Raw genomic sequence first — 459,202 nt, 5'->3', positions numbered from 1 at the left:
AAGGTCTGCGTCTAAATTCTTTTTTTTTTTTTTCTTCATGTGGATGTCTAATTGTCTCAGTACCACTTGTTGAAAAGACCATCTTTGCTCCCTCGTTAAAGATCAGTTGACTATATTTGTGTGGGTCTATTTCTGGGCTCCCTGTTCTCTTCCAATGATGTATTTGTGTGTTCGTTTTGCCAAGACACCCTGTCTTGATTACTGTAGCTTTATAGTATTGTCTTGAAGTCAGGTACCATTAGTCCTCCAACATTCTTCTTCTCCTCCAATATCGTGTAGTCTATTCTGGGTCTTTTTACTCTCTGTATAACCCTTAGAATCAGTTTGTTGATATCCACAAAATGCTGGGATTTTGACTGAGCTTGCACTGAATCTATAGACCAAGGTGGGAATCCTGACAATATTATCTTTCTGTCCATTAACATGGCATATTACTTAGTTCTTTGATTTCTTTTATCAGAGTTTTGTAGTTTTCCTCATATAGCTCTTATACATATTTTTGTTAGATTTATACCTAAGTACTTCATTTTGGGGGCCGGTTAGTGTAAACAGTATTGTATTTCAAATTCCAGTTGTTCATTGCCGGTATATAAGAGAGCAATTGACTTTTGTATATTAACCTCGTATCCTGCAATTCTGCTGTATTCACTTATTTATTCCAGGAGTTTCTTTATTGAATCTTTTGGATTTTCTGCATAGATAATCATGTCCTCTGCAAATACAGTTTTATTTCTTCCATCCTAATCTGTATACCTTTCATTTCCTTTTCATATTTCATTAGCTAGGACTTAACAGTACAATGTTGAAAAGCAGTGGTGAGAGGGGACATTTTGCCTTGTTCCTGACTATAGTGGGAAAGCTTTGGGAGTTTCTCCGTAGTAAGTATGAGGATAGTTGTAGGTTTTTTTGGTGGATATTTATCACGTTGAGGAAGTTCCCCCTCATTTACTAGGTTTTTTTTTTTTTTTTTTTTTAAATCAGGAGTGTTGAATTTTGTCCTATGCTTTTTCTGCATCTATTGTTGTATGATTTTTCTTCTTCAGCCTGTTATGATGGCTTGGTTTTATTTTATTAAAAAAAAATTTTTTTTTTTTTTTTTTTTTTTTAGAGAGAAAGTATGTGTGTGAGCAGGGAAGGGGCAGAGAGAGGGAGAGAGAAACCCAAGCAGGTTCTGTGCTGACAGCAGATTTGCTGACAACAAATACTGATGTGGGATTTGATCCCATGAATGATGAAATCATGACCTGAGCTGAAATCAGGAGTCAGACCCTCAACCCACTGAGCCAGGCAGGTGACCTGTGATGGATTGATTTAAAAATGTTGAACCAGCCTTGCATCCCTAGGATAAATACTACCTGGTCATGGTCTACTACAGTTCTTTTTATACATTGTTGGATTTGACTTGCTAATATTTTGAGAACTTTTGCATTCGTGCATGATAAGCATTGTTCTGTTTTCTTAGAATATCTTTGTCTGGGAGGCACCTGGATGGCTCAGTCAGTTAAGCATCCGACTTCGGCTCAGGTCATGATCTCGCAATTTGTGGGTTTGAGCCCTGCATCGGGCTCTGTGCTGACAGCTCGGAGCCTGGAGCCTGCTCCGGATTCTGTGTCTCCCTCTCTCTCTGCCCTGCCCCACCTTGTGCTTTGTTTCTCTCTCTCTCAAAAATAAATAAACATTAAAAAATTAAAAAAAAAAAGAATATCTTTGTCTGGTTTTGGGTTTAGGGTAACTCAGGAAATGAGTTAGGAATTATTTCTTCTGTTTATACCTTCTGAGAGAGATTGTGGAGAATTGGTTTAATTTAGTTACTATAATTATAATTCCTTAAGTGTTTGGTAGAATTCACCAGTGAACCCATTCAGGTATACTGTTCTCTATTTTTTTAAATTTATTTAAAAAATTTTTTTAATGTTTAGTTTTGAGACAAAGAGAGCGCGAGTGGGGGAGGGGTCAGAGAGAGGCGGGGGATGGGTCAGACTCTGAAGCAGGCTCCAGGCTCCAAGCTGTCAGCACAGAGGCCGACACGGGGCTCAAACTCAAGAACAGTGGGATCATGACCTGAGCTGAAGTTGGTCGCTTAACTGACTGAGCTACCCAGGAGACCCTATTTTTTTAAGTTTATTTATTTATTTTGAGAGAGAAAGTGCAAGTAGGGGAGGGGCAGAGAGAGAGGGAGAGGGAGAGAATCCCAAGCAGGCTCTGCACTGCCAGCATGGAGCCTGATGCGGGGCCAAATCCATGAACTGCAAGATCATGACCTGAGCCAAAGACAGATGCTCAACCGACTGAGCCACTCAGATGTCCCAGTCCTTTCTATTTTGGAAGGTTATTCATTATTGATTCAATTTCTGTAATAAATAGAGGCCTAATTCAGATTGACTGTTTTTTCTTGCATGCATTTTGTCAGATTGTGCCTTAAAGAATTGGTCCACTTCATCCAGGTTATCAAGTTTGTTGGCACAGAGTTGTTCAGAGTATTCCTTTCTTCTTTCTTTTAATGTCGATGGGTTCAATAATGATGTCCCCTCTTCCCATTTTAATAATAATTTATGTGTTTCTTTTTTTCTTAACCTGTTTAGAGTCTTCTCAATTTTACTGATCTTTTAAGAGAACCAGCTTTGATTTCATTGGTTTTCTCCACTGATTTCCTGTTTTCAATTTCACAGATTCTAATTTTTATTTTTTTCATCTGCTTACTTATAACTGAATCCAACAATGTCTGTGTTTTGTCCTTTTTTTGTGACTTGTTTAGGATGTACTTTATATGACTTAAGAAATCCTTCCCTAAGTTGAGGTTTTAAAGGTATTCCTTACATTGTCTTCTAAAGGTTTCATAGTTTTTGTCTCCCATATTTTTTTTCATCCACTTGGAATTGATTTTTGTGCATGGTGTGAGGTATGCATCCGATTTCCATTTTCCTATGTGAATAACCAGTACTTCCAGCACCACTTATTGACTTTTTTAAACTTTTTGTATGGAAAAATCATACATGTATATATGCAAGAATAGAATAAACCCGACAATTATAATTTCATGGCCAATCTTGCTACCTTTATATCCCTATCTACTTTCCCCTACCACCAAAATTATCTTGAAGTAAATTCCAAAAATTATGTACTTTTATATATAAACATTTTTTATTCAAAAATACAAGGAATTTCAAAACATAATTGCAACACCAATATCACACTTAAAATAAGAATTCTTTAATAGCAACCCATTAAATAAATCCAGCATTACCCTGATACCCCAAAACAGACAAAGACATTTTAAGAACATAATACTGCAGACCAATATCCCTCATGAATGAAAATCTTCAATAAAACATTAGTAGATCAAGTCCAGAATTAATAAAATGATTTATACATCGTGACCAAGTGATAGTTCTCCGGGGAATGCAAGACTGGTTCAATATTAGGAAATCAATTAATAAAATCTATCATCTAAACAAACTAATAAAGAAAAGCCACATGGGGTGCCTGGGTGGTTCAGTCAGATAAGCAACTCTTGATTTCCGCTCAGGTCACGATCTCACAGTTCGTGAGTTTGAGCCCCACGTGGGACTCCACACTGATAGTGCCGAGCCTGCTTGGGATTCTCTCCCTCTCTCTCTGCCCCTCCTTGCTCACTCGCGCTCTCTCAAAATAAATAAACATTTTTTAAAAAGCCACATGATGAGGGGCACCAGGGTGGCTCAGTCGGTTGAGTGTCCGACTTCGGCTCAGGTCATGATCTCGCGGTCTGTGAGTTCGAGCCCCACGTCAGGCTCTGTGCTGACAGCTCGGAGCCTGGAGCCTGCTTCGGATTCTGTGTCTCCCTCTCTCTCTGCCCCTTCCCTGCTTGTGCTTTCTCAAAAATAAACATAAAACATAAAGAAAAAGCCACATGATGATATCAATGGATGTAGAAAAAGCATTTGATGAAATTCAACATCTGTGCTTGATAGAAAAAAATCTCCTGGATTAGGAACAGAAGGAAACTCTCCTAACATGAGACGTGGCTTCTATAAACAAAACAAAACAAAACAAAACTCCTACAGCTAATATTATACTTAATGTTAAAAGACCATGTGGTTTCCCCCTTAAGACTGGGAGAAATTAAGAATGAAAGAGGTCCACTCTTACCAATCCTATTTAACACTGTACTAGAAATCCTAGGCAGTAAAATAAAGCAAGATAAGTTAAAGGCATATCGGTTTTAAAGATATAAAACTATCTCTATTCACAGATGACATTATCTACATTGAGCCCACTCCTTCTGTCCCCAGGGCCCCAGCAATCTACAAAACAAACAAACAAACCCTCCTAGAATAAGTGAATGTAGCAAGGTAAGGGGACACAAGGCCTCTTCCTATATCCTAGCGAGGAACAATTGGAAACTGAAGTTTAAACATTTTTTTTTAATTTTTTTTTAACGTTTTATTTATTTTTTTTCAACTTTTTTTTTTTTTTTTTTTTTTTTTTATTTTTTTATTTTTGGGACAGAGAGAGACAGAGCATGAACGGGGGAGGGGCAGAGAGAGAGGGAGACACAGAATCGGAAACAGGCTCCAGGCTCCGAGCCATCAGCCCAGAGCCTGACGCGGGGCTCGAACTCACGGACCGCGAGATCGTGACCTGGCTGAAGTCGGACGCTTAACCGACTGCGCCACCCAGGCGCCCCATAAACATTTTAAATCGCTATAAGAAAGAAAGAAAAAGAAGTAGTAATTAGGTATAAATCTCACAAAATACATGCAGAGTCTCTATGCCAGAAGAACAAAAACAAAAGGGAAGGGAAGGGAAAGAAGGAAGAAAAAGAGAAAGAAAATCTGAGAAAGAAAATCTAAGGAAGAAAATTGAAACAGGTTTAAATAAATGGAGATATATTGTGCTTATGCACTAGAAGCCTCAGTATTGTTAAGGTGTCAGTTCTTCCCCAATTGATCTATATATAGGTTAAAAACAACCCAATCAAAACCCAGCAGGATTTTTTTTTTTTTTTATAGGTATAGGCAAGTTGATTCTAGAATTTATATAGAAAGGCAAAGGGACCAGAATAGCCAAAGCAATTTTAATGGGGAAAAAAGGAAAAACAAAAACTAAAACTCGAAGAATTCATACTGATTTCAAGACTGACAATAAAGCTATAGTAACCAAGGCAGCGTGGTTTTGGTGAAAGGATAGACACATAGATCAATGGAACATAGTCGTTTGAAACAAATCCTTTGAAAAAATTTTGGACTTCTTTTAGTGCCTAATATATGGTTCTCTTTTTATAAACACTCTTATGTGTTTGAAAAGAACTACTTTTAGCTTTGTATTCTACATCAAATTTCGATTAGAAGATGCACATTTTTCACGTTTAAACATTTCTGAAATCAGAATGATCTGGCTCTCAAGGGCATCTCATACTTTCACTGGCGGTGGTTTTTCTTCCTTATGGGTACTTGAGATAATAGGGTGTCTTACTATCAATGGTGGTTTATAATTGATGAAATTCAGTATATTAGGTCAAGCTTTTTAATTGTTCAAATCAATGTCTTTACTGATTGTTTTCATGTTTGGTTTTTTTTTTTTTTTTGGTATCACTTATGAGAGGGATGTTAAAAACTTACTAAGATTGTGTATTTTTCTTTCTCATTATCTTTCTACATTTTAACATCCTGATCCTGTATTAGTATGTGCCTACAAGTTCAGATGTGTTTTATCTTCCAGGTGAATTGAATCTTTTATCATTTCATAGTGACCGTCTTTGTCCCAATATTTTTTTCTTTAAAGTCTATTTTGTCCAATATAAATGTAGCTATATCAGTACTTTCCTTTGGCTAGTATTTGGTATAACTTTTTCCGTATTTTTCCTTTAAACCTTCTGTACCCTCATATTTTTATTTTTTATTTTAATTTAAAATTTTTTTATTGTTTATTTTGAGGGGGGGGGGGGGTTGTGGAGGGGCAGAAAGAGAAGGAGACAGAATCTGAAGCAGGCTCCAGGCTCTGAGCTGTGAGCACAGAGCCTGCCGTGGGACTTGAATTCATGACCCATGAGATCATGACCTGAGCTGAAGTTGGACACGTAACCAACTGAGCCATCCAGGTGCCCCTATTGTAATTCTTTTAATGTTTGTTTATTTTTGAGGGAGACTGCACGCAAGTGGGGTAAGGGCAGAGGGAGAGGAAGACACAGAATCTGAAGCAGGCTCCAGGCTCTGAGCTGTCAGCACAGCTGTTATTTTGTAAATAACATATAGCTGGATTTTGTTTTCTAATTCAACATGGAAATCTTTAGTATTTAACTAAAACACCCAGTGCATTTACATTTATCATGATTACTGATGCATAAAGATTTCTACCGTTTTACTTTGGGCAATTTGTCCTGTTTCTTTTCCCTCCTTTCCTGTTTTCTTTTGGATTGACGAGTGTTTTCCATTAAGTATAGAATTCTAGTTGTTTTTTTTTTAATGTTTATTATTTTTGAGAGAAAGCACACACAGAGAGAGGGAGACACTCTGTGATGATGGCGGACAGCCCAATGCGGGGCTTGAACCCACTAACTGTGAGATCATGACCTGAAGTTGGACAGTCAACTGAGTCACCCAGGCGTCCCTAGATGTTGTACTATTATGTACAGTGACATAGAGAAAACCAGAGGGCTCTTTTGTCATTTCCCCAAGTAGTTTGAGCTTGTGAAAGACCATGTTTCTTTTTTTTTCTTTTTTTTTTGGTATCTTCATCAAGCACAATGTTTTGTACAGTTAATTCATAAAAATTGCATTTGATTACTTATGATGGTAAAGAGTAGTGGGCAAAAAAGGAATGTGGCCTTTTTCCTTTTTGAAATTCTGTCTACATCCATTTTTGTTTAGCATTTTGTAAACTTAACCCAAGTGTTACTTGCACAGTGTTTCCTTAATTAAAAAAAATTTGGGGGCGGGGGCAAGCATTTTTTTCCCAGATGTGATATTAAATATCTGTTGCCAGTGGAAAAAAATCTTTGATGCTGCTTTCCCCCCAAAAAACAACATATTAAATTACCATAGATAAAATCCCAAGTTTTCTTTGGTGTTCTTGACCTTTCATTAGAGAATGGTACATCAGTAAGGTATCATTTATGAACTTCTAAAAGAGACACTATCTTCTAACATGTTATTTATGGATTCATGTAATAAACATAAAAACGTGAACTAGGGGCGCCTGGCTGGCTCAGTCAGTAGAATATATGACTCCTAATCTCAGGGTTGTAAGTTTGAGCCCTATGTTGGGTTTAGGGATTACTTTAAAAAATAAAATCTTTTTTTTAAATTTTACTAAAAAAAAAAAATTTTTTTTTAACATTTATTTTTGAGACAGAGAGCATGAACAGGGAGAGGGTCAGAGAGAGGGAGACACAGAATCTGAAACAGGCTCCAGGCTCTGAGCTGTCAGCACAGAGCCTGACGCGGGGCTCGAACCCATGGACCGTGAGATCATGACCTGAGCTGAAGTCGGCCGCTTAACCGACTGAGCCACCCAGGCGCCCCCAAAAATAAAATATTAAAAAATAAAAAACATGGACTCGAGGGGGGAAATTGGATTAGGCTTCAGAAAATGATCTGAAGTAAAGATAACAAAACATTAACATTTATTATCATGAATGGTAGGTGTATAAGGATTTTGTGTTAAACTTGTGTAGTTTTTAATATAGTTTTAAGTTTGTAAAACTGTGATTTTAAAATGGAGGTTGCCATCTAGTGGACATGTTTAAGTAGAACTTTAAAAATCTTTGTAAAGATACAATGGAACAAAGCTTTTTACATTTCTTCAACAACACAGGAAAGAAGGTCCATTCTGGTGGTTAAGACCACAAACTTTGGAGTTGAGCCACACCTAGGTATGAATCCTAGATTTGTTGTACAAGTAGAGACTACTGGGTTTTTTGGTAAATGAGATTAGTGCCCTTTTATTTTAAAAAATTTTTAAGTAAACTCTACACACCCAACACGAAGCTTGAACTCACAACCTTGAGATCAAGAGCTGCGTGCTCCTTCTACTGAGCCAGCCAAGCACCCCAAGACTGTTTTTTTTCTTCTTTAAAGAAAGTTTTTAATGTTTATTTTTCAGAGACAAAGAACATGAGCAGAGGAAGGGCAGAGAAGAGAGGGAGACACAGAATCTAAAGCAGTCTCCAGGCTCTGAGCTGTCAGCACAGAGTCCGACGAGGGGCTCAAACTCACAAACTGTGAGATCATACCTGAGTGAAGTTGGACACTTAACCGACTGAGCCACCCAGGAGCCCTTCTTTTTTTTAATGTTTATTTTTGAGAGAGAGAGAGAGACAGAGCGTGAGTGGGGAAGGGGCAGAGAGAGAGAGGGAGACACAGAATCTGAAGCAGCCTCCAGGCTCTGAGCTGTCAGCACAGAGCCCGATGCGGGGCTCGAACTCCTGAGCTATGAGATCATGATCTGAGCCGAAGTTGGACGCTCAAACAACTGAGCCACCCAGGTGCCCCAAGACTACTATTTTCGATTGAATGGTCAGATATTATTAGGTTTAAGTCTCAGATCCCTAATTATTAATACTCCTATAATCTTAGGCAAGTTAACAAGCTCACAGGATGACACAGATATCTACATTCCACAAGAGTTGTAACACTGCCTCATTCATCACTTTCCCTAGTAAAGCTTGACATATAAGAGGCCTTTAATATCTGAACGAATGAATGAATGAATGGCTTTACTTTAATACAGCTTCTGGGTACATTTACTAAGCTTGCTGCACTCAATAGTAGATATTAAAGAAATGGTACTACTGTGTATATTATGTATATAGGAAACTCTGAATTTGTAACAATTTAAGCTTATACATATTTACATAAGTTACCAGTTAAAAACTGTTATATATACTTATGGAAGGCAGCAAACTATATCTGTCAGTTTTCAGGAAAAGGATTCCAATGATAAAGACTTGATCTCTAACACCTCTTTGCTACAAAGAAACTTACACTGACACAAGGGGACAGAGTTATCAGAATGGGTCTTTTAAAAAAAATGTTAGGGACACCTGGGTGGCTCAGTGGATTAAGCGTTGGACTCTTGGTATTGGCTCAGGTCACAATCTCACAGTTCACAGGTCCCATCCTAGCTGACAGTGCAGAGCCTGCTTGGGATTCTCACTCTCCCTCTGCCCCTCCCCAACTTCATGTGCGGGTACTCTCTCAAATAAACTTGAAAAAAAAAAAAAAAAAGTTAAATGGCCTAGGCCTCCTCTAAATGACTATCCCTCAAGACTCTTGCCAGGGGTGCCTGGGTGGTGCAGTCGGTTGGTTAAATGACCGACTCTTGATCTTGGCTTAGGTCACGATCTCACAGTTTGTGGGTTGGAGTCTCGCTTTGGGCTGTGAGCTGGCATAGAGCTTGCTTGGGATTCCCGGTCTCCTCTGCCCCTCCCCTGCTCATGTGCATGCATGCTCACTCTCAAAATAAACAAACAATAAAAAAATTCTTGCCAAACTCTGCCTAGGATAGGCTTCTGAATTCCACAACCTTGAGGTAAGCGTTCCTTTGTTTTATAGTAAAAGCCAGCAGTAGTTATTAAAAATAAAAACCTGGGGCGCCTGGGTGGCTGTCTGTTAAGCATCCAACTTCGGCCCACGTCATGATCTCACGGTTCGTGAGTTTGAGCCCTGCATTGGGCTCTGTGCTGACAGCTTTCTCAGGGCCTGGAGCCTGCTTCGGCTTCTGTCTCTTTCTCTCTGCCCCTCCCCCATTTGCACTCTGTCTCGGGTCTCTCAAAAATAAATGTAAAAAAAAATAAAAACCAACTTTGTAGAACAAATATAATTGTAATTAGAGTTTCATATACTTTGACATTGTTTCACTATAACCTGTGACTTTTCCTTTAAATCAAGCCCTTGGTCAAATTTCACTCACTTTATATCATTTTTACAGCATCTTTTCTGGGAATTTGAACTGCCATTAAAACTATGTAGTTACAAGCCATAAACATTTATTTTTATATCACTTCTATGTCCATGTTTTTTAACTGGAGAAAAACAGATTTAAACAGTAACTTCAATGTAATAATTGCTAAATGAACAAACCAAAACACGGTTGATCCTTGACCAACACAGGTGTCAAATGCATGGGTCCACATATACATGGATTTTTTTCAGTAACAGTACTGGAAATGTATTTTCTCTTGTGATTTTAGTATTTTCTTGAGCTTTATTCTAAGAATGCAATATATGACACATGGAACATACAAAGTATATGTTGACTGTTAGTGGTGAGGCTTCTGGTCAACAGTAGGTTCGTATTAGTTCTTAGGGAATCAAAAGTTGTACATTGATTTTTGACTGCAACAGAAGTCTATGCCCCTGACCCCTGCATTGCTTAAGGGTCAACTGTACTTAAGATTTGCAAAGCTCCAACATGTGCCATTCACAGTACAGTAAAATTAAAGGGGTATCTTAATTTATATACTCAAGACTGTTGATGGGCAATAATTATTTCCATAATAAACTGATAATATATGTAAAATAGAAAACTAAGCCAATGAATTTCACTGGCCTATTGAACTTTTGGAGTGTAATTTCAGGTTTGGACTATACTCACTTTTAAAATTTCATAAGCCCCTTCTTGGATTCAAGTTAGAAAAACCTCTTGAGGGATGCCTGGGTGGCTCGATGGGTTAAGCGTTCCACTTCAGCACAGATTGTGATCTCGTCCCACGTTGGGCTCTGTGCTGACAGCTCAGGGCCTGGAGCCTGCTTCGGATTCTGGCTCCCTCTCTCTCTGCCCCTGCCCCACTTGTGCTCTGTATCTCTCTCTCTCTCTCTCTGTCAAGAATAAACATTGGGGCGCCTGGGTGGCTCAGCTGGTTAAGTACCCAACTTCAGCTCAGGTCATGATCTCGCGGTTTGTGAGTTTGAGCCCCACATCAGGTCCTGTGCTGACAGCTCAGAGCCTGGAGCCTGCTTCAGATTCTGTGTCTTTCTCTGCCCCTCCCCTGCTTGCTCTCTCTCTTGAAAATAAAAAATAAACCATTAAAAAAAAAAAATTAAAAAACCAACCTCTTGAAAGATAATCTGGTATGCATTTATGGATTCAGCAGTAGCTTGCTCATGCCTGTTACATATTGCTAGCCTAACTTGATTTAGTTGAAAGCAAGGCCCTACACCAGAAATCTGCAGGCAGTGTTAAGTTTATAAATGTTTGTGGATGTCCACCTGTTAAGGCATTAAGAGCTAAAGGATCTCTATGGCAGCCAAACATTAACAGATCTTAAAATCTTGTAAGATACCCTATATATAATGTAACCTTTTAAAATACTCCTGGTATAACACACCCCATACCTCCTCATGTTCTTCGGGCCTAATCGGCCTGAGACTCTTGGCTTCATATCAAATAATAAGTGATATAAGTAATCCTACTGGTGATCAAACTTTTTTTTTTCTTCTCATAAACTGCCAAATCAACAGAGTCTCATTTAAAAAATACTGTTAATGGAGTTTTTCATTAAGATTACACAAATTTGTCAATTGTGTTGAGATTTCCACATTACAGGTTCCTTAACCATAAACAATTGCAGAACAAAAAAGTTACCTACTTTTAGTTTATTATAATTGGTTCTGACTGAATCAAACATCTAAAGATATCCTCTCTTAAAACAGGCTGTGTAGGGGCACCCAGGTGGCTCAGTCGGTTGAGCATCTGACTCCGGCTCAGGTCAGGATCTTGCAGTTCGTGAGTTTGAGCCCCGCGTCAGGCTCGGTGCTGACAGCTCAGAGCCTGGAGCCTGTTTCAGATTCTGTGTCTCTCTGCCCTTCCCCACTCATGCTCTGTCTCTGTCTCTCAAAAATTAATAAACGTTAAAAAAAAATTTTTTTTAAAAACAAGCTGTGTAGACCAGAATTTTAAATTTATCCTCATTTTAAAACTAGACAGGTCCTGTAGTTAGTATAATTAACAGAATGGTCATCAGGAAGCTTGCTGTTCATATAACAATATATTTTACATTCAGCAAACTTAATTTTATCAAATATCCTTTAATTTCACAGACAACAATATGATACATATTGTGTAAGAAGCGCACAATAGTTCTGCAGTACAATTTCAGAGTGTATACAAACTGGAATACAGAGGTTAAACACTGGGGTACGGATGGCATTCTTGAGCTTTGGATAAACTGCATACAAAACTTGCAATTCAAATATTAGCCAATCTGGAAACTTTACTTCTCATAATATAAAAATGATACTTTTGAGATGCAAAATATTTTTTTTTTTACTAAACTATATAAACATTTAAAATAATTAAAAACTCAACTTTAGAATTTATAAAGATTAGCTATAAAAATATATCGGCAGTCACTTTTCTTAGAAATGTACCATTCGCTACATTACAAAATAGTCTCTAACATAAAATTGCCTTAATAACCATACGATTTTAGAATCTGATAAACCTTACATTAAATTGATTATAAAATCCTCTTGGAAAACTTTGGTATGTATCTTCAGAAGATTTTTAAAAAATACTCTAATATCTCAAGGGCCTGTAAACATTCCATTCTATTAAAGCACAACAGAATAGGTAATGTATATTCAACTGCATACAGAATATAGAATCAAAAAACAATTTATTATATATTTGTAGAAAATCTCCATTCCCAGAGTAACCAAAAAACAAACTATTTAAAAGTATCAAACTTTTAAACAGAAGTTCTCTTTCCATTCTGATAAAAAATGTTACAAAATCACCATACTCCATTCATGTACCTTAAATGCCTTTGAGGACAAAGCCTCAAAAACAGTTAAACCCAAGTCTCAAAAGCCTCTCAAGTCCAAGAAACAAACTTTAAAAAACCCATTTCAACGATCTGACGATAGAACAAGTATACGTAATCAGAACACATAATTTATATATTTAGTTATGTATTAGCTTTTCTATTTGTAATTTAAAATTTATTGGCAGAAATAAAACACTCACGCGCGCGCACACACACAAGTGAAAAAGGTAAATTTTAGGAAAGAGTAAGAAATGCAAACCTACAGGGTAAACTGATTTTAAAAATAATTTACCAAATTTCATCTTCTCTGGCATTTTTGGGTTATTGTCATTTAGGAAATTCAAATTGGTGTGAGAGCTCACTTCCCTCTTCTTCAGTGGGTTTCATTTTTCCAGAGCTTCCACCTGTGCTAGTGACTTCCTTGAGGTCATTTTCCACTTCATCTTCTGTCACCAGATCTCTTGCATAAGATTATCTTTGAGTTGCAAAAGCCTAAATAAAAAGCTTCATTTTTGACCTTTCAATTTATAAAACTCCACTAAAAAGAAAAGAAATCCATCTAATTTTTAGGCAAGTCTGCAAAAATATTTTCTTTCTTAATCAAACACTTTTATGAGAATAAAGATCCTTCAAAGTTTTTAACTCTTCTATTAGAGTTTTATTTTGATTTTCCAAGACTGCAACTCGATTTTCCAGGCATTTCACATATTCTTTCTTCTTTCTGCGACATTCTCGAGCAGCTTCTCTAAACATAGGCATTAAAAACCAATGTTAGAAAAAAAGTTCACATTCTTTAAATGGTAAATGCACCTCAGTAATCCTCCCTGGTCATCTCTCTACATCTCTACAGAACCAAAATACATAGATCTTAAGTGCAGAATTCAATCGGTTTTGGCAAATGCACATACCTATATAACCCCCCACACTTATCAAGACAGAGAACTTCTTTGTTGTCCCAGAAAGTTGCCTCGTGCCCATTCCTGGTCAGTGCTCTCCCCAAACAACTAATGTTCAGATTTTATCACCACAGATGAAGATTGTCCTATTCTAGAACCTCAAATAACAGAGTCATACAGTATGCGCCCTTGTGTCTGGTCTCCTTTCACTCAGTATACTTTTGAGGCTCATGGATGTTGCTTCGAGGTGGTTTGTTCCTTACTGTTGCTGAGTGTATTCCATTGTGTGACCATCACCATAGCGTATTGATCTATTCCTTGGGGCTGTTTCTCATTTTAGCTGCTATGCATGTTCTTAACACCAGGTTCTTTGTGAGCATATGTCCCAAAACCAAGGATTCAAATTTATGGGTCCTCTGGCTTTTGACACTGTTTCTTCAATTTTTATTTAAGTTTTAATTACAAACAGTGCTTGATACTCAGTTTTGTAAATGTCCTCTTAGAATATTTCTGTGAAGTCACATACATGTATCACATATGTAGAGCGGTATTATTTTGAGTATTTTTTATATTATGTACTGTAGGTATTATCTGCAACTTGCTTTTTTTACACTGTTTTATTTTAATGATGTTTCCAAGTAGGTATAGATCCTTGCCATGTACACTTTATTGTTAATTCATTTTCATCCCTAACTACTAGTGAGATTGAACATCTTTTCAAAAGCCTATTGGTCTTTTGGATCTTTTTTTTTTTTTTTTTAATTTTTTTAATGTACGTTTATTTTTGCGACAGAGACAGAACGTGAACGGGGGAGGGTCAGAGAGAGAGGGAGACACAGAATCCGAAGCAGGCTCCAGGCTCTAAGCTATCAGCACAGAGCTCGACACCGGGCTTGAACTCACGGACCGTGAGATCATGACCTGAGCCGAAGTCGGACACTTAACCAACTGAGCCACCCAGGCGCCCCGGTCTTTGGATCTCTTATGTAAACTGCCTGTTCATACCCTTTTTCCATTCATACCTTTTCCTGTTTTACGATGAGAAATTATAAAGACAACCTAAGAACTCTGTGTGCATTATACATATTAATCCTTTATCTGTTTTTATATTATTTCCTTTTTAAAAGTTTATTTATTTTGAGAGAGGAAGAGAGAGAGAGAGTGCGAGCAGGGGAGGGGCAGAGAGAGAGAGGGAGAGAGAGAACCCCAAGCAGGCTCTGAGCTGTCAGCATGGAGCCTGACACGGGGCTCAAACCCACAAACCATGAGATCATGACCTGAGCTGAGATGAAGAGTCAGATGCTTTACCAACCAAGCCACCCAAGCGCCCCTGTTTTTATATATTATTTTCTAATCTATCATTTGACTTCTCATATTTTTATATCTTATACCATAAATGCTTCTTTTTTAGTCTTTTTCTTGGCTTAGGTTAAAATTCCATGCACTATATATTTCTCTCTTAATTTTAAAGATAATTTTATTGCTTAATTTTTCACAATTAAGTCTTTAATCCATTTGGAATTACTTTCGTATGTGATATAAAATAGAGGAGTCTAATTTAATTTTCTTTCAGATGCGGTGTCAGTTAACATTTATTAAACATGCCATCTTTTAGAAGTACTGTACTTAACTAGCATAAAAAGCTATTTCTGGGCTCTATCCTGTTTGCTAATGTTATTGTCTGCTCCTGTGCTGATATCAAGTTTTGATTACAGTGGCTTTAGAGAGTATGTTTTAATGCCTAACCTCTTCCTGTTCTTGACCATTCTAGAACACTTTTTTCTTTCATGTCAACTCTCACCTTATGTTGTCCAATTCCATGGAGATCTATAGAGGTTCTAGTTTGAATCACATTAAATTTATATGTGTATTTTAGGGGCACCTGGGTGGCTCAACTGGTTAAGCATCTGACTCTTGGTTTTCGCTCAGGTCATGATCTCATGGTTTGTCAGTCTGAGCCCCACATTGGGCTCTGTGCTGACAGCGTGGAGCCTGCTTGGGATTCTCTGTCTCCCTCTCTCTCTGCCTCTCCCCTGCTCATTTTCTAGTTTTCTCTCAAAATAAATAAACAAACTTAAATGTAATCTTCTCCTATTGTGTTTACTAAGGGTTTTATGATTTTTTGCCACTAATGCGAATATTACTTCCCATTATTACTTTCAAGACGGTAATTCATAGTAGAAAAACTTAGTAAATTTCCTTATAAATCACTGTAATTAAAAAAATTTATTATGATATACTATACACACAAAAGACTGTATGTGGTGTAATGTTATGAAGCATAATAAATAAAATGAACACATGTAAACCCAACACCTGATTTAATAAGAGAACATATGATCTATACTGTTGAAGAAATTTCTGTGCTATTTCCTGATTCCATACCCCTGCCTCTTGCCTGGAAGCAATTACTAGCTTCAATCTTTTACTTATTTTCATGGTTTCAGTAATATTTATACGTCTCTAAATTGTATATAATTTAGTTTGCTTATATTCTAAAACTTATTTTAACATTTATTTTTGAGACAGAGAGAGACAGAGCATGAAAGCATGAACGGGGGAGGGTCAGAGAGAGGGAGACACAGAATCCGAAACAGGCTCCAGGCTCTGAGCTGTCAGCACAGAGCCCGACGTGGGGCTCAAACTCATGGGCTGTGAGATCATGACCTGAGCCGAAGTCGGCCGCTTAACCGACTGAGCCACCCAGGCACCCCTAAAACTTACTTTAAAATATGACACTTTATGTATTCTGTTACAACCTATTTTCACTTAACTTTATTTTCCTAATACTTATTCATGTTACAGTGATCAATCAATACACATGAACACTATCAGATTGAATAAAGACAACCAAAATTTATGTGTCCATTCTGTTACTATTTAGGTTGTTTCCTGATTTTTGTTGTTGTGAACATTTTTATGCATACTTCCTGCAAAAGTCTCAGTCACATACACAGAGTGAAACAGCTCATAGAGCATATCCAGGTCAACTGTACAAGATAAGGCCAATTAATCCAAAGTGATTATACCAACTTTCACTGCCATAGGCAGTCTCTGAGTTTCACTGTTTCAAATCCTTGCCACTTCCTGGTTAGACTTTGAACATTTTTGCCAATTGGGTGGGGATAAATGGTAACTAAATGTGTGGTATTAATTTGCATTTCTTTGATTACTGATTGATAAGGGTGAATAATCTTTCATACGATTATTAACCACTTGTGTTTTCTGAGAAATGCCTATTCATATATTTTGCCAATTTTTCTTCCATTAGGTTGTACTTAATAACTTAGAAAATATTTTTGGTTTTTTCAAACAAATCTTTTTGTTGTTGTTAGATATGTTTCAAATATCTTCTATAGGGTTGGAGCTTGTATTTTCACTCTACAGATGAACAGAAATTATTAATTTTAATGAAGATTCATTAATCTTTTGTGTTAATGTTTGTGGGAGGGGTGTGCATTGTTTTATCTTTCCCTAATCCTGAAACCATAAGATTATATATTTTCACTTAAAAGTTTCAAAATTTCATCTTTCACATTTGTGTTTTTAATCTCTCTGCAATGATTTTGTGTATGGTGTGAGGAAGAAATCCAGTATTTTTTCATTTATCAATAATTATCCTAATACCATTTATTGAAGAGTCCCTCCTTCCCCCAATAATCTGTCCTGTGTCCATGGATCAGTTTCTGAGCTATTTCATTGGTCAATTTTTTTTTTCCCTCAATGCCACTATCACATTATTTCAATTACCACAGCTTTAAATAAAACTTGATATCTCCTCACCTTATTCTTGTCTGGAATATTTTGGCTGTTCTTGGCCCTTTACTCTTCTATAAATTTTAGTATCAACTTGTCAAGTTCTTCAAACAACCTGTTTAGGTTTTGATTGGAACTGCATTGAATCTATGGATCAATTGGGGGAAAAATAGTCATCTTTATAATACTGAGTTTCCATATCTACGGACATAGTATTTATTTCTCCATTTTATTTAGATCTTCCTTAAGGTCTTTCAAAGACATTGTACAATATTTTTCATAACTGTCCTGGACATCTTTTGTTGTTAGATTTCTTGTCTGATATTTTGTTGATAACATAAATGGTGTCTTTTAAATAATTATTTACCAAACCATTACTGATGTAAAGAAATATGATTTTTGAATACTGGTGTTATATTTAGCAATGTTATAAATTCATTACTTCTAATAATTTTTCTGTAAGTCTGTTTTAAAAAATAGGCAATTATATGGGGCGCCTGGGTGGCTCAGTCGGTTAAGCGGCCGACTTCGGCTCAGGTCATGATCTCGCGGTTCGTGAGTTCAAGCCCCGCGTCGGGCTCTGTGCTGACAGCTCAGAGCCTGGAGCCTGTTTCAGATTCTGTGTCTCCCTCTCTCTGACCCTCCCCTGTTCATGCTCTGTCTCTCTCTGTCTCAAAAATAAATAAACGTTAAAAAAAAATAATAAATAAATAAATAAATAAATAAATAAATAAAAAATAGGCAATTATATAAAAAATAGTAGGTAAGGATTTCCTTTCATTTAAATCCTCATAATACCCTCTGTTCTTGTTTTACTACAAAATGGTTAAAGGTTTCCAGTACAATGCTGGTTATTTTTCAAGCTTTCTAATACTTTGTACATGATTCTCCTGGATATTCTAAGCAGATGAATATATATTTGCTACGGAGAGCGATTTTATTTTTTCTTTTCCGATTTTTATCATTTTTATAGTCTCTTGATCTTTGATGATTTTCAAGGACACCCTTTTTTTTCTTTAAATCTAGTAGACCGATAACTGAAGGCTTTACAAAAGTTGTTCTGTTGTGTGCTCTGATGACTCTTGCTCCTGAAAGGTAGTGCAGTATTATCGAATATCTGTCTTTGGACTCTGAAACCTGGACCCGTGTTTTTAAATCCTACCTCTACCACTTACTAAGTAGTTTAACCTTGGGCAAAGAAATTAACCTAAGCCTCAGTTTCCTCATCTCAGAAAAACTGGAAATAATATTATATACACCTCAAACATTTTTGTGAAAATAACATAAAGGCTTGGCACATACGATGATGGAGGCCTAATTCCTTGGACAGTCTGTGATTTTTCAACTTGTATTTGTTAGAACTCAATGTATGGGAATTTGTTAAAGGCTGTGTTAAGACTGCTTTCTTCCAAAAAGTTGGGGAACTATGGACCCAGACCATTTTTAAATTTCAGCTGACTCTTGAACAACACGGGTCTGAACTGTGTGAGTCTACTTATATGCAGATTTTTTTTTAATATGGTACCATAAATGTATTTTCTCTTCCTTATGATTTTCTTAGTATTTTTTCTCTAGCTTCCTTTATTGTAAGAATACAGTATATATAACTACACATAATATAAAAAATATTTGTTAATTGGCTGTTTATGTTATCAGTAAGGATTCTAGTCAACTCAGTTTTTGGGAAGTCAAAAATTATAGACTTTCAATTGTGGGGCGGTGGGGGTCAGCACGCCAACGCCTCCATTGTTCAAGGGTCAACTTTGCTTGGGTCTTGACTTCATGAAGAATAACAATCTCTGATCCAGTTCCCCCAGGCTGCACAGACCCCAGGCTTTGCCCTAGTCCCCTTTGCATACCAAAGCTATACCAATCACAAAGATATGAATTTACAGATTATACAGGGGTTGCTTCAGTGCTTATGAACTTCATGGTCTTGTGCTTCTGATTGATTCCTAACCTCAATAGATATCTCTTACTTCCCTGGAGGCTCATCCAATCATTTAAAAGGGTGGTTTTTATATTTCATCAAGCTGTTAATAATATTACATAGCGAGGTCATATTATCAGAAAGAGAAGCCTCATTCTAGTAATTCTTAACAAATCTTTTGGGTATCCTAGGTACACAACCATATCATCAACAAAAAAACACGGTTCTTCTTTTCTAGTATTTACATAACTTACTTCAGATCCTTGTCTTACTGAATTTGTTGGAACCTCCAAGACAACGGACAATCCCTGCCATGTTACTAAGTTCATTACAATGATGCTCGCTCTTAGTTTTTAGTAAAGAAACATTTTATCTTGAAGTAATTAAATGCATCCTTCTGGTCCTTGTATGATAATTTTTACTGCTTTAGAAAATCATCCTTTTATTCTAATTTTCTAACTTACTGAGAGGAGTTAAAAACAGAATCCTGTAATTTTTTAAATATTTGTTTTATATGTGGGTATCTACCCTTTTTGATTCCTAACATAGTTTTTATTAGTGTCCTTTCTCTCTTTTTTTTCCCCTTAAACTCACTACAGAAGGGTACCCATTATATGCTTTTTCTCAAAGAACTGGTGGTTTTCATGGCTGATGTACATATAGCTAATACTACTATGTTTAAAATACATTTAAAATGAAAGTAAATGTTTCTGGAGGTTAAATCACTGATATATATTCATGGGTAAAATTCATTTTTAGCATTTCTGTGGCCATCAGTTTTTTAGGAATTCTTTCCTCTTCCCACTATCAATGGCAAGCAGCAAATTATTATTTTCATTTAACTTTTGTGAGCCCAGCAAGAACAAAATATATTGTTCGAAAAGCTCTGCTTAATAGTACTATTCAAAAGACAAAATAAAAATGAAAGACCTCTAGGTCATATATTAAATAAAGAGATTGAGCAATGGGATCCTTTGGAAATGAACTAGATACAACATAACACTCAGTAAAATAAAGCTCTCTTTTTTTAAAGTAAGCTCTATTTATGGCCAATGTGGGGCTCAAACTCACAACCCCAAGATAAAGTTGTGCTCCACCAACTGAGCTAGCCAGGCACCCCAAAACTCTCATTTTTAATTCACAACTCCAGTTAACATCTGGTTACGTTTTGAGATTTACAAAAACGTTACCCATTCTGGCAGTACAATTTTACCACCTACCTGTTTTTCATCAACCTTATTTCTCTCTTCAGTTGGGGGTCATCTGTCTTAGATGTCTGAGATGTAAGAGTCACAGGAGATGTCATCACCACAGTTTGTGGCAGCGAAGTAGCTGACGGTGTGGTACGGATCTGATATGTCTGCATATCTCCTGATGCAGCTGTGTGGTCAGAAGAGTGAGTTAATTCATAAGTGTCTTTGAAAGTACATTGGGATGTTTTCCACAGACACTTAAACATACTTACTTTGTACAACCACCTGGTTGCTGGGCACAAGTATTTGCTGTCCATCAGAGGTCTGTGCATATTGGAGAATTGTTGTCCCTTGCTGAGTACTGCCTGAATTTGTCATGGTTAATGTCTGAAGTCCCTGTACTCCATCTGTGCCTGGGCTGGCCAGTTGTAAGGCTCCATTTGGGGCAATGGCAACTTTAACCAAAGAGAGAACATAGCTATTGTAAGGCTATACAATACACTAATTGCAAAGGATTGGTGAAAAAAAACCCAGCCACTACTTATTAAAACAGGTCTGAATGCAGTTCCACTTGGTAACTGTTAACTACTTTGGGTGAACTATATGTAAAAGAAATAAAATAAATAAAATGGCATTTCTTTATAAAATTTTATAGTTCAGGTGCACTAATCTTAAATTTAGTCTCAAACTGTAGATTAGTCAAAACACATTATGGGCTCAATGGAGCACTGCATGCTAATTGCTAATGTTGTCACAGCAGTTCTGGAACGTTAGGAGAGGGTACCAATGGCTAACTTTTTTTTTTTTTTTTTAAATGTTTTATTTTATTCTTGAGGGAGAGAGACACAGTGTGAGTAGGGGAGGGGCAGAGAGAGAGGGAGACACAGAATTTGAAGCAGGCTCCTGGCTCTGAGCTGTCAGCACAGAGCTCGACGTGGGGCTTGAACCCACAAGCTGTGAGATCATGGCCTGAGCTGAAGTTGGTCGCTTTACTGACAGAGCCACCCAGGCGCCCCATCAATGGCTAACTTTTAAAGGAAAAATCAGTAGAAGGAAACATTAACACACTGTGTATTTTTATTCAAAAGAAGCATTAAAAAGATTATAAGCTTAAAAATATTTTTGAATAGATTAAATGGGCCTATGCCTATGGGAAAATTTTTAAGAGGATAAAAGGTTACATAATGAAAAAATATGTATCTTCATACTTTGTTTCTGAGCTCTGCTGTCTAGGGGTAACCACTATTAAATTGTACTAAATGTTATTTACTTAAGTGATATTTTAAAAATGTAATCTTTTCAAGTTACTTCCTAGTGAAAATCACCAATAAGGTTGTCATGAGAAAGAGGTCACATTACTATGTGCCCCACAGCATTTTTCAATGAGTTTTATATATACATATATATATATATATATATATATATATATATATATATTTTTTTTTTTTTTTTTTTTTTTTTTTTTTTTTAATGTTTGTTTATTTTGAGAGTGAGTGAGCAGGGGAGGGGCAGAGGGAGAGAGAGAGAATCCCATGCAGGCTCCACACTGTCAGCGCAGAGCAGAGCCCAATGCGGGGCTCGATCTCACAAACTGTGAGATCATGACCTGAGCCAGATGCTTAATGAACTGGGCCACCCAGGCGCCCCTCAATGAATTATACTTATGTTAATGCTTTCCTCTCAAACCTTACATGAAACACCCATAAGATATGATCAAATGGAAAGCATTTTACCATTATGCAATCCCACGTAATAAATCCCCTTCAGAATCTAATGCCTCATCTCTGTGCCCTCTTACCAGATTATAATTATGCAACTTTTCTTCTCCTTTTATACTCTGGGTACCAGGAAGCCAAAACACACTTATCTAAATGTATGTTTTAATTGAAAATATTTTTTTTCAGGAGTATATAATTATCTCTCATCCACTACCACACAACAAATATTCTACATACTTTAATTTATATGACTTTAGAAGTAATGACAGTTTAAGATTTTTTAGATGCAGAGATTTGTTTTAAACTTATATTAGCAATTGTTTTCAATCGCCTTCTCTCCAACGCACATTATATATATACATATATATAAATGTAAATATATAAGTAAAATAAAAAGTCCTATTCTCTATCCCAATTTATTCTACTGGCCACCCCACACCCTTATTCTGGGGTAACCATTTTCGATGTACATCCTCTTCCTAATCATTTCCTATGTTCATATAGACTGATACATTAACACACATCAAAATGTGTATCCATACACACATATGTATACTTTTTTTTTAATGTTTATTATTTATTTTTGAGAGAGAGACAGAGCGTGAGCACTCAGGCACCCCTAAAAAATTCTTTAAGAAAAGTAGCATATCAGCACGTTAAAAATTATGATATATTAATATGGCTTCTTATTCTAAAACAATTAAAATTAGGAATTATGAAAACTACATAGAAACTTAGGGAGATATTTCATATGTTATAATTGAAATAAGTACAATTCTTTTTTTTTTTTTTTTAATGTTTATTCTTGAGAGAGACAGAGATGGAACATGAGCAGAGGAGGGGCAGAGCGAGAGAGGGAGGCAGAATCCCAAGCAGGCTCCAGGCTTTGAGCTGTCAGCACAGAGCCCAATGTGGAGCTCAAACTCACGTACTGCAAGATCATGACCTGAGCTGAAGTCAGACGCTTATTGACTGAGCCACCCAAGCACCCCGAGAGATACATCTTTTGATGTTAAACATATGTAATAATACAGAATTGTTTTCATTTTTATAACCTATCTTCCTATTTTTAACATGTATATTTATCTGGTTGAATCTACTCTAAATCTACACTGATACGGTAGCCATTAGTCACATATGACTATTAAATTAACTGAAAGCAAGATAAGAAATTCAGTTCCTCAGTCTCACGAGCCACATTTCAAGTGCTCAACAGTCACACATGGCTTAGTGGCTACTATACTAGACAATGCAAATATAAAACATTTTCAGCAAGGAAGTTCTATTGGATCATGCTGTCTTAAACACCAGTTTGAACTGTATTTATTTTGGGGTGTCAGTTAAGTGTCCAATTTCAGGTCAGGTCATGACCTCATGGTTCGTGGGTTCAAGCCCCACATCAGGCTCTGTGCCGACAGCTTGGAGCCTGGAGCCTCAGATTCTGTGTCTCCCTCTCTTTCTGCCCCTCCCCTGCTTGTGCTCTCTCTCTCTCAAAAATAAATAAAAACATTAAAAAAATTTAAAACAAAGAAAGAAAAAGATTTTTGAAAACAGTAATGGATGTATATGGAAAGAAAAATCAGTTTTGTTTAAAATGAAAGTGAACTTCTCAACTGCCTCTGATCTTTGTTCCCAGGTCTCCTTCCTTGCAACCACTGTTCTCAGTTTCTTATGTGTCCTCATTGAGGTGTTTTTTACATATTCTTTAAATAACTTATTCACGACAAATTTCACTGAAAGCTTACTATGCGCCAGGGCCTCCAGGCCAAGAATACAGCTGTGAACAAGACAAAGTTCTTTCCCTCAGGGAACTTATCTTTGAGAACAGATCATAAATAAACTGATCTATAATTATGTATAATCTATAATTAAATATGTACTTTTTAATAATTACATATAAATGCTATGAAAAATGTAAGAAAGCTAACTAAAGAGAGCACATTTTAATAAAGAGTGGTCTCTTTGAGAAGGGACACTTGAGCAGAAGTAAGGATGTAAAAGCCATCCATATGAGACTCTGGGAGAAGAATGTGCCAGGCAGTGGGGTGACAAGCCCAAATATCCTGAGGCAGAAACAAGCTTCATGTTGGAGAAATTCCAAGAAAGTCTGTGTTGCTAGAATGCCAGCCAGTGGCAGATGAGATTGGAGTTTGGTAAGTGAGGCCAGATCTTGAATGGAACTTAGCCTTATAGGACTTATTCTAGGGGTGATGGAGAGTCACTGGAGCAAAAGTGGTGTGATCTAATGGACATTTTATTTATTTATTTTTATTTATTTAAAAAAAAAATTTTTTTTTTAACGTTTATTTATTTTCGAGACAGAGAGAGACAGAGCATGAACAGGGGAGGAGCAGAGAGAGAGGGAGACACAGAATCTGAAACAGGCTCCAGGCTCTGAGCCGTCAGCACAGAGCCCGATGCAGGGCTCGAACTCACGGACCGTAAGATCATGACCTTAGCCGAAGTCGGACGCTTAACCGACCAAGCCACCCAGGCGCCCCCTAATGGACATTTTAAGTAAACTGCTTTGGCTGCAGTATGGAAAACGAGAGCAAGAATGGAAGCAAAATGACCAAGTGGACGTGCACTGCAGTAATTCAGACAGGAGTATAAGCCAGGGTAATGGTGGTGATTGGAGGTGTGAGACATGAGGGGACGGGACACAGATTTTGTGGCAAGAGTCAATTAGACTTGAACAGGAGTTAGGAATGGAAGGAAAAATCCTCTACAAATGGACAGCACAAAGAATTCCATGGGGTGATGAAATTATATCTTGATTGTGGTGGTGAGACAACTCCATGCATCTGTCAAAACTCCAAAGTAAGCATATCACTTACAAGCTGTGTGGTAACTTCAGGGACATTATCTAACCTCTCTAAGGCTCAGTTTCCTCATAAATTGATAACTGCCTACCTCACAAAGTTGCTGTAAGGAGTAAATGAGATAATGCTGAAAAGGTATTCTGCATTATTTTGGGCTCAAAATGCTAACCTTCAACTAATTATCCTCACTACTAAAGCATGACAGTCTTTCTATACACCACTTCTTTAGCGTTTGTGTATCCATCATGGAAAAATGTATTCCTATACGTACTGTACTGTCCACTGCTAGTTTGATAGATGGGAGTTGGAACAGACATAGAAGTGACAGCAGAAACTCCAGGGTTTTCTCCGTCTCCTTTTCTGCCCCGTGTATCTTCAGAGGACAGATCTTTCAAAATTTTTCTGTGAAAAATAAAACTCAATTAATGCTGGTAATGAGGACAGCTTTATAAAAACAAACTGCCAAACCTTTTTCAATCTCAGGTTAAAAGTACAATAATCTACTAGACATTTTAACTGTTTTGTCAAGGAGCCACTCAGTTCAGCACAGACTACTGTAATGACGTACTGCAGGCGAGTTATGCTTTAAAGTTTATGGCTCCTGGAAAAGAGACAATGAACAAATACACAGGTACAAGGCCCTTACAGAGGTATGAAATGTCTCTTTCCCTACAAGAGAGATGACTCCGTTGTAAGGTATTTTATTAATTAACAAGAACAGTATTCATTTTCTAAATAGTGACCTTTATTTAAAAAGACCCAATCTGGGGCACCTGGGTGGCTCAGTTGGTTGAGTGTCCAACTCTGGCTCAGGTCATGATCTCAAGGTTCATGAATTTGAGCCCCGTGTCGGCCTTGCACTGACAGCTCAGAGCCTGGAGCTTGCTTTGGATTCTGTGTCCTATCTCTGCCCCTCACCCACTCATGCTCGCTTTCTTTCTCAAAAATAAACAAACATCGGGGCGCCTGGGTGGCTAAGTCGGTTAAGCGGCTGACTTCGGCTCAGGTCATGATCTCACCGTTCGTGAGTTCAAACCCCGCATCAGGCTCTATGCTGACAGCTCAGAGCCTGAGACCTGCTTTGGACTCTGTGTCTCCTTCTCTCTCTGCCCCTCCCCTGCTCGTACTCTCAGTCTGTCTCTCAAAAAAATGAATAAACAAACAAAAAAAAAATTAAAAATAAATAAACAAACATTAAAAATAAATAAAAAGACCAAATTTGTCTTTCCACCCTTCAACTCTATAGTGAGAAGCCCACAGTTTTAAGAAACCAATAAGAAATAAGAATACTACTATAAAAAGCACACAATACTAGTGATAAGTAAAACTGTTTATTTATGGTTTTAATATTTTTAGGTAATCTCTATGCCCAAAGTGAGGCTCGAACTCACAACGCCAAGATCAAGAGTTGCATGCTCCACCGACTGAGCCAGCCAGGCGCCTCAATAAAATTGTTTAACAGGAAGTAAATATAATCCCACAGGTATCCCTCAGACTTGGTAAAATGGGACTTATGACAGGAATATGGAGATAGAAAAAGATTCCTTTGCTGAAAAGAAAGAACTTCCAAAACACAACTGGGGGCAGAGGGACAATTAAGCATTATTTCTTTCTAGAAGAAAAATAAAAAAAGAAATCTTAAGATTTCTATGTTCATTGTAAAACAAAAAACAAAAAACAAAAAATAGTCACAAAGGGGGGAAAAAAACCTTATCATTGAAAAGGATATTTTATGTTATTTATGCCAACCTTCCAGCCTATGCAGGAATGCCCTAGCATTCTTAACAGCCTCTATTTCCGGGAATAAGTCATCTACAACTTCCAAATAGCAAACCTCAATTATTAAGCCCTTACTTATTTAGACCAAAAGCTGGTTCCACCCAGGAAAGCTAAAGAAATTTAAGCTTAACCAAAATTCTATATCCATGCCCTACTTTGTAACATTTCACAATCGCTACAGTTCTTTATTTGAGGCCAGATAACTTTAGTTCCTTCAGCTCTTCTTCTATAACACACTGAAAAATGTTTTCCACACTGAAAAAGACTGTCTCCTTACTCTGGACAATCTTCCCACCAAAAGCTAATAAATTTGTAGACTGTATCAACAGATGTTCCATATCGAGAATAAGGGAGGGGCAGTCCTATAGGACTCCATGTTAGGCATTTGGAGAATGGTCACACTGGTTCCTAAACCTGCTTGTATCAGAATTGCCTGGAGAGGTTTACTGAATCCACATTCCCATCTGATACCCCGAACAGTTGAGTGAGTAGGTCAGGACAGAGCTCCAGAATCCCTTTAACAAGATGTCTGTGTGGTCTTATGCAGCCAGCCTAGCATGAGACTGCGGAATGCTGCGCCCAGTTCTTTTTCACTTTTAAGTTATGGAACATTTGGAGTATAAAGAAAAGTACAGAAGGGGCACCTGGGTGGCTCAGTCAGTTAAGCATCCAACTTCGACTCAGGTCATGATCTCATGGCTCGTGGGTTCGAGCCCTGTGTTGGGCTCTGTGCTGACAGCTCAGAGACTGGAGCCTGCTTTGGATTCTGTCTCTCTCTCTCTGTCCTTCCCCCACTCTCTCAAAAGTAAACATTAAAAAAAATTTTTTTAAAGTACAGAAATTAAGACACCTGTGTGCCAAAGAATCAATAGATGGTAAGTAAGGTTTCCTGCTACCTTGCTGAACTCGTTACTTTATTTTAGTGGGTACTTTAAGATTTTCTGTATATGAGATCATGTCGTCTACAAATTGTTTCCTTTCCAATCTGAATGCCTTTTATTTCATTTTCTTGCCTAAATGCCTGAATACAATGTTAGGTAGAAGTCGTGAGAGCAGACATCCACAGCCTTGTTGTGTTCATGATCTTAGGGAGAGAACATTCACTCTTACATCACTAAATATGCTTAGCTATGGGCTTTTATAGATGTACTTTATTAGGCTGAAGAGCACCCCCCTCTTTATTTATTTGAGAGAGTGTATGTGCGCATGAGCAAGTGAGGGTCAGAGAGGAAAAGAGAAAATCCCAAGCAGGCTCTATGCTCAGCACGGAACCTGATGCGGGGCTCGATCCCACTAACTGTGAGATCGTGACCTGAGCTGAAATCAAGAGTCAAACACCCAGGCGCCCCTGAAAAGCTCCCTTCTATTTGTTTGATGAGCATGTTATCAAATGGACTTGTTAAATGCTTTTTCTTGTGTCCGTTGAGATGATCACACATTTTTTTGTTCTTATTCTATAAATATGATGTATTACGTTAATTGATTTTCAGATGTTATGCCAATCTTGCGTTCCTGGTATGAATCCTACTTTTTCATCATGTGTAACACCTTTTATGTGTCATTGTATTTAGTTTGCTAAAGCTCTTATTTTGCTGTGTTTATATTCATGAGGAATACTGGCTTATAGTTTTATAATCTCAATTAATGAATTGAAGCCATGTCTTCTAAATATTAATTATTGCTATCATTTGACCTACCAATTATTTGCTTTCTGGGTTTTTTTTATGCTTTTTTAAATTCATTTTTGAGAGAGAGAAAGAAGTGAGCAGGAGAGGGGAAGAGAGGGGGGAAACCAAGAATCTGAAGCACACACTGCGCTGACAGCAGACAGCCTGATGCAAGGCTCAAACTCACGAATCGTGAGATCATGACCTGAGCCACAGTCAGATGCTTAGCCAACTGAGCCATCCCAGGATCCCTGCTTTCTGTTTTTAAAAAAGTCTTCTGGGGGTGCCTGGGTGGCTCAATCGGTTAGGCGTCTGACTTCGGCTCAGGTCATGATCTCATGGTTCATGAGTTCCGAGCCCCATGTCGGGCTCTGTGCTGACAGCTCAGAGCCTGGAGCCTGCTTCGGATTCTGTGTTTCCCTTTTTCTCTGCCCCTCCCCTACTCGTGCTCTCTCTCCATCTCTCAAAAATGAATAAATGTTTAAAAAAAAAATTGTTTTAAAGTCTTCTGGGGTTGCCTTGCAGGCTCAATTGGTAGATAGAGCATGCAAAAAAATTTTTTTAAACGTTTATTTATTGAGACAGAGACAGAATGCAAGCAGGGGAGAGGCAGAGAGAAAGGGAGACACAGAATCTGAAGCAGGCTGCAGGCTCCAGGTTCTGAGCTGTCAGCACAAAGCCCGATGCGGGCTTGAATCCATGAACTGTGAGATCATGACCTGAGCTGAAGTCAGATACTTAACCAACTGAGCCACCCAGGTGCCCCAGAGCATGCAACTCTTGATCCTCAGAGTCATGAGTTCAAGCCCCATACTGGGAATAGAGCTTACTTAAAAAAAATAAATAAATAAAAAGTTTTCTGTGTTCTTTTGGATTTGAAGAGTTTTCAGAACTCCACTTTATCATATGTTTGACAAAATCTCTTCATATAATTTAGTAATTGCTCTAAGGAGTTCTAATAGACCTCATCTACTTAGAATCACTGTTTTACCATGTCAAGTGAACCTGAGAAACCTTACCTCCAGAATGAGTCTCTTTATCTCCCCCCTTATGTTATAGTTGTCTTACACATTACATCTGCATTACATCTACATACATTAAAAGCCCCATCAGACAATGCCATATTTTCTTGTCAACCAAACATATTTTAAAGAATTCAACAGGAGAATAGTTCATTATACTTGCCCAGATCTTGCTGTTGCTGTTTCTTCATTCTTAACCTTCCAGATTTCTATCTTAAGAGCTTTCTTAGCAGTTACTTTCTTTTTTTTTATTCTTGAGAGAGAGCACGAGGGAGAGCGAGCAAGCACAAGCAGGGGAGGTGCAGAGTGAGAGAGGGACACAGAATCTGAAGCAGGCTCCAGGCTCTGAGCTGTCAGCCCAGAGCCCAACGTGGGGCTCGAACTCACAAGCCGTGAGATCATGACCTGAGCCAAAGTCAGACACTTTACCAATTGAGCCACGCAGGCGCCCCTCTTAGCAATTACTTTAGAGCAGGTATGCTGTCAATGACTGCTCTTAGTTTTCCTTCATCTGAAAATATTTATTTCACCTCCCATTTCTGAGGGATATTTTCACTAGATAAAAAATTCTGGATTGACAATTCTTTTCTTTCAGCACTGTAAAATTCTGTGCTTCAGTGCAGAGCCTGCTTGGGATTCCCTCTCTCCCTCTCTCTCTGTTCTTCCCCTAATTGTGCATGCACACATGTGCTCTCTCTCTCTCTCTCAAAATAAACCAACTTAAAAAATTTTTTAAAAATGTATTTCATTTCCTTCTAGCCTCGTTTTTGATCAGAAATCTATAGTGATTTACACTGTTCCCTTTAAAGTAACGTCATTTTTCTCTGTGCACAAGATTTTTGTCTTTAGTCTTCACCAGTTTGATTATGACTTGTCTGGGGAGGGGTTTGTGTTTATCTATGGCTTAGTGTTTGCTGAGCTTTTTGAATCTGTGGGTTTCACCAAATTTGAAAACATTCCAGCTATTATTTCTTTAAATATTTTTTTCTGCAACATACTTCTTCCTCTCCTATGACTCGAATGACACAAATATTAAAACTTTTGGTATTGTCTCACAAGTCTCTGAAAATTAGTGAATTTTTCTAATCTTTAGTTCAGACTGGATAATCTCCAATGAACTATCTTTGAAGCTATCTCATCTTTATTTTCCTATTCAACCCATCCAGTGAGGTTTTATTTCTGTTACTGGATTTCTCAGCTCTAAAATTTCTATTTAGTTCTCTTTATAGCTTCTACTTTTTGCTAGGAGTTCTTATCTTTCTATTCATTTCAAGAGAATTCACACTTGTTAGGACATTTTAATAGCTCCTTTAAGTTTTTGTCCCATAACTCCAACGTCTGTGTCATCTAGGAGATGACATCTGCTGACAGTCTTCCCATGCCAAGTTAAGATTCTTCTGGGTTCTTGGTATGCCAAGTAATTTGGGACATGGGACATTTTCAGTATTATGATACCAGACTCTGGGATCTTGTTTAAATCCTATGGAGAAATTTTGATATTCTTGTTTTAGCAGGCTATCAGCCTAGTTGTGTCCAGGCCATTGATTTTGACCAGCATTCAGTGGACTGTGGTTCCAATGTCATTTCAGTTTTCAAAGCTTTTGCAGTGTTACTCAGATCTGGTCCATATGTGCACCAGGTAATTACCGTTCAGTCTGGGACTTGAGCCACTGCATGTCGTATGTGTAGTTCATTCAATTCCCTAGGTCTATATATGCTAGGGAAGCCCATTTTTATTATTTATTTGCTAAAAATTTATAAATGGGTGCTGAATTTTATCAAATACTTTTCCTGCATTTCTGAGTTGATTATATATTGTTTGTATGGATTCTCACTTATCATGGTTTATTTCCTTGTATGTTTGATGATTTTTCACTCTGAATTCATATTTGGTTGATCCTAATTTGGTATAATGCAGAAAGCTTACTTTGGGGGAAGCTTCCTTTCAGATGTTCTAGCCTCCTGCAGAAATCCCAGCTTAATACAAAACTCTCAGGTTCAGAGTCCTTTCCTGCAGTAGACCTAAAGCAATGTGTGCACTTTGGTTTTCAGGCTTGCTTCTGCTTCTCACTCTGGTTTCAGCTCATGTATTTGTATTGTTAAAAAGAAAACCACAGGCCCAAAATGGCATCACTTAGGCCAAATCCCCAACCCAGAGCTTAATACCTAATCTGTAAACCTCCTCCAGAAATGTAGTCTTTACTAGTCAGTCAGAGCTTTTCAGATCTGAAACAGCTAATGAAAAACAGAAAAATTATCTAAAACAAGACTACACAGAAGACTGATGTAATTCCTGCCACTCTCTTCTGTCCTTTGAGTACTCATCCTAGTGAGCTTCTGTCTGAACTGCCTTTCCACTCTGAAAAGACAATGACCTTTTGAAAGAAGACCACTTGGGGCTACTGGTGATCCTCTTCAGGTATCTCTCATTCCTTACTCTAAGGCTGAACCGAGGGCTGTAGTTAAAGAATTTCTTAAACTAGGGAGGACCCTCAAGAGTTTTTATAAATAGATGGATCTCCTGGGCCGAGTTGAGAGAAGGGAAATGAAAATTCATGTTGTCCCTTCCTTTCCAAATCCAAACCCAGTGGATAATGATCCTTTCTCTCCTGGAAATAACTATTTTCTTTTTGCTTCTTGTTACCTCCTAAGAACATGGCTTGGCTTTCTGCCTGCCTGGGACAGGAGGCCGTCTCTTCTTTCTTTGGCTGTGTTTGGGAGTAACTCCAGATCTTCTTCTTCTGTTTTTAAAGTAGGCTTCATGCCCAGTGAGGAGCCCAACGCAGGCCTGAATTCACAACCCTGAGATCGAGACCTGAGCTGAGATAGAGTCAGATGCTTAACCAATTGAGGCACCTAGGCACCCCACCTCTAGATATTAAGATAGTACCTTTCATTCCCTCTTTGAGGAGGCATCTTGGGTCCATAAGGTTGCCAGAAATATTTACTGTTTGTCCTGCTGAAACCTAACAAGATATTTGAAAGGACTTAATAACTCTATAATCAGAAATCTGACCAAATTGCATGCTGATATTGAGAGCCTGATAGTTTTTCTTTAAAAAAAAAAAAAAAAGATTTTTTAAATGTTTATTTTTGACAGAGCATGAGTGGGAGAGGGGCAGAGTGAGAGGGAGACACAGAATCCAAAGCAGGCTCCAGGCTCTGAGCTGTCAGCACGGAGCCCGACGCGGGGCTGTGAGGTCACGACCTGAGCCGAAGTTGGACGCTCAACTGCTCAACCGACTGAGCCACCCAGGCGCCCCGTAAACCTGATAGTTTTTCTTAAAAGCCTTCTCCCCTAAGCTAAATGTACCCAGAGAGAAAGAAAACATTCTCCTAGGGGGATGGGTGTCAGTACTTTGGTATCCTTTTGTCAACAACCCAATTCTTTGAGGAATTAAAAAGAGCTGTCCTTGTTTTAAGAATCTAGTATTTATAGGACAAGAGGTATGGTTCTAAGAACAATTCAAAGATCACCAATGTCCAAACCTCCCCTATTTATCTCAAAAGGCTTATAATTGGGGTGCCTGGGTGGCTCAGGCAGCTCTTGATTTCGGCTCCAATCATGGCCTCATGTTTCAGATCAAACCCCGCGTAGGATTCTGCACTGACAGCGCAGAGCCTGCTTGAGATTCTCTCTCAAAATAAACAAACATAAAAGAAATGTAAAATGTTCAGGGCACCTGACTGGCTCAGTCGGTAAAGCATGCAAGTTTTGATCTTGGTGTTGTGAGTTCAAGCCCTATGTGGGGTACAGAGATTACTTAAAAAAAAAAAAAGTATAAATGTTCAATGTTCTATCTGGTCTTCTCTAGGAACTCTTATCTAGTCCATTTCTTTAAAATGCAAATTTAGGGGTGCCTGAGTGGCTCAGTTGGTTGGGCGTCCAACTCTTGGTTTTGGCTCAGGTCATGATCTCATGATTTGTGGGTCTGAGCCCCTGCACTGGGCTCAGTGCTGCTGGTGCGGAGCCTGCTTGGGATTCTCTCTCTCTCAAAATAAATTTAGAAAAAAATAAAATAAAATGCAAATTCAATGGAGGTAATTTTTATCAAGGAAAAAACAAAAGGGGGGAAGGCAGTTTAGAACCTGACTTGCCAAGGGGCGCCTGGCCGGCTCAGTCGGAAGAGCATGTTATTCTTGATCTCACGGTCGTGAGTGGAGCCTCATGTGGTATAGAGGTTACTTAAAAAAATAAATAGAAACTTAAAAAAAAGAATTTGCCTTGCCAAGGTCAAATCCAAATCTGAAGTGTCTTCTCCACAAATATTCGAAAAAGCTTTAGCCATTCAAACAGATAAACTTAACTTATTCCATCTACCAAAAAACAAAAAGAAGAACCCAAACTCAGATCCAACTTTTATAACTAGTTATTTTTTGCACCCATTTCATGGTAATAATTTTAAAACCGAAGCTATAAGGTCTCTACAGTCTGTATGTTCACATGTGTCTATACAGAGGTGTTGTAGTTATTTGATATTGCTTAAATTAATTTGTAAAAGAGCTCTATTTAGTTGGTTTAAAGGCAAGCATTTGTAAGGACTGGGCATTCTGAAACTCTCAGAAAGAAACTAACAAAATTTTTTTCAAATTCATATATCTGAAAAAATATTTGACATGAAATCTAGTTTAAGATTGATGGTTTAATTAAAACAGACATGGCTTTAGAGTTATCGACATTAAATAGAAAACTTTTATTCTACATAAGTTCATGTTATCTCTTACTCTGTCAACAAAAAAATAATAGCTTAGGATAATGGCTGACTTTGTTAAATGTTGAATGAAGTATTTGTACATAATCTACACATAATTATTAGAGACAAATATATGTATGCAAGATAAAAGTTTACCAATGAACTTTTCAGTGATATTATGTCTACTTAAACCATTTTCCCCAATTTGGGGGTGGCAGAATCTAAAACCTTAGTTTTACTGAGATAGATTAAATGATTTAACTAACACTAAACTCATCAAATACCAAAATCATTTCCAAATAAGATAAAATACTGCAACATTAATAACATTTTTCACGGAGAATCTAAAAGATATTTAGATATGTTAATGCTATATTGGACAATTTTAAAGGACGTGTTTTTGGAAATTTTGATTTGCAAATTTTAAGAACGCTTTAATTTTCGGTAGAAATTAAGGTTTCTAAGGGTTAAGAAGTCTAATTGCTATATGTAATTAAAGCTAGTAAGAATAAAACATCTCCATGTGCCAGGAAAGATGTGTTAAAAAAGGGCATGAGAAATATATATATTTTTTTGTTCTAAAATGAGGATGGTTGTCTAAAGAGGAAAAACATAGGACAAATCAGAATGTAGAAAAAACTGTTGTAGTAGGTTTGTGGCAGAGGAATCTCTGAAAAGCAACTATATCATGTGTGATCCAGCTGGTTAAGATTAAAATAATTTTATTTTAAAAAATGAGTTTAAAAAATTTTTTAATGTTTTTATTTATTTGAGAGAGACAGAGACACAGAACCTGGAGCAGCCTCCAGGCTCTGAGCTGTCAGCACAGAGCCCGATGCGGGGCTCAAACTCACAGACTGAGATCATGACCTGTGCTGAAGTCGGACGCTTAACCGACTGAGCCACCCAGGCGCCCCTAAAAATGAGTTTTAAAATCAAAAGTAAGCTGGTGTAAAATTAGAATTTGTTGTTTTAATAGAGGCAAAAACCAAAGTTCTCTTGGACTTTGGTCTGATTTTGGTAATATTGTGAAAACTCCTTTAAGTTTCAGAATGATCTGTGATCCTGTTTAGGCAAGTGCCTTAGAACCTATATTTGATATTTTTGATGAATGCCCCAAAATTTAGTTCTATTTTTTTAAGGTTTTATTTTTAAGGAATCTCTATATCCAACATGGGGCTCAAAATTATGACCCTGGGATCGAGTCACATGCTCTACCTATGGAGCCAGCCACACCCAAAATTAAGTTCTAAAGTCTTTTTGATTTGGAATATCTCAAAGGATTTGTTACGCTTATTTGATATTTGACAATGCTTCCCATGTAGTTTATTACATAAGTAGTTCTAAGCCTTCTTTATATTGTATTTTTAAGACTGTGGCCATGTGAGGGTAAGTTGATTTTGCTTCTGCAAAAATGGCCCCTAAATGCCAGACTTCTGCTGTCACGATGTCCTTACAACATGGCAAAAGCCTGCTCCAAGACGGGCCTCTAGGTTTTTACTCACTTTCTGGCAAATCTCATTTTTTGGTTTTAACATTTCTTCACCCACCATGGTATAAGAGGACACCAATTATAAATAAACATTGGTGTGGAGACTTCTAGAAGATTGCAAAAAGAACTTACCATCAATGTCTAACCTGTCAAATCCATAATCCTGGAAATACTTTTTGTTCCCAGAGGCCTCAAACCTCCTCCCTCTGAACACCCGCAGCTGGACTTCATTCATTTGCCACCTCGTATGGGCTATTAATATTTTCTTGTTAGTGTATGTATGTTTTCTGGATAGACTGAAGTTTGCCAGTGTGAGGGCATTAGTATTGCAGCAGGGGAAAACAAACAAACAAAACCCTTAGAAAACGTGTTTCCCATATTTGGGCTGTACTTTCCACTGAGGCACGCACTTCACTGGGCAAATCATTCAAGCCTTGATAAAGGCCTTACAAATATCTCGGAATTATCATTGCCCCATCACCCTTAATCATCAGGCAAGGTGGAGAGAACTAATGAAGTTCTCAACATCTCTCAGCTTGCTGAATTCGGCAAGGTGTTGGCCTAAAGTGCTGCCACTGGCTCTGCTCACTATTTGCAATACATTCCATAGGAGACAGTCACAGGCAGACCACTCACTGTCTACCGGTGTACAACTTTCTGCTGATTCCTTGTTGTCTGTCTCATGCTAGTATAACCAGTTACTAGAAGTCTTTAATGTCTTATTCTAAAGCCTATCACCAACAGGTTAAAGAAGCTTTCCCAGACGGTATCAAAGGATCCTGTTGGTCACAGTCTGGAGCCTGGTGACTGGTATTTTGGAAAGGTCATAAAAAAAACCCAGAAACAAACACCCAGCTCTCAAGTCCTGTTAGAAAGTACCTTACCAAGTGCTCCTGACCACTGACACTGCTGCAAAACTAAAAGGTATTAAGCCCTGGGTAAACACCACACGGCTAAAGAAGGCTCCATCTGGTCTTGTACAGACGCTGGAGATCTCTAAATCAAATTGACAAGAGAGAGAAGTAGCTTACAACAAGGTAGACTGTTTCTATCCAAGACGATGGATCATACTTTTACTGCATTATCTGCTAGGATCCTTAGATCCTCTAGCCAAAGTGGTCCTTGATAACAGACTGTCTTGATTCATCTGTTAGCTGAGAAGGAGTTGTCTGTGCTGTGGCCAACACCACCTACTGTTGTACCAGGATTAATTAACACTTTTGAAAAGTTAAAATTACAAAAGATCACAGAACAAGACATTTGGCTTTAAAAAGTTGACTCCTTCCACGAGGTTCTTTCTTTCACTTACTTGATTTTGACTGGCTTAGGCCTTGGAGACCAAGGCTCTAGAGTGCACTTCAAATATTGAGAATTATTCTTATAGGAATCATAATAATCTGTGTGCGTTGTATTCTCTCAAAAGCTTTAAATGCATGTTCATAGCCACTAACCACCAAACAAATGATCTAAGACTGAAACACGAAGAGAATATGAACCTGAAGCTGTGACCTGTGAATATCACAGATATTAAGCACGTGTACATACACGTCTGAGATCACACAAAAGGAACAACAAAAACTGCGAGAACTTTTGAATGGTAACTGAGAGTGGCACTAATGCCTTAAAATTTGATCACATCTCTAAGCTGAACGTCTGATTAAAAGGAAGGAACTGTTAAAGAGAAAACCACAGCCCTAAATGGCATCACTTAGGTTGAGTCCCCAAACTGGGGGAGTTAGTACTTAATTGCAGTTTCAACCTTCCCCCAAAAATGTAGTCTTAACTAGTCAGAAAGTTTCAGATCAGCACCAATGAGGTAATTTGTCACATGGGCTTTCTCCATCCCACCAAAGGAAGATAAGAATCTGCAATGATAAGACCTCCTGGCACTTAGGCCTAAGGGGAAGATAACCTTGCCTGGAAAAATTCTTTTACCAATAACTTTTTTGCCCCTCCTTCTTTCCTATATACAAATCTTCCATTTTGTACAACTTCTCAGAGGGGATGGTGCCCTTTAATAGTCAATTAGACCTTCAAATTTACTCAAATTTTGTTTAACAGTATATATATGGTTTTTATGATTATTGGGGGAATATGATATTTCTATTATTTCCTATAAATGCACAATACATTAACAAGTACTTTGTCCAGGAACTTTTGTGCTGGTAGAGCCCCCTTGTTCGGAACTTAAACTTTAAAAAAAAATTTTTTTTTTTAAACATTTATTCATTTTTGAGAGAGTGCGAGTGAGGGAGGGGCAGAGAGAGAGGGAGACACAGAATCCGAAGCAGGCTCCAGGCTCTCAAGAACCGGGAGATTATGACCTGAGCAGAAGTCGGATGCTTAACTGAGCCACCCAGGCACCCTGGAAATTAAACTTTTATTTGCATTCTTTTGGTGACTGCCTCCAATAATCTAAGGTCGTCTAATCAATAACAATATAAGTAATCAATACAGGGATCTAATAAGCCATTCTTTATCTCACATATTTCTGTCTGCTATAATTCTTTGCATTTTGTTTTTAAACTACACAAATTAATCATTACTGTTCTAAAAATCAAAGGTTCTAAAAAGTAAAAAATCAATGAATGTCTTAGTTCACCATTCTTTCTTATATTCACGTTCCTTCCATTTGGACTCATTTTTCTTCTTCCTGAGGTGTAACCTTTAGTAAACTCTTAAATCAGTTTGAAATGAATTTTATTTCACCATTATTTTGGAGTGATTGTTCCATCGGGTATAAAATTCCAGAGCAATAGTTACTTTCTCTTGTTAAAGATTTTATAGTCTATTGTCTTCTAATATTACCTTCAAAAACCTATTAGCCTAATGGTCATTCTTTTCAAGGTGATTTACCTTTTTTCGTTAGAAGATTTTAAGATCTTACTGTTATCTTTGGTGTTTTCCAGTTATTTATTTAATAAGTTAATCTACAAGTTATTAATTTATTTAATAATTAATCTAGGGGCACCTGGGTGACTCACTTGGCTGAGCATCTGACTTCTGATTTCAGCTCAGGTCATGATCTCAGGTCATGATCTCACAGTCTGTGGGTTAAAGGTCTGCGTTGGGCTCTGCGCTGACAGCATGAAGCCTGCTTGGGATCCTCTCTCTGTTCTCTTCCCTGCTTAAACTCTTTCCTTTCCTTTATCCTTTCCTGTCTCCCTTTCCTCCTACCTTCTAGTTTTGTTCAACAAGTAATTATTGAGCATCTACTCTTGTATGATTCCTTTACAGTGCAAAAACTTATTTAAGAGCACAGCCCATGGGCGCCTGGGTGGCTCAGTTAGGTGTGCGACTTCAGCCCACATCATGATCTTGCGGTTTGTGAGTTCAAGCCCTGCACTGGGCTCTATGTTGACGGTGCAGAGCCTGAAGCCAGCTTCAGATTCTGTGTCTCTCTCTCTCTCTCTCTCTCTCCCCCCCTCCCCTGCTCATGCTCTCTCTCAAAAATAATAAGCATTAAAAAATTTTTAAAAACACCACAACCTAGGGGCGTCTGGGTGGCTCAGTCAGTTGAGCATCTGACTTCAGCTCAGGTCATGATCTTGGGGTTTGTGAGTTCGAGCCCCGCGTCAGGCTCTGTGCTGACAGCTCAGAGCCTGAAACCTGCTTCGGATTCTGTGTCTCCTTCTCTCTCTGCCCCTCTCCCACTTGTGCTCTGTTTCTGTCTCTCAAAAATAAATAAATGTAAAAAGAAAAATTAAAAAAAACCCAGCACAGTCTATGTATTATTATTATTTTTTTAGTTATCTCTACAGGCAACATGGGGCTTAAACTCACAACCCTAAGATCAAGAGTTGCATTTTATTTTGACTGAGCTAACTAGGTACCCCTGGCCCATGTATTATTAACTGGAATTCCAACAGGATGAGATAAATACTGTAACAAGGGTCAGTAAAAAGAATGCCACAGAAGAAAGACATAACTTGGTCTTGGGAGTTGGAATAAAGGTAATCAGAAGACTTCTAGGAGGAAATAAGGCTTAAAGTATGTGCAGGAATTATGCAGAATGCAGAAAAATGTGTTTCAGCAAAGGGACAAGATGAAGGCCCAGAGTTAGGAAGCTAAGAAAGGGAACACAAAGCAGTTCAATTCCTAAAATCTATAGTCATGTTGCTTTTAAAGTTAACTATCTAAAAGTAAATATGGAAATCTAGTACTTTGCCAGAAGGTAAGATTAAATTCCTCTTCAGCACAGCAATTTAGGCCCTTCATAGTCTGGCTCAAATCTCTCTCTCTTAACATTTCCCATCCTATACGGCCACATGCTCCCTCTTTATATAGTTTGCTTTGCACAGCACCATTCCAACTTATTGGTTATAGAACACACACAGGATCCAAAATGCCAAGTACTCACCTGTAAGATGGGCGCCGTGCTAGGATCCCGTGGGCTTTCTGTGAAGAGCCTATACTGTCTGATGAGTCCTGAGACTCCTCACTTTCTGATAAAGATGACACCTGAAAAACAGAACTGGTTTTATGGTGATAAACAATGCAGGTGGAAAACAATTTAATCTTACTTTCAGAAAATACAATCTGTCTCCTGCCAACCAAATTCATCTGTCATTAAATCTAAGGTCTAAAATAAAGGAGCAAATGAAAAAACAAAATTTATTTCAAGAGCCCAAACTAATTAAAGGAATGTACAATACAGCATGCTCAGAACAAAGAAGAAAGTCTATCCCTAAATAAAGCAATACTATTTAACTAGAGTTATAAAGGCCAGTCTCTGATTTCCACCCTATTTCTATACTGATAAAAAATTGATGCTCAGTTTTTTAAATCATTAATCTGATTTGGACTCCAGACATGCTCATTTTGAAGTGCTACTAGATATCCAACTATTATCAAATTATTAGATAATAACATTGCAGAGACTGGTAAATACACAAGCCTTTGAGTCAGGCACGAGGTCTTGGGCTAGACATATAAACTTGGGAGTCACAGCTCTCTAGGTAGTCCATAAAGCCCTAAGACTGGATGGGCTCAATACACAGAGAAGATGACCAAGAAGAAAACCCAGGAACATTCTAACATTAACAGGTTGGGAAGAAGGGGACGAACTAGCAAAAAAGACCAAGAATAAGCCACCACTGAGGCAGGAAAAATACCAGGTAAGTGACGTGTCCTAGACAGCTAGCAAAAGCAGTGTATCAAAGAGAATGATCAACTATGTTAAGTACTGCTAACAGATGAAATAAAACAAGGACTGAGAACATACCATTATGTATAGCAAGATGGAGTTCACTGGCAAGGGTAGGTATAAGCACATGCAACTTAGAAAACTGTACTAATTAGGCTTCATCTCACTTCACAAATACCTGTAAAGCACTGAGTGCACAGCATATAGCAAGGACATATTAAATGGTAACTGTTAATAATAAGTCCTCTAAAATTATGTCAACAAGATAATAACCACATGCAAGTTTTAAACTATACCAGTATCTTTTTTTTTTTTTTATGTCATTCATTTTTGAGATACAGAGACAGGGCGTGAGTGGGGGAGGGGGGGAGAGAGAGAGGGAGACACAGAATCCGAAGCAGGCTCCAGGCTCTGAGCTGTCAGCACAGAGCCCGACGCAAGGCTAGAACCTACGCACTGTGAATCATAACCTGAGCCAAAGTCGGATTAACCAACTGAACCACCCAGGTGCCCCTACAGTATAATTAATAAAACAAGTTATTTTCAATTTTTAAAATGTATTAAATTTCCCAATATTTGTCCAAAGTTGCACTATGGATAGATTTTTTACTTCATCTTTATTTTAATGTTTATTATTTACTTTTGAGAGTCAGACAGAGCCTGAGTGGGGGAGGGTTAGAGAGACAAGGAAATACTTCATCTTTATTTTAAAAAATAAAATAACCCAATCATGTTTCTAGAAAGGACCTAACAAATCAGTGCTTTACATTACTATCTCCAGAAAGCCTTCCCCTAATCAGATGTAGATCTTAAATTTCTATAAATCTGTTTTACATTCTATAATCTTCCTCAAAAACAAGTTCTGATGTACAGCTATTTACATTTTATATTAAAATCTGTATCTTTTGGCAGAAAAGAATGATCACAACCCAAAGTAATTAAGAGATATGTCCCTTCCATATTTCCTCAAGCATCATGGATTTCCATTTCTAACCTAAACCCTTAACTATTTTCACTGTCCCTAAATTTACTCCAAAGTGTCCCACTGAACTCAAGAAATAATTTCTGGAACTAAGAGTTTACTTATATAATTAAGATCAAGTATTTCTATTTAACGACTAGCAATTAAGAGTAAAAACTCACAAATCCATGCAGTTGTCACCTTTCAAATAGAAAAATCACATAAACATGCAGCTCTAGAGCTGACAGCACCACCAGATACTAAATAGTCAGGAGGAAGAAATGAGGGATGACCAGAGGCATTCGGAGACTCACAAGGGCCAGAAGATAAAATGGGGAGAAAGAGTAGAAGGAAAAAGAACCCAGGATCACCTTTTCCTTCCTGCTCCTGTCAGCTGGTAATATGAAGGTACACAGATATAAATAAGAACTTGCCTCTACTATGAGAACGCTCTTATTTGACTTCCACAAAGCATAAAGTAGGTACTTTTTTTTTTTTTTACTTTGTTGACACTAACACCATCACCCTTGCTTCAGAATTCTCTTTCTCATGAAAGATACCACTGGGACAAAAAGATTCTGTCTCTTAAAGTCCTTCATTTCCAAGCAATAAATTCCCCCCAAATTGCTTTCCTTTTTCACTGGGTAGTCCATACATGAAATTAGAAATTCACAAACTTTTCTATTTGCCTCATTTGTTCCATAGCCTAATTTCTAAGACAACTTTACTATCTTGGTTTATAATATTGTAACTATAGCAACTTCAATTGTGTCCAAAGACTTAGTGTATAAAAGTCCCTTCTCTCAACCACTAAGTCTTTGAATTTCTGTACCGTTTGCACGTGTGGTGGGTGAATTACAGAAGACTGAGCTGTCTGGATGACCCCCTGAACCTGTACTTGCTCTCCAGGAAGAGGTATAATTGTCACTGGCGCAGATCCTCTTAATGCCATCTAAGAACAAATAAAAATTCAATTAACATATTATACCTATGCATATAAGATAACTGAGTTCTTAACACTGGAAAACATAGTTCAGAGCTTATTATATTTAACCCCATCTAGTAACATTACGTATCTTCTATGGGCCAGAGACTGTACTAGGGAGTTGACGTTACAAACTATAACAAACAGAATAAGAACTGTAATAGAAGAGGAAAAGCAGAAAATACCGTTGGAGCAAAGAAAGGGTGCTACGTCATCTGGGTCTTGAAGGATAAACGATTCGCTGAAGTTGTATATGGCGGGGGGGGGGGGGGGGGGGGGGAGGGGGATTGGGAGGTATCTGGGGCAGAGAACTGATTGTGCAAAAATGTGGAGGCTGTTTAGAACATGTTATTCTGGGGCGACTGGGTGACTCCACTGGTTAAGCATCCAACTTCGGCTCAGGTCACTATCCCACGGTTTGTGAGTTCGAGCCCTGGGTCGGGCTCTGTGCTGACAGTTCAGAGCCTGGAACCTACTTCAGATTCTGTGTCTCCCTCTTTCTCTGCCCCTCGCTCCCTTGCTTGTGCTCTGTCTCTCAAAAATAAATATTAAAAAAAAAATTTAGGTGGGTGCCAGGCTGGCTCACTCAGTTAAGCATCCAACTTTGGCTCTGGGTGGCTCAGTCGGTTAAGCATCTGACTTCAGCTCAGGTCATGATCTCACAGTCCAGGAGCTCGAGCCCTGCACTGGGCTTTGTGCTGAGAGCTCAGAGCCTAGATTCTGCTTCAGATTCTGTGTCTCCCTCTCTTCTCTCTGTCCCTCCCCCGCTTGTGCTTTGTCTCTCTCTCTCTCTCTCAAAGTAATAAAGAAACATTTAAAAAAATTGTAACGTTATTCTGAAAAGATCTGGCTGAAAACCAATCCAGAGATCAAGAGTCAAAAAGTCAGAGAAATATCAACTTTGTGTGGTGTTTTTAAAGAAAAATAAAAAAAAAAGAAAAAGAAAAATCAAATATTTAAAAATAAATAATTCAATTATGAGATTATAATTTATTTCTATGGAAATCCGATGGGGTGTCATGGAAATACCACAATAAAATGCTAAGCCAAGAAAGGCCCACCCATCAACCTTCAAGGCTCAGCTCAGGTTCTCTCTCTTCCAAGAAGCTTTCTAATATTTTCAGTTAACAGTGATCTCTCACCTTCCTGTGGACTACTCTGGTCCATACTATTCATCTTAGAGTTAAATAACAAAATCCAAGGCTGCTTCTCGGGTCTTATAAATCAACTTCCTGACTGCTCCCTTCTTTTTTTGTTTGCATAAAGCCCCCAAAACAATGCCTTATTCCCTTTCATTGAAGGTTCTTTTCCCCTTCCCAAGATGGGATTAAATTCCAGCCTCATCATCCCCCAAAATGCGCAGGTCATGAAATTTTGTATATAAAATTTTATCCGGGTACTGAGAGCTGCAAACTGCCACACAAACGATTTCTATCAACCTCTCTCATCACACACTAAAAGACATAAACCAAATTCTAGAACTGCTTTTATCAGCTTACGGCCATGTCCCTAGGATGACTCCAGCCCCCTTAAAATGCCTGCCCGAGAAAGCTCAATGCTGCCAAAAAATGTACTGTTTGTTCCAGTTAAAACCTAAGGCCCCTGACCGCACTTTGCTTACAGTGTTTACTTTAGGAAACTTAGAGTTGTAAATCCTTTCTCTGATTCTTGAGATATAAATCTTCCATAACCCAGAAATGTCTCCTCTCAAGACCTGGGAGCCATCCCTTTGAAATGTAATCATCAGCAAGATTAGAGCCCTTGTCTCCCAGTCTCTGTGGGAGAGTAGGAGGGTAACTTTGATAAGCATCAATTAGCGAACACAGACGTCCTAATCACACCGACCAACCTCCCATCCTAACATCTTCGGTACTTGTCCTTCCGCACACCCTGGCATTTAAAAAGTACCTTTTGTTTCAGCAGATTTGAGCTCAATTTTTGTGGCACTCTCTCTTCTCTACTGCCTTCATCTGAATGAAGTATGTCTTGCTACCTTGAACATATGTCTGGCTCTTTCTCTTTGACAGCACCCCATTAGGGGGACACAAAAATTAAAGAGTTAAAATAGGATTCACAAATCTTAAAGAGTCCAGCTCTAGAGTTACCATTACACTCAGAGAAAATAAATGAAGGTCGTCTTACGTTTCAGATGCCAACTGAAGCCAACCATTCAACTAATGGGGAAAGCTTGTGGTGCAATTAATTTACATTTCTACAAGATAAAAGCAATCATTCATTCAGGGTTTCTGGCAATCCTTGTGATTTTTTGCAGATTGTGGGTCTGGCAGGTGGAAAAAAGGCACCAGATTTTGTTTCAGGTATTAGTAATCCCTCACCCTTGTTATCACAGTTCTAACCTCACAAAATACTCATTATTCAGCGTCCCAAAAACCAGTGTTTTCCTACTCCCACTCTCAAACTTCATAATCTAAATCCTGAGATCACTCTGAAAAGAGAAAAAGAAGGAGCTGGTCCCCTAATTTTAACATGAGGTTGAAACACAGATGGGGCGCCTGGGTGGCTCAGTCAGTAAGTGTCTGACTCCGGCTCAGGTCACGATTTTGCGGTCTGTGAGTTCAAGCCCCGCATCGGGCTCTGTGCTGACAGCTTAAAGCCTGGAGCCTGTTTCATATTCTGTCTCCCTCTCTTTGACCCTCCCCCGTTCATGCTCTGTCTCTCTCTGTCTCAAAAATAAATAAACGTTAAAGTTTTTTAACTCTGAAAGGCACACAGGCTTTAGAGACAGATAGCCTTGGGCTGATTTTCAGCTAAAGGCACTAACTCTGCAAATTACTTTACCTTTCAGGACCTTAGCTTCCTCCTTTGAAAATGGAATATTATCTTTTTCACAGTTATAATGAAGATTAAACGAGTAATAAGGTAAAAACAAAGGGTGGAGAGAAACAGTGAAGAGAAAGAGCCTACATATATTGTCTCTTATTTGGATCCTGGCTCAATAAACTGTTGCCAAATATATATGTGCAGATTGTGAGAAAGATGGCAGAGTGGAAGGATCCTGAGCTCATGTCACTCCACAGACACATGAAGATAACAGCTCCACCTGCGCAACTAACTCTGAACACGACCTAAAGACTGGCAGAATAGACCTTCCGCAGTTAAATCATAGAGAGGAGGCCACCTTGAAAAGGATTAAGAGGAGCAGAGAGGGGGTTGAGAACCAACCCCACTGGGGAGACTAATCACAAATGGGAGAGACCCCACAAGCACTGAGAAGCAAGAGGATCACACCCCAGACCAGGTACCCCATGTGCTGGGGACCACGATGGGAAGAAAAGCCTCTCTAACATCTGGCTTTGAAAACCAGTGGGGCTTAACTTTGGGAGCTTTAAAAATCAGTGTGATTTAACTTGAGGTACTTTAAAAATCTGGGCTTAACTCCAGGAGAGCTGGAGGGAGATAGGAAACTGTAAAGAGCCAGCATAATAAATAACCCTGCCTGAGACACAGCATAGAAGCAGCAGTTTGAAAAATGCCTAGGGTACACGTGAAGGAGATAGACCTACTTACTAAAGGGGCAAGGCTCTTCCAGAGATTTCTCCAAGAACAAAAGTGAAGGCGAATGACGTGAGCTGGACACTTGCAGGAACCAGTGCTAACTTTACTAGCACCATGTGCCCCACCCCTGTGTTCTCCAGCAAACAGGCCCCATCCACCCACATGCCTCAGGGGGCGTCCCTCAGAAGTAGCTCCCACCCCACCACACCTTGCAAGCAGCCCCAGCAGAGACTGATGCTACTCCAAAGTGACTCCTGTCAGGAGAGAGGGGAAGACGGCTACACATGCAAGTGTGCACGCCATTTGGGCTGCAAGCCTTTTAGCTGGCCACAGAGGGAGAAAAATCCTGCCCATCAGTGTGCCCCCAACTGCGACAGACAGATGGGAGACATCTACCCTGAATGTTGACCCACCCACCAACCAAAACCCCTCAAGTAGCTGAGCACAGAGAAAGCCCTTTGGTGGGCCCGCAGCTGTGGCAGAGACTAACTGCAGCCAGCTAGCAGGACTGCTGGCCATGCGCACCTCCTGCCTGTGGAGGCATCAGACCCCTCAACGCTGCAGGGACCAAACCCTGCCCGGTGAGCCCACAACAGGAAAGATGGGTCACTGCAACCAACTGGGTTGAAGGCAAACAGGACTCAGCCACAACAAAAGGGTGCACACAGCCCACATACATAGGAGACACCCTTGGAGCACCTGGTTCTAGAGACAAGGGAACATTTTACTACAGGGCACCACAGGATCTCTTCCACACAAGGCCACTACTTTTAAGACCAGGAGACAGAGCAGACCTCTCTAATACGTACAAATAATAAACACTGAGAGTTAGACAAATGAGGAGACAAAGGAATATGTCCCAAAGGACAAAATCAGAGCAAAAGAGCTAAAAGAAACAGGAATAAACAATATGCCTGATAAAGAATTTGAAGTAATAATCATAAAGACACTCACTGGACTTCACAAAAGAGTTATTTCATCAGAATAAAGAGAAAGGAATCCCAGCCTAACACTAAAGAAAGCCATCTAACCACAAGGGAAGAGATCAAGAGAAGAAAGTAAAAGAGAAGGACTACAAAAACAACTGGAAAACAAGTAACAAAATACCAATAAATACATACCCATCAATAATTACTTTAAATGTAAATGAACAATAATTACTTTAAATGTAAATGAAGACCCACCTGGGGCACCTGGGTGGCTCAGTGGGTTAAGTATCCGGTTAAGCATCAGACTTTGGCTCAGGTCATGATTTCACAGTTCGTAAGTTCAAGCCCCATGTTGGGCTCTGTGCTGACAGCTTGGAGCCTAGAGCCTGCTTTGGAATCTGTGTCTCCCTCTCTCTGCCCATCCCCCACTCACGCTCTCTCAAAAATAAACATTAAAAAAAATTCAAAATAGGAAGAAAAAAAAAGACCCACCTATTTGGTGCCCACAAGACACTCATTTCAGACCAAAAGACACATGTAGATGGAAAGTGAAGGGCTAGAAAAACATGTACCATGCAAAAGGAAGTGAAAAGAAAAAGGCCAGGATAGCAATACTTACATCACACAAAATAGACTTTAGAACAAAGACTGTAGCAAGAGACAAAGGACACTACATAATGATAAAGGGAAAAAAACCCAACAAGAGGATATAACAACTGTAAGTATCTATACACTCAACATAAAAGCAACTAAATACATAAAGCAATTATTAACAGACATAAAGAGAGAAAAAGGACAGTAATATAATTAGTAAGGGACTTCAACACCCCCCTTAAATCAATGGATAGATCATCCAGACAGAACAGAAAATCAACAGGGACACTGGCTTTGAATGACACTTTAGACCAGATGGACCCAACAGATATATATATACACAACATTCCATCCAAAACAAGCAGAATACACATTTTTTTTAGTGCACATGCAACATTTCCAGGACACATCACATTTTAGGACAAAATGAAACTCAATAAATTCGAGAAGACTGAAATCATATCAAGCATCTTTTCAAACACAACTGTATGAAGCTAGAAACCAATTACAAGAAAAAAATATAAAATGAACACAAATTATGTGAAAGCTAAATAACATGCTACCAAACAATTAATAGGTCGACCAAGAAATCAAAGAAGAAAAAAAAATACACAGAGACAAATGAAAATGAAAACACAACAGTCCAAATTCTCTGAGATGCAGCAAAAGTAGTTCTAAGAGGGAAGTACATAGCAAAACAGGCCTACCTCAAGAAAAACAAAAAATCTCAAATAAACAACCTAAACTTACACCAGAAAACTAGAAAAAGAACAGAGCCCAAAGCTAGAAGGAAGGAAATACAAAGATTATATCAGAAATAAATGAAATAGAGACTTGAAAAAAAAAAATAGGAAAGATCAATGAAACCAGGAACTGATTCTTTGAAAAGATAAAACAAAATTGATAAACCTTTAGCCAGATTCATCAGGAGAAAAAAATACAGGACTCAAAATCAGAGATGAAGTAAGAGAAATAATGGACACCACAGAGATTATAAGAGAATTATTAGAAGAGATTATAAGGATTATAAGAGGATGTTATGAAAATGTATGTGCCAACAAATCAACCTAGAAAGTGGATAAATTCCTAGAAACATATAATCTTCCAAAATAAAGAGTAACAAATAGAAAATTTGAACAGACTGATTACTAATGATACTGAGTCAGTAATAAAAAAACTCCCAACAAACAAAAGTCAAGGACCAACTGGCTTCACAGGTGAATTCTACCCAACATTTAAAGAGTTAACAACTATTCTCCTCAAACTATTCCAAAAAAATAGAAGAGGAAAAGAAGTTTCCAAATTCACTCTATGAGGCCAGCATTATCCTGATACCAAAACCAGACAAACTCTACAAAAAAAGAAAACTACAAGCCAATATCTCTGATGAACATAGATGCAAAAGCCCTCAACAAAACAAAATATTGGCAAACTGAATTCAACGATACATTAAAAGCAATCATTTACCAAAATCAAGCAGGATTCATTCCAGGGATGCAAGGGTGTTCATGATTTGCAAATCAATCAGCATGATATATCACATAATAAGAGAAAGGATAAAAGCCATATTATCATCTCAACAGATGCAAAGAGTATTTGACAAAATACAATAACCATTCATGCTAAAAATTCTTGACAAAGATTTAGAGAGAACATACCTCAACATAATAAAGGCCATATATGACAAACCTACAGCTAACATCATATTCAATACTGAAAAACAGAGCTTTTCCTCTAAAGACTGGGAACAAGACAAAGATGTCCACTCTCACAACTTTTATTCAATATAGTACTGGGAGTCCTACCCACAGCAATCAGACAAGAAAAATAAAAGGCATTCAAATTGATAAAGAAGAAGTAAAAACAGCACTATTTGCAGATGACATGATACTACATATAGAAAACCCTAAAGACTCCACCAAAAACTATTAGAACTGATAAAATTCAGTAAAGCTGTAGGATGGAAAATTAATATACAGAAATCTGCTGCATTTCTATACAATAATGATGAAACAGCAGAAAAAGAAAACAATTCCATTTACAATTCTATCAAAAATAATAAAATACTGGGGCACCTGGCTGGCTCAGTCAGTACAGCATGTGACACTTGATCTCAGGGTTGTGGGTGCGAGCCCCATGATGAATGGAGAGATTACTTGAAAACGAAAAATCTTTACAACAACAATGGGGCTCCTAGGGTGGCTAAGTCAGTTGAGTGTCCGACTCTTGATTTCAGCTCAGGTCATGATACCAGGGTCATGGGATCGAGCTCCACATCAGGCTCCTTGCTGAGTGTGGAGCCTGCTTGAGATTCTTTCTCTCTCTCTCTCTGCTCCTCTCCCCTACTCTCTCTCTAAAATTAAAAAACAACTCTGTACCCATTAAACAATAATTTCCTATCCCCCTCCTCCTAACTCTTTGGCAAGCCCTTGGCAACCACCATTAAAACCACCACCACCACCACCACCACCACCTAGGGATAAACTTAACCAAGGAGGTGAAAAACTTGTACTCTGAAAACTATAAAACACTGATAAAAAGAAATTGAAATGACACAAACAAATGGAAAAATATGACATGTTTATTGACTGGAAGAATATTGTTAAAATGTTCATACTACCCAAAGCAATTTATAAATTCAATGCAATCCCTATCAAAATACCCACAGCATTTTTCACAGAACTAGAATAAACAATCCTAAAATCTGTATGGAACCACAAAAGACTCCAAACACCCAAAGAGATCCTGAGAAAGAATAACAAAGCTGAAGGATCCCAGATTTCAAAATATATTACAAAGCTATTGTAATCATATATCAACAGAACAAAGAGTCCAAAAATAAACCGACACTTATATGGTCAATTAACCTACTACAAAGGAAGACTATATAACGGAGAAAAGATAGCCTCTTCAACAAATAGTGCTGAGAAAACTGTATGGCTACGTGCAACAAATTGAAACTGGACCACTTTCTTTTACCTAAACTCACAATGAATTAAGTACCTAAATGTGACCTGAAACTAACTCTAAAACTCTGGCAATAACATTGGCTTTAGCAACATTTTTCTAGATATGTCTCTGCAGGTAAGGGAAACAAAAGCAAAAATAAACTATTGGAAACATACCAAAATTAAAAACTTTTGTACAGCAAAGGAAATCATTAACACTAATTGATTAGTGGGTTGAAAAGGCAACCCACTGAAATGGAGAAGATACTTGAAAATGATACCTGATAAGGGATTAATATCCAAAATAAATAAAGAAGCTCTACAATTCAAAACCAAAACCACAAATAACCGGAGTAAAAAAAACTGCACATCTGAATAAACATTTTTTTCAAAGACATACAGGTGTCCAACAGACACATTAAAAAATTGTCAATATCACTAATAATCAGAGAAATGCAAATCAAAACCACAATGAGATATCATTTGATGCCTGTCAGATGTAGAATCAAGAAGACAAGAAATCACAAGTGCTGGTGAGGATGTGAAGAAAAACGAACGTCATGCACTGCTGGCGGGAACATAAATTGGTACAGGTACTATGGGAAACAGTATGGAAGTTCCTTAAAAAATTAAAAGTACAATACTGTATGATCCAGTAATTCCACTACTGGGTATTTACCCAAAGAAAACAAAGACACTAATTCAAAAAGATATATGTGTCTCTATGTTTTTGCAGCATTATTTACAATAGTGAAGGTATGGAAGCAACCCAAGTGTCCACAGACAGATAAAATGGAAAGAGAAGATGTGATATATACACACAATGGAATGGTACTCAGCCATAAAAAAGAATGAGACCTTGACATGTGTGACAGCATGGATGGACCCAGAGGATATTATGCTAAATGTAGTAAGTCAAACAGAAAAAGACAGAGATCGTATGATTTCACCTTTATGTAGAATAGAAAAAACAAACAGACTCTAAAATACAGAGAACTGATGGTTGCCAGAGGGGAGGTTGGAGGAGGATGGATTGAAATAGATAAAGGGGATTAAGAGGTAAAAACTTTCAGTTATAAAATAAATAAGTCAAGGGGATGTAAAGTAATCATAGGTAATATAGTCATTAATATTGTAATAACATTGTTCGGTGACAAATGGTGACTACACTTATCATGATAAGCAGTGAGTAATGTATAGTACTACTGAATCAGGAGCACTTGTGGGATCGAGCCTTGTGTCAGCCTCCTTGATGAGCATGCAGCCTGCTTGGGATTCTTGCTCTCTCTCCCTCTGCCCCTCTCCCTGGCTGGTGTACTCTTTTGTTTTCTCTAAAATAAAAATTAAAAAAAAAAAAAAAGAACTACTGAATCAATATGTTGTACATCTGAAACTAATATGACATTGTATGTTAATTTTACTTCAATTAAAAAAATATTTTTTGGAGAAAGCAAGAGAGTGCACGAATGGGTGAGAGGGGCGGGGGGGGGGGGGGGAGCAGAGAGAGAGAGAGACCAGAAAGAGAGAGAGGGGGGAGAATCCCAGATGCAGGGCTCAATCCTATGACCCTGGGATCATGACCTGAGTAGAAATCAAGAGTTGGGACACTCAACCAACTGAGCTACCTAGGCACCCTTAAATTTTTTTAAATATGTGTGTGCACATACAATAAATAACAATCAGGTAATAACAATCAGGAAAATCTTAAACACTGAATAGATATTTGGCAATATTAAGTAATAATTATTTTAGGTGTGATGATAGTATTGTGGTTTTGGTTTTTTAAAGGAGTCCTCATAATTCAGAGAAATGTATTGAACTACTGAAGGCTAAAATGATATTTAGGATCTGTTTCAATATAATCCATTTGGTTGGTGGGGTACGTAGGGGGAGGACAAGAAGCCCTGAGTTAATAAATGCTCAAAGTGGGTCATAAGAGCCATGAGAGTTCAACCTAATAATGTCTTATTCTGGGGGCACCTGGGTGGTTCAGTAGGTTAAGTCTCCGACTCAGCTCAGGTCATGATCTCATAGTTCGTGAGTTTGAGCCCCGCACTGGGCTCGCTGTTGTCAGCACAGAGCCTGTGCTGATAGCTCAGAGCCTGGAGCCTGCTTCAGACTCTGACTCCCTTTCTCTATGCCCCTCCCCTGCTTGTATTATGTCTTTTAATATACATACATACATATATACATAAATATCTTATTCTGAATATGTTTTAAATTGTCCATAGTAAGTTTTTTGAAAAGTACCCAGCACGATAGTGACCACAACAGTGGTTGGTCCTATCTAGCTGCAGAGCCCAGTGCTCTTTTACAAGACACCCTTTGCCTCCTGATGCCAAGCAAAGAGTTTATAACCTCTCACTCTATGTTCTCAGTTGGCTTCCAACATATCAAGTATATTTGTTTTGCTTTTTCATTGCAAGGAAAAAGAAGAAACAAGACTGTTTTGACATTTGAAATAATGATTTGTTAATTACTACAGCATCAACGATGGCATATCCTTAAGTCCAGGGTATCTGCTCAGTTCTTAATGGACTGGAGCCATTAATTCAAAATACAAATGAAAAATAAAATGAACCAGACAATTACATCTAAGTTTGTTATTTAATATAAAGAGAATTTAACCATAACTTTGTGGTTTTAATTTTTTTTCTGTAATTAAGTGTATGCTGTACTTGCTCCAAAATGTCACTCTTCCTAAGTCTCAGATTCAAATGATCTTTGGAAAGTTAGGATTTACACATGGTAAACAGAAGTGACTGGATAAGAATTCACATTCAACTACATGCTTTCAGAATGCCAAATCCATGTATCTCCTATACACCTACCTACTTAATAGTTTTCTTTAAAGTATCTCCTTTGTAGACTCAAATGCACTTAAAAAAAAAAAAAAACAAAAAAAAAACTTTTTTCACTATAAGTAAAAACTAGTACCATTTGCCATAACTCTATGGGAAATATAAAAATAAATATAATCAAAACAATGTTGTTACTAAATATTGCATTTTTTAATGTTTATTTTTGACAAAGAGTGCAAGCAGGGGAGGGGCAGAGAGAGGGGAACAGAGGATCTGAAGCAGGCTCTGTGCTGACAGCAAGCCCAATGTGGGGCTTGAACTCACGAACCACATGATTGTGACCTGAGCTGAAGTTGGATGTTCAACCGACTGGCTCTTGGTTTCAGCTCAGGTCACGATCTCACAGTTTATGAGCTCAAGCCCCAGGTCAGGCTCTGTGCTGAAAGCACGGAGCCTGCTTGGGATTCATTCATTCATATTCTCTCTCTCTCTCTCTCTCTCTCTCTCTCTCTCTCTCTGCCCCTCTCCTGCTTGTGCTGTCTCTGTTTCTCTCAAAATAAACTTTAAAAAAATGTATATTGTATTTTTAATTTAAAAACCACACAAAACATGGGATCCCAATAGTTCTCCAGTGAAAAAAAATAAATAAAAATAAAAAATAAAATAAAATAAAATAAAAACCACACAAAACAATTCTTAAACACCTACTAAAAAACTCATCATGGTCTACAAAGCCCTGCACAGACTGTCTCCTTCCTCCCTCTCCTGCTTCATCTTAAACATGTTCCCCTAGTTCTGCCCACAGCGGAGCCTGACATTTCCTTTTACTTCCCCTGCTCCCTCCCAAGGCCTTGGCATAGACATTCCCTCACATGCCTAGAAAGGTCTTCCCTTCATTCCTGTAAGTTAACACCTACTCATCCTTCAGATTTCAACTCCAGCATCATTTCCTTAGAAAAGCTGTCCCATTCCCCACAAGGTCAAATCCCCTATCATACAGACTCTCATATTATCCTATGTCTTTATGCATGACCTTTTGCGCTTCTCAGTGTTAGTTTTATCTGGGTGAGTTATCTGGTCCGTGTGTTGTCTCCTCCACCAGACAGCAAGTGCTCTGAAGATGAGGAACTTGCCTCTTTTTGCTCCATACTGTATTCTCAAGCTAGGGTCTTAACCCAACTGGCACATGTGATGCTAAACAAATTAAGTTTTGCAAATTAATGAAATATTTTCTGATTTTGGACACTATAACTTAGTGAAGTTATTACTATGCTTTCTTCTGGATGTATCTCTGACTTTCCTAACTCGAATTCTACATTTCCTCACTTCAGGGCATTTGACCAATATTTTTATTTCCAGCCAAGCAATGTAAGGGGTGGAACACAGGAGATGATGCTAACCTTCTGATCTTCTTCATGCCAACATGGCCAGAGAGAAATGTTTTCTGTTCTAAGTTTGAATAGGTCATTCTCATTGCTGACAATCCATCTTGTTCCATCCAATGCCCTAACTTTCAAATAAGCAATCTGGTATCTTTGAATTCAACACATTAAAACAAAAATGTGGGTGCCTGGGTGACTCAGTTAAGTGTCTGACCCTTGATTTCAGCTCAGGACATGATCTCACAATTTTTGAGTTTGAGCCCCACATCAGGTTCTGCACATGTGTTCCCCTGCTCATGTGTTCTCTCTCTCAAAATAAATAAATTAAAAAAAAAATAACATAATAAAAATGTTCATCTATGCACCACTTAAAGAGATGTGGAGTCCCACCAGTGGTGGAACGTATACTGTATTTTGAGAAACACTACACTAGAGAATAGGGGTGGGGGTGGTCAGGTAAGCAAACCCAGGCAACACTGTTTTGAATATCAGGACTAAGAGTTTAGATTAAATAGATACCAAGACCCAGTAAGTGTCACCTCTCTGCCAGGCGCTGTGCTACACCTTCAAAATAAAAAAGACAATAGACAGTCACTGCCTTCAGAGCCAATCACAAAGAAACCAATTAAAAAGTTTTAAACATACTGTTTCAGTACACATATGCCTCAACATATGGCATTTATTTGTTCTTAAAAGCCTGGCTATAAAGTAAATTTCACACCTAAAAAAAAAAAAAAGTATGAGAATGGGGTTGGGTGGAAAGATATATGTGACAAAAGTAAAAGAATAAAATCATCTAGTTTTCTGTCATCTAGGAAAAAAAATGCTAGGAAGACAGAAACAAGGAGAAAGCAGGACAAAAAGGATATACTCTTATATCCTTCTGGTTGAAGGATATAACCTAATTCTCTATGGGTCTCTTGTATTTCTGTATGTCTTCCAAGCAGAGGCAACTTTTGTTCTGGACTCTTTTCAAGGATGTTTGTATGGTGAACATCTTTGAAAGATAAGTTAGTATCTGGACAAGAGAAAGACAAATCTGGACAGATCTGTTTGCTGTCCAGAATAATAAAAGTAATGTCTCCTCTAGGGCAAAGTTTGGACAGGTGTGCTACCAGCTTTCTTTAAAAGTTTGGGGTTTCCTTTTTATTTGAGAGAGAGAGAGAGAGAGAGAGAGAGAGAGAGAGAGAGAATGAATGAATGAATGAATATATCTTAAGCAGGCTCCACACACAGCACAGAGCCCAACACAGGGCTTGATCCCAAGACCATGAGATCATGACCTGAACCGAAATCAAGAGCTGGCTGCTTAACTGACTGAGCCACCCAGGTGCTTCAAAAGTTTGGGATTTCTTAAGCCTGAAGTCTCCCCTGAGCAATGATGCAAACTCTACAGTATTCCATGCAACTTGGAGGGCAAGGGGAACTGAGCAAACATGAGACTCACGCTATTTGCTATACCACGAGTTATAAAGCCCTTTTTTCTGAACCAGAATTCTCATGTCTTCTGCCAGCATCCATGAAACTGAGGCAACCTAGCTTATCAGCTTGCACACAGTGTAAAATGTCAGACCTTTCATATTTCTTGACATTTCTCTGTCCTCTGCTTCACTTATGTTCTGAAGACTCTAGATTCTAAATCACCAGGGCAAAATTTTAGGACAAGAACAAATAAAGAGTAAACAGAATTGCTTATTCAAGGCAGAGATGAACTGACTGCTCTCAAAGGAGAAGGGGACATGAAAGGCCAGGGTTTTTTCTATGTAAAGATAGGAGACCCCCTATTAACCTGGGACTTCCAAAGGGTCACACCCTCAAGGCAAGGTAAAAGGAGGAAAGTTGCATGGATATGGGGAAGGGAAGGGCTGAAGATGTAACTAGCTCTCCAGCAGACTTATGGCCCATAATAACATTACTTAGGGGAAAAAAGAGCCTCGAGGCACCTGGATGGCTCAGCTGGTTGAGCATCTTGAATTGGACTCATGCCATGATTCCAGGGTTGTGGGATTGAGCCTCACATGCTGTGTGTGAAGACTGCTTAAGATTCTCTCTCTCCCTCTGTTCTCTCCTACTCATACACTCTCTCTCTACAAATTAAAATAAAATAAAGGGGGGAAAAAAAGAGCTTCAAATGCTAAAAATGGTTCCCCAGGTACCTGGTAACAGTAAATTCTGAGAAATTTACTCTCATCCTTGGCCACAAATAATTCTCATAAACAATTGTTTCAAGTTCAACAGATACTAAAGAATAAAAAATAACTAATCATACAAAGTAGCATGAACAAAAAGCAAAAACAAGGGAGAATAGAATCGGACCCAAGTGATTTTGGATACTGACATAATCAGGCACATCTTATAAAATAATTATGCTAACTATGTTTAAAGAAGCAGACTGTTTCAAAATAAGCTTGAAAATATCTTCAGAAAAGAGAAAGCTACAGTATATTGGAAAATGAATCAGATATACCACATTAGAGTTAAAAGGAGAATTAATGAACTGGATGACAGAAAAGAAGAAATTATATGAACTGCAACAGAGACAGATGCAAAACACATAAAAAGTTAAGAGACATGGAAGATAGAGTGAGAAGGACAAAGAGATGTTCAAAGGCATAAGGTGAAGAGATAACAGTTGAAAATGTTATATAACTAATGACAGACACCAATCCATAGATTCAAGAAGCTTAGTAACTCCCATGTGGAATAAGCAAAAAGAGTTCTATACATAAACACAGCACAGTGGAAGCTGCAGAACACCTGAAGATAAAGAGAAGACTATAAAAGCCACCAAAGGGAAAAAAAAAAAAAAAAAAAAGACAGATTATATTTAAAATAGCAATCGGGGTGCTGGGGTGGCTCAGTAAGTTAAGTGTCCGACTTTGGCTCAGGTCACGATCTTGCAGTTCTTGAGTTAGAGTCCCGTGTTGGGCTCTGTGCTGACAGCTCAGGAGCCTGGAGCCTGCTTCAGATTCTGTGTCTCCCTCTCATATGCCCTCTCTCTCTCTCTCTCTCAAAAATAAACATTAAAAAAAATTTTTTTAAGAATGATGAAATAGGTGTTTTTAACAAAGAAGTCACCACATCAGCAGACTTATATCAAAAGAAATTCTAAAGCAGTTCTCAATAAGGAATAGTTCTGACCCCTATGAACATTTGGCAACATCTGGGGACTTTTTGGGTTGTCAAAATGTGGAGTGCTACTGACATCTAGTGGGCAGAGGCTAGAAATGCTGCTAACAATCACACAATGCACAGTCCCCCACAACAAAGAACTACCCAGCCCCAAACATCTATAGTGCTGAGGTTTTCTAAAGCATATACTTAAGGTTTATTAAAAAAAAAAAAAAAAAAAAAGGAATTCTCAAATGAAATCTTAAGACATGTATGGTGGAATGAAGAGCAAAGAAAGTGGTAAGTATGTGGGAAAAAACATACTTTACATGAAATAATTATGATGTTTTATGGAATTAAAAGACAAAAAAATAAAATTAACTCCTAATAATGGTAATAAGTTAGAAAGAGGATAAATGAAAATAAATGTTCTAAAGTTACTGGATCATCTAAGAAAGAGAAAAGGTATTAACTTTAAACTTTACTAAGTAGGTGTGCTATAATTAGGATAATCACTAAAAAAATAAAATAAAAAAGTAATAAGTTTATGTGCAGTCCAAATTGATACAAGAATGAGCAAACAAAATGAGAAGAAATGATTCAAAAGACAAGAAGGGGAAGAAACAGAAACATGGAGCATGTGGATCAAAAGCATAAGGTAAGATAGGTCTAAACCTATATGTTATCAGTAATCATGTTAAATGTACATGGACCAAAAGTTCTCTGTTAAAAGTCTAGAAGACTAACACCCAAAAAACAAATAATCCAGTGAAGAAATGGGCAGAAGACATGAACAGACACTTTTCCAAAGAAGACATCCAGATGGCTAAAAGACACATGAAAGGAGGTGCAACATCACTCACCATCAGAGAAATACAAAACAAAACCACAATGAGACCACCTCACACCAGTCAGAATGGCTAAAATTAAAAACTCAGGAAACAACAGATGTTGGTAAAGATGCAGAGAAAGGAGATCCCTTTTGCACTGCTGGTGGGAATGCAAACTGGTGCTGCCACTTTGGAAAACATTATGGAGGGCCCTCAAAAAATTAAAAAAAGAACTACCCTATGACCCAGCAATTTCACTACTAGGTATTTATCCAAAGGATACAAAAATGCTGATTCGAAGGGGCACATGCACCCCAATGTTTATAACAGCGCTATCGACAATAGCAAAGTATGGAAAGAACCCAAATGTCCATCAATGGATGAATGGATAAAGAAGATGTGGTATATGTGTGTGTATACGTATATGTATATATATATACACACACACATATATATACATATACATGTATATACATATACATATACATACACACACACACACACGCACACACACTGGAGTATTACTCGGCAATCAAAAAGAATGAGATCTTGCCATCTGCAACTACATGAATGGAACTGGAGAGTATTATGCTAAGCAAAATTAGAGAAAGACAAATATCATATGACTTCATTCATATGAGGAATTTAAGATAAAAAACAAATGAACATATGAGAAGGGAAACAAAAATAATATAAAAACAGGGAGGGGGTCAAAACATAAAAGACTCTTAAATATAGAGAACAAACAGGGTTTCTGGAGGGGTTGTGGGAGGGGGGATAGTCTAAATGGGTAAAGGCATTAAGGAATCTACTTCTTAAATCATTGTTGCACCATATGCTGACTAACTTGGATGTAAATTAAACAATAAATAAATTAAAAAATAAAATTAAATAAAAATTAAAATAATATAGAAGCTGTGGTGTATATATATAATAGAATATTACCCAGCAACCAAAGAGAATGAAATCTAGCCATTTCCAACAACATGAATGGAATTAGAATGTATTATGCTAAGTAAAATAAGTCAGAGAAAGATAAATATAGGATTTCACTCATGTGGAATTTAAGAAACAAAACAGATGAACACAGAGGAAGGGAAGGAAAAATAATATAAATAGAGGGAGGCAAACCATAAGACACTCTTAAATACAGAAAACAAACTGAGGGTTGCTGGAGGGGAGGTGCATGGGGGGGATGGGCTAAACGGATGATGAGCATTAAGGAGGGCACTTATTGGGATGAGTTATACGTAAGTGATGAATCACTGGGTTTTACTCCTAAAACCAGTATTATACTGTATGTTAACTAACTTGAATTAAAAAAAAAAAAATCTAAGAGACTACAATGGCATAACTATTCAGCCATAAAAAAAGAATGCAACCTTGCCATCTGCGACAACATGGATAGGCCTTCAGGGCATTATACTAAGTAAAATTAAGTCAGAGAAAGACAAATAATCTATGATCTCAGGTATATGTGAAATCTAAAGCAAACAAACAAAAACCTGAACTCACACAGAGAACAAATTTGTAAGTGCCAGAGTTGGGGGGTGGGAGTAAGTGAAATGGTGAACGTAGTCAAAAGGTACAAACTTCCACTTATAAAATAAATAAGTCAGGGGCGCCTGGGTGGCTCAGTTGGTTAGGCAACCAACTTCGGCTCAGGTCATGATCTCACAGTTTGTGGTTGGAGCCCCGCGTTGGGCTCTGTGCTGACAGCTCAGAGCCTGGAGCCTGCTTCAGATTCTGTGTCTCCCCCTCTCTCTACCCCCTCCCCTGCTCATGCTCTGTGTCTGTCTCTCAATAATAAATAAACATTAAAAAAAATTTTTTTAATAATAAATAAATAAGTCAAAAGGATGTAATGTACAGCATAATGACTACACTAAATAATACCATTTTGCATATTTGAAAGTTGTTAAGAGCACAAATCTTAAAAGTCCTCATCACGAGAAAAAAATTGTAACTATTATGGTGATGAGTGTTAAGTAGATTTACTGTGACGATCATTTTGCTGAATCATTATGTTGTATACCTAAAACTAATATAATGTTTTATATCAATTATATCTCAAAAACAAAAAACAAAACACCAAACCAAACCCACAATGAGATACTGCTACATCTCATCCACCAGAAGGTTTCGACTTAAAGAAACAAGAAACTCATGATTCCAATTTGGGCACTTAAGTGGATCAACAGTTCTCATACACTTCTGATGGTGTTATAAACTGCCACAAGATTGTAAAACCATTGGCGACATCTTCTATAACTAAACGTTCACATGCCCTGTGATGAAGCAATTATGTGTAGCATAGACATGTACAAGAACATTCATTAAGGGGAGCCTGGCTGGCTCAGTTGGTTAAGCGTCCGACTTCAGCTCAGGTCATGATCTCGTGGTTCGTGAGTTCAAGTCCTACGTCAGGTTCTGTGTTGACAGCTCAGAGCCTGGACCCTGCTTTGGATTCTGTGTCTCCTTCTCTCTCTGTCCCTCCCCCTCTCATGCTCTGTCTCTCTTGCTCTCAAAAATAAATATACATTAAAAAAAATGTTTAAAAACATTCATGAAGCACAATTCATAATATCTAAAACTGGGGGGTGGGGAGGAGAAGGAGGGGGGAATCCAGGAGACTAGATTAAAAAAAAAAAAAATCTGGGCACCTGGGTGGCTCAATCCATTAAGCGTTTGACTTCAGCTCAGGTCATGATCTCACGTTTCGGGAGTTCAAGCCCCATATTAGGCTCTGTGCTGACAGCTCAGAGCCTGGAGCCTGCTTCAATTTCTGTGTCTCCCTCTCTCACTCTGCCCCTTCCCCACTCAAGCACTCTCTCAAAAAAAAAAAAAAAAACAACAAACCACTAAAATTTTTTTTTTTAAATCTAGCTATATACCATTAGCAAGAGATACATTTAAAATATAAAGACACAGGGGCACTTGGGTGGCTCAGTCAGTTAAGTGTACAACTTCTGCTCAGGTCATGATCTCACAGTTCACGGGTTTGAGCCCTCCATTGGGCTTGTGTGCTGATAGCTCAAAGCCTGGAGCCTGCTTTAGATTCTGTGTCTCCCTCTCTCTCTGCCCCTCCCCCCCTTGTGTGCTCACGCTCTCTCTCAAAATTAAATAAACTTAAAAAACATAAATAAAATATAAGGACAGAGAAAACTGGAAAGTGAAAGCACAGGAAAAAAAGATGCCATTCAAGAAACTACCAAATTAAAGCCAAATACTATGAAATTAGACTTTAAGATAAAAAGCATTTCTAGAAATAAAGAGACAAAGAGACAATTCTCCTGGAATATAAAATAACTGAAAAACCCACAATCATATAACAACTCCTTATAACACACAATCACAAGAAAATTGAAGGACCACTGGAAGAAATCAGTCCATAATTATATTGGAGGATTAACACATTTCTCAGTCATAGAACAAGCAGAGTGATAAAGATATAAAAGATTTAAACAATGAAATCAACAACCGTGACGTAATCTATAGACCTCTGCATCCAACAACCACAGAATACACCTTCTTTTTAAGCACACACTAAGCGTTTAAAAAAATTTACCATTGATTTTATGAGAGCAAAGTTGTATTGCAGATTAGCTCTTGGTTTATTAATTTGGGGACGAAAATCCTACACTTCTACTACTTCATGGGAAGAGACATTAAAGAATCACAAAATTGTTTCTCAAGTAAAATACCCAAAATTATGGGGCGCCTGGGTGGCTCAGTCGGTTAAATGTCAGATGTCAGCTCAGGTCATGATCTCACGGCTCGTGGGTTCAAATGCCATGTCGGGCTCTGTGCTGGCAGCTCAGAGCCTGGAGCTGCTTCGGATTCTGCCTCTGTCTCTGTCCCTCCCAAGCTCATGCTCTTTCTCTCTCTTCAAAAATAAGTAAACATTAAAAAAACTTTTTTAAATACTCAAAATTATATCATTATTTAGAAAAATGCACTAAATATGAAAAATTTGAGATCCAAACTCATTATTTTTTAATAAACTCAGAAAAGTTGGGAGTCTTACCTTAGGACAAAAACTTCCTGCTCACTGTGCCTCTGAATGGTTGCAGGTGATACAATGTCCTAAACTTCCTTCTAAAGCACACTGTCCTTAGTCCTATTACCACAAAGCCTCTTTTATCAACAGAATGCTACTGTGTGTAATCCTGTTTCCTTTGGAAAATCTCATATATAATCTCATACATAATCAAGACCTCTTGGGTTTTCAACATCCAGACATTTTCAGTAAACTCACCAACTCAATCTGAACACATTGCCGTACCGTTTTGCTACTACCACTCTTCAGTTGTAGATTAGAACACTCACCCTGTATTTGGGGGACTATTCATCTATCGTACATGAAGATGAGACCTCTTGTGTTAAATTCCTCCACATATACTGCTTAACTTAAATTATGAACCCATCTGCTCTATTAGTTCAGACATATTACTGCATGGAATTTGGGGCTGTTATCTAACATTTTTATAGGCCGACTCCAGAATATTATAACCCTACGCTGATGTATCTAAATTATCTTAAAATGTCTAATATGGGAAAAATTTTTATTACAGTATATTTACAAATTGTATCTATTATCACATCCCACTGAAGAAATTAGATATTCCTTATAAATATATTTTCTCATAGTCTCCCAAGCTAAGAATCATTCCATTCAGTAAAATAACTCATTTCATGCTGTCTACAAAACAGATGATTAGAACATCTGAGCTCTCTGTAATTCTTAATCTGCTTTCAAAATGAAAATTTTTTTTCAAGCACCTGTGGAATATTCACCAAGATACCGCATCCTAGATAATAAAAAAAACTTTAACAAATTTAGAAGAATTATAATCACTCATAGTATGTTTTCTGACCATACGGAATCAAACTAGAAATCAGTAACAGAAATAAAACAGAAACATCATTAAACACATGGAAACTAAACAACACACTCCTAACTAAGCAACTGGTCAAAGAGGAAGCCTGAAAAGAAATTTAAAATATACACAGAAGTGAATAAAATTAAAATACAACATACTACAATTGTGGGAAGCATCTACAACAAAGCCTAGAGGGAAACAGATAGTATTAAATATTTTCATTAACAAAGAAAAAAGATCTCAAATCAATAATTAAGTTCCAGGGCACCTGACTGGCTTAGTCAGAAGAATGTGAGACTCTTGATCTCACAGTCAGGAGTTCGAGCCCCATGCTGGGTATAGAGATTATTAAAAAATAACAACAAAACAAATTAAAAAAAAAAAAAAGAATGTAAGTTCCTCACTCAAGAAACTAGGAAAAAAAAAAAAAAAAAAGAAACTAGAAAAAGATAAACTCAAAGGGAGCAGAAGGAAGGGAATAATATAGGAGCAGAAATCAAATTGAAAACAGGAAAATAAAGCAAAATCAATAAAACAAAAAGCTAGTTCTTTAGGCAGAGGATGGGAAGGATAGTCAATAAAATCTATAAACCCCTGGGAAGACGGACAAAGATAAAAAAAAGAGAAACACAAATTACCAACACAAGTAAGGAAATAGGGGGACATCGTTATAGACCTGTGAAAATTAAAGGAAACCTCACTAAACTGGGGTTGGGTGGCCAAAAGGGGAGCTGTACTCACTCGATGTCAATCACAGGCTGGGACACAGGAAGATGTACACTGCATCATCTCCTACAAGAAACTATCTTTGCATCTCAGCTAATGAGAAACTATCATCACCCTGAACTCATGCTTTTCTCCAATGAACTTTCTTTCGAAACAACCCCCCTCCCAACCTCCTTCCCTCTCCTCCATGAAACAACGTTCCTCTCCTGTGTGTTTGTGGGATGTGTCTATAGTTTTGCCATAGCTTGCATGCCCCAAATTGCAATTCTCTGTTATTCCCAAATAAACCCACTTTTGCAGGTAAAATATTGATTTAATTTTTAAGGTTAATTTTTAACTTCATTTGGTGAAGAGAAGTGAAGTCAAGGGAAGACCCCTAGTATCTCTGACGTTTGTAAGCAAACAGGTGCCAGAGAGCTAATAACTGAGCTCACTACTTTCCTGCCCACTCTGGAGTTTGAAGTTTCCCCCTACATTCCAACTCTGCTCTCTACGTTTGGGCTCTCTGGGCTTTATCAAGGACCTACTTTAAGGATCTCTTTTCTGAGAATACTTGTTAGGCTTTCACAGTCTGACTCCTTTTTAGCACCAGACTGTTCCTACTGAAGTATGCTAACCCTCAGTCCCTTTCCTTTGAACTGGGCTGTTTATACTGGAATGTGCTGGCCTTTGGTCTGATTTCTTCTGGAATCAGGCTGTTCCTGATGAAAGTGTGCTGTTTAGGAATTTTTGGTTTTTGCTCTAGAAAACGAAAAAAAAAAAAAAAAAAAACCTAAAAAATGGGATCCTAGTCATCAAAATGCTTTGAGGGCATCCCTACTGGGACCCCGGCCCAATTTTATGCTTATTGTACTTAAAAAAATTTTTTTAAGTTTTATTTACTTAAGTAATCTCTACACCCAATATGGGGCTAGAACTTACATCCCTGAGATCAAGAGTTGCACACCCTTCCAGATGAGCCAGGCAGGTTCCCCTGATTTTATATTTAAATACTATAATCCTTCCTCATGTACATTTCTAGTAAACAGACCAATTTACAAGTAACTTAGAACCTCAAATGGCCATTATGGGGAACTTTCAATCTTTCCAAACTTACTTTTCTCAAATCTGAATTGAACAGCTATGGCTCTAAAATTGTGAAAACTGAGGGGCACCTCGGTGGCTCAGTGGGTTGTGTCCAACTCTTGATTTCAGCTCAGATCATGATCTTGCGGTTTCCTGAGTTGGAGTCCCGTGTCAGGCTCTGAGCTCATGCAGAGCCTGCTTGGGATTCTCCCCTCTCTCCCTTGCTCCCTGCTCCACTCATTCTCATTCATTCTCTCTCTCTCTCTCTCTCTCTCTCTCTCTCAAAATAAAATTTTGAAATGTTAATAGATAAATAAAATTGTTGAAACTGAAGGGGATGTTTTGATTTATATGTTGAAGCTTCCAAATGTTATCAGGAATCTAAAATTGCCTCTCTACAAATCAGAATTTCTAACTGAGACAAACCATTAAAGACAAAAAGGCCTCTGAGGCCTCTTTTCCCCCTCCCTTGTTTGTGCCTCAGAACTGCAGCAGCTAGAGCTCAGGCCCCACCTCCAGCACCATCCTGACCTCCTCCCCATGACCCCTACTCCTTCATGCTAATCCTTTCACCAAACTTCCTTTTCCCCTTGAATCTCCCTCCACTCCCTCTTCCTGGAAGCCTATCAGAACCTGTCCCTGTTAAAGTTATCTTTTGAGGATCCAAGTAAACCCTAAATTTCTTAGGTTCCCTAGACTAAGGCTGAATTGTGAGTCACAGTTAAAGAGATTCCTAAAGAGCCAAAGGACTACCCCTATAGTTTTGCTAAAGAATTTAACAAAGATATTCAAATTCACAGTTTCTCAGATTTATATCAATTAGTCCACATGCTTGTTGGTGAGGGCCAGGCCAAACACTGGATGAAACCAGCCTGATGGCAATATCCAGAAGGGGATTTAGAGAAAGAAACTCCTAACTTTGGCCAGACACTAGAACACATGCTAGAAGTTTCCACTGAGCAACTACAGTAGCTTTTCCTAAGCCTGCTGATTGGAACAAAATTCAGGCTTGTACATAAAAGCCTGATGAACCTATTTATCAGCATTGCAATCAACTCCAAATTGTCTTTAAATTTTTTTTTTACTTTCCTGAGGTGCCTGGGTGGCGCAGTCAGTTAAGCATCCGACTTCGGCTCAGGTTGTGATCTCGCAGTTGAATTCAAGCCCTGCATTGGGCTCTGTGCTGACAGCTCAGAGCCTGGAGTCTGCTTTGGATCCCTCTCTCTCTCTGCTCCTCCCCTGCTCATGCTCTGTCTCTCAAAAATAATAAATAAACATTAGACACATTTTTTTTGACCTTCCTTTAAATGTTGAATCTACCTAGATAGCATTTAACTATGTTTATTAATGGGCTGAGCCAGATCTTCCACGATGGGAAAATATATCCACTCCAGATTTAGTTAATTTAGCAAACCAGCTTGCTCATACCCCAGATGAGTCACCTTAAAATAAAGACTGCTAAAGTCCTCAAGTTTCAACTCTGGCAAATGAAGGACCCTAACCAAAACCCACCAGTTTCTGCTATTATTGCAAAGGGCCAGCACAATGGAAAAAAGTGTTAAGTGCTTCAGGAGCTTCAGCCCTCCAGCCAGCTTTTCCAATGCCCTAATTCCCAATGACAGAGCTCCAAGAAACTCCCGATCCTCCCACTTAATTGAGTTAGAGAAACCATTCTCCAGATTGAAGAATTCTCTCTGTCCTTACAGACATGGGAGCTATACTCTTGGTGTTCAACTCCATTGCTATAAAGCAGCTCTGTCTCAAAGTACTACAACAGTTCAAATAGTGGAGTCGCTAATGAACTTCAACAGGTTCCTGTCTTTGAACCTATTCCCTTTTGTTTAGGCCCTTTGAGAGATACCCATCTTTTTTCCTCCCTTTTTTCCTCCACCCCTATTTATCAGGCTGAGATTTCTTAAAAAATATTATGCCAAAATTTCTTTCTCCAAGAGGAGGAACATAATTTTAGAATTTGACAGCAGTAATCAAGATAGCTAACCAGGGGAATTAAATGACCCTTGACACCTTTTATTTGCTCTGTCTCTGATGGCACTATATTGAGTCTAGGGGCACTAGTCATTTGTTCCCACTGCTTTCCTTTTCGTGAGCAGAATCTTCAACTGATATTGGCAGCATCCACAGTGCACCTCCTGTAAATATTCAGATTCCTCAAAACCTCTCCCCAGAATGAATCAATACCCTATAAATAAAGACACCCTTCAAGGCATCAGGCCTGTAACAGAATACAAAGCTCAGGACATCAATACCCTCTGCACTAGTGCCTGTAATACCTCTATTTTTCCTGTGAGAAAACCCAATGGCTAAGGATAGAGGTTTGTCCAGGACCTGTGCGAAATAATCATCATCATCATCCCTTGGCGCCCTGTTGTTCCTAACTCCCATATGCTACTGACATCCATTCCCACCAAAAGTAAACTGTTCACTGTAATTGATCTAGGTGATGATTTTTTAGTATTCCAGTTGATAAGGAAGTTTGTTTTGTTTGTTTTGTTTTTTGCTTTCACTTGGGAAGAACAGGAATACACTGGGACAGCAATGCCCCCAGGGTTATAAAGACAGTCCCTTGACTTTTCACAATCCTTAAAAGCTGATTTGGATGATATGAAGCTTTCTGCAGGCTCTACTTTGTTACAACATGTAGATGATTAGCTTCTCTGCTGCTCTTCTCCAACCACTTCATAGGAGACAGCATCCACTTTTAAAACACCTGGCCATAAAGGGACATAAAGTCTCAAAAAAAAATTTTTTTTTTAAATACAGTTTGCCTAAATTCAGGTTTAGTACATAGGGCACCTGATCTTAGAACAAGAACTATATTTGGATCCAAGGAGGCTCCATGACATCCTGAACTTTCCAATACCTAAAACTACACACCAATTACAAGGTTTGCTTGGACTGCCTGGCTACTGTTGAAACTGTAATTTCAAACTTCCAAACTTCTCTTGTATGGCTCAACCTCTACATGCTTTACTAAAAAATTACAAGCCTGATGCTATTATTCAGAAAGATGAGAAGAACATAGCTTCCAAGACTTTAAAGAAAAGCCTAATAAAGCCCCCTGCCCTCAGACATCCTAATTATCAACTTTCCTTTCTCCTCTTGGCCTGAGAGAAGGAACTGTCCTTTGAGTAGTCATCCAAAAACATGGGGGCCATCATCAACCCATAGGGTATTATAACCAATAACTGGACCCTGTGGTGGAAGATGTCCTCGTTGCCTCAGAGCCAAGCCATTCCTACCACTTCCCTTTTAGTTAAAGTCACTGAAGAAATAACCCTGGGATACCCTTTAACCATCCTTGTGCCCCACAAAGTAGAGGCCCTCCTGAATTCTCTCCTCACTCTCAGCACTTCTCAGTCATCTCACCTCCTGTGACATCCTGCTGCCAATGGCTCCTCATAGAACTCTTTCTGGCTGCAATGACCTTAACCCTGCTAGTCTTCTCCCTTCCTTCCCTGAAGAAACCCCTCATGACTGCTTAACGCTGACAGATCACCTTTCGACTCCCTGTGACAATTTACAGGAAACTCCTCTAACCACTGCAGATTTTTAATGGTTTACTCATAGTTCTTATTTAAAGGGTGAAAATGGTAAATATCATGCCAGATATGCTATTGCAACTCCTTTTGAGACTCAGAGGCAGCACCTTTACCTCTGGTTACTCCATAGGCTGAATTTTACACCCTTACGCAAGGCTGTACCTTAGCCAAAGGTAAAACTGCAAACATTTATACCCATAGTCCATATGCCTTTGGGGTAGCTCATGACTTTGGAATGTTATGGATATGGTGAAGCTTCCTTACCTCCAGTGGGGATAAAACTAAAAATGGTTCCTATGTCCACAATTTACCAGATGCCATACTTTTGCCAGCTGCTCTGGCTATTATTAAGGTTCCTGGACATTCCAGACTCAACTCTCTGGGTGCCAAAGTAAACCACCTTGCTGATATTGCCATGAAAAACACTGCTCTCAAGAAAACCAAAGCCAAACTTTTGTCATAGTCCAAAGGGATGTTCTCCCAAAATATCATTTGGGAAAACTAACAAGAGATACCCAACAATTAGCCCCAGGGAAGGAAAAACAGTATTAGAAATCTAGTAATTGTTGTTTTGATAAAAAGATGCTGGTTTGGACCAAATTAACCATCTGGTCCTACCAAAAATTCTAAAATTCCTACTACTGTGCATGCATTAAACTATTGGTCTGCTGGCAAAATGTTATCATTCACAAACCAGTACTGGTGGAGAAATACTAATAAGGCTACAAAAAGTGCCTACCCTCGTCTGTCTCGCCTGTCCAAAGTCTAATTGAGAAACACTCATTCACACAAGTGGATTTCATGTAGCTTCCCTGTCTCATGGATAAATCTCATGATCCAGTTATGGTCTGCATACGTTTTAGCGGACTGAAGCTTTTCCTTGTAGACAGACCGATGCTTTTTCTGTGTCTAAAATTCTGATAGAAAAGATTATCCCTACCTGGAGACCTCTTCTCAAACTTCATAGTGATTGGGAAACCCATTTTTCCAGTCAGGTGCTTCAACAAGTCTGTGCTGTTTGGCCAGTTTTACAACACTTCCATTGTGCATACCAAGGTTAGTCAAATACATAAGTGGCGCTATTAAGACTCAAAATTTGTAGAGACTCTCCAAATACCCTGGCCAAAGGTACTGATGTTAGTCTTTCAAATTTCAGATCCGTCCTCTTTGACTCATAGATACTCACTCTGAGATAGTCACAGGATGCTGATACATTTGGCCCCCACCTCCTCTGACCCATGATTGATAAAAGGAGATATACTCCAATACTGTAAATCCTAATTGCTTCTATTAAAAATAACCATGCTCTGGTAGAGCAGTTTTTTCACCATGCACTCCTGGTGACCTTAAGCATCACACCTTGCAACCTGGAAATTTCGTCTCCTGAAAAAGACACTTCCAGAAACACTCTCAACCTTGCTAGAAATGGCCTTACCAGTTACTACTAACTACCCTTGTGCCGCCAAACTCTAAGAAACAGACTCCTGGATTCATGTGACACCTCTAAAGAAAGCACCAAACCGTGACTGGACCTGCAAGCCATCTGGTGACCTGAAAAATAAAGATTTTCCCGGAATTGAAGCAGACAACATTGGATGACGAGTCAGCTTTCCCAAGACGTCTGCACGAGGCCTGTATACCTTTTTCTCACTGTTGCTTCTTCTCTTTTGTGGAAAGACAATGAATGCCCTTGTCTGCATTTCCCAAAACCTTGTGAAGGAGGGCAACAACTTCTTTTGATTATGGCCCTTCAGAAACAGCCTCACTGTGATCCCATGACAAACTAATTTTTCACTTCTTCTAAAGAATTAGAAGATTCAGAATCCACAAAAGTCTTTCTTTCACCTGAATTATTAACTGACTCTGGATTCTTACCCAAATTCAAGGTCTCTGAGTTTGCAACCATAACAAACCGTTAACATATTTGGTTCCAAACAGTCCTTTCAAGATAACAATGCTGTTTTAAAATGGCTTTGAGGTTTTATTCATCAGCTATTGCTTCATGTTTTTACCTGCACTGTATCTTCCCAAATCCACTTGGTTAATTCTTTTAGTGTGTACATTCATAAATTTGACAACTCAGAAGAAATTATCAATTTTTTGAAAACCACAAACTACCAAAATTCAGCCATGAAAAAAACAGTCTGAATAGTCCTGTTAAAAAAAAAAGAAAGAAAGAAAATAAATTCCAGGCCCCGGTTTCACTGGAGAGTTTTATCAAACATTTCAGGAAGGAATGCCAATTTTATATAATCTCTTCCAGAAAAGAGGATGGAATTATTTCCCAACTTGTTTTATGAGGCCCAAGACATTACAAAAAAAGAAAACCACAGACCAGTATCTCATGAATTTAGATGCAAAAACCTCAACAAAGTGTTAGCAAATTGAATCTAGCAATATATAAAAAGAACATAACACCATGCTCCGGGGTGCCTGGGTGGGTCAGTCAGTTAAGAGTCTGACTTTGGCTCAGGTCATGATCAGTTCATGAATTCCAGCCCTGCATCAGGCTCTCTGCTGTCAGCACAGAGCCTGCTTCAGATACTGTCCTCTCTCTCTGCCCCTCCCCTGTTCATTCTCTCTCTCTCCTAAGTAAATAAACTACAAAAACAAAAACAAAAAACAAAGCACCATGGCCCAAGTGCTATTTACTTCAGGTATGCAAGGCTGGTTCGACATTTAAAAATCAATCAATGTAATCCACCACATCAACAGGCAAAAGGAGAAAAAAATCATGACTGCATTCCAATGGATGTAGAAAAATCTCATTTCATGAAATTTAATCTCATTTCACGGGAAAAAAAAAACTCTCAAAAACTAGGAATAGAGGTAACTTCCTCAAACTCACAAAGAGCATTTATAAAAAACCTACAGCTAATATCAGACTTGATGAAAGAATGAATGCTTTTCCTTTAACACTGGGTACAAAGAAAGGATGTCCATTCTCACTACTCTATTCAACATAGTTCTGGGAGTTCTAAATGGTGCAATAAGGCAAGAAAAAAAGAAGTAAAATGTATAATAATTGGAATAAACTGGAATAACTGGAAAAAAAAAGAAATGAAACCATCTCTATTTGCAGATGACTGTGTACATAGAGTATCACAAGGAATATTAAAAACATAACAAGAATAAAAAATCATCACTCCTAAAACTAATGTTACAAGGTATAATAAGATCAATAAACCAAAGTCAGTTGCATTTCTATATCCTAACAAGAAACAAGTAAAAATCAACACAATGTAATTTGTAATAGCTCCAATGAAAGTATGCAATATTATTTACAATTGTTCTAAAAAAAAAAAAAACCTAAACACTTAGGTATAAATCTAACAAAACATGTACAGGATCTGTACACTGAAAAAGACAAAATACTATGGAAAAAAGCAAAGGAAATTAAATAATTGGAGAGATTTACTATATTCAAGGATTGGAAGATTCAACCAGATATCAATTCTCCCCAACTGACATAGACAAGGTTATTGTAAAATTTATACAGAAAGGGAAAGGCCCTAAAACAATTTTGAAAAAGAAGAATAAAATGGAAGTAATCTTTCTTCTTGATGTTAAGGCTTTCTATACAGAGTAATCAAGACAGCATGGTACTGACAGGGGGAGAGCACATAGATCAATGGAACACAACAGAGAACCAGAAACAAATATGCCCAAATAATTTCTGACAGAGGTACAAAAGTAATGCAGTGGTGCTGCAATTGTACATCTGTAAGCAAAAGCAAAAACAACCCTCTCAAATCTACACAAAAATTAACTTAAAATGGATCATGGCTTTAAATGTAAAACATAAAACTAAAAACTTTTAGAAGAAACAAAAAATCTTTGAATTTGGGACTAGAAAGAATTCTTAGACATCAAAAGCACAAACCATAAAAGGAAAACTTAATAAAATGGACCTGGTCAAAATGTAAAACTTTTGGCTCTGTGAAAGACCCTGTTAAATGAATGAAAAAGAAAAATCATTCTTCTCTCTCCCATACCATCCAAGCTGGAAAAATCCAAATAAAACTCACCTAGGTTTCTAAGTTACCCTATAGGAGAATCTTTATTTACCAAAAAGAAAGGAGAATCTTTCTTTAACAAAGAATGTCCAAGATGTTAGATAGAGTATCTCCAAGGTAAGAAAGAATTATCAAAGGCACCGATGCACATACACACACACACATTCTTAGCTTATCCCTGGATGAACCTTGAGTTAAGTTTTCATGTCAAAAAATATGAATGGCATGGGGGCGCCTGTCTGGCTCAGTCAATAGAGCATGTGACTGACTCTTGGTCTCATGGTTGTTAAGTTCAAACCCCTCACTGCAGTGTAGACATAATTTAAAAAATTGAATTTAAAATATATACGAATGGCATGAAGATCAAGCTGTTTTAAAAAGGTATTTTGTAGCCAAGCCTATTTGTAATTTCTTCCATATCCTCATTCATCCTCATCCTCTGCCTGGAGACAACAGACTCTGGAGTTTTAGTGGATACTATGATGCAACTCACAGATCCCTTTTCATTAGTAAAAGACTTATTCCCCAGCTGCTGGAGTACAGCCGCTAGCAGACAGTGTTCAGTTGTTCGCCCTCTTAGGAACTGGCTTGGCTGATGAGTCACCTTGCCTGAGGTCACACACACCCCTTCTCAGGTCGGTCAAGATCCAATGACTGGTGCATGCTGGGATATAAAGGCCTGGCTGCTCCCTTCCCCTAATTCTGAAGAGCTATCTCAGCTTCAAAGCTCTCTAGGGGGTCAGTTGAGGCCTTCCCGGAGACTGAATCCCAGTCCCACTTCTCCTCCCGCCCAATCCTGCTTCTTTCTCTTCCTTTACTTTCCACAGGTTGTAATCCCAGGAAGACTCCCTAATAAACCTCCTACATGCTAATCTCCATCTCAGGGTCTGCTTCCCAGGAAACCCAAACTGTGACAGAAGTCAAACTGCTAGAAATGAAATCATGTCTCTAGCCTTACTAGCTGTGTAGAGGTTATAAAGGACAGTAGGTTAACATGAGGTTTAAAGATATTAAAACATGTAAAATGCTTAGAAATGCACCTGGCACACAGTGGACACTCAATAAATGTTAGCTGTCACTATCATCGTTTTCCCCATTCACACCCGGTTAAAATATACAAATTTCTCTACATTATGAGAATTACTGATATTTATGAGCTGGAAAAGACCTTAGAGATCACCAAGTCTGACACTCTTAATTTCCAGATGATGAACATCAAATCTAAATAAGTAACTTAGTGACAAAACCAGAGTTCAGACCAGGTCTTCTAAACGCTTCCATCATTCTTGTTATCAGGCAAGACTGCCTCTCAATCTACATATACTTTGTAATTAAATGAAATTCACCAATTACTAAGTCCCTCCCCTTCACTTTCCTGCCAAAATTGAACCTCAGCTCTCTTCTGAAGAACACTACCTCTCCTATAGCTCTCTCCTTCACTCATACCATAAACCTACAGATAGGGTGTGTGTTCCCTTTGCTTTTCATCAGTACTTCCAGACCACTGTCCCTTCAAAGTCCTCCCCTAAAAGCGTCCAACTTCAAGGCTCATAGCAACAGACCGTCCTTATGGCAGTCACGTCCCCTCATTTAAGATGTTAGCCTGCAGACCAACCTATTCTTTCTAATACTATTCCTGATATAATCTGTGGTATTCTCAATATGCAACATCCAGTAACCTTCCACACCCAGACCTCTTTTATTCTTCTCCAAAACCCTGTCTTCCACCCTCTTCAGCTACCTGCTCCTGTGGTCATACCCTACAAGGTTTCTAAACAGGCATTTGGGGCAGGACAATTCTTCCATGTGCAGGAATATCCTGTTCTCAAACTCAAGTATCTGTCTATCTGAGATATCACCTACTTCCAATTCATTACCTCTACTATTTGGACGCTCAACAATTCTTGGGACTCCACACGAATCTATAATCCATGAGCCTACTACTATTTTTTCCCCTGCTCTTCACCCTATAAAGTACCTACTTCCTTCCTTATACAGCTTCAATTTCATGGCCCAGCATTATAATCACTGTATCACGCACACCATCAATGCCCTTGTCTTTTCCTGCTTCATTGTAGTCCTTAACTAAATATCAACCCTGTTAACTCCCCTACTCTACACGTGTAACCTGAATGCAAACCATACCTGAACTGGACTGGAGAAAAAATACACAACTGAATTTAACAGTCTCACTTTATCTTTTTTTTTTTTTTAATTTTTTTTAACGTTTATTTATTTTTGAGACAGAGAGAGAGCATGAACGGGGGAGGGTCAGAGAGAGAGGGAGACACAGAATCTGAAACAGGCTCCAGGTTCTGAGCTGTCAGCACAGAGCCCGACGTGGGGCTCGAACCCACAAACTGTGAGATCGTGACCTGAGCTGAAGTCGGACGCTTAGCCGACTGAGCCACCCAGGCGCCCCTAACAGTCTCACTTTAAATTCATGATCAAACTTCAAGTGGACTGACGGAGTGCCTTGGCTGGTTAGGCGTCTGACTTCAGCTCAGGTCACGATCTCACAGTTTGTGGGTTCAAGCCCTTCATCAGGCTCTGTGCTGACAGCTCAGAGCCTGGAGCCTGCTTCAGATTCTGTGTCTCCCTCTCTCTCTGCCCCTCCCCTACTCGTGCTCTGTCTCTCTCTCTCTCTCTCAAAAATAAACATTAAAAAAAAAACAAACCAAAAACTTCAAGTGGACTGTTAATGATCTCCAGCAATTCTGCTACATATCCGTAGTCCATTTACATTTCTCACTGTCCCAACAGACAGACTACTTCACATGTTCTCCTTGTTTCCTATCTTCTCAAAGCATTTTATTTCACTGAAAAACAAAGAAGTTATCAAAAGAAAACTTTCAGAGTATCTCATCCCTAATCTACCCACCTACCCTATATTTTCTTTCTTTCTTACTATGAATGACGTACCTGTGCTCGTATAAAATAAATTTTTCCACCTGTAGACTAAATCTCGTTCCCTCTCCTTAAGGACTTCATCCCAAAATTGACTTCTCTTTCCTGTATCATCAAATTTTCCCCTTCTATTGCATCATTCACATCAGTATACCAACAGACTGTTGGTATTCCTCCCATCTCAAAAAGTAGTAATAAAAGCAAAGCTCCCATGACCTACAAACCTCTCCAGCAACTTTATTTCTTAGCCCTCTCTGCAACAAAACTCCTCAAAGGAGTTATCTATTCATTTTGTTGTCAATGAGTGTCCAATTCTTTTCTTCTTCTCTTTCTCCATGTTCTCTTGGATCTAATTAGATTTTTACCCCTCCCCCCCACTGAAATAGTTCTTAAGGCTGTCAATAAATTTCATGTTGCTAAATACAGTCAATTCTTACTATTTGTGGTAGTTACATTCTATAAAGTTGCATGTGCACAGAATTGGCAAATACTGAACCATTGCTCCAGAGGGAATATGGAGGTAGGTTCCTGCAAGCTCCTGGGCACCTTATTTGCATAAACTGGTCAACATATAACCAGTGTTCCTGTTTAAAGATACCTTTTTAGTATATATAATGTTAATCCATTAACACTGAACCCAAGAACAGCAAAACTACAACTCATGCTTGAACGAAACTTATTTAACACATATATTTTCTCCATAAGGTACATCACAGCCTCCTTGCACTTAGACAACACCCAGTACAACTCCGGGAGGCCATTTCAAACAGCACAATCACCAACAAAAAGCAAAACAATGCAAAAAATATGGCACTAACTAGACTACAAAAAGAACTGTTTATAGTATGAGAGCTAAAATAAGACAAAGCACTGGCGTCTTGTTCGATGTCAGCTGGAATGGTGTGCATTAAATGACTCCATTTTTTCACCACTCTGGGCATGTATACTAATGATCACAGAAGTCCTGGATTGATTCCAGGGTTACTAATAAATTTTATCAAGTAGGCAAATCTGCAAATACAGAATCCTTGAATAATGAAGACTGACTGTGTAAGGGTTGCTTTTTATTCCTTATTCGACATGCTAGCAGCATTTTACATTAGACCATCGCCTTATTCTTGATTTCCAAGATTCTAATTTCTCTTGATTTTCCTCTTAACCTCACTGACCAACCTACCCCAGTCAAATCCACTGACCTCATCTATGAGTATACAAGACCCCCAGTAATCTCATCTAGTCCCATGACTTTAATTACACTTATGTTACAAAGATATTGTCCCACAGCTCTTGGATGCTCTGGTCTGTTTTTCCCCTATTTGTTTTCAGTGTGGATAATTCCTGCTGATCTATCTTTAAGTCCACTGATTCTTTCCTTGGCTATGTTAAATCTGCTAACAAGTAGTCCTAAAATATACTTCATCTATATCAAAATTTAATTTTAGCATTTTCATTTGACCTTCATATACTTTTCATTCCTATGCTGAAATTTACCCTTATACATGTTGTCCACCTTTTCCACTAGAGCCTTTACTATGTTATTTACTGGTATTTTTTTTTTAAGTCTTTTTTTTTTTTTTTTTTTGAGAGAGCAGGTACACGTGCATGAGCGAGCCGGGGAGTGGTAGAGAGAGGGAGAGAGAGAATCCCAAGCAGCCCCGATTCAGGGCTCAATCCCATGAGCTGAGAGATCATGACCTGAGCCAAAATCAAGAGCCAGATGCTTTAACCAACTGAGCCACCCAGGCGCCCCTATTCATTGGTATTTTTAAATTCACTGTCTGACAGTTCTGGTAACTATGTCATCCTCAGTCTATTGATTTTGATTCTTGAACAGTGGATTATTTTTTCTTATTTTTTGCATGTTTCATAATTTTTGTCTGAATGATGGACATCATGTATAGAACAACACAGACTGAGGAAACAGTATAAAAATGGGTATGGCTAAGTGCACCCGGGTGGCTCTGTCGGTTAAACAACCAACTTCGGCTCAGGTTATGATCTCCCAGTTCTTGAGATGGAGCCCCACACTGGGCTCTGTGCTCTCAGTGCAGACCCTCTGTCTCCCTCTCTCTCTGCCCCCCTCCCTTGCTCACTCGCTCCCTCAAAAATAAACAAACATTTAAAAAATGGGTATGGCTCTTCTCCAACTTGTTAGTTGGGGGACTGAGGGGAAGGGTTGAGTCATCTATTCAGGGATTGGGCTGGGCTTGGGTTTTGTTGTTAGGATTACCTTAAGTGCACTATCTGCTTCCAATTCCTCTAGTGCCACCTTCTGCTTAGGGTGGGAGCTGGTTTGCCCAGAGTGTTTTCTCAATGTTCTCGCTCCACCCTCAGCTTTAGGTTTTCTCTGGGCACCTTCCCCAGAGACTCTCTCCACAGTCTTGCCCCTCCCCTGGGCAACTGCTGTTGCTTTTACTTGCTAGCAGGGAACAGGGAAGTTCTCCATTATCCTGGCTCGGTCTCAGGCAAGCCCTGTATCTCTGGGTCTGAGGGGTTGGGCTTTCTCCCAGTAGTAGGAAAACTAAAGGTCTTAAACCCAGAACAGTTTCCTCCCCTTCTCTCAAGGTTTATGGGTTTTGTTTTTTTTTTCCTTTCATTCCTCCTAGCCACAATGGAAAATGGAGTTTATCCCCTTCCCCCAGTGGCTTAAAGCTGTTTTCCACAGGGAGAAAAGGGTCCAGGCAGGCCCGTACCACCTAATGAGCCTTTCTGTGGCCTCCCTTGCTTTCCCCAATTTTTCTCAAGAGAAACCGTTGGGAGGACCTTGGAGAAACACCAACAGCTGGGGGTTATCTACCATGTATCTGCAGCTCTCAAAGATTCTATACTCTCATGCAGCCCACATTTAGGCTTTAGCAATTCATTAAAAACTTAGCTGAATTCTCCTTTCCCCTTGTATGACAGCCCTGTCTTCTTCCTGTGCTCCGTTACAGATTAGCCAGGCCTACACCCCACCTCTGATGGATCAAGAGAGATTATGACTTTGTACATTACAGCTCATTCTTATTTTAAGATGGGAGCAATACTCTTTTCAGCTTTCTGTATCCTAAGTGGAAGCCAGAAATCACTTTGTGAATTTAAATACAATCTATATACCCACAACTCCTAAATTTACATTTCTAGTCTGGACTTCTTCCCTAGACTCTGGACCATATATATCCAACTGCCTACTGGACAAATCTACACAAACTCTAAGGTAACCCCCATGATCCCCACCTCTTAGTATTCATGCCTTTGAATAATCCTTTCCCCTTGAGTGTGGGAGGGACCTGCAACTTGCTTCTAATCAACAGAATAAGGCAATGGGGTATCATTCCCGTGATTACATTACATTTTATGGCAAAGGAATGGAACATCGTTCCATTGATTATATTATATGGTATCATAAAAGACTCTGTCTTGCTAGCCGACTCATTCTCACCCTTCTGACACAGGTAAGGGAAGCAGGCTGCCATGCTGTGAACCGCATGGGGAGGGCCACCTGGCAGCAAATTGCAGATGACCTCTAAGATCTGAGCGTGGCTTCCAGCCAACAAAAAACTGAAGCTCTCAGTCCTACAGCTGCAACAAAATGAATTCTGCCAACAACCCGAGTGAACTTGGAAGTGATTCCTCTCCAGTCTAACCCACAGGTAAGAACCCAGCCCCAGCCAATACCAGAGTATGTAGCTAAGAAGTTTCTGACCTCACAGAAACTGTGAGATAATAAATGCTGTGTTCTTGTGAGCCATTAAACTTGTGGTAATTTGTTTTGCAGCACAGAAAACTAATATAGATAGTATCACCAACTTCACATGCCTAAAAGCCAAATTCCTGATTGCCAATATTACCTCCAAAAGAAAAAACATGCTCTAGTGTTGTCCATCTTAATTAAGTGGCAACTCCATTCCTCCAGTTATTCAAGCCCAAAACTACAGGGTCTATCTCAATTTCTTTTTTTTTCCTCCAAAATCCACATGTAATCCAAAAGTAAACACTGTTGGTTTCACAAGCAAATTATATCCACAATCTAACTTTATCTCACTACCACCACTGCTACCACTTTGGTTCAAGTCACTATCACCTCTCATGTGCATTATTACAACAGCCTCCTAAGCAGTTTTCCTGCTTCCACTCGACAGAGCAGCCAAAATGGTCCTACTAAAATATCAGTTAGATAACGTTTTTACTCAAAACACTCCAAAGGGTCCTCATCCTACCCAGATTAAAAGCCAAAAGACTTCCAGTGGCATACAAGGCCTACCTTATCTGACACTCCCCTTCCCACTCCAAACCTCTCTGCCTCATCTTGTGTCATTCTCCCCTCGTTCATCTGCCACCACACCAGCCTCCGTGATGTTCCTTAACCGTGCCAAGTACATATCAGTCTCAGCATTTTACAACTGTTAGTCCATGTAACTGAAGAGTTATTTCTACTACTCTTCTCTGACCACTTTATACAAAAAGGCAAGTCCGCTTGTCCCCACCAGCTCCCTATCCCTCCTACCCTGTTTTATCAGTCTCCACAATACATACTATGAACTGATATCTGTTTTATTGCCTGTCTCCTCAAAATTAGAATGTAATTTCCATAAGAGCAGAGACTTCTGTTCACTGTGATACTACTGTATTAGATACTGTTTCCTTACAATATTTAGAGTCTAATCAAGTAGTCAAGCCACAAGAATTTGAACATACAGTCACGTTATTTTTCAAAATCACTACAAAATTACTTAATCACTTGGAAATGTACTTATTCTACAACACTATAAATATGCTTCTAAGGAAACTTGAAAAACATTCACATCTCCCGAAAATAACTGAAATACACACATAAGCCAAGTGAATTTAAACATCTCTGTGGAGGGCGCTATTAACAGAAAGATAACTGAAAGACTCCATAACTGTTTTTCCAGCACCATCTGGAGTAGATATAATTATTCCACACAGATGCAGCCAAATAATATAGAAGGATACATCAAGCTGGAAGGATTAATAACCCTTTAGGGCCCTGGCTCTCAAAGGCTTTGGTCTAAAGACCCTTTAACACTCTTAAAAACTGAGGACCCCACAAAATTCTCATTTTATGGGCTTTTAATCTACTAACACTTACACTTAAATTAAAACAAGGGACACCTACAAGACTCAGTCGGTTAAGCATTCAACTCTTGATTTTGGCTCAGGTCATGATCTCACAGTTCATGAGATCGAGCCCATGTTGGGCTCCATGCTGACAGCACAGAGTCTGCTTGGGACTCTCTCTCCCCCTCTCTGTCCCTCCCTTGCTGTCTCTCGAAATAAATAAGTAAACAACAGCAAAAAAAAAAAAAAAAAAAAAAAAAATCAAAAAATTTAAAAATATTTACCAGTTTATTTTAAAATAATATAAATCTATTACACGTTAATATGTTTTCATTTCTATAACTAAACTCCACCCCCCTAAATTAGTGAGAGAATAGTATTGTTTTATATTTCTGCAAATTACCTTAATGTTTGAGTTAATAGAAAACGGCTGAACTCTCTTAGCTGCTTCTACCTTAAATATGTTGCCATATGTTGTTTTGGATGAGATACATGAACAAAGTCTGGCCTCACACATACATGTAGTTGGAAAAAGGAAGTCTGTTTTAATAGTCTTTTCAGATAATTGTGGATATTCTTCGATACCACATTAAAACTCAACAGGTTGTTTGCAATGTACACTCTGAACGTTGCACTGCATATTCTGTTAACATTAAAATCCATTAGTCTACCTTGTACTTTGACCAAATCTTATACTCATGCATGATTTTGTACACAAGTTTGCAACTAAAAAGTCTATAACTACTGGAAAACTGTCAAGCTCACAATTGTAAATACAAGTTTTCCAAAATTCTAATTTTTGCTTGAAAATCCAAATCTTATCGCTGACAACAAATAGTTGTTTCCTTGAAATGGATCAGATGCATGGATCAGACAATTTGAAATTTGTAAAATGTCAATTCTATAATATGCATGCCTATCAATTGAAGTTCTCTTACGTATACATGCCTATTTTCCAGTTAAGCAGAAATATTTTCTATCTATCCATAATAAATCTATTGAATTAAAGATGGTTTGCCTCTTAAAACTATTCATCTGTTTCAAGTTAGCTCAAAGAGCCAGTTAATTTTTCATTTTTCTCACACAGCAACAAAATCAGTCTGAAAAAAATCTAAACAATCATGCCCCATGTAAAATGAAATCTACTTCTTCAAGTTTTGAGAAGTATATACATATTAAAACAACACTAAATATACTTCACATGAAAGAAAATAAAACTGAGTGATCTTGACAGGATTTTTAAATCAAATCTACCTTCCTTCCATACATTTCAACATTTTACACTTCTTTCTGCTTGGTTCTTTTTATGAAATATTCCTAATTAGCTCAGTATTTTGGTTGGGAAAGGCCTTACCTGTTGAGCAATATGAGAAATATGAGCTCCCTGAACTGCAGAACCAGGTTGCGGTGCTGTCTCTGAAGTGTTACTCTTGTGGGAATCTTCCATAATCAACTATAAGAGGAAAAAAGTTAGTTAAAAGATGCTTCCTAACTTCATTTTCAAGAAATCCTAAGACATTTCTTTTCTAAACATGTACTTTTTCAGAGGAACAGACAAAGCTTTTCTATGCTGTGGGCTGAGCTCAATTTATCCAGACTCAATATGTTCTGACGCTCTGTTCTGTGTAGAAATCTAACTATAAGATCTCAAGAAATGGCAAATAAAAAGTGCTATAGAATATGTATAACATACTGCATAGTTGTATAAAAACTGGCAACATGGATGTCTCCATAGAAGAGAATTGGTAGCTATGGAACAGTGATAGTAAAGACTTTACCCTGCATACTTTTTCATTTTTAAAATTTTGACCCACATGAACATGTTAAAATTTAATAAATGGCACATATACATGTAAATCATTGTGACTACATTTTCAAATGTTATCCCACTCAAGAAGTATGATAGTCTTCTGGGGTGCCTGGGTGACTCAGTCAAGTGTCTGACTTCGGCTCAAGTCATGATCTCATGGTTCATGGGTTTGAGACCTGAATCAGGCTCTGTGCTGGCAGCTCAGAGCCTGGAGCCTGCTTTGGATCCTGTGTCTTCCTCTCTCTGCCTGCTCACACTCTGTCTCTCTCTCAAAAATTAAATAAACCTTTTTTAAAGTTAAAAAAAAAAAAAAAAAAAAAGAAGTATGATAGTCTTCCTATCCATGGACACAAGCATCCTTCTCCAGTCTAGGGAACAGTTTTCTCATTGCACACATACTTCTTTACAGAGAATTCACTGAGTAAAAGCTGAACTAAACAAGTAACACCATACCTAAGTAGGTTCTAAAGATCTAGATAATCGACTACAGGATATGCAGGCTTGGTAAGAACAAGAATGAATGGGTTATGAGAGATGGGATATGTCAAATGGGAAAAGAACCACTCAGAAAAAGACTGCTGGGGCGCCTGGGTGGCTCAGTTGGTTAAGCGTCCAACTCTCGGTTTCAGCTCAGGTTCAGGAGTTTGAGTGCCGCGTCCGGCCCTGTGCTGACAGTGCGGAGCCCACTTGGGATTCTCTCTCACCCTCTCTCTCTCTGCCACTTCCCCACTTGTGCTGTCTCTAAGTAAATGAAAACAAAAGTTGTAAACTTCCCCTACGTATAATTTTGTATCTTGTTCCCACTTATCACTAGTATTTTCTAGATTTTAAACTTTTTATTTAAAAAAAAAATTTTTTTTTAACGTTTATTTATTTTTGAGACAGAGAGAGACAGAGCACGAACGGGGGGAGGGTCAGAGAGAGGGAGACACAGAATCTAAAACAGGCTCCAGGCTGTGAACTGTCTGCACAGAGCCCAACACAGGGCTCGAACTCACGGACCGCGAGATCATGACCTGAGCCGAAGTCGGCCGCTTAACCAACTGAGCCACTCAGGCGCCCCTCTAGATTTTAAACTGAAACATATTTAGGGGCGCCTGGGTGGTTCAGTCAGTTGGGCACCTGACTTTGGCTCAGGTCATGATCTCACCATTCGTGGGTTCAAGCCCTGCATCGGGCTCTGTGCTGACAGCTCAGAGCCTGGAGCCTGCTTCAGATTTTGTGTCTGGCTCTCTCTCAGCCCCTCCCTTGTTTGCACTCTATGCCCCTTTCTCTAAAAAATAAAAAATATTAATAAAAATTGAAAAGAAAACTGAAACATATTAAAGGCTACACAATATTCCATCCAGTGAATAGATACGATTCATAATTTTTTACCAAACAAGACAATATTGTGATTGATATCTTTGGTACATAAAGCTTTTCCACAATTAAAATTATTTCTATAGGATACATTCCAAAAAAGAGAATTGCCTGATCAAAGAGTTTGAATATTTAAAGTTTTCTGAAGGAATTACACTCTATCAGAACCACATGAAAAAGCAGATAGGTGAAAAATAATATATTGTTTTACATTTCTTTTAATTCTCTATTAGTTGTGTGAGATATCTGTTCATATTATCTGTCCATCCATCTACCAGATTTTAGTTTTTCTTTTTAGCCTATATTTCTTAATATAAATTTCATTCTATCACGTGGATATAAATATTTTTCCAATGTGATTTAACTACGATTACCTTAAAACTTTTAATTTTGGCAAATTCATCTATTCCTTCCTGTGTTGTTTCTTCAACTGCTTTTAAGGTCACATACAGTCCCTTCTTTAGGAAGAGCATAGTGGTTTTTAATCTCCACTGATACAAGTGTATCTCCGCGGACTAAATATACAGACAGCATCAAAAATGGAATGATCTATTTTCTACATACTGCCTCTATTTTTTTAAGCATTTTATTTTTAAGTCATCTCTACACCCAACATGTGGCTCAAATTTACATCCCAAGATCAAAAGTGGTATGCTCTACTGACTGAGCCAGCCAGGCAGCCCTAAAATGCCTTTTTTAACACTCCATTTCAGAAGACGTAAGTTAGAATGCAGAAAAAAAATGTATAGTGCTAAAGCACTGAAAGAAACTATAAAAGATGTTTAAAAACCTTAAATTACTGGAAATGATACTTTTCTGTTTCACTGTGACTCACTGATTTTTCCTCCATAACAGTATCATTAAGAAACCCTCTCTCTAATGGAAACTAACACAATCAACAAAACACACATTTCCTACTAAAAACCACTACAGTCAGCAAATAAGATTTTGGACAATTATTACAACCACATTTCCTATGGAAAATAAGATAGCCTATTTTCTATAAATTTTTAAAGAGTAATCAACTAAGGGCACCTGGGTGGCTCAGTCAGTTGAGCATCCAACTCTTGGTTTTGGCTCTGGTCATGATCTCATGGTCTCCTGAGTTCAAGCCCCAGGTGGGCCGGGCACTGGCAGTGAGGAGCCTGTTTGAGATTCTCTCACCCTCACTCTCTGCCCCTCCCCCCACTCACAAGGTCTCTGTCTCTCTCAAAATAAACTTTAAAAAAAATGGGGCGCCTGGGTGGCTTGGCTCAGGTCATGATCTCACGGTTTGTGAGTTCAAGCCCCGCATCGGGCTCTCGCTGACAGCTCGGAGCCTGGAGCCTGCTTTGGATTCTGTGTCTCCCCCAATCTCTACCCCTCCCCTGCTCATGCTCTGTCTCTCTCTCTCAATAATAAATGTTAAAAAAATAAAATAAAAAAATAAAGAGGAGGGGCGCCTCGGTGGCTCAGTCGCTTGGGTGTCTGACTTCGGCTCAGGTCATGCATGATCTCACAGCTTGTGAATTCGAGCCCCGCATCGGGCTTTGCGCTGACAGCCCAGAGCCTGGAGCCTGCTTCGGATTCTGTGTCTCTCTCTGTGCTCCTCCCCCACTCATGCTCTGTCTCTCTCTCCTTCAAAAATAAACATTAAAAAAAAAACACCTTTATTTTTAATAAAAAAAATAAAGAGGAATCAACTAATCTTTTTTTTCCAAAATGAAAACAGCTTTATAGTTCCTCTCATTGTAAACAATACATACTATATATGTTTAATATTAAGAGTATAATCTTTACTCACTTTTGAACTATTATTCCTAAAATTAAGGTTAAGATTAACCATCCGTTAAAAACTGGTTCCTCAACACAGAATAAACTGTATGTGTACAAAGGCATTTTCCATGAAAGTAGCCCCCAGCAGCAGATGGACGCTTAACATTAGACAAGGGTAAGTAGGGCAGAATCACAGGGGGGCAGTGAAACACAGTTTCAAAAGTGCCATCAATGGGAATGAATTTGGGGAACTGAAAAGGCAGCAGGCTGTGATCTTGCTGATGTATAAAGAACGTAAGAGGGGCGCCTGGGTGGCTCAGTCGGTTAAGCGCCCGACTTCGGCTCAGGTCATGATCTCGCAGTTTGTGAGTTCGAGCCCGCGTCGGGCTCTGTGCTGACAGCTCGGAGCCCGGAGCCTGCTTTGGATTCCGTGTCTCCCCTTCTCTCTGGCCCTCCCACGCTCATGCTCTGTCTCTCTCTCTCAACAATAAACGTTTAAAAAAAAATGTAAGTAAAAAGCAGGGTACTTTTAAGAAAATCTGCAAAGAAAGGAATATTATGCACTAGGCACTAAACTGACAGCTTTTTAAAGTATCATTTCCTGAATGCCCTATTTGAGAGATAAGTAAATTGAGGCTCAAGGAAACTATCATTTACTATGGATGTCATGGTAAGATGTGAATACAAGACCTGAAACCATAACTATTTAATCCAAAACCCATGGAGGTTTTTTTGTTTTGTTTTTTACTCCACACTGCCCCTCTTCCTCTCACATTGTCAATCTGTCCATCTGGCAAACACCTACTCTTTTCAAGTTTCATCTCAAACATTATGTTCCCAACTGCTCCAGGTCCTTTCTTCCTACTTCACTGTGCCCTGCGGTTATTTCTAACGAGGTTACTTAACACTGGGAATTCTGTTTATTGGCATGTCTGATTCCCCCAGTCTTAAGGTGCCTAAGGACAGGGCCTGTATTCTGTGAATGCGTGCTCTACCCAGCAGAGACCCTCATGTATGCAGTAAAACAATAAACATCAACAAATACAGTTAATAATCTCATTTGATGAATGAAGAGGGTCTCAGCTTCCTCACCTATAGAGAATATTGAACTATGATAAGCTTGAGGGCAAAAAGGCTCTTGCTCGACATCTCCACAAGTGAATTCATGATCTCCCCTCAAAACTGTTCCTATTAGTCATACTGCATTTCTTTCAGATCTTCAAATGTGTCTGCCTTGCTTTCTCTCACCTTCAGACTTTCACACATGCCATTCCCTCTGCCAGAAGACACTCCTTTTCTTCTCTTCATGTGGCCTACTCCTTTGAGTTATTTATTCTTCCAAGCAAACTTTCATTACTCCCTCAGACAAGTCTAGAAGCTCTGGCTGCCTCCCCATAGAACATGTTACCCCCTCTGCTCATGGCACTTATCCCAGTACTGTAACGGCCTGTTTTCTGAACAGCACCAGAATGCAAGCTCTAGGGAGCTAAGGACCATATCCTGTCCCAACACAGCACTAATACCTTGCATATTTATTAAAGGTGAATAAATCAATGTCTTTAGTTGGGGTTTATCTAGCTATAGATGAAAATAATGGTTAAAGAAATATATTTAGGGATGCCTGGGTGGCTCAGTAGGCTAAGCATCGGACTCCTGATTTCGGCTCTGCACTGACAGCATGGAGCCAGCTTGGGATCCTCTGTCTCCCTCCCTGTCTCTGCTCCTCCCCTGCTCGCTCGCTCTCTCTCTCAAAAATGAATAAACATTAAAAAAAATACATATTCAGACAATTACTTCAACTCAGCTTTAGACTCAGGACAACTCAGACACAAGAAAACATCCTACTGTTAATTCATTATAATTAAGTAGGATGATATGTGAAGAAAAAGCATGTTTAGACGGGACTACCACCTACTGGTGACATAACAGTACTGTACAGATGTATACATCTGTATACATCACAGACCAAACAGAACCTCAAAGGATTAACTACAAATCATAGAACAAACACATTCAGCGTTAGGACAACAGTACTGATTCCAGCTGGGACACCGAGGTAACTGCACATTATAAACTCCATCGGAAAAGGAGCATTTTAATGAACCTGCTTATTTCTGCCGGTAATGAAATTCTCAAGACAAAATGCATTTTGCAACCTAAACCTAACATACAGACTCTTATCACAGCCCAGGTCAGTCTGACAAAGATGCTTGCCAAAACTATGCTGAAAAAGCCTCAGAAGGGTATTCTCAAGGAGTAGTACAGCTATCCCCCTGCTTACTGAAAATGTGTGTTCCATCACTTCACTTTTACAAAAAACCCACACTAATACCGGATTTCGCTAACCAAAAGAAATCCGAAGAAAGAGGATTTTCACTTTCAGGGAAAAAAGAAGAAAAGCGAAAACACCATTCAGTGTGTGTTTCGCAGCCTTCCCCCAGAACTACACCCAGCATCTCATGTCCGTGGCTTTGAACTCTTGTCTGTGAGCATCCAGACTTTACCTCGATTTACTTTGTTAGTAAGACGTGTCCTAAGGGAGCAGAAAAGCCTGAGAGATTCTTTTCCGGGTCTGGAACCACTGAAAAAAATTTCCGCATACATTCATGGTAATTGCTTCTTGGCTTTAGGCCACTTCTCCCTGAAGGACAGGTTTCATGAAGGAATGCTCTGATAGCTGAGGGAACCGGTACTAGCCCACTGCTCCTCAAAAGCTAACCAAATAACCATCATTTAACACGGACAATATAATTTTAGAGCAGATTACGCTGCACGCTCCACCGTGTAGCTGATGCCGGGAGATCTCATGCTTTTGTTTTTTGCGAGAAAGGAGAAAATCAAAAGGACCGTTTCCTCGCTTTGATCCTGCCTAAAGATAAAAAGAGGAGCTTCTATCACCCCACACCCTCCTTCTCGCTCATCAGCTCCACCTTTCCGCTACCGTTTCGTCCGTCTGTGTCATTACTGTACCCCACTCAACTGTAAGCTCCCCGAAGGCAAGGGCGGTTTCTGGAACCCTCCACCGCCAGCGGCTGGGCCTGGCACGCCGAGGGCGCCCGGAGCGCTCTGGGGGATCCCTGGCGGACCTAAACCGGTCCCGGGCAGCTGGGCGGAAAACGCTCGGAGGCCAAGGCCACGCTGCCCTCCGCGCCCCATTCCTAGACCTGCGACGGAGGGCGCTCGCCTAGGGCCGTAGAGGGGCCGCTTCAGACGCGAAAGCCACCCCCGGCGGGAGGTCTCCGGTTTTATTTTGGCTGAGGGGTGGGGGCCAAAGGGAGACTGACGACTGAAGGGGAAACAGCCGGGCGAGCAGGAGAACCGGAAGCGCGCTCGGCGCGGGGACAGCGGGCAGCCCCTCCCCCTTCCGCCGCGCGCCCTCCGCGCCCCTCCCCCACGGCGGCCGCCGCGCGCGACCCCCACCCGGCGCGAGACCCGACGCGGCGTCCCCTCCGACGCCTAGTCCCCGCGCCCTGCCGCTGCCCAGGGACACGGGAACGCGTCGCACTCCCGCCCCCTGCTTACCTGTGGCTGCCGCCTCGCCGCTGTCCGGGGCGGGAACTTCCACTCCCCCCTCCCAGGTGGATCCGAAATTCTCTACCCACTTCTCCACGCCCTCACGCGGCGGGGTATGTGCCTCTCCCAGGGATTAGGCGGAGCGGGGAGAATCTGTGTCACTTAACAGCCAACTGTCCTAGGCTACCGTTTCCTCGGCAGTCAGGGCCGCCACTGGCGGCATGATCTACACCAGGCCGGGGGCGGGGTAGGAGAGGGGGGCAAAACTGAGTAGTTGAGCGTGGGGGGTGAAGTTAAGGCGGTCCCTCCGCGCGGGCCGCCGTCCTACGTCACCGCGTTGCTCACGTGACGCGCCGCCATCTTGTGCCGGGTTTCTTCCGAAAACCTGGCGCACTTCCGGAAGGTGCTACTCCGGCGATAGTTGGCAAAGGTTTCCCGGAGTCGTTTTTCGCTTCAGGAAGTCTGCCTTCACTCCTCCCTCACCTCTGTTTTCGGAGACCCGCGACAGCTTGCTGGTGTCGGAAGGCCGCTCGGTACGGGGCCGCTCTCATCGATTCGAAGCGTCGTTCTGAGCTCAGCTGCTGCTTGGTCTGGGTTGGGTGATCGGGTCCCGAACGGTCGTCCTTGGCCTTGATCCACACCTCACCTGTCCGGGTCTTGTAGAGAGAAGTGACTTGACGCGTGGAGGTTTGCCCTCCTCATCTTCTCGTAGTTTACCCGGACTCTTTTTCTTTCTTTCTTTCTTTTTTAACGTCTATTTTTGAGACAGAGACAGAGCATGAACGGGGGAGGGGCAGAGAGAGGGAGACACAGAATCGGAAGCAGGCTCCAGGCTCTGAGCCATCAGCCCAGAGCCTGACGCGGGGCTCGAACTCGCGAACCGCGAGATCGTGACCTGAGCTGAAGTCGGACGCTTAATGGACTGAGCCACCCAGGCGCCCCTCCCCGGACTCTTTTTAACCCCAATTGCGTTGAGCTGCATCCTTTATCCCATTCGAAAGGATTTTCTCCAAAGACTGGTTGCACACGCACACACACGCACCCACGATGCCGGCAGGGTGTTTTGAGCGCCACTTCGCGTGGCACCTGAAACGGATTTACCACAGCTGTTAGAAGGGAGCGTTGTAAAATGTTACGCCGTCGTTTTAATGCATTACAAAAACTTAAAAATATTCTCAAATGTGTCTACCTTTCTGGAGAAGGGATTATGCATTGTTCTGATTTGTCTCTTTATCCGTTTCCTTGCAAAATACTACTTTATGGCTTTATTGTGATAACAGACAACAAATGATACATCTTTTAGTGTGTGCTTGATAAAAGTCCTGGGATGTTCTGGAGTTTTACTAGTTTGAGATCTCCACGACGTAGGAAACTGATTTAGTGGATAGAGCCCGTCCTGGTTTTGACCTTCAAGACTAGATAATGTGATTTAAAACTCGAGAGTTACTCTGCCAGACACTTCAAAGAGTTCACTAACGTTTCGCTAATGCCTTTCATTCAGCAAACATTGTTGACTACCCATTATAACTTAAAAACAGGTGTCTGCCCTTATTTTAGACTTTTGATTAGGCAAATTACCCAAATCTCTCTAAGCTTATCTTCCTGTTATCAAAATTGGGGAAAATATAATATTCAAGCCTTGTTCCAGAATTGTTCAAAGAATCAAAAGGTCATCTACCATAGAAAAGCAAAGTGTCCTGTAAAAGTAAGGAACCATGAAGAGGTTCTCAGACATCAGCCTTTCCTGATTAACAAAACCCAGCGCCCGTCATTCTTGAATCCAGAATATTAAAGTCTAGAAAGCTGGCTGTAAGTTTACTGTTCTGTGTTGGCTGTTTCTTCTTTGAACTCAGAATGCCTAACAAATGCTGATTGGCAAAAGGGGGTGGATGGACTGAAAAAATGTTACCATAAAAACAAACTTAAGTTGTACACAAACCTTCAAACTGTGCATGGATGGACTGATCCACTTCAGCTCCTCTTCCACTTGTAAAGCATCTTAAGCTTAGATACTATGTTGTGCAACGTGCCGCTCACAAGTATTTCCACCACACTTGTTTCTCATGGAAGTGCCACCTGCTGTACCTACCACTGCTCTGAACTTTGAGAAATAACTGCAGATGAAGAAAAAAAGAAGGCTTGGTTACGCCACACACGGTACTGAGTAGTAAGAATTTATAAACCAGATGGACAGGTCTTTGACTTTAGAAGTTAGGAAGTAAAGTGAAATAAAATAACCTAACACTCAAGAGCCAAAGGCAATTGTCCAAAATAAACTGGTCAGGGGCACCTGGGTGCCTTAGTCAGTTAAGCGTCCCACTTCAGCTCAGGTTCATGATCTCACAGTTTGTGAGTTCGAGCCCCACATCAGGCTCTGTGCTGACAGCTCAGAGCCTGGACCCTGCTTCACATTCTGTGTCTCCTCTCTCTGCCCGTCCCCGGCTTACACTCTGTCTCTCTCTCTCTCTCTCAAAAAGGAAAATGTTAAAATTTTTTTTGAACGTTGGGTGGCAGTTTAATTTTTTTTTTTTTTTTTTTTTTTTTTTTTTTTTTTTAGTGTTTTTATTTATTTTTGAGACAGAGATAGACAGGGCATGAGCAGGGGAGGGGCAGAGAGGGAGATACAGAATCCAAAGCAGGCTCTAGGCCCCGAGCTGTCAGCACAGAGCCTGACTCGGGGCTCAAACTCACAGACCATGAGATCGTGACCTGAGCTGAAGTCGCTCGCTCAACCGACTGAGCCACCCAGGCGTCCCATAAAATGTTAAAAATTTTTACATAAACTGGTCAAGCCAGTGGTGGCACCTCTTCGGCTCTTCTGGTGCACTGTTTTCTATTAAGAGGGAGAGACATTATATTATAAGGAGATGGGTTTAGTAATACTACCTGTCCCGTAAAGTTTTGTAGATTAAATGAGTTTAATAAATGTAAAATTAGAGCCACTCCGGGCACACAGGAAACAGTAAATAAATGTTAGATATTAATATGGAAAATGCTGCGGTGTAACTATGGAAATTTAGTTAAAAACCATTAAGGGGACACACACCTTGAGAAGCTTCATTGGTTAGCAAAAGGATGGAGCTGGAGTAGAGGACTTGAGAGCCATGAAACAGTGTTTGGAACAATCCACCTCTCAAAAGGCAGAAATTACAAAAGCTAGTAGATGTAGGCTTTATGGTCTAAGCAATAGGCTTGTTTCTGTCTTCTTTTGTGTTTTGTCCTTTTTCAATACTCAAGGCTAAACACACAGGAAAACCTAACCCCCTGCAGGGGGTTGTAGTTCCTACAACCATACTATTTCAGATAAATCAGCCCTGAAACTGTTTGCTGCTTCATGTTAACTGTGCTTGAACTGAACATCTAGAACTAGTCTATGAGCCCTGAGAGTGGTGGACAACTATCCCTCTTACTTTTTATGGAAACTTCTCACAGTCAAATCTATCTTACCAATAATGGGCACCTGACCCAAGCTGGCCATCAGAGTCTCCCCTGTGGAACTTGTCTTTGGCCAAAAATTAATCTTTCTCTAGGTAAATGGACCTAACGCTTGGGAGCTCTGTAATGAGCCTCTTCCATCTGTGAACAATGCAGAGCTAAGAGAGCGAACCAGTGGCTTTCTAGGCCCCAGTTCTAGAACTTGCCTGAGATACAGCTGCCTGCTCCAGCCCTTAGGTTCCACAAGCCATCCTTTGTCCTTGAAATGAATAGCACTTTTCTACTTAAGCTAGTTTACTCTGGTTGCTGTTCTTTCTAGAGTCCTATCTAATACACCTGGGTGCAAGAGAAAGAATTTCCTTGTGACTTCGTCCCCTTCTCTGCACCCCATCACCTTACTCCACGCTGTCATCACTTCTTGCATTATGTATTGTGATGGCCTCCTAGCTGGTGCCACTAGTAAAAGCTTATAACGGCTAAGAATTGGTTATTGTTGTGTAGTTGGATTGTATAAGCAAACTATTTACCTTCAAGATTATTACTAACCAGTTGCAGCAAGTCAGCTTGGAACTGAAGTTCAGCTTATTGGAGGAACCTTCTTTATGTCGGTCACAGCAGCCTGCGTCATGAGCCTTTGTAAGCCCCTTGGTAGTGTCACCGAGTGGTGCTATGAGTCATATCTTAACCCCCCCTCAGAAAAATGTGTTCACTTGCAAACAAATCCCTGGCCCTTCTAGGATGGAAGAAGCCTAGTGTTATCAACTCCTGAAGAAATAGTGTCCTATTATTTCAGTATTGGTTCGTGTCAATGTTTAGTTGAAGATTCAGAGACAGCAGTAGCTAAATAGGCCTTGGTAAGTGGGAGTCCATACCACTGGGCCCCAATATAGTCTCTACCTCTGCCACTGTGGCTACTCCATACATGTGCCCATTGTGCCGATTCTGACATGCTCAATGGCTGGCTGACATCAACCGGCCAGGTCACGTGTTTATTTGGACGTTCAGTGTCTTGCCCACGGTGGATGCTTTTTAGTGGGCGTTGACATGTGATGCAGAGACCTGTACCCCAGACCTTATTGTATCCAGTCTTCCAGTCTTTTTCCTTTCGAGACACTGACCAACTGGCCAGGCCATTTGCCACTGCCCATGAGTCCATTTATATTCTTACATAGTACACAGAATGGGTGATCATTTTAAAATCTGCCCATTAGATACATTTCCCTTGCAACAGAATGGCCATCACCCACCCATAGATCAAATTTGTACTCTTCCCCTAGGCTCCATTACAGCCATAGGTAGGTGCAACTGTAGTGTGAAACGTGGGTTTCTGGGGCGCCTGCTCCTGCAGATTGCTTGTGTCCTCTGATCCTGCTTAGGCTTGATGTCACGTGTGACATTTCCTTCTTATGATGGATTGGTGCTGGGCCCATCTGACTTTATGACTTGCTGTGTCTGACAGAATCCAGTCAGTGATGGACAGTTCCAGACGCGTGGTCACCTGGTGTCCCCTGGGCAAGTTTTCCGTCTCTTACCATGGCCCAGTAGCACACTCCGCTACAACTGGCGTGTTCTTGCTCCAGAGTTTCCACTGGATCTCGCCATCAACTACGTACCATTTCTTTTTCCACGACTGTCGCCTTCACCTCCATTGGTCTGCCGTATCATCAGCTCCAAAGCTATATACTTAAAGCTGTCACCTGATGTATTGTGCACAGCAGTATTACCAGGGATGGCATGCATGTCTCCACCACCTGAAGAGGCCTAGCCAGGGCCGTGTTTCCTTCTTTGAGAAAGGGCACGTAAGATCCATTCATTTGGTGCTGCTGCTGCTGCTGCTGCTGTTGTTGTTAAGTAAGCTACGCCCAACATGGGACTTGAACTCATGCCCCCGAGATCAAGAAGTGCGTGCTCTATTGACTGAGCCAGCCAGGTGCCTCAGTAATTTGTTTCTATGTCAGGAGATACGTCAGCGTGCCCCTGATTGCTAGACCTCTGACTCTTCATAGTTTAATTTCCCATCCTCGGGATCTCCTGCAGTTTACCAAGACCTTCAGTGTACTAATTACATCTTGTTCCATCATGTAACATAACCCTGGGATAAAACTATACATGTATATTCTTATCCCTTCTACATGAATGTGAACTCCTTCTGATTCCCCTTTCTAAAAACTTTTAAAACACCAAGGGGCGCCTGGATGGTTCAGTCGGTTGGGCGTCCGACTTCAACTCAGCTCATGATCTCACGGTTTGTGAGTTCGAGCCCCGAGTCGGGCTCTGTGTTGACAGCTCGGAGCCTGGAGCCTGCTTCCCATTCTGTGTCTCCCTCTCTCTCTGCCCCTCCCCTGCTCATGCTCTGTCTCTCTCTTATCTTTCAATAATGAACAAACGTTAAAAAGTTTTTTTTAACTTTTAAAACACCGAGATATAATTGCCATGTAAAATTATATTAGTTTCAGATGTACAACATCATGATTTGATATGTATGTATTGCAAAACAATCACCACAGTAAGTCACAATAGTTAGCATCCATCTTCACGCATACAATTTTTTTCCTAGTGAGGAGAATGGACTGGAATGGAAAAGGACATATTTGTCAGTCAATGGCTACGTACTGTGTACCTGAGACCGTATTAATCTGATCTAGCAAAGGTATCAGACTGGGTACAACGGCTACAGCTGAGGCTACTATTTGGTTAAGCTTGCCCTGGTAAACTGCCATCCTCCAGGAATCTGTAGAACCAGACTGGTATACACCAGACCAGGGACCATTACCTCTGAATCCTGACACACTTACAGGTGGCACTCATCTCCCCACTCCCCCCTGAGATGCAACATTAATATCGTTATTGATTTATTATTTGGCTGGGTCAGGCCCAGAGGCTTCTCCGTTTCTGGACTTATGATTCGATTCCATTGATTGATAGGTCTATCCTTTGGCCGGTACCCTAGCTTCGTAGTAGGTTTTGAGATATGGAAGTGTGAGTACTCCAACTTTGCTCTTTTTCAAAATTGTTTTGACTTTTCTGAATCCCTTGCACTTCCATATGAATTTTAGGATCAGCGTATCCCCTTCTGCAAAATAGGCATCTGGGGTTTGGATAGAGATTGTGTTGAATCTCTGGATCAATCTGCGGAGAATTGCCATCCTAACAATTTAAAAATTTCCAATCCGTGAACATGGGGATGACTTTCCCTTTTAGATCTTCTCTAGTTTCTTTCAATGATTTTGTAGTTTTCAGTATGCAAGTTGGTACTTTCATTAAGTTATGTATTTTATTCCTTTTGATGTTATGTTAAATAGAATTGATTTTAAAGTTTTTTAATTTTTTACAGTTGATTTACTTACTTTGAGAGACACAGCACGAGTGGGGGAGGGACACAGAGAGAGGGAGAGACAGAGAATCCCAAGCAGGCTCCACACTGTTAGCACAGAGCCCAACGTGGGGCTCAAACTCACTTACCGTGAGATCATGACCCAAGCCAAAATCAAGAACCCAATGTTTAACCAACTGAGCCACCTGGGCACCCCAAATAGAATTGATTTGTATTTATCTATCTATCTATTTATTTGTTTGTTTATTTATTTATTTATGGTTTATTTATTTAGTTTGAGAAAGACAGAGACAGTGCGAGCAGGGGAGGGGCAGAGAGAGGGGGAAAGATGGAGAATCCCAAGCAGGCTCCAGGCCCTGAGCTGTTAGCACAGAGTCCGACAGGGGGCTTGAACTCACAAAAACGCTAGATCATGACCTGAGACAAAACCAAGAATCCGATGCTTAACCAACTGAGCCAACTGGGTGCCCCAAATAGAATTGGTATGTATGTATGTAAAGTTTATTTAGTTTGAGAGAGGCAGAGATAGTGTGAGCAGAGGAGGGGCAGAGAGAGAGGGAGACACAGAATGTGAAGCAGGCTCCAGGCTCTGAGCCGTCAGCACAGAGCCTGATTCGGGGCTTGAACTCACAAAACTGGGAGGTCATGTCCTGGGCCAAAACCAAGATGCCAACACTTAACTGACTGAGCCCCTAGAATTGATTTTTAAATTTCTTTTTTAGAATGTTCATTACTAGTAAATGGAAATTAAATAGGTATTTTTTTTATTGATCTCGAATTCTGCAACCTTGCTGAACTCATTTTACAATTTGTACGTGTGTAGGATTTTTTAATGTACAAGTCATTTCATTTGTGACTAAAGATAGCTTTAATTCTTCCTATCCAGTCTGTATGTCCTTTTTTTTTTTTTTTTTAGTTTCTGTTTCTCTGCTAGATTCCTTATGTAGGAATTCCTTACCCATTCATTGTGTATACATTTTCCTTTTTTTTTTTTTCCTCAAGATTTTATTTTTAAGTAATCTCTACACCCAGCCTGGGGCTCAAACTTGCAACCCTGAGGTCAAGAGTTGCACGCACTACCCACTGAGCCTGCCAGGTGACCCTACGTTTCCCTTTAAGTCTCGATATATATGTAACAGCTGATTTAAGCCTTTTGACTGCTAATTGTGACACCTTTTGACTGCTGATTACGGTTGGTATCTATTGACTGATTTTCTTAAGTATAGGGCATCCTTTTCTGTTTATTCACCTTTCTAGTAGTTTTATTACTGGAATGAATTATATTGCTTTACAGAGTGATTTTTATTTCAGAAGGCAGTTAATTTAAGAGGACTTAATTTCCAATCTTTTTCCTCTGTCATGGACAACAGCCGAAATTCCTGCCTCTTTCCATTTCTAGCTGCTTTTTTGTTTTCCTCCCCCCGCACCCTCCCCCCCCACCCCCCCGCCGGAACTCTGGATTTTTCTCCATATAATTTAGTTTAGTCAGCCAAAGATTTTGACACATCTTATATGCAGATTTGAGGACTCCTACCTTCTGGGGCTCTCTCCTTTCACAGATTTCCCACCTAACTACTCTGACTTCCCTGACAACATGGAACTCTATCCTTTTACACCTTAAGCCAGTAGGCAGTGGCTATCAGTCAAGTTCCTTGGAATTATGGCAATGTCCTCAGACAGAAAAATCACAAACACACAAATGTCACCTATTGCATTTCATCTTTCAGAAGTAGTTACTCTCCCATTTCTGTCTCCTTGTGGTCATTTCCCAGTGCCACTAAATTGGAGTGGTGTATTACACAGCGACCGAAACAGATTTTATTTATAATTTTAATCTTTTCATGGGTGAGACTGATTTATTTGAAAACTGCCTTAATCTGGTTTTGGTATCAAGAGGAGTCGGGATGGCTTTTTCTATGTGAAACAGGGATTCTCTGCCTTGTGAATTTGTTAAAATTCAGATTTTCTTATTCTTGAATGAATTTTCTATAGTTTATAGAAAATTATCCATTTCTTTTTTTTTTTTTTTCCAAAAGCACTATTTTTTTTTTATTTATACAGAGTCCTAACCACTTCAGTGGCGGGGGGAGTGGGAGAGGTTCCTTTTTCAATCCAGGGGCCTGCATAATGTTGGTCTGTTGTTACCAAACACACAGGCAAGTGGCGTCCTGGATTTGGTAAACTAACTACATACAATGTTTAGTCTCTCTCTGCTAGAGCAACAAGGTGAGTATCAATCTCTGCTTCTGTAAGAATCCTGAATTTAGGATTTTCAACTGTCACCACTCCGACTTCTATTTCTGAAGGTTTGAAATCAATTGATAGAACAGTAGACAGGCGTGTAATTGTAGTTTCCGCTGTGTTCAAATGTCCAATCAAATTTCTTGTTGACTCTTTTTTCAAGGAAGCTGGTTGGTTCAGTTTGTTTAACTCCTGCTGCAGTGGCTTTAAACCCACAGTAGTAACCCGCAGGATCACACTTGTACACCTGAGGGTCTAGTTCTTCATCTATACCAATTAAAATCATACAACAACCAAGAGGCCTCATTTCAGCATTCTGTGTGTAGACCTGAGAAATAGCGGCAATTCTTCGGCACAGCGCGTCCACAGGCATCTCATAGCCATACTTGTACTTCCAATTAGCTGCCTCGTAGCGTGCCCTCTGTACCTGGGATCTGCTGTCCGCTGTCATTCCTGTCATCCCACAGCCAGGGTTTTCAGTGATCTTGAAGAAGTGAGTCGCTGTGCTAGAATCCAATAATTTGTCAGGTACTTTCTTCTGTGTGGCAATTACTGCCCAGTCTTTCCCTCTGACAGCTACTGATGTAAGGCCACCCTGGTTAATAGCCTTAAAAGCATATTCTACTTGGTAGAGCCGGCCCTCGGGTGAAAAAATGGTAATGTGGCGATCAAACCCAGCGCTGGAACCACGGGATATGTTGGCGCACCCGCCATTTCAAGCACTGTCTCTGAGCCCCCCAAAAATGAGCCATTTCATTTAAAATTCAAGTTTACGGCGAAATTATAATAATCCCTTAAGATTAAAAAAAAATACCAGAGTTGTAGTTATATTTTTTGTTTCCTACTAGTTGTGTGTGTGTGTGCGAATATTATCGACATTTTATTAGGTTAAGAAATCAAATTCTTGAACCCTATTTCCCTTGTTTTCTATTTATTAATTTGTTTTCCTCCTTATTTCCTTCCATCTTAGAGGGTCTTTTCCTTTGTTTAGTTGAATACAACTTAGTGTTTGTTTCTTAATAAATGGAGTTAATATAAATTTCCCTTAGATCTGCTTCTTAGGAATTCCCATTATTTGCAGATTCCATGTTGTGTTGTCAGCTGTGTCATACTTATTCATAGAAATGATCTCAGAAAGGAGTGTTCACCTTCATAGGTTGAGAACGGAGATTCAGAGAAGTGAATGAGGTCATTAGACCTCTATCAACTTCCTACTATCAGAATCTTGCCTTTACCCTTGTAGGGGGGTGGGAAATGCTTCCTCCCCTCAAAGGCTAATCCTTCTACCCATACTCTGAATCCCTGCCCCTCCTGCTTCCTCAATGGCCTTGCTTTGTCTTATCCCTCATTGCAGTATTTGGAACTTTTCCCTTCCTACTGACTCTTTTCCCCTGATGCAGGAATATTTTATTTCCTCCATCTTTAAAAAAAAAAATTTTTTTTTAAACATTTATTGATTTTTGAGACAGAGCATGAACGGGGGAGGGGCAGAGAGAGAGGGAGACACAGAGTCGGAAGCAGGCTCCAGGCTCTGAAACATCAGCCCAGAGCCCGACGCGGTGCTCGAACTCACGGACCACGAGATCGTGACCCAAGCTGAAGTCGGACGCTCAACCGACTGAGCCACCCAGGCGCCTCTCCTCCATCTTTTTTAAAACAGCCTCCCATGATTCCTACACACCTCTTTGAACTACTGTTCCCTCTTTCCTTCCTGTGGGCAGAAACTTCTGGGAAGAGTAGCCTTCGTTCAGTCACACTTCTCTCCTCTCCTGAACCAGTTTTCTGGCTTCCGCCCCCCATGGCGGCAAGTGAAACTGCGAAGACCAAGGTCACCGGTGACTGCTCCGTTGCCAGATAGAGCACATGCTATTCAATTCAGGTTTTACTCAGCCTCGTTGTAGCTTTTGGCACTGCTGACCACTCCCTCTTTAAAACTCTTCCCTACGACTTCTTTGCCCGTGTTCTTTCTTGGTTTTGCTACCTCTCCGGAGACTGGCTCTCCCTTCTTCCTCCGCCCGTCTTCGTAGTTGTTGTTTCCCATAGCTCCGTTACCGACCCTTTTCTCCCTCCACATGATCTTCCTTGGCAATACCATCCACTTCCCCGGCTTCAACTACCAGTTTTAAACGGATGTCTCCCAAATATCTAGTTCATGGTCACAGCTCTCCTGAGGCAGAGACCTCATGTTCAGCTGCCTTTTGGACCTCTCCGCTTGCATGTGCCACAGCACCCTCAAACGAATATGAACAAGATGGAGCACCGTCTTTTTCCCGACATCTATTCCTTCCCTTTTGTTCCCTACCTTGGTAAATGGCCCCACATCTACCTGACTCCCCAAGTCGGAAACCCAGGAGTTGTTTCGGATTCCTCCTTCCTTACCTGAAATACCCAGCAGTTGAAATCTTACCGTCTCCCAAGTTTGCATGTGTTGCCTCTTGTCTCCGTCCCATCACCGCCTTCGTTGAAGTCCTCTGGCTTGATAACCGCAGTTCCCGCAAAGGCCTCCTGACTGGTCTCCCCGCCTTGGGTCTTACCTGGCTTTCCCTACGCACATGAATCCATTTTCTACATGACCACCCACCAGCATAATTTTCTAGGTTGCAAATCTGAGCATGTCATCCCCTTGCTATCAATCCCTCACTGGCGCTCTTTAACTCCCTGGATAAAAGCCCAAAGTTCCTAGCATGATACCCAAGGCCCTTGGTGATCTAGCCTTGGATCAAGCCCCCATGGATAACGATCTGCAACTTTTCCCCCTTCAAACCCTCCATCCTAATAACGAATTGTAGCTCCCAGAGAATGCAACTCTGCCTTTCTGCTTTGTTGTCTTTATCTGGCTGTCTCATCCTTCAAAACTCAGTTCAGGGGTTACCTCCGTCAGCATGTATATTCCTCATTATTCTCCCTCATCATTGGGTTGGGTGCCTGTCCTACCTGTTCCCACGGTCCACCTCTACTCATAACCCTTACTATATTGTACCGTTTTCCTGTATCCCCTCCAAAGCAGGGACTTAATTTTCTCTAACTTCAGTTCTTATTGCAGTGCCTTCGGCCTAATGGGTAGGCATTCAATAAATGTATGTTAGGTGAAAGAATGTTCCCAGCTGCCTAAATAGCTTGGATAATCGTTCAAGGACCAGTTTTAGTGTTGGAGAACAAGCACAATTTGATGGGCTCCTATCACGTTTCTTGAAACCAAGAAATGAAGAGCAAATGACTTATTGCTTTAGTAAAGGCTGAAATCCAGCCCAATCACACATGAGGAAAAAAAAAAAATACAATTTATGATCCATAGTTTAAAACTAACCAAATGCCACATGGGTAGGAGGAAAACTCAACTTTAATTTTTCCTGAAAAAGGCTTCTTAGTTTTCAAAATGACTCTCTTTTGTTCCTTGACCTGTCTTCCAGTAACAGCAGTGATTTGCAATAACTTTGGATCTCTGTGTTCATTTTCCTTAGACCGCTCCAGCTCTCTGTAGGTTTTGCTATCTGAAGTTAAATTGAAGATGTATCAATTCCAATTTATCCATCCTCCCAATGTGTGAAGCACTAAACACAATCAGGCATCAATATTTATTAACACAAGACAAAGGAAACACATTCAATGAGTTAATAGAACACTGTCCAGCCAGATGTTAAATTTAAAAATGTATATCTAGTCTAATTTCAAATAAATAAAAAAACTTTATACATAATTACACAGTACTATAGTTTGAATTTGACACTGGTAAATACCTTGACAGAAAGTAAACAAAACATCATTTAGGACTAAAAAATTATTCTCATATCTTTACACTCTCTTCCTGTGGACAAATAACATGGCCCATCTACATATACCTAAACCGGAAATGTTATTATGAATGATAAAGAAAAGGCCTATTGTGTATCTGGAGTAGTGCAGCTTCTTGCTCCAAATACTCTTGCTTTTACATCAGAGCAGACAACGAAAACAACAACACTAAGGCATAGGTCATGTTGGAGTTTGAGGGTGAGGTGGTAACTCCTCATTGCTTTAGTCTAAAAGATTGCTGCGTATTCAAGGAAAGTAATTTATTTGGCCAAGATATTGAGCACCATGCCTGGGGCAGAGACCTTAACAAAAAACCTAAGGCCTCAGGCCCTTTGTTGATTCAACAAAAGCATTAAGCAAGCACTGCTCAGGGACTAAAGAAAGGAGAAACACTCGGATTACCAACAGACAGGCAATGGTCCCTAAACAGCCCGAGGCAGCACAACTTCAGGAGGAAAGGACTTGGTGGTTGTGGCGGTCTGGACCGGGGCCCTTTGTGAGGCAGGAAGTAAATAAAGGCTGTGGATTCACACTGATGCCCGCTGGCATGCCGGTCATTCCCAGGGTCTCACTGATACAGGAGATGACATTTGTGCAGCTCTAAGAATCCCTTGGGCTTAGGAATTTTCCTGAGGCAGCCCCTTCCTGATCTACCTCAATTACTTCTGCTGAGAGGCAGAAAGAGGTTCAAAGGCTTTAAGATGAATGGATTTCTCTTAACTGGAATGGGGCCTTGCTATTAATCTAGTTTTCTTTTTCACAGGCGTAAAAACCCAGACAGAATGTGTTCCAGAGTTTTGGCTAGGCTGTTTCTATCAATAATGGCCTTTTGGGTCTGTCCTAAGACCTTCTACCACAAAGGTTCTACTTAACGTGGAAAGAGCACAAGCATTGCGTCTTCAAGAGGGAGTTTTCTTATTCAAGTCTGTAACAGACCAGGCATTAAATCTGCAGATGACCCCCCAAACACCTCTAGCTAATGACTGGACTCTCTTCCCCTTCCAGAGGACACTTCACCACAGTTACTAATGAAGTTCCCAAAGACACAGCTCAGCTTTCTTTCTTCCACTAGCATATTCTGGCTTTGAGGGATAGGCAAAAGATCAATCGAGCAGCCACAAGGCAGAGAGCAAAAACTAGAGATAAAGCAGAGGTCTGAGGAACTACAAATCCAGATAATCAGATCCAAAGTAACTGGGAGTTGACCATACTCTGAGAGGAATGGAGTATCTTATTTGAAAGAATGAGTACAGATCACTTCGGTCCAATATCATAGCCACTGGCCGCATGTGGCTACCGAAAACTGGAAGTATGGGTAGTCCGAATTGAAACGTGCTTAATACACACTGGATTTCAAAGGCTTAATAGGAAACAAAGAAAATAAAATATCTCACTTTTCATACTGATTCCACATGGAGATTATACTATTTTTGATATACCGGGTTACAAAAATATATTAAAATCAATTTCGCTGGTTTCTTTTTTTAAAACGTGATTACTAGAACATTTAAAATGACAGATGTGGCTCCCGTTATAATTCTAGCAGACACCCACAGTTGTATAGTGACAATTTTCACAGCAACCCAAAGGATAATACTCTGCCTATTTTTCTCTTAGAACTTGTGGATTATGGAGATAGAACTCTTTAATCTTCAGAAATCCCCTGCTTTGTTTAGTGAATTACTGAAAACTACTTTAGGTGAAAATTACTTTCCAAATAAGCAAGCTGTTTCCACAAACCGAACCGTAGCTAGTCACTGGGCTTTCTTGTCCCAGCGTAAGTGCTTTTTTTTGTACATCTTAGAACCTCTTCCGTCATGTGTAAACTAATTTCATCCAAAATGTCAAAAAAGAGATCTGGAACTGGAACATGCCTTGGGGTCTGCCCTCAGTGGAGAAAGAACTGGGAGGAAAAGAGGCTTGTGTAAAAGGGAGGCAAGAAAGTGGCTTTGAGCCACGAGACTGAGGGCAGCCCCTGGGAGTGCCACCATGGTGAAGGGTCTGGGCTTTGCATTATAAACCTTATTTTCAGGGTAATTACAAGTCTTAAAAATTGTTTAAAAACATATTTAGTTTACATGATGTTACAGTGGGGTAAATAATATGTATTATTAAAATAGTCTAAATAAATATTTACACAATAGACCAGAGTGGGTCAAAGAGAACCATTCTGATTTAACAAGTTAACTCTGTTCACTTGGAGCTTCTTTTTTTTTTTTTTAAATTCTTAAAAATATTTCTGTAAGAAAAAAATAATAAAATTCAACTATATTCAAATACATGAATTATCAGACCAAAGAAAGGAAACCGAGCCAGAGGCCAAATTCAGTCCCATGCTCAGTCCACTTGGCCCGGGCACCAAAGTTATTTCAAAAGAGTTTCTTGCACACATCAGACTTCCCCTATTTCAGCGTAAGCCTAGCTATTTTGGCAACCCGAATCAGTCAGTTTTGAGATACGGAGTTATGTCGCCTTTGCGGTTTCACGTGACTGTCGATCCCAGTGCCTTCCCAGCCTGTCATTCTTGTTCCTAAAATCCCTGCCCTCATGAACTGGAAGAACAGAGGACGCTTTTCAGTTTTCAGAAAAGAGAAGCTATATGTATAAACTGTAGACGCAGTTGACAATGGGCCTGGAAAAAGAGGAAATCCTAAATTCTTACCTGTCACTCGAAATTTGAAACACAGTTTCAACACTGGGGGCCACAGTGAGTTATTGTGGTTCCTTAGCATAGGGTGGGATCTAATGAAGCTTAGCCTTTTCATTAACATTTTGATTTTTAAACTGAGATTTTTAGCTTGTAGGAACAGGTTGAGTTCTTAAAAGCTTAAGCCGATTCTGGGAATGCAAGCTTTGAAAACAAACAGAGGCAGCTTTAGTTTATAAAACACATCAGCCAACAGAGACATAGTACAATGTGCAGCAAAACCTGTGATTGATTTGCACTTTTTAGTTACCTATTCAATTACACTGCATTAAGAGAACACTGAGATGCTCTCCAAGGAGAAATGTTTCTACTTTAGTTGTTAGGACTATACAAGCCAATGTGTCAGTTTTTTAGCTGAATTGTGTGTGTCTTCTTATTTACATGTTTAAAACACTGGTCAAAATGTTTTCCTGTCAAGAATTATATATATAGAGTAACTCTCATATTCAGTGGGTTATATCTGATTTGCTTATGGGTCAGCGGAAAGTAAGCCGAGTATCCGTGTTAACAAAACCTGCAGAATGTCCAGCGACGGTAAATCAGCAGAATACAGTACAGAGCGGGGAGCTGTGGAACTCCGACTACCCCCTTCGTGTGAATTCATTGAACTCCCTTACAAAATTCTAAAACAGCATTAGATAAAAATACAAGTATTTACAACAGATGAAAAAAATGCAACATGCATGTAATTGCTTTAGTAACGTGCTGCTCACGCTATGTCAAAGCTCATGACTAATGGGCTGTTAACATTTTTTTCATTTGCTACCACACAACTGCCCTTGCCTGTGTGTCCTGTGACTGCGGAATCCCACAGGATGAGATGAAGGGTATAATGTAACCATCTCAGCTTATTTCACATCATTTGAAAGCTTGCTCCTAGTCGCCGGTCTTGGGTCCTTGTGGTTTTTCAGGACGGCCCCCTGCAAGCCCCACAAGGCGGGTTACATGTTATAAGCCACGTAGATGGGGTCTAACTGGTCAGCCAGGAAGCTGTCCCGGAGGTGCATCCTCTGCTTCTCTCCTCTGGAGTTGATGGGGATAACACCTGGGTCCACCACAACCACAACGCCAACGATGAGGTAATGCTCTTCCAGGACCACATTTGTCACTAAAGGAACCAGATCTAGGGCTTCCTGTTCAGAGCCACACAGTTCTACGACCACCACGAGCAAGTTGGTCCACGTGAACACGGCACTGAAATTCCAACGACATTCAGTTAACCTGTCAGTCCGTTTACCAGTCATCTTTTATAGTACCTGCCCAAAACCTGTCCCCATTTCCCTGAGGACTGCCTTCTCTCTTGGATCCAACCAGAAGGCTGGCAGCCATGTCTGTAATATATGGCCTTGCCCCTGTGATCACAGTAGATCAGCTGAGCCACCCACAATCTCTTGGGGGTTTGGAAATGAGATTGGAAGTTGGTCAGCTGGTCACGTGAACTGGCCACATGTGAAAGGTCTGTGGTAGCCAGGTGTCCAAAGAAGCATAGGGAACGGCTCTTCAGGGGGCAGAGAAAGAATGGAGTGGATGCCCACATGGCTCTAGAAAGTGAGAGGACAGTGATTCCTGATGGCCTTCCCTTCCTTTGTTTCTACCTTTCTTGAGACCCAGAGAGACTTTGAGGAACCTCTGAGGTAGCTAGGTATTCTTTCCATTAACTCTCTCTTTTGCTTAAGTTTTTGTCTTTTTGTTTTCTTTTTGCAGAGTTTCTGTTATTTACAACAGAAGAGTTTTGACTAAGATAATATTCTTAGGGCCAACAGGAAGGGAGTGGACCTGTCCTTATCTGAGCTTAAAGTGCCCCATACAGTGTCTCTTCCATCATGCCATAAAAGTGCCATAAGGTAGAAAGTTGCCTTACATTGAGTGGGACTACTGGGTTAGGCTTGTGATATGCAGTGTTAAATGGCTTTAAAAAACAGATTCCATCATTAAAAAAAGGTACACAGCCTTTGGTTTCATTAAAAGTCAAAGGTCTAAAATTAGAGGTTAATCATGGCACCTCACTTCTCTGTATTATTCTTATAACTCACGGGCATTGTTCAGGTCTGAGGACAGACTCTGAGCAAAGTGAATGAAAATACTGACAAAGAAACATCTAGAAAGCATGAGCAACCATGAAAAGAACTGTGGCAATTTAGCATAGGTAAAAAACAAAAAACAAAAAAACAACCAAGGAAGGACATCCTACATTAAAAATGTGGAAAAGCGCACCTGGGTGGCTCAGTCTGTTAAATGTCTGACTTTGGCTCAGGTTATGATCTCGCTGTGTGGGTTCGAGCTCCACATCGGGCTCTGTGCTGACAGCTCAGAGCTTGGAGCCTGCTTGGGATTCTGTGTCTCTCTCTCTCTCTCTCTCTCTCTCTCTCTCTCTCTCTCTCTGCCCCTCTCCTGCTCATGCTCTCATGCTCTCATGCTCTGCCTCTCTCTCTCTCAAAAATAAACACTAAGAAAAAACTAAAAAACCTGAAAAAGAAACTGTAAAGATTCTGTATTATCAAGAATCCAGAATGAAAGCCAGGTAAAAACTAAAGAGTTTTAATTTTAAGGAATTTCTAGTCAGTATGAGGCAGGATAATCCTTTATCAGGGAGAATGTGGGGGAAATTCCTACACTGAGAAGGAAGCTGGATGAAATAATAACGATGCTTTTCATGTGCTTATCATTTGACAATTTGTGAGGCACATTCTCATTTGATTTTCACCATAATTAGGAAACAGCAGAAAAAGTATTTTACATGAGAAAAGCTGCCTGGTGGGAGAGCTGGGCCTTCAAGCTGGGTCTTTTGAACTTCCAGTCATGGTTCTTTCCACCTTATCACACCCACTTTCTAAAAGCAGATGACCAGTTCGATCGCTTCCAAAGGTAAGAGTCTATCCGTAGAAAGGACTCAACCCCATGATGGTTCTATGGAGCCTGTCTCAGTGTCTCCACGGCCTCCTCTGCCACAGCAGATGGCACACCAAGACAGGAAAGAATCGGTCCATTTATTTTCTTACTCCCCTAGGAGTTCTACGTCTGTAGGTGCTATTGGGTACAAAAGGCTGACTACTTAGATCAATTTAATGGACGCTACCGCTGAGGTGGGGAACCTATTCCGTGCAGGGGAATTTACCATTCGGCAATGCTCCTGTGGATCCGGGACACTGAGGTCTCAATATCGATTGGGTGGTATCGTAATCCTCTCAGCTCCAGCGTTTCGTCCAGAGCTCCCACCACATATAATGCATCATGACGCTCTGACAGAAAGAAAAAGAGAAATTTGGTTCATCAGACATAAGGAGTACGATGCAATGGTGGAGTTCAGGGCACAAGGTCAGACGGCCTGCCGTGTCCCCTGACTCCACCGCTCACCAGCTGGGTTAACTTTGAGCAAATTACTGGAGTCTCCGGTCCTGTTTCCCCCTCTGTGAGACAGGGAGAACTCTAAATGGCTGCTGCGAGTATTAAATGAGATAGTCCATGTAAGGGAGTTCCCATGATGCCTGGCACATTATAAGTGCTAAAAAAAAATTAGCCATTATTACTATTACTGCTGCTGCTGCTGCTGCTGCTGCTACCACCACTACGTCCCAGGAATTGTGCCCAGTGCTGGGAAGCAAAGATGACAAAACACAATTCCTGCCCTGAAGACACTTATTGTCTAGTGGGGAAACAGACACACAACAAGTACTCCATTGTGATGTGGTGGGCCCGGTGCGGGCATAAGGTTTGAGGTGAGCAGAGGACACCCCCGCCAGAGCTCAGCTCGAGGCTTCCGAGAAAGAAAAGCCGAAACCAGGCTGAGCTTTTACGGATAAATAGGAATTAGCCAGTGACAGCTGGGAGAGCGGTGGGGTGGGGGGTGGAGAAGATTTGAGAGGGTGAAGAAATGAGCATGTGTTGTGATCCCCAGACATCTTCAAGGAGTCCAGGTAGAAGGAGCAGGATCACAGAATACGGAGAGACTAGTCCTGGTTATTAATAGGCTTGTAATCCAGCGGGAACTTGGAAGAAATCCTTTTTTTTTTTAAATTTTATGCACACACTGTATATACGTAAGTCTACATGGTTTATGTCTATATAGAAATTGCATTTTGAAGCAAGAGATGATTTTGCTAAGTCTACTGAATATAATATTTTCAGGAAAAGGTAACATTTCTGAAAAATTGAGCAAAACAAAGTGCTAGAAGCTGTTGGGGAGAGAAGGATGAGGAGGTCCAGCAGGGTTCCCATCATATGAGAAGAGCTCATAAAGACTTTGACTGCTCAAGGTCACAAAGCAAATGGCAGACAGAGGTAGGCTTCAAAGCCAAGGGACCTGGGGAGGGATAACTTCCTCTTCTCCACGAAACTCGGAAGAAACTGTGGTTGCTGGTCTCTATGGACCAGGCACAAGGAGCTTAGGAGAAAGGACTTGGCTCTAATTCAGGCCTGTAAAGTCCAGTGAGTTATTTGTATCAGTTCTTGAAATGCACGACACAGTTAGCGCTGGGCATTTCAACATGGCCATTAATGGCATCAGGAAGAAGAGCTGAAGGCAGGCAGCAGGGAAGCCAAGCCAATCAACTAAGGAGAGGGTAATGGGGGGCTGCCTACACCAGAGCCTTGCCAAGCAGTCTGGTATCTAACGTGAGGTGCCGAAGGGACAGAGCGCTTCAGCAAGACAGCTCCTCCACATCAGGGATCAGGCTCGATTCGTCTGCTCCCAAAATGGGATGTGGGAGTAGAAGAGCTACAAGATGAAACACCTGTCCTAGGAGCTTGTGCAGGGGTAGGATCGGCTCCATAGGGGCCGAGGGTGCACGGTCTGCCAGGGGCACTCGGTCGTCATCAGGCATATCTCCACGGCCGTCGGCCATGCTACCCCGTAGTTCAGAGATGCTGACGCGGTACCCTGGCGCCTGCATCCCAGGGACTCTTCAAATGAACATAAATTCATGTATGAGTTTAAGAATGGCAGAAGGGAATAATGAAACACACACACTCCACAACGGAAAGGCAGGCTGAGGAAGGCCAGCCGGAGACACTGGCTGAAACACAAAGCAGGCTGAAGGGCGAAGCGTTGCTGAGGAAGCTACCTCCAGTGGCCGCTGTGAGCTCGGTCCGGCGGACAAAACCAAGGTATCCTGTCCGAGCCCAGAGTGTCTGCGCAGCATCCCCAAAACTGAGGCGAGTGTTGAAATGATCGGCTTGAAGAGTCTCACTATCATAGATGGTGTAATAGCCACTGGCTGTGTGGGGACTGTTCACCCAAATCTACAACAAGAAAAAGGCATAGGTCACATTTCACCAGGAACATAGAACTGTATCAGTTCAATTCTCTTGGGACAGTTTTTTTTTTTTTTTTTTTTCAATTCTCACTTTTATGTTAACAACAATAACAACACAACAAGAAAGGCAGCTGACACTTACCAAGTGTTTCCACTGTGCTAAACAGAGAGGTAAGTACTTTATATGCCTCAGCCCCATCAATCATGACACACGTGACAGTACAGTTACATACTATTATTATTCCTATTTTACAGATGAAAAAATGAGTTAAGGAACTCGCAGAGGAGGCAGAAACTACGAGACTCCCACCCAAGCCTGTACACAGGCTGCAGCTACAGCTGCACAGGCCGTGCTCTTAACCACGATGCTACACTGCCTCCCTGGCTGGCTCATTTCTCAACCACGTTCAGAGCTGCACAAACGCAGTGGGGATCGTTTCTGCGCTTCTGAAACTCAGGTATAACACCCTCAGGAAAACACTACAGGGTATTTGAATTTACAATGTAAATATAGCAAGAGCTAAAAATGATAACACTAGTATTTCCTGAGAACCCGTTATGTGACAGGCACTGTTCCATGTGCATAACAGATCTAGGTATTCATGTATTTAACTGTCACACAATTTCATTAGGTAAGTGAGATAGGTGCAATTATTATTTATGGATGAGAGAACCGAGGGTCAGAGAGATTAAGTAGCTTGCTCAGTAGTTAGAAGCTGGTAACCGGCAAGCCCAGGCCATCTGGCTCCTGCACCTCCGACACTCCTCCCAGTAAACTACGGGATGCAACATCAGTGCCCCTCAGATATTTGAGGGAAGAAAAATTAAGTCTTTTACAAAATCTTTACAAAAAAGAGTCTTTATACTAATACAAAGATACATTTTAGAATAGAATATAAAATTTTAATGAATTTTAGGGGCACCTAGGTGGCTCAGTTGGTGAAGCATCTGACTTTGGTTTTGGCTCAGGTTATGATCTCACGGTTTGTGAGATGGAGCTCTGCACAAATAGCATGGAGTCTGCTGGGGATTCTCTCCCTCCCTCCCTCTCTCTGCCCCTCCTCCGCTCATGCTCCCTCACTCTCTCTCAAAATAAATAAACTTAAAAAAATTTCCATGAATTAAAAATATTTAGTATTTGTGGCTCCTTTCAGTTCTACTACTTAATAGGTGAGAACAGATAGGATTTGGCCATTTTCCTTTTCAGCTAAGGGAATGTCAGTGGAGAAATCTGGGAGTAGTTCTAATCCGGGTGCCTAAATCTTCTCTGCATCCTGGTCTCAACCTCCCTCTTTTTAGTCTCGAGAATTACGGAGAAAGGTGGAAACTCTTTAAAAGACGAAAATTCACAGTGGAGGAAAAGCTAAATCCACAGTTTCGCTGACTTCTCGAATATGAACCCTAAAGTCTTTACTGCCGACTTTTCAGAGTAAAGATAAAAATGACACATACCTCTCCAAGGTGAGAGTCTCCTACAGGCCCTTTGGTCTCAGGATTAACAATAACCACTTTCACTCCAGGTAAAATCTGACAATCAAAGGGAAAACACAAAGACTAAATCAAATCTAGTGATCCCTAGGAAATGCAGTCACCCCTCCACCCCTCTTCTAGTGAGGTGAGGGAGTGCACAAAGACAGGGGCTAATTGATGTGATGCTCCCTGGACTGTCCTCAGTGGAGACTAGAGATACAATAAGATTCATCCTCAAAAATAACCAGGGAACCAACCAGTCTACCTTCTCTTCAAAGGGTTGAGAAATTGAGGCCAGAACCATAAGACTAAGGATCTGTACTCATGCGACTGCTCCTTCTCATGATCTATTCTGTTCACTGGTGTGACTGCAGTAAAACCCCTTAAAGCAGAAAGGGCAGCAGGGAGGGACTGTCCACGAGGCTTGGCTCTGATCTACAGTGAAAGCCAGTTAGAGGAACTTGAAGAATAAGAGAGGACGGTGGCAGCGTAGCAGGAGAATGGATCCTGACCCTGGGATCATGAGAGACATCACATGCTTGGGATCTCCCTCAGGAGAGAAAAGGAAGAACAGGTGTTGGCTGTGAGAATGGCTCACGGCTTCTCTGGTTACCCATATTCTGTCCCTTAAACCTCCTTTTTCATCGTGGGTGTCTAGAGTATGAGGTTAGTTGAGAAGTGCTACAGTGATTATCTGGTCTCATACACCTAAGACCTCAAGGAAGGAAGAGAACAGATCGTTTGCACAGGTCTGGGCCAGGCACTGTGCAAAAGCTTCTGAGGCTCCCAACCACTAGCTGAGGCAGATGGAGATCTGACAAGATGGTAAGAAGATCAACCCAACTCCACTCCAAAGAGGTTAAATGGAAGAGAGAAACTGGAGTGAGCACCTCGTGGGCTTGATCCGCTGCTTGATAGGTTATGCAGGATTCCTTTCTTTCTTTATAATTTCCCCCTCTGCCTTTCAGAATTACTAGAAGGAATTCTGAGGCATCATCACTATGTCTTCAAAAGGGTGAGAAACTTGATAGCTTAGGCTGATGTCTGATCACCCTTAGTAAATTGTTCAGAACTGCTCCAGACTTCATGCTGTGTCCCTTCAAAATTCCTATGTTGGGTTGCATGTAATCTACCCAGATCCTCAATGTGATGGTATTAGGAGCTGCAGCCTTCCATCATGTGTGATAATACAGCAACAAGACGGCCACCTATCAACCAAAAGTCCCTCACCAGAATCTGATGGTGCCTTGATCCTGGACTTCCCAGTCCCCAGAACTGTGAGAAGTTTCTGTTATTTATATGCCACCCAGTCTATGGTATTCTGTGACAGTGGCCCACATGGACTAAGACAATAACTGTGTCCCTCCTTGAACATTTTAAAGCATCATTCTAATCTAAGAAATCTTATCCCCATAGACACTCACTCTATATATCTGTAATCTCTTCGTCATTTTGATTTCTCTCTCAATTTTAAATACATGTATGCCTTCCCTGATCTTCAACCACACCTCACTACTCCCCCCTATTTTTCTCCTCGTAACATTGACAAAAATAGAATTGCCTCTTGTTCATCTCTCCACCTTGAATATAACGAACAGTGAATTTTACTGATTTGTCAAGTAAGAATAACACGTCAGTTGGATTAAAAAAAAAAATCTGTGGACGAACACAAGGGAAGGGAAGCAAAAATAATCTAAAAACAGGGAGGGGGACAAAACATAGGAGACTCTTAAATATGGAGAACAAACAGAGGGTTGCTGGAGGGATTGTGGGGGGGGGGGATGGGCTAAATGGGTAAGGGGCATTAAGGAATCTACTCCTGAAACCATTGTTGCACTGCATGCTAACTAACTTGGATGTAAGTTAAAAAACAAAAAATCTGTGGAAATTAAGAAAGTTCGAACCTAGAATTCTTTGTATCTATGTACCCATACGAATTTCAAGTCTTAGTGGAGTTAAAATTATTGAATCATCTCCAGATTTCAATTAAGTTTTTCCCTGGGTACTAATCTATTATATAGCTTCAATGTTCTTTAAAATGAACCACTTCCCCGGGAGACCACCTTCCAGTGGTTAACAGAACAAATTACCTTTCCAGACTCTGAGAGGAGTAAACTCTGAGGGGCACCCCTTTCCACAAGACGAACCCTGTAGAAGAACAATATTTAATTTATATATATGTGTGTGTGTATATATATATATCTCTTTAAAAAAATGGCTGCCCCACGTCTACTACAGCTATATATTCTATATACTGCCCTCCTGAGACCTCTATTTTGTCTCTCCTTATGCTAGAAGTTTCTCAAACTCGGTATTAACATTTTGGGTCAGAGAATGTTCGACTATAATTTTTTATGAGGGGCTATCTATCTTGTGCATTACAGGATGGTTAGCAACATCCCAGGCCTCTACCCACTAGATGTCAGTAGCAACTCCCTTCTTGTGACAACCCAAACCATCTACATTGTCAAATGTCCTCTGGAGGGCAAAACCTCCCCAGGCTGAGGAACACTGCACTAGAGAGATGATCTACCTGTGCAGGCTAGGTCAGGGTCACGGGGACATCAGTGAACACAGCCAAAGTCAGTGGGACCTGGGAAAAATGTCCCAGAGCCCTTTAGGACTCCGTGGGATAGAGCTAAAAGCTGATGAGGAAGAAGGCTTTTATTCCCGGGGTTTGGATAAAGTGTTGTTTCAAAAACTCTACTCTGCCTCATTTATCTTGTCTGTTCCACCTTTTATTTTTAAACTCCCAGAGGAAAGAGTCTATCCATTTTGGTTCATATCAAATATTACAAAACATTTTTACACAGACAGGAACGAAGTGTTACATTTAAATATTAACGAACAGCGCAGCAACTATGATAAAACTTTCTCCTTACAAATATAAATCTTAATCAGGTATTAATAAAAACTAATTCCTTCCCTCTTCCCAACCCTCCCTGGAAGATACAAACAAAAGGAATGAAGGAAAAGTGCTGGCTTTCTTGAGGCTCAGAATTTTTTATGCCTAGAAGCTCCAATAGAGGGGCGCCTGGGTGGCTCAGTCAGTTGGGTGTCTGACTTTTGGTTTCAGCTCAGGTCATGATCTCACAGTGAGTTTGAGCCCCGCATCGGGTTCTGCGCTGACAGTGTGGAGCCCGCTTGGGATTCTCTCTCTCTCTCTCTCTCTCTCTCTCTCTCTCGCTCTCTCTCTCTCTCTCTTGCTCCCCTCCTCTCTTTCCCCCTCCCCCACTTGAGCTGTCTCTGTCTCTCTCAAAATAGATAAGTAAATGAACTTAAAAAAAAAAAGCGCTCAAATAGGGAGTGAACATAATAAATATACTGTACCTGTCATGTCTCAATGATTTCAGATCTACATATACAGTAGTTGGATCAGGCCCTGAGGTTCCCTGAAGAAAAATAAACCAATGTATTGTTGACTTAAAATTTAAATGAATTGATTTCCATATTTCACATTCTCAAATCAAGAAACAGATAATTTAGTCATTTACATGAAAAATCCAAACTCTATTTTGAAAGCTCACCCTCTCTTCAACCAGATGAGGTGGGTTTGCAGTCAGAACCTGAAAGAGGCTCATGGCCTTGTGTTTCTCTCCCTCCCTCCCCTGAGACAGTAGGCCAGGGGCCCGGTCACAAGGGCTAGAACAGCCCTGAAAGGTTAGCAGGCTGAGGAGGATCCTCATCCCTGGACTCCAGGCAGAGATGACACAGGCCAGCATCCATGGGATTCTCAAAACTAACACTGGCCCAAGTGGACAGTGACGGGGCTCCATCATGATCAGGCTACTTGAAAGTCACTTGCCTGCGGTCACAGAAGCCCTGAAAGCACCCACCCCAGTATGCCATCTTCCTTTACTCTCATTCTTGTTCATGCCTATATTTACCACATTAGCCTCCAAGCTACATAAAATCAGACTTAGTTCTTTTCTGTCATTTACCCACCAAGAGTAACAAGGCAAAGTTGCCATCTGGCTGGAGAAAAGAATACAGGTTTATTTGTGCTTCCTTTGTTTAAAAAAAAAAAAAAGGAGGAGACAGAAAAACAGAAGGTAAGATATTAATAAAACTCAAATAAGACTCAAAAATCTTCTTGATTCATCATCATGTAGCATTAAACTACTAGAGTAAACATTTATATTGGTGCTCAATTGCTGGGCATGGCTCCAAGCGTGTGCACCTAGTAACTCATTGATTCTACAGAATGATCCCCGTGAAGAACAATACTATTATCTTCATCCTACAGGTGAGCAAATGAGGCAGAGTGAAATCCAAACGATAAGCTTGCAGTCCCAGAGCAAGTAAGTGTAACTGGGCTCATGCCAGGCTGTCTGGCTTCGAAGCCTCTGCTGTGGGGCACCACACACTTCTCCTCCATTTGTTATCAAGGAAGATTTCATGAAAGTCACCTGTAAACATATCGCTACATTGACTCTTGATCCAAAAGTGGTGCTGACAGCCCGAGGGGACAGACCAATGTCTTTGAAGAGCTTGGAGAAGGACTGCTGGAGGGCAATGCGGGGCCGCTCCTCGGCCACAACCACACACGTTCGGATGCAGGAGAGGTTGATTCCTCTGGTCTGTAAGACGCCAATGGCACAGGAGCTCAAGTTAGTAGGATCAGGAAAAGAACTGAATAGGTAGGGCCATTGCTCTATCTCTTTGGTCAGGAAAACTCAAGGAACTGTGTCTTCTCACCTCAAGACACCCAGAGAAAAGACAAAACTTTTTAGAAACACCAAGGCATTCAACTAAAATCACTACCCACTGGTAAATCTGTTCATTCTCTAATTCTTTCTGCTTTTATCTAAGAATCTTAGGTTCTTCAGCAATTCATTTTTATACCTCCCCATTTCTGTGCTTTAGATGTCTATTTCAAAATGGAGAGGGGGTACTGAGAGAAAAAGAAATCTAGCACACTGGAGATCAAATCTTACCTCTCTCTCTCTTTTAATGTTTATTTTTGAGAGACAGAGTGTGAATGGGGGAGGGACAGAGAGAGAGGAGACATAGAATCCGAAGCAGGCTCCAGGCTGTCAGCATACAGCCCGATGCAGGGCTCGAACTCATGAACCATGAAATCATGACTTGAGCCGAAGTCGGATGCTTAACCGCCTGAGCCACCCAGGCGCCCCAAATCTTATCTCTTTTTTTTTTCCTTCTTAGGGTCATAATTCTTTATTAAATAAAAGTCAGTGTTTTTGAACTCTCTCCTATGCCGGTCAGATGTATCATCCCTGGATACAAACATAAACGAGCTGACCCTTATCTTTGGGGCAGTCTCCAATCTCTAATATTCTGAGGTTGCAAACTCTTTTGGAAAAAGTCCTATTGGAGGTCCCAGTTGTCTTTCACCTTTACATGAAGTCATTTTCATTCAGCTTCCCGACTCGTTTCACCTTCTTCTCCATAAAGGAAGAGTAAGATTCAACTTTGAAAGAGTGCATTACATTAGAAAAGGGAAGAAATAAACTTCCTGAGGTTTACAAAATATTGACTGGCTAGCAAAGAACAGGCAGATACGCCTGTTAACCCCTACTTAGGTATCATCATGACTGGCCCATTTCTATAAAACCTCCCTGGACTGGCTACTTGGAGTTGCTTCTTACCTTTAGCACCTCCACTTGGTTTCCAAGCCCTTTGGTGCAGAGCTCCATTACTGAATAGGAGCAGAAAGTGTCCCTTATTTTGTATTGGTTGACAGTGGAGAGCCAGAGGAAAAGGTTGTTTTCTAACTCCATAGGAGGAATTAAGATGGACTGGTGACCTGAATAGACACTGCAGTGAAAAAAGGCAGGAGCTGACATTATCAATTCATCCTAGATATCTTGATGTTTTAGAACAACATCCACTCAACAAATATTTACTGAGCAGGAAGGGCAGTGTAGGGTCATATTAGACATAAAGGTTGAAGAGTCAACCTTGTTCCTGTCCACCTCACAAGACACAATAACTAAAATAAAGCAGACTGTGGCATGGACAGTAACTGAGATGTGAAGATCATAAAACAAAGAGCAAGTCATTCAAATCAGGAAAGCTGGGGCAGGGGATGTTTCGCTGAGTAGGCATCACTTGAGCTGGGGCCTAAAGAATGAGCAAGAATCTGACAGTGGCTGGAGGAAATGGGGGTGATGGTGAGAGCATTCCAGGCAGAGGAACAGCATATGCAAAGGAAAAGAAGCATAGATGTATATGGTGTGTTTAAAGTCATCAGAAATAGCATCCTGGTATGAAATCCTATAGCACAGGATGCATGAGGGAGTGGTGAGAAGTCTGGCCAGAAGGGTTGGGGCCAAAGTGTAAAAAAGCATAATTATTGTATGAAGGAGTTGAGACTTTACCCAACAGGCAGTCGCTGCAGCTTTAAGCTGGGGCAAAATTAGCACCATGGAGAGAGACTGGAGACACAGACACTGATGACAGAAGACAGTTACAACAAGTGAGAGATGATGAGGGCTTGAATCCCGACAGTGCAACCAGGATAAAAAGAAAGCAATGACAGAGTCACATATTATATGTATAATCTACTGCCATGAATCCTCAACTTCTTAAACCTGTGCATAGATCCGAATCCCGAGGAGCCCAAGAATCCTGTATTTATAAAATACAGGAAATTGTGGTTGCTACCTCTGGAGATCTAAGTTAGTAAGTCTGGAGAAGGCCCATTAACTTTCCTTTTTAAAGACCCCTATGTGATTCTTATGTACAAACAGGTTTAAGAACAACTGAGCCACAAAGGACAGGACACTTAATTGGATGTGAGACATACAGTTGAAGACAATGCCCAAGTTCCTAGTGGGCATTATCTAGGTGCCCCTAAGGTGAATGGTCCCATCCTAACAAAGATGAGGACGCACAAGAATGCCAAGCTGCAGGTGTCTGTGAAGCATTCATGGAGATGTCCACCGGGGAGATGAAAATGCAGGGCTGAGGTACGGTTCCTTGGGAGGAGTGGGGATCTGCTATTCCATAAGACACAATCTGGCCAGGACAGGCATGCCACTTTCCAGCCACACGCTGTCATCCAATCTCATTATATTCCTTCCTGCCAAACCTAGGGGGTGCGTTCTGGCTGTCAAAGCATGACATATTTCACCCAAGTATCACCCTTCTACCTGGCTCTGCTTCTAAAATGAGGATTACAGGATGGAGCAGAGAGCAAGTAATAAGATCACTGACATACAAAAGTATGAGGCATAAAACTAACAGACAAGAAAGAAAGGGAGTATAAACAAAACTAAATGAACTTTGGAGATCCTATTTAGGTGTACACATTCTGGAAACATCAGCATTTTATTGAAACATTACCAAATTAAGGGAGCAGAAGGAAGGATGAGACGGTTATAGCCCCAAAGACATCCCCACTCAGTCCTTCTTTGCTCTTCCATTCCTACCTGCAGAGACACCAGAGTGCAAAGCCAAGTCCACAGTAAGGGTCAAGGCAGATGGCGATCTGCCGAGAAGAATACAACTCACACTGGAGCTTGACGGCTCTACAAAGAGCATTGACTGCAGAGTGGGACATCTGGAAAGTAGGGAACATGGAACAGGATGGAACTGGCATCCCACAGGCAGAAAAAATCTCTAATGACAGTTTTGAAAAATTTTAATTTCCCCCAAACCCCTCCAAATGATGTATATTTTTCATTGTTTCAAAAAGCCTATCTAAGTCTAACATATTCTTGTTCCTTAGTCAATACCGAGTTCTATGAAATACGAATCTATGGCTTCATACTGGCTTTTACTGTGACTCTTATTATCTATTAGCTTCTAGGCCAGGTTTAGAACACTTCGTAACATAAATTCCTCGGGATAACTTATTCCGGAAGAGCCAATGCTTTTATTTAAATATAGCAGGGACCTTTGATCCTCCGCCTACTGGTCTCTGGTACAACCAGTTGGCCTCCACATCTGAAGTCCCTGTGGCAGTGGTCATCTCTATTTTTGCAGCCCTGGCATTTTACCAGCATCCAGAGAGTGAGTGAGTACATATTCAGACTACTTTACCTTCACTCCTGTAAGCATGCCGGTTGTGGACACACTAAAATCAAGATATGCCAACATCTCAGGAGTGGGTGGTTTATACAGCTGAGGTAACCTTTTCCTGGGTAAGTCATCTGCAATGAAAAGAAAAAAAACTGATGTCAATCAGACCCACTGGAAAGTGAGTATCATTGCTCTTCAATTGCTCTGCTACGGACAAATACAGCTTCTGGGATCTGCTAAGGCTTTGGCTTCTCGTATTTAACTGAACAGTTCATGTATGTCACTCCTAGAGGTGGGTTGAGGTTGAGGACACCAGTAGGTAATATAAACAAGCAAATCGACATCAGGTAAATGTATTTACTAGAAGGCAAGTGAGGAGTAATGTAACACGGCGGTAGAATACACGAACCAAGAAAGCAGGTCACTGGTGTTCAAATCCCAGCTCTGCCATTTACCACCAATGTGACCTTGGAGTTATTTAACCTCTTTGTGTCTGTTTCCTTATCTCTAAAATGGGAATGACACCTACCCTCATAGCAACTGTTAGGAAATAAATTCACATAAAGTACTTCTAAAACAACTCAAAAAGCTTTAAAAGCCTTAGTTGTTAATCATGCTGTTTCCAATTTAAAGTTCATTATTTACAGATTAGTACATGCTACATTAATCACGGACTGCTTTAAAAGTTGTGGTTTTTTTCCCCAAGTTAACATGGTAGATTTTTAAGGGTAACCTAGAATTAGGGAATTATCTTCCTTTGCTCATTTATTTATATACCTCTCCCTTCCTCGCAAATTTGCTTTGTACAGCGTGTCAAAACCAAGGATGTCAAGGATGTCTCTGGCCCCAACCATACCTCTTTAATGGTTCCTGTGGCTTTCTGGATCAAGAAACAATTGACTCTGACTTTTAAATCTCTGTATCGTTGGACACCCATCTCTAGTCAAACCAAAGACTTTATCTATCACCTTCAGCCCACTTTTGTATAGGGTAAGGTCACTCATGTTCCTAAAGAAACCTTCCTGTTGTCTGTATCAGCCCACAGCTCAAGTCTTCCTAAAATGTGACTGAGTCCAATAACCATAGGAGATCTTTCTGCATCATGAACATCAGCACAGGCCATTTGTGTTATATATTGTATACAACTGTGCTTATGTCCTTAAGTAACAAATGCAAAAAACTCTAGGTCAGCACCTGGCACACAATAACCACAAATACATGCCATTCCTGCATTTAAACCCACATAATGTTCCTGAGATGGATACCATGTGGTACGTACCAAAAACAGGTAGAGAGGAGACTTCTGGGTAAGAGGCTGGGAATGGAGCCAAATAGACGGGGTTTGAGTTTTAGTTCCGCTCCTTATTTAACCTCCCTATACCTCAGTTTTCCTATCTGTAAAATAAATGAAACTCACACCTATCTAACAGGGTTGGTGTAAGGATAAAACAAGGTAATGTATGTTAGATGACTGACACATCCAGGGCTCAATAAAAAATGTTATTATGATTATGTGCAAGGTGCTTTACGTAAGTTATGTCATTTAATATCTACAACTCCATGAAGTGGTTATCACGACTCCCACTTGACAGACAGTTTTGCCCAAGTTAGTGGGGATACGCACAGAGTATCAGGATTTAAATATCGCCCACTCGACTCCAGAGCGCACTCTCCTCTTCCCTCTACCATCATTCTCCAGATATCGCCATGTCTTATCCCCACCCGCTTTTTTAGCACGAATGCCATCTAAAATTCATGCACTTCATGGTTTTTAAAGCACTTTCATGTTATGTTGCACTGGATATTCTCAACAAATATGTGAGTCAGGTAAGGGTAGGTGGCATTTTAGGAAAGGGTAATCTCAGACAAGGTTATACAGAAAATAAGTACTGAGGCTCGAACTAGAACCAGGCCTTCTGACTCCTAGTCCAATGCTGTTTTAACTGTGTCACACCTGGAAGGCAAGGATCAGATCGTCTCAAGACTTTATATGGCCTTACATGTGTACAGAGTTATATTCTGCATAAAAACCTAACCACCGTTTGAGGATGTCAAGAGTAAGAGCGAGACACTTTCTGTGTCAAGAGCTCTTAGCATATTGTGATCTGCATCTTTGAGTCTGGTTGTTGTGGCATCCAGGCCTTTGGGAATGCAAGTGAACTGGACATGAAGTTTTGCCCTGTCTTAGCAGGTGGAACGTGTTGCAACCTAAGAGTTGTGTAAACATCTTTGGCATGAGAATCTGGGAAATTTCAGGGAGTGAGTGTTCTTGCTCCTTTGACAGTTCTGAGGAAATCTCCCTTTCACCTGTGTCAATGATGGTTGGCCACGTTTTCACGTCCACAGCTGCTGCTGCCTCTCGGGACCTCAATAACCTCATTAAGGTCTGCGTGGTGAGAATGCAGGCTGCTTTGCTGACCTAGAAAACAAATGACAGAAATAAGCACCCAGGAGGCTTAGCCCCCATGTGGCACCATAGATTCTGGCTGCTGCTAAAAGCAACTCACACTGGACTAAAAAGCACACCATACTGGACAGGACAGTATTTGTTTTTCAAAGAACACACAATAGTACAATGGATGGGTGTTCCCCTTACGTTTGTCTTTCTGGAAATGTGTAACGCTGAATTGTCTCAGAAGGATGGACTTGTTCACAACAAAAGTTATTGTGTACAACAGTGATTCTCAAATATTTCATTGTTATAATCTCAGCATGGATCCAAACATCTATTGATTTCATGAAGACTATGATAAAGTAAAAATGTGTATTTTGTATGGCTCAGGGAACGAGAGGAGTCAGAGGATCATCTCTGTAGGAGTTCGTGTTTGCTGCAGTCTGGTGAATGGTGAAATTTACCCGACCTAGAACATATCCTGAATTTGAGGGACGTGGAGATGTCACAGAAACAAAGCTCTCCTTCACACCTACACACGGAAATGCAAAGCGACCAACTTCCCCCTAAACTGTCAACAGAAGGAAACTGCCCTCCCTGCTGCTCTGGCCTACTTTGCAGAATGCAAAGAGGGCATTTTGCTGAAGTGAATTTTGTAATAAAATCATCTATGGTGAACATGGCCTTTATACTGCAGGTTTCAGTTGCTGACAGAGCAGCAGTTCTTAGAGAAACAAATGTTACACAAATTAGAATTCTGTCTCTTTGCTGAAATGCAAATTGCGATATGATGCAATACAGATTTATGTTACTTCCTTCAATTCTCATAGCCTCTAGAAACTTGTCATCTCCAGGGCAAGATCTGGGTACCTTTTAATACTATACCAAGTGAATTTATAAAACTAACCAAAATAAAAATAAGCCATATAAATTTATGGCATATAAAATTACCTTGTGCAGAAAAAATGGGAACATTTTTTAAGAAGGGAGGAAAAAAAAACAAGTTTTATGGAGAATTACTAACAACAGCTTCCTCCTTAACGTTCATAACAACACAATTCTGTACCGCACCAATGATCACTTCCCACATTCTTTCACTGAAATAATGCTAGTCGTTTTGGTCAGATAAATGAAAAGGAAGGGATTTTCAGGAGACAGATTTGACTTCCCACTTAAGAACACTAGAAAATTAGCAACGATCCTTTACTGTCTCTTGATTTTATGAGATGAGGACAAGGCACAATACACTGGGTACTTACATCAACAATCATGCGGACAGTGGGCAACGTGGCAGTAAGGTTCTGAGCGTGAGGAGGCCGGACAGTCACAGGTATGCACCCCGCATACAGGCAACCATAGAACGCAGCTATTAGCTCGATGCCTGCAAGACAGAGACACTTAGCTGCCCACCATCGCTGAGAAACTAAATTTAAGGCAGATCTTCCAAAACCAGTTTATTAAATCATGTGCCAGATAGCTTCTTTGGATCATGATTTCACGTGACAACAGAAGAAATCTTTTAAATCAAGGAGGAACTGAATGTAGAGAAGGAAGCATATAAAACAATTTCAAACATACCGAGAAGCTAAGAATAATTAAGAAGAAAGGTAGTCAGAAGTAAAGAAAACTCTTGAAAGACACCTGAGGAAGATATTTTGAGGTCATTCTATTTGATATTACTTAGGAGAAGTAACTACTAAGTGAGTAGTTACTTTGAGTGAGTAGTTACAGGGAGTGCAACTCTGAGGGAGGCAAAATGTGACTCAATTTGAAGACTGAACTACCAGCACATGCAGAGTGGCCTCCTCTGGAAGTGCTCTGGTCCACCACCATGTCATTCACTGGTAGATGGAAGACAATCTCACAGGAACACCAGAGGAGGGATTCTTTCACTAGATGACCTTTTAAGAAAGCTTTGCGTCAGTGTAAATAAAATAGCAGAGTAAGAATCTCAGAACAAAATGAACTGAGGGGGACAGAAGACCAGACAAGGCCAGATGTATGAGAGGGGCAGGTGACAGAAGAAGAAAAAAAAAACAACTCAAATATTTCACCCAACGTTCTGAATATTTACACCAGACTGTTACCAAATAATTTCGAGTACCTCTCACCGTAAGAACATTATTACACTAAATTAGAGCGTGGAATATGAAAGCAGCAATAATTGAGGAATACTGAACATCAATCGGGATATGAAGAATGCAAAGTCAAGAGAGTTCACACACAATATTCAGGAACTGGGTGAAACGGTTCCATTCCTGAACACTCCTAGAAACAGAGCACCTCTTTCGAGGGCTTCCAAAAGTCAGAAAGTCTTCACTAATTCATTTGATATTTACCATAGTGCCAGGAACTAGGCTAGACAGTGGAAATACAAGAGCAAATGCAGCAGACACAGCCCAGCAGACCCACGGCACTGCACAGCTCCAGGGCGCGAGGCTTGGTTCTTATGTTGGCCTAGGTGCCTGGGACTCCCGGAGCTGGGAAGCGCACAGCCTATAGGGGCACAGACGGCGGCCCTGACTTCCTCAATTCTTCTATTTTGTAGTCTGGTAATGGACCTCGAGTCTAGTTTATCAACCCAACACCTACCTGGTGGATAGAGCAACACCACGTTGTCTCCTGCATTGAGATGCCCCTTATCACCAAGAACTGACGCAATCCTCTCTGCTCGCTTGTGAAGCTGAAGGCAACTGGCTGTGCACACTGTAGTTCCCTTTAAACAGAAGAAAGTATAAGTGGGTCAAAACTCAGGAAACAAAACGGCGACAAGCACAGCCAACTCAACATTATATCGGAAAGGCTTGTGCCTTGGTCGGTTGTCTGTAGCAAGTTATCCATACCAGTGAAAATTCCCTTGGTATTGAACGAAAGAACGTGTGGTATTTTTTCTTTTTCAATGCTTGAAGGTATTTAGGGAATATCAGCATTAACCTCATTCAAACATACGTATTTATAGTCGTTTTTTGTTTAAGCTAGCTTCAAAAATACACAGGAATTTTTTATTTAAAGGAGGAAATAAGAGTAGAGGGAAAATAAAGGAAATAAAAGCAGAATGAGGGCGGGAGTGGGGTCAGGACAGTAATTGCTGGCCACGTGGCCATGTGCATTTGTTGTGCATGACACAAATTTGGCTCTGAGTTTTCTAACAGCAAAGATGTAAACAAGACAGGAACAGTGAATCAGAGTCCACTAGCTAATAATAAAGAGGAGATCAGAAGATGGCCAACTATTCCTGATCCTGAGAATAATTCCTCCTGCAGGTCTTCATCAATCCTTAGTGTCAATTCAAGTTTCACTGAGCTGGGCTTTGGGAACCCCTTTTGTGTGTAAAATAAAACACACGGATATGAAAGTGCGTGAAATATGAATGTGTAGCTTAGTGGAAAATTACAAAGCAAGCCTCTGTGAGAACCAGAATGGCATGAAAAAGACCACTGCCAGCAGTGCAAAAGCACCCCCAGGGATCTCCTTGGTCTAGTCCTTCTTTCCTTCCATATACAACCACTACGTTTGACTTTTTCATCTTAATCACTGATTTCCTCCTCTTTATAGTGTCACTACCCATGAAGTATTTGATTTTATATAAATGTAATTGTGCTGTATATACTTTTGTGTTTTGTTTCTCTCTCAAGATTATCTTAAGAGTCATCTATGCCCTAGGGAATGGTGTAGTTCACTCATTTTTGTTGCTGCGTGGTATCCCACTGTATAAACATATAACAATTTATTCATTCATTCTGCTGCTGCTGGATAATATCATTCTCATACATGTCTCCTCAGGCATAAATATGAGTTTTGGCAGGGTGCAGACCTAGAAATGGAATTGCGGGGTCACTGGGTACGCCTATCTTCAATTTCACTACATAAAACCAAATTATTCTCTGCCTATTGTGCCAATACCACCCTATCTTAATTATTGTAACTTTATATCTCAAAAAGTCTCACAAGAAAAACAAGTTTTCCTGAGCTATTTCTTTTAAAAATAACTTTTAAATTTCAGTAATACAAGGGGTGCCTGGGTGGCTCAGTGGTTGGGCGTTCGACTTCGACTCAGGTCATGATCTCACAGCTTGTGAGTTTGAGCCTCGCGTGGGGCTCTGTGCTGACAGCTCGGAGCCTGGAGCCTGCTTTGGATTCTGTGTCTCCCTCTTTCTCTCTGCCCTTCCCTTGCTTGTGCTCTCTCTCTCTCAAAAATAAATAAACTAAAAAAAAAAAAAAACAAAAAAACTTCATTAATATAAAATAGTACATGTTCAATATAGACCATCTGGAAAATATAGACAAGTAAAATATAGGTCAGATGTAACCACTACTAACATTTTGGTGTATATTTTCCTGGCTTTTAAAAAATGAGTTAGGTATTATATGTAAATTCACATGCAACATTAACAAAAAAATTTACCATATTATACTGTCTGCCAGAAGCTATAGGGTGCATTGGTTAATTAAGGATGTGGGCTCAGAAGCCAGTTGGGTTCAAATGAAGAGCTCATTTCCTAGTCCTACCACTTACCAGCACTGTGACCTCAGGCAAGTTTATTTTATGTCTCTGGGCCTCAGTGTCCTCAACCTCAAAATGACCTATGAAATATATAGCACCCAGAACAGGGTCTTCAGTAGGTACTTGATTATTTTACTGAAGTTTTTTATAAACTATTTTTGCTACTTATACATCATGAATATTTTCTGCATAATCAAATATTCTTCTATGGCTGCAAAGTATTTCATGCCATAATTTTATATGCTATATTTTATTTAGTCAGTTGCCTATTGTTGGACATTAAGGTTTTAACACTAAAATGGATATCCCTTCGGCAAAAGTCAGGGTTAAATTCTTAAGGCCGTTTCTTACATCTTACAATATTCTTCTTTTCGGTCCATGGTACAGCAGCAAACTAAACCTTCGATAAAAACAGTTTTCTGGGCATGAGGGAACAATGTGATACGGTTATTAAGCTTTCTGACGGTTTGGGCTAATCCAAGGTAAAATATTAGAATATGCGGAATAAATGGACTAAATATATATCATTTCTCTAACCAAGAAGCAAATTTAAACTTATGCTTTCTAACAAATACCTGGGGTACAGATTTCATGGGGCTATAGCTTCAACTGTAGCCCAGCTTGGGAGTGGAGTGGGGAAGTAAGCAGGATTGACATCTTCTTACTGAAATGAGGACCCTAATGAATCCATGTGATTGGAGGGAAACCCACTTCACACAGAGGCACAGCAAGCAAATCCCAAAGTTTTCTACCAGAGAGCAATGGTTCTGACGATTTTTAATGACTTTTCATTAAGATGCACAGCATATTTCCCCTCATTAAGTCCTATCACTACATAATCTCTGTACAAACTGTATAAAATATATCAGAATCTAGGGGGGGTCTGGGCAGAAGGGGACCCTTTAGATAAGTCCCCAGGGGATTTCAATAGGCCCTCCAGTCTTCCCCCTATGGTGGCACATAATGTTATATGCCATGGTCACAGTAATTTCAGCCTCTGATTCAGCCATAAAACAAATACCAGCATCTTCCCACAGAATGCGTAACTTAAAAAATATAATATTCTGATGAACCATCTGTTATAAAGTAGGAGTTAAATGTACTTTTGAATAATTGTCAATTTGTTTTATATCTGTTAGCAATAAATCATTTAAGTATATAGTAAACATAACCTTGTTTTAGAAAATGTTTCTCTAAAGTCATTTTCTTCCTGGGGGAAGTCAAAAAATTAAGAGTCAAACTGGGTAAAAGAAGGCATGACATAATGCATCTTATATATCTGTAGATCCATGGAGCTGCATTGCTGGCCCAACTGTTCCTATTGGAACTGAATAAAGGCGACTTGACTGTAACACAAGGAGAGCCAGCATTAAATAACACTCCAGGAGGTCTCATTTCAACCTTGAAGTGATTGCACAATTTATCCTCATATGTCAAAACAAGGAGGAAGAAGTAACTCCTTCCTGAGAGTTGACAATAGAAATTTTCTGATGAAAGAGATCACGAGTGCCTAAGATCCTACCACAATTTTCATCCGATTAGATATGCAATTGAATTTTTAATACCTTGGCATTTAACAGCATGAAGAGTACATGGTCAGGGGTTGCCTGGGCTCGCCACTGTAAAATCTCGGCCAGAAATTGGTGCTGAAGTTGTAAAACAGAAACAAGAATCAGGGTCAGTAATTCTGTGAAAGTTGGATAATGCAGCTTCCATCTACCACCTGTCCTTAATCTGTTTATAAAAATCAACACATCTGAACACTTACCTTCCTCACTAAGTCATTCTCTTCAATTTGCCCAAGATCCCTTCCTGCAGCTTGTGCTATGCGTTTTCCAGCAACCAGATTCCCAACCATCACAGAAGCAGGGCCTACACCTGTAAGAAAAGGCAAAAATCAACTCTCTGGAGATGGTAATTCAAACTACATCTTCCCGAAGTATTTCCAGACTGACCCAAGCTACTTCAAATATTCACTCAACAATATAGACTGAGCATTCTTCTAGGCACTGGGAACACAGCAGCAAACAAGACAAACAGCTTGTATTCTAGTGGGGAAAGGCAACCAATAAATACATACACAGATAAATAACGTCAGGTAGTAGGAAGTGTTAGAAAAAAACAGAAGCAGAGAAGAGACTGGGATTTGCAAGGTTGGAGGGGAGCAGGTGGGCTCCTGTATCTTGGGTATAAGGGAGTTTACTCTCAGGTGACAGTTGGTTCCACTGGTTCCTACTGACAAATAATTTCATCAGCTCCAGTCACAGTATGACCGTATAAGTGGGTTCTTCAGGAATCTCAGAAGTGCTTTATTAAGAGTGAGTAATGACATCCAGATTGTGGGACATTCTGTAAGACAACTGGCCTGGATTCTTCAAAAACTATGTCTGTAAGAGACAATAAGGCTAGGAACTTCTAAGTTAAAGGGCAGCCTAATGCAATGCATGACCTTGAATGGATACTCAATTTTAAAAAATCTGCTATAATAAACAAGTGAAGAATTCTGGATACAGACTGTGTATCATTAGATGATAGCATTATATTAAGGTTAAATATCTTAATAGGATAATGGCATTGTGGTTGATTAGGAAAACTTTAGGAGAAGTTTTTTTTTTTTTCCTTTGGAGATGACATTACTGAACTTTTTAGGGGTGTAGTGTCGTGATATCTGCAATTTATTTTCAAGGAGTTCAGTAAAGCAATGTTAACAACTGGTGACACTAAGGGGGAGTATATAGGTGTTCACTGTGGTATTCTTTCAACTTGTCCATAGGTTTGACACTTCCAAATAAAAAGGCAGAACTCTCCCTCTCTTCAAGAAAAAAGTGCTAGGATGCTGTATGCCTTTTTTGATGGTCACTTGAAGACTGTATCGTATTAAAGTAGGCAGATGGCTAAAAGATAATAAAACTTATTGCCAGCTAAGTTTTGAGTAATGCTAATGCTACATATGAATTCACAGTAAATATCTTTTATTACCCAGATCTGTTGATCCTAAATGTATTGGAACAGCTGGAATAAAATCACTAAACTTATACACTTTAAATAAATATTTGGGGAAGTTTGGATAAAGGATGTTAGGGAATTTTCTGTACTGTTTGGCAATTTTAAGTGGGAAATTATTTCAAAAAGAAAAGTTAAAAATTTTTTTCAAATGAAATTTAAAAACTCAAGAAGCATAAAGTACTCCAACACTCTGCTGAACAATTTTTGTCTACAAAGTGTCTACTGCAATTTTCAGTAGAACTCCTTCCTACGAAGAAGTATAACTAGTTGCAGAAAGATCATATTGGAGATAGCCTTTTATATAGACAAGGACTCACAGTGTATCTGACTGTGTTAGCTACCCAAACCTGAAATTAGACTATAAAAGTTATAAAGGTGTGCCTTAAAAAAATTTTTTTTAATGTTTATTTATTTTTGAGAGAGAGAGAGAGAGAGAGAGAGAGCGCGCGCGTGCAAGCTGGGGAGGGGCCAAGAGGGAGACACAGAATCTGAAGCAGGCTCCAGGCTCTGAGCTGTCAGCAGAGTTGGACGTGGGGCTCAAACTCACGAACTGTAGATCATTACCTGAGCTGAAGTCAGACCTTAACCGACTGAGCCACCCAGGCACCCCAAGGTGTGCCTTTTTAAAGGTGAATTTTTCAGGGTAATTTAAAACAAAAAAATAATTCAGCAGCAATTTCTTGAGGTCCTTCTTGTGCATTTCTTAAGTCTAAGGATCACAGAGAGTGAAAAATAACCAACAGCAATAACATCTAGAAGGATAATTGCTGACACCTTGCTATACCTGTAAATATACCTTCTGATTTTTTCCACAAAATTATGTATATTTCCTGTGGCAAAGCTGTTAGTCATCGATCCCAACATCTATTCTCCTCTTCTTTCTTAGTAACAGACCCCCCCAGCTTTAAACTGGATAAGTAAATGCCTGGAATTAAGACTACATTCTTTTGTGGGAGACAAAATATATGAGGAAATAATACGTACAATTTCTAGAAAATATGTTTAAATTTTTCTTGCCTTTGTTCCCCCCACTTAGTTGGAATGCAAGAATGATGGCAGGAGGTCAGGGGGCCCAACCGGGCCCTGAGGTGATATGCTGGGATGGCTGTCGCAGACTGTTTTATTTTCTTATAATCCTTCCTTTCCTTCCTGTTGTTGCTGTGATTACATAAGAGGAGTACACCTCTCTGCTCCACTGACTCTGGACATGGTCTGACTTGTTTTGGACAATGACATGTTAGGAGACATGACACAAACAGAAGCTTTAAATATGCTTGTATGGTTTGGCTTGCCTTCTTGCTTTTGCCATCTGCCTTGAGAAAAATATGGCCCAGTAGCTACTGGGCCCATGATGAGGAGACACATGGAACAGTTCTGTTCCATCCAAACCTAATGCTTTCATCACACAGGCAGATACCATGCCTCTGGGGGCTTAGGAATAAATTTTTTATGTAGGTTTTATCATTTAATAAAGTTGATTGAAATCTGGCTAGCAAAAGCAACGTTTTAAGCACCTACTGTGCCTCTAGGTGGCAACTTTTAAACATTTACTATGACATTAAGTTTTTGTTAAAAGAATCCTATATTAAATGCTCTTTAAAATGGGATTTGACAGGGGCACCTGGGTGGCTCAGTTGGTTAAATGTCTGACTTCAGCTCAGGTCATGATTTCGTAGTTTGTGAGTTCGAGCACCAGGCTGGGCTGTGTGTTGACAGCTCAGAGCCTGGAGCCTGTTTTGGATTCTGTCTCTGTCTCTGTCTCTGTCTCTGTCTCTCTCTGCCCGTCCCCTGCTCATGCTCGGTCTTTCTCTCTCTCAAAAATAAAACACTAAACAAATTAAAAAAAAAAACCAGGATTTGACAATTAAGAGTACACTTATTGTTACAAACACTGAGTAATGTATAGAATTGATGAATCATCATATTGTACACTTCAAACTAATATAACACTGTATGTTAATTGTATTTCAATTAAAAAAAGATATTTAACACATTAAAAACTACTTAAAAAAATGGGCTTTTACTCCTATGACAAATGAACGTAGGACTTCAGTAAACCAGGATGTGAGGAGCTGTGTGTTCTATGCATCTGCCAGACGCTTGGGAAGGCAACATAGAGGCATTTCTTATACATTTCTTGAGTTACGTTCAGAAACTTATTTCCACAAGCAGAAACTGGTAAATATCCATATATACTTTAGCTCCATACCTACTGTTACTAAGATAAGGCTAGCTGATGAGCTGACAATCATATCTAGATAAACAACTGGGACATCATCTTCAGCCACCGGACGACTGAAGTAACCATCGTAGAGCAGAGTACGTTAACATTTTAATAATGGTAGAATCACGTCTAGAATAAATGTTCTAGAAAGTAAGTGGCTTACCTTGTATTTTATTATTGTACATCATGTTTACCTTTCAGCAAAAGCTGTCTTACAGAAATATGATTAATTGCCACACTTACCCTTCCCTTCCTAAACTCCCCACTACCTTCTCTCTCCCCAACACATCTGGAGCCCAACATGCTGCTGATGTACACTCTGTTTGTCTATGTGTGCATGCACGTGCAAGTGGGTGAGTGGGTGGTGGTGGTGGCAGGTTCTGTAAAGGCCAGATTTTTTGGCTCTTGATTGTTTTCAGGCATTCAGGAAACTAGGATCCTTTTATTAACTTCTCCATTAAAATAAAATAGCATTAAAACCTAATGAGTTCATGTTGGGTGAACAGATATTTCAACATGACTGACCACCAATCAATTACTCCTTCCTTTAGCCTCCTACTCAGTCCTTTAACCTCAGAAAGTAGGCAGAAAGGTGAAATGGATTATTTTCCATATGGCAATTCACACATACTTACTTGCATCTTGAATTCACAGGAATATGGCAAATGCAAAATGCATTATTTATCTTGTGCTTACAATCCACAAAATTTCAAAATGAAGTTATCTTGCTCCCTACAGGTATCATAGGCCTAAATCAGACCCCTAAAGCTTAAAAGGAATACGGGAAGACTCTAGGTAAGTGATTCCCAACAGAAAGGCAGTATAACAGTGATTCAGAGTGTGGATTTTAGAGTCACAACTGGTGTGAATCTCAGCTCTGCCATTAACTAGCTACATGTCTTTGAGCACAATTCTTAACTTTTCTGAACTTTATTTTCCACAGCTCGGGGCTAACACTTCAGGATCACGTATGTCCAATGCTTAATCTGTATTTGGCTTTTGCTGAACACTCAATAAATACTAGCTATTCTTATTATTATCAGAACTTTCTCTTATAGAACTTGTTTTATTCCAGTCCCACCAGTGGGATTTTGATCATCTTGACCCCACCCTTTATACATCCAGGGGACATGGAGGCACGCTATTAAGAATTGCTCAGAAGAGGAAGCCAGGAATAAAGTCAGAGAAGGCTATTCTGCAGGTTCTCAATCTTCCCTGCTTTTGGTCATCTAATGCTATTCTTGTGTTACTAGTCTTTGTAAAGTCCAAATCTAGAGAAAGAATCATGCTGAAAAAAGTCAGCTTCTTGAAGTTCTAATTTTAATATGATGTTTTCAAAGCTAGTATATTACCTGGTTGCTTCTGCCGGGGTTTTGGCAAATTGGTCACACATGTATGTGGGCACATGAGGATATTGCAAGGATGTAGAGATCCCTCCAAAAAGAGCTGTTTCGTCTGAGATATATGGATCCCTCCCAGTGGAGTTTTTGGCAATGTATTGGCAGGCACCAGAGCGAGACAATAAACCCCCACTTGATGAATGCTATCGATTGCCTAGAAAGATATAAAGAAAAATATTCAGTGAGATTAATTTTACTACATTTGACATCCTCCTAAAATAATCCATTATTCTACTCTAGGATTTTCCCTTTTCTATCCATTCTGGGTCTAGAATCCATTCTAGGTCTAGAATCTGCTAGATTATTAAGATCTCATACACCTGAAGTTACCTAATTCTTTCAGCAATGGCAGCGATCAACAGAAGAGGGGTAAGGTACGATCTAAATGGACAGAAGTGGATACTGATTTGTAAGCCTCAGTATGTTCTCTCTTAGATAATGTCCAACACCTAGAAATTTGTGTTGGTTATGTTATGTTATGTTATGTTATGTTATGTTATGTTATGTTATGTTATGTTATGTTATTTAAGAGTTTATTTTTAAGTACTCTCTGCACTTAACATGGGGCTTGAACTCACAACACTGAGATCAAGAGTTGCGCACTCCTCTGACTAAGCCAGCCGGGCACCCGATTTGATTCTTTTAATATACAACATAGCTCAGTTCAATAGAGGAAGAGTATTTTTTTTAAATTTTTTTTAAATGTTTTTATTTATTTTTGAGAGAGACAGAGGCAGAGTATGAGCGGGGGAGGGGGCAGAAAGGGAGGGAGACACAGAATCTGAAACAGGCTCCAGGCTCTGAGCTGTCAGCACAGAGCCCGACATGGGGCTCGAACTCACGGACTGTGAGATCATGACCTGAGCTGAAGTCGGACGCTTGCTTAACCGACTGAGCCACCCAGGCGCCCCAGAGGCAGAGTATTTTTATTATGGACATGAGAAGCACTGGAAGTGGGTCCCTGCTTAAGTGGTTCACAAAGTTACCCAGAATCCCATTTGCAAAACAATGGGGTGAGGCTACTACACACTGAACCCCAGAGGCCACTGGCCTCCTCAGTGCACTTCCGCTCCCAGCCATGCACCTGTGCCCTCGCTGAGCATCAGCTGGCTTGCTTCTACACCTTTTACGTTTGTGCTTGTTCCTGTGTTCACATAATTTAACTATTATATCAATTGATAAAACTGAGCATAAAAGGACAGAGAGAATTACTCTGGAATTGTTTTGGAAAGACTCACTGAAGGTAAGCTCCTAAAAAACTACTGTTGATAGACACAAGTTAATTCTAAAAGATTATGTATTCTAGTCCCTTTGCACATACTTGCATTCTAGTCTAACTTAAAGGAAATGAAAACAGAAACCAAAACCATACAATGTGATGTGGTTTATGGAAGAAGGTTGACTGGAATGCAAACTGGTGTATGCATATTCATGCTACTGTCTATCAAATGAAGGAGGATATGTATGTTTTGGGTTAAAATTTAATACTTGAAGAATTTCTCATTTTTATGATTCTCTGCTTCAACCACCTTTTATTTATTTATTTTTTTATTTATTTATTTTTTTTTTTTCAACGTTTTTTATTTTATTTTTGGGACAGAGAGAGACAGAGCATGAACGGGGGAAGGGCAGAGAGAGAGGGAGACACAGAATTGGAAACAGGCTCCAGGCTCCGAGCCATCAGCCCAGAGCCTGACGCGGGGCTCGAACTCACGGACCGTGAGATCGTGACCTGGCTGAAGTCGGACGGTTAACCGACTGCGCCACCCAGGCGCCCCTTCAACCACCTTTTAAAACGCACTGGGCGTGGAGCCTGCTTAAGATTCTCCCTCTCCCTCTGCCCCTCCCCCTCGCATGTGCATGCTTGTACACGCTCTTCCTCTCAAAAAAATAATAATGAAACTGACCAACTATTAATACTGGTTCCAAACATACCAGCCAAGAGAACTCTACTGTATCACTCATAAGTCTTTCTGAAAATGAGATACAGCCTCAGAAGAATGGACCAACAGTCATAAAAGACAGACAAGGCCTTTTATTAAAACAACTTAATAGGGCAAAGGAATAAACATGAATATCATATTCCTCAGATTATCCTACTAATCAACAGAGACAACTGGGAAACAGAAAGTCTGGCAGGGTTCCTATGTCTCTGGGTTCAAGAATATACAGAGAGTTAGCAAATGTTATTACATATAGCCTAGATTCCCCACTGAAAATACACCATCTGGCAAGTTATCTATTGACTACTTTCTTTAAAAGGTGCTGAGTTAAGTATTTAGTTCATATTATACATAGATCTGGAGTTAACTTCTGGGCTCTCTCATCTCCCAGAACATACGGCGTCCTTACCTTTCTTGTATAGCTCCAAATGCTCTAGGCTGAGAAGCTATGGAGACTAGGGAAATAATGCCCTTTTATTCCATGACCAAATCAGACCCTGAATGACTTTTACAAGAATTTGGATTAGTAACTTAGTATGTAATTTTGCAATAATTCCTGCATATAATTCCTATACTTGCTTTCCAGGGAAAAATAAGAAATACCTTGGGCAATTTCCTATCATAGGGAAAAAACATCTAATTCATCACAACATTCTACCATTATGCCTCACAATTTATTCTGAATGAAATAACCATTTTGTTTATTTGAAAACATGAATGATATGAAAAACACTCTCTTTGCAAGTCTGATTCTTAGCCATCTTTCAGAGATCAGCCCAACCCCACTCTTCATAGTCTTTTCTGTCCATCCTATCCTCAGTAGATTTTCTTTCTTGTCTTGTCACTACAAACAGCCTACGCTCTGCCAGCTGATAATTCAGAACCACAGACCTCGAGAATAAAAAGAAATCTTAAAAGTTATCTAGCCCTATCACTCATCTCAGGCTTGCATTATTTCTACAACATGACTACTAACTGTCAGTGAATACATCCAAACGCCCCAAGTAGACAAGTTTATAGATGTTGGGAACACTTAAAATAACATAGAATTTTCTTTGTGAAGGACAGTCCATGTTTTCTTTGGATCATACTTTTATCCAACAAATATTTGCTGGGCCTATACTATGCTGATGTGCTAGCATGACTATCAGGAGAGGAGGTTCCAGCCTTCACGGGCCTTTGACCATGGCTGATGCAGCAAACAATAACTGTGGAATGAAAGGGAATGTTACTGAAAATAGTGGGTCTCTCTAAACTCCTTATTGGAGATGACGCTTACGATTATTATTTTTGATGTTAATAATAATCACTATCGTTATTTACTGAATGCACACAGTATACTTCAAATAATGATCTCATTTAATCCTTCCCACAGCTCCGTAAGATCGTTTTAGCCCCACTTTATGGGTTGAGAAATAAACTCAGTGAGGTTAAGTAACTTGCCTAAAGGTGCATATCTGGTACGGAGAGGTGCTGTGATTCAAAGGCTGTAATTTCAAACTGAGGACTAGGCTCTTTTCATCATTCTACGCCTCCTAACCACTCTCCCCCCACCGCCCCCAACGACTAGTGACATATCCCTTACATGGAGCCCAGATCTTCTCCTTCTCCAGCTCTCTAACTCCACAGGCAAGCTCCTTCAGAGCAAGAATGACATCTTACGTTTGCTGGGATCCCTGCACACTAGGCACCAGGTTACACACACGTTGTTGACAAGTGGATTGATTTCTGTCAAAGACGTACTGCACACGTGGTCAGTTTAAACTTTCACGGGCAGTGAACACTCAGGAACAAAAAAAGTGAGAGAATTTGCTGAGGCAGGTCAATTCAATTGTTCTTGGCAACCTGAGCAGGAAAATCCTATGTCGTCCGGAGGGAGAAATGGTACCGATTATATTAGTTTGCTAATAGTACCCAGAATATCTGAGCAGTTACTGGCAAGAAGAAATACGGTGGCATGACTGGCCCAACAAAGAGGAGGCTTCATCAGTGGCTGCCAGCACCTCTGACAACAAAGCCAACCTGCTCCGACAAATAACCCCAGGCGCGCTCACCTGCAGCACACGGCTCATCCACTGGAAACTGTCTTCCTCTGAGGCGTCGGGTCTTTGTTCCGCAACCACCACGATGCGCTCATCATAAAATACAGACACAGAAAACACAGCAATTCTAAGAGAGACAGATCAAACACATCAGGACTCCCTTCACAACCAGTCCTATTTGCTTTGCTCAGTTGGAGTTACAGAGAGGAGTTGTCCCCACCACACTACCCAGAAACGAGTGGTTTCGAAAAGAAAATGCCACAGTCATCACCATCAAAATGAGGACTCAAAAAACATGTACTAGTAAGCACCACCGGCACGAACGTTGGGATGCAGTGGTAAGCAAGACAAAGTCCCTGTCTTCATGGAGCTTGCACGTCAGAGACAGAACAAATAAATATAAAAATAATGTCATGTCGTATTACACCAGGAAGAAAGGCAAGGCAGGGCGAGGGGCAGAGTGGTATGCGGGGGTATGCGGGGCGGCTGCGCTCCTGAAGGCGGGGTGGTTGGGGAGCGCCTCCCTGAGGAGCGGACACTGGAGCAGAGACCTGAGTGAAGTGAGGACGCGAGCCATGCGAAGATCTGGAGGAAGAGGTTTCCGGGCAGAAGGAACGGAAAGCGAAAAGGTTCTGAGGTAGGAACGAGCTTGGCAGGTTTGAGGAACAGCAAGAAGGCCAGTGTGCCTGGAGCAGAGTGGTAAGCAGAGAGTGGTGGGGAGAGGTCAGAGCCAGGCCAGGGCAGGCAGGGGGACCTGGCAGGCTGAGGGGAGGGGGATGTTCTGAGTGAGGTCTCCGCTCGAACGTCCCCTTACTAGCGAGGCATTCCCAGACCACCCTAGAGAAACCGGCGAGCGCACTCCCACCCCCCAGGGTGTTCTTTCTACGTGGCCCTTATCACCATCTCACATGTTCTCTCTGTCCCTGGCTTTGTAGTTACTCTCGGTTTCCTTCAATGAGAACGTGAGCTTCACAAGGGCAGAAACCTGGCCTGTTTTGTTCACTGCCACATGCCACACTCTGAGCATGCATGATAGTGGCACACGGTTGGCACCCAATAAATATCTGTTGAAAGGATGCATGAAAGAATGGGAAGTCACCGGAGAGCTGAATGTGCCAGCACGCGGGACCATCTCCCTTCCTTCCTTCCACACATATTCATTGACTACCTACCGTGTGCCAGGCGTTGTGCTGAGTGCCGGGGATATAACGGTGACCAAAGACAGAAGGTCGAGTGCCCCACGGAGTTTACATCTCAGAGGAAGCCACGTTATTATAAACACTACACGTTTTAGGAACTGGTTCTCTACTGGTTTCATTAGTTTTTCCTACTTCTTAAAAAACTAAAGGGATACCAGGAATGCTTTAAGGATACATATCCATGATTGTAAATAAACTATTGGATAGACAACAACTACTCAAGTATGTACCAAATATCTTTCCTTGTATTAATAAGCAAAGAAAAGAGGGTTTGTAGTTGACTTTATCCATGGAATTTGAAATTAGCACTTAGGTACTATGTCAATCTCTGTGTTAAAATGTAAAAATTTAGAGATGAGTTATAAGAGAAACAGTTCTCAGATGTAAAATTCCTACAAAGTAGCATCTATCTTAGATGATAGTCTGAATGGCACTACTTCTATATTGATGGAATGTAAGAAGTTCAATGTTTTAGAATTCTCCTCAGTATTCAACAAATAGTAATAATTAAAAACTGAAATACAGGATATGGTTATATCTTATTCCTCTCAATCTCAGCCAAACCCAGCCATGTTGAGATAAATATTTAAAGCCCAATTCCTGCTATGCTTAACCAAAAAAACCCCCAATCACTTACTCTACAGAATACAACTCAAATTACCCTGTAAAGATACATTTAGATTCCACTGCAAGTGCTAACATCTGAATTTTGTACTACTCACCTTCCTCTATAAACAGTCTTTATTGATTCAACAGCCAATCCAGTAGCAACAATGTCATCAGCATTATGTCTTCGACCACTAACCATCAGTAACCCATCCATTTTTCCAACCACGAACACCAAACTGCCCTGAAAGGTAATACAAATTTACCTTGATTTCCATTATTTAAATAGCAAAACAGGTATTTTACTTTCTGCTTTGAAATATAGTTCATCAAAAATATAAGAAAACAACACTGTATTTTATGGATTCTAAGAAAGTGTTTCATATCTCAGAGATCAGAGGAGAAATCTATAGCATTTTACAAAAATTACAGTATATAAGAAAAGAATTTGTTTATATTTATTCTTAGGGAGGAATTTTATAAAAAAGCAACTAGGATTGGGGCGCCTGGGTGGCTCAGTCGGTTAAGTGTCCGACTTCGGCTCAGGTCATGATCTCACAGTCCGTGAGTTTGAGCCCCGTGTCGGGTTCTGTGCTGACAGCTCAGAGCCTGGAGCCTGCTTCTCCTTCTGTGTCTCCCTCTCTCTGACCCTCCCCATTCATGCTCTGTCTCTCTCCGTCTCAAAAATAAATAAACATTAAAAAAAAAAAAAAAAAAAAAAAGCAACTAGGATTCCACACAAGCATATTTTATTTTCTCAGCCATGATTATGTCATATTAGTTCATTTGTACCTAATCATGAGATGGATGCAAAGAAAAAAATTGTTAACTTATTTAATACTGGAATTAGGAAGAGATGAAAACAGCTCAATGTGAGAACACCTGTTGGAGATTTATAAGGGTAATGCTGTTTCCATCTGGCAAGATTAGAAACAGGCTAATAAAGAAAGGTCTGAGAAACACTATAGGAGTCTCTCCAAGAAGGTAACGTAGCTGCAGGAAATGTTGCTGTCAACGCCCTAAAGACATCACTGTACAAATAATACTTCTCAAAAATTCTCCTAGACCCATTTGCAATAAATTGACTTTTCCATTCATTACACAAGTCCTAAATTTCCTGGACAATTTATACATATTCAATTATCTAGTAGTCATCTCGACGTGAATGTCACTTAGTGATTTATTGAGCGCAATGTAGTGCCATATGCTGATTGGGTTATGTAAGTAAGATAGAACTTCTAGACTCAAGAAACCACAGGCTAATCTGAGAAGACAGGAAAGAACCAGCCATTTCCAACACAGTCTGAAAAGTGCTATGGTGGACGTAAGTAAAGAGAATGAGACAGACACTGCTCTGTCCATTTCTCCATTTCTTTCACTGCAGTAGAATTTTTAGCTGGGCATGGGTGACCAAAATAAAGATTGCATTTCAGCGCCCCCTTGCAGTTAAGTGTGGCCACGGGACTAGTTCAGACCAGTTCAGATAAAAGGTGTTGCACCTGTCAGAATGGCTAACATTAACAACTCAGGCAACAACAGATGTTGGCGAGGATGTGGACAAAGAGGATGTCTTTTGCATTGTTGGTGGGAAGGCAAGCCGGTGCAGCCATTCTGGATAACAGTATGGAGGTTTCTCAAAAAATTAAAAAGAGAACTACCCTATGACCCAGCAATTGCACTACTAGGCATTTATCCAAGGGGTACAGGTGTGCTGTTTCGAAGGAACACATGCACCCCCTTGTTTATAGCAGCACTATCAACAATAGCCAAAGTATGGAAAGAGTCCAAATGTCCATCGATGGATGAGGAAATGTGGTATATATATATAATGGAGTATTACTTGGCAATCAAAAAGAATGAAATCTTGCCATTTGCAACTACGTGGATGGAACTAGAGGGTATTATGCTAAGTGAAATTAGAGAAAGACACATATCATACGACTTCACTCATATGAGGACTTTAAGATAGGACTAAAGATAGGACTAAAACAGATGAACACAAGGGAAGGGAAAGAAAAATAATATAAAAACAGGGAGGGGGACAAAACATAAGAGACTCATAAAAATGGAGAACAAACTAAGGGTTACTGGAGGGGTTGTGGGAGGGGGGATGGGCTAAATGGGTAAGGGGCACTAAGGAATCTACTCCTGAAATCATTGTTGCACTATATGCTAACTAATTTGGATGAAAAAAAAAAAGAAGAAAAAAAAAGATATGACGTGTTGCTCAGTAGCTTCAGGAAATCTTCCTTAAGAGATGGTGGGATACACTCTTTCCCCTGTCCCGTTTTCTGGAATGCAGATGGGATCCTGCAGCTCCATCTTGGACTTTAGTCGTGGAGAGGTAAGCTTTAAAAGGAGCTAGGTTTTAGAGAATTTTTTGGTGCTGACAGGATTAGTTAAGACAGTAGGTATAGACTTCTCTTTCTAGGATAGCAATCGTCTTAGTGGCATGCCCTCACCCCCCTGCCCCCATAAATGGTGGGGAAGAAGTAAAATTAGGTCTTTTCTTATGTAACTTGAGCTGGTAAGAGGAGATGAAAGAGTAGGGAGGTAAAAGAGAGGTACATGGAGACATATGGGTTTAACTATGACCACAAATGTCTGTTACTTACAAAATACAACCCAAACTTCCCACAACATCATGCAAAACCCTTCATAATCTGGCTCTCTGCCTTCTTTGTGGGCTCACAAAACTGTTAACTCTCTGAGAACAGATTTTGTATCTTAATGGTCTCCGTGAACGCAGTGCCTGTGAATACCGTTTGCTGGAAAACAAACTGTTAATATTTGAAAAATTTATTATTATACATGGTATAGTGCTGATAATTTGTATGGAAATGCTTTGCACACTATTATGATTTCCCTTTGCTATTTAAAAAATTTTTAAAAAATATTTATTTATTTTTAAGAGAGAGAGCGTGCTGGGGAGGGGCAAAGGGAGAGGGAGACAGAGGATTTGAAGTGGGCTCTGTGCTGAGAGAGGAGAGCCCAATATGGGGCTCAAGTTCGTGAACCGTGAGACCATGACCTGAGCCAAAGTCAGATGCTTAACCAAATGAGCCTCCCAGGTGTCATTCCCTTTGCTATTGAAGGTAACTTTTTTTTTTAGCGCTCTTCTAACTCAGTGAAACATACAAATCAAATCAAAGAAATGTAGCAAGACTAAATGAAAAGAATTTTTGAAAATAAAAAATATCTCAGCTTAAAGGAGTCAAGTGAATGTGGGTAATGAAAGCAATAAACATTAGGTGAGTTTATGACATTCTTACAGAAACCACTCTGTAACACTCTTTAACACTTCTGAACTAATCTGAATTTGTTCTGTTCTGTGACGAAAACCTTGTAAAGTCTAAATATCTGGATCAGATACACTAAAACAAACATGAATGCATCACTTACCGGCCCTACAAACCCCAGTAATCCTGACCGGATGAAGGGCACGTCCCCAACAGGAGAGCCTGCAGAATTGACTGGAATTACCTAAAAGACAGAAAGCAGTGAAAATCTTAGCTTTTTCTTAAAATATGTATTTGATTTTTATTTTATAAAAAAATTGTTTTGAATGTTTATTTTTTGAGAGAGAGAGAGAGAGAATGAGTGGGGGAGGGATAGAGAGAGAGAGGGAGACACAGAGTCCAAAACAGACTCCAGGCTCTGAGCTGTCAGCACAGAGCCCCACACGGGGCTGAAACCCATGATCCACGAGTCATGACCTGAGCCAAAGTTGGATGTGTAACCAAATAAGCCACCCAGGCGCCCTGTATTTAATTTTTAAAATGTCTTAGAAAAATTATAATAGTAATGTACGCTTACTGAAAAATTAAAATTATATAAATAATGACTTCAGTATCCCCACCCCTTTAAGAGAGAAACATTTACAATCTGCTGTATATCTCTCAGACTTTTTTTACACGCATGTATTAATGTAGTAAGAATTTATTTAAAAAAAAAAAAAGAATCCTATTACATATACTGTTTCACAACCTACTTTTTTCACATACTATATATTTTTCACATAACATATGTATTTGGGATATCTCTGCAAGTTGGTGACAGTTGCTCTAGCTCCCTTTGTTCAACAGTCCTGCAACATATCATAGCATGGGGGACAAGACGGAACAGCCCTTGGAGTCTGATGAAAGTTCAACTTCTGGCTCTGCCACTGACTAGTAAGTTCCTGGACTTCTCGAAGCCTCAGTGTCTTTGGCCATAAAACAGAGCTCCCAATGCCTCTCACAGGTTTAGGGTAAAGATTAAGGGAACGTAAACAGATTTGCAGGCATAAGCACAGTGTTTGGCTCAGAATCGGTACTCAGGAAACTACAAGAATTAGTACTTTTAGAATGTAAGCCGTCTTTCCGGTGAGGAAGGCCATCTAATTTTACTGTTACAAATGTGCTTTACTGAATATTGCTGTACAGATCTCTGTGTATTTGTACAAAAGGCATGAGCTCTTTGAAGTTTTTCTCACCAGCAGCTTATTTTTAAAGATACATTTTTCTTCGTTTTCTAGTCATTACTAGGTCTTCTGTCCTAGTGAAAGGTTAACCACACTGGAAAACTCTCTCAAGATTTAAATAGAAAATCCAGTAAGAAAAATACTAGAAACTTCAATTTGGAAAAAAAAAAAAAAAAAAAGCAAAAAACCAAACAAAAGCCAATTGTTTTCTCCTTTTTTGGTTAGGATTTTTATTCTACTTCCCTATCGTTAAATTTATACTGCAGATTTCAGAATCCCTTCATCACTATGGACCTGGCAGTTTGATATTAAAATCTGAGAATTTTGGCTAGGCAGTTGCTCTTATCAGAAAGGCAACGTAATAAAATACTATCGGTGTCTTCAAACACTGCTTGAGGATCTTGTTTATAGTAAGGAAAATGGAATGATGAAAAATTCAGATATTGGAAACATATGTAGTCCAAGCATTTAAAAAGAAGAAGAGTAGGGTGAGATTTTTTTTTCTTTTATGGTGACAATTAAATTAGTGAAATGTATAGACAGCGCAAGTAATTAGTCACTTGTGAGAGCAAAGTTACTGGCGGGAAACGCGTGCTTTAAGAGTTTATCAATGCCCACTCTTATCGAGGTGAGTGGATCGCAACTTCTGAAGGAAGGCCAAGAATGTAATAGTATTACTGATGATGCAAGGATGGTCACAACAGACAGACATTTAATAATTTACACCATTCTAGGCTGTGTAAACAGATGATGGACAGCCCAGGAGCTCTTCACCTTTTCCAGTTACCACACTATTCATATAGGTAATACTCTCCTGTCAGGTCTATTACAACATAATTATGTAATGGTATGTGCCAATAATGGTATGGTAGATAGATATGCCCTGCCATACTGAGACTGAGAGTCAAGTATTGAAAAAGGAAGCTCAAAGAACTGAAAATTGGCAGTTGGTCATAATATCATGGCCCATAAGATGGACTTTTCTGTTCCCTAAAAGCTACCCTGTGGCAGGTTACTCCCAATTAGGAAATACAGATAATTCCTTATGCCTGTTCTGATTTCCAGCCTCACTAGGCACACTTTCATTACTGTTAGTCTTTACACTCAGAACTGTCCGCAGGAAAACAATGTGCTGGTTTCACTAGAACATGAGTTATTTGAGGAGCTCCGTTTGTTTTCCTGAGGTACCAAGCATCTAGAATACTGCTGGGACACACAGAAGGTGCTCAGTAAACATGTGTTGAATGAAAGACTGAATAATGGGAGCAACCTGCCCCTGTGACAGGACAGTTTTTCATCAGTAAGTTGCTGTTCTGGTTGGCATCAGTCCTCATAGGCTCAGCTAACTTGAGTCTACTCTGGAGAGATGGATCTGCTGTCACTGTACTCTTAAAATTAAATTTTGGGGCTTATGAAACTCAAAGTATGGCATACTCACCAGAGTGAACTTTTATGAGGCCTTTTACTCTTCATTTATGTAACAGATAAACAGTAATTCTTGTGCACCAGGGGTGTTCTAAGCACTTTACAAACATTAACTCGTTGGGGTGCCTGGGTGGCTCAGTCGGTTAAGCATCCGACTTCAGCTCGGGTCATGATCTCGCGGTTTCCGAGTTCGAGCCCCGTGTTGGGCTCTGTGCTGACAGTTTGGAGCCTGGAGCCTGCTTCCGATTCTGTGTCTCCCCTTTCTCTGCCCCTCCCATGCTCATGCTCTGTCTCTCTCTGTGTCTCAATAATAAATGAATGTTAAAAACAAACAAACATTAACTCATTTAGTCCTCACAACAATGCTATGAGGTATGTACTATGGTTCCTCACATTTTAAATTTTTTTTTTTTTTTTTTTAGCGTTTATTTATTTTTGAGACAGAGAGAGACAAAGCATGAACGGGGGAGGGTCAGAGAGAGGGAGACACAGAATCCGAAACAGGCTCGAGGCTCTGAGCTGTCAGCACAGAGCCCGACGCGGGGCTCGAACTCACGGACCGCGAGATCATGACCTGGGCCGAAGTCGGCCGCTTAACCGACTGAGCCACCCAGGCGCCCCCCCTCACATTTTAAAGATAAGGAAATTAAGGCACAGAGAGGTTAAGCAACTCCTCCAAGGTCAGCGAGTAAGTGGCGGACTTAGGATTTGAACTGAGGCAGCCTAGCTCCGGAATACACTTTCTCAGCTGCTATATTGTACTGTTTCCCATCGGCCAGGTCATTTGACCTAGTGACACCCTGACCTCACTAGATAAGTTCCCCCCCAAATTTAATATCATGTACCTCAAATGTATTTTTTGTCACACCAGCAAGCCCAAAGTACATCATGCCTCCTGTTCTAGAGCTGACACAGATTTCTCCAATTTCATCTGTTTTGCAGAGTTGGGGAGGTCCATCGGGTCTCACAATGCACATCATTCCTAGGGTGCAGAAAATACAGTTAAGAGACAGAGATTCTGGAAAACCTTTGTAAAATAACAGCCTCATCCTTCTGAGCCCGGGAAAGTTTTGCATTGACTGAACGGAATTAAGTAAGAATGCCAAACAAGAATGTCAAAAATAGACCTGATACTACATAGGTGTATCTGAATTCCCATCTTTTAGTCCCGATGATAAACAAGTTATTTTTAAAATCCAGCAAATAAAACTATGACAGATGCAGACCACCGCTTTCCAAGACAGTAACATGTTAAAAATGACTACAGTGTCCAAAGAAACAGGTGAAATTAATTTACCCTTGGGCAAATCAAACTCAAACACTCACGGGAGCACTGGGCTCTAACTTTCTGCCGGTCCCAATGTCTTGGCAATTACGGTGAAAACCAGACAACTTTAGTGCAACTCAGTACTTAAGCTTTCCATATGAACAACTGTAATGGAATCATTCATAATGAAATCATACAAATACTGCTGGAAAGGAAGTATAATTAGAATCACTGAACTGTTAGAGAGGCTTTGAGAAGTTAAGAGACTAAGAACTAAATTTTTTATTCCTGGTTGTGGATCTCATTTTTATCAGGTTCTACTATCTCTAATGACAAATCTTTTTGAAAAACCAAATGGTGCTCCTAAGAACTCACCACCAGGCATTACGTGGCCCACATCCTGGACCGTCAGTGCTGAATTTTTATCTTCAGTATTGACCCGTATTACTCCATAGCTCAATCCATTCATTGAGAGAATAGCTCTTCCTGGCAAAGGGGCCCCTGGAACTCCAGGCCTGAAAACAAAATAAACTCGTCAAATTTGGCAAATTAAATGATATTAACGTAAAAGTATGTACATATAAAAGCAAATTTCCTCTGACCACAACACACACACAAAATCCTCATTTTCTCTGCCAAAAACATGTTAAATTAATCAAATTCACATGTATAAAGCATGGTCCACATTCATTCAGGTGGAAAAAGTAAATTTCAATCTATTATTAAGAATATATTGGCTTGTGTGTACTTTCCACACTTAAGCTGTAACCAAGGGCAGCCTATTTTGTGGGGTTTTTTTTTTAGATAATTTATATATTTTGAGAGAGAGAGAGAGAGAGAGAGAGACAGAAAAAGAGAGAGGGAAGAAGGGAGAAGCAGATAGAATGGTGGAGACAGAATCCCAAGCAGACACCATGCTGTCAGTACAGAGGCTGACGTGGGGCTTGAACTCATGAACTGTGAGATCATGATCTGAGCCGAGATCAAGAGTCACATGCTTAACTGAACTGACTGAACCACCCAGGCGCCACAAGGACAGCTTATTTCTCGTCTAAGATGCTAACTAAGGAGTCTGAAGAGCAAAACAATGCAGAAAAAGAACTCGTTCACAACTATGAGAGAAGAATTAAAGTATATTTTCAGTTTACCAGTTACCCTTATGGCAAGAGTGGGAAAAATAAATGAGATGCTTCCAACTGCTTTACAAAGTCATTTTCACTTTTAGGCTGATGAAGCAGAAAATTAGTTAGCACCTCTTGTCATCGCCCAGTAAATAGCACACATCTGATTAAAGTTGTAACATACATCAAGAACACTGACATTCTGCACAATACCTGCGGATTGCGACAGTCATGGCTTCAGCAGAAGTAGCACATGGACAGATGGCCTCAGGTTTCAGTCCATGGCTTTGGAATAGACTCAGGAAGGCATCACAGGATGACACAGACCCTAAGGAGTTGGAACAAATCAACATGAAAGCTAAAATTGTGATTTTCATTACTGTAGAAAATTGGTAAAGAGTGGAGAGCCAACACATTTGCTTTTCATGAGAACTCTCACTGTACCTCCTTAATTCCATACAGATATTTTATTGTGCCTGTGAGATGGTGGATACATTTCAAGGACAAATAAATGCTCAGTCAGCCCATAAAAGGTCACTGACACTATTTAAAGTCACAACTTGGAATAGGGCTGCTCCTACCAAACTGTGCAATCAATAGCAGAGATGTACTGCAGCCATTCTCTTCTATGCGATATTCTCAGATTTGTTTCTAAGTAAGGTCAACCCCACATCTGTGTTTATACCATTGTGACTACTGACAGAAATGCACTTACAGCAAAGAGCACAGTTGTTTTTTTTTTTTTTTTTTTTTTTTAATTTGAGAAAGGCAGAGAGAGAGAGAGAGAGAGAGGGAGGGAGAGAGAGAATGAACAGGGGAAAGGGGCGGAGGGGGAGAGAGAATCATCTTAAGCAGGCTCCATGCTCGGTGCAGAGCCTGATGCAGGGCCCAATCCCATAACCTCGGGCTCATGCCCTGAGCCGAAATTAAGAGTCAGATGCTTAACTGACTGAGCCACTCAGGCGCCCTGAGAGCACAGTTTCTAACACTTTACCTGATTCTACTGTGTGGAGGCTCAGGTGTTTGTACTTGGAGGGAAAAGCCGGTAACATGGTAAGATTTCCAAAAGCTTTCCCCAAGTCCTTTGATTTGTTCATAGGGGGAATTTATATAAAGTCCAGACACTTGGGTTACATCAAGTCAACTTCTTATCACTCCTTATAGTCACATGATAGAAAAAGGATATAAATGAGTGAGCAAGAAGGGGTATTTCTGAAAGCTTATAAAATGTGGTATGTCTGTTCAATGGAGTATTATATGGCAACGAAAAGGAATGAAGTATGAACACATGCTACATGGAGGAATCCTGAAAACATACTAAGTGAAAGAAGCCAATCACAAAAGGCCACATACAGTGTTGCATTTAGATGAAATGTCCAGGGTAGGGAAGTTTGTAGACAAAGAAAGTAGATGAACAGTTGCCTAGGGCTAGGGAACAGAGAGGGAGAAATAAGGAGTGACTACCAATGGTTATGTTTTTGTTTTGTTTTGTTTTGTCTTGTTTTGTTTTGTTTTAATGGGGGGAGGTAATGATGTTCTAAACTTAGTTCATGGTGACAGTTGTATAACTGTGCATATCCTGAAACCACTGAACAGCACACTTATTTCTTTATACATTTCTTCATTTACTAAATGTTTTTTTGACAGAGAGAGAGTGAGCAAGTGAGAGCACGAGTCGGGGAGGGGCAGAAAGACAGGGAGACAGAGGATCCCAAGCAGGCTCTGTGCTTACAGCACAGAGCCCGAATTGGGGCTGGAACTCACAAACTGTGAGATCGTGACCTGAGCTGAAGTTGGATGCTTAAAAGACCGCGCCACCCAGGAGCCTCTGAACCACACACTTTAAATGGACGAGTTTTATGGTATGTGAATTACATTTCAATACAGATGTAAAAAAATGCTTACGGAAAGGGGGAAAAACCTCAACCTACCAAAGGAAAGGCTATTCCCACACCCACACTCTAGAAATACTCACAAGGATTAGCTCCGTCAGTTACAATTAACATCCGGAGGGAACTCAAGCTGACATCTCTTTGGTCCCGATGTGCCATCATAGCCCAATGCAAGTCTCGACATTTTACTAAAGATACTTTGGCTATAAATTCAAAACGGATAAAGTTAACACACACATACATGCTAAAATTGGTGTGCATTTAATACACTATAATAAAACCATTTTTACTTATTTTAGGGATCATGATTTTCAGTTAGAGAAAATAAAAAAGGCTTCAAAGAAATTGTGCCAGGTGCTCTGAAGCAGTAGCAACTGACACGGACGCACAATTGTTTTGCTTACTGTGACCTGCAGGCAGGCCACATAGCTCGGCCAAGGAAGCTTTGAACACTGAAGCACCCAATGAATCTAATTCAGGGTTCAGATTCAAGCAAATTCATCTCGGCTCATAAGAAAGGACATCAAGTGAGATGAAACAGACAACATACCTAATTTGATAGTGATTGAACTCTAAGACCCGTCAAGCCACCAAGGCACAGAATTACGTCTCCAGAAGAGCAATTTGAAAATCCCTGAAATCTTAGTTCAAACAGTCACATAATTAAAGCTCAGATGTTGTGTGCAACTACCTTTGTGGGCATGTACTCTCTGGACCCAAGAGAGCGGGCAAGTCTTCATAACAGAGTAGGGTACACTAATTGTATGCATCTTGTTCATTACATTCTGAAAAAGCAAAGAAAGACAAAAAGTAATCAATACCCAACACATACTCAGCATTTTAAAACTGAACTATCATTAACGGTTTTAGGCACAGAAGTAACATATGCTCTTTGAAAGAAATCTGAAATATTAACTCTAAGGCTGAAGTCTTATCTGCTATCTACCCTTAAACCTGGTTCGTTCCTCTCCTCCTCAGAGATTACCGGTTATGAAACTGGCATGTATCCTCCGGGCCCTTTTGCTGTATAACTCATATATATTTGTCCCCAAAGGAAGATAAAAGTATTTTTAACATTAAAAGGCATCATATCATACATAGATTGGCAGCCTGCTTTTTTTTCACTTAAAATGTTTTAGAACTAAATCTGTGCACACAAGTATAAGAGATCTACATAATACTTCTTGAGCTGCTGCATACTATTCCACAGTATGACTATAGCACAATTTATTTAGGTATTTCTCTATCATTTATAACGTTTGCTACTACAAACAGTGTTTCTCAAGGAACATATTTATACTCACTTCCCTGCACATGTGTGCAAGTGTCTGTCTACGGTAGATACAGAAAGTAGTACTGCTGGGTCATAGGATATGTGCTTTTAAAAGTCACCAGATACTGCCAAACTGCCCTCCAACCCGCTAAGCACTTTCATCATGCACATGCTCACTACATCCCACAAAGAGCTGGCTATTACAAAGCAAGAAATCAGCGTTTCCCTGATTCTTACAGGAGGATCTGCTCAGACTTCTTAAGTGTTTGGGTAGATAAAGCTGAGTGAGCTGAGCGAGTCATGGAATTTGGTGTCTCTCCTGCCCCCCAAACCAAATATACACAGGACCCCGGTTCCCAAAGAGATCCAGCCCACAGAGTAATTAAGTCTTGGTATTTAGATTGGCCATTCTGATCATCACCTAAGTGGCCCCCCAAAATACAAGACACCACTGTAAACCTCTTTTACCTCCTTCCCCCACGTTTCTAGCTATGGTGACAAATTTTTGGATTTTCAAGGACAAAATGGTGTTAATACTAGTTCTTCTACACGTCCCCATCTTGCTCTTTGTATCACAGGTAGAAAATTCCCTCTAACCCCTCAAAAGGGTGTTTTAACCAATCAAAAGGGCTTCAGAAATGAGCTAGAAATTATGTACACTGAAGGAACAGGCTCTTACTACTTTGAAGTGTGTCCTGGGTGAAAAGGGATCCTCCTCCTCTTCCCCTAGGCTTCATTTGCTACTCTTTCTCAGATTCCTGCAATACGCAAGGAAGTTGGAAGAGACAATCTCTTGAAGGTCCTCTTCAACTTTTGGACCCTTTGTCTCTCTTCCCTCCAAATCAGCACGCTATATACGGTAGTTTTTCCCATTGAAATGTCCCCTCCTTACCTCCACCCACAAGATATCTCCATATGGCTAAATCTTGCCCATTTTTCAAAGTCCAACTCAATTGTCGCTCTTCTATAAAAATGGCCTGATGCTGGAGGTGGGAGGGACTCACCTTTCTCTAACTCCCACAGCATGTTACCTGTTCCTCTATTGTGGAAAGGAGCTGATCTACCTTGTTACTTTACTCTTTAATTGTTGCTTGGAGTCATTCAATACAGTTTGCCCAATGGAAAAGTTAAATGTCATTAAGCACAGTTACCAGGATCTAAATACATTCATGTAAATCCTTTCTTCAGAAAAGAGAAGAAGTAAATCTCAAATGTACTTTAATCATACATATATAGTCATTTGTAGAAAAGTGGTACTATAATAGTTTTGAGCCGTCATAGCAGATGTTTAAAAAATTTTTGATCCTAAGTTCTCCTACACAGTTATGTGAAGAGTATGTCCAACCACACACTGAAGAAACAACAGAATTACATTCTCCTTTAAAAAAGTTACCATCTGTATTACAAAATTCTTCTGGAAAATATTATTGATTTTTGGGGGGCTTACATTTCAAATAACCACTGGGAGATGCTCTGGTTACACAGCTTACATACCGACCTGAATTATAAGCACAATTTACACTAAAGGCCATAATTCTGAGGAGCTTACCGCAAACATGCCATGCCATAGCCCGGCATCCTTCTTAAAGTCTAAAACATTTACCACTGTCTCCCCTAAGATTGAAAAAATAGGAAAAAGGAAATCATCTTCAGTGTTAAGCAGCAGATGTGTTTCATTTGTCTCTATTAAACAACTGATTTTATACTTCTGAAGAAATCACTAAAAGCTTCTGATTACTTGAGGGTCCCCTCAAACTGGCTAGGGGACCGATCACAGGGGAACAAGGTCACAGAAGAGATAAGGAGTCTGAAACTTATTATGACATAGGCACTGTCTTCCAAGAGGTAATATTTTTTTCCTAATTATACAAGGAACACATGCTTATTTTAGAAACTCTGCATGTTTCAGAAACACATGTAAAAAATTATACTTTCTAGAGGAAGTAAAAAAAGTTGGTGTATATCTATATCTATATATTTATATAGATCTACACATACTTCTAAGCATCCTTATATCTAGACAGATATCTACCATAACAAAACGGGCATACTGCACTGTATCTAATTTGTTTCCACTTAATGATATATTGAAATAATTTCCTTAGATCTTTAATATTCAAGATCAGGAGTCTTAATGCCTCAGGGTATAACCCACTACTTGAGCATATTATAATTTAATCAATCTCCATTTTTTTGGCTTTTGATTGCTTCCATTATATATATGCATTTTACCAGACAAGAATGCTGTTCTATAATGAACATGTATAACTTGCTTCATTTTATGAAAGGAAAATAAAGTACTAAAAAATTTAATATTGCAAAGAACATTCTAAGGCAAAGAGTCACTATACTATATCAACACATCTAAACTTTCACAATACAGAATACATTTTTGTGTTTTAATCTGTGCTCTTTGGTAGCTGGATTTCTTTAACTCCAAATGTACAACTGGTGTCAGCTCTATAAACACAGGGAGATGGAGATATGTAACATTCTGCAGCTAATAAACACATGGTTTTAATTTGTTTCCTATTTCTGCACTCTAGAAATCATGCTTTACATATTTGGTTTGCCCAGCATTTTAGTTCCTTTAAATTACCGCATATTTGTGAAAAAGAAAAGCAAAAGCAAGCCAAGAATGTGTCTTAGAGCACTTCACTCTGAGTTTGGTCATTAACTGGAATCCAATCTTTGAGCACTCTGCTCACAGTCACATATATCTGAAGCTCACAATGAGGGCAGTCACAAGATGAAGTCTGACCTTCAGAATAATTGCAGGCCTGGGACAGAGCTTGGCAGTGAGACAACATCGCAAGGCGGGACACGGTAACTCCCATCACACTCCCTTCTTTGCTTGTTTTATACTAGGAAAAAAAAAAATCACAAAAAACAAAAGCATAAGAAACACAATAAAATGGGTTATTTCAAATGACAAACTAGAATTCCAAAATGAAACCCAGATAAGCCATGGTAATGGGCTACATTTAATATGTTTCATATGAATATTTAAGACTATACGGTAAGGCCCCAAACTCTAATCACGCAAAGATAGCATTGACAAGTGACAAAACTCAAGAAAGGATGTGTGAAAAATTCTTACAAGTTTAATTAGTCATCAGTGTCAAGTGGCTGTTAAAGAAGCTAAACAAACAAGTGACTTGAGCTGCATTAATGGAAGCACCGTATCAAAAACATGGCAAGCAGGGCACCGCAGAGTTATAGGTGGGTAAGGTGTGGTTCCTGTCTGTCAGAAGCTCCTAGGTTGGGAGGGGAACACCTAGAGATGGCCTACTCACTCCTATAAATCAATCAACTCTCATTTTGCTTTTTCCTCAATGTTCCATCCAAGTCGCTTTTTACCAAGATCAGCAACTTCTGATTGTTAAATCAAAAGGACACAAGACATACTTTATTTTATCCGACCTTTCTGTAACATGTAACACCTCCTTCCTTGACACTGTCTTCTTCCTTAGCTTTTGTGATATTCCTCTCTCCTATTCATAATCTCTCCATCTCTCTCCCCCTTCCATTCTTCTGCCCATCCCTTAAATGTTGGCATTTCCTGAAAGTTCTGTTCTTCTTTCTCTTTTTACTTTCTTCCATCGGGATACCACATGCGCTTGATGGCTTCCAGTTCTCAACCTCTGACCCAGCCCTCCTTCCAGACATTTAGACTCGTAGAGTCAATTGTTCTCCTTGAATGACCCATAGTCCTATAAAACCCCATGTATCCACCACTGTATTCTTCATCCCCACCCCATGCCCATGAACTCTTCTTGCTGTATTTTCTATCTTGGTAAAGGGTGCCACCATCTACCCGTTGCTCAAGTCAGAAACCTGAGAGTCTTTCTTGCCTCCTCCCTCTCTAGAGTCTGTCCCTAAATCCTGTCTCTTTTCCTTCCTTCCTTCCTATCTCTCAATTCCACCCACTCTTCTCTATCCCTATCACCATGAGCTTGGGCGTACCTGGATAACTGTAAAATGTGGACTCTCTGTTTACCTTATTAATCTAATCAAACCGGATACATCTTTAAATAACATATTTATTCTTATCAAACTCTTCTGACAACCCTTTAATAGCTCCCTATGACTCATAGCGTACTTTAAACTCACTAGCAATGTCCTGTGGGTCATAAGAGGGTCCTAAGTGAAAACTGCAAGTTAATTCAGAATAGCCAAAGTCTAGATGTGGAGGGTAGTCGTTCTATGTGAAGCCAGAGAGTTAAGCAGGGGCCACACAATGAAGCACCCTTCATTTTTTAGGACAAACTGATAAAGAAGTCTGAAAAGGAGTGGTCAGTGAGGCAGGAGAACTGAGGGAGCAGTCAGGGAAGCCAGTGAGCAGTGTTAAGGAGGATGGAGTGATGAACTATGTCCTCAATGAGACATGATGTGGACTGAGGGATGATGGCTACATTTGGTATTTTAATCGCCTGTTTACTTGTCTGTCATCTAAACATACTCCAATCTCTTCCATCTTTCAAAGCAATCCTCCTCGTCTCCAACATTAACACATCACGCCTCAAAGCTACTGCCCACTCTCTTCCCTTTTATAGCCAGTTATCACCACGGGGCTCAAGGCTGAGTGGATTTTTTTCCCTCAAACTTTTTAAATTTATTGATTGGTTTATCATTTAAAACTTAGCAAACACTTGGTAAGCACTTACTAAGATGTCTCAAGCGGGATGTGGAGTCATCAAGGGCATAGCTTTTAGAGGGAAACAAATGTGAGTATAAGTCCTAGCTCTGTCATTTTTGAGTCATGTGGCCTTCGGTTGGTTACTTGAGTTCATTTAAGTCTTAGTCTCCTTATCTCAAAAGCAGGTTTTCTTTTTTAGTTAGTTAATATACAGTGCAATATTGGTTTCAGGAGTAGAATTCAGTGATTCATCACGTACATACAACGCCCAGTGCTCATATCACAACAAGTGCTGTTTTTAATACCCATCACCCATCTAGTCCATCCCCTCCCCACCTCCTTCTGTCAACACTGTTTGTTCTCTAAGAGTCTCTTGTGGTTTGTTTCCCTCTCTTCTCTTCCCCCCTTCCCATATGTTCATCTGTTTTGTTTCTTAAATTCCACATATGCGTGAAATCATATGGTATTTGTCTTTCTCTGACTGGCTTATTTTGCTTAGCACAATACATTCTAGCTCCATCCACGTCATTGTAAATGGCAAGATTTCATTCTTTTTCATGGCTGAGTAAGGTTTATAGCAGCATTATCAACAACAGCCAAACTATGGAGAGAGCCCAAATGTTCATCAACTGATACATGGATAAAGATGTAGTGTGTGTGTATACACACACACACACACAATGGAATATTATTCCCCCATAAAGCAGGTTTAATGTCAGCCCTGACCTCACAGGGTTCGTGTGAGGGCTGACTGAGATAATGCATTGGAAGCAGCTCTTAGCCTGGTGCCTGGTATGCAGAAGGACTTAATCCCTCAAACTGAATGCTAGCAACCACTCCAGATGCTACACTGACCTTCAATACCAAACCCTCTAACCATTTGTTTTTTCTTGCTCTTTATCTTTCATCTGTTAAATTTGTTCTTTTAAAGTACAGGTATTTTCCTTCCTCGGGTCTCCATTCTTTTGCTTTCCACTCCCCTACCTCACCAAAAGCAGCAGAGAAACATCTCTGTCAGTATACATTTCTTAAACCTTTGCACATCTCTAAGTCTTGTGTAACTTTCTTATATGAGAAGGATCACTTTTTTTTTTTTTTTGCTTTCTCTTGAATGTGTATTTATGTTAAAAATAATTAGAACAGAAGGCCCACCACAAGCATTTTATAAGCCAAAAGATGGAACTCTAACAAACCAGGAGGCTTTTCTAACATTAAAGCTGCAAAAGGTTAGTTTTGACTTTTATAAGATAGCAACTGAAGCCACAGGAAGCCACAATGTATTAGTCTCAGGACTTACCTCAATGTATGCTGGTTCTGTACCGGCAGGTGAGATGTGGGGCTGCCAGTCTTTAGGTGGCTTTGAAAGGTACTTGGAATCTGTTACGACCCATTTGAGCCGGGGCCAACCTAAATCAAACCCAAAATGAAAATTGAATTGCCTAAGCCATAAGGGAAGGAGTTCACATTGAACTGGTCGTTTTAAATATCAAGAGACCAAATCAAGGTCATCTTATAATCAGTAACATACTATATTTATTAGTTTTCAGTGATAGATCACCAGACAATTATACCTTCTTTCAAAAGTACAATCGTTCCACATGCTAATTTCCGGCCTTGACATTACCTCAACAATTGGGAGGTCCATTTGGCAATGGAAGTCCACTGAGGTTAGTGGTCTATCCTCTGTCTCTACATGTAGCATTTAGCTTTAGTGAACAGAGTGGTAGCTTTTTCCAACCATCAGCATAAAGGTTAAGGGTGTGGGCTGTGGAATCAGACAGATTTGGGTTCAAATCGCTGCTCTGCCATTTATTAGCTGTGACTTTGGGCAAGTTACTTAACCTCTCTGTGTCTCAGTTTCCTCACCTGTAAAACGGGGATAATAATGGTACCTACTTCATAAGAATGTGAAAATTAAATAAGAAAATATATGTTAAGTAGTTAGCTATTATTAAATTAAGACACTGATCAAACCACTAAGCTTTAACTGTTAACTGATAATTCAAAGTATAAATATTACTAACCTTTAAACTGTACAATTTCTCCATTCTGGGTTTTTGGCAGCCCCTTTAGACAAACTTCACTGGTCAGAGCTAAGGCGATACCACAGCTTCCTAGCAAGAAGCCAATCTGCTGACCTCCGGCATCCTGTGGAGAGAAGGTAATGAGCACAACAGGGGAGTGAGCATGAGCACACCCATGCCCCAAACCTAGCACTTAGCAATGCTCTGGCACTTGTGTGATAACATTCATGGAACCCCACTGCTACCTGGCAGTTGTCAACATCCAATGACAATATGTTCTTCCAAATAATTTCTACAGTACAATGATTTCCTGAGTACAAATCAAGTATTTTATTAATCTGACATTGCTGAGGATGAATTCTACCAGTCAATGTGACCATTTTACTCAAAAGTTAGCAATGCTTCTCTTTTAAATTAATTTTAGGGGCGCCTGGGTGGCTCAGTGGGTTAAGCGTCCGACTTCAGCTCAGATCATGATCTCACAGTTCATGGGTTCGAACCCTGCGTCAGGCTCTCTGCTGACAGCTCAGAGCCTGAAGCCTGCTTCAGATTCTGTGTCTTCCTCTCTCTCTGCCCCTCCCTGGCTCGCATACTGTCTCTGTCTCTGTCTCTCTTTCTCAAAAACAAACATTAAAAAAAAATTTTTTTTTACAGTTAATTTCAGGCCAGTGAAATAGATGTGAACATGGTTAAGCTGTGTTGACCTAGCCACATCCCCAAATTCAAAAGCAAAGCAACCCAGGTCAGAATAAAATAATGTAAATGGACACCAAAGGTCTACATTTACAATGAAAGTGAATGGATGGTTATACCCAAATCCATATACTCTTTATTATTATATTTTAAAGGAGGTAATATTTAAGCCTTATGGCTGGGGTGCCTGGGTGGCTCAGTCAGTTAAGTGTCCAACTTCAGCTCAAGTCATGATCTCACAGTTCGTGAGTTCGAGCCCAGCATCAGGCTCTGTGCTGACAGTTCAGAGCCTGGAGCCTGCTTCGGATTCTGTGTCTCCCTCTCTCTCTGCCCCTCCCCTAGTTGTGTGCGCTCTCTCTCTCTCTCTCTCTCTCTCTCTCAAAAACTGAACATTAAAAAAAAAGATTTAAGACTTATGGCAAGAGCAGAGAAAACAACAAAAGATATAAAGTATTTCCATTAAAATACTTAAAAGTATCATTATGAAACCACACAAACACAGCCAACTCAATAATTTAAGAACAACCTTACGATTTCCTGACTGATCTAAAGATACTATATCCCATCAACCAAAGTTTCAGGGATGTTATCAATTTGTTTTTCATTCCTTTCAGAAAAAAAAAAAAATATATGTATTTGTAAATCCACAGTATCTACCATATTTGTCTTTATCATGATCTCTCAATAATAAACTATATGAGAAATTTAGGGTCAAACAGCTCACAGAGAAATCATTCGGTTAAACTTGAAAACTTGTTACATATGCTGCATGGGCTGATGTGACATTAAAGTAAAATCTTATCTCCCAGAGTAGTAACATGCCATCATCACTGTGTCATCCTTCAACCTAAGGAAAACCCTGGGCTGTATGATACAGTTAAAGGAAAACCCTTTATACAAAGTTCCCACCTTGTAAATGTGGATTATCTATAGTCTCTGAAGCAATAGGGGTCTTCTTTATAAACAGTAATTACTGAAAAGTCAGGTATACCCCCATGATTCTCAAGTGATATATATACTATATAAAGTCTATCTTAGTTGAAAATGTATTATTTTCATGAAACTTATAAATAATAATAATTATTTTTCTACAACTCTCATGTTTTTAGAAAGTGAAGCTGAATACTTAAGAAGGTTAGGCTGTTTCTAATGTCATGATGGAATCAATTGATCCAAGAACCCGATGCCCACCATGTCACATCAGGCTACATTCCTCTTAAATTCAGCAATGTTACCTTTCTGGTAAGAGGTACCTCTATAGGCACTGGAATCACTTCTGCCAGGAGACATCCATAAAAAGCCACCATAAACATGACTGGATCATTGTTGGGGTAAACCAGGGCTACCTAAAATGCATAATGACATTCAATAACAGGAACAAAAACAAATACCTTCAATATCATTCTCTAAGATAAACATATATATATGTATATCATGAACACAAACTATTTAATAGCCTAAAGGAAATTAAGTTATTGAGAAAGATGCACAAATCTAAAAAGATCTCTAGCATACCCAGGATTACACTAGACACATTTTAGAAACTGTAATGCAATTCATCATCATGATAAGAAAAAATTGTCACTGAATTCTACTGGTGATTGAGCAATTAACAACTCACCTTAAGTAGTAAGTTAATTACTTGTGAAACCTAAGGCAATTTACTTTAGTGCAGGACTAAATAAAATAAATGTAATGGATCTCTCTAGATAGGCCAGCATATTAGAGAATAAGCCTTACAACTCTCAGAGAACTCACAAGTGTTGACTGACTTGATTGCCACTGTAGGGCCAGCTCAAGGTTTCTTATTCTTTAATGAGTTCACTGCTCACTTAACTTTAATCCCTACTCAGTTAACTAACAACGCAAGTACTCTAGCATGAAGGCACTGGTAAGAGGTGTAAGTAACACCGGCACAAACCACTATGGATAAAAAGTTAATTCTTCTACAAAAGATAAACAGTGAAGCTTGTGTAATGCGTTCAAAATTGTGATCTCACCTGTAATGTCTGACAGGGATAACTGACCCTTCCCAATTTACTCAAGGAATGCAAAACCCCAGAAGTCATGATCATTGTGAAGCTTGTTACTTGGCTTAGATGTTCATAGATTGACATGTGAAACTTAATTGTGCCACTAGACTGCTGTTTCCCCTTCTTTAACTTTCAAATTCTCTTAACTCACTCCCAAGTTAAGTTCAATTCTCAAGTTGTTAATCCTTCCTAGAGTTCTGAAAAATACGAATTCCAGAAAAGATTTAAGACAACCCATTTCTTTCCTGTACACAAGTAGAGGACACAAAATTACCTTCCTAGGGTTCAGTGAGGACCAGGAAACCCTCATGTATCACAGTTATAAGTAGAGTCACCCTTTAGGTGTCCTCTGCCACAATGCAAAGGTATTTTTAAAAGGCTAGTTCAGGAAGTTCTGGATCATGCGTCTACTCAAAACAGCCCTGCTGTGAGTTGGTGCTTTGTTCTACAAACACCAAATAAAAAATCATGTTTGATGGTAAGAAGTAATCATATACAGGTCATTGATAGGAAAAAAATCTTCAAAAAGTAAAAATATTTTTTTGTTTAATGTCACCTCCAATTAAAGAAGAAATTAAATGATATCATTTTGTTTCTTCTTAGAATATGGGTCTCCCTCCCTTTCTACATAAAACCACAGAAAATTTTTTGAAAAACTTTATGGGGCAATTTTTAATAAAAAAAGTCAGACTAAACTTTATTGCTATTTTTGTTGTCTGATTATTGAGCTATTTATTTCCAGAAAGAGGCTCCTCTCTCTTTTATTAGCACAAGAGTTAACTGATTTAGCAGCTACAGAAAGGGACATGTGAATTTCCTTCATCTACAAATACAAAAATTATCACCTGGTATTCAGCTAACTTTGGTTGGAACCAAACCATTTTCATTTTCTAAGAATAAAAGTTATATAAACTGTGCTGTTGTACGTTAAAAATTCAGAATGTGCGTATTAGAAAACAATAAAACATCACCTCCCTAAAACCAAAAAACCAATTACCCTGTCTCCAGGTTTTAATACAGGTTCATTTTTGGTCCCCAGTTTATTAAGCAGTGTGTAGGCCAACTTTAAACTTCTGCTCCACAACTTTCCTGGAAAAAGAAAAGAATCATATAGAAAAAAACAGGCCTACCTCAGCGAGGAGGCATTCAGTTCATCAGCAGGTTTAATAAGACAATGGCCACTTCCAAATGACTCATTAGACAAGCATCACCCCCCAAGACAAAGTCCCTCCCCCACAAAAAAATGCTTTATATTCACTGGAGTTTACAAAAGCCAGCCCTGTTTCCAAACAAAAGAAAACATCACCAGATGCTCATTCTGGTTTAGATAATATTTCAAATTCTCTTGTGAAGTAATCCGAGTATCTTTAGAAGTAATGTGATGTGGGCTGATCCAACATTTATCTTTTTAATTAAAAAACATTTTTTTAACATTTATTTATTTTTGAGAGAAACACAGAGAGAGAGGGAGACACAGAATCTGAAGCAGGCTCTGAGCTGTCAGCACAGAGCCTGACATGGGGCTTGAACTCACAGACCACGAGATCATGACCTGAGCTGAAGTCACACTTAACCTACTGAGCCACACAGGCACCCTTAGGCTGGTCACATTTAAAGGAGGGCAACAATTTTCATCACAGGGATGAAAATCAGAAGACTACTTCTGTTCTGAGCTTTTTCTGAAGAATCACTTACATATGTGGTATTAGATATTTGAGGTTAACCACAAAGCAAAAGTATGACTCAAATGATTAAGCATTCCATACCAACGTATTTCAGTGAAAACAGACAAAATGGAAACTAACTAGATGAAACATGTAGATACATTCACAGATGTTAAATAAACATGTAAAGATTTGGCCAGCTAACTGCTTTAAGGTTTAATATACAGCTTCTGAAATGAGTGCTAAAAATAATTTTTGGGAGGGAAAAAAGCCTATTCTTCCTCTCTTCCTGCTCCCTCTCTCCAAACACCCTTAGAAATTCTTATCATAGATTATGTAGAAAGTGAAGGACAAGTCATGCCATTTCGAGTAGACAGGTTAGTTTTACATATAACTCATTCAGAGGGGCAGCTAAAATTTAAACTCATGTCAACCTGTCCAATTGTTTAAATAAAAACTGTTTTTCCCTAAAATTATTCTGTATGTAGGTCTATGGACAATGTGCTTCACTTCTGAAGGGAAAAAGGAGTATGTATGAATAAACTAGTACAAACTCTCAGAGCCCAGGTCGAATCCATTCTTCTTTTTTACTTTTTTCCAGGAATAGAATTTAATGATTCATCACTTACATATAACACACCCAGTGCTCATCCCAACAAGTGCCCTCCTTAATGCCCATCACCCATTTAGCCCATCCCCCACCTAATACCAGGCCAGCAACCCTCAGTCTGTATTTAAGAGTCTCTTACGGTTTGTCTCCTTTTTTTTTTTTAATCTTATTTTTGCTTCCCTTTCCCCTATGTTCATCTGTTTTGTTTCTTAAGTTCTACATGAGTGAAATCACACAATTATTTGTCTTTCTCTGACTTATTTCGCTTAGCATAATACACTCTAGTTGAATCCATTTGTTTTGTTAGTTAAAAACTGAAAAATAAAGTTATTTTAAGTGAATTCAAGTTACTTTTAAAAGTTATTAAAAAAAAATTTTGTTAATGTTTATTTATTTTTGAGAGAGACAGAGACAGAATGTGAGTGGGTTAGGGGCAGAGAGAGAGGGAGACACAGAAGGAGAAGCAGGCTCCAGGCTCTGAGCTGTCAGCACAGAGCCCAACGTGGGGCTCGAATTCACAAGCTGTGAGATCATGGCCTGAGCCGAAGTTGGACACTGAACTGACGGAGCCACCCAGGCGCCCCCCACTTTTAAAAGTTACTTAAAAAAGAAAAATAAAGGGTTCCTACGGTGGCTTAGTCAGCTAAGAGTCCAGCTTTTGTTGACTTTTGGCTCAGGTCATGATCCCAGAGTCGTGGGATCAAGCCCAAGTTGGGCTCTATGCTGATTGTGGAGCCTGCTTAAGGTTCTCTCTCTCCCTCTGCCCTTCTCCCTGACTCAACTTCTCTCTCTCTTTCTCTAAAAGAACAAACAAACAAAAAGGATGGGGCACCTGGTTGGTTCAGTCAGTTAAGCGTCCCACTCTTGATTCTGGCTCAGGTCATGATCTCGTGCTTTGTGTGTTGAGCCTGCTTGGGATTCTCTCTCTCTCTCCGTCTCTCTCTGCCCCTCCCCGGCTTATGCTTGCATGTGCTCTCTCTCCCTCCCTCTCTTAAAATAAATAAATAAATAAATAAATAAATACATACATACATACATACATACATACATAAATGAATGATGTAATTTTCAATTTTTAGACAAAACTGTCATATTTTTAACATATTTCCAGCCCAAATGTCTTTTCCAAATCGTCTTCTAATATTTAACTCAGCCGTGGATCCACAAAGCCTCTTTCTTCTTTCTGCTCTTTTAAATATTAGCTGCTTTGCAAATATCATTTAGCAAATGAAAATATTTGACAGTAGCTCTACTTAGAACTTAGGATCCTGTTAAAATAACTTACAAGATCTCTTGAAACACAATGACCAGCAACTGCTAAATATCAAGATCTATCACTACCTGTGATAATCTGAAGAACTATTAGGAGAAAAGGAAGGAGCTGCGAATCTTGCAAACTCACCATACGTAAGAGTGTAAACTGGTTTCCCCGTCACGTCCAGTGCGGTCAGACACGGGCATTTTGCTTGAGTGGTGCCCCAGCGCTGTAGGGCCGACTCGAGAGCAGGAGGCCAGTTACAGATGACTCCTAATGGCTCCCCCTTCACAGGGGTCATCTGCCGACCCTCAGGCTTGGGCTGGTTGGGGTCTGGCTGAGGTACTGTACCAAAAAACCCCAATGGGTTATAAAAATATTATCTGAAATACATACAGATACCAACTAACACAACTCAGGTCTCTAATCGCAAATATATTTCCCTTTTCTCTTCATCTTTATTTGGTTTAAACTCACTCTGAGAAAAGAAAGGACATCGTTAGAAATAGTAATCCACCAAGTGGGCCTTAATTCATCTTCCACATAATCGTGAAATCAATATTTAATATAGTTTATGTAATAAACAAATCCTGACCCTAACAAAGAAAATCACTGAACATACAGAAAAGCACAAAGCATACATTCCTTTTTAGTAATTTTGTAATTTTTACTCAACTTGTTTTAAAATCCTTACAGTTTGTGTCTCAAGTTAGAGAGCCAGGTTCCACTTCACCGGGTTACATTTAATGAAAAAGTATTAAACTGTGAGTCGGAAACCCAAATTTACATTTACGTTTTACTAGTAAAACATAATTTCCTTATCTGTAAAATGGGGATAGTAACACTTCTACCACAAGGTCAGTATTAAACTCAAACAGAAAATGAGCACAAATGACAATGTTCCATGTCTCCATGCCTTCCATATCTCATCTGGTCAATCCCTTTGCTCCTGGTATACCTGGACTCATCCTTCTCAGGATGCGGCTCAAACGGCACATTTTCTGGGAAGCCGTCCCCAGTCATTCCTTCCTTAGCTCCCACCCATGTGGTTGTCAACCCTTATTAAAGCACCAAGGGTCTTTAAGGGCTTCTTTTACTGTGTAAGTTTTTCTCTCCGAGACTGACAACTTCTTGAAGGAAGGCATGGATTTAGTCCTTTTATTGCCTACAGTACCTCATACATAATGGTACTTCTTAATCAATGTTAATTAAATTGAACTGGATTAGAGGCACCCAGGTGACTCAGTTGGTTAAGCATTCGACTTCAGCTCAAGTCTTGATCTCATGGTTCGTGAGCTTGATCCCCATTCTGGGCTCTGTACTGACAGTGTGGAGCCTGCATGGGATTCTCTCTCTGTCTCTCTGTCTCTCTCTTCCCCCTGCTCACTTGCACTCTCTCTCTCAAAAATAAATGAACTATAAATAAATAAATAAAACTGGATTGGGGGAACAAACGTGCTAGACTATTAACATGGTCATTCCACAGACTGGAGGTGAATATTTCATATTTTTTCATATGAATAAAACAAAAGTCCTCTTACTTTTTCTACAACAAATTAATATTATTTCAATAATAAAAAGCAAAAACATTCTACTTTCATAGCAGAAAAGATAACTGATACATGGAACAAAGTCAAGTATTTACTGAGTGCCAATTATATGCACAGATGTAATAAACACTGAGTGTTCACCATTCTTGGAACAAACATTTATTGTTTCTCTTAATTTTTAAAATTTTATTTATTTTTGAGAGAGAGCACACGAGCCAGGGAGGACAGACAGAAAAGAAGACACGGAATCTGAAGCAGGCTCCAGGCTCTGAACTGCCAGCACAGAACCCGATGCAGGGTTCTGCATCGGGATCTCATGAACAGTGAGATCATGACCTGAGCTGAAGTCGGACACTCAGCCAACCGAGCCACCCAGGCGCCCCTAACATTTACTGTTTCTAATCAGTGCTAGGGGCAAGCAGCAGAGTCCCTCATTAGGTATCTGAAGTGCGAGAGGGACCCTTGCACATACCCAGAGCTAAGGCGACTAAACAAGAGCAGTGCATGACAGAGACTTTATAGGGAGGGCAGAAGAAGACCACATCACCCAGGCTAGAGGATGGAGTCCTCCATGGGAGCCGAATCTTAAAGGAAGGGTAGGAATTAGCCAGGTGAGTGGGAGATGACAGAAGAGGCATAGAATGGAGAAGAACAGAATAAGCACCACGTATTAGAAGAGCAAATGAAGTATGAAATTTATTTTATAGCTCAACTTAACAACAGATTTGGGAAACTTACTGAAAATGTCTTGACTTTTTTTCTACTGACATAGAACTAATGAAATAGTTTCACTTCCCAATTTACTGCCCTAGGTAAATTATGTTTCAACTGCCCTTCTAGTTCATATATCCCCAGACTCTAAACCACCAAGATTAAGTAAAAAGATAAACACGGGTGATTCTAAATAGTTTGGTTTTATGGACAGACTGTATATATGGCAGGCATAGTCTTCCGGTCATAAGAGTGTGTACATTATGGCCATCCACCAGGCCTCAACGCAGACCCTGGCGGACACTCTTTCAGACTTCTGAAGACGTATGGATATTTTCCTTTTCCAAAGATAATCATGATTTGAATAAGCAATTGCTGTCTATTTATAATTAGTGGAAAGCTGTTAGTGCTATTCTGTCAATGAAAACTGTTCAAGTGTGATTCTTACTAAACCCTGACCTTCATTTGCCTGGTCAATACACAGTTCCAGAAATACTGAAGAGGCTATTATTGGTGTTAGCACCTTGAATGTCAGTGTATGTAGGAAGATGTCCATAGTTCAAAGAGTTTGGTGACTCCTACAGAACAGAAAGTCATCTTAACCTCATATGCCAGGTTGCTTGTTGCTTCCAGCTGAATAAAGTGGACTAAGACCAGATCTAGTCTATTAATGTGCCTAGTGTAAGCATCATTAACATGTCCAAAGTGATCGAAGCCTACCATTAGTCTCAGGATATAAAAATGAACTACAAAAGCTACCAGGCTCAGTTCTTTGGACAAAACCTATTGTCATTCAACTTCAAGAATCATCAAATGCCAGCCACCTTCATTTCATCTATGCTGCTTCTCATTTGACTCCCAATTCTTCCTATTAAATCCTAAACATCATATGATTTCAGCCATAAATATTTGTCAAATTACTAAATAAATCACTGACTACTGCCACTTCCACTTTCTGCCCTTCTCCCAAATGCTGTATTAGTGGATACATGCTTATTGGCTAAACTATTTTCAGGGGCGTGCATTTTAGTACCAGAATATTCTAGGTGCAAACAGTATGAAGGAATGGCTATATTTTCATAAATCTTTGAACTTTTCACCATCTACCACACTGTCCTGTATGAAGCAGACATGTGTGTTGGCTGGTTGATTTAACAAAAAGATTATATCAAAAAGGACCAGGTAAACATTTGAGGTCAAATTTGACATGTGTATTCTAGGATAATGCAACACGTAAATACCTAGGGAAAGAAGAGCAGAGAACTCTGAATTCTTTCACAAAAATGCTGCCTTGTTCATCCTTAAATCCTACCATACCTTAAACACCATGTAGTAATTGCTTAAGATATATCTGTTGAAGGAATGTATGTTTTTGGTATTATTACTACTACCTTCCACAATTTCTTCAGAGTCATCCACAAAAAATTCCTTTAAGGGAGGCCTTTTGGGTCGTTTGAGAGTGTTGAGAAGCTGCTGGATTTTTGTGGATACTCTGCTACTGACAGGAACACCTGTAAGGAGGGGAAAACAGTAAGTGAAAATCCACTGATTTTAGGGCTATCTCAGCTTCTCAACTCTTTATGGAATTTTTATTTCTAATGATGTTTGGCCTTTGCCCAGAGTCTTATTCTATTTCAACGGGGCCAAAGAAATACAAATATGTACACGACAAGTTTTATGGCAACACGTAACAAATACGGCACCATCATTAACACCCTGCTTCCAGATTTCATCTAGCCCTCCTTTTTTCCATACTGTTTCTTGTTCAGAGCGATCCTCTGACCATGCAGACTGTCCGAACAAGTAACAGGGCTGCCACAGTGCAGGCTGTTGAAAAGAGGGCCCTCCAGAGGACCTGTGCTGGACGGCCAGCTGCAGTGGAGTTCTGCAGCTGCTCTACCGCTCAGGTGCTGCTGTTCAGGATGTGCATTTTTCCAATTTAACTAATATTCCCTATATAGCTCCCTAAAAGAACGCCCTACCATCAGCTGTATCCATAAGGCTGGACCTGTTGGATCCTTTGTGCATGCCTTTGACTATCCCCGAAGGGGGCAGATCAATATTTGCTGGGCGCATTGAGGAAGATGATGATGAAGAAGAGGTAGTTGTAGTGACATCAGGGGGAGCAGAGAGATTCTCTGAGGGAGGAGAAAACAAAATTCAGAATTATATGACATTGGCAATAAAAACAAGAATCTTCAAATCTTTCTGTGGTTGTTTCTTAACAAGGAAAAAACTACAAAAATGGGCTATCAATTCTTGTAAAATAACCTTTGAAATCAAATTCTACTCGTAAGATATAATGAGAGAGTAAGAGTGTAAGCCAGGGCAGATCAAAATTATTTTTTCCTTTTTTCAAAATTATTATTTTCAAGAACTCGAACAGCCTTATTAAGAGCCAATCACATATCCAGTATTCCTCCAAAATGTTCTTTTCTCCACAGAAAGTCTGGTAGAAATTCAGTGTTAATAATCATAATAAAAACTGCGAGTGACTTCAAAATGAAAGCAAAGTGACTGTGGTCATAGTGCTACTGATATTCTAGCCTCGAGCATCTCTTCATGTTTATGTTGGTTTATGTTGGTTTGTCCATAATGTTTCCTCTTCCACCGGAAATGGGGAAGAGTGTCTGGGGAGTGGGTCAGATCCCTCAAGTTCCCAAATGAAGAAAACCAGATAAGGCCTACTTCCAATTTTTATAAAATAACCCACAGGAAACTGATCTACTTGACAGACAAGGTTCTTCCCTTGCTCTAAGCATGATTGTGTAATGTTCTTTTGTTCTGCTTCAGGTAGGGATTCTTAATATCAAGGAACTAAAATGACCTAAGTTGGAACAGAGCCATTCAATAGGGATGTGTTACCTAAGAAAACTTAGAAAAACATCTGGGGAAGAAAAGGAAAATTAGAGGAAGTAAAATATATGAGTTACAACAATAACAACAAGCTACTCAAAACCATAAAAAAGGCAAAAAGCGTAAGATAAACAATTTCTAAAATCAATTTGGGAGTAAGGTCTCTATGCCCCCAAAGTCTGATGTTACTAAGTTCAATTGTTGTTTTTCCCCCCCTAGTTCAATGGTTTTTAAAGTTTTATATATACTAGCACAAGTGGACTACAGCATACCTTTCTGTAGAATAATGTAGTAATAAAGCATTAAAAATATTCATCTTTATTTGACACCAGCAATTCCACTTATAGGGATATGTCTTAAGGAAATAATCAGACAAGTGCACCAAATTCTGTGTTCAAGGATGTTCATTCCAGCAGTTTTTATAATGGCCAAAAATTGGATACTTCCCAATGTCCAAACCAGGGGAATGGCTAAATAAACCAGGACATAGCCATATAACAGCATACTTTGAAACCATAAAAATAATAGTATAATTCTGTATTAATGACATAAAAGATTTACTAATTTGTGATACACTGCTAAGAAAAGCAGGTTATGAACACTATGTTTAGTACAATTTCATTTTTTAAAAAGCAAGACCCAAACCCTACATATTCATATGCAAATAAAGTCTAGGAAGATACACATTAGAGTGTTATCTGTGGGAAGTGGGTTTACAGATATATCTATATATAGATATATATAGATATATATATATATATATTTTATCTGTATCTTCAAATTTTTCTATTAGGAACATGAATTGCTTCTGTTAGAGCAAACATCCAAAAGGCAATAATGTTAGTTAGATAAAATGGTTTTTGTGAATACCTTAACAAAAAACTTTTCATAGAGTAGTGAAGCAATAGAAAAATATAAGGTCAGATGAAATCATCTAGTTAACAAAAACCTAGACAGAGTTAACTGGGTATTAGGACAGTATTTTTAATAAGTGAAGTTGCTTTCTTTTAGACAAATGTGGAAATAAAACCTGACCCGACCATGGCTCTGTTGCTTACCCTCCCGAACAGAAAAGATGGTGAGTATGCTCCTCTGTAGCTGCTTTAAGAGGTTCAGTGAATTACAGGGCAGAGCCAAGCTGCAAGACAAGCCACTGGCTGTTGGCACTTGGCTTTTTAATGTGGGCAATCATACCCTCAAGGTAGCTATGTTCTTTACTAATTTACAGGCTTGAATTGCAAATTTTCTAAATTTTTCTTTTCAGAAATCAATTACTAGATTAAAGATCTATATATGTGTATATATATATATGTGCGTGTGTGTGTGTGTGTGTGTGTCACACACACACACACACACGCACATATATATAGTGTCTATATATATATATAGTGATATAGAAAGACCACTGATATGAAAATTAAGACACCACAGACGCATGATGTTCAAATACATAACTCAGCACAGTATGTACCAACCAATTTAGCAAAAGCAGAGATCTGAGCTATATCTTTACCTGCAGATGTCACAAACCCTTAAAGCGCGCGTGCGTGCGCACACACACACACACACACACACACACAGACATAAAGCAGAGCCAAGCGAAAGCTACCCTCCATACAGGAGCACTGGTAGCAGGCAGCAGCTCACAGGGTACCAACACGGTCAGCCTGCACACTCCAGTTGTAGCAATAACACAGCAGCAAGGACCATAAATCCAGTCTTTATGCTAAAGACAAGGAGCTTCACTGATATTAGTGCAGAATTTGCTCAGGTTTCATGTTTTTCTGTTTGAGAAAACACAGGTAACAATCCTAGGAAAATCTAAGATGTTACATATTTTAACACCTTTTAATATGTGGAATATTCTCCAACAGGGATAAACCCACACTAAGACTGGTGTTATATCTTGCGGCTTGAGTATTGCTTATGGAAATAGCTATGGCTTCAGGTGGGCAATACTATGCACCAATAATGCAGATGATACCTATCACTCCAAATGTACTGCTGGTGTTTCCTTCTTTGCCCCATTAACTGTTATGTTCTTTCTAATTTTATTTCTTAGGCCACTCTGAAAAAACTAATACAAATCAGAAACTATTTCCTGGATGCTGGGAGCCAAATGGAACATGACTTGGGCTGCTCGGGTAGATCCAGCTCCTACCTATTCGGGTATTGGCAAATACATCAGCTAGAGACCCACTGGTTCCTTTGACCTCTCCATGGGACAGCGTAGAAGATGCGGATGAAGAAGTGGACGATCCCTGAATTGAACGGTTGATCCAGGACTCAGCATTCTGTAAGCTCTGTTGCAAGGCAGCAGAGAGCGCAGCTTGGCGTCTCAGAGAGCCCTCATCCTCAGAGGCCGAAGACGTGTCTGTGTGGAATTAGAAAAAAAGAAGTTCTCGATCCTGCCTAGAACAGAGACCTTTCAGTTCTTACTCATTGATCAACACATTCAATTTTGATACCAGCAAAATATTCACATTCTCAAGGCAGATTAGTGTGTAAAGGCTCTCAAGAATCTCAGAGAAAGGTCTACAGACCAAAGCCTGAAAACACAAAACAGCCTAAATCTATAGGTAATTTTAAGTTCTTAAAAAATCCCTTTTGGAACATTTAAACTTCATGCTTTTCTGTTCTGAACTGAATCAGGATCTGAATTTTTCTGGCTTATCTATTTATATTCAAGTAATACTGAAGTGCTTATATGGCTCCCTCGACCTCTTAATTAGAGAACCGTGTGATAGGCTGCTATACTGATTTTGACAAGTACTTACTAATTAGTGTCTACTCAACAGGCAATGATCCTAATAGGGTGATATAAAAATTTACTTTTGTTAATAACAGCTTCAGTGTCAAACAGTGGGCTGGGTGCTGGGGGAACTAGAGATGGAATTAGAAACAGTGCTCGGCCTGGAGGCATTCACGGTTTTAGCGGCAAGTGGTCACTCAGCACAGGTAAGCCTCCCAAACGTGACAGGGGACGGCCCCGATCTGTATTGCTTTCCTTAACTCTCCAAGAACTGTGAGAAACTTACTGATACAAATTTACTGTATTTGGCCTGGCTCTGACTTCAGGGAAATAAGGCCTAAATTAGAAAAGCATGTTGAGAAAATAAAAAAGGAAAAGTTCAACCAAATATAGGACAGCCAATGGAAGCAGAAGTCAAGAATTTATTTCAAGGCTCTCAGCTTCAGAGGCATAGAAGTTAAGGGGGCATTTGGTCTGATCTGAGACAAACCCTTCTACGTGATTTTGGAGGTTATAATTAATGGCCTATGGATTGGATATCATTTAATTTTTTAAAAAATAAAACATTCTGTGGTTAGTCCTGCTGAGCACTCTCAGGTGAAACTGTAAGTCTGCGTTCGACTTTGGTTCAATGAGCCAAAGAGATAACCAACTAACAGGGCTAGAATGCTGCTCGACAATGGAAATTTGAACCACAAAAGACTAAATTAATCTAGAAGTCAGATTCTGCATGTCCAAAGCAAGCAAGGAAGTAAGAGTTAAAATAATGACCACATTCTTGCTTCCTGCTCCGAACCATTTCCAACTTATCATCTCATATTGAAGGAAGTATGAGGCCCACGACTGATTATTTTCACAATGTACTACATAACTACAGTATGTGCTGGGAACTATGCCAGGTTCTGGGGATTCTGAGATGTATAAGTTCTTGGGAGAGAGTGCCCTCAAACGGCTTACAGTCCAGTACAGGAGACACAATCCTACAGACTATCTCACAAGACTTCAAGAGACGCTGAGAAACGGGGTAAGAAAGGGTTTCACAAGACGGGCACCAATCCCGGGGGAGGAATTCAAGTATTCCTATGTAAATGGAGCAAAGACTTTGAGGAGTAAGGGGCAAAATATGAGGCTGGAGAGGGAAACAGTGACCAGACCCCAAAGGGATAAACTGATGAGGTTCTTTAAAGGAGAAAGAGATCTAGAATACAAAAGGAGAGTGACTTAAGGAAAATACAGAGAAAGAAAAGTAACACCATCTGTAACCTTTTATTTAAGGAACGAGGTTTGCATAATTCTCAAAAAATATTCCAACATTTCAAATGTACCTTGGGAGGCAGAGATTTCTGTCTTTGTAAACATGATAAAGAAAAGATCAATGGGTGGGCGGTGTGGAACAGGTGTATCTGACCCTAAGAACAAAGTATTTTCAGGGTAATACATCTCAGGACCCTAACAAACTCCACTGGATTTGCAGGCTGTCTTTATTGCATCATTTATTTTAAACTGCATTAAGTCTAAAATCAGAATAACCCAATTTTCAAAAGATAGCAAAACCAGTATTTTCATGATTAGGTTTACGGCAAATTGGCTTCATTGTGTTTCTATACTGGATCAATTATGTCACTAGGTGCATTGTTTCAATTCAATGACCTCGTTTGGCTGCCAGTCCTCCTCCGTGTTTAGTGACTACAACTGTGGGCGGCTCAGTGTAGTGGAAAAAACATGGCTTGGTGTCTGTTTTCCATTTGAACTCTGGGGTCCACCCCTCGTAAGCTATGTGACTTGGGGAATAACATTATCCACCTGAGAAGGTTTGCTTGTTTATCCATTCGACAAATACTACTAAGCACTACACTAGTTGGTAAGAATAAAATGGTGAACAAGGAAGACATGTCCCTACTCCAATAGGACTTAGTGTCTTACAGTGCAGACACCCAAGGAAGTGAGACCTAAACCTAGGCCAGAAGGGTAAGTAGCTATCGGCTCTAAAGCGTATGGAGGTGGGGGGAGCAAAGAGCCAGGCAGAGGGAACAGCATGTGAGGAAGTGGGGAGGGCACAGAAAACAAGGCACATCCGAGGACCTGAAAGAAACGGGACTGGCTGCAGCACAGGACGCAACAGCAGTTACTTCCAATTCTGATGGAAGATGAGGCTGGACAAGTAGACAGCACTGGGCTCTTAAGGGTCTCTGTGCTAAATGCACAGGAGACCATAAAATGAGACATTGTCCAGAATACACCCCCAGCAGTGGCAGTGCATAGCAGTTGGCCAATAAATATTGGTTCCCCTTCTCTTCCTTGAATCATCCATTCTAGGTTAGCTCACAGGCACAAAACTGGCTGTGCAAAGCTTTCAGCAGATCGTGTATCTTAATGCACAAACATAAGCACTGCTCCAAGACGGTATCTTAAAAAACAAAACAAAACAAAAAAACAAGCTCCCTGAAATATTGATATGTTTATTTGGTAGCTTTTTTGGTTTGTTTTGTTAAGTAACTGTCACCCAAGAAATTGCTGTGGATTAGTAGAAATTTTGGCAAGATTAAATTAATGATAATAGAAATATTTTCTCACTGATTCTGCTCCAGTTGAACATGAACTTACAACTCTTATCCATCATAACTAAGGTCCCTTGCTTAAACTCTTGTATAAGATGAATACAATAGGTCCTCTAAAACAGAAAATAATTTTGAAAACACGCTTTGCTCTTCAGTTTTTAGTTAGTATGGTTTTAACACAGCACCATTTTACACTGATAGGCAGAAGCCTATAAAATCCATTTCTAACCAATTACAAAACATATATAACAATTAGCTTGTTGATTTTAAGGGGAGAAAGGTCCCAAATTTGCTGTCTTTGAGCACTGTAGCACTTTTTGTCATTAGCCATGTGTGGAAATGACATCCCTCTTTTTGGTAGAAAATACAGCTTTTATATCTAAAAATGTTTATTTTAAAAGTTTAAACACCTACCAATTCCACCTACTAGTGGAATAATCTATTCATTCCACTCCTACATATCTACCCAAGAGAAATGAAAGCATATATCTATACAAGGACTTGTTGGTGAATGTTCATAGCAGCTTTATTTTAATAGGAAAAAACTGGAAACTACCTAAATGTCCATCAAGAACTGAAAGGAGAAACAAAAGGTATATCTATAGGACAGAATACTACTCAGCAATAAAAAGGAATGAGCCTCTGCTATACAAAACAACATGGTTGAATCTCAAAATAATTATGTGGAGTGAAATATGACAGACCTCTTCCCTCAAAAAAAAGTACAACAAAGTATGATTCTATTTATACAAAACTGTAGAAAATCCAAACTAATGTCTAATGACAGAAAACAGATCATGGAGATGGAGAGAAGTAGGATTACAAAGGGATTATGAGGAAATTTGGGGGGGCATGATGGATACCGCTCATTTTCTTAATTGTGGTAATGGCTTCACGGTTTTGATACGAAAACTTAGCAAACTACACATTTTAAGTATGTTTATTGTATGTCAATTGTAATTTAATAAAGCTGTCAAAAGAACTCATTGAAAAAGATTCACGGGGGTGAAAATGGTGGCTTGGTGAGAGGATGGTAACATCTCAGTCAGTCTACACAATCTGAGGGGTACTGTGCAAACTGGACAAGTTCTTAGAAAGACAGTGACTGCCATCGGGCTCTGACAGCTGATACCAAAATTAGGCCCAGACATCAGCTTAGAACAGTAGCTAAGTCAAGACTCACCAAAAGAAAGATCTTATCCTAATAACTACTACAAAATATACCACATAAGCCAGGCCAAGAAATAGGAGCTTCAAAGAACAAATAAAGGAAACAACCACTAGGACGGTTAGTGCATGATATTCTAGAGATCATGGAAAGAATTTTTGTGTATTTTGGGTAAGTAGAGTGGAAAGACATCAGGCAGGAAAATATCATGTTCTCTTGCATTGTTGGGTCAGAGGAATTAAGGACTTCCAGAACCTTCAAGAAAGGCAAGTGGAGTTTATGCAGACAAGAAAAGAAAAATCTTTAGAGATCCAAGAGGAAGAAGCAACCTAGGAGTAAAAGCATATATGGAAGAGAAGATTAGAAGGTTAGTTCTGGAAGCAGGCCAATCTTGAACCAACCTTGGGCTGCAAATTCTGGGCAGCTTGATATAGCACTATACCCAACCAGGGTGTCTGATTCACCAGACAAGGGTTAGGGAGAGTTTCAGAACTATCTAAGAGATATTTTGGCATCCCACAGTAATGTGTCTGGGTGCACAGAAGCTTGGCTGGGATCAAAAATAACTATGTAAAACCTGACTGGCAGGTTCATGAGTTGCCTGACCATTAATGTCCAAACTGGAATCCCTCTGAGAGAAGGGGCACTCACTGTTAATAATTACTCTAGGGTCACTCTACCTATAAGGATCTCCAAACACTGTTTTTCTAGGTATTTTTCCATGTCTATGAAAAAACAGTTCACAAAATGAATTAATATTACAAATACTGTTGACCCTTGGGGTGCCTGAGCGGGCTCAGTTGGTTAAGCATCCAACTCTTGATTTCAGCTCAGGTTATGATCGCACTGTTGGTTGGGCTCTATGCTTACAGTATGAAGCCTGCTTGGGATTCTCTCCCTCTTACTCTCTCTGCCCCTCCCCAGCTCATACGCAAATATGGGTGCACGCACAAGCGCTCTCTCTCTCTCTCTCCTAGTAAATAAATAAAAGTTTTTTAAAAACTACCGTTGATTCTTGAACACCACAGGGGTTAGAGGTACTGGCCCCATGCATGGCTGAAAGCCCGTGTATAACTTTTGACTCCCCCCAAACTTAACTTACTGATAATCTAATATAAGCAACAAACACATATTTTGTATTTTACAAATATCTGTATTCTATTTTTTTAATGTGTATTTATTTTTGAGAGACAGAGCATGAGTGGGGGAGGGGCAAAGACAGAGGGAGACACAGAATCCAAAGCAGGATCCAGGCTCCAAGCTGTTAGCACAGAGCCAGACGCAGGGCTTGAACTCACGAGCTGTGAGATCATGACCTGAGCTGAAGTCAGATGCTTAACTGACTGGGCCACCCGGGTGCCCCTATTATATCTGTATTCTTACAATAAAGTAATCTAGAGAAAAGAAAATATTAAGAAAATCATAAAGAAGAGCAAACATATTTACAATACTACATTGTAAAAATTCCACATATAAGCAGACCCACGCAGTTCAAATTGTATTGCCCATGGGTCAACTGTGTTTAGGTAAAAAAAAGAGATTTTTAAAAACTTATTGCCTATTTGAAAAGTCCGATCAAACATGCAGCAACTGCTAGAGCTCCAGATTTACCGCAAAATATTTACTTGACGCTATGGTAGAAGGAGAGGCGATATACCAAGTGGTTTAGAGAATGGGCTTTTAAAGTCAGACTCGTCTGAATTCCGACCTTAGCTCTGCGACTGAGAGCTCTTGGGCAAATCAGTTCTTAAGGGTCTTAATTCTGCTGTTTGCTGTTGTTGTTCTTTTTCTATTCTCTCTCATGGTGAGTGTTTTCTATTTTTGGACTGTTTACTCACAAAATTCAGTGGATCTTTATCTCTGGAATCCTAAATCCCTGGGTTGACGTTGTATCCTTCCAGAAACTATTTGTGTCTCAAGGTTATCATCAGTCCAAAGACCATTTTTTTAATGTTAGTTCTTACCAGGCAGTATAGTGAAATTCAAACCTAGAACCCACTTGACCCCAAATTCTTAGGGAAGGTCCCAGCTTCTGTTATCCCAAGGCCAGGCACAACTCAAGCTTTCTTAACAACATTTTCTTTCGCTGGCATGTTAATTTTTTCTAGTTCATTTTTCTGCTGAAGCTGTAAGTCCCTCCAGGGATCTCAATTCCAACAACCAACTTATTATTATTATTATTATTATTATTTTTTTTTTTTTTTTTTTTTTTAAGTAAGCTCTAGGCCCAACGTAGGGCTCAAGCTCACAACCCCAAGATCAAGAGTCACACGCTCTACCAACTGAGCCAGCTTACATAGGTCCAAGGTTTTATCTTTTTTATCCTTATGGTAATTAGAATTTATTTAAGCCCCTTCTTTCCTGCCTCCCCGCTCCCCAGGACAGATAAAGCGAGCACCATCTCAGCATTCTGATGTTCAGTGACTGTTTTCTCTGTCTCTCTCTCTCTCCTGTATGTATTTAAAAGGAAACTGGTTCTAGTCTATCTAGAATTTCTAATGGGAAGTTTTCTTGTCTCTGTTCTAGGAGAGAATTTTCAGATTATCTAACTGACTACACAGCTAACAAAGCTTATGCAAATTATTGAGCTTCTCTAAACCTGTTTTCTCATTTGTAAAATGGGACAGAGGGCAATGGAGAAAAAAAATATGTGCTAAGCACTTAGCTCTTTAACTAGTACACAAGGCTACTCAATAAACGGTAACTATGAAATCAGTTTTACTGGCAAGCTGTAAATTTTACCATTAGCTGTTGAAATAAATTCAGTCTATCAAAGTGGGTTTTTACTGTGCTTTGGCTTAAAGAATATTGAATATTTACTGGTCTCCCAAGTAACTGCAGACCACTGCTCATAACCCACACCAATAATGAAAGTATGCTATTAACATGATCCAAGTCTATTAATTAGAGCACATTTATAGGGGTCTGATTTGCCAACTCTATTTTGCACTTCTGAATGAAATTAGAATGTTTGGGGAAAATTCCCCAAGTTGGCAATTCACATAGGTATTCTCTTTTAATTTAAATTAACTGACTAAAACATGTTTTGGGCTATAAGCTCTCAGAAGGCAACAGCTATTTAATTTGCTTGCAATAATATCCCTGCATTTCTGTAGACGACAGTGATGCCCACGAACAGACCTGGGATATTGTTATACTTTTTAAGTTGTAAATTCCTCCTTATCTGACCCTAGGAATTACTACTGCGGTCACTGCCAAGCAGGGCCCTGTGTGGGACAGGAACATAAATTCATTCTACCCAAGCCAGCTGAAATAGCTTTCTGTGCTCTGGGGTCATCATGTGGTCTATTTAGTCATCCGAGTACCCTCCGAATGAAGCACAGGGTAAGTCCACAAGGACGCAGAAAAAATTTAGAGGGGAAAACAATATATGCTGCAGTTTCGCATTTTGTTTATCGGTATGAATGAGAAACAGAATTACACAAAGAATCCCTACAAAGAAAGAGCTGAGGTAATGGCCTCATGACATTAGTAAATGATTTCAGCACATAAAGGGAACTGGATGGCAGTAATTCAAGCAGTCTAAGAGACTGAAAAGGCCACAGGCACTAAAGAACCGTAATTTGCTACCAACTCCGAGAATTTAAATTTTCCAATCCATAAGATAAAAACCAGCGTACATATCAATAAACAAATTTTAGGTTGAGTGACACTTTATTATTTCCAAATGATATGTGAACAAAAGCCAATTATTTCCCATGGCCACTATTTATACCATATTTTCCATCCTATGTAATACTATGAATAAAGCCAAGATTTATGACATATTTTACTTCTTAAATCCTTTTTATTAAATCCTTCCAAAAATAGCTCTAAAATTTCATCAGTTTAGTAATGCCAACAGTTATGTGTTGGGTGTGCCCCAAAGAGCCTCACTGGCTACTGCGCTTTCGCAGGTATCCCAGGAACTGGGTTCACACGGGACTGCACGTGCACAGTGACGGCCCTGACTGCAAACTTGCTTTGTGACGTGCATCCTGACCACTCAGACAGTGCACAAAGGGCAACGTGACTAAATTACTATAAAATCTGAGGTTAATTTTTCCCTGCAAGGTTAGTACAACTTTTCTAGAAAGAGTGCCATGGCAAGGTCATTTGTATAGCTGCCCAGAACTGATTTTTTTAAAACTGCCTATAACCAGCAATAATTAAGGTCCTCCTCTTCCTCCCCAACCCTCAGGGCAGCCTCAGCATTCTTCTAGACTTCAGTGTTTCAGGGGCTCTCAGTGCAAGATAAAGGGAGACAGTGACACAGGATTAAACTGCAGTAGGAAGAGGACACAGCCAAGGATCTAACCAGTGGTTCTCAGGAGCTTGGAGAGAATGGAATCTGAATCCCCTAACTGGGGAACAGCAAATTCCATTCCCTAAAATGAAAAGTGCTGATGGATGCCTTATGATACAGCTCTTGCACATTTCCTCACGCTAGACACAGGCGTGTGCGCAGCTGCAGAATGAGAGCATCAGGATCTAGCTCCGTGTGGGGGCCATGTGAGAAATCACTCTGTAGGGTGCTCTCAATGTTTCTTCATGATGAGAGAGAATTCCTCTTCTATATGACAACATGCACGTCCCTAGTAGTACATTAAGGTTTCTCATATGCTATTCAGAGATCCCTAGCTCTGGAGATAAACAGATAGGAGACCTTTTCGTTACTCTGATCTGATGAATAAAGGTCTTAGGAGAGAGGATTGTACCTTTATAATCATGAAATTATGAAGACACATAAGGTGATCAGGAACATTATGCCACCTCTGTAAGGCTGCAGTACAACATTAGTGTTCAGAAACAGGCCTGTAGTGAATTCCCAAGGACTATGGTCTCATTCAGTAGTGAATAGCCACGATTTTGTTGCTGGAGTTGGTAATGTCCCCTCGGGCAGTGACTTTTGTAAGGGGATAAAAAAGGTTTCCATTCCTTCCGAGCATTCTCAAGATCCTTTGCTGCACTCTCACATTTAACCCAAGGCCATGAGAGCAGACTATTTACTGTAGAGCTGTATTTCTTTATTACAGCTATGGAGAGGCCTGTTTCTAAGAAGTACGAGTCACGTGCTCCCTACCCTTTGCCATTTATTACAACTGAGCCCTCAGCCGCGCTGCGGCAGCATCTGCCCACGAGGAACTGCTCCGGGTCTGAGAGGCCCCTTTGTCTATCAGGACCCAACTGGTGCTATACTACTGTGGAAGGGAAACCAGCCAAGATTTTGAATGAATAGGCTGGAAGTACGCACCATTACAGACACAAAATGTCTTTCACTGTGAAGGTCTGCTAGAGGTATCCTGTGTTACGTTTTGAGAAACACTTGAAGCCACAGAGCTATTTCTCTCTCAAACATATTGACACCACAGATGTAAGGAAGAGAAGCACACACAGTTAATGAGCCCACAGCACACCCAAATGCTCTGAGAAGTTAGCCAAAACCTAGCAGAAAACTATTAATATGAACCCAGACCAGGGACTAGGATCAGTGGAAACAGCTCAACTTGACAGCTGTGAATCAAAGTCAATCACAATGATGTAACCTTCTCCCCAAAGATATGGTAAGTCCTCTAGACCCAAACTACAGGGAAAAATCTCCCCCCAAAGATTTCATTACTAGTAACAGGACAGGAGACACACAGACACTATATTGAGGCTCCGGGACAGATTTATTATGTTTAGTCTCAGCGGCCTACAGGGAGATCTTGTCTGGGATTTCATCTAAAAAATCTTAAGGCTTTTCGAAACTTTGGGAAAGATTCTGAATAAACAAGACAACTTAAAGTTGTTCCGGTTGCTCCTCAAATAGCAAATTATATAACTCTTCGGGTAGAGAGTCCAAGTCTGGGGAATGAGAAAGGGATGAAGACACTTAGTTCTCTCTGGTCTTGTGAACCCATTATAAAAAGTGGGTTCTTAAAAATATACAAATGTTGGGGCGCCTGGGTGGCGCAGTCGGTTAAGCGTCCGACTTCAGCCAGGTCACGATCTCGCGGTCTGTGAGTTCGAGCCCCGCGTCAGGCTCTGGGCTGATGGCTCGGAGCCTGGAGCCTGTTTCCGATTCTGTGTCTCCCTCTCTCTCTGCCCCTCCCCCGTTCATGCTCTGTCTCTCTCTGTCCCAAAAATAAATAAAAAACGTTGAAAAAAAAAAAAAATTAAAAAAAAAAAAAAAATATATACAAATGTATACAAAATATATTAACACACACACAAACACACTTATATATATTTTTTCAGATCCCTTAAACCTTTGCATGACTGCACTCACTCCGTCTTTAATGACACACAAAATTTTATCCCAAATGCACTTATTCTGTAGAGGCAAAGCATCTGATTGAGAAGTATAAATTTGTTAAAGAAATTATGACCATGGTCATATTTTAGAGGTCAACGAAAATAGCTATTAAACCACAGAAGGATTTTCTAAGACCCTAAGCTTTGGCCTGTGTTTATTTATGACTACTTGAGTTTGGGGGTTGTATTAAGGAAATGCTGAAAATTCGGAAGGAAAACTTTTTTTTTTTTTAAATAGCATTATTGTTAAGGCTTCTTTCTGTATGCATTTATAATGTGACAATCAAAACTTGTGTCTTCAATGTGTATTCTTAGACACCTTGGATGACGAGGAAAAGTGCAGGCTCCTACCTCAGAAAAGACAAAGCAGAACTTATGTCAGGAACATCACAGGAGTAACTGTCAGAGAGGAAGGTTCTGACAAACCTACCAGGAGGTGTGCAGGCATCTGCAGGAGACTGGACGAATGTGGACCGCCTTTTGGTTGGCATAGGCAAAGCCATTTTCTGTTCTTTATGCTTTGCCAGTGCGGCTTGAACTGCTTCTGTATGGATATCTGAAAGATTAAACATTTGCATTTATTAGCTCTTGGTTCTTAAAGTGATTACTTCTGTGGGCTGAACTATTACTGCCTCAACTGTTGAAAGGGATATTTAGGTGATTTTTAGTTACAATTTGTGTTGTAACAATTAAAATAAAAATGAAAAAGAAGAGACAAAAAAAGAAAGAAGTCAAAGATAATTTTACAGAGAAGGAAAATGAAGCCCAGAATGATTATGTGACTGCTTTAAGAGCAAACAAGGGGCTAGTGGAGATAGGCAGGGGTGGGGAAAGGCAAAGGGGTCTAACATGCCCCTGTGCCAGGCAGGGATCCTACCTCTGAATGGAATGAGTGCTGTGCAGGTAGCTAAAAGACACTCACTGTTCTTCAGGAAAAGAAGCTTAGGATTTGTTTAACTGCCTGAAAGTGGTTGAGACCACTCAGTTCTCTACCACAGGATCAGAAGGGCTGAATCTGATCTAGAAAAATATAAGAGCTGATGGTACTTGTTTGCCACTGTGGCCACAAGAGAATTCAGTTCTCCCCTTGAAGTCCAAGAGGAAGGAACCTTAGAGCACCGGGAGGGTCAGTCGGTCAAGTGTCCAACTTCAGCTCAGGTTATGATCTCACGGTTCATGAGTTCGAGCCCTGCACTGGGCTCTCAGCTGTTGGAGCAGATCCCAGTTTGGATCCTCTGTCTCCCTCTCTCTCTGCCCCTGCTCCGCTCACACTCTCCTCTCTCCCTCAAAAATAAATAAAGATTAAAAAAAAAAAAAGAAGTCTAATAGGGGTGTCAAAATTAACATTTCCCAACAGAACACTTGATTGTCCACTCCTGCCATAAAATGTGCTCTACATTTCTGCAAAAAAAGGATCATACTATTCATAGTCTTTGGTGTTCTCCTTTGAGATTTTTTAAAACTCTTACAAAATCCTATGAAGGTAGATAACTGAAGTAGCTTCCTAGTTCTCAAGAATTTCCTCTTCTCAGGGATGGGCCCAGTTGAGGGACAAACTATCCTAGGAGGCCTGTCTGTGCTATGTAAATGTACCTCTTATAACAGCTGGACCTATCAGATCCTTTTATGGGGGTCTGTGTGGAAGAATTCGAAGTAAGTCAAGAAAATGCAGGTTCTAGAACTGAGTCACTTTAATGATAATTCCCTAGAGAAAAGGAATGTCCTTAAACTTCAGGGTTGAAACCCTGGAAGCTGTCTCTCCTTTTCTAGGGATTTCTCAACTGTTGCTTCGCTTCTATGACCTACTCTAGCTATTTAAGGTAGCCTGAGCTGGCCTGTTTCATGCAACAACAACAACAACAAAAACCTTCACTAATATAACCAGAAACATCTTTCTGTGTAAATACAAACCTATAACATAATTTTAAAGGTTGCATAGAATTCCACTGTATGTCTGTGCCACGATTTATTTAAGCAACCTGTTTCCAAAGTTTTGCTACTATTCTTGGCAACGATTCACAGCAAAAGAATTCAGTATTTTCACCTTAGTACATACGTCTAATCCTATTTTTGTAGGATTAATTCCAATTGCTGAGGTGTATTTCCTAAGAACAAGGATTTTTTTTTTTTTTTTTTTTTTTTTTTTGAGCAGGGGGAGAAGCTAGTGCAAGCAGGGGAAGGGCAGAGGGAGAGGGAGAGAGAGAATCTCAAGTAGGCTCCACACCCAGCTCGAAGCCCAACATGGGGATCCATCTCACCACCACAAGACTGTGACCTGGGCCGAAATTAAGAATCGGACACTTAACCAACTGAGCCGAGACACCCGATGATTTTACTCTTATATAGCTATCATACAGTTACCAAAATCAATAAATTAAATACTGATACAAATTATTATGTCACCCACAACCCATATTCCAACTTAGCCTACTATTCCCCAGTAATGCACTTTATAGTTTTTCCTCCTTTGTTCCTGATCTGGGGCCTGACACAGAATCATACATTACGTTTAGTTGTCACAATTCTCTATTATCCTATAATCTGGAACATTTCTTAACCTTTGTCTCTCATTGCCTTGACATTATTGTACAGACTAATTATATTGTAGAATGTCCCTTAATTTTAGTTTGTTGATATTCCTCATAATTAGATTCAGGTTATACATTTTGGTAGGAATACCACAGAAGTAATATGTCTTCTTGAAACATGATGTCAGGAAGTGTCTGCCCTATTACTGGTGATAGTAACTGATTACTTGGTTAAGATGATGTCTACTAAAGTAATTCATTGTAAGGTTATTATTCTTCCCTTAGTGTAATTAACAAATAAATTATGGGTGAATGTTTTTCAGATGATATAAATATTACATACTTCATTGAACTTTTACCTACTGGTTTTAGCATTCATTGATGATTCTTGGCTGAATCAATTATTACCATAATGGCTACAAAACATTGATTTAATAACTCTATCATTCCTTCTGTATTTATTAGTTACTTTTTCTACTATAAGAAAAAGCATCCCTTTCTCTCCCAATGTATTTATATCAATACAGACCTATTGACTCTCATTTTATTCTATGGCTATTGTTACTACCATTACTTATTTTGATGGTCCTAATACCCCAGATTTGACCAACGAGGCCAAATCAAACTGGCTCTTACGTCCTTTTGACATATTCCCATCATTTTGAGCAGTTTTTGTTCTCTGGTATAAGATGTTCCAGGTATGTTCCCTTCTCCAGCACTAGAATTAAACATTTCTCTAAGGAACCCTGACCTCTCTTAGTGGAGAATGGTATTTAGAAACCAAGACCTTAAAAGAAGGAGTGCTCAGTGTTATTGGGGTATCAGACACTCAACCAACTAAGCTAACCCTGACCTCTCTTAGTGGAGAATGGTATTTAGAAACCAAGACCTTAAAAGAAGGAGTGCTCAGTGCTATTGGGGTATCAGACGCTCAACCAGCTAAGCCACCCAGGTGCCCCTCTTCATTTTTTTTTTAAAGCTGCATAGCACTCCATTATATAAGTTAGTTTACTCAACTATTCTAAGTGTGGGCATTTAAGTGTTTCCAATATTTTACAATTACAAACAATAATACAACAAAGGGTCTTGTGCAAGTAGACTTTTATACTGATGAGAGTATATCTTCAGGGCCAATTCCAACAAGTGAGACTCCTAAGTCAAAAAGTGAATACATTTTAAACTCTGCTGCATCTTGCCAAGTTCCTCTCCAAAGAGTTGTATCATACTGTATTACTATCAGCAATGTGCCTATGTGTCTGTTTCCTCATAGCCTCACCAGCAGAATGTATTATCTTGGTTTTTTGACTATTACCAGTTTGGTAGCTGAGAAATGGTGTCTCAGTATACTTTCAATTTGGACTTCCTTTATTTTATTATTTTTTTTTAATTTTAAGATTTACTTTATTTTTGGAGAGAGAGAGAACGTGCAAACAGGGGAGGGGGCAAAGGGAAGGGGGAGAGAGAGGGAGAGAGAGAAAGAAAGAGAGAGAATCCCAAGCAGGCTCCACACACTCAGCATGGAGCCTGATGTGGGGCTCAGTTCCATGACCCTGGGATCATGACCTGAGCTGAAATGAAGAGTTGGACGCTCAACTGGCTGAGCCACCCAAGCACCCCTGTACTTCTTTTATCATTAATGAGATTAAACATCGGATTTAAGGATCATTTAATATTTGTTGGTAAGTGAAAGTAAATATTCATGTCACTTGATCATTTTTCTACTGGGTTTCTGCATTTATTTTCCCCTAATTTTTAAGAGTTCTTCACTAGCCCTTTATCTCTGAATGTCAGAAATAGTTTCTTTCAATCTGTCATTTGTCTTTTGACACTGTGGTAGTTTATTGCCACACAGAAGGTTTTTAAAAATTTTTTATGGAATATCTCAAATCGATAACCTAATGTTATACTGAAGGAACTCAAAAAAGAACAAACTAAAACCAAAGTTAGTAAAAAGAGGAAATAACAAGGATTATAACAGAAATTAAAAAAAAATAAATTTGAAAAACAGAAAACAATCAGCAAAAATAAAAGTTGGTTTTTTGAAAAGATGAACAAAACTGACAAATCTTTAGCTAGATTAAGAAAAATACAGGGGCACCTGGGGGGCTCAGTCGGCTGGGCGTCTGACTTGGGCTCAGGTTATGATCTCCCAGTTCACAGGCTCGAGCCCCGCGTCGGGCTCTGTGCTGACAGCTCAGAGCCTGGAGCCTGCTTTGGATTCTGTGTCTCCCTCTCTCTCTGCCCTCCCCTGCTCATGCTCTCTCTCTCTCTCTCTCTCTCTCTCTCAGAAATAAAGATTTTTAAAAAATTAAAAAAGAAAAATACAGAGTAAAATAACTAAAATAAAAAATGAAAGAGGAAATATTACAACTGATACCACAGAAATAAAAAAGATTATAAGACTACCATGAGACAACTACTACACCACAAATTGGATAACCTAAAAAAATGGATAAATTCCTAGAAACATACAACCTACTAAGATTGAATCATGAAGAAAGAGAAAATCAGAACAGACAAATTACTATTAGGAAGACTGAATCAGTAATAAAAACCTCCCAACGAAGAAAAGCCCAGGTTTCACCGTAGAAATCTATAAAACATTTAAAGAACAGCAACCTTTCTCAAATTCATTCAAAGAACTAAAGAAGAAATACTTCTCATTTAAAAGAAGAAATACAAATTCATTTTTATGAGGCCAGCATTACCCTAAAACCAAAGCCAAACAAAGATACTGCAAAAAACAAGACAAAACAAAACAAATCCAAAATAAAACAAAACAACAACCCCCTAAAACTAAGCAACCCACTGAATGGGAGAAGATATTTGCAAATGATATATCCAAGAAGGGGTTAACATCCAAAATATACAAAGGACTTACACAACACCAAAAAACAAATAATTCAATTAAAAAGTGAGCAGAGAACTTGAATAGACATTTTTACAAAGAAAGCATACAAATGGCCAACAGACATAAAAAGACACGCAGCATCACTAACCACAGGGAAATGAAAATCAAAACCACTTCGAGATCTCACCTTACACCTGTCAGAATGGCTAGGATGAAAAAGACAATACCAAGTTTTGTGAGGATGTAGAGAAAAAGGAACCCTGGTACACTGTCAGTAGGAATGTAAATCGGTGTAGCCACTGTGGAAAACAAGGTAAAAAAATTAAAAATAGAAACACCAAAAAGTCCAGTAATTCCACTATTGGGTATTTACTCAAAGAAAACAAAAACACTAATTCAAAAAGACATATGCATCCTCACGCTTCCTGCAATATTGTGTGTAATAGCCAAGATATAGAAGCAGCTCAAGCATCCATCGACAGAATGGATAAAGATACGGAATATATATACAGTGGAATATTACTCGGCCATTAAAAATAATAAGACCTTGCCATTTGCGACAACATGGATGAACCTAGAGGGTATCATGCTAAGTAAAATAAGTTAGAGAAAGACAGACACCATATGATTTCACTTATGTGTGGAATCTAAAAAAAGGAACAAACAAAACTCAAAGAGACTCTTAAATGCAGTTAAGAAACTGGTGGTTGCTAGAGGTGAGGCAGGTGGGGGATGGGCAAAATAGATAAGGAGCATTAAGAGGTACAAACCTCCAATTATAAAATAAAGAAGTCACAGAGATGAAAAGTAGAGCATGGGGAAGTCAATAATATCGAAAAAATGTACAGTGATGACACATCATAATGAGCATTGAGTAATGTATAAAATTATTAAACCACTATTTTGTACATCTGAAACTAATGTAACACTGAATGATAATCACACTGAAATTTTTAAAATAAATAAAAAACTTAAATGCAGATTTTTTTAAAAGGCAGAAACAGACCCATAAACACAGAGAACAAACTGATGGTGGCAGAGGGGAGGGGAGTAGGGAGATGAGAAAAATGAGTAAAGGAAAGGAGTGCCTGGGTGGCTCAGTCAGTTAAGCATCTGGCTCTTGATTTCAGCTCAGGTCATGATCTCAGGGTTTGTAGGTTCAAGGGCTGCTCTGGGCTCTGTCAGCACAGAGCCTATTTGTGTCTCCCTCTCCCTGCCCCTCCCTCCCTCCCTCTCTCTCTCAAAATAAATAAAGTTAAAAAAATTTTTTAAAGTCGGTAAGGGGGAGTGGGAGATACAGGCTTCTAGTTATGGAATAAGTCACAAAGGTAAAAAGTACAGCACTGGGAATATAGTCAATGGTATTGTCATAGCGATGTATGGTGACAGATGACAACTGCACTTGCAGTAAGTATAGCATAATGTATAGATTTGTTCAATCACCATGCTGTACATCTGAAACTAATGTAACACTGTATGTCAACAATGTTTCAATTAAAAAAAAAGAAAAGAAAAACACCCCTACACCAATATCCCTGATGAATACAGATGCAAAAATATGGAACAAAATACTGTCAACCTGAATTCAACAGTACATGAAAAGGACTATGTACCAGGGCGCCTGGGTGGCTCAGCTGGTTAAGCGTCCAACTCTTGGGTTTGGCTCAGGTCATGTTCTCACGGTTTCATGAGTTCGAGCTGAACGCTGGGCTCTGTGCTGACAGTTTGGTGTCTGCTTGGGATTCTCTCTCTCTCTCCCTTTCTCTCTGCCCCTCCCCAACTCACGCCGTCTCTGTCTCTCTCAAAATAAATAAATAAAAACATTCATATTCATATTTATATTTAGGACTATGTACCATAACCAAGTGAGATTTATCCCTGTGTTGCAAGGATGTTCAACATATGAAAATCAACAAATGTAAGACTCTACATTAACACAATGAAGGACAAAAATTATATGACCATCATAGATGCAGAAAAAGCATTTGACAAAACTCAACACGCTTGATAAAAACACTCAACAAACTAGGAATAGAAGGACATTCTCTCAAAATAATAAAATTCATAAACGAAAAGCCCACAGCCAGCAACATAGTCAACGGCGAGAGCTGAAAGCTTTTCCTTCTAAGATCAGGAACAAGGTAAAGATGCCTGCTCTCACCACTTCTTTCAGCATAGTACTGGATGTCCTGGTCAGAGTAATTAGGCAAGAAAAAGAAATAAAAGGTATACAAAAGGAGAGGAAGAAGTAAAATTATTTATGTTTGCAGATGACATGATCTTATACATAGGAAATCCTAAAGATTTTATTCATGTACACAAACTGTTAGAACTAATTGGCGAATTCAACAACTGCAGGATAGAAAATCAGGATACAAAAACCAGTTGTGTTTCTCAACACAAACAATTAACTATCTGAGAAGGAAAGGAAGGAAATAATCTCATTTATAGTAGCATAAAAAATAATAAAAATTTTAAAATAAACACAATCAAGCAGGCAAAAAACTTGTATACCATGAAAACCGCTGAAGGAAATTAAAGAAGAAACAAATGGAAAAACATTCCATGTTCATGGACTGGAAGAGTTAATATTGTTAAAATATAAGTGATCTACAGATTTAATGCTATACCTGTAACAATCCACTGGCACTTTTGAAGAAATAGAAAATGTATACGGAATCTCAAAGAACTCAGAATAGCCAAAACAATTTTAAGAAAGAAGAATAAAGCTGGAAGCCTCATATTTCCTGATTTCAAAATATATATATTTCCTGAAAGCCAGAGTAACCAAGATAGTATAATGTTGGCATAAAGAGAGACATATAGACCAATGCAATAAAATAGCTCAGAAATTAACCCTTGTGTGTATGGTTAAATGGTCTTTGACAAGGGTGCCAAGACTGTTCAATTAGGAATGACAGTCTCTTCAACAAATGTTGCCAGGAAACTGAAATATCTGCATATAAAAGAATGAAGTTGGACATTTATCTTATACCATATACCATATAAATTAACTAAAGGGGTGCCTGGGTGGCTCAGTCGGCTGAGCGTCCGACTTCGGCTCAGGTCATGATCTCGCGGTTTGAGTTTGAGCCCCGCGTCGGGCTCTGTGCTGACAACTCAGGGCCTGGAGCCTGCTTCGGATTTTGAGTCTCCCTCTCTCTCTGCCCCTCCCCTGCTCACGCTCTGTCTCTCCCTCTCTCTCAAAAATAAATAAATGTAAAAAAAAATTAACTAAAAATAAATCAAAAACTTAAACATAAGACATGAAACTATAGAAGTCTTAGAAGAAAACATAAAAGGAAAGCTTCATAACTCTGGAACGGGTTAATCATTTCTTGGATATGACACTATAAGCACAAGCAAGAAAAGCAAAAATAGGTGGGACTCCATCAAACTAAAAAGCTTCTGCACAACAAAGGAAACAACAGAGTGAAAAGGCAACCTATGGAATGGGAGAAAATATTTGCAAACCATGTATTGGATAAGGCACTAATGTCCAGAATATTTAAAGAATACTTACAACTCAATAACAACAAGTAACCCAATTTTAAAATGGCCAAGGGACTCGAACAGACATTTCTCCAAACAAGATAAACAAATGGACAACAATCATATGAAAAGATGCTCAACATCACTAATCATCAGGGAAATGCAAGTCAAAGCCACAATGGCATATCTCTTCATACCAATCAGGATAGCCACCGAAAGGGGGCCTGGGTGGCTCAGTCAGTTAGGTGTCCGACTCTTGATTTCGGCTCAGGTCATGATCTCAAGCTCCATGTCAGGTTTTGTGCTAATAGCAAAGAGCCTGCTTGGGGTTCTCTCTCTCCCTCTCTCTCTGCCCCTTGCCTGCTCATGCTTTTTCTCTCTTTCAAAAATAAATAAATAAACTTAAAAAAAAAGGATAGTTACTGGAAAGAAAACAAATCAAAAGGGGGGGGGGAAGAAAAAGAAAGGAAAGTGTTGGTGAGGACATGGAGAAATTAGGATCCTTGCACACTGTTGGTGGGACTGTGAAATGGTGCAGCTGTTATGGAAAACAGTATGGAAGGTTTCTCAAAAAACTGAAAATAAAACTATCATATGATCTAGCAATCCCACTTCTGGGTATATATCCAAAAGAACTGAAAGCAGGGTCTCAAAGAGATATTTGCACACAAATGTTCAATGCAGCATTATGTACAACAGCCATGACATGGAAGGAACCTTAATGCCCATGAATGGATGAATGTATAAAGAAAATGTGTTAGATATATACAATGGACTATTATTCAACCTTAAAAAAGAAGGGTATCTTCTCACATGCTACAACATGGATGCATCTTGAGGACATTAGGTTAAGTGAACTAAAACAATCACAAAAAACCAAAATCTGCTTACAAGAGATACCTAAAGTACTCAAATTCTTAGATGTAGTAAGACTAGGGGGGAGAGGGAAACAGAGAGTTGTGAGTTGTCACTGTTTCAGTCATGCAAGATCAAAGAGTTCTAAAGAGCTGTTGTGTACCAATATGCATATAGTTAATATGGAAATGTACACTTAAAAATTTTGAAGGCGGGGCACCTGGGTGGCTCAGTTGGTTAAGTATCCAACTCTTGATTTTGGCTAAGGTCATGATGTCATTCATGGTTTGTGAGATGGTGCCCTGAGTCAGGCTTTGTGCTGACAGTGTGGAGCCTGCTTGGGATTCTCTCGCTCTACCTCTCCCCTGCTCACTTCCTTGTTCCTGCTCGCTCGCTCTCTCTCTCTCTCTCTCCAAATAAATAAACATTAAAAAAAATTTTTAAGAGGGTATATATATATGTGTGTTTTTTACTGCAGTAAAAACATTTTGTATGTAGTCTTTCATCACATCTGGATTTTGAGTTCCAGCTGTTTTCCCATAAGACTTTCTCTAAGCCCACGTTACTGAAAAATTCACTGGTGTTTTCTTTTAGTACTTACCTTTTTTTTTTTTTAAATCTAGATCTCTGATCCATTTGAAGTTTTTCCTGGCATATGGTATGAGATATGGATTTACTTTATATTATTCCCTGTGTCCTAGCACCATCTATTAAAAAGTACATTTCTGTCCCAATGATTTGCAACGCTATCTTTATTATACACTAAATCCCAGATGTACTTTGTTCTATTTCTATACTTGTTATTCTAAAGTTTATTTATTTTGAGAGACAGAGAGAGAGAGAGAGAGAAAGAGAAGGGGGGGGGGAGGGCGGAGACAGGATTCAAAATGGGCTCTGTGCTAACAGCAAAGAACCCAATGCAGGGCTCAAACTCACAAATCATGAGATCATGACTTGAGCCATAGTCAGACGCTTAACCTACTGAGCCACCCCAGTGCCCCTCTGCACTTGTTATCCTATTCCAATGTTATTCTATTCCAATGGTCTATCTGCCACTTTGTCTGCCATACCACACTGTTTTAATTATAGAGTCTTTAGAGTGAATGTGTTTTAATATCTAGTAGGTATAGTCACTCTTCATAGGTTTTCTTTCTCAGTGTTTTCCTACCTATTCTTACATGTTTATTTTTCCAAATGAACTTCAAAAACCTGTTTTCTGGCTCCATAAATAAATTTAATAATGTTGTTGGGACTGGATTGAATTTATAAACTAATTTAGGGAGTCCTGGCATCTTTGTGATGTTGAATTATCAAAGAACAAGGAATGCTTTTCCATTTATCATGTCTATGTTGTGTCTTTCAGAGTCTTAAAGTTTCCTTTGTAAAGGCTTTATACATTTCTTAAGTTTTTCCTAAATATGTCTTATCTTTTCTATTGCTTTTGTAAGTGAGGTTTGCTCTACTATATCTTTTAATTGGTTATTGCTTGCATATATGAAGGCTACTGATTTCTGAACTAGTTTTATATCTGGCTACCTGACTGAATTATTGTATTAGATTAATTTTGTTATTGACTTTCTTGGGTTTTCTTTTTTTTTTTTTTTAATGTTTATTTATTTTTGAGAGAGAGAGAGAGAGACAGAGCACAAGCAGGGGAGGGGCAGAGAGAGAGGGAGATGCAGAATCTGAAGCAGGCTCCAGGCTCCAAGCTGTCAGCACAGAGCCTGACATGGGGCTCAAACTCACAAACCACAAGATCATAACCTGAGCCAAAGTCGGAAGCTTAACTGACTGAGCCACCCAGACACCCCCACTCTCTTGGATTTTCTAAATAAACATCGTATCAAGTACAAATACAGTTTTACTTTTTCTTTTCTAATTCTTACACCTCTAGTTGATTTGCCTTGTCTACTCATATTAACACCTCTAGTGCATTTTAAATGTTAGCATCCTTAGAATTAAAATAAAAAAAAAAAAACTCTTGTAAATAAATTAAAAAAAAAAAGAACAGCTCAATTTTAAAAAATAAGTTGAGGCACTGGACAGGTAGGTTATAGAAGAAGAATAAAGGTCAATTAACATATTCAAAAAGGGGCGCCTGGGTAATTCAATTGGTTGAACGTCCGACTCTTCATTTCTGCTCAGATCATGATCTCAGGGTTGTAGGATGGAGCCCCATGTTGGACTCCACGCTGAGCATGAGCTTTGCTTAAGATTCTCTCTCTTTCCCTCTGTCCCTCTCTCACTCGCACACTCTCTCTAAAAAATAAAAAAGCCATATTAAAAAAATTCAATCTCATTTGTAACACTTCCATCAACAAGGTATGAGAGGGTATGAGAGTGCCCGTTTCCCTACATCTATGGACAACACTGAACTATTTTTTTCATCTTTTCCCAAGAGGTAATTGGAAAGTGTTATTTTACAGTTTTAAAGTAGCTATTCCTATTCTTGGCTTGTTTTTATGAAGTGGTTACGACATGATGCAAAAGTAGCATAGATGGGCTTTACGTATCAGGGGCAGAACAAACACTAAGTGCCCTTACCTATTTAGATAGATGGATGGATGGATGGCCAGATGGCCAGACACACCAGCAGATATGGACAGACTGAACAGACTAGCAGATATGGACAGACTAAAAGGCAGATGCTTAGACAGGTTCAATCATTAAGTAGAGAAGCACAGTTCAAAGAGGTACCTGCAAGCCATCAAGTAGTCATGCCATTTTCACCAACTTCTAAGGCAGCAACCACTTTAACATTTTTAATTATGACAGAGACAGCAACTATTAAATTCTGGAACATTAGGGTATCACATTAATTTTGGCACTATACTGTGTGCCTAGTGGAGAGGGAAAATGCAATTTTAATTTAATTTAAATTTAAATAAAATTTCACGTGCATTTCACATTCCCTTGTACAGATTACGTTTTTTTTTTTTTATTTTTTTAAATGTTTATTTATTTTTGAGACACAGACAGAGCATGAGTGGGAGAGGGGCAGAGAGAGAGGGAGACACAGAATCCAAAGCAGGCTCCAGGCTCCAAGCTGGCAGCACAGAGCCTGACGCGGGGCTCGAACTCACAAACTACGAGATCATGACCTGAGCCAAAGTCGGATGCTTAACCGACTGAGCCACCTAGGCACCCCAGACTACGTTTTCTTTAACCTGGAATATCTATATAGCAAACAGCTATTCACCCTTCAAACTGGTCCAGACTTCAACACCTCCATGAAGCCTGCCCTTAACAGTGCCAGTTCCCAGGCTCCTTCCCCTGTCATCCCCTCTTTTTTTCTGCCTCTACCTTTTATAAAGGATACCTGTGTTTAAGAAAAGATTCTTGGGTTTCTGTCTGTGCTTCTCTAGAATCTAAACTGTCTCAACTCACAGGTCTACAATAAATTCTTGATGAACTGAACTAAACTCAATTTACTTTCCTTGGCATAAGGAAGAGTATTAATATGGAAATAAAATAGTCTTGGTATACCAGTGGCAGCCCCCTTAGCAAATGCCACCATGACAGAAATCAGATATAAATTTTTTTTAATGTTTGTTTATTTCTGAGGGAGAGCAAGTGGGGGAGGGGCGGGGCAGAGAGAGAGAGAGAGAGAGAGAGAGAGAGAGAGACTGAGGATCCGAAGCGGGCTCTGTGCTGACAGCAGAGAGCCCAATGAGGGGCTCGAACTCACAGACCATGAGATCATGACCTGAGCTTAAGTCAGAAGCGTGACTGAGCCACCCAGGCGCCCCAGAGATCAGATTTAGACAGAGAAAGAAAGTTCTCTATTAGGGTAACATAGGGAGTTATTGTTGCATTTAGCTCCCATTACTAAGTCAGAAGAATCCATACTTAGAGTAAAAATCATTAAGAACAATAACTGATTTATTGCTTTAAATCATTTATCCAGGGCTATCATTTTTAAAACTATCTTTCCCAAACCCCCATTTATAAAATAATTAAGTCATGGGAATATATGTACAGCATGGTAACTGTAGCTAATACATTGTACATTTGAAAAGTTGAGAATTAAGAGAATGAATCTTAAAAGTCCTCACCACCACAACAAAAAATTCTGTATAGCTACGCATGGTGGTGGATGTTGACTAGACTCGCTGTGGTGATCATTTCACGGTATCAAATCACTGTGTTGTATACCTGACCTAATATAATACTACCTCAATAAAAGGAAAAAAACTGCTACTTTTTTGTTTAAAAATAATATGAATACATTTTACATTATATGTATTTTGCATTTTACCACAATAAAAAAACCCTTAGTATACATATTAGAAAAAATTAATATACATATTGGAAAAAGATGTAAGCACATATAATGCTGGAGTGAAATTTTTTCTGAGATCCACTGCGTCTCAAAACTAATCCCACCTCAACAGTTTGCTACCTATTCTTCCAGGTTTCTGTATCTGTGTTCTTAATATGTGTAATGTTGTTATTCATATTTCTAAAAATCAGGTCATGCATTACATACTATCTTGCATTTATTAAAAATATATTTTGTACATCTCTCCATATCTGCACAAAAAAATCTACCTCTTTTTCAAAGGATTTTAAAATCCACTTTCATAGAATTCCTTTGTGTGGACATGCTGTAACTTATTTAACCACTGTATTATTATGAACGCTATTACAACAAATGTCTGCGTATATATCTTTGTGCACACTTGTAGGTGTTTGTGTAAAATAAATTCCTAGAGGTGGAATCTCCAGGAAAAAAGGTATTGATATTCAAAGTTTTAAAGATATTGCCAAACTGTTGTGCTGTTACCTTTAAGACCACAGTACCAACTTATTAATGGCTCCGAAATAATTTTATACTGCATTTATGTTATTCTGTTTTAGTGTCCCTGAGGTTTACTTAGTTGAATCAAGATTGCCATATCTTATTGAATCTATGATGCCATCTTATATAAAACATATCCTGATTTCAGACATGTTAAAATGTGAAAAGTGTTCTTCTTGTATTAGATGAAATCATGGTTCTTAGCTGTCCCGGAAAACAAATGATTAACTGCTTATACTGAGAAAAAGCACTTCCTCAACAAGAGCAAATCAAATGCTCAGACTTATTAATTAAAAATACTACATTTCCAGGGCACCTGGGCGGCTCAGTCAGTTAAGCATTCGACTTCGGTTCAGGACAGGATCTCGCAGTTCATGAGTTCGGTCCCCACGTTGGGGTCTCTGCTGTCAGCACAGAGCCTGGAGCATGTATCCCATTCTGTGTCTCCCTCTCTCTTTGCCCCTTCCCTACTTGTGCTTTGTCTCTTCTTCCTCTCTCAAAAATAAAAAAACATTAAAAAAATTTTTTTTAAATACTACACTTCCAAAAGTATTTTGCTAAAACTAGGGAATTCTTCACAACAATCAAGCTTTACAAGGCCCATGACATTTGGATAATTAATAACTACACAGCATGTTCTTCTCTGCTGTAAGGTTTCTGTCAGCAGAACACAAAACAAATCAAACCACCCATCTATTTTCTAACATGGTAAGCCCTGGCCCATATATTGGTGTCAAAACAAGAAGTCCACAGTTACTACATTAGCAAAGCCTCTTATTGATAAGAACAGGCAACTCTTTTAACTGGATTTGACTCATTTACCACCATACAATTCATCTTGATCTTTGATAAGAAGTCACTTCCGAAGTTCAGTCCCCAGACACAGCTGACTTTGGATATCTCTGCCAGAAGCACATGTGAAAGCTGGGTATCATTTTCCAGCACTAACGTTTCAGCTGAAAAGGCGATACAAATACTCTGAAGTCCTTTTTTGTTGTTGTTTTGTTTGAGGTAGCTAATTACTCAAAAACCGAGCTTTAAAGGAGTTGTCAGAATTACTTACCATACTATCACTTTCCATCTCAGGCATCAACTGTGTATTTTCTACACTTGTGACCATAACACACGTGTAGAAATTGTATCATGCCTTGATATGCAGGAAAAAAAGGTACTAGCAAATGTATTGGAAATGTCAGAACCTCTTGACTAAGCACAAAGAATGGAATCGGATCATATCTGACTGTGAATAAATATAAGCTCTTTATACCATGTCTGCAACATGAAATACTAAGTCTACTTAGATTTGATTAACATTAGTTGAAATGTCATAGGTATTAATAAGCCTCCAGCAAATAAGAAAGGATTTTCTAGTTACACTTAATAACACCATTAAATCCTTTCGGTGTACCTCTCAGTTTACTGTGAATGCTTGTCATTTTACTAAACACACCCTCCATTCTTATGCCACTTTTGCATGTGACATGTAAACGTAACCGTTCCTAAAGATGGAGTGACAAAGAGGTGAAGTTCGACTCCCAACAATTTCTACAACTTATTTGCTCTACTTCTGCTGCTGCTGTTGATTCCTTCTTATTCATTAGAAGCCGCAATTTGCTGAGTTTTCCTTTGCAATTTAGTTAATTCCTAATGTACTGAAAAATGTGTTTTTTACCCCAAATCCATGCTTGCATGCCTCCACTTTCATGTTCCCCTCATGATAGTACTGTGGTACTCTCATATCTTTCAATATCTTCAGGGTTTTAAATGGCCTTTTCTTCCCTATTTTACCTCCTCTCTGGTCTTCTTGCTACTACCTTAAAAAAAAAGTCCCTGCGAGACAAATATCCCAAACCTTACTCTTAAACCCTCTTCAAGATCTCTGCACCAAACTAAGAAACACAGTTGGCTAACCGACATTTGGTTCACAGACTACACTTTCCCACATTTGGGGTAAATCTGAAAGAATTGGTACAAGAGAGCAAGGGGCTAGAGATCACAGTTAGGTTTTAGTTGACTGAGGTCAAAATGTTACAGTAAAGGTCACTATAGCCTTTCTCTGTATGTGATCAGCCTGGATATAGGATGTAGAGAATCATCTTTCTGGTTCCTTCCTAATTCTTTTATTATATGCTGTAAAAACAAACAAACAAGGCGGGGGAACCCCCACAAAACTCTCAGAAGTCCAGAGATGAGAGTTTAGAGGCCGAAACCCTTCTGAACTGGTCAGAACCCACTGTTGCTGAACCTGGGCCCCAGAGTCAAAAGTGCCCGGGAAATCAGGCTTGGGTCCTGGCAACAAAGAGGAGCTCCTGAGATGTTTTTCTATATCCCATTGTACCTCCCTCTAATCCACTCTTTAACGAACAACTACTTTTATTCTTTCTTTTCTCCAAAATATCTATTTAGCTCTTATGTATGTTTGGCCCGGTGCCAGGCACTGGGATACAGTAATGGTAGAACACTTGGTCTGTAGATGGAGCAAACTACTAGAACAAATACAAATGTAACCGCTCCGCTGAAACCCTCTAATGGTATTCAAGATTCCTTAAGATCTCATCCCTGGTCATCTTTCTAGCCTCATCTCCCACCTACTTCCGGGTTCTTGCATTCTACATTCCATAATGAACTCCTTTCAGGTCTACTATCTGATGCTATTTCCCTCAGTCTGTCTGCCGTGACACAGTTTAGATGTCTCACTCTCTGAGAAAGCCTCCTCTGATCGATCAAGACCAGGTTAGGTATAAGGGAAAATTCTGGGGTGGCATGTAACCTCTTTTTTTTCTTAAGAGAGAGGGAGAGAGGGTGCTCTTGAGCAGGGGAGAGGGGCAGAGGAAGGGAGAGAATTCCAAGCAGCCTCCAAGCTCAGTGAGTAGCCTAACGTGGGGCTTGATCCCACAACCCTGGGATCATGACCTGAGCTGATATCAAGAGTCGGATGCTCAACTGACTGAGCCACCCAGGGGCCCCTAACCTCTACTTTTGTTTTTTTTTTTTTTATGTAACACTTCTCATTCCTTCCTTTCAGTGTATAAAAATAGCTATCTAATAAAATCAGCTCCCAAAATGTCTGACACAGGTCGACAACCATGTCCTTTTCCTTATTTTCTCTAAATCAGTTTCTGATACACACACCCTGCTTTTTTTTTATTTCTTAATTTATTTATTTTTGAGAGAGAGCATGCATGCTCATGAGCGGGGGACAGGGGCAGAAGGAGAGAGACAGAGGATCCCAGGCAGGCTCCACACTGAAGACAATGAGGGGCTTGATCCACAACTGACCCTGGGATCATGACGTGAGCCGAAATCAAGAGTTGGACACTTAACTGACTGAGCCACCCAGGTGCCCTTCACCCTGTTTTCTAATTCAAGAAAAGGTTAAAAGGTTAGCTGGTACAGGAGTCAAAAATCTGAAGAAAGTAAAAGAACACTGCAATTAGTTTGGTGACTTAATTCCACTACTTCTTTAAAAAAATTTTTTAAGTGTCTATTTATTTTTAAGAGAGAGACAGAGCATGAGCAGGGAAAAGGCAGAGAGAGAGAGAGGGAGACACAGAATCTGAAGCAACTCCAGGCTGTGAGTGCAGAGCCCAATGTGGGGCTTGAACTCGTGAGCCGTGAATCATGACCTGAGCTGAAGTTGGATGCTGAACTAAGCCACCCAGGCACCCCAATTCTGTTATTTCTGAAGACAGTAAATGTGTTGCAGAGATTGTCTTAGCACAGTGGACAGTAGGTGGGCATGGGACGGGCTTGCCATGCCACCAGTCCTCCTGAGTGTCTATGATTTGTTTCTCTGCTCATCGGTCCTGGCCATGATATTGCAGGGGCATGTTCCCACAGCATGTTGCCTTTTCCCATCTCATGGGTCCCTTTTGGGTCAGAAGAAATAAAGTTTAAGAGTTTACTAATTTGAAATTTCATTGTAAGTTTCTGTTCCAGTTCCATTAGTAAAAAGACTGATCCATAGCTCCAGCAAACACAGAGGCCACTTCCAACAGAGTCCACTGAGCTCTCTCAGTACCATCTCATGTGACCCTAGCCCTCTACTTTCTTATTTATGTACTCATGTTGCCTTTGTACTTGTCTGGCTCCCCTTCTGACCTTGAGTGCAGAAACGTCATATTTGGGGCTGCAGCCCCAACAAATATTGAGTATCTATCACACCTGGCACATAATAGATAATGACTGATGAATGAATTAATATAGACTTGCTTGGCCCTTCAAGGGAAACAAACAAACAAACAAACATTAAAAGCTTTCAGGATACAGAGTTCATACTACAGTCACTAAAAACTATTCTGCTGGTAAATTTCAGTTCTTTCTCACCTGATCGGTATCGTTCATCCCTGGCTCCCCCAGATCGAGTTCGGTGGTACTTAGAAGGAGCAGAAGTTTGAGCTGCGGATGGAGCAGGTGTCTGGTTTCTATGTTCTTTCTGTACTGCTGACTCGGTTTCTAAAAAAGGAAATTTGGAATATGGTTATCTGATAACAATAGTAGCTAAAGTTTTCTGAGCACTTTATGGCATTCTCACAACACTCTGAGGCAGGTACTATTACCCCATTAGAGAGCTTCAATATACATACCTAAAAAGACATCCAGGCTAAAAAATATAATCTTAGAGTCATAACTGTCAACAGATGATAGGAGAGAAATAGCAAAATAGGAGAGAAAGTGAAAAGGCCACTCCAGAAGAATTTTTTTTTAATGTTTATTATTTTCTGAGAGAGAGCTTGAGCAGGGGAGGGGCAGAGAGAAAAGGAGACACAGAATCCAAAGCAGGCTCCAGGCTCTGAGATGTCAGCACAGAGCCTGATGTGGGGCTCGAACTTGTGAACAGTGAAATCATGACCTGAGCCAAAACTGGACAGTTAACTGACTGAGCCACCCATGCACCCCAAAGACTTTAAGAATTGAGGGTGTGGGGGGGATGGAGGGGTGTATATGACCCCCTAATCCTGCATAATGGTACAAAGAATAGCTTGGGGACCTTTAGCCTCTTCACTATAAGTTACTCCAAATAAACATGTTATTTAAGCAAAACTATAGTGCTTATTATGCAAACATAGCTTTTTGAGTCAACCTCTTTCAACTAGAATCACCACTGAACTTGCCCCTTTCCAGTATCTGGCCTAACCCCATTCTCTGTCCTATCAACATTCACTGTCTTATCAAGAATATGGGGAAGTGGGAAATAAACAGGTAAAATAATCAGAAGAGAAACACCCTAAGTTCAGTCCCACAAACCACGAGCTGAAACCAAGAGTTGGACGCTTAACCAACTGAGCCACCCAGGTGCACCTCATATACTGTTTTTAAGAAGGCAAGAAGAATATATCTTAGAATGCTCTCCACTAAAGTGCTTTTATGGATCTAGAAATGTTTATTTTTGATGGTTCCTGGCAGCTGAAATTTTTAATATAAAATATATTAACAGAGCAGAACCTATTTTAACACTGATATTTTGAAATATAATGTCTGGGGGCACCTGGGTGGCTCAGTCAGTTAAGCATCTGACTTAGGTCATGATCTCGTGGGGTTCATGAGTTTGAGCCCCGCGTCGGGCTCTGTGCTGACAGCTCAGAGCCTGAAGCCTGCTTCGGATTCTGTGTCTCCCTCTCTCTGCCTCACCCCTGCTTGCACTCTGTCTCTCTCTGTATCTCAAAAATGTATAAATGTTAAAAAAATTTTTTTGAAATGTAATGCCTGGGATTGTAAACTGAAGTTTTAAATCAACCTAAATTCTTTTGATAATCCATTTCACAGAAGAGCTATACTGAGTTCTTAGTATTTTCACACCTTGCTTCATCTCTTAGTATATAAAGAATCAACAAACTATAGCCCATGTCTGTTTATAAGCAGTTTTATCAGAACATAGCCATGCCCATCTGTTTACATACTGCCTTGTAGATGCTTTCACACTGTAAAGGTACACGGAGTAATTAGATAGAGACTGATGGTCCTCAAAGTGTAAAATATCTACTATCTGGCCCTTTATAGAAAAAGCTTACCAACTCCCAGTCTATAATAAAAGCTAACATTTAAAGGTTTGTTTTTGCTAGGCACTGTGCATACAGAAGTTTTCATATGTTATTTACTCCTCACAACAATCCTACAAAGTCAGCAGTAACACTTTCAACTTACAGAAAAGGAATCAGAGACATGGATTATTTTATGCAGCCACACAGAGGCAGGGAATGGCAAGAGGAAGAATTCAAACCCAGATCTGTCTAACTCCACTGGTTCTCAATCAGAAAAGATTATGGGGAAGGAAGGAAGGAAGGAAAGAAGGAAAGAAAGGGAAAGAAAAGGTTATGAAAATTCTCCCAAGACTGTTAGGAGGAAAACAATCAGAATTAATAATGTAGTTTAGGAACATCTAAATGCTTCAGGACGTATAGTCAGCAGCTAGATAATAGTTCTTTAAAAAAAAAAAAATCACTTGCCAACCATGAGAGACGCTTAAATACAGAGAACAAACTGAGGGTTGCTGGCAGGGTTTTGGGTGGGGGGATGGGTTAAATGGATGATGGGCATTAATGAGGGCACTTGTTGGATGAGCACTGGGTGTTATATGTAAGTGATGAATCACTAAATTCTACTCCTGAAGTCATTATTATACTATATGTTAACTAACTCGGATTCAAATTAAAAAAAAAAATCACTTGCTTTCACGTACATGATTCTGCAAAAAGTCCCTCCAAATTAAGTTTTCAGCCATTCATCAGAGAAATAATTTAAAACATAGTCCAATTAACTTTAAATAGAGAACAAAAAAGAGAAAAGGGCTATTCTTATTTGCATTGTCACATGATCTATAGAGAAAGGAAATCAGATTAGTACCCATGAGCTACTTTGCCTGTAAGTATGCACAGAGAAATTGGTTTGACTTATAGAGTACTAAGTTTAAAACACTAGCTTTGTATTACTTTGGGGGGTAAGGTGTCACAGTAAATATATATTTGAATTACCCATCATGGATTGTTTTTTAAATTAAATAAATAGATCTTCTAGGACTGACCAAACCACCCTGCTCTGAAACACAGGGCTTCTGAATTAGACAGCTAATGATCCAAAAGATGAAAAGAATGAGCATGGATTCTCATTTCACAAAGGATGGACCAAAGGTTTATGTATTTTTTTATCATCCTCTCCTGCTTTTACTTTGTATTTTTCAATGTAATTAATTAGGAGAAAGAAGATAAGATAGGTTAAAAATAAAAACTGTTTCAAAAAAAAATGACAGACCAGTGATAGGGGAACAAGGAGTTGATACATTTGAGGAAAAATGAAAGAGAATGAACATTTCCACTCAGGATTATCTAGGCGTTATCAGAGATCAAATCACAAGGAAATGTAACAAAAATACAGACATCTGATGAAACTGACAGTCAGATGACATTTAGCAAGCGATCTACTGAGCTGGTACAAAAAACAAAACAAGCAAAAAAAAATAAATAAAACAAAACAAAACCAAAAAACCCCACACAAAACAGGCCTCACAACACTCTATTCACCAAGCAACATTACTATGATGCTCTGCACTGTTTATCTCAGTTCTTTCAGGAATTTAGTCATCCAAGCAGACCAGGTCTTTTTTGGGTCTAAAAGCAAGACAATCATTTTGTTGTAGCTTGTCAGAAATGGAACCAGAAGGTCAATTTGCAGTTTCAGTAAATGCCTGACAAGTTTATTCAGTGAGCATTCCTCAAGTGCCCACAAAGCGCAATGCCGCAAAAACATGGATTTCTGACAGAACCTTGGCTCAAATGTGCAACATACCTGGCTTCAAGTTCAAGAGAAGTTATTAAAAAAAGAAAGAAAGAAAACAAAAAAAAACAAATAAAATGAATTCTTTTTTTTTTTTTAATTTTTTTTTAACGTTTTTTATTTATTTTTGAGACAGAGAGAGACAGAGCATGAACGGGGGAGGGGCAGAGAGAGAGGGAGACACAGAATTGGAAGCAGGCTCCAGGCTCTGAGCCATCAGCCCAGAGCCCGAAGCGGGGCTTGAACTCACAGACCGCGAGATCGTGACCTGAGCCGAAGTCGGATGCTCAACCGACTGAGCCACCCAGGCGCCCCCAAATAAAATGAATTCTTAGGAACTGAATTTCTTTAAGTATAACAGGGGAGCTTAATAATGAAACTGTAAATAGTCCTTTTTTTTTTTTTCCTTAGGTAATCTCTACATCCAATGTGGGGCTCAAACTCACCACCCTGAGATTAAGAGTAGCATGCTCTTCTGACTGAGCCAGGCAGGCACCCCTGTAGATAATCCTTTTGATTGTAAATAATCACTCTCCAATCTGTATGAATTTTATAAAGTTGTATTCCCATGTACTGGAGCTTGTTTTTTAAAATATAATATTTATAAATATATTTTACACATGCATTGAAAAAACTGGAAGCAAATACAGTAAAATGTTAACAGCAATGATCTCTAGGGGATGAGATTCTGAATGATTTATATATTTTTCTATAGGGTTCACTGGGATGCTATAATTTAGAAAACTCACCTTTTTCAGAATATAAAAATAATATATGTTCATTATAGAACATCAAGAAAATAGTTAAGTATAAAGAAGAAAATTAAAATGATATGAAATCTTCTTAATTCAAAGATCATACCCCATTGAATAGATTCTGACCAAAATAAGTTAAAATTAATATTCAGTTTTCAGCTTTTTAGATAAATTATGACTCTACCAGCAGGATTTTCCAATCTTTTAACTGGAAAATCATGTCTCCTTTCCCAAAAGTAACTGACAAGTCAATACATATTTGGGAGAGGACACTATGTCCTGGCTGGATTAAAATAATTTTGGAAGTCTATTCCCACCTTAGCTTACTTGCCAGGGCAACAATTTGTCATGGAAGGGATACAGAACAATGTACCTCAGGTCTCCTCAAAGTGAAGCGGGGGGGAGGGGGGGGGGTGTCAGGGAACATGGGAGCACAGCAGGGCATTATTTGACAACATGTCCAATGTCAGTGGGGCAGGCAAGATGCTGCTTAAAGGTGAATCATTCCCTGGCCAGGGTTTCACACTCCAACAGATCTCAGGAATTACCTGGGGCCTGAAAATAGAGATTTCTAGATTTTTAATAAGATGTGCACAGTTTCACTATCACAGTAAGAAACTAAAAGCAAAGATAGAATGCATTACATGTATCAACATAATAAGATATTACACACCACAAAAAATTAAAAATATGCTGACTGCAGACACGTGAGATAGTCTAAATGAAATCATGTTAAGTGATAAAAGAACACAAAATACTACGCCCATAATGTGATTACAAGTGTGTATGTAAAAACTACTTATGTATGCTTATAAGGATCAAATAGGACATAAAATCCCAGAAGTAGCTTGAATGAGGCACTCTGTAGTTCTTTACCATTTCATTCTTTTGTTAACAGAGTTAGGTATAAATCAAAGTAATTTAAAAAAACAGTAAATACAGATAAGTGAGGGAACAAGAGCTGTGGACCTCACAAATCAAATCTTTGTCAAAATTCCTAAATTCAAGTATGAAACATACTTGACATTCAAAGAAAAAGATTACTCTCTGATTACTACACAATGACTATCAGTTTGAGGGTTCCTGATATTTTGGTCAGTTGTACAGCATATCCACTAGGGGTCGCCATTATGTTTAAACAGCGATGATTTAGATTTAATAAGTTTCAGAAAAACCACAGATTTTAATTTCTTCTACAACACAAAGCCTTCCTTCTCAATGATCAACACATAATTTATTGTTCTTTGGCAAAGAAAGTCTTCCATGATGCCATTGTTTGAACAGAGTCACTAACAGTGATAACTTGAAAAAGAAGGCATGCAAAATTTCCATTCAGAAAGATGGAAGAAAGCCAATCTCAGCTTCTTATCTTTCAACTCTGCCTATGATTTAACAGATATTCTCACCTATAAGAGTAACATAGTAGAGCACGATGTGCTCTGAGAACCAAATAACATAATAATGCTACTTTTTAGAGTAAACAGAGCATGTTCACTCTTGGTGCTGGTATTCAGAGAAGAAATTAAATAAGTGATCACCAATTCATGTATATCTTTTACACTGTGGTATGTACTGAGAAGGAAAAAAACCTTTGGGCTTTCTAACCCCAAAGCATGGGCAATTTGGTTTGTATTACAGTTTCAGGGAAGGTCTATTAAGAGGAGACACTGATGTAGGCTTTCGGTACGCAGAGAGAAGAAAAAGACACTTTCTACAAAAGCATGGTATCTGCAGAAGTCCAGTGAGGGAGAAACACCATGACAAGAGTAAGAAAGACTGGTAGGCACAGTGAAAGAGATGGAGCAATACAAAACGAGGCTGGAAGAAAAGCTGGGTCAGGTCACTCTTTGAAGGGATTTAAACGGGAAATGATAGCGTAACAATGATAATAACGTTTCTACAGCTCTTTAAACTTTCATACCACCATCTCATTTTAGCTTCACAATAACATTATCTGATAGACACCATTAAGGAAGCAGAACACCCATCACTGATTAAATTCATTTTTCTATACTGAGAGAATGCCAATAATCACCTTGAATCACTTGGGAAATCTTCCCTTTAGAGCAAAAGTACCCTCAGCCTGCCTTACAAGGATGAGTGATAAACCTCACTGCATGGGGAAAGGGAGGAAAGAATGAGTGTTTGCATCTGGAGTCTGGAAAAGAGGTCACCTGCCTGATTCCTAGTGGTGGATTCTTGGAGAAACGTGGGTTAGGGGTTCTGGGTCTGTAAAGTGGCAGGTGTCTGAAAAGATTCTGCCCCAGAGCTTCCTGGGCCACCTGGCATGAAGAAAACGGTTGAGCACAGAGCTGAAAGAGCACAATACCAAGAGCTCTGTCCTGAGAGGTCAGCTGGGGGTTCTTGGCTGAGCTGAACAGAGACAAGCTCCTCCACCGAAGCATGCTTAGCAGTGGGTCAATATCACTGGTCACAAGGTGAGGACCAGTGTTTAAAAGAACCCCATGAGGCACTGAAAAGCAGCAGCAGACTATGTATGGGCTCTTCCCTTTGGAGGGTGGAAGCGGTCCTGACTACCTCTCCTTCTGTGCTAGCTACCTCCCGCGGGGTCCTTGAACAATTCAGAGAAGCCCCCAGACGAAGACAGTGGACTTCCTTCCGATAAGGGACGGGGGAACACATATGACTGCAATGTGTGTCCACTCCAGACTCTAATACTATCAAACCTAGCAAATGAAACAGCAGCACTGGGACTGGAATAAAAAATTCCAAGTTATTTCCATTAGGATGTGACCCTCATTCAGGAAGGAACTTTTAAATCAAAATGGCACAGGTAAGATAGATCCCACCCGTGCCCCTCCACACCCACACACACAAAGAGGCATGCTGCCTACTTAATATTTATATAGTTGGAAATGTTCTGTAGCATTCCAAAATGCCCTTCCTGATTTCAATAGGTGTTTTTTTTTTTAATTTTTTTTTTAACGTTTATTTATTTTTGAGACAGAGAGAGACAGAGCATGAACAGGGGAGGGGCAGAGAGAGAGAGAGACACAGAATCTGAAACAGGCTCCAGGCTCTGAGCGGTGTATATGAGCACAGAGCCCGACGTGGGGCTCGAACTCACGGACTGTGAGATCATGACCTGAGCCGAAGTCGGAAGCTTAACCGGCCAAGCCACCCAGGCGCCCCTCAATAGGTGGTTTTAAGTTCACGTCCTTTTGAATTTTCATAGTACGTTGTTTAGAACTCCCTTACAATGCTAATTTTACTGTATCTTTTATAAGCCTCATTTGTATACCTGTCTTATCTCTCCTACTACAGCATAAATAACTCGAGGTCACAGTCTGGTCTTAATTCATTTTGTATCTCCTGCAGTAATTGGCTCTGGGTCTCATAGTGTAGGTACCCCAAATTTTGGCTCAAATAAACAATTAAGATCTTATATGTCTCTTCAGCTCCACCAGTGATAGCGAATGGCTGGGAAAAACAGACAAAAAATGGAAAGATACCAATTTTTTTAAAGCACGTGGTTAAATGTTAATCTGAGAAGCCTGCTTATTTGTGTATCTCTAAGCTATACAAATGTTATGCAAAAAAAAAAAAAAAAGTGTCTTTCACAATTTTCATGCTTATGCAAGGTCATTAAGAAACTTAAAGAGAGAAAAATAGGGTCACAGACTATCCTCAAGAGGGGTTATCAGAGGCTTCAGAGCAACAGCACAATACCAGGTTTTCTTTGGCTTCATTTTAACTCGCTCATATACACAATCTCAAAGGCAGGGCTGAACAGAGAAGGCGATCGGTGATGCGAGCGGCGTGGAGCCGTGGGCAAACGCAGCAAGGTATACAGACAGGAGAACTGGTGAGCAAATATCCTCTAGCAAAATAAGCAGTGATCACAAAAGAAATCCAAGTTTGGGAAAAACCTCTGGGTCACGTCTTACCAGGACAAGCTAGAGAAAGTCAACACATAACCGAATTCATAAACTGATAGGTCTTATCCCCAAAAGGGCAGTAGGTGAGGGACCGGGGAAAAAATGATGTGCAAACCTAGACCAGGAGGGGACATGGAAAAGGTGAGATTCTATTCTAAAGCCAAGAGACAAACACAATTAAATGAAGTGAAAGACAGTGGGACAAATGCTAAGGATGAAGAAGGAAAACACATATACAAAGGTCGCAAACAATCTGAAATACAGGAAGACAGAATGGACTGTTTACATCAATGGCATCAAAAATAGAAGCTGTAGTGATGCCCTAAAGCAAGAAACGCGGGCCCCAAAGAAGATGCCACTACTGAGCTTCAAGGGCAATTTTAAAGAGTGGAGAGGGCAGACCCACCCGAAGGAGGGAGGCCTCCCAGTTTGAACACGTGAATCAGACTGTTTTGGAGACCGTATGATCAGCTTGCTGGTGAACACTGAAAACGAAGTAGTAAGGTCTTTGAGAGATCTTTTAGTTTGATAGAAATTACCTTTGTACAAATTTTGAATAATGCTTACATAAAAATGTTAGGATAAAGAATCCTGAGGGGCATCTGGGGTACTCAGTTGGTCGGGTGTCTGGCGTCTGACTCCTGATTTTGGCTCCGGTCATGATCCCAGGGTCATGGGACAGAGCTCCGTATCAGGCTCCGTGGAGCGTGGAGCCTGCTTAGGATTCTCTCCCTCCCTCCCTCTGCCCCCCTCCCCTGCTTGCGTACGCTCTCTCTAGAATAAAAAAAAAATAGAAATAAAAAAAGAACTCTGATTAAAGATGACAGACTGAACACTTCTATCTATCCCTACTCCTTCCCAAAACACCACCAGAACGATGATGAAGACCTGCAGCAGAACAAGATAACAGTTCAGATCCGTGCAGGAAGAGAGACAGCACCGAGAGCTGTCTCTGCAAAAGTAATAATAAAACCAATGGATAATTCTAAGAAAAAGAAAAAAAAAAAAAAAAAGAGCCCATAATCCTAGTAAAGCAAATGGCTTAGCTGTGAATATTTATGGGATGATAATAATCTGAGCACTGAATTTCCTCAGCTGCTGCTAAGGTGCTTGGTCTTCCGAGGAAGCTAAGGCCAGGCTGGGGTGAGGCCCTCACTTCATCGGGCGACTATCCACTCAGCACTCACCCGTGCCATTGCCTCCGTCTTGGACCCTGCCTGCATCTGCTTGGCCCTCATCCTACACGATGATGAGGTGACTGTCACAGAGAAGATCAATGCCTTCATTAAAAGCAGCCGGCGTAAATGCCGAACCTTTCGGGCTGGGTTTGTTTGCAAAGGCCCTGGCCAATGTCAACACGGAGAGCCTCACCTGCAACGTAGGGGCTGGTGGACCTGCACCAGCAGGAGGTCCCGCTCCCCGTACCAGCTGAGGAGTAGAAAGCGGAAGCAAAGAAAGAAGAATCAAAGGAGTCTGATGATGACATGACATCAGTTTTGGTCTTTTTGACTAAACCTCTTCTGTAACCTGTTCAGTAAAAAACTGAACTCCTTAAAAAAAAAATGTAAGCACTGAATGCCAGTTTAACAACAACAGTAATATATTACGCATACTGCTCAGAATGAGTTTGAGATGGGAGATGTGAAGGAAGGGATAAAGGGGAAAAGGGAGTGTGTGGTGTCTATGTAGTTGAGAGACTAATATGTAAGAGAGGAAGATTCTGATCTTTTATAGTAGGAAATAAATAATGCCTCAAATTGAAAAAAAAAAGTCAAGAAATAGTGATAAAAATGTTACTTAGAAACACAGAGGTAAATATCAGAAGAAAGAGTTAAACGAGTTGAAAGAATCTAGGGAAGAAGACACTGCCCATTTTTGTTGTTAGAAACCTTGTAGTCCTATTTGACTATTTAAAATAGATTCATTAATTTCATTTAAAAATAAAAATTAATTAAAGAGAAATGCCAAATCTCACATGAAAACCAAAATACTCTGCACAGTCTCCTGGAGCTGGAGCAGGTCTAAATTAAAAGATTTACTGAGGGCGGAGACAAGCTGACAGGATCATCACTCTCATCAGTACAGTAAACCATTTCTTTCATTCCTTGACAACTTTCATCTTCACAGATGTTTACTAAAAGAGATACTGGAAATTCTGAATGCCCCTTCTGTTCAGTTCCACAAACATTTCTAGAACATATACTATATGTCAGGCCCTAATACTAGAAACTGAGGACATGAAGAATAAAAGTAATAATGAAAAAAGAATTTTCCTGATTTTAAAGACTTTAAGAGTCTAGCAGGAGAGTAAGACACATGAATAAACCATAGTCAATGGGACAGAGAGAACTTTTTTTTTTTTAATTTTTTTTTTTTTCAACGTTTTTTAATTTATTTTTGGGACAGAGAGAGACAGAGCATGAACGGGGGAGGGTCAGAGAGAGAGAGGGAGACACAGAATCGGAAACAGGCTCCAGGCTCCGAGCCATCAGCCCAGAGCCTGATGCGGGGCTCAAACTCACGGACCGCGAGATTGTGACCTGGCTGAAGTCGGACGCTTAACCGACTGCGCCACCCAGGCGCCCCGAGTCAGAGAGAACTTTTTAAAAATGCAGCTCAGATAAAGGAAGTGGGAACTGTTTTTGATAGGGCTGGTCCAGGAGGCTTCTCTGTGGAAATCCTAGTTGAACAAACCGAGTAGAGGGAGGGAGTAAGCCAGGACAGGGGAGGTCCCAAGCAGACTCATCAGCCCTGTCCGATGCTGTCTCCTGGTGTCTCCATAGTACTTGGAACCCTAGATGTGCTTAGTAAATACGTGCTGTCCTAAGGTTCTGTCTCTGTATCATTAAACTCTTTTTTATGAAAGCTGGCTGAAGTATCAGTTACTTATATCCAAAGTATTTTGACTTAAAGAAGAGACCCAGGATCAGTCCAGGGAAATTGCTTCTCCCTACATAAAATCTTCCATTTTCCTACAATTCTAAGAGTGGCCAAGAGTGACTAATTTACAGAGGAGTTAGAGCACCTGTGGTTTCAAATGTCAATTCTTTGGACCATGCCAAAAGAGTTAATTTCTGGCCCTTTCTCCCTGGACATCTGCTGACTGAGGTGTGGGAGAAGCTCTATATCCAGGCCCAGTAGTTTCCATACTAAAAGATGTGCTATCTATGGGCCATTCATTGCAGAGAGGCTATGGCTCAGAATGAGTAGAGGTGAACCTGCCAAAGCTTCATTTCTCCCATGACTTTCAATGTGAGAGATTCTTGAGTCTCTGAGTACGATCTGAACCTTTATCAAGATACCTATTTTTCAGATACCATGGCTCTTCATTTATCAGATAAAAATCTGGTTTTTGTTTAACTACAGAAACCACAATCGGTTCCAATGTTGGGAGATTTAAGTAATGTGACACATCAGATTTTTGTCATATAGTGACTTTAGAACCTGACCCCTATGATACCACTGAACTATACCATGCTTATTATTAACCCATATTGTCCTTACTCAAATTTCCGCTATTTAATTTCTTTTCTTTTCTTTTTAAAACAATTATTTATTTTTGAGAGAGTGCAAGTGGGGGAGAGGCAGAGAGAGGGAGACAGAGGATTCCAAGCAGGCTCTGCACTAACAGGCTGATGGCAGCAAGCCCAATGTGGGGCTCAAACTCATGGACCGCAAGACAATGACCTGAGCTGAAGTCAGACACTCAACTGACTGAGCCACCCATGTGCCCCTCCACTATTTATTTATTTGTTTGTTTGTTTATTTATATTTTTTAACGTTTTTTAAAACATTTATTTTCGAGAGAGAGAGACAGACAGAGCATGAGCATGGGAGGGGCAGAGAGAGAGGGAGACACAGAATCCAAAGCAGGCTCCAGGCTCTGAGCTGTCAGCACAGAGCCCGACACAGGGCTTGAACTCAGACTGTGAGATCGTGATCTGAGCCGAAGTCGGACGCTCAACCAACTGAGCCACCCAGGCGGCCCCGCCCCTCCTCTATTTAATTTGTAAGTATTTTCCTCAACCTTGTGTTCTCTTGCACATTTTTCCATTCTCCTGCTATGTTGTCAAATTTTTTTAATCTTATTTCAAAGATTTATTTAACATTTGAATAAAGAATCTAAAATATACATAAATAAGGGAATCCAAGATAATTTCAACTCCAAATAAATTCCACACAGAAAATCATTCGCTAAATTTTTATATAAACAAAAGAGATTAGTGAAGAATACCACTTTTATACACTACACTCAAGTAGCTACCTTCACGATGAAGCTTCTTGCCATTAAATTAATGAGATCTCACAAGGTAACAGAAAGAGTTCAGAAGATGTTATCCTTCCAAAAGGAAGATTTAGGAAATTCTTAGAGAAAATATTAAAATAAATTTTATTTCATTTAATTCTATATGAGACATTAATATAATTTAGTAAGTTTAACACATGCATTTCAATGCTGTTAAAAGAAATCAAAGTAAAGCTTTCTGCAAAATCTACAAAGATATCTGCGGTAAATACTCCAAGGGGTAATCTCTTCTTTTGCTACAGAACCTATATGATTTAGATTATCCAGTCCTACATACAATCCCATTTTGGGACAGATATGAATAGATTCAAGATCACAGGTGGGCCAAGTGATAAGCACAAATGCAGAGAATTCCCCACTAAGAAACCCTCCCTAAAGTATGTCACTACTACTGGACGGACTGTAGGAAGAAGGAGATTAAAATGAGAGGAAGGAGTGAGATGTATGAGGAAACAGCAGGCAAAGAATAAAGTACTGTTAGCTACATAAGACAGTAACTGATAATTGAGGGGGTCTGTAAACAAGGTGGTACTAAAATATAAGATCAAGAGTAACCGTAGTTGGTAGTGAAGCATTTTTAAAGTACTTGTGTTGTCTGGGAGGAGACTTAAGATGTCTAATAACTCTAGACAGCTTAGACTGTTTAAAAAACCTTAGGATAAAAAACACTACAGGGACAATGACAGTTACTCATAATAAAAGGAACAATTCACAAAGAAGACATAGTAATTCTTACTTCATGTGTACCTAGTAACATAGCTTTTTTGTTACTTTATAAACTTATTTATATTTTAATCATTTTATTTTTTTCATCACGATGAGTGTACTGTTTAATTCCCATCCCTTATTTCCCCAATTCCTCCACCTACCTCCCCTTTGGAAACCATCAGTTTGTTCTCTATAGGTAAGAGTCTGTTTCTTGGTTTCGTGTGTCTTTTTTTCTTTGCTCATTTGTCTCTTAAATTCTACATATGAGTGAAATCATACCGTATTTGTCTTTCTCTGACTGACTTATTTCACTTAGCATTATACTCTCTAGCTCCATCCATGTTGTTGCAAATGGCAAGATTTCATTCTTTTTTATGACTGAATAATATTCCTGTGTGTGTGTGTGTGTGCGCATGCATGTGTGTATCACATTTTCTTTATCTGTACATCTACCAATGGACACTTGGACTGCTTCCATAATTTGGCTATTGTAAAAAATGCTGCTATAAACATAGGGGTGCATATATCCCTTTGAATTAGTGTTTTTGTATTTTTGGGGTAAATACCCAGAAGTGTCGTTGCTAGATCATAGGGTAGTTCTATTTTTTATTTTCCATCCTGTTTTCCACAATGGCTGCACCAATCTGCATTCCCACCAACAGTGCAAGAGGGTTCCTTTATGTCTACATCCTTGTCAACACTTGTTGTTTCCTGTGGTTTTGATTTTAGCCATTCTAATAAGTGTGAGGTGATATCTCATTGTAGTTTTGATTTGCACTTCCCTAATCATCAGTGATATTGAGCATTTTTCATGTGTCTGTTGGCCATCTGGATGTCTTCTTTGGATCGCTTCTCCGCCTTTTGGCTAAGATCAAGTGTGGATGTCTTCTTCAGAAAAATGTCTGTTCGTGTCTTCTGCCCATTTCTTTAAAAATTTTTAAAAATGTTTTATTATTTATTTTTGAGAGAGAGAGACAGAGTCTGAGTCGGGGAGGGGCAGACAGAGGGAGGGAGACATAGAATCTGAAGCAGCTCCAGGCTCTGAGCCTGATGCAGGGCTCGAACTCATGAACCGCAAGATCATGACCTGAGCCAAAGTCAGACACTTAACCAACTGGGCCACCCAGGCACCCCTCTTCTCCCCATTTTTAATTGGATTATTTGGTTTTTGGGTATTGACTTGTATCAGTTCTGTATACATTTTGAAGACTAACCCTTTATCGGATATGTCATTTTCAAGTATCTTCTCCCATTCAGTATGTTACCTTTTAGTTTTGTTGATTATTTCCTTCACCATGAAGAAACTTTTTATTTTGATGTAGTCTTAATAGTTTATTTTTGCTTTTATTTCCCTTGCTGCAGGAGACATATCTAGAAAAATGTTGCTATAGCTGACGTCAGAGAGATTACTGCCTGTGCTCTCTTCAATGATTTTTATGGTTTCAGGTCTCAAATTTAGGCCTTTAATCCATATTGAGTTTATTTTTGTATAAGCCAGTCCAATTTCATTCTTTTGCATGTTGCTGTCCAGTTTTCTCAACACCATTTGTTGAAGAGACTATCTTTTCCCATTGTATATTCAGTTCTCATTCATTGAAGATTAATTTCCCATATAATTGTGGGTTTATTTCTGTTTTTTTTGTTCTATTCCACTGATCTACATATCTATTTTTATGCCAGTACCGTACTGTTTTAATTACTACTGCTTCATAATATAACATGAAATCTGAATTGTGATACCTCCACAGTTTTTTCTTTCTCAAGATTGCTTTGGCTAGTGAAGTTTTTTATGGTTCCATACAAATTTTAGGATTGTTCGTTCTAGTTGTGTGAAAACTGCTGTTGGCATTTTTGATAGGGATTGCTTTTTAAGCCATTTAAAAAATATTTTAAAAATATTAATTCTGGGGCACCTGGGTGGCTCAGTGAGTTGAGCGTCTGACTCTTGATTTCAGCTCAGGTCCTGATCTCATGGTTTTGTGGTTTTGAGCCCTGCGCTGGGCTCTGCACTGATGGCACGGAGCCTGCTCAGGATTCCCTCTCTCCCCCTCTCTCTCTGCCCCTCCCCCACTTGAATTCTCTTTCCCTCTCTCAAAATAAAGTTAAACAAATTAAAAAATATATAAAAATAAAAAAATATATTAATTCTTCCAACCCATGAGCATGATTCCATGCTCTTTTCATTTCTTTGTGTCATCCTGAATTTATTTCCTCAGTGCTTTACAGTTTTCAGAGTACAGGTCTTTTATCTCTTTGGTTAAGTTTACTCCTAGATATTTTATTGGTTTTGGTACAATTGTAAATAGGACTGTTTTCTTAATTTCACTTTCTGTCGCTTCATTATTAGCGTATAGAAATGCAACAGATTTCTACACATTGATCTTGTATCTTGTGAGTTTACTGAACTCATGTATCAGTCCTAGTAATTTTTTGGTGGAGTCTTCAGGGTTTCTATAGAGAGTATCCTGCCATCTGTAGGTAGTGAGAGTTTTATTTCTTCCTTACCAATCTGGATTCCTTTTATTTCTTTATGTTGCCTAATTGCTGTGGCTGGGACATCCAGTAATATGTTGAATAAAAGTGGTGAGAGTGGACATCCTTGTCTTGTTCTTAGTACTGTTGCTTTAAAACATATAAAGCAAAACTTGACAGAACTACAAGGAAAATTGACAAACACACAGTCATGGTACAGATGTTTTAATATAGTTCTATTAGAAATGATAGATCAAACTGTCAGAAAGTTATTAAGAATAGAAAAGATCTGAAAAATGCAATTAATTCTTTGAATTAATGGGCTAGAACCATCCATTTAACAAATAAAACACAAATAGAAGAGTTACAGAGATTTACTAAATACTAGCCAGGTCGTAACAAATAACGAAGATTTGATTTTGTATAAGCATGTTTTCTGACCACAGTGAAATTACGAAACACTTAACTTAGGAAACAAGGCAGAAAAATCTATCGCATCCAACTCAGGAAATGCAGAAAGAGTACAAAAGAGTAAACGAAAAGTACAAGGAAGGAAATACATATGGAAGCCTAAAATAATAGACAGCTCTTTCTGCCCACGGGTTCTGTCCCCATGCTTTAATAAAACCACCTTTTAGCACCGGAAAAAAAAAAAAAAAGAGGAAGCCAAAAATAATAAACCAGAAAATAAAGACGTACTTAAAAAGTTTCAACAAAACCAAAAGCTTATTCTTTGCAAGACAAACTTTTTTTTAAATATTTTTTAACGTTTATTTATTTTTGAGAGAGAGAGAGACAGAGACAGAGCATGAACAGGAGAAGGGCAGAGAGAGAGGGAGACACAAAATCTGAAGCGGGCTCTAGGCTCTGAGCTGTCAGCACAGAGCCTGACACGGGGCTCGAACTCAAGAACTGCGAGATTGTGACCTGAGCCCAAGTCAGACGCTTAACTGACTGAGCCACCCGGGCACCCCTGGGAAGACCCGTCAAAAGAAAAAAGAGATCCAAGTAAATAATGTAAACAAACAGAGGCTTTAAAAATAGAGAGAACATTGTGGACAACTTAGTAAATTTGAAAATATAAACAAAATAGATGATTTCCTAGAAAAAAATTAAACTTGCCAAAAATGAAGAAACAGAAAACTGATAGAACTTGGTGACAGACAAGAGATGAGGAATTAAGGAGATGCTGAGGAGGATTTCTAAGTCTCTAACTTGTTGGGTTTTCAGATGTGAGTCTGATTTACTCAGAAGAAGAAAACAAGAAGAGAAGCGTAAGAGCAGGTTGGATGTCACTGTGGTTGGATTCTTGTTTTTATTTTTTGCTGTGTGTGTGTGTGTGTGTGTGTGTGTGTGTGTGTGTGTGTACACGTATGAAAGGGTTGGTTGTGGTGGTAGGGATGGTGTGTGTACGTCATCGATTTGACGAATATGTTGAAATGGAGGTTCCTTTAAGCTATATAAATGGAGACGTTAGGTATGTAGTTGGATCTATGGGTCAGAAGCTTAGGAGAGATATGAGTTTAAGATACATATTTTGGAGTTACTTGTATTTAAATGGTAATTAAAGCCACAGGTATGGCTGAAATACTCGAGGGAGACAGAGCGCTGGTTCTCAAAGTGTGGTATCTGGACCAGCAACCTCAACACCACCTAGGAATTCAACAGAAACACAAATTTGCGGGCCCCATCCTAGACTTACTGAATCAGAAACCCTGAGAGTGGGGTCCTCCAATCTGTGTATTGACAAGCCCTCCAGCGACTGTGATGCAGGCTGCAGTCTATGAGCCACTGACATCGAGTGAGACATCAAGAAGGCTTGGGCCCTTCCCTTGAAAATCCCAACATTTAACAGAGGAGGATGAGCCGTCAAGGATGACTAGGAGCACTAGCAAGAGGAGAGTAAGAAAATGAAGAGAAGTTTCAAAAGGAGTGTTTCGAGAGGTAGAGTGGTAACTTCCTCTGTGATGTCACTTAAACTAGTTCTAGCAGGGACTGGAACAGGCTGAGAACTGAAGAGTTGAGAAAATTGAGACAGTAAGTACAGACAGCTCGGAGCAGTTTGATCACAAAGGGGAAGCAGAGAGGGAGTAAATGGAAGAGGCTGACAAGGGAGGATTTTTTTTTTTTTAGCAGAACAGTAGCAAGCATGATGGACTGCTGAAGGAAGAATCTGGTTGAGAGGGAGAGAGCGAGTTTACAAGCGAGCCGGGAACTGGAGGCCATGACTAGGGCACACCAAGGGGGCGGGGCAGCAGGAGCATCTTATACTTACAGATTTTAGAACTGCTGGACAGGGTGATAATAAAAAGTAGACCAACTTTTTGTTGGCTTTACTACTGCTTTCTAAGTTTTTACAGATACTGCACATCTTATTGACCATACCAGGGGCAGCCCACTCCCACTGCCTTGTCCTTGGTGTCAGGGGATGATAATATAAGGTCTCTGAGAAAGGAAGAGGGAGGGGATCCAAGGCACAGGCGGAAGTCCTGGCCTTAGATAAGAGGAACAGATTACCTTTCTAACCAGAAGGAAGGAGGTAAACATGATGGGCACAGATGTGGCAAGTCTGAAGTCTGAGAGCAGGAAGCCGAAGGAGGTATCATCAAATGGCTTCTATTTTCCGCACGAGATCATCTGCAAGACCCTTCCTACTGTGAAACGGCTATGTTCCATTCTCTTGGCCTACCGCAATTAAATGTCTGATTCGTACTCACTGAACCACCTTCTATTTGTGATCTGGTTCCCCATGTAGGCCTACCCAAGGTGCAAGAATGTGCTGACCACACAGGCTTGAGTATGTCTCAGTGGTTTCTCATAATAAACCGATAAACTGGTTTTTGAACATAATCTGGTTTCTATGTAGCCTGACTACAGATAACAGACAGATCATAGTCCTTTTTTATATTGATCCTATTTCTTATTGACTTACCTTCTCAGGATCCGACTGCTTTTTCACAAAGTGACTAACGTAAATCTCTGTCCCTACAGGGGCATGGGCCAGATCCACATTTAAGCAGCCTCTGTCATGCCCTGCTCAGCAAAAGCTGGCTTCTCATTAGTTGTCAATGGACCCACTTCTACCTCTTCTCTCTCAATTCCTTTTGACATCTGTCTGTTCATTAAGATATTGCTGTCACCGCACTGACCTACTAGTTTTTGCAGGGGGAAATTTCCAAGAATAATACAGGAAATAAAACAAGAGTGAAATATATCGGAACATCACCATTATTCATTTTCTTGTTCTATTAATCATTCAGTACTTACAGACCATATACCCTGTGCAAGGCTTACTATTAGAACTATGGGGAATACAAAGTCCACAAGGTATTTACAACCCAGAAATAAAAGCAATTAGCTCCACAAAGAACAGGCTTGAGGAAATAGGACTTTGACTACAGGGGAGGAATTAGAAATAAAGAAAAAATTCCTCATAGTAAAAGTGATTAAAGTAGAAACAGGCTATCAAAGGAAATCCTCAAATCTGAGTAACTTGAAAAAAAATATGATGACTTAGAGACAGACAGCCTTGCCTACAGGCAAAGGTTACAGCAAGCCCTTTGGAATTAAGCACACAATGACTCAGGACTGTTTGACATAGAAAGAACCCACCAGTGTCTTTGCAGAAGGAATAAGTGAATTAATAGACAAGTTTATTAGGGTTCTTACCCCCAAATCCTCAGGTACTAATCCTTGAGTTGCCCTGCAGTATTCAATCTGTCTGTTCATCCTTCTTATCTTTGCTGCCCTTGCTCCTCTCCACCACAGTTTGTGCTCCGGCATAAATAAGATGCAGCTTTTCCATGACCTGGAATTTTCTACCATTGAATCATGTCAGCTGTACACATACACACTATCACCCAAGCTCTGTGTAAGTGATTTGATGACTTAGGTATTTTAAAAGTGCCTCGCACACAGCAGATGCTCAATTAAGATTCATTTCCTCCTTTCTTTCCTTCCGTTTTTTTTTTTTTTTTTTTTCTCTCCCCTGGTAAGGAAGGGAGGGAAAAAACAGGAACCAACAAAAGACAGATCTCCTGTAAGATAGCATTCTTTGGTGTAAAAATACTGAAGAGATTTAAACCACTTCTCATTGCCTACCTTGTGTCTGTGGGATGTAGGGAGACAGGAGTTTTGACCTTTTCTTTTCGTATCCCTTCTGTGTGATGTCCCCTAAAATAGCAAGAAACAGAAATAGGTTATGCATTATTCTTACTCTGCGGTTGTTCACTGTAAAAATAAAATTAATTACAGAGTGTTATAGAATTACCACATAGAGAGTAGGGAAAAAAAATGGATAGTTCTTTGCCAAGGATTTTGCTATGTGTGATTTCCCACAGTCTTGGAGCCGACTCCTTGTGGAAAATTGTAGGGCTTGTCTCCACACCAAGCCAGCATAGCAATATGCTGCATACCATGTCAGAGATTCCCGAGTTCCTAGGCACCCCTCGTTTCCTTGGTATTTAAGATAGACCAAAATGGAATGCTGCAAGGCTGGCAGGCAAATGATCCCTCCCAAGTTTCAGTCTGACCACATGAATGCCACTGGCATGGGAGGTACTCTATGGAACCACGCAAAATCAAGAGTCTAGTTCAGGGGAGGAGTCAAGGTTCAGACACTGGGGTGGGATCCGTGAAAAGGCCTCTCTGCATCTTAGTAGCCATGCTTGAACCAGGGCTGGAATTCTCATATCCCCTCCCCTTGATTCACTGGTTCATATTATTTATGTACATGTTATGTCCTTTTCACAAGGTTGAATTAAAAAGTATACTTGAAGCACACAAAAATTACACATGCAACAAATGCAGTAAGGATAAACTGATTAATAGAGGAAAAAATGTGTGGTTCAAGTGCCAAGAAATATGCTAGGTATTAAAGAAAGAATAGCAGATGAATGGGTAGAGAGCAGGGTTAAAAGGAACAGGAAACCAGGAGAACAAAAGTTAATCAAGGGAGAATGAGTAATTCAAAGCTGGGGGAATAAATATATGTAGTGAGGTGACACGGTAGAGCATTGTTTTCTAAAAAAGAACTTTCAGGGGCGCCTGGGTGGCTCAGTCGGTTAAGCGTCTGACTTTTGATTTTGGGTCAGGTCATGATCTCACGGTTGGTCGTGAGACCTGCTCTGGGCTCTGTGTGGAACCTGCTTGGGATTCTCTCTCTCCCTCTCCCCCACCCATGAACCTGTGCACTCTCTCTTAAAAAAAAAATAAAAAATTTTAAAAAGAATTTTTTAATTAAAAAAAAAGTTTAAAGTGAAAATTTAGCATAAAAAGTAAGTTGCACATTAACATTTACAACATTGATGGACACAGATTTGAAACCACGAGTGGTGAATGTCATTTGCCTTTCACCTCAGCACAGGACTGATGGAGTCGATGGTGGGGAGGTAGCAGGGCTCACTGAGGGGCGTAAGCAGGGGAGTGACACAGGCTACACGGTGCAGCAAGTTAGTTCACTCTTCCTGAGGAGAGTGAGATCAAGGGCAGAAGCCAGAGAGACTACCTGTTACCCTTATGCTACTACCTACAGTGATCTGGGCAAGTTAGGAGTAGCTTAAAGACAGTGGTATAAGGGATGAAAAGAAGTGAATAAATTAAGAGAGATATTAGGGAGAAAGACTGGACTGGATGGATATGGGTGAGAAGGTTTCTGGCAGATGGTAGTGCTATTCCATGACAGAGAAATACAGCAAGAAATGCAAGTTTGGCGGGCTAAAGAAAACCGGAGTTGAGCTTAGGAGAGGCCCATGAAACACACAAAAGGACATGTCCAACCAGCAACTGGATATGTGGATCTAGAACTCAGGAAAGAGGAGACAGTTTTGGAACAATCAGGATATAGCTGAAAAATAAACTATTACCATCTTTTCGGAGTAATGTGGCAATTTCTATCAAAATTTTGATTCACCACCTGCCTTTTTAGAATTTATACGATGACAATATGCACACAGGTGACAAAAATCAAGTAAGAATATTGCCTGACTCATTCTTTATAAAGAAAACACTGGAATGAATCTGGATGCTTACATCATAGACCATCTATACCAGTGGCTTTCAACTGGGAATGATTTTGTTCCCCAGGGGAGAACTGACAATGTCTAGAGATATTTTTGTCACAACCAGAGGGAAGGGATGCTACTGGCATTTAAGGGATAGAGGCCAGAGATGCTGCCAAGTGTCCTGCAACGCACAGGACAGTCCCACAATGAAGAATTAGCCAGTCCAAAATGTCAATAGTGTTAAGGATAAGAAGCCCTGGTCTACATAATACTAGGCCGGTATTCCAAATGCACTGGCACAGGAAGATATCTAAAATACAGAAAGGGTAAAAACGCAAGTTGCAGAACAGTGAGTATAATAGGATCTAATTTTGTAAAAAATAGCAATAGGTATGTTTGCATATATACAGAAAATAGTCTGGAAGGCTATACATACATTAAATAAATGTTTACCCTTTGGGGAACGGGAATATGAGGGGTTTCACTGGTTTTACATACTTTAACAAAGTTTGATTTAAAAAAAACAAGACCGAATGATCTGCATAATCTCAAAAATATTTTTTTCATTAAGAACGAATGGTTCTATAAATACGTATTTGTAAACACAATAAGATGGTCACAGTGTGTGTGTGTGTGTGTGTGTGTGTGTGTGTATACATACATATATATAACAGGGAAAAAGCAAGATAGTAAACAGTTAACACAGTATATTCAATTTTTTGAATAATGATATTTTTACACATACAAATGTATACATAAAGAAAGTCTGGAGTTTTATGCACCAAAATATTAACAGTGGTTAGCCACGGCTTGCAAAGTTATGACTGGTTTTAGCTTCTTGTCCTTTTTGCTTATCTGTATTTTCTTACTTTTCTATAATGAACATCCACTATTTCAAGAAACAATAAATATTCAAAAGTACAATCACAAATACTTATTAGACTATACAAGTTTAATCACAATGGCCCTTCATCTCTGGTCTTCTAGGGACATAAGGGAAACCCATAGTGCATTTTTTGGAAATAAAAACCAAACCTTGTCAATTAGCAAAGCGAAGGGTTTAGGTAATCCCCAACAATACACACAACTAACAGAGATGTGGGAGCCTACCAAGGAAAAAGAGGAAATCAAGTCTTTTATTGCAAAAGAAACAATGGAGCATTCTCCTGCCCCATTTCCCCCTCACAAGCTTCCCTACCTCCACTGTACATACACATCCCACTCCCTGAAGGGCACAAAGACCACTTCTGCTGGCTCAGAACACATCTGATAAAGTAAAAGGCCTTTATAAGCTTTCTTCAGGGTTTAGAGTCTCAATCATTCACTGTCAGTAACTGATTGTGGGAAGGACTGGTAGACTTGGGATCTTGGACATTCATCAACGACTAACCATCTTGAGTTTTGAAAAAAGTCAATCAATGGGAGTCTAATTCAGTCATGACAACCAGCTCCATTAGATCCAGAAATGAGCAAAGACATTAAGGAGACCCAGAAGATGAACTGCGATGAGAATGTGAGGACTGTGGTGATGAGCCTTTAAAATGCCCTCCCCCTTTTCTAGGACCACAAGAACCTGCTCAAAAGCCACCTCCTCTGTGACACCTGCTGCAACTTCTAAGTCACTTCTTCCTGGTGCCCCTTCAACTCTGCACTGATAGCACTTAGCACATCGCTGGCATTTTAATTGTTTACACATCTGTGTTCCTACTAGACTGTGCACTTGAGGGCAGGGATTGTGTCGTGTTCATCTCTGTAGCCCGCCCACAGCCTGGCACAACAGACACTTGCTGAATGAATGACTGAATGAATTAGTAAGGTGGAGGCAGTGAGAGAATAACAAATCAAAGAGACGTGTGTACTTGGGTGGAAAACTGGAAATGGGAGAAACAGCAGTCTTTACATTAGCAGGAGCTGAAAGGCCCAGGGAGAGAAATCTAGTGAACCAAGTTTTTTGAAACTTGGCAGCTAGACTTCAAAGGTGACCAGAAAAGCAGCACTCGGCCTGCCTGAAGAGAGGAATACATAAAATCACTGGGCACTAAAAAAAAAAAAAAAGTACATAAAATCACTGGGCACGAAAAACTGAAGGAACTCCACCAGATACTGATGGATCCCTTAGCCAGGGGAGGGCAAGACCTGACTGAAGGAATTCAGTTAGCACACATAACTGAGTCTGTTAGTCTACATTTCTGTCATTGCCCACCTTCAGCCTGCCATTCTCACCACCAGGAGTTAACCAGTGTTTGCTGCGCCAAAGCAACATTTTCCAAACACCCAGTTTTTGAGAATCACCTGAAGGACTTGTAAAAATACAAATTCCTGGGCGCCTCCCATGAAGATTCCGACTCACTAAGTCTCGATTAAGACACAGATACTTGCAATTCTAACCAGTGCCTTCCGATGAGTCTTTAAAAAATCAAGCAGGTCTGGAAATCACTGCACTGAAGAATCACGTCTAGAGCGTGCTGGGCGGTTCTGCTGACTTAATGTGAGGAGGGGACAGGAGAAGAGAGGAAGAATGTTGTCTTGGTGGTAACAGAACCTCAGGGGAGAGCAGGAACCTCGGGAGCTCGAAGACACTCAGTCACACCATAGGCATTCTTACTCAGGACAGATTTTCTGCCATCTGGCATATAAAACAAAAAGGAGTGCCGTAACTATACCTGTATAAAATTTGCATTAAAACGGCACAGATCTAAGTTAAACCTGTCGTTCAAGTTTTTTGAGAGCTAAACAAATAAAGAGAGGATTAGCTTTCCCTTGCCACCAGGGTAATGTTATTTCTCCACCCACATACTCACACAGAAGAGCAGCCACTCGCAGGGATTCACAGACCCCCCACCCCCCACCCCGGCAGGCGTGGAGGCACGCAGCCTGTAAGAAGATGCAGGGACCCACATGACTCAGGACTGCCCAGTTGCTCTGGCACAGTCACGGCTACGATACTGAATAGCTGACACCAGACAAATGGAAAGATACATATGTGAGGCAGAAACTAAGGGAAATACATTCCCAATTTCTCTCCTCGCCTAGCTGGGATCAACGAAAGCAGCTTGGCACAGGCAGCCCAGGAATCATCTTTAAGCAGAGTGAGGAGGGGGCTGGCAAGAGGTGTGTGAGAGCCACTAGCCACCCAAGCCTCTTGAAGGTCAGCAGTGAGAGGAGGAGGAGTCCTACAAACGGGTCAAGCCATTTGAATGTATATTTGCACCGGTGAGGTGGTTTGGTGCTATGGTTAGCACTTCAGAGTTTGTGTCAGACAGAACTACATCTGGAGCACGGCCTTACCATGTCCTGGCTTTTTGGCTCTAGATGGGTTTTACTTGCCCCTCTGATAAATCTCGGTGTCCATGTGTGTAAAATGGTTAACAGTAATCTCTGTCTTGCAGTTTTTATGGTGATTCAGACTACCTGGTATGGGGTCTGGGCTATATAACAAACTTTTACCGAAAGCCTACTGAAGCCTACTACTGGCCAGGTGGGGATCGGGGCCAGCAGCTATGTTGCAAAGAGAGAAGAGGAAGGCAAGCAACAATGCTAAGAGTCCATAATTGAGTGCTGTGGGAGAGATGCACACCAGACACAGTATGGAACCCAGAGGAAGCATCATGATCTCTGCCCGGGTAGGGAAAGGAAAGCTTTAACAGAGCAGGTGACATTCTGGGTGGGGTGTGGCCTTTCATTCTAATATCAGAAATATGACATAAACTCCTAATGATGCAGCCACCTAGTGGTTTGCCCTGCGGCTGACTGCTCTGTATGGATATGGCCCTGTTTGATGGTTCCTGCACGATTTAACCTGTCAGAGAGAAGCAGAACAATGCTCGGTAATTTTCAGAGATGACCTTGTACGCACCCTGAGCAAAACAAACACGGGGTTTGGGAACTTCTGGAGGGTCACCAAATGGTATGTATGTAGAATCTTGATGGACGGAGAGCAAGGGTTACAGTTTCAGCCATAAACTCTTTCTGCTCCAACGGAAATAAAAAGGTAGGTGCCACCACAGCCCTGCCTTAAACTCATACCGATTCAGTCAGAGGTGGCAGTGGCTTGGGGGACTTTGGGAGGTCACAAAAACTTTTTTGAGCACCGAATGGATGATATCCAGAGTGTCAAACAAAGAGGAAAAAAAGAGTATCTATGTCTTTAAGAAGTTCCGGTCTAATGGGATGCCCGGGTGGCTCAGGCAGTTGAGCCTCCGATTCTTGAGTTCGTTCACCTCAGGCCATGATCACACAGTTTGTGAGACTGAGCCCCATGTCTGGCTCTGCACTGACAGCGTGGAGCCTGCTTGGGATTCTCTCTCCCCCTCTCTTTCTGTTGCTCTCTGTCTCTCAAAAATATATGAACTTTAAAAAAAAGTTCCCAATATAAACAAATAATTACAATAAAAGTGGCAAGCGCTACGCTAAAGATCACGTAAAAGATTCTATGGGAACAGAAAAGAGTGGTGATAAGGAATAATAATAACACTCTAAGAATAAGTAAATAACAACAATACTCATCGAGGGCCTACTATGTAACAGTCTCTGTCCCGAGAGCCTCGCAACATCCCTTATAAAGTGATATTTTTATCAGTCCCATATAATAGGTGAGGTTACCGAGCCACGAAAAGTTTCAGCTACTTGTCACAGTCAGACCCAGTAGGCGCTGTAATCAGGATCTGAACCCAGGCAGTCCTGCCTCCAGGGCCCCTCCTCTTAAATACTACCCTATCATCATTTTTCAGAGAGAAGCTCCAGCTCTAGCCTCGGAAAGACTGGGAAGACTTCACAGTCTCTTAGGCTGGGTCCTGAAGGAGGACTGTCAGGACTGTTCTCAAACCCACAGCTGCGGAAGACAGCACCATACCTGGGGCAACAGAAGGACAGAAAAGCTGTGAACGCAATCTCTGAGGAACAGACATTGGCCCTACAGTGGCTCCTCCGGGCCCTGCTGCCTCGGGGGATTCCACCGTCCGGGCCTCAACAGGGACTCTTCAGATACCTGGTTGAAATGGGCTGACATTTATCTCACGGGGCATCGATTTACTTCCTTCTTAACTAAATGCCACTATATAATACAACCAGCATTCTAACTTTTCATAATATTCTGACAGCAATTCGTCTGAGTTGCCTAAAACTCCCCTTCAATAAACAGAAAAGACATCATTACTACAGAACAAGAAACAGAGGTGAAAAGGTAAATGTCTGGCTTAAAGATACAGAGCTAGGCAAGCATCTGGGTCTCTGGCCTTTTCTTATTGTTCTTTGTCCATTGTTTACTCGTAGGTGGCCCCCAAATCAGATGCAATAAAAGTATAAAACTAATCTATTGTTCATAAAATGAATAACATGAGATAAACAATTTTTCTGACTCACTCCAAAATATAGATGACTTTCCAGAAGGCATTAAAAATCCACCCCCATCCCCCATCTCCCACCCCCCAAGCAGAACCCTGCATGAATTGTGTCTTTTAATTATCTTTTAAATGAGACAGCCAACTGTGGAAACCCTGTCCAACTGCAGTTTAAAAACAATCAGCAAAAAGTCATTATACATCATTACTAAGTATTCAGCTAACAGAAAATGTGGCCTTTTTTTGTTGTTTAGGAGTAATTAGGAGGGAAAGAAATGAGAAACTAAGAAGAAAAACTTCGAGAGTCATCACCTTCTAATCTACAGCTGTAGCTAATAACCTATTCTATCCTCTACATGTAAATCTTAGGCCAGGAAGGTGGTACATATTGGCTATGGCTGGAGATGGGGACTAGGACGGGGCTATAGCCATTTATACATAAGGAATGGAAGCAGACACATAGAAAAGAGCCAGAAATATAGCTGAGAATGTGATGGAGGCAGATCTTAGCAAAATTTTAAAAGGCAGAGGGTTTGGATGCATCCAGGAGACGCTGGCTACAAGACAAAGAACAATTTTTATTAATTTTTATCATGTTCGCCTTAAAACAATTCTATTCAGTGAATTACATATACCTGTCACCCATCCTCCAAATATCCCCCTCCCTCCGCTTCCAGAGGTAATATATAAAGGCTCACAACAAATATACATTTTTTCCCCCAAAAGCACTGTTTTTATGTACACAGAGTCCTAACCACTTCAGCGGCAGGAGGAGTGGGAGAGGTTCATGGCCACACAGAACAATGGCCTCACCCCTTAAACCAGCCATGGGGTTTTTTGGCCTTTGTCTTTCCCCAGTTTTCTGGCTATATCTGAATTGAAACTGGCCAACAGGATTCTAAAGAATTAAAAACCTTGAATTATTTTTTAAAAACTCCTTGTAGTTTCTTTCTACACATATGTAGAATTAATCTTATGTTGAGAGAAGGGTGAAAGCTACAATATACCCAGTTTAGCCAGAAAGAAATCTGTTAAAATACTTCAATCTGTTGAAAGAAGATGAGAATTTTTATTTTAATCTAATTTTTTTGGAAAAAAAAAATCAGTGGTTCTAAAAGTCTTCCATTGGCAGCCTACAAAAGCTATAGTTTTATCTTCTTTTAACTCAAACTTGCTAATCTTACAAAAGATTTTCAAGGAAATTAACTTCAGGACATTCAAATTTCCATTCTCAGTAGACGTCCTCTCACCTCATTTAGGACAATAACTAGACATTTTCCATGTCAAGAACTTGAGAATAAGCCCAGATTGCTTTCTTCCAAAACGCAAATCATGGAATTGTTTTGGCTGCACAGTTCTGTTTTCTAGGTCAAATATACATGACTTCTTACAGATGGTATTTCACCTACGGCATCAAGCAAGTTCAAACAAATAAAAAGCAACAGAGTAAAGCCCTTGAAACACACTGAGAAACTGAACTCTAAGCCTGACTACATCAGCAGGCAGCTGCCTCGATTAATCCACCTAATGCAAAAGGTATGTTCATTTGTCCATTAGAAAAACTATGTCTGCAAATAAGAAATTTGCTATACAAATGCCCCGAATGTCTAAACAGAGCAGGAGGAATCCCTGAGATGGTTCGGCAGGTAGAAAAAGCGTGGGTTCTAGCATGAGGCGGGTCTGGGTTTGGACCCTGAGTCTTCCAATTTCCTGGCTCCATGACAAGTTACTGAACAAGTCGGCCTCAGTTTCATAATAGGTAAAACTGGAATAACTCCTAGCTTTAGTGCTTATGATGAGTCTTAAATGAGAATAAACGCAAAAGTCCCTGGCACATAAGCACACATTCAACTAGTTTTAGCTGACACCACTCCAGCCCTAGCCCCACCCTTAAGTCCCAACAATAGCTTTATCCTTAAAAGGGTTATCTAGAAAATTCTGGTTTAGTAGGTTCTCTTTAACAACAACAGCAGCAGCAACAACAACAACAACAGAGGAGAGAGTGAATTAAGTGTCCCTCTAAAGACACATCAGGGTACGAGATCTTTAGCAATAAGAGCCAACAAAATGAGTTACTTTGGGCTAACAGTCTAAAAGAAGGAAAGCTGACATCAAAGAGGAAGTACAAATATCTAAACCAGAAGTGAGTAGAGATTAGTTTAAACGAATATATGTAAATTTGTGTAAATAAAATAGTGCCACTGTGCACAAAACAGGATTATAAGCATCTAACTATGGGTGCTGTGATGATTTAGGGCTAAAACTGCAAATGCCTAGGAAAAAAATCCTAGAAAAAGTGAGGGGGAGTGATTTTCTTTATCATTTCTTTACCTTCCTTTTATCTTTATTTTTCCTCAGAAAAACCAGATAACTGTTTCTTTTGAGAACAGCTAGGTATATTCAGTTGCTCTACCTTACTACCTGTCTCCACCAGCATCATTTTTAAAAACGGCATAAGCAATAACATCGACACCAATCACTGAAACTGAAGTAAATAGGTCATGCGCCAAGCATTCCTTATCAATGGTATAGAAAAAAATAACACCCGCTCAAAACCTAAGTATGTCATCTTGCAAATGCAGAAATAAAGCGAAAATTTAAAAAAAAAAAGATGAAGAATTTTGTTGGTAGCCGATTCATACTGGAAACCAAAGATACACAGGGAAAAACAGAAGTACAGAACCGCTGCTGGTACGCAGATCACAAAATAAGCAGCTCGTGTGGGGTCAGCGGAAAGGGCTTTCCCAGTGAGGCAGAAAACAGATTATCTGTACGCGTTTGGCACAGATTTAGGATCTCAGATTCCAGGCGTCAGGAGATACGTTCTCTCCAAACCAGCTCTTTGGGTCCTGGGCAAGCCACTATACTTCTCCGGGCCTCGCTTTCCTCATGTGTAGGAAGGAGGATCCAGTGAGCATTAAATCTAAGGCTGCTAATGTGTGATGAATGCCACTTGCCTGGCATGTGTGGCAAGTCAAAACCGAAGAAAGATATCCAGTAGCCATATGATAGATGAGCTCCAGGATAGATATATAGATTGTCAGCATCAGCGTAGGAGGTGGTAAGTGAGGGCCTGAGTGTGAATGATATCATCAGAAGGAATGCAGTGTGAGAGGAGAAGGCAGCCAGAAAAGGAATCTGGGAGAAAACTAACATTTGAAGAATGAGCAGAGGAAAACGAGATGATACTGGGGCACAGCAGGGAGACCAGGAGGGAATGGAGAGAGAGAGGAGGGAGACGGAAAGAGAGAAGGAGAAAATAATGTACTGTCACAGATGTAAAATAAGGATAGAAAAATACCTGCTGCATTTGACGACTAGATCAACAGTGGTCCAGACAAGAACAGCTTTAACAGAACAGTAAAAGAAGGCAGAATATTGGATAGTACTGAAGAATGGATAAGAGGTGAAGTGAGAGTAATAGATTTTTTTCTTTCAGCATGTTTTGTTATAAAGTGAATGAGATATGGGGAAGTCTACAAGAGGCTACAAAGTCAAGGAGAGTGAGTCTTTGACTCGACCAACAAATACTAAGGGCTTCCTACCTACAAAGCACTACTTCAGGGGTAGGAGACAGAAGAGAACAGACATGGTCCCCAAATTTAGCCATGGTAATGAAGTTCATAGTCTCTTCGAGCACAGAGAGACATCCAAAACCAATCATATAATTAGTGACAAGTGGGATAAGGGCTACAAAGAAGTTGTCCAGGGGGGCTGAGAGACCCCCGATTAAGAGACTGTGGCAGGCACACTGCTCAATGCCACTGCAGGTTCCAATCCCGGACCCGACCTAGCCTGGGCAGCTGGGGAAGTGACATTTAAGCTGAGACCTAAAAAAACCAGTTATGTCTAAATATTTTGAAAATGAAACAGGAGCTGGGGGCAGGAGGGCTGTGGACCTGCACTGGTATGCTAAGCATATCCACCCCTCCCCCCACCACCACCACCCAGACGATGAATGGGGTGGGTCTGGGCAGGAGCACAGCTGAAAGCCAGGGCAGTGCAGCAAGTGGGGTGATACGAGGTTCTGGAGACAGCGGGAGCCCAGATCCTGCAGGGCCCTCAATACCATTCCAAGAATTTGGGATTTTACTACAAATGAGAGAGAAAGCCATCAAAGGCTTTTAAGCAGGGGAGGAAGGTGATCAAATAGAGCAAAGGAACAAGGTATCTGATAAAGACTAAAATTCCTGCAAAGATTAGAAGGAATAAGATCCAGAGCTGGGGCCTGGGTTCCCTCATGGGTTAGCTCCAGGGCTTCTGAACCTATGCTGGGAATGTGGTATGTGTCCTCCATCTGTGAGCGCTTTACGGGCGTGGAGATGTTTATCCTCAGCCCCTGGGCCAGCCAGGCAGAGCTTACAGGAGCTGGAAACCTGGGGCAGTCACCTCAAGTAGGCAAACAGACTTCTTATCCTGTTGTATTGAACAAATATCATCAGTTTCTGTGTTTGTCAAGATGTATGAAAGACTGGGGGTGCCTAGGAGGCTCAGTTGGTTAAATGTCCGACTCTTGATTTCAGCTCAGGTCATGGTCTCCTCACGGTTCGTGAGTTTGAGCCCTGCATGCGGCTCCGCACCGACAGCCCTGAGCCTGCTTGGGATTCTTTCCCTTTCTCTCTGCCCCTCCCCTGCATGCACTCTCTCTCCCTTTCTCTCTCTCTCAAATAAATAAATTTTTTAAAAAAGATGCATTAAAGACTGGAAGTATGGTCAGACTTTAGTATCTCTTCCTCTAAGAAAGGAAATAAGGGTGAATAAGTAAGTACAGCTGTTGGGGGAGTACAGGGAACAGGGCAGAAGGCAACAGGACTCTGGTCTGATAATCTATAAATTTCTTTCTGGGGAGGAACCACAGTAAAAGTTTTCATCCATTTCCCCCTCTGAATTCATTTAGTATTTATCTCATGCCAGGTACCATTCATCTAAAGCATTAACGTGAGTATTGACTCATTTAATCTTCAAAACAATCCCATGCGGCAGTATTATTAGTCCCAGTTTTGTCCCAGTTTTCAGGTAACAGAGTGAGGCACAGGCAGATTAAGTGACCTGCACGAGGACACACACTGGGAGATGTAGCTTCAAACCTGACAGTCTGGCTCCAGTGTGCAAGCTCCGAAACCACCACTGAAAGCTGCCTCTCTAAGGTACTTTGCTGAGAGGGATGGAGAGCTGGAGGAGAGTAAAGACACTGAGTTGCCACCAGACGAAAGGGAGGCAACATGCTCTGAAGCTGATACAGACTACACTCTGGGCTCTGCCAGTTAGTTGTTAGCCAGCCGTGTCTGAAAAAGCTAGTTAACCTCTCTAAGCTTCAATTACCTCAACTGTAAAACAAAGATAATGGAACCTAACTCGATGTTACAAGGATTAAAAAGATAACATAAGCAAAGTTCTTGGTTCCTGGCACAGAGTAATAAGCACTCAAGGACACCTGCTACTCTAATGGCAGAGGGAATTAATGAAAGAAATGGAGAGTGTGCCAGGCACTGCTGAGGGTCCAGGGAGACAAGAACAGAACTTCTAGCGGCACTCATTTCCAGTTTTGTGATTTTCCCTAGCGGGAAAAATTTCACTGCGGGAAGGCTGCTGCTGCTTTGAATAATTTAGAGCTGGGGTTTACTAGGAAAGGAGAATGGAAGGAAGGAAGGAAGGATGATGGGATCCAGGCTAGCAAGTATTTATTCATCAATAACCAATCAACCAGCAATAAATGCTTGGTGAATAAATGATGTGCAGTACTATCAACCTAACTTCTGTAACTTTTTAAAGCTTCTAGGGGAGGGGCGCCTGGGTGGCTCAGTCGGTTAAGCGTCCGACTTTGCTCAGGTCATGATCTCACGGTCCGTGGGTTCGAGCCCCGCGTCGGGCTCTGGGCTGACAGCTCAGAGCCTGGAGCCTGTTTCGGATTCTGTGTCTCCCTCTTTCTCTGACCCTCCCCTATTCATGCTCTCTCTCTCTCTCTCTCTGTCTCAAAAATAAATAAATGTTAAAAATTTTTTTTTTTTTTTTTTTTTTTTTTTTTTTAAATAAAAATAAATAAATAAATAAAGCTTCTAGGGGAAATACAGTCAGGATCCATCTTGGGTTGGCTGATCACATCACCCTCAGGAAGAAATGACAGGATTCCAAATGGAGAAAGCTGAAAGGAATTGGGCAAGGGAGGTCTGGAGGGTATACAAAGGTTCCCTGCCAGGCCAGTTCTCCTTTCCTGCTTCCCACACCTGCTTTTCTCTTCTCACTTTGAACCTATTAAAAACAAAACAGCAAAAAAACTATTAAAGACAAAAATCATGGAAAGGTGATAAAGAACAGAGAAGACTGAAGATCATTTTATGTTTTAGAAAAAACACTAAAAATTGAAAATTTCCTAGGCCTCATAAAGGTCCAGGGGAGGAGCAGAGACAGTCAGTGAAGGGATTATTATTGGTGTGGGGAGCAGCTCTGGGGGACCTGGTGGAAGTTGTGGAGGTGGGGGGGGGGGGGTCAGGTCTCTTGGAAGAGAGATCAAAGGGATGGATTACTAAGGGAAGAGGCAGAGGGAGGCAGAGGGAGGCAGAGGGAGAGGAAAAGCAGAAAACCATCAGACGCAGTAGTGGAGAAAAGGGAGTTCCTAAATCCAACAGGGTCCACCCTGGATCAAACACTCATAAAAGACAGCCAGATGTTGCCACCAGTTCCTCTTTTCCCAGGGCAAAATTTAAAATAACTAAGTGGTGGTCACTATTTTTAAAGATTAAACAAAAACAACCCACACCCCTCAATGCAGTCTCAGGAAAAGAATAAATGCTCAATGTTAATAATCCTCAGGAATAGAGAGGCTCCCTGAGCAAGGGTAGGAAAACAAGCAAAAAGAACAAAAATGAACTTGCAGCCACATAATATGCAAAAGAAAGCTGTCGAGGCATTTCGGTAGTCCAAGAGCTGATGTTCTTAGCAGGGGAAAAAAGTAGAGTGAAAGGATGAAATATGATGAACTGCTTAGAGATTTTTATAAATGACTTGTAATTTCATAAACACCTATCCACCAATGTTTAGGAGATGTAACTTTCGATTTGGCTGATAAAGTATGGGGTGTGTGTGTGTGTGTGTGTGTGTGTGTGTGTGTGTGTGTGTGTCTATTGTTCCCCTAGAGATATTTAAACCTCCAATATCATTACCAAAAAATCCACCTCTTTCCTGTAGTTTCACTTGAAGCAAAAAAAAAAAAAAAGAAAAAAGAAAAAAACAATAACAAATTCCTTCCTAAAATAGCAAAGACAACAATGAGAGGAATAATACTTCAGAGTTTGAACAGATATTTCCTGTACTTCACTCAATGTACGAATCACAATCAAAATTAGGAATTAAAGGGAAAAAAACACCACGACTGCCACATACCCCCAATGACAACAAAAAAACAAGTATAGCATTCTTTGGCCACACTTGCCCCTCAAACAGCAAGACACCACCTCACGTCTGAATATAGTATTACAAACGAGTAAGCCCTGAATGCTGTCAATATATCAAAGGTGAATATTAAGCAGGATAAACACTTCTCATAATGACAGTGGGGGCAGTCATAAGAAAAACCATTATTCCACAATAAGTGCTAGAAATATACTCAGACTTTTTAAACACTTTATTAAAATTTTTGCATTACAAATACTGTCATTATGAATTTGAAATAATATTTCCTTATTCCCTTTCCCATTTGAAATGAGTTTTTGTAATACGGTTTTTTCAGAATGTAATTAGGATGTTTTCACAGAACATGAAAGATGAGGAAACATCAGTATAAAAAGCCAAGTATAAAAGGAAAAAAAGCCAAGCATAAGCAATCTGTGTGCCAAGGGATTTAAGGAAAGACAAGTGCCCCCATCATCTCTTCTTTTGTCTTTCACAATAGAATTTTTAGCTGGGCAAAACAACTACTGGATAAAGACCACATTTCCCAGTCCTCTCACAGCTAGGTGTGGTCAAATAACTAAGTTCTGGCCAATGTGGTACAGACAGAAAAAATGTGTTAGAATACATCCTCCCCTTTTCTCTCTTCCTGATGGCCGAACTGGGGTTTTGGCAATCAGCCATCTCTCAGACCGTGCGCTGACAGACAAATCCAAGGATGGTGAAGGAACAAGACAGAAAGAGCCTGAAGCCCAAGACTTCATGAAACAGAGTTGCCTGCCATGCTAGTGCAGACTATTACATGCCAGAGAAGTCAATTTCTATCTTGTTTAATACCTGTTATTCGGGACCTCTGTTACATACAGTCAAACCCATAATCCAACAAATACCTAATAAATGAGCTGATTTCCACTCAGTGGCAGCAAGTAACTGCTGCTACTTGATGTCCTCACCAGAACTATAAACCAGGGTTACTAAAACTTTTAAAAGTTAACTCTTATATAGGTGAAATATACTGTCACAAACTTTTCAACGTTAATCCCCTTGATAAATCTTTTTTCACACCATCTTACATCATGAGATTTTGATCTAAGCTGAATTCTTACAAAGTAAATCTGGTTTACTTACTTGAAATCAGAACACTGCAAAACAACCCTTAAACTAATGTAAAATTATCTAAGTACATACACTAAGAGTCTTGAACTGGGTTCAGCCATACATTGTGCCAGTGTTAATTCTTCTGATATTATTTCCATGAAAGGTTTTAACACAATTAAAATGGCATTTCTGCATTGTATTGTGTTTATTTTTATTCTTGAAGTTAAAACAGCAACCACTTGATACGCTAAGAGTTCCCCATCAAAATGTTATCTAAATAAACTATCAGTTAAAAATAGAAAAAAGTCTGTGTGAACACAATTCCAATTACTAATTTGCCAATTGTTGAAGAACTACAGCCTGGAAATAAGCAAGCTGTATGAGGAATGATGCTTTTCCTCTGTTTTCAAACTAAAAGCTTGCTGTACCAGAGCTATTCCAGGAAATTCTCCAAGCTTCCACCAGAGAAACTCTGCTTTTACCGATTACCCTAAATCATGCTTTAGTGTAAGATTGTGTTTGAACAAAGACCTTCACCTCGGTCAAAAAATTTTAAAACTATTGAATATATAGCTGATAGTTGTAGAGAACAGCCTTCTTTTCAGTAGTTGAAAAGAAATGCTGTCAGGTAAAGGAAAGGAAGAAAGATAGATCATTGAGGGGCACCCTCACTGGGTAGGTCAGCAGAGCATGCGACTCTTGATCTCAGGGTTGTGAGTTCAAGCCCCACAATGGGCACAGAGTTTACTTTAAAACAAAAAACAAAAAGGAGAGATCACTGGAAAGAACTGATTTGATGAAAAGAAGTAGTGATATTATCTTTAAATTTTATTATTTTTTTACATTTAAAAATGTCTGGATCTTCTATATCTGTGTGATCCTCTAGAAGTCAGATCTAGATTCTAAGCCTGGCTCATCACTTACCAGCTTTGTCTCTTTGAACAAGTTACTTAACGTTGTGGGTCCTTGTTTTTTACATCTGTAAAATGAGGAAAGCCACACTAGCTCACAGGACTGTTAACAAGATTAAGTGAGATAATGTAAGCAAACCTCCTAGCAGAATGTTTAATCCAGAGTAGACAATAATTGTTAGTTTCCCTCTCCACCCACTCTGCTCTTACCATCAACCATCAAAGTCTCAAAATGAATTACAAATGAAAGGTTCTAGTGTGGGTTGAATACCTTTTTGCAATGCGTGATATTTATGTTGTAGACTGGCTAAACACTTCTCTGAAGAAAAACATGCATTCACACAAAAATCTGTACATGCATGTTTATAGCAGCATCATTTATAACCAAAAAATAGAAAAAAAGCCCAACGTTCATCAGCTGATGAGTGGATAAACAAAATGTGATATATCCATACAATGTTAACACTTTTAACCATAAACAGAAAGGAAGCACTGCTACCTGCTGCTATACCATGGATAAACCTTGAAAGCAATATTCGAAGTCAACAAAGCCATTCACAGAAGACCGTATTTTGCATGATTCAATTTATGTGAAATGTCCAGAAGAGGGGGAGAATGGGAAGTGACTGCTAATGGATATGGGGTTTTTTTTTTGGGGGGGGGAGGGTGATGAATATGTTCTAAAATTAGATTGTAATAATGGTGGCTGCACAACACTGTGAACTTACTAAAAAATACTGAATTGTATACTTAAATGGGTAAGGGAGCTATATCTCTTAGAGCTCAATAAAGCTCTAAAAATACCAAAACACTTAGAATATACTAATTCAAAAAGATATATGCACCCCTATGTTTACTGCAGCATTATTTACAATAGTCAAGACACGGACGCCATCTAAGTATCCACTGATAAATGAATGGATAATGAGACCTTGCCCTTTGCAACAACATAGATGCACCTAGAGGAGATTATGCTAAGTGAATTAAGTCAGGGTTACCTGGGTGGCTCAGTCGGTTAAGCATCCAGTTAAGCATGTGCCTTCGGCTCAGGTCTTGATCTCACTGTTTGTGAGTTCAATCAAGCCCAGTATTGGGTGAGCCCTGCTTCTCTCTCTCTCTCCCCCTCTCTCTGCCCCTTGCACTTGCACCCTCTCTGTGTAAAAAAAAAAAATTTAAAAATTAAAAAATAAAATGAAGTAAGAGAAGTCAGAGAATGAAGTCGGAGACAAATGCCATATGATTTAACTTATATGTGGAATCTAAAAAAACAAAACAAATGAACAAACACACAAGCAGAAACAGACCCAGGAGTATAGAGAACAAAGTGAGGTTGCCAGAGGGGAGGGAAGGATGGGCAAAATGGGTGAAAGGCCATGGGAGGTATACAGGCTTTCAGTTATCGAACAATAAGTCACAGGATGAAAGGTAGAGCATAGGAAATACAGTCAATAATATTGTATAATAATAGCATTGTATGGTGACAGACGGTAGCTATACTTGTGAACGCAGCATAACGTATAGAGCTGTCGAATCTCTATGTTGTACACCTAAAACTAATGTAACATTGCATGTCAACTACACAATTAAAAATTAAATAGGGGAGCCTGGCTGGCTCAGTTGGTGGAACATGCAACTCTGGATCTCAGGGTTGTAGGTTCAAGCCCCATGTTGGGCATAGAGATTACTTAAAAAATAAAATCTTTAACAAACAAACAAACAAAAATAAAGGCTGGATACAAACAACAACAACAACAACAACAAATTACACTGCATCTAAAATTTAATAAGCCAAATCACAGCTATTCAAAATATACTAGTCATCTGGAAAATACATTGTGGGCATGTGTATTTAAATTTCTAAGTCACGTATAGGAACTTTTAGCAGTCTGCCATGTTATTTATTTCTATTCATTACATTTCATGGATGCCTTATCTAGTTTTCATCTAAAACTGTATCAGCTTTGTATCCTACTTGGGAGAACTGAGAAGAGCCGCTCAATTTTCTACAGCTTAATTCTCTTGTGGAATGCTGATATATACTCTTTTCAAACAAAGTGAATACTTTGAGAGTGACCACACATGAGAACATAAAGCAAGTTACAAAATTTTCAAAGAACTGGTATCATACAGACCACTTCATCTGTCAACCATGTAACCAAGTTATAAATCAGTAAAAGATAACTTTTTTTAAGCCCAGCCATAAAAAATGGACTTTTGCTGTGCCATTTTGAGTTCATAGTATACTATCACTTGAAGTTATTAGCATGTAAGAAAATGGGCTGAGGTTGGATATATGTTTGCTTACTGCCAACGGATTTCCTCGTTATGTTTAATACATTTGTTTCTCAAAAAAAAATGTATATAATCAATCATATTTAGAAGCATTAGAGAATTTGCCATTTGAAGGATTCATGGAGTAAATCTATCTGTATTATAATTATTGCCTAATTCATCCGTAGCTAATTCTTTCTTTCAAAAGCTTATTCTGTATTTAGCAGAGTGTTCACTGTACTATCATTATCTAGGAGAGTACAACCCATCAGGAGCTTGCATGAGATGCAAAACAATGCACAGAAAGGAATTCGGTTCTCTGGTCAGTGCCAAGGTCAACATTTCCCCCAGTGTTCTAATTCAGCAAGCCAAGGACTGGAACCAGTCCATGGCTTTATCATCATTGGGGATTTATCCTTGAGCAGTTCCTGAGAAAAGGCCTCCACTGGGTCCTATCCCGGCAGAAAAATGGGGCCAGGCTTTAATCACCCAAGGGGACCAACTAGCTTTAAACTCTGAAATAACGCCAATTACCTTCCTCATGGTTAAAATGGCGTACCCAGTTATAACTCTTCCTTCTCCTTTCCAGGCTCAATGTCACTGACCGATGTGAGCCTTTTGAAAAAGACTCAGTTCCCAACTACTGTATTTGCTTCTTATTAGACTAGGCAGTCGTCAGACAGAGACAAAGCTACGCATCCATTTCCTGCGCTGTGATATTCTCTCTTCCCAATTCCTGCATTCTGCCTGGGCCTCTTTTCCAACCTGGACATATCGTCTGGATACTACATGCTTTGCTACTTTATAAAAAGGCATGACTTTGTCTTTTCCCCTTTATATCTGTATCATTTGTTTATTTGCTTGAAAAAAGTCATTTTAAATATTGAATTAAATACTGGATTTTAACTACATACCAATTATACTGCTGAGATATGTATGTATTAAATTATATAAACTTTGGTACTACCATACCATGTGAGTCTTCAAAGTCCTGCTCTATTCCTGCCTCTTTTCTTCCAACTCATAGATTCCTAAGAGGGGGGAAAAGCGGGAACTACCTCAGTAAATTAATATAAAAGCTTCAAGTTGGAAATATATGAACCTGCTCAAGGCTGACAAGGGGGATTTCCAGAACTCCAAGAGCTCCTCTGTGATCCAGTCCCTTGTGACTAATAACAAGAGTGAGAAAATTTTTGCTCTCTGATCTCAGGATCAGAATGTTCAATTATATAAACGAAGCCATAACTGTGGCAAACCAGGATAGGACTGAGCAGAGAACACGGTGAAGACGGTGCCTAGCATCAAAATTATATGCAAACAGATTTGTGTTCTTTACCGACTGGCACGAGACAGGGTAAGATTTAAGTGCCAGTATAAAAACAACAGGTTAAATACAGAGCAAGATGTAGTAAGAATGCACAGAAACATTAAGAAGGCCAACAAAAACAGCCTACAGAAGCAAGTGTTCATTGAACTGGCTAAGAGGTAAAAACTAAGTATATAAAATCACAGAATATTTTACATAAAAAATAAAAAAGCAAACAGCCTTTTAATGAAAAGGTTCTCTCTGATGAGCCTGCCTGACACGTTGTACTGTCCACATAACCATACATAAGCATGCACATACACATGTGTTAATCTCTCATTTAGCCAGTGTTGATGGCATGCTAGGAGTCAGGCACTGGTCTAGGCACTTGGGCAGTGCCGGGGCAGACAAAGATTCCCTCGTGGCGCTTCCATGTGAGGAAGAGACAGACAATAACCCATAAAGATAAGAGCTTAATTCATCCATAAATGACATTGAGTGTTAGTGGAAAGTGCTATGGAAAAAGGAGAGATTAGAAAAAGGAGCACAGTGGGGCGCCTGGGTGGCTCAGTCGGTGGGGCGTCCAACTTCAGCTCAGGTCATGATCTTGAGGCTTATGAGTTCGAGCCCCGTGTCAGGCTCTGTGCTGACAGCTCGGAGCCTGAAGCCTGCTTCAGATTCTGTGTCTCCCTCTCTCTGCTCCTTCCCCAGCTCACACTCTGTGTGTGTGTCTCTGTCTCTCAAAAATAAATAAACATTAAAAAAAAAAAATTTTTTTTTTAAGAGAAAGGAGTGCAGCATATACAGAGGATTCAGACAGAGGAGGCAGGCTGTAGTATGCAATAGGGCAAACAGAACTCATTTGAAAATGTGAGATCTGAGCAAAAGCTGAAAGAGTTAGCCACACAGACATCTTGGGAAGAGCTTTCCAGTAGACACCTTCCAGGAAGAGGAATCAGCTACACAAATCAATGAATTGAGAAATTTATATAAACATGTTTTCAACTTTAATACTAGAAGCAAATATCAGCCTTCTCCCAAACACTTGCTCATCTTTGGAAAATAATTGTCTGAGGCAGTTAAAGAAGATAAATAGGAGTGCCTGGATTTTATGGAAACATTTTTAAAAGCAAGCCTCCAATTTAAAATCTAATCAATTAAAATGGTTATCTGGGGGCACCTGGGTGGCTCCGCTGGTTGAGCGTCTGACTTCAGCTCAGGTCATGATCTCATGGTTCATGAGTTCGAGCCCCACGTCGGGCTCTGTGCTGACAGCTCAGAGCCTGGAGCCTGCTTCGAAATCTGTGTGTCCCCCTCTCTCTCTGCCCCTCCCCCACTCGCACTCTGTCTCTCTCAAAAATAAATAAACATAAAAAATTTTTTGTTAAAAAAAATGGTTCTCTGAACAGATAAGTGAATGTCCTCCTGAGCTACCCAACGGGGAGGGGGGTGGTGGAGTGAGCCCGTGGACAGCTAATGCTAGGCCAGGCTCCCAAGGCCCAGCCTCCCTGCTTCTCTGTCAGGCCTGCTCCATGTGGCTACCAGGGAGATATCATCATATGTTTCTTTCCCCACGCAGGAAGCACATCCAGTTTAGAACTGCTAACAGGGAGATTTGTTTTCTCTTTCGTAAAGTGTTATTTACACCCACATTTATACACACTGTAACAGTGGCTTTTCTGTGGAGAACAGCAATCAACTTATTCTGGTATTAATACTGCTAGTAATCAAAACAGTAAAGTCTAAGAAATATTTTGGCTTCATCAAATACTAGCTAGTAGAGGCCACAGGGCGGTTTTGGAAATCACTTGAAACATTGAAAGGTGTCTAAATTAACTGTCCTGGTCATATGTACAAGGTAGAGGGGTGGAAATGTATTTAATTCAAACAAATATGCTTCTGGAATTTACTTATCTCCCACCTGGAGTTGAATAAATGTCAACTACTAACCATCAAGAAAACAGCTCTTTCTGGTTCCATAAACTGACACCATCTCACAGCCATCTGAGGTGGCGTACTAATTAAAAACAAAGTTTCCCAATATTTCAATTTTTTTTTCCTGTTCAGTTGAGCTGCAGGAAATGGAAGCAGTTGAATGTGAATGTAAATACGGATGTCCTTACAGAACTGCTGTCATAAATTACACGACCAGGAAAAGAGCAAAACAATACAAAAGATCATAATCTCAAAATCTCCTACTGCCATCACAGAAAACAGGTAATTTTTATAGAAATGGTGTTGATGATAACACTTAAACTAATAAATAACAACCAGCGACTCTAATCTCCCTCGGCAAAGGCTATAATTACACCCTGTCAAGCTTTCTATGTTATGTTATATGGATACCTGGTTATATGAAGAAATAATAAAATCAGAACATCCCCTCAGGCAAAAACAATTGTGCAATGTCCAAGAGTCTAAAATGTTTGTATGTTTTGACCCAATAGGTCTTCTAGGAATCTATCCAAAAGAAAGACAAAAATTTGTCCACTCAATGCTCTTTTGATAGTGACCAACTATGGGGCGCCTGGGTGGCTCAGTCAGTTAAGCGGCCGACTTCGGCTCAGGTCATGATCTCACAGCCCGTGAGTTCCAGCCTCGCGTCGGGCTCTGTGCTGACAGCTCAGAGCCTTGAGCCTGTTTAGGATTCTGTGTCTCCCTCCCTCTGACCCTCCCCGCTCATGCTCTGTCTCTCTCTGTCTCAAAAATAAATAAACGTTAAAAAAAAAATTAAAAAAAAAAAAAAAAGATAGTGACAAACTGCGAAAAATCCAAAGTTCAACAACTGGGAACAGTTTCAAATTTATTTTGGAATATTACGTATCTAGCAAAAAAGACATTTACTAAGAATTCCTGTAGCAAAAACAAACTATCTTTGTTTAGGAAAAGATCTTTTTGAATATACAAGGTAGATGATGTAAATGATATAAAATGATCTGGTTGGTGATCTGGTTCCATTCTTAACTAGCTCTGTGACTTTAAGCAAGTCATTTCCAGCCATCTGTTAAGTGCCCTCACCTGTAAAGTAGGGATATGAATATCCAACATATCTACCTCACATATGTGAGGACCAAAGCAAAGTAATAAGTCTAAAAACCTTTTGAAAGATGTTAGTGAAGGATCATCACCATCAAAGCTGCTTTTGAAGGAATGAGTAAAAAACAAAAAGGAGGTATGGTAGTTTATATTCTTGCTAGACAAAGGAGAAAAAGAAAACAGACTGTCTTATAAAATTACCCATTTACAGATGACCAGAGAGATGCAGCAGTGGCATTCATGAAGAATCTGGAGCTGTATAAGGATACATTTTAGAGCCACGTGAGAAGCAGTTAAAAAGCCAGGTAAGGGGCGCCTGGGTGGCTCAGTCGGTTGAGCGTCCGACTTCAGCCCGGGTCATGATCTCGCGTTCCGTGAGTTCGAGCCCCGCGTCGGGCTCTGTGCTGACAGCTCGGAGCCCGGAGCCTGTTTCAGATTCTGTGTCTCCCTCTCTCTCTGACCCTCCCCTGTTCATGCTCTGTCTCTCTCTGTCTCAAAAATAAATAAACATTAAAAAAAAAAAAAAAAAAGCCAGGTAAAATAATATGTTCCAAAAGTCTCTAAGGAGGGGAGGTTGGAGGATGGATAAAGGAGGAGGGTAGTGTGTGTGAGGGACCCGAGGCAGGCCAACAAAAGGACTCCTGTTGAGATTCTCCTTAAGGGTGTAAGTCCAGGGCTAAAATTACGTAACAAAATTATGTACAAGAAGAATATGTCACGTGATGCAGGTTGGATCTACTGTTCCCAAGACACTGTCATTACCATTACCTAAATTAGGTAGATTACCCAGTTTTTATAAATTGGGATTCTTAGTTTGCCCTTACTTTAAAGAAAAAAAGAAAAAGTCCTCTGCTCATTAATGAAGAAATAGGTAGGTGTGGATGACGTGATGGTATTAAAGAAAAGAAAATAAGTCAAACTCATAATTAGAAATTCCTGAAGTTATTTCTGAATCTTACATCAGTCAGTCACAGGGCTGCTTTGGACCCAACCTGACGGAATTAAGTGTGACCACATTCTGCAAGAGTGCTCACTTCGTGCCAGTGGGATAAAGAAAACTCCAAAGGGCTGAAAACAACCAAGTCAGTAAGTAAAACCATCAAAAGAACTTTACTGTTGAGTTTGCAACCTTCTTCCTTAAATGTGAGCATTCACTTTAATACAACATATACTTTATATTCACAAAGACTGAAAAGAGAATTCTACAAGAGAAGCGGTAAAATATTATTAAAGCTCCTAATTATTAGCACAATGGACAAATTAAGAATATCACTTATATGAAACATCATAATGCTGACAAAGAATATTGAGTATAATAAGAGGCTTTTTAAACAACTGTGTTTAAATTAAAATAATTTTGGGGACACCTGAGTGGCTCAGTTGGTTAAGCATCTGACTCGATTTAGGCTCAGGTCATGATCTCAGAGTTGTGGGATCGAGCCCTGCATTGGGCTCTGCGTGGACAGCGTGGAGCCTGCTTGGGATTCTATCTCTGTCTCTCTCTCTCTCTCTCTCTCTCTCTCTCTCTCTCTCTCTCCCTCTGTTCCTTTCCTGCTTGTGCTCTCTCTCTCAAAATGAATAAATAAACTTTAAAATAATAATAATAATAATTTTTTAAGTGATTTAAGTTTTGTGGTCAAATAAATGATGGATTTCCCAATCCCAATTTGCACTATGCAGCCCTTAAAAAAATGAAGTAAATCTGTATATGCTGAAATGGAAAGTTCTCTAAGATACACTGAGTAAAAAAAGTGCAGGAGAGTTTGCAGAGTGGAGCCCCTCCTGTATAAAGAGTGTATCTCTGCATGCCTGTGCTGGCAGGATTCACAGAAGGCCAGAGAAACACTTGAGCTTGAAACCACCTATATAACAAAAAACTAATATAGATAATTTTTAAAAGGAATTAGTGGAAATTTTTACTGATCTTATATACATATCTGACTACATCTCAGATAAATATTACCTATTCTGTCATAAAAAGTAAAAATAACCAAGCTTCAAAGAAATAAAACTGAGCAAGTGATAGCTATTTTTAAAAACAGGCAAATCAGATTTAACACATACCTTTTGGTTATCGACCTCCTCAGTTACTGAATCCTCAGTCTATTTTAATTCCAACTGAAAGCTGTCTTTTTTAGGATTATCCAAACCAGGTCAACTGGTCTTGGACACATGTCAAATGGGAAGTACAGGCTGGCCTGGCACTTCCACAGTCATTAGGACTAGATGAGCAAGAAAAGCTCTAAGATTCAATAGCCCCAGACCAGCTATGCATAGTAATGACCATGCTCCAGCTATCCACATACATTGCTTTTGTTAACGTATTTTACCAGGAGGCAAAACTTTTAGACACAATCCTACTCATACAGTCAAAACTTTTATCTGTAAGACCCTCTTGTGATTTTTCACTTTTACTTATGATTATTTTATATTTCTAAAACAATTCTGTTTCTGCCACAGGCCTCTTTTAAATGCAAAGTTATATAAAGGACGGATAAATAAGATGGAATCCTTCTTATGTGAACCCAAGTCTTAAACCCATGGAGCTCTCAGGCTGGAATATTCTGTGTGAAAAGTGCTATAAAATTATTCAGTTTTACTGAACATTGTAAATACATAGAACAGGAAAGAAGCTATGTTCCAGAAGCTGAAATAGAGTTAGGAGATAACAAAGGCACAAAGAAATCCTACTCTTTGAGGGTAGAAGAGGGACAGCTAAACGTACAAGAGGAGAAGGTAGGTGCCCTTCAATATATTCCCAGGAGGCCAAGTGCCGAGACAACTCATTTAACTCATTTCTCATACATTTTTACTTTCGTGCACCTGGAGATTTTTCTTCTGTGAATAAATGACTTATAATGTCAATCAATGCGCATCCTTTTGGTTAATACATTCAACTGTCACAAGAGAAAACCATACTTGAGCAACATGGATGCAGTACCTCCTAAATGACTACATTAAGTATAATCTTTGTGTACCTAGAGCTTTCTGTTAATAAAACCTTACTGGTCTACTCTCCGGGTCTAAATATATTCACCAATACACAAAGGGACAGGAAACCTACCAGCTCTCTGCACCACTAGCTTGCTAACACACATTATCAGAGTCGACATAGTTTTGCTCTCATTACAGGCAACAGCTGCCAAAGTATTATTCCTTTTAGACCTTGAACCTGAGCTCCAGGATAATTTATATGGCCAATTTAACCTAACGGTACTATGAAAACAATGTTTTCGACATACTGTGTTATTCAGAGAAGAAAATGTCAAAGCAAACCAAGAGAATTATATTACAGCTAAAATCTAAAAGGTGGATCACAGATCCTAAGACAGGACTTTTAAGATTTGTCATTCAAGACGCACCAAGGCTAACGCGGTTAAGTTATTTTGCATTGTTAAAATAAACCAGATAATCTTACCTAAAAACCAGTCAGGGAAAATAAAAGCAGCAAAACATTTAAATTTATAGAAGACCAAGACAGACAAGCAAAACATACTTTATCATACAGCAAACTATAAATATCTTTAAATATGTTACATCTGAACTAGGCTACACTTTTAAAATACATTATTTCAATATTTTTGGTGACCTTATCCTATTTGACAGTTAATGTTGAATTCCAGATTGATAATTTGATCATTAAGCTAGTTCACACTTAGCATAAAGGGTTCTGATTAGGTATATAACTCTTAATCTATGCCACATGATGAGATAAGACATACCAAGTTCAATACCATGGGGCTCAATACCATGACCCTGGGACCATGCCCTGAGCCGAAATCAAGAGTCAGATGCTCAACTGCCTGAGCCACCCAGGCACCCCCATATTTCGTCACCTTTAAAATCACTTGATTAAATGAAGTGATTGCTAAATGTCTTATTAATTTAAAATTGTGATATTAATCCTGCCGGTTACTTTAAGATGGCTGATTTTCCTTAGCAAGTAATTGCCATAGTGTGTTATTTGCCGTTTTGAAAAGCAAAGTAGGTAAGAGAGTGCTGCTCTCTCTCGGGTGGTCAGGAACAGCCTTACTGAAGAGGTGACATTTGAGCTGAAACCGATGAGAGGAGCCAGTTTATGAGCAAGTCTAGAGAAGGTGTGTCTCAGGCATAGGAGATGATTGGCTCAAGACTCCTGAAACTTAGTGTATTTGAGCCACTGCAAGGAGTGTGAGGCGGGTGGGTCAGGAGGAGAGAGAGGGGAGATGGGTTCAGTAGATTTGCATAAACAGGCCAGATATCGCAGGCTCTTGTGAATCAGTGAGAGGATTCTTTGTGTTACTGAAATTTTAACAATTGAGTGATTTAGGATCATCAAGAAGAATTAGGGGCGCCTGCTTGGCTCAGTCAGTTAAGCATTGGACTTCCCCTCAGGTCATGATCTCACTATTCATGGGTTTGAGCCCTGCATTGGGCTGTGTGCTGACTGCTCAGAGCCTGGAGCCTGCTTCAGATTCTGTGTCTCCCTCTCTCTCTCTCTCTGCTCCTCCCCTGTTTGTGCTCTCTCTCTCAAAAAAGAAAAGAAAAGAAAGAGAAGAGAAGAGAAGAGAAGAGAAGAGAAGAGAAGAGAAGAAAAAGAATAAACATTTAAAAAAATTGTAATTAAAAAAAAAAACTTCGAAGAGGTCAAAAGGAGAAACTTAATATTACAGTGGAAATATATGCTGATTGGAGCTAATTATCTTCCAGGATCCTTAAGCTGCTTTCCCTTTTCTGTCTTCTCAGTAACATTTACAGGGTGGTTTTCTTCTCTCTTCAAAGTTGCCACTTGTGGCCCCCACTGAAGAATGATTGAGGGTTCATAGCTGTGGGCCAAGGAGTAAATCATTGTAATTGTTACAGCACCAGCTCCTGGAGGGTCATTACTATGATCATCATTTCCAGTGAAAGCATTTAAAAAAAAAAAAAAAAAAAACAGGATTTGAGACTTTATTATAAAAATATACATTGGTCAAATTTCAATGTTATAAAATTTTAGCCTTTTTATGGACCACATGGGAATCTTCTTCTACAAGTTAGGTATACCATCTTTTCAAAGAGTAGGAATTAAATAATTTGTCTCACTTCTCCATGTACTTTGAAGGCCAAGAAGCTGGGTCATAAATCTAATACCCAGTTGTTGAGACTGAAATTCTAAGTTTTTATTATATTGATTTTTTTCTTTTTGTTTATCCATCTGGTAGGGTTATTTTAATTCTTTTTCTTTGGTAGGCAACTAAATTTCAGTCTGAGCTAAACCTGAATTTGGCACTTCACCTCTAACCTTTCTCATTGTTTTCTACACTTGTTGAAATTAAAACCCATACACTAAGTAGAATTTATGTGTAGCTCTAGACTAATGTCCTGGTGTAAGACCAGAGCTGAAGTCTTCTAGAGATATAAAACATGTTGACTGTGTGTTAAACACACAGCAGCAGCTCATTAAAGATATGTCCCAACCTTACTAATGATTCCACTCATTTTGCATATGACAAAGAGCCCATTAGAGATTAATGAATCACCTAAGGCCACAAATGGAGATGATGTGTGGGCATTATCGGGAAATCAGTAGTTCTTGTTGGGAACACACCTCTTTGTTTCATTTCAGGTATGAGATGTTAGAGCCCAACCAACCCTTCTCTACTGTCTCAGTAATTTGAGCCCAGAACCAAATGTCATTCTGAATTTGACTCTGAACCATGACTTCTTTTGCTCTTTTGTCTTTGATCTGATACCCACACCTATAAGGATAGGTTTTACTTCAGGGGATTTTGTGTGAATTAGTTTTTAGGTATAATTTTTAATAGATGAGGTCTCTAGAAGAATGTGTAGGCCAAATTTAGAACTTCAGCAGAGTTTAAAAAAATTTTATGAAGTAAAATCAATATATATTAATGTGTAGCTTGGTATGTCTTATCTCATCATGTGACATAGATTAAGAGTTATATACCTAATCAATAGAACCCTTTATGCTAAGTGTGAACTAGCTTAATGATCAAATTATCAATCTGGAATTCAACATTAACTGTCAAATAGGATAAGGTCACCAAAAATATTGAAATAATGTATTTTAAAAGTGTAGCCTAGTTCAGATGTAACATATTTAAAGGTATTTATAGTTTGCTGTATGATAAAGTATGTTTTGCTTGTCTGTCTTGGTCTTCTATAAATTTAAAGGTTTTGGTGTTTTTATTTTCCCTGACGGGTTTTTAGATAAGATTATCTGGTTTATTTTAACAATGCAAAATAACCGCGTTAGCCTTGGTATGATTTTCTCTCTGTCCCCCTCTGTCGCTCTCCCCGACTTACTCTCTTCCTTAAAAACAAACAACAAAAAAAAAAAAACCAATAATAATAATAAAAGTAAAGGTGAGGAAATATAAGCTCTGAACATTAAGAGATTTTTCCCTCATGCTTTTACCTCACTAGACCCTACTGCCACTCTCCAAACTTGTAACGTTCTATAAAAACGGGCACAAAACCTGATCAGACAGTAGGGGCTATAAACATAGAACCCAGCAGCTGGGTTAAGATAGAATTAGAGTTAACATGGTCTTGTCATGGGTGCCTGTTCACCCAGTAAAGGGAAACAACCTAGGGGATAGAAAGATATGTTGTTCAGATAGCATTCCCTAAAAAAGTCCTTCTGATCGTCAGTGAAATGACTACGAAGGAAATAACTACTGTACATGCATTTAAAAAAGGTGCTGGGAAGCTCTGAATCTTGTGTAAATACAGTGCAGCAGCAGTACTAACAAAACAATCTCCACAGCTATTTCACCAATACATTACTTCAAGGCAGGTTTTCTTGGTGAGCAGTATCTGAACATTTAAGTGTAACTTTCCTCACATCTGTAGGTATTCTACAGCTACCAAAACACATCCAAGCCTATAGATTACATTTTTATAAAAGCAAACAAGGGGCACCTGGATGGCTCAGTCCCTTAAAGCATCCGACTTCAGCGCAGGGCATGATCTCTCAGTTCACGAGTTCGAGCCCCGCGTCGGGCTCTGTTCTGACAGCTCACAGCCTGAAGCTTGCTCCAGATTCTGGGTCTCCCTCTCTCTCTCTCTGCCCCTCCTCTGCTCATGCTGTCTCTCTCTCTCAAAAATAAATAAACATTTTTTTTAAAGGATTAAAAAATACCAACCCTATATAACGGCAAAAGATTTCAAGAGACAATTTTCTTTAAAATTTCTTTCCTACATAGAGTTTTCAAACACAACTAGGATAAAGTATGACGCTGCTTGTCTTTTTATTCTCTGAGGCCCCAACACAGAAATGGAGGCAGATCACCTGCATATCTGACAAGTAAATGGAAAACTGAAAAGAACCAGGAAGAGGAGATGAGAAAAGCATGGGTGACATACAATGTATAATGCAGATTTTCAGAATGAATTCTGAAAGGTTAAAATGTAAGATCTCAAAGCACAGGAGACACTAAGGGGAGGAAGAAAAAAAAACTGAAAAAATAGTGAGACAAGGACAAAAATAGTAAGACAGTCCTGGCAAATTCCTAGGCTATCACAGTCTGCTGTAAGTCATTTCTATGCATCTCTATGAATTATAATGATGATGTTAGTTTTATTTCAGACAAAATTTAACAAACTGCCTCATGAAAAATCTTCTCTCTCCACCAGACACCTCCACAGCCTCTAACAGGGCAGGTATCCAAAAGAGGGAGTGGCAGAAAAGTAACCACATTAATCAGTCATCACATAAATACTTGAATAAGGTCCAGATAGCAAGTGAAAGGCAATGTGAAGGGGGTCTAAAGGCTGGGCAGAGTCAATAACAGATATACACAGAATCCAAGAGGACAAGGGAATACTTGTATCAAATCATCACAGTTGTACACCCTAAAAAAAATAAATGAATAAGAGGACAAGGGAAAGGGTAAGAGAAGAGACAAGGGGCTCCTGACTTTGTATCGAGCTCCAATTTTATCTAGAAGCTTCATATATGCTTCCAGCTGGAGTGCAGAAAGTCATCTGCCTAAGGTGCACAGGTGTAAAAACAAAGTGGCTGCACCTGAGAGAGACACCTAAGAGCAGGCCAGTGTAAGTTTTAATTCATGTGTTCTACTTATTTTTATGTGTTTATTTATTTTTGAAGGAAGGAGAGACAGAGCGTGAGTGGGGGAAAGGCAGAGAGAGAGAGAGAGAGAGAGAGAGAATCTGAAACAGGTTTCAGGCTCTGAGCTATCAGCACAGAGTCCGACACGGGGCTTGAGCTCACAAACCACGAGATCATGACCTGAGCTGAAGTCGGTCGCTTAACCGACTGAGCCACCCAGGCACCTTTCTACTTATTTCGCCCATGGTTCAAAATTCAAAGATACAAAAAAGATGTACATACAGTGAAAATATCATTCTCCTGTTTTCCAGTCTAGTGCTTTCCTGAGAATCTGTCTAAAGACACATATACAAGCAAATCACATTTTCACGCAGGCAAATTTTGATCTAGATATTTGTAGTGACATTTTTTCCCACTAGCCTTTCTTTTAACCAAACTCACTGGTGTCATACATCACAACTTTCCTAAGAAGCTGGCTTCTTTAAGATGCTAAAAATGTCTCGAGAGAAGTGGCGAAGTAGAAGTGCTGTAATGGAATGTGAAGTCTGGGCTCCCGCCTCAGCTCTGTGCAAGTTTGGGAAAGTCCCACTACCTCTCTGACGTTCTCCCTTATCTCCATGTCCAGGCCACTGTCAGCTCCTCCCCGGACTTGCCCCAGTTCCCCTGTCTCTTCCAAGTAATGAACTCTCTTGCTTTCTCCAAGCCATTTTACTCAAGACCATAGCTGAAATAATTTTTTATTTATTTATTTTTAAAAATTTTTTTTTTTAACGTTCATTTATTTTTGAGACAGAGAGAGACAGAGCATGAACAGGGAAGGGGCAGAGAGAGAGGGAGACACAGAATCTGAAACAGGCTCCAGGTTCTGAGCGGTCAGCACAGAGCCCGACGCGGGGCTTGAACTCACGGACCACGAGATCATGACCTGAGCTGAAGTCAGGCGCTTAGCCCACTGAGCCACCCAGGCGCCCCTGAAATAATTTTTTAAATGCAAATCTTGTTTTTATGTGCATGCTCAACTCCTTTGCAATTTTTTTTTTTTTTTCCCATTTTGGTGAAACGGGGAACAGGGTACATGATCATCCACAGTGAGATCGGCAGAGCCTTGATAGAGATCACTTCCTGAGTCAGAGCTCCTCACTAAACACATGAAAAGACAGAAGCCCCCGCAGACACAAGCAAGTGGGCCACATCTAGAACGCACAGGCTCACAGAATGCCACCATTATGAGAACTTAAAGGTCATTCATTCATTTACTCATAAATGTTGACTGAAGGCTGGGCACTGTGCTGGGTGTCAGGAACTGCACTGAACAGACAGATAAGATCCCTGACCTTATAAAGCTTGTATTTCCAGATGCATTTCAGGAAAAGAAGTACATCCCCAAGGTAATTACAAAGGCACCGTTTTTGTGGGTCTAGATTATCGCAGTCAACTTCCGTTTAGTCTCTCTGTGTCTTCTCTTGGCCTCTGCCCTGTTTTCCACACACAGAGTGAGTTTTTTAAAATGTGAATCAGATTACTCCTCTACTTTGTTCAAACGTTCTCACAGTCAGAATAAAAACCAAATTCCTTATCATGGCCCATGAGGTCCCGAGATCTGGCTTTTGCTCCCTCTGCTCTTTCTCATTCACTCCACTCTGGCCTCATACCTACCGGCCAGTCTAAGGCACCCCACTCGCTCTTCCTCTGCGACTCACTTGCTGTTTCTTCTGTCTAGAACACTCTTCCCCCAAGCCTTCACAGAATTCTCTCTCACTTCATTGAAATCGCTGTTGAAATGTCTCCTCCTCTGGCCACTGTCTAGAATAGCATCCCTTACTTCAAAACCCTCTCTGCTTCTTTTATCTACACGGCAGAGATCACAGTCGGAATAGGATATATTTGCAGTCTTTCTGTTTCCCCGCTGTATGTGAGCTTCCTGAGTGTGTCTACCTTGTTCACTATCTCCCCAGTGCCTAGAACAGTGTCAGAGACAGAGTAGGCACTTACTAAATATTTGCTGGAATAAAATCAGATGATATGACAAAGAACAGACTGAGGTGGGGTTAAGTGGACACTTTGGGAAGAGTGATCAGAAAAGGGCTCTCAGAAGAGGTAACATTTAAACTATATCCTGGGGCACCTGGGTGGTTCAGTCGGTTGAGAGTCTGACTTTGGCCTGGGTCATGATCTCGCCCTTCCAGAGTTCAAGACCCACTCAAGCTCTGTGCTGACAGCTCAGAGCCTGGAGCCTGTTTCAGATTCTGTGTCTCCCTCTCTCTCTCTGCCACTACCCCAATGGTGCTCTGTCTCTCTCTCTCAAAAATAAATAAACATTAAAAAAAATTTTTTTTTAATTTAACCTGCATCCCAAAGAATAATAAAGACAAGAGCCAGTCCATGTGGAGGAACAGCAAGTGACCAGGCCCTGGGGCGTGGAAGATCCTGGTGTGAAAGGGCACAAGTGTAGCCACTGCACAATGAGGAAGAAAGAAAAGCAGTAGATAAGGCTGGAAGCAGGTGGCAGGACCTTGACTGCTATAGTAATAGAATAAAATGGGAATCAGTAATGTATTCTACACGAAATGCCATCATTTAGCACTAGGCAAGGAGTTACATGATATGGTTAAACGTTTTTAACAGAGCACTCTACCTGCTGCAAGCAGAATCGTGTATAGGAGACAAAAATGGAAACATAAAGACCAATTAGGAAACTCAAGTAGTTATCAGCTGAGAAATGATAGTGATTTAGCTGTGGAAGTGCAGACAGAGAGAAGTGAAAATATTTGAGACAGGTATTCAGGAAGAATTGATAAGCCATGCTAACAGCTGAATGGGGACAGGGAAGGATTTAAAATGATTCCCAGGGGGCGCCTGGGTGGCTCAGTCAGTTAAGCGTCTTACTCTTGATTTCGGCTCAGGTCATGATGTCACAGTTTGTGGGACTGGGCTCTGCGTCAGGCTCCACACTGTTCGGGATCCTTTTTCTCCCCCTCTCTCTGCCCCTCCCCTGCTCGTGCTCTCTCTCTCTCTCTCTCTCTCTCTCTCTCGCTCTCTCTCAAGATAAAGAAATAAACTTTAAAAAAAAAAATGATTCCCAAGATTCTGAGTTGAGCAACTGGGTGTATGTATAAGGGTCCACTTACTAAAATTAAAAAGAACTGGGGGGGGGGGGCAGAACTCTCTTGTGTGCCCATAAAGTCTGGATCATTGGTTACTGATCTCCAGGTAGAACTTAGAGGACAGCTCTGTGCTACAGATACATATTTAGGAGTCATCAGCATAAAGATGAAATTTAAAGCCATGGGAATGGGTGAAATCACCCAGGGAGGGTGTGCAAATAAAGAGAAGCAAGCCCCAAAACTGAGCTTGGAGGCATGCCAGCATCTGGAGGTCAGGCAAAGCAAGGGGAGGCAGTAAAAGAGAACAAGAAGGGCTGGTCTGTGAGACAGAATGAAAATGACGAGATTCCATCACAGAGGACCTTGGTGCTCTTAGCAAGAATGGTTTCAATGAAGTCGTGAGGAAGGGAAGCCAGAGTTGAGCGGTCTAAAAGAGTGAATGGAAGAAAAGGTAGCAGAAAGAACAGACAACCCTTGAAAAGTTCTGCTGTGAAAGGGAGAAAAAAGTGTCACTGACTATAGAGAGAAGTTGACTTCACAAGGGATGATTTTTTTTAAAGATGGAGTGCACCAGAGCACATCTGTATATGAACAGGAATGCTCCAGCAAAAAAAGAGAGCCTGAAGGAAAAAGATTTGGCGGCGGTGGGGTGTCACAGAAGTGGCATGGTCCTTGTGAAGGAGATGGGATGCTCAGCACAAAGGGACTGAAGCAGTGGCTGGGGGCCAGATGAAGTGAATATGTGCTCCACTATAACCAACGAGAGGGACATGAGAGTAGAGTAGCCCCTGCTACCCCAAAACTTACAGATGTGGTGGAGGGAAGGTGAGGGTATCCCTCTGGACAGATCTATTTTCTCAGAGAAGCATGAAACAAAGCCATCAGCTGAGAGAACAGAAGTCTGTGAGGTCTGAGGAAAAGGTACAAAACAGTCCTGAGAACGCAAATAATCAGCTGGGCTTTTTGGCAGTGATGGGCCTGTTGGAGGCTTGGGCTTATGTCTACGTGGAACTCTAGCAACACTTTCTGCACACAGTAAATATTTCCTTCCGCCAACTTTATTATGTAAATTTATATCAAGAATTAGATTTGTGGTATCATCTTTGGAAATCACTGATCTACTACAAGTAAATGTTCCTCCCTCCACACACATACACACAATAGAATAACACGGGCTCTCTACACGTTCCCAGAATTTGATTCAGTCATCTGATTATCAGCACCTTTAAAAAGAAACCAGACAACAAACCAAATAGAAAAAAAAAAAAATTATATGATCGGGGAAATGTGACCACAGACTGTATATATATTATATATTTCTGGATGACATTATAGACTGATGCCTAAGATATGCTTTACAATAAAGGGTGGCATGGAGGAGATAGTGAAAGTGAGTGAAGAGTATTATGAAATTAGTCATGTGTTGGCAATTATTGATATTGGGTGATGGGTACACAGAGATTCCTTACACTAGTCTACTTACTCTGGTATATGTTAGAAAATCTCCGTAAAAAAAGGTAAAAACAATAATAATGTAATTATGCTTTGAATATAAATATTCCACAGTTTCATAAATTTCTAGTTTGCTTCCTTAACAACTAATCAGGAAAAGAAGCTAATGAGCCTTGCAAACAAAATGTGCTTCATTTCCAAAGTTCCTACCCTTTTCGTTTGTCTTTTTTGGGGATCAAGCCGACCCCACTGTGCCATGTACCTTAGTGTATGAGGCCTGCCCAGGGCCAATGCAGCCTGAGATGAGGAGGGTAACCATGACCCGACTCGAAAACTCAGCTGCAGGCTCTCACACTAGGCTCTGCCTTGATCACTATTAAAGGTGGCATTTTAGGGGCACCCAGGTGGCTCAGTCGGTTAAGCGTCTAACTGGCTCAGGCCATGATCTCACAGCTCATGGATTCAGGTCCCGTTTCGGGCTTTGTGGTGGTAGCTCAGAGCCTGGAGCCTGCTTTGGAATCTGTGTCTCTGTCCCTCCCCTACTCACACTCTGTCTCTCTTTTTCTCAAAAATAAATAAACATTAAAAAAATTTTTTTTTACAGATGGCATTTTAGTCATAAGAAAAGAAAAAAGTAAAATAACGGTCATTGTCTTTTCTTTCCTGCCTCAACAATGTTCTAATCTCCACAGTGCACAGACTCACTGTAATAGACAACCTTATCTTCATTGATTTCCCTTTTAGCCAACCACAAGTAAAGTAAGGACTGGGTCCAGAGCAAGCTTAACAACAGGAATGGAGTGAATAGTCCTGTGCTTCTCCACTGGGCAGTCCCCACTGCTTTGGTCGGGGTTATTTATACCAGAAATAGCTTTTATGGACAATTATCATTGTAGTGAATGTGGGTAGCAAATGGAGGTTAAGGAAGAGAAATCGGCAGGTAAAGCATATTTCTTTTATTCTACTGGCATTCTCCTCCATCCCTCCCACGTCTCCTTTCACCCCACCCTCTTCTAAAACCAAACTTGTGGCAAATAAGATGAACTGGATACCATAAGGCTGGAAAGAACCAAAATCCTATTGGACACCACTGCTCTAGTTCAGCCTTGCCAATCTGAGGGTTACCTGACTGGTTTTACTGACAGAACTGGTTGCCCAGGAGGGTGTGCATTATCACTGAGAGCCACAAAGAACATTTTCTTTGCAGTGGCAGTCTTAGAAGTTTTTTAGCTTATAAATACATATCTATTTCAGTGATTCCCAAATCTGGCTAATTAGAGGAATTTCTAGAGGCCTTTCCCTAAGACTCAGCTGGGGCCCCAAAATCTGTATTTTTAAAAGTCATCAGGCAGTTTACTCACTCAGGTTTAGAAACTGATGATGCGTTATGACCTAAGGTACAAAAGTAAGTCACAGTCAAAAGAGTAATTTACCTCTAAAATCCTTAATTATTCCAAACATAATCAAAGTATTTTCTCCAAAATATAACCACAATTCTAGATCACATATAAAGTAAAACCAAACTGTTCACTCAGCAAAACACATTAATAAAGAGGTAACAAATTACAAAGCTGAATCTTTTACGACCAGTATCAACACTTTGGACTAGACACTTCTATGTTAATAGAGGCGATGCTACACATTGTAGGATGCTTCTATCATCTAAACATAAATCCTATGAAAATTTCATTGTAACAGCATAATGAGTGATTTTGTTGAAACTAAGGCAAGCCCTGATTTTTTCTCCACTAGATGCTGATCACATCCCCTCAAGTTGTGACAACCAAAAATGTCTCTAGACATGGCCAAATGTCCCATGGGGGACAAAATCACCCCAGTCCAGAACTACTGGACTAAAACTTGGTTGAAAGGAGAAGAAAGGTTCAAGTAGATTGGGGGCAAAGGTACAAAAAAGAAAACTGTCTTCAAAATGTAAAGCAATAGCAAGAGGAGCACTGTTCATAGCAATTTATTTTCGTTAAAAACAAAACTAAAGGAAATGGACTTAAATTACAAAAGGGAGCATCTAGAGTACTCAAAAGGAAAACTTCTTAACTCCTAAGGTTTATTACAGCCAGGAAACTGGAGGCCCTTTCCTGGAGATAATTAGAACGAGAAGACTATGGTATGACTCAAAAGGTGTGGGGCTAGAGTGTGTGGGTCTGAGAGACCAATGGAGGAGCCTGAGAATCTCTCCTGCCCTAGAGCCTAAAAGACTCCTTCAGAAGGAAAGCATTGACTCATAGTTAATATCTCCCTGTGGACTCAGGTCCATGTGATGTGACCAATTCCTGAATGCACACACAGCAGGTCAACAAGGCTAGCAGGTTTGTGGCCCTTCCCTGTTGCTTTTGTCCCTCAAGGCCAAGGTGAGGGAGGCTGTGAAGTGGTCTTCTCCTAGGTTCCCAAGGTCATTCCCAGCATTTGCCTAGTACCTGTCAGAGGCTGCCGGCTGGGAGTAGAGATTTGACCAGTAATGATATTCAACCCAGATTAGTGACCTACAAGGTACAGCAGAAAGAAAAGAAAAGAAAAAAAAAAGAAAAGAAAAGAAAAGAAAAGAAAAAAGAAGAGAAGAGAAGAGAAGAGAAGAGAAGAGAAGAGAAGAGAAAAGAGAAAAGAAAAGAAAAAGGAGGAGGAGGAGAAATAATAATAATTAGAGAAAGGAGAAAGAACTAAGTCGAGTAAGAAAGTACTTTACTATAAATCAGCAATTCCCCAACATGTCTATGGGTTTCTGGAGGTCCGGCAAGAACTTACGGAGGTCCACAAAGAAAAAATATTTGAATAATGATATAGGACATTATTTGCCTTTTTTATTGTGGAAAAGGCTATTTGGAATTTTACCTCTCATTCTTTATCCATAACAATGGATTTCAAACTTCACACTCTTAAATTATTTGCACTGATGGTGTAACAGCAATGTGAGTAAAACTGCTGGAACCTTAGCATAAATCAAGATAGTAGCAACCTAGGCTACGTACTCACAGTGGAAGTTATTGATTTCATTACATCTTGACGCCTAAGGCCACATCTTTTTAATATTCTGTGTTGTCTCAAGGAAAAGCACTTGCATAAATGAGTTATGAGCTGAACCGGTTGCCTTTTTATTTAACACCATTTCTATTTGAAGGAATAAATGATGGACAAACTGTAGGTATTCAGATTTGAATATCTGGCAGATATCTTCTTTAAAATGAAGGAAGTGAGCCTGTTACTGGCAGCACTGATCACAATGATAAATTTTAGTGATTTCAAGCAAAACTCAAAATTTTAGAAAACTTGACCTTGACAGCTTCTCAATACTTAGCATTTTTTCCTTATGACATTGGAGGCGATATTAACAAATATAAATTTTGGTATTTGTATACTGAAATGTGTGATAATTTAGAAGATGTACACAACTCAGTGATTCAATATTTTCCAAATGACCAATGCATGATGTTAAAAAAAAAAAATCATACATGATTTTTTTAAGAGTTCCATTCAAAGTACAAGACAGGTAGAAGGATTTTAGCATAACATTAGTATGAAATATTAATCTACATGGTTTCATATTCCATATTATAACTAACCTTTAATAAGCTACCACTTGATGGGTGCCTGGGTGGCTCAGTTGAGCATCCAACTCGTGATTTCGGCTCAGGTCATAATCTCGTGGTTCATGGGTTCGAGCACTGCATGGGGCTCCACACAGTGTGGAACCCGCCTGGGATTCTCTCTATCTCCCTCTATCACTACCCCTCCCCTGCTTGCTTATTCTCTCTCAAAAATAAATGAATAAACTTTAAAAAGTAAATAAACTACCACTTGAGTTTGGGTATAGTATCAAAGAAGAATATCCACAGTTATATAAGAAGTCTATTAAAATATTCCTGACTTTTCCAACTGAGGCCAAATTTTCTTCATGTACTTCCACAAAACAATTTATCATAATAGACTAAATGAAGAAGCAGAAATGGGAATCTAGACATTAGAGTCAAAAGAATGTAAAACAGTGCTTTTCTTCTCATTAAAATTTTTTTGTTTTGGAAAATATAATTTCTCATAAAAATATATTACTTGTGATAACATAAAATAGATGTATTATTGGGTATTTTTAAGTTTATTTATTTTGAGAGAGAGAGAGGTGGGGGGGGGGGCAGGTAGTGCACATGCCGGGGAGGGGCAGAGGAGAGAGAATCCTAAGCAGGCTTCACGCTGTCAGCACAGAGCCTGACTCGGGGCTCAAACAAACCACGAGATCATGGTTTAACTGACTGAGTCACCCAGGTGTCCCTTATTATTGATGTTTTAAATAAATTAAATATTTTAAAAATATTTGTTTCAATTCTAATATGATAATGATAGATACAATACACATAAAAGCTCTTTGAGCCTAAATAATTTAAGAGCACGAAGTTTCAAAAACATTCTTGCACATAAAGAACAAGAGGTAAAAATTTTAAGTAGTTTTTGAAGAAACTGAAGTGATATACAAATAGGAGACTGCTTCATCTTTTAAGTTATGAAAATTCAGCAACAAAAAGAACTACTGATACTCAGAACAACCAAGATGAATCTCTAGAGAATTATGCTGAATGAACGAAAAATCCAATCTTAAAAGTTTACATACTCTAATTCAACTTATATATTCTTGAAATGACAAAACTACAGAAATGTAAAATAGGTAAGTGGTTGCTGTAGGGGAGGGTGAAGCTAATCTGGGTGGAGAAGCAGGTGTGGCTATAAAAGGACAACCAGAAGAATCCTTGTGGTGATAGAAATGTTCTATATCATGTCTATCAATGTGAATATCCCAGCTGTGATATTGTATTATGGTTCTGAAATATGTTACTATTGGAAAAACTAAATAAAAGATAGCTGGGATCTTCCTGTATTCTTTCTTCATAATCACATGTGAATCTATAATAATCTCAAAAAATTTAAATTTACTATTCAAAGTTAAGAAACAGAGAAATCAATAGAATGTAGCATGATTATACCAAAAATCTAGAATATACATATATACATGTATAGACTATATACATATATATAATTTTTTTTTGGAGAGAGAGAGGGGGTGCCAGTTACAGAGGGGGCAAAAGGAGAAAGAGAGAAAGAGACTGAGAGTGAGAGAGAGAGAGAGAGAGAGAGAAAGGGGGGGAGGGAGGGAGGAAGGAAGGAAGAATCCCAAGCAGGCTCCACACTCAGAGCAGAGTCTAACAAGGGGCTCAATCCCACAATCATTAGGATCATGACCTGAGCTGAAATCAAGAGTCAGATGCTCAACCAACTGAGCCACCCAGGTGTCCCCATACCTAGAAGCTATTAATCCTGCCTACTAAAGTCAAACTGATTAATGATACCTTTAGACTACTAATATTTTTCGTATCTTAGAAATAAAAATTATTCTTCAAAGCACTCATCATAAGTATTAATTCATTACAGTTCCTACCACAGGACAGGCACTGCTGGGAAAAGAGAATATAAAATTGAATAGGACACAGAACCTTCCTGCAAGGTGTGCATAGTGGAGTACGGATGATTGAATGGCAAATGAGTTCTCAGAATGCAATCTGCAGAGGTACAAACAAGGCTGAATGGGGCATAACTGCATAGGAGACAGGTGGCCTTAATGGAAACGGTGACAACTGAGCAGAATTCTAAAGGATGAAGAGGCTGTGCCAGGCAGAAAAGAGGGGAGAAAAGGGCAAAATACAATGCAGGATTTTAAACAAGAGGGGACATGATTAGCTTTGTATAAAGAAATCTGACAACAGTACAGGAGGAAGAGACAAGTGAGCAGGCTACCAAGTTAGTCCAAGTGAAAAACAGCACAGGCAAGATTGAGGGGGACAGTGGGGATAGAGAGAAGGAAACAATTAAAAGTGATGTTTTGGAGGGAGAAATGATAGGACAGGGTTGGCCAAACTTTTTCTGTAAAGGATTAGACAGTAAATACTTAGGCTTTGCAGGTCACATAGGGGCTCTTTGATTGTTTAAAATAACTGCTTAAAAACATACGTGGCTCACAAGTCTCTGCCTGGATTTGACCCAGCAGCCACAGTTTGCTGACCCCTGACCTGAGAGATAAGCAATAAAGAGGGAGGAAGAGCTGGAGGTGACATGCAGGTTTCTAGCCTAACCTAGTGGACAGGCTGAGGTGCCGCTCACAAAAACCGTGAACACACAAAAAAGGGCAAGAGTTTCCGAGCTGCTGTTGAGAGAGCGGGTGGAAGAGATAAGTTTATTCTTAGATGAAACTGGGAAACAAAGTGTCAGATAGACTAATATGGAGTTCAGAGCAGGGTATGGAGTTAGATCTGGGCAGGAGAGAGATTTGGAAATCATCAAGATACAAAACAGTTAAAACCATGTAAGTGGCTGATGGCAAAGTGAAAAGAAAATTGTCTATAATTGTGGGAAACACTGGGGCGGCAGCAGGGGAGCGGTGAGAAAAAGGGTCTGTGAAGAAAATTAACAGAGAAAAGACAGGGAGGCAGGTGTATTTTAAAATGCTAAAGGACAACGCAAAACCAAGTTGTGGACCTTATTGCCCAGGAAAGAATGCTAAATCACAGATGTTTCAGAAAGGCATCAAGAAGTGCCTATGGACACACAATTCTCATGATTCTGGTAAACAAACATTTGCTATAATGTCCAAGAGGCCAACTGCTTTCAAGGTCTGTTTCCCAAAACAAAGGTTTACTCTCCGGCCTACTTAGGCTCCCATTTCCTACCCTAGTACCAGGAGATTCTTTGTGTAAACCACGCATGGGAGAAGGAACCAAGTGCTAGAGGGGACATTTATTCCTCACATCCGAAGTCTTCCATGAATGCAAGCCCCTCAGCTGTAACAGCTCTGGCATTTCTTTGCCACTTAGATGATTCTACCCTGGGGAGGGAAGCCATTGATCTGGCTGGTAAATCTGGGGAAAAGAAACAGTCCAGTTGTGCCCTTCTTCCTCACATCAGTAAGCCACTTGTGGGAGATGGGGTGGGTGGAGGGCTGTATACCACACATGCCTTCAATTAATCACCACTGTGACCAGGGAGTAGGACTGCCTAATTTTGGAATTCAGTTAGCAAGCCAATTTAGCTCTCATGCTAAGAAAAACACATCTCCAAAATGCCCTTCAAAGTACTTACATATAATTCATAAATATTTATCTCTGGTCACTTTAAAAATACTTGAGAAGACAAATCATTTGAATAAGTGAATTTAGTGACTTCACGCAAAATACCGCCCACACTATCATTCAGTGCACCGTGCAGTTTTTGGTCTGAAGAAGGGAAAATACACATTCTGAAGAACAAGGAAATGTAATCAAAATCAGACTAACCATTTTTAAAGACTGCCTCCCACCTGGGTCCTGTTCGTCTGAACCATGAAAATCATGGGGCTCCATTAGAAAAACAAAATTGCCCTGAAATAGTACCTCAAGTGATGAGAGCGACAATGGGTTTTTCCGCCAATCACTGTAGATGCTGTCCAGAGCTCAAGACACATCTCTACTGTTTCCAACACCTACTGTACATTAAGGAAAAGGTTACACAGATTGTGCTGTAATCACCATATGGAATGAGTCTGAGTCAACACCACACGGTAGGTAGCTGCAGAGCAGGGAAGGCCAGGAAGAAATGGACTTACAGCAAGATGGCAGGTGGACTGACTAGAGGAGAGTGTTCTACTAAATCTGTAAGTTACTTGAAAGGTATTCAATCTTACTTGTCTCTTTACACCCCGAAGCACCCCAGCACAGAGCTTTACACAGTAAACGTTCAAGCAGAATGGAACTGGGTGTTGTGGCCGATAAAGCTGGAATTCTGGCTTCTGGATAAATAGCGGTATTTGAAGATTTTTTTTTGTGAAATCTACAAATTCACAAAAAATTCTGTGAAATTTTCTGGATTATGTGCTAATAGTGAGGGTTAGATTTAGGGGGGAAGCCTAAAAAGATACTTAAATGTTTAGTTCTGTCCAAATGAAAGCAGGGAACACCCTATGTGGCTTTATTTATTAGAGTTCACATGCAGAATGGCTCATGTCTAATCAGTTTTGGGGTGCCAAGAGTGTTCTTTGTTTCAACAGCACACTCTAGCCAAGCTGCTGACACTGGGCATATTCTCAAACTCTCAACTGTCTCCTAGAGCTGCTCAGATCTGATTTAATACTATCAATGAAGAGTCACAGCACGAGAGGGACTGGATCAAGATGCTTTATGAAAAGCAGCCACTTCTATAAATGTTAATTTACAGAAGGAGGCACAAAATGTTTCCTGTTGTTTTATTTAATACTGGCAGCATGAAGGAGAAAAAGCCACCAACATTTTAAGCAAACTGATTTTACACACTTTTCAGCTTACAGAATTGATAGATTAGAGCTCTGCTTTTCACTATCTGGGAAATGGCAAAGACGGATAATGGAAAAGAGGAGATTCAGAAACAGTGTAGTGAATTGGAAGGTCCTTCAAAACAGAGCCTGTGTTTTGCTCATTTTCCTATCCATCAGAGGGTCTAGGAGTAGGGCTCTGACCACAGTGTTCAGTAAATGTTTGCCGAATCAAACTGCTGCAAAAGCATTCTCAGCACACCACCAATCCAGCTGGCCACAAATTTAGCAACCCTTAACTCTCTCCTTAGCAAATGCTTTCAGTTCTACTTAACGGCAAAAATATTCTTCTAGAAAACATATCTTAACTCCATCATATATAAATGAAGAAATATATACATATACAAATGAAGAAAAAAAACCCCAAATCTCCTTTGTGTGTTTTTTTAAAGGAGTCATATACTACTCAGCAAAGTTTGAGGTAATTATGTTCTTATTCTGGGAATATTTGTATATCAGCATGTGATGGACATCCTTGCTTTGAAGAGAAAAGGAAGATAAATAAGGATGAGAAAGTAGAATAATAGATCCAAGTTTGTGTGTGTGTGTGTGTGTGTGTGTGTGTGTGTGTGCGCGTGTGTGTGTGTTTTAAGTTTTGCTTTGCTGGTAGAGACTGGATGAAGACAAACGAGAAATATGTTGTGTTAAAAAGCAAAGGGCAACCTAAGCAAAGCAGTATAACTGGAGCTCTGTTGTAAGGGACTCAAAAGAACAAACATCTGAAACACTGTCATACAGCTGCACCCATAAATGTCTTTTCCTAAAGGACTAGTTACACTAAAGGTTAAACTGGAAAGACAGATGCATCTTTTAAATAAACTCCCAGTCCTAGATGTGTGTTAAAATCTTATTAATCATTAAAAAGCCAAGGGTCACAGAGAATTTGACTCCCATCTACCTACAGCCAAGTCATTCTTCAAGAGGCGGCCAACAATAATGCATTCTCTGTGGGGGGCTTTTCCTGGCAATCCTATCCTTTACCAACTCCTCCCCTACGTCGCCGTGGCATTTTCTTTTCATATCTCCATTATCACTTACCTTAGCAAATAATTTTAATTTCCTTTTTATTAGAAATCAGTTCCTGATTAGACGAGGAGCACTTTGTGGACAGGAACTGGGTCATAGTCATTTTGCTATCCCCGGTGTCTACTAAACAGTAAGCAGTCAGTAAAAGTTTTGTTGAGGGAATGAAGCCAAAACTTCTGAGAATATTGTTTTACAAATTTAAAACTGCTCAAGAAAGTATTTGTTTATGCATCATATATCCACACATTGTCTGCCTATATCTTTACACCTTAGAATGCCAGCAACAGCCTTGTGCACTGCCATGTCTGCACTGAGAAGGTAATTAATAATTAATTAATTAATTAATACATCTAGAACACTCTGGGTGTTCAAATATACATACATACATACATACACACAGAGAGACAGAATGAATATATACTACAGAATGTAAAGACAAATTTCCTAGATCTGTTTCCAAGATCTGAAGATGTTAAATCACATCTAAAGGAAAATTAGAGAACATTCTCATTTTCAGTCAGGACTTAGAAAATGTTGTAGAATTCATTTTCAGGAGCCATAAAGGAATCATGACAGCAAAAATCCAGTCAAACTACTGAATTTCTCACCAAGGAGTCAGATAACTTCACTCATAGAAATGAACACTTTGGGGGTCCCTGGGTGGCTCAGTGGGTTGAGCGGCTGACTTCAGCTCAGGTCACGATCTCGCGGTCCGTGAGTTCAATCCCCGCATCAGGCTCTGTGCTGACAGCTCGGAGCCTGGGGCCTGTTGCGGATTCTGTGTCTCCCTCTCTCTCTGACCCTCCCCCGTTCATGTTCTGTCTCTCTCTGTCTCAAAAATAAACGTTAAAAAAAAGAAAGAAAGAAAGAAAGAAATGAACACTTTGTACAACAAATTGCAAAAGATTTCTAAATTTAAAAACTAGCGGCAGGTATCAACAGAGAAGCTCAACTGTTACTCCTTGGATGTTAATTTTTAAACTTATTAGTTTCATAATAAATACAAAAACATGGCAAAACAAAATCTTTTAAAAGACCAGTATTTATGTGATATTTATGTAACTTTTAAAAATAATAGTTCACGTAAAGGTGGAGTATAGTTTTATAAAAGAGATGAATCTCAAGCCACTATTTGGTGAAAGATAGTAGGTACCGAGAACTCAAAAAAAAAAAAAAAAAAAAAAACGAAAGTCTGACGGTCAACAGTGAGGCTAAGCAATCTTTAATTACCATGTATAAAGGGCTTAAGAGCTTCGTTCTTCCCTTGGAAGTCTCACCTTCTACCCACTAGAAATTGGTGTGACAGAACAGCAGGCCAAGAGAAGGGGTCCAACTGTTCAGATGGTGGAATACATATGCACATTCTATTCCACCTTCAAATGTCTGGTAGGTTAATAGGATGTTACCAACCAGATAACACGGCCTTGGTTTTTAGTAACAGAATGCCATTTAACAAGTCACCATGAAACGACATTCTCCTCCAAAAGTCCAATATACACTAAAGATATACTTCTACATTATAGAGTGTGGGGAGAAGGGAATAGCCCATGATGCAGAATTTCCTCTAGGTGACATGTTTAGTAACTCTCCTTACTATCACAGTAGTTAACACACTCCTTAGATAAAACTACAATAAGGACTCAACATTTAGCAGACTCTGGGAGAGAGAAAAACACATGATCACATTCACTGAAAACCAAACTGTCTACGTCACTAGACTTTTCCCCTTGACTAATAAATAAGGGAAAATGCCTTATGAGACACTGGCAATCTTCATTTATCTATATAATTCAAGATTTATTAAAGATCCAGTGAAAGTATAATTACAGATCTAACATTCTTTTATTCCTTTTGTTAATGAAGTATGACTACTTTTAGTGAAAACACATACATTTATAGCATACCATGTCTGTTATGGGCTGAATTGTGTTCTCCCACAAAATTCACATATTGAAGCCCTAACCCCTAATACCTCACAGAATGTGCATTTGCAATACGGGGTCTTCAAAGAGGTATGTAAATGAAAATGAGGCTCTTAGGGTGGGCCCTAAGCCAATCGAACTCGTTTTCTTATTAGAAGAGAAAGTCTGGACACACAAGAGACACCAGGAATACCCCTACACAGAGGAAAGACCGTGTAAAGATGCAATGAGAAGGCACACTATGCAAGAAGCCAAGGAGAGAGACCTTAGAAGAAACCACGCTTGCTGACACTTTGACTTTGGACTTCCAGCCTCCAGAACCGTGGGAAAATAAATTTCTGTTGTTTAAGCCACCCAGGCTGTAGTATTTGTTATGGCAGCCTGGCACACTAATACACACGGTAAAAAAGATACCTTCCACGTGATCCAGAGGTGGTATGGCAAAGATGGCTAGCTGCCCCGCAGAGATGCATGTTTTCCTTCACAACTGGTGCTGGAAAGCAGGTGACAAATGCAGACTACATTTTCTGCCTCTTTCGTACCTAGATTCATTCTCACCAACTCAATACGATCACCAACTCAATACGACCACTCTGGGATGAGATTACGACAGTGGGTATGCTTGGGGTGCCTGGCTGGCTCAGCTGACTGGCTCAGTTGCTCAAGCAACTCTTGATCTCAAGGTCGGGAGTTGAAGCCCCACAATGGGTATGGAGCCTATTTAAAATAAAATGAAAATGAAATAAAGTATCTCTTAACAAAAAAATTTGGTATGCTTGTGTCATTCTTTCTCATTATGTCACCATCTCCCTTTCCCAGTTTCCTGTAGGACACCTGAAAGTCATGTATGAACAATGGAAAAGCCTTCATCATTCTGGGTCTCTGGAAGACTCCCCTGAACAGTTTCCTACATTGCCTGTCCAACAACAAGAATGTCCATTCTTGACTTTATGATACATCTGAGATTTTAGATATGCCTGTGAAAGCAGCAAGCATGATCTTATTTTAATACGGATAGTATTTCAACTTGAGATTTTACTTTCTTCAAATTTCACAACAGAGAGTTAACTGTAGATTGATTCATGTAAAACTGCCATTTTTGTAAGTCAAACATTACCAATTTCATATGATTCAACCTAATATGTTTAATCTGCAGAAAGGTGGATCAGGTACTAACTGCATCCACAGCTCCCTACTCAAAGACCCCCACAAGGTTTAACACATTCATGGATGCTAACAGCTCAGTATCTACCCAGACCAAGAGGCAATTACATGGAAAATTTCTATTGAGTACTGGCTAATTTCTCTGCTTCCACAAATCCAAGTCTTTAACTAGTTGTTCTGTTATTTGATGCTCCTCGGCACTAAAATTAACAAATTATACTCTACCAAAGATGCCAAGTTGGAATAAGCCCACTACAGCCTATGGCTCCCACTGACTACAACTAAAAGATCTGAAATAAATATAAACAGAAACTCACCTGAGGACTGTGAAAAGTAAAGAAATAGCAGACAAATAAGTGAAGGAAGTCAAAACTTGAATTATATAGTACTGGTGAGTTTCCTGCCCCCCACCCTTCTTTTTTTAACTCCTTCATAGCTCAGATTTGACCCAAGAATGGCTTGGTCCAGGTGGCCCAATCCACAAAATGTCACTGCAGATCCACACATTAAAAATATGTGGAAGCAACTTCCTGAAACTGAGAGAAACTTCCTTATTCTGCCCAGAGGACTGGAAAAAACAGTCAAAGCAAGCCAGAGTACAAAATAAGTTTCCCTTTTTTTTTTCTCTCTCCTTTTTCCTTCTCCTGGCCCTGCATGAGGTCAGGTCCAGTCACAAAATTACATATATACAGAGGCCCCTGGGAGTGTAAGAATGTGGGAGATATATCAAGCAAGAGAAAACTTGAAAGAGGATCCCAATTCTATATATGAACAGATCCAAGTTTCGGGCTAAGTCCCAAGTTTGTAAGTGTGAAACAAATCAAAGAAGGAAAGCAAAGGCTCTGAGCCTGAATTACAACACAAGGCACTGCCCAAGTCTAACTGGTACACAGGCAGAGTAGTTCCAAACAGCACAGCAAATGCAAAGAAATGAAATGACACTGGGTGGTTTTACCACCCACAGAAGGTAAAACCAAACCTCCTGAGATCTGAAACTAATCAAGTTGACTACCTGTTAAAACAAAAAAAAAAATCTCAACATTCTCAGAGGGTTTTTTTAGCAGGACCCAAAGTCTCATAATATAATATTCAATATGTCCAGGACACAATCCAAAATCACTCAACATACAAATAACCAAGAAAATATAACCAATTATTGGGAGAAAAAACAATCAATAGATACTGAAACTAAAATTAAACAGATACTCAAAGTATTAAAGAGTTGAAAGCAGTTATTATAATATGCTCCATGAAGTAAGCACTCTAGAAAGGTAGATGGTGTCCAGAGAAATAGAAACTATAAAAAAGAACCAAATAGATCATGATATTATTCTGTAGTTTGATTGTGATGGTAGTTACATGACACTACACCTGTGATAAAATTGTACAAAACCACACACACATATGCTTGCACAGGCACGCGCGTGTGTGTGCATGCACGCACACACATGTGAAAGTGTAAGTGGAACAATCTGAATAAGCTCTGTGGATTGTACCAATGTCAATTTCTTGGTATTGATAACATACTATAGTTATACAAGATTCTAACATAAGGACAAGTTGAGGGAAAAGTGCCTGGGACTTTTCTGTACATTTCTTTGTAACTTCCTGTAAGTCCATAATTATTTCAAAATATATAGTGTTTTTATTTTTTTTAAGTTCATTTATTTATTTTGAGAAAGACAAAGACAGCACAAGTGGAGAAGGGGCAGAGAGAGAGGGAGAGAAAGAATCCAAAGGGCTCAAACCCAAGAAATCATGAGATCATTATGTGAACTGAAACCAAGAGTCGGACACTTAACTGACTGAGCCACCCAGGTGCCCCTATAGTGTTTTTAAAAGAACCACATAGAAATTTTACAATAGAAAAGTAAACTATGTCAAATAAAAAGGTCACAGAATAGGCTGAATAGCAGAACTGAGACAACAGAAGAGAAATCCAGTGAAGATAAAAAACAGATCAACAGAATGATTCAATCTGAAAAAGAGGAAAAAAAAGAAAAAATTTAACAGCCTCAGAAGACCTATGAAACACTATGAAAAGGCCTAATATCCATGTCATTAAAACCACAGAAGGAGAGAAGAAAAAAACTGGATGAAGAAGAAAAAGTAGTTGAAACAATAACGGCTACAAATTCCTCAAACTTGAAAGATACAAATTTATAGATTGAAGAGAACTACAAACAGGATAAACTTAAAGAAAACCACAGCCAGACACGTTGTAATCAAAATGCTAAAAACCAAAAATTATTTTTAAAATCTCAAAAGTAGCCAGGAAAAAATGTCTTATTACACATAGGGGAACAATAGTTAAAATGAAGGCAGATTTCTCATCGGAAACTATGGAAGCCAGAAGACAATGGAACTGGATTTTGAAAGTGTTGAAAGTACTGTCAATCCAGAATTCTAAATTCACTGAAGATATTCTTCAGGAGTGAAGATGAAACAAATATGAGGGAAGGCCAAAAGAATTTGTCAACAGCAGGTGGAATTTTCTGGACCATTTTCACAATTTTTCTATAAATCTAAACTTATTCTAAAATAAAAATTATATTCTTAAAAAAAGAGATGAAATGAATAAATTTCTGGAAAATATAAAATGCCAAAGATGGCACAAGAAAAGCTGTGAACTTAAATTACTAAGCATTAAAAGGATCTGAAAGAGGTAAATCAATTTTGAAAAACACCTTTATTTTTCCATTCAAATTATAAAATGTTTGCCAAATCTCTCAAGGAAAAAAAAAAAACCATGGAATTTAACTGAGACAACAATGACTCTATAAGATTAATTTGAGGAAGAACACATCTTTTCAATTTATGTATGCTATGACTTTTTAAGACAGCCCAAAGCAGAGTAATAAAAACAGGTGGTACTGATGTGAGAATAAGTAAATGCACCCAATAATAAAACAAACTAAAACTCGTAGCCTTGGAAATATAGAAACATGATATATAAAATATAAGAACAGCGGTACCACAAATTAGTTCATGAGGTTAGGTAAAGAGTCTCACTATGTGGAGAAAAACAAAATTGGGTTACTATTCTAAGCCATATAGAACAATGGACTCAGATAAATTAAAGACCCAATGTGAAACGCTGAATTATAAAACACATAATTTAAAATGCAGAATATAATTATATTTAATAAGACCTAGAAAGCCATAATGTAAAATATTATAGACCTATTACGTCACACTTAGCTTCCATTCAGCAAGAAACACCACTGGAAAAATTAATGTATGACAGACCAGGAAAAGACAAATACCAGGCTAATGTTCTAAACTAGACAAAAGACTTCTGTAAATCAACCAGGAAAAGACAGGAACCCTAATTAAAGAAACAGGCAAAAGATATGAACAGGTAATTCACTGAAGAGGCATTGTAAATGGCCCTCGTGGTATACAAAGAGATCCTGCAATTTGTTAGTAATTGGAAAATGCAAATTAAAACATTAAGATACCATTTTAGCTCTATCAGGCAAAAATTATTAAGATGGCTAAAGCTAAGTGCTGGCAGGAAGGTAAGAGAAACGGGATCCTTTTGCACACACTGAGGAACAGCCCAAATCTGGCAGCACTTCATCAAACAAAGTACTGCAATCTACTCTTGTGCGTATGTCCAGAGAAATTCTCCCACAGAACCGTAAGAGAATGAGTGCAAGGCTGTGTATCCCACTATCTGTGGTAACCCGAGTGTCCAACACTGAGAGAACAAATCATTTCACAAAAGAGTAAATGGCAGTTAAAAACAAAGAACTAGATATATACACAGAAATAAAGACAGTCCTTAAATAGGCCTTAAACAGTGGGGGCAGGGGAAGTGGATGGGGATAAGAACCAGAACAAAGACTATATAGCACAGTACCATTTAGGTAGATTTAACAACACACACCAAAAAAACAAATTTAATTAATTAATTAATAATAAAATTAAAATTAAAAAACCTACTACATATTTACAAAAATACATATACAGAGGATATAAACCAACCCCATTGGAACAGTTAACTATGGGAAACGGGGAACAAAAGTAGAAAGTGGAGGTAAAAGAGAAATTAATTTAAAAAAAATTTTTAATGTTTAGTTTTGAGAGACAGAGAGAGAGAGAGAGACACAGAGTGTGAGTGGGGGAGGGGAGGGGGAGAGACATAGAATCCGAAGCAGGTTCCAGGCTCCAAGCCGTCAGCACAGAGCCCGACACGGGGCTCAAACCCACAAACCGCGAGTTCACGACCTGAGCTGAAGTCGGATGCTTAGCCGACTGAGCCACCCAGGCCCCCCTAATTAATTAATTTTAAAAGTGAGGGGAGAGGACTCGCACAGACTTGCTGATGGTGGACCATGAACTGAGATAGATGATTAATTCAATCTGTGTCACCTAAGGAGTGAAAAACAAACTCACCCCATGTCATGTCAATATTTCAAGACTTCAGAACCAAAGAAGTTAATAAGGTACATAAAACAGCTTTTAAAAAAATAAAAGAAGTGGAAAAGAAGTGGAAGAAATTACATCTCAACAAAACATAAGCATGTGCTGAAACCAAAAAACCAGCAGCTCCCAAACAAATGAACTGAATGAAAATTGATGCACTGGTCTTCTGCTGGTTCCACAAGTAAATCGAGCTGTGGTTTTTAATCTTAAATTGTTTGACAAACATTCTTTGTGGCAACTAAGTCAACTGAAATGCTGATCTTACAAGGTAGTTAAAATGGATCTGGTGGTCCATAAGAATTAAAATTATTCCCTTGGCACCAACATGACTAAGTATTTCGCTTACATTTCAATATTGATTTATAATCAGTTAGTTCTCCCCACCCCACAATAACCATAAAGTTGTACTAATGAATCATATTTAAGTGACAAATTAATCTGACCATAAAAAAAACCTGAGGATATTTTAAGAGAAAATTAACTTCATAACTTTCTCTCTCTTTTTTTTAACGTTCATTTATTTCTGAGAGATACAGAGTGCGAGCAGGGGAAGGGCAGAGAGAGAGGGAGACACAGAATCCAAAGCAGGCTAGAGGCTCCGAGCTGTCAACACAGAGACGCACACGGGGCTGGAACGCACGAACCAGCCCTCACGAACTGTGAGATCATGACCTGAGCTGAAGTCGGATGCTTAACTGACTGAGCCACCCAGGCGCCCCCTTCATAACTTTCAAATATATAAATAGCATTGCTGAAAATCAGGGATGGGGAAGCCCTGCTCTGTGCTTTTAAGCACTTGCTCCAACCCTGTGTGCAGAAGAGACCTAAATGATAACTTCCTTCCTAACCTTATCACCATAAACACTCCCTCATGATGCCCCATAATCTTTTGTATTCTGTAATGAGGTATAACCATTATTTAAGACCTGCTTTGAAATCTGGAAGAACAGCTTGTAACACTTTCCCCTCCTCCACCCACCCTTTATTTGAAAGCTTGTTCCTGGCAGTCAAGGGCAGTGAGATAACTAAAACAATTCACATATCACTTGGGAAAGTGATTCCAAATATTTGAATTATGATACTATATTATTTATTCTCTTTAATTCAATCAAGTAGCGCTTGATGGTCCTAGCAATACAGAGATAAAAAAAACCATGTTCCCTTACTACTAGATTAAGAACTCAAAGAAAAACAGACAAAAGAGATCGAAGAATATTATGTTAAGTCAATTAATTTCCCCATTTATGTGATAAAACAAATTTTTACATATAAAAATTACTTTATAGACAACTTCTTGGGAATGTACTTTCCATAAATCAAGGTATTCCATCATCTTAGAGGCAATGTTTTACAGCTGCACTAATTTAATTCACTCTACTCTGAGGAGTTCCACAGACACTATCTGTAGAAAGAATTTGTAGCTCTCTTTAACAAAAAATTTATGTCAAAGTTACAACCTGAGATAGCAATAATAAATAAAGGTCTTTGTATAAAAGCACTAGAAAATGCCCACAGAAAAGTCTTCCGCCTTTTAACATGTCTAGAAATACTATGACAAACTGCAGAAACATAAAAACAACTTTGTCAGCTTTCATTAAAAACCTGAAATGTCTCTGATTTAAAATAATGGCTCTGAAGGGCACCTGGGTGGCTCAGCCAGTAGAGCATCCGACTCTTGCTTTCAGGTCATGATCTCACGGTTTTGCAGGTTCGAGTCCCGCATCAGTCTCTGCGCTGGCAGCACAGAGGCTGATTGGCTTTCTCTCTCATTCCTTCTCCCTCTGCCCCTCCCCTGCTCATGCTTTCTCTCCCTTTCTCTCTCAAAATAAATAAATAAACATTTAAAAAATAAAAAATAAAATGATGGCTCCTAAGCATAGTAAATGAAGAATAACAACAAAAATAAAATCTCAAATATTCACCATTATTAATCACCTTGGCTGAGAAGAGAAAGGAAAAGGATGTGGGGGTCTAACTTTTCTTAAACAATCTATATTGAGTAAATAGGGCAGGAAAGGCTGATGTTTTAAGTATAATTTACTGTCAATCTAATTCACATGGGAGTTAGAGGAAGGTGCTCTTACACAGGTTGCTATTTTCTGTTTTTTATCCTATGGAATAGTTTGGAAATACTGAGCCATAAAAATGTTAACACAGTTTATTTGCGAGACAACTGCCTAAGCATTTAATGTGCTACTGTTTAATGTGAATCTCAAAAAGAAGAAACTAAACCACTGAATCTTTTAGAGATGTAATATCCAACTAAAATTAATAGTCATTAGAACTTAATCTGAGAAAGACCATTTCAGACTGCAAACTCTCTGAGGGTAGAGAACAAGATTTTTCTTTTTTACTCTTCACCCGATCTTTGTGCTTGTACACAAAGAATGACAGTTAACTTGGTGTGCTATACCTTTTCCTTTCTACAAGGCCAAAGAATACATTTTAGATTTCTTTGTACTGCATCCCCACACCCATGGACAAAACATCTAAGATACTCTGTAAGTGATAAAGATCTAGGGACCAGTAAATCTAACAATTATTTTAAAGCACCATTATTGATTAGTACAATTGTTGGGATAAAGCTGAAATAACATCCAAGAAAACATTTACCATCAACCTTGTAAACTGCATTACACCACCTTCCTCTTCTATGTTAAGATTAAGGAGAGGAAAGAAAAGGAAAAATGAAATGTTATCCAAAAACCTAAATGATTCCTTCAGTGGAAGAATAGTTAATAAGAAGTCTGTCCTGTGGGAAGGTGGGAAGGTGGGAAGGTGGGAACGTGGGGGGAGAGGAGGGGATCACCTAATCACCCATGTTCTGTGTTTGGAACTAAATCAACCTGAGTATATGATACTGAGTACGGATAAAATCACACAGAAGTTCGATCTGCCTTGACAGTATGCTCTCCTTGCGCTCAGCTGTGCCTGGTGTTATCCATTCTAGAGAGGCTCTATTTTACTCCTTTTAGAAAATAAATCTGGGGCACCTGGGTGGCTCAGTCGGTTGAGCATCTGACTTTGGCTCAGGTCATGATCTCATAGTTCATGAGTTCGAGCCCCACCTCAGGTAAGCTAGAGCCTCACGTTGGGTGAGCTCAAGCCCCAATTCTAGTGAACACGAGCCCTGCTTCAGGTGAGCCCTGCTTCTCTCCGCACCCTGACCGTCGTGGGACTCTCTCTCTCTCTCTGTCCTTGCTCACTTGCGCCCTCTCTAGAAGGAAAGGAAAGGAAAAAGGAAAGGAAAGGAAAAGAAAGAAAGAAAGAAAGAAAGAAAGAAAGAAAGAAAGAAAAAGAAAGAATAATCTGTAGTCTCTGATAGGGTGAGGAAAGGGCATTCTCTTGGCTACATGGAGGAAGGGATAAAGGGTCTGGGAGTCTAACTTTTCTTAAACAGACTTTCAACAAATCTTCCTACGTGTAACCTACTTTCCCCCCACTTCCAGGGGGAACTGGTCCAGCCCATTCCTGAGCCTGTTGGATTTTCATACTGTAAATCGTTCTGTTCCCTCACTGCCACTTAGGTTCAGCTTTCTTGGGTCTGCTGAGTCAGTTACCATCCACCTGTTCTCCAGTTTCCAAAATTTTGTTGCTGTCGCCTTTTCTAGGGTTTTGTTTTGTCCTTGTGAGTTAACGCTTACTGTTTTTTTCTTTACTGTCATTTAGTGAGGGATGGGAAAGAACAAAGGCTGTCGGGCCTCTGACTGCAAGTTCCTAAACTGTTCTTGAGATACTCCTCACTGGCAGAAAACACATTCAGAGATTTTCTTTTTTTCTTTTCCTTTTTTTCTTTTCTTTCTTTCTTTTTCTTTCTTTCCTTCTTTTTTCTTTCTTTTAATGTTTACTTTTATTTGTGTAAGAGAGAGAAAGAGACAGAAGACAGAAAACACATTCAGAAATACAGTGTTGCTACTAAGCACGACCTCAAGCAAACCACTTCACCTCTCAGGACCTCAATTTCCATATCTATAAAAAATGTTAGAACAGAGAATTCCTAAGGTTCTTTTTAATTCTAGTAGTGTATGATTCTCAATCATTACCCTCAGCAGGAGCACATAAACTTAAATCACCTTGATGTCTTCAGTCAGCACTGCTCTATCCAGAACTATTCACTTCTTTGTATTATTTGTATTACCCCTAAGGACACTGATCAAAACAATGCAATATCTAAAAAGTCTTTGAGGGGGACTGAGTTCATTTATAGAATAGAACTCCATAAGCCTTCAAATTTGTGACAATTTACACTGGATTGTGTTGATGTTAACCTTTTACTAGCTACACCACTACCATTTATATACTCGGCTTTCCTGGTTCTTGAAGAAATGGTTAGCTAAACAAATCAGTAGTACCAATTACATGGCAGAGGGGCAAGCTCACCCTTACGAGAAAAAAACAAGAATGCTAGAATCCACATACAAAGAATCACAAAGCTTATATAACCTAAATTCCTCCAGGGCTAAGCAGTCTGTGCACACAAAAGCGGTCACATTAATGGTAACAAGATTTTTGCTGTCTCTTACCCACCATGAGCTCCAGCAGATCCCTCAGGGAGAATATCTCCTCCAGAGCAGGCCATTACCCACAGTTCAGCAGGTGTCAGCCACCATCACGCACTCCTTGCAGATGCTTCTGCCTGGGAGGGCCTTGCCACTGTTCTGAGAACACCAGTGTCCCTATAAAAATGCTACAGCCGACACTTCCGATCTGCCAGACTACGGAGACAGAGCAAGGATGGCTTCCACCCAAAAGGAGAGAGATCACCCAAGCCACAGCCATGTCCCCTGGGGATCTACGCAGTCCCACTGGTGGCCACACACCACACACAGGAAATCAGCTCCGAAACCTCAGCCTGGACCATCTGCAGAAAGCAAGATGGGGCAGGGCACACAACTTACATGTCACTCTGCTCAATCTATCTCATTGCCTTCTCAGAGTCCTATAAAGTAGGAAGAAATCAGCACCCCCATTTTATAGGCAAAAGATCAAGATTTAGCCATTCAGAAAGTCTCAAAATATCTAATGTCATCTACGGCAATAAACTCAGCCCTCCTGACATGTTTCCTCTCTCGCTCACAATGTTTAGTCTACTTAAAAAGGCAATACCTGTCTTCCCTGTAGGGAAGAAGACATATTCGTAGATGAGTAATTCGTAAAAGATGAGAAGTCAAAGAGACATTACACAGCATAAAGGATAGCAAGAATGAAAGAGAAGCAAAGTTAGGACATGTGTTAAGTCAACAAAGATTTAATTTCTAAAGATGTGTGTGTGCTTTTTGCTGTTGTTCAGAACAGTTTCTTGAGTAACTAATGAAACAGGCTAGAACCTACCCTTTGATCAGTGGATATATTGGAAAGCAGGGAAACTGACAAGAAGCAAAGGCAGAGAAGCCTTATTACTCTGCTTAGTAGAGGAACCCAGAAATAAAGAACATGAGATACCACAGAAGTGTGGGGTAAAAGGAAACAAGATGTAAAAGGTCCAATAAGCTGGAAAAAAAATAAGTATTACAGATGACTGGGGTTGGAACAAGATGAGGTAAAAGTTAGAAGTCAGAAGCAAAGTAGATAAAAGTAGAGTAGAAGACGAGCTCACGAGGAAGAGAAGAGCTGAAGGGTAGTTCCAGGAGCTTCCAGTCAGAGATGGTACAATGTACACACAGCTTCTGCTTTCTCTTTCTTCATTAAAGAGCAGAAAAGGGGGGAAAAAATAAGTATTAACCCACAAAGACAAAAAATTACTAAAAGACAGCAGCAACAAAATTCTGATATTTGGAAAGCGGGTGGATGACTTGGCAGACCCAAGAAAGCTGAATCTAGGTGGCAATGGGGGAGCTGGGTGATTTACACTATGAAAATCCAAAAGGTTCAGGAATGAACCAGTTCCCCCTGGAAATGGGGGGAAAGTCAGTTACAAACAGGAAGATTTGTTGAATGTCTGTTTAAGAAAAGTTAGACTCCCAGATCCTTTCTCCCTTCCTCCATGTAGCCAAGAGAATGCCCTTTCCTCACCCTACTAGAGACTACAGATTTATTCTCTAAAGAGGATAAAATAGAAAAAAAGAGAGAGAGAGTAAAATAGAGCATCTCTAGAATGGGTAATACCAGGCACAGCTGAGGGTAAAACTCTATACTGAAAAAAATAAGAGACACGTAGAGATGTCTTTCAGACATGCACTCAGCCAAAGTGAGGGAGTAAACCCAAAAAGGTAAAGATACAGGACCCAGAAAACAGAAAATGCAACTGATGACACAAAAGCAATCTACTGTTGTGCCACAGACCCAGAGATCAAACCATCTAAACCAGAGAGGGTCTGGGGCACCTGGCTGGCTCAGTCAGTAGAGCATGTGACTCTTCATCTCAGGGTTGTGAGTTTGAGCCCCATGCTGAGCGTAGAGTTTACTTAAAAATATATTTTAGGGGCGCCTGGGTGGCGCAGTCGGTTAAGCGTCCGACTTCAGCCAGGTCACGATCTCGCGGTCCGTGAGTTCGAGCCCCGCGTCAGGCTCTGGGCTGATGGCTCGGAGCCTGGAGCCTGTTTCCGATTCTGTGTGTCCCTCTCTTTCTGCTCCTCCCCCGTTCATGCTCTGTCTCTCTCTGTCCCAAAAATAAATAAAAAACGTTGAAAAAAAAAATTAAAAAAAAAAAATATATATTTTAAAAAATTAAATGAACCCAAGTGGGTCAGAAGACTCGAGGATGGACTTTGTTGAAGAAAGCAAGACCGACAGAACACTTAATGTGAATGACCACACAGAGGGAGACTCATGCAACTGAGATAGTATGAAGACATACCAATGATAAATATACAGAAAATTAGTAAATTAAAAACCTAACAACTCCAAAAAAAAAAAAAACCCAAAATTTAAGCAGGAAAGAAATAATCATGGTATACTACATAATTTAGCTGTGAATAGCATCTACATTATCATAATAGTGTAAACAATGAATATTGGTCTAACATTTAATCAAAATTATGCCATGACTATATGGAGAGAAAAGTGGTATAGAAAGTATAGGTGGATGGCAAAGATGGGAAGCCAATACAAAATAAAAATCAAGAAGTAATGTATGCACGTTATTTAAAGACATAAAGGTAAAACCTAAAACAATTCATTAAAAGAGGTTCTCTCTGCAGAAAGAAATTGGGTGGAAAGGGTGGTGAAATATTATAAAATTATTTAACTCTTTGTGGGGCTCCTGGGTGGCTCAGTTGGTTAAGCGTCCAACTTCCACTCAGGTCATGATCTCACAGCTCGTGGGTTCAAGCCCACATTAGGCTCTGTGCTGACAGCTCAGAGCCTGGAGCCTGCTTTGGATTCTGTGTCTCCCTTTCTCTCTGCCAGTCCTCCTCTCATGCTCTGTCTCTCTCAAAAAATAAACATTAAAAATAAATAAATAAATAAATAAACAAATAAATAAAATATGTGCATGTGGGCGTGCCTAGATAGTTTAGTCCATTAAGTGTCTGACTCTTGACTTAGGCTCAGGTCATGATCTCACAGTGTGTGAGTTCGAGTCCTGCGTGAGGCTCTGCACTGCCAGAGCACAGCCTGCTTGATATTCTCGAGATCTCTCCCTCTCTCTGCCCCTCCCCCACTGGTGCTAGTGCACATGTGCTCTCTCAAAACAAATAAATAAACTTAAAAAAAATATGTGTGTGTAAAACTTCAATACAAAATTTCAGTAAAAAAAATTAAGAATAAAGGAAAACAAAAATGGCCAAAGTCCTCTTTTAAGGAAAATCTTAAAAGTACTTAGTATTGGCTGTCAGAATAACATTCTCATTTATAGGAAACAAATAACACCATTAGATATATAATTTAGTCCTACATTACCACACCCTGGCAATGATTCTCAAACTGATCTGCAATATACAGATTGTCCCTTCGGGACTGCTTATAACATGTATTCAATCAATGAATACTGAGTATTTATAGTAAGTGCCAGGCACTGTGCTAGGTGGTCAGTGGTCAGCAAAACAGTTAAATCTTTGCCTTCATGATACTGCAGTACAGTGGGAGAAAGAGATTTAATCAAGTGATCACACAAATAAAATGACAATTTGCAAAACAGCTCTGGTGAGAGGGAGTCAAGACCACTCAATGGAGAAAGGACAGAATCTTCAACAAATGGTGCCAGAAAAACTGGATATCTGCATGAGAAAAAACTAAGTTGGACCCTTATCTTACACCACATGCAAAATTTAATTTAAAATAGATTAAAATCCTAAACATAAGATCTGAAACTATAAAACTCTTAGAAGAAAACATGGGAAAAGTTTTATGACATCAGAATGGGCAATAATTTCTTGCCTCTGACACCAAAAGCACAAGAAACAAAAGCAAACATAGATAAAGGGAACTACATTAAACTTAAAAACTGTGCATCAAAGGACACAAGAGTAAAAAGGCAACCTACAGAATAGGAGAAAATATTTACAAATCTCCATTTGAGACAACATGGATAGACCTTGAGGGCATTATGTTTAATGAAGTAAGCCAGACAGAGAAAGACAAATACTGAAAAACATCACTTACAAAACAAAACAAGTCTTACAGACTTATAGACAAAACAACTTCTAGAAACAGAGAGTAAGAAAGTGGTTGCCAGGGCTGATGGGTGGGGGAAACAGGGAAAGGTTAGTGAAAAGGTACAAACTTTCAGCTCTAAGATGAATAAGGCCTGAGTATCTAATGTACCATATGGTGACTACAGTTGATAACACTGCATCGTCGACTTGAAATTAGCTAAGAGTACAGAACTTAAATGTTCCCACATATGTGAATAGAAATATGTGACGTGATGTGTTAATTAACTAGATAAGGTGAATCGTGTCACAATGTATACATATATCAAATCACCATGATGTATACTTTAAATATCCTATAATTTGATGTTAATTATATCAATAAAGATGATATTTGAAAAATATTTACAAACCATGTAACTGATAAGGAGTTAATATCCAGAATATATAAACAGCCCCTACAGTTCACACACAAAAAAAATCTATAAATCAAAAAATGGACAGAGGACTTGAATAGACATTTCTCTAAAAATGATATATACATAGCCAACAAGCATATGAAAAGATACTCAACATCACCAGTCATCAGGGAAATGCAAATAAAAAACAATGAGATATCACCTCACACGCATTACAATGGCTACTATCAAACAAACAGAAAATACCAAGTGCTGGCAAGGATGTGGAGTCTAATACAGCAATCCCACTTCTGGGTATATATTTTAAAGAACTGAAAGCAGAGTCTGGAAGAAATGTTAGCACACCATGTTCACAGCAGCATTATTCACAATAACCAAAAGGTAGAAACAACCTAAGTATCTACTAAGGCATGGGTGGATAAATAAGATTTGGTATATGCATAAATGGAATATTATTCAGCCTTAAAAGGGAAAGAAATCCTGTCACATGCTACAACATGGATGAACTTTGAGGACATTATGCTAAGTGAAATAAGCCAATTACAAAAAGACAAATACTATAGGGTTCCACTTACATGACCTATCTGTAGGAGTCACATTCATAGAGACAGCAAGTAGAATAGTGGTTACGAGGAGCTGGTAACTCCCTACCAGGGGGAGGGAGAAAAGGGCAACTGCTAGATGGGTACAGAGTTTCAGATTTGCAAGTTAAAAAAGTTCTAGGGATCTGCTTCACAACAATGTGAATATACTGACCACCTCTGAACTGTTCACTTAAAAATGGTTAAGACACAGGGCGCCTGGGTGGCTCAGTCAGTTGAGCGTCCAACTTCAGCTCAGGTCATGATCTCACAGTCTATGAGTTCGAGCCCTGCGTCGGGCTCTGTGCTGACAGCTCAGAGCCTGGAGCCTGCTTCAGATTCTATGTCTCCCTCTCTCTCTGCCCTTCCCACCCCCCACACTCTGTCTCTGTCTCTGAAAAATGAATAAACTTAAAAAAAAATTTTTTTAATGGTTCAGACAGTAAATGTTATGCTATGTGTTTTCTACCAGACATACACACAAAATTGTAAGAAGGAAAAAGCGTAGGTGAAGAAACAAGCAAACAAGAGGCAGATGAGTAGGAAGAGAGGCATAATGAATAACACAGGCCCTCTGGGGCATATGAATCAATTCAATGCAAACATTTATGGCTGCTCACAAGGCACTGCCCTATGTTCTCTGGGGGTTACAAAGAATGAGATTTGCAGCCCTGCCTTATGAAATGACAGTCTATGAAGAAGATTTACTCAGCACTGAACTACAATACCGAGTAGTATAGGGTCCCAAGCAGTATAGACGTAAGGGCTGCACAAGAATTGAGAAGGCAGATTTTAACTCCCAAAGTGAGGATAGACAAAACACCTGTATAAAAACAGGAAGAGGTTGGGGTGCCTGGGTGGCTCAGTCGGTTAAGCGTCCGACTTCGGCTCAGGTCATGATCTCGCGGTTCGTGAGTTCAAGCCCCGCGTCGGGTTCTGTGCTGACAGCTCAGAACCTGGAGCCTGTTTCAGATTCTGTGTCTCCCTCTCTCTCTCTTACCCTCCCCCGTTCATGCTCTGTCTCCTTCTGTCTCAAAAATAAATAAACGTTAAAAAAAAAAAAAAAAAAAAAAAACCAGGAAGAGGTCTATCACATGCCAGGCAATGTTTCAATGCTGGAGACAGAGAAGATGCCACTGCTGCCCACAATGAGCTCACAGTCCAGAGCTCAAAGTCTAATGGAAGAAGCAGAAAGGTAACAGAAAAAAAGTGTGGGAAGTGCTTCCAGAGAGCTGAGAAAAGGAACTAACATGTGGCATCTGAAAGGCACCTAGAAGCCAGCCTGAGGAGTGAAAGATAAGAAAAGGAGCCACTTAAATTTTGACGTAAAAAATGACAATGGCAGGGGCGCCTGGGTGGCGCAGTCGGTTAAGCGTCCGACTTCAGCCAGGTCACGATCTCGCGGTCCGTGAGTTCGAGCCCCGCGTCAGGCTCTGGGCTGATGGCTCGGAGCCTGGAGCCTGTTTCCGATTCTGTGTGTCCCTCTCTCTCTGCCCCTCCCCCGTTCATGCTCTGTCTCTCTCTGTCCCAAAAATAAAAAAAAAAAAAAAAAAAAAAAAAACGTTGAAAAATGACAATGGCAAAAGGAGCATATTACGTAAAAGAACAGAGATGTAAAAACACACGGCTTATTCCAGTGTAACTGTAGGGCTAAAGAAGACAGGCAGGACACGGGAAATCAATTCCAAAGAAACAATTAAGAAAAGATACAGCGCTTAAAACTGCAACACGCTTTGTTTATTATAAAGTTGAAAAACAGGGGCACCTGGGTGGCTCAGTCAGTTAAGCGTCCGACGTCTGCTTAGGTCATGATCTCACAATTTGTGGGTTCAAGCCCTGAACTGGGCTCTGGGCTGACAGCTCAGGGCCTGGAGCCTGCTTTGGATTCTCTGTCTCCCTCTCTCTCTGCCCCTCCCCTACTCGCACTCCAGCTCTCTGGCTCTCTTTCTCTCAAAAATAAATAAAAATTTAAAAATAAATAAATAAATGAATAAAGTTAAAAAAGAGAAATAGCCTAAATGTCCAAGAATGAGGAAAAGGTTAAATATGCAATGTTACAAACATACTATGAAATAGCATGCAATTATTAAAAATTATTTTGTAAGAAAAATTACTGATGTCCTTTTAATAGAATATAGACACACTCTTTCAGGATTATCTGATTCTGCAGAAGTCTGGGCCTATCACCCACCATCATTGCCTGAGCTTTTTTTAAATGAAAATTCATAATGATGCAAATGAATTTTGTCCAGAGGAAATGTTATCACTACTGCTTACCTGGCTCTCCCCCACCCTTAAAAAAACACCAGCTTTACATCTACTACTAAGTTCATTTCAGCATTCCTGACTGCCTATACATGTATCTGCTGTTTGGATTCTCTTTTGAATAGGCTGTAAAAATTCTTTGACATGTGTTCATTTATTTTTTTTTTTTAAATATTCATTTATTTTCAGAGAGAGAGAGAGAGCAGGGTAGGGGCAGAGAGAGAGACAGAGAGAGAGAGAGAGAGAGAGAGGATCCAAAGCAGGCTCTGCGCTGTCAGCACAGAGCCCGACGCGGGGCTCAAACTCACAAACTGCGAGATCATAACCTGCGAGATCATAACCTGAGCTGAAATCAAGAGTCGGACACTTAACCAACTGAGCCACCCAAGCACCCCTGTGTTCATTTATTTATTTTTTTAAGAATACACACACACATACACACACACACACACACACACACACACACATTCTCTTTAGGAATATATACCAAAAAATTAAAAATGGTTATCTCTGTGGTACATGTGTAATTTTTCATATTGTTTCTGCTTACCTACGATTTTTTTACTTTTTCTATACTGTGTAAGCATTGCACAATGTGGGGAAAATTAAGAAAAAATTTTATTCAAATTCAAAGTAAATTAATTGATGTCAGAAGTATCAGAAACTGCTAAAGCACAGCAATCAGAGGCCAGTCAGTACAGAGATGAAAAGTCTTGTGTACCTCTAACGCCCAAGGACAACATAGTAACATAGCACACAGGGCACTAAACACTCAAAATAACGAACACAATGTTATTAATAAAGAGTTGAATTGTGCTCTGTTTAAGAAATTAGAGAAATATGCCATATACTTTTGGTTGACTTCCATCAACCATGACTCAAATTTAAACGGCTTTTGCTCTTAAAATGCACTATGGCATCGGTCACGTAGGAAATTCTTTTGAGTCAACTGAGTCAACTACTCTGACTGATTTAACATGTGACTGACACTTTAAAAGAAAAAGGCTAAAGTAAAAGTAAGTAAAAGAAAGTCACAAAAGACCACATATTATTATATGATTTCATTTATATGAAAAATCTAGAATAAGCAAATCCACAGAGACAGAAAGTAATTTAGTGGTTGCCTACAGTTGTGGGAGAGGGAAATGGGAAGTGATTTTTAATGGGTTTGGGGTTTCTTTATGGGACGATGAAAATATTCTAAAATTAGTGGTGATCGTTCCGTAACTCTGAAAATATAGTAAATATCACTAAATTGTACACTTAGTTTAAAAGTGTGAATTTTATGGCATGTGAATTATATCTCAATGCAGAGGTTATTTAAAAAAAAAAAAAAAACAAAAAAGAGGTAAAGGAAAGGAAAATGCAAAAGTTGACCCCCCAAAAAATTTGATAAAACGTCAGTGTTTAATCCTCATGTGTAAATGAAAATAACATTACCTACTTTGCAGGGTTTTTGCAGAATATATGTAAAGCACTTAGCACAGTGCTTGGCATAAAGCAGATAATCAAATATACACACTATGTAAACTGCTTTTGACTACAGACTTCAAAAGAAGTAAATGACAGTCTAGTCCTCAAAATGCTTCATGTCTTAAAAACACCATTGATAAAACTTAAATTTGTAGCTAAATGCAATCCCTAGAAAAATAACAATTTGTCACTTGCTTTGAGACGGCTGTAGGCAGCACTTGTTGCTGGCCTACATTACTAACTGCACAGAAGCTGGCCAATATGCTGCCTGCAGATTAACAGCTACCACAAGCACTGATTGACAAATCACTCCCTTCCAGCTGAAACAGCACTGTTTAAAATCTGGTTCTACCAGGCCTATTCATTTCCTTCTGTTCAAGATAATTTTTCAATAAGGCAAAAATGAATCATGATGGATGGAAAAGCCTGGTAGGTTACCCATTCCCCTCAGGAACTCGGGAATATGGGAAACTTTTATAGAGCTATTAATATACCAATGGTTATAAATAATATCTTAGAGGCTAATTGTTCTTTTAAACTGGGTGTCTCTCATTAAACATTCATAGTCAAGATTCTGAGTAGTTCAATTTCTCAATTCAGTTGCGAATGCCATGGTCTCATGAAAAAGAATGAAGAAAAAAAAAAATCAATGAAGAAACTGTCCAAATCTGCAGGAAGCTTCAAGTCTCAAAAAGTAAGCTGATCCCATGAGTTTGTTGTTATTAACTCTAAATTTAATACCCATGAGTTCTCATAGAAATTTTAAGAACTTAATGTTATCCATTAACATACAAAACTAATCAGGCCTAAAAACTAAAATTCATAGTTTCCAGGCATCTTATTTTCCTTCACTAGCGCAAAGAAAATGGCCGCTATTCTGCAGGCAGGGGACTGAAGAAGGAAAACAGAAGCCTAGCTAACTTGCAAACTGAATAGTCCCTAGAATCTAAATTGCCAATGACACTGAAGGAAGTTCAAGAAAATTTCCAAACCTGGTAAAACCAGATACATTGATTCTTAAATTTGGAGTAGGACTTTTCCTTCATTATGTAAAGAGTTTAAATTTCTATACCTGAAAAAGAACAAGTCATTAAGTTCTCTTTTTTCTTCCTTTTTTTTTAAGAGAAAGAGAGCACACGCAAGCACGCTAGAGAGTGGGATAGGAACAGAAGGAGAGGAAGAGAGAATTTTAAGCAGACTCCATGTTGGGACTGGAGCCCCATGCAGGGCTTGATCTCACGACTGACCATGAGATCATGACCTAAATCAAAATCAAGAGTTGGCTGCTTAACTGACTGAACCACCCAGGCGCCCCATTAAATTCTTTAAAAATCATTCAGATAAAACAAAATTAGGAACTCACAGACATAAACTACACATTTCCATGTGTCAAGAAGATCATATAAGATAAATTTAAATAGGCTATCAATGTCCTCTGAAATATAATATTTAGAAATCATAACAACTAACCACACATGTGTTTTAACAGCTAACAGCCCCGACTCTTATCCCTGACTTGGCCACTGTAAGGGAATTCCAATTCATTGTCCAAACCTGGAGCAGTTGTAATGAGAGTTTCACTGCTCTGGAGTATTTTCTTTGTTCAGTTTCAAAGGTCATGCAGTTGGCTAATTACCATAAAATTTAAACTTTAACTCAAAGACATGAACAAGCTGTAACCTGCATTGAAGAAACTCTAACGCATACCACTGCAAAGGTAGAAATCTCTCTGTACATTTCCAGAACAAATCCTGTCACTTCTTGAAGAACTTAACTATTACTGTATACTGTGATATGCAAAAAATACTTCTTTGTGTTTTGCACTTTAAATAAATGCCAATACGAAGCATTTGTGTTTAATTGAATATCCAACTACACTCAATCTGTAAGTGTGTTTGTACATGTATATGTATATGTAAATATATACATGGGTATGCACACACAATTTTAAAGGACATCTTTGTTAAATTAAAAATTAACGTAGAGGCACCTGGGCGGCTCAGTCAGTTGAGCATCCAACTCTTGATTTCAGCTCAGGTCAGGATCCCACGGTTCGGTTTATGAGGTCGAACAAGCCCCATGCTGGACTTTGCCATGACAGCGTGGAGCCTGCCTGGGATTCTCTCTCTCCGCCCTTCCCTTGCTCTAGCACGCGTGCAAACGCACAAGTGCGCTTGCTCTCTCAAAAATAAATAAACTTAAAAAAAATTAAAGTAGCTTACTCGGATCTATACCTTCTGTTATTGTTTTTTCTTAAGATTGTTTTAGCTGAAAAATGAGAGAAAAGTACACACAAAAACTGTAAAAGCCACCTATAATTCTCACTTTTTTTCAAAGTACATCCAGTAAGTGAAAGTTCCTTACTCTGCCTCTCTAAACCCAATTCCAGAGGAAACCACCACTAAAATTCATGTGTTTTCTCCTATGCTTATATAAAATTTAATATATACATACTCGTTTTAAACAAAAATGAAATCATGCTATACAGTGTCACAGCCTGATTAGTTTCACTTAACAGTATTTCATAAACATTTTTTAGCTCAACACGTATACAGCTCTAACTCATTTTTTACTTTATTTTTTAACGTTTATTTATTTTTGAGAGAGCACAAGCAGGGGAGGGGCAGAGAGAGGGAGACAGAGAACTCAAAGTGGGCTCTGCACTGACAGCAGAGACCCTGATGTGGGGCTCAAACTCAGGAACCGTGAGATCATGACCTGAGCTCAAGTTGGACACTTAACTAATTGAGCCACCCAAGTGCCCTTCTAGCTCATTTTTAAAAATGGATGAACAGTAAAGATAATGTCACTGTTTTTCTGCTGACAAGAGCTTAGGATATTTCCCACTTTTCCTCTTACAAATAATGCTTTGATTAACATCTCACTGCATATATTTTTACTGTTCATGCTACTGTTATTGTGAGAGATTCCTAGATGTGCAACTGTGGTATCCCAGGTTATACAAAATTAACCCTGCCGTTACTGCCAAATGATCTAAAAAAGATAGTACCAATTAATACTGACACTAAGTATTTTTAAATTACTCTTGGCTAGTTCTGTACAGTCATCATTCAATTACACAAGGAAAACTATTACCTCTCAGAAATCTTTCATTCTTTTCAGCCAGATTTTAACTACCAGTTGAATCAATAAAGTTAAACATGTTAAGTTTGTCACTTTTATAAAAAGGATACCCTCCTCCCCCCTAAAAAAAGAGTGAAATTCACTGTTTAGAAAGTGATGTTTTCACTAAAGCCAAATAGCTTTATATTTTTTTTTGAATATTTATAGATAGATAGATAGATAGATAGATAAAATGGTACAGCTACTTAGAGTTACTATATGATCTAGCAATTTCACTCCTAGGTATATTCCCAAGAGAACTGAAAATATATGTTTATACATAAAGTTGTAGGTGAATGTTCACAGCAGCACTGTTCATAACAGCCAAAAAGGAGAAACAACCCAAACATTCATCAATGGATGAATGGATAAACAGAATATGTTATATCCATATAATGGAGTATTATTCAGCCAAAAAAGGAATGAAGTATCATACATGCTACAACGAAGATGAATACTGAAAAAATATTATATTAAGTGAAAGAAGTCAGACGCAAAAGGCCACATATTGTATGATTTCATTTATATGAAACATCCAGAATACGCAAATTCACAGACAGAATATAATTAGTAGCTTCCAGGGGCTGGATGATGGGATGAACGGGGAGTGACCGCTAATAGGTTAGGGTTTCTTTTTAGAGTGATAAAAATGTTCTGGAATTCGAAAGTGGTGATGGTTGCATGACTTTGTAATCTATTAAAGACCACTGATTTGTACACTTTTTAAAAAAGATTTTTATTATTTTAAGTAATCTCTACACCCTAGATGGGGCTTGAATTCATAACCCCAAGATCAACGGTCACATGCCCTGCTAACTGAGCCAGCCAGGCACCCGTGATTTGTACACTATAAAAGAGTGCATTTTATGGTATGTGAGTTTGATTTTTAAAAATTGAGAAACAAAAATAAATAAATAAATAAAAATAAAAAGTGAGGGACCAAAACAAAACAAAAAACATTTAGCAGGCTTGGGGAACGAAAAGTAGTTTGTTATGATCACTTTGAAATTCACCTCATCATTTGTCCCCCAGAACACTACAATTCTCTCAGTGGCCTTTGAGCTGAATTAGGCTTACCACGCACAAAACTTTGTCTTTCAAAATTTATCAAGTCACTCCTCGGCTTAAAATTTTTCAGGGGCTCTCACTGACTACAGAATGAAATACAAATTCATTAAAATAGTTCTTTAGATTCATCTGAGGCCATTCCCTTCTACTTCCCCAATGCTGAAGCCAAATCTAAGACCTGCAGTTCTATGAACTGCCAACCTCTCTTCGGTCTCTGTGTCTCCTTGGCCCTCCTTATCTTGTCCTTCTGGCTAACCCTGATCACCTTCAGGTTCTTGGTTTCAGCATCACCTTCTATGAAAGGTAAAATCTTGGGGCGCCTGGGTGGCGCAGTCGGTTGAGCGTCCGACTTCAGCCAGGTCACGATCTCGCGGTCCGTGAGTTCGAGCCCCGCATCAGGCTCTGGGCTGATGGCTCGAAGCCTGGAGCCTGTTTCCGATTCTTTGTCTCCCTCTCTCTCTGCCCCTCCCCTGTTCATGCTCTGTCTCTCTCTGTCCCAAAAATAAATAAAAAACGTTGAAAAAAAAAAAAAAATCTGATACTAGTGGCAGAAGACTTAGTTGACCTGCAAAATTCATCCTCCCCTTATCCTAAGTTAGAGACTCCACCCCATTTTAATTAAGCACATGGGTAGGTATGGAGTCGTGTATCTAAGCTCTAACCAATGTAATGTAAGCACAAGTTCCCACAGACCTTCCTTAAAAGGTAGCTGTATGCCTCGTCTTCTTCACTGCTTTGACCATCCTGCAGCCTGAGGGAAGAAGCTGCGACCTCAGACCATGAGTCTGGGACCACACACACGGCGGAGCGACAACACGGATACTCTAAGGTCATGAAATAGCACACCAGCCCTAATCCACACAACCAAACATTTAGAGAAGAGGGAACAGACTTCTATCTCACTTAAACCACTGTTAATTTGGGTTTTCTATCTCAGCTGAAGCTAACTCTATTATAGAATTTCTTCCCTGTGTTCCCTTGACTCCTTTGGGAAACTCTCACAAAGGCACCAATGATAAGCACTGCCGCTGGTTTTTTGTTTTTGTCTGCTGTCTCCCTCTAGTCTAGACTGTGAGTTCCCAAAGAGGGTGCTACAAATTTATGCAATATTGCCAGCTGAGCACAGTATCTGGCATACTGTCTTGGCACATTAATAGGTGTTCAAAAGGCATTTACTGACTTTAATTACATCGGTGACCAAGTACCAAGTTATTAACCTCAGCTATCTTGCCCCTTTTTTTTTCTTTTCAAAGTCCAAATATGAAAGGAATTCCTTTTCTGAACACATCTCTCAGTATTTCTCCCAAATGTCAGGCCCAAATCTCAAGCCACTTCTTTCTTCCTTTTTGAACACTGTTAGTTGAACATAAATGTACTTTTACAAAATTACAGTGTTCTCAGCATCTCTTCCATGTCAGCAACACTAAAGATTAGAAATAAGATCATCACTGACTCAAAAACCTGTATGAAGTATCTACTATGTGTCAGGCACCACGCAAGCAGCTAAGAATATTAATTAGGCATTCCTGGCTCTCATGCTCTGTTCAGTTTAGTGCTTCACTTTGAGGACCCACCCCCAGCCAAGCAAGAAACATTAAACTGTGCTATAAGGGGACTTGTTGTTAGAAGAACTCCATGTCTGTGAGATTTGATTCAAACCAGTTTAACATGTCTGTACCTTGACCCTTTTCTGTTCTCTATCTTTGCCTCTCCAGCCTCCTATCTGCCCCAGTCCTTCCAGTCTGATGTCTAAGTAGCTTTTCCTGCTTTGCCCCTCCCAATTTATTTCCTGGTCTATTTCCTATCTCCCTAGTCCTTTCATGGAAACTGTTTTTATACAGCCTTCTTGATAACTGTGTTCTGATTTGGTTCTGTCCACTCTTCTTGAATACTATCTCAGGAGGCAAAGACAGTACGCTAGGTTTCCTATCAGTCTCTCCCCCACCGACAATACCAACCCTTTAGGGGCTGTGGTGTAATGGAAAGACCGCTGGCTTAAGAGCCAGAGAAGCATAGACAAGTACGGCCTTAAGAAGACTATCTACCCTCTTGAGCTTCTGTTTCCACCAATAGAAAAGGGGGATTCCATCTTATTAGATCACAAGGATTAGAGAAAATTCATGTAAAGGGCCAAGGGCAATGCCTAACATAGATTTTCAGTCATCATGACTTACTTCAATACAAAGGGATGTGTTATAATGGATCTGAAATCTTGTAATCAAGTATAACAATATTAATTTTAAAAACCTAGTTTAGGGGCACCTGGGTGGCTCCGTCTGTTAAGCGTCCGACATTGGCTCAGGTCATGATCTTGCAGTTCGTGAGTTTGAGCCCCACGTCGGGCTCTGTGCTGACAGCTCAGAGCCTGGAGCCTGCTTCGGATTCTGAATCTCCCTCTCTCTCTGCCCTCCCCTGCTCATGGTCTGTCTCTGTCTCGCAATAATAAATAAATGTTAAAAAAATAAAAATTAAAAAAAACCTAGTTTATAATTCCACAACGTTTATTGAGCACTAATTCAATCTAAGTTGTGCTAGGTACCAGAATTCTTAGGTAGAAACAAGAAGTGCCTGTCCTCCAAAGGTTTACATGCAGATAAGGAAGAAGAAAAAAAAAAAAAAGATAATGAGGCAAGGAACCAAGGAGGGGTAAGAACAAAGGTTTAAAACAGAAGAACATAAAATACTTGAGATACAGATTAAACGCATCCAGGGAAGTGAAGGAGGCAGGAGGCAGAACGTAGGGAGTATGGAAAGTAGGAGAGTGGCAACAGTGAGCATAGGAGAGTCGTGCTGTGAAATTGAAGGAATAGGCCAATGCGCACTTCCTCCTGTTCAAATCATCAGAACCACAAACCAGCCTATGCTCATTAAAGGTTCTTATGTTCCCTACTAGTCCCCTACCTCACCCTCCCCCAAATCCCAAGGCTATAAACTATCCACACATGAAATACAATGTCCAAACAGCACGCCTAGGGAACAGAAGTCAGGCCCAACGGCCAAAATAGTACTGTAATCACCCAATTCAAACCATTAAAAAAAAAGAGAGAAAAGGGGTGCCTGGGTGGCCAGTGGGTTAAGCGGCTGACTCTTGATTTCGGCTCAAGTCATGATCCCAGGGTCATGGGATCAAGCCCTGCCTTTGGGCTCTGTGCTGAGCGTGGAGCCTGCTTGGAATATTCTCTCTCTCACTCTCTCGCGCGCTCTCTCTCTCTCTCCTCCCCCTCCGCCCCTCTTCCCCACTCACACTCTCTCTAAAATTTAAAAAAAAAAAAAAAAAAATTTAAAGAGAGAAAAAAATCAATGAGCCAATTGGAGGAATTCTGAACACACGCCCCAGTATTTGAGGAAATGAAGGTGTTTTTTAGGTGATAATGGTATTATGGTTTTTGTTTGTATTTTAAAGATTTTTTTTTTTATTTCCAAGATTTTTTTGTTTTTATTTTTTAGAGCTACATACTGAAGCATTTACAGATGAAATGATATACCTGCAATTTGCTTTAAAATAGTAAGGGGGTGGGGGAGAAGATGGCAGGAATGTATGAAATAAGACCGGTCATAAGCTCATAATTGTTAAGCTGGGTGATGGGTACACAGGGATTCGTCATACTAATCTCTCCACTCTTGTTAATGTTTGAGATATTCCATAATAAAAAGTGCTTTAAAAAAAAAAGCACTAGACAATCTATAACAGTAGAGAAGAGAATAATACTCATGAAGTTTCTTCCTTCCTTTCGTTCATTTAAAGATCTATGGAAGAAGAAGTATTTAAAAACTTAACTAGTCCTCAGTTCCCTTCTTACGAGATAGTAAAAATACATCTTATTTTCTTTTTGGAACCTCAAATCATGGCAAGGATAGAGATGAATTCTTAACCAGGAGGCAGTGCCTATGTGTTACTTCTCTACCCTTAAAGAAGATAATTAATTCTGGGATCCCCACACTGTTCTCCAAAGGAATCAAAGGATGATTTGCCACAAAAAATTATGGCAGTGTTCTTGAGGGAGATAAATTTCTTAGCAAAGAAAGTTCTTTTAAAACACTGTGCAAGTAATTTTTTTTTTTAAGTGCACATGGTTGGGCTGTATAGGATGAACTCCTGGTGTCCACGGCCAAATGCTGACAGGAAGAGCCTGCAAAGAACAAAAACTCAGACAACAGGAGAGGCAACTTGAAACCCAGATATGACTTTGAACCCAAAAGAAGAAATGTGGGATAAAACAATTTTTGAATATATAAAATTTTAACTCTCTGAAATCACCAATATCTATTTTATTCTCATTCCCTTAAAAACCCTGTTTCCTACGTAACAGAAACCCATGGGGGAGGGGAAGGGAAAAAAAAAAAAAAAAAAAAAAAAAAAAAGAGGTTAGAGTGGGAGAGAGCCAAAGCATAAGAGACTGTTAAAAACTGAGAACAAACTGAGGGTTGATGGGGGGTGGGAGGGAGGGCAGGGTGGGTGATGGGTATTGAGGAGGGCACCTTTTGGGATGAGCACTGGGTGTTGTATGGAAACCAATTTGACAGTAAATTTCATATATTAAAAAATAAAAAAATAAAAAAAAATAAAAAAATAAAAAAAAACCCCGTTTCCTGAAAGCATGTGTAAATTCAGTTTGTCCTTACAAATAAATAAATGTTTGTAATCTTTATTTTTAATCTTACTTCCTAATAATAGTAAATATTTACTGAGATCTCACTATGGGTCAGATACCTACCATTAATTACCACATTTAATCCTCACAAAACCCTCATGAGACATGTTCCCTATTATCCCCATTCCAAAGATAAGGAAATTAAAGCTTAATTAAGGAGGCTAAATAACATACCTAAGTTGCCAAATCAGTAAATTCAAGAGCTAGAATTCCAATTTAACACAGAACCTGAGTTCCTAGCCACTAAATCGTACCACCTTTCTATTTTTTTTTGCCTTCGGTACCTACATTTTTAACTTTTGGCTTGCAGCTCTCATTTTATTCTAACTCTGTAGAAAAATAAAGCCAACTTTTACTTGTTTATATAATCCTTATTTTTCAAATGGGCAGATTAAAATGTATTGAGATCCTAAACTACTGTGTGCAATTTAAGCATTAAGTTATCTGTGCAATACTTCATATAAAAATTACTGGGGCACCTGGCTGGCTCAGTTGGTAGAGCATGCAACTCTTGACCTCAGGGGTTGTGAGTTTGAGCTCCACGCTGTATTTTTTAAAAATAAAATCTTAAAACACAATGACTCTACTAAGGCAGTATTATCAGGGATTGAGCTTTTAGTAGTCTATCAGGGTTAGAGAAAATTTTTTACTGACCCATCCATGTGCTCCACTGGTTCCTCTTGCAGCCAAGGGCCCATAGTTACTTGTAAGACCACGAGCACCTCCGGATACGCTAACCATCGCCATGATGCTGGGCAGAGCTAACTACACCACAACTTCTGATTTTATTCTCCTTTTATGCACTACCCTCCAAGGGAGTGCCCTGGATATATAAGTGTGTACGTTTTTACCAAAATAACATTGTCAATTTCTTAAAGGGTACTATGTGAGAAAGAGATACCAGTAGGAGAGTAAAAAGTCAAGCCACAGAAAAAATATACTTGCAATGCATACAACCAAAGAACTATATTCAGGGCAGATAAAGAATGCCTACAAATCAATAAGAAATAGGCAAACACAATTTAAAAATTGCCAAAACACTTCAACAAACAACTTTACAAAAGAGGACATCCAAAAGGCAAATGAGCATATGAAAAGGTGTTCAATATCATTAGACATCAAGGAAATGCAAATTAAAATCACTAGGAAATTCTACTACTACATATTTGCTAGATGGCTAAAAGTAAGAAACAACAATACTAAGTGTCGATGACTATAGGAGCAAACTGAATTCTCATATTGTTGATGGGAATGCAAGTTGGTATAAACACTTTGGAAAACTATATGATAAAAAATCTGTTAAAACGGAACATACACATTCCTACAGTCAAGCAATTCCTCTACTGGACATATATCCACATATACATATAAATGACATATATATAAAAAATTCATAAGGGCCCAAACTGGAAACAAATTAAATACCCATGAACAACAGAATGAATAATAAGTTGTGGTACAGTCGCATAATTAAACATTGCACAAAATGAAAAAGAATTAACTATTCTAATAAGTAACAACATGGATGAAATTCACTGATACAATGTTGAACAGAAGTCAGACATAAAAGAGAACACACATAGGAGTCTATTTATGTGAAATTCAAAAACCAATCAAATTCAATTGGCAAACTGTGAATTGGCAAGACGAATCAGTGATGACAGAAGTCACAGTAGTGATTAACTTTGGGAATCTAATAACTGGGAAGGGGCATGACTTCTGGATGCTGGTAATTAATGCTCTCTTTCTTGGGGCACCTAGGTAGCTCAGTGGGTTAAGTATCAACTCTTTTTCTTTTTTTTAATGTTTATTTACTTTTGAGAGAGAGATAGACAGACAGACAGAACACAAGCAGGGAGGGGCAGAGAGAGAGGGAGACACAGAATCCAAAGCAGGCTCTAGGCTCCAAGCTGTCAGCGCAGAGCCTGATGTGGGGCTTGAACTCACAAACCATGAGATCATGACCTGAGCTCAAGTTGGATGCTCAACTGACTGAGCCACACAGGCACCCAAGCATTGACTCTTGATCTTGGCTCAGGTCATAATCTCACGGTTCATGGGTTCTAGCCCCACATTGGTCTCTGCACTGACAGCACATGCTGACAGAATGGAGCCTGCTTTGGATTCTCTCTCTCTGCTTCTCCCCTGCTGATTCTCTCTCTCTCTCTCTCTCTCTCTCTCTCTCTCTCTCTCAAAATAAATAAACTTTTAAAAAATGCTCTCTTTCTTGATCTAGGTGGTAGTTTCAGGGGTGTGTTCATTTTGTAAAAAGTCACTACAAATTTCCTAAGCTATATGTTTATTATTTGGACTGTTTTGCATGTAAGTTACACGTCTATTAAAAAGTTTACTTTAGGGCACCTGGGTGCCTCAGTTGGTTCAGCATCTGACTTCAGCTCAGGTCATGATCTCACAGCTCCTGAGTTTGAGCCCCGGGTCAGGCTCTGTGCTGACAGCTCAGAGCCTGGAGCCTGCTTCAGATTCTGTCTCCATCTCTCTCTGCCCCTCCCCAGCTCATGCTCGGTCTCTCTCTCTCTCAAATATAAATAAACATTTAAAAAAAAATTTTTTTTAAGTTTACTTTAAAAAGTTTACTGTAGAAAAATTTAAAGGTAACTATACTTCCAATGGTAGGTGAAATGTTCAAATATTATGTTATATCCAAACCAATGGAACACTACTAAGTGCTTTTAAAGAACAATGAAATAGGAAATGTTCAAAATAAAAATTGCTATAACTGGGGCGCCTGGGTGACTCAGTTGGTTAAGCGACTGATTTCAGCTCAAGTCATGATCTCGCAGTTTGTGAGTTCATGCCCCACGTCAGGATCTGAGCTGACAGCTCAGAGCCTGGAGCCCATTTTGGATTCTGTGTCTCCCACTCTCTCGGCCCCTCCCCTGTTCACTCTGTCTCTCTTTCCTTCAAAAATAAACATTAAAAAATTTTTTTTAAGTTGATATAACTGAATTTACTGTATTACCTCAATTTTCTAAATTTTTAAAAATTTTTAAAATTTTTAAAAATTTTTAAAATTAAAAAAAAAATTCCATTATAATAATTAATGTACAGTGTTTGTATTACCTCCATTTTTAAAAAGATCTAGATAGAAAAGTGACAGAAAAAAATTTACTTAAGTAGCATTAGTATTTATACTTGGGTGTTAAGTATGAGGAAATATTCACTTTCTTCTTCAGTTTCCTTTTTATTTTTTTTTATTAAACATGAGTTGTTTTTATAATGAGGTGAAAGCTGTTTTAAAAACATTAACAACTTGCCACAAACACTGCAATTACTTTAACCTTAATGAATCTGCCTATGAAAATCTATCTTGGTGGAGGACCTAGGGCACTGAAACCACTGAACTAGAACCAACAATACAAGAAACAACTAGAAATTTGTTTTGGTTATGTTTCATTTTCTTTGTATGGTCAAAGTGGGAAACAGTGTAATCATCAGTCTGATTAAAGCTTTGTAATTGTTCTAGCACCTGTTTAACTTTGCTGATGAACAACACACATGTGACACGCTAAAATCCAGACAGGATTTAACAAGTGAGGTATATCAAACACAGGCCTTGTTATTGTCAAGGTTTCTAGGTGTGGTCGCAGCTCAAGTATAATAAGATCATTTACATCTTTCTGAGTCAGTCACCCACTCTCCTGTCTGTGTCTCTTCTTCCACATCAGACGTGGGCAGGAATATAACACCCTATATACATAGCACAGATCTGAGCAAAAGGAGTAGATTTTAGGAAAGTGGTAACTCAGAAATATCAAATCTTTTCCTTTCATAAGGGAAAATGAAGAGAGGAAAAACTATACTGCAACACACATCTACAGCGATGAAAAAAACTTAAGTTTTGGAACACATTTATGAATTCTAAGACAGCTGCAGCCTTTCACCATTCTATTTATGAGATTTTCTTGCTTGCCCTATTTGTATGTGTGCATGCACGCACATGTGTGTGTACTTTCCCACCAAACAAGTTAGAAAGTAGAAGACATTAGATTCCAGAAAGTTCCAACCTAGAAAGGTCAGATAGCCTACAATCACACATACCCCTCAAGTTTATGGAATTCTGGCAGAAATCTAGTCCAAAACCTAAGGGAATATGAAATACTACAGTAAACCACAACAGAAGAGTAACATTTTCCATTTGTATTTCTCCTAGTCTGCCTCCCTCTGTTCTCTAAACAGAAGTTGTTTGTGACCATGGATTAAAAACAATTCCCCTTCCAACTGTTAAGTACAGCAGTTCAGTTCTCATACTGCTGTGATACAAATTTCAAACCAGAATTACAACTATTACTAACACATTAAGCACTCTCAGGGGTTTTGAGTATCATTCAAACCAAGTCCTGTGGATCCCTTTCACTTACTAACATGTCTTAAAAGTAGTAACAAAAACGCTGAATACAACATTTTGAGTCATTTTCTCCACCAGACTCTCTAAATTTTGTCTGGGATGGGGCTAATCAAAAAATAACATTAGGGGCGCCTGGGTGGCTCAGTCGGTTAAGCGTCTGACTTCGGCTCAGGTCATGAACTTGTGGATGGTGAGTTCGAGCCCCGCGTTGGGCTCTGTGCTGACGGCTCAGAGCCTGGAGCCTGCTTCAGATCCTGTGTCTCCCTCTCTCTCTGTTGTGTCCTGCTTGCACACACACTCTCTCTCTCTCTCTCTCAAAGGAAAATAAATAAATAAAGATCAAAAAAATAAAAAAAAAAAAAAAAAAGAACATTACATACTGTATGGGAAAAACTAACATTGCTCTACAATACATTCACAAATATTTTTAAGTCAGCCAGGACCACAATACACCTTCTAATAAGGCTTTCCCACAGTAGGGCACAGAAAGATCACAAGTATTTTGTTTGGTGACATATAAAAAGGAGACAATACAAAAATTAAGTATTCACATTTTAGTCAATATGGACATTAACTGGGTTGTTGCATCAACTCCAATTTTTACTTTCTGATCTCTTGAGCCATACACTAAGTCTGAGCTATTATCAAGAAACTTTCTTCATCCACCCCAACTCTGAAACTTGACTTTCCTGAACCGAGACTGGCATCATAGCCAAATTTTTCCCGAGTCTGTTCAGTACATGTTGCTGCAAAGAGATGGTGCAAGAAACTTATGGAATCCCTCCAAAATCCAAGGTATACATTCATTCATAAACCCAACTGAGGAAAACTGCTTGCACTTTCTTGCATTCAAACCAGTTCCATTACCCAAATTCACTTACAATGGTGATCACCAGAAAAGTTTCAACCAACTCTCATAATATTTCAAGGATGCCTGCCTTAGAGAGAGAACTCCAGAGGCCCATGACTGCTTATCCGAGGGGGTGCGTCTTTAAATGAAGGCCACACAAAATGGTTGCACAAAGTTTAGAGGCATTTAAAATGGATTTCCTCTATGTCTGAGGCCAAGTTTATTAGATCTATTATCGATCAATCAAAACTTCCTGAGCTCTGTGATCAGTTGCTTTGAATGCCTCTATTTGCTCAATCACCTTCAGCTGAGTCAGTGAGGTATAGAAAAATTGTTACCCCAAGCAAGCCTATGTAATTTAGGCAGAGTATCAAAGCTTATTACCAAAAGCATAGGTATGCCTTAGTCTGAAGAAACTGAGGCTCTAAAAACAAAACCCCTTGGGGCGCCTGGGTGGTGCAGTCGGTTAAGCGTCCGACTTCAGCCAGGTCACGATCTCGCGGTCCGTGAGTTCGAGCACCGCGTCGGGCTCTGGGCTGATGGCTCAGAGCCTGGAGCCTGTTTCCAATTCTGTGTCTCCCTCTCTCTCTGCCCCTCCCCCGTTCATGCTCTGTCTCTCTCTGTCCCAAAAATAAATAAACGTTGAAAAAAAAAAAATTAAAAAAAAAAATAAATAAAAATAAAAAAAAAATAAAAATAAAAACAAAACCCCAAAACTTTATAATCCATAAGCCAACTGACCTATAATAAAACTCTTAAATCTTTTCAACACTTTAAAATTATTCTATTTGCTTAGATAGCAAAAGTTTTTTTTTTTTTTTTATTACACTTTAGTTAGTTAACATACGGGTGTAATATTGGTTTCAGGAGTAGAATTCAGTGATTCATCACTTACACACAACACCCAGTGCTCATCACAAGTGCCCTCCTTAGTACCCATCGCCCATCTAGCCCATCCCCCATCCCCACCCACCTCCTTCCATCAACTCTCAGTGTGTTCTCTATCCTTAAGAGTGTCTATCCTTAAGAGTCTCTTGTTTCCCTCTTCTCTCCCCTGCCTTCCCATATGTTCATCTGTTTTGATGAAACATGAAACTCCTATGATTTCACATATGAGTGAAATCATATGGTATTTGTCTTTCTCCAATTGACTTATTTGGCTTAACATAATACATTCTAGTTCCATTCATGTCTTTGCAAATGGCAAGATTTCATTCTTTTTGATGGCTGAGATAGCAAAAGTTTTTGATGGATCTCCTTTATTGGGAATAATGCTGGCAAAGGCAATTTGAGTGACTGACAGTAGATGAATAAGAAAATAACAGAAAACAAGTTTTAAAAGTTACAAACTTGACAGAAACACTTATAATTCAAGCCTGGAGGTAGTTACAAATAGACTTATTTGATACAAAAGCACTGCCAAAGATTCTACAAAATCAGTAAGCTTGCAAAAATCATACTTAACACATGAAAGTTGCACTGATTCTTTCCACATTTACTAATGCAAATTTCTCTTATTAAGCCATACCCTTTTCCGTATTTTCCAAAGGAAAAGAGTGTAGATGTTAATTTTTTTTTTTTTTTAATTCCAGAACATAAAACTAAGGGCATTTAAGGAACTACGGAAAATACAAAGGAGTTTATTAAAGAATTTTTAATCCCTCACAATTTCCTATCCAAAGATTGTGTTCTATTTCATTCTAGAGTCATATACACATGTTTAAATATAGAAGACATATATAAGCATATTCATAGCAATGATGTTTGCAATAGCAAAATAGTGGAAACAACTAAAATATCTGCCAAGTGGTGAATAGACTAACAAGTTGAGATGAATTCATGCAATGGAATGCTAGAGCAGCAGGAAAACAAAAAGAAGTACAATAACTTGCATCAGCAGGAATCAATCTCATAAACAATGCTAAGCAAAAAAAAAAAAAAAAAAAAAAAAAAAAAAAAAAAAAAGCATGATTCCACTAGAAGAGTTCAGAAACTTACAAAACTAAATATTTTGTTGGGATATATACAAACTATAAAAGAAAATTAGGTAACGAGTAACCAAATTCAGAATGATGGTTACATTTGAGGGCGAGGGAGAATAATCAGTCCACAGGGCCCTCAAGGGTCTATTAAGATTTTAGTTGCTAAACTAGATCATGGATAATTTACTACTCTTACTTAAACAGGGTTTCACATAATATATACTCTTTTGTATGTGATATTCCACAAGAAAAATTCAAATAATAAGACCAATTTAACTCCAGAAGAAAACCATGCCAACTACCTATACTAATTAATCAACCTAGCCATTCACATTAATCATGAACAATGATGACATTTGAGGAAATGTTTCCCTACGAAATGGAAAAAATGGGCCAAGATGGACCACTGGGAGAACTTGCCCCCAAAAGCAATATGAAATATTTCTGGAATTAGGAGAGAACTTTTAAAGGGGCGCCTGGGTGGCTCAGTCGGTTGAGCGTCCGACTTCGGCTCAGGTCATGATCTCACGGTTCGTGGGCTGGAGCCCCACGTCAGGTTCTGTGCTGACAGCTCAGGGCCTGGAGCCTACTTTGAATTCTGTGTCTCCCTCTCTCTCTGCCCCTCCCCTCCTCACACTCTGTCTCTCTCTAAAAAATAAATAAAGATTAAAAAAAAATTAAAAAAAAAAAAGAAGAGAACTTTTAAAAAGTTCTACACAGAGTGGGGCACCTGGGTGGCTCAGTCGGTTGAGTGTCCAACTTCGGCTCAGGTCATGATCTTGTGGTTCATGGTTTCCAGCCCACACTGGGCTCTGTGCTGACAGCTAAGGGCCTGGAGCCTGCTATGGATCCTGTATCTCCCTCTCTCTTTGCCCCTCCGCTGTTTGCACTCTGTCTCTTTCAAAAATAAATAAACATTAAAAAAAATTTTTTTTAATCTACACAGATTCAAGAGGCTATCCTGTGCAAAAAAAAAAAAAAAAAAAAAAAAAAAGAATAAACTGCTGTTAAAAGAGAGGAAATTTAAAAAAGAGAGAGAAAACACAAAATACTTTAAAAACTGTCAAGACACATGGAAGGAAAGAAGTAATAAAACAAAGTCCCTCTGAGATGTAGAAAGACAGCCAATAAAAACAGATTGAAAGAAGTCTACCAAGTGCCAAACAGGATGAAGAAGACACGCACCTAGACACATCCTAATGAATTTCACAACTCCAAGGACAAAAGGCAAATCCGAAAAGCCTCCATGATATAAAAATAGGTTACATTCAGAGAAATGACAATCAACGGGAGGTAACGACATTAGGCAAGGACTTAAAGTTTAACACTCATGCACCCCGTACTAAAAATAACTATTCCAAAATTCTTTTAAAAATAAGGAAAATGACAACTTAAGGTATGAGAAACAATAGGCTGAGTAAGACCTAGACAGAGCATAGAAAGCTAAAAAGAAATTAAAAGAGGATTCAGTAGATCTTGTTGTTTGCACCATTCTCTTTGAGGCAGGGGTTTGATGACAAAGCATCTTATTTCCTTCTCCACATGCCCAACAGCACTTCTAGGTTCTAAAGTAATATTTATTTAATAATAATATTGCAAAAGTGGTATTTGTGGGGTATAAACCTTTAGGCTTAATGTGTATACATAGCACAAAGACTACTTCTTGTTACACAAAACAATATAAACATTATTTACCTTGACAATGTAAGAACAATAGTATAACTGAAAAAATTCAGGAGGAAAAGAATACAGGAATGGATAAATTTCTCATTGTAAGTTGACTTAACATATTATTGAAAATTATACTGTTACGCACCAGAACTGATAAAAAGTGATTTCATTTGGGAAGCAGGACTGGGGGAGGGAGGAAACTATTTTTCCATTTCACAGAGTTTTTCAACAATTCCCATGCCATTCTTTTTTAAATTAAAAGGGGGGGGGGCATAGCATTCTTACAAGTATTCTCATACCTTTTTTTCCCCTCAATAACCCTTAAATAAGATAATCTTTTTTCCTGCTTCATACACATACATGCAAAAACAGTAACACAGGAATGCTCAGTGATCAACCACATGGGACAGTGTGAACTGTGAAGTCAAGGACGATGGCACAGTGTTGAAGCCCACCCTTCCTCAGAGCACGTTCCCATCTTTACAACCTGCCTTCTGCTTTTCTCTGGACCAGGGGGCCACTGACATTCACACTAATGACTTGTATGACATCCTGATATCATAGTTCCACACAAACATCACGCAACCGTGTCCACTCCAAATCCATGCTGACCACACTGGCTCTGGCCTCACGGGTTCTGGCTCTGCTTTCGTTGTTTCATTAACTGTTCTCAAACTTTCCCACAGCTCTAATTCTTTTCACATTTCTCAAAACTCCATGCTTCCGTCTTTCTGAAGAATCTTTTCCCATTAATCCCACACCAATTTCCCAGCCCCAATCAGTTTTTACAACCAAACCCTCCTACAGTCTTGGGAGAGGTGCCCCTCCCTCCACTGCAGCAGGACGGCAGCCCCACAATCCTGCTGATCTCAAGCTCACCTTCCACCCTCAGGGATCTAGTCTGTGTCCAAACCCCCCTAGCCAACTCAATCTTTTCTTAGCCTCCTTTCTTAGCCTCCCCAGGCCTATAAAGATTCCTCAGTAACCTCTATTATTAAAAAATAATAACAAAGTAAAATAAGTCTTCCTTTGAATCTGCCCTTGTTCTTTCAACCCTTTTTCCCAATTTCAAAATGAGAAGCCTACACTCATAGTTTCTATGTCCTCATCACTTTTTAATCTAGCCTCTGATTCAGCCATAGGACCAGAACTGACTAATCCAACCATCTGCGTTCCCTCATCTAATTCTCCTAACCTCTGTACAGCTTTAACACTGTTAAGTCTTTACCTCCATAAAAGCATGGTACCGCACACCCCAGTCCATCTCCTACTTCTGTTATCATTCCTGGCACTCTGGAGGACTCTTCTTTATCCTGGAGTTTCCTAAATATGGGCAGCATTCCCCATTACCTTCATTTTTTACTTTCCCTTTCAAAGATCTGATTCACCCTGATGAGCCTCCTGTAGATGATGCCCAAATCCTTCAACTGCCCCAGGACATAAGTCATCATTGCTAACTGCCTACTGAGTAGTCTGCCTGAATGTTCTGACAGTGCCACAGATTCAATCTTGTCCAAGATTACACCACCTTCTTTCCAAACCGGCACCTCAGCTGTCTCTATATGCAACACCATCATTCCCCTGGTCACCCAAACCAAAATCTGGGCTTTTTTTTTTTGAGAGAGCAAGCGAGCACCAGCTAGGGAGAGGGGCAAAGAGAGGGAGGGAGGGAGGGAGGGAGGGAGAGGGAGGGAGGGAGGGAGAGAGAGAGAGAGAGAGAGAGAGAGAGAGAATATCCCAAGCAGACTCCATGCTCAGTGCAGAGCCGAACACAGGGCTTGATCCCACAACCCTGAGATCACAACCTGAACCAAAATCAACAGTCAGGAGCTCAACCGACAGAGCCACCCAGGCTTCCCTGGGCCATCTTTGACTCTACTGCTGCCCATTTCCTGACATCTCACCATCTTTCTTCTCCTCAATGTTTTATAAGAAAAGTAAAGATGAATAGGACGTGGTTTCCAGCCTCTGGGAAGGACAGAGAGAAAGGTAAGCAAACAACTATAAAGTAATCTGATAAGCAGTACAGATGAAAAATGCACAGGATGTTGAGGTTGGAGAGGAGGGGAGGGCAAAGGGGAGAGGAGATGCACTAAAGGGGGAATTCAACAAGCTGTAAACTATAAGACTCAGAACTAAAGTCCTGTTCCTTAATCCTCAATAGACCAAAACAACAACAGCACACATCCTGAATAGTTAAGTGTGTGCCTTACTTTGAGAAAACTCAACATAAGTTTTGACTGACTGACTACATATTAGGCAGTGATGATTCCCACTATATACGGGTTTCTTTAAATAATAACTATCCTGATGAATTTAAAATAGGATTTCCTTTTCATATATTTTCATAAACATACAGGTCATCACAGGAATGAAAAGCTGCAAAGATCTAGGTTCTCTCATCTAGCCACTTCATCTCCCAGAGGCTAAGAGAGGTCACAGCTTGTAAATAGCAGAAATGGGACCTGAACCCAGTGATCTTTTCCAAGTTACCTCACTCACTGCCTCTGATGTGTCTCTCACCTCAGAATGCTTTCCCAGTTGATTCCCAGAAAAGCCAACAGAAATGAGAATCTGGTAAAAGGGTCCAGACGTCTGGTCTCTTTCAGAATTCTTGAGTGCTGTCTCTGAGACATACACACACACACACACACACACACACACACACACACACACTAAACTCAGGAAAATAGGGATCTGGCTACAACTTAGTTGTCCATGAAAATGAGAAATGGGTTCTCAGCTTGTTGATGCCAAACTGACTAGATAACTCTCCTTCCCTTGGTTCTCATCAAGAATGCCAATAAAGTTAATTTTCTCCCTCCAAATAAAGGCCTACCTGGAGTTCTAACTATTCAACTAATGGCTAAAAAGCTTAGAACGTGGGTGAGTGAGGTGGGGACACAGAGGGTTTTCCCCCACCACCCATGAAATCTTGGATGGCTTCAAAAAAATGAATTCTAAGTATTGAGCTAATTGTGATACCAAGTCATAATTAGCATAGCTTAGTCAGCCTCTGATTTCACCTTATGTCAAAGAAAAGAAAAAAAGCTACTTCTCTCCACCTCCAAAAAGTGACAGGTGCTCTTCACATTATGAACTTGTTTTCCCTGATAGGGCAGTTAAGTAAGTGATTACAATTTGCAACTTGCTCTAAGCAAAACACCTTTTACTCTTAGAATCTGATCCCCTTCTGAAAGATCCTGTGTTCACTTTACAGGGAACATGTTTTAACATGTGAGAAATGCAAAAACAGAAGCAGCCAGACTCAAGGCCAACTCTAGCCTGCCTTGTACAGCTTCACTGTCAGAGGTCAATTTGTAATAATGGCTCATAAGGTTAATAGCAAAAGAAAAAAAAAATCAGCTTGTTTGGGTTATTTAAATTCAACAGGAATCTAGAAGACCATAAAACCCATCCTGACTGCTGTATTTTCCCTGTCAGAAATTCCTGAGAAATATGTAGTCTTGAACTTGATGAGATCAAAAAGAGAGACTTCTCAACAAGTGAGAATTTATTACTAAACTGTTAATTGAAACAAAATGGACACTTTAATATTCTTTAATTCTAGATAAAACCTGATGAGGTGAACAAATATGGTCATGTCTTGTTCCTTATGACTCACTGAGATACTGTCACATCCTCTTTCTACTACCTCTGCTTCTAAACAGACCAATCATTTTAGATAACAGGTTGTCAAAAGTTGGGAAAGCAGTTTCCTGTGAAATGAATCAGAAATAAATCACTGGAAAACCAGCCTGGTTAGAACCAGAGGACTTGTTAACAAAGAGTTACTCTACTTGACTCAAGGCTCAAGTTTCTCTTCACTGTATTTCAAAGTGGGAAAAGTGAGCCTCATGCACTGCCTTTCCTTTGACTTCCTTAGGGAGTCCAAGGACAATCTCGTGCTGTTTGTGGGTCTCAATAAGCTGGGGTTCTCACTGGTATGTATATTCCCTTCTCTCAGCTCTCAGCCACTCCCTACATTGTCGGAGACTGGAGACCTCTTGTCTCACCTACTCTTACTCATGCTCCCTGGCGCAGCCTTACCTCACCTACCCTTTATGTCACTGACCACAACCTCGTGTGTGCCTACAATTACATATCCAGGACTTTCCACATAAGCATAGCTGCTTGAGTGGGAGTGGCTTTTTTGTATGACCTCACAAAGCGTTTTCCAAGGATATATACATGATACTCATTCTTATTTTTAACTCAGAGAATACTCATAAGACCATCAGGAGAGAACTCCCCCAACTTCCTCCTCCACCACTTATAAATATCTGCTCCTGTTCCCGTCCTTTCTTCCTTTCCTTCTGTGTCTTCAGGAGTCACTCCTGTATCCTGGATAACTGCTCCAGCAGTGCTTGGGATCTCACTTTCCTGACTCACGGAGACCACGTTCCATCATGTCCTTTCTACTCTACACCTTCAACCTCTCCTCTCCAAAACCTCTACCCTTGCTCCCACAAAGGAGCATGCTCAAGTCTCTCCCTTCTTAACATAATTCATTAATACAGCCACCACATATTTATTGAGCGCCTACTGGGTGCCAGGAGCTCTTTTCTACCTCAAGCTAAAGGGGTGAATAAAAGGAAATTCCTCTCCTCACGCAACTTTGCTTTCTCATATGCAGAGAGATAAACGTATAACCATTGTAGTTACTATTCTTTCTCTCCTTCACCTCACGCAGCCCAGCTTGAAAGAGCAGTATACACTGCCTGCCTCTACTTCCACTTCCTCTTCCACCTTGGATTCCTTACTGCACTACTCCCAACAGGTGTGCAGTCCCCTGCCACAACACAATTAAAACAGCTCAGGGCAAAGTCATCACCAATGACTTCCTCCACTTGTAAATTTCAAGGGCATTTCTCAGTCCACTCTTGGTTAAATTCTCAGCAGCAACAGACACTTCTTGCAATTCCCTGTTACTCTGTTCTTCTCCCACTTTGGTCATGCATACCTCCCTGGCCACTCTTTCTCAGATTCCTTTTCTTCAGCTTCCTCTTCGAACGGTGGTACTTCCAGAACTCTACATTTAATCTCTTCTCATTCAGTGTGCTCCCCTTGGACCACCTCGGTCATGCCCATGGCTTCCATGGTCAGTGATGACCACTCAGGAATACTGAATGTGTATCTTCAGGACAGGCTTTTCTGAAGAGTTACACACACATGGCCAACAACCTGCTTCTCCACCTGCATGGCCCAAAGACCTCTCAATAACACTGAATTTATCTCTTCCTGTAGGCAAAACTGTTCTTCTTCCTCTATTCCCTGTACTAGGAAATTGTGCCATCATCCTCTCAAGATGCTAAGCCAGAAAACTTAGAGTCAACCCCGGTTCTGCTATCATATCATAGGCCCTCCTCTTCTACACTAGTTGCATCAATTCTGCCTCCTCAAATACCTCTTTTTGTTCCCTCTTCCCTAATCCTACTGCAGAGACCACTAGCTCATTTCAGTGGCCTCATTACAAGTTCCCCTGTCCTAAGAGGGCATCTTTTGGGATGAGCACTGGGTGTTGTATGGAAACCAATCTGACGATAAATTTCATATATTAAAAAAAAAAAAGAAAACAAGAAGTTCCCCTGTCCTGTCTTGTCCTCCTGCTCTGTTCTTATCTATTCAGGGCTATTCTTCATTATATTCAATGGGAGTGGTGCCCCTTGGTTGTATGACCCGGAAGGCTGAAATCACCCTCCTCTGGGGCAATCTTTACCAAATACAGAGGTCAACCACTCCTACTTACAATTCTGCAATGATTGCACATCACCTATATGGATGGATCAACTCTTTCACCTGAAGAAAAGTGATGGGGGATGGAGGGCTAGAAGAGGCACAAGGCACAGCCTGAAGAAGCCAGCCAGGAAAATATGTTATTTAAAAATTTTTAAATATAAAATTATATTTTGTCTTTAATTTTTGATTCTGCATAATATATTCATGTTTTAATACAACCATAATTTCCCCCAAATCCAATTAAATGTCTACTCCAAGAAGACGTATCGTGCGTATCCTATAGCTTTGCATACCTCCTGGCACATCCACACAAACTCCGCTGAGAAGCAAGGACCCACACGATAAAATTTAAGATTCTAAGGCCCACCCCTGCCATGCTCTCAACCCTGCTCACCTGTCCAGGCCCACTGGACTACTGAGCTTACCTTTATGCTCTAGCAGTCACTAAATCATCAGAATTCCTCAAACATGCTATAATGATGCACAAATCCATGCTTTTCTCAAAACCTGAAGTATCCTTCTCCCTTGTCGGTGTGCCCACCGAACTCCTATCCAACTGTCAACTCTGAGATCGTGCAATACTACTACAGGCGCTCCTTCCCAAAATGCTCCAGGTACACTAATGCCCCTTGCATAAGCGCCTTCAGTGCTTATACGTGCATTCTTTAGGTGGTTTATGAGGCAATAAAGATGCTGTTCACAACATCTTATCTCTACAAACAACTACCAAAAAACGGTCATGTCCCATCCTCCTGATGACAGTCAAATTTACTGAAAGTTGTTTTGTTTTTGAAATTCTTCTATTTCCTCTCATTCATTGATTAGCCCATTATAATTGGGCTTCAGATGCCCACATCACTGCATTAGAATCACTCTCACCAAATTCATAAACCACCTGGTGGCTAAATCCAACAAATCCATCATATCCTTATCATTCTTGTGTTTGCAGCATTTAATCATTTCCTCTTTTGTCTTTCTGACCTCAAACTCTCCTGATTTTCCTCCTCCAGCTTTCTTGCTAAACCCCCAGCCACTTCCTCCTACTTGACTTTACAGGTTTTCATTTCCTCTGCCCATGTCAGCATTTCTTAGGGGTCTGTCTGAAATACTCCTCTCTGTTCATGACACACGCTCTTTCCTGGGTGAACTCATCTATTCTCATGGCTTTAACTATCATCCTGTTTTAGATAAAGCTAGAAACCAAATTTGGGTTCATACACCCGATTCCGATAGTCTTCACTGATCACCACTCTGCAAGGATAGCGGTTTTGGAATATATAAAGTTAACAGCAGCATAGTGGCATAAAAGACAGTGCTAACCAGGTGCCAGGCACTGTTCTAGTAACAGGTAAATATTTTTTATGTATTAACTGATTTTGTTCCCACATAAATCCTATAAAGTAAACACTATTATTATCCACATTTTACAGGTAAGGAAACTGAGACAACTGAAACTGAGTACAAGAAAAAGAAAAAGAAAGAAGCCCCACCACTAATGAATAACTCTTTCTTTGAACAATTATAAGGAAAACTTAGAAGGTGATCAAATCAAATTCAGGATTCTGAAGAATTTACTTCTTCTGACAATGGTGATCTTCTGCTAATTAACAACAATCACCTTAGTCATGTTTTTTCAACACGGTAATCATTTTAATCATGTTTCTTTCAGTCTTTACTGAAATAAGATAATCTTAATTATTAAGATGTTTCACAAGCTCTATTTCTCAACCACAAAGATAAACTAGAAGCTCATGACAGAATAATAAATAAATGGAATATTTGAGATTTTACTGTATTTATGCAATGTGCCAACTTACGTTAGCGTTTGAACAATATCTTGGACACAGATATTCAAATAGGCACCTGAGAAAAAACTGGTAGGACCTAGGATAAAAGTGTTATGTGTGTACAGCTGGACATACTATGGGTGGCTCATGAGTGTCCTGAGTCTAGCTGGCACATGCTAGGTTAAACTGACCAAAGGCCTGATCTAGTTCAACAAACCTAATATTTACCACACGGCTAAATATTTCACTCCCCTGGTTTTCCAACATTTTGCCAAAGATATAATGTGGCCAAGAAAAGATGTACGAGAAACAGGCATATGAAATATTTAGCTTTTCTCAACCAGGACCAACCAGTTAAACCAAAATGAAGGTTGCTGACAATATCTGGTCTACAGAAAAACCCACCCAATTAGCTTACACCTCAGATCAGATCATGTGAGTAATACATTTGGTTAAAGTAAAACAAAAAGAGAATCAACTTTGCATGGGCAAAATACAGTGAAACAGAAGGGGTGTGCGTCCCCTGCATGCAGGGAGCCAGGTGCTCAGTGGTGTGGCTCCAGCGGTCGTGAAGCACTGTACCAGGTGTGGGACTGGATCTTCTGTAATAAACACCAGCTGAACTGAATGAGCAAAGTAGCCAGGTAGGCTGATGAAATGGAAAGTTGTGACACATCATCCACTATAAAAGTCATATGGAAAATCAGAGGGCACAAACAGGTGAGGAAACAAAGGAAAAACAAATTCACTTCAGAAACTAACCAGAAAATGCCAGGAACACCATGAGCCCCTGAGTTCCAGTCCTGACCAGTTCCCACAGGGGCTCCCTTTCTTTCCTGCCAGAGGCCTTGAGGCCAGAGCCCACACTTCTTTAATCTGTAAAGCTACACCATCTAAGGAATCCCGTTGGAACCTTCTGCCTGCAAAATCCATCTGTTCACTGAACAAGTGTCTACTGAGAGTCTTCTATTCTAGACCGTGGACATCCAGCAGGGAAACAAGGCAGCAAGGTCCCCTACAGAACTAACATTTTACTAGGGGAGCATCAGATAATAAATAAATACAGGAACAAGATCATTTCAAATGACGGTATGCATTAAATCAGAAAATTTAAAACAGAAAAAGAAAGTAACAAGAGAGATGTGATGGAGAGAAATGGGAGGAGTTACTTATTTGAACCTGGCAGTCAGGGAAGGCATCTCTGAGAAGGTAACTTTTGAGCTGAGACAGAAAGGAGGCAGAGTTGTTGGCCAAGCACAGATCTTGGAGAGGAGCGTTCCAAGCAGAAGCAAAGCAAAAAACAAGGCTTTGAAGTGGGGACAAGCATGGTGAGTTCAAGGAAGAGGAAAAGAGACTCACTGCCCTTGGGTTTTTGCTCAAATGCCATCTTAGGATCCCCGACCACCCTATTTTAAATCGCACCCACTGACTCAGCCCCCGTATTCTGTATCCCTCTTCATGATTGATCTCCTTTGAAATTTTTACCATCTGACAAGCAAAATAGATTACTTATTAATTTTTGTCTATTCCTACAGAATGTAAGCCCCCTAAGGGCAGGGATTTTTGTTACTGTAACCACTGCTCTGTTGCCTGTACTTGTGTGGCACATAGTAGGCCACAATAAATAGCAGCTAAATAAATAAAAGGGAAAGGGAAAGAGAACAGGGGGAGGGAGGAAAGAGTAAAAAACAGAACAGAGAGAAGGAAGAGAAGAGGAAGGAGAGAAGTCAGCCAATGTGGCTGAAGCACAGTGGATGAGATCAACAGATGAGGGGTTGGGACTGTGCAGGCCTTAGAGACCATAGAATGGAGTCTGAATTTTATTTTAATGCAAAAAGAAGCCATCGAAGGGTCTTATGGCAGAAAAGCAACATGATCAAATCTGTGGTTTAAAAAGCTCACTGTAGGGGCGCCTGGGTGGCGAGGTCGCTTGAGCAGCCAACTCTTGATTTCGGCTTGGGTCATGATCTCACGGTTCGTGGGATGGAGCCCCGCATGGGGCTCTGTGCTGACAGCACGGAGCCTCTTGGGATTCTCTGTCTCCCTCTCTTCTCTGCCCCTCCCCAACTTGTATGCGCACTCTCTCTCTTTGTGTCTCTCAAAATAAATAAATAAACTTAAAAAAAAAAAAACTAAATAAACAAAAAGCTCTCTGTAGCTGCTATGTGGAAATCAGTGACAGAGAAGACAGCAAGGATACTAGGAAGGAGCTAGCCAAGCCAGAGATGAACAGGCCAGGCAATGATTAGCAGTGAACAGTGTTAGAGAGAAACAGACTAAGGATACTTTTCAAGGTGGTACCAAAAAAACTGAGGCGCCTGGGTGGCTCAGTCAATCAACTTCGGCCAACTTCGGCTCAGGTCATGGTCTTACAGTTCGTGGGTTCCAGCCCCATGTCAGACTCTGTGCTGACAGCTCAGAGCCTGGAGCCTGCTTTGGATTCTGTGTCTCACTCTCTATCTGCCCCTCCCCACTCACACCCTGTCTCCCTCTCTCTCAAAAATGAAAAATGAGAAAAATAAAAAATGAAAAAAACTACAGAGGAACTAGATATGGAGAGTTGGACTTAAAGAAAAAGAAGAATCAAGGGTATGTCAGCTTTCAATTTATTGCTTCTCAGCTCCCAACCTACCCTTCATTGCCTGTTCTGTGAAAATTAAGATGGACCCTTTAAATAATTTTCTTTTGCCTGATACCTGAACGTTAAGCTAGTCTGTAGCTGGTCTACAGACACTGCAAGAGGAAAGGTCTTTTGTTTCTGGTTCCAGTGTGCTCCTCTTGGCAGCATAAATAGAACATCAAGAAGTTCAGTATTTCTGGGGCTCCTGGGTGGCTCAGTCAGTAGAGAATCTGACTTCGGCTCAGGTTATGATCTCACAGTTCCTGAGTTTGAGCCCCATGTCAGGCTCTGTACTGACACCATGGAGCCTGGAGCCTGCCTCGAGTTCTGTGCCTCCTTCTCTCTCTGCCCCTCTCCTGCTCATGCCTCTCTCTCTAAGATAAATAAACATGTAAAAATCATTTTTTTAAAGAAGTTCAGTATTTCTGATGTCCTATGGAGTCCCAGCCAGCTTATTTTAAGATCTTTGCTAATCTGAGAATTTGAGAAGACAAGTGGTCTAAGCTCATGAAACTTTCATGTTTCTAGAATTATTTTTCCTACATATACAAGGACTTGGGCACTTTATTCTGTTCATTCGTCTTTATTCAAATGCTAATACCATCCTGCTTAGAGCATAGTGATTTTAGACTCTGCTTCAATACATGGTAAAGCAAGGACCACCTCACTATTTTGTTTCTAAATTTGCTTGGCTATTCCAAAACATTTATTCTACTATATGCACACTGAGATCATTATCTAATTCCCCACTACCCAAAGAACTCTCCACTGAAGCTCTAATGAATTTCTGTTAATTTTATATATATTTAGTCCTCCCATCTGGGAATATGTTATATATTTACATTTTTTCAGATCTTGCTTTTACATCCTTGAGAGTTTATAATTTTCTTCACATGGATCCTGTGCCTTTTTTGTGATATTTACCCTGAAGTATTTGAAAAATTTTTTAATACTATTACGAAGCCTTTTTCTCCTCACCAAGGCAGTTCATTCCCATACTTACCCCTGCCAACATCCCAATGATAGCAAAGAATGCTATTACACCCCACCCATCCCCATACTACCCTGATCCACAACGTCTGAGTTTTGCTGAAATCATTTAGACTATTTTTTTTAATGTTTATTTATTTATTTTGAAAGAGACAGAGAGCACTGCATGCAGTGTGGACATGTAGCGTGAGCAGGAAAGGAGCAGAGAGAGAGGGTGAGAAGAGAATCCCAAGCAGGCTCCACACTCAGCACAGAGCTCGATGCAGGGCTCCATCCCACGACCATGAGACCATGACCTGAGTTGAAATCAAGAATCAGATGCTTAACTGAAGGAGCCATCCAGGCACCCCTAGTCTATTTCATTCAGACAATCAGGTTTTCTGCTGTAATAGGTCTCTTCTGTTTCAAAAATTCTTACTTAGCATTTATATTACACATTCTTTGTCACTTGCTATGAATGTAATTATATGAATATGACATATATACCCTTATGTCAAAGTCCATTATCCATCACTGTTCCCTTTCTTCCTCCAATCTTGGGGTCTCTGTTTCACATTATCTGTTTCATTAGGGTACACTGCTTAGATTGGAGCCTGTGGGTGATACAATCTCTGCATCTTTGCACACTCACAGAGCTTTCTTTTCCCCAAAGGGTACATGTCTATTCTGCATACAGGATTCTTGGAGTAGAGACCTCTTTTCTCAATAGTTTGTGGATGTTTCTCACACCATTATCAAAGTTGCAGTATTGCAAATGAGAACAGTCTGTTTTCTTGTTGTTGCTGTTTTAACTTCATCTTTCTATCTAGGAGCTCATAGGATGTCTTTTTATCAGTGAATTCAGGAATTCTATCAGTAGATGCCTAGGTTTATGCCATTCCTCATCAGTCTTGCCTGGAACACAGCACACTCATTCAAATCTGCAGTCTTTTTCAATTTGCAATCTTTTCTCAGCTCAGGGCATTTTTCTTCTATTACTTATTTCTCCTTCTAAAATTTTATTGTATGCATTTTAGGTTTCCTGGATCTAGTCTCTGAGTCCTCTGCCTTCGTAAGTTCCCACTCTAACTCTTGGCGTTCTTGTTCTAAGCTCTCAAATTTAAACTGGGTTTATAAAAAGAGGGCAGTAGAGATGTGCTAAAGCTGCCATCTTCCCAGAATCATTTCAAATGGGACCCTTTTAAATGCTATGTCATCATTCAAGCAGAAAACAAAAATGCTTCTACGTGCTTAAAAAACAATTACTTAAATTAACATATTAATATTGTTTACGCCCAAACAGCTATTTGTTGGGAAGTTACTAGATTGAAAGCTCCCTGAAAGAAGGCAATTTGCCTTCCTTGCATCTCTCATCCTTTCAATAGGTCTTATAAATAAATGTGTTCAGCACACCTTTACTGATATATTGATATGCTGAGCACTTTACATGAGTTCCAAAAGGTAGAAGACCTTGCCATTACACTCACAAAAGTCCAAATGAGGGGGCAAAATAATTGAAACAAATAATAGTGGTCAGTTAGGTGTTAAACTCTGTTACTGCATACGATGGTCTAAAAATAGAAGAGATTAATATGAACTAAAGCAGTCAGCTGGCTTCATGACCAAGGGAACATTAGCCAGACCCTAGAATATGGGGAAATTTTAATAGGAAAGAAGGCAGTCCTAACAAAGAAAGGAGTCACTGCAAAGGCAGAAAGAAAAGAATGAGCCTGTCAGGAAAAAGGGTGAGGAAACCAGTCTGACTATAATAGAAGAGTCCGGTGGAGACTAGTAAAAAATAAGAAAAGACAGGGAGGCTGATGACAGGGTCTAGACTCATTCACTGGTTGAGTAAGTATTGAAAAGCACTTATGCTGAAGGATGTCACATGCTGTCCTCAAACAGCTTACAAAGGGAGGTGAGAATATGTATGCAAAAACATATGCATGTTATAACACATGCATATATCTATGTTTGAGATCGTCTGAAAAATAGCTATAATACAGGGGTAATGTTAGCAATCAGAGCTTAGAGAACCAACAAATGAGGAAGGTGGTGTTTTGAACAGGAAGTTCATCTTCCAGTACTTCCCTTGGTCCTTGAAAAAAAAACAAGCAAAGAACTATGGGAGAAAAATTCATACCAATGCTTTTTCTACATGTTTAATTTAAAAATGAAAGTTTCTCCAGACCAGAGAAAAATCCAATAAAGGATGGCAACTCTTTAAAATTTTGAGACAGAAAAAAAAATTTTGTAACTACGTATGGTGATGAAAATTATTATAGTTATTATGATCATTTTACAATATACACAAATATCCAAGTGTTATGTTGTACACCTGAAACTAATATAATGTTGTATGTGAAACCTTACCTCAATTAAAAAAAATGTAAGACAGCCTGTTTGCCTCGGTCACAGATTTACTAAACAAAAAACTATCAGAAGTTTCTACCTAGTAATTCCTGCGGGGTTGATTTTTTAAAAGGAGATTCAGTGACAAGACTGGTCAGCACTGTAACGCAAGCATGCCTGACCTGAGTTAAAACCCACAAGTTCCAGGCTATGAGTAACTTGAAACAACAGAATCCAAGGTTCTTCAGAAAAAAAAGGAGACAGAGAGAAGAAAGAAAAACCCTAAGATGCTTTAATTCATCCATGAAAGCAATAATGCTCTAAAAATAAAGAGATATTAGAGCACTATTCCTTCACAAAACAAGAAATAATTCCAAGAAAATAATCAATTGAAGTACATGTCATTTACAGGGGCGCCTGGGTGGCTCAGTCCATTAAGCGTCCAACTCTCGATTTCGGCTCAGGTCATGATCTCAAGGTCATGGGATCAAGCCCCGAGTTGCACTCTGCACTGGGCATGGGGCCTGCCTAAGATTCTCTCTCCCTCTCTCTCTGCCCCTCCACTGCACATGCACATGCTCTCTCTCAAAAATAAATAAATAAATAAATAAATAAATAAATAAACAAACAAACAAACAAATAAATAAAATGCATGTCACAGAAGTACCTGCATTAACTTCTACGTTGACTTTAAATTTGAACATTAAATACCCTAAGAAAAAAGCAAAACACTAAAAACACTTTCTGAACAAGAATGTAACCACAATCCTCTCTACAGTCTAGAAGCTCAAGATCAGTGCAAACCAAGGACCTTTCAAAGACAACAGACCCCTGGATCTTCATTTAGGACTGTCCTGTGTAGCATCCAAAATATTTTCCTCTTGCATTTCCCCCTTTCAGCTTCTCATCATCATCATCTCAATTCAAGGAAGAAAAATTAATTTCACATCTCTTCTCTGAAAATAGGACAGAACAGGGGCGCCTGGGTGGCTCAATCGGTTGAGCGTCTGACCCTTGATTTCAGCTCAGGTCATGATCTCACGGTTCATGAGATCGAGCCCCGCATCAGGCTCTGTGCTGGCAGCATGGAGCCTGCTTGGGATTCTCTCTTTCTCTCTCTCAAAATAAATAAATAAACATTAAAAAAAAAAAAAGAAAAGAAAAGAAAAGAAAATAGGACAGAACATTCCCATTCTTTCCCCTCCAGGCAGCGCCACCTCCAAAACTCCACAGACAGAAGCTGCATCCTAAGAAAACTAGAGCCCAATAGTTAGGATGGAAAAGAATTTTGCTGAAATGATTTGAAACATGATTCAGGGAGACAGAGGCAGATGGCAGTGTGGAAACCCATGGAGTCTGGAGCCAAGCAGACTTGGGTTCCCATCCCAGCACACTGTACTCTCAGGCTTCACGTTCTTTAACAAGTCTCTAGAAAATGGAAATCACAAACCTATCTTCAGCAGTTTTAGATTAGAAGCACATTTCTAAGACTTGCCTGAGATCACACAATAAATGGCAAACACAAGACCTAACCCAATTCTAAATGACCATTAAGTCCACTGTTTGGTTTTTAAAAAAAAAAAATTTTTTAACGTTTATTTATTTTTGAGACAGAGAGAGACAGAGCATGAACGGGGGAGGGTCAGAGAGAGGGGGACACAGAACCTGAAACAGGCTCCAGGCTCCGAGCTGTCAGCACAGAGCCCGACGCGGGGCTCGAACCCACGGACCACGAGATCATGACCTGAGCCGAAGCCGGCCGCTTAACCGACTGAGCCACCCAGGCGCCCCTGTTTGGTTTTTTTAAATGTTTATTTATTTTTGAGAGTGAGAGAGACTGAGCATGAGCAGGGGAGGGTCAGAGAGAGAGGGAGACAGAATCCAATGCAGGCTCCAGGCTCTGAGCTGTCAGCACAGAGCCCAACATGGAGTTCGAACTCACAAACTGTGAGATCATGACCTAGCCGAAGTCGGACACTCAATCGACTGAGCCACCCAGGTGCCCCGTTAAATCCACTGTTCTGATCTCTTTGCCATTTGTTTCAGAATGATACTGTCACTGGTAGTGAGAAAGGGAAAGATCAGGTTATGGGACCAGGTCTGGTACACACTGTATTCCTCTCCATTTCAGGTGCTTTTTAAAAGCTAGCTCAGTTCTCTCATTATGGTAAGAAGAGCTATTTATTCAGCAGCTACTTACCGGCCAGCTAGGGTATATAAAGAGCTAAGCACAGGGCCTGTTACATAATAAGCACTCGATAATTGATGGCTACTTACACAGAGATCTTAACTTCTTAAGAGAGCTTAAGAAAAGCTGGCTTCTTATAAGAAATTGAGTGGAAAAGAAGTAAACCAGGCATAAAAGGGGGAAGAACATGCCAGAGTGGGCATTTCTCAGAGAAAGTGAACGTGTACAAAGGCATGGAAATGAAAAAACCCAGTGCATTCAGGGTAGCTCAAGTAGCTAGGCATGCATGGCTAGAGGGGAGAAAATCACGAAAGGCGCAGGAAATGAGGCTACAAAGGCAAGCAGATCTTGGTACACAAAGGATGCTTGGATTTTATCCCGTGGGTGGGTCATGGGTCAAACCAATGAAAAATCTTAAACAGGGACAAGGACATGATTAGATCTGTGTTTCAGAATGATCATTCCATCACAGAATAGAGAAAGACGGACTTGAGGGAGAAGGGTCTGGAGGCAGGTGGATGACTTACGAGACTACTGTAACAATCTCAGCAAGAGGTGATAAGAGCCCGAACAAAGACCAAAACGAGGTCAATGGAGGGGAGGAACAAGAACTGACAGGATTTAGTGATCCATTAGAAGTTAAGGATGACCCTCAAATTTTTGACCCAAGTAAATGGACATTCTGAAGCAGGGTTTTGTGAAGTAGGCTGAAATAAGGAGAACAGCTGCAGACTCACTAAGTTACAGCTGTCTGGGGGAACCAGTGGGATGCTGGAGCAGAGTGCTTGAAGTCAGGCCTAGAGACACAGACCAGAGAGCCATCTCACAGCCAAGAGAGCTAAAGCCCTGGGCATGGATGAGATGACTCAGCAAGTTTATGTGAAGTGAGATGAAGGCTAATGACTGATAGCAGGAACACCCATATCAGACGGGTAAGAGAAACAGAAGCTCAAGAGACAGCAGAAGAAGGAAGAGTTAGGGAGCCGGAAGGAAATGATGCCGTAAAAGGTAAGGAAGGAGAGAGTTTTATAAAAATAACTGTTCACCATATTGAATGCTGCAGGGAAAGATACTGTGTCCAGTGGGTACTTTTCAGTCTGAAATTAGAAGTCATCGGTGCCCTTGGAGACTGTTGCTTCAGAGGCTTGATAAGCAGAAGCAATGGATGAAGGAACGAGCAAAGGAAACAAAGAAAGGAGAGGAAATGTAAGCCACACCTTCTAGGAGCTATGAGAGGGAGAGAATGCATGCACATAAGAGTAAACAGTTCCAATACACGACTGTGGGAAGCTGCTTTTTTTAAACTGGGAGAAATTTCAGCATATTTATAGGCTGAAGGGAAGGAACTGAGAACCAAGTGTTAAGTGAGAGGCTGAAGATGAGAGAGAGACAAAGACAAAAAAGACTATGAATGAAGACTATGAATGAACAGATCAATCAATGGAGTAAGATGCCAAGATCACAGAGAAGCGATGGGACTGAGAATACAGTCAGAGGGATACACCGTAGAACAGGAAAGGGGATATTTCTTCCTCTGAGAAAAGAAGGAAAGGGGATAAGGGTGGGAACTGATATAGATAAGGCTTTGAGTATTGAGGAGGGAAGTGGAGGGAGTTTGGCCTTCCTCACAAGCTAATAAGAATGGTTCTTTTTTTTTTTTTTTTTTTTAAGTTTATTTATTCATTTTGAGAGTGGGGAGGGGCACAGAGAGAGGGAGAGAGAATCCCAAACATGCTCTGGAGCCTGCCCTGGGCTCAACCTCATGAACCACAAGATCATGACCTGAGCTGAAATCAAGAGTCAGATGCTTAACTGACTGAGCCACCCAGATGCCCCAATAAGAACAGTTCTTAACTCCGCTTCATAGCCCTCTTTAAGATACTGATGAAAACTATAAACTCTGCTTCCCAAAAAGATACGCATAAGCACTCATGTTCAAAATTCTACACATGATTTTCAGCATTTCCAGGTCCACTGAAGCCAACTCATGAATCCAAAGAAATTGGCAATGGAATTCCAAAGAAATGGCCTTCAGAAGTGATCTTGTTCGTGGACAAGCATCCACACGGGAAAGCAAACTGCTCATTATAAACACAAATATATGGGGTGCCTGTATGGCTCAGTTGGTTAAGCATCTGACTTTTGGCTCAGGTCATGATCTTGCAGCTCATGAGTTCAAGCCCTGCGTTGAGCTCTGTGCTGACAGCTCAGAGCCTGGAGCCTGCTTTCAGATTCTGTGTCTCCTGCCTCTCTCTCTTCCCCTCCCCCACTCGCACTCTGTGTGTGTGTGTGTGTGTGTGTGTGTGTGTGTGTGTGTGTGTGTCTCAAAAATAAAGAAACATTAAACATTTTTTTAAAAAACACAAAAACATGAAAAACTCTCACTTACGCCTCTAGGCTATGATCAATCACGAAAAGAGAGGGCACTACTTGATGTATACAATAGCACTACATTAGACTCTAGGAATAGGGGATATAGGAGACCATCCTTGCTTTTAGGAAAATTAGAATTTAAAGAAATGAGAGGCAAAAGCCTTGGATTTAGCAATGACTTTAGATAAAAGCAGTATCTTTAAAAAACAAAGGATCAATCTAGAGCTGAAGGGAGACAAAAATCAGACTCTAAAGATAGAAGACCAGACAAGGTTGGTGGTAAGCACAACTCAAAAAAAAAGAGGACCAAGAAAACTTTTGAAGGAGGAACTGAAAGATTTTGTTCACTAAAGACAAACGGAGGACTAAGAAAAGGAAGAGACAAAAACTATTTGAGGGCTCTGAGACCCACATGTGCCTTTTCATAGCTGTTAGATGCTTGAGTCTCAGCAACCACGCTTAAATTTCAAAGCCATTTGCCAGAACCTACAGGCTTGGAAATGTACACACGCCAGATGTCTGTATGAAACAAACCAGCTACTCTTTTTTGCCCCAGTCAACTGTCTGCAGTGACCCAACATGTGTTGAACTAAGGGTAGAGGGTGCCGACAGGAGCAACTGATGGTGGAGTGAGGTCTTACTTTAAAAAAATACGTGTACAAATTGATTCCAGTCATCACTTCCTACAGAACCATATTCTGCTAAGTAACACAAGATATTAAAAACAGCCACTCACTATGCATCCATTCACTATCAGAAACAATAAAGATTACACATACCAAGTGACCACTGAATGCCACACACTATAGTCAGCTCATTTTAAACCTTACAACTCCAATGAGATTGTCATTCCTTTAAGAACTGGAAACACTAAAATGAGGGAGGGGACAAAGTCTGTCCAAGGTCACAGAGCTAGTAAGTGAAGGCCAGGAATTGGACCCAGGCCCAACAGATGCCAAAATCTGTGCTTCTCAAATGATTACGGAACCCTGCCTCAGACCAAAGTCAAACCCCCAAGACAGGGACTTTATGTCTCACTTCAAATCAAATTGAAGTGAGCCAAAATTTACAAGAAACAGTACAAGAAAGAAATGGTTGGGAAGCTGTTTAAAGAGGTTTAAGATATGAATTACCTCTGGAGGAGCTTACAGTGGGGTGAAATGAAAAACAACCGAAATATATTAGAAAATATATTGGGCAAGCAAGCAGGAAGGAGCTCTTCAAAAAGCATTCCTGAGAGAGGACCATGGAGAAGTGTACTAATCATGATACAAATATAGTGTGAGGGCCCGTTCTGGCTGATCATCCGAACTTTCACCCCTGAGGTGCTAATCCTTACACAGGTGCTAAGCAGCCACCAGGGGTTGGGCTGAAAGTGAAGGGTTAACGATTTCTCTCATTCAAAACTCCAGCCCGATGCTATGGGGCTGTCAAACAAGAATAATTTTTCAAAAAACACATCAGAACGAGGGTGTCCAAACAAGCACTCTCCTTTACAGTAGGTGACTCATTCTACCAACCAATTTGTCACTTGTCTTCTGGAACTGCCCTCAAAACCAGTTTACGTCATTCTACTTTTTTGACAGTCACAACTCAAGTCGGTTTACAATCGCTCTAATTTTTTCGATCACACCTAGTTTGGACTCCAAAAGAATAGGGCTGCCTGGGTGTCTCAGTCAGTTAAGCACCTGACTTTGGCTCAGGTCATGATCTCGTGGTTCGTGGGTTCGAGCCCCATGTCAGGCTCTTTGCTGACAGCTCCGAGCCTGGAGCCTGCTTCAGATTCTGTGTCTCCCTCTCTCTCTGCTCCTCCCCCACTTGCGTGCGCGTGCGTGCTCTCTCTCTCTGAAATAAACGTTTAAAAAAAAAAAAAAAGATCCAAAATGGACTCCAAAAGAACATCACCAGTTTTTCTCTACTTGATTCCAAGTAACCTATAAAATGAAGCTCCACCCTCAAAGAAAATGTGTCACCATGAGGATTTTCAAAGGAATGTGCCACAGGCTCTGACTGCAATTCCTAAAGATGAGTTCCAGCGTAAGATGAATGTAGCCCACCAAAAACATATACATGCAAGTTTTGGGGAAACCACTTAGATAATGCCCAGTTTGGGTTATTTAAAAATCCACACCCCTGTTTTCCTTAATACTCCGAGCATTAGGTAGGACAACTGCTTAGATGTAATTTTCTGATAAACGGACATCCTATGAATTCACAACTGTGCTACGTATTTTGGGGAAAGTGGACCACTTTCCCAATTGTAGATAAAGCAGGAGGGACTCCCCAGTTTCCTGGTTCCTTAATTTTACTTGCCCACTTGTGAAATATGATCTCTAGCCAGCATCGTCCCCTTTCCCTCTTCCACTCCCCCACTGCTTCCCCACTCCTAAAGAGGATTCCCTTCAACTCCTAGCAAGGGGCCCTCTCTTATCCCTCCACCTTCAAGGTGGGCCCTATACCATGCTTTATGGACTCCAGAGATAAGTGATGGAATAGGAGAAGGGAGGATGTGACTGTAATTGTTGTGTTTGTGCTCAGAGAAGTGTTCAAGTCACAAAAGGCAGGAGTCCTTCCTGTGTTATTTTGTCTTGAATACTTTCCTGTCATCTTTGGACACTGAAAGACTTCAGCTACTTCTGACAAGCCACAGAAGTATGGGATTTATGTCCCTCTTCCCTTCATACTTACGACTGAACTGCACGGGCAAGATCACAACCATCTCAACACACAATCCCATCTTATATTTATAGTTCTCTGCTGGTTCTTTTTCACAACAACAAAGCAGATAGCTTCCTCTTTTCTTAGAAGGCAGCCTCTGTACAAAACTCTATCGTGGTCTCATATACTGTTTGGTTGGTATTTAAGTGATATCCCTACCAGATTCAGGGCTCTTTAAAAGCTGACACAGAGCCCTGCTCACCTCTGTATCCGCAGCACATAGTAGGCACAAAATAAATGTCTGTTGAAGCAAATAAGTGAATGACAGACTAGGAAGAGATTTCAGACAGAGAATCAAGGGGACTACTTAGAACTGTGGCACACAACTGTTACATAGCATTTCCTTAGAGTAAAAATGAGAGGTAACAGTGTGTGCCCTAACAGTAAAGATATTTAAATCATCCGATGGTAACAGATGCCATAATTACATGGCAGCTTAGGATAATGGCGCTTATTACGTGAGCAACTTTAGCCAAAACACTTAACCTCTTAACCTTTCGAAGTTTTCCCTTCTGTGAAAACAGAAAAGAAAGAAGGAAGGAAAAGAAAAGGTAAGAGAGGTGGTAATAACATCTATCTATTCTACCTAATCACCAAGTTGCAGCAAAGCCCAGATGACATAATGCACAGGATCATTATACAGTGTATTTTGTATGACAGGTTTCAACAAATAAATCTCATCATTAGTGTTACTTTAGATGCATACACTCGGGTAAAACATGTGAATAAAGTTCAGGCAACAGAATTTATTGTCAAACATGTAATAGATATGGCAGGAACAAGAATATATGTGGATCATGAAGAAAATACCCAGCATGGGAATACCTGTAGAAACCTCCTACCTATTCAATTCATCTGCAGAGAAGCTCATGATTATTTGTAACTTCAACTTTAAGTGATTCTCGAGGAGCTTTCTCCGCTAAGTCCACGGTGACCTGCCTGAAGCACCAGACACAGCCCTGGGCTCTGCAACGCGCTCTGCGGCAAACAGCCCACAGAGGCACAAACCTGCATTTCAGCCCAGAGTTGGCGGAGCTATGACCAAAGCCTGCAGCCGAAAATACAGACAAGCACAAAGAAATTTCTTTCACAGTATACAGCTCAGGCTATCATTATAATTAGGACCAACTATGGCCCGAACGTTTAAAAAAAAGAATAAAATCACGGAATAAGTTCCCCCAAACCAGCAACACATGACAAACACACAGTTAAAAGCACATTTTTTTCAAAAGGAAAAAAGAAAAAAAAACTTTTGTCAGAGCAGCAGCTGTAGAGAAAATGTACAATAAACAAACAGGCAGGATTCATTCAAAATATACTACAGACATCACAAACATATCCCATGCTATAGATCCGGGGGATAGTGGGTTGTTTTCACTTCACTTGAATCCCTAAAAATGTCTACCTATTTCTCTAGTCAAGCGTCCTCTGTACTGTATTTTTAAGCAAGAGAAAAAGACAGATGGCCAAGATGCTGATACTGCAGGCCCAAGATTTTTCAACTGTATTTTTCCCAGTTGTCCATTGCTAAAAGAGATACAGGACAACGTAGTACAAATCTACACGAAACCAACTCAAACTAAGTATATGTCAACCAAAGCAATCCTGCATCAGAAAGTAAACCAGGAACTTGTCCTGACATTCAGTTTATAGGAGTCTGACACCTTTCTAAACCAGAGAAAGGTGAGCTAATCAGTGTTAGTCCTAGAAACAGTTCCTCAGAATCATTTCTAGAAACATTCAGAGAAGTAAACAATAATCAGCTGGAAGCCGATATACCAAGAATAAGGAGCTTCCAGGATTTCCCTCTGTGTAAAAGCAATCAACTCCTATTTTTAATCTCATTCTGACACAAACAACCAGCCAAAGCGCTCCCTTTTCTGGCTAATCAAATATAGCTGATCTGTTACTATGAAGTTAACTGTTTTAAAAGTCAGATTTGAATGGAAATCATTACAGATTTAATGACAATACTTTAGTATAGGAGAAGAATGAGGTTATCTTGAGAGGCAGAACCGATGGTAAGGCTCTAAATACGTCACAGAAACCAACTCATCCACCACCACTGATTCTGGGGATGGGCAAAAAACACCCTCCTATCTGATTAATTGAAAAATAATATGTTGGCAATTAAGTGCAAATGAAAACAGCACCTCCCTATATATTGGGAAAACCTAACAGGGTTATTAAAAATTAATTATTTCCTTGTATGCCCAACAGGATTTGCAACGTTCAAAATCCACTTCTGGGTTTTCATTGTAAAGGATTGGCGGGGGAGGGGGCTGGGGGAGAGAATGCTTTGATAAGTAAACAAAAAGTCCGAACTCTCCTGGGAACTTGTCACATTCTTCTCTTCCAAATCCACAGTATTTAATCCACTTGAAAAACGCCAGCAAAGAGGGCCTTTGGCAAGGAACTCAGTAAGAATATGCAACTCTGAGGACACCACCACAGTACTGACATCAAGCTTGTAGAAAATGCTGCTTTTGTCTCAGAGTCAGCCCCTGATAAAAACAGGAACTTTATGGAGAACTGATCACAACTGCACAAGAAGCCTGATCACATGCCCACAACAGAGCAACGTTTCTCTCATTGTTGTCCAAGTGACTTCTCCAATAACAGCGGCTCGATTTACTCCATTCTTTTAATTCTCAAAATAAATCCAACCCTCCTTGCACCAACCCATTGTCAAAAGAAAGAGGGTGCCGGCCAGGATTTGCATGTAACCGGTAGTCACCCTCCTTCTCTCTTCAAAGACTCCAAAAGGTGATCAGATGCGGAAAATTCACCCCGAATACAGGCACCAGGAAAAAAAACCCTTATGACAAAGGTGGTGTGAAAACAGCACAGTGGGTCTCTCTCTGGGTTAATGCCACTGCTTCCAATCTCCCTAGGACCCTCAGTGGCCCACCCTGCTCCTAGCTCACTCCTGTCACTGGGGAGGCATCTCGCATTGTTAAAGAAGGAGGAAGAAGAAATGCTGCGGATTTCCCATGTATCTTTCTCTTTTTCTGGAAGGGGGAGGGGAGCTGAAACAGGCATGGGGCCCTCCCCTCGAAAAGGGTAGAGGACAGGCGAAAGCTGTCAGCCACCCTGCTCTCAGCCTCAGCCTCACCCCCACCCCCACCGTGCCCAGACGCCCGGGCAGAAGCGGGAGGGCGCAGCTTTGTCTCGGGTTTTGAGGGGCAGGGAGTGCAGAAACAGCCCGGGCCCGGGGAGGACTTCTCCCCGAAGCCCCTGCTTAACCCCTACCCAGAGAACACAATGAACGACTCAGGAAACCCACTTCATGGGGTGCGAGAGCAGGGAAGACGACCCTTCGGAGCACGGGCCAGATTTCCGGCACCCTCCTCCCATCTCGCCCGCACGGCCAGCAGGGCGCGCGGCGAGGACCTGCTCTCCCTGTCGCCGCGATCCGCAGCGGCGCCCGGGCGCTCGCTCCCCCCGCCCGGTTCCTACCCTCCGAGAGCTCCAGCTCCAGCTCCGCCAGTTGCGCCCGCACTTCGGGCGGCAGCGCCGCCACCGCGGCCGGCGCGGGCTCCAGGCCTCGCTCCGCCATCCGGGCTCCGCCAGCCACACTCCGGAAGACAAGAGAGGGGGCCGAAGGAGGGACGGACTGACGCGGGCCCACACCCGGGCTACAGGATCCGGCTCCGGCCGCCGAGCTCCGCCGCTGCCGCCGCCGCCGCCGCCGCCATGAGCAAAAGTCACGTGAGCGCGGTGGCCCCGCCCCCGGGCCGAGGACGCACCGCCTCCGCAGCCAGGCGTCGCTGAGGACTCGCGGGCTTACGGCGGCCTCTACTGGGAATCTCCTAAAACGACGAGTCCAAGCCCGCCACCCGGAGCTCTCCTAGGCGAAAGGAGCTCGAGGTGTTGATGTCAGCGTGGACGCGCGTAGCGTTTACCTTTTACGAGCTCATAAGCAAGTTTTCAGAGGACCCAAGCCTCACCTTTTCCACTTCTCTTAGTAGTGTATGCCTTTGTCTTGTTCTCTCCTCAATTTTCCCCTGATTGGCATCTACCCATTTTTGAGGACCAGAACTCAGGCCACTTTTTTTTTTTTTTTGACTGATAAATGATTTTTTTTTTTTTTTTTTTTTTTTTTTGTAATTGTATCACCGGCCTTTTCTTTTACTGGGACTTCCCAGTCCCACTTCCCGGGAGCTCTCTGTTTCTTTCAGTTCTAGCATTTAAGGCAATGGATGGAGAATCTCCTTCCTTCTACCTAGAAATTCTAACTACTTGTAAGTGGGGAACTTAATCTTATCTTTTTGTACTCTTCAATGTTTGACTTAATAGATATTCCAAAAATATTAACATTTAATTCAATGTAAGGAGGATCCAAACATTTGTGTATTTTTACCAGGAAATACTGGAGCAGATTAAATAGTCATTCATTCATGTTCTATCATAGTATTATACATATATTTTTTATGCCAAAATTCACCTTCACAATTTGAGAGATTTCAGCCCCTTTTGTACTGATCCAGAATTGGTCTTTTGAGAGAAAAGGCCACAACATCTATTCAGTAGGAGTTTCTAGACAGTATTGTACCATTTATGGGCTGAAAGGAAAATTATTTTTTAGTTGAGAAAAGAATTTAAGCTTGAAAAAAGAAATCTGACATCATGGTTGATTGAGGAGTAGATGGAAATTTCCTTTTAACTGCAACAATGTAAGGAGAATCTTAGGAATGTATATCTGTGTCCTCTGGTTTAGGTAGGACTGTTGAGAATTTTTTTAGGTCTACAAATTGGTTGACATTCCTCCCATCAAAAAGTGAGGTCCAGTTTCGCTCCCCTGAATCTGAAAGGGCTTCTGACAGCTTTGACCAATAGAATATGGCACAAGTGATACTATGTAAATTCTGAAGTTAGGTTCTAGAAGGCCATGCAGCTTCCCCTGGTTCTCTTGGAATTCTCCCTCTCCAGAGAACCCCTCTGAAGATCCTCCCTCCCAGGGTGCTCTGAGAACTCAGTAGCCGTGCAGGCAGCTATCCACATGGAAAGCCACATGAGGTGCTCTGCCCAACCTCCCCAGCTCAGCCCAGCCTTATCATCGTCCTAGCCCAACATGAAGAAGCCTGAAGATGACTCCAGCCCCTAGACATTTGAGTCTTCCCAGCTGAGGTCCCAAACAATGTGGAGGAAAGACAGCTCATGCCTGTCACGCCCTGTCCAAATTTCCTGCGAACATAATAAAATGGTTATCCTATTATGCCTCTGAGCTCGGGGTGGTTTGTTATACAATAGACTACCACAAGGAAGATCTTAGCAGGTGTTCTTGTTTACCCTCCCAATAGCCCTTACCCCCTCTTTCCTTGTCACTAGACCACACCAATCCTATTGAGGCTGAATATGCTACACACGCACTTTTCTGCCCTCCTTGGCGTGTGTGTGATCCCCTGGGGGAACTAGTGGAGGGGGAACATCTGTGGATGATCTCCCTTCTTGATGAGACAAATACGTGCACAAGGAGAAAATGCCCCTTCACTTCCTTCCTGTCTTTGGGTGTTGTCCACTTTAGGGTACCAGCAGTCATCCTGCAACCATAAGAGGAAAGCTAAGAGAAGCACAGAGACATCACCTAGAACTTGACAGAATTGGTCTGCTAAAATAACGAATTCTGGAACCACCTATATTAGGCTTCTCCTTACATGAGAAAATAGGTTTAAGCCTGTTTTAGTTTCATAGTCTGCTGTTTACAGCCAAAAGCTTCCCATGTGATGCTCAATTTACTACCTAAAAATGGAGTATTATGGGACGCCTGGGTGGTTCAGTAGGTTAAGCATCTGACTCTTGGTTTCTGTGCGGATCATGATCGCAGGGTGGTGAGATCAAGCCCCACATCAGGCTCCATGCTGGGTGTGGAGTCTGCTTACGTTTCTCTTTCTCCCTTGCTCCCCCACTGCCCCACCCACACTCACTCTGTCTCTCTCCAAAAAAATAAAAATAAAAATAAAAATAAAAATAAAACAAAAAATGTAGTATTACAAGTGAGCAAAATATGAAATGACTGAGTGCGGTTGCCAAACATCCAGTAAACTATTATGTCACCACGTGTAGATTGGGGCTGTTTTGCGGCGGAAATAACTGGAAAATTCAAGATTTGGGGAGTGAGTTGGTGTGGCTTTCAGTAAATTCATACAAAAGAAAAATCGTCTGAAGATGTCCCAGTGGAGGACAGGTGGGTAAGTTTGTCTTTGCTAAGAAGCTTTTCTGGCTGCAACTGAAATTGACATGGATGACAGGGTGGAGCTTTGCTGGCTTGGGGAAGCCAAGATCTCTCAAGTTAAGGCTAGGATAAAGAGAAGAAAGAACATGGGAGATTTAACAGGTGACAAAATTGAAAAGATTGTGGCTGCTGATGTCTGAAGAACCTCAAGACCTTTCATTAAACAGTCTTTGTCAGATGGAGGTAAATTTAGTAATGAGTACAATAAGCCTAGCAGGAAACATTACATTAAAGATGGGATTCCTGGGGCTGCAGGGTGGCTCAGTTGGTTAAACATCCAACTCTTGATTTGGGCTCAGGTCATGATCTGATGGGTTGTGGGATCCATCCCACGTAGGGCTCTGTGCTGACAGCGCTGAGCCTGCTTGGGAATCTCTCTCCCCCTCTCTCTCTGCATCTCTCTCTCTCAGTCTCTCAAAACAAATAGGGGCGCCTGCGTGGCTCAGTCGGCTGAGTGATTTTGGCTCAGGTCATGATCTCACGGGTCATGAGTTCGAGCCCCACATCTGCTGTCACAGAGCCTGCTTCGGATCCTCTGTCCCCCTCTCTCACTGCCCCTCCCCTGCTCAAGCTTTTCCTCTCTCAAAAATAAATAAATGTTTAAATAAATAAACTAAAATAAATTTTTTTAAAGGTGATATTCCTCCCTCTGAGGTCATTAATTTCAAATTGTCTCAAGGTCCTTTAAGGTAGAGAAGAGGATATTTGCTGAGTATAGACACAAGAGCTATGGGGCTGAAATTCTCAGGTTTATGGAATGATCAGTGCTGTCCAATAGACACACAATGTGAGCCACATGTATGTTAAATTTTACTACATTAAAAAGTAAAAAGAAACAGCATATCTCAATCCAGACTAGCTACATTTCAAGTGTTCTATGGCTAGTGGCTACCTGGTTGGACAGGGCAGGTCTAGATATTTACCTGCTTTATTAGCACATGGAATTGACTGGATTAAACAGTCCAGAACCCCACTAAGTTTTTGTACCACGCGTATTGCCAAAGATATTCCAAACTTGGCTTTAGCTGCCACTAATTATTCAACACTATAAGCAATCTCGAAACTTCCAACTCCTGCCAACAGAAAAATGGCTGCCAGAGTTCTGCCGCTAAGGACATATACCCAATACCCATATTAGGTATGCCCATGAAGGACAGTGGATAACTAAGACACTTCCAGAGATCAGAACCAGAGGCTGCCAGACTAGCTAACACATTCACTCCATTTACCAGGGTTGGGCATCCTCACTAGTCCTGTCAGGCAACATGCAATCTACCCCCTGTTTTAAAAAAAAATTTTTTTTTAATTTATTTTTGACAGAGAGAGAGACAGAGCATGAGCAGGGGAGGGGCAGAGAGAGACGGAAACACAGAATCTGAAGCAGGCTCCGGGCTCTGAGCTGTCAGCACAGAGCCTGACGCAGGGCTCAAACTGGTGAACTGCAAGATCATGACCTGAGCCGGTCAGCCGCTTAACTGACTGAGCCACTCAGGCGCCCCTGCAATAACCCCTTTTACCCCTCACTGTACTCACTATCCTTAGGTAAATCCCTCCTATTCATTGGGTTTAATCATATGACTTGCTTTGGCTAATGGGACAATTATAAGCATGACCCAGAGACTTGGCAAGTGCTTGTGCATTTGTCTTTCTGCTTTTGAGACCGCTGCCTTGTGAATGAGCAGGAGCTAAACTACTAGATGAGGAGAGACATGGCCCAACTACCCCCACTGCTCTAGCTAGGTAAAAAACCCACCCTGCCGAGGTATAAGAGTGAGGCCATAGACTGCCAGTTGAGCACAGATCCCAGCTCAAATGGCTAATGCATGTGCACCAAAAATGGTTGCCATTTTAAGCTGCTAAGTTTTGTTCATTTGTTACACAGCAAAAACTAATAAAAACAGGTATGATATGTACTCAGGGACAGTGTCTGCTAAATATTCCCCTTTCTGAATGGGAATATCATTGTACTTACAATCCGTTGTCTGGCATTGTCTTACGCAGTAGTTCTCAAACTTTAGCATACATCAGAATCATATGGAAAGCTTATAAAACACAAATTGTGACTTCCAACCCAAATCTCTGGGTCATGATTCCATAGGTTTGGGATATGGCCCAACGATTTACATCCTTAACAAGTCCCACGATGACACTGCTACTGCTGATGGGAGGACCATGTTTGCTAGACCATTGGTCTATGGCATGTGTTGGAAACGGTTAACTTACAACTCCAGGTTGCTGGTCCATGAGGCATCATCCCCAGATATGAAGGAGAAAATTGCGTGGTCCCAGAGGTCTGGACTTGGAGCTGGAGGAAGTAGTGGTGGGGGTTGTCTCCCGTTGAGGGACGAAATGAAATTTCGTGTGAGCGAATTATACACTTTTTTGGTCTAATGTGTCATTCAAAAACACAGTTTTCTGACTGATTTTCTGCCTGGATGATATATCCATGGACGTAAGTGGGGTGTTCATATCCCCTGCTATTACTGTATTACCATCAATTTCTCCACGTCCATTAATATTTGCTCTAGGTATTTAGGTGCTTCAATGTTGGGTGCATAGATATTTACAATTGTTATAGCCTCTTGTTGGATTGAATCATACACATTCATAATTATGTGTAAATGGAATAAAAGTTTGCCACAAATGAGTGGGCTGCAACAGAGGCTGGGAGCTGTCTACCCAAAGTTCATTTCCCCTCCTTTCTACTTTGTCCGGAGAGCCCAGCTACCATCACAGAGGCTGAAATTGCCAGATACTCAGCCTTCCTTGCTGCTAGGTTATTATATTACCCTATCCTGGTCAAGGGGCCCAGATGGAAGTCAGCTAGGGGTCAGGGAACGGAATTCTGGGAAACATATTACACCCTGATAAACAGAGAACATCTGAGGAGAATCCGGAGAACCTGCTAGGTTCTTGGATAATTATACCCTCAGAAGAGAGTGGCAGTGGTAAGGCTGGCAAACAAAAGGTCGGAACAGAGGGACAGCCACCAAGTCCTGAAGATGGTGGCAGAAAGCAGCAACCTGGAATGACTTGTGATCCACCTGTTGGGAACACCCAAAGGTGCCTGAGTCGGGTAAAGAACAGGAAAAGAATCCTGTCAGGGAGTCTCTCACCTGGAGGAAGAAGCAATACATTTTTTGCATTTAGGTTAATAGGCTCTCACTTGTACCCCTAAATTGAATACTGGGAAAATTTAGGTTACATAAAACCTACCTATAATTGAAACTATATAATAAAGTCCTATAGAAACTGGAAGATACTCCACAAAGGAACGAGTTCTGGGAGATGAACCAACATCTCATGATCAACTTGGAGATTTTTATGTTCTTTTTTTTTAATGTTTATTTATTTTTGAGAGAGACAGAGACAGAATGTGAGTGGGTCAGGGGCAGAGAGAGAGGGAGACACAGAATCCGAAGCAGGCTGCAGGCCCTGAGCTGTCAGCACAGAGCCCGATGCGGGGCTCGAACTCACGAGCTGTGAGATCATGACCTGAGCCCAAGTCAGACACTCAACCGCCTGAGCCACCCAGACACCCCGGAGATTTTTATGTTCTTAAGTCCGTATGAAACCACTGGAAAAACAGCAGAAACGTACAGTAAACTCTTTTCAACTTAGGAGGGTTTAGAAAAGTATCAGGAAGAAGGGTCTCTTCCTGTGTTGTGACATGTTACTGGCGCAGGCTGAGGTGTGCTTCAAAAGGAAAGGCATCTTTCCTCACTCTGATCTTAAGTGAAATCCTGGCAGGCAGAGAATAAAATAGAATAAACTAGTTGAGCCTTTTAAACTCTAATAGTCAATTACTTTGCATGACTCATCCCCATTATGCCATAGCTGTCGTAACCATAGTCATAGACCCAGAGTAAGGACTAGAATGCTGTCATAGATGAGACCAATCTGTTTAAATTTTTCTATTTCTAGTGCTATTCCAGCACTATACTACTAGCATAGTAGTGTGTGTATAACAAGGGGTAAAAACAACAACAACAAGTCTATTTGGATGAAGATAGCCTGTAGGAAATGATATAAAGGCAAACAGTAACCTATACAAAATTATGTAGAAATGTATTAATTTAATTCCAGATAATTTAACTCCTCCCTTCTATAAGGTAGAGCTTAACTCCTCCCCACTTGAGTGTGGGCCATAGCTGGTGACTTGATTCCAAAGAGTAGAGTATGGGGGCATCTGGGTGGCTCATTTGGTTAAGCATCTGACTTCGGCTCAGGTCATGATCTCGCAGTTCATGGGTTCAAGCCCCGCGTCGGGCTCTGTGCCGACAGCTTGGAGGCTGGAGCCTGCTTCGGATTCTGTGTCTTCCTCTGTCTCTCTCTGTGCCCCTCCTCCGCTTGCGCTCTCCTTCTCTATCAAAAATAAGTAAATAAATATTAAAAAAAAAAAAAGAGTAGACTGTGGAAAGAAGAAACTTGACAAACACTACCTCAGCCAGGTGATCTACATCAGCATCATCAATAATAAGTCGTGTTGTTAGTATGAACCCTTGATATGATGGGATAAAAATTACATTTCACTTTGGCGGTCTTTTTCCCCAAGACTCCTAACTCCAGCCTAATAATGAGAAAAACCCAAATCAACATTCTATGACATTCTCTAGAGTGTCTGACCAATATTCCTCAACACTGTCAACGTTATCAAAAATAAAACACAACAAAAAATCTGAGGAAATGTCACAGTCCAGAAGAGCATAAGAAGACATGACAATGACAAATAATGTAGCATTTGGATGGGATACTGGAACATAACAAGGACACTAGAGAAAAACTAATGAAATCTAACTAAACCGTGGAGTTTAATTAATAGTATGTACCAAAACTGGTTCCTTAGTGGTAACATATATACCATAGTAATGTAAGATGTTATCGATTGTGGAAACCAGCCTAGGAGGACCGACGAACTCTGTACTATCCTTGCAATCTTCAGTAAATTTAAAACTCTTCTAAAAATGTTCACTTAAAATAAAGGACCAGCAGGAAAATTATAAAATATTCCCAACATACAGTTAGGTATAAAGAGAAATATAACACGTGGCTACCTACTAATACTGCCTTAAGAAATATTAACATTTACCACGTCTTGCTTTTTACAAGAAATACATGATGAAGAATTTGAGTCCTTGTGAACCCTTTCATCTGCAAGATTTTATACTTTTGCTACATACGTATGTTGTAAATAATATAGCTCTACAAATGTATATTATCTTCTGTATATTTATGAGCACGGTATCATACTGTACACATCTTTCTGTAGCTGCATGTAGTTCTAGATGATTCATTTTAACTGCTGATTGATATGCTATTATCAGAATATGTTATAATTTATTCTTATTGGACATTTATGATTTAGGGGTTTTGTTTTGTTTTTGTCTTTTGCATTCAAAGTTGCAAGACTATTCTTGTGTATATCTTTTTGAGTACATATTTGAGAATTTGTTATATATACCTTGGTCTTTGCATTTGATCACCTTGACCTATACTACCTACTGGAAAGTCAAATGGCTATCCAAAGTTGTAGCAGCTAATACTCCCATAGAAATGTATCAGAGTTCCTATTAAAACATTTTTTTTAATGTTTATTTATTTTTGAGAGAGAGAGACTGAGCATGAGTAGGGGAGGGGCAGAGAGAGAGGGAGACACAGAATCCGAGGCAGGCTCCAGGCTTCCAACTGTCAGTACAGAGCCTGATGCGAGGTTCGAACTCCAGAACTACGAGATCATGACCTGAGCTAAGTTGGACGTTTAACCGACTGAGCCATCCAGATGCCCCTGAGAGTTCCTATTTTTTAAATTTAGATTCCATATATGATTGAAGTCACATGGCATTTGTCTTTCTCAGTCTGCCTTATTTCACTTAGCCTAATACCCTCTACATGCATGCATGTTGTTGCAAATGGTAAGATCTCATGCTTTTTTATGGTTGCATAATAGTCATTGTATAGATAGATAGATAGATGATAGATAGATGATAGATGTCACATATTCCTTATCCATTCATCTATTGATGGGCGCTTGGGTTGCTTCCATTTCTTAGCTACTATGAATAATGAAGCAAGATACATAGGGGTGCGTATATCTTTTTAAATTGATGTTTTCATTTTCCTTGGGTAAATAGCCACTAGTGGAATTACTGGCTCATATGGTATTTTTATTTTTCATTTTCTCAGGAACTTCTGTACTGTTTTCCACAGTGGTTGCACCAGTTTGCATTTCCATCAACAGTGTACAAGGTTTCTTTTTCTCTATATGCCCCCCCCCACCCCCGCAACACTTACTTCTTGTCATTTTGATGCTAGCCATTCTGACTGGTGTGAGGTGATATCTCATTGTGGTTTTGATTTACATTTCTGATGATTAGTGATGTTAAGTATCTTCTCATGTATTAGTTGGCCGTCTGTATGTCTTTGAAAAACTGTCTATTCAGGTCCTCTGCCCATTTTTTAATTGGGTGGTTTGGCTTTGGGGGCATTGAGTTTCATAAGTTCTTGATCTACTTAGGATATTAATCTCTTTTTCGGATATATCATTTGCAAATATCTTCCTCCATTTACTAGATTGCCTTTTTGCTTTGTTGATGATTTTCTTTGTTGTGAAAAAGCTTTTATTTTGGTGTAGTCCAAATAGTTTAATTTTGTTTTTGTTTCCCTTGCCATAAATATATTAAGGGTGATGTCCAAGAGATGACTGCCTATGTTTTCTTTTAGGAGTTTTATGGTTTTGGGTCTCACATTTAGATCTTTAATCCATTTGAGTTTGTTGTTGTGGTTTTTAGTTTATTATATTGTTTTTAGTTAAGCATTTTGAAATTTATAATTAAGTGCATATGAATTCTTGATGTGTCTTTTTGATGGACTCTTACAACAAATTATGCCACTTTTTTACTAGACTATTCCTTGTATTGTCATACAATATATACTTTATTTCTTTTTTAAAAAAATTTTTTTTTTTTTTTTACATTTATTTATTTTTGAGAAACAGAGTGAGACAAAGCGTGAACGGGGGAGGGGCAGAGAGAGTAGGAGACACAGAATCTGAAGCAGGCTCCAGGCTCTGAGCAAGCGGTCAGCACAGAGCCTGATGCGGGGCTCGAACCCACAAACTGTGAGATCATGACCTGAGCCGAAGTCGGACACTCAACCGACTGAACCACCCAGGCGCCCCTATACTTTATTTCTAATGTTCTTTTCACTTTCTTTTTGTCCTAATATTATTATACCAGCCCTTTTAAAATTAGTATTTACTGTAATATATTTTTTCATTACTTTATTTTTCAACCTTTCTCCCTTTCTCCCTCTGTGTGGTTGTTTAACAAATTAAATGTATTTATATTTAATATGATTACTGACATATTATGACCTATTTCTTCCTTTTTATTGAAGGCTTTGTTTATAAATCTTTGTCTTTTATTCCTATTGTTGAATTAATAAAGTATTGAATACTTCTTTATTCTGCTGGTTTGGGAGGTACAGATAGTATTATTATTTTTGCAACTATTTTGAAAGTTCTAACAATTAAAATTTTCTCTTGGGGTGCGTGGGTGACTGAGTTGGTTGAGCGTCCAACTCTTCATTTCAGCTCAGGTCACGATCACGTGGTTCCTAGGATCGAGCCCCACGTCCAGCTCCACACTGACAGCGCAGGGCCTGCTTGGGATTCTCTCTTCCTTTCTCTCTGCCCCTCCCTCACTTGCATGTGCACACTTTCTCTCTCTCAAAATAAACAAATAAACTTAAAAAAAAATTTATCCTGACCAGAGCATCCAAATTAGCTTTAACTATTAGATTAATCTCCATCTTTATTATTTTGATCTAGAATTTTAATTGTAGTTTTATTTAAATGCAAACATTTAAAAAGCATAATCAGGGGCGCCTGGGTGGCTCAGTCAGTTAAGCGTCCCACTTCCGCTCAGGTCATGATCTCACGGTTAGTGAGTCCGAGCCCCACGTCAGGCTCTGTGCTGACAGCTCAGAGCCTGAAGCCTGCTTCAGATTCTTTGTCTCCCTCTTTCTCTGCCCCTCCCCCCGCTTGCACTGTTTCTCTCTCTCTAAAATAAATAAACGTTAAAAAAAATTAAAACTAAAAAGAAAAAGAAAAAGCATAATCAAGTTAACTTTTGTTGATGTTTTATCATTGTGCTTAACATTATTTCTTGTATCTCATGTCTCCCCTCTGGGCTTGCTCTTGCTGATGTGCATCCTTAATACTTTCTTCAGAGAAGGTATATAGAAAATAAATTCCCTTGATCTTTAGTGTCTGAACATTTATGTATTTATTTTTATTTAATTTTTTTTTTTAATTTTTTTAACGTTTATTTTTGAGACAGAGAGAAACAGAGCATGAACGGGGGAGGGTCAGAGAGAGGGAGACACAGAATCCGAAACAGGCTCCAGGCTCTGAGCTGTCAGCAAAGAGCCCGACGCGGGGCTCGAACTCACGGACTGCGAGATCATGACCTGAGCCGAAGTCGGCCGCTTAACCGACTGAGCCATGCAGGCGCCCCTATTTAATTTTTTTTTAATTTTTGAGAGAGAGAGAGACAGAGAGACAGAGAGAGCATGAGTGAGGGAGGGGCAGAGTGAGAGAGGGACACAGAATCCAAAGCAGGTTCCAGGCTCTGAGCTGTCAGCACAGAGCCCGACACGGGACTCGAACTCACAAGCCATGAGATCATGACCTGAGCTGGAGTCGGATGCCCAACGAACTGAGCCACCCAGGTGCCCCATTTTTATTTTATTTTAATTAATTAACGAATTAATTATTATTTATTTATTTATTTATTTATTTTTTTGCCTTACTCCTCAAAGATAGCTTACTTGGGTATAAAATTCTAGGTTCAGTATCATTTTTCATTGGCATTTTGAGGATTACTTCATCGTCTTGTGGCAGGTATAGTTGTTGGTAAGAATTCTGGTTATCAGGCTGGTATTCCTATTCAGGTATTCCTATTCCTACCTGTTTTACACTGAATATTTCCTATTCAGAAAACAGGTAATCCGTTTTCTCCCTGTAAACTTTTAAGATTTTCTCTTTATCCCTAATGTTTTATAGTTTCACTACAAAGTGGCTAGGTATCTAATTTATCTCATCCTTGCATAGCTGTTCAGAATGTATTAAGATTCATTGTTTTCTTCAAGGCTCAGTGAGAACTGTTATTTTCTCCTCAAAAGTTGTTTCTTTGGCGTGCTGGGTGGCTCATTTGGTTAAGCATTTGACTCTTGATTTTGGTTGAGGTCATGATTTCAGTCATAGGATTGAGCCCTATGTCAGGCTCCATGCCAAGTGTGGAGCCTGCTTGGGATTCTCTCTCCCCCTCTCCCTCTGCCCCTCCCCTGCTTGCACTGTGCTCTCTCTCTCTCTTTCAAAAAAAAACCAAAAGTTGTTTCTTTGCCATTTACTTCCGCTGATTCTTCTGGAAATTATTCTAGGTATATTCAAAGTACTTGCACCATAATAATATTGAAGACATGGCCAGTGTAATCATCAAGGTTACTAAGCTTTCATAAGTGGCTTGATTCAATTCCTTTCCTCAAGTCTGTGACTTTTTTTTTTTTTTTTGCCATTGAACAGTTTTAATATAATGTTTACAAGACTATAATTTCATAGCATTTTGTCTTGTTATATGTCCTCAGTTTCTTGAATTACTGATATATCTTCTAAAGTAGTTATTTCTCTAGATGCACGGCTATGTTTTAACTTTTATTATTTTTTTTTATTTGAGCGTAGCTGAAACATAATGTTACATTTCAGCACATATACAGTTTCAGGTGTACAATATAGTGATTCAACTAGTTTAAACATTATGCTATGCTCACAAGTGTCGCTACCATCTGTCACCATACGACACTATTATAATACTGTTGACTATCCTCCCTATGCTATACCTTTTATTTCCATGACTTTTTTTTTTGATTTCACATATAAATGAAATCGTATGATGTTTGTCTTTCTCTGTCCGACTTATTTCACTTGGCATAATAATTTAGGTCCATCCTTATTGTTTCATATGGCAATATGGCTGTGTAACATCCCACCCATGAATATAGATATATTCATATATACCACATCTTCTTTATCCGTTCATGTGTTGATGGGCACTTGGGTTACTTCCATACCTCGGCTATTGTAAATCATGCAGCAATGAACATAGGGGTGCCTATATCTTTTGCATTAGTGTGTTTGGGATTTTTTTTTTTGGGGGGGGAGTAAATACCCAGTAGTTGAATTATTGGGTCATATATTTCTATTATTCTGTTTTCCTCAGTGGTTGTACCAGTTTACCTTCCCACCAACAGTGCATGAGGGCTCCCTTTTCTCCACATCCTTGCCAGCATTTCTTTCCAATTCCTCGTGCTCACGGCTTCAATGAAGACTTCTCTCCATGTGGCAGCAGCTTTTTTTTTTTTTAAACAATTGTTCATATCTGGGAGACTGACTACAGTGTTCACTCGAAAGCAATCAGACTTGTCCTTCATTCCTCCTTCATGCAAAACAATTTTAGTTCCCATTATCCTGCTGGATCCAAACTCATTGCCTATTATGTCTGTTCTTCGCCCATAAGTCCCACAAGACAAAAGTTTTGGCTCTATGCTCACTGCTTTATGTTTTTGTTACATTTAAAGTTCACAGACTAGGGGCACCTGGGTGGCTAGGTCGGTTAAGCGTCCGACTTCAGCTCAGGTCATGATCTCGCAGTTCGTGGGTTCAAGCCCTGAGTCCGGCTCTGTGCTGAAAACTCAAAGTCTGGAGTCTGCTTTAGATTCTGTGTCTCCCTCGCTCTCTGCCCCTCCCCCACCCAGTCTCGGAGTCTCTCTCTCTCTCAAAAATAAACATCAAAAAAAATTTAAGTTCACAGACCATAAATAAATTACCAAGAAAATAAATAGATGCAAGTGTAGCCTATAGATAAGAGATTCTTTTTTAAGTTTTTATTTTCATCACCAGTGCTCATCATGGCTAGTGCACTGCTTAATCCCCATAACCCACTTAACCCTTTGCCTTAACCCCCTCCCCTCTTGTAAACATCAGTTTGTTCTCTACAATTAAGAGTCTGTTTCTTGATTGGTCTCTCTCTCTTTTCCCCTCCTTTGCTCATTTGTTTTGTTTCTTAAATTCCACATATGAGTGAAATCATAGTCTTTGTCTTTACTTATTTAGCTTATTATACTCTGTAGCTCCATCCATGTCATTGCAAATAGCAAGATTTCATTTTTTTATGGCTGAATAATATTCCACTGTTTATATACACCACAAATTTCTTATCCATGCATCGATAGATGGACCTTTGGGCTGCTTCTATATCTTGGCTATTGTAAATAATGCTTCTATAAACATAGGAGTTCATGTATCCCTTTGAATTAGTGTTTTTGTATTCTTTGGGTAAATACCCAGTAGTATGATTGTTGGCTCATAGGGTAGTTCTATTTTATTTTTAGTTTTATTTATTTTTTTAAACTTAAAAAAAATTGTTTTTTAATTTTTGAGAGACAGAATTAGCATGGGAGTGTCAGAGAGAGAGGAAGACAGAGGACTGGAGGTGGGCTCAGCACTGACAGTGGAGAGCCCAATGTGGGGCTCGAACTCACAAACTGCAAAATCATGACCTGAGCCGAAGTCAGACACTCAACGGGAAGAGCCACCCAGGTGCCCCAGGGTCGTTCTATTTTTAATTTTTTGAGGAACCTCCATATTGTTTCCCACAGTGATTGCACCAGTTTGCATTCCCACCAACAGTGCAAAACAGTTCATTTTTCTCCACATTGTCACCAACACTTGTTGTTTCTTGAATTGTTGATTTTAGCCATTCTGACAGGTGTGAGGTGATATCTCATTGTAGGGGGTGGGGGTTTGTGTTTTGTTTTGTTTTTTTTCATTGTACTTTTGATTTGCATTTCCCTCATGGTAAGTGATGATGAACATCTTTTCATGTGTCTCTTGGCCATCTGGATGTCTTCTTTGGAGAAATGTCTGTTCATGTCTACTGCTCATTTTTAATTGGATTATTTGGGCTTTGGGTTTTATAAGTTCTTTATATTTTGGATACTAACCCTTTATCAGGCATGTAATTTGTAAATATCTTCTCCCACTCAGTAGGTCACCTTTTAGTTTTGTTCATTGTTCCCTTCGCTGTTCAGCAGCTTTTTCTTTTGATGTAGTCCCAGTAGTTTATTTTTGCTTTTGTTTCTCTTGCCTCAGGAGACATATCTGGAAAAAGTTGCTATGGCTGAGGTCAAAGAAGTTACTACCCATGCATGTTCTCTTCTGGGATTTTTATGGTTTCAGGTCTCACATTTAGGTCTTTAATCCATATTGAGCTCATTTTTGTGGATGGTGTAAGAAAGCCGTCCAGTTTCTTTCTTTTGCATGTTGGTGTCCAATTTTCCCAACATCATTTGTTGAAAAGACTGTCTTTCTCCATTGGATATTCTTCCATGCTTTGTCTAAGACTAATTGACCATTTAATTGAGGGTTTATTTTTAAATTTTCTATTCTGTTTCATTGACCTATGGGTCTATTTTAGTGCCAGCCATACTGTTTCGATTAATATAGATTTGTAATATAACTTGAAGTCCGGAATTGTGATGCCTCCACCTTTCCTTTTCTTTTCCAAGATCGCTTTGGCTATTCAGGGCCTTTTGTGGTTCCACACAAATTTGAGGATTGTTTGATCTAGTTCTATGCTGGGTGTTTCACCACCCAGGTGAAAACATATTTAAGTGTAAAGAATTATACCTGTTTACCCATCTCACCACCTATTTCTGCTTCAGAACTTTGAAGACATTATAGATACATGTGAAGGCCTATACATGCATCCCTAATGTTCTATCTCACGCCCTCCTGATTTCCCAAAGATGGTTACTTAAAAGGTATGCACCATCTTGCAGCTTGTGTCATTTCCAAACATATTAGTACATTTTTCTAACTTTTAATAGATGTACCCATAATATATAGTAATCTTAAGACTATTAAAAAAAGTATCAAACTCTATATGCCAATCTAACTTGCTCTTTTGACACATAAGAGCTGTTCCTGTTCATTCATTTTAAATGATGTACAGTATACCATCATTAAGACATACTATAGTTGATTGGACATTATATCGATGGACATTGTTTTTAGCATCTCATTGTTTGGAAAAAAAATTAAAAAGCTGCAACATTCTTGTAGTGTCCATGAATAAAGTCCAGTAGTTCCCCCAGGGTATATAATCCAGAAGTGGAATCATGATTTTGCAAGGTGTGCTTGTCACTTTCTCTAAATATAGCCAAATTGCTCTCCAAAATGGTTTTATCAATTTATACTCTTGTAACAGTACATAAAACGGATTTTTCCTCATTTTTGCCAAAACATGGGGATTATACACACACACGTGCCAACTTCGACATTTTTTCAGGGTTCTATACTTAGCCCTCTTCTCATTCTTTAACTTACTTCTGATCTTAAGTCACTCATGACTTGTCAGGTTACTTACCAAACATGTCTTATAGGCATCCTAAAAATTTCCCTGCATTCTCACATCCAACCAGACAACACAGATCCTGTTCATTCTACTTCCTTAAAAGCATGCATATCTGTCCCTTTCTCTCCATCTGATTAGTTTCCTATTGCTGCTATAGCAAATTACCACTAATTTAGTGGTTTAGAACACATTTATTCTTTTATAGTTCTGGAGGTCAGAAATCTGAGTTTTTATGGGGCAAAACAAAGTGTTGCCTGGGCTGGTTCCTTCTGGGGGATCCAGGAGAGAATCTTTTCCTTGCGCCTCTTCCAACTTCTGGAAGCTGCCGGCATTTCTTGGCTCTTGGATGCATCACTTTACTCTTCCATCATCACATCTACTGACTCTGATTCTAGTCTCCCTCTTATGATTATTTTTGTGACTATATTGAGCTCACCTGGATAATCCAGGATAATCACCCCATTTCAAGGTCGTTAATCACAGCTGCAAAATCCCTTTTGCTATATAAAGTAACTTTCAGAGGTTCTGGCGATTAGGATGTGGACAATCTTTGTCCTAATCTATCACAGTATCTTAATGGCTGTTCCCTTAATTCCAAACATCCTGCTCACCTGGACAACCCAATCCCAAACTATTTACATAGACACCAGAATTGTGCTCTCAACTTCAAATCTAACCATAACCCTCTGCTTTCTCAAGGTTCTCATTCCCTGCAGAATCCAGTGAAAACTCATTTTCTTAGCATACAATGATTGGTTACGATTTATCTACAAATGAAATTCTTCAGCTTTTCTCTTGCCACACGCTACTGAAATCTATGCTCCATCCATTCCAAACAATTATGCTGAATTTGCCTTTTTCACTTGCACTATTTGCCGGTATGCTTCCCATCCCTTTACCTACCTAGCCAACACATACTGATCAAGAGTCAGCTTGGAAGTTAATGCTTTCCCCTCCTGGGAAGGTTGATCATTTCCTGTGTATTCCTAATCCTATCAACCCTCATACAAACTAAGAACACCCTTGATAGTTTTTATCCCAGAGTTTTAAGGAAATTCACAATCCTTTAACAGTAACTGTTAAACTGTGCAAAAAATTTCTGGGCATATAACTGAAATTTAAACTTGGGAGACATATATATTTAGATTAATATTTTCCAAAAGGCATAATTAAAATATAAAGGGCATGGTTACATATGTATTATTTTAGTCATAAGGCTCCTGGCACATCCATTCATTTTAAATACAACACAAAGCCTACATAATTGAGTTCACCAATTTGGTTATTAGTCCACTAAAAAGCATACACAATTACACTGTGTCCTGATATGATAAAGAAATTTAAATTATACACCCCATCTCTTGCCCAAATAAACTACTAACCTACTGACTTAAGGCCCTAAGGCTTTGCTAATGTACAACTTTGTAAACCTATTATTACTGGAAACATTTTACTAACTGATATTATCTTCATTAAGCTAACTGTTCATTATCAAATTAAAGCTGTTTAAAGGGCAATGCTACTAAGTAGCATTTTACTACATAAAAATGCTCATCTTAATAATTGAAGAATAAACTGTGGCAGGATGGCTATGAAATACTTTAGTGTTTTCTTAGCAGTACTATATTCAATAAATGTTTAAAAAGGGGGGGGCGGGTACGGACACCTGGGTGACTTGGTTGGGCATCCGGCTCCTGGTTTCAAAAGGCTCAGGTCATCTCACAGTTTGTGAGTTCAAGCCCCACATTGGGCTCTGTGCTGACAGTGTGGATGGAGCCTGTTTGGGATTCTTTCTACCCAACCCCCCCCTCTCTGCCCCTCCCTACACTCTGCAGGCACTCTCTTTCCAAATAAATAAACTTAAAAAAGAAATGCTGGGTTTTCACATTTTTACAATAATCAGCTGTTTTAGAGCCAGAGATTCTCTCAGCTTTTCCATCTTTGCCTTTTTCTTCCATTATTGCCTTAACATAGTTTTAAAGTCAGATTAAAAGATTCATTTAAATTCTCCAGTGAACTTTCCCTTTAAAAAGCCCCCCAAATCATTTAGCTCTATCTAGAGTTTGATACAAAGCAAAGGTGTGGTGAAGAGCTAAAGATAAACTAAAGGTTTTCTCTTAGAAATAAAAAGTTTGAAAGCCTAGAATCTACATACTCAGGTCAGGCTATAATCTGCCTCATGAAAGCAAAATCCTTAAACCTCACATTGCCCTTGGTTCTACCCACCCCCCCCCCCCCCCCCCGCCTGCCCCATCAACATCTGCTTCTGACAGTAAAAGAATGTAAGAAAACCCTAGGATCATAAAGCTGAATCTTCTCTCTTCCCTCACTTTGCAGATGGTGTTTCACACAGCCGATACCCCACTCCCCCAAACCAAACCAACCCCACCCCCAAAAAAAGAGCTGAGACCAGAATAATGATGGAACTAGAGAGTGGGCAACATATAAAATTAAGGAAAAATAAACACAAGCAGTCATTAGACATAAACCACCTGGAGAAAAGGAAACCAGTTCTGCTTTTAAATAATTTTATTTTTTCTAATTTTGTGTTACTTTAATTTCCCGTAGCACCTTGGCAATGTTGAAAACAAAAATACAAATACAAGGATGTACTCATTTTAACATAGTATGCATGAGCATGTGTCACACCATCTTTTTTTTGGGGGGGGGGGGTTGGGGGGAGGGAGCAGTTTGGACAACAGGAACAAACCTAAGCAATGGACAAAACAGAAGCCGTCTAACTGGTTCTGATCCCCGACCCCGAACATTTGACAGGGGTCACTCAAAAGACATGTAAATCAGGCAAAAAAAACAAAAACAAAAAAAACCCCAACTTGATATAGATGTTTCCTTATATATACTGATCAGTGTTTTGTGCTGAAAAACTGAAAATAAAACCATTTTATTTTATACACAGCCTGTTGACATAGGAGTTGTACTTTTTTAGGAACAGTCTACTCAACAATTCATAAAAAGTTGTTACTTTTTAAAATAAACTTTAAATTATTTAATAATCAGACGATTCTGAAAGAAAGAGAATTTACTCTCAACTTGAAAACAAATTCTCTTTCAACTTCTTAAAATGTCCTCATTCAATTAATTAAAAACTGAAATGTCTATGTATCTTCTTGGAAGCTCAGACTAGCTAAGTTAGCATACACCAAAAAAGCCTAAAGTTAAATTAATGACCATCAAATCGTAAGGAAATATAAAAAGTTGGGAAAAAACCTCATCATATAATTAAGAATTTATAAAAATCCTCAAAAGGAACACACTGTCCTCTTTGCATTTTATCTTTTCTGTAAAAACAAACAAAGTGGGTATGTTATTTTAAAACAGGGTTAATGTACATGCCCAACACAAATATCAGGAGACCTAACCCCAGTGCTGTTCAACTGTGTCAAAGTAAAACCAGTGGATATTTAAGCCAAGAGACTAAATATTAAGGCTGTAACTAATAAAGCTCAAGAAAGTGTTCAGTAACTTTTAAATACTATTTTCTGCTCCAGCAGATGCTAACACTCCATTATTATTAAGCCTTTTGCAAAGCCAACCTGGTTATTTAAAAAGGAATGTGAAACAATATTCAAGCTACCTTAATTTTAGGAACTGAAAATAAAAATCGGCATGTCATTTGATCACATGCAAATCGAGCACATAACAACAATAAACCCTTATCACTGAAAGATCTTATCTTCTTCCAAAATCCAGTTGAATAAAGTTATAGATGGATCACTCTTTTGAATGCCAGTGTCTATATTTGCAAAACTGATAGAGACAGGCAGGCCCTAGAGATCATGAAAACCTCAATTATCAGCATAGGAAAGAGAGACAGGTTTGCAATATCTCCGTATACCTTCTCTATGAAGTGCAAAGCGATGAACTTGTGTGACTCTTATTCTCTTCATGCAGTAAGAACTATGACAGAAAACCACTGTACTATGCACTCAATATCATCTGTATATACTTTTAGCCTTCAACAGCCCAAGGAAGTGTTAAGTCAGAAGGATGAAGAGAAAAAACTGACATTTAAATTCCTCCTTCTAAAGAACCAAATAAATAATTGAACTACAATAAATGCCCAACCCGCATCAGTTACAGAGAACTGCTGGAAAAAACCCCAAACAAGTTCACACAACTCATAGGCATCATTTAGATACAAACCTTAAATTTGCTGTAATAAAATAAATGCTAAATACTGTGAATATATATATATCATACACACACACACACACACACACACACACACACACACTCACTCTCTCTCTCTCTCTCTCTCTCTCTCTCTCTCTTCCGTATACATCCCACCAAACTGGGAACTATTAGCTGTAATGAGGCAAATTAAATTAAAAACACTATTTTATAAGAAATTTAAAAACAATTATGTCTTTAAATTTCTACTTTCAATAGCATTTTGGGGGGAAAAAAGCAAGAACACAGTTGCTTTCTTCAAGAAGACGACTCTTCCTTTGTTTCAGTTAGAACATTTAGTTTTGGGAAGCTGGGTGGACTAACAGTAAGTCACACAGCATACAAGCGTATTTCTGTGACACATTGTAAGAAAAGTAAAGTTTCATTTTAAGTGCAATAATTAAGTTTATAATCCTTACCAAGTGATTTTTATAAAATGTTTATTCTCTTAAATCCAAGGCATTCACAGAGTGTTAACACTTTAAATGTTTATCATTTCCACCAACTGCAGCATTATCTAAGTAAACCAAAATAAGCACTTTTATCATAGATGTAGTCAATGATTATTAATACTTTTTTTTTTTTTCAAGGACCTAAACTTCCCCCAAATTTCAGCACAGGTAGTTTTATTGTATGTTTCATTCTAGTATATGATTTTAAAAAATAGTGTGTAGAAATGAATAGTTTCAAACTGCTTAAATATATTATATACCATGTTATCAATTCACCAAATCAAAAGCAACTGCCAAGCTGAATAATAAGTTACAAAGAAATGATAATTCTGGCTTGTACAGAAATGTGCAGTGTTTAGTTACCTACTAATACAAATCTCCAAAGCTTAACTTAGAGTTGGAAGATGAGTTTCACAGTAATGTAATTTTAACCTCCATTTACATTCATTTTAATATATTACTAAGATGTTTATTCTATGTCACAATGGTGCTTTCCAGTGTTCACAATTTACAGTTTCAATTTGTACATATGTAATTCACTAACATAAGGGACAGTTATTACCATTACAAACTATCCCTAAAAAGAAAACAAAACCCCACCTTACATAGAACTCTAAAAATGGTCTGACTTAAAACAGATTAATGCAACATGGTTTTAATATTTTAATATTTTAGCCATTTTCTAAACACCAGCATGTAAACTTGCCTACTTAATATGACAGCTACAACTTTATTCACTGAGAAAGTATGTATTAATTTTCTTCAACTATCTTTCTCACCTTAACTCAAAAATCTCATGACTTGCTGGTTCTGTTTCTGTGAATTTCAAACTGTATTTCTTTTTTTTTTTGAGAAAGGGAAGGAAGAAGATGATAAAATATACTGTAAACAGAAAAAAGTTGCCCCCAAATTAAGTTTAAAAAAATTTTTTTTTTACTTCTACACTATTTAATACTTTAAGGATCAGTTACAATGTTTCATCTTTAACACACGAATAAATTACTGCAGGGTCAGTCTGACCTACCATTCTGGGATCTAAAATTCTAAACACGTGAACAGAAGAATAAACTACTTCAATGTTCAATTCGGAAATTTAAAACAGTTATATGATTTGACTAGACTGGTCAAGGCAGTTAGAAACATACAATTCTGTAGAATGGTGGTTATTTTGCTTTTGGGGGTGGGTAGTCAAAGAACAGAGAATAACAAATGAAGTAACAAAAAAACCTGTTTCCTATGGGGGGGGGGGCAGGAAATCACAAAGCAGTTTAAACCTCTGAAGTCCATTTGACCTATCCACTCAGATCTAAAACATATTTTTGATTTTCTGAATAACCCCCATTCTTTCCTTGAGTATCAAGCTGACTGATAGTCACTTCTCTAAGTATAATCAGAGTTTAACAGCTTGTTCAGACTGAATTTCAAAATGGAAAAAAAAATCTACTCCAGTATTACATTCAGTTTGCAAATCATTTACTAACATGACAACAGATTTGGCTTCAATCACTCTTGCACACACTCACACCACAACAGGCACTCCAGCCACTGATCTGCTTTGCAACACAAGGCCATATAGGCAGAGATGGCATTCTCCAAGCCAAACTTTAAATAGATTAAAAAAAGTAATTTCTAATTTTACAGAAATGCTTCTTCAAAAAATATTTTCTCTCACTCCCTCATCTCCTATACTGAAGGATGTGTAATATGTTTTTTTCCCCAAGCTAAATCTGAACCCTCAAAATTGATTCTAGGCAGAAGATCTCTGCAAATTAAAATCAAAAACAAAAATAGAAAAATTATATTTTTATATATGTATACATATATATATATATATATTTATACTGATTGGAATCCTCCAGCATTTTAAAATCACTTTAGAGATGAATTTTGGGATTCTACTGCTCACAACTCCAAAATCCACAATGATTTAAGGACATAGACTTTTCTCCTGCTTCCTTCCTGGCTACCCCTTCCCCTCCAGAACAGTTCAATACAGCCACGGCTCAAGTTTTAATGGGAAGAGAGAGAAGTTTCTGAATAGTTTGTTTGTTTTACTTTGGTGATCTGGGTGGCACATATTGCTCTTTGCCATTACGTCGAGTCACTCCCTGAGGTATAGCCCTATGGCCAAACTGGCGTCTCTGTTCCCTGATTTTTCCAGCTGCTCCCCTGGGAATGGTATTGCCTCGGAAACCAGAATATTCCTTACTAGCCCTTGCTTCTGGCTTCTCATGTGATTTCTCAATGGACTTCTCAGGAGCTCCATTCTCTTCATTTTTGGTGGGAGACACTACATTGGAGCGAAGTTCTCGTAGTGGCTGCACAAGAACTGGAGATGGTTCTTTAGGGGGCTTCTGGCACACTTCAGCATAACTTAGCTTTCGGGGTTCCTTTGAAGTGAAGATAAGAAACAAACTTATGGTACACATTCTGTAAATAATAAGCTACAAAAAGGACAGTGTGAGGGGCACCTGGGTGGTTCAGTCAGTTGAGCGTCCAACTTCAGCTCAGGTCATGATCTCACGGTTTGGGAGTTCGAGCCCTGCATCAGGCTGTTATGACAGCTTGGAGCCTGGAGTCTTGTTTCGGATTCTGTGTTTCCCTCTCTCTCTGCCCTTCCCCTGCTCACGTTCTGTCTCTCTCTCAAAAATAAACATTTAAAAAAAAAAAAAAAAAAAAAAGGATAATGTGACCTATAAGAAAATCAGTAAGTTATTTATTTATTTATTTATTTTTTGGTAATGTTTATTTATTTATGAGAGGGTGCGTCAGGGGAGGGGCAGAGAGAGATGGAGACAGAGAATCCCAAGCAGGCTCCACACTGTCAGCACAGAGCCCAATGCAGGGCTCAAACTCACAAACTGTGAGATCATGACCTGAGCTGGATGCTTAACCCACTGAACCACCCAGGCACCCCAGTAAGTCATCTTCTAGGGAAGGGCAATAGGCAGTCTCATACACATTGCTATTAAAGTGTATTGGAACAATCTTAAAACAAAAACACAATAACTTCGCTGAAAATAATAAAATGCCTTGGCAATTTATGTAACAATAACTTCACTTGAGGAATTTATCTGAAGGATGTTCATGTCAGCATTGTTTATGGTGATGAAAAAAACTGGAAACAACCCTAAATGTCTAATAAGGAAGGACAGATTAAGTTAATAATGTACATTCATGTGATGAAATGAAATGATTCTATTCTGTCCTCCCTGGCTACAAAGAACCCTAAGATGGATTCCACGAGAATCTTAACAGCATCTGGGAACCAATAATGTATTAATAGAGGACTGATTAAGTCTTAATTACTTCATCGGAAAAAAATGGACAATAGGGGTGTTATGAGAATGGGATAAAGCATGTAAAAAGTCTTTAGCACTGGTCTTGGCATAGAGCAGGCTCTTCAGTAATTGGTAGCTGTCATTCTATTATTATTAAATAACAAAATAAACTCTTCTTAGCCTAGAAAAAAGGAACTATAACCAAACTGCAATTAGTTATATCAATGAATGAAAAGATTATACATAAATTTTGTGTTTTTCTCCTTGCTTTTCTGTATTTCCCTAATTATAAAAACAATTTCTGGAAACTGAATAAAAATAGGAGTGGCCCTCATAAGACTTGTTAATAAGCATTATAAAAAAAGAATTTCAAGGGGCTCAAAGCCTCTTTACACTAGCCCAAAAACAATACACTCATCATAATCTGAGTAAGAAAGAAGCTTCACTTAACTATAGGATGATCAGAAAAAAGCCATTAAAAAAACCCAGAATGAATAGTGACTTCCTCACTATCTCCCAAAGGCTAAAATTTCCTGTTTCTTCACAGTGATTTTAAATTCCTTTAGCTTCATTTGAGGCAGGCAGCCTCAATTTGGGCTATTTCCAATGACCCTACTCTAGCAAAGACTTATGCAGGAAACAAAAAAAAAAATCTCATTATTTAACCTATTATTTTTTTCTCACATACCAAACTCATCAAGTTACCTGTAGGGCCATAGCTACAGCTGCATTTATGTTACTATTACATGGTGAAGCACTATTTGTCCTTGATGGCTTTGTAGTACTTGGGGAAGAAACTGGTACAGTTGTCTGGTTGAGAACATCCTTCTGAACAGTGGAATCCTCTATAGGATCCTTTACTTGCTGAGTTGTGCTAAGGAAAAGAGAGCTTGATATTAGACTTAATACAGCACACAAAAACACCTAAGCAAATGATCAGAAGAAAAAGTAATCTCAATGTGGAAGATCTTCTATACTGAAACTGTACCTTAGTGCAGGAAGCTCAGCAGTACATGGAGGACTGGTACTCATACTGAGTTGCTGGGCAGAGGTGCAGTCTGTCTGTTCATCCTCTGCAGGCACTGGGCAACTAACTCTCAACTCTTCGTTATCCTTAAAGTAAAATCATATTTCAAAATTGATTTATATCGACACTTCTTCAAAGAAGATATACAAGTGGCCAATAAGCACATGAAAAGATGCTCAACTACCATCAGTTATTAGGCAAATGCAAATCAAAACCACAATGAGAAACCAACCATTTCACACTCACTAGGATGGCTATAATCAGTAAGACACACAATAACAAATGTTAGTGATGATATGGAGATAATTGGAACTCTCGTACACTGAGGGTGACAATGTACAATGGTGCGGTCATTTTGGAAAACAGTCTCACAGTTCCTCAAAAAGCTAAACATAGAGTTACCATGTGACCCAGCAGAATATATGTAAGAGAAAATACATGTCTACACAAAAACTTAATACACAAATGTTCATAGTAGCATTATTAGGTTTGGGTACAAACCTGAAAGCTCATCAACTGGTGAATGGATAAACAAATTGAGGTCTATCCCTATAATGGAACATTACAGTGCAATGAAAGGAAGTACGTACTGGTACACACTACCACAATGGATGAACCTTGAGGACATTATGCTATGTGAAATAAGCCAGTCACAAAAAGACAAATATTATATGATTCCACTTATATGAGATACCTCAAGTAGTCACATTCATACTAAGTAGAATGGTGGTTGACAGGGGCTGAGCAAAGGGGACAGAAGCAGGTAATGGGAACTGCTGTGTAAGGGTATAGTATTTTATTTATTATCTACTTCATTCAAATGTTTTTATTTTTAAGTAATCTCTACACCCAACATAGGGCTTGATCTCACAATCCAGAGGCCAAGAGTAGTACACTCTACCAACTGTCCCGGCCAGACACCCCCTACAGCATTTTATATTTACAAGATGAAGAGTCCTGGGGGTACGTGGGTGGCTCAGTTGGTTAAGCCTCTGACTTTGGCTCAGGTTATGATCTCACAGCTCGAGAGTTCGAGCCCCATTCGGGCTCTGTGCTGACAGCTCAGAGCCTGAAGCCTGCTTCTGATTCTGTGTCTCCCTCTACCCCTGCCCCTCCCCTGCTCATGCTCTGTCTCTCTCTCAAAAATAAATAAACATTAAAAAAAAAAAAAAAAAAAACAAGATGAAGAGTCCTAGAGATTAGAAGCACAACAATGCAAATGTACTTAACACAACTGAACAGTACACACTAAACAATGCTGAAGATGGTAAATTTTATATTTTATGTATTTTACTACAATTAAAAAAGAAAAACAGTAAGCCCTAGAAATTAAAATCAATTGATGCAATACAAATTTCAGCAGGTTTAAAGGTAACATTCAGAAAAACTTTGTAGAAAATATAGACAAATACAAAAATAAATATTAGGAAAGCCAAACAACAAAAATTAGAGATTCAACCTACAAGGTGTAATATCAAATTAAAAGTTCAAGAAAGAGAAAAAAAGGTGAAGAATTTATTAAAGACACAACACAGGGTGCTTGGGTGGCTCAGTCAGTTGAGTGTTCAACTTTGGCTCAGGGCATGATCTTGTGGTTCGTGGGTTTGAGACCCTCATCGGGCTTGCTACTGTCAGCACACAGCCTGCTTCGGATCCTCCGTATCCCTCCCTTCTCTCTCTACTCCTCCCCTGTTCATACTCTCTCTCAAAAATAAACAAACATGAAAAAAATACATAATACAGGAAAATTTTCTAGAAGGTAAGGACAAGTTTCCAGATTGAAAGGGTTTCCCAAGTATCCAGAGCAATGAATTAAAAAAAAAAAAAAAAAAAAAAAAAAAAAGAGCCACAACAGGGTGCCTGGGTGGCTCAGTCAGTTGAGCATTTTGACTTTTATTTTGGCTCAGGTCATCTTCTCGTAGTTCATGAAATTGAGCCCCGTGATGGGCTTTGCACTGACAGAGTGGAACCTGGCTGGGATTCTCTATCCCTCTCTCTGCCCCTCCCCTGCTCACGCATACGGGTGCATGCTCTCTCCCTCAAAAAGAGAAAAAAAAGGAGCCATAGCAAGATACACCTTCATAAAATTTCATAGAATAGAAGGGTTAAATAAAAGATCCTAAAACCTCTAGAGAGGGAAAAAAGAGGTTACAGAACTATCAGGAATCAGAATGATAGATTTCTAAAAAGAATCTCTGGAAGACAGATCATTTCCTAAGCAAGATATAGAAAGAACAAACCATAAAATAAGATTAAGAACTTGTTTTCACTTACAAATACTAAAGACTGAAAACCATAGGTAGAAAACACACATAACTGACAAAGGATTAGTATACAAAATAAATTTTTTAAATTCCATGAATCTGCAAGATAAGAGATAACCCAACAAAGTACCAAATACTTGACTCTGCAAAAGAAGAAACTCAAACGGCCAAAATATGAAAAATTAAATTTTAAAAGATGCCCTACCACTCAGCAATTCCACTATGTAATACCCTTAAAATAGGGTCATGTATGGTTTGAACATTCATAGCATAATTGCTTATAATGTCAGACAGAAAGACAGCTCAAGTGTCCAATAGCAGAATAATGACATTCTTACAACAGAATACAACAATGCAAAATGAACTAGTCATCTGTATCAGCAGTGATGAATTTCACACAACAGAAGAATACATACAATTCCATTTATATTGTGTTCAAAACAGGCACAACGAACAGTATACTGTATATTAGGGGTTGACAAACCAAGGCTCACTGGCCAAATCTAGTTTATGACTTTTGTTGGTACGGCCTATGAACTAAGAGTGGTTTTTAAGTTTTTAGCATGCGGCCCACAAAGCCTAAAATATTTACTGTCTGGCCCAGCTCTACAGAAAAAATTTCCCAACCTGGAATGGTAAAACTATAAAGAAAAGCAAGAAAATTATTATTGCAAACTCAGGATGTTTATCTCTGATGGGGAGGAAGGGAAGGAATAGGAAGAATTATAAATAAAGGGGGAGACAGATGGCACTGCTAAGATGTTGGTGATGTTTAACGTCCACAATTGTGGGTTGGGATTACAAGGGGAGGCACACTTTATTATTATTCTTCTTTAAAAATGTGTGTGTGTGAATCACACCTCAACAAATCTGAGAAGCCATCAACTGTAAAATGCACTATTATTTTATGGATTACTAAGAAAAAAACAATGCCACTTAAACTACAATAACTTTTAATTATAGGGCAGCCTGATTTTCAAAGGTGGAAAACATGAAAAAAATGTCTATCTCAAGACTGATTAAATAACTACAATATTGCACATTATTTTTTAAAAGGGAAGACAAAAAAATACCTTCAAAATTCCACAGGAAAATGATTTCTAATACAGAACTCTACACAAATAAGCTACTGATCAAATATGAGAACGGAAAAAACATTTTCAGAACGCAAGATCTCAAGAAACATACTAAAACCCATTTATTCAGGAAGCTCAGGAAGATGTGACCCACCATAATACAGGAAAGTAAAACAAGATTAAGAAAAAGAGAGGATGCAACAAAAGAGACTAAGGAAAATTCCCAGGATGATGATGGCAAAAGAAAGCCCTAGCTACAGGATTGTGCATTGTGCAGCCAGCCACTGAGAGTACAAGAAGGAGAAATAATAGCAATTTTCTGAACTGAAGTTCAGTTATGAAAAAAATATGTAATATTGAGATGTGACTTACAAATGATGGCATATCCTAATATAAGTGGCAATGTTTTTACTTTCTTAGTGACACTAAAATAACGGGGCATCTTACAATGGATGGTATCCCAGATATGACGCAGTACAATATACAGGGAAGATGAGAAAAGTATGTTGGTTTAAGAGAACTAAATCCTCAGCTTCTAGAATGGGAAGTTAATAGACATTGAAAATTGGAATGTCAAGAAACAGCAGTATATTGGAATGTCTGGCTGGTTGTCAGGGGAGCATGTGATTCTTAATCTTGGGGTCATGAATTCTAGCCCCACACTGGGTGTAGAGATTACTTAAAAAGAAGAAGGAAAAGAGATATCAGTATATGTTACGTGGGGAAAACAATAGAAGAAAAAGCTAGAGTTGAAGTGGTTGCAGGGAACTACTATCTATTTTTCATTATAAGCCTAGATATACTATGTACGTGCACACTATGAGATAAAAATGAAAATTGAATTAAGAAGAAAAAGGGAAGAAAATGAGAAATCTGTGTGGTGTAAGGATTTTACCATAGGAAGAGGTCTATACTCAAAAATATTTTAGGATGGGGCAGCCCAATCTTTTGACATCAACTCTCCACTATTGGAAAACCTGAGTTTAGCAAACTAACTTAGGATCCCTTTACATCATTGGCTAATTACAGGCACTTCAGCACAAACACCACTTTCCATCAGCTTGCATCAATTAGTTCTACCAAGCTGAACTGATACAAAGACATGCAAAAATGAAGCAACATTTTATTGGCCTGTGCAGCTTTATCATAAATCTTTTAATAATACTCAACGTGTGCTGAAAATCCCATGAATAAAAACTGCCAGAAATACATATTAGGTGCAAATAAAATTTTAAATAATAACTCTGGAAACAAAGGCTGACTATGGTCCCATAAGGTAAAAGACTGATGCTTCAGTGTTTACCTTTTCTTTGTAGACACCTTTAACAACATCAGACATCCTACTCTCCAAAACAAGTTCACCTGGAGTTCTTGATGAACTTCCAGGTAAAGGAGGAAAATTTGAGGCTAATAAATCAAACTTTGGCGTTGGAGCCTTTGCTTCAGCTGATGAAGACTGGGGTCTCTAAAAGACACAAATCATAAAACAGGTCACATGCCAATCTCATTCTCTAATCCTGTACCACAGAAGCTAAAAGCTGCAAGGAAACAAAATTCTAAAGCACAGAACTGTTCGTTCTCCTATAAATTCTTGGCTTCTCATTTCAGTTGAGCTCTCGTTTTTCTTTATCAATCCTACTTACCTTTAGTCAACTCCCTCTCTTGTTTCTCTTGCAAACTCTGCTACACTCCATAAGCCTTTTTTTTTAAATTAAAGTTTATGTATTTTGAGAGAGTGTGTGTGCATGTGTGGGGGAAGGGCAGAGAGAGAGAATCCCAAGCAGGCTCCACACTATCAGCACAGAACCCAACGTGGGGCTAGATCTCACAACCGGGCTAGATCTCACAACCGTGAGATCATGACCTGAACCAAAACCGAGTAGGATGCTTAACCAACTTAGCTACCCAGGCGCCCCACACTCCATAAGCCTTTTAACCAATCTCTGCTATTTGCTTTCTAAATTTGCAGTAACTTCCTTAAAAACAAAAACCTATTTACCTATAGTCTCAAGAGAGAACAATATCCTTTCTTGAAAATCTGATCTGCCCTTCCACCCACCACCCTATATACCCTCTGGCAAGACTCTCACTTGTACTTCCTCTACTTTCTATTTCCTCACCTTTGTACTCATCACCACTAAGATTGCTTTGACAAATCATCAAAGTCTTCCACAATGCAAAAGCTGACAGATCCCCCCCCCCCCCCCTCGTAGCACCTGGTATGGTAAATATTCTTTCCTTTGGGAGCTCCTTCATTCCTCCCTTAGTTTCTGTGATACCTCTTCCTCCCAATTCTCAGATCTCACAATCATGTGTTTGTCTCTCTCTACCCACGCCTTTTGACGCTCTTAGTTTCTATGTGGTTACTATTCTTTTCACTTCCATACTCTCCCTGTGGGATAGCAATTATACATGGCTTCAGCTACTACCTATATGCAAACAATCTTTCAAAAATTTTTTTCTCAAATTTTTTTTGACTTTAGTTAACATAACCTATTGGTTTAAGGAGTAGAATTCAGTGAGCCTTACAACAATCTTTTTCACTTTGGGGGACTTTCTGGCTACACACCACTGAAAACTCACCAAAACTCATTGAATTGTACATACACTTTCAATATGTTCAACCTAGACCTTTACCTGAAACCTAAACATCCATTTGTCTACCAGCCATTTCTACTCAGATTTTGGATACTTCAAAGAGCAAAATAAATAATCTCATTCTTTAGCACAAAGCTACTATATTCTCAAAGTTCCATTCTTGACCATTCCTCTATTTAAATCACTCTCTCTGCAGAGTCCTTTGAATGATATCATCTACACTTATGATCTACACTCAATTACTTTGTGTAAGCTTACAAATCCTAAATTTTATCTCTAGCTAAAACCTCCTTCCTGCACACAAAGGCACCTCCACTCTGCCTGTCCTACTGGAGAACATGTTTGTCTCCTTTTTCTTCACCCCAAACTTCAGTCCTCAATGTGGGTATTTTCAACATATTAAATGGACTTTGAAACTAATCTCCCTCTCCTCCATTGTTTAGGGTCATCTGAGGATTCATGTGGACTGCTGCAAGTTGTTGCCATTCACGGCTGTTCATGGTATACAGAAAGCTATAACAAAAAACAGTACTGTTTTAAAAGGTGTACAGTTTTCCCTAAGGACTATTCTGTGTTACAATGCAATACATTTTCTTCTTTGAAAATACTTATCTTTTCACTACTTATATATACGTAATATGCTTGTACATATATTACATGTACCCTATAAACTATATATATAAAATTCACTACTTACACATTTAAAATAAGCATCATACCACAAATTTATGATTTATCTGTAAACTCTAGGCAGGGTTTTCTTGAAACCTCTGTGTGTTCCTGTATCATTCCGATTCCTCAACTCCTTTTGCTCCCAGTTAAGAAATGGCAAACATTTCCCATGAACAAATCATAAAAAAATTAAAAATTAAAAATGATTAATTTAAAGCTAGGTAAGTCAAAATTCAAATAAAAACATGTCTAGGGGTGCCTGGTGGCTCTGGTGGTTAAGTGTCTGACTCTTGGTTTTGACTCAGGTCATGATCTCACGGTTGTGGGATCGAGCCCTGTGTCAGGCTCCGTACTAGGCCTGGAGTCTGCTCTCTCTCCCACTCCCTCTGCTCCTCCATTGCTCAGGCTCTCTCTCAAAAAATAACAAAAAAAACATGTCTACAACTATAAAAACTTTTCAGATCTGTAAGTAGTTTAGAAGATTAGTGGATAGAAGAATAAGCAGAAGGTAGAAAATTGCCCCCAAGTGACAATAAACAGTTTAAGTTTCCAACACCATCCAGAGACCTTTAAAGGTGAAGGATGTACTTTATCAAAAAAAAAAGTTGGCAAAAAATCATATATTTGTAGGGCTATCGATAAATAAAACTTTTTTTTCAGTTTCTGTCCGAGTGAAAATTGGCACAACCCTTAAAGAAAGCTGTAAGTTGGCAGCAACTAACTGAATTGTGACCCAGAAATCTCTAGAAAGGGATTCTCCTTCATATGTTATTGAACACACAGGAAATGATGGCTGTAAACTACTTAAATGTCCATTAATAAACTAATAAAGTTTCCATTGATTATTTTCATTTTTTGATTTTTAAACCATGTGAATATATTAGGGATTCAAGTAGTTTTTAAAACACATGAGCAACATAGACCAAATCCCTAGCTATACATGTGCTTTAAGGTCAGGGAGTGGTAGTCATAGTAGGTATTTTAGGGTCAAAGCACAGGTTCTATTTACCTTTGCCTAATAAATACTATATTCAAAAAAACAAAAACCTGGAAAGGAAAGACCACAAACCAATGCCATACTAAATCAGAAAAGAAAAAATAAATGAACAAATGTATAAAGGTAAAAAAGAAAAAAATACTTACTGGGACTCTTTCATCTTCTCGTCGTCTTCGACCTCTGAAAAGAGTTCTCCTTTTAGCAACGACAAAAAAAGGTGGGGATGATGGGAGGGGCAACTCATACGTTTTGTCAAATACATACATACATATATATATATATATATATATATATATATATATATATATACACATACATACACACACACACACACACACACACACACACACACACACACACTACTGAAGATGGGTTAACTTTTAGTTTAAGTAATTCTACTTTCTGTATCTCCACTATTATGAAGAGATGAATATATATTCTTCTGAATGGATCCTAAACTAATCTACCAAAAACTTCATCTACTACCACCAACACGACTAAATAAGATGGGCCCATTTTTATTAGGTAGTGCTCCTTCCATACCAGAAGCATATCATTATTCAGTTTTTTTGGTTTCATTCAGGCAGACTGGGCAATAATGTATAACCCCATTCCCACAGTTTAGAATTTGTAAGAGATTAAAACCAGAATGCAGATAGGATCTTATCTTTCTAAGCTATTCTTTCTTCAGTGAACCATACAGAACTTCAGAGTAACTTTATAAAACCTCTGACTCAGAGCTATATTCTATATGGGCACTATAAATTTCGTAATATTTATGAAAAACCATTAACCGGTATTATGTGAACACTGTATTCATTTAACATAAACATACACCAATAGTTAAAACAAAAAAAATCACTAGATCATGTTCTTCAAATACTCATATTATGAGCAAAGAATTTTCATATACCATATCCGTATTTATTCTGTATTTCCTTACCTGCCCCTACCATAGTCCCCATTCTGTTCCATCTGTAAAGGGGGAGTTTCTTTTGGAAGATAGCTTTGCTCCTGATGCCCTGTTACTGTAGGGTTATGCCGTTCAGTTGGAAAGTTCCTTGAACCAGATCTGTTTAATTGTCCATCCCCCAATGATACAGAGCCCTCTGTTGAGTGCTCTGAACCACTCGATGACCTAAAATGAGGCTTCACACTATAAGAAACATAAGATCACATACATGAGAGGATAAATCAAAACAGAAAATCTTTCCTCTTAATGGCAAAAACTCTTATTTGATAGGCTAAGTTAAAAACTGCCTTCTACTGTATTCTGATTTTCTATAAATTAAACATAAAAGTGTCACATTATAAAAATGTAAACTTATGTCCCAGATGTATTATTTTTAAAAGGCAAAGAATTTTTACATTTAAAAAAAGTTGTTTGGAGAGATTTGGGTTAAGATCCAAAGTTCTTCAAAATATAGGTACTTCCACCTCAATACTCAAAATACAAGTAGGATTTTACCTAATTTAACACCAGCTGCAGTCGTGACACATATAAATCAGTCAGGCTTTAAGCTCATTGGTAAGTCTATGCCATACATTCTCAATGGGGCAACATCACCCCAAGTGGGAGTAAAAAAGGTTCTGGGATGGGGAGATGGACAAAAAGAAAAAACAAAAAACCTCATCTTACTCTTTTTATGCATAAAGTATAGATATTCATACATTACCTAAATACATATACAATAATCTCCAGCACTAAATTTTCATAGGGAAAAATTAGGGGGTGAAAAAAATCTAAAAAGGCTCTTTAGGGGAGTGCCAATGAAAACAAGAGAAAAAGTGCAATGTATTAAAATTCTAGCTTCTTAATAAGTTCATTGCTCAAAGATCCTTATGGGCGGGGGGGGGGGGGGGGACGGGACAACAGCTAGGAAATACAATGCAAGTAATAGCCTAGCGTGATTTCATGAATTAGGTAGGGAATTTGGTAAAAACAAACAAAAACCTAAATAACTGTGAACAAAAGTAGCTTTTATCTTGGATGATGGGTGTAAGCACCCAAATCTCCTAATAATTTGTAAGAGGATAAAGCTAGGGGTCAGGTAAAGGAGAGGCTACAGTTTAATCAAGAGCGAAAACACCTAAAGTAAGCCCAGGCAACTGAGGATCTTGGCTCAATAGATTTTACAAGGAAGTATGAGATTTATATTCGGCCCCTTACTCGTAGTTTATATATTCAATTTTTACAGTCTATTTTCACAGTTATAAATTTATATTAATAATACACTGTCGATTCCTGGTTCTCTGAATAGAGATTTAAAATCTCAAAATAATTATAAACCCAGCAATTAAGCATTAATTCCAACAACATCTCTAGTTATCCTACTTTACTCTTTACAGAAAATAAAAAATTAGATTACTATTAAACTTAAATGTAAAAATCAGGCTACAAAGTTGGGCTGTTTCATGTAAGATGTTACTTTTCAAAATAATTACTTTATGTCAAAATAGATTTTTAAAAAATTTTATTTATTTTTTTAAAGTAATCTCTACACCCAACATGGGGCTCAAACAATCAACCCTGAGATCCAGAGTCACATGCTCTACCGAGTCAGCCAGGCAATCCTCAAAATAGATTTTTAACAGCAATGAAAATGATAGTATGTCAAGAAACACAAAGTAATTTTCAAAATATTTATATTATCCATTGTATCTAAAAATGACCTCATGAGGTAGATATGCCGTTTATGTAGCTGTTCAGAAACTATTATTCACTTAAATTTGCTCACTGTATTTCAGTATAACTAACAGATTAGTTATTAGGTTTACACAGCCCTCAGATCTCATAATCTTACCCTTCACTGAGAGGGACTTACAATCTCAGTCTAGGCAAAAGATAAAAAGAAAGATAAAAGAAGTAAGTGATAAAAGATGGAAAGGAAGAAGTGATGTGATAGAAAGACAAAGAATGAAAGGTAGAAAAATGCCCAGACTTCTGAAAGTTAGTCCTAGTCTCTCCAAGTAGGTCTAGTGATCATCACTGGGCTGTTACAAGGGTCATATAATAAACTGCAAAGGGGCTTTCTAAAAGTTACCTTCTCTTTGACTGATAACTTTAAACAAACAAACACAGTGGTCTTGTGTTGGTCAAAAAGTTCTTTTAGTTTCATCTGTAATATCTGCATTTTATAAGAAGAAAGTATTTGTGTATAATTTTTGTAACTAAAAATTAACAACCTGTACTGGTCACAGGTATGAAAAGGAATTGTGCGTGAATGGTTTTGAAAAACAAGCAAAACCTGTCCTGTACCTTTAAAAGCACATATCCTTACAAGCAAGGATAACTAGACTGTCATTCTTGGCTTTCTTATCGTAATTTCACCCTTTTTATCAAGAAAGCACAGCAAATAAAAACAAGTGACGGTAAAGGAACACCATGAACCTATTTAATACATTTTTTAGTTAAAAATATGCAAACCACCAGTACTTTTAGCTAATACTGAAATACTGCTTTTAGTCTACAAGAAAGATGTCTATTCTACTTCACTGTCTATAGCAAAATTCACTCCTTAAAAAAAAAAGTGAAATCAATAGATAACCTATTTCTACAAAGCTACCATTTCTAATCAGGAGAAATCTGTATTTTCTAACAAGTGAAGTTGTAAGCTGTTATTTGCTCTACTTAAATTACTTTTAAGAAAAACTTTACCGTCTACGGCCATACCACCCTGAACGCGCCCAATCTCGTCTGATCTCGGAAGCTAAGCAGGGTCGGGCCTGGTTAGTACTTGGATGGGAGAAAAACTTTACCAACTATAGTAGAGGAAAGGAAATGTTCTAATCTCAAGTCTGCTGATAATAACCAGCCAATGTAACCCTAGCAAGATTTTTGTCTTCTTCAGCTTTTACTTTCTTCATCTGTAAAACTATATCATAACATAGGTCTTCCCAGATTTAAACATCATTATCTCTATGTGTTCATGGAAATTAGTCGTTTTGAAAGCAGGATTGGGATTAAAGGACAATGTGTGAGGCTCCCTATACCTTTCTACTCATATGTCCTAGCAATACTTGAAATTTGCGGGTGTTACTTTATTACCAAACCAAAAACCATCTTTAAGAGCACAATAATCCTTTGAATTATAAAGAACCATCCATCCTTGTTAACAGAAAGAGATCTCAATTGAAACTTCATAAAGCAGTAAGAATAGGTATATGTAGTAAAGTTTTCCTAATGCTCATAAACGATCTTCAAATGCTTTAACCAATTGTCAGTGAGTACAAACTGTGTGAGTACAAAAAACTGATTATGAGAGGATGATACATTATGAATGCTTCCAGAAACCACTAAGAAGAACACTTAATACTGTGAGTCTTCTTTCTCAGTGAAGCATGTTCCAGGAAAACCTTACAAAAAAGAATTAAGTTCCTAGAAGTCATCTTAGAAGAACATACCCCATGTGGTCTCCTTGCCAAAAAGAACCAACTGGGAGAATGAGATCTAGCAAGAGAAAATCCCTGAAAAGAAATAATTAAAAAAACAAAAACCCAAACCTAGGAGGCTCACAAAATAAGCAAACAAGGAACAATAAATATGAAACTATTAAATAAATCTAAGCCACCACATAAGCCCATTTTTCTTTGGCTACTCATACTCTATCAAAAATCATAATATATACCAAATTATTGAGATTATCAGTTGACATTTACACAAAAATAATTAACACTTAACAGACTTATTAATCTTTTATATGATAGCAAATAATTTCCAGAGTTCTCAATAATTTATCTAGAACACTTTTTAAAGTGTAGGCTTTACATAAGAGATTCTTAAAAACTGAGAACAAACTGAGGGTTGATGGGGGGTGGGAGGGTGGGGAGAGTAGGTGATGGGCACTGAAGAGGGCATCTTTTGGGATGAGCATTGGGTGTTGTATGGAAACCAATTTGACAATAAATTTCATATACTAAAAAATAAAAAAAAAAAAAATAAATAAAAAAATAAAGTGTAGGCTTTAAAGTCAAATTGCCTGGGCTCAAATTTTGGCTCTGCCAATTACTAGCCACATGCTCATAGACATATTTAACCCTTTTGTTTCAATGTCCTCATCTTAAATAGACATAACTGTATATATCTTATCGGGTTATGAAAACTATGATAAAATATGTAAAGCCCTTAAGACAAAGCCTTAGACACTAAATGTTCAATCATGTTAGCTGCTGCTATAGTTCATGGAAATCATTTCAAAAGTAAATTCTTAAAAATCTTAAGTAACTCATTTTCCCAACATTCAACACTCAAATCAGCTAATATTTCTATCCTCAAAAAACCCATTCTCCAAAATGTTACATATTAAACTACTAATTAGACTACTAATTTAGACACCAGATTTTGCTACTATCTTAAAATAATTTTCTATTATCTTTATTATTTAAAAAACAACAGTATGTATCATTTACAATCCCAGTTCCAAGTCTTTTTTTATACAAATTATCAACTCTTGAGATCAAAGTGTATTTATTAATTCTAGAGTAAAATTGTTTAAGCTTTTGGTTAAAAAGTCTGTAAATAGCATTGCTATTAACACAGTATTCTTTAAGAACTACTGGGAATTGTGTACAATAAATTCCACTATGATTTTCATCTTACCGATTTTTTTGGAATGGTCGAGCCATATTCACAGCAGCAGCATTTGTTTTATAAGATCCTGGTGCATTAAAGCCATTCACAAAACTACCATTGGGAAAAGGAGCCTAAAAGAAAATTTGATGTGTAAAACCAATTAATGTAAAGCGCAAAATATAGTGTAAAGGCTGTAAGAAACTCCTGATGAACTAACAACTTAGCATCAATTTTTCTTTTTCTTTCTTTCTTTTTTTTGTTGCTTTACAGTGTGTGTGTGTGTGTGTGTGTGTGTGTGTGTGTGTGTGCGCGCGCGCGTGCGCGCATGAGTAGGGGAGAGGGGTAGAGGGAGAAAGGGAGAGAGAGAGAGACAGAGACAGACAGAGAGAGAGGCAGAGAGAGAGAAAGAATCCCAAGCAGGCTCCACTGTGCCACCCAATGAACCCCGCTTTTTTTTTTTTTTTTTTTTTAAGATTTTTCATTTTTAAGTAATCTCTGCACCCAGAGTGTGGCTTGAAGTCACGACCTTGAAATCAAGAGTTGCATGCTCTACGGAACAAGCTAGGCAGGCACTCCTTCAATTTCTTTTATAAGGCAAAAATATTTGTAAGCATTTTACCTATTTGCTTTTTGCAATACTCCAAGTATTACTTGATTTACAGAAAAAGGAATCATTAGGCTATTACTTAATAAAGTACATTTTTCTCTGAAAAAGTTTACCAAAACTAAAAGCATTTTAAACTACTCAGGATTGACCCAGTCTCTTATTTTAATTCACTCAGCAAACAGGAACAAATAGCTTAACCCTTAGTCACGTGCATATATTTGGTATAGGGGATTAGATATCATTATCACTACTTAAAAGTCAGAAAATAACCAATATCAACACAAAACAAAAAATAAACTACTCTAGCTGATTTCTTCAAATTTCAGCTTAAGTGAAAAATTTTATGATTCTGTAAGGATTTCACTTACCAGTGGCGTTTCAAAGTAAGGTGCAGGATTTGGTGACCAAGACTGAGGCACAATACTGTAGACCGAGTACTGTTGGTGAGGATTATATACAGGCTGCATAAAAACTGGTGAGGCATACTGTGCTTGAGTTTGAATGGGCTGACTATACATACTAGAATCCATTAATCGATAACCATTCTTTGCAAAAAATGTATTGATGGCTTTTATCCTTGCCTAGAAGAGGAACATATTATAATAAAGTGTATATTCTCACAAATATATTTAATTTACTTTTTAAACATATTTTACACAACTATGTTATTTCTGACTACTGTAGAGTCAGCAGAGCAAAAGGAAATGATTGATAGCTTTAAATTACTTTAAAAACTTTTGCATGGCAAATACAACAATGAACAAGGTAAAGCTACAAAAGTCAAAATATCAAAATAATAAAACTAACTGCAAATTATCACAGATAAAGGGGCTAATATATTTCTAACATACAAATTCTAAAAAGATAAAAAATGTTAGAGAAATGAACAGTTTACAGAAAAAAGGAAGGCAAATGGCTCTTAAACATATGAAAAGATGCTAAACCTTACTTGTAAGAGAAATGCAATTAAAATGGAATTAACATTGCTCACTTATAGGATTGGCAAAAATCCAAAAATTTGACAACATACTGTTGATAAGATTGTGGCAAAATAGGCACTCTGATACACTGATGATGGACACGTAAAATAGCATAACACTTATAAAGGAAAATTTAGCAGTTATCTTCTGAAGTCATATATGCATTTTCCATATTCTCACCCATCCCACTTCTAGGAATCTCTTCCAAATATACACTGAACAAAAAGAAGTTTAAAAAAGGATATACATGGTTGTTCAAAAACACTAACTATAATAGGGATGGAGAAAAAGAACTATCTTCAATACACACACACACACACGCACAAAACAACAGAACAATCAGTCCGTCGATGGCTGAATACACCAGAGTACATCCACACAACTGAGTATCAAACAGAAATAAAAAGAACTAATGAATTGCTCTAAATACTATTATGGAGTGAATTCAAGAATATACTATTGTTTAAAAAAAAAAAAAAAAAAAAAAAAAAAGGTAGGGGCGCCTGGGTGGCTCAGTCGGTTAGGCGGCCGACTTTGGCTCAGGTCATGATCTTGTGGTCCGTTAAGTTCTAGCCCCACGTCGGGCTCTGTGCTGATAGCTTAGAGCCTGGAGCCTACTTCATATTCTGTGTCTCCCTCTCTCTGACCCTCCCCTGGTTCATGCTCTGTCTCTCCCTGTCTCAAAAATAAATAAACGTTAAAAAAAAAAAAAAAAAGGTAAAGCAAGGAGGATAAAGGAGTATGTATAGTAAGCTACTGTTTAGCTAAGTCACATAGGAATATAAAGATATACTTGCATATATACATATATATGTGTGAATATGTATTTAATATACCATGTTTTAGATATTTTACTTTTAAACCATGCACACATTGAAAATAAATCAATTATAAAAATAAATAAATAGGGGCGCCTGGATGGCTTGGTCGGTTAAGCGTCCGACTTCGGCTCAGGTCATGATCTCACGGTCTGTGAGTTGAGCCCCGCGTCGGGCTCTGTGCTGACAGCTCGGAGCCTGGAGCCTGCTTCCGATTCTGTGTCTCCCTCTCTCTCTGACCCTCCCCCATTCATGCTCTGTCTCTCTCTGTCTTAAAAATAAATAAACGTTAAAAAAAAAAATTAAAAAAAAAAAAATAAATAAATAATACTCAGTAGCATCCAGCAAAATTAACTTAAATGTGAATTCAATTGGTAATACAACACATAGAAATCCTAAGTGACTTTCAGCCATAACAAAACCAACTGTTAGCCTCAGGAATAAACTACAAGGCAAAGTATAGCAAAAAAATTCTTAATTTATTGTCAGACTTATATTGCTTTTGGTATTGCTATTCTGATACTTTTGTGTGTGACTATGGGATACAAAAAAAATCAGTAATTATACTGGAGTCAAAGAGATCTGAGATTTTCACATGGGAGAAAGGAGACACAAACGTAAGACTAAAGAAGTAAAAAACCATATATCCTGAATTTAAATCAAAAGCATCAGTATAAACTCACATTTTTGTTAAAAAAAAAGTAACAATCCATATTTCATATTTCTGTCCAATGAAAAAGCTTTCAAACAATGACCATACCAGTAACCACAAGAACTCCTTGTGCCTAGCCAGTAGGCTAAAAATTATCACCTCCCCATAAAAATAAAGTGGGGACTCTGGAGACTTGACCTGACCCCAGGCCTTTGACATCAAATATACAAGAAGATTCAAGCAAATCACTGAAAATTACTAGGACCATGACAAAAGGACTGATAAGTTAACTCAAAGAGGACACAATTCATCGATAAGGACAACAAACACATCAAGTATGTTTAAATACTCAACAACAAAAAACACCTGAATGGTCAGTTTTGAAGGTTCATTATTTTCTAAAACTGGCTAAGAAAAGCTAGAACCAAGCATTTCTCATATGTTCCATATATGAGTTGTACACCTCACAATAATGAAGATAATGGAAAGCTTCTCTTTATAGAAGTGCTTCAACTGACAAATGGAAAAAAGAAAAAAGAAAGCCTAAAAATAGCACCTCTTTGCAGCTTTAATTTATAGATTTAGTCAATGATCAGTGGCATCCAGCATAAGAGACAGACACAAAAACATACAGGCTTTTTGTTCTCTCTCTGCTGCTCCCAAGTCAAGCCAAATTTTGATCAAGCCTCTAAATCTGGCTATCAATCTGCATGAAGTACAGGGACAGAGAACCATGTTTAACTACATTAAAAAATCTAACTAGCCAATTCAAAAAGGGGCAGAGGACTTCAACAGACACTTATCCAAAGACAATATACAAATGGTCAATAAACACATGAAAGGATGTTCACTACCACTAATCATTAGGGAAATGCAAATCAAAACTACAATGAAATACCACCTCACATTAAGATGGTTACTATTAAAAAAAAAAAAAAAAGAAACAAACAGAAAAGAACAAGTGTTGGAGAGGATGTGGTGAAATTTGAACTTTTGTGCACTGTTGGTAGGAATGTAAAATGGTGCTGTGGAAACCAGTATGGAGATACCTCAAAGAATTAAAAACAATCACTATATGACTCAGCAATTCTACTTGTGGGTATTACCCAAAATAACTGAAAGCAGGGTCTCAAAGAGATACCTGTATACCCCTGTTCATAGCAGCATTATTCACAATAGCTAAAATGCAAAAGCAATCCACGTGTCCATCAACAGATTACTGTATAAGTAAAATGTGGTATATACATTCAGCAGAATGTTATTCAGCTTTAAAAAGGAAGGACATTTTGCAATATGCTACATGGATAAACCTTGAAAACATTTTGCTGAGTGAAATAAACCAGTCAAAAAGAAACAAATACTATATGATTTCATTTATATAAATTAGAGTAGTCAAAAATCATACGTTTAAAGTATAATAGTGGTTTTCGGAGCTGGATGGAGGGGAGAATGGGGAGTTGTTATTATTTAATAGGTACAGAATGTGAGTTTTACAAGATGAAAAGAATTATGAGAAAGGATGGTGGTGAATGTGTTTAATACAACTGCATTATATAAAGACGGTAAATTTTATGTATGTGTATTTTAACACAATAAAATATAACTAGCAAAATGTATGAGGAACTCTGTAAAACCAATTAACATGGTTATTTCAACAACACACTTCCAAAAGAAAAGATAAGTAAGTAGAGGATGAAACTATAGATTTAAAAAGAGAAAAAAAAATGAGAATCAGGAAAATATGAACAGCAACTGATGTTCAAGAAGCTAATGTTCATTTTTTTTAAAGTGTAATGATATTGTAAGTATAATTTTTAAAAAATCCCTACCTTTCAGAGCTACTAATACTAGTTTATTTACAGATAAAATTAAGTTTCAAATTTGCTTCAAAATAATTGGGGGCATGGAAAAATAGGTGGGAATGGATGAAGCAAGAATGGCAATGCTCTACAAATTGTTACAACTGGCTAATGGGATCTCAGTGATTGATTTTACTGTTTTCTCCACTTTTATATGTTTGCAATTTCCTGTACTAAATTTAAAAAAAGGTGGGGGGAGAAACAAATGCTCTAAAACTGAGTAAAATAAATCAGACCACTTGTTTACATATTGCCTGTGTTTTGTGCCTCAATGGTAGAGTTGAATAGTTACAGCAGACTTCATGATTGGCAAAACCTACACTGTCTACTATCTGGTCCTTTAAAGAAAAAGTTTGCTGACTTTTGCAACAGAGCTAAAACAGATGTGAGAGAATTAGATTAGGAATCATAAGCCTCACCAACTTGTTGGAAATTATCAAGTGAAATAATGCATATTTAAGCAAAACTACAATTTTAATAAATCAATGAAAGGTATGTTTTATGATCCTTATAGATACAGGCCAGGAAATCCCCTCTCCCAAAATTGCAACCAAACAATAAGAAATCAATAATGGCCAATCTTGAAAAATCTGTAAAATATCAAATTGATTTTAGTATGCCCTAAAAAAATTTATAGCTACTGCTTTTACTAAAGTAATATCATACACTGTAGTTTACTTAAATCTTAAAATATCTGATAAGAAACTAAAACCAAGTGAAAAACATTTTTTTAATGTGGTCCATTATTAAAATGGTAGCCCAGGGGCAACCTGGGTGGCTTAGTCAGTTAAGCATCTGACTCTTGATTTTGGCTCAGGTCATGATCTCATAGTTTGTGAGTTCAAACCCTGCATTGGGCTCTGTGTTGACAATGCAGAGCCTGCTTGGGATTCTCTCTGCCCCTCTCCTGCTTGAGCTCTTTCTCTCTCTCTCAAAATAGATAAATAAACATGAAAGAAAGCAAGAAAGAAGAAAAGAAGAGAAAAGAAAAGAAAAAAGAAAATGGCAGCCCAAAGAAACAGACTCCAAGATAACCTAGGAAACAGCAGACTAAGATTTTAACCCAGCCATTAGGAATATGTATGGGTTAAAAGGAAACTGTGTTCTTAAAGAATTGAAGAAGAGGGAAATCTCAGCAGAAACATATATGTGTGTGTATATATACACACACACACACACACACACACACTCGGCTGAGATTATATATATATATATAGAGAGAGAGAGATTGAAAATATATATGTGTGTGTGTGTGTGCATGTGTATATTTATTTAAGTAGGCTTCATGCGCAGCATGGAGCCCAATGTGGGGCTTCAACTCACAACCCTGAGATCAAGACCTGAGCTGTGATCGAGAGTCAAATGCCTAACCGGCACTGAGCCACCCATGTACCCCATGATCTTATAATGCTAGAACCAATAAACACACATTTAAAAAAGAACCCTGACTCTTACTTTGCAACACACAAAAGAAACTTGAAGTAGATCATAAAACCTAAATGTGAGTAATGAAAGCACAGTACTTCTAAAATCATAAAAGAAAATATTCATGACCCAAAAGACACTGATTTCAGACAAAAAAAAAAAAAAAAAGAAAGAAAAAAAAAAGTGAGATAAAAAAAGACCTTATTAAAATTAAAGGCTTCTAAAAAATTTTTTTTGAACTTCTGCTCTTTGGTCAATTAATTTCTGACAAAGGAGGCAAGAATATACAATGGGGAAAAGATGGTCTCTTCAATAAATGGTGTTGGGAAAACTAACAACTACATGCAAAAGCATGAAACTGGTCCACTTTTTACATCATATACAAAAATAAACCAAAAAATGGTTTAAGACCAGAAACCATAAAACTCCTAGGAGAAAAGCATAGGCAGTAAGCTCTCTGACACCAGAATTAGCAATATTTTTATAGATGTGTCTCCTCAGGCAAGGGAAAACAAAAGCAAAAAATAAACAAATGGGACTATATCAAACTAGAAAGTTTTTGCACAGCAAAGGAAATTGTCAACCAAATGAAAAGACAATATACTGAATAGGAGAAGATATGTGCAAATAATAAAATAAGGGCTTAATATCCAAAATATTATCCAACTATATATCCAAAATATATCCAAAATACACAACTCAGTATCAAAAAACCCGAAATAATCCAATTAAAAATGGGCAGAGAACCTGAATAGACATTTCTCTAGAGAAGACATATATATGGCCAAAAGCCACATGAAAGGATGCTCAACATCACTATCAGGGAAATGCAAATCAAAATCACAAAGAGGCACCTCCTTACTCCTGTTACAAGGCTCTACCTCTGTGCACTGATTTCTGGGTAGTTATCCAAAGAAAACAAAAACGTTAACTTGAAAAGACATTTGCGCCCCTATGTCCACTGTAGCCCTATTTACAATAGCCAATATATGAAAGCAACTTAAGTGTCCACTGATAGATGAATGGATAAAGACGATGTGGTATACAGGCACACAGGAATATTATTCAGCTATAAAAAAGAAAATCTTGCTATCTGCCATAACATTGACATTATGCTAAGTGAAATAAGTCAGACAGGGAGAGACAAATACTGGGTGATTTCACTTATATGCAGCTATCTAAAAAACAAAACAAAACAAAACAAAACAAAACAGAAACAAACACATATACAGAGAAAAGTCTGGTGGTTGCCCGGGGGTAACAGAATAGAGGGATGGATGAAATAGGGGAAAACAATTAAAAGGTACAAATTTCTAGTTACAAAATAAATAAATAAATAGGTCATGGGAATGTAGTAAGTATATAGTTAATAATATTGTAACAACTTCGTATGGGGACAGATAGTAGCTAAATTTCTCATGGTGATCATTTCATATGTATAGAAGTGTTGAATCACTACGTTCAGACACCTGAAACTAATATAATATTGTACATCAAGTACATTTCAATTAAAATGACAACAACAACAACAAATTCCAAAACTTCTGCTCTTCAAATATACGCTATTAAGAAAACAAGAAGGAAGTCACAAGTTAGGGGAAATAGATTTGAAACACACACATACATAACTGACAAAGAACTTATATTCAAAATATATAAAGGACTCTTTCTTCTAATTCAATACTAAGATCAACAATCAATTTTTTTTTTAAGTAAAGAGAAGATTGAAAAAGTGACTAGATAATCAAATTGCAGTACATTCCTACTACTTGGCAATAAAAAAAGAATGAACTATCAATACATGCAACAATGTGGTTGTTAAGGGAGAGGCTACTGATCTTTCCTAAGTGAGCAGCATGCAAATAGTAGCTACTAATCCCATTCCTCAATGGCTTGTGTTCCTGGAGTGGCTGGCTGGTACAAGGCAGGTAGTAGAGACTCTGTCCTCCAAAAATACAGGGTGTTATTGTGGTTCGGTAGATCCCTGAGGATTCAGTGCTGATGCCTGCCTTAGTTTCATTCCTCTCTGCAGCAGCAGATTCCCTTGGCAATATCTATCAGAATACTTCAGTAATACCAGGAATGGGAGGATCATATTTCAGTGTTAATATTGTAGAATACTCAGAATATCTAGTTCTCAAAAAAGAATTAAAAAACAAAAACACAGGAAACCTATGGTCCATTCACAGGAAGAAAAAAAGAATTCGATAGAAACCATCCTAAGGAAGCACAGACATTGGAATTACTGGCCAAAGATGCTAAATCAACTTGCCTTTTTTTAAAAAATATTTTTCTATTTATTTTTTATATTTTTAATATTTATTGTTGAGAGAGGGAGAGAGCAAGCGAGCGAGCGAGCGAGCGCTGGGGAGAGCAGAGAGAAAGGGAGACACAGAGTCTGAAGCAGGCTCCAGGCTCTGAGCTGTCCATACAGAGCCCGACACAGGGCTCGAACTCATGAACCATGAGAATGATGACCTGAGTGGAAGTTGGACGCTTAACTGACTTGAGCACCCAGGCACTCCAAATCAACTATCTTAAAAGTGTTCAATGAGCTAATGGAAACCATGGACAAACCTAAGAGTATCAGGAAAAAGATGTTATGAACAAAACAATTTGAAGGAAATCAGCAGGCCTATCCTACAAGAAATGCTAATGGGAGTTATTCAGGGTGAGATAAAGATATTAGAGAGTAACTCAAAGCTATAAGAAGAAATAAAGAACACTGGTAAGGATAATTACACAGGTAAATACAAAAGAAAATATTATTATACTTTTTTATCAGATTTAAAAGAAAACGAATACAACAGAGTTTATATACAGCAGAATATTTGTACACTACTGAAACCAAGTTGATATTATTCAAATGTGGTGGTTATAAATTTAATTTTAACCTCTAAGAAAACCATGGATCAGGTCATGACCTCACAGCTCGTGAGTTTGAACCCCGCGTCAGGCTCTGTGCTGACAGCGCGGAGCCTGGAGCCTGCTTCAGATTCTTTGTGCCTCCCTCTTTCTCTGCCCCAACCCACTTGCATTCTGTCTCTCTCAAAAATAAATAAACATTAAAAAAAATTATAAAAAACATTATACTAAGGGAAATAAGCCAAATACAGAGACTGATATTGCATGATTCCACTTATATGCTATATCTAAAATAGGAATCATAAAGACAGAGACTAGACGAAAGGTTACTAAAGGGTAGAAGGATGGGCAGTTATTGTTTCATAGAGTTTATGTTTGGAATGATGCAGAAGTTCTAGATAAATACTGGTTATGGTTGCACAGCAATGTGAATGTATTAAATGCCACTAAGTTGTGTACTTAAAAATGGTAAATTATATATATGTATATTCCACACACAAAAAAAGAAACTTCCAAACAAAGCTTAAGAAATAATGTTCATTACAACATTATTTGTAAACAAGAGAAACAAGTTAATGCTTGTCCACGGAGAAAAATGGATAGGATAATTAAATTGTGATATACATGAACAATACTGGATGCATACTTGAAACAACAGTGAATGAAAAGATCTTAAAGATCTATTAAGTGAAAAGGGCAGCTGAGTGTCTACTGTACATTCTTATTCACATAAAGAAAGAAAGAGGGCGCCTGGGTGGCTCAGTAGGTTAAGTGGCAGACTTCAGCTCAGGTCATGATCTCATGGTTTGTGGGTTTGAGCCCCACATCAGGCTCTGTGCTGACAGCTCAGAACCTGGAGCCTGCTTCAGATTCTGTGTCTCCCTCTCTCTCTGCCCTTCCCCTGCTTGCACTCTGTCTCTCTCTCTAAAATAAACATTTAAAAAAAAAAAAGAAAGAAAATTCCTAGATGGACACAGAAAAAAACTCTTATCACCTCTGGGGGAAACAACTAGAAGAATCTGGTAAAGAGAATTTGAATTAATTAATTAATCATTAATTATTTAATATTGTTTGACTTTCTTATGCAAGTATTTTTACTCTTTAAATTCTGCAAAAAACATATATAAAAGGAACATATAAACATATATTCCATATGACATTCTAATATATATATATATATATATATATATATATATAATGTTTATGAAACCCAGATAAAACTTAATATTATCAGTCTTAAAGTCAATTAAAACAGGATGAAACACTGCCTCCTAATGAAATTATCAAAGGTGGACATTCTTCCCTTAATCCCTTTGTCCTCCAAGATCACTGCTTATGAATCACAGGATTTCCAAAATGAAAACCATGTACACTTCAAAGAAACAAACCAGGACCTTAGAGGTAACTTGACATGCCTAAGATCAAAGAGTATGTGGCTGAAAGCAGTATCAAGGGTTGGAATATAGGATTTCTGGTTCCTGCACCTGTCTTTCTGGGTGCCAGGACATTTGGTTTTAATGAATGCTACAAAAATTAATGTGAATCTCCTAGCAAGAGCTAGGCTATATGCTATGTGATGACTAAAGGAACTATAGACAAAACCCAAAACAGCTGATAAATATTACTACTTATATATAATTTTAACACTATATCTAAGATCTCAGAAAATGTAATCAGCTGTAAGAAACGGGAGGTATAGGGGTGCCTGGGTGGCTCAGTCAGTTAGGCATCCGACTGATGCTCAGGTCATGATCTCACGGTTCGGGAGTTTGAACCCCATGTCGGGCTCTGTGCGGACAGCTCAGAGCCTGGAGCCTACTTCGGATTGTTTGTCTCCCTCTCTCTCTGCCCCTGCCCTGCTCGTGCTCTATCTCTGTCACTCAACAATAAATAAATGTTAAATAAATAAATAAATAAGAAAGAAATGAGAGGTATAAGGAATAATCAAAATAGTGATTATTTGTAGATGATATCCTCTCTCAGACACATAATCTCCATTAGATATGATAAAGGAATTCAGCAAGGTTCCTGCAGACAGTAACATTTAAAAAAAATTTTTTTTAAGTTTACTTTGAGAGCGAGCGAGTGAGCATGCAAGGCTGAGCAGGGAAGGGGCAGAGAGAGAGAGAGGAAGAGACAGAATCCCAAGCAGGCTCCGTGCTGTCAGTGCAGAGCTCAAACCCACCAACCTTTAGATCATGACCTGAGCTGAAATCAAAAGCTGGACGTTTAACTGACTAAGCCACTCAAGCGCTCCAGGCAGTAACATTTAAAAAAAAGTCACTAAGATACCATGGAGAGGGGAAAGCAACAAAAATTACTTTAAGGAAGTAATTACAAAATACAATAGACCTGAGTTAACAGAAAAATGTATCATAATAATGTTACCACAATATTGAATACTGCAGGGTAAAACTGCCAACTGTTCCCAGTAAATGAAACACAATCCCATTAATTCCAATATAGTTTTTCTTTGGTTGGTTATTAGTATTAGTCAAACACTCTAAAATTCATATGGAAAACTAAGGGTTTAAGAGTAACCAAGACAATCTTAAAAAAAAAAAATGAATAAGGGAGGCTTTGCATAAGGGCATAAGGATATTCTAAAACTATAGTAATTAAAACAGTAATGTTGGTTCAATAAAGAAAAGACTAATAGACAATGTAAAGCAGAGCTGACAGATTCAACATTACACACAAGTTGTGGAAGGAAAAGACCACTGAACAAATGTATGTTGAGACAACTGCCTTTCCATACATGGAAAAAAATTAAATTCCTATTGTATCCTGTACATCAAATTAATTCCAGATGTATTAAAGACCTAAATCTGACATATAAAACTTTAAAGCTATTAGAAGACCTAGAAGAGTATCTCTATAGCCTCAAGTAGGAAAGGGAGATAACAGGGAGAAGCAGAGGAAACAGAATGACAAATAGCAGACATCTTCATCTCTAATATGGAAAAGTAGTAATACTAGCTACCACACACCAATAATGAGATTTAAATAAGTCCTTAGAACAGTGCCTGACATATAATCTCTTAATAAATGTAAGCCTCCTCTCATCCTGGTTCTTCTACTTACCAGGTGCGTGAAACTGGGTAGGTAACTTCTCACACCTCACTTTTCCTTGCCATAAAATGGAGAAAACAAGAGTACCTGCCTCATTAAGTTCTTGTAAGAATTAAATGACTCTATACAAATAAAGTGCTTAGAACAGAAACTGATACACATTAAGAGCTCACAAAGAGTTAAAGACAATGTACTGCAATAACAAATAATAGTAAGAATATTACATAGGGAATGAGTACCATCTCAAAGTAAAGGCATGCTTAGGATTCTGTTTTAGATGGTAGCTATAGTAGCAACTGGAGAATGGAAAAGTAGGGGGAAAGCTGAAGGCATAACATTTAAAAGGCTAAACAATGTTTCAAGCCTAAACAATGGCAGTAATGATTGAAAGAAGTTTTGAAGGTAGATTTCATGGGATCTGAGAAAAGATTAGACCTGTAAAGACAGTGGACAAGTGCCATCAATGACAGATCCCAAGGACAAATGTTAATGTGGTGATGCAGTTACTTTTGAGATGAGGATGACAGTATTGAAAATGTTTTCCATCTTTACTAAAAAATCATTCCTGCTTCTCATTTTGAGAGTTGAGATGATCTGCCACGTTAGCAATCGGCATCTAACTAAAACTTCATGCTGTCTGAAGTTACATCTTTGGAAAGAATTGCCATCCTATCAACTAATTTTCCAGCACATCATACGAGACAGAAATTACGGGTTTAATAAAACATCCATCTGTGTTTTTTAAATCCTCAGACAAGGAACAAAAACTTTTTGGCTTTACACGAGCCTCTATTTACAAAATGTTTCTTACCATGATTGGCTTGCCCTGAAATGTTTTAACTTCTTCTCTTAAGTATTTAAAAGCCTGTTAACAAAGCAGAAAGGAACTTTCATTAGTATTCAGACATTTTCTTAAAGCCATCTTTATTCTATCAAAAGTATGGTACTAGCAACTATCTCCAAAATAAACAATAAAAAATTCTAAAGTCAATTTCATTATCCAGGTGATAAGGAATGAAAAAAATAATTAACACCTCAGCTAACATTCACATTTACTGTAGATTGGCTACTATGGATTACTACAAAAAAAAAAAAAAAGCACAACGTTCAAAATAGATCCAAAATACCATCACATACACATTTAAAAATGGTTCAGACAGCCTTACAAGATGAAGAATTTAAAAAAAAAGAAAAAGTCAGTGGGGCGTCTGGCTGGCTCAGTTGGTGGTGCATGCAACTCTTGATCTAACATGAGCTGGAACCCCAAGCTGGGTGTAGTGTTTACTTAAAACTCAATCAATCAATCAGTGAGTGGTTTTAAAATGCTATCAGATATATTTTTGGTTTTTTGTTTCAGTGGAATAGTACTTCCCTTTAAGTTGGACACGACAAGTAAGAGCAGTATCATTAATGTCAAAATTTCAAGAATCATAATGGAAGTTGCAGATTTACTGGCCTAGTATGTACACACTGGAACTACTGAGTACATGGTTCCCAATCCCCATGTTAATTTTAAAATTGTGTGTTAATCTTTTTGATAGGAAACAAACTGCTCTTAAATTGAAAAAGCTTTAGGAAAATGATCAAAAAGGAAACCAATTAATAAGCACAACCACAAAGGTGAACAAGGTACTTAATATAGCCTTTACAAATATTACTGTGAGCACATATTTTCTCAATTAAAACATACTACTACTTCTTTTACCACCAGGACTTCAAATCAGAAGAAAAGTTTTCTTCTTACCTGTTGTGCATCGGTATCTGACTGGAAAGTGATATACCAGTTGCTATTGTGTGCAAACTCACAGCTTATCACCTTGGGGCAGTTTTCATTTTTGAACAAGGCTTTAACTTCCTAAAAAAGAAAAACTTTAGTTAACTCTAAAAAGTATATCAACAATAGTCATTTTTTCCCCTTCATGTCTTCTGGTCCTTTCTGTTTCTTTTTATTAACTGTCATGCCTTCTGCCCATTCTTCTACTGAGAGTAGATTATCTTCTGACACAAAAATATGCATACTTAAAGCATACATTCTGTATATGATTTAGAGATAGAATCTTACCTTAAAATCAGCAAAACTGCCACAAAAAATTAAAAATATAGATACCCTACCCAGAAATTGCACTGTTTATCCAAAGGATACAAAAATGCTCATTCGAAGGAACACATGCACCTCAATGTTTACAGCGGCACTATCAACAATAGCCAAATTATGGAGAGAGCCCAAATGTCCACCCACTGACGAATGAATAAAGATGTGGTAAATATATATAATGGAATATTACTTGGTTACCAAAAAGAGTGAAATCTTGCCATATGCAACAACGTGGATGGAACTAGAATGTATTATGCTAGGTAAAGTCAGTCAGAGAAAGACAAGTATATGATTTCGTTTGTACGTGAAATTTAAGAAACAAAACAGATGAACATAGGAGGGGGGAAGAAAAAATAAGATAAAAACAGACAAGGAGGCAAACTATAAGAGACTCTTAAATACAAAGAACTGGGGGTTGCTGGAGAGGTGTTGGGTAGGGGGATGGGCTAAACAGGGGATGGGCATTAAGGAGGGTACTTGTCGGGATGAGCACTGGGTGTTATATGTAAGTGATGAATCACTAAATTCTACTCAAACCATTGTTAGAGAATATGTTAACTAACCTGGATTTAAATTAAAAAATAAAAATAATCTAAGCAAAACAAGCATTTTACTCTTAGTGGCAAGCTAAACTTTCCCTAACAGTAAAATCTCTCTAGACCTCCATTTAAAAAAAAAACAAAAACAAAAAGTATATCCTCCATTAACATTTTCTAGGTGCTCAGTGTTTATTTTCATGCATTCTCAATTAAATCCAGATGCTCTATCTGTATCAGTCACAGACATGAACTCTGTGCAAAGATATCTTCACTTTTCCTTAACTGAATCTGAAATTTCAGTGACTGAAAACTAAAACAAATATATGGATTTCAAAAAAGATGATTACCAAAACTCAGAACTGTGTTAACAATTAACAGCTTGAAAGAAGTTTATAAAAAGAAAACAACTGGAAGTCAACATTAAGTAACTCTTGAGTTATGGAGGGAAAGGGAACATCTACTGAAATACCATGATCAGTAAGACACAGATTTATCCTGAAAACAACCCTGTTAAAGATTTTTATCATCTCTATTGTACAGTTGAGGAAATGGTAGCTCAAACTGTTTAATCTACACACATTATCATAAAGAAGAATTCAATCCCAGATTTGTATGCTTCCAAACTCTATTTGGTCTAATAGCTACTGGAGTTCAAGGAGAAATTCAGTAGTAACCAATAACTCCCAAACAGAAAGAATCAGACACGTTAAAATGCCCTGCGAAATAACAAAATATCATGAGAAATCAATTTTTAAAAAGATAATTACTAAGCTGATGGGACAATAAACATAGTAACAGTGAAGTCTAACCTGTCTCCTAACTCCCTCAAATTTTTACTACACTGAATTAAAAAAAAAAAAAAGTCTCTACTTATGATGAAATTTTCTTGGGCCAATACTACTCAAAAACAAGTAAGTGTGCAACCAACTGAGTTTTGTGACATTTGTGAAAGTGGTGAAATACTACCAAGTTCAGTTAGTAAAATTCTCATCCAGTCCATAATTTACATTTTTGTAAAACTGCCTATGGAACTATTAGACTGCCACCCACTGATGTCTATCTTCAAAATTCATAATCTCCAAATATTTCTAATCCCCTTCAATGCATAAAAAATTGATTCGTTTATTTAAATATCAATAAAATTTCTTTATTTCCAACCTTTATTATTCTTTAGGAAGAGTTAAGTTCATAGATTTACTTTCCCAAGTATAAAAACAGCAGTCTGGGTCACAAGTAGCAAAAAAAAAAAAAAAAAAAAAAATTTGTTCTACCTGACAGGAACCTTTAAGGTCACCACCCCAAATCCCTCATTTTAATCTGAATTTTCATGATTATTGACCAGGCTGACTTTCTCTATTTTAGTCATCTTCACTTCCTTTACTTTCTTTTTTTTTAATGACTAGTATGTCACTGCCTTTTTCCTTTTACTATTTTTTGTATGTGTGATTTACGTATTCAGAATATAAATTACAGTAACTATAAAAAATGATAATAATGGCTAATCTTAGATTTGTTGTGCATGCCAAGTACTGCTCTGAGCTCTCCATATACTAACCCAATCCTCACAACAATCCAAGGTCATAGAGTTAGCAAGTAAAAAGCTGAAATATATGAGCCTGTATTCTAGAGCCAAGCTGCCTCAAATCCAGGCAGCTTGGCTCTAGAGTACAGGCTCATATATTCTACATTGTTTCTAAATAATGCAAATATTCTTCCCATTCTGCAATTTTCCTTTCAATTTGTTATTTTTGACATATAGTTCATACTTTTAAATAGAAGTTCTATCTAGTGACAGTTTCTTTTCTAATTTCACTGTTTCTAAATTTAGGAAGTCTTCATTCTGGACAGTTAATAGTGAATGACTCTGGGCAAAAAGATTACTAATATGCGAAATTTGTTAGGTGACAAGAATCTAAAACTGTTTTAAATGGCCAGTAAATACCACATAACAGTTACTAATTAATTCTCCCCATCTCTAACTTATTAACTTGGCAATTTAGTGTGTAGCTCTGTGGTTTAGTGGTTTTGAAACAGGGGCTCTGAAATCAGAGTGAGATCAAATCAGATACGGTCATTTAAAGAGCCCACATGTCCTTAGGCAACTTATTTCACCATACTAAGGCTCAGTTACTTTATCTATAAAACAGAGATAACAAAACCTTAGGCTTTAAGTAACCATAAAGTACACTGCACAGCATGTGGTAAAACCTAATTATTAAATAAATGCTATTATACATACATTACTATTTTATTAAAGGGTCTATTTCTGGATATACTGTTTCATTCAAAACTTATTTTATTATTGTACCTATTTTATTATTATACTACACCATCTTTACAGTTACAACTTTGTTTTATGTTTGTTAGCTACTCCAATTAGTCTTGACTCCTATTTTTCTTCTTCATTCCTAAATTTATTCTTTCAGATGAATCAAGTTCCCAAAAGAGCCTATTTATACTTTAACTTTGAAAATACACCATTCTTCCAGTGTTTCAGAATTTACAAAACAAAAATTTAACGTATACACAGTGATTGATATGAGGCCAATGACTTATACTTTGCTTGTTTACCTCCTCCACTTTAAACAGTTAAAGAACACTTAGCTTTAACAATGCTTAATAATACCTCTATAGGTGTTGTTTCAGGAATCTCTCTAAGAATCACAATACAACGCTTATGACTTGGTCTCACTTTCTCGCCCTTCTCATCAACTTGTACCATGGGAGAAGCTGCAATTTAAAAAAATATTTTATTCTTAAATGACAAGAAGAGATATTAAGAATGTCATTAAAAACTATTTATTTCTATTTCCAAGTGAATAAATTAGCAGAGGTTAAGAAATTATGTTGTAGAACCAAAGATTACAGTTAACAAAGATTACAAAAAACACTGTCAAGTGTTATTCTTTCAACAAATACAGAGTACTTACTTTGTGTCTTGGCACTGCATTGGGGTTGAAAAACTTTCAGGAGCATACAATACATAGCTACACGGTAATTACCCTGTGTACAGTTACCAAATTCTGTATTTCTGGAGATAATGAAATCAGTGTATTTGCATTCCACTCTTGTAATCAGATTATAGTACTGCATTCTGATGTGAAGAAATTCTTCTTAAAATCTAAGAAGCACTTAAACCAAGAATTATACTCAAATAATTGTAACTTTTCCTTGATGTTAACATATTTATTCTTACATACTATTACAGACACTTAGAAGCCATCCCTTAGATGCTGATTTTGAGGAAATATTTAATGAAGATAATACCACATAGCCCAAACTTTTATTTGTAGTCTCTTCAGAGAGATAATATGCCATATTTCTCTGAACAGGTAAGCAGTCAGTATAAAACAGAACAGGGAAGAAGTGTTGGGTGGAAGTACTAGGTTCCCTTAGAGGTGGAGGATTCTGCTGGTCTCTCAGCTGACTTTCTTCGGATGAGAAGACTGGCTCATCTTAAGAAACCATCGCACAAACCAATCAGAGATTTCATAAATGTATTTAGCCCTCTGAGAATGGAAATCCTCTATTCCGATATAAGTCTACTATTGGACTTGGTATATTTAACTTTTAAACATTTTTAACAATATATTTCATATAAAAGTGAAGACCTGCCTTTATTCAGGCAAGTAGTTAAAACTTTGGTAAGAGAGGTTACCAAGAAATACTGATAGAAGACACAAACACTATTAAAAATGCTTATAACCTGGGGCGCCTGTGTGGCTCAGTTGGTTAGGCGACTGACTTCGGCTCAGGTCATGATCTCACAGTTTGTGAGTTCAAGCCCCGTGTCGAGCTCTGTATTGACAGCTCAGAGCCTGGAGACTGCTTCAGATTCTGTGTCTCCCCCTCTCTCTACCCCTCCCCTGCTCATGCTCTGTGTCTCTCAATAATAAATAAATGTTAAAAAAAATTAAAAATAAATAAAAATAAAAATGCTTAGAACCTGAAATTCTTTATTAAACTTTAGAGTACTATTTATCAAACTATAATTTTTAGTTTAGTTTAGCAATTCTTTCAACAGCCTGTGAAATCAATTTAGAAAAAAAAAGGGGAGTTAACTACAAGCATTTAGTATTAATCTGCATAATTAACATTTCAGTTGCGTATGGGTATGTGGTGTGTGTACTGGGCTCTAATGTAAAATGTACTACTTGGGTTCAAAAGTTTGAAACAGATTGTTTAGAAGGTGTGACAATGATACAAATAACTTTCTGATAGCCCAGAAAAGTGAGATATAATTGCTTACATAGAAAACCTTGGATTGCAAGTAACTTGTTCTGCAAGTGTTCCACAAGGCGAGTAAACATTTCTAATAAATTTTAACTTGATAAACAAGCGACGCCTTGCAATACAAGTAGTACGTGACGCCAAATGTCACATGATCACAACTGAGGCAATAGTTCTTGAAATTCGCTTTTATATACAAGTGCTTTGGATTACAAACATGGTTCTGGAATGAATTATGCTCGCAAACCAACGTGTAAGTGGGTATTAAGACAAACAACCAAGGTATAGAAATGATATAGAAGCTAAATACCAAGTCAGTAAAAATAAATTATTGGAACAGAATAACAAAAAATAAGGAGTTAACAATTCCCTGCCTGATGAGCAGAGCTTACTGTATGGAATTGTCAAATCATGATGCTGTATACCTGAAACTAATATAACATTGTATGTCAATTACAATTAAAAAAAATAAAAATAAATGGCAAATGGGCGCCTCGGTGGCTCAGTCGGTTGTGTCCAAATCTTGGTTTTGGCTCAGGTCATGATCTCACAGTTTGAGTTTGAGGGGCATCTGGGTGGCTCATTTGGCTAAGGGTCCAACTTTGGCTCAGGTCATGATCTCGTGGTTTGTGGGTTTAAGCCACATATCAGGCTCTGTGCAGACAGCTCAGAGCCTGGAGCCTGCTTCAGATTCTGTGTCTCCCTCTCTCTCAGCCCCTCCCCACTCTCTCACTTTCTGTCAAAAAAATAAAATAAAAAACGTTAGAAAAAAAAAGAATAGTTCATGAGTTTGAGCCCCATGTCGGCCTCTGCACTGACGGTGTGGAGCCTGCTTGGGATTCTTTGTCTCCCTCTCTCTGTGCCTTTCCTCGGCTTATACACTTTTTATCTCAAAAATAAACAAACATTAAAATAAAGTAAGTAAATAAATGGCAAACAAACACAAAACCAAAAAACCCTGCATAACCAGAAATCAAAAGAATATTCAGCCTTTTGACTTTAAAAATTAAGCTAAAAGGTATGATTTACATACATCTTAATACTTCAAGAATTAGATCAGGGTCTGTGGTCAGCTTTTTTATTTCTTCCATGTTGGCAACTGTCCAAATTGGGATGAACTGATCACTGTCCATTTGAGATATCAGGTAAAGATCCTTTGATAAATTTTCTCTGAAAGAAATAAACAGAAGAGTCCTATAAAACAATTCTTAAAAGGCACCTGAAAAGGTGCCTTATTCATTTTTGTCACTTAGTCTAGGAAAACAAAATCATGCCATCAGAAAACAATACAGTGAACTATAAAAACACATAATATACAACAGGATACTCTAACAACTTCCAGAAAGTTTCTGAATCCCCAAATACATCAGGCCAATAGTTCTGAAAAAGTTTTGAACTTTATAGAATTATATTGACATGGAAAGAGGCTTAATATTAAATTGAAAAGTATATTACAAAATATTACATACAGTGTAGTTCCATCTTATAAACACTTTATCACTGATGTTAGAATATTCATATGAGAAAAATTATAGCTTTAACCATGGGTTGGACTGTAAAGGATTTAAAATTTCTAAATGTTCCCATTTATGTTTGATTTTTTAATTTAAATTTCAGTAATAAATTTAAAACTAAAACATTTAAAAGATTCTTTAAAATACATTTAAAAAGATATAAACACTCCTATCTTAGACATAAAACCTTATGTAACAAAATGAAGTAAAATCAAACTCATGCTGTCTTCTTCACATCAGATCTTTGAAGTAGTTTGGTTATAAATAGATAGAAGTCTCTACTTAAAAGCCACCTTTTCTCAATGACCCTATTTAAAACAGAAATCATCCAAGCACTCGATTCCCCTTCCCTTACTTACAGTGCTCTAATTTTCTTCCATAGCACTTATCACTTAACATACTTCTAAGCTGTTTATTTATTATGTTTGTCTCCTCCAGCCAGAATACAGGTTCCATGAAGGATCTCTGTCATTCAAAATGTTTTTTTTTTTTAAAGATTTTATTTTTAAGCAACCTCTACACCCAATACAGGGCTAGAACTCACAACCCAAGGTCAAGAGTCACATGTCTACTGATCACCAGCCAGGTGCTCCCAAAATGTATTTCAATGCTCTACTGCCTGGCAAAGAGTAGGATCAAACGCCTTTATCTTCAAGTTTTATTAAAATAAAGTAGTAATTACTACTACTGGCTAACAGGTTATTTGGGGGGCAAAAAAGAATAGAGAAGATATCAGTAAAGGTTAAACTCACTTTAGCATAAAAGGAGAAACACAGTAATAGCACCTTCATCAAGATATTCTTTAAGAACTTAAAAATAAGACAACTATAAACAGAATATTTATACAACTAAGGCGTTGTATCCTAAATCAATTCTGAACTTCAGCATGTCTGTTCTTAATAAATCTTGTGTCAAACTCTTAAAGAAACTCTATCTTGTCAAAAGTCAAATTAATAGATATAAATCCCATATATGATTTGACTACTCATGAGTAGTAATACCCAATATGTATTAATAACAATTCTGCTGAGCTACAAATGTCAATCGCACAGCCGGTTTGAATGGTATCAGAGTTCTGAGTAGGACGTGGTAGATCATGCCAAGCCAGAGCTCCTACTGCAACAACTAAAAAAGACTAGCTAAATTATAAAACCATGCTTTTGGAGATAAGAGAGAGAAGCTACAATGACAAAATGATATTCCAGAAAGATGTTCTTTCATTCCTGAGGGAATTTGCAGATCTGGGACCAGGGGGAAACCAGCAGAGCTTTAGGCAGTTGCACAGGACTGGCACTATGAATTAGAAACTAAAGGAGCTCCTAACATGCAGATTTCCCTCCATATGATGTTTTCGAGTTCTAAGGAGGAAGATGGGAGACTGGGAGCCCGGCTGAAAAGGCACTGTAATATCTCTGTGGTTTTGTGCAAGTTCCAGTGGAAGGAGGAACTTGCATCAAACAAGACAGGTCTCCCCCATAAGACATTTGCCAGGTTTGGAAGCTTACGGGACAAGAGACTAAAGAGCTAATCTCAAACCTCTCAAGAACAGACTGAATCTTCCTTGGTGTTTTAGGACTGAAGGTAACAGGAAAAGGACAACTTCTGAATCAAAAGGCTGAAAAGGTCATGCCTAAGGAACAGAGATAAATCAGAGGTAGACGGGAGTCTAATTAAAGCGGCTGAGAGACACCTGGGTGTCGGCTAGACATCTGACTCTTGATTTCAGCTCAGATCAAGATCTCATGGTCGTCGAGATGGAGCCCCACAGTGCACTCTGTGCTGACAAGGTGGAGCCTGCTTGGGATTCTCCACCCCTCTCTCTCTGTCCCTCTTCTGCTTGTGCAATACATTAAAAAAAAAAAAAAAAAAAAAGTGGCTGCTCAGCACTAACCTAGCTCAACTCCTGACTGGATTGAAGGTATCAATCTGCTTCTGCCTACCTGAAGAAAAACTCAAGTCTTGTCTAGAGGGGAAAATTACGTAACTTACAACTCCTAGCTTTTTTAATATGTCCAGTATATAATCAAAATTTATAAGACATGCAAAAAGGCAGGGAATTATGACAGGGAAGCATGAGAAAAACTCAGAAACATAAGCAGATACACAAACTATCCAGTTAGTAGGTGAAGATGTTTAAATAACTATTACAGGGGCGCCTGGGTGGCTCAGTCGGTTAAGCATCCGACTTCGGCTCAGGTCACGATCTCACAGTTTGTGAGTTCGAGCCCCTCGTTGGGCTCTGTGTTGACAGCTCAGAGCCTGGAGCCGGCTTTAGATTCTATGTCTCCTTCTCTCTCTGCCCCTCCCCAACTTGTGCTCTGTCTCTCTATGTCTCTCAAAAAACAAATAAATGTTAAATAAATAAATAAATAATACAAGTATATTACAGAAAATGAATTGTAAGCACAAATGACTAGAGAAAAGACAGAAGGCTCTTGCTTTTATTCTTTTATCCTGTACTAGACTATAAAGGCAAAGAGTAAAAAGGAGGGGAAAAGAAAGGAGCTATTTAGGATAAAGAATCAATTAAACGTGAGTCAAGAGTATAAAAAAGTCTATGATAAAATCCAGGTTTCTAGCTTGAAAAACTGGTTTACTTGGTCCTACCTCTCACGATATACAGGATAAATAGAAAACATTACATTTGCATGCATAGCCAAACTTCTGTTTATTTTGAAAAGGGCAGTTTTACATACTAAAGTTTTATGACATCTAAGCTGTAGATATACCTACATAATTATCTGTAAATAAGACATCTTGAAACGTCTGCCTGAAAGAACTCCTTATCTAATAGAAGGTACTGGTAACATAAATTCTATGCCCATCCACCTATCTTGCTAAAAGTAACTCTATGATCAAAGGTTACAAGAGCCAACTACTAAAAAATATAAATTAAGAGATAACCCACTTTTTTGAGAACCCTAAACCTGAATATGTTCATAGGAAAAGTATCTAATATCCTACCCAAAAGTAATCCAATCCAGTAATTTAATTATCTTCCTACTAAGACTAGATCCTTTTTGCATATCCAATTAGAGATTACATCTTTAAACCTAGTTAAGAAATATATTAAAGAATAATACCAAAATACATCACTGAAGGGAATTAAAACCACCATTCTTCCACTCTATTTCATGGGTATTTTACATCTACTAACCGAACAATGCAAAAAGTGAGAAATATCAATTAAAAACAAATGAATACTGTACCGGGAGAAACAGAATTCTAATTGTTTCTTCAGACATTCTTTTAGGTCTTCTGTAGAAATTGCTGAACTGCTTTCTCCTGAAGGTAGAAAACAGAGGAAAAAGTTAATATCAAATTACCGTAGGTGGTAAATATTACAAATTGTTGACTCAGAATAAGTTACAAAGTATGTACAAATTAAAATTCATGACAAAACTATTATTTTTAAAATTCAATTAGCACAAAGTCTAATTTCTTTCCACCTATCTATTCTATCTTTAGATAAATTTCAGATCAGTTTAAAATTTTATCAAGAAATGAACAAAGCACCATGAATACTAAAAATACTTGGCTTTCTGTAAAATACTACCCTAAATACTTTTAAAATGTGATACTACTTATTCCTTTAACGAAAGCTCAAAGAACAAAAGTAACAGTAATCTAAATTTGAAGGAACTAGATAAATAAATTGAAATATATGTATATATCTCTCCACATCTGTATTATTGATACTAAATCTGATGTTATTTATACTTCTTAAACTTCTATCTCTTAATACTCTTTTCTTTTCATTTCTTAATTTTAGAGCACTTTATCTTCCTAGGAATATTTAACGTTTATTTATTTTTGAGACAGAGAGAGACAAAGCATGAACGGGGGAGGGTCAGAGAGAGGGAGACACAGAATCTGAAACAGGCTCCAGGCTCTGAGCTGTCAGCACAGAGCCCGACGCGGGGCTCGAACTCACGGACTGTGAGATCATGACCTGAGCCGAAGTCGGACACTTAACCGACCAAGCCACCCAGGCGCCCCCTAGGAATATTTAAAACACTCAAACAGCCAAAGTTTCAGATCAACTCTAACAACCTTCTATGATTATATTATTTAAACCCAGAACAAGACTTTTCTTCCCCCCCCCAGGACTCAAGCCTGGAAAACCATCACTCTTTCATTAGAATCTTAAACAAAACATTACACACTCAAAGCATGTAATTTGTCCTCTTCTTAAAAAGCATTAGTGATTAGGCTAATTTCCTTTAAATGTACAGACAACAGAATGTGCATAAAGATAAATAAATTCTGTGCATGATTTTACCACTACCTTGTCTTATTACTCAAAATTCAAAGTAGTATTAGATATTAGATTAACGTCATTAAAGATGAATATAAGGGGCACTTGGGTGGCTCAGTCAGTTAAGCGTCCGACACTTCATCTCTGCTCAGGTCGTGATCTCACAGTTCCTTATTTCGAGCCCCACATGGGGCTCCACAATGAAAGCCTGAGGCCTGCTTGGGATTCTCTCTCTCTCTCTCTCTCTCTCTCTCTGCTCCTCCCCTGCTCATACTCTGTCTCTCTCGCAAAAGTAAATAAGACATTAAAAAAAATTTAAAAAAAAAGAAGCATTCTATTTCCATGTATATGCAATCTAATACAAAATCCAACCACCCAAGTGTGCTAAATAAGCAAGAACTTCATTTAACTTTTCAATGTCATTACAGCAAACCTATTAAAATACCAACTGGTTGCCACATTACTTAAACCAACTCTATGTTTAAAGTACCCAGTGGTTAAGTATATTATGACCACAGGTAGGGAGGAGAACCTACCACCTTAAATAATTATATGGAAATACCACCCATGCTACTTCAGGAATCAACTTACAAGCTGACAAAACTTAGAAATCTAGTCCAAATGTTTACAATAAATAAGGAAATTGAGGACAAAGGTTTGTACACCTTGACTGAAGTCAAAGAACTAAAGCAGCAATAGAAGAGAGTATTCCCTATTACATGTATTTTCCAAAGAGATCCTTTAAGTCAGAAAGATTGTTAGGTAGTTGGGGTCTATGGTCCATTTTTAGTTTCTTTTAAATCTCATCCATTTTAAATTCAGGCAACTACTAACCCATGCTAGTTTTATAAATGTGAAAAAACATGTTTCACAAGTTGAACTGCAGAAGAACCATGTTTTTAATACTGTGATTTTCTCAAAATTAATCCCTGCAATTTCACATTTATAAATGCATTTCACACTGACAGAAGTAATGGGAAAATTGACAGAACTTGCACTGATCCCAACTAATAGATCAAGAAACTTGGGACTCTGAAAAATTATAATTAGGGTCTATTTTCACTATATTGACTATTTTTCCCTTTTATCTTTAATTTCACACTCTCCTAAACAGGATCTTTTCTCTAAACATTCTTTTGAATTACAATTTTCAGGACACCTGGGTGGCTCAGCTGCTTAAGTATCTGACTTCCCCTCAGGTCATGATCTCACGGCTTCTGAGTTCAAGCTTCACTTCGGACTCTGCGCTGACAGCTCAGAGCCTGGAGCTTGCTTCTGATCATGTCTCCCTCTCTCTCTGCCCCTCCCCAGTTCATGCTCTCTCTCTCTCCTCAAAAAAACAAACTTTAAAAAATAAATAAATTACAATCTTCATGTTTGCCCTTTTGAAAACAGTATTTATAAAAATCATCTAACATTTTATTACCATACAGTTCTTTTCAAATAAAGCAGACTGATCCATGCCATAGGTTTATTAGAACAATAATAAAGAAACTGTAAGGGGAAAAAAACACTAGTTTACCAAATGTTCATTTTACCAATACAAGCATAAAGTTTACCAGGAACGTCATATATTTGGTAACTCAGATCTTCTGGCCCTAAAATCATTCCATCAGTTGATTCTTCAATGCCTATAGTATTTCTGGTGGTTTCACAAGATGAATACATTACTTCGTATTCCTTACACATATCATCTGAAAGCTCTGTATTACCTGTATTAAAAAATATATAATGAAAGTAAATAGAAATTCAATAAATCCTATCTTTAGGAACTCTGGGCACTATGTCTTTTATAGTAAGATTTTAAAGAATTCTACCAGTTGGGCAATGTCCGCATGGTTTTAGTAAGAATTCTCTTCCCAAAGGAGATAAGTTTTGACCCTTATGGATAAGCTAAAATGATTAACAATAGTTTAAACTCATATAGCACTATTTATGTATCAGACAGCTACATGCATTTAATTCATTTAATTCTCAGAAAATCCTATGCCAAAAGTTAATTATTATTACTGTTTTACAGATGAAGGAAACAAGCACAGAGAAGTCATTTACCCAAAGTCAAACAGTGAGTAAATAGCATTGCCAATGATGGTATATCAAAATTAATTTATAAATACCATATTATAAGTGGGTTAAATGCTAGACCCAAAGACACAGCTACTATTTGAAACTAGTGATAACCCATTCATACTAAAAATAAGAACTGTGTACAAACTTCCTATTAAACATTTATAAATATATTTAATCAAATAATCAAAAGATGTACCCCAAAGTTCTATAAACTGGTTTGACCATATATTTAACCAAAATGTGATTTGTTCTGATGAAATATTTAGGACTTACCCTCAGGATGAGACCCTGATGTTGCTGCTGTTTCATGCCAAGAGCTTTCAGTTCCATGAGTTACTGGAGTGGCATCAGTATTTCCAGAAGGAATTTCTTGCCATACTTTGGCATTAGGATTTAAACCGGTTCCTTTAGATGTTACCTGCTAAATAATCAAAAGATCTATTTGTAAATTTTAAAAGTCAGTGTATTAAAATTACAATTTTAGATAATGGACTTGTCTATTTTTAATCTTTATTTTTGAGAGAGAGAAAGACAAGAGTGTGGGTGGGGGAGGGGCAGAGAGAGAGGGAGACACAGAATCTGAAGCAGGCTCTAGGCTCTGAGCTGTCAGCACAGAGACCGATGCGGGGCTCAAACTCAAGAACTATGAGATCATGACCTGAGCCGAAGTCAGATGCTTAACCGACTGAGCCACACAGTCACCTCTTTAATGGACTTTTCTATTACTTAAATGTGAAGGAAACCCCAATCATATTAAGTAATTTAATAATAAATATTAAATAATACTTTAAAGTATTGGGCTCAACTTGACAATAAATCTTTTTAAGTAGATTAACTTGAATGTGTATGTATAAAATTTAGCTACCTATACAATAAAAAATATATCTCTATAAACAATTAATACAGAAATGTTGCTTTACCCCAATCTACTTGCATTTGTCATAAAATTTATTCAAACTATTCACCTATCTTTGGCTTATTTTTATGTATTTAGAGCAAATATTTTAGGTACCTAGAAGGATTTTCCAAAGTATATAATTCTTATTGCCATCTACACTGTGATACAGACCTTTGACTCTAAACAATTCTAACATTTAGAAATTTTTCCCACGTCAAAAACAGCAATGTGGGGTGTCTGGCTGGCTGAGTCAGTAGAGCATGCAATTCTTGATCCTGAAGTTGTGTGTTTGAGCCTGCACACTGGGTGCAGACATTACTTAAAATCTTGGGGCTGTGAGTGGCTCAGTTGGTTAACTGTCAGACTCTTGATTTTGCCTCAGGTCAAGATCTCACATTTCATGACAAAATTGCAACAACAAAAAACTAAAAATAGGGGAGCCTGGGTGGTTCAGTGAGTTGAGTGTCCAACTTTGACTTGGATCATGATCTCTCAGTTTGTGAGTTTGAGCCCCGCATTGGACTCTTTGCTATCAGCACGGGGCCTGCTTTGGATCCTCTCCCCTTCCCCCTTTCTGCCCCTTCTTCACTCATGCTCTTTCTCAAAACTAATGATTAAAAACAAAAAAGACTAAGAAAATTCTAGAAAAGATATACATATATACCCACAAGTAGGAAAATAAAGTACCACTTAACACCTATTAGATTAGCAAAGTACTTAAAAATAATTCCCACATTAGCATAAAATTTGCAAACTCATTCTTTACTGGAGACTATATAAGACTATATAAAATGGTGCACTCATATTCTATTAGCATTATTTGTAAGAGCCAACAAACAGAAATAACCCAGTCAAAAAAACCAGGAACAAGGGAAATTATGATACACTTTCTAGGTAAAGTATTGCACAGCCATTCAAAATTATAAAGATACACGACCATATTTTATAAAAGGGGTACTACTAAATCAAAGAAAAAATTGCTGTATATTAAAACTGTGACATCAAATACTATTAAGATGTATCCCATTTGCCAGAGAAGTTTACAGTGTGCAACAATGTGCATCCTAGGGTTGACCAAATATGACAATGTCAAAATGGAAAATGCATTCACAAAATGAAGTGAAAAAAACCCACAACCACAATAACAAAAGCAAACATGTTAAGCAATTCTGGAGGAATTAGTACTTATATCAGTGTCTCCCTTTTACAGATAACCTATTAAATGAGAAATCATATATCCAACTAAAGACATACAGAGACTAAGTATGAAGTTAATATTAACAACAAATGATTACAACTCACAGATTATTACAACTGCAAAAAGTGCATAAACATAGACGTGGGCTAGAGAGGAACACAATCTGCTACAATACTCTGATCAAGGGTTTTTTTTCCCTTATAAAGCATTCCATTAAAATATTACCTTAAATTCGAATCATAAAAAATATAAAACTTAAAAAACATTTTTCAAATAAGAGCATAAATGTTATAGTGCCTAGTACATTAACATCAAAGACTATTTTACACGTCTTGTGCCTGTATGTATATATGTAATATATCCCATTATTTTTTATACCAGTCAATATTTATTAAAGTTACATAAATGCTGATGAAAATCTTTGAACATCATTCTTTCCTTCTCCACCAAAGACATCATTCAGAAAAAAAAATTTTTTTTGTAGTAAACTCTTTAAGTTGTGGTTTCCCTGAAAATATTTTCTTAAATGTTTATTTATTTTTGAGGGGGGCAGGAGGGAGAAGGGGCAGAGAGCTTCGGAGACAGAATCTGAAGCAGGCTCGAGGCTCTGAACTGCCAGCACAGAGCCCAACACAGGGCTTAAACCCATGAACCACAATATCATGACCTGAGCCGAAGTCGGATGTCCAACAGACTTGAGCCACCCAGGCACCCCTCCCTGAAAATATTTTTACCCTCTACCTCTGCTATAGAAAGAATTTTTTTTTTTTTTTTTTTTTTTTTTTTTTTTTTGGTGAAAAGAATTCTTACTAGGCACACATTCCCTTTCAGGTTATTAAAGATATCCCCACTGCCTTCTGTTTTGTACTGTTACTGATCAGAAACCAGCTATTAGTCTAGCTATCATTCCTAATCTCTCTTTGCTCAATTTTTGTCAGTGCTGATTTCCAGTTTTACAATCATCAGTCTAAGTGTGAAATTCTTTATTTAATCTACTTAGGATTCACTGTGCTCTTTTGAAATCTGATGCATCAACTCTGTAAATTCCCAGGTATAGCTCTTCAAACTTTGCCTCTCCACCACCTACCTGCTCTATTACTTCCTTCTGGAATGCCAATAAAATATTTTGTACTTTCTCATACTATGTTCCACCTCTCTTTGTATCATTGTCTTTCCTATTTTCCATTTCCTTGTCTTTCAAGAAATTACATCCTGAGCAATTTATATTTCTTCCATTTCATCAATTCTCTCTTCATCTACTTCTAAAATGAACTTAACTTTTCCAATAAGTTTATAAGTTCTTTTTATAACTTTCATTTCTTGAAGTTCTTTTTGGTTCTTTTATCAAATCTGATGTTTTGTTTCCTGATCATCTTTTCAGTATCTTCCTTCCTTTAAGCATATTATTCTAATTTTATAGTCTGAACTTGATAAATTCACTATCTGCAATCTTTGAGGGTTTGATTTTGTGATCTGTTGTTTCTGCTAAATCATGCTCATTATGACTTACGTGCTTTATGATTTTATATTGTAAGTCCATTTTCCTTGGAACTTTATTTGTGGGAATTTTGAGCATTATGTTTAAAATATGCTCTTTAGGGGCGCCTGGGTGGCTCAGTCGGTTGAGTGTCCGCCTTTGACTCAGGTCAAGATCTCACAGCTCTTGAGTTCAAGCCCCATGTCGGCTCTGTGCTGACAGCTCAGAGCCTGGAGCCTGCGTTAGATTCTGTCTCCCTCTCTCTGCCCCTCCCCCGCTCATGCTCTCTCAAAAATAAACATTAAAAAAAAATTTTAAATATGCTCTTTAGGAGAGGACTTGTTTTCCCTCTGTTAGATGACTGCACAGTTTATAAAACTACCAATCTGGTATTCCTTTAATTTTCAACATGATTTTTTGGGTAACAACTTGTGTGAATTTTAGCTCTACTTTGCAAAAAGAACATCTGTGGTTAGAATTACTAGGGAATACCTCTGCCTCACCAATCCAGAGTCACAGCTAAACCTGACAAGTTTCCTTTTCTCTGGGAAAGCTCACTCTCCCCCGGCCCTCCCCCCCCCCTTTTTTTTTTTTTTTACCATGTGTCCTGTCTCTAAGCACTGCCAATTAAAACCAAAGCTCTGGGCCAGTAAGAACCAACAGATGCATTAAGAGTAGCTCTACAGGGGCGCCTGGGTGGCTCAGTCGGTTAAGCGTCCGACTTCAGCTCAGGTCACGATCTCACGGTATGTGAGTTCGAGCCCCGCGCCGGGCTCTGTGCTGACTGCTCAGAGCCTGGAGCCTGTTTCAGATTCTGTGTCTCCCTCTCTCTCTGACCCTCCCCCGTTCATGCTCTGTCTCAAAAATAAATAAACGTTTAAAAAAAAAAAAAAGTAGCTCTACATTTATGACCTGCTTACCTCTTTGGATGAGTACTTTTTAATTATTTTTGGTCTGAAGACTTCATTTGCTTTCTTGCCAACTTAAAGCACTGCTTTAAAAAAAAAAAAACTTTTGGGGCGCCTGGGTGGCTCAGTCGGTTAAGCATCCGACTTCAGCTCAGGTCACGATCTCGCGGTCCGCGAGTTCGAGCCCCGCGTCCAGCTCTGGGCTGATGGCTCAGAGCCTGGAGCCTGCTTCTGATTCTGTGTCTCCCTCTGTCTCTGCCCCTCCCCCGTTCACACTCTGTCTCAAAAATAAATAAACGTTAAAAAAATAATAAAAAATTAAAAAAAAACTTTTTTAGGGGTGTCTGGGTGGCTCAGTCAGTTAAGTGTCCAACTCTTTTTAATTTTTTATTATTATGTTTATTTTGAGAGAGAGAGGGGGAGAGAGTGACAGAGTGCAAGTGGGGGAGGGGCAGAGAGAGAGAGAGAGAGACACAGAATCCGAAGCAAGCCTCCAGGCTTTGAGCTGTCAGCACAGAGCCCAAAGCAAGCCTCGAACCTAGGAGTGTGAGATCATGACCTGAGTCAAAGACGCTCAACCGACTAAGCCACCCAGGCGCCCCAAGTGTCCAACTCTTGATTTCAACTCAGGTCATGACTGAGCCCCTGATTGGGCTCTGTGCTCATAGGGCGGAGCCTGCTTAGGAGTCTCTCTCTAGCTCTCTGCCCTTCCCCCACTCGCACACTTGTACTCTTTCTCAAAATACACAAACTTAGAAAAAAAAAATTCAAAAAAATATTTCAACCAATATTGTCAGTTTTTTCCAGAACATCTAGTTTATAATATTTCTTAAAAAAAAAAAGTATCAATATTGTCTTCATGAAGCTAAATTGAGAGTCATTCCAACATCTGAAAGACAAGTGTGGTATAACAACAAAAAAATTAACTTTATTCTGCCATCCAGTAATTATGCAATTACTGGCCCCAGTTTCTTCATTTTATTCACTTATTTATTTTTTAATTTTTTAAAATGTTTATTTATTTTTGAGAGAGAGTGAGAGAGACAGAGCATGAGTGGGGCAGGGGCAGAGAGAGAGAAGGGGAGACACAGAATCCAAAACAGGCTCCAGGCTCTGAGCTGTCAGCACAGAGCCTGACGTGGGGCTCGAACTCACACACCACGAGATCATGACCTGAACTGAAGGTGGATGCTTAACTGACTGAGCCATCCAGGAGTCCCTCCAGCTTCTTCATTTTTAAAGACATAATGTCTACTCTACCATAACTCCTTATAGTTTCTACAAATCTTGGGCACCTGACTTCATTTCTTTGGTCATTACTTCTTCTTTCCCTCTTATTATTTGCACACACCTCTATTTTGCTAACCACAATAATAGTTTATTTACATATGTGTTCTAAAGCAAAGCACTGGGCTCGAGAAAGGGAAAAACTAGGTCTTCCTGTTCCAGGGAAAATGTACAAAGGACAAACAGGAATAGTTAACTGCAAGGTATCATTTTTACCTATTGAAGTACTTAATGTCATTTTGACAAGTATAAAAGGAAGCAAACGGTTCATTGCTGTAATTCATACAGTTTTTCTTTTTTTTTTTTAAATTTTTTTTTTTTAACGTTTATTTATTTTTGAGACGGAGAGAGACAGAGCATGAACGGGGGAGGGGCAGAGAGAGAGGGAGACACAGAATCGGAAGGAGGCTCCAGGCTCTGAGCCATCAGCCCAGAGCCCAACGCGGGGCTCGAACTCACGGGGCCCCTGGGCCCCGAGATCGTGACCTGAGCCGAAGTCGGATGCCCAACCGACTGAGCCACCCAGGCGCCCCATTTCATACAGTTTTTCTAAGAGTTAGCAATGTTTATCAAAAGCCTTAAAAGTATACATTCTTTTAAAAATAGAATTACCATATGATCCAGTAATTTCACTATTGGGTCTTTACCCAAAGAAAATGAAAACACTATTTTGAAAGATGTATGCACTCCTAGGTTTACTGCAGCTATCTGCAATAAATTTCTTAAGCTACCTTGTCTGTGATATTGTTATAGTAGCTCAAATGGACTAAGACACCAACCACAGAGGATCTGTTCAATAACTGTAGTCCAGCCATATAAAGACTATCCCAGAGCCTTAAAATCATATTGTATGTAAAACTGGTGAAATATGAGTAAGTTCTGTGGACTGTAACAATATCAATTTGCTGGCCATTTATATAGTTATGGCAAGGTGTTACTATTCGGAGAAACTGAGCATAAAAGTACATGACACCACCCTGTACGGTTTTTGGGCAACTTGTGAATCCATAATTATTCCAAAATAAAATTTTTATAAATGGGGGGAAATATTGTAGAAGGCAGTGAAAATGTTCACAGAAACTTAGAATAAAAAACAAGCTGCTACCTTATGAAAGAAACTTTGAATTGTGTGAAATAATGCACAAGCACAGAAAACACTAGAGAGACTAAAAGTCAATGTTATAAGTGGTTATCTCTGAGCAGTAGCATTTTTATTCTCATTTTTGTGCTTTTCTGGATTTTCCTACAATTAACATCTACTACTTTTACAATCAATAAATAGATAATGAAACATCTAACATCCAAAATAAAAGACACATCAACTGGGAAAATCATCCTAGGCAAGTGACATAAAAGACTATTGTCTTCAAAGAAAGTAAGAAAAGTATAAACAAGCAAAAAGACAATTCACAGCTAATAAACATGGAAGAACATTCAATCACACTAGTCACTGAAGATATGCAAAATGAATCAATTATTTCATTTTATTTATTTATTTATTTATTTTTAACGTTTATTTATTTTTGAGACAGAGAGAGACAGAGCATGAACAGGGGAGGGGCAGAGAGAGAGGGAGACACAGAATGGGAAGCAGGCTCCAGGCTCTGAGCCATCAGCCCAGAGCCCGACGCGGGGCTCGAACTCACGGACCATGAGATCGTGACCTGAGCTGAAGTCGGATGCTTAACCGACTGAGCCACCCAGGTGCCCCACAATTATTTCATTTTAATCCAAATGGTGAATTTTTATAAATTGGGATGCCCGATGCTGACAAAGATACAGTAAACTGGGCAAGAGTAAAAACTGTCCTAAGACTTTTGGGAAGCAATTTGTCAATACTGATACAAAAAACTTTTAAAATGTTCACTCTTTGACCTACTGCAGTGGATTTTAACATAAAGGCTTTATATACAAGAGTGTCCTATATAGAATTACTCCACATAAAGAAAAATTGGAAACTGAAAACGTCCAACAAAAGAAGTTGTTGTGTTTTTCTAGGATAAAGTTTTTAAAACACAGTAATGAATCTGACAAGGCAGATAACTGCAACAACGACTTATTTTCTCATTTTAATTCTTGATAACCATGTTTGGTTAACTTTGTCTAAAGAATTCCATCAAAATCCTTTTCTTCCACAGAACCAGAAGCCCCTGAGCTACACAGTCACATAAAACATCTATCAAAGGATATAAACTGTACAACTGGACTTGGAAACTATCTGCCAAAATCACCACAAAAACATCCAAATTGTCAGTCCATAAAACTGACAGAAAAATCACCACCTCTATTTCTAAGCAATATATGTCATCACCAAATAAGCCAAAAGTGGTCTTCATTATTGGTCCATTTTATGCCATTTTATTTATCCTATGTGGGTGGGAAGAGATAAAAATGAAGGGAAAAATGAGAGACATCAAGTTCATGGCAAAAATGATACCTTCCGCTCATATAAGCAGTTTTAAGGTAACAGGAGTCCGAAACAGTCATCATGAATGTGGTGATTTTACAATTAACCCTACAAATACTGAAAAATAAAGTATATAAACTGATTAAATTTGCTTCAAGCAAGTCAATCATCCAGGTTTAATTTTATATCCAATATTGAGAAGACCACTAAATTACAAGTACTTAAAAAAAAAAAGACACAAAACACCTGTCATTTCATCCAATACAAACTTCAGGGTCCTACTAGAAGATGCTTAGGGGTATTTCATGAAAAATAAAAATGGAAAATTAAACTGGAAATTTTTCACCCATTCTGACAGAGAAGAACAACAACTAACATTTAATTTAGTTTAATTAATTAATTTAAATTAATTTAAATTAATTAATTTAGAACACTCAATTTATCTTCATTAACAACTTCAGTTAAATATTTTTATCATACACATTTTGCAGATAAGAAAAAAGTTATTTTACCTAAAAGTAATCTGCCCAGGGGCACCTGGGTGCCTCAGTCGGTTGAGCATCCGACTTCGGCTCAGGTCGTGATCTCGCGGTTTGTGGGTTCGGGCCCCCGCGTCGCATTGGGCTCTGTGCTGACAGCTTGGAGCCTAGAGCCTGCTTTGGATTCTGTGTCTCCCTCTCTCTCTGCCCCTTCCCTGCTCATACTCTGCCTCTGTCTGTCTCTCAAAAATAAATAAATGTTAAAAAAAATTTTTTTTTTAAAGTAATCTGCCCAATGTTGCAAAGCGAATAAAGCAGAGGCAGGATTTCACCTCAGCAGTAGGGAGAGTCTGCCAATACATTTTTACAGTGGCTCTTAGCCACTACACTACAGTTAGTTACCTCAGAGAAAACTTTAAGACAACCAGTTATATACTACCTAAGGAATATAATAGACCTCCTCACCAAGCCAAATGATCCCTGGTTTAGTTCTGCCTAGACTAGCTAATAACCCAGAAAATATGGATACACCACCAGCTTAATAGAGTTCTGAGGGCAGAAGTCAATGCAGCTCTGCACTAATTTCTACCTCAGGATCAAGGTAATTTTCTATCCTAGGGCCACAGTTAATTTTTGGTAAAAAAAAAAAAAAAAAAGTAATATTCATGGCAGTTTATGCAATAAAATTTACCCTCTATCACAAAGCACTTTTCTTTACCTGAATTATTTTGTCAGCAAGCTCCACAATGGTGGTGACTTTGTGTAAGGTAAACCAGTCAACTGCTCTCTAGCACCTTGAACAATGATTAGCACACAGGAGGCCAACAAACAACATTTGCTAAATGAATCGATGGATGAATAAATGCTGAACAAGTGTTTCTCAAATTCTGTGCATAAGAATCCAGGGATCTTGCATTTTATAATGCACTTTTTTTTTTTTTTACATAATTTAAATAGGCCTAGACATACTGAGCCATTTTACTTCAAATTGTCATCTGATCAAGCCAATGGTTAACTACACAAATGAAATTTTAAAAATCCCCCAACTTCAAATATCAATATTAAATATCGAAATAACCCTTTTCAGGGGCACCTGGGTGGCTCAAGTCAGTTAACAGTCCGACTTCAGCTCAGGTCATGATCTCACAGTTCGTGGGTTCAAGCCCCACATGGGGCTCTGTGCTGACAGCTCAGAGCCTGGAGCCTGCTTGGGATTCTGTGTCTCCCTCTCTTTCTGCTCCTACCCCCACTTGTGCTCTCTCTATCTCTCTCTCAAAAATAAATAAACATTGGGGCGCCTGGGTGGCGCAGTCGGTTAAGCGTCCGACTTCAGCCAGCTCACGATCTCGCGGTCTGTGAGTTCGAGCCCCATGTCAGGCTCTGGGCTGATGGCTCGGAGCCTGGAGCCTGTTTCTGATTCTGTGTCTCCCTCTCTCTCTGCTCCTCCCCCGTTCATGCTCTGTCTCTCTCTGTCCCAAAAATAAATAAAAAACGTTGAAAAAAAAAATTTTTTTAAATAAAAAAAAAAATAAACATTAAAAATTTTTTAAATTAAAAATAAAAAATAATCCTTTTCAAAAACGTGTAAAGTCAGCAGTCTGTTATTTTCAAATGAAAATGACCAGAAAACTGAAATGAGAGTTTTTCATAAGTATATATGAAAGCAACAGCTCATGTGTAATGTTTATTATATACCAGATACTACTCTAAGTACTTTACATTAACTGTCAATCTTAATAACCTTATGTGATATGTTAACATTATACTCATATATTAGTACTATCCTCAATTTATACGTAAGAAAACGGATAAACAGAGGTGAAACAACCTGCTTAAGGTCATACAACTAGAAAGGGGCAGAGCCTGAACAGCAGCCTGTCCCCAGTGCACTGTTCTTAACCACTTGTTTACGCAACCTTGTAGATAAATGTATCTTATTATTATTAATGACTGCCCTATTTTTTCCTTTGCTTAGCTCAAAAGGCTAGAATAATCCTGTATTTCTCTTACCTTGCTTAACAGCAAATTTTTGTAAATCCTACAAATTTACATTTCTCATAGCCAATTCAACAACAAATATTTTAGTACCAACTTACGTGCACTGTGGTAGTGATGGGGGGGGGGGAACTGCCAATAAGCACACAGTGAATTCCTTGTCTCTTCTGAAAAATTAAAAGTTATCATACAAATCAGGACGTTTTTGAGAATGAAACAGGGTGGCACATTTGTTCCAGAAAACAGGTGTACGTTATAACTACTTAGGGCAAAATGGGAGATGTGATCACACTACCTATTTTATAGTTTCCAAAACTAATAGGATGAAATACTGGCCAACTACGTACAACACAAACCCTGGATTACTCCTGACTTTTCTGCTTTGACACAGAAAATGCTTTTCTCTTGCCTCAGTAATATATAAACCAAACCAAACCCAACTCCTCATCCTCGGAGTCTGGCTTTAAGTCTACAGTTCATATCCTACCTCTAGAAATATTCACCTGAAGTACCCCCCTCTGTCTTTGGTTTAGGTAGAGCCAGTCATTTATAAATAAAGAGATATTTCCTGAACTAAAGTTTGGCTTAAAAATGTGGCTCTGTTACAACTTAACAGACAAGAAAAGAGACATGAGCATATGACATTCAAAAGTTTCTTTTCCTTACATTTACCTATACTTGTACATTAGAAAAAAATTTCTTTCTAAAAGAGGAAATACAAATCACCTATTTGCATTTTATCATTTGTATTCCTTTAAATTTTGCATATAAATGAATCTGTATTTTAATATACTGCAAACCTCATTCTTGTTTTAAGACTTTTACCTGCCTAATTAAAAGTATACTCTTAAACCATAAAAAATTTAAAATAAGATAATTACTCTGTTTGGCTTACCCAGAATCAGTGTAAATTAGTAACAAGGCCGAATTAGAACTCAAAAAGGTATCTCTCTTTTTTTTTTTTAAAGGTATATATCTCTTTTTTCTTTTAATGTTTATTTACTTCTGAGAGACAGAGCCTGAGCAGGGGAGGGGCAGAGAGAGAGAGAGAGAGAGAGAGAGAGAGAGAGAGAGAACGTGGGGCTTGAACTCATGAACTGCGAGATCATGACCTGAATCAAAGTCAAGACGTTCATCCAACTGAGCCACCCCAGGTGGCTGTATTATACACCCTGGTATCTCTTAAATCAATTTTTGCAGTTACCAGTGCCATTATCATGTAGTTTTAATAAATTTTCCAAAAATGTTCAACAAATCAAGCACAAATTTCAGTAATTTTGGAAGCCTACCATTTACATAATGGACGATTTACATCACAATAGAATAGCTATGATGATCAAATGATAGTTGTGGGTCAAGCCCATCTCTAGACTGTGTTACAAGGCTTAATACATAAACACCATAAACATCATGAACTACCTGACTTTGTCTGAAAAGATTATTATTCCCAAATTACAGATAGGAACTTGAGGCTCCCACAAGTTGTCACTTGTCTAAGGTCATATAACTAACATTTGAACCTAGGATTCCAAAACCCTTACAGAAAAATCACTGGGCATAATACAAAAGTTTACAATGTTTTCAAGCCTAGAAACCACCCTCAAGAATTAAACGTTAAAGAAAACAAAATTTAAGCAAAACACGAATACAGAAACAAATAAAAATACTATGAACACCTTCAGAGCTAAAGAGTCAGTTTCCATGTTCAGTTAAGGATCTTCAAAGAGGAGGTTAAAAATCTTTTTTTATGACTTCACAATGATAGCTGAACTAGAGTTTCTCAACCTCCTCCACTTTCCGCTCCTCTGTAGTAAAGACTGAGACCCCATTTCAACTACAGGGTCAAACTCTTTTTTTTTTTTTTTTTTTTTTAATTTATTTGAGAGAGACACAGAGTGAGTGAGTGTGAGAGAGAGAGAGAGAGAGAGAGAGAGTGAGTGAGAGTGTGTGTGTGTGTGTGTGTGTGTGTGTGTGTACACGAGAGAAGAAGGGGCAGAGAGAGAAGGAGAGAGAGAGAATACCAAGTAGGCTCTGCCCTGTCAACACAGAGCCCGACTCGGGACTCGAACTCACTCATGAGCCATGAAATGAAATCATGACCTGAACTGAAATCAAGAGTCAGATGCTTAACTGACTGAGCCACCCAGGCACCCCCAAAATCTTTTAAGCTCCCAGGTAGAAGAACAAAATCACAGATTTGAAAAACGTTCACATCTAGAATTAAGGATCAATTCCGTTAGCTGGGAAGTAATACAGAACTGCCTGACAGCCCAAACAAACCCACACTGATACAAAATAGTTGAATATCAATATCCCTAGCTTCTAGTTTTTCAGAAAATTGTGAACCAGTTCATTGTAATTTAAAGCACCATAAGGTACTTTTACATCTTTATGTTCATTTCTAAGCATTTTATTCTACTTTTCACATTTCAACAATTCCTACTTCATTTTCAGTCCATTGCATCTGAAAATATTCTACTTGACAATATTTTTATTCGTGTTTAAATTGTGCATCTAGGGGCGCCTGGGTGGCTCAGTTGGTTAAGCGTCCGACTTCAGCTCAGGTCATGATCTTGTGGTTTGTGAGTTCAAGCCCCGCGTCAGGCTCTGTGCTGACAGCTCAGAGCCTGGAGCCTGCTTCAGATTCTGTGTTTCCTTCTCTCTCTGCCCCTCCCCTGCTCATGCTCTGCCTGTCTCTGTCTCAAAAATAAGTAAAACATTTAAAAAAATAATAATAATAAATAAATAAATTCTGCATCTACCTCCAATAAATATTCCAAAACCAAGTTGTTCAAAAACCACTATTCACTTATTTATAACTTCTCTTGGCAATCATTTCAAAACTTGTTTAGGCACTTTTTTCTTCTGAGTCATTTTTTAAAAAACCATTTTCAGTCATCTAATAACTTTTAATAAACAAATTTAAATTAACAGGAAAAAACAGTACTGTAGCTGGGATGAAAGGCACAACATTATGGGGGGCCTGAGTGGCACAGTCATTTAAGTGTCCGACCTCTCTCTTCCCCTCCCTGCTCACTCGCCTGTGTGCTCGCTCTCTCTCTCTCAAAAATAAACATTAAAAAAAAAAAAAAAAAAGAAAGGCACATTATGATTACTATAAAACAAATGAAAATTACCTAGGTAAATTATCCCACTTATCTCAAATTCTAAGGTTAACCGAAAATTTAAAATATTACCTAAAAAAAGAAAAAAACTTTAGGAATCAGATAAATTATTTTTAAAATTATGTAAGAGCTGGAGAAAGAGGGAAATGGGCAGTTATTGTTTAATGTGTACAGTTTCAGTTTTGTAAGATGAATTCTGGATGTGGATGATGGCTGCACAACAATGTAAATGTACTTAACAACCCAGAACTACACATACACTTAACGATGGTTATGATAATTCAATTTTCTGTATTTTATATTTCAGTTATTTTTTAAAGTTTATTTATTTTGGGAGACAGAGCATGCAAGAGGGAGAGGCAGAAAGAGAAGGGGAGAGAGAATCCCAAGTGGAACTGTGAGACATGACCTGAGCCAAAACCAAGAGCTGGAAGCTTAACTGACTGAGCCACCAGGCGCCCCTGTGTTATCTGTATTTTATTTTTTCATTTTTTATATTTTTATGTTTTATCTATCTTTGAGAAAGAGACAGAGCGTGAGTGGGGGAGGGGCAGAGAGAGAAGGAGACACAGAATCTGAAGAAGGCTCCAGGCTCTGATCTGTCAGCAGAGCCAGATGCACGGGCTGAACTCACGAACCGCCAAGATCATGACCTGAGCCAAAGTTGGACACTTAACTGACTGAGCCATCCAGGCCCCCCTCATTTTGTTGTTGAAAAAATTTTTAAATGTTTATTTATGAATTATCCAAACATTTTTACCTCTTCTCAGAAAGCCAGACACTGTATCTGTCTCCTTCAGAACAGAGTGAGAAAAAAACCAATAAACTACTTAAGTCAATACAGCCCTTTGCAAGACTAAGTTTAAAAAAAGTTACATCTAAGTGCTACTTAAAATAGGATTCCCTGTCTGCCTATAGATTTCTATTGCAGTGTAGCTAGATTCTAATTCTAGCTTCAATATTCACTAACTGTATAATCCTGAGCAAGTTTCTTATATTCTCTGTGCCTTAGTTTATCTCTAAAATGGAGATAACAATTCTACCTACCTCACAGGGAGGTTTGAACAAATGTATACATGCAAAAACAGTTAATAGGTCTGACACATAGTAAGCACAACAAAGGTGTACACCACTATTATTATAGTGGTACTATCATTACTATTATCTATCCCATTTATTTTCCAGTTATAAATTAGTTAAGCTAGGGTCTTTCAAGAAGAATGCACACAAAATTTTGAACACAACGGCAAAGGACTCCCGATTCCAGATTAGAGAAGTCCCACCAGAGATGATCCATAAGCAACCTGGTTTATAGTAAAGTGGTTCTTAACCTCTCTTGGGCCATGGACCTCTTTGGTAGTCCAATCAACCTACAGATCTCTTCTCAGAATATGTTTTTTAAGTTTTAAAATGCACAGAATCACAAAATAAACCAATAATGTTACAGTTACCAAAATATTTTAAAATTTCTACTTTAGTAATAAACAATTTTTTTTATTTTTATTTTATTTATTTTTGGGACAGAGAGAGACAGAGCATGAACGGGGGAGGGGCAGAGAGAGAGGGAGACACAGAATCGGAAACAGGCTCCAGGCTCCGAGCCATCAGCCCAGAGCTCGACGCGGGGCTCGAACCCACGGACCTCGAGATGCTGACCTGGCTGAAGTCGGCCGCTTAACGGACTGCGCCACCCAGGCGCCCCTCTACTTTAGTAATAAATGTGCTTTACCGATGCATTAAATAACAAGATTAAAAAACATTTTTTTACTGTTTATTTTTGAGAGAGACAGAGAGAGAGAGAGAGAGAGAGAGAGAGAGAGGGAGGGAGGGAGGGAGGGGGAGGGAGAGAGAGAAAAAGCACCAGCGGGGGAGGGGCAGAGACAGAGGAAGAGACAGAATGAAGCAGGCTCCAGGCTGAGCTGTCAGCACAGAGCTCAACATGGAGCACGAACTCATGGAACTGTGAGGTCATGACCTGAGCTGAAGTCGGGACACCTAACGGACTCAGCCACCCAGGCACCCCTAAATAACAAGATTTTTAAACATACAGTAACAAGGACTAATGAACAGTATTCCAAGATACATGCAAAAACTGCAATATATGAAAATATTTCTTGTAGCATCCATTGAAATTTCCATTATTTTCAATTCTAGATTTTAATTAGAAGCTAGTGAAAATAAACAGGCAATTTTTTTTTCCTCAGCAAAGTTCACTGACTTCCTTAAATTTATCTAAGGACCCAGATTAAGGATCCCTGGCTTAGGGGAAAGTGCAAAAAATAAGTTCTGGAGTCAGAGACTTGTGTTCTAGATGCCAGACTTCAGAGTTTAGCCCCCCACATAATTTGCCCCCCACCTGAATGACCTTAGACATCACACTGAGCTTTGGTTCACTCAGAATAATTTCTAAATCTTACAGTTATTCCTATAGTTATAAGGATCAAATATGAGTAAACACACAAAATGACCAGTGTGTTGTTTTTTTTATTTTAATACCATATATTCAGCCCCAAATGTTTAGTGACATTGTTTTCAATAACTCATAGGAGAAAAATTAAAAACCACATACTGATTCACAAAGAAAATGATTAATGGAAATATTAATTTCATGTAACAGTTTAATAAGAGACAGGATTTGACATTAGAATGACCTGTATCTAAATCCTAAATCCACTACTTTACTTCTACGTTATTAACCTCTCCACCTCAGCTTTGTTTGTTTTTAATATTTATTTATTTTTGAGAGACAGAGTGCAAGCAGGGGAGGGGCAGAGAGAGAGGGAGACACAGAATCCAAAGCAGGCTCCAGGCTCTGAGCTGTCAGCACAGAGCCTGACGTGGGACTCGAACCTACAAAGCGTGGGATCATGACCTGGGCTGAAGTTGGACGCTTAACACACTGGGCCACCCAAGCGCCCCTCCGCCTCAGTCTTCTCATCTGTAAAACGCTGCAGTTGTTTTGAGAAAGGAGAAGAGCTAGCTTAAACACTCAATAAACAGAGCTCTTATTAAAGATCACATTTTAACAAAGCCAAAGGAATCAATTTGGAACTCAAAAGTTTATTTTGGAATTCATGTTCATGTAAGTAAAACTTCACATTCACTTGCCCAGCAGAACACATACACACTTAAAACCTAAAGCATTTGCATGGCACAATGCTCCTAATACAAACTGGCACTGTTTAAAATCATATTGATTTCTTATCCTACAAAACAAAAAACAAAAAACAAAAACCCAAAAGCAAAAAAAAAAAAAAACCCAAAAAAACAAAAAACCTACAATGAGGATAAAAAACGGTAAACAGAATGGGTTCAGTAATTTCAAGTCTTTTCATGATTTACTTGGAATATTCCAATGAATGTCTGTTACCAATGCTGGACATACTGTAAGGTAGCTGTCTCTTTAAAACCCAAAGTAAAGATCTCAAATTTATCAGATTTAAAACAGTTGTCAGATTTAAAACAAAAAAAAAAAATTAAACCATGTATTTACTTTATGCCGGAATACTACGGAGTAAGATCCATCCCTCCCTCCGGAAAAAAACCTGCCACAGACTGGCCCGGCTTCTCGATCAATTATACAACCTGTAAATTCCTTCCCTCATTGAAAAGATTCTTTTTATGGGCATAGTTAACAAGTGCCAAGTTGCGAAGTTGCAGCTTTGCTGGTTTGACGTTTTCACAATGCAAGAACAATATGATCTGGAATCTACTCAAAGCATTAGCCAGGCAGTCAGCTGATGCTCACTGCACACAAGAGAAAGACAGAAATAAGAGAAATTAAACCTCGTATTTGTGGAAGGCAGGTATCCACCACCTTCAAAACCAAAATAGGCCAGCAGCAGACGTTCCAGTTAAAATAAAAGTAGTTCCATTGTTAAACAACATATAAAAACCGGCTTTCCCCAGACTAGGCTGTTCTCATTCTTGGAATTTTCCTTGTATAAGGGCTTTTATCCGTTCATAAAACCAACCCCTCATCACGGAGCCACTGCCTGAGTAACTTTTACAAAAGGTCAAAGCGGTGCCTTTCAAGGCTTCCAAAGCCTATTGGCGTCTCCTCCGTTCACAGTAATTCGCTTTCCACCCACAGAACGTTCCAGAGACTTAGGGACGGGGACCAAACAAAATTTGGTGGGGGGTGCTAAGAAGCAGCTTTCAACTTTCTCTTCAACATACTTATACAGAATTTCACCTTCCTCCCTCCGCGGCCCCACATGTTGCTTGCTTCCCTCCCAGAGGGCCCCGCGAGACCTCGCTTCCCCCCCCCCCCCCCACCCACGCGCCCACCTGATTACCCTTTTCTCCGTAGACTCCGCCCCCGCCCTCCCCCCCCCCCCCACCCCCGGCCTGTTTGCCTCCTCTCGGAGGTCCATATGGGACATTTCCCCCTTCCTCAGACCCTCACGCCACACCAGACAAGCCTCGATTCTCCACCTTCAGTTCTCTCCCACTACGGCCCTCACTTCCCACAGCTTCCTAAAGTGTTGCGAGAGCGCAGAGGGGAGCCGCAGGCCTGCACGGCCCAGGTGCTGTGTCAGCCTATCTGCCGGTTCCGCGGCGTGTACGGCCTGGAAAGTCACATGGCGGTGGGACCGGCCGGCGCCTCCACACTCCTGCTCTCCTCACAGCTGGGCGACATTACCAAGTCCACTCACCTCCACGAAGAGCAACATGTCTTCCTCCGCTCGGCCCAATCGTTCTCGCTGCCGCGACTCCAACGGGCTTACAGGCCCGAGCCCCAATCGCTAGGATAAGGACACTCGCCTGGCCCCTCCACCCGGCAGTGGACCCGGCTCCTCCCCCGCCGTCAGCCGCTGCGGCCCGACCCGCCCAGTCCCACCTCCCTTGAAAGAGCAACTGTTTCCGGTTCTAGAAAACAATTGCTTCCGGGAGAAGAGACACCCCCTCGGCGCGCTCAACTTTTGCGCTACCTTTTCCAGCAGCAGGATGGGATGTACTATCACCAGGCCTGGGGGGAGGAGGGAAGCGATCAGAGGAAGACGCCATTCTGTACCACGGGGGTGTGAAAAAATTCTACGCATTTTATCCCCCGCCAAAGGGACGGGTACTACCGCTATAACAATTACGCAGTCTTCATAGTTCAAAATCTAGATCTGATAAAACGGCAAGTTTGTGTGAGGGGTACTGGACAGACGCCCAATCTTTCCGAAAAGGTGGTAACTCTCGCAGAAACAAAGTCGAGAAGAAAAAAAAGCAAGCAGATCTAATAGTAAATATATTAATAGCCGCTGCTGTATATTAAAAGCTTACTATGTGCCTGGCATTATCCTAGGTATCTTATGTGAATTAATCTTTAAAAAGACCTTATGCAATAGGTTTTATCCCCCCTTTTTTACACTTGAAGGAACCCTGTAGGAGGGCGGGTTTCCCCTAGACACACCTTTAAAGAACTTTGCCCTTTACTTACATCAGGTATCCACATCTATGCTACTTAATAACAGTATGGATAGCCTCTTCATTGATGTTCTGTCATGTTAAATGAAGTACAATAAAAACAAAATTTTAAAAATCATCTTTATACTTTTCTGTTAGATGATCCAAATTCCTTTTTATCTTGAGCAATACCTGATAAGCTTTAGCCCTCCCTATCAGTCCTACTTCTTTTTCCTAGTTCAGACACTTACTTTTGAAATAATTATGTGTTGATTTTTTTCCACTGATTTTTTCCAGTCTATTATTTCAAAAATCTTTCTAAATTAGTTTCATTTTCACCAAACTGCTGTTACTTGCTTTCAAGACCTTACCATTTTGACCCCATGTAATCTCCCTTACTTTACCTCAAATGAATCTTCTCCCTTTTTCACTTAGATGCCAAATTAATTCCTCCATCAAACTCCTGATACTTGTATCCCATCCTCTCCCTAATCTGATCCACAGTAAACTCAACATTACTTCATCTCAATAAAATCAATCTCCTCACCTTTCCCCTGAAGGACAAACCCAACACTCACCTCCAAAGCCATGGCTCAAGGTGTCTTCCCTATCTGGAATGTCTTCATTTGTCAATCACCTTCTCTGTCCATAGGGCTTTCCCAAAGACACTGCTCCCTTTCTTCTTCATGTCCCTTATTAGTGCTCAAATATTCTATCTTAAATTTGTTTCTTCTTTTTTTTGTTTTGTTTTGTTTTGTTTTCTTTTTTAGTCTCTTCACAGGTACCCTATCATTTTTCTTCACAGTCTGAGATAATAGTGGCTACATAGTAGTATCTTTCAACAAGTGTTTGCCAAATTGAAAGGGAAGAAGAGAGGTTTTAAACTTTGCTTTAAAAAGCCTTCATTTCCAGTTGCTGATGAAGTCCATGCTGCATAAAAAATATGAGAGAGGGAGAGAGCACAATAATCCTAAATTAGTTTAGCTGACAAGCATATAGGCTGCTTTGTGAATGCCTGCTGGGGTAAGTAAGCAATGTAAAAAAAGTCACAAGAAATAAAAGTTACTTAAGGATCTCAAAATCAAATATTATCAATGAAGTACTTAGATTGGTAATTTCAAGAAATGCTGGATAATCATGGATATTTTAATCAAACTTCACATTTATTAAAAATTCTTAATTGTACTCCTTTCAGAAAACATTATTAGTTTTGTTGAATGGACATAATTGTGATTATGAAAAAGGAGGGAGTAATTTTTATGATGGGGGGGCAGTCTAAAAAGAAAAGAAAGTGTTCTGGGGCTTAGAAAAATTTCCATGGAAATTGAATCTGAAACTATAAGAAATATCCAAACTTTAGAAAATTTCTGCAGAGAAACTGAGGAAGAATATGTCAAATGTTAAAACACACACACACACACACACACACACACACACACACACAGAAAACTAAAACACAGCATCTTGTTTTGAGAAGTTCACCGGCTAATGGACAGCGACCAAAATAGTTACATTTCAATGAGATAAGTACTATAATAGAAAATTTACAAAGTGTTTTGGGAACACAGAGGAGGGGATAACTTAGCAGGATATTAGAAGGGAAAATATTTAATTTGCTGTATATTGATTGATTTCTTAAAAGACAACTATTTTGTGATCCCCTGCTTCCCATTTTCTGAAGGACCGAACACATAAATTATTTAAATTTACAAGTTTACACCAAGAACTCAACATAGGAAGTTCCTGTAAAGAAATTAACTTATACATTCATAATTTGTAGAAAATCTTAATGATATTAGATAGTTAATGAATACCTATACCTAGTTACATAATAAAACTATATAAACAGAGACTAGACACAAATACCTCAAATTCATGACTGTCATTACTTCTGAAAAGTGGCAGAGGGGAAGCAAGGAGTCTATGGAGAACACCAAAAGGGACTCCAACTTTAGCTCCAATGCTTAATTTTATTTAAAAATTTCGGAAGCAAATATTAATTACAAAAAGTTAATATTTGTTCATTCTACGTGATAGGCACATGGCTATTTGTTATATTACTTTCTGTACTGTTTCATATTTTTTAAATTAAAACCAAAAGCTACGCAGCCAACAAAACCACCCTCTCCTTTAATTGCTCCAGGGTCCTAAATCCTTTCACCTCCTCTGCAATCAAAGAAGCTGCCCAGAGCTGCCCAGAGTACCCCTCTCTCAGTTACAAAGCAGCATCCAGCGTTCCCTTCAATTTCTCCAGCCAACTATGGAATTTCAAAATCTTCAGTCAAGTTCCTGGAAAAAATGAGTAACTAGGCAGTGCAAAGAGTGGGATCTTCATCCAAACAGTATCTTCCAAATTACAGATCTAGGACAAGTTGAGGGGCAGCTAAAGAAGTTGTAGCACACCTAATCAATTACAGGCTTAAAAATTCTTAAGCAAAATCTCAGGAAGAGAGAAGAATCAGGAGTTGCATTTGACATACTGGATCTTGAATTCTAACACCCAGATTTTAAGCTCATTTAAGCAGGACTGTATCTTCTATTTCTTCTAGCGTTCCTGTTGTCTATTCTTTCCTACCCTCCCACCCCCCTTCACCCTTCTCCAATCACAGCATATAGAATGCCTACTTCTCTGCATATAGTAAGCACTCTTGAAATGTTTGAGTTATTGAAGACACAATGGATCTATTATGACATCACCAGGACTGGAATACCATGGTTAACAACCAATTAGTGACAGGATAGACCACAAACTCTGGGAGCAGGAAAGACCTCTTCCAGCTTCCTCGTGGATATTATCATTTGCCTATACTCAGTGAAGAGAAGAAATAAAAGAAAATCACTCAACTTTTCAATATAGTTATCAAAATGCAAAGTGGGATAGACACTGAATCTGAATCAGAAAAAGAAATAGTGGATTCCACCATCACGTCCATAAAAGCCCTATATAAATCAGAGGTCCCTAAGCTGGAGATCCCACTGGCAGTACAGAATGTCATCTCTAGAATTGAGCATGCACAGCTTTGTCGAGCCAGAGAGGTAGGTAGTAAATGAGAAGTTTACAGATTACAACTTTCTTTTTTAATGATCACTGATAAGCTACATTTTTTTTGGAACTCATTTTATTTTCATGATCTTTGTGTTTGAGATAACTATGATTTCAAATGACAATTTCACCTGACTCTGTGGATTACAAGCTCTAATTTTATGTTAATCTCTTTAACTTTCCTATCAGAATTAATCAAACCTTTTAAGAATTAAATCACACATGCGATTGAGTGATTGGGGTAGAAAGAAAAATTAAAATCTACAGCTAATATTAGTATCTAATTTCAGTCAATAGTTTTAATTTGTTCTCATCTGAGTTTTTGTCAAATAGCTGTTAACAAGAAGAAACAGCTTGGTTTGAATTCCAGTTTCTTTAATTTCCCCCGAACACCTCATGGAAGGGGATTTCGTTGGCCAAGAGAAATCCAAGGACAATGAACAAAATACTTAAATAGTATAACAATCCAATAAACCCCAAATAATTAAGGCTATACTGCATTTTAGTCTGTCAAACAGAATACAACAAAGCCAATCAGATTAAAAGAAATTAATTCAGGGAAGTTTTTTCCTATGTTTAAAGAGTGCTAAATTTTTGTACTTTCTCATTCTCCGCATAAACTTACTCCTGTTCCAACTCTCCACAACAAAGAACAATAACCTGGTATTTGCTTATAACAACTTTACTGAAATATAATTGACACATAATAAACTGTATATTTTTTAAGTATACAAGTTTTGATATACATAAAAATCTGTGAAACCTTCATCACAATCAACATAATGAACTTACCCATCACTCCTGAAAAGTTTCTTCAAGCTCCATTAAAATTCCTCCCACACACCCTTCCCCACCCCCATCCCAATCTCTAGGCAACTGACAATCTGCTTTCTTTACTATAGATTATTTTGTATTTTAAAATAATTTTATGAGAGTGAAATCATACAGCATCCACTTTCTTCTGTCTCCTTTCTTTTAGCATAATTATTTTGAGATTCATCCACATTCTTATTGATATGAATAGTTCATTCTTTTTTTTTTTTTTTTAAGGTTTAAAAAACTTGTTAGTGCAGAGCCCAATGCGGGTCTTGCTGCAGGGTTTGATCTCATGAACCATGAGATCTTGACCTGAGCCAAAATCAAGAGTCAGACACTTAACTGACTGAGCCACCCAGGTGCCCCAATAGTTCATTCTTTTTATTGCTGAGTATTTCTCCATGGCATGGGCATTTGGGTTACTTTGGACTTGGGGTTGTTACAACTGAAACTGCTATGAATGTTTGTTTACTTTTTCATGACTTATTTTGTAGACCTATGCTTTCATTTCTTTGGAGTAAATATTTAGGTTGGAATGGCTGGGTCACGTGGTATGTAAATGTTCGATTTTATCTTTTTTTTTTTTTTTTAAGAAGTCACAGGTCACAATGTGGCTAGTGAAGGAAACACTTCTTTTTTTATTTTTATTTTCTTTAACGTTTATTTTTGAGACAGAGAGAGACAGAGCATGAACAGGGGAGGGTCAGAGAGAGAGGAAGACACAGAATCTGAAACAGGCTCCAGGCTCTGAGCTGTCAGCACAGAGACCCATGCGGGGCTCGAACTCACAGACCACGAGATCATGACCTGAGCCGAAGTCGGACGCTGAACTGACTGAGCCACCCAGGCGCCCCATAAATGTTCAATTTTAAAATAAACTACCAAACTGTTAAAAAGTGGTTATATATCTGTTGGCTATCTGGATGTCTCCTTTGGAAAAATGTCTATTCATGTCTTCTGACCGTTTTTAAACTGGTTTATTTGTTTTTTGGGTATTGAGTTTTAGAAGTTCTTTTTTTGGTTTGTTTTTAATGTTTATTTATTTTTTGAGGAAGAGAGAGAGACAGAGTGTGAGTGGGAAAGGGCCAGAGAGAGAGGCACAGAATCTGAAGCAGGCTCCAGGCTCTGAGCTGTTAGAACGGAGTCCGACGCGGGGCTCTAACCCACAAACTACGAGATCATGACCTGAGCCGAAGTCCAACGCTTAACTGAGTGAGCTACCCAGGCGCCCCGAGTTTTATAAGTTCTTTATATATTTTGGATACTAACCCTTTATCAGACATGTCATTTGCAAATGTCTTCTCCCATTCTGTAGGTTGCCTTTTAGTTTTGTTGATTGTTTCTTATGCAGTGCAGAAGCCTTTTATTTTTATAAAGTCCCAATAGTTTTGTTTGTTTGTTTGTTTTTGTTTTTTGCTTTTGTTTCCCTTGCCTCAGGAGACATATCTAGTAAGAAGTTGTTGTGGCTGATGTCAAAGCAATTACTGCCTATGTTCTCCTCTAGGATTTTGATGTTTCCTGTCTCATATTTAGGGCTTTAATCCATTCTGAATTTATTTTTGCATGTGGTGTAAGAAAGTGTTTCAGTTTCAGGAGTGCCTAGGTGGCTTAGTCAGTTAAGCCTATGACTGATGATTGAGCTTCAGACTCTTGATTTCGGCTCAGGTCATGATCTCACGGTTTGTGGGTTCATGTCCTGCTTCAGGTTTTGTGCTGACAATGCAGAGACTGCTTGAGATTCTCTTCCTCCATTTCTCTGTGCCCCTCCCCTGCTAGCTCTCTCTCTTTCAAAAATAAATAAATAAAAACATTATTAAAATGTTTTTAAAAGAAAGTGGTCCAGTTTCATTCTTTTGCATGTTGCTGACCAATTTCCCAATACCATTTGTTGAAGAGACTATCTTTTTTCCATTAGATATTCTTTCCTGCTTTGTTGAAGATAAATTGACCATATAGTTGTGGGTTCATTTCTGTTTTTTTCTATACTGTTCCACTGAACTACGTGTCTATTTTTGTGCCAGTACCATCATCAGGGAAATACAAATCAAAACTACAGTGAGATATCACCAGTCAGAATGGCTACAATTAACAACACAGGAAACAACAGGTGTTGGTGAGGAGGTGGAGAAACGGGAACCTTCTTACACTGTTGGTGGGAATGCATACTGGTGTAACCACTCTGGAAAACAGTATGGAGAGTCCTCAAAAAGTTAAAAATAGAACTACCCTATGATCCAGCAATTGTACTACTAGGTATTTACCTAGGTGATAAGGATTAAGATGTTTTGTGGAAGTGTGGAATGACTATATTGTACACCCGAAAATGATATTACACTGTATGTTAACTACCTGGAATTTAAATAAAAACTATTAAAAAGTAGTTATACTATTTTATATTCCCACAAGCAGTATATGAGTTTTCAATCATTCCACATCTTTATCAACACTTCATGTTTTCAGTCTTTTTAGTTTTAATCATTCCAGGGACACCTGGGGGGCTCAGTCAGTTAAGTGTCTGACTTCGGCTCAGGTCATGATCTCACAGTTCATGAGTTCGAGCCCCACATCAGGCACTGTGCTGACAGACGGCTCAGAGCCTGGAGACTGCTTCAGATTCTGTGTCTCCCTCTCTCTCTGCCCCTCACACTCTGTGTCTCTCTCAAAAATAAATAAACATTTAAAAAGAATTAAAATAATAGATTCCACTCTCTGAAGGTTTGGAGAGTCTAGATCTTTAATTTTAACCATTCCAAAAGGTATATAATAGTATCTCATTATGGTTTTAATTTGCATTTTTATAATGACTAGTGATTTTGAGCAACTTTCCATGAGTTTATTTGCACTCAGTATGTCTTCTCTAGCAGTTCAAATATTTTGACCATATTTTAAAAGTTTATTGGTCTATGTTCTCATTATTGAGATTTGAGTATTTTTATGTCTTCTGATTACAACTTTTATCAGATAGGTGGTTTGCAAATATTTTTTCCAATTCTGTGACTTGTCTTTTTTTCTACTAATTGTGTCTTTCAAAGAACAAAATTCGTTAGTCCAATATATCAATGTTTTCTTTCTTCCAAAGCAAACTTTGACTAACTCAAGGTCACAAACATTTTCTCCTATGTATTCTTCTAGGAGTTATACTTATAGATTTTACATTTACATCTATGGTTCAACGTGTCTTTTTTTTTTTTTTTTTGGCAAGGGAAAAAATTTTATTTCATAGTTGTCTTTAAAACCACAAAGACACTATGCTCTTCGTATAAAAACATTAGTACAAATAATTATACTTTCTAGAAAATGATTATATAGACACTCTCAAAGAAAAATGCACACCATTACATAGTTTCAGAGAAGTTGCTTGGAAAAAACTCACATCTAGACTGATTCCTAAAACATACCATAAGACCCTGCATATTTTGGTGCAAAGTATAGATTATTGTCATCAGTACATGATCCTGAATTCTTACACATTTGATAACATGCATAAGGACTGGTTTATGACATAATGTTCCATTGGTTCATCAGCCTCTTCTGCAGGTACATCAGCAGGTTGAGCAGGCTGTGCCTTTGTCTGTGGTCTTTCTTCAAGACCTTCCAGGAATGGAGATACATCATCATCATCATAAATCGTAAACTCCAAGTCTTTACTAAAAATTCCAATGGACACATTCTTTGTAGTTAAGTCCTGTTCTGCAGTGTCTCTTATAAGGCATGCAGACCATGTTTAACCAGTTCATTCAAATTGCACTCCATAAACCCAGACATATGTCTCACCAAGTAAGTACGAGCTCATTGAAAACAAGCTCCAATGGACATAGCTCTACAGTCGAAATAGTTAGCAGATAGACAAGTTTGGAAAATGTGAGGGCCCATATTCATAACCAACAATAAGCAGTCCAACACCATATGGTCTCTGGCCATATCGTTGCGTTGGTATTTGGGTCTTGCTTTCAATTAGAGATACAAGATGAGATGCAGGAAGAGGTCTGTCAAATACAAATCTGGAATCCAAACACTCCTGGTGCATAAAATTACATAACAGTCTAGCATCAGCAGTAAGTCCCACAACTGAGATACCAATATGGTTGTCAACATGGAGAATTTTTTCTGATGAGCTGCAGGCTCTGACTATGCTGTCTTCAATGCAGCCAACACTGTGTGTTGTTTTTTTTGTTTTTTCTTCAGATCAACTGTGGCTGAACCTTGTTTGACAGCTTCCATTGCATATTCAATTTGATGATTCCTGCCCTGAGGGCTCCAAACAGTCACATCATTGTCCTACTGGTTGTGAAACATGGTTTTGGCTTTGGGCTTGGCTTTATGGTTCATTTTATCTTTCTTTGTAAATGATATCAGATATTGATTGAGGTGTCAAAACAAACAAACAAAACAAAAACAAAACAGGGGCTCTTGGGTGGCTCAGGCAGTTGAGCCTCTGACTTTGGCTCAGGTCATGATCTCGTAGTCTGATTTCAAGCCCCACATTGTTGGGCTCTGTGCTGCCCACTTAGAGCCTGGAGCCTACCTCAGATTCTGTGTCTCCCTTTCTCTCTGCCCCTCCCCCACTCATACTCTGTCTCTCTCAAAAATAAACATTAAAAAGAATTATTCTAGATTCATTTGTTGAAAAGACTATCCTATCTCCATTGCATTGCACTGCACCTTTATTGAAAATCAATTGACCATGTATGTGTGAGTTTATGGATTCTCTAGTCTGTTCTCTTGATCTATTTATATATATTTTTTAATTTTTTAATGTTTATTTATTTTTGAGAGAGAGAGAAAGCATGAGTAGGGAAGGGGCAGACAGAGAGGGAGACACAGAATCTGAAGTAGGCTCCAGGCTCTGAGCTGTAGGTTCAGAGCCCGGCCGGGGGCTCGAACTCAGGAACCGTGAGATCATGACCCGAGCCAAAGTCGGCGCTCAACTGACTGAGCCACCCAGGAGCCCCTATCTTTATTCTAATACTGCAGTGTCTTTTTTGATTACTGAGGTTTTATAATCATTCTTGAAATCATGTATTTTTAGTTCTCCAATTTTGTTCTTTTTCAGTTATGCCCAACTTGTTTGCTCACATCTTCCTTCTATCCCCATTTCCTCTTCTTGGGCTTCTTTTTCTGGAGGGACACACTCAAACATTCATAACCTAAAAACTGTCTTTATCCATACTACTTTCTCCCTTTTCATTTCCATGCAAAATTTAGAATCAGTCTGTCAAATTCTACTTGGGGAGAAAAAAGCCTGCTGGTGTCTTGATTGGGATTGTATTGAATTTATAGATCCCCTAATTAGGGGAGAATTGAGAACTTAATATTGAGTCCTTTGACCTGTGGACACAGAATATCTCTGTATTTATGAAGGTCTAATTTTTCTCCCAAGTGCTAGACCTTGCAAATCTTTTGTTAGTCTCTAAGTATTTCACATTTTTTTATACTATATTGTGAATAGTATTGTTTTTTTATTTCCATTCTCAATTGTTCACAATTAATATGTACAAATAAAATACATTTTTGTATGTGCATCTTGTATAATAAAACCCAGTTACTAGTCTTCATAGATTTTCTTCATATATTCCTTGGGGTTTCTACATAGACAACCCTATCATATGCTAATAGAGGCAGTTTGATTCCTCCTTTTATGTCTGTGTGCATTTAAGTTTGCTTTTTTGTTTTTTTTTTTAATTTGAGAGAGACAGAGGATCCCAAGCAGGCTCCATGCTGACAGCTCAGAGCCTGATGCGGGGCTCAAACTCATAAACCATGAGATCATGGTTAACTGACTGAGCCACCCAGTGGTGGCTTTTAACTGTTTTTTGTGGGGGAGGGGAAAAATAAGTAAGCTTTTTTTTTTTTTTTTTTAACTTACTGAGTAGGCAAGGAACTACAGTATAAAGTTGAATAGAAGTGATGAGACATCCTTGTTTTCTTCTTGATGTTAAGGGAAAGAATTCAGTCTTCCTCATTCACTATGATTGTAGCAGTATATTTTTTTATGGTGCTCTTTATCAAGTTGGAGAAATTCTCTTCTTTTCTCAGTTTTCTGAGGTTTTTTTGTTTGTTTGGTTGTGGGTTTTTTTTTTGTTTTTTTTTTTTTTTTTTAGAGAGAGAGAGTGCACAAGAGAGATAGAATCTTAAGCAGACTCCAAGTCTAGCAAGGAGCCTCACACAGGGCTCCAACATGGAGCTTGATCTCACAACCCTGATGAAATCATGACCCCGACATCATGACCTGAGCCCAGATCAAGAGCCAGATGCTTAACTGACTGTGCTATCCAGGCGCCCCAGCCAAGATTTTTAATTAGGAATAGATACTCGGATTTATCAAAAGGTTTTACTGCATCTATTGGGATTATCATGTGATTTCTTTTTTGTCTTTTTGAATCTGTTAAAATAGTGAATTACATTGATTTATGACTGATAAACCAACCTCACATTTTGTGGATAAATTCCATTCACTCATAATGTAGTATTCTTTGTATTATCTTGCATTCAGTCTGCTAACATTTGTTAATTTTTGTGTCTATGTTTACAAAACATGTTGGTTTGTAGTTTTCTTTCTTTCTTTTTTTTTTTAAGTAAGCTTCATGTCCAGCATGCAGTCCAACATGGGGCTTAACTCATGACCCTAAAATCCCTGAGATCAAGACCTAAGCTGAGATCAAAAGTCAGAATCTTAACAACTGAGTCACCCAGGTGCCCTGTAGTTTTCTTTTAATACTTTGGTTTTGGCATCAGACTAATATTAGCTTTATAAACTCAAGTAAAATATTTTTAATTTTCCTTAAGACTTTGTTGAGAATTGGCATTTCCTTTTACGTTTGGTAGGATCCACTAAGTGTTTGGGTGGGGTAAGGAGAAATAATCAGTGGAAACATATAGACTTGTGGTTTAATTCATGGGAAAGTTTTAAACTATAAATTCAATTTAAAAAATTGCAGGGCTATTCAGTTTATCTGTCTTCTTGAGTGAGATTTCACAGTTTGCATCTTGCAAGTAATTTGTCCATTTTATCTTAGGTAATTTTATTGGCCTAAAATTGTTCACAATAATCCCTTATTAACCCTTTATTATCTGTAGAATCTGTAATAATGTCACTTTTCATTTCTGGTATTAGTAATTTTCTTCTCTCTCTCTCTCTCTCTCCTATCAGTCTGGCTAGAGGTTTATCAATTTTATTGCTATTTTCAAAGAACCAATTTTTGGCTTCACAGATTTTCTCTAATTCTGTTTTCTTTCTTTTTTTTTTTTTAATGTTTATTTATTATTGAGAGACAGAGAGACACAGAGCGTGAGCAGGAGAGGGGTAGACACAGAATCTGAAGCAGGCTCCAGGCTCCGACCTGTCAGCACAGAGCCCGACACGGGGCTCTAACTCACAAACTGTGAGATCATGACCTGAGCCAAAGTCGGTCACCCAACCAACTGAGCCACCCAGGTGCCCCTCTAATTCTGTTTTCTATTTTACTGATTCCCACACTGATTTTTATTATTTTATTTACACTATTTACTTTGGATATAATATACTCTTTTTTCCCAGTTTCTTAAGGTGGAAGCTGAGGTCATTGATTTGAGAACTTTTTTCTTTTGTAAGAAGTGGTATATCTCCCTTTGCAATGCAAATGAAAATGTTGCATTTTCATTTAGTTCATTTTTTTATTTTTGAGACAGAGAGAGACACAGCATGAATGGGGAAGGGGCAGAGAGAGAGGGAAACACAGAATCGGAAGCAGGCTCCAGGCTCTGAGCCATCAGCCCAGAGCCCGACGCGGGGCTCGAACTCGCGGACCGCGAGATGGTGACCTGAGCTGAAGTCGATCGCTTAACCGACTGAGCCACCCAGGCGCCCCTTCATTTAGTTTTATATACTTTCCAATTTTCCTTTTGATTTTATTCCTCGACCCATAGGTTATTTAGAACAGTGTTTATTTTCCAAATATTTTGAGATTTTTGTCTCTTACATATCTCTAATTTAATTTCATTGGCATCAGTGAACTTATTCCATATGATCTGAATCCTTGTAAATTTCTTGAAATTTGTTTTAAGGCCCAGAATATGGTCTAAATTGGTAAATGTTATGTATGCATTGAATACAATTTGTATTCTTTCATTGAGCGGTGTACCCTATAGATAATGATTACATCAAATTGGCTGATAGTACTGTACAAGTCTTCCATTATCTCTTCTCAACTTCATCGATTATCAAGACAGAGGTGTAGAAATATTTAATTATAATTGTGAATTCTTCTAGTTCTTCTGATAGTTCTATCAAAGTTTTTCATGTACTTTGAAGCTCTGTTTTATATGCTAAACGTGTGGAATTACTATGCCCTCTCAATGAATTGGCCATATTACCACCATGAAATGACCCTATTTATTTCTAGTAATATACTTTTCTCTGTAATCTATTTTTGTTTGTTATTAATATAGCCACTCTAGCTTTCTTTTGATGAGTGTTACCTTCTTTGCATTTTCTCTATTTTACATTAAACATGTTTGGGTTATTATATTTAAAGTGAGTTTCTTATAGGAAGGCATATAATTGGGTTTCTTTTTAAAAAATTCTTTTAAATGTTTTATTTATTTTTGAGAGAGAGAGACAGAGTGTAAGCAGAGGAGAGGCAGAGAGAGAGGGAGACACAGAATCCAAAGCAGGCTCCAAGCTCTGAGCTGTCAGCATAGAGCCCAACATGGGGCTCAAACCCATGAGCTGTGAGATTGTGATCTGAGCTGAAGTCAGACGCTTAAATGACTGAGCCTCCAGGTGCCCCTGGGTTTCTTTTTAAATCCAACCTGACAGTCTCTGCCTTCTAATGGGATGTTTAGACCATTTGTATTTAATGTAATTATTAATGAGTAAGTTTAAAATTACTATCTTGCTATTTGTTTTCTGTTTGTTCCATCTGTTTTCTTGTTTCATTTTATTTTTTCTGACCTTTTTTTAGATTAAGTATATTATATTATTATGATTCCATTTTATTTCCTTTATTGACTTCTTAGCTATAACACTGTTTCACCTTTTAAGTGGTTGCTTTAGGGTTTGTAGTATACACCATTTACCTTCAAATGGTAACCTACCACTTTTGAATAGTGTATGAGCCTTACAACAATATTCTACCATTTTCTCTCTCCTGGCCTTTGTGGTATTCATATCATACTTCTACATATGTTATAAATATTTATTTACCTTTCAATTATTATTTTAAAAAGGCAATTACCCATTTTTCAATTTTTTTATTGTGGTACAATTTACATAACATAAAATTTATTATTTTAACTATTTTTAATCATACAATTCAGTGGCATTAAGTAATTTACAGTATTGTATAAGCATCAACACTATTTTCAGAAATTTTAATCATCCCAAACAGAAACTCTGACCCATTAAACAATAACCACCTATTTCCCCCAAACCTTGGCAACCAGCATCCTATTTTCTGTCTCTATGAATTTGCCTCCTCTAGATACCTTATCTAAGTGGATTCATAAAGTATTTGTTCTTAGATACCTTATATAAGTGGATTCATAAAGTATTTGTTCTTTTGTGCCTGGTGTATTTCACTTAGCATGTCTTCAATGTTCATTTAGGTTGTAGTATGTATCAGAATTGCCTTTCTTTTGAAGGTAACTAATATTCCATTGTATGTATGTATCATATTTTGTTTATCCATTTACTCATCAGTGGACATTTTCATTGCTTTCACCTTTCTACTATTGTGAATAAGGCTGCTATAAACATATAGTATAATATATCTGTTCAAGTCCCTGCTTTAAATTCTTTTTATACCTAGGAATGGAATTTCTGGCTCATATAGTATTTCAATTTTTTTTAATGTGTATTTATTTAGAGAGAGAGAGACAGTGCACTCACGCACAAGCAGAACAGGGATAGAGAGAGACGGAGAGAAAGAATTCCAAGTAGTCTCCATGCTCTCAGCACAAAGCCTGATACCGGGCTCAATTTCACAACTGTGAGATCATGACCTGAGCTGAAATCAAGAGTCAGACACTTAACCGACTGAGCCACCCAGGCACCCCTGGTAATTCTATTTTTAATTTTTTGAGGAACTGCCGTATTTTTTTCTGTAGTGGCTGCAAGATTTTACATTCCCATCAGCAGTGCACAAGGGTTCCAATTTCTCCACATTTTCACCAACACTTGTTATTTTTTTCCCCTTTCTGATAATAGCCATCTTAATGGGTGTGAAGTATCTCATTGTGGCTTTGATTTGCATTTCCCAAATGATTAGTGATGTTAAGCATCTTTTCATGTGCTTGTTGGCCATGTATATATACTCTTTGGAGAAATATCTATTCAAGTCCTTTGCCCATCTTGGAACTGGGTTTGTTCTTGTTGAGTTCTAGGAAGTCTTTATATATGCTGGATATTAACCACTTATCAGATATATAATTTGCAAATATTTTCCTGTGTTGATAGTTGTGATAGTTAATTTTATGTGTCAACTGGACTAGGCCACAGGGTACACAGACATTTAGCCAAATATTACTCTGAGTAAGTCCATGAAGATGTCTCTGGATGACATTAACACTCAAATCAGACTGAATTAAGCAGAATGTCTTCGCTAATGTGATTGGATCTCATCCAGTCAATTAAAAACCTGAATAGAACAAAAAGGGAGCTCGACCTCCCTGCCTTCCTTGAGCTGGGGCATCAGACTTTTCCTGCCTTCAGACTTGAACTGAAACATCAGCATTTTTGAGCCTTGAGCCTGCTGGCTTTTGGACTGGAACTGCACCATAGACTATCTTAGCTCTCCAGCTTGGCAACTGAAAATCGTGAGATTTCTTAGCCTCCATAATCATGCGAATCAATTTTTTATAATCTCTTTATATATATCTATCTATATTTATTTATCTATCTGTGTACATATATATTCCAGTGTTCGTTTCTCTGGAGAATGCTACTACTACTAATACAGAGTCTGGTATAGAGAAAGCGGTTCTGAAGGAATAGAATCTTAAGGATAAGTTTTCTGAATTGGGTTTAGGGTTTCTGGAATTGGCTTTCTAATCTGATTAGATTTAAAGATGTGAATGACTCCATTTCCAGTATTAAAGAGAGCACTGATAGTCCTTAACTTGGTCTGTCAATTAAGATATGTAAAATATTACTATTGGATACTCCTAGTTAATAGCTTTTAAGAAGCAAGAATCTGGGTGACTGTGTATATGATACTTTCAGACATTTTTGGCAAACTAACACATATAATGAGATTGGTTGCTTGCTCCTAATGTCACTGGATAAAGTGGGGGAAAGAAAAGGATGAGCTCAGGGATACAAATTTCTAGCTGAAGCACGACATGAATGACCTGAAAGCTTCTTTGTGTGTCCTGAAGGATACCCTTATCTCCTATAGCTGCATGGCTGAGATTGCTTAAAATTAAACCAAGAATCTCATTCTCTGACTGGATGAATTACAATGCAAGTTGAATTCCCAGCCTTGCAGGATGTCTACTGTTAAAGTGAAGACGTTGATTAGGAAGGAACAGGACTGTGAAAATTGGAATGGGGATGTGTGGGAAGGCCCTGATAAACCTTGGGACATTAAGCCTCTAAATTCTGATGAGTGTGCTTCACCAGGGGAACCACCTCTCCACCCTCCATAGGAGCAGCCTCTTCGTATCCATGGGAGTGGCCTCTTTGCCCATAGTAGTAGTGGCCTCTCCACTCCTGTCTGAAGGGATTAACCCTTAATTGTCTGAAGACACTGTAATGACCTCTTTGAGGCAGGTGCCATGCAAGATAACGCTGAGTTTTTTTCAGGAACCACACTCACCACATCTTTTTGTTTCTAGACTCATAACTATACTCAAATGCAGCAGGACACTAAAGGTGAGGTTCAAAGTGTGATCCATGAGGACATGCACTACACTCCAAAGAATGACTTGAGTTTTCTCATGTTTACAGATGGAAATCCAGGGAATATGTGTAGGAATGGGTATTAAGAGTATGGGATATGGGATATAAGAGTATGGGAGGAACATAAAGTTGGGTCAGGCTGAATTTATTGATATGCGTTCATTAAGCAGAGAAATTGTATTTAATATTACAGCTTGGGGAATTAGAAAAGGCTCTAACTGGTTGATTGGTTGGTTGGTTGGTCAGTTGGCTGAAATGTGGACCAGAAGTTTGCCCACAGTGAGAAAGAAATACCAAACTTGCCCTGGTTTAATGTAGAGGAAAGAATTCAAAGGCTTAGGGAGACTGGAACGTTACAGCAGATTTGTCACTTAGAACCTACTGAACCACTCCAGAGAAGTTCAAAAGATATACCTTTTACTGTGACTGTGAGAAATGAATTTATGAGAGAGGCCTGGGCATCCTTGGGAAGCTCTGTGATTGCCTTTCTAGTCCAGACCTTACAGTGGGAAACACAGTCACTGAATTGAGAAACCTAAGTACAATGGGAGTAATTGAATCCTGAGGTGACAGGGGCCAAGTTGTGGTACTCAACCACCAAAGGCGGTTGTGGTTACTGTAATGGACAGCAGAGTCAAAGCATCAATCAAAATGGCCTTATAAAGAACTATAACATTGGCTAGTTGACTACGATGTTCCTAGAAGTGAAATAGATAAGAAGCTTACTAAATTCTCATTTGAACTGTGTAAGTAGAATATTTCTAGGTCAAGTGGACAAAAGTCTAAACTGAATCATGAAAAGAGGCATGGCCCCTCAATCAGTTCCTAGACTTGAGCCACTTTAAAGACCCAGAACCCTTTGAATAAAGACAAGGCTGGGTAATTTGAGGAATGACTATGGTACACTGCCAAAAATTTATGGTGAACCCATCGTGTGATTATTTCACCAGATCTGAAATGCATAGATGGAATAGACATAATCCAGCAGCTGGCATTATCCCCACATTGATTCCCTGATATGTGGAATAAAGGCTATTATGGTGGGAAATGCCAAGTGGAAGCCACTAGAACTTCCTTTACTTAAGAAAATAGTAAACCCAAACCAATACTGCATCTCTAGAGGAATTGTAGAGATAAGTGTCCCCCATCAAGGAAAGATGCAAGAGTGGAAATTCCCATCACTTTTTTATTCAACTTGCCTATTTAGCCTGTGCAGAAGACAGAGGGATCTTGGAGACTAAAAGTGGATTATTGTAAAATTAATTAACCAGATAGTGACTCCAATTGCAACTGTGTGCCAGATGTGGTTTCATTGCTTGAGCAAATTAACACATCCTCTGGTAGCTGGTATGCAGCTACTGATATGACAAATTCATACCTGTCAATAAAGACAACCAGAAACAGTTTGCTTTCAGGTGGCAAGGCCAGCAATACACATTCACTGGCCTACCTCAGGGACATATCAAGTCTCCAGTCTGGTAGATTCCATCAGTGAAGCCATCTGGCATAGAGTTTTTTTTTCGTTGGGAAGTTTTTTATTACCAATTTGTTTCCCTTTATAGTTATGTCTTTTCAGATTTTATATTTCTTTGCAATTCAGTCTTTATATGTTTTGTGTTTCTAGGAATTGTTCCATTTTATCTAGGTTATCCAATTGGGTGGCATACAATGTTCATAGTACCCTCTCATAATCCTGTTTATTTCTGTAGAATCAGTAGTAATGTTCCCATGTTGGTTTCTGATGTTAGTAATTTAAGTCTTCTCTGTTTTTCTTAGTCAATCTAGCTAAAGATTTATCATTGTTGTTGATTTCTTTTTTTTTTTTGAAAGAAGCAACTTTTGTTTTATTGATTTTCTCTACTCTTTTATTTAAAAAATTTTTAATTATTATGTTTATTTATTTTGAGAGAGAGAGAGAGACAGAGTGTGAGTGGGGGAGGGGCAGGGAGAGAGGGAGACACAGAATCCGATGCAAGGCTCCAGGCTCTGAGCTGTCAGCACAGAGGACTACATGGGGCTCAAACCCATGAGGGTGAGATCATGACCTGAGTTGAAGTTGGACGCTCAACCAAGCGAGCCACCCAGGTGCCCCTCTACTCTTTTATTTATGTCTGCTCTACTGTTTATAAATTTCTTCCATCTGCTAGCTTCAGATTTATTCTTCTTCTAGTTCCTTATCATGTAAAATTAGGTAATTGACTTGAGATCTTTTTTTCATGTAAACTTCCTAGAGTTTTTTCCTCTAAATGTCCCTTTTAGCACTGCTTTTGCCACATGCTATAAGTTTTGGTATGTTGTGTTTTCATTTTCATCCATACATATTTTCTAATGTCCCTTGTGATTTCATCTTTGACCCATTTATTGCTTAAGAATATGTCAATTTCCATGTACATGAATTTTCTAGTTTTTCTTCTGTGATTGGTTTCTAACTTTATCTCATTGTGTTTGTAAAAAATAATGCTTCATGTGATATATTTTTTAATATATTGATATTTGTTTTGTGGCCTAACATATGGTCTCTCCTGAAGAATGTCCCACATGCACTTGAAAAAACTGTGTATTCTATTGAAGTGTTCTGTATACGTCTGTTATATCTAGATGGTTTACTGTGTTGTTTTAGTTCTTTATTTCCTAACTTATCTTCTGTCTAGTTGTTCTGTTACTGAAAGTCACTTATTGAAGTCTCCCCCTATTATAGAACTATTTCTGTCTTCAATTCTGTCAATTTTCACTTCTTAAATTTTGAGAGTATGCTATCAGGTGCATAAATGTTTATAACTGTTTCTTCTTGCCGTATTGGACCTTTTATTATTAGCTCTTGTAATCTTTTCTGATTTAAAGTCTATTTGTGGGGTGTCTGGGTGATTCAGTTGGTCAGTTAAGTGATTGACTCTTGATTTCAGCTCAGGTCATGACCTCACAGTTGTGAGATCAATCCCCACGTGGGGCTCCATGCTGGGCATGAGGCCTGCTTGAGATTCTCTCTCCCTCTCCCTTTGCCCCTCCCCAACTTGCAAGCTTTCATTCTCTCTTTCTCTAAAATAATAATAAATAAATAAAAATTTTAAAAATAAAATGAGTCTCTTATAGGGTGCCTGGCTGGCTCAGTTGGTAGAGCATGTGACTCTCGATCTTGGGTTTGTATGTTTGAGCCCCTTGGTGGGTACAGAGAGTACTTAAAAATAAAATAAAATCTTTTATTTTTTTTCAGTTTGGGATGGTTCATTAGACATCATTTAGATAATAACCAGAATAGCCCCTTTGAGAAGTAGTGAAATATTTGAGTCCTGAAGACTTCAGTCTAGTCATAAACAAGATTATTAAGGTATAGAGGAGTCTCTAGTTAACCAGCACGCTGTTCCCATTTCTTCAGCTTGACTGCATATATAAGAGCTCATTACAGTAATTCACTTTTCAACAGGAAAGATTGAAGTGATGATAGACTCAGACGCTAACTAAACATAGGTCCCTGCTTCACATAGCAGCCTTCATTGACAGTGAAACCATTTTCCCCAGTGTTTTGTGGAGCTTCCTACATTAGCAGTATAATGAAATAGAGCATTCTTGCCCAGGAAACCTCTGCCCAATACAATTCCATGCATCTTGAAAAGCCAAAGATGATCTAATTTTTGACACAAAAGCTCATCAATGATTTTGCAGATGGAAACTGATTCAGGGAGATGAAATGATCTGTCAGAGGTCTCCTGATATTTCTGCTACACATGGTTTTGAATGCCTATACCTTTCTTGTTTTTCTCCCATTGAATTTCAAAGGTTCAGTTTCCCGCCTTTTAAGGATCTTAAGAAACTAAAACCAGCAGAAAGCTTCAAATCTCCTTTTAAAAACAGATTTGAGATTGTAAAAGCAGCAATGAGAGTGAAAGCTTTCCTCTATCAATGTTTCTTCATTTCTTTGTTCATTCATTTACCAGATGTGTATCTATTTTATAAACATTTCCAAACAAGCACTTCAGTATTGGATCTTCCCACTACAGAAAGTGCCTACCTCTGTGTTGGGACTTGAAGATCACCCAGTCCTGAGTGGCAATCCAGCAATTAAGGGGAAAATTCCTTATAATAATGTTTTAATAAGAAAAAGAAAACCCTGAGAAGTGTCTTGAAATATAAGAAACAAGTCTCCCTGATTTGGAGCAACATGGCAAATATATTTCATTGCAGTTATGTCTCCAAAACCAGATGAAGATAAATAGTGCCAGTTCTCGACAAAATTGTGAGTTCTATCTTTGTCAGTCTTGATATCCTCTTCATGTACCCTTTTAATCCTTCAGCTGTCTTCTCTTATACTTCAAGCCTCCAAAGCTTTCCTATTATTCTCCCCTACCTTCTCTGCCATTCTGATTGTCTCCTGAATATCCATTCCTCTTCTTCGTATAGCAGCCTTGTTACATGAGTGACAAAGATACATCTCCAGCTTCAGGAGGACCCTAATTGCTACAGCTAAACCTAATCAGCTTCAAGAAGACCTTAAACTAGCTAACATCACTGAATATTGAGCATGAAGAACAAGTTGTGGTGGTTGAGGGCTTTTTTTTTTTTTTTCATTTTTAAAAATTTACATCTAAATTAGTTAGCAAATAGTGCAACAATGATTTCAGGAGTAGATCCCTTAGTGCCCCTTCCCCATTTAGCCCATCCCCATCCCACAACCCCTCCAGTAACCCTCTGTTTGTTCTCCATATTTATGAGTCTCTTTTGTTTTGTCCCCCTCCCTGTTTTTATATTATTTTTGTTTCCCTTCCCTTATGTTCGTCTGTTTTGTCTCTTAAAGTCCTCACATGAGTGAAGTCATATGATTTTTGTCTTTCTCTGACTGGCTAATTTCACTTAGCATAATACCCTCCAGTTCCATCCACATAATTGCAAATGGAAAGATTTCATTCTTTTTGATTGCTGAGTAATACGTCTTTATCCATTCATCCATCGATACACATTTGGCCTCTTTCCATACTTGGGCTATTATTGATAGTGCTGCTATAAACATGGGGGTGCATGTGTCCCTTAGAAACAGCACACCTGTATCCCCTGGATAAATGCCTAGTAGTGCAATTGCTGGGTCGTAGGGTAGCTCTATTTTTAGTTTTTTGAGGAACCTCCATACTGTTTTCCAGATTGGCTGCACCAGCTTGCATTCCCAAAAATAAAATCTTTAAAAATAAATAAAATGAGTCTCTTATAGGTAGCATATAGTTGAATCATAGTTTAAAAAAAATCTATTCTGCTAGGGGTGCCTGGGTGGCTCAGTCAGTTAAACGTCTGACTTTGGCTCAGGTCACGATCTCACAGTTTGTGAGTTCAAGCCCCACATCAGGCTATGTGCTGTCGGTTCAGAGCCTGGAGCCTGCTTCGGATTCTGTGTCTCCTTCTCCCTCCACCCCTCCCCCACTCACTCTCTGTCTCTCAAAAAATGAATAAACATTAAAAAAAATTTTTAATCTATTCTGCTAATCACTAGCTTTTGATAAGATGGTTTAATTCATAAAATTTAAAGTAATTACTGATAAGGAGGGACTCAATTTTTGCCATTTTGTTACTTATTTTCTCTTTGCATTATAGCTTTCCCCCTTATTTTTTATATTACTGTCATCTTTTGTGTGTGTGTGTGTGTGTGTGTGTGTGTATGTATTTTAAAGAAATGTTTTGATACCTTTCTTATTTCCTTTTGTGTATATTCTATACTTATTTTCTTTTTGGTTACCAAGGGGATTACAAATAATTTTGCAAATTTACACAATCTTAGTTTGAATTTATACTAGCTTAACTTTAATCACATACAACAACTCTGCCCCTATACTGCTCTGTCTCCACTCCTTTCAGTTACTGAGATCACAGATTACATCTGTACATAATGTACCCCCAAACAGACTAACAATTGTTTTTTATGCATTTGTGTTTTAATGTAGGAAATGGGGGCGCCTGGCTGGCTCAGTTGGTTAAACATGTGACTTCAGTTCAGGTCATGATCTCACTGTTTGTGTCAGGCTCTGGGCTGACCGCTCAGAACCTGGAGCCTGCTTTGAATTCTGTGTCTACCTCTCTCTCTGCCCCTCCCCAGCTCATGCTCTGTCTCTCAAAAATAAAAATAAACATTAAAAAATTAAAAAAATAAATAAATAATGTACAAAATAAGAAATGGAGTTATAAACCAAAATTACGATTCTGTTAGCTTTTATAATTGCTTATGTATTTGACTTTATCAGGATCTTTATTCCCCTCCACAGAGTTTTGAGTACTTTCATTTCAACCTGACTCTTCTTAGCATATCTTATGGGACAGGTCTAGTGGTAATGTACTTTCTCAGCTTTTGTTTGTCTGGTAATGTCTTAATTTCTTCCTTATTTTTGAAGGACACTTTTGCCAGATATAGAATTCTTGATTTACATTTTTTTTTCTCTCAGCACTTTGAATACATCAACCCATTGACTTGGGGCCTCCAAGGCTTCTGATGAAAATTCTAATAATCTTCATGGGGATCCTTGTATGTGATAGTTGTGTCTCTACTGCTACTTTGAACATTCTTTCTTTGGTTTTTGATAGTTGGTTATTATTTGTTGCAGCATGGGTCTCTTTGAGTTTAGCATACTTGGGATTCATTGAGCTTCTAGATTTGTACTTTCATGTATTTCCTTAAGTTTGGGAAGTTTTCAGCCAGTAATTCTTTAAATAATCTGTCACTTTCTCTTGTCTCCTTTGTGGACTCCTCCAATGTATATATTCCTTTCTTTATGGTGTTCCACAGGTCCCTTAGGTTCTGTTCGCTTTACCTTTCTGTTCCTCAGACTCCATCATTTAAACTCTTATCTTCAAGTTAGCTTATTCTTCTGTGTGCTTAAATCTGATTTTTAATCCTTTTAGTGGAATTTTCTTTTCTTTCTTTCTTTTGTTTTATTTTCTTTTTTGTTGTTTGTTTTATTTTTGGAAGTTTCAGATATACTTCTCAGCTCCAGAATTTCATTTTGGATCTTTTTTATGTTTTTTTTTTTTAAATATCTTTATTGATATTCCTGTTGTGTTCATACATAATTTTCCTGACCTTGTCCATGTCTTCCTTTAACTCTTTAAGTATCTTTAAGACAGTTGTTTTATTTTATTTTATTTAAAATTTTGTTTTATTTTATTTTAAATTTTTATTTATTTTATTTTATTATTTTATTAAAGTTTTTGTCTAGGAAGACTGCAATTTGGTCTTCCTTGTTGATGGTTTTTACAACTTTTTTTCCCCTTTGAATAGAACATGCTTTCCTATTTCTCTGTGTCTCTTGTGATTTTGTTGTTATTGTTGAAAATTGGACATTTGAATGTTATAATATGGTAAGTCTGAAAATGAAAATATCCTTCTCCACTACCTCCAGGGGTTGTTTTGTTTTGTTTTGTTTTGTTTGTTTGTTTTAATCTCTATGTGCCAGGCATCAGCCTGCATCTTTTTTTGGGCATGCATAATGATTTTCTTTCTTTTTTTTTTTTTTAATTTTTTAATGTGTATTTATTTTTGAGACAGAGAGAGACAGAGCATGAACAGGGGAGGGTCAGAGAGAGAGGTAGACACAGAATCTGAAGCAGGCTCCAGGCTCTGAGCTGTCAGCACAGAGCCCGACACGGGGCTCGAACTCACAGACCGTGAGTGAGGTCATGACCTGAGCCGAAGTCGGATGCTTAACCAACTGAGCCACCCAGGTGCCCCCATAATGATTTTCTAAATTCCCCCAAACATATAATTGCTTTTGGATTTCCTACTCTTTAAATGTCTGGCTCCCAAAGGGCCAAAAAAGAAACTGAAAGGAAAAGAGCAGAAGCTATATCTTTAAACCCCTTGAAAGGTGCTTCACTCAGTGGAGATTCCAACAATGCTAGCCTGGCTTTGTATCTGCACCTCCCTGATCTGAAACAATAATTCACAATCAGAACAAAGATTTCTTACTTACAAGAGAAGATACTTACTGCCTACTCTAGCTCTTGTAAGGTGCTCTAGGAACGTTTCCTGTAAGAGGGGTGGAAGGTGGGGAATGGATACCGGCTATAGTTCTAAAGGCTGAAATTACACTTTACTGGTCAAGCCTTCCCTTAAAAGTTGTAAAGCATTGAATAAACCCCAGAATCCCAAATTAGTTAAATCAGATAGACTCTGCCAATACAGTTGTTTAGTTGGAGAGATGGATTCCTGTGCTTCCTCCTCAGCTATCTTCCCTGATGTCACTTCTTTTGCCTGATATTTTTTTATTGTATGTCAGATATTGTGAACTTTATCTTGCTAGATGCTGGGCATTTTTCTAATCCGATAAATATTTTCAAACTTTTAGGACACATTTATGTAGCAGTAGTTTGATCCTTTTGTTCACTGTTAGATGAGACTATAGGAGCATTTAGTCTACAGCTTATTTTGCCCCCACTATGAGGCAAAAGCCTGTCTGAATACTCCATAAGATGTCCTATGAACTAAGCTTTTTAGTCAATCTGGGAACAGAATATACTTCTCCTCCCTGTGTGAGTTCTGGGGTTTATAATCATTTTAGGTGGACTTCTTTTAGTTGTCTTATATAAGAGGATGAATCTTGTCCATGTAACTTCATCTAGAATGGAAGCATTGGTTGAACTCTTCTTTTAAAAACTTTAAAAATTATAATAAACATAAGTGAAAACTCACAGTTGAAAATACTCCACGAGGGGCACCTGGGTAGCTCAGTTGGTTGAGCGCCTGACTTTGGTTCAGGTCATGGTCTCCTAGTTCAAGAGTTCGAGCCCCACAGTGGACTTGCTGCTGTCAGCCTGTCAGTGCAGAGCCAGGTTCAGATCTTCTGTCCCCCTCTCTCTGCCCCTCCCTGCTTGCACTCTCCCAATAAATAAATAAATAAATAAATAAATAAATAAATAAAAGTACTACATGAACTATCACAAAATATACAAATCCCAGATATATATATATATGTTATCTGCACCACATAAACTTCCCCATTTTCCCAAAAGACAATTATCTTCATCTTTAACATTGTAGGTTGATTTTGCCCGATAAATGGAATCATGCAGTATATATTCTTTAATGTCTGGTTTCTTTTGCTTAATATTATGTTCAGGAGATTCTTTGTATGGAACTATAATTCATTAATTTTTGTTACTATCATTCCATTTTATGATTTTATCCATTCTACTGTTGTTCTCTACTAGAAATAATATCACTATAAACATTTCTGTGAATATTTTTTGGTACACATATGCATGCATTTCATCTATGAATGGAATTGCTGGTCAGTCAAGTATGCATTGATTTAATTGTAGTAAATAATGCAAAATAATTTTTTCTCTAATCTTTTTTATTTCATAAAAATTTTAGACTTAAAGAAAAGCCACAAAACAGTATAGATTTTCCATATATTTTCAGATCAGCTTCCCCTAATGTTAACATATTACATAGCCATAGTACACTACCAGAATCAGGAAATTAAAATTTATACAGTACTATTAACTGAAGATCTCATTTGATTTTATCAGTTTTCTCATTAATGTGTTTTTCTGTCCCAGGATCCTAGCCAGGGTCTCAGAGAGCACCTACTTTCTCCCTAGTCTTCTGTGGTCTGTATCATTTCCTTGGTTGTTCATTGTTTCCAAGATCTTGATATTTTCAAAGAATGTAACTTTTTTAAATGTCTCTTACTTTTGGTTTCTCTAATATTTTTCACGATGGGATTGGGATTATGCATTTTGGGGGCAAAAATACCCCATAAATGATCTTCATCCTTAGTACATCATATTACAGGGGTCTGCATGATGACTTATGTTGACCTTGATCACTTGGTTAAAATGATTTGTTTACTGTAAAGTTACTATTTTTCCCTGTGTAGTTAATAAATACCTTGGGGAAGATACTTTGAGACTGTGCACATTCTGTGTCTTCTCCAACTTTCGTCCACTGAATTTTGGAATTCATTGATAGATATTGTCTGCAACAATTATTACTGTGATGTTACCTAAGGGTAATTTTCTTTTCCCTCTTCCACATTTATTTATTTATTTAAAAAAAATTTTTTTAACGTTTATTTATCTTTGAGACAGAGAGAGACACAGCATGAATGGGGGAGGGGCAGAGAGAGAGAGGGAGACACAGAATCGGAAGCAGGCTCCAGGCTCTGAGCCATCAGCCCAGAGCCCGGCGCGGGGCTCGAACTCACGGACCGCGAGATGGTGACCTGAGCTGAAGTCAGACGCCTAACTGACTGAGCCACCCCGGCGCCCCTCTTCCACATTTATTAATTGGAACTCTGTGCCAGCAAGAACTACCTCTTCCATTTATTTATTCACTAATATTGATAGAGACTCAGATATTTATTTTATCCTGTAGGTTATAATTTATTATTATTATTATTATTGTTATTGCTTCAATTCTTCCAGATTTGGCCATTAGGAGCTCCTTCTTTCTTTCTTTTTTTTTCTTTCTTTCTTTTTCTTTTTCTTTTTTTTTAAAGACACATTTATGCAGCGTTATGATCAGACTTTTAATTTAACAATCAACAGCATGGGTGCAAAAAAAAAATATCCATGTTAAAACCCTTTGTTGGAATGCTTTACACTTTCCACAGAACAGAAACTAAAATAACCTGTTATACAAGTAGTCACAAATACAGTCCTCGAGCTTTTTGCCCATACACATGAGTATTGTCTAAAATGTGTCTTCTTTGTAGCAGCTAGGCCCTGCCACCCCTGTGCTTGTCTGAGTTCACAAATCTGTTGGAACCTGTAGCTTCCCTGTCACTTCTCTGACTCTCTCCTGCTAAGCTTAGTTTCCTGGTAGTAATTAAAACCTAAAACCGTCTGACTTCGGCTCAGGTCATGATCTCACGGTTTGTGAGTTCGAGCCCTCCATCGGGCTCTGTGCTGACAGTCTGGAGTCTGCTTCAGATTCTGTGTCCCCCCCCCCCCCCCTCCTGCTCATGCTCTCTCTTTCTCTCTCTCTCTCAAAGAATAAACATTAAAAATATTTTTTTAGGGGCGCCTGTGTGGCTCAATCGGTTAAGCAGCCAACTTTGGCTCAGGTCACGATCTCGCGGTCCGTGAGTTCGAGCCCCGCGTCCGGCTCTGTGCTGACAGCTCAGAGCCTGGAGCCTGTTTCAGATTCTGTGTCTCCCTCTCTCTGACCCTCCCTTGTTCATGCTCTGTCTCTCCCGGTCTCAAAAATAAATAAACGTTAAAAAAAATTTAAAAAAATAAATAAAATAAAAATATTTTTTTAAACCTCTGCCACTTCCATAGCTGCTGCTGCTGCAACCACCATAGCCACGCTGGGTTTGTGGTTTGGCAAAGTATTGGCCTCCACCACCACAGGGGCCAGAGCTTTGCCCCCCCCCAAATTGCCTCCTTTCATAGGTCTAAAGTTTGAAGATTGGCCGTTGTAATTGTCAAAATCATTATAGCTTCCGCCACCTCCAAAGTTGCTTCCATCATTACCAAATCCGTGACAGCCATCCCCACTGCCACTGTATCCATTGCCACCTCGACTGCCACCAAAGCCACCTTACCCACTGAAGTTTCCTCCACGACCAAAGTTGTCATTCCCGCCAAAACCACCTCCGTGACCACCACCGAAGTTTCCAGAACCACGTCGACCTCTTTGGCTGGACGAAGCACTGGCCAACTCTTGCTTAGATATGGCTTTTCTGACTTCACAGTTGTGGCCGTTCACAGTATGGTATTTTCGAATGACAATCTTGTCTACAGAGTCACAGTCATCAAACGTCACACAAGCAAAGCCTCTCTTTCTGCCACCGCCTCGGTCAGTCATGATTTCAATCACTTCAGTTTTCCCCTACTGTTCAAAATAATCTCTCAGGTGATGTTGTTCAGCGTCTTCTTTAATGCCACCGACCAAAATCTTTTTCACGGTTAAGTGCGCACCAGGTCTCTAAGAATCTTCTCTCGAGACAGCCCTCTTTGGTTCCACAACTCTCCCATCCACCTTGTGTGGCCTTGCATTCACGGTTGCGTCCACCTCCTCCACAGTGGCATAGGTGACAAACCCAAAGCCTCTGGAGCACTTGGTGTTTGGATCTCTCATTACCACACAGTCAGTGAGTGTTCCCCACTGCTCAAAATGGCTCTTCAGACTCTTATCAGTTGTTTCGAAGCTCAAACCTCCGATAAAAAAGCTTCTGCAGCCATTCGGGCTCTTTAGTAGATTCTGACTTAGACGTGACAGCTGTGGGAGGGGAGACTTTAATGATGCTTACTCAGCAGTGTCCACAGGCAGAAAGGAATAATCTGATGAACATATCTCGACTCCTGTGTTCTTTCAACAAGTGGCTATCTATCTATCTATCTATCTCTCTGGAACCACAAGATGTTCCAGGATCATCTTATACATTCCCTGTCCAGCCCTGAAATCAATGATTTTTCCAAAAACTCTTGTTCCTTTTCTTGGAGACTGATGTTTAGAAACCAAGATTTGGGGCTAGGTGTGTTCATTATTACTGGAGTGTTGTTTCTTCTAGGCCCTCTTACCAAAGAGAGCTAGAAAGTATATGTATATGTATATGTATATGTATATGTATATGTATATGTATATGTATTAGCCTATGTAGATATATACATCTATATTTATCTTTGTGTATATTTAAAACATGATTTAATACTGATAGTTCAGGTTCCAATCCTATACCATAGGGTTCATTTTTAGTCTTTTCCTATTCCTTATTTGTAACTTCTTTCATAAGAGTGAGAAACCCAGTTCTTATTATCTACAATACATTTATTTATTCATTCATTTCTAATGTACCCATAGAGTAGTTTCAGAGTTGCTAACTCATTTCCATGCAAGAAATACATTTACTGACTAGTATAGCATTTATGAACCATTCTTTGTATTTAACCTTAAATTATTATTTTTTTCCCCAAGGGTACTAGCTGGTTTTTTTTCTTCCCAATGTGGTTATATTACTCATTTGTATATAATTAACTTCAGTTGTTAGTGTTTGTATCCATTTCTTGTCACCCTATATACTGGTTGGTTTCAACAGTTTATTTATTATGCGAATGGTTTGTAAAACATTACTATGGTGGTAAAAGTCAGATTATATAAAAAGATACACTGAGAGAGAGATTGCTGGGAAGATAGCAGAGTAGGAGGACCCTGTTCACCTTGTCCCATGTATACAACTACATAACACTCACATCAGAACCCAGAAAACAACCTGAAGACTGGCAGATCAAACTCCACAGCTAAGTGTAGAGAAGAGGCCACACTGAAGAGATTAGGAAGGGTGGAGACACAGTGAGGAGCTAAAGGGATTCACTGGACTCTCCCCTGGAGGGAGGGACTTGTGGGCATGGAGTAGGGAAAGAAACCTGCTATTACACCAGAAAGACTGATTCTCCATAACGTTTGGCTTTGAAAACCAGAGGGGCCAAATTTCATGAATTCTTCCAACCAGCAGAACTTAAAGCCTAGAATTTTATTTGTATCTCATCTCATCTCATCTCATCTCATCTCATCTCATCTCATCATCTTATCCGTGCTTCAGGGACACAAGCCAAAGCCTAGAATTTAAAAAAATCAGTGGGCTCACTCTGGGAGAGCCAGAAAGGCCAGAGGAAACTGAGCCCTTACACTTAATGCCATAGAGCAACAAATAACCCACGGAGAAACAGCACAGAAGCAGAAGTTTGAAAGATGCCTGGGGTGTAAGGGAAAGAGATTTGTTTACTAATCTCAGAGCATGTACTGGAGGGGCAGGTTCATTGGGAGACTTCTCCAGGAACAAAGGAGCTGGCAGGCACATTTCCCTCCCTTTATCCCAGTATAAACACATGGCCACTGCAAGAACCAGCACTACCCCAACATTCACTTCCTAACTTGCTTACACCATGCCTCACCCCCCCACCAGGCTTTGGGGATCTGCCCCCTCCAGCCTGGCTTGTCTCAGTACTGGTGCTGTAGGTCCCCTCCCCCAGAAGACCAGCACAAACCTTGCCAAAACTGCATCTCCTGAAACTGTGAGCTTTGTGGAATCGTGATCCTGGCAGCAGCTGTGGTAAGTCCCCTCTCTGGGACCACAGGCCATAATTTCTCTGACATCAGCCGTAGAACATTTTTTTTAGATATAGCTCCTGAAGAAAAGGAAATAAAAGCAAAAATAAGCTATTGGGATTACATCAAAATAAAGAGCTTGTGTACAGCAAAAGAAACAACCAACAAAACTAAAGACAGTGTACTGAATGGGAGAAGATATTTGCATTGCAAATGACCTATCCAGTAAAAGGTTAGTATCCAAAATATATAAAGAACTGATACAACTCAACACCCCAAACCCAGATAATCCAATTAACAAATGGGCAGCAGACATGAACAGACATTTCTCTAAACAAGACATCCAGGGGCACCTGGGTGGCTCAGTCGGTTAAGCGTCCGACTTGGGCTCAGGTCACAATCTCGTGGTCCAGTGAGTTCGAGCCCCGAGTCGGGCTCTGGGCTGATGGCTCAGAGCCTGGAGCCTGCTTCGGATTCTGTGTCTCCCTCGCTCTCTGCCCCTCCCCCATTCATGCTCTGTCTCTCTGTCTCAAAAATAAATTAAAAAAAAAAAAAGTTAAAAAAAAAAGACATCCAGATGGCCAACATACACATGAAAAGATGCTCAACATCACCCTTCACCACAGATATGCAAATCAAAACTACAGTGAGATACCACCTCATACCGGTGATAATGGCTAAAATAAAAAACACAGGAAACAACAAGTGTTGGTGAGAATATGAAGAAAAGGAATGCTCCTGCACTGTTGGTGGCAATGCAAACTGGTGCAGCCATTGTGGAAAAGAATATGGAGGTTCCTCAAAAAATTAAAAATAGAACTGCCCTATGATCTAATAATTGCACTACTAGGTATTTACCTAAAGAAAGTGAAAACACCAATTCAAAAAATATATACACCCCTATGTTTATAGCAGCATTATTTATAATGCCAAATTATGGAAGCACCCCAAATATCCATTGATAGATGAACGGATAAAGATGTGGCATATATATACAATGGAATTTTTTTTTTTTAACGTTTATTTATTATTGAGAGACAGAGAGAGACAGAGCATGAGCATGGGAGGGGCAGAGAGAGGGGGGAGACACAGAATCCAAAGCACAGAGCCCAATGTGGGGCTCGAACTCACAAACCACGAGATCATGACCTGAGCCGAGGTAAGACGTTTAACCGACTGAGCCACTCAGGCACCCCTACAATGGAATATTATTATTCAGCCATTAAAACAATGGAATCTTGCCATTTACAACAACATGGGTGGAGCTTAAGAGTATAGTGCTAAGCAAAATAAATCAGTCAGAGAAAGACAAATACCATATGGTTTCACTCATAAGTGGAATTTAAGAAACAAACGAGAAAGGAGCTATCAAAAAAGAAAAAAGAGAGAGAAACCAAGAAACAGACTCTTAGCTATGGAAAACAAACTGATGGTTACCAGAGGGGAAGTGGGTGGGGGGGTGGGTAAAATAAGCTATGAGGATTAAGGAGTGTACTTGTGATGAGTACTGGGTGATGAATGGAATTGTTCAATGACTATAGTGTAAACTTGAAACTATTATAATACTGTGTGTTAACTATACTGGAATTTAAAACAAATTTTTTTTTCTTTTTTTCATTTTTTTTTTTAATATTTATTTATTTTTGAGACAGGGAGAGACAGAGCATGAACAGGGGAGGGTCAGAGAGAGGGAGACACAGAATCTGAAACAGGCTCCAGGCTCTGAGCTGTCAGCACAGAGCCCGACGCGGGGCTCGAACACACGGACCGTGAGATCATGACCTGAGCCGAAGTCAGCCGCTTAACTGACTGAGCCACCCAGGCGCCCCTAAAACAAAATATTTTTTAAAATTTCCTAAAAACCACTACGTGAAAAGTAAGAAGATAGAGGTTAAATTAATAAATTTTATTCCAAATACTATCATTTCCACATTTAATCAATATAAAAATTATTAATGAGATATACATTGTTTTCGTTATTGGGTCTTTGAAATCCAGCCTGTATTTTGCTCTTACACAAATTGCATGGTAAATTTTCATTAGAAATATTTGATCTATATTTAGATTTATAAAATTTATATTTGAAGCAGTAGATTCACATATCAAGTTCTTTCAAAGGTAAAATTTTTCCAATAAATGAATTGTTAGTTTTTAAATTTGGATTAGTTTATTTCTATTTAAAATGTATTTCCTGTCACACTTGCCTGTTACAGTTGCTCAGTAGCCACATGTAGCTGGTGGCTACCATAGTGGATACTGTTGCATCCACAGGACTCCTGAAACAGAGTGCTACGGGCAGCAGTGACAGTCACAGCAAAGTTTATTGCAATGAGAGGCAAGGCCAACCGATCGGGACTGACACTCTTGACCAGAGTGCGGTCTCGAACAGCCGGGGTACAGAGTTTTTATAGGTGACCACATCATCTTATCATCACCTGGGAACAGAACAAAGAAATAGTTCCCAGATGGGGGTGGAAACAGTTCAGACATGCCCTTGCCCCAATCCAATCAAACACTAATCCAGTTGATTTTCCTTGAACTTTTGTTCCCTTGATTGATAGGACAAGGCTGTTATCTCTTAATCTACAGTGTTAAAACAAAGCTGTTATTTCTTAAGGCTACAGGTTAGCCCTACATTACAATTTAACCCTTACAGATACCACAGCTCTAGAGAAACTCTTGCATATATGCACCAGGAAGAATTTTCAGAAATGTTTCCATCATCATTTGTAAAATCAAAATACTGGTAACAAACAAATACAGAATGAACAAACGAATAAGTAAATTATAGCATATTTACACAACAAAATATTAAATAGATGTCAGTGGAAGTAAGTTCACTATAGATACGCACTTCACTTCACCATGGGTAAACTAGAAAACACAATGTTGAGGGAAAAAAGTAAGTCACACGAGTATATAGAGAATGATTCAGGAACAGGCAAAACGACACCATCTATTGTCTAGGGATGTGCGCGCGTGTGTCTGCTGCAGGGGAGGCAAAACTTCACCTCTATCCATGTTAAGTTTTCAGCCAGGGTTCTTTAAAAGACAGATTAACAAAAGATAAACAGTTCATTAGCACGTGTAGTGTACAGCATACGGAAGAAATCGAAACAAAGAGTAACTCAAAGCAGTTTATAGTAGCATCTTCAACAAAGAATAGTAAATCTGTGGCTAGATGACAGGACAAAGGAGAGCAATGGTGGTGAACTGTGGGAAGGTTATTATGCACCAGATTATTTTGATGCTAATAAATCTGTCTTCAGTAGAAAGAGTTTTATCCTGCCTTTAGGCAGAAACGAAGTAGGGTAGAGGGAGATTTTCCTGCATTTGTTGCTTCTTCATTGCCTTTGGCTCAATAGTTTTTACATCAAAGAGGCATATTTTGGGGTGACGTGTTCTGGTTTCTCTCTGCTAAAACAAATTTCTGTCAAACAGGTGGTATAAAACAACAGACCTTTATTCTCTCACAGTTCTAGAGATCGGATGACCCAGACACTGAGTCTGGTCACTGTGACTGAAACTAAGATGTCAGCGAGGTTGCGTTCTCTATGGACTCTTCCTTGGGGAGAATCCATCCCTTGCTCCTTCCAGCTTCTGGTGGCTGCCAGCATTCTTTGGCTGTGGCCACATCACTCCAATCTTCAAGGCCAGCAACTTCAAATTTCTCTCTGCCTCATTTTCACATTGAACCTTCTCTGTAGGTTCAGTGATCTTGACCTCTACCTCCCTCTTACAAGGACACTTGTGATAGTAATAGGGCTCATTGAGATAATTCAAAAACAATCTCTTCACCTCAAGATGATTAATTTAATCACATCTTCAAAGAATTCTCTAAACTTGCACCAATGGGTTAACAAGGCTTAGGGCAGAAAGCCACCACAGGGTGAAAGCGTCCAGGGCTAGACATTAAGTAAAATAAAGCATAGGGTGCTGCAGGGAGAAAGCGCCCAAGGTTAGCTAGTGAGATGAGTAATTTATCTTTAAAGCTGTACGCTCCATCAATATTAAACTTTAAAGATAACAGCTAATTAGTTGTATCACCTACAGGAAAACACTTTCCATCTGGCTCCAGTATATCATTGTGCTTTGATCTCGACTTCAAATGCCAATTGCCCCCCAAACCCTTTGCTTCTTACACACACAGGTTAATGGTCACCATCTGATTGTTTCCTTCTGCACATTCACCATGTATGTAAAGTCTTGAGAGCTCAATAAAAACAGAGACAAAACTCCTGTTCGGGTCTCTTGTCTCCTCCCAGACATTAGCCTCTCTCATTTTCATTTCTGCATCTGCTGTCTTGCTGGACAAGAGAGAACTCCAGATTGAAAGTCTGCAACACCTTTTTCAATACGAAGTAACATTTACACATTCCAGGGACTATGACCTGATACCTTTGGGGGAAGGTCATCATTAAATCTATTACAGTAGTAAAAGTACAGAGAACAAAATTCAGGATAGTAGTTATCTCCTGGCATTGGGAAAGGGATATAGCTGCTATGGGGGGCACAGCAGCCTTTAAAGACATTGTTTCTTCAGCTGGACAATGGGTACACAAATGTTCATTTTGCTTTTGCTATTATTACCTGCATCTCAGGTTCTGTTCTACCCCACTCTAGATTAGATGGTCAAATTATGGTGATTTCTCTGCCCACCCTCTCATTCTGACTCTTCTGCCTCTGTGGCACATAGTAACTACTTAATAATTTGTAGCATTTATAGTGTTTATCATGTTACCTATGGTAAAAGTTTATCTATAGATTATCTCATTTAATCCCCATGAAAATCCAATATGGATAGGCATTATTCTTAATTCTATTTCAAATATGACAAAAATGAGATTTTTGAGGCTTGCTTTTTTAATTGGAGGATTTTTTAAAATTAAGGTAAAATTCATGTGCTATAAAATTTACCCTATTGATGTCTTATTCTGGGAGTTTTGGCAAAGGCATACAGATGTGTGACCATCACTAAAATCCAGATTTAAAATAGTTCCATCTTCTCAAAATATTCCTCTTTGCCCTTTTGTAGTCTACCCCTCCCCAAACCCCAGCCCCTGGCAGCTGTTAGTTTTCTGTCCCTATAGTTTTCCCTTTCATGAATGCCATATAAATCAAATCACCCTATGTAGTCATTTGACTCCATTTTAGCATAAAGTATTCATTCAGCAATTGAAGGATATTTTGGTTGTTTCCAGTTTGGAGAAATTATGAATAAAATCACTACAAACATTCATGTATTCGTTCTTGTATACACACAACTTTTCATTTATCCTGAGTAAATACCTAGGAATGGTATTGCTAGGTCATATGGAACCATAAATTTATAAGAAATTGCCAAACTGTTATCTGAGGTAGCTTTACTACTTTGCATTTCCACCAGCAATGTATGAGAGTTCCAGTTACTCTATATCCTTGCCTGTGCTTGGTATCATCATTATTTATTTAGATCTTTGATTTCTTTCATCAATGTTTTTCATTTTTCATTTTCTTTTCTTTTCATTATTATTTTTTTAATGTTTTTCATTTTTCAATGTACAGATCTTGCACTTATTTTGTTAAATGCTTACCTCCATATTTCATGTTTTTAAGTGTATTGGAAATGACACTTTGATTACATTTCAATTTCCAATTTATTGCTACTTTATAGTAATACAAGTTTTGAGTTTTGTATACTGGTCTCCTATCCTGTGAACATGTTAATGGTAGGTTTTTTGTAGAGTTTTTACATAGACAATGTTTTTGTCTGTAAATAGAAACCATTTTACTTCTCCCTTTCCAAATTTTATTCTTTTATTTCCTTTTCTTACCTTATTGTGATGGGTAGGACCTTCATACAATATTGAATAAAAGTGATTAGAGCAGAATCCTTAGAGCACTTTAGACTTCCACCGTTAAGTATGATGCTAGCTGTAAATTTTTCATAAATTCTCTTTATCATTGTGTGTATATATCCTATTTTGTTTATCCATTCATTAATCAATGGACACTAGGGTTGTTTCCACCTCACTGCTCTTATGAGTAATGTTGCTATGAACATAGGAGTCCAAACATTTGCTCAAGTCCCTGCTTTTAATTCTTTTTTTATCATTTTTTAAAATATTTAATTAATTTATTTAAATTTAAGTTAGTTAACATACAGTGTAGTATTGGTTTCAGGAGTAGAATCCAGTGATTCATCACTTACATACAACACCCAGTGCTCATCCCAGCAAGAGCCCTCCTTAATGTCCACCCCCCATTTAGCCCAACTCCCCACTCACCTCCCCTCCAGCAACCCTCAGTTTGTCTCTGTATTTAGGAGTCTCTTATGGCTTGCCTCCTTCTCTGTCTTTATCTTATTTTTCCTTCCCTTTCCCTATGTCCGTCTGTTTTGTTTCTTAAATTCCACATATGAATGAAATCATATGGTATTTGTCTTTCTCTGACTGACTTATTTTGCTTAGTATAATACACTCTAGTTCCATCCACATTGTTGCAAATGGCAAGATTTCATTCCTTTTGATTGCTGAGTAATATTCCATTGTGTATATATATATACCACATCTTCTTTACCCATTCAGCAGTCAATAGATATTTGGGCTCTTTCCATAATTTGTCTATTGTTGATCATGCTGCTATAAATATTGGGATGCATGTGTCCTCTCGAATTAGCATTTTTGTATACTTTGGATAAATAACTAGTAGTGCAATACAACCCTGCAATTGCTTTAAATTCTTTATATACCCAGGAGTGGTGTTGCTCGGTCATATGGTAATTTTATTTTTAATTTTTTGAGGAACGACCATAGTGTTTTCCATAGTAGCTACACCATATTATATTCCCACCCACAGTGCACATGGGTTCCAATTTTCTATATCCTCACCAACATTTGTTATTTTCTATTTGGGTTGTGAAGTAATATCTCATTGTAATTTTGATTTGCATTTCCTTAATGATTATGATGTTGAGCTTCTTTTCATATGCTTTCCAGCCATTTGTTTATTTTTTTTGAATGTCTATTTAAATCCTTTGCCCATTTTCATATTGGGTTATTATTTTTTTAATATTAAGTTGTAGAAGTTCCTTAAGTAATATGAATATTAACTCTTTATCAGAGATGTGATTTGCAAATATTTTCTTTGACTTTTCAATCTGTTGTGTCCTTTGATCCATAAAAGTTTTACATTTAATTTAGTCTAATATGTCTATTTTTACTTTTGTTGCCTATGGTTTTGGTGTCAAATCCAAGAACTTTGCCAAATCCGATATCGTTAAATTTTCCCTCTATGTTTTCTTCTGTTTTACAACTTTAGGTCTTATGCTTAGGTTTTTTATCTACTTTGAGTTAGTTTTTGTATATTCTTTAAGGTAATGATCCAACTTCATTCTTTTGCATGCATCTCCAGTTTTCCCAGCACCATTTGTTGAAAGACTGCTTTTTTTTTTTTTTTCACCATTGAATGGTCTTGGCATCTATCAAAAATCACCCAACCATAGGGGCACCTGGGTGGGTCAGTCTCTTGAGCATCCGACTTTGGCTCAGGTCATGATCTCACAGGTTGTGAGTTTGAGCCCCGCATTGGGCTCTGTGCTGATGGCTCAGAGCCTGGAGCCTGCTTCCAGTTCTGTGTCTCCCTCTCTCTCTGCCCCTTCCCCACTTGTACTCTGTCTCTCTCTCTCAAAAATAAGCATTCAAAAAATTTTTTAAAAAATTAAAAAAAATCATTGACCATATATGCAAAAGTTTATTTCGGGACTGTCTATTCTATTCCCTTGGTCTATATATATGTCTTTATACCAGTACACTGTTCTAATTACCATTGCTTTTGTACTAGGATTTAAAGATGAGAAGTGTGTGGGGCGCCTGGGTGGCATCGGACTTTAGCTTAGGTCATGATCTCATGGTTCATGAGTTTGAGCTCTGCATTGGGCTCCTCACTGGCAGTGCAGAGCCTGCTTGGGATTCTCTCTCTCTCTCTCTCTCTCTCTTTGCACCCCCCTCAGAATAAATAAATAAACTTTTTAAAAAATGAGAAGTGTGTGCTGTCCAATTTATTCTTCTTTCTCAAGACCATTTTGGGTATTCAGGGTACCCATATGAATTTTGGAATGGATTTTTCTATTTCTGCAAAAAATATCATGGGAATTTTGATACAGTTTGCATTAAATCTGTAGATTAGTTTTAATGGTATTGATGTCTTCACAATATTAAGTCTTCCAATACATGAACATGGAATGTCTTTCTATTTATTTGTGTTTTCTTTCATTTCTTTTGGTAACATTTTGTAGTGAAAATTACAAATGTACAAGTTTTCCACCTCCTTGATTTATTCCTAGGGTTTTATTCTTTTGATACTATTATAAATGGATTTCTTAATTTCCTTTTCAGATTGTTCATTGTTGGTGTATAATGGCACAATTGATTTTTGTGTGTTATTTCATATCCACAACTTTGGCTGAATACATTTGCTAGTTCTAACAGTTTTTTCATGTGTGGAATCTTTAGGATTTTCTACATATAAGATCATATCACCTGAAAATAGAGACAATTTTATTTCCTCCTTTCCAGTTTGGATATCTTTTATTATTTCTTTTTCTTGCCTAATTGCTTTGGCTAAAACTTACAGTAATACGCTGACTAGAAGTGGTGAAAGTGGGCATTCTTGCCTTGTTCCTGACTTTAAAGGAAAACATTTCAGTCTTTCACTATTGACAATATTATCTCTGGAATTTCATATATGGTCTTTATCATGTTCAGGAAATTTCTTCTTATTCCTAGTTTTTTGTATGTTGTTATCATGAAAAGGTGTTGAATTTTGTCAAATGCTTTTTCTGAATCAATTGAAATGAACATGTGGGGTTTTTCCTAGTGTTCTGTTAATTTGGTATATTTCATTGATTGGCTTTCATACATTGAAACATTCTTGCATTCCAGGAATAAATCCCACTTAGTCATAATGTATAATCCTTTTAATGTGCTGTTGAATTCTGTTTGAGAGTATTCTGTTGAAGATTTTTGCATCAATATTCATCACGGATGTTGGTCTATAGTTCCCTGTCTTTTTCCTTTCTTTCTTGTGGTGTCTTTATCTGACCTTGGTATCAGGGTAATGCTGGCCTCAAAAAATGAGTTAGGAGGTGCTACTACCTCTTTAGTTTTTCTGGAATAATTGATAAAGATTTGGTATTCTTTCTTCTTTGACCACTATGGTATGTGCTAGCTTATAGTGTTATTTTTCATCACTTGGCTTATCAAACTTTGTCTTCACTCTCCTGTGTTCCTGACTTAAATTTTTGCTGCAATTGAGCTTTTCTTTCTTTCTTTCTTTCTTTCTTTCTTTCTTTCTTTCTTCCTTTGAGGTGACAGCTCAGAGCCTGGAGCCTTCTTCAGATTCTGTGTGTCTCTCCCTGTCTCTGCCCCTCCCCCACTCATGCTCTCTCAAAAATGAATAAACGTTAAAAAATAAAATATTTCAGCATCCCTTTTATTCCTGAGGTGAAATTCATAGATATAATATCTATACTCATACTTTAAATAATTAATATAAATAAATGTGAGGGCAAATAAAAGGAAAGTAATTTCTAATAACAGGCATTTCAGTGTGTAAATTCTAGGCCAACTTCACCAGAAGACATAATAAAGAAGTAGACAGAGGCTTGTACCTATATGTAGAATTAAAATAAATGTGAAAGCTATGAATATAGGTTGATACAAAAGCAGGTTTATCGTACTGATATTATATAACTATTAACGTTAGTGCATTGCTGTTGGTACTATGGTACCAACAGAATGGTAAAATTTGTTGGAGAAATTCTAAAGAACATCTTTCCTTTGATTTACATAATATTTGCATTCCTGGAAACTTCAGTATATAATTAAACTAGGCAAAAAATATTTTGTTTATATTTTAACAGGAGTAAATTTCCAGGCTCAAATAATTATAAACAGATGTTTTTCTTTTTACCTACATGAATGTCTCAGGACAGTCAAAATCTATGCAGGATTGGGCCAGTTCTTCATCGTGTGGACTGTCCACTATAAAATGAGCTAGCATTCCTTAGCACCTTTCACTGAATATCAATAAATCCTTCCTTCCAATCACTGTTGCAACCAAAAATGATTCCCCAAATTCCCAAAGACATGTATGAGGTAGCAATTTACTTTCCTATTGAGAATATTGGTATACAGTTATAAGCAAAATAAATTTGCTGATAGATTCTTGAGAAGGTGAAGTAATGAAATAAAAGTGTTGAGGAATATCTGATACCTGCTTTCCACGGGTGAGGGCTAGGTAAAGAAAAAACAAAAAAGGAACTTCCTTTTACTTACTTGTTTACGGCAGTCATTTATAAAACATTTTCACATATGTTATACATCTCACATCAACTGTAAATTTAGTATCTCCACCATTTTTAAAAGTTTTTTATTTTCATTCCAGTATAGTTAATATACAGTGTATTCGTTTCTGGTGTATAATATAGTAATTCAACTATTCTATACGTTACTCAGTGCACATCGTGATAAGTGTACTCTTTAATCCCCATCACCTATTTTACCCATCTCACCACCCACCTCCTCTATGGTAACCATCAGTTTGTTCTCTAAAGTGAAGAGTCTTGATATGTCTCTCTCTTTTTTTCCCTTTGTTTGTTTTGTTTCTTAAATTCCGCATAGGAGTGAAATCATATGGTATTTGTCTTTGACTTATTTCACTTAGCATTATACTTTCTAGCTCCATCCATGTCATTGCAAATGGCATGATTTCATTCTTTTTAAGGCTAATATTCCATTGTGTATATATGCCACATCTTCTTTATCCATTCATCTGTCAATGGACATTTGGGGTGCTTCCATAATTTGGCATTATAAATAATGCTGCTATAAACATAGGGGTGTATATATTTTTTGAATTGGTGTTTTCATTTTCTTTAGGTAAATACTTAGTAGTGCAACTATTAGATCATAGGGCAGTTCTATTTTTAATTTTTTGAGGAACCTCCATATTCTTTTCCACAATGACTGCACCAGTTTGCATTGCCACCAACAGTGCAGAAGCATTCCTTTTCTTCATATTCTCACCAACACTTGTTGTTTCTTGTGTTTTTTATTTTAGCCATTATCACCGGTATGAGGTGGTATCTCCCTGTAGTTTTGATTTGCATATCTGTGGTGAAGGGTGATGTTGAGCATCTTTTCATGTGTATGTTGGCCATCTGGATGTCTTGTTTAGAGAAATGTCTGTTCATGTCTGCTGCCCATTTGTTAATTGGATTATTTGGGTTTTGGGTGTTGAGTTGTATCAGTTCTTTATATATTTTGGATACTAACCTTTTACTGGATAGGTCATTTGCAATGCAAATATCTTCTCTCATTCAGTACACTGTCTTTTAGTTTTGTTGGTTGTTTCCTTTGTTGTACACAAGCTCTTAATTTTGATGTAATCCCAATAGTTTATCTTTGCTTTTATTTCCTTTGCTTCAGGAGCTGTATCTAGAAAAATGTTCTATGGCTGATGTCAGAGAAATTATGGCCTGTGTTCTCTTCTAAAATTTTTATGGTTTCACATTTAGGTCTTTAATCCATTTTGAGCTTATTTTTGTGTATGATGTAAGAAAGTAGTCCAAGATCATTCATTTGTATGTAGCTGTTCAGTTTTCCTAACACCATTTGTTGAAGAGACTGTCTTTTTCCCATTGCATAGTCTCGCCTCTTTTGTCAAAGATTAATTGACCTTATAATTGTGGGTTTGTTTCTGGGCTTTCTACACTGTTCCATTGATCTATGTGTCTATTTTTGTGCCAGCACCATACTCTTTTGATTACTACAGCTTTGTGGTATAGCTTGAAATCTTGAATTGTGATGCCTGTAGTTTTGCTTTTTTTTTTTTTTTTTTCATGATTGCTTTGGGTATTCAGGGCTTTTTGTGGTTCCACATAAATTTTATAATTTTTTCTTCTAGTTCTATGAAAAATGTTCTTGATATTTTGATAAAGATTGCATTAAATGTGTAGATTGCTTTGGGTAGTTCATACATTTTAGCAATATTTGTTCTTCCAACCCATGAGTAGGGAATGTCTTTCTGTTTCTTGGTGTCATCTTCAATTTCTTTCATCAATATTTTATAGTTTTCAGAGTACAGGTCTTTCACCTCTTTAGATAAGTTTATTCCTAGGTATTTTATTATTTTTGGTGCAATCATAAATAGGACTGTTTCCTTAATTTCTCTGTCTGCTACTTCATTATTAGTGTATAGGAATGCTACTGATTTCTAGGTATTGATATTGTATCCTACAACTTTACTGAATTTATTACTGGTAACAGTTTTTTGTTGTTGTTGTTTTGTTTTGTTGTTTGAGTCCTTAGGGTTTTCTTTTTTTTTTTTTTTTAAGTTTATTCAGTTATTATTTCTGAGAGAGAGAGAGAGAGAGAGAGAGAGGGAGAGAGAGCAAGCACAAGTGGGGGTTGGGCAGAGAGAGAGGGAAACACAGAATTGAAAGAGGCTCCAGGCTCTGGGCTGTCAGCACAGAACCCAATGCAGGGTTTGAAGTCACAAACCAGGGGATCATGACCTGAGCTGAAGTCAGATGCTCAACTGACTGAGCCACCCAGGCACCCCCTTAGGGTTTTCTATATATAGTATCATGTCATATGCAAATAGTGACAGTTTAATTTCATCCTTACCTATATAGATGCCTCATTTCTTTTTCTTCTCTGATTGCTGAGGCTAGTACTTCCAGTATTATGTTCAATAAAAGTGGTGAGAGTGGACATATTTGTCTTGTTCCTGATCTTACAGGAAAAACTTATAGTTTTTCACTATTGAATATAATGTTCACTATGGGCTTTTCATATACATCCTTTATCAGATTGAGGTATGTTCCCTCTAAACTTTGTTGAGACGTGCCTGGGTGGCTCAGTTGGTTAAGTGTCCAACCCTTGGTTTCAGCTCAGGTCATGGTCTCACAGCTTCATGGGTTTGAGCCCTGCATTAGACTCTGTGCTGACAGTGTGGAGTCTGCTTAGGATTCTCTGTCTCCCTCTCTCTGCCCCTCCTTTACTCATGCTGTCTCTGTCTCTCTCAAAATAAATAAACTTAAAAAAAAATAAACCCATTTTGTTGAGAATTATGAACAGATGTTTGATTTGTCAATAAACTGAGTATTAATATATTCCCCCTTCTTATTCTTATAGGACATTAATATGCAGCTGGCTGACATACTGCTCAATGTGCAGCGAATAATCAATCGCTACACTGTTGATGAGAATGTGCACTCCGGAAGGAAAATCTCCCTTCCAGAACATAAGAAATGGAGAATAAATTTCCTGGATAAAATAGTTACTTATGCTAAGAACAGTGAAATTAGAGAAAAGACTCTTTTGCACATCCTGGTCTGGTTGGAAGAATGGAGTAAGTTTTCAGAAGTGGTTCAAAGGAAAACCATGAAGTTAATGAAAAAGAGAACAGGATCTATAAGTAAATTTTAAAGGGTTAATCAGACTACCTTTAAAAGAAGACTAAGGAGGTTATTCAGAGAGTTATTGTCCACTGTTTCAGTAAGAATAAAGTAAGCACTATGTAGTCTTGCTTACTTAGTGCCAGCAATTCTGGGCTCCTTGCTTCTCTTCAAGCATGCCAGTATGCCTCTGCCCAGTGTCTTTATGCTTACTATTCCTTTGCCTGGAACACTGTCCACAAGTAGCCATGTGGCTCATTTTCTGCTTATATCTCACTTTAAAATGATGTGTTCTCTGACGATCTCCATTCCCTACTCCCTGGCACTGTCCATTCCTCTTTATTTTTTATTTTTGTCTGTAGCATTTCTTATGATCTGCCATACTATATAATTAATGTTTATATTTTTGTGTTTTGTGTGTCTCCTTTCACTAGAATGCAAGCAGTATGAAGTCAGGGAACTTGTTTTATTCAGTGTTGTATCCTCAACATCTAGAACAATACATGACAAAGGAGACATTTGGCTGAATGAAAGAATGAATAAGCTAAGAATACAAAAAGAATAATTTCATTAAGTTGCAAGAAGTCTCGGGGCGCCTGGGTGGCGCAGTCGGTTAAGCGTCCGACTTCAGCCAGGTCACGATCTCGCGGTCCGTGAGTTCGAGCCCCGCGTCAGGCTCTGGGCCGATGGCTCGGAGCCTGGAGCCTGTTTCCGATTCTGTGTCTCCCTCTCTCTCTGCCCCTCCCCCGTTCATGCTCTGTCTCTCTCTGTCCCAAAAATAAATAAAAAACGTTGAAAAAAAAAAATTAAAAAAAAAAAAAAAGTTGCAAGAAGTCTCATATAATGAGGGTTTTAAAATACTAGACAACTTATGAAAGGAGTTGAGGTTTAGTTCCTCAATATTAAAACACATGTTCACATTTTAGTTACCAGAGTATTTTCATGTCCAGGATTTACTGTTTAGCTTTCTATTCCAAGCCTCATCCTTCTTCATTTCTTCATAGAGAAAAGCCTCAGAAGAGCAATAAGTGTGAGACACCTATATTCCTCAATACTATATTATGAAGTAGATAGCCGATATTATAAGCTTATATGATTATAATCATTTTTCTACACAAAAATAATTTTTTTTTGCTCTCTTCAAGATGCCATTTTGTCTGAGATGACTGCAATTGATATTGAGGAACACCATCACTGGATAGCAAAAATGGAGTTTTTACCAGAAATGTACAAAGCTATTGAGAGCAATGTCAAGATACTGAGTAGAATTAGTGTATCTTTATTTGAAGAAAAGAAGAGACAAAAGAAAAAAATAAGTAAGGGTGCTTTAAGACATTGGAAACAGATTTGACTGTTTCTAAAAAATGGCTTTATTAAAGTAAAAGTTACATACCATAAAACTCACATATGTTAAATGTAAAATTCAATGACTTTTAGTAAATTTAGAGTTGTGTAGCTATCATCACAATATTTTATTTTATTTTATTTTATTTTATTTTATTTTATTTATTTATTTTTTTTAAAGTAGGTTCCATACCCAGCATGGGGCTTGAAGTCATGACCCAGAGATCAAGAGTCTCATGCTCTACTGACTGAGCCAGCCAGCCACCACCACTGCCCCCCTCCCCACAATTCAATTTTAGAACATTTCCTTCATCCTAAAAAAGATCCCTCATGCCCTTTTGCAGTCAATCCTCACTCCCACCCCAGTTCCAAACATACACAAATCTATTTTCTGTCTCAATAAGTTTGCCTTTTTTGGACATTTCATAAGATGGAATCATATTATAGGTAGTCTTTTATATGTGGTTTCTTTTACTTAAATAATGGTTTTGAGGTTCAGCCATGTTATAGGATGTATCAGTAGTTTCTTCCTTTCTATGACCAATTGTATATCATTTTTTGCATATACCATATTTTGTTTACCTACTCACCAGTTCATGGACATTCAGATTATTTTGACATTTGACTTTTGTGAATAATGCTGCTATAAACCCAGATGTATAAGTCTTTGTGTGGATGTATGTTTTCATTTCTTTTGGGTAGATACCCAGGAGTAGAATTTCTGGGTCATTTACCTATTGCTGGTAAGTTTATGCTTATCTTTTAAAGAAATTGTTAACTTATTGCCCAAATGACGGCACTATTTTACGTTCCCATCAGCAATGTATTAAGGTTCCAGTTTCTCCACATCCTCAACACTTTTTATGGACTTCTTTAGGATCGCCTTTCCAAGAGGATGTGTAGTGGTATCCCATTGTGGTTTTATTTATTTTTTTTAATGTTTATTTATTTTTGAGAGAGAGAGCATGAGTGGGTGAGGTGCAGAGAGAGAGGAGGACAGAGGATCCAAAGCTCCACACTGACAGTAGAGAGCCTGATGCAGGGCTAGAACTCACAAACTGTGAGATCATGCGCTGAGCTGAAGTCCGCCTCTCAACCAACTGAGCCACCCAAGCACTACTCCCCTCCCCCATTGTGGTTTTAAATTGTATTTCCCTAAAGACTGATGATGTTGAGCATCTATCCAGGTGCTTATTAGTCATTCTTATATTTATTTTGCTGAAATGACTATTCAAATGCTTTCCCATTTCTATTATTGAGTTTTAAGAGTCCTTTATGTATTCTGAATACAAGTCTTGAAATGTGATTCTCAGGGACGCCTGAATGGCTCAGTTGGTTAAGTGTCTGACTTCAGCTCATGTCATGATCTTGTGGTTCACGGGTTCAAGCTCAGAGCCTGGAGCCTGCTTCAGATTCTGTGTCTCCCTCTCTGTCTGCCCCTCCCCTGCTTGTGCGCGCACGCGTTCTCTCTCTCTCTCTCTCAGAAATAAATAAACATTAAAAAAAAGGGGGACGCCTCTGTGGCTCGGTCATTTAAGCGTCTGACCTGGGCTCAGGTCATGATCTCCTGGTTTATGAGTTGGAGCCCCATGTTGGGCTCTGTGCTGATAGCTCAGAGCCTGGAGCCTGCTTCGGATTATGTGTCTCCCTCTCTCTCTGCCTCTCCCTGACTCACACTCTATCTCTCTCTGTCTCTCTCAAAAATAAAGAAACATTAAAAAAAAAAGAAAGAAACGTGATTTTCAAACATTTTCTCTTAATCTTTGGTTTGACTTTTCATTTTGTTAATGGGGCATTTGAAGGCCAATGGTTTTTGATTTTGATGAAGTCAAATCAATTTGTCAATATTTTCTTTTGTGGTTCATGGTTTTAGTGTCATATTAAAAACTTGTATGGGGGGGCGGTGCTTGGCTGGCTCAGGCAGAGGAGCATGTGACTCTTGATCTCAGGGTCATGAGTTTGGGCCCTTCATTGGGTATAGAGATTACTAAAAATAAATAAATAAATAAATAAATAAATAAATAAATAACTTAAAACAAAAACAAAAGCTTGTATTGGTCAGTGTTCAACCAGAGAAGAAGAACCAGTAGGAAATTATCTGTTATCTGTATATCTATGTATCTATCTACCCCATGTGAAGTATTTTGTGGAACATACTTTGTATTCTTTCAATCCTTTTACATTTATTATGACTTGCTTTATAGCCTACCATATGGTCTATCCTGGAGAATGTTCTGTGTGTGTTTGAAAAGATATATT

At 39.0% G+C, this 459,202-nt stretch overlaps 4 protein-coding genes and 4 pseudogenes across 30 annotated transcripts in view; 2 read left to right on the top strand and 6 right to left on the bottom strand.

Annotated features, from left to right (window-relative positions):
• Window positions 1-11,988: 11,988 nt before the first annotated feature.
• Window positions 11,989-91,692, bottom strand: ATF1 (activating transcription factor 1). 8 transcript variants are annotated; one of them, XR_006204839.1, is made up of 9 exons: window positions 87,314-87,720; window positions 82,493-82,591; window positions 42,657-42,776; window positions 40,078-40,178; window positions 25,335-25,465; window positions 20,796-20,978; window positions 20,551-20,710; window positions 17,428-17,547; window positions 13,410-13,493 (listed from the first exon to the last, which is right to left on the bottom strand). XR_006204839.1 is itself a non-coding variant. In XM_042946519.1 (8 exons), exons 1-8 carry the CDS (start codon window positions 91,530-91,532, stop codon window positions 13,349-13,351), a joined length of 954 nt encoding a protein of 317 aa, XP_042802453.1. In that variant the 5' UTR covers window positions 91,533-91,692; the 3' UTR covers window positions 11,989-13,348. The 8 variants fall into 8 exon arrangements, 7 of the variants coding, with proteins under 7 accessions (XP_042802453.1, XP_042802454.1, XP_042802456.1 ...); XM_042946519.1 differs by lacking the exons at window positions 17,428-17,547; window positions 87,314-87,720 and adding an exon at window positions 91,518-91,692 and having other exon boundaries at window positions 11,989-13,493; XM_042946520.1 differs by lacking the exons at window positions 17,428-17,547; window positions 87,314-87,720 and adding an exon at window positions 89,588-90,067 and having other exon boundaries at window positions 11,989-13,493.
• A 6,694-nt stretch (window positions 91,693-98,386) lies between these two features.
• LOC122223565 lies at window positions 98,387-99,105 on the bottom strand (annotated as a pseudogene).
• A 2,805-nt stretch (window positions 99,106-101,910) lies between these two features.
• Window positions 101,911-328,084, bottom strand: DIP2B (disco interacting protein 2 homolog B). Of its 4 annotated transcripts, none has more exons than XM_042946513.1 (38): window positions 327,863-328,084; window positions 219,900-219,971; window positions 200,215-200,343; window positions 181,792-181,917; window positions 170,748-170,960; window positions 167,713-167,868; window positions 167,119-167,241; window positions 163,617-163,814; window positions 160,938-161,029; window positions 159,143-159,253; window positions 157,215-157,338; window positions 156,488-156,597; window positions 153,313-153,415; window positions 152,101-152,165; window positions 149,970-150,063; window positions 149,362-149,481; window positions 147,600-147,714; window positions 146,641-146,780; window positions 145,844-145,980; window positions 142,514-142,594; window positions 139,228-139,355; window positions 137,319-137,433; window positions 133,274-133,475; window positions 128,460-128,569; window positions 128,257-128,337; window positions 124,780-124,903; window positions 123,447-123,568; window positions 122,103-122,214; window positions 119,817-119,926; window positions 119,204-119,334; window positions 117,419-117,587; window positions 116,219-116,389; window positions 115,140-115,201; window positions 113,900-113,957; window positions 111,792-111,866; window positions 110,148-110,325; window positions 108,203-108,326; window positions 101,911-106,281 (listed from the first exon to the last, which is right to left on the bottom strand). In XM_042946513.1, exons 1-38 carry the CDS (start codon window positions 327,960-327,962, stop codon window positions 106,029-106,031), a joined length of 4,734 nt encoding a protein of 1,577 aa, XP_042802447.1. In that variant the 5' UTR covers window positions 327,963-328,084; the 3' UTR covers window positions 101,911-106,028. The 4 variants fall into 4 exon arrangements, with proteins under 4 accessions (XP_042802447.1, XP_042802450.1, XP_042802448.1 ...); XM_042946516.1 differs by having other exon boundaries at window positions 159,161-159,253; XM_042946514.1 differs by having other exon boundaries at window positions 167,122-167,241.
• LOC122223948 lies at window positions 208,183-209,825 on the top strand (annotated as a pseudogene).
• Window positions 328,085-348,724: 20,640 nt separating the features above from the next.
• On the bottom strand, window positions 348,725-414,992 carry LARP4 (La ribonucleoprotein 4). Of its 13 annotated transcripts, none has more exons than XM_042946501.1 (17): window positions 414,799-414,992; window positions 412,974-413,325; window positions 393,498-393,645; window positions 392,693-392,866; window positions 390,106-390,181; window positions 386,416-386,552; window positions 383,779-383,882; window positions 380,263-380,373; window positions 379,330-379,383; window positions 367,216-367,428; window positions 366,268-366,371; window positions 361,612-361,824; window positions 360,815-360,863; window positions 357,705-357,866; window positions 353,023-353,147; window positions 352,740-352,908; window positions 348,725-351,143 (listed from the first exon to the last, which is right to left on the bottom strand). In XM_042946501.1, the coding sequence occupies exons 2-17, from the start codon at window positions 412,983-412,985 to the stop codon at window positions 350,805-350,807; spliced, it is 2,190 nt and encodes a 729-aa protein (XP_042802435.1). In that variant the 5' UTR covers window positions 412,986-413,325; window positions 414,799-414,992; the 3' UTR covers window positions 348,725-350,804. The 13 variants fall into 13 exon arrangements, with proteins under 13 accessions (XP_042802435.1, XP_042802440.1, XP_042802436.1 ...); XM_042946506.1 differs by having other exon boundaries at window positions 393,498-393,642; XM_042946502.1 differs by having other exon boundaries at window positions 414,876-414,991.
• A 140-nt stretch (window positions 414,993-415,132) lies between these two features.
• FAM186A (family with sequence similarity 186 member A) overlaps window positions 415,133-459,202 on the top strand; it is a 78,225-nt gene continuing 34,155 nt past the window's right edge. For 4 of the 5 annotated variants that reach the window (XM_042946493.1, XM_042946495.1, XM_042946492.1 and 1 more), the window contains exons 1-3: window positions 415,133-415,431; window positions 455,337-455,553; window positions 456,745-456,915. In XM_042946493.1, coding sequence (XP_042802427.1) covers window positions 415,261-415,431; window positions 455,337-455,553; window positions 456,745-456,915 — 559 coding nt within the window. In that variant the 5' untranslated portion in view covers window positions 415,133-415,260. The remainder of the gene's footprint in view (window positions 415,432-455,336; window positions 455,554-456,744; window positions 456,916-459,202) is intronic. The other variant, XM_042946497.1, reaches the window with a different exon arrangement.
• Window positions 419,718-420,550, bottom strand: LOC122223947 (annotated as a pseudogene).
• On the bottom strand, window positions 439,364-440,347 carry LOC122223943 (annotated as a pseudogene).

The sequence above is a fragment of the Panthera leo genome, chromosome B4, assembly GCF_018350215.1.
Source record: "Panthera leo isolate Ple1 chromosome B4, P.leo_Ple1_pat1.1, whole genome shotgun sequence".
In the NCBI taxonomy this organism is placed as follows: domain Eukaryota; kingdom Metazoa; phylum Chordata; class Mammalia; order Carnivora; family Felidae; genus Panthera; species Panthera leo.
Note: the sequence above shows the minus strand (reverse complement) of the source record. Positions and strands in the feature narration are given on the sequence as shown.

What these genes read in the sequence shown, in the direction of transcription:
- ATF1 (XM_042946518.1), bottom strand. Translation starts at nt 87,373, where the DNA reads ATGAAGAGAAGAAAAGGAGTGTCTTCTGGCAGAGGGAATGGCATGTGT. An exon ending in GCATGTGTGAAAGTCTGAAG is followed by an intron (nt 82,592 to 87,313) that starts GTGAGAGAAAGC and finishes TTCCTCTTATAG; the next exon opens with TTGATTATGGAAGATTCCCA. An exon ending in TTTCTCATATTGCTCAACAG is followed by an intron (nt 42,777 to 82,492) that starts GTAAGGCCTTTC and finishes ATTTGTTCTTAG; the next exon opens with ATGGCATTAAGAGGATCTGC.
- DIP2B (XM_042946513.1), bottom strand. Translation starts at nt 327,962, where the DNA reads ATGGCGGAGCGAGGCCTGGAGCCCGCGCCGGCCGCGGTGGCGGCGCTG. An exon ending in GGTGTTGCTCTATCCACCAG is followed by an intron (nt 123,569 to 124,779) that starts GTAGGTGTTGGG and finishes TCTGTCTTGCAG; the next exon opens with GCATCGAGCTAATAGCTGCG. An exon ending in GCATGCTTACAGGAGTGAAG is followed by an intron (nt 119,335 to 119,816) that starts GTAAAGTAGTCT and finishes CCTACTTTCCAG; the next exon opens with ATGTCCCACTCTGCAGTCAA.
- LARP4 (XM_042946499.1), bottom strand. An exon ending in CTGAAACAACACCTATAGAG is followed by an intron (nt 380,374 to 383,778) that starts GTATTATTAAGC and finishes TTTCTTTTTTAG; the next exon opens with GAAGTTAAAGCCTTGTTCAA. An exon ending in CAGATACCGATGCACAACAG is followed by an intron (nt 379,384 to 380,262) that starts GTAAGAAGAAAA and finishes CTTTGTTAACAG; the next exon opens with GCTTTTAAATACTTAAGAGA.